Raw genomic sequence first — 564065 nt, 5'->3', positions numbered from 1 at the left:
GAAGAACGAACGTAGAATAAAGTTCAGCCAACCTAAGGACACTTTTCTGAAGACTTTTTGCCACAATTACTTTTGGAGGGAGCTGCAGAGGTGCATGCAAAGCTGAGTTAATTTTTAAACAAATGGATGCAAAACTTCCCACCCTGTGATTGTGCTGTTTGATTCTGTCAGTTGCAGCATAGTCATAGATCAGAATTTTTACATGCTGATTAACTCGTACTTCTCTGGCAGACTTTGAAGTAAGAAAGGCTGCTGCAAAAGCAAATGCAGAGGAACATGGCTAGGAATACAAAATGGGTTATGGCACTAGTTACCTCCTTACATGGGAGGATGCTGCAGATGTAACCAAACAAATGAGAAAGCTGATGTTAAAATTAGAAAAACTGTATTAGTGAGTCCTGACAAGAGCTGCAGCAGGGATACAGGTGGAAAAAAGTCTGCTAATGTTGATCAGGCATCAAAGGTTAAAATGAATTTATTTTTAAAAAATCTTACAGCTGTAGCTTGCTGCTTTCTTTAAACAGGAAGCTGCTACCATCTTACTATTTGTGAGAAAGCCACAACTTGCTGTTTGCAAAGTTGTCAAAGCCACTGTTTGATCCTTCTGTTTTAGCAAGTTTTACACACTGTAGTGAACAATTTAAAGTTGATATAATGCTCTTTAATCAGTATAATCAACTCATCAGTAAAGTATACAGGTGGTGTTTAATAAAATTTAGCTTAGTGGTATTTTTTACTAAGTCTAGATGCTAGCAAATGTGGGCCAAACTGATGGATTCTTAGTGATAATTTTACACGTTTTTTTTTCTTTAAGGGGTGTGTATTTTGTGCTCTATACTGCCATTTCAAGACAAGCCTCAAGAATGGTCTCCAGTTGAAAAGGCAGCAATGCTTTTTTTCCCATGTGAAAGCACCCCTTATATGCTTTCTAGAGAGCCTAAATATCCCACCCTTCCTTTCAAAGTATTGTTGTCTGTATAATGGGGGTTACTTGATCATGTGCAAAACGTGAAAACAAAATGTGCCAGTTGCACAAGACTAAATGTAGTTGCTTCTAGAACTGGAATTAGTGGTGGCTGGTTCCATTTTGTTTTCAAAGCAGGGAACTGTCAGGTATCAGCATCATCTCTTTCAGAGCAGGTTCTTGTGGGTGTGAATGGTTCAGACAAAACACCACCATCCCTTAATTCTAGTATGAGCTTTAGTTTCATACAACACTTGCCCAGTGTCTACCTGTGCCTAACTCTACAGGTCATTCTGTGTAGTTGGTTAAGTGTTGAATATGATGGGTATATTCTAAATTCAGGTGTTCTAAGATGTAACATTATTATTTGCAGAGGAAGGTACTAGCTGACTTGAACTCAGATCAGTAAGCCTGGAGAGATCCCTTATTACTCCTCAGTATGACTTCATATAACTGAAGAGGCTGAATTTCAGCAAAATTCTATCAAATCAGTAGATCTGTTTGTTGCAAGTACCAAAAGAATGTCTCAAGATTGAACAGGTTGCAGATTTGACTCATGTTTAATTAGAGCTCAGCATTATGCTTTGCCTTGGAAACAGAGTAAGTAATATATTGAGCAACACCTGGTCGTAAAAAAGACATGTGCAGTCTGTTTTGGTTGAATGATAGAGTCTGGATGAAGCCTTGTTGCAGCTGAAAGCTTAGTAATCTCTACTGAGGAAAAACAAAATGAATTAAGAGACTTTTATAATGCAAGATACCTGAAATGATTGGGATTATCGGTCATGTACATAGTCCGATCAGAAAATGAATTTTTGCAGCCACAAGACACATGCCCTGTTTAGTTACTAAGTACTTTGTGAGGGCAAGGAGCTAGGTGGATCCAGAAAGCAAGATAGCTGGAAAAAGGAGTCTGAAAAGGAAAACGCTTTGTGGACCAGGTATTGGCCAGAAATTATTTGGAACAGTGAAGCCAAAAACTGTGTTGTATTTCATTCCTATTGTGTTCCAGAAAACAGGTTTTCACATGCACTCTATGTAAATAACAGGATTGCATTGAGAAAATAAGATGCCATGTTTTCCTGCAGGAGTCTGTCTGTAAAACCTTACATGTCGTCTTAGAAATTTGGGTCAAGAGGAGATACTGATGGGAACGAGAAAACTGTGATAGCAGTGTGAAAGCATATCTTTTAATGAGTGATAAACTGACTTTCTCTTGTTTTCAAGCTCCTAAATTTCTGCCCTCCAACCAGCAACAGGGCAAAAGACTTCCATCATCTTGCATTTTGATGTTATGCTTTGGGCAGAGTATTGTCTTATTCTCTAGACAGAAGCTGAACAGAGCTTTTATTAAGTAGATAGTAGACAACAATTGAATATGCCAAGTATGTAGCATATCCTGAAATACTTAGACTGGACAGCATCAGTAAATGCTTTGTTGCATCTTCTGATTTTCTGAGTATTTGTCAGATCTTTAGGAATGGGGTTAAGCATTAATGTTGAGGAAAACATTACTCTGAAAAACAATTCTTTGTCTTTCCCTCTTTCTTTGTATTACAAACACAATCAGCACTATTTTATTTATTTGTATTGTTGTTTGTTTTTCAGTGCACTGGAAGAGACTGGCTTTACTGCCTTAAGCGATCCTTTTGCTGGTCCTTTTGTAGACTACACCAGAAGTAGTAGAAGTCTGGAATAAAGAAAAAACCAAAACTTTGGTTGAACAGTGTAATTAGAGCTTCAGTGTCACAAATGAAAAGACCACCTGAGTGGCTTACAGAACCTGTCCTTTACTGAAGCAACATTTACCCTTTGGTAGAAGTCATATCTAGAAAATAAGCTGAATGTCCTTGTCAAGTCTGAAATACACAGTGCAAAAATATTCTTACACAAAAAGCACAACTTCTAAACAGGGGTTTAGGGATAACTTAAATGTATCCTGTGTTAGATGTGGCTTCACCAACTCCACGTTATCAGGGTTTTAGACAAGTGAGATAATTGTTCTCCAAAAGCAATAAATGATTGACACTATTACTTTTAGGGAGGGTAAGTGTCCTTTCTTGATTCACAGAGTAACTTACTTCTGGTTAGTCTCTGTTGAAGATGCACTCAGACATACATAACTGACACAGACATAAGTCAATTCAGGACAACTCTTGAGAATCAGAAATCATGATGTTTGACCATCCTATCTGTTTTACAAGTTTTACTACAAGTACTGTAGTTTCAGTAATCTTCCAAAGGTATGTTGCCATTTTGTTGATAAACTAGGATACTACTTGAAATCCAACCTCTTGTGTTTTGTTTTTTTCCTTTGGTATGACTAAGGAAATAGAGTTCTGTAAGGAGTTGCAGCTCAATAGTTTTCTAAGAATGAAACAAAGTTAATACATGTTTCTATAAAGTTAAGTAGTAGGTGAAAAGTTTTATATATAGTATTTTCTATTCTTGAGGCATAGGCACAGTGAATACAGTTGAAGGCATAGCAGCTTGGGAATATTTCAGTCTCAACATTCCAGTCTTACAGCTATAAAACTGTGTGTCTGTGCCTAAGATGCAAGATCTACATTTCAAGTTTATATAAAAATACATGATGAAAAGTTTGTTCATTCAATTTTTGGATTAAACCTGCACAAAATTGTAGAAGATTATTTAGAGTGAAGGAGAAAGTTACTGAATAATTTTGCTTTACTTTTAGATAAAGATTTTTTCTAAACTCAGAATTTTGCTCTTGTGGGTTTTTGTTGGTTGGTTGGTTGGTTTTTATAAACTAACCTGGATATTTGAGAACTCACCTCCACTAACTTTCCTCCACAAATCTCTGCAGTATGATGATAGTTGGGAAAATCAGCTACTATTTTCCCATCTTCCATTTTAACAGTTGCCTGTAATAGAGAAAGGTTTAATGTTCCCTGGGGCTACTGGCATTTATATTATCAGATACACTGTAAACATCTGTACACTTGATGCTTAAAGTTTTTACTTTTAAAAAAAGTAGTAGTTGTGTATTACACATGCAGCTTCATGAACAAGACTAAAATCCTTGCACTTTAGTTCTTAAATGTTCACAATTTAAATAGAAAAATGTTCATCTAACAATATATGCAAGTTCCATATCTACACAACATTCATTCATAGCTCTAAAAATGACCTGACTACAGACTATGGTTCTCATTTAGTCCTTAAGGTTTTACGTGGTTCTCTTGTTTTGACAGTGAAGTAAAAGGCATGATTGTATCAGTTAATTTTGAAGTAGCATTCTCAGATACTACTAAATAACCTGCCTGCAAGCAGCACAAAAGTCACTGTAGACAAGTGACATGAATCTTTACCCTAGATCTGGGTTTCATACCTCTAACTACACTAGAATTCATCTTGCTCATTTTAAGTATAGGTGAACATGACTGCACAGTCTGCAGTCACACCTTCATACTATAATATGTGCCAACTGCTGTAAAAGCTGCTTCTGTATGGAAGAAGTATGTCAGGATGCTACTATGAAGATCACAAATACTACAGCAGCTCAGCTGACTGCCAAAACTAGTTATTTAGTTCCATCACAAAATCAGTCTTGTCTGTATAACTAGTCAGTCTTGCCTATGCTTTTAGTAATAAAGACAGATGAGCCAGTCATTTAGAGGAGAAAAAAGTAATTTGCAAAATGAAGAGATGAGTGGACAGTTTTTACCAGATACCAGGAAACCGTCTTACTAGTTTATATATTGTTTAGTGACACTATACTAAAAGGCAGTGGTTTCTCTGCTGAGGGTCATTTACCATGCCTCCATCTTTGGCTCCTTAATAGGCTTTGGACTGCTGAAGTGCCCAGGGCCAAAGAGAAGAGAATGGAATTTGTAATATTTCAAAATGGTTAAGTTTGCAATAAATTGACCAAGTAGAATTGTGTCTTACTCTATCCATTAGGTTTCACAATGATTTCTCAAAGCCAAAGACAAGGGTTTTTTCCTCTCGTAATCAGAAAGGTGTGACTAAAAAAGCATTTTGGAAATCATGCAATGCTATTGCTATTCTCAGTTTGTCACAGCTCCCTGATGCAATTGATTGTTTTCCTGTCTTTTCAATATGTATAAAGCGTTTATCCAGTAATCTATTGTAGGGTTCTGGATACCTCACAAATGCAGAGTTAGCTGTCCCAAACTGTCTTATCCCTTTAAATAGATGAGAAATGAATAAGGTAAGTAAAGCAACCATTTTACAGCAGGTTTTGTATCCATATTTTGTCCATGAGAGGAGCAGATCAATATTGTGTAATCTTCCATCTCACTAGAGTTTGCTTAAGTTGGAAGTTGCTCTGTACTTCCAACAGGAAGGAGGATACAGAGATCTTATTTTTTCCCCTTCACTTTACACAGTCTTTTGTTTAAGACTCAGGCCCAGGTGACTTCAAAAGGTGAGCACTGCTGACAGGCATGGGCAGAACTAGGGACCACAGCAGTCCTCTCAGAGTGTGCTGCAGTTGCTGTATGGTGCTGGACAATGACACAGCTGCCAACCAGCTCTTTAGAGTTTTAATGAGCATTATGTTTGCTTGAGCTGTGACACCAGTAGATGCTTGACACTATACCCTTGTTCTTTATTAGTACATACAGTTTTGAAGCTCTAGCTCTCTTTAAAATCAGATTTAGATATTTTGCTAGGGGCATCAAGAAATTGGTAAAACATTATATGTTTCTAAGCTATGACAGTTGAAAAAATTTAAGGAAGATGTCCCTAAGACAGATTTGATTTTCACCCTAAATTAAAAAAACAATTGAGACAGTGTAGAACTTAAGAGCTAAATTAATTTACCTTGAACTTTTTACCACCCATTGTCTCCATGTCTGCTTCCTTGCCAATTGTGAATGTGTTGGTCGTGGTGTGGCCTCCTGGGAAATGCTGTGTCCAGGTGAAGTCATTTCCATTCTGCACTACCTCAGTGACTATTTTGCAATTCCTTCCCATTTCAATCTTGTCACTGGGGAGACCTTAATAGAAACATACAGTTTATTGAATCTTATAGCCTACCAGCTGTATTTGAATTGAAGCATGCTAATGGTATGTTTGTTCTCAGACATTGATGTCTGCGCATCCGATTTGTTGTTTTTTTCTTTTTTTTTTCCAGCAGTATCAAAGCTCTGAGTTTAAATTACTGGTATAAAGGAAGATACAGGTGCATCAGTGCATTTGCTAAAATACTGTTTTGGTCTTGCATTCTTTTCCCTGAGAAACAATACACTGAATAAATGTATAGATACAAAATACATATAAATATTTCCTTCTACTTAATCTACACATGCAGATGCATCGAATTTAAGGTGTATGAACTTGTGCCTTTGCTATATAGCTGCATATACCTATTTACTATTTGCTATTGCTTTTTAAATAAATGAACACAAGCACTGAACTTATGATCATAGCATGAAAAGCTCTCTAAGAGCTTTTACCGGGTAATCTCTGAAACAGGTTTGCACAGTCTTCTGAAAGCATTCACAGAAACCTGGTCCTGTGTAAGATTTTGACAAGCATTTTCATACTAAATTTATACTCCCACCAATGAATACTAAGGACAGAAAAAGTGACCTTCACAATCATCATACTGCAAACATCTTGACCCTTCATTCTGCTGCCAGAAAGGAATACTACTTCTGTAGAACAAGACTATTTCCTGTTGCTGACAGTGCTTCTTAAAAGAACGAAAACTGAATCTCCTTGCTGAAGTGCAGAGCACTCCTACCAGTCTTAGCCCCTGTTGATCTCGGCACATTTCAGTAAAACTCCCTTTTTTTTAAAACGAATTTTTTAACTAATTTATAACCTTTAAGACTTACACCCCAAGACATACTTACCAATCTTCTTCACAAAGTCATCATAGTTCTCATCGCCTTCGAATTCGTATTTGCCTGTAAATGCCATGTTGCCCTGGTGATGTGGCTGGTGGAGCAGAATAGCAGCTGGAACAAAGAAGAATGGGCAAGTGCAGATGGCTTGAGGCCCTCTTTTTTATAAACCAGCCAAGCTGTTCAGCCCACACCCCTTGGAAATATACTTTTATGATCTATGTGAGTCACTAGCATGGATGCCATTGACCTGTATGAAAATCAAGGTTATAATTCAAGGTTATACATTCTTGACAATAATCTGGAGATCAGCAGAAATCAAGGACAAAAGCTCGGTTTTCATTTTAGTGCATATTTAAACAAAATGATATATTTTTACTTTCAAGAGTCCACTGATTTTGCATTTAGGATGGCATAATGGTAAAATATGTTCTAATGAAACAGGGAGAAAACGGCTTCAAAGCAGTGTCCAGAGACCACAGCCTTGCTTTATTTGGAAGCATACACTATACTAGTTAAAATGTGAAAATAAGAAACAAGCTGCACAGATTCCTAAGTAATTCTGGTAGGATATGGGCAATGACAAGGTTCTAGGTAAATTACTGCACCTGCACGTCTTACCTTATCTCCATACAGAAAAAAGAATTATGAAATATTTTACACTACTTGGATGTAAAGTACATTAGATTAGTCCGTGGCACCATGTTCCCATACCTTATTTAATATCAAGAGACAAATAGTGCTTTGTATTGCTTAGCAAGTATTCCCACAAAGTACAAAAAATATACTTATTTTGAAAAAGCAGAGCTCTGATTTATGTAACATAACCATATGTTAAAAGTCAGGGAGTCTGCTGGGTAATTTAGAACGCATACAGGAGATGCCCTATGCCTAATGAATCCACTGCCACACACAGACAGCAGGGTAGGAAATTCCCAGCTGCTGTGTATTGGCATAGCTCCGCTGGCTGAGGATACAGACCAACAATTTTTAATCCGAACAAAAACATTCCTAGGATTTATGTGAAAATGGTGTCATAGATTAGAATTTTATTTTATTTAATTAAAGTAACAAATTTTGGAAAGAACAGAAAATCTATTTTTTCCTCGGTTTCATAAAAGTCTGGAGAAATATGTAACAGCATTCAACAAGTTTTGCTATATGCAAAGTGGGTTCCATTTCTTAAATGCAGTTAATTTAATCCCACATGCTAATGCAAGAACATGTCTATTTAGAGTCAAGAAACTGATCAGAAGAACAGGAACATAGGCTGGGTGGTTAAAAACATGGAAAACAAAGGTCCACTAAACTTTACCACTGTTCTCCTTGGTATACTTTCAAATTAATGTATTCTGTATAACATTGTCTCTGAATTCACACAGTTAGTGGTACACTCCCTCAGCCTGTGCTCTAAATCCTGCATGTTGGAGAGTGTAGTGTAGTTTGCAAGCTGTTCTACTGAGTTGAGACAGAATGGTGCCTCTTAGTGAATCCTGCATCCTATGGGTCCTCTCTCCTATGGTCACATACTGGCTGTGTCTTGATGTAGCCTCACAGATTTGGGACTGGATGTAGATTACCAGCATTAAATTCAAAAGAAGCTAGAAATAGGACAGCCTGTACCCAACTATTTTGTCACAGGATACCAGTGTGTACAATAACTCCTTAAATTAGTATCTGTTGGGGGGGTTTAAGGTTTTATTAAACTCAAATATATTTGCTATATATACATATATATTTAATGGCATATTACTTGTCAGGGTAAGTTGCAACTCAATGAAAAAAATCCTCCCTAATTTTTATTAATTTTTTATTTTACTTACTAAGCTGCTTTCTTTTATGCAAAGCCTCTGCTGTCCGTAAGTTATACAGCCCTTAAACCAATTACAGAATACACAGGGCATATGAGGTTTTTATAGGTAAATACTTCCTGTCTTAGGAAAATTTTTGCAGTTTCAAAACTTTTCCTTACAGGAGAAAAATGAGAGGGATTCCAGAATAACACACTGACCGATGGGTGAAAAGTCTGAATCAAGTGAGAAGGGGACTTCTAATGGAAAAGAATTTTCTGACCAGAAAGAGCTTTAGAAAATTCCGAATCAGTTTTGTGACAGATTATACCTGTGGACTGGAAAAGAGCTTGCCTCATGTTTATTAGTTGGGAATTTATGTTATTTCTGGGTTTTTTTTACCTGTTTCCCCTTCTGAAGTCTGAGAGAAAGTAACTTCAAAATTTTACATCTTCTTATGAAAGAAAACATAAAACTTTCAAATGGAGATGTGATTTTTGAAGTTGACAAACATCCTTTTAAAACTATTTGTTTGGGTGTATGTTCTTTTAAAACTATTTGTTTGGGTGTATGTTCCTGGCAGGAAAGCAGTTTTCTAGAACAGATGCAGAAAGTGAACAAGAGTGAAGCATAACAAAATCATGGTCAATTTGTAAAATAAAAATAGAACAAATGTCTTTCTTAGGAATTACTGCCTTGCCACCCCTAACCCTTCACTCTCCCCATATTTACTCTGCTTTAAATTGTACCATGCTGTGTAGTGGCTGACTATATTGTGCTGGAGTTCATGATGCCACAAAAGCCATACCATCTGCTGTCTGCATGCAATTAAAAGTATGTCTCCATACTTGAAATAGAAGAGAGGCATATACCTTCCCTCTGTGAACATTTTCTGTCCCCTGTGATTAGCATTCAAAACACAGGAGTGTGGGAGAAAAGTATGAAACTGGGGGTTTCTGTATCAATTACAAATACATAAGATTCAGAAAAGGAACAGAGAAACTTGTTTCACCACCAGTGTTGCCTTTGCACTTTTGATTTAAAAGTGTCTGTAAAATGATTCTGACTGTCCTGCAACCGTATTTGACACTTAGTTTTTTAATCAAAGCTCCTTCAGCTTAATCCCAAGATTGCTGAACTCAATGACCAATTGTGCAGGAGCAGACAACTGAAAAGGAAACTTTCTTTATCAGCTGGACCCAGATGCTTAGGCCCATCTATATAAAGAAAAACAGCATTAGCATGGAAAACAATGAAGTGGTTGCACATACATAGAAGCCTCAGTTCTTATTGCTCTGGTAAAGCTAAGTAGACACCAGTTAAGCTACAACAGTGTAAACTCTATGCCATTAATAGAGGCAAAACCCCTATTAATTTCAGTCATACACAGATTCGAAAATACCATTTAGAGGAAAGTATCATCAAGCCTATTTCATACATGAGAAAGCTCAAACACTGAGAAAAAGTGACCTATCAGAGTTTATGATATAGTGAATGGATGATGCAGCCAGTAAGAAATCCTAAGTCCAGGCATTAACCCAGTGTCCAGAGGACGGCACATTAATTTAAACTTTCGTATAATAAACCAGCTGTTAGAAGCAAACAATGAGAGCTCTGAGCAACCATTTACTTTCAGTCACCCAGGGAATTTTACACTTGCTCCACTGATGGGCTGTGAGAATCTTTAGAGCTGCTTAGCACAACTGGCTGAGCAAGTCCCTAGTTAAGATTCTTGCTGTCTCCATGTAGCTCTGTGTATACTGAAAGATAACCAGTGTCCAGCCCCAGCTGTGCTTTTGGAGAGTGGGTGACTGGTGAGACTGTCCTCAGGTTAGCCAAGCACTGAAGGCCTCTGTCTTGCACTAGGCTCTCAGTGTTCCAGACAGACATGCACAACCCTGTGAAGAAGGTAAACGAACTCAAGCCATAAACTCTTCTGTTTACATAAAACTTATTGGAGGACAATACCACTGGTGTAGTAACACCACTTGGACCTTGGAAGATAGATCAAACTGGATAAGAAAAATACCACAGTTCTGTGAAACAGGAAAAAGATAATCAGATTATATGAACAGTACTTGAGTTTTTATGTTCTCTCTCTCTCTCTCTCTAAAGATCAAATTATATTGATAGCTTGCTTGTGATGTGATATAAAAATGCTGACATCTACACAACCATACAATACTTAGAGCCTGCCTGCAGTGGGAATGTGGTGGGCATAGAGCTACCATGTAGTACAGTAAATTACCAAAGAATAACTATTTGACTGGGTGGGTCACTCTTGCCACACATTAAGTATGAGTTTATTCACCTCCAAAGAGTTGTACACTATGCTGTACATGAGAGTTCCACTGCAGGTTACAAACATCCATCCAAACAATAAAGGTAAAGCTACACAGTGTTAATAATTCTGCTTGCTCTGCCTAGCTGCTCAGGATCCAAATCAGTTTAGAACAAGTTTTGAGCAAATGTGCCATCATCTGTACCTGTCTGTGCAGAGGAGTTTTTAATGTGCATTGTGAATTTGCACCCATGTTTCTGCTCACTTATTCTGACATAAATCCTTATTTTCATTCCTACCTTTTTTGTTATAAAATGTAATTAAATTTGATAGTGTATTAGAGAATGAAGAATTTCATTAAGAAGTCTTCCAAATACTGAGTCAGGACAATGTTTACTCCATGAATAAAGGAATGGAGGCCCTCTGACTTTACTGAAGTTACAGTCACTTGCACAATTGCTAAGGTTAGTCATTCAAGTCCCTATCTCTTCAGCTGGTTTCAGCTAAAACCAGTATCCATTTAATGACCTTACACTTTCCATTTACAATATTTGTGATTTTTCTGCCTCTTCAGAGCTGTGAGCATGTGATGTTGCTTTTGCATACCTCTACAGCAGTGCTTCATCCTTGGTGGGCTGGTCATTGAACTAAATGGTGCAGAGAACTCCAGAATTATCCAGTTAAAAAAAGAATCAATTAAACCAAAATTATCTATGTCTATGTATACATGTATTTTAAATACATTACGTGTATTTAATCCATTCCAACTACTACTATGTAGAGCCTGCACACTGCTGCATGCACCCTTGGTTATGTTATACTTTTGCTTAACAGAAGTCAGTTCAAACCCAACTGAATTAACAGCTATAACTGAGGTCAGTGGAAAAATAAAAGATATTTCCCTGGCACAAGGTGAGAACCGGAACAGAGAAACGCAAAAGAATAAAAAGCTTCAGGTGTAAAAGCTGAAAACAGCTTTCAGAAAGTGGCCATTATCTTCAGTGTACTTGGCACCATCTATTATTTTCAATAGAGAAAGATACAGCTGTTCTTTATGTAGGTCAAAAGAAAATATCATTATTCAATAGGAGACTGTCTGCCATCTGGTGGCCAACTGTCAGGGCCCGTATGCCAGGCAGCATGTCCTACACCGAGCCCCCACCTCACTCACCCATGTAAACCCCTGACTTCAGTTAGAGCATGCCAGTGTTTGCAGCTAGCCCCGTGCCACAGCTAAATCTCCAAGACGAATTGCCGATCCCTTCATTCTCTAACTGTAAAAAAAAAAAAAAAAAAAAAATCCCCCAAGCTGGTTATAATCATCTCAATAAGAGTCATGTTAAATGTATCATTTATCTTTACATAATATATAAAAATATATCAGTATTTATACAAGCAATTATCTTCATATGTTTCATTTTGGGACATAGTTCTAAATGAAGATGATTTCCTAAGCATTGCTTTATGGCATCACTGACATATCGTAGAGTATTCGCCTTTGCTTAAACACAAATACATTTGTATTGCGATCTTGGCAATCAGCAAGACACAGGACTGCTTCATACAGATTTAATTAAACATTATAGATCAGAGGCCAAATGCTGGCTCCCCTGAATTCAGTGGTAATCATCTACAGTTGAACTAACGCTTTAACACAATTTATTGAATCTAACTTTATGTGCAAAGGCTATTTGCAGCAGACTGGCATTTGTGAAACCCACTGAGTGGATTCAGCTGTCACAGAGAAACACAAATAAGGGTGTGCATGCTTAGATGGAGCAGCACTGTTTGCAGACAGAATGCAAGGAAATGCCATAACCTTATTTTATGAGGTCTAAGGTGTACTGGCTTTTTACACTGAATTTGTCTGAGTGGGAAAAGAAACCAAAAGAACCCCAAAACATACATACACAGTTGTGCTTACTGAACTTCGAAACCTCAGTCACTGATTTTTGATGACAAACATCAACACATAATAAATCTCATATTTGAATATATATTTTCAGGACTATGGGCAGGAATCAAACTACTAGTTACAATGAGAAGTTATGCAGAAAAGCTCAACACTCTATTTGAATTTATCAGGATGAAGTGAGTTGCAACTGTGTGGTGTTGTAAACAGCATGAATAAAAGTTAGCGTGTCAAAGAAGTAAAACTCTAGTGGAAGCTTATACCCAAGGGAAAAGTTCATCTAAAGCGAGCAGTTAATTCCCTCTTTCTCCTAAGTCAGCTACCTCTGATATGCAAAACAGCTGAGTCTTCAAATGCTGGTAGGAACAGAGGGAACTTTCAGGAACCAAATCAAAGGCCTTGGATATCTTTACCTTCAGAATTTACTTGCCACAAAGTCATAAATATAACGCTTTTGCATTCTTTTTGTCATGTTGGAGTCACCTTGCCCTTGAATGTCTCCCAGCATGCTTTAAAGTTTATTAACCTTTCAGATGTGTTGTATAAAGCCAACTGAGATACACTCAAAGACAAAATGGAGATAAGGAAAGTAATTCCATTAGTGAATGAACTAGGCTGAGTGACTATCTTTGAAGTGCTTTTAGAACTGGAATGCAATTGAACAAGGAGTACAGATGCAAAATAAAAGTAGGAACTCTCCAGTGAAAAGAAGTTACACTTAATGATTCTTTCAGAATGAAACTTGATCAGGAAAGCTTGTAAATTCTTACAACAGCTGTATCTGGCAATTATTCAGCAACCTTCCATAGTAAATGCCTAATGATTATTAATTCCTTTGGTATTCAGAGTAATCATTCATAATGAATTCAGAATGAACTCATTTGGTGTTAATGTAATGTGTAATTCCATGGGAGTCCTATTATAATGTTGCCTTATTAAGTACCCATTTAGAATAGTACTAGGTGTTACTATTCTAAACCCATAAGCAGTAGAAAGTAATTACCAACAAGATGCAGCTGAATTATTGAAAAGCTAATGCTTGTACAGAGTCCAAATATTTAACAGAAATGTACCAGCCAGCTCTACAGGACTTCTACAGGTGACACAGTACACTGGCCTTGCCCCAGACATGACATTCTGATGGGTAGGTTCTGCCTAACGAAAACAGGAAAGAAAGGATCCTACCAGAAGCTCAGAGATAGCAACATTTGCAGGGGAGTAAGGCACAGATCTTCCAAAAATCCAGTATTTTGGGGACTCCCTAAAAGAAAACTTGATTATTTCCTGCCAAAACACTCTTATCAGGAAAACCTTTAGTCTGTTTGAATCTCCAGAAAGGTAGTTTCCAAAGAGCAAGATAATGAAGTGATTCATTTCAAGCTGTACAAGCTGGCATAGCTTCTGTAAGAAGCATTTGGTTCTGCTGCCCCTGACTGGTGTTCCACATCTCCAAGTGCTACATCAGTGGAACTGCTGAGATCTGGCTTGGGCAACTAAACCCAAAGAAAACTAAACCTAAGGAAAAAAAAAAAAAAAAAGAAAAAAGAAGTGCTTAGTTTTCAGGTGGTTTCATCAGTTTTCAGCTGATTTGGTTCTCTGAACTGTCTCAATTGCATGGTCAGGCCCTGCCAGTACAACAGGAGGTACAAGAGAGAGGAGAGGAAGATGAATGGCACCATCACCATCAACAACATGTAGCCCTTCCATTGGCCTAGTGGTGACTGCAAACCAGAGAGCGATTAGAGCAGCCTAAGGATATGACAGTGCTGCTTAAATTGTTCAAGTGATTCCTAGCTGTCCTTGAGCCACCTCCTACTTTGTGCTGGCACAACCATTTACGCAGTAGCGTAGCAACCAGAGCAAGGGCCTGATTTGAATTAAAAATTCCAAAGATAAAATAAAAAGGTATTTTTCAGCTGGATCAGTGCTCTGATCCAGTTCTTCACATGATCACACAAACAGCTGTACTGGCATAATGCAAGTATTGGCATGGAGAAGGGAACAAGCAGCTGGTGGAATATCCATCCGCACAAGGTGCCCATGCCACTGAAAAATGCTCACTGTAATCATGGTCTGAGTTATACTTTATGATCTACATTAAAAGAATAAAGAAGTCCAAACTGATAATTGTAAACAAGGCTCTGGAGAGGAAAAGCAGAAATACGCTTATGCTAATTGAGCTAGTGATGTGTGCCTAGTTCAGGTTCACTGAACAAATTTTCTGCAAGCTGAAGGCTCAGTACAAATTCTCTGAACTCGTTATTTCCTGTTGTCTCTTCAGACTCCAACACCCAAGTAAATTGAATCAGCACTCCTGGACTAAGAAGCACCAAAACAAAGAACTGGAAGGAACATCTCTGTTATCATTTCAGTCTCTTCTAGAATTGATAGCAGTCTATACAATTTCTTGCTTTTGTTACCATAGCAGGCAGTTTACTCCCTGGTATGTAAAAATCTTCTTTTAATTTCTAGTTTAAATTAATGCATGGTTATTCTAAGCCTGATTGTATTTGTGCCAGCATTGCCCATTCTTTTAAGTAGAACTTCTTTCTCTGAGTGTACCCCAAAGTCCTTTAGAGAACAGTTACATCCTCTTTTTTGCTAGAGTAAATAAATTGGCCTAAGCTATGCCAAACTCCGTTAGACACTTCTGAAATAACAGACTTTTTCTTCCTCTTATCATCCAAGTATTCCTCTTCACTTACTCAAATTTCAGATTACTTTTTGGAACAGAGGTGGCTGGGACCTATAACATTTTCCAGCTCAACAACAAGTTTCATTGGTATACTCCCCACCTTTTAAACTAAGATCATTAACAGACATACTAAAATGTTTTGGTTTTACAGTAAGATTGATACCAGCAGCTTCTTGTGAATCTAATTGTTCTTTTCTTTCTTCAGGATTCTTTCCTTTAATTAGTTATCTTATACTAATTGTTACCAATTGCATCCAATTCAATGGTAATGGGGACTGATAGCAGAAATAGGAAGCTGTCTTGATTTTAAAGTTTTAGTAATGACTACAACAGAAGACTTGAAGATTTTTGTTGTGCCAGTTTTGACTCGTAATCTGAAAATGCACAGTAAAACTAATTTTGGCTACTGTCAATTTGGCTCACACAAGACTGTTAAGATTTCTTTGAAATACCATCTTTGGGTTAAGAGCCACTATGGAACATTTTGAACCTCAATGGTTTTAGTCTAATACAGACAATTTTAAAAAAGTTGCTAAAATGAAAGATATAATTCAACGTTATCTGCAGAGTGTTCTGGTAAAAGCAGACTGAGTTAAACATACTACCTCTGTATTTCTTTGTTCCATATATTTATACTAGAAGTCCCTAACAGAAAGTAAGTGTAGTTCTAATAAAGTTAGTAACTGACAACCCTAAAGATAGGAATCAATAGTCATCTACCGTTTATCTACATAGTTCATGTGATCTGTTGTAAAGTTTTTATCTACTTGATAGCATCTACACGATTGTACTTGCTGACAAATCAGGACAACATAGCTCCAAATGGGAGCTTATCTTCATGGTAACCTAGTCTAATTTGGAGACTTCCGTCACATGGCTGTGGTCTTCTAAGCAATCCTCAGTCATCACCAAAAGGGGGGAAAGCTACGTACCAATATAAAATGAATGTGCACTGTGCCTGCATTTAAAATTAGTGGGAACTGATAGCAGGGAGGGTAAACGAATGCAACAGGATGTCACCACCACACACCAGCACCACCACCAAGAAAAAAAAAAAAGTCAAATTCTTTCTTAGCCACAATGTATATGGAAGGTATCATGCTCTGGAAGCCTCCTCTCTACAGCTATAGCTACCTACAAAATTTGTAGGGTAATTTATTCAAATTAGGCTTAGAAGGCAGCAGGATGAACATGGGATGAAGGCAAGACACAGTGTTTCAGGAACTTATCCTGCTTCTACAGCATAAACTGGAGTTGTACGTGGACTCTGGTGGCAGCAGGCCTCTCATGATAGCTGGACAGCTTGCTGAAACCAGTCCTAGAGCTTGCATTTTTGTATGCACTGAACTGACTTGCATATTTTACAGTTATTCCTACTTCTCACACACCCCTTCTGCAGCATCCTACAATTGCATTCTAGCAGGCAGCATTCACTCCACTGTAATAATCACAGAATGCTTTGCTCCACCTAAGAAACTAAGCAACTGATGGTTTAGTGTATGTGATGTTGATTTAGGCTTTCTTGGAGAAACTCTGCACAGAGCTTGCCTTTAACTAAGTTTACTGAAGTCAATAAAGAACAATACGCAACACCGTGTTTTAACTTGTTTTTCTGTTGGAATTCTTCTAAGAGCTGCTCTGTTTCCTCCCAAACAAATCATGTTATAAATCAGTTTTTAAATGTTATCTGATATACAGAAGAGAGAGGTTTTCAAAATCTACAGAGATATAATATAAGAGACATTGAAAATGGAAAGTTCTTTAAAAAAAGGAAATTATAAACAAATTAATTGCCTTTCTCAATTTTACTTACGTTATTGGCTTATTAAGCATAGGCTCCTAGCGTGTAGCCTATGGATAATAAGGAAGGAAATTACGGACTTTTAACAACATTATCTACTTAATAAAAGACTACTATTTAGTCTTGCAAGGCAAAATATTTTGTTGTATTAATTGAGAATCTAACAGGAATTGAAGGTGTTCAGGATTTTGTAGAACTTCGTGTCATATTTATCTAATACAAAAGACTTCTTCACGTTGGTAAGGAGTTGTTTAAAAAAAAAGACCACATTTTGAAGCACAGGAACATATGATTTTTCCACTCGTCTCTGTTTCTGCCTTATATTGTTTAAAGAAAAACTCATTAGTTTTAAGTACTGTTTCAAGGAAGAACAAAGACATTAAGAGTTTCTGTCTTTTCCTTGTTTTTCCTTTATTTTAAGGAATCAATGTGCTGAGAGTGACAGCAATCCAGAGAGACATGTAAGGGTCTCAAATAACCCCAGCACTATGTCTAGTCTAATTTGCTTCCATATCCATGGCCAACCCAGTTTTATCGAATGTATAACTAAAGCTGCCTCCTTAGAAAATATTTCTAACTTGCAGTGTAGATGCTGAATTACATTATCTCTGTTCAACATGCAAGCTTATACATAGCTTACGTATAAAAAAGTTTATATTTTTGTGGGAATAATATTTTTACATACCATGTTGCTCTAGATTTTTTTTTTTTAATCACAGTTAATATTGGGGAAAAACCACAAATATTTTTTTTCTTTGCTTTAAAACAAACACATTTTTAAAACATCTGAAATGTTTGTTTTCAAATCCATTAATGCATTATATACAAGTGCCTTTTAATAACTACACCTTTGTAGCACTCCTATACCCTTCACCTTGTTCCTCTAGTTTGGGATACTCAGAGCATTTTCTTTAATATATTGCAGAATTTACTCCATCATACATATGATGAAAAATGCAGGCTAGCGATGGGGGCTGAGCAAGAGGTTAACTTTCAGCTTCAGTAAGACAATTCCCATTTAGAAATAGATATGTGTTTTGTATGTCTCAAAAGAAAACTTCCTAGGTCATTCCAATAAATTAAAATACATATTTTGTTGTTGAAACAGACTGTTTCTACTGAAAATGTCAACACAACATTTTCTTATTTCCAACATGGAAGACATTTAAAAAAAAATTTATTTTTTCTTCTTAAGATACTGCAATTTCACAACTTCCTTATTTTCATGCATTTTTACTTCTGTAATGTCAACATCTCTGTATCTGGATCATCAATGGTTACTGAAGCAAATACACAGAGCTGCAGAGCTAAAGAAAGGCCAAATTCCCCACTTGGGCTGCCAGGGGAACTCCTTCTACTGCAAGGGTTACTCAGAGTTCAGTATGCATGGAATAAACACAGCATACTTTATTATGCATCCTGCTTTCCAGACTGCTGCTCCCCAGCCCTCCATCATTAAAGCAATAGTACTGTATTTTAAATACAGATTATGTAGTTTGCTCCAGGTCATATGAGATGTGATTTATAGCTAGAAATCCTGATTCACTGCTCTCTATTAAATCAACAGTCACCCCTCCATCTTTTAGATACGATGGTTTGTCCCACACATTGCCCTGTACCTCCACCAATTTTTCTGAAGTGTATTAACCTCTATCTATTGCACTTGTAAAGCCTGCTGCTTTATTGGTGCACATAAACCCCATGCACAGTTAAATTCTGCTATTCCAAAGGATTCCTTCAGCTGCAGTTCCTGAATCTGTGTTAAAGGGAACATTAAATTTAGATACTACTTTTTTTTTTTGAAGGCACATCTGGTTTGCAGTTGTCTTTTTCTTATATTTTAAAATCATGTTCACTAGTTCCCTCCCATCTCCTTCACTCTGTCAAGCTTTTCCTCTATTCTCTTCTCCTGCAGCTCACCTGAAGGGAAGAGTTAGATAGAACAGACAGCTGTCTGGTGATGGTGATAAGCTATTTGCTACCCCAGTAAGCCAAGCAAACAAGGATTTTGTCTTATAGAATCTCAAAGGCAGACATGGGAAACCAACATTTGAATGAATTTTTTTTACGCTAGTGCAGTGTTTATAATGTGCCACACTGAAAATACTGATGCAGGTTATTTGTGCAAGAACAGAAAGAGTTTGAAAATGTGTGAAGCAGAGAAGGATGCATTGCTTTTCTTGAAATACAAAAGCCAGTTTTCTTTGCATATAAGTACTTTTTTGGGCTTCAGCTATGCTTTGATGTGTATGATTCACAGTAACATCTCACTGCATATTTTACAACAATCTGCAATTGTTTATATTTCCTTAGATACATTTAACAGGAGAAATATATATACTTTTGTAGTAGAGAAGATACATAATCTCACATGCTATTTCTTCACCATCTCCAAAACAACCAGATCTTTGCATCTGCTTGCTCTATTAACTGCTTTTATTATGTCTAACCTGTAGTGTCCCTATTCAACAGTTTTATTTATTCTTGAGTTGGTCAGCAATAAATTTGCCGTTATTAATCAAGCAATAGTGATGTAAAACTGGGAATATGAGACTATGTTGTTAACAGCTGTGATTTTACCTTAAACCCTGGAATAAGCCATATTTCTCTTAAAGCTTCCTTCCAGAATCAGAAGGAAAATCTGGAAAACACTTCAAAATCTGAACTTCCACTTGGAAGTTTCTTTACTTCATAGTACCAGACAACAGCTGTTCCCCTCTGAAATGACAGGGAAGCAGCAGGGAACAAAAAAACTAAACAGTGACAATTGTTTATTTTTTTAAACTTCATTTTTAACCCAAATTTGCATTTTTGAATTACTTGGTTTTGGTAACATATATAGATCACTTATTGTTCTCAGGATGCTTAAAAATTTGGATGTTTAGTTCAGTGACTGGACAGCATGCCAACTTCCCAATACTCTGGTTCCTCAGGCAGAAAATGCTTTGACAAAATTTGCACAAAGTTTAAAAAACAGTTGCAGCCACCATTAATGCAGGATTCTAGTGCCCAGGATTATCCTTGTGACTCCCCTGGTAAGGATGCTGAGGTAGTTCTAAAACCAGTCTGAATTTCTGTGAATGTTTCTCCAGAGTAGGCATGGTGTTTGAGAGCAGACTGAAAATCAGGTAGAGACATCAGTGTCATAAGCCATACTGCCATCTAGTGATAAAGCTTTAATTCTGCTTCGTTCAAGGGTGCTAGAGATGGACTTCTGTGCCAAAATCTGTGCCTTAATAAGGCTAGTTGCAGCTTGTGTCCTAAAAGACAGGAGATTTAAAGAAACCAAAATACTTAAGCTCTTCCTGCATGATACTGGAATTTTTGTTGTATTTACAAAATTCGAGATATAGGCAGATTATTAAATACATTGATTGAAAATGCTACACTGCACTTGTTTAACAGCAAGTCTTCCACCCACCTTCAAAGCTCTTTTTTTGCTAGCAGCACCTGATAAGATTCTGTAAACAAGCCACAATGATCTTTGCTTGAGTTTGCCCTCTGTTAACACAAGGGGCTCTGTTTGGCTTCAGGTTGCTAAGGTCTGCCTTGCAACACAATGTTGCCTTGGTTCAAGGTGGGCTGCCTTTTGCTTTCATTGTGCTTGGTTTTTTCATTTTGCTTCTTGGTAGAATGCAGAATTCTTCATGCAGAATAAGCCACAATAACGATTCCTGCACGCAAAGACAGGATGACAGCAAGATCAGGCTTTATCATAAAAATCCCTCTCAACTTGCTAATGCAGAGAAGTGTGATGGAGACATTCTGATATTGGTTTGAACTGCAAGGTCTGTCTCTGAGGATTGAAATATAAATTTCTTCAGCCCTTTGTGATTATTAATTACTAATTCTTTACAGTTCTAGAACACTTTTCTCTTGAAGCTGTCATTATCCTTTACAAATAATGTGTTGCAAAGGCCAGAGGAATTGAGCAAGTAGTCTTCTCAAGGTCAGAGAGTAATGTCTGTGGGTCCACTACTGCTCAGCACATCTGAAAATTAGCTCTCACCTTCTCTTATGATTGTTGAGTTTCTGTTGTGATTATGGGACAGTCTTCAAGGGTATGCTGGATATAAACCACTATCCTGCTGTATTCTGAAGCCTGTAAAACAGGCAGACTGAGACAGTTGTTTGAAGAAAAGTAAGTATCATTTATCCTGCTCTATTCATCTCCTTTGATTGTTAGGCTCATGCAAGTCTGTGATGCTTTACATACTGATATTAACTACTTCATGATTTTCATTTTGGCAGATGGGATAGGGGAGAAACAAAAATGCTGAAACAGAGAAAAGAAGATGGGAAAGGAGGCTAACATATGGAAAAAATAGAGCTAATACAAAATGGGAGCACATCTCCCACTGAGTGATACTGGAATTGGCAATAAAACACTTCATAATTAACAGCAACTAAAGCTATACTTAGAGGATTAAATCTCTGGTTTGCTTACATTTTTATGCCTAGCTTTCCTCTTGCCACCTGTGGAAATGCTAGTGCTTAAGGGTACGATGTATGAGGAGAGGCTTAAAGAACTGGGTCTCTGGCTTGGAGAAATCAAGACAAAGCAGGGAGACCTTATTGCATTCTATAACTACTTCACTGGAAGAAAGAGAGAAAAAGGAGTCAGACACTTCTCAGAGGCATGGTGATAAGAGGAGGAAGAACAGACACAACTGGGAATATGAGAAATATGAAAAATTCTACTAGCGCGCTTTTTTTTTTTTTTTTTTTTTTAAACCATGAGGCTGGTGAAATACTGGAACAGGTAGCCCAGAGAGGATGTGGAATCTCCATCCTTGGCACTGGTCAAGACTCAAGTAGAGATGGCCTTGACCATCTAAACTTTAAGGCATCATGCCTTTAACTAGACATGTTTTGAGTGGGGGGTCAGACTAGAGGACCTCTGGAGGTCCCTTCCAATATAAATTATGAGTCTATGACAATATAATCAACCATTTCCACCTTGGCTGCTGAGCCAAATAAAAAGTGTCCTTTGTCCACAAATGAAACCCACAACATAGTAGGAAAATTCGAGCCTGAAACAGATTCCGCTTCTTTGCCCCATCTCTCAAAAGCTATACTTGGCACAAACCTGGAAAAAAATTTTCAAATGTTTTAAACCACTTATAAAGTTAATTCCTTTACTAAGGATTCAAAATAGTGTCAATCACCTTGATTTTTTTTTTGTTTACTACTATGCAAATGAACTTTGACATAGTTAGCTTAGCAAAACTCTTAGCTTACTAGAAAATGTAGTAATTAAATAATGGCTTTATAAAAGTAATTTGGTAAGATAAAATCAACACAATCTTTTGAAAACATTGTAGGAAATTAAAAAAATAAAATACTGGAAATCTTAGAAAAGTATCAAAAAGACCACTCTCATTTAAAATAAAAAAATGTTTTTCTGCAGAGGAACATCATCCTCTGAGAGCATGTTTGTCTCAAAAGTCCTAATCTTTGTGAAAAGATGATTCACTATAAAAATACACCTCCACTGCTGCACAATGCCTTAAAGTTATTGCTATCTCCAGGGACTGGCATTGAAAAAAAAATTAAATTTTGCTAATCACACATGCATGGACTGTGATACAAATTCTGGGTGCATAATACAGATTTTAAAGCCAAGGGCAATCTATTGGTTTCCACTTTTGTTTTCAAAAACATCAACCTGCATTTCTATACAGCTTTTCTACAAGTGATTTGTACTCTTAGGCCCAGTTTATACCTTGTTTTTGTGGCTGGTTTTTTTTTTATCTGCACTGTTGCCACACAGCATTACTATTTGTAACCCAAGTGTCACTAAGAGCTCTTTCGCCAGAGGCATTTAGACCTTCTGTGCCCTAACTCTTCACAGCTGCATCACAGCCTCCAGCTTCCTCTCCTAGAAGAAATGCTTATTAGATTATTGTTACATGCTGCTATTCTTGTGCTTGCACAAAGGCGGACCAGAGGGCTAGATAGAAGATCTCCTTTCCCCCCCGCTTCAGGCTCCTCAAAGCTGGAAAGTAGTTTGCTCAGAAAAGACATATGGACTATGTAGGTTCCTGCATAAAGGAGCAATTCTTGCAGAGAAGCACAGAATCACTAGGGTGGCTATTGGCCACTGAGTGATGTTCACAAGGGTGGAAGCAGCAGGAGAGGTTTTTGTCCAGACACTGTGATTACGGACTGAAGGAAAGCAGAAACATATACCAGTATGGGGAGCTGCAGTGAGACGTTTCACATCTCTTCTTTATTCCTGTGGAAGGATGACCAAGCTAGAATTGATTTATATCAGGTCATCACAGAACACAAAGTCAGAAAGAGAAATGGCTAGAACTGGCTTCATAGCATCTTGCTGCTATGCACTGGATAAGCTTACAAGCAGGAGACAGGCAAGCTGAGAACACAACCACTGCAGGTCCCCCTGTGCTCAGTCGCTGGTAACTGGAATCACAACTAACTGAAATAGCAGTGAACAGTGAAATCCTTTCACTACTAATTTTCAGTCTTCTGTTTGAGAAAGAATCCTTCTCCTAAAACAGTGGTATTTTTTTGAAAGGTTTGTTTTTGTCTGGTCAGTGCCTTCTCTTTTAAGTCATTGTGACCTACATACAGACATGATCCAAATAAAAAATTAAAGAGAGCTTTATGTGACATTGCTTGGCTGAGCCAGCTCTGGAGTTGCTGTGGCCTCTCTGTTATTTTTTCACACAGGATCAGATATGAGTTTATATAATTTTAGTTTGTTTGGGTTTTTTCTTCACTATCATGACAAGTGTTTAAATACCTCTCAACAAAAAAATAAAAATCTAGAGTTTACCCACTAAAGGTGGCACTGATGGACACACCCTTGCTAGTGTTATCCTAATATTAAAAAAAAAAAAAAAAAAGCCTAGAGTTATGTATCTGTCTGAATAAAACACAGGACTGAGGCACACAATGAAGTTACTGTGAGTTAACACATTACCACTGAGCCACAGTAACTGATACACGGGTTCCCTTAGCTGCTTGCCAACATGCAGTACAACATGTTAGCTTAAATCATTTTCACCAAGACACTTTGATGAGGTTTGGATGGCACAAGAAATTACTCTAGGGATATGGAATCCAACCCCTGCTATAACTTACATTTAAATCAAGATTGGTAGGATCATTACTACCTGATGACTGTTCATTAAGCCTGGGTGAGATAAATTTGGTAGTCAGTTCAACTCCCAGTGGCTGGAGATTTGCTGCAGACTGATTTCATAGCACAAAGGTCTATTCCATTTGGAATAACTCAGGCTATGAACTGATCTCTGTCTGGATCACCGGCTGGAAGCAGAGTTATACTGCTGTTCCAGAACATGCAATTCACTACCACAGCTGGCACCATTTTGACAAACAAAAAAATAACCAAGAACTGAACTGCCCTGAAGGATCCTCTGCTTTGTGATTTCTCCCTGCAGGTCAGGGCTGTATCTTACCAATACAGCAAGGGGCACTGTCAGGGCTCATGATATACCTGCACTCTGGGTATAAACAAAGAAGTGCAGATCCCACTGCTGTCAGTCTGGCACCTTTCACTAGCCCTACATTACTCAGCAGTTAGCAGAGAGAAACAACAGGCATTTCAGCATAGTGAAGGAGAAGCAGCTGGCTAGAGGATGAAGGAATAGAAAGAAGCAATTATACTATTATGGCTACCAAACAAGGCCACATCACTCTTACTTGTGCTTGGGGGTGCAAGGCCAGCTCATATCCACCTTTGCTGCTGATTGTTTTTTTTGACAGAAATTGCTCCCTAAACAGTCATGTTCAGTGATTATTTGTCTCCTTCTTTCTTCCTCTGATTACAGCCAGACTGGGATATCCCTGATCCGCATAGAAATGAATATTTTAAAAGTCAGTGCTGTCCTCAGAGGGCCTTGTGCACCATTAGGTCTCCAGATTTACTGCACTAGCAAAGAACAGTGTAGTAATGAGGTAGAAGCAATAGGCTACAAATAAGGAGAAAAGAGCTAAAAGAAAAGGATTTTGTCTTGGTACGTACCTGACACTAATTAAAATTATCATTGAGGTCCTGCCTTTATATAAAGGCATTTTCACCAAATTTTGTAACCACACTCATAGAGCCAAATCTATATTATAGTAACTCTTCTTGATTCTGGACTCAGCACATGCACTGTATTTTGCCTATGATCATGAACAGCTGGGAAGCACTACTATCAAAAAATAAAGCATATTTAAACATGACTTTTGATGTGTTATTGTGTTACATCAACTTCTCCTGTCTTCTAGGTCTCTGCATGAGAAGTTTTACCACAGCTAACAGCAGTTTGTGCAAAATAGTAACTATTCCCTGTGGTGTATGACAGTAGCACAGATTTTCCCAGAACTATTGAGAAAGCACAGTTATTAATTGTAACATGTGTACCCAGGCTGATACAGTTGGCAACAAAAATGCTAATGAATGCAAGGAATTGTGTTCTTACTGTGTAAGATGTGTCACAGCCTCATCACCTGCCTTCAGAGTTTTAAGTCCACTGCCTATTTCCATGTTAATTATTCTAGTCTCCCCTCAAAGAATGTTCAAGTCCAAGCCACAGCTTAAACCTATTCTCTTCTGGGTGTATTGCTCTACATTAACCCAAAACCAATCACATAAGTATCAGTCCATTTTTCCACCCCATTCATAGGTCTCGTACCTCTCTTCTGGCCATTCACCAGCTCTGCTAACAGAAGAGCCCTGAAATCCAGTTATATTCAACCTTGACTCACTGGGTGGACCTTCTCTCCCATTGAACCATATAAAGCTTTGTAGTTGCTTTATGCCTATAACGACTGTGTCTACTTGCTTAGCTCTCTGAATTGACTCATTTTTTCCATTATTTGGGAATGATTCAAGAGCTTATTTTGGCTTGACCAGATCTGACTCACCCTGGGTGACTTCAGAAATTGGAATCGAATTGAGATTGGTGTAGAAAAAGCAAAACTATAGCCCAATTGTAACTACAGTCTCTCTACTGATGTGACAAATAATTCCTGGCCTCCAATCTGAACGCAGAAGCAGTATTTATCAGGTCTATCACTGGTCCAAGCTTGCAACAATCAGCCAATTTTGTTTTATTCTGAGGGAGAAAACATAACGAATATCATGAATCCCTTTTATATTAAATTTATGCCATAGAGGAAAAAACCCTTACAATTACAAAAATTTCACTGTACCACAGATAAAAATTTAAGAAATCCATTCTTACATATATATGAACTCATGATGAAAAATCAGAGAAATAGTATCAGATTTCCCCAATTACAACGTATTAAAATAGACATCAGTGTTTTTAACTATAAAATACTACTTTGTTTTAACAGAGTGGCTTACACAAGCGTTTAAAACTTTCATATTTCATACATGAGAGTTGCAAAGTCTGTTCTATGCCTGCAAGTACAAGGTAGGCCAGGTTATGAAATATGCATAAAGGGACACTGCCAGGTGAAAAACACTGGGCAAAATTCCAAGAGCTTTACTGTGTACTTGTTCAGTTCTTTGCTGGGCAAACTCCTGTGGAAATCGATGGGAATTTTGCCTGAGCAGAGAACAAGGAATGTAATACTCAAAAACAAGCAAACAAAATATGTATTACAAAAAAGTAAGATTATTAAAAATACAAAAAAATGCTACAATATTGAAGTCTAATGTACTACTCATGATTATGCAGTTAGTGAGATTTATGCACTCTCTAGGCTTAGACTGTAAAAATAAGTGTTCAGTTTTTTTCCCATTAGTTCCATTCTGTTCAACATTTGATAAGATGCTACTATTGTGTGTGAGCTATCAATGTTTCTTTATTAAAAGAATCAAAACAAAATTTCTACTGTAAAAGAAGTAACGGATTGGATTTAGGTTTGGAAAAACAGTATGCAAATCCTAAAGGAGCAGAATTTGACCTGTCTACAATTTGATTGCAGCACCTCATCAGCTAAGGATGTCAATGCAAATGATTGCTGTGTTGACTCATTTCAAGGACCTTAAGAACTTCCTAACTTTTTGCACGAGGGCAACCCTTTGGGAAAAAAGAAGTCACTCAGAGTAACGCTGAAGTTTAGGTAGGTAGTTTTACTTCTGGAGCCATCAGTAGTTTAGACATCTAACCTAAAAAAACTATAACTATCTGTCTTTTTTCAAGAGATCCTCAGTGAAAGTAATTTGATAGCACAAGGCAACTGAATAATTGTATCAATCATGTTAGAACAAAAATGTATCAAATCAGAAGTTGCTCCTAAATGCATCTTCCTCAAAGGTATGGAGGATGCTTTGTGATGATTGATTATATTCCAATTATTGAATTTTAAACAATACCGATTTTTACATCTTTCTTCACCTCAGAGAGGATAAGACATTTTCTCCTTCCTTCTTCTGTTCTTTCCCCTGTACTGCTAAGATATGTGGCTGCTTTAGCTTTTATGCAGAATCCTAACTGCAACTTCTCCATTATCATTAAGAGATAGCATGATTTAATTCTTTTAATTCTTTTGGGACACAGACACTTACATTGCATTGTATGATTCACCATACCCTATTTACTACAGAAACGTGTCACTTGACAGGGTACATCATGAAATTGAAGCTGCATTTCAGAACATTTTTGTCATTCGAATGGATGCCAAAGCAGAACAAAGTGATCACCCTCAGACATATACTAGATTGAAGTACAAGAACTGGTGATGGAACATTCAGTAAACATAACATCTAACCGACACAGTAATCAATGACAAGGGGGTGAAAGTAATATTAAATGCCAGTGGTCTTCCAACATTATCTAGACTGCAGACCTCAAAACCACAAAGAATGAATCTTGTATGAAGGACAGATTGGTTGGAAGCAGTGTTGCAGTTTTAAATTATTCTCAATCTTTCCCCCATAATAAGTAGAATGACATGGTACAGTTAATTTGTTTTTCTAACAGTTTTCCCTCTCTTTTTATTCCATTACTTCGGTTGAGCCTATGTAGAAGAATCCTATAATCTTGCAAAAAAGCAGTCATTAATATGTCCTTCCTTTTCAGAATGAAGTATCTCTACTGTGGTTTAATTTCTATATTTTTCAAACTAGTATAAACTACACTGGGGAAAAAAGCATTTTTAAATCAGTTCTCAATGTTTTTGCAGCCTAACTATGCCTACTAGAAGTATGAAGAAAAACAACCACACTTCTAACCAATCATTCCAATGAATAGAAATAAATTTAGGCTGGCAAAGGTATCTTTGCCTGGTAGAGTATGTACTATTCAGCATGGTGGTTTTAGCTGTAGTGGGAAAGGAACTCCATCTGTTAAAAAAACCTGTGCTATATAGCTACATCAGCATATCCTTGGTACTGCAGACTTGGCCCTTATTCTGTGATAAGCCTCCACATGGGGAATTAGATTAGTACAGCTATAGAGAAATGCAGCATAGTTACACCAACGTATTTCCTCACAAGGATGGTGAAGCAGTTGTTGAAGGCTTGCATTTTTCTTTTTATTATTTGCTGGGGGATGAGAGGGGAAAGTTTCAGATGGACAACTCTAGAAATAAGAGAATTTGTGTTATAAAAAGATACTAATACTGCATCATCCTTCATATGTAATTCAAGATCGGACATTACTGCTATTACCACAGTGAAATAACATAGTGTGTTTAAACATTCTGCACTATTTTCATGCATTCTACTACCATTTAGGAGTTTGCAGTACTTAGCACCACTATTCAAGTTTCCTTCCCTAAGGCGGGCATATTACTTTACTTCACAACTTATTCTCTAGTATTTAAATTTGCCAGTACCAAAACAAACAAAAAAGAAGCGTGGTGACTTTGAGCATTTGCCTAGAAAATACAATGTTATATGCTTTAATTACAGCATTGAAACTCCGGGCCTACAGATCCTGCAAGATACTTTGTAAAAAATACTATACAGCCTCAGTGGATTCCACACTAAGAGTTGATGTTAACCAGACAGAAAGAGACAGGACTTTGCTACATGACAAAATGGCTAACATTCCTGATAATCTCAACAACATAAAAATTGGGGATTTGCAGCTTTAGAAGTCACTTGACCAACGGAAGAATTGCAAAATTCTGAACGATCCTATTCCAGCTTTCTGACAGAGGCACATTCACAAAGTCCTGAACTCTGCCTTGCTGTCAGACTCCATGGGCTGTGCACAGCTCTGGAGAACTGTGTGACGTGGGTAAAAACATTCCGTGAGGCAACACAGCCTTCCTGCTTAGGTCCTTGTAATGCCCACCCCTATAATGCAACAGTTCAAATTTCATTGAAATGCTCTGAAACCCTGCTCATTGTCCCAAAATCGCCTGTCAAAACCCTTCACAGACTCCTGCTAACAAAACAACCCTCTCTGAATATAAACAAGAATCTAGTTCTGCATATTATGCTTTGGCAAAACTTCCATTGACTTCAACTCTCAGGTAGAACATAGACAATAATCATGACAAACAACAAATGCAGGAGCTCACTGGCAAGATCCAGCCACGCTTATCTTATGGAATGCAGTTAAAAGGAACAAACAATATTTTGCAAATTATCAAGATTAGTTCTAATTACATTCACCTTCTGCCTTTAGAGTTGCTAATAGATAGATATGCAGAAGTCATGGCTAAACACAGACTGAATGACACAATGACAGAGATGTTATTATACCATGACATCTAATTTTATGGACTTGTCTGTGACAGGACCAAGGAAAAGGAATTCTTAGAGTTTCCATTTTGACTCTGTCACTCTAACTCTACATTCCCAAAAATTTTGGACAAGCAACATTTACTATCTTGCAAATTTTTCTGCTGATCACCATGTGTCCTTATCATTGACAGGATAATCAAGTCTCTTATGTTAATCATCTCTGATATTGTTTTGTGGACCAGCTGCCAATCACTTACCCTGACATAGCAAACCACAGTGGTTTACTGATTACAGTATCAGAACCACAGCCTATTTTGTTTTGGAGATGATGGAATGTTTTTTTCTATGTCTATAAGGCTTGAGTTAAAGGGAGTCTCTGAATGAGGGCAACACAATTTCCCAACTATTGACAATCAAGCACACCCTTGAAAGATAACAGAGCAAGCTCTTAGCTTGAAGGATTCTTTCTCTTGATCTGCAAACCAATTGCAAATAGTGTTTTCTCAGAATTAGAAGTTACAAGATAACCTGGTAAGAGCAATTAAAAAGTGACCTGACTTTATCAAAGGAAGTGAATTGCCAAGGACCATGCTGGGTATTGCTGATGAGCTCTGACAGGAAGACAGGCTGAGCTTGAATAATCCATAAATTGATCCTACCTGGAATTAGATTACGTAACGGTAAGAAAACATGTGTATCAGCTATGCACAAAATACAGGTGATACACTTCTTGTTTTGAAATACACTTAGCACAACAGGTTCTACAACTTAAAGTCCACAAGAAAACAGAACATGAGACACTGACAAAAATAAAGATCTGTAAGAGAACACAGCGTGATATAGTGAAAAGAGCAAAATGGTTTAAGATCTAGAAAGAATTAGACTGGTCAGAAGCACAGATATCTTAGTAATCAGGACCTAATGTTCACGTTGTCATTTCACTGTGTTAACGATTGAACTCTGTAGTCTTGTGGCCAGACTGTCTTTTAAGTGCTCTTATTTCAGGGAGCACTGAAAATCACTGCATGCCAAGAATATTTTGCTGTCAATGTGCAGGGGAATATTTGTGTCCTAAAAGCAGTACAGCATTTTCTCCCTTGCGTACTTAATGCTCACTGGGTTTTAGCAAAGAAAGGTCTCTACAACTTTAGTCTAACCAAGCCTAGTTAGACAGTGGCACAAATACAAAATTGCTGACAGAATTAAGGCATGTGACAACACAATGTTATAGCATAGCTATCCTTTATTAGGTGAAGGAAGGTATTTCCCACCTGAAACTCCAAGCACCACACATTTCTTGAACCAAATGAAAAGCTTTTCAGCACATGGCAGAGAAATTAAAAGATTTTGCAAGATTAACTTCACTGTTAAAGATGAGGTCGGATGACAGCACTCAGCTCCAGCTGCTGAATGCTATATGCATACCCCTAGGCTACTGACAAGATGGCAACTACATCCTCAGCTAGTCCTCATTTTGGGGGAGGAGGTGAAAGGAGGAGAAGGACCTTAATTTGAATAGCTAAAAATTTGTACTGTGTTCCAAAGAAAGAAGGGGCATAAGTACACAACACTCCCCTTCCACCCCTCTCCCCAAAAGGTTGACTGAGAGCCATCTCTGTAGTTTATTTCCTTATATATTCCCATTCAATACCTGTGGTATTTTAAAATTAATAATAAATTTGTCATTTTTATTAAACACTAGGGACCATTCATTATTTTTATAAAGAATGCAAAAATATACAGAGTAGACAGGGACACATGCAGTCTGAGGTACATTTTCAAGATCAGAAAAGCTGAAAATACTTGTCTGTGATGATAGCATTTCTTGAGTTGGTAAACCATGCACGTCAGATGAGGCCTGAGGAAGTAAGGGGGTGGATAAAAGGGAACTCTGTGGAAAGACAGAAAGAGAAACAAATAGACAAAGAAGGAATGAGAACCAATCCTCTAGCAAAGTGTTACCAAAAAAAATCCAGGAAAAAAGTCTCTGGCATTCAAAAATTTCTAACTGCAAGTTTTTATTCTAATTTTAGTCAGAGAACAGAGCATCTGATAAAGAGATGAAATGTGCACATCAGGCACAGAGACATTAGCATACACAAATGGGCCATGACCTCTCCAACTGTTGTTAGTGCTTTTGTGTGTGTGTGTTTGCAGACACCATGAGGGACAAATTCATCCTCAGTATAATTGGATTAAAAAGTCAGTGGAATTATATCAGAAATAAATATTACCCTGAATATCTTTATATTGATGTGATTAGATGGTATGGGAAGATTCCAGCTCTAAGTGGCTCCCCACCCCCCCCACCCCCCCCCCGAGAACTGCAGACCTCAGTACCAGCTGGAGTTTTTTTTGTTGGTGTTTTTTTGTTGTTGTTTTTTTTTAACTGAGCTTAACTGGATGGCATAGCTAAGCAGTATGCTACAGCTTTCAATACTTTTGTTTGGCCTTTTTAAGCGAGGGGGAAAGGCTTGAAAAACTTGGATACATTGTGATTTATGCCACACCCCTCCCCTTTGAACAGTTTCAAAACTGTATCACAAGTGAGGCAGAAAGAACCAAGTTAGTGTGGAATCCCAGGCTCCACGGTGTCTCCATTTTACGACTTTCGAAACATCAAACAGATAGTAGATAGCAAACTCAAAGGAAGATCCAATTACAAAACATACTAGTTATGAATGGCACATGGGCAATAAGTCAAGGGTGTGAGACAAAAGTTACTCATTCAGGTAAACTGTGAAGTCAAGGTGACTTCAAGAGGGACAGCCAATTATAAGCACACTTTTGAAATCTACCTAGAAAATCCCAACACAAATTTGTTCTATTTTGTTGACCTTACTGCAGTGCTTCGCTTTGATTTATAGCCAATCCATATATAATTGTTGCATGTAGGGCAATGTCTAGCTGGAAAACACATTTGCCTTCACCAGCCATTTCACTGAAATACATCCAATTGGTCATGTAAAACAATTAGCAAGAAAGCTGAATGTGTCAATAACTTAATTTAAGGAGAGAAATTAATTTGTAATTTATGGAATAACTAGATGCATCTGAAAGACTAATTATCTGGTTATTGTGTCTTTGTCAAGGATAACATTTAGCACTTAAATGGCACTTGTCATCCTCAAGTTGTTTTTAAACATTTGCTATAATTAAACCACATTACACTTCCGTGAATGAAAAGTTATTGTCCATATTTCACAGCCAGCAAAGCTGAGGCTACAAGTAAGCGACAAAGTGAAGGACACAACATCAGAGATGTGTTGGCAGCTGCTTGCTTCAGCTCGGGAAGTACAATGGCTCCAAATGATTACTAGTCAATTCTATTTCCGCTATTGTCCCATCTTCTTAAGCTCTGTCAGCACAAAAAACCTAAATGAGAATAGACTATGTAGGATTCCCATCTCTACAAGTAATTAGGGTCAGTATTTTACCGTTCCTTTTATTCCTATTTGACATGAAATTTATCTCCATGGACCACAGGTAAGGAAAAGCCACACCTCAATAGCTCTAAGTTCTCTTGATCTTGGGGTCAACAGAGCTTGTCTACAGATGTAGAACAACCTCAGAAACACTACCATGTTTCCACAACCAAAGAACAAAAGAGTTGCTTTGACATATTAAAGGTGAAAGAGACTTTTGTAATTTGCTCGGAAGACTTCTATGAGAAATTCTAAATTAATTACCATGCTAACTTGCCTATACTTGGGTTTAGGCCTCCCAATTTATTCTAGCTCCAGTGATAATGTCACCAATATATTACAGGCATGTCAGCAGCATATGCGTTTCAACCCACAACCTACGCCAAACCAACTAATTATTGACCAATATAGCCATTAATTCGAGATGGGTATTTTTGCATGGAAGCAGGCAGGGATCAGGATAGGAACAACACTGCAGTTATAATATGGCTTGGAGGATAAAATGCAACATTATATGTGATACAAACAGTCTTGCTGGTACTGGAGGGAAAGCTGCATAGTTATTTGTATTACAGTGGCAGGTAAAGGTTACAACCAGGGTTGGGCCCAATTGTTTTATGCTCCATACAAACATATAGAGAGACCTCCATGTACCTTGCAATCTGCATTTTGGAAAGTACTTTAAATCAGAAGGAAAATTTAAAAATAAAACAAACCAACCAAAACCTTGGGCAATATACTGCCCAAATAAACGTTTCCATCTCTGTACTCCTGTTTGGTAGCTTGTGTCAAATCAGAGATGCATTTGTGAAGCATCCCTTGAGCTCAAGGGATAGGTGCCATACATTACTAGGGAAGAGAGCACCACTGCTGCCTGCTTGTTGTCCACTTGCATGGAAAACAAGAGCTAATAAAGTTCATGTAATTCATACTCAAGTACATAGAAAATACTGCAGAAAAGACAAGACTCAGGAGCAATTTTACAGATAAAACAAAGACCGGTGCATAAGTTTCTTCTCATTCAAACAGTGGTAATATTAACTAGCTAGCTAGCTAGCATGTTCCTAGAAATAAGGGGACAAGGAAACAGGTCAGAAAAAAACAAACAAACAAAACTGGGAAATACTCAGGAGCCCCAACAGGCTCTTTTACTTCAAATGCCAGTCCTGCCTTAGGCATTTTTTTGTCCTTTCAGCTTTTGAAACGCTACACACACAAGTTATTTCTTATAAAGATGCTGCAGTAACCAGAAGATTTCTTGGCTTGGATCAAGCAAGAAATAATTTCCAGAACAGGATTTGGGAAGTCATACTGTTGGGAAAAACTTTACAGTATGAAAGCTCGGATATCTGTTTATACTGAACTCATTGCTGTGGTAAGTCAACTCATAGCAACAGGTATCTGATCCTAAAGAGCACACATGTACCTATAATTTTATCTTTTGTGCATTTAACATCTGATAAAATGTTCTAATTTCACAGTCTTGCAAAGTAAATCATCTGTACATCCACAAAATAAGTTTCTTTACAGCTCTAGTATGTTCCATCCTTGCCAGAGGATTTATTGATCTGTGGGCCTGTCCATATGTTGAGATGGATGCAGCTGCATGTTCGTCCTGCATCCTGAACTGGGCAATGGTTAGGCATAAACCAATGTCAATCCACAACCTTTTAGTCATGCTAATATACAGCTGCCTTTGCAGGAAAAGAGCTGTCCCCCTGCAAGGCCCTTAATTAACATAGCTTCATAGGCTAAGCTAATGTGACACCATCTGAGCATGTCTATATAGACATGCTCTGTCAACAGTCACCTACTGACCGGCTCTGTGTCCTGAAGAAGAGATGCAGACAGTTATCTGAAAGGAAATAGATGGTGAACTTCAACTCACTTTCTGTAATCATGCAATGTTCATGATCTTGATGTATGATAAACAGTTCTAGGCTGAATCAGATCCATCATGAGACGCATACTCCCATGTAAAATTTTCCTGCACTGATGTTACTGCAGCTACCCACTGATCAGTTTGCTTTGATCTTAGCTCTTAACTGGAGACTAGTGGACAAGTTGATGTGGCAGACTGAATCAAGTATTAATTTAAGACAATCATCCTACTCTTCCCTCCTCCTTTCTCTCTCTCTTTTAAAGACTGTAGATTATGTAAGTCAGTGTTCTGTAAAGCACTTTAAGAGCCAGTGATTGTAACAAGCAATTTAAACGCCAGCTCAACACAATATTTGAAGGAGGAAAGATAATTACTGATAGCACTAAAAGTTGAAAAGAATTGTATAAAAGGGACAGTGTGAATAAACAGCTCAAGAATTAAGCAAAAGAACTAAATATACTTGAGAGACCTTGGTCAAATTATTTTCATTTACATAAAGATTATCTTGTTCAATGATTTTCCTCTATATTATACATAGATGGCTAAGAGAAATATTTATGACAAAAGGAACAAGACAGAACAAAAGCCTAGATGAAATAAGAGCTATTAATGAGGAAGAGGTACAACTGCAGAAATAAGAGGATTCCATTTTAATTGTCAGAAACAAACGGGGTCTTTGATGCTGAGCGGACATGAACTGAAGTCATCAATTTAAGAGAGCTACTCTTACTTAGGCCTGCTGAGCAGCTGCCTCCAGCAGTTACAGGAACATGGTGGTGTTTACACCACTGTCAATGATTTGCCATGTGACTATGGAGGAAAAACAGTTCTAAATTTTCAAAATTACCATTTGCTTTGGACATTGAGGATTTTCACCAACTGATTTAGTGTCCGTTTTCAAAGGCCCTAAATGCCTATAAAGATATTCTAGCAAACAGGTTTAATTCCTACCCTCAAGGAAGGTGTTCATCCATCAATCCTTTGTATATATTTTGTATTTTGATGTTAGTGCTTTAACAGAGGGACATCAAAATGTTTCTTATCTGCTGTGTACCCAATGCATTAACATTTATGAAAGGGAAATAATTAGATAATGCATTCATTTGCTTTTTCATATAACAAAAAACCCCAACACTCATCTTTAAAGGAAGGTGTATCCTGTTCCGCTTGGCAAACAAGCACATTGCATATAATTTAAAGGCTAATGTTCATGTATTTTACACTAACTACATAATACTATACATAGCAATGCATGTATTCAACACCAAAAATAATTTTGGGGAAAGGTTTAGGAATGGCATGGAAAATCCTGAGAAACTTTTCAACAGTACTTTCACTTGGTACAGTTTGGTCCTTTCCAAAAAAACCCACTTAAAAACAGTTATGATCAAACGCAAACAACTTCCAGCAGCTTAACAGATTGCAACGAGTCAGCTGAACCACTGCATGAGACATTGGATCTCAGTCCTTCTCTGTCATAAAATGAATAATAATAGTTTACACAGCAATAAAATACACCCCCTTGTGAGGACTTGTAAACGGACTTTCTCTTGTAGAAGAGAAACAATGTTTAAAGCAATGGTATTCTACCTCACCCTTGGAGTGGATTCATATAGGCTGCTACAATAACTTGGGTTACGCTGCACAATGTGTTAAAGCAGTGTTACTTAATTATATGCCCATATAATTTACAAGTTAGTTTACAAGTCCCAGATGAATTAGGTAGTATATCGGCTTAGTAAAAAAAAAGTAATGGAAATCAAAAGGGGCAAGTAAAACTCTCAATCATCTTTTCAACTTGTTTATCAAGGTGGTTTTCTTCTCACCTTAGTTCAGCTGTAAGACAAAAGAAAACTTCTTCAATACTCAGTCTTACATCAGCCAAGAAAGAAAAACAGTGACAGTTATGTCCTTCTGAAAACATTTTCTTTCCACTTCCATATGAGTAATTTCCCTCCCCTCCCTGACATGTTTGCAACAGTAACTGACTGATTGCCTATTTTCTTACAAAATCAAACATAATTCAGCTTGTAAGTAACAGTTCTGGTTACCCTATCCAAATAGGATACCTTTTGTCCCTATCTTTGCTCTTTTATTATTTCATTAAACACAAATTTGAATATAGACGTACTCCACTTCAGATTTCAAAAGGACAGTGAATGTCCTAGATATTTCGTTACCTGTAGCAGCATAGACTTCTTCAGCAACAATGAAAAGAATTAATATCTAATCGACACTCTGCAAACAACTAATGTTAAACAAAAATACTCAGTGAAGAATCTTAAACAGATATGTTAGATATTTTAAAACAAGACTAATTTAATAATGTGCAGAATCCCCTGTTAAATAATAAGATTTAGTACTTAAAATTGGAAGTCTAACGTTTCAGCCAAATCCCAACTATTATTTGATTATTGCTTTTTCCAGGTACCCTGACATTCAGCACAATTTCTTTTCCCAAAACACAGGTGACCATCAGTAAATAGTAAAGATGGTTTTCAGAAGTGCTGCCCAAATACTTCCAGCCCCCATTTTCTGGTGCAAAGAAATACAGTTGCTGTGCTCATCCCATAAGAAAGTCAAGCTGGATGTGATCTGATAGAGACAACCAAACCTACAAACTGTTAAAAAACTATTGGCAAGCTAAAAGGAATTTGAAAGATTTAGTTTACTTGGAAATTTCCAGGAAATTTGTATACTACATTTTCTTGCTGATCCCTTTATATAAGACTTAAAATACTCATCTTTCACAGTTCTAACATTTTTAATTCATATTAAACATATTCCTGCCACATATTTCACTAATACTTACTGCCTTGTTTATTTGCCACAAACATTCCAAGGAGCTTTCTCACAAACAGCATTCTTAAATAAAGGAGACTGAACAGAAATTAGTGGATGAAGATGATGTATTCATAGATAAAATAATTGTGTTTGTACCTTAATTTAAAAACAAAAAAAACCCCCAAAAGACAGTAGTTGCCTGAGTAAGAACATAAGAGCCAGGCAATGCCAAAAGTAAGTTTGCACACACATGTTTTGTCTCTTAATATGTATTTGTTTAGATAGCGTTTAAGTACCTGGTTGCATTTTTCAGTACAGCATCACTCATTTTTCATACCTTTAGCCATAAAAATTTCTCCATTTCCGAGGAGATATTCTGAAACTCACTTACATACAAAATATTCATAAGATATATTGCATTACTTGAAATATAATTTGTGATCATTTAATCACACTGCAATTTTGTTTTGCTAGCTGGAATGATTGAGACAGAGCAATGGAGTGTTTGGCTTTTGATAAATTAACCATTCTTTCATTTCCATTTATTCCCTTAATACTTTTCAGACAGAAATCTAGAAATCTCTCCCATAGGTGTTCCAAAGTAATGAGAGAACTAGAGCTTAGAATGTAAATTCTTACATAGTCTTGGTTACAAATAGCCCCTTTCATCCTAAAGAGTACCTAAAAGTCCATGCATAACACAGAGTTCATTAAATTAGACATTCTTGACTGGAACTGAGGGGCTAAGGAAGGAGGACGTAGATCCTAAGAAAGTGGTTTATATTGCTCGAGGTATAAAGCAACATCAAGTCTTGCAGAACCTGCCATTTTTACATATGAATCTCTGGGTGATTCAGAAGTATCCTAGTGATTCTAAAAAACATCATTATCGTGGCTTGATGCAGTACCTATCACAAGATAAGAGAGGACGCGATAGCAGGGAATTAAAGCCAAAAAGAAGCTTCTAAACCTTCATCTCAGATAGAAAAGTCACTAAAACACAACCCTGTTCCAGAGCAGAACTTAACACATTTCAATCCCAACTTAATACCTAAGGCTAGAATTTAGTTTAACTGGGGAGGAAAAAACCCAAACAAACAAAAACACCAACCAAACAAAACCAAAACAAACACCCCCCAAAACAAACAAAAACCCCCAAACAAACCACACCACACCACCACAGAAAAGAAAATATCCAAGTCATCAAGACTAATACCCTAACTCTTAGCAAAAGTACCAAGGGAGCTTCAGTTGCCTGTTTTACATTTCAAGTCAAAACCAGTACCTCCAGGAACACTCCAAGGGCTACTCCCAGTCCCTATTCTGGAACAGCTTCCTTGAAGAAATGATTTTCTTCATTTTTGGACAATTACTTTAAAAATACAGAGAGACAAAAGTGAGTTTAGTCCTAGAGCAGATCTTCAGGTTCAAAGAGAGCCATTCAAAGGATGAAACCTCAAACCAAGGCTACATAACATACTGGTATTAGCAATGACTGGCCCTTACAACAAATCCTGGAACTGTTTCTTCTGCTATGCAAAGAAGTAACTCAGTAATTGGAACTGTCACAACTGCAGGGCTCTCCACACTGACAGCTGTGGCACCAATAAGCTTCAAGGGCATTTCTACTGGTGCTAGGGCAGCTTGAAGAGATTATGCCACAGGAGCAAGGGTATCTGTGAAGGATAGTCACAGTTAAAAACTGCGCTATGAAAATTACAAGTTGCATGGCAAGGCCTCACTTTGGAAAGCCTTATTCAATCAGAACAGAGTATCCATACAGGGAATTGTTCTGTAACTGTTCCTGTGAGCAAACTCTTCTACGTGAGCCATTACTCAGCATAGGATGCCGATTTAGCACTGAGTCAGGGAAAGACTGTCACTGACTCAATTAGTAAATCACTTGAGTGTTCTGTAGGGATCTCCTACTCAAATTCAGGTAAGGCCCAGTCCTGCTTGCCATGTCAGGATCATATTTCAATCAGTAACTGACGCATACTGCAAAACATGTACATAAGGAATGAAAAAAACTTACACTCAGATAGTTTTCTCTTCAATCTACAATTGAAGGGGTAAAGATTTAGAGAATACAAAACAGGTATCTATTAACTAATTACTGGTAGAATGTCAAAGGAGGTGGTATCATCACAGATCATTAAGGAGGAAAGGAGCTAGAATCTAACAACCACAGGGGAGATCTTTAAAAGATTGACAGTGTAAATTCTTAAATTAACATGGGAGACAAAACTAAACAACCTCTCCGCTAAATTAAGCTTTCAGCAACCCTACGGATTCTGCAAGCCATTACTGTGTCTTAGAGCAGTAAGTTATACCTAAAGGAATCTGAAGAACTGCAGCAGAATTTCACAACTAAATGTCTACATAAGACACACTAGATGTCTGGCAAGACACAGTTGCTTTTCCATCCCCTATTAAACCTAGGGAGCTTGATTAGAAATATTTAGACACTTTGAGAACAAGCATGACTTTCCTATAAATTCATCATCTTGAAACTGAAATATAAGTTTTTACTTGCAAAAATCCATGATTATGAATGCACATGTGATCAAGGTGCAAAAGCAGCATCCAGATATGGTAGAAAGGAGCATATACAAATATTCATGACAAGTCAGAAAAATTAAAATGTGTACATTACAGTTAAGTCACAAAATTAGAACTAACTGACCATATCCAAACATACAAAGACTTGCATTCCCACAGGAAAGAACAACACTGTATAGACTACTTGAAGCAAATGGTTTCCTTTACATTAGATTTTTTTTTTTTTTTTATACAACCTTGTATTTATGTTAAAACACTGTGAGACTCTGGCTAAAAGATCACTTAAAACTTGACTAATACTATATCCTGTTTTGTTCACCACAAATCATAGACAGGGAGATCTTTAAACAGGCAGAAAGAAAGAAAAAAATTAACATCTGAAGGAAACCAGTTTTCAGTTTCCCTAGATCTTAAGTTCAGTAACACAGTCCCTAAGTGTGTTGCTCTTGGCACTAACAGAAGTCATCCAAAGAGAATACACTAGCTACAGTTCTGCTCTTTGCAAAACACGGAAAATCCAAAACACATTCTTTTAGAACAGGAAAATTAAGCTTTCCTAAAACCATCAAGGAAAATTAATCAGAAATCGTTGAGGAAGAACACTTCTATAAGTAATACTGAAGTCTGTTTAAAGAATGTGTATAAGTAATTTGATTCCTGAATAGAGTCAGAAATTGTATTATGTTTCACATAAGCCCTGAAAACATAAATATTGTTTTAGCTACAAAATTATTCATAGAGCCTAAGGCCTTTATGCTTTCAAAAATACTTAGCCTTAACACTCACAATTAAGACAAAATGAAGCTAGATGCCTCAACAGATTGGTCACTTACTGCCCAAACAGACACTTGTTAACATCTGTAGAACCTTCCCTACCTCTTGATAATATGGCAGTACAGGTGATAATCACATTTTCATGTTTAAAAAGTGAAACTAGAGTACCTGTATAGTCAAAAGGACAGATGGTCTTCTGAGATCACTTCAGAGCTAGCTTAGCATCCCTTTCTGAGCCACTATCCTGAGAGTGATTCCTTTCTTTACTAACACAGTTCCTAAACTGGCCGTTTAATCGAGGTACTTAAATTAGGTCATGTAAATACCTTTCTCTATACCTAAACCACCTAAATGAACTTTCTTAATCATTTACGCCCACATTAACCAATTAGCATCTCCCAGACTGAATCCACCTGGTCTATCAGAGCAGGGGATTGGAAGAAGTTCTTCCCTGCCTGCCATGCTTGATGAAGAGGTGGTCAGATGGGTTGCCAGCCCATCGTGAGATTTGTAGCTCCAGCAAGAAGGAACTGGACTATTCCATACCTGACGCAGACACAAGGCAGCTCATGTGCTGACAGAATGGTGATCTAGCCCAACAGCCTCTTGTAGGTACATTGATGCATCTATGGCCCTCAGCACTAAGGAGGCTGAATTGTCCTGACAATACTTTTGAAAAGGATACCCTGCAAACTGTGCTTTTTGGTGTCTTGGTCAAATTTAGACTAATTTTGATTTACTGAGTCTCCAAGATGCAATAAAATTGATTGATCTAACTGAGCACTACAAAACTATATCATATAAATGAATGAATTCATTTCACACCTACAACTTTTAATACTGATAATAAGTAACTGTGGAAGGGAACTAGCGTTATGTGTGTGGGAAAAGGACTTATCTACAAAGAATTAGTTATAATCAGTAAGTTAATAATTTAATAACAATGATCACAGTTTGAGAGACACTATGGACCTAGCTTTTAGTGCATGATGAATTTATTTTTTCTATTTATACTAAAATAATGAAAGATCTTTTTATTAAAAGACAGTTATAATGTATGCATGCAAAACTAGAGATAAGGTTTTAGATGCCAAAATATGAAACAAAAATAGTATTAGCAATTTTGCATCTTCAAAGTTGTTTTATTTTATCTGAATGGAAAAATATGTGGATACCACCAGTACCTAGATGCACAAATTTCAGAAAATAGCAGAAATCAGTCAGATTACAAGATAAGACAGGAATCAGTTTCAGACTCACATTTCTTTAAAATTATGAAATAAGTGAGACATGTCAGCAGTGAGCTAATGCCAGTGCTTTACTGTAAGGACTCACTAATAGTTGCAGGGTTTTTTTAAGCAACCCCAACTATGGTAATTGATTTAAATCAATTCTCCATATGGACATTAGGTAAAGCCCCAATCATTGACTTGATCTCTTGTTCACAAGAAATTTAGCATGTAATTAACTTTTCAAATTTCAGAGTAGACTTCTGGGGCATGTGTGCATATAGTGAGATTTTACAAATCCTTTAATGATCATTCATAAACCTAACAAAATAAGCTCTACATTCATATGGCTACAAAAATCAGTTACCAAACATTACAGGAATGACTGATTATTTTCTCCTCCCATACCAATTTTCTGTAATAAATCAATAATGAAGTTTCAAAACAGCTTAAATGTAATTAAAAATTATTTTAAGAGCATTACTTTCCTAACTTGTTATAGAAGCAGTAAGCCTGCAGCATACAATCAAGACCCAATCTTTACTTTCTCTTTGCCTATATTCCTCTGTATTGCTTACATCCATTGGCTTTCATTGGTTACACTTTTTCAATAGGAAAGCCTTGAAAATTTCACAACAATAGCAGATCATGCCTTGCAAACACTGAATAATGTTAAAATGGATTTATCAACAGCATAAAACTGTGGTCCCTAAACCCTGACTTGTGGAGGTTTTTGCGAGACCCTCAGACCTTCCTCAGGGTCACAGGAAATTGTTGTCACTATAGCAGTCACAGGAAGCTATGGCCACTATGATTCACTATGATGCCGGGAGAGAAGTATGATGTTTCCTGTAGTACACTATTTCTCAGTGGTGTTGCTGAAAAGCCAGCAAAGACTAGAGCTATTGGATGTATATAAACCACTTTATTAAATCCCTTTAATGTGTGGACTCACAAAGTCTCAGCAAGGTTGTTAGAACTTCAAATTGTAAACCTCTAATCTAAAATTCTTACGCCCCAGTCTAGATATTAGGAAAAATATCTATTATCCTACCAAGACAATATAAACAGTCGCTATAAATCCACACACTCGTTTAGAGCTTTCATAAGCCTACACTAAGACAGATCAGTTGCAGCATGAACAGGCATAGTGAATTTACACATATGCAGCTAGCTTGGATACCAGTAACACCACAAATTCCAGCTACTAGGCAATTACTAGGGTGCAGCCCATTCTGGAGACTGCTATCACAGTTTCACTGTTACTGGTAGCTAAATTAGCTTCAAGGAAGCTGAGTATTTGTAAATATGCTGCAATTATGCACTTTGGCTTCACCGCAACCCTGATTATACTCTTTATATGTATATTGTTCCATTACAACCTTGCATTTGCTGTTGGCTCTTTCACGGTAGTGCACTTTTACAGAACTTCATGCCCAGAGAATGATGTTACCACTATACATCATCTTAAACTATATACACCCTAACCCAATGCACTTATTAACTGAAACACACATACATGCTGTGACTGTTCACAGACTTCAAGATTTTTCTATTCGTAGTTAGGTCACTGCAATAATACATTTTAGTCATGACAGAAGAAATCAGTATCACTAGTACTGAGCAGCACAGGCCTTTAAACAGTCAAGTCTGCCAGACCCGATCCTTATCATGTCCCAGCTTACACACGCAGAAACAATTCTTTCACCCGTGTATACCCATGCATACAGATAACAATTGTATCTACTTCTTACAGGCATCATGCAACCACATCACATCTGTTCACTCACTGAACCCAAACTTACTACAACTTCTGCAGCTACCCAGCCTGCCAATATGCTGTTGACACATCTTCATAAAGCTTTGCATTTTTCTGCCTTCAAATTCATCATTTAATTCCCTCCAATTGTACCGGTTCCTCTCCCGAATTCTTAGTTTCTTCTTTCTACTTCCGTCCTTTCTGCCGTTTTAATCTACAGAAAGTGTGTTAGTGCAATTTGTTTCATTAACTCCATTAATTTTATTTTGGCAGTTTCTAAAGGTTCCAGGATAGAAACAAGGCCCCAACCCCCAACTATGCCAATCACTATGCAAACCAGCCACAAAAAGACAAACCCTATCCTAAAGAGATTACAGGCTAGATTTAAAATAAACAGAAATAAATGGTCATCAAAGGAATTTGGGATGGAAAAAAAAATAAAATATAGCAAGTGCTTTTTTATTAAACTTACAAGTTTCATCCTGCATCTACATGCCTATTGTTACTATACTTTCTTTTAAGGGTTACCTATAGTATCATATTTCTGTTGGCCGTTACAGTGGTATATAAATGTCCTTATTTACCTCTTTTAAAAAGCACATATAGCACTTTCAACATGCAAATGATACTGAGAAAGAGCTGTTTACATTCTATTTTAAGACCCCCTAGTAGTTTAAACTGCTTGGGTCAAGCACGTAATCTCCTCTGTTATTGCAATGAAACAATTCAGAGTGTTAACAAGCCATACACCCAGATTTGTTTCCTATGCTTAGCATAAGGATTGCTAGGGATTGCAGTAGATGTAAAAGATGACAGTTAGCATTTTAATGGTAACTGTCTGCCCTAAGCAACACCTGCTGAAAAGCAAGGTGGATTTCAGTAAGCATTAACCTCATCGAAGTTTTGCAAGAGGAAATCTTCCATTTTATGCCCATCCTCTACATAAGTCTGAACTTAACATAACAAAAAGCCTGCTGGGCTGAGCTATTGGATCTTAATGTCCCATCAGCTCAAGGGCTGAGAGTCTCTTTGTATTAGTTGGTAATTTCTTGTAGGCTTGGAATTTACTGCCATCCTTCTATGCCATGGCACAGCAGCACCAGGGAAATGAACTGTGGTTAACTGAACTGACCGGCTAGCACAATTGAAATCACCAGCCATACAAAGTATCTACACGAGCCATGCTGTTTTATAGTAAGGACCATGACAGTTCTGACCTCCCCTGGGTGAAAGCTGTCTGGCAACTTTGCTTTTGCAAACTTCTATCTTGAGTGCAAGTGTTTGTAAGTTTTTGCAATATAGTACTACATCTCCCGAGCAAAAAAAAAAAAAAAAAAAAAAAAAAAAAAGAATAGAATATATGACAATACATATCCCTGTACCCTGCCAGCCCTTCTAGCTAATGTGATGCCTTTTCCTCACAATATTAGTCTTGGGACAAAGAGATTACTACTATTGTAAGACACTAATAAGGAAAACAGCATTCAAACAGATGATAATACCTCCAACACGCAGAACAGTCCTGTGCATGTAGAGCATAGTTTGGTCTACTGTTGAAATACAGCTGGAGTACCTCCAAGCACAGTGAAATTTGTTGTGTAGGAGAGCAATGTAAAAACAGTTCTGGTGTTACATATGAGCTATCTTTGCTAATGTGTTTCTTTTATTTGTCCTAGAACTCATCTGAATAAGGTAAAAAGTTTCTGGGAATCAAATCTTCATTTTCTACATGTCGTATGTTGTCATAATAGCACAGAACAAAAATAATGAGAGGAAAGAACACCAGAGTCCTCCTTCCACTCCTACAACCATTTGTTTTATACTAGGCTTCTTCAAGATGAGAACTCTTTACAAACCATTTGCAACTTCTGTGAACCTTCCAAGTCACTATTGCATTCTCCTTGGTAGAACATACAGAAAAACCTGAAATATCAGATCTGAATTAAAACGGAAATCCTTGCACAGGGATAGCTTTGAAATGAAGGTAACTCAGTAGCAACACATATCTTCTCATTATTCTCCAGAATTCTGGCAAAGAACATATTTAGCCTTAGGGGCACCTAGACAGTTGCCATCTTTCAAAGCATTATGGCCTTAGGATACGGAATACAGATCTTTCACAAATATGGTCTAACAAAATTGTTTCAAAATGATTTAAGAAGTAATATTAATGGCAGGTAGTTTTGGAAAAGCTTACCAAATCTGATTTCTTTTAAGCCACAGATCATACACTGAATCCATCTGCTGTTTCTCTGTAATACCGACTGACAAAGCTGCAAGCATGGCTGGAAAAAAAATAATTTGTAATTCAGTATCTACTACTCCTTCCCCCAATAAACACATTCTATTCTATCCACCCACACTACCAAACCATTGATTTAACAGATACGGTGGTAAAACATACAAAAATTTATTACGCAGTTTTATCTTTAGCAAGCAGTTTTATCTTTAGTAAATTCTTTTAACTGTATTCTAATGTATTTGTCTCCAGAAATGTCTAGCTGTTCTTCCTGATGTTCCCATATGTTCCTTACACACTTTACACCACCAATAATGCAAAAACATTCACCATGCAAAGTAAACCACTATCAGATACAAAAGTAAGAGTCTTTATGTCTGTTATGTAAGTCAAACCACTATGATCAGGACAACAGGGTAGGTTAATCATGCCTTTATCACTTACTAAAATCCTATAGCTAGCCGCTTGCAAGATCATGTTTTACTTGCATACAGTTATACACTGCTTTTTTGCTGTTACAGAAGACTATTTATTCATGTCCTCATTTATTATTACTAAAAAAAATTCTCTGCATTACTATAGTCCTTTAACTGCATATAACTCACTTTTCCTACAAGAGAAAAATGGTGAGTGTAGTACCAGGCCTTAAATCTGATCAAGGATTTTTTCTCATACCTCTTGCAAAAATTTCATTAGTTCTTCGTGCCCATTGTTTATAAGTTTTTTACCTGACAACCCGGAGTGTAGCTCTGTTTCTATTGCAAGCATATGGTTGGCAGCAACTTTGAAGTCTGCCAATAAGTCACTAACATGAAAGAAAGGGAATACTTTATTTTTAAAGAAAGTCTTATAGACTTGACTTGTTACTTTTCAGAAAATGTCATTTGTTGCTGAACAATGTCTCTCATAATAGCACTAGGAAGAATAAACCCATTCGTGCTTTAAGATCACTTTTGTCTTTCTGCCTCCAGTTGCTCCTACTTTTCTTTCTCATCCATCCTTCCTTCCAACAAATCCCTACTTTCTACAGAGGACTCGGTTTCCCAAAATGTAAAATCATGCATGTAACAGACGAAAAGCTTTCCTTTTTCCTTAATTTTTGTTTAGGAAACACAAGATTGCCTACCTGGTGGGGGGCGTGGGGGGGTGGTGTGGTGTGGTGGGGGTGGTTGTGGTGGGAAATACCTACATGGTAGCAACTATTGATTCCACAGGAAGAAAAATCATAGATTCAGAACATCTTAAGGGAAAACGTCAACTCTTTTTCTCCCATCACTGCGCTTTTCACCTTTATCCGATGCACCTACTTCACGCTACTTAACCTTTTAAAGCGTTGATTTACTTCACAAAAGACCCCAGGCCCTCTTCCTTCCTAACGTTTTCCCCCTCCCCAGCGACCCGCCCGCTCACCCCCCTGTTCTCCGCTCACCCCCCCTCCCCTCAGCAAGGGCCCCGTTCGCCCCCACAGCACGGGGGCAGGTAGCGCCACAGACCGGTAGCACCCCCCACCTGCACACGCGCGGCAGCGAGCGCGGGGCCGTACAAGCCGGGAGGCAGACGGCCTCTCCCCCGCGGGGGTGCCGCTCCAGGGCCGCGCTAACCCGCCCTGAGGGCCGCCCTCTTGCCCTCGCCATCTTCCCTCGCGCCCTCTCCCGACCGCCCGCAGCGCGCATGCCGGCCACCGCGCGGCTCCTGCCTCGCGCCCCCCTCCCCCGACGGACGTTTGGCGCCGCCAATTACCAGCCTCCCGCGGGAGCGGCTCCTCCTTCCACCAATGAGATGGCGGAGCAGCCCTAGGGGCCCAACCCCTCTAATCTGTAACGGCCTGTAAAGCACTAAGCCACACCCTTTCTTCCTCTTTCTGACTCTTCATTGAATGAAGTCCCCGCTGGCCAACGAGAAGTTCCCGCTGGGCTTGACGGACTGCTCCGCTCTCCAGTACAAGTAGAAAATCGCACCGCGCCCACCAATAGGCTGCCGGACGCGCGCCTAGGGGGCGGGCTCTCCCTCCCAGGCGGGCGGGGAAGGCCGTGGTTATCGATCCCGCTGCTGGAGGGAGGCGGCGGTGAAGCAGCAGAGAAAATGGCGGCCATGGCTGCGGAGGCGGCAGCGACTGCAGCGGTGCCGGGCGATGGGGGGGCTGGTGAAGCTGAGCCCGAGATGGAGCCTATCCCGGGCAGCGAGGCCGGCGCGGACCCTCTCCCTGCCGTCACCGAGGCCGTGGAGTCGGTGGTGCCTGATGGGGAGGAGGCCGACGGGGGGAAGGTTGCTCCCGGCGAGGCCGAGGAGCCGCCGCCTGTGCAGCTCGCCCGGAGCCCGGCCGGGACTCGGGAGCCGGAAGCCGAGAGGACGGAGAAGCTGCCGCCCTCCAGCCCGGAGGTGGGCTCGCCCCAGGCCGAGCAGCGGGGAGCGCCTAGCCCGGAGTCCGAGGAGGAGCCGCAGCCCTGCCTGCCGCCTGCTGGGCACCCTCAACTTCCCGAGGAGGAGCCGCAGCCCTGCCCGCCGGCTACTGGGGGCTCCGCGGAGCCGGAGCCCGAGCCCGGGGAGGAGCCGTCCCCGCCGGAGGAGGAGGAGCCGGATGCTGCTGATGCCGCCGCTGTCGAGCCCAAGTCCCCGGTGCCCGTGTCTCTGGCCGGAGGGGAGGCGGAGGCTCCGCTGCTGCCGGGCTCCGAGGTGCGGGTCACCCTGGATCACATCATCGAGGACGCCCTGGTGGTCTCGTTCCGGCTGGGAGAGAAGCTTTTTTCTGGGGTCCTCATGGACCTCTCTAAAAGGTGAGATCTCACGGGGGAGCCGTCCCGAGCCCCCCCCCCCCCCGCCCCAACGCAGTGACGGGGGCAGCGAGCTCGCCCGGAGCCGCCTGCCCGCGCCGCCCTGCGCCTCTCCTGCCCTCGGCGGGGGAGGGGGGGGGCGGCCCTAGCCGCGACCCTGGTGGGCTCGCCCCGCGGCGGGGAACGGCCTGGGCAGGGGCCGAGGGGCGCGACGGCAGCAGCCTCCCCTCCCCTCTTTCGAGCCGGGTGGCCGGAGCCGTGGGTCCGCCTGGGGGCAAGCGGCTCCTGCCCCCGCGTCCTCCCCGGGGAACGGAGGCAGCAGCTCACGGGCGTCCTCCTCCTCGACCCTTCTGGCAGGGGGTGGAGGGAGCGGGGCGGGCAGGGCCCCCCCCCGCCCGGGACCCATCCCCGCGCTCCCCGCCCGCCCCCGGCCTCCCCCGCGGGGCGCGGGGTGTGAGCGGCAGCTGGCCGGCCCCCCGTTTTGTAGTGCTGTCCTTAACAAAAGTAGTCCCGAGTGGGAATGAGAAAATGGGGGAACCGGGAGAGGGGCGAGCACATGGGCACATCCTTTTGACTCGGTTGGGATTCACGTCGGGCCTCCAGCATCTGTATCTGCCGGGGAACAAGGACCTGAGCTACAGATGTTGGCATTTATTCTAGTCTTTGTACAAACGTACAGACCCAGGGATCTGTTCTTCCTCTTGGTTTGTGTCTTGCATTGCTTAGGTAACCTTATTTTTCACTATGTACTATTTTTCAGAATAATGGTTTTCAAGCCAGGCTATTACAGTCCTGAAGTACAGTTGTTAGTACTGATTGCTCCTTGTATGCAATGAATGGGGTGAAGTTTAATGGTTCTTAAATGCCCTTTTTTGGGAGGGGACGACGACACTTGTTATGTATCACAAAATAACTTAAAGCCTTATCAGATTGTGAGGTTTGGGGTTTGCTTTTTTCATTGCTTTTCTATAGTAAGGGGTTCTTGGGAGGCCAGAAGTCATCAGTGATACTGTATATCTTATAAGCAATCTAACTGCTATTTACGGGTGAAAATACCTCTTCATCTTAGTGCTTCTTTTCTAGACATAAGGACTGTGCAAGTACATGAGAGAAAAGTGAAATTTAACCAGGGTGGTTGTTGAAAATAATTGGCATGAAAAAACGCAGCGCTTTTTCCCCCCCAAATTTCAGCTGCATGTGTGGTCGTGTGTCTTTTATCACTCCCTTTTACATTACTGGTAGCTGTTTAATAACTTCCTGTAATATCAATATTGTCAATGCTTTCTAAAAGGAAAGGTATTAGGGACCAGCACTTTTGTCCTGGGCCTAGCTTTTTGGTTCGTTTTTGAAACAAAAGGCCTTTTCTGAAACCCAAGTTTTGGATAATGTCATGGAAGTACGTTTTAAATTTGTCAGTTGTTGTGGTTTGAAATGCTAAGTTATCAATATGTCTTTTAAAGCCAAGTCCTAAAATGTGATCTGTAAACTGTACTCACTTCTGGTGTGAAATATTAAATGTCTCAAAGAGGCCAGAAGGCCTTACAACTTAAGTAGTAATGCTGATTAACATAAATTCTTTTGTAGGTCTGAAGTTACACCAGCAAAATTATATTGTTGCCCTGGTTAGCAGAGTGACAAAGCATGTGCTCCTGTACTTCTTAGGGTCTATATGTGTAAAGAAGGAAAAAAACAGCTACTCCCTTACTTCTGAAAGATTTCATATCTTACTAAACACACATTGACCACAAACATCCCCTCATTTGCCTGAGGTTTTCTTGTGCACTGAAGACCCTTCTCTCATGCAGCAGATCTACTGCAGCCCTTTGCAGTAAAGGTCATCTGTAGCAGGCAAACTGTCTGCTTCTTTTGCATTGTGGCTTCAGTGGAAGCATCTCAGTTTCCCCTGTTTTTAGGCACAGGCCCTGGGGCAAGTCTTCACAGTAAGAACTGGGGAGAAGTGATACATGAAGGCTTGTGTGTGCTGTTACTCCCAGATATTCTTATGCAGTGGAACCACTTATTCCTTTCTCTCCGTTCATATGATCTTGGACTTCATTCAGAAGTGCTTGTTACATGGGAATCCAGAAGGTGAAATTAAAATTCTAAAAGCCAAGCTCTTTGGAGTGCTTGGACAAGAAGAATTGACTTTCTAGACATAAGGTCTATAATATTTGGCTGGTGACAAGTTAATATTTGTAGATGAATAGGAGTCTGCGTTGAAATGTCTCGGAGCAACAAATGCAGTGGTAAGCAAACTCCAGAAACAGTCCAAGAACTTCCTACCTGTAAGAAATTGAAGCATTATCAGAAAACAGGTGTTATGTGAATGCCCAAGATTTAAATTTTTTCTAGACTCTATGACTTTGGTGGTAAGTGACTGAATGATAGTACTGTTTAGGTATCAGCTTTTTTTTATATCTGTTTATTTTTGTTTTGTGTAGCAGCACATGGACTTGTAGAACATTAACATTTTTCATGAACTTCCTTCTGTATCTGTGGCACTGTGGCAGGCCCTGGCATTCTTATAACAAGTTTTTCCACTGGACCAAAAAAAAAAAGTAAGGGTAGGGTTAAATAAAAACCACCTAAATTCCAGTATACATTACATGAAAACACTGGGATTTCTAGTATGGAAGATGGGTGGTTACTGAAAGCTGTCTCCACTAGCTCATTCAAGTGCATGGAAATAGTCTTATAAACTTTCCAAATGCAAAGGGGATCAATATCTTAAGACTGCCAGTTCTTATTTAATAAAAGTGAAATTTTGTATTAGAATTTACTCATTCAATAGCTTCGAAAAGTGGCTGATGTGTTCACTGCATGTGCTAATACTCTTTTCATCGTATACTCGGAAGAAAATAATTCCTAGTCCTTCTTGGATCTTAATTTCTGCTTTCCCCTCCAGGGCAATGAAGGTGCTGCTTCTGTACAGTACTAAGAAGAGCAAGTTTTAATGACCTTTTAAAAAACCTGTCCACTGGACTCTTTTTAGCCTTCTCAAGTTGTGTTCTGAGTTACTTGAACTTCAAGGTGAAAGAAAAGCAAAAATGTCCCCATATGTTTCTTATTTTAAAGGGTTTTTTTGGTTGGTTTTGTATATTTTCTTTTTTCCTAGTTCTGTTTCCATTGTTGAAATGATGCACTGACTTCGGATTTTATTCTTGTGGACTTTGATATGAATTCAGTGGTGTTTGTATTAAAGATCTGATTTCTTCTTCCTCTCCTACCCCTTGTAAGTAGGATGTCCATTTAGGAGTTTATAACACAAGAACACAAGCACCTCAGTGTTCAGTGGACTTTATTCCTACATTTATGTGAGGTAAGGAAGTATTTTGTCTGCCTGCACTAATGGCAGTTCTCGTGTACCTGTCAGCAGCTGCACAGGAAGTTTTGAAAATCAGCAGAAAATAGGAATCTACATGTACTGAGTCCCAAATCAATTTCTTATGCAGTAAGTCATCATTTAAAGAGGGACATATTCCCACTTTTGTTACTCTAAAGGCTCATTGCACAAATTAAAAATGTGATCCTAATGTTAAACTTTATTACTACTGTTGCCATTACCTTTTAAGTGCCTTATTGCATGCTAGGATGAGGTTCTGATGTGAGTTCCTCAGTGTATAACTGATGGAGTCGTGCTGATAGGAGAGACGGGAAATCCAGCCAGCCATCAGGCAGGCAGGAGAAGGCAATCCTGTCTTATTTTGTCAGAGCGGATAGTGGAATGCTTCATGCACGACTGTAGTTAATTTTCCATGCCATTGTACAAATTGTCATTGAAAACTACTCATTGCGTATGGGGCTTAAATAGGGCTTGTAAGGTTGCCTGTGTCCAGCATTTGACTAATATTGTGTTTGCTTAGGGTATATGAAATGTTAATGCCACCTGCTGGCTCAGAATTAGTGTAAATCTTGCTCTGCACCTGCAGGAAGTAGACAGTAAGGAAATACCTGATGAGTGTAGCATTTGTAAATCTTAAAATGTAGGATTAAGAAGTCCTGGTTTTAGTTTGCTCCTCTGGAGAGAGGATAATTATTTCTGCAATTTTTTTTTTTCCCTTCCCAAAGATTAAGGGGGGGAGGGGGATTAAGTTTATGTTCTGTTGTTTTGCCAACAGTCAGTACTTGGACTTTCTCTTATTGCTTTATCATTTGACTAAAATTTTCCTTCTGATCATACAGATGTGGTGGACACATATCTTCCTATTGTCTTTTTCTCTAAGCTATTTCTCTTCTGACTTCTGTGTGATCATAGTAGTTCTTGAGGGGGAAAGGAAGAGCAAAAAGTTTTGTGACCTAAAAGCTGTAGATTGCCAAAAGATGCCCAATGTATTGCTAGTAGACAGATGTTTTAAATTATATCTTAATTGGGGTTTGGTTGTGGAAGATAAGGAAAGATTTCCTGCAGCAAGGTATGCGTGAACTATATGATGAAAATAAACTTTTATAGACAGCTTCAAATTCTTATAATCCTAGTAGCAGTTTTCAGTTACAGCTTGCTTTCTTGACGACTCTTGAATCCTACGCTTTTCTCAATTTATTCATTGAACTTTCTACTGCAAAAGAAAAAGGATAAATAATGAACTGTTGCATCCATTCTCTAGTTCATGTTGTCTTAACCTTCATAACATGTTAGATTTTTAAATCACTTACATTTAGCATTTCTTGAAACATGCTGTCTATGTATGCTCACGTTTTGTTGGTATAAATTCTGCAGGGTGAATCTAGCGTGTTGTAACCATATACGCCAAGAAAGGTGGGAGGGGAAAAAAGGTAGTCCCAAGCTGAGAAATTCAAGATCTGCTGACACAAGAAGGAAACAGCAGAAGTCTTACTTGAAAAAATGTGGCACGTTTCTGCCTGCTCTTAAGTTCTCTTTTACTAATAACTTCATTTAATAAATAGGGACAACATTTGGCCGTCCTTGTCTGGGGAAGGTTTAAGTTCTATAGAAGTACTGATGTGCTGTGATATATATTCTCAACAGTAAAGAAATGTCTGTTACTCGGGGTTGTGTGTGGGTTGTGTTTTGTTTCGTTTTTTTGTTGTGGTTTTTTTTTTTTAAAACTTACACTCAGTTTGCAAGGTGTTCCTACAATTCATCACCTGTTCTCTTCCGTTGTTTCTCAGATGTGTAAAGGAGCTTGGTGAAATTCTAGCATTTAAGGAACAGCCATAACACTTTGATATTTGCTTTTATCCCCAGAACATTGGAAGCATAAGTGTGATGGGTGTGTGGTGAAGAGAGTTAATCACATGTACTTTGCTTGTGACTAACAGAGGTTATCTTGAATGGTATAGTCTCAAATTTAGCCTCACTTAGAGGACAGGGTTGGATCAGAAGACCTTATGATATTGCTTTCAACCTACATTTTTCTACAATTTTGTAATGTTTCAGCTTCTATATGAAAATAGTTTCTTTTGTGTCTCTCTCTGCATCCAAAACTTTATTCAGTGTTATTTGTGGTCACTTATCAAATGCTTTTTGAAAGGCTTACTTGTTTCCACTTGGAAAGTGAAAATGGCTAACAAAACTGGATGAGCTTTTAGGATTTTGCTAGTATAGGTATAAAGGCTGTTAAAGCTGCTGGTTGTACTGAAAACTCTTGCCAATCTGCTGCTGATTTTGAGCCAGTACAAGGAGTGTGACGTCTCCCTTTCTCAAACCAGTAAGCCCTAGTCTTGCTGGTAAATAGGGCATCTGTGGATTGTGCCTCAAACTTTCCTTTCCTAAAGCAGCTGTAATCTACTACTGTTCTTTGTTGGACTGTGACGCAACAGATGAAAAGACAGATAAACTGTCCTTTCTTCTTATGGTATGCTTTTCTGTATTCCAACAGCATGGGTTGCCATTGCTTTCTAAGAATAGCATGACTTGACTTGACTTGGCTTGAAGTGTTGAGAGACAAGGTGGAGGTGAAATTTTCAGTATGCTTTAAATAATTTTTTTTTTTTTCTTTACACTGTTATGGGACTGATGAATCTTGTCTATCCTGACACTGAATTGGCTTAAACTTCATCCGTTAATAAATGGTATCATTCTCTTCCATTTGTCTTGGGTCTGACTGGTATGTGGGTGATCTTGAAGTGTATATTCAAGGTATTCTATCATAATCATAAAGTTTTGCAATTGTGTAACACTTCCAAATATATCAGCAAAACATCTACTTTAAAATGCAACTGGCACTTGAAACTAATAATGCTAACAGATGTAAAAATTAAAAGATAATTTCAGTTTAAACAGACCTTCAGCTTTATAAGCATGCCAGTAAAATTGTGGTAGTTAGCAGGAACCCTAACTTAAAGCATTGTATCTTTTAAAGTTTACTTTTATATCCTTGATAGAACTCCAAGTTACAGAAAACTGAAGGAAATTCTGTGAATTCACTTGTAAATCCTTTCCAGTGAAAAGGTGAGGGGTACCTTTCCACTTCTGTGGGGGGAAAGCAGTGATTAGGGGACCCCCCTGCATACTCTTCAGGCTTATCAACTTAGGGATTCTTCTGTCTCTACAGTGGATAGTTCTTCAAAGTCTGCATCAGCAGCCTGACTATGTGGACTTCTGTGATTCAGTTTCCTGGAAGTTGAAGTCTTTCAAAGGGTTTCTAACTTCCTTCAGAGGTGTACTGTAAGCTAATACAGCCTTTGGTATATTTGCATATTGTTTGGTATCCATTAGTTGGCTTCCACTTGGGTAGTGATTTCAGTAGGAGACCTAGGTGACAGTGGTTAGGAATAATTAAAATCAGCTGCTGCCTTGGATACTTGTAACCAGCTTTTTTGAGATACTCTTTCAAACTCAATTCTATACATACTCTGCTCTTGTTTTTCCTCTGCCTTGAAAGTGTGCCAGAAACAAGAGCTTGGATTTCAGGCAAGTGTACCTGCTTGAAAAACACTAAGCTTAACGTTGAATAGTAAAAGTCTCCAAGTTTGTAAGCTTCCTACTAGTTTGCTTAGATGTGGATTGTCACACATTACTTAATTTGAACTATCATATGTTTAACCAAATTTTTCTTGGTGCTGCAAGTTTGTGATGGTGTGGCAAGATCTATTCCTGATGATGTGTTCTTTCCAGAGAGTCACTTACACTGCAGTCCTTTACCGTGTTTTTAGAGCTCTAAGTGAAATACACATTTTCTAGTCTATTTAGCCCAGCCTGTGTTACCTTGCTCAGGAGGCAAGTAAACCACTGAGTTGATAATTTGGCTTCTGTGTATGCTTTTTTCAGTAAGGTGCCTGCTGCTTAAAGCAATGTGTTCCATATCGTGCTTTATCACACCAAGTAAATCGTATATTAAAAATAGGTTATTGCATAATCTGTGTTTTGAATACGGGTTATTTTGAGGGTTCTGAAATACTTTGTGTTCAAATAGCTATGATCTAATTGTATATTACATTGAATATTATAATTTAAACCCTCAGCTTAGATACATGCATGAAATGTGTATATATATACTTAGCTCTACATTATTTCAGCATATTATTATACTCCCAGCATTCAGAGTCTTTGAACTTTTATGCGTGCAATAAAAATTGCTTCAGTTGTTGCTTGTCTTGGCTTTTGCAAAACACTAAGAATGATACTGAGTACAAGAGCAATGCATAAAAAGGTAATCAGAGATTACTGTAGTCTGACTTTGAGGTGAAGATGAGTTTTGATTGTACTCATTTACAACAGACTTGATCTAACATCACAACTCTGGAAGTTACTGTGCTTTGACTTTAATTCAGTGTGTTTGCAGACAAATGTGAAATACTTCTGAACCAGTTCAGTGGGTTCTCTCCTTTGGCTCTTGGCAGAACAAGGTGCTTTTTCATTTTTGTTTCTTTTAATAGAGAAGTAAAAGTTAGACATTGGAGGCTAAAGATGAGAGCTTAAGACTTTATGTAGTAACATAAAAACGCTTTGCCCCAGGATGTATTGTTTAGATGTTTATGTACATACAGTTATGAATTTAAATGGGATTTGTTCCTTATGCCATGATTATTTTTTAAAAAATACTCTTTAACTGCACTGTGTTTTGCATACAAATTGAATAGTAATATTCATTGTAGTAATTCTGCTAGAGAATTTAGATTTGAAAAAAGTGTTTTTACTTTGCTTGAAGTACTTAAGTTTACATATCTGTAATACAAATCTATATGGCTTTAAGTGACAGGCTTCTAGGTTTGATACCCAAACTAGCTTTTACATAATGACAAAAGATGCCATGGCTACCTATTCATTAACTTGCAGTTGACAAACTGTGGAAATAAAACCTGACTGTTTTTGTCATAGTTCTGTCTCTGTGTACCCTAGTCAACTGAAAGCTCTTCTCAGTGTAAAGATTGCTGGACTGCTAGAATTGATCTCATCTACCCCATTAGTCTCTTGTTTAAATATAGTTCCTGATATTCCTGTTGCTATTTATGTCTTTAATGCATATGTATATTGAAGTGATATGTATAGCAGAAATATGATGATAGCAGATCCTACTGATTGCTCTGTTACTTGTAAAACTTCTTGGAGATAAGTTTCTTAGGATGACTCTCAACTGTCTTCTCTTTTAGAAGTGCTTTTTCAAAGCAAAAAAGAGCCAGGACACCTATACAGAAGAAGAACCTGGCAACATGAAAAACTGGTTCTAATTTTGAATAAGTATGAAGCAGCAGTGCACTGCTTTACAGAACTGCCTTAAATTAGGTTGAAATGCCTATTTCTTACTTTGGTTTTCCTAACACTTCAATTTTAGATCCCACATCAACGAACCCTTCTATTCCTTCAAGCGATAGTCTGAGGTAGAACTATATTATGTTATGCATGAGTGGGCTGTACAATGAACAGCTGGAACTTAGGCACAAATGGGTTGTTTTTTTTCTTTTTAAGCAAACAGTAATTGGAGTATGTCTTTCCAAGAGTAGCCTTTTCTGGAGGAAAGTAATATTATAGTAGGGACAGGTGATACTTGGGATCAATATAAGAAAAAAATGTAGTTTGTTGTTAGAATAAAGACAGGGCAGTTCCTTATAGTACTTAAACATGCAACATGTGACAAACGAAATATGTAGGTAGTCTCCCTGATGCAGCATAACTGAAATGTGGTTTTTTTGGTTTGTTTTGTTTTTTTTTAAGAGGTGATCTTCTACTGCTCAGTCATTGACTGATGTGTGGATCAGTAAATGTTGTGATACAACTGAGTTGTGCTGCTTGGATTTTTTTAACCTTTTTTTATATGGTAGCCTTTTAGTCCTTCTTCATCTATGTAGTAGATGAACCAAATGCTAGCTTTTGCAATTTTTATGTCTAACCTACATACACATGGCACTCCTAGCTATTTCAAACGTGTAATTGGTGTAAAAAAAATTATTATTGTGATTGTCTGAGAAGCACTTGTCTTCAACGTCCACCAACTAGATGTATGAAAATAGGGCTTCAAATTCTAGTATATGCAATAAATACTTGTGTTTGCAGTTGAACTAATTAGATGCTGTGTCATGCCTTGTCTTGAATAGGTTTGTTAAGGTCACATCTTCGTTCTGCTTCTCTTAAGAAAAATAGGCCATTCTTTGTTTTGTTTTAGCTTTCTTCTTACCTTGTTCTTTGTTTTCATTCTCTCCTGTGTCTTTTGCTGTTTCGTTCCTAAGTTTTTCTGCCATTTTTCTCTGTTCTTAATTTTTGTATCATTCTTCCAAGTTGTATAGTTGGAGAACTTCATTCACCAAGGAGGAAACAAAGATCATCTAAAAACTGAATATTTATGGACGCAACCTGCTATTGGATGAGGCCAAAGAAGGTACCACACACTCAGCTGTTGGAAGTAATATTCAGTCTCTGGGCTTACCAAATTTATCTTGTACTTCAGGTGGACTGTCTTGACTAGTCATGTCTTTATGTATTGACACATCATTTACAGGAATAGTGTCTTCATTTGCTCTTACGTAACTGTCACCAGACGATATCTGTGAATGTTCTCTAATTCTACAATTCATTAATTTTTAGGTAGACAGGGACAGGAGATTCTAGTTCACTTCTTAAAATGGTACTTTTTGTGAGACAGACTCTAGCTTCAGAGATTCAGTCTGGATTGCTTTTTGTCTTACTGAAGCAGGTTTGCATCGTGGATAAAAATTCCACTTCAGCTGTCCTGTTCTTCAGCTGTTTGGCCTAGTAGTGTATTATGCAGATGCTTGAAGAAAAGGATAGTCTAAAGTGCAGTATTAATCTTCAGTGCCTTCATGGTATCAGTCATATGCTGAGCTTTCCGTTAGGCTTTTTTATGTGTTTGGAGTGCTAATCGTGCTGATTTTGCTTGTGAGGCAGTAGAACAAAGATCTAGGAAAAGAGAGATGAAGTACTTAAATGGGATCCTTCTGGAGAATCTCTTTGCAGTCCTTTTCGTCCACTTCTTCCCTGGTCACTGCTAGTAATGCTTAATTTCCTAAAACGGAGTCAGCATAAATGTCTTCTAGAAAAAAGGCTTGTGTATTGGACTATGGAAATGTCTTGTGAGGGGCTAGGAAATGCAGTTCCTGAGGCAGTGAAAAGAGTTGTAAGTGATGTTCTTCTGCATGGGTTTTGCCCATTTGATATTGCACTGCTGTCTAGTTCTACTTCTGTGGTGTTTGTCTGGTATTGAAATTTGCACAGTAGGGATCTTGCCCTGTCTTGTTCTCAGCTCTTATACTACATTAACTTTTTCCCAAATCCTGTAATCTTTGTTAGGTGGTGAAAGATGGGATCTGGATCTTACTGCTCTTAAAGAAGCTGAAGTTCTTGCTGCAAGTAACACTGAAAATACTGCTAATTTAATTATTATCAGCTGATAGTTTCTTTTAAAGCCCTTGGAATTCTATAACTTAGTCATAATCTTTGGTGGAAGGAAGAGTGTTTGTGGAAAAGCAACTTCTTTACATGTGGTGGGCTGCTGGGACTTCAGGGAACTTAAAACTTAGTTATGAGTGAGTCCCTTGTGGTTTAATGCCAGACTGTAAGCTGGAAAAATGTCTGCATCAGCTGCTAAATGTTTATAATTCACTGTAGCCTTCACTAGTGCAGTAGACTGCATTTAGTTATGCTGCTCATTTCTGTAACCTTGCGTAGGTTGTTTGCTGGTTTTGTTCTCCATTTGTAATGAAGTGCAAACTGGATGGATAATTTAATCTTGGATGGATTGTTTGCCTCAATTGCAACTTTTAAGTGTAAAAAGAGGCTTAACCAATAAGCAAAAGGACAAACAAGTGACGGCATTTGTTGGTGACAGTGTAAAGAATCTTCTAACACATATGATGATGTTTTTTCAAAACCAATTTTGAAGAAATAAAGCCAACATGTAGGCACTTGTATAAACTGCACGTTTCTTGCAGGAGTGTGAATGGAAAACAGACCAGTATTCAGCATTTATCTTCAGTTGAGAGGCAACCATAGATTGTAAATAAACTTCAGTTCAATCAGTTAAGAGGATGTTGCAGTTGAGCAGCTGCAGTGCAACATGAACTAGTGTTAACCTGAGGACAAATCTTGGGTAATTACTTCATTCTCCTGTCAGGTGTGGGATAAACATAATGGTGTTTGTTTAGTGATTCAAAATGGATGATTTGGCATTTGAATTGCAACCTTGTCTATCATTGTTACTGCATTAAGGTCAAACTATTAAAATACCAACTAATATAAGCCAAACACTAGTGCGTGTATGAGAGGTGGAGTCAGGCAGAGCTCAAGAGCAGTGAACAGCCTGGTGACAGCTCTGTGAGGCTGGTAGCTCAGCTGGTAGATTGTGGCCTCGAACAGGAGGAAGGTTAAACAAGCTTTTATAATCCCTCCTGCCCTGTTCTGGGGGTTGAAAGATACGTTGTTGTAAATGAATGTATTTATCATTTGATTTCCTCTCAGGAGAAGGCAAGCATAATGCCTTGCAAACTGATAAAATGTTTCCCTTGGCACAACCCTTTGCAGAAAGTATTGGTTACCTGTTAGGCAACATGCTACTTACTTCTCTTACTATAGGAAAGTTGAGCTAATGCCTAAGTCATGCTGGGATTTTTCATTCTCTTCTCTCAGAGCTGATCAGGGTGGTGAGAACTCCTGTGTGGGTCAAATGGGGCAGCAGAGATCTAGAGCTGTCTGGAGAAAAGTAGGCAAAGGTTTAAAATATTGTTTGCTTGCAAAACAGGGAGGAACGGTTTGTACTGTGGTGAAATAAGGGTAGTTTTGCTGGAAGAAACGCTTAGGCTAGTAAGTTTTGAGCTGTAATGCATATGATAACCAGGTGCTAATCTTTTGTGGATGAAGAATGATGGTGCTCTCTGTTCAATGCAAATATTTATGCAGTCTGTATTTGCCTTGATTAAATCTGAAACATATTTGGCCTTTTGTGCTATGCTAAAAATGGAAGAATTTTGTAAAAGTTGCTGAAGATGCGTTCTTCACATAAGTTGACTTAGTATGGAAATTAATCTTGGGTAGATTTGGAGTTGATGGGATGAGTGTGTAGTTTACTTGTTTATAAGCATTTTCTAAAAGTACAAAGTTAATTCTTTTACTTCTGTCTGTAGGTTACATTTTTTTGTTACATTTTCAGGGCATCTTGTTGATGCAAGAGAAACCAATAATAAGCAAAGTTATGTATTTCGTGTTCTCTGCTGACTTGGTTTTGGTTTCCTGCTTTTTCCAAGCTTACCATAAGGCTAGATATGAAGCTTTAATTTTCCTGAGACTCATGTCTTTCAAATGGTGGCTACATAATGTAGACAGGCTTTCATATGCTTTTTAATAAATGCAGCAAAAGATCCCTCAAAACCTTTTTTTTTTTTTTTTTTTTCTCTCTTTAAGGTTTGGACCCCATGGCATCCCTGTGACCATATTTCCTAAAAGGGAATACAAGGATAAACCTGAAGCCATGCAGCTCCAAAGTAAACCATTCCAAGATGAGGCACAGGTGAAGTGTGAATCTAATGCTGCAGTCCCTGATGACTCTTCCCTCACGCAGCCATCAGAACCTAGCATAGCTAAAAGCTTATGGACTTCTAAACCACCTCCTCTCTTTCATGAGGGAGCACCATATCCTCCTCCGTTGTTTATCAGGGACACATATAACCAGTCAATACCTCAGCCTCCACCCCGGAAAATTAAGCGGCCCAAGCGTAAAATGTACAGGGAGGAACCCACTTCTATCATGAATGCTATCAAACTACGACCTCGGCAGGTCTTATGTGACAAGTGCAAAAACAGTGTTGTTGCAGAAAAAAAGGAAATAAAAAAAGGTGGCAATGCAAGTGACTCTTCAAAATATGAGGATAATAAAAAACGAAGAAATGAGAGTGTGACTACTGTGAATAAAAAACTTAAGACTGACCATAAAGTGGACGGAAAAAGCCAAAATGAAAGCCAGAAAAGGAATGCTGTGGTCAAGGTTTCAAATATTGCCCACAGCAGAAGCAGAGTAGTTAAAGTTTCCGCACAAGCAAATACTTCAAAAGCGCAGTTAAATACAAAAAAAGTTCTCCAGAGCAAAAACATGGATCATGCAAAAGCTCGGGAAGTCTTGAAAATGGCCAAAGAAAAGGCACAAAAGAAGCAGAGTGCAACCTCCTCTTCCAAAAATGCACATTCAAAGGTCCACTTCACACGGCGTCTTCAGAACACCAGCTCAGGTTCCCTTCCACCCCGATTGCGTTTAAAGCCACAAAGGTATCGGAATGAAGAAAATGACTCTTCTCTCAAGACAGGACTTGAGAAAATACGGAGTGGCAAGATGGCAACTAAGCCCCAGTCTCGCTGCTCCTCCACCCGCTCAGCAGGTGAGGCCCCTTCAGAAAATCAGAGCCCCTCAGAAGGCCCTGAAGAGGCCAGCAGTGAGGTTCAGGACACAAGTGAAGTGCATGTAACTGTTGATCAGGATGAACACCAGACATTGGGCAAGAGAGGCAGCAAAAGCAATATAACGGTTTACATGACCCTTAATCAAAAGAAATCTGACTCTTCCAGTGCATCAGTTTGTAGTAGTGATAGCACAGATGATTTGAAATCTACCAACTCTGAGTGTAGCTCTACTGAAAGCTTTGATTTTCCTCCAGGCAGCATGCATGCACCTTCCTCCTCCTCCTCCTCTTCAAAGGAAGAGAAAAAGCTCAGTAATTCCTTGAAAACGGAAGTCTTTTCCAAAAACGTCTCTAAATGTGTCACACCAGATGGCAGGACCGTATGTGTAGGGGACATTGTTTGGGCCAAGATTTATGGCTTCCCTTGGTGGCCAGCCCGTATTCTTTCCATAACTGTGAGCCGGAAAGATAATGGCCTTTTAGTTCGACAGGAGGCTCGTATCTCATGGTTTGGCTCCACAACAACATCTTTTCTTGCTCTTGCACAACTATCCCCCTTTTTAGAAAGCTTCCAGTTGCGCTTTAATAAGAAGAGAAAGGGTCTTTACCGCAAGGCCGTCACAGAGGCAGCTAAGGCTGCTAAGCAGCTGACTCCCGAAGTTCGGGCCCTGCTGACACAGTTTGAAACGTGAACATGGAAAGTAAGGTAGGCAAGAAATCTGGAGGCTCCACAAAATTCATAGCCTAGTTAGAGAACTACCATGAAGGACTTGCCAAGTCAGAAGTTGCACTCGGTTGACTGCTCTTTTTATACTAAAGTTGTTCCATTTGTAGCAGTTTCTTGACAGTTAAACAAATTGAACATGCAATCAAAATTAGCCTAAAGTGAGAACTTCAGTATTTTTCAAGTGAGCATTTTTTTTAAAGAATAAAACTCCTCAAACACCCAATGCATAGGAGCCATAGCCTCAGCTGAAAGGCAGCTTATTTGCAGGGAATTTTTTAGTAGTTTCTACCCAGTATATAACTAGTTGCTGTGTGGCAAAGGGTTAACACAAGGGATGAAAGTAGTAGCTGTGACTTTTTTTTTTTTTTTTTTTGGTGGCCCATCAGGGAAGTGTAGAAATGTAAGCCTTGTCTAAATGGTCTTTAAAGATTATTTTAAATAGTCTCTAATGTATTTAGTCTGGCCAGTGCAAATTGGTTCATAGCATGCTTAAACATCTTAAGAAGGCATGCCCCAACCCACATAGGCCAGTTTAAATAGCATTAGAAGACTTGCTGAAATTTTTAAGGAAGAAGAATTCATGTAACTTAAAGACCAGATTAAATGGGGTTTTATCATAGTGACCACTTAAAACACTCAGCCTTTCTATGCACATGGGGGCACAAATATAACACTTCAGGGTTGAGAAGCTGAGAGGGATGCCTGTAGCTCTAAGACAAAGCTGAGAAGTTGCTCAGTATTTGGGATCAAGGGCTGTTAATGCTGCATAGGTGTGAATCATAACTTCTGGTCTTTCTTCCTGAAGAAATCTTTCAGGCCATTTGCCTGGAGGTTTAGATTAAGAGAGGCTTTGTTTTGAATGTGTAAATAATTGATTGCTGAAATTGGTCAGATTTTCTCCTGACTGGTTGTTCCTAAATTCTTAGGATACGTCCTAGTAAATTACACTTTGTGAATTGTCAGATGTGTAATTGTTGCATTTTGGATGTATCTAACTTCATTTTTTTTTTTAATATTTCCGTTTAAGGTATCTGTTTGCAGGTCAGAAAATGAGAATATGTAATTGTGTAATGCTCTGAAATGTAAAAAAACAAACTGTAAATAAAATTGACTAAATCTGAATTATTTGTGTGTGTTTCTCAAAAAGCTTTGAAAAAAATCCAGGATGTTAGAGTACTTTATATGTATGCCGTATTTAGAGGACACCCTTTTAAAAAGTAAATTGTCCTTTTTCACGCATTCTTAAAGATAACTGCTTGATGTAAAGTATTATTGGTATACTTTAGTCTTAATTTTGAGATTAAGCAATTATCTGTCCCTTTTGTTTCAAAACTAGCTCTGTAGAGGGCTTTCTGTAAAGTTTATCAAATTTCTCCCTTAATTAGATTTTGTTCCATATATTTGAATAAAGACTGTGGATAATGTCACTTATACAGTGGGGAAATGTTTTCAGTTTTCTCCATCTATCAAAACGTAATCAGACCCACTCTCCACTGCTACTTCATCTTTTCTTGCATGTCTTTTGCTCAATGTTGGGGCATTTTCATGCAACTGACTACATTTTTTTTCTTTTAGTTTTGGTCCTTATTTGACCATGTGAATTACTGTCTCTTCTTCAACCCACTCCTGTTTCAGCCTTGCAATGCCTTGTGAAGAATCTCTCAGCGTTCATCCTAAAGCAGTTTTCATCCTGTTTTTTCCATAATTGCCCATGTAGGCAATCATGACAGAAGTAAAAATTTAAGCTTAGACTGAAATTAGATTTTAAACAGACATGAAAATGGGGGTAAGGATTTAATCATCAAACCCTTAAAATCTTTTTAACTTAAGGTTAAATTTCATATGTTCATGATACTGTCTGGTCTTTCCAAAGCATTCAGTTTCTTTTTCCCTTTTTAAATTATTCTTTTGTACCCACAAAACTATTGGAAGTCCAAAGTGTCAAATACATGGCTGTTCAAATTTTCCTCAAGCTTATGGTCATCTCTGTTAGGTGCTAATTAAGCTTCCAAGCATACCAGCTTTACCTGGGCATTCTAACAGTTACCAAAAAACCTCACTGGTCAATGCTTTTTGAATGTGATAAACACACAATAAATTTCATAGTGTAAAAAAAAATTTTTGGGGGGGGGGGGGGGAAATCCTGTTTCACTTCTATGTATTCTTTCCTGCAAACAGAAACAGTTACTCTATTTAAGTAAATAAGCCGTACTTTGTTATTAAAGCAGACTGCTTTTTGAAGTCAACCCATACAATGTGGTTTAGATGTCTACACTAGTTCATTGAGGTTTAGAAGCTCAAGCGAACTGGCTATAAGTTAGTTGTTCTGAGCCAAGTAGTAGTGAAATCAATATTTACACTGTTAATTTTTCCTTAAAAGACCTGGAAGCTTTGTACTCTCTTCTATTAATTTATATAAAGTTAGAGTAGTACTAAAGCCAAAGTTTGCTCAGGTGTTCACTGGTGAGATGGGAGAGCAACAAGTATTAGAGGGGTTTCGTTAGATTGTTTTATGTTCAAAAGAACTGTTTATGGAAGGCATTTAAAGATTCTTAGTCTTGATTTGTAGTTGATCAGTCTTTTAAGAAGTCTTTCTGAAGTTTTACAGTGAATGTGCATTATCACTTCAGACTTACCAGGTCTCAAAACAAATAGACTATTTTTTTTTTTTTTTTTTTTTTACAATGCCATGTTACATTAGGTTGAAAATATCCTATTCATACTTGTCCATGATTTTCCTTTCCCTCTGAAGTAGCTAACACTCTAGATATAACAGGATTTGCAGTGGAGAAAATGTTGGGCTTAATGTAAAGTCTAGTTACAGTAAGTAACCTTGGTTATGGCAGTATGGATGCTGCGTGTAGATCAGCTTTGAAGACTTAGACGAAGCTGAGTGCTGTTTTAGCTATAAACTGCAAAAAACCCTCCACACTTTTATGTGCGTGTCTGCTCCCAGCAATGCATACATTTTGAGTGTGGACTATTGTTCTTGCAGTTGGGTACACGTCTACTATCTCTGAGTTAACTTGACAATTCAAATGACTTATCAAATAACTCGTGACAGGAGCACGCCTGTACAGTGCCAGGATAGTGCCTCTGTGTAATTAAGCTGTGCAACTGTTGCACACAGCCTGTGTCTTGAGAAGACAAACATCAGTAGAAAGAGTGACTGTTAGTTTTCTATCAGCTTAATATAATAAATTGCAAATTCTGTCTTTTTGAATTAATGAAATTCCTCAGTGTAGTTGTTGAATATGTATGGCCTTTCAATTTAGGGGGGAAAATGTGACGGGTGGTGATGAGTTTCTAGTACAAGCCTACTTCTCCTTTGAAGATCTTTAGCTTCAGTTAAAATGTTTTGGAGAGAGTAGTTATTCCAAAACTTATAAGGATTTCCTTTAACAGGAGTGTTTGAAGGTGTGATTGCTTCATGAGTGAAGCTAGAAGCAACTGTGAAATGCTTGTATGTTCTGAAGTAGAGTTCTATGGGAAATTGAACAAATATTTGTTATTTTTTTAATCAGAGTTGAAATTTTATGTCAACACTTAAATGAGATAATCATCTCTGATTATATGGTATTTTCTTTTAGACAGTGATATCTTTAGTTTGAAACATACATAACTGACAGCTACTTCACCAGGAGGGGTGTGTTTAGTGGGGGTAATTTGGGTCAACTGTGCAAGGCTGAGAAGACTTATTTCTTTCAGCATGTTGTAAAATACTTTTTTTTTTTTTTTTTTAAAGTAGTTTCTAAATGCATTAGGTTTAAGAAATCACTCATCAGTGGAATTGAGGAAGGGGTAAGAGTTGCTTTTTGCATTGCTAGCCTTAGGTTTGTTTCTAGTTAACTCTCTTAAGTCCTGAAACTGATATCCATTCATGTCTCCTATAAGCTCTTGCTAAAGTTGTCAGAGTAGAACAGGAACATGAATTTTGGAAAACCTTGGTAGCTAGTCCTCAGTAGTATTATCATCTGTCCTCATGCATGTTCTGCGAAGTACAGTGGAAAAAATAGAGCTGCCTTCTTGGCTAAAGAATTCTGGAAAGGAGGTGGCTGACAATCAGTGAAAGGCTATTTCAGTTCATCTCCTCTTTATAATTGTATTCTAATAAATGCCTACAGGAATAAGCAAATTCAGTCAATGCAGTGGGATCACTATACTAACTTGTAGATAAAGACTGAACTGGGAGGTAAGTAGGGTGAGATGATTAAAAGGGCAGTAAGATGACAGTATTTTTTGTCATAAGCCATTTGGTGGAAGTGTAGTTATGCTATTTAAAAACAAACTTGAAAGTGATCTTAGAGTACAGAGTTTATAATGGTTAAAGGCTGAGGTGCTTTCTGTTCTTATTTTCAGTTTACTTTTTAAGGGTATAAATAGAGAGGTCATAGGGAACCTGAAGCAAAAGAGAGGAACTTGGTGTATTGAGCTAGATGTGATACTGGAAGGAGAACTATGAGTTGGCTTTTTGAGAATAATATGTTAGTCTGCAAGTTCAGTAAAAGGGATTAGTGCTCTCCTGTTTTAGAGAGCTTATAGGAGAATTTTGGTGAAACATATGTCATTGTCCTACAGTCAACTGTTTGAAATTCATCCAGCATCTACTTCACGCTTGTGGAAATGGAATGACTTGCTACAGGATTTTGTCAGTTTAAGCTGTGCTTACATTAAGTGTGTGTGTCTTTGGTTTTTTAGGATAGGATATAGTAGCATACATTTTGGGGATATAGACAGGCTATGCTTGCAACAATACAGTAAAATTATCCCTATAAATCAAATAAAGTATTAACGGCAGAGGTTTTGCACAACTAACTTCTTAAAGCTTCTTCTGACATGACTAGTGATCGGAGATCATCCATGTTTAACATCAGGACAGGTAGAGAGGCCTGCAGCATTGAAAACTTTTGTAGTAGCTGTCAAGCTATCTAAAGATCTGTTAGATCCAAGCTTCTGAGATATGGATGTAAGTATTCAGCTTCAAATTATTCTTAATCTGTAATGGGAAGAACCTCTGTTTTGATACATGTCCTTAACAATTATGATGACAAGTTCCTATTCAACATTTAAAATACCTCAACTACTGTTCTTTGTGACAACTTTGTATTTTAGTTTAAATAGTTCACTCCTATGGTGTCATCCTGTTAGTGTATTTATAGAGTGTGGCCATTTAACTAGATAAAATAAGATCCCCTTGTAAGATGGCTTTTCTATTCCCTGCTCGTCTTACTGGCATTTCTGTGCACCTGTTCTAGTTTGAACTCATCTTTCTCTGACATAGGTGGCAAGAACTGTTTATGGTAATTTAGAAGGGGTTTTACAAAACTCTTGTCGAACAGCAGTGATTCTTCCTTAAGTCAGAAATATCTCTGATTATTGGCTTTTAATTGTTAGATCCTAATAGCACCCTATGGTTTCCTATGGTTTACTCATACATTTTAGTCTTTCTTCTGTAGTACCTGGGATGTGTATACCAATCAAGACTGTAATTTAGATTAATTTATGAAATTTTTCTTAAATTAAACTGTGACACAACTATCCTTCTGTGAACACAAGGCAAAATAGCAGTTCCCAGGCATGACTGTGGAGACAGTGATTTGGTAACTGGTTTGCTATCATGGTTTTTCCCTGCACGCTTTTGTTGTTGCTACCAGATGCGGCAGTTGGGAATAACTCCCTGGGGCAGCACTGGCAAGCTTAGTGCCAGGTACCGATTGTTGAAGGAAACTCATATCTCTGGCTCCATTTTTTTCCCCCAAGAAAAAGCAATCGGTGTTCTTGGCGTGAAGTTGAATAAGCAGCAGTGTGGAAATGTCATTGGTAAGACCAGGGTTTTTATATTGTAGAAGTTCTGAGCCACCTTGCACATCCAATAGGGAGACAAATGGGAGTAAGAGACAGTCTTGCATGCCTGCGTAACCTTCCCAGATAGTTTCTGTATGCACAGGGCTGAAAACTGATTTTCAGTGCTTGTGCTGATGGAGATGTGTAGTCTTTGATCTTCTCTACCTACCTACCCACAGTCCCAGGGGATAACGTTAACAACACAAGCTGCAGGTATAAATTGGCACAGGGAACAAATCAGGATCCCCTGTTGCAAGTTTAAATTGGGGCTTTGCTCATTCAGTGCATGAAGACAAATAGATTTGTGGGATTTATTTGGGCTACATGTTTGAGAAGTTATTTTCAAAATCAGGACCATGCGTATTTTGAACAACTGTGATGCAGTTTCTATGCCAATGATTTTATTCCTCAGTCCAGAGAAGGACTGTTGGAACTGAGGATATTCGAGGTCTGCAAATACTTGCAGGATAGGTGTGGAGGCAAAGGGGAAACACACTTCTGTTTAGTTGCAACTAGGACAAGAATTAGTATTTAAAATTATAAGACAGCAAGTTAAGATTAGGCACTAGAATATTTATTCCAGTTGTTATAGTGAAACCCTAGGTGGTGTTTGGAGAGTTGCATAGTTTTTATAATTACATGTTTTTAAGAACAATAGATTAGGCTAACCTTTGTCAAGAATGGGTTAAATTCATCCCGCATTTGGGTATGGGACAGAATAGATGATCTATCCTGACCCTGTCAGGCCCTGTTTTCTGTAATTTCGTTATTAACAATTCTGATTTTGGGAAAACAGAATTTTTGTAGAAATACGTACATAATGAAGGATTCCGACTTGTGTCCTGTTTAGTCGTGCAGGAATCACGCTTGATATAGTGGAAGTATGGTCTTAGCTTCCATGTGTAGTAAAACTGCACTGCATCTTCTGCCAGGGGCCTCTTCTATGCAGAATCATGTTTGGATGACATTATTTATATAACATGTCAACTTTAAATTAGGTTGGTTGTTGTTTTGTTTTTTGGTTTTTTTTTAAATAGATCTAGGTCAGTTTTCATGTTTGCTTACTAATGGTTTTGATGTCAAATATGCAATATGAATAAGAAATATTCTTATACATGCCAGCCATGTGCTATGAATCTGTGATTTGGAAGGCAAGCTGTGTTGTCACTAGCTTGTTACCATCACTAAAAGATTCTGTATCAGAAACGCAGCAAAGTTCTGGTGACAGAATTGTCCTTGCCTGTTTTTAACAGGTGCATAAAGGCAGAGAGGATACTTGCTTTGTCAGTAAAGTAAGCAGATACAATTCCAAGCAATATTTACTTAAATACAAATTTTGCATCATTTTTGTTTAGTAACATCTAGGATTTTTGCTTGATTTTTAGGAAACACTAGTGTTTCATTGTACTTCTGCAGTGGTTCAGAATTTTAAAGCATATGGTGCCAGTTTTGGTAATTAGTAGCTCTGGTGAAAAGGAACTAAATCCATAAAAAACGGATTTTTCAAAGAAGTTTAGTTAGGGTTAGAACCTCAAGCTGCTCTGTATGACCTGATTAAATGCTTCAGTTGACACACAGGTATCTGAATGGCATTTCATAAACAATTGTGGACTGTTTCATGTAGTCTGGTTCTTTAGTCATCTAAAACTGAAGTAATCTTGAAACTGATTTTAGTAAGGGGTGTATCGTGTCAACTTTTCTAAGATGTCACCATTAAAATCAGCCCTAAAATCAGTTAGTACTTCATACAGGAATGCAGATGAATGTGGTAAGGAACACGTCCTTACATTTGCTAGTACTAGGAATGGTCTGGTTATTTTTGCTCTGCTGTTGGTGACACACGTGGAACCTCAGTTTGAAGGTGACTGACACAAAGTTGTGTTCTTTTGGCCATCTGTAGTATTTGTTTAGTAAGCAGAGATTTTGATTCTGACACACAAACTTTTTTTGTTTTGGTAAAAATACCAAGAAATGTGTTTGCTAGGGATTGTAATAACAAGTGGCTGAAGTCTGAGCAATAGGAGAAGGAAATTATTATCAGGTTACTCTTACTGGTTTCATGATGCTCATTTAACTTAGACGTCATGAAAGACTTTGGAAATGTGTTTGTGAAAGCTTCCAAGTCACTCCTGATTCCTGAGTCCTTCAAGAAGAACAAGAAAGAGAAGGCTTAGTACTAAAAATAGCTCCCTCCTCTACCTTTGGTCCCCCCAAAAAGATAAGCAAACCTGTTTTCCTGTATTTTTGCTAGGGAAAATAACAAACCAACCAACCAACCAAAAAACCCAGATTTTTTTTGTCTCTACAAGTTGCTGTTTAAAATCATAGCTAAAGGTTCTGAGCATTGAATTTTTTTTGTTGGAATATCCTGTTAGCAATATTTGATTATTTTCGGGGCGGGGGGGGGGGGGGGGAGGATCTTTCCTTGAGTTTTTTCAAGTGTTGAGGGATTTAGGGACCTAATCTCTTCTGGTACATTTATATGAAAAATCTGGTTTTGGCTGGGTTTTAGAAATTCTTGATACTGTGTTATGTATTTCCGGGAATTAGGCATGTAAACTGAATAATGTGTTACTGCTCTTGGTTTTCCTTGTAGCTGAGGCCCTGTTGTTGAAGATTGTCTTGGGCTGTAGAGGAATGCAACAGTTCTGCTTGCTTTTTAGTAATTCATTATCTGGAAGAGAAGCCTATTTTAACTCTTCCTAACTAGTTAAAATTTGAATCTGTAGCAGTAAAATAACACGTGCTATTTCTTCTGTAACGCAGTTTTGCATTTAGACAAAGTATTAGTCCCCTACAGAAGTTGCGTATATGTTACTGTAACTATTTTTAAATGTGGGCTCTCTACTTCCAGCTATGTATCTTCTCCTTCACAGTATGTGATTGGAGATACTGCTATTTTTACTTTCCTTGTACTTCTGGGCTGCCTTTTCTTCCTCTTGATGGCTGCCTGTTGTCTTTCTGCTTTTCCTTTGAAGACAAAACCAAATACTTTCAAAAGCAGTGCTTCTCTCTATGGACATAGTGAATACACAGGATTGTGAAAATTTTCACAATAAAAAAATCAGAATCCACATTAGAATGGTGACTTCCAGCAAAGTGGCTGTGTAAAATGCAGTTGAGTGGGGCAGATGTTCATGACATCAGTGGTGAAAGGCCATAAGCTGTGTCAGTGCCTGTCCTAACACACATGCTTATGTTTATTACTGGTGGTAATTTTTATGATGACTCCATAGTCTCCAGCAGGTGAATGAAACTGCTTCAAAACAGAGCCCAGACTGCTGTGAGCATACTGTACATCACAGGAGAGCCGTACCCTCAGAGTTAGGCTTTGCTATCACTCGCCTACAAATCGTGGATTTACATGATGAAGTGAATGAACTCACTGAATGATTGGTAAAACAGACAACTTGCTGAGTTCATGAGGGTCGGGGAATTTAATGACATGGATATTGAGCCGACGCAAGCGGCTCGCAAGCATAGAAGCGCTGTCTGTGAGGACCCAGGGACACTTCATCCTTTGTGGCAAGTCTGCTCTTTGTACCTTTTGTTCTCTGGGTCGTTGGTCCCTGCTCTGCATGGTTCACACCAGGGAATCTGCAGGATAAGAAATGTTCCTCCACAATACAAGGAGAATAAGATATGTGACTGCACGCGTGTGGCTTTATTTTTCAGTCACTATATCTCTGGAGCCCAATCCTGTATACTCCTGCCTTAAACCTTTTCTATACAAAACACTGCTATTGATCCACATAAAACAATGTAGAACCAATTATATTTTAACTGGGCAGATCAGACATCCCCTGATCAGTTTTTATACCTTATAGCAATCCAGCCAAAGGTTATTCCTCACTCATCTGGGCTAAATCCACATGCAGCATTCTGAAGTCAGCTTCATTGTGACAATACAAAGGTTCCTGCACAAAATATTTCATATTCATTAATTTTGCCAAACATGCAGGTAACAAGTGTATGGTTAGTGTGTATTGGAATAGCGAGATTCTGCAATAGTTAGAAACACTCTCTTGAAATTAATAAACCTATATTTTTTTAATCTACTTCTTACCCTGGATTTTTGCCTTCAGATCATGACATCCATGAGAGCAACTGGTGCATTTGCTCTTTCACCTTCTGTTGTCTCAGTTTTCTTTCATCCTATAATCACTTCAACAAAGATTGTAATGCCACTGGCAAGAAGGCTTTGAATTTCAGTTTAAAGACTGTGTGAGCGACCAAATGGGAACAGTTTTTATAGTACTCGTAATAAAGAATGAGAAGCAAAATACAAAGAAACTCCAATATACTCTGCAACTGTGAGTCATCTGCTTCTCTTTTAAGCAAACTTAATTATTATAATAAAGAAATTCTTGGTAGTTTGACCATAATGAACACAGTATACGCGTACGGTTTTGCGTGAAGATACAAAGCCAAAAGAAGGCACAATCTCATCTTTATGGTTTTTACCTGGAGGGGAAAACTGGTGTCTCATCGGAGTTACGTCCTAAAAAGGGGAGGAATAGCTGGTGGTTTTCACATTTTAGAAAGCAAGAAAAGTCTTAAGATGTGGAAGAAAGTAATGATTAACTGGATATGGGTACCAGTTGTATTGCTGCAATGGCAAGTTGTCTACCTCGCTGTCACACTTGTTTGCATTTCTCAGTATATGAAAAAATCTGGTTTATCACAGGCTGCATTGGACAATGGATGTAAAATGCCATCAATATCGAATAGATAGTGCCCCAAATTTGCTTTTTTTTAGTCTAAAATACAGGAAGGTCATGGTTGCCATGAATTATAATCCATCGCTTCAGTTTCCACTTATTCTAGGTAGTTACTTTGTCCAGCAAAATTTCATAGTATCACTCTGGTTTTGAACACCAAGTTCTTCAGTGGGCAGGACAGTGTTTGCATAGGTGTCTGTACAGGTAGATACTTTGTTTCGCTGTCTGCTAGTTTGTTTGCTAAATGATCTGTAATTTCCCTTTAACTCTGCTGGTGAAGACCAGTTTAAGCTCAAAAAAGTTGAATCTGATTCTTCTGTGAGTTTTTAGCATCTTTTCATGGTATGCTGCTTTCTGGAAAGCAAAAGTAGTACACCTGGTAAGAATTCAGGCTGGCAAGGAGGTCAGTTGTTTTCTTTTTTAAACCATCGTAAATTCTTTAGTCCTGTTAACTGGATTTTTTCTACCATAGGTCTCAACAAATGGCAGCATTTTACATCAGACTGACGAGTCCTGCTGCTCCCTTACAGTGTCTGACAGGCCACTGTGGATTCAGATTGGGGGCACTGAAGTTATCAATGAAATTGGCAGGTCTGTCTGGTTTAAGCCCTGCCTTAAGTGAAGGGTTCACTATGCTATCAACTAATCATATGCAAGACAGGTTAGGACAGAGGTAATGAGCTACCTGTTATTTCCCTCTTCTATCTGAACACTTTAGATGCAGCTGTTCTCCCTGACCTAACCTGGTGTCAGGATTGATATATATATTATTGAGAAGATCCACACTAACTTTCTCTTTAGGCTTCTTGAAGTTTGCATTACGTGATCAGATTAAATAACTTGACAGGTATAATGTGAAGGTAAGAAAAAAAAAATTAAAAATAAAGATTTTTGTCTCCTAAACCAGCAATCCTCAAACATTTTTGCTATGTGGATCACATCTTAGTAGGATGTACTTTGTGGGCAGTTCATCTGCTGCTTGTGATTGTAGGCATGGCTTCCTGCCTTTGCTGATGTGTAAAAGCAAAATCAGGAAAAAAAATTAGAACATTTTAGGCTTTTAAAAGAAGTTTAATACCTAAAACAAGGAAAATAATTGAAAACATGAGCAGGAGGATCTCGTGAGAAACTTGCAGATGACATACAGTCACTGGGAGGGAGCCACTCTTCTAGGAAAATTAAGTTTGTTTTCTTTGTTTGTTTTGATTTTTTTTTTCCCCCCAAAGCTCTGATCTGGGGGGGTAACACTTAACAAACATGCTTAACTTTCAGTGCATGCCTAAGTCCGTAAGGAAATTTAAAGTACATGTTTAAAGCCAAGCAGATACTGAACATTATTGGGAATTCTAGCCCAAATATGTATTTACTACTTAGATCTGTCATGGATGTATGCATGTCTCTTGTATCTTTTTTTGACATGGAGAGGAAATAGGGCAGTGAGGAGAACATACTGTTGCTGTAAAGGGAGCTTGATTTACATGAAGAAGTCATGATTTTTACTGTATTAACATTTAAAAGTTTGATCCAGTACTATATTATTGCATTAGGTCTGGGATTAGATATTCAATATCCATTGGTTTCAGTTTTTATAAACTGAGATTTGCTGCTGGTAAAACAGAAGTCTGGACTATAATAGAGGATAAGACTAGTAACGTTTCTGGAGTCACTAGTGATGGTGTGTAAATGTCAGTGGGAGAAGTGAAGCTCCTAGTGCTTGCTAAGGGTGTTCTGGAATCTCTCGACGGTAAGAATTACAGAGTAAAAGAGAGCTGTAGAACTGACTTGGGCAGGAACACAAATGCCAGGTTTGTAATGAACAGTCTTTGCCAAATATTGATTCTGAAAATCACTGCAACTGCATTGATTGCTAAGCTGGTAGATGGGGTGTGAAAAGTAAAACTGCCTGCCATCAGAATGAGGGAACACCTGTGTTAAAGTGAATTGTCCATTTCCTTAGACCTAGTAGTAGTTGTATGCATGCTGAGATAACTGAACCAAATTCTTGTCTCGTTTATTCCTTTGTAGATCATAGAAGTTTGCTGGCTAGTAATAGTGTCACTGAGGCTTAAATTTGGAAGTGCGGGTGTTGGGACATACTGGCTGAACAGTTGTCCAACTTTTTATGGGATTTTTGGTATTTCTGAGTAGAGTCTGGTTCTCTGACATACTATAAAATCTTCTCTTTGCAAGACTTCATGGATACATGATGCTAATTTAATATCAGTCTTATTTTAGAGAATTTCTTATTGGTCATATGCTTTAATACCCAATACTGGTTGTTTTGCAGCCTGGAATACTGTGGTGTTTAGTTACCTGCACCAACAGTACTATTGAACACAGTGGAACTTTGTCCAGCATCCTTCTCTTTGTAGAGGCTCTGCAGGTTTATCTCGTGCATCTTGGAGTGGACCATAGCTAAAATAGGTTTGATTATATATCAATTCTGAGTATCATACCCAAATAGGACCTACTGGATATTGGAATGAATGCCTCCTACTCTACTGTCAGCATATAGCAGCTCAGTGCATCTCTGCCTGGATCTGTTAAATTTCATGATTAGCCCTTATTGCTTCTGTTTCAACTTTCCCAAAATTTCATTCCTATTTTAATTCTACTGCATTGTATAGGATATAAAAGAAAGTATTTTTCTTTATTTTATGTTGTCCTTTTGTGGCACAGTGAGCAACCGATTAATTGAGAAACTCCATAGTTATCCCCTTTGTCTTCCCTGCCTCCTCTTGTGGTAGGACCATTTTCACAAACTCCGCGCTCTACTTCTCATTTTTTTTCCATTTCTTTTGGATATTATTCAGAAGAGTTGTCTGTTTAGAAAGAACTTCAGGATTTTCCTGTGCATGCTAGGAGTCTCCTTTTTAAAATTCAGTTGTGTTATTCACAATGCTGTTGTCAGTACTGGAAAATGTGTATGTACCTTTCAAATAATCCTAGCAGTCAAAAGCTCAGCAGAATGGTAAAAGGAATCAACAAGGCTGGCCTGGTCATGTTGGAACCTCGTTTGGTCTCCTGTGTGTTTTTTTGAGCAAAGGGGTTGGAGCAGATGATCTCCAGAGGTCTCCTCCAACATAAGTTATTCTAGAACAATGTTTTCTCCATGCTACGAAAGAGACAGGTCAGTGCAGACTGTGCTGATTCTGCGCTACCCTAAATGGTTACTGACTGGTGGTGGTCTCATGCAGCAGTTAGTACCTGGACTGCTTCTATCTGCTTTATCGTCATTTTATTCCATTTACGTGGAACAAATAGGAAAACATAAGCAATAATGGAAAAGAAACAAGATTAGCAGGTTTATACTTCAGTGCTCCCATGCACACTTAGGTCTTGCATTTGAAATGGCATTACAGTGTCAGATTTAGCTTTGTATTGTGAACTACACATCATTGTATAGACTTCGTATATTAATCTTCCTCCTTTGTTAGCTATCTTTAAATGTCTCTAAAAATTGAAATTCTCTCTGGATGCTGAAACGGGGTGAGATATAACAGATTGGTACGGTAGCTCCTCTTAAAACTCCAGTCAACTGAGGAGTTTGTTCACTTGTATATGTCTCGTGATAATGTAAATATTTTTTTTTGTCTTCTGCATACAATGCACAAAGCAGGTGAACTGGTAACTTTTCTGGCCACCTCAGATTTTGCTTACCTACTTTTGCAATATATACTGGAAAGCATTTAACCATTTTTCCTTTCTCTCCCCTTTTCAGCTCAGAGACACTAGTCAACTGCTGTTTTTATGGAACCTCACTACACTGCCACGAAGAGCACCAGCTCATCAGGACTGAAAGAAATCTGAGACTGAATTGTCCTATTTTTCCTCTGAAATCTTCACCAAGTAGTAAACATTTTTTGAAGGGGAAAGGGGGTAAATATGTTAAAGCTTACCCTCGCACCCTCTTAGGGCATCTGTACCTAATGTACATTTTCTTCAAAATTTAAAAAGATGTTAGGAAATATTTTATAAAACTTTTTTGCAATAAATGACGCATGAAATTATTAAAGACTATATGACACTTACATGCAAGGAACCACTTGAATTATTAGTATGAAGAATCACTGCAAATAACTGGGGTTTTTTGTAATGTGACAGTCACGTTTGTATGTTTTGATAGGTGCCAGTGATGGAGCCAATTGCCTGGGAAGTTGACTGTAACTTTTGAACTTTTATTTTAATTCTTAACTTTAGCATTGCAATTTTCCATTCTATGAGGCTTAGTTAGTATTTAGTGCAGGTGTTAGCAGAGCTGTGATCTGTGATCAAAAGCATGTCCAAAACCAATTGTATTGTAAAATATGAACAGTCCTGCTATATGAGACCAATATTTCCCATAGAGGTAATGGAAAGGACAGTGACCACAAACTCCATGTATCTCTGTATTATGGGAAAGCTCCTTCTGTGTGAATATGGTTGCATTTTATTTATGCTATTGTAACACTTAGGGAATTGAGGATTGTGGAATAACGTTAAGAAGGGCTACAACGCAGAGAGCAGCATTTTGCTTATAATACTATAATGAGATGGGAATCATGAATGGAGAGCGATTAAATGGAACGGCATTTCTATTTCAAATCATGGGTTAATTTTTCCTTTTGACATAAATATTTTTCAGATAGGTAACTAGTAGAGCAAAGGTTTTATTAGTGCTTCTGATGGTTGTTGATCTGAGTTGCATTGACTTCTTTGAATAGCTGTAAATCAAAAAAAGAAACCCAGTGGGTTTTATCCATTTTATTCCCCTCCCCCAAAGGTGTTTGGTAAGACTTATTTCAGTGGAGCTTGTGAATGCTGGACACGCTGCTGAAATATTGAGTTATTAAATATTAATTTATTTGTCGCTAATTATTTGACATTGTGTGCACACTTTCTCAGCAGTATCATTTCTTACAAAGTTCTTAGCAGGGGTTTTATTATATAACCTGGAAAAATAAATATTTGTTTTGAAGAAATGAAAATGTGCACATAATCTACTAAAAGTCAAATTTTTGTTTCTGTAGAAGTGAAAAGACTTGTAGGAAACTCTTTTCCTCCTTACTAATATCCTGATTCAATTGGAGAAAATAGAGTGTCTTTGTCTAGATCATTTAAAAACAGAAATATCTTTCTGAGAGGCATCTGTATCAGCACAAAGACAGTTTCACAGCCTTCATGTATGGATCCTGAATTAATCACGTAGGATTTGAAGGACAACTCTATTGTTTGGCTTTGATATTGGCAACAGGTTTATACTTGTTAAACAATCGGAGAGGGGGGAAGTGAGAGGCTGGGACAGGCATCCAAATCCAGGATAGGCATATCAGTGATACACACATACTGAGGCAGTTCATGCTTTGTGCTGCTTCAGTTTCTATTTCTCAGAGGTAAATTCTTAATTTATAAAGCCAGAAATTGAATACTTAACTGCCTACTTCTTAAAAACTAGCTGTATAATGCTGTACAGTAGGTCCAAACTGTACCATTTTTCATAATAAACTACAAATATTTTTTTTTTTAATTTGAGATTAATCTTTGTTCTACAGTGCTTTTCCTTTTCACCAGTCAAAGAGGATCAGCAGTCTGGTTCTGTTTGTGGCCTGAGATTTGATTACAACTTAGAAAAATTAAGACATCTGATTTGAGGAAAGGGGAGCCAATTTGATGTCATGTATGTGCTAGCCTTTCACTTCCAGAGACCAGACCCCGATTGTATTGACAATGAATGAGGGTCTTGGCCTAATAAATTACATTTTTACCCCCCCACAGAAAAAAAAAAAAACAAACAAAAAAGAAGCCACCAAACAACATGGCACAAAACAGTTTCTGCTCAGGAAAAAGGCCCAGGACTGTAATAGCAGGGTTATTGCACATTGGATTGAAAACTGATTGATGTTGTAAGTAGAAGCCAGTAGTGCCTGCCTGTGTGACATCTGACTCTTAACCAGTGCTCTTATTTCCTCACCTTTGTGAGCACTTGTGCACAGCAGCTGAAATATAAAAAATACACTTAAGAGAGATGCAGGTCTCTGCATTGGAGAATATGGGTATATAAGCAAATAGCATAAAAATAGACAAGGTAGCTAACTGTATTTGCATTTGTTTTCACAGAAAGTATTGCAGCCATTTTGTTTGAAACCAGATTTTCATTTTGAAATGAAATTGTCAGGGATATTCTAATGATAGAGAATTACAGTAATGTATTGCTTTTCACTTTTTTGCTTTAGTTGCTTAATATTTAAGCTTTGCTCCGTGCTACCTTCTTGTCTGTATATTGAATGGTCACTATGCCTCTTTCATTTTGTAGACTTGAATGAGGAAATATGATTCACCCTTTAAGGTTTGCTGAGAAGTAAATGATAAAGAATGTTGTGTAACATTTATTCAAATAAAGCCTTGATTTTTTTCAGTGCTCTTTTAAAGGGAAATAACGTTGAATAATGTTTTGATGTCTTAACTTTCTTGTTTTATTGGTCCTTGACCCAAAAGCCTTTGATTTATATTAAAATTTTTTTTCTGAATTAAACAAAGATTAAACTGAGGTTACTAGTCCACTCCTGGAAGTCTATCACGTGGACGAGTCTCGGTCCAACCTTTCACCGTAGTGGCTAAAAGATACCAAGTCATGCTCCACCAGCCGGATGCTTCCCACAAACAATAGGAAAAAACTTTGCTTTTTCTTGTGTAATTAGCAAGAAAAGATCATGTGTATGTTGTAGAGACAGATACAAAGAAGCCCTGATGGCTCTGTTCCATGGCCATGACTGAGACGCACTAAGTCCCGGTTAAAGGAAGAAGGAGGATGTCATGGGAAGAGGTTGCTGCCCCTTGCAGATGCGATTCCAGCGCAGTCGGTGAGTGTCGAGCAAGCTGCAGAGCTGGGGGTGAGCTCAGGGCTCCCCTGGCTCTGCTGGGCAGAGCAAATCCCACTGCGAGCAGACGAGGTCCATGCTGTCACAGCAGCAGCAAGGCACAAAGCAGCTGAAATGCAGAAAAAGTGCTGGGCCTTTGAATACCTGCGCACTGCCTGCTCATCTTTTCTTTGGCTGGTTTTTACTGCAATACTAACAGTTTCAGACAAGTCTGTCCATTGCAGGTAAGTGTAATTGGGTATTTCTCCATTTGGGGAAGAAATGCCTTGCACTGAGTTGCGTTATCATCTTGCCATGGTGCCCTGTAGGAGGGGGAGCAAGTTGCGCTGTAACGGCTAACTCCTGTACCGGAGCCCTCCATCACCAGCACTCTGGTCTAAGGAGGGCCACGTCAGCAAATATTTCTTCAAATGGCAGAATCTGTAGAGTTGTATTCTCCCATTAAATAGAAGGTAGCATTTATATAGATTTTTTTTCCACTTGCATTTTTGTTACTGTAAAGAAAAGATATCCTAATTTTAGTTGAGCTCCTAGGTTAAACAAAAAATAAGCTGCTCAGGTAAACTTGATTTCTAGTAAGTTCTTATTTCAAGGAAGCATTAATTTTTTTATGGCGCACAGTATGCCAGGAACTAGTGGGTGATACTGAGGTACTAGCCCTTTTGTAAGTAAGGTGTTTTGTTGCAGTGACCTGTTGTCGATAGTCAGAAGTCTTTGCCAAAAATAGAATTAACTTCTGGAGTGATCGTGTGCATGTAGTGACTTGTTTTGGCCCTGGGCCTCTATGATGCTTTTGAAAGCAGTTGGTGCCTCCTGGAACTGTGAGCGAAATGCCCACATCTGTCTGTTGCTTGGAGCAGAGCTCCAACATAGGTGTTTTTCTTTTCCTTCACAGGGTTGTTTCTTATTCTCTCTGGATTACAGGAACTCCCATCCTTTTTCTCTCGTTCATTCTTGCAGCAGTTCCTCTTGAATTGGTTATCCTCATTAGGCTGTGGTGGAGAGGGAAATCCTGCTGAAATGTAATTGCTCACTAATGGCTTTTCCTTTGTGACATTGTGTTGGTAGCGTCTCGCTGTGGGAGTCTGCTGGATTTGCTGCGTGACTGTGAAGCTCACAAGAGAGGTTAGCCAGACAGATTTCAGAGTTCTGCAATTACCCCGTTGATTAATCTTCACTCCAGTAGTTCGGTGACAAAAGTATAAAAGTAACCCAACCTTCAGCGATGAAGCCAGTCCTACACAATGCCACTCAGTAATAGTGTTTACTGCTGCCCTGAAGCATCAAAAGGGTGATACTTAATGAGGGCAAAAGTGCACGGAGCAGCTGCTCAGTGCAGCTCCTGGCGCAGGAGGGTTTTGTCATAGCTTGCCAGCTAAAATGTGAGGGATCGGTACAGAGAAATAAGATTTCTTTTAGGGTGAAACCAATGGGCGGATTTCTTAAGGAAATCCGATAGATCGGTAACAGAGAGATGATGTGGTAAATGCAGACGCTGTCACGTACTCATTATTTTTAAGCATAACGTGGTGAGGAGTGCAGTGTGAGGGTGCAAGCGGTCACCTGCCTGAAGCCTCATCTGCGGTTGAGGAAATCACGCAAGGGATACTCTCGCATTACCTTTGTGCTCCCTGGGCTAATCTGCCCAACTGACAGTCTCCTCCAAGGCTGCTAAGAGTGTAAGGGGCATCTGAGATTTGCATGATGAGGTCCTTCTCGTGCTTTTGCACTTTCTGGAAAGTTGGGAATGCCACCAGGCTGGAATGAGTCTCTGACGCGTGAGGTGTGGTTGTGCATTGGGAGGAGCACCCATAGCGCAGCAGAGAACCTGAGCCATTTTGAAAAGCAGCTCATCCCTCTGCTCAATCAAAGGTAAAGCAATGCTCAAATTGCCAAATGCTAATGAGTGCGCAAAGAGACTGTCAGCAGCACGGCGCAGCAGTACCAGCAGGCCTCTAAGCAGCTGCCGGGGCAGAAACAAGCCCATGTGCATATGGCCTTGGTACCAACTGCCGCTCACTGTCATAGTTTTTTTTTTTTATCTTGCTCACTTGTCCTTGTTCAAGTCTTTGTAGGTGGATTTGTCGTTCTCCCCCCTCATGCAGGGAGGGCGAGTGGAGTCCGGGCTTTCCGAAGGCAGTGCGTGGTGAGCTTCAGTGTGTGCTGGGTGGCAGTAGGAAAAGGATCGTGTTGTTTGTTGGTTCATACAGTGCTGGCAGCTGGGTTTTATTTGCATTCTGTAGCCGGTTTTTATGATTCTGCTCCTGCTTTTCCCTTGAGTGTTTCTGCGGTCTTTGTTTTTATTCCCTTGCTGGCTTTGGAGCACAAGCTGTGGGCGCTCCCCGCTGGGCAGGCTGAACACCCCTGTGGATGTTTTTGGGGTGTTCTGAATTTGGGGTAAATATTCAAAGCCCAGGAGGGGTAGTTCTAATTTTGAAATCCAGATTTTTAGCTAAGAGCTCCGCATCTGAAGAGCTTAGGGACTGGATTTTCCAAATGTGGTTGCCTTGGTCATTAAATATTAAACTAAGGCTGTGCCTGCTGGAGGGCTCATTCAAACACTGAAGCACTCTGAGCTGTCAGAGGCAGGGGCTGGGGTTGGGGGCTCCAGGGTGTACAAGGATGAATACTGGACCGTGTTAAATATGGGATCCCAGAAATACTAATACTGTGCAGATAGATAGGGATAATCCTCTCACGATTCACTCAGTTTGCTCTGTTTGCCTTTAGAAAGACAACATTGCGAATGAGCTATGAGATCAGGGGCTGGGGTAGCCGTCCATTGTACACCTTTTCATTAATACTGCAAAATCGTATCAGAAGCCATCGGTTGCATCTTGGCTTAGTAAACTTGCTGCTGGCTGCAAGCACCGTGGCCTCAGCTGTATTTGAGCTTGGAGCAGGGACACACAAGTACATTTGGGCACAGAGAGAACTGTCGCTTCAAGGGCAGGCCAGGGGCTGTAGCCGTAGGCAGTAAATCTGTCAGCTTCCAGCCTCCTCCTTTCCCAAAGTCTCCAAATACTGCAATTGCTCCTTCCTCGGGTAGAAAGGTGCCCCCCGATGGAGCACCACAGCCAAATAAGCTAATGGAAACGTGTCAGTCTTTACCAAGGTAAAGAAAGATGCATTTGTGAGAAGCTGTTCTCACATGCAATTAGGCAAGCAGAGCCCACAGCCCTGCTGCCTCTCCAGGGGCCTGTTTTATCACTTGGCACTCGCCAGCACCACTCCAGGAATACATTTAGGAAGCTATTCCAGCAGCCAGGCACAGAGCTACCGCCTAGACTAGATAATACCATTTCCCCTGTCTCCCTGACATCTCACTTCACCGATGCGTCAGTCCGCAGGGAGGGTGTTGCTCAGGAACACCTCCCGTGCTGCTGCGCTCGGCGCGGGACCGGCGATGGGCTGCATTTCACGTGCCAGAGTTAGAAACGGAACAGAAAAAACCTGCCCGCCAATGTGTGTTTATCCCAGATGAACGGGCACGACTAATGCCTGAGCACTTGAAGTCTCATTTACTGTGGCTGGTGGAGGTTCACCTTCTTGGTTGGCGGCCGCGGGGGACCCGCACTTGCGCACCCAGAGACCAGCGCCTGCCCAGTCACTGCAGGGAGCTGACGGCTGCGCTGCAGGCAGTACTGGGAGCCAGGAGCAGAGTATCAGTCTCAGTCGGGCTAGGAAAGGCAGACTGTATCATCTGCTGTGTCCACTTAAGGAATACTGGCTTTGTAAATCACCTTCTCGAGAACCAGCAGATGAGAGATGGGCAGGTAGGGGTACTCCCAGCTGGAGTCGGAGCTGCAGATGGTGAAGTTTCCAGCTAGGGGATTACGACTGAACATGCAGAATCAGAAAAATGTGGTTAATAGTTTTCAGTTGTTTTAGGAGATTTAATCTATAAAGGACTTTGCTTTGTCAGGGTAGGCTGTAATGACTCTGGCTTAATGCCACAGCAGCCAAGAGCCTGACAATTTACTGTGCCTCGGCAGACAAACGGGCTGACCAGAGCCTCTGCCAATAAAAGATACTCCCCAGCAATTACATCCTTTCGAGCAGGAGGCTGCACAGGTTTAAAAAAAATTGAGCTGCTGAACAAGAAAGTGCTGGGATTCTTCCAAGCAGGGAGAGCTTGTGAATGAGCAATGTATTAATGCTGCACATTAAATGTGCCCCTGCACATCTTTACCTACTGTTAAAAAGAGGTGGCACTTTGATATAATTGGTTCTTGGCTGCAGCAGCCAGCAACAGAGCTTGGCTGTTGCAATAATCCCTTGGGAATAACACAGCTAATTAAAGCCTAGGAATTGGTGACCAGCAGCTTCTCCTTTCTCTCTGGCTATGTCTGTGCTAATCAGAGGGAGGTAGATCTCAAGGAAGTTTTGTGCTGAATTGTGCTTAATCGGGGAAGGAAGGATTCAGCTTCAAAGCTTGGTGCTTTATCAAATCCTAAATATCTCAACTCGATGAGCTCAGAGAGATTTCAGATCCCTGCTTAACAGCTGAGCGGGAGGGGATCGGCAGCGCTGTGCTTACTGTAAGTCACTGGCATGGCGTATGTTAGTCCCACGGCTTCTTTTCTGAACTCCAGAGTGTTGCCTCCTGCTGCCTCCCTTGGGGCTGGTGTTTTGGGAAATAGATCTTACGATGAGAATGGAGAACCTTTTTTTTTTTTTTTTTTTTTCCTTTTGAGAGATGCTAAATCACCCAAATCTTTGGTGAGGTTGAGGGAACTACAAGTATTCAGCTCCTCTGAAGGCCAGGCCTTAGGACTCTCATAGTCAGAATCCAAAATTAGCTGGAAAAAACTGCTTTCGCCCAAGCAGCCTTTCCTAGAAGCACTGAGCTCCTGGGGGTTTGGCAGAGCCCGTGTGTGTCAAGGCACCAAGGTTTTATGGTCCTTGAGGGTGCCTGCCCTGCAAGCTGAGCTCACCTTGTGGACCTGATTTTATTCTTTTCCTAGGGGAAACTGATGGACCTTGCTTTGCTGGTTACTCCTGATTTGCAACGGGTTGGGCTGTCCTGCATTTTGTAGTACCTGCCTCAGAGTTGGGCACTCCAGTAATGCCAGTTAAGGGCGGGCAGCTGTGCTGGACGCGGTGCAGCTGAGCTGCCGGCTGTCCTGCCACTGAGGGCAGTGGCCACTGTCTGGTGGTCACAAGTGGGCTAAAGTGATAGTCCGTTGCTCAATGGAGCGGGTTAATTTGCTAGCAGAGGTGCTGGTCCTAGAGAAGACCTGGGAGAAGGGGGAGGAGAAGCGGGAGGCGAGCCAGAACGTGCTGCCTGGGATGCTCGGTGATGGCAGCAGAGCAGTAGGCTGTGGAGCTGGCACGGCCGGTGTGGGTTGGCAGCCGCAGCTGAGGGAGCCCACCCGAGTTTGTGGTTTAATGCTGAGGGTTGAGGGGAGGCGAGAGCGCAGAGCTGTACCGCGTGTGCGGGATAAAGGGACAGATCTGGCATGTCTCCTCATCAAGGAGCCAAAAGGCAAGAGCAGGTGGGAAGGAGCAAGGTGGTGGCAGAAAGAGGGGACGGGGCCTTGCACGCTGCCGAGGGCAGAAAGAGCAAAAAGCAAAAGGGCATCCACTGCACGGTAACAGAAACGACCCTGGGTTTGCTCCCCTGCTGACTTGGTCATGCTGCTGTGTTGGGTTTGCTCATGAGGGTATGTGGCAAGGTGTGGCAGAGTGAATGTTTGGGGGAAAAGACCTTCTCGGGGCATCCCACCCCCCCACTGCAGCAAAGGGACATCAAATAAACAGGATTTTGACAAGGTTTGTGGAGCCCTTCTCTGTAGCTGGGTGGATGGCTGTGCTTTGCTGAGAAGATGGTAACACAAGGCTTTTTCTGGGGCTAAGTGAGCATTTGCTTTCTCAGGAACCTGTGTGTACACCTTAGAGCTTTGTGAGATGTCGATTTCGGAAGCCCTGCAGGTCGGCCACCACCGAGCATGGTAGTGGAAACACAGAAATGCAAGCTGCAGCTACAAGGCTGGGTGGCTTACAGAGACCCAGCAAGTGTCTGCTGCTGGGGATAACCACAGGAGGGAGAACAGATTGAATTACTGACTGTGGGACACTACAGGGACCCTATAAAGTTATTGATAGATAACCTCAGCGATTCTTCCAATCCCTTGAATAAATGAGGACAGATGCTGGAAACGGCCGTACTTCACTGCATGTCTTGGATTTATGGCATGGAGAGCTCCATCATGGGGAAGGTCGTCTTGAGTGGGCTTAGTCCAGCCCTACTGGGGCGGCTCACCTGCTGGATTTTTAGTAATTTGGGTTTTGTGCTAACCCAAACACCCACTCTGAACTTTCTCTGTGTCCAGGTTTGATTCAGGAGGTGGAGCTGGCTTGAGAGGTGGCAGAGAAGTGGAGGGTGAAGACATCTCTCTTGGGTATCCTGCTCCCATCATGCATGAAGAGGAAGAGGTAGAGGTAACAAAAGTGGTAGAATCTGAAATTTCGTGTTGTAAGTAACCCACACGGAATTATCAGAGAGCACATAGAGGTTTCTAGTTCCTCATTCTTACTCCTAATATTCCTGTACAATAAGATGGTTTGCACAGTCTCACAAATGAGAAGAAAATAATTATATAAGCTTTAGAATATGGTAATGTAGTGGAATGTCTTAAATGAGTGGACTGGCAATTACTGAGTATTACCTATTCAGGAAGGGTAGAGTAAGTAGAGGAAGAAGCAGCAGCAATTTTAAATCCTGTAGACTAAAACAGCTACCAAGCATGTATCAACGAGTGTGATGATAAAGCTCAGGAAACAGGACTGATGGGCCCACCGGAAGACAGAAGAGCTACTTTTCAAGCACCCTTGTAATGAAAAGATAAACTGCAGGAGACATACTGGGCACTCTAAGCTTCCTAAAATTATTTCTAGAAGGGCTTTCTAATATGAGATCCTGGATATATTACTTTGAGCCATATTATAATGCCTAGAGACAAAAATCAGTGTCCTGGAAGTTGGTGGTTACAGACAGAGAGTCTGGAGTTACCCACGGATCTGTGCACATCTACCCACATATAAATGTACATATTTTTTCGATTTCTACCCCTGCTTTAAAAAAACCATAAAACTAGAAGGAAAAATTGGGTAAACTTGACTAGAAATAAGAAAATGACAAAGAAAAATGCAAATTTCTAAGATGCTAGACAAAGGAAATATAAAAGTTTTTTTAAACTACAAAATGAGGTAATCTTTGGCTATATGACCTGGAGGTTCAACAGTGGTATGAAGGCAGCAATTAAAAAATAAAAACAATGCATATGGGAAGACAAAATATGTAGTTGCTATAAACTTGATGTAAGAGAATACAAGCTTGATAAGGAAAGCTTAAAAAAGATGTGACTAACAAGGATAAGGATGATACAAGAGAAATTTTAATCTATAAGGAACAAAAGCAGTGCTCAAAATGCGGTGGGGGCCTATTGCAGATCATAAAAGTACTGGTGTTTTGTATTTCTCAATTTAAAGCAAATGGGATAATGTACCTGCCATTCTGTTAGCAACCAGGCGGAACAGTAACAGGACTGAAAATAAGCCCAGGTATTTCACCTAAAATGGCCAGCTGGCTCACCCACTTTGCCTTTAATGTATGCTGGATACAGAGACAGGTCAGTGGAGCAACAGAGGGCAAAGATGACAACCCAGGTAAATATAGGCTGGTTAATCTGACATCAGGGATAGGAATCTGGAAACAGGCTCAGAAATCCATTAATAAAGAATTAAAGGCAAACATGCAATTAAAGTCCATCAAAAATAGACCTTGTCATTCAACCAGGCTTAGTAAGTCTAATTATAAAGACGCATCACCTGGCATGGCACTTTACAGTATACGCAGTGTTTACAGATAACTATCTACAATATAAAATAAATGACGCACACGTGGCTTAAGATTGCCTCCCTGACAGATCTCTAACAGTTTGCCACTGTCCTTCAAACAGGGATGTTTCCTGTGAGAGTCTGCTCAAATCGCTGCTAGACCTTGTGTACTATTTGACACTTTCATCAGTGATTGAGAAGCAAAGCTAAATTCGCTTCTGAAAATGCTGGTAAGCAACAGCATGGTAGGAAAACACAGAAAAAACCCCATGTGTTGCTTAGTATGCCAGGCCTGCCAAACAAAGTGTGACTTAATTTTGCATTTAGCTGCATTAACACACGGAAGAAAATGCTGTCCACAGCTGCAGGAAAGGAGAGTCTGTATCTCAGCTATCCCAGAAAAGGCTGAAGGGAGGTCTAAAACTTCGCTCATCTGTTGCCAAAAGGGTTAAGACAGTCTTTGAGGGTATAAACAAAGAAGTGAGGAAGAATATCACGCCTTCTGTAGAGAGCAGAAGGGAGACAAATCTCAGCGTCACTTTTGATGTCCCTTCCTAAATGTCAAAAAATGGAGGGTCTGGGACACAAATGTTAGGGAAATCCTGGAGAAAGTTCTTTGTAGGGAGAGACTTAAAGCAGCCCTGTCTCTTCAGCTTATGGAGAAGACCAACAGGCCCCTTCATTACTGTGCAAACATGTTCAGGGAGAAAAGGCCAGGTACCAAAATGTTTTTTATTTTGCAGGCAGAGTAAGAAGGAACAAAGGCTGGGAGCTGAGGACAAACAAAGTGGAAAAAAGGCACGTGCTTTTTACAATAAGGGTGAGTAACTATTGGAACAAATTAGCAAGGAACTTGTTGGTTTAAGAGCACTTATTTAAAAGATTATGTTTCATAAAACATTTTTTTCCTATTAGAGGTTATAAGCCCAACACATGTGACTCAAAACACCCTGGCACTGCGGTGGAATTGTGGCCAATTACACCAGGAGGAAGTACCAATTACCTTTCTGGTGGCAGCTGTGATGACTATTTTAGACATAAAAAAAAAAAACCCACCCTTAAAAATAAAGAGCAAAATAAATGCAATTGTTCAAGATTTGGACAATGCAAAAGGACTTCTTCCAGGCAATTAACTGGAATTTTACCTAGAGAACTTGCTGTAAGGGCAGATAACACATTTCAGAGCTTTCTGGTTTAGCTAGAGAGTGGCACTTTGAGTAGGTGTATGACCTATAGATTTGAGTCCTCACTAACGGTGTGCCCAATTTCCAGTGACACTAACCCGCCTCTTTCACACAGTGCAATTAAATTACAAACATAAGTATGGAAAGCAAATCAGCTGCAATCCTTCAGCTTCATTTGTTCATCCCTTCATTTTAAAACTATAGGTACACATCAGGCATTCAGCAGGGAAGTTGCACACTTACTTGGTGTTGTTTGCGCAGCAGGTAGTAATTTCAAAAGTTTTGCTGTGCTTTTATTTTCCAGAATAAGTTAACCAGCCTCCACCCAAGAAGGCATATCTGCAGCCCTCCAGCCCTTTAAAGATGTGGAGCAGGAATAGAATGGAAGGAAGAAAATCTGTCACTGAACTCATTGGTAAGACAAGCGGGAGGTTCCTAAAAGCCACTGCTTGTAACTTTGCAGCCATACACTGGTAAATAATAGATATACACACAACACAGTGTGTGTAAAGATAGCAATTAACTGGTCATAACAAAGATACTTTAAATTTTCTATGTATCCATAGTAGCTTCAAAGTGGTTCCATTTATGTATGTTCTAAGGGTGTACATAGATGTTGCAGCTGAGTGAAACCCAGGGCACAGACCTAGTCTGCTTCCCATTCAGTGACGCAGGACTAGTGCTCATGTTGGCAAATGAGAAAAAAGCCCAGAAGAACTCCTTTCCCCACCCTTCAGCCCCTGTGTAAGGTTAGCTACCGTAACTGAAGAGTCAGTGGACTGCCTGGCTCCAGGTGCAGACAGATTGTACCACTTCCAGGGCCAGCCACTTTTTCCGCTCTCAGGCAGCACGGAGCCTGCAACAGCAAGAACTGACGCCTCTACCTGGCCCGTGCTGAACCAGGAGCTCTAGGGAAGCATGATTCAGACATACCTGAGTGCCTCAGTCTGGCCACAAGCCAAGCTTATGAGCTTCAGCCCAGCACTGCCTCCACCCAGGGCTCCTCTGAAGCAGCTTGGGCACCTTTGCTCCATAGCGTTCCAGGTTTCAGGAAAAATTATTAACATTTATGTTAGCCCCAACACTCTGCCCAACCCAGTAAGCCTTCCCTGGATCTGAAGAGCTCAGTTCAGAAAGCAGAGTGGTTTTACAGCTAATTAGCCTATCTGGACCTGCACAGCCTCTTGGGCGTGAGCATGCTTTTCTCCCAGCACATTCCCTCCTCCCCGGATTGCCTGGGTAAGCTCAGCCCTCAGCCTGGATACCAGTGTCTGTCTGACACACCCAGCCCCAGCAGCAGTGTGCCTGCTCTAAGGAGCAACATCTTGTTTCTTTAAAACCTCCCGTCCACACACCTTCCCATTTGCCCAAACTTTATTAGTAAAGGAAATTCAGCCTTGCACATCAGAAACTTCACTCCAGTAAAGCACGGTGTAGTTACAGTTTCAGCACATGGAAATCCTAGAGGCTGTTTGCCATTATTTGCTTAAGTGACATTTTAATTATGCAGAAGATGTTAAAGGCTGCACAGGCCTCACTGTGAATTAGGGCTTCTGTCTTCTTTTGACAATGACATTTTAATTCCCAGAGACTTAATACACGCTCACTGCAGACTTAGCTTGAGAGACTATTCCTTTAAGGTGTATTAGTGTAAAGACTGGAGCTCTGTAATTTCAGTCCTTAAGTACACAGAAAGACTTCCTGAAATAAATTCAAGATGACAACCAATAGCCAATAGACAGCCACCACTAATTATTTAATTAAATCATGTATTGAAATCTGCATGGAGACAACTGAAAAATCTGCCTCCAATGTAAACATTTCAGCATCAATATAAAAACCAGTAAGCAGTAATTACAAAAGAAAGACACCCCTTCTCCAAAATCTGAATGAACTATTTCAACAGCACCTATATATATAGAGAGAGAGATATATATATAGATACTTCAAAGTCTTCAAGGTCTAGTATACTATGAAGATCTTTTGCGATCAACTTTTAACTGGCGATTAACTTCAACTTTTAACTTTGTTTCCCATTATGGGTATCTGTAATATGAATGAATCTCAGACAAGCAAATTTAATTAATTTTATGGTAGCATTACAAAGTGTGTGTATATATATAAGCACAAAATTTCCTTGTTGCCTTCAGAAAAATTAATAAAAAGTAAACAAACTGTGGTGGTAAGGGTAAGGGTGGCCTGAGGTTAATTTACTGATATTGCTATAAGCAAGACAAAAAAAAAAAAAAAAAATCAAATGCTTCAAATTAATGTCTTGCAAGTATGTTATTTGTGGGTGGCTATAAGCACTTTTAACAATACCACCATGGGAAGGACTTAAATAAGGCAAGAACTTCACAAACCAAACCAACAGAAATACCAAGCCTTTATTACAAAGAAAAATTATTCCACAGAAGAGGTTGGCTTGCTTCCATGCATGCTGTCAGTCATATCTACCTGCTGAGTGTGGAGAAGTGCTTCTGCTAGATTCATTAATTCCCAAAGACAGCATTAGGCTTTGTTCTTGGCTACAGGTGCGTGGGCATTTTGATTCAACTGAATTGCTTGCTAGAATTTTGTTGCGAGCATTGAATGGGCCAAAATAATGAACCTGACTGCTGGATAAGCCAAACACCACAAGGGAAGAAAAAAAAAAAATTTAGAAAATAATAAATCACACACTGGACACAGTTATCACTAAGAGAAGTCAAATGACTTGCTTTACATCCACATTGTAAATAATTTCACAAGCAGGGAAATGAATATGCTCGAGTCTTATCTTTACTTGGGGAACGTGAAGAATGTTTGCTGAATCCTTTTATTGGTACGTGCAAGCACATGGTCACGCAGCCTGAAAGCCAGCAGAACTAGATTGAATTCATGTTATCTATTGTTGTTTGGATTTTGAACAAAATTGATGGAGTATGAACCAGTTGATGAATCCTGTTTTATCTGGAAATTTTCTGTTGACAGGCCAAAGGGGCGGAGAACCAAATTCCCAAGATCCTTCAGTTTGCCTACAATGAAAAGGAGAGATAACACGTTAGGTATTAAGCAGAGGGAAAACTCCCATTGAATTATGCCTAACTACACACACAGTCCAGCTCTACTAATTTATCTACTAATTTAAGGTAAATGCTGTGGAAATCTCTGCAGTTTGTTAAATATTTAGGCTCTTCATATGAGTTAAAAAAAATCCCAACTGTGATGTAATTACTGTCAGCTTTGGGGTTGAAAACAGATCACCATGCTGGTTCTGAACAGTTTGTTAGCCCTGATAAAGAGCCAGTGGCTGCAGACAGTCGTGGCTATCTGGTTATAGCTATCCAGAAGCACCTTATTTCCTCAGTTATAAGCTCTTGAGGCACAGGAGTTTAACAGCTCACAACAAAGCACGGGTGTCCCCTATACTTATGCTTGGATATAACTCTGATAGCTGCCAACATTCAATTTTCTAACACAAAGGTTTCAGTTCTGGTCATTTTTGATGCAGCTACAGCTCTATAAACAATCAAAATATTATAGCCACCCAGTCTCCTAGACTACTGCAAGACACAATGAAAGCCAAAGTTCAAACTGCTTGTTTGTAATTATTAAAAATCCCTTTCTAAATCTGTATATTGATATAAAGAAAAATAAAACAAGTTCATCCTTCCAACTGTGTTTGCACCTGCAAACTACGCAGTCCCAGCTGAAGCGTACAACTTCTCAGCCATTTTGCCTGCAAAAAAACCTCAGCAGTTTAACTCACTTTCAAAACTACAGTTCTCCAGGACTAACTTAACCACTGCTAAGAGCTCTAAACAACTATTATTTAACAAGCATTGTTAAATATACATAGGGTATGACAGTTAGTAAAATCTAAAGGCTTCTATCAATATATATGTATCATACATGTTTTCTGACTCTAGAAAATGAATCTTGCTACCACCTATAAAAGGGGAAGGGCAACAAAAGGATACCCTTTTTTAAAAAAAATCTTACCTATATAGAGATGATAGAATAGATAAAATGCATAAAATTAAACAAGAAGCAGAGGTAACAACTTCAACATTGACTGAACACAAGCTAACTGAGCACCTGGCATGACAAGACAAAGGAGGAAGATGGTCAGTTTTCCAAGAAAAACATGATTTTCCTCCTGGCTTCAATGCAGAATTGTAGACTAATTTCCCAAAGAACAAACAGGAGAAGTTTGAACAAGTTAAAGCCTACTCTAGGTTTGCATCCACAGGTTACACACCACCTTTCAAAAGCCTTCTACCTTTACTAGATTCTTCAAGGCAATGGATTTTGTTTTGCTGAGAGTTTTGTGCATGCACAGGGTGGGGAAAAAGTGACAATAGCTGGCACACAGGAAATCCAGCTGAGCAACTTGAAGTAGTCATAATCACGTAACTAAAATGTGCAAATGCCACACCTATTCCTACCTGCATGTGTGTGTTTTCAGCAAGCCACCTTAAAGTTGAGAAACATCTCTGTTATTCTAGTCACCTTCACCTTTATTTCTATTTCTAAACTAACATATTAGAATCTAACTGCAAAGTCATATGAACACTTATCATTTAGTTTCTTTGCTTTTCTTAAGGTCTTTTGTTTGTTTGAAAACCCTGTTTCTCCCCAGCAGTGCAATCATCACTACTGCTATTAAGTAAGTTTCCTCACTACAATGCACCAGCCAGGATTTAGTTCAGGCTTTGTTCCTAAGCCATACTGAAGCAGTAACTTCACAGCAGTGATAAAGAAGTACGGAAACGTAAGGACCAAAGCCCTATAGAAGTTCTTTACAGAAAAAGACAAGTAGCATTTATGTTGCACAAATAGAGTACAAACAGATCAAGAGATTTGCCTTGAATGGCACTGCAGGCCTGTGACCATGCTTGAAACAGAAATCATATCCAAGTCTGAATTCACCCCATGGAAGCATGCCCCTTATCTCTTACAATCTAGCGACAGTTCAAGCCAGGTTAAACACCATCACCATAAACCAAAATATGCTATTTCTTCAGTCACATTTTCAAAATTGAATTGGGGTAGGGGGAGCTTTTTTGAACACATTCAGAGAAAATACAAAAACAAACAATAGCTGGGGAAAAATGCAAGCATTTTATTCTAAGGAACAACTCAGTCCTGCGTAAAGAAACTAACAGCATTACTACGGTACTCCTAAATATGGCAAAATAATTAAGATCTTGCATCAAAGTGCTGGTTCACAACTGGGTATCTTTCAGAGGTCTGTGTAATTATTTTAAAGCAAGATTGGTCTTTGAGAGTCAACATGGAAATTCCATGGCCTTACACAGAAAAAAAAAGACCACCTTACCCAACAAAAAAAGCTAGTTGGTGAGACAGAATTTTTCTTCAATTTGATTTTTTTTTTTTTCTGTGTGGATTAACAGATGAGGTGGTTGAATGCTCTGGTTGAAGTCATTCCAGTGAGTGGCTCATCTAGGATTAGCTTCTTTGTACTGATGGTGGGGTTTTTTTTCTGAGCTATACCCTGTTTAAGCCAAATTAACTATTAAGTTCACAAATTCATACTGCATCCTAAAAGCATTTTGGTTATAAAACTATAAAGTTGTTCACAGCATCTGTATGACTGGGATGAATAGTTGCTATTGTACTTCTAGACAAACATTTGGTCATTGCTTAGCTTCAGGTTTGGGGTGAAAAGTGTCTTTGTCTACTGGTGGAAGAATCCTGGCATAGTGTGGCATTGCTAGAGTCAGTTGTAAACAGTTCAGAAGTTATCCAGGCACTGCAGCTGGCTCAGGAGCAGGCAGACGAGTTTGCCTGTTTCAGGAAACTGTGAAAGGTCTTTTCTAATTGGAGTTAGTACGATGGCTCTTTTCCGGTCATACAAGAGCCAATAAACACAGAATAACTGCCTTGGTATTCTTGCTTGTAGCTAGGCCAGCTCTTGGGGAGAAGCTAAAGACCATATGATATATTTCATACTTTATTCTTCATCTCACTGTGACTGAATAATTAAAACAATACAGTCATAGGTCACCTTCCTGTTCTATCACTTAAATCCACATACAGCAATGCCTTTTGCTGCAGCCACATTTAATAAATTGGTAATGAAGCAGAAGAAAGCCTTGCCTTTTCCGGGAACTCAAGCCCCAAGCACTGCTCCTGCTGTCTTGGCGCACATAAACCCATCATTGTAGGAAAGCACTATTTCCTCCTCCCCCACTTTCCTTTCATCCCTAAATTAAGATCTGTAGTTAAGTCCAACCTTCCCCTCCCCCCAAAGAAAAGCTCTCTTAAAACAGAGACTGTGCTTGAAGGAAGGAAAAAGGCATGTGGAGCTGTGACTCAGCTGCAAAGAGTTCTCAGCAATCAAACACTCACTTGTCCCCAAGCAGGGTCACATTCTCATCTCTGAGATGGTATTTTCATAGAAGAGATCTTGTTCTTTACATTTGAGAGAGCCTATGTCTACATTTCACCTGGAACTCCAGCATGTTAAGTTTTTTCAGCAAAGTGATATTCAGACATTAACCAGAAAACTAACTGGTAAAAATCAATTTAGGGCTCAGAAGTCTGTGATTCATTACTCACCTAACTGCAATTTAACATCCTGTTGCAAAAGGCAGATGCACGAAAAGATTTCTCATGATTTACATTAAGACGTAACAGCCAAAATTAATTGCTATTCAGAACTTCTGGCAATAATTCTAGTATAGTTGCTAGTGTTAATGTGGTGTTTGGAAGTTGAAAAGCTAGATATTGTTTGTGTTAAGAATTTTTTTTTGGATAAAAGACAAATTTCCTGATGAGGTTTCATCTTTGTATAACTTTCTGTATTACCAACAACATCTCTTAAGCAATTAAAAGAGCAAGGGCAAATCCTTTTCCCTTCCCTAAATGGTGAGGACTGAATTAAAAGTAACTGTGTATTAGCTCCGATTTGAACTCTTTAAAGTGACCTCCCTATATACAGTGCTGGGGTTTAGCAGCTTAGTTGCAAATACAACATATCCTTCAGTATCAAAAAAAAAAGAAACTAATTCTCTGGGCATTAAGCCTAATAAATATCTTCGCTGATCTCAAGTAGCTGGAAAAATCTCTTATTGGCAGAAAGGCCCAGGTGATATGCTCTGATAGCCCTTCCCATTAATCACATTGATAATCAAGTACATTTCACTGTTTTCTGGAATGCATTCATTTGTAACTTAAACTGAAAGTCCCCATAGTTTTTGATTAGATTTGATGAACTCTGTGTGTATAAGATGGGTTACACAGATTGGCATATGTTCCATCCGATTTTTTTATATCCAATATACTTGGCTCCCCTGTAGCTATGCAGAAAACTATTGTTGTCACAGCCCCTAAGCTGCTAAATCTTGCTAAAACTATTCCAAACTTCCCCTCTTTTCACACCCTCTCCCCAAAGGAGCTGGTCCTAGTTATCACAATAATTATAGTTTCTCTAAACAAGACTAGCTTGTTGCACAATAGCTGGAAATCTTTGGCTTTAAAGTCAGAAGAGAAATAAAAAAGAACACAGAAGATGGTCAGTATACACTCACATCCTGGGCAATTACTAAGGCAGAGGACACTCACATTATGAAAGCATAAAGGGAAAGAGCCACATGGATTTAAAAGCTACTTTAAAGTGTGCTATAAGTTAAGCTTTCTTTAATGTGAAACTCAGAGGTTAGCTTGTACTGAGCAAACGTCAGTGGCAAGCAGCAGCACTAACCTGCAAAGGCTGAATGTAAAATAGGAAAATAATTTAAACACAAATGCCAGCTTTGGAAAAGTTAGATCCTTGCAGAACACATAGCAGAAATGGAGTTGGTTTGGCAACAAAACATGTTTTTTCTAGTGACATCAACTTCAATCACGTGCACTACCACTTGCACACAAGAATTCATAGTTAGGTAGTCTGGAAGAAAAATCCAGCCAAGAATGTGTACTCTGATTTATTTACACACAATCACTTAAGAAGTGGTTTCAGCTTCTGACAAACTATGTGGTAATGAGCTGTAGCACTGGAAAACAGGAAACACACTTGGGGAAGGAGGAAGATGCACTCCATTTATTTTGGTTTGTTTGTACAAAGCTCCAGTTTTCATGACAGTGTTAGTTAGCTGGGTATACCAGGACTTAGTTTTAGTTGAAAGAATAAAAACCTAGAAAAAACATTACTGGCTGATTCATTGACTAAAATAAAAATTCAATTCCATATCCAAACTTCAAAGGAGCCAAAGCATGAACTGTGACATTCTTTCTAAAGATTTTGTTGGTGATTAATTTAAACTTAGTGTCAGTGCTCCTGGACTAGGCCTAGCCTGGAACTATTAGGACACATCTGACTTGCTCTACTGGAACCAAAGAATCTGGGGTACAACCCAGACACCTGAGCTGACTCCCCTGTGAGAAGGCAAGAATGAATCCTTGCACACCTGGCACTACTTAACCAGTAGTCAGGTAAACTTCTAACAGATTACCATAAGCAATTGTCTATTCTGACACAGTACTCGGTAAATAGCACTAACAAAGTTCTTGAAATAGAAAAGTTGAAACAGCTTAAAACAAATACATCGTACAACAAAAACAATCCAAAGAAATCTTTTAACCACAACACTATATCAAGTTTGTTTTCTTTCACTCCTTCCACAACTCTCATTTAATTCCCCTTTTTCAATTTTAAGGGGTTTTACTTGACCTCTGACAGAACAGTAGCATTCTGTAAACCTTGGGAGGTATTTAATTCCCAGGCCTCCATCATTGGATCCTAATGCTAATGCTATCTCTCTTACCAATAAGATACAGAGAATTTTGTAACACTTAAAAAAATTAGTCTGGTTACTGCTCATATTTCTAACTTAATTTCAAATGTTCTATTAAGAGAATGTATTATAGAAAAAAATCCTCAATTTGTGTTACACTAGCGATCACAAGCAGTGCTAAGAATAAAATACCACCTGCCCAATTGCCACCATGTAATTTTAACAATATATGTGACAATTTGTATGAATCCTGTTGCATGCAAAGGCTGTGGATGAACATAGGGTTATATGCTGTACTACCCCACTCTTAGTCTGGTTTCCCTGGCTGTTTACACCAGTAAACATCAGTGTATCTCCTTGCATGTATGTAACATCATTGAGAAGGGATTCCTTTCTTGAGAATCCCAATATAAACAGCCTGAACTGCTTCCCAAAAGACGAGTTTAGTTCTGAAATCCTAACTGCTACTGGATGAACGCTTTTTAAAAAGATCACATCTAGTCTGAAATCTACGCAAAAATTAGCAGTATAGAACTAGGTTTGTAATGACAGTTTATAAAGCTGGATTTATTGTTTCAGTATAGTCCCTTGTGATTAGTGAGGCCCTTTAGACATTGGTAACAATGGTACAAAGGGAGAGTTCAAAAATGATTAGAAATTGTTATATTATTTTTTGTTGAAACCCATCCCATGTCCTACAAATGGGCATGATCGTTCTGGAGATTTTTTGCATTTGTCATTTGTTTATAGCACTATGACACTTAACCTTCTTTATTTATGGCTTGTTCTAAGCACAATGGTGGAAACAGAATCTGATGATGTAAAGCTCTAGAAAGCCTCACTGCAACTTGACTAGGTCAAAACGGTACAAAGCAAGAGCAAATCAGACTCCCTGCACAGCAAGAAAAAAAAATAAAGAAAAATACCAGCTTCATCATAAGCCCTTGAAACAGTCTCTTCTTCCAAAATATTTTAAGAATTAGTGTTACAGTATGCAAGACAGACTTGGTTTAACCTGATTCTCTGCAGAATAGCAAAACAGTCTTCCCCTTTCCTATCCCAAACCCTCAAAGCCTACTCATCTTAAAATAGCATTTCAGCTACTACTTGTCACACCTAGAATGAGTAAACAGTTAACTATTGAAGCTATTTCTGAAACAGGTTAGGTACAGTTAGTTTATCTTATACTGTCATTTGTCCTTGCTCTTTTGTGTGGATTTTCTAAACAGTACAAATGAAAAGATTATATAAAAATAAAAACTCATTTTAAAAAGAACCAGAATATCAGTTTGGCTTATGTAGTGTCTCAACCTATAAGAATTAACAAACTCTGTTAACTACAAGACAGTAGACAATGTTGACAGTAGTCTTTTTTGGGGCAGGAGGTCCCCCCCCAAAACTGTTTGTTTAACCATAACCCTGTAAGTGGTGCAAGGAAGTGCTTTATATACTTAATATTACACGTGAAAATCAATCTTGCTTGCGCAATCTTATTTAAGTAGTTATCCTTCTGAAATACATCAATCTAGTTAAGATATTATCCAAGCAATACCACACAACATGATGATGGGGGCACATACATTCAAATGAGTTATATTAATTAAATTCCCTTTTCTACAAACAAGTAAAGTCAATAGTATCCTTTGGTATAGAATTGTAAAAAGTCAAGAGACAACGAGTTACACAGTTAGGAAATCTAATTCCACTCCTAGCAAGGCCAGATGCCAGTTTGTAACACTAGGTAGGTCTAATTCAGCCTCCAAACAAACAGAACTGAAAAACTATATAAATCAAGGTAAACATAAAGACTTGGAGGTCTATAGGTTGGAAGTGCTACAAACGACCAAATTTATTTCTTCAGACACAAGATCAAACATGCTCAGTTATTACAGCTGGTTGACTTATTTTATGTAAAGGTTTAGTGAAAACCCTGTTCTATCCCTTTCATGGGAATGTTTCCTTTGAAGGTTTACTTGCAGAGAGAAAGGGCAGAGCAATTGGTCTGTTTCAAACCATTTCCCCCTGCTTTTACATGCATCAATATTAAATTGTTTTAGAAGGTCTTGAGTATTCTTTCTTTAAATTTAATTAATAGCCTTTTATATGTGGGAGAATTATTTGGCTAGAACTTGCTGTAGGTGAAACCAAGCAATAGAGAACTACGAAGAAATTGGGAGTTTTGTTTAACACAGAACAAGTATTTCCTTTAAGATTTACCTTCTTTAAATTATACAAGAGATTCTACTCATGCATTTTTGTTTTTCTAGTAGACTATGAAGATTATTATGCAAGTTATATGTACATGTTACTTACCTAACATTTCTTTCTTTAATTTTTCATTCCGCTCTTCAATTTGTCTAGGTAATCGCTGTGGAGAGAGATAAAACTTGGAATCAGACCTATGCTTTCAATAATATTGTAGGTTAAACTAATGGAATTTTCACACACATACCCAGGATACACTGTTTATGGCTTAAAAGGAATCCTTATGTCAAACCACACTTTCATCTTATTTTGAAAACCTGTAATTCATCCTATGACATCAGTTCACATAAACCCTAAGTCGTAACTTGTAAGTGCAGGTTCCATATAGGCATACATTTTTACTGCTGAAAAAGAGATCTGATCTGTTTGCTTGGAATTTTAACTGAAAAGCTTATGGAATTTAAGAGACTTACAATTGAAGTATATTTTAGCCCTATTTCCTCTGCTGCATGCAATAAATTTGGTAAGAGAGGCTAGAGGAACTAAGCAAGCACAGCATTTGACTTCTGAATGTAAACACAGGTGTAACAAGGAAAACATCCATAAAGTCAGTTCTCAGTGGCATCACACTTCAGGGAAATCCGCAGTGTGAAAACATGAAGATCATCTAAATATAAATATTGTATCAGAAGATCACTGAATTAACTGTCTATGAACTTCAGGGCATAGCTTAATGAGCAGCATCTTATTACGCAATATATTGCATAATTCTGAGGAGGAGAGGGTATTATAAATGCGGGCCTTGATTTGGCAGGTCATCATGGGGAGGGAACTCCAGCAGTTCATCCTGAGCAAGGTACTAGTCCAAGTAACAGTTCATTAACGTGCTTTTTCCCTTCTCAGAACTGGCACTAGCGTTAAAATCTGTTGCGCCATCACAAACTTATCACATGTTTCTAATGAGCATTACATAACTGCATGGTCCATGCATTCCTAACGATTTGAGATTCCCATTTATGCCTGGAACAGCTGTGACCCACCTTCCATCCTTACACAGTACTGGTGTTTTGCTATATGATTGTAATCATAATTTTTAATTAGAACTTTATATTCACTACAACTAAATTTACCATTGTATCATTTAAATTGTGCATTTTCTATACATCAGTTAAATACAACATTGAAACAAAATATATTACAAATGACTGTCACTTTTCACACATCTTTTTTCATATTTTTCAGAAGTACTATTTCAAGCCTTTATACTATGCTTATTACTGTATGATTCTGGCAGTTCAGCATGCAATTATATGCATAACTATGCTGTCTCCTTGTGGAGGTCATAGCAAATAAGACAGATCTGCTGTAATGGTGCTATCAGTAACTTAATTACAGTTGCAGACTATGGTAACAGGTGTGGAATTCACTCCTGATACACATGCCTTGTGATAATTGGCTTCTCAACATAGTTAAAGAATTCATTTCCTAATCTTGTTCCTTCCTGTCATTTATAGCTCCAGTCATCATGGATAGGTTTGGCATCCTGATATCATTCCCACAGTGAAATAAGATGTTCATCTCAAGAAAAAGCCCATTGACAAGGCTGCCTGGCTATTCCTCTCCTCTTCAATGCAGGATACACTGGTGAACACGGGCAAATACAGTTAATTTTCTATACTGATGGGGAAGAGAGGTGGTATACCCCAGAAAGAAACAGAAAAACAAGTACTAAGGAATAGAATGCAGATATACATGGATGGCTAAGCTTGAAACTAGCCCAGGCCCAGCATCACCACCAGTGAGCCAGATCTAATTAGCCCAGTCAGACCTGATCTGACTCCTGCTGACCCAGAGGGGCTTATTAAGTTGGGTGCAGATCTGGACCTAAGCTGCCTGCATGAAAACATGTGTGGATATCCCCAGGCTCTAAATTCAGTTTGCATTGTGGTTGTGAGATTTGCTGAATCTTGGACAAGTTTGGCATACATAGCGTGTCTCTCTCACATTTGGACATTGGGCTTTAGCAGGAAATGACACAAATCCTTGATCTGAGATACATACTCCATGTTTTGTCTGTCTGAATACTACTATTGTAAAGACTCAGCATTTCTCACTCCAGAAATGTATTTGCAAGGTTAGTTATCTGTAGAAAGGTGTCTGTAAGGACAGCTATTTATCTGGTGTCTATGATACTTACCTCAAAGTACAGCTTCTTTTGGTAAATAAGTTTATCTGGCCTGCCAATCCCTCAAAAACTGTGCTGAAGCTAAAATTCACACAACACTGTTACACACCTGCTAAAAACAAAACCTAAAGATTGATACCATATAATTAAACACTTTCTGGGAAAGCATCAATAGGGGTTATTTGACCACAAAACATTTTAATTTCAAATTGTTTAATCTGGCATTGAATATGTCAAAAGTAACTAAAGTGTGCGACACTAGGATTTAAATCAGAACACTAGCACTGTACTCCTAAAATATAAACAGTACTGAAATTTTAGTGCAGCTACCAAATCAGGAATCAAAGAACTACTGTGTATTTAGTATACTGTGTATTTTTAAACTGTCATTTAACAAGATCATGACATGCCCTAAAGCTGTATCTGAAATATTTTCTATGTACAGGAAGGAGAAAGATTTGCTCTAACAGCATATGAAGCTAATATGCAGGTTCTCTTGATGCATCATTTTCATTACCAGTGAGGGGGAAAAAAGCTGCGATATTTCTGCAGAGCGCAATGCATTTTACAATAAAGCAAAGCTTCTTAGTCTCCTACACATTAGATATGTTAACCACATATGTGGAGTCAACATTAGAGATGGAATTGGTTTTTTATTATGAAATTCAGAAATTTATTATGAATATTTTTAAAAGTGTAAAACTAGCTGTCAGTATTTCCTTAACATTTTTTCAGGAGGGGACTTTTAAGTTTCAGCCTCAAAAGATTGCTTCTACTCTGAAACTTAACAAAGAACAGAACCAACTCAGGGCAGAATGTCCTAACTCCCAGTGCAGTGTAAATTGAGGGCATTTTGTACAAAGTGTTCTGCACCACATGTGAGCCTAAAGCCTCTGCCTAGTAAAATGAGGTCAAGGAGCAGAAGGTATATGTAACAGTCAACCTCTGTACTTTTCAGCTACAAAAATTAAGAATAAATTACTGATCGTTCCTGGAAGACGGACAGGAAGAACAGCAGTGCTGTTTACGATTCTCTTCTAGCCCAAATCTCCACTGGTTACTGAGCAAGGGGTCTTTTGTGAGATTATTAGAGGCATACTCACTGAAAGAAAATTGTGGTTTTGCAAGAGCTATAAAGGACAGTATCTATACTTTCAGGGGGTTCCAATCAGCCAAAATATATGTATTTTAAACTCCTTACATTTTGTACCAACTACTGACAGTGTTCCAAAGTCTTAATCTGTGGAGTCCTGACTGGTGGTTTATAACAATCTGTCTGATCTTCACAGTTGTTCTTTGTATAATGAGCTGCTAAAATGCACTCCTTATACACTATTTTACCAAGTAACTGGCTAGATTACACTAGGCCTCACTCTGGAACTAGTCTAATGCTAAAAGACTACAAGCTACAGAAACTAAACCCCATCGTTTCCTTTATGAATGTCAGCAGGCTCCTTGGCTGAATTCCTGAATCAAATAAGCCATAGTCTCAGCTAGGAGACTATAAACAAGGCCAACATAAATACTCTTTTCTAGACTGTGAAGGACTGATCACATTCACCACCCATGCAGTAACGATGTTTGACAAGCTTGTCATTTATTAAGACATTGCCAAGAGCTAGGTGATAAAGTGCTTTCCTGCTCGCAACAAGCATCAGGGGGTTGTTTCACAGTACAGTAAACTGACCTTGTCAATGGGTGCTGCCAAAAGGGATGGCCCCAATTCCTGCACTGCCTTGACCATGTCTTCTTTCCTTCTCACTAGCATTTGCAGTAGGACTTGTCTGACTACAAAAAGCCAAGGCAATATAAAAGTATTTACTTCGGGGCTTTTTGCTTGCTGCCTTTTTTTGCTCGCTTGTTGCTGTTTTTCCCTTTAGCAGAGTTAGTTGTCTGCCAGACTCATATATAGAACCAGCCATCCCCTAGGGTCAGACGTGAGCTAGTACCAGTGCTAGCACAAGGAAAGCAACTGGACAGCTTTGTAAGCAGCAGGTAGTTAGTAGACCAGTTTAGCTGCTTTGTGAAACCATACCCTTACCACTAACAGGAGTTACACAGTTAAGCAGAGTATTTTTCTGCCATCAGTGCAACTGATGCAGTCCCAAAGGAAGTAATTTCAGGCAAGGCTTCTTGTCTAATATGCTATAAAAGCAGTTTCTATTCTGTCACTTACAACACCAAAGCATGGGGAAAAGGTGGGGGGGGAAATCACTACTAATGATTTATTTTCCCAAATGGAGAGTTAAAACAATTAAACCTAAGCCTTTAAAAAATATTTCTGCATCAACATATTCAAAGTGGTTTTAGAGATAATATTGCGGGTGAAGCAAATGGTTTTCTTTTTTTTTTCTTTATGGGGCAGAACACGTTGCAGGTTCACTGATATGAAGCTGAACTAAAATAATGATGCCCTTTGAAAATTTAACCAGATATAAATAAAGTCAAGTATTGGCATATGGATTTGAGTGCCCAACTAAGAATTACATTTTAAAATTGCATCCATTTACCTTAAAATGGAAGTAAAGAATAGTTTGGCTGTTGTTTTCCCTGCAGAAGATGGTCAGCTCTTCCCAGGCTCTCTGGTGCTTGCAAACAATTCACCTACCATGACCTGAAGCTCCCACATTGATAAAAAGTGACCACCACTGTACTTTTTATAGTGCCTACCTTTCATTAGCACATCTTCCTTCAAAACCACAGGCTGTCTGGCTACATCTCTACCACATTTGTCCTTTCAACACAGCCTTCATAAACTCTTTTCAAAAATAAGAACAGCAAGCAGCCTGTAAGAGGAGCTTTCTCCACAAAATAAATTTCCCTTCTTGCTACCCTTGTGAAAAGACCCTCTGAACTTGTCAAATCCACGGCTATTTTCCACACTGAGCATTAACATACTAAATATCACTACAAAAATCACTTCCTGCTGGTATTTTACACAAAGAGTTACTTAAAACCTCAAATCAGCAGGCTGTAGCAGGGACTTTAAATTCCCATCGAGTAGAGATTATTTACATGTTAGATTGGGGTTTCAGGAAGTGCTAGGGGTTTACCTTTTTTATCCAAGCTGACACATCCTAAAGGCCAAGGAAACTTTTAAAGCATTTCCTTACACTTAACAGAGATATGGCAAAGATTCTGCAAGGAACGTTTAATGCTGAAGTCTGAAGTATTTGTAATTTGATTGAAAGTGGTGAAAGTGGACACTGGAACACAGTACTAAGCTGCAGGTTTTTTGGTTTTTTTTTTTAGAACAAAGAAAGTAACTGCATCAGGAGAGAGTGCTGTTTGCAACCACAAGGTGCCTTTTTCTTCAAGTGAAAGGCTAAGTTTTTGAAGATCAATAGCAGACTTCAGTCACTATTAGTAAAATAACTCGAAGTGGCCAATACACATACAAGGCATAGCAAAGAACAAGGACAGAAAACAGATAAATAAAGAAACAAAAATATCAACATTTTAAAGTAGATACAGACATAGATACAGACTGATAGAATCCTGTCTCTGCCATTCTCAAAGTTATATAATCAAGTCATCAAAAAAAGTAATTCTTTTATAATTATGCCATAAACGCATTTGACTCCAAATTTACCAATCAGATAAATAATTCTACTGAAAGAAAACCAGACTCCCACTAATTAAACAGCTAGCAAGAACTGTGCTAATAGGGTGCTTGTATTCTGATCTCCAAATTGCAGATCCGTGTTGAAATGATGGCTACTAAAATGCAGCAGTGGTTCAGGCAAACTTTTCTAGCACATGCATAAATACAATTAACAGCCTCAATCAGAAACTAGAACGAAGCGTGTGTGTGCATGCGCTATTCAACAGCTAAACATGTTATTAGATGCTTACAGCTCAGAGTACACATTTACTTTCACTCATTTTACAAAGGTAAAAAGAGGACTATGCTTTATGGACCAGAGACTTGTCACGGAAGTTGTGGCAGTTCATGTAATCTTCCTTAAGTAAAATCAGATGAGAAAACCACTACACTTTCAGACTAAAAAAAAAGTCATCAACACTTCATATGAAGATGCTTGCATAAACAACATTGAATATTTAGAAAAGGAAAGAGAAGACCTTGGTTTAAAGTTAGGCCAAAGTATACTATAAAGGCTTACCACGCAAGCTTCTCTGGCTTGATGAACTGATGGGTCTTTTTCTAGGACTGCCTTATAATCTTCCAGAGCTTCATCTAGTTTTTCTGTTTTTTCATATAGTTCTGCTCTCCTCAGCAAAGCTCTAATATAGTTAGGATCTAATTCCACTGCTAGAAAACAAAAACAAAGCACAGTATTTTACCTGAAACATTTCTACACCCCTCAAATGAATTCTTAAGTGTGTATTAAAATTAAATTCTTAATAGTTATCTTTATAATGTAGCTAGCTCAGAATCAAGCACAGTTTAAAAGCTAAGTTGTAATTCAGAAAAGGCATACATCTGCCTGTGAAAGTCTAATGCAAATGATCATATTTCATTTAACGTCTACAAGCTATCACAGATAGAAGTGATTTATAATGCACAAACATTTAATTTTGCAATACTATATATGCAGAGATTCTAAGTGACGCTTCAGAAATTTTAAGGACCTGTAAGATATTTTTCAACTTTTGTATATTTAATAAGTGTATATTATTAGATTACAGCTAAAGTTAAATATACCTAAAGATACACACAGCAGGGAAAATAAGCGTTTCCCTGCTTATCTCAGTTCAAGTTGAGACAATCTCCAGAACTACTGGTGTTCTTCTGAATTTAATATCAAACAGTCAAAACTGGGTTGGGAATCCACAAACGGTTATATTAGCTCTACAAGTCAGAGGGGCATACTGACTGAATTTAAACTTTTCCTCTCCTTATTCCCTTGGCAGCCATGACTGTGTTTACAGATGCAGTTAAGACTGAATGCTAAACTTAACAGTAACCTGCACATGGTAATTTCTCAAAAATTTCTTCATCCATTTTTCATCATAGAAAGAGGGAGTATGAAAGACTGCCCACTTTATAATTACTTACCCATTAAAACAGTTCTTGGGACAATTACATCAAGGATTATCTAGCTAAATATTCTAGCTTATTTCTTCTGGAAGGACAAAGACAATGCTACAGTCAGCAAGTTGCAGGTTAGTGTGAATTGCTCTGCTGTGCTCCAAGTGTTGCACTGCAGTTTGTAAGCCAAGTCCCTGGGGAGTGTCAAGCGATGGTAGGTTTGTCTCACTGCTGCAAAGCAGACCAATTCCCTTTCATCCACTACAAAATTAGCAGAAGCGTTTTTCAAAATGGACCACCACCAAAACATGGCAAACCCACAAAGTGACAGAGGCGAGCTAGAATTTGTTACCTTCAAGAATACTTTTAGCATGTACAAACTCATATTTATGGTACAAGCAGTACTGGCACGCAGCCATTGGATTAGTTTTCTGATTGGTAACATGGACCTTTTTCCCCAGCTGTCATGGGGAGTTTAACAAATATTCAAGCATGGGTGAGTGGGTGGAAGCAATAAAGCAATATACAGCTGAAATGATTTCACCAGAAGTTGCAGAGAGAAAACCATGCAGGACAAGAACAGGAGAGCATAACCCCTTGTGACAAAGCAAAAGCCTTGCATAAAAGGGACTTGATAATGCTTTTAATTCTGTAAGGCCTCATGGTTCTTGGAATCTGGGATTAAACCAAGTTCGGGGGGGGGGGGGGAATAGCAGGGGGAAATGAGTTTAAAATAGTACGTGTAAGGAAACAGCTTCCATAATAAAAAGACTTCCCTATTAAAAAGAAGTAAACCAGCAGCCTTATTGGCACAAGAGAATAGAAAGTAAATTATTGCAGACAGGAAAAGTTTGATAGACATTTTACAAAATAAATAAACTAAAGAATTCTTTTCTTTAAATTCTTTAAAGACCCGTATGCCCAAAATTACAGCTCTGCAGTAAGGCACTAAATGGCATAATTTATGCATGACAGATCTGGCACAAGAGCAGCACATAGAAAAAAAAAAAAAGTCATACCTTTGCTGCAGTCACTTAGGGCAGCTTCTGTCTTGTCCTAGAATACAAAATAGTTTTGTTATATTTAAATCCTATTTCTTGTGAAACAGATTATTTACAATTGCAAGCAAAAAGGTTTGTCTGGCATTCCAAGGAACTGGGATGTTCATGTAATCAAGGCTTTTCATACCGTTGCTTCTGATGTAAAGCTCTTTACCAGTGATTAGCTTCCTCTCTGTGAAGGTTGCCAGTGTTCAAACTGCATGGCTGCCCCACTAATCGGTCTGTACTGAACAGCCGGCAGCAAGCCACAGTCAAAAGGCTGAGTCACATCTGCAGGCCTTGGCTTAACTGAGCTACAGCTTTTCTACCTTTGTCAATTAATTAAGGGGTTGGAATAGACAGTTCCCAAGAGCCCCAGATAAATTCTTGTCTGTACAAGCTAACACGTTTGGAAAGCAGATACTGCCTTTAGCACTAATACAGCTTTCTCTAGAAGGGACAGTGCATAAGGCTTCCAGAAGTGGTAGGGACAAGATTTTAGTGCACCCAGACAACCATAGTTAGAAGATGACAGCCAGGCAATCTGCTTATAATGAAACAAGAAAAAAGCAAAAGAGCTGAGACAGAGATCCTATTTTCATCCAAACTAAAAGGGCTTAAAAAAAACCTAAGCCAAAATGCAGGCTGTTCTGTGCTTGTATTGTTGATCTAAGTGGTAGTAATCTTTCTACACCCAAGGAACTAACTATTTTCTCCTCCATAAAACAGAAGCTGTCTCAGAAGAGAATGCCTCACAAGCTTTTATTGTAGTGCAAAGCAAATGGGTGCAGCAGGTATGGAAGAACAAACTTAATGGGGAAAGTTATTAATAATATGAATCTATTTTCAGAGTAATGTATTGGTCTGTCAGGTTCCCCTGGTCTATCCTGGTGAGATACACTAGTTTGTGCACAGTTCTTTTATCATCTTGGCCTCCATTGGGGGCTATTGGATTAGTTTCCCAGTGATATCAATAGTTAACATCTGGATTATGAGGAGGTTTTTCAGTTTACAGCTTTCATATTCGAAAGGTTCCAGCATCTGTTATTACAGATTTTATTCCATTTTTTCCTTGCCTGCTCAAACAATTCAGTATCCCAACAGCAAGTTAGATAACTCTAGCCAAACAAGAATACTCTATGCTGAGTAAGAATTTATTTATTTATGCCTAAATATGGCTGCAAGGTACATTTCTGAACAGAGCTGCATCTGTCTCAATACTGGAGGAAAACTGCAAGAAAGTTCCCTTTGCTGGAGGGTAAACTGAGGACAGGAGTTAACTGTGCTATTTTTCTATAATAATTTAATCTTAAAAACAAACGCAAAAATAGGGAGTAATTTCTCCTGAATTCTTAGTATCTCCTCTTTCTAAAGAAGTGAAAGTTTCTGTTCAGACAGATTGTGTTCTGTGCCTTCCATGCTACTTAAGTTTATTGCTGATTCTGGTTAACATCTGGGCACCTGTCCCTGGTCAAGGAATAGAAAACATATGAAGAAAGCTGCAGCCATTCTATCCAGACCATGCCCTACTATATAGGTCTGTCCTACCACATAGCAACTGTGAAGGAGGCAGACTAACTGAATTAATAAAGCCCTATTTAGGAAGTCCTGCTTATGCCTCAAAGCATTTGAGCCAATTAAATGAAGACAAGTATATGACAATCCAGGCTTTTAAAAAAACACTAACTAGCTACAATTCTATACAATCTAATACATGGTCTGCATACACTAAACATGCTCAAAAGACATCTGTTCTACATGAACTTTGAATTTCATTAAAATAGAGAGAATGAAAGAAAAAATCAGTGGTTTTAACATAATGCAGCAGAACAACTTCGAACAGCTGTTCCAACTGCAACTTTCAGGTTTGTATTAATCCTCAGTAAAGCCAAGCATACCAGCATTTCTACTGGGAGCACGACAGACTGAGCAAGCAGCAAAACCTGCAAACAGCTTTATTCCTTTGCCCTCCTTTATGCACCCCTAATGACTTCATTATTGCATTTGTCATATAATCAATACATGGTGTTTCATAAAATAAAAAGAATATTCACCTGTTTCATTTTTGCAGCAGCTCTGTTTGAAAATAAAACAGCCCTATCTTTTTGGAAGCAGGCTGGACAAATCTGCAGAGCCTTTGTGTAGGAGTCTTCTGCCTCTCCATAGTCTGCAGATGCAATAGCAAAAAAACCAAAACAGACAATTTATTTCAAATAGCAGTACAGTCAGTGAACAACATGGCTAGGATTTCTTTGGAAACATTTCTCAACATATGATGCAATATTAAACCAGAATCAGTAGCTGCTCTCAGACAAAGTACTTTACTAAGTAGTACATAGATCAATGACAATTATTTTAAAATCAACACCCTTGTAAAAGCAGAAATACAGTCCTGAGCTTAATGTAACAAGTGCGGCATGACGTGCATATAATTCTCATCCCTGAAATTGTTTCATTCTATTTGAGTACCAGCCTTAGAGGTAGAATCTCTTCAGCTTAAGTGTATCCTTGATCTGACAGGAAGCATGTGCTGAAACACGTCACTGCACCGATACCTGTTCAAAGCAGCTATGGCGATATTTTATTTGTCACATCATCTTCAATGACTGACTGAAAGGTCAGTCACCACAAACCCATTATCACTTGAAGGTCATCCGTCATCAAGTCTGGTCTAAAGCAAGGACCAGTGGTTTACCACCAAGTTATTAATTTTCTAATAAAGGTAGAGTCAAGAGTGAAAAGGCCCTATACTGACTCTGAACAACGGCTCGCCAGCTGACAAATGCATTGTTCTCAAACCAGGGCAATTCTTTCTGTGAACATTAGCTGGTGACCATCCAGGTGCTTAAAAGGTTGTGTATTTCTGATTAGTAAGCACTTTGGCAGGCACAGGCACACTGAAAAGATGTGCCGAAGAATTTGTCAAGAAGAGGCTATGGATGAGACTTCACAAGATGATTCAGCCAACATTACTGGCTTGCTGCTTTCATGGTCCGAGCAGTTCCCTTCCGCCTGCTCTGATGCTTGCCTGAATTGGTAAATCATTCCCCAGGAATCTTGCTCTCTTAGCCCACAATAAGACACCTCCAACTGGAAGGCCACTGTCTGGTTATCAGGGTATACTTCTGGGAAGGGGAAATTACTTGTGTCCCCGCTGACTGTGGAAAGTATGAATCTGCATTTCCTGGTTTCTTTGTGAATCCTCTAGCCACCAGAGCATTAAATGAAAGGTAGGTGTCAAAATCACTTCTCCCTTTATGTTTTTTTAATTAAAAGCATTAGTACAGTTATTTATTACTGACCTCAAACCTGTTGTTATGTATTAACTATGTTCAGAACACGTCCAGTTCTGGCATAAGCTAGAAATTTACACAGCACTAGATTTTTTTTTTTTAATATATGTATGTGTGCATACATGTACATCTCTACATATACACACATAGACATGTGTGTACATCTCTATATACACATATACATGTACATCTATATGTATATAGATGTACATGTAAGTACATATAGATATACATACATGTGTGTATATATGTATGTATAGATGTTTATATATATACGTACACACACATACATAAAGAAAATGTACAACAGATAGAGTCAGTGGATAAAAAGAAACATGCAAATGTACAAAGGAATGAGAGCGCTGCTGGGCCACCAAGTCCTGCATCAATGCTAAGCACACACACTAGCAAAAGTCAGAGCCTAGTGGAAGCCTTTTTTGATTAGTAAAAGAAACCATGGCACTTGGAAGGCAGTCAATTCTCTATCATGTTCTTGGATTTAAACACTTAGTTTTCATGAAAATACTGCTTTAGTAATCCAAGTCTTTGTGATTTAAACTTAACTCTTAAGGACGTCTGCTATCTTTTTCTGTTCTCTAGAGCCAGATGAAAAATTATATGGATGATAAATTTGAACAATGATAGGTGTGAGATCTTCCTATGGGTTTTCTGCAACATCACCATGATGGCTAAGTATTAATTTAAGATTCTGTAACATCCATATGGTGTTAAAAGATTATGAACCCACCTCCTTTCTTGAACTGCTCATTTCCTTTCTCCTTCAGCATTGTGCTCTCCTTTTTTCTTTTCTACAAAAGAAAAGACAATGTCTCAAAGTATTTTATTGAAATGAACAAGTAGGTCAGCTGCAGTTCCAAATAAAATATGAATAGAAATCAGAACAAAATGTAACCTGAAGAATTTTAACTAGTACCAAGATCGCTTGCTTGTAGTCATTGTGACATGATACACTTTATATATCCATGAAACACTGGAGTATAACAACAAGGCAATTAAAAAGCTCCAGTTCATGGACAACAGTATGCAAAAAGAGCATTTATAGTGAATTACAAGGTTTAAACTAATATGTTAGCTTTTTAGCTGGCTGTTTGCTTCTCCTTTCCAACTCAATTTAATTCAATCAGTGCAGGTCAACTATGTAGAATATATTTTAGATGTAAAGTCTCAAAAGTTTTGCTTGAAATAATTCCACCTCAGAAACTCGTAGTTATTTCAGAGATGTACAAAGCATGTTGAGCTGACTGCATTAGAAACAGGTCCATGGATAATACTGCCCTGAAAGATTTCTTATGCAGAGAGAGTGACTAAACCATCAGACCCAGGAAGATTGTTCTGTTATACAGTGAAAATTGCACATGCTGAGCAGAGTTCTGTTTTCAGCCATGAATATTTTAACAGTACTCTTGGCACAAGTGAAATTGACATGAATGCTCTTAGCCTTTGACACTGAAAACACAGGATTTCACCAAGCCATCTCTTCAACCTATTTACAATGGAAGTCCTTCACATGCAGACATACCTCACACAAGTAAAAACAAAGCACTATAAGTAAGACAGTAACATCAAGAAGCAATGCTCATGTTCATGAATCATTTCTATGGTAGAAAAATGATTATTTGACCACTGATTTTGCCCCCAACACACATGCAGACACAAAGGACTTAAATCAAGGTGTCTATAAATTACAGATCATTGAGCAATTAAAAAGCCAACACTAGGAAAAGGAGCAGTTTCCTTTCCTGCAGATTGTGTAAATCAAGGATTAATGCAATTATCAATATCGCACAGAACATCTCCTTGGAAACAGCTAAATATAGTACTCTTTGTGGAGCGCTGCACCATCTCACAGCTACGCCACGCAGCTGACAAACAATACAAAATCAGAGGGTCTCTCCTCTTGCTTTTATTGGCTTTGGAAAGTAATTCACCTGACCATTGTCACCATCTTAGTAATAACAGATCACAATGCTCTGAAAACTAGGCTCAGGGAAATGGCATTCAGTTGTGACACACAAAATTACACAGTAAAATATCTGACCCTTTCGATACATGCCTACATCACTAATTTTTTTCCTGTTGCCTATTAAATATGTTTTCTAATACTCATTGCTCCTCACATTTAAAAAAAACCTCAAAAACCAGAACATAGATCAGACAAAACATGCACCCCTATTTAGAAACTGGCTTTCCTCCAAGGTGGAGTGACAAACCTACACAAGTCCTTCCACAATGTCACTTGCACCAACATACACAAGCCAGTTGGTGCTTTCTAAATGTGAGCGTACAAACAAATTTAGCCTCTTAAGGCATAAGCAGCATTCAAAGCACCAATTCTTTGTATGTATGCAGGATTCTGCTGTTCAGCACAGGAAGTATGTAACTGCACTTGAAAGCTGTACCCAAACTTTCGAAGTGCCACACAAAACAGCTCCAGCAAGGTCACTGCCACACACACAGTTGACCCTCCACAGAAAGAAATTTTTATAACATCTTGAATGCATATAGAGTGAAAGCCCAACAGAAGTAATTTTCACATCAGTGAACAAAGCAGCCAGATTTCAGCACAGAACAGGTTTGGAGATGATGATCCTACTGGAAAACATGAAAGATCTACATATACAACCCTCATTCAAGAAAAGAAATGCTTGAAACACTACCCCTACTGACTTCATTGCTCATGACCTATTTAAGAACTGGCCTTTAAGTGCCATTAACTGATTCACTGTTGCATAAGGTAGAGTTATAACTCTACAATAACGAGAGAATTTTTTTTTCATAAAATGAGAACTACAGCGTGGTCACAGTACTCCTGATGCAGAAACCCTAAAATCAAGGAATACTGGATGAAAAGCTTTACCTGTATTATCATTATTTTGTTTCATTTTATTAGAATTATTACAAAATATTACATGTTTACTCCAGTTAAGAATTAAACACTAATATAAAAATGATTTGCAGCAAGGCGGCTTTAGGAAAAGAAGCTTGATATTTAAAAAAAAAAGAGTGAAAGGAAAAAAAAAAATTCTTCACTTGTGGGATTCCTTCTCAGGTAGCCAAGAGGATGGTGACCTAGAGTCTCAACAGCACAGAAGAAAGACCAAGGTGGCTGTATGGCCATGTTCGCTGGGGAAACATGGGCAGATGAAAGTTCTGAGCAACTGAAGAGTTTAAGGACTGTCACGCTGGGAAGCTGATGATTCATACAACTCTCCTCCAAAAGCCTGTTCCTTTGTACGTCCTCTTGCCTGCAAATCAAACTGCACAAACTTGAAGAATAGAGGACTATTAGTCACATAATTGTTACAGACATACAAATGTCAGTGACAGTCTTGTGGTCACTTCTGACTATTTGACCAGAAAAGGTGTTGTCTAAGCACGTTTCAGAAGCCAGCAGCATTGTTAAGAACACCGTATATGGTTTTGCAGCTTACTCAGCTCCCTGGAAAGCAGCAATGCAAGCAATGCAGTCCTGGTTCCAAACCAGTATTTCTGTTATAGCTTGACCAACATTTTCATGATATCCCTGTATTACGGGTTTCAGGCTGTCCCGTAAGTTCCAAACTGTACAAGTTTTCGCAGTATTTTTAAAAAAGGTAAAGTCTATAGGGTACCTCACGCTTCATTCTGGATTGAAATATGACCCATAAACAATACATAGTAGCAGACTATCCCTAGAAGCAAATTCCTCTGACTTTTCCACAAGATGTAAAAGCATACGTACTAGCACATCACATCCAAATGCACTGCCCTCTAAAGCACATTATGTATTTGTGAAATAAATACAACATTTATGCCTCCATATATACAATTCTTTAACAGAAAATCCTAACACAAAAGCAGTGGAAAGTCAACTATTTTGGATTAATTTACATTTAACCTGAAAGGACTGGTCCAATGGGTGCTATCAGAAACTGTCTTCTATTCAAATTCAGGGTAAAAAAAACCCAAACAAAACACCAACAAAAAAAACCCCAAACCCAAAAACTAAACCACCGTTAGAAGACATAACCTCTCCACTCAGTATGCTAAATTTCCAGCTTCGATGGACAATTGCGAATTGACTGGTCACCAGTTTATTGTGATCATATCAGCCCAGAGTGAAAAAATTGCAAGTGACTTGTCCTTGGGACAAATTTTGCACAATGTCATTTCAGTGTCCCTACCCACTCATTTTTCAGAAAAAGATTGAAGTAGCTGCAGGGCAGGCTACCCTTTCCTCAGCAAGGGAAGTAGGTCAGACTGAAGTCCTAGAATGCTCTGCCTGTGGAAAAGATATCTTGACCCACTACATTCCCTGAGGCTGCTCATATACGACATTGGGGTCAGGCACAACTTCCCCAACTTACACTCCGTTATGATTATTCAAAGTCAGCAAAATCTTAAGGCTTGTTTTCTGCAAATTTTATTAACACAAAGATGACAAATTCTGAGTGGCAGGCATTAGTTTTTGATGTACAAAGTAAAAAAAAAAAATTTTTTTTGAAGTCCAGAAGAAATAACTACATTTAACTAGTAATATGATTCTTAAAGGATCTGATTAGAAATGTTGACATATTTGGATACTGAATTACAATTGTCCATATTCTGAAGAAATTAGGATCCTAACATAAACCTGCTTGGCAAGCAAGAGGTACTGAAGATTAAGGCCTGATCTGAAGTAACGAGAAAAGATACTTGGCCTTCTGACAATAAAGTAAAACAATTCAAAAGAAAGGCCATCAAACACAGTCAGTCCCTGGACCTCAGCAACTCTGCCAAAAAACTCAGGGTTAAAAATAAAAGCATTAAAGTATTAGTCTACTATTAGAGAAGAAAGCAACCTACCTATTTTCACTGTTTGTTTTGGAAGTAACCTATGTAACAAAAGTGCTGGAAGTGAAATCCTTAAATATAGCTGGTAAGAGCTGAAGGACCAACACCCTCAGTTTGTAATGCTTCCAACTATGCTTCCTCTGGTGGGTCCTATGCATTTTATTTGATCAATTGATTTAACTTTGCTGGGGAACTGTTCTTGGCTCCAGTTTTGTCAAGAGCAGCAAATGCGTACTCTCTTCTCTGTAAGGCTATTTATACAGTGTGACAATGCACATCTGCATCTCATATACCCTTTTGTAAGGTCACCAAGTAGCAGTCAATTTAAAATTACTGAAGTTCAAAGGGTGCACGGAAGCAAGGAATTTAAACAGATAAGGGATATATTTTTCAGCTTCAAATACCAATTCTATTGCTAAGTCATCCATTAGCAGTCATCTGCTTCCCCCTGCAGTTTTGTGAAGCTATTGCGGAATCATGCATTCAAGGATCTGAATTTCAATTTAATGTTGTAGTCACTCAAAAAATCCTTTTTCAAATCTTGCTAGAGTTGTCACTTGAAAACTGTGCCAAATCTGCCCTCTACACTCAAGAGGTAGAGTAATAAGCATTGCTAGACTCTGGCCGATCTCTGCTCATTTTAACTCCATGGTAGACACATTAGTCTTTCTACTGCCAAATCACTACCTCTTCCTGAAACTGTAAGCAGCACTTCAGAGACAATAGGTCACATCCATCCATGACAGTCGGTTTAAGTCAACATGCCAGACTAACTGTGACTATTCCTGAGTGACAATACATGCCATTCCGTTGTTCCAGTTTCAGAGGCAGCAGCCTCAGGCAGAAAAGTGGAGCTGACCACTTAATCCATCACCACCACAAGTCGAAAAGGTCTCAATTTGACAGTATCAGCATCTTCCAGACAAATGCAAAAATTAATATAAGACTAAAATCAGATAGCAGCACTGAAAGAAAGATGAAGGTATACTTTTTCACTCTTTCTATTAAATTGCCATCCAGCAAAAGACTTTTATAACTCAAAGAACTATAAATCACACAGGGATAACTCCAGATTTTACCCCAGTTCTTCTCACCAGCACTTGGAATTAATTACTCTAGCAGATACAGATATACTTCTCAAATGTACTTCTCCAAGCTTTGATTAACTCAGAAAATACAACAGGATGGTTTTTTCTCTTTTGCAAGCCATAAGACAGGGCAGTTTTAGTCTAGCAATCCACCTTTTCCTCCAATTTGACCAAAGCAGTAGTTTATTTAGTATTGGTGCTGTACTGTATACAGGATTCAGATTATTAAAGTAGGTAATTTGAATAAGGGGGTCGTCTTTTATTATAGTCAATAGTCACAAGATTACATTGTGATACCTTCAAAACCCAATTGTCTTGCAAGTTTTATTGCTATACAGTTGGATTGTCTCATGTATTAATAACCTGGGTTTTTTTGTTTGGGTTTTTTTTTTTTTTTTTTTTTGTCCAGTCACATAATTCTTCCTGGAAAGAGTTCTGAGACCATCTCCAAGTGATCAACACCTGAGGACTGCTCCAAAATACGACTGACTTCACTGTATCCCTCTTCCATTTTGTATTTTAGCTTTTATTTTGTAAATACTATAGAAAAAACAGCAACTTTGACAGAGTCAAGGTTACTATACTATATTGGACAGACAGAACTAGGAAAACACCAAATGCTGAAATGAATGACTACACCTGAGAAGCCACCTCAGAAGAAATCCCAGATCAGTTCTTCAACCCTTGGAAAAGCAAATTCTATACAGAAGCTAGAATTTATGGAAGAACAATGGGATCAACCTAAAGCATAGGGAAGAAAGGGTGAGGAGAGGAGCAGTTTAAAGGAAATTTCTTAAGACAATGTTCTCTAACACATCCTAGAACCTCTGGAGAAAACAGAATAACAAAAAAAACCCCAAAATGAAACCAAAACAAAAGGAAGTTTTACTGTTTAGCCCAGAACTGAAAAAATCTCAGGTATAACACAAAAACATTATTTCCCAAAGATCAGTTTCACTTAATTCTTACAGAGTTGCTAACAAGATACTAATCAAGAATCTCCTCTACTAGAGCTGTGTTCCTCATCTTGCTGACACATTTCCTAGTGTTAAAATAGAAGCTGAGCATGATTACAGCCAGCTGTAGCTCTAATGCACATGCAACAGCCCAAAGAAGGGAATTGCTTTTGAGGAATATTAGATATTTATTCCAGGGTCTTACAGCAGCTAGAAAGGAGTGTTCTATATCCAAAATAAGAGCTTACTAGGCCAGGTGCTTAAGTCTTTGCCAGACAAGGCCCAAAGAACAAGACATCTGTCATGATGGAAGAGCATGAGGGATTCAGAATCTTGCTGCTGGATAAACTCATAATTAATGGGTGTCCCTCCAGAAGAGGACCAGGTCAGACTGAAACAATTACCATGTAACAGCTGTTGGGTGTCTTCTGATTAATTCTGCAGACTAGACCAACGTCAAAGCCATCACTGTCAATGACAACTAACCAGAAAAATCTGTTTGTAATGCATCAAAAGCAATTTACTGCTCAGTGCCTCTGCTGAGGCAGCAATCAGCATGCTTTTGAAACAACAAAATCTTATGAAAGTGAATTTTGTTCCAGGCTGCTTAATTGTGGAGTTGCAAGTCCAGACAAGTAACCAGGCTCTATGCTACACGTGTTTTCAAGAATACTTCTTGCAGGTTTGTCTCTTAATATCCCTTCAAGTACTTATTTTGCTTCATTGTGTAGTAGACTTCTTACAGGATTGGTACTTTTCCCTGGAAGTAATTCCTGTTGCTGAAAATTAGAAATCTCACTGTATGGGGCGCTCAAAATATAATTGAGAGAAAATACACAACCGCTTGCTCCTTTAGTTTGATCTCTGCAGCAGCTTCTGCACGAGTGAGAATTTCTACTCAGAGCTGCTACCATGAAAGCTTGCACATAAGATGCGCATAAACACACACAGCAAGGACTAGAATCTCTCTTTGCATCTCCAGAATAAATTAGAGACTTTGTTTTCTACAGCCTAGTTATTGGAGAACATCGCTTAAAAGAACTCATTTATTAAAGCTGCTAAAACACAACAATGGGCTTAGTTTAAAAAAAAAAAACCCTATTAAGGTGTAGCCCCGTAAATTTGAGCAGGGCTAACATTCAGCTCTCCTTATGACTTGAGTACATAGTTTATGGTTGGTGCTGCAACCACAGTTCATGGGAAGTTTTTCTTATTTAGGCAAGTAGTCTAATTGAAGAAAATCCATCTACCCCTGTATGCCATCACGAGGCTGCCATTTGATGTCTACTTTTACCAGCACTGCCCTTGATCTAAAAATACAGCAGTATTTTTCATCTGAATCATTCCCTGTAACTGGTTCACTGCACATTCACACAGAGAGGTGTGCTAGCACAATGAAGGAGGCAGCAGGGGGCTGAGAATAACTGATCAAGGACTGCCTAAGTAGCAAACACAGCTCTGCTGCTGAGTGTCTGGTCACAACCTGAACAGTCAAATAAACAAGCTCTGAATATTTCTGCCTCATTTTCTCCAGCTGCAAAAAAAAATAAAAAAAAAAAAAAATCATGTTGCCCTTCTCTAAAACGACCTTTTGAGTAACTGGGAGGAGGTTTAAAATGTTTGAAAAACTCTGAATAAACAGATGTACAGCAGCTGCTTTCAGACTGTAACTGGAGTATTTTTTCTTAAAAGCTGCATCATATAACAGATTCTTTTAATAATAAAAATATATAGAACATTTCACTTTTAAAAATAAAAATAAAATAAAATATTTAGCCATCAATTCCAGGTATCATGAAGAAAGCTGGAGTGGCAATTTAGGAATGACCCACCCCCATGGTTTTACTACACAGAGAATGTAAGGTGAGACAGGGTAAGATCATGCAAATGGGCTACTTCAATAGTTGTAACAACTGCTGTAAGATTCTAATTCCTCAGCTCTTCTTATAAAAGATACCAACAATATAGCTGTATTTTAAAGACTGCTTATATAATCCACGCCGAAAGCTCTCTATGGAACATAAACAAAGTTCACAATGTAAATATTGCCAATCTAATAGTTATGGTGATACTAAGAGATGGAATACCTCCATTTCGTTAGCTATAATTATAAACCAAGCTGAAGGGCACAATTGCTCAATACCACTGGAAATAAACCTACAGAAAGATGAGAACTGCAGCTGTCTCAATACTTTCTCTAAGGAAATCTTTCCAGCTTTAAACAGTTATTATTTTGTACTTCCATAGCACCTTTCAATGGAGTTCCACAAAGCTGAATGCAAGTATTCAACGTTCACAATTCTTCTGCTCATTTTACAGAAGGCAAAAATTGATGTTCAAAATTAAATGGTTACCTAACAATACAACAGAAACAAGAGCAGCACAAAAACTAAGACACCCGATTTCCAGGCCTGCTGCTCTTTAGTTTAGTTCTATGACATAATTTCCTCACAGCTTTTAGCATTTTGTCTATGAAACTCTCAAGCTGCCTTCAAGTCATAGGCTGCTGCAGAAGCCTCAACGTGACTGATGATGACAATGCTCCTTGTTGTACAAGCAATAAATACAAGTAGAAAAAAGGGACTGTTTAGTCTAAACTGGAAGAGACGCAAGGGCAATGTGATGTTTTTTCTGTGTAGTAAGTAGGTCAAGGGAAGTGATTCTTGCCCTCTGTTCAGCACCTGAGAGAATTCATTTGGAGAGTGCCCAGTTTTGGTGTCCCTGCCATACAAAAAAAAAAAAAGAAAAAAAAGAAGACAGACATCAACTTCCCAGAGGGAGTCCAGCAGAAGGCCCCCAAGACGGTCAAGACACGGGAGACCATGACCTAAGCAGACAGCCTAGGAGAACTGAGTTTGTTCAGCCTTAGGAAAAGGTGGCTCAGGCGACACTTCATTGCTAGAGAAAATGGCGACGGACTTTTCCTGTAGGCATGCAGAAAAAGCAGGGCCAGTGATCACAAGTTGCAACAAAAGAAATTCTAATTAAATATGAGGAAAAAAGTTTCCACCATGAGGGTAGTTAAACACTAGAACAGGGGCCCAGAGAGGCTGTGCAGTCTGCAGGATCAGAGATGTCTGTGTGGCTCTGGGCAGGCTGATCTATTTGATCTAACTTTGCACAGGAGGTTGGACTAGATGACCTCCAGAGGCCCTTTCGGGCAAGGGATGTACCAGATAACCTGACAACCTCTTGAGATTTCCGCCCTGCCCCCCCCCTTATTCATTATTAGATCTCAAAATATTACAACTGGCAAGCATCATTATGCCCATTTTACGTATGTCAAAATTGAGAGACAGAGAGAGAGATACGAAGTGATTTCCACCAGGTCAAGCAGCAGACAAGTGTTACATTTAGTCTCATTCCTACTTCAATGAGATTATAATTCCATGTTCCCCTTCCCCACTAGTCCCATATTGCTTTACCACCTCAAGGAACTTCTACATTAACACAACAATTTCTACTATAGATGAAAAACTAACTGTATTTTGGTCAGAAATCCCACCCTACCAGCAAGGGAACTATTTGAGCCACGACTTGATTAAATTTCTGTACACTGGTTTGTAACAAACAATTTATAGGTTTGGCTGCCTCTGGCATCTTAGCTCTGCATATTTCAGCCCCTCATTCTCTATTTACAGGAGCTGACAATAAGACCATGGCGAGTCAAGTTACTGCCAAGCCTCTCCCTCTTTCCAACTTTTTTGGGCAATGTATAGCCAGCATTTATTTACTTATACAACACAGACTGGGCTAGCCAACAGTTAAGAAAGCGTGGTCCAGCTTTACCAGGTGAGTTGAATTAGAAAAGATCAGCTTGCCTGTACAAAAGAATAATAAGCCCCTATAAATTCACTGAAACATTCATAATATTTTAAGCACTTTTAAAAAAATTAATTTGGTATGACCCTTCATTTCTTCTTTTTCATCAAATGCCTCATTTTAGTAGTACTTGTCCATTACAGTAGTAATTTCTTCTACTGTTCCTGGTGATTTGGGAGTTGCCAGAATAAAAACATACAATACACTATCTTACCCTATGAAGTAATGCTTTCCTAATACGCTGCCTACCTTCTGGTGTTAGCTGTCATTCCTTACTCTAGTCTCTCCTTCCCTCATCATAATCAGTTATTCAATGTTACCTACGATCCAAATTATGCAGCTAGTCTTCCAGTAAGGACTCTATTTCCTTTATTAAAATAAGATCTAATTCATGCCTACAGGACTATAAAATAGTTTGCTGAAATCTTGCCTTCACATAAGTTATGATACATCAGAATTCCACTTTTTCCCCAACTGCCAAAGAATATAGTAGTACCTTTCTTCACTGTTTCAAGTTTCACTACAAGTAACTGCTTGTTTGGATAATTCAATTAGATTTTAAGAGGCTAGATCAGTTCTTTGAAACATGACCTGTTAAGAGGCCAAGCTATATAACTTGTCAAAAATAGTGTTAAAAAAAAAAAATTACAAGAGTTATATGTTGGGACACAAGATTTTAGTTTAATATCTTTACTCCCCCACCATTTGCAAACTAAAGTTGAAAAAAATTAGGAAAAAAAAAATCCATAAATCAGTAGAAAGCCTTCCACCATTTGCTATGAGAACATAATTACCAGCAGAAATTAATGGCATTACTCAATTAGAGAGTCTAATCCTGCAAGTGATTTAACACGTCTTCTCAAAGTAGAAAGTAGAAAAAAAGTTGGTTTTTTTTTCTAACTACCAGATGACCATAATATCTTAGAACTCTGAAAACTAACTGCTGTCAAGTGACACCACTGATTAAGCATCAAAAAAACTGGTTCACACAGACTTACAGGGGAGAAAACACCATTACAGAGGCTGTTGGACTTCCCCCAAGACCCGTTTGGTTACTCCCCACAACATTATCTAGTTTGTTACCCAAACATTTTGTCCAATGTAACAGCACTGAAAGTCAACAAAACCACACATTTAATGTGTTTTGTTCAATTAAAGCTTAAGTAATCTATAGGGATGCTTTCAAATTTAATCCCAATTAGTTGTATTACATAAACTAGCCTTTCAGATATGAAAGCTATCCTGAAAACTGCTCTAAGTTTTGGAAAAGCACTTGCAGCTAATCAGGTGAAAACAGTGAATGCACACAAACTAAATAACATGAAACAGGGAGATTTTTGTTTCTTACAATCTCTCTGAGTCACAGTAACCTTACACACGGGTGAAAGTAGACAAAAATCTGCAATGGAATGTGACGATTAAGAACAGCAAGGAAAGCTCACAAAAATACTTGTTCTTCTAAAAGAAGAAATTAAGAACAGTAAAACTAGACACATAAGAGAGTTTTAAAGGTCCATTTTCATGCCAGCCACAGACCATTCAGAAACGTGACACTGAAAATATATCTTTTTATATTCAACACTGCTACTTCAGATTACCTGTTTTTCTTCCTCTGGCATATCTTTTTCTAGTTCTAGTAAGTAGTCTTCATCTAGTTCTGTCTGCTTCCTTGAGCTATTCTCATCATTCTGTAAACTCCCTTCATCATCCAGCATAGGTTCTTTTGCCTCAAAGGAATCGTGACAGTCATGGAAACACTCATCTGCTGTTGTGGGATCTTTGGCTGAAGATGGGGTATATCCACTTTCAATGTTTTTGGGATTATGTGCATCTTTGGGGCCGGTCTCTGAAGACTTCTGATCAGAAAGCTTTAAGTGATCAAGTAATTCTTCAGGTGGACTTGCATCTTTAAACTCTTCCATGTTGGACTCCTTGGAGGGGTTAGGTTTTTAGAAATGATAAAGAAATAACCCTCAATAAGCATAACAAAAATGCCTCGTCAGCAAACTTATCTGTCAAGTACTTAAAAGCACTCTTGACATCACGTGAGGGAAACTATTATCTTTCAGGTGAGGGAGCAACTTATACATGCTTTTTCTGCGCACTGTACAGAGACACGGGGCCAGTACGCTGTTCCCATGAATAAGTTAATTCGCAAGGTCAGATTCCCAGGACCGGCACGCCACAGCACTAAGCTACGGCTTTTCCTTTGCAGCGGGACCGGAATCACACGCACTCGTCTACCCACAGGCCTCAGCACCCCCTCGCCCACCCCGGCCCCCTGTGGACTGCGTACAGCGAGCCCCCCGCCGCCGCCCCCGGCCCCGCCTGCACCGCGCTCCCCTTCTGCCCCCCCCCCCGCGACCCAGGCCGCAGGCAGCCGTTCCCCGGCGCTGTCATCTCAGCCCTATCCCGCCCCCAGAGATGCGGGGCCGGGCTGCGGCCACGGTCCCCTTTGACACCCTCCTCCTCCTCCTCCTCCTCCTCCACGGCCGGGCCCACCCCAGGGCTCCCTCCCGGCCCCGGGCAGAGACCTGCACCTTCCCTTCCGGCCGCCGCTCGCCTCCCGCGCCTCACCCTTCACCCCGCAGGGTCCCTTCCTGCCGGCGCCAGCCAATAGGAAGAGGCCGCGCGCAGTCTGCTGGGATTTGCAGTCTTGCGAGGGCGCGCGGGGTTGGGGCGCGGGCTCTCCTGAGGGAGAGGAGAGGAGAGGAGAGGTGAGGAAAATAAAGAAGAGGTAAAGAAAGAAGCACGGGGCACAGCTAGGGGTGATGCGGGTGGACAGTGGGAGAGGTGCGGTCTTGGGCAAGTACCACCTGGCTTGAACAGATAAGTCGGGGTGAAAAAGTGATCAGCTGAAAAAAAAAAAAAAAGAATAGGAGAGTCTTGGTAGATGGATAAAAAGAGGGATCATATCTACAGCGGCAGATTGGTGATGTTGGTTCAGGTTCTGTTGCCTGCACTACTTTTAGCCTAGTGGTTCATTTATCTAGTGAGTGACTATTTAGCATGCATGTGGTAGCTGTATCACTTCTAAGGCACCATGGATTGGTTGTTTCCGGTATGGACTTCAGTTTTGGTTTTTCTGTTCTAGTGACATGTGAAAACTGAGTTCCATCTAGTCAAGCACTGGAATAAAACTCCCTTTCATCTTGTTTTGCATGCATTCCTTGTGTACCCTGCAAATGTTAATCCCCAAATTTTGAAACAAAACTGAATTTTCACAAGTTTTGAAGTCAAGGGCATGTGAAGCAATGCCTTTTTATTGAAAATCACTATGCCAAGCCTTGAGGCAGTTAAGGCATATTCTTACGAGGTTTTCCTTGCTCTAAACAGCTTTTCAGTAAGCAAGTTCTGATGAAAGGTAAAGTTTAAAATGTTCCTCAAAGTTCTTAAATGCTCTCATTTAAGAAAAAAAACCCCAATGTAAAAAACCAACAACAACCAAAAGGCCCCTGCACTAAATAGACTGTTCCAGATTTGGGTTAGGTAGAATCTGTTCTGATCAGTAGGACATGGTCAAGGATTATCCTCAGAGAACACGGTTCTTAAAAACAGAAGGTAATCAATCTTTTATTGAGAGGGTGATTCTCTTTCTTCTTTCCACTCATACTGTGGGGAAATACACTGACTGTTAAAGCCATATCAGCTCTTTTGGAATTACCAGCCACCATTGTTAAAATGCCAAGAAAGTATTAAATCTGGCAGAACTCCATTAGTGGACTGAAGTGTGTCTTTCCCATAGGAGGGTGCTGAGGAGGAGGTGCATCTTTAGAAATATTTTGAGATGTGTCCTGACTTCTGAACTACTTCTAACTGACATGACCAGGCTTTGATTGAAGCCTGAAGGGTCTGTGGGATGTTTGGCATTTCAAAGTTGTGGTAGAAATTGAAGATTCAGATGCCAGATTCATTTTTGGTCTTAATTTGCTTGATCACTGCTTCTAAATGAACATTTCTGATGACTGAGTCTGTTGGTGTCAGTGATGGATGTGGGTGTTAATGAGAGACTGGAACACTTTGCGGTAAGTTGGCAAGAGCATGGCTAGTTACAGTGAAAGCAAACAGGAGCTCTATGGCTGATTTTTCTCCCTTTCTCTCTAGAGAAAAAAGTAGATTCAGCATTCTTGAACATCCCAGCTGCAGTGATTTAGCCCACAAAAATGTGCCTTTCTGCTGTTCTGCTAGTACTGTGTAATTTATTCTGAGTTACAGAAAATATATCTGAACCATCACACTGTCCTGTTAAATGTCATGGAAATTACAGCTGTGGTACAAAATCGATCCATGCAGTTTTGAATTTGCTGAAATGCTATTTAAAATTTTCTCTGGCTGTGCAAAGAGCACAGGGGTTTGAATAAGTTATGGCGCTTCATCCCCAGAAGGAATTGAACTGGTAAGAATATTACTAGACATCAGGGGTCAGCAACCCATCTGGCGTGGTGTGCTAGCCTTTATTTTAACTTTTCCAGGAGAGTTTATTTGACAGCAAAAACTCTGCAGGAATCGGACTTGCTTAGAAGTTTTGAGCTGCTGCTGCTCAGTGGCAAGATACTACCTTGCCTCTATGTGAGGCACAGGTTTCTAGCTTCCACACAGCTCTGAACTTAGTGGGAGCCAGGACTAGGAATGTTTGCTTTTCAGGAAAGCCGTGGTTTCCAGTTCCAGTCTCTGGCCCGCTGTGTTGCACACCATCCAAAATCTATCTGCCGACTTTGGCTCCTATCCCGTGGGGTTACTATTCCAAAATGACTGACAATTTTTCTTTATCATCACATTTTTAAATAGAGTTCCTCAACTTTGATGAAACATACCATCTTACTGACTTAATAGGAAGAAGTGTGAGAAAAATTAGCAAATTTTACCATCTAAATTTTCTGCCTGCATCTCCTCTGATCTGAAGATACTTTGGGCCTCCCTGAACTTTATAACTGGAGTCTATTTAGCATTTTGTTTCTCCCAACACAACATAGGGGAAAAGATGCAACTCCCAGAACCCCAATTCCCTGCTCTCATTTGGGGGTGATTATTCCTTTATGAATCTTTACCCTAGATCTAGCAAGAGCGGCAAGCTTTCTCATGGTCCTACTTTATTAAAGATAGGGATGTCCTCAGGAGTCTGTTTTAGCAGAATGACCTTTGAGCCTCATGGCTGCTGTTTAGGATTGTTGGTTTCCCCTGAGGTTAGCCTTGAGCAAGCTGCAGCTCAGTGAAATTCTGTGAATATCTCTCCTGTGGAACTGCTCCTCACTGCCACTATGAAGTAAAATCCCAAAGGCTTCACTGGTATTCAGGGAATAGACACCCACCAGCAGAAGCGGAGGCTCTCTGCCCACCATCAGGGGACCAATCCTCCAGCTAGCAAATGAAGAGGCAGAGACTTTCTAACCCCTCATTAGGTATCAACGTAGTCAATGCATATGAATTCTGTCTTTAAGGTTCCCGAGTGCTGACTTACTGTCTGTATGTCTCACTTTCTCTTCTTTAACTTTCCTTACAGGAGTGTTGTGTTCATAGGTTACTTTATGTTTGGAAAATACAAGAACAAGTTGTCTTACAGTATTTTCAAACATACACAGTTTTAGTAAGAAACACTTACCCCAGAGGTTATAGGGCAGTTGCCAGTTTTTACCACTAAATCTTACTTTTCAAACACAGAACATGTTACTGCTTTAATCAGACTTTTAGAACCTCTAATTCATTGCTGTAAGTGGAAGTGTATGAATAGCTGAAGATTGTATATATACAAAAAATGAAAACTTGGTATCATTTGTTTAATCTTCTTGGTGCTAAGGGATTTTTCAGAGCATTGATGTTTGTTTAAGTGAACACCTGTTGAAAAAATCAAGAACATATAATCCTGAATAAGTAGATATGTTTGGGTAAGAGTTCAGCGATGGAAGCCTTAGCTTGTAGTGTTGAGATTTACTCCCTGTTTTGATTGGGCTTACCTCTCTGGGTAAGCATGCAGCAGAATCCAGGGTCACACAGTACCTCAAGCGGAACACTTGAATACTACAACACTTTTATTGAGCCAGGTGTAAGTTGAAGAGGTACAGTCAGAGAAAGAGTCTATATCTCAATGCTCTCCTACAGCAAGAACTTCTTTACCCTTCCAAATTTTTTCCTGTTTCTTCCCAAACCCACAGCACGATGATGGTGATGTTATCTGGCATGATCAACAGACTCAAGAACAATGTAGCGTGCCAAAAGAAAAGCTGCAGGAAGTGAGGAATGTTGTGTTCACTCTAGCTTTCTCGGTAGTGCTGAAACAAATATAGAGAGGACCAATGTGAAAGAAGATTAATATTATTTTGTTTCTGACATGGAAGTTTTCTACTGGATTGTATACAAATACTTTTTTCTTACTGCTTTCAAGATAAACTTAGATTTTGCCTACCTTTCATAACTATTAATACTATTATGGAAGACAAGGGAGCAACTGGGCGGAGTAGAGCATTTTATTCAGCTTGTTAAAAACACATATTTTTAGAATTCATAATAGTTACTCCCTATTTTGCAGCAATGCCTAATTGGCAGTTGGTGGAATGACTCTGCTCTTTTAAGAAAGTTATGGAAATTTGTAGCCTAGTATCCTCGAGTTCACTAAATGTCTTCTAATATTGAGAGTTAGAAGTGAGAATTTCTCATATTTCCAAGTGTAAAATGTTCATAAAATGTAACAATAGACATACAATAGTTTAAATATTACAGGCCAGCTGATTTTATGCTGAACAAAGTCCTGAGAACAATACCTGGCAATTAAATCTCACACTGGGAGTTTGTAGCTCCTGTATTTATGGCTACATTTTCAAGATGGCTCTGCACACAATTGGGCATCTAATCTGTGTGCATAATTACAGTGATTTCAGGGACACATTGGGTGACACTTTACCACTGAATATCTTGTGTTTGCCCATTTGCTTGATTTATATGAAAAAGCAAGAAGGCCGAGCATAAGAAAACCCATGTACCTGCATTTTGAAAAAATCATCCTTAAAACATTCTGGGTCTTGTGATAAATAAAAGCAGCTCCCCTTGTTAAAGCTTCCATTCCGTCCTGCAGATTTGTGGTACTCACATATTTAATTTGTCTTTGGGGATAACAATTTTCTAATATTTCAATCCAGAAAGTTGCATTGTTTTTCAAAATGTTTCCATGAACTGAGTTATTCCAGTTCTGAGCTCCTCTGATGAACATTTCATGTTTATATATCTCAGGAATATGTGGATTTTCCCATGTAATTTTGAGATGATCTTAAACTTGTTTAGTCTCACATACCATTCTGGTTTCATACAATATTAAAGGTGTTAAGGTATTTCAAATCTGAGCCTGAAGGGAGGTTTAAATTTTGCTAGTAGGTGGAACCAAAACCCTGGATTCAAACAGCCAGAGACTGGGAGGATATGCATTTGAATATTGCTGTCTTTAGACATTCTTAAATACTAATATTTACAGCATAGGATTCACAAGGTAGAGCCAATGTGAGGCCCACAAACTGAGCAATGTGTATGCATGCTGCTTGTTTTTCACAGAACATCTAAGCTTTGCTTGGGGAGCACAGCAAGACAAGAGCCAATGGGGTTATGAATTCTGCATATTAAAAGGATCTTTTCTCTGTAGCCTGTTTCAGGCTTGCTCTTTTGCCCACCTGAGTGCAGCTCTTCTCAGTTAAGTGTTGCACTAGGATTCCTAGGCTGGACTTGCTGTTTTTACCCAGCCATGAAAGCAGGAGCCTTTGTTGGTGGGTGAAAATGGCTAACTTACTTACACACAAGCTTATAAAGTATCTGCTGCTGGTAACTCCTGATGTATTTTAAAAGTATGCATTCATTGAGAAAACATCAGGCTTGTGCTGCTTAAGACAGGAATAATATAAATGAACAGGCATACAATAAGAGTTTGTTAACGTGGATGTTAAGGCGCTTCAAGCCACGTTGGGTGCAATACTGGTACAATACCAGCACTGCAAAGATGCATAAAAATTAATGCACTCACAGCTAGGGTACAGATAGTCGAACTGGCATGTACTGAAGCTGAGTACAATTTGTGCTGCTAAAACTCAGCCTTCTGGAAAATAGCTTTTCTTTTACTTTTTATTATTACAATAAACTCGTGTTTTGAACAAGAGGTGACTTATTTTAGAAATGAAGACTGAATTAAAGAGTTTCTACTAAAAGAATGCATGTTATATCTGGAAGCTTTCAGTCCAAGGAAGAGGTGCTTTTCACAGCTTTCCTTTTTTTATAGGTTCTAGTTCCGAGTTGCCTGAACAGCATTCTCTCTTTTTAAAAATAAAACAGAATAAAACTTCGAGACACGTGAATTTCTATGGAAACCAAATTACCACTTTATGTACTTAAAGTTTAAGGAGGGGATTTTTAAAGGCATCTGCAGAATTTAGTTAGTTAACTTCTTTTTCTGTAAGCTTGCCAATCAGCTTTACTTCATGGATTTTAGTGTAAAAAAGAAATGTTTCGACAAAACAAACTGAGCTTTGGGAACTCATCACTTCTGGAAAAGACTTAATTGAAATTGAAGATAGGATATCTAAGTTCTCTTGCTGCCTTAAGAAAAAGTCTTCCTGATTTACTGTTAAAGAGGCTGAATTTGTGATGTGTAAAATCCAGGAACTCTTAGCTTGATTGGAGTATTTGTGAATCTCACTCAGAATAGAAATCCAATAGATGGCGATGTTGGATTTTCAAAGCCAGGTCCACATTCCTTTCCTTGTAAAACTAATCCAGTTCTTACTGAAATTAGGGCTGACGCTCCCCTGTCTTACAATAGTGCAGGACTGGACTCTAAGCTAACTAGAAGAAGAAGAGGGATGAACTGTTCCATAATTACCTCAGGCTCCAAAGCATATGCTAAATTTACTTTTTGGGACAGCTTTTTTGATCTTCACAGTGAAGAAACTAAAGCTCAACAAATCAAGCAAAGAAAAAATAATTACCATTTTCCAGAGGTCATATAAAGTTCAGGTTCTTTGCTAGAATTAAACATTTGCACACAATTCTCAGTGGAATCAAATTATTGTGCTTCCCAAATAACATTTTAAAGGAAATTGTGAAATAGGCAATTAAAGGCTTTTTAATCACAGCTACAAATTAAAGTTTTACTACATCCCCTTTTTAGGTTGACTTATTAAAGAAACTGTGAGGATTCTTATTAATTTTGAACATCCTTTCTCTTTTTCTCCATGTCTTGGCTGGAGTCCTGTAAAGATTGTGGGAATTACTAGATAGGGAATATGTTCTTCATTGGTCAAGCTAATATATTTTGACATAAGGAATTTCCAGTAACAACACCAGATTTCCTTTCCCTGTCACCTTCCACTTATCTGAACTACCCTATCCCAGTATTTTTCAAGCCTTCCATTGTTTTCATCAGTTTGACTCAAGTTTACAGGGTATAAAATAAGGGTCTAACCTTTTCATTAAGACTATTCTTTGCCTTTATTACTCTTTATGTGCTTTGTAGAGGCAGGATGCTCATTCTTCAGCCAGTGTAAATGAATTTGTCTTATTTGAGCTCAAAACTATGCCAATTCACATCATTAGGATTTGCCATAGTGAAGTCACTGATTCATCTGGTGGGATTGTGTGCCTTACCAGTGACTTTCATTTGGCGCATGCTGCTTCTTACACTGGTTTCAGATTTCCACCCCCAACAATGTTAATGGAAAAGTGAAGTGACTGAGACATGTTTGTAATCTCTATGGAGTTCACTGGTTACAGGAATAAATAAAAAATGCAACTTTAACATTAAGCCAGTGCTTGATTAAAATCAGCAATAAGTGTATCATTGTGAATGACTAAAAAGCAGAAAAAATTGTTTCAGATTAGTCTTATTAGAACTATTCTAATTAGAACTATTAGTATTCAAATTTGAACATGATATTCCTAAAATTATGGATACTCTAGGAAAAAGCCAAACCATAGATTACAACTGAGTATAAATTGAACCTAACCTTAGGCTTTTACAACCAAGGCAAGAGAACAGAGGAATGCAGATGCATCTGTCCATGTTATAGTGACATAAATTGACATAGTAGCCTTGCTTTTCTCTACAGGGAGGCTTTGCATATCTCCTCATTTTAGTTATAAACCAATCAGAGAAACATGGTATGACAAGTTGTCCTGTGACCATGAGGATGAATAAAGGCTCATTTATGGATTTGCAACCTTTATCTTTTAACACTTCTCCCATTCACTTGGTATTTTCAGCACCCTCATTTGTCTTCCATGTTGTCCTTCCATATATCCTATTCCACATTGCCCTATCTTATCGGTCAAGTGGGAGGGGGGGGACATGTGGCTTGGCTGCCTCTGGGCTATGTGTGTGCTGACTAGCTAGTCAGCATGTACAAGCTTAGTAGCCAGCAGGCTTTGAAATTGGTCAAGGGACAGACTTATAAAGGTCTTCTCCTGAGGAGGCACTGATTTGGGTCCCTTTTGTCTATTCAGCTACAAATTTTCATGATACAGAATTGATTATCATTCTTAATTTATCTTCTTGTTCAATTTGATAGAAATCAGTGAAGAGGTAACCAATGAAGGTTAATAAGAAGAGGAAGAGAAAGGAAGCTGTTGGATGGACAGACAGAATGATTGTGTGAGCCTCAGTTCTTTAAAATACCAGGGTAAAGATTCATGCAAGTTAATGAGCAATATGTTATTTGCAAACTTCATATATATTCATATATTCATCTACAACTAAAGGTGAAAGCAGCTTTGCATGATATATTGGAATAAGGTCTCTGTTCCTGAGTACAGAATTTTTAGTGAATAGGCTAAACCACATCTATTTTTATATTTAGATTTCATTCTCTGTTTCCCAGAAAATGTTACATGTTGTCCAGTATATATATGAACTTTGTTGATGCCTTTCAAACGTCATGGTTGTTCTCAGCTGGCTGACACAAATATCTCTACACAGGCAGGAGAATGGAGTAAAAAATTCTATACGCTTTACCACAGAAAGCATGGTTAATGGTGCTTTGATTACTATGTGTTGAGAGAGAAATTTCTCTTCCATTTCATAGACAAACCAATAATTACACATCCCAAGAGAATAATGAGGGAGTTTAGAGTTGTTTGTGTGTGTAAGTATACAAACCTAAAATAGTAATGGATAAAGAGAGCTGAAGAAGATACACGATTTCTGTCTGCTTGTAATGTCAGCTGAGCAGATGGCTCCAATAAGCCACTTAGATGTAAAATAGCTGTTCCCTTTTCTTCTGTGAGCCTTTGGAGATTTTCTTTCATACTTAACATATTTGCTGAATGCTATATATAGGTCTGCTAGAAAGTATTAAACTCTTTTAAGACAAGTATGTAGAAAAATATTTGATAAAATAAAAAATATGTCTGCATAAATAAGGGTTATCTAGGATCATAACAAAAGACAACAAAATACTGTTGTCTATGGATTGTGTGCAATGCATGGAGAGAGTTAGGTGTTTGAAAATGGGATCTAATACAGACTACCAGGGAGAACCTAAGCTGAAAGCTGCATGCTGGCATGTACTAGGACATTGCTGGGAGGACAGAAGGCATCCTGAAACCAAGGACCTGTCCAAAGACCTTGATGTATGCTGCAGGAAGGGATCTCCAAACACTTGGGATCCATAGTCTTGATATATCTGCTGAGAGCAGGCACTTTCAAGTGTTCTTTGGAGGGAAGAGTAAAGCTCACTTTTTTTTAAAAAAAACAGTTAGAGGAGGCCCAACAGTTACAGAATGGCAGTTGGCATAGCAGTCATTCTGTAAGAGGGACTCGTGTTCAGTTTTCTCTTCACTCTAGGGTCTGCCTTAAACCCTAGAGAAAAAGTTTTGCTGGATGTTTCATGTAGAAGCCATGCCACTGTATAGCTCGGACCTCAAGATGCATTGTGCAAGGGGGAGGGAATGTCACGCCACAGTGCTGTGCACAGCCATCTGAAAGGGAGGAGTACTATTCTCTGCTTCTTGCACTGTCCGTGCAGATTATTATACAGCCTGGAGCTGAAATATAAAAACAGTTGTTAAGGCAGAGGCTGGAATTTTCCTAGATTATTGCCCTGACCACTGTGTTACTGCTTCAGGTGTTATACTGATCTTGGGAATTGTGACTTTTTGCAGAAATAATATGCTTCACAGGGAAGGTAACTAGTACCCCTTCCAGTCCTGAAAAAGTCATAGTGGGTGGAAACATTTTTTGGTTCAATTAAAGTGACTTAAACTAGCATGATGTGTCTTCACATCTGAAGTATTTCTTTTTGACCACTTCAGGATGAAAGTGATATTTCTTTGTCTGCTGCATCATCCCCGTGATACCATGTTCTACCCTATGAAGTGCGTGAGCCATAGCACTGTGAACATGGTTTGGAAAAAAAGTAAGCATATCTGTTGTGGAGTGTTTCAAAACAGAATCCAGTTCATTCTCATGGGAATGAGGTGGTGAGTTTGTGGCCACTAACAGGAATAAGCAGTTGTTAGTATACCAATACTTTCATACCATAGCTGCTGTGGATTATCGTCTCCGTGTTGTGCAATTTTATGCTCATTTGTATCAGGTGAAAGTCAAGCACAGAAACCAAGAGGAGAGAGCACATCTGTTGAATAGAAAATTGCTATTTTTACGTTTTTCAAACTAGAACTGCACTTCATAATATTAATGTCCCCTCTTCTCTCCCTGTCACATTTGGAAAGATAATAGGAAACTGCATTTCCAAAGAGTAAAGAATGTAGAATGCTCTAGAGTTTCAGTCTCATTCAGTTGGATTGATTTTACCGTAACTCTTTTCAAAAATAAGAAGCACTTTTGTGATAGCTGAGTGCATTGAAGCCTAATGGGTTTAATTTATGTGCAGCTGGGCTGTAACAATACTCTGTGAGTCATTACAGCTGTGCCTCTCGACTGAAAGGCTTTGTACAAGCCCCTGGTTAGTGATTAAGCTCCACACAGTAGCTTAACCTGGAGAATCATTGAATGGTTTGGGTTGGAATGGACCTTAAAGATCATCTAGTTCCAACTAGAAATTCCAACTAGAAATTCACAGTGTTTTATGAACACCTTTTGTGTTAAATGGCAGCAACTCCTCTTGGGAGGCAAATCTATTTGCCCACAAAATGGGTTCATCAGAAGGTCTGTTAATATGCATGATAGACCACCATTGTGCGCCAGTTGCCATTTCTCTAGATTGTGGATGTTCTGCTTGTCAAATTAATTTTGGCTGTACTAAAAAAATGGGCTAGTATGGGCTTGTCCCACAAGGTTTGATGATGATGCCCTGACCCGAATAGTTTTTCCTTTAAAGGAAAACATTGCAACAAATGAAGGACTAGCAAAGGGAAGAGGGTGATTTGTATGCCCTCATTTGGGCTGGCTTTGCCTGGTGGAGGTCACAGAAGATTCCAGTGGTAAAAATAAAGGTATTTAGAACAGATTTGTTCTAGAGAAGTCAGGTGGCTTTGCAAGGGTTTCATATTTTAAGGTGGCATATCAGACTTTCTCTCTCTGTAATCTTTGTGGTCCCTCCTTCAGATCTGTGTAATTTTTTTTCCATTTTTACAATCAGTTTTATTGCCTGTACCTTCATTAAAGCTGTGGCTGGAGGTGAAGTAGGTGGTGTTGGCAGCTTATGAGCAGATGTGACATGATTCTTTTGAAGTCTTACATAGTTTAGCATATTTGCATGGATGGGATCGAACTGGTACAGTGTTGCTGAGTGTAAGAACAGGCTGTATGGGACCCTACAAAAATGGGAATTCGTGAGACAAAAAGTAAAGAGCTTAGAAGAAGAGCAGTCATCTTTTTGTTTTGGGGAAGTCACATAATATCATGCATGGCTATGGAGAACCTGGCATGGCAAAATATGTACATGACCTGGAAAAAAGCTTGGAGAAGAGAAATGTATTTTGGAGAAATATTAGGAAGCCTTTCATCTTATATTTGTTAAAGCTACAAGTTGTAGGCTCTTCAGTCTTAAAATTTAATTGGGTAGTGATTAACAATGAGACACAGTTTGTTAAAATTATATCTGAAGTATATACCAGGTATTGCCTGAACTTGTATTCGCTTCTTTCTGTTATCACTGGTTGCTGTGCTGGAGCCTACAGTTTGTCATTCCTTCATCTGTCTGAGCTAGGGATTGTATGAGATGATCCCATAGGATGTGGCCTAATGAATATGCTAAGAAAAACGGGCCTGATGTAAATGTCTGTCTTAGAACATAATGTCTGTCTTAGAAATATACTGACAGAGTATATTTGTTTTGATTGCCTGTGATTATTTCCAACTTCTTGTTTTCCAACTTCAACATGGTGAATAAACTTTTTTCCCCTTCTTGTTTTCCCCAGTATTAGAAATCCCAAAGCAGAGCTTCTCTTAGTTTCCTGTTTTCTTGGCAAGGCAGCATAACCTAGTCACGTCCCCAGGGAGGTTGCCCTTAACGTACTTGCAGAACTTGGGTTTGAGGAAGGGAAGCACTACAGGGTAGAAGTCCTGTGGCTCTTGAGCCACATATGTTTTGCATGCAGTTCAAAGGTGCCTCCCACGCAAGGTAGGACACAGGAAGAGCAGCAGTGCTGTGGCTGGCTGTGAGAGAAAGCAAGCTAGCACGCGTGGATGAGACCGTGTTGCTGCCCCTGCAGAGTCCAGCAGCCTTCCCAGCTCAAACTTACAGAAAAGCAGTGTAACTCTTGGGGAAAAATATTACTGTCTGCATGTGGAATGCCTTCTCTTCTCCACTCTTTAAGGCTTATGGGACATGTGTCTTGGGATTTTTGGCTCTCTGAGGGCTTTGGTATATGATTCATAAGGTTAGAGGCACCGGATATTATAAATGGCATGGACTAGCATGATGTTAATGCATTATCTTCTCCTGATTAATTACAGTGTTTAGAGAAGGCTGTTTTTTCAGTACTAAAATGGCTGAAATTCTCTTTTTATAGATTTAAAAAAAGCACTGAGGGAACTTCCCTTGCAGTTTTTGTGACATTACATGTAAAAAACATACAAAGATGATAAGTACTCATAGGTCACTTCAGTATGGGATAAAAGCCTATATGATTTCATAGGTAATTAGAGAATTATGTCATTATTTAAGGAGTTTAAATGATAATCAGAGATTACACAGCCTTTGTTAGGACTGGAAACTAATTAAAAGAATTATCAGTCTCTGAGAGCTACTAGTTAAAGGCTTTAGAGTAATGGAATGCTATTTATTCTGAAACCTTGCAGTATCACTTAGAAATTCTCAAATATGGGTAACATTATTTGGATTTACTTTACGCTATACAAGTCATGTGTGACTCAAAATTAAGTGTGCTGTCAGGTGGTTAGATTAAACAATTTTATTTCCAATTAACAGTAATTTCAAAGAAGCTTTACAAACCCCAGAAGTGTTTGACAGACTACTGTAGGTTCCGTCCAAAAATTATAACATTAGGTTAGAAATACAGTTCTCTGCCATATAGAGGTCCAAAGAGGGTAGCTTCATACTAGTATATCACAGCTAGATAGAATATTCTTTATGGCAACCTCAATATATGAGCAACAAGAGTTTGTTTATCTATCTGTCTTATAATACTTCTAAATTTTATAAGCATTGTCCTTTTAAGAGGAAATTATGGCCATCCCCACAATCAAAATGGAATTATTAAAATAGGAGATTGGCCATAACTTCAGTCAGGATAAGACTTAAAACATACTTATGTGGTTCTTACTGTAACACAGGATCATGGGAAGACCTTGGAACATGACTTTCCTATCGTTGCTCACTGAGTTGGGGCATATTTCATCTAACCACAAGCCACATCCATCCCTGTCAACTTAATGAGAGAATAAACATTTAAGGAAACGGCTCTCCCTTGGGACCTAGCATTGTTAAATTGTCCCTAAGTGTTTTCAGTCCGTTTATGGCTCATTCTCTGTTTCAAGCTTTAAAAAAAAGTCACTAAAATTCCTAATAAGGAAAGTCTCGGTTGAAGGACAGAGTAAATGACAATTTTCACGGTTTGTACCACTTCATGTAAAAAAATCAGTCATTAGTTTCATGATTCACACTTACAGGCAAGAGATGAAAATAACTTCCTAAAATGTCCTAGAAGATATTCTCAGGAATTCTGTTACAGTACTGTAGTACTGAGCTGAAATTTATTAATGGCAGTGAAACTTACACTGCTCCCTTGTTTTGACTTTTTCTCTTATTGTCTGAGTGGCAAAGTAAAAGCCTCTAAATGTGCAATACTATTTTCAAAGTGAGCTGAAAGAACCAGGGACTCCTGGGTTTTGGGCCTCCAGTGGTCAGTGCTCTTTTGTGCTTTGTTCACGACACTGTTTATGAGGTATTTGGAGTGATTTATGAGTATTGCTTTTAGAAATCAGATCCTCTGGTAGCCTGTATGTTTACAGGACACTTGCTAATGTGCTGAAATGTAGATTATGAGCTCTCATAATTGCTGCTATTTTCAACCTTTCAAAAAAGAACATGATGAAGGATAGAGGAGTTACGTATGTTGGTGATAAGGGAATAATGGAAAGGAAGCAACTGCAGAGAGATTCAAGAGCATCCTAGGAGCTACAATGGCAAACTTAACCGCTATGAGTGTTTTATTTTGAAGTGAAAATCGTGATGAGGGAACTTGGCTGAATTCCAGTCGTACAGTAAGAGGTGCAAGTGTTTAAATTGTTGCGAAATTACTTTAATCTTTGACATTGTTTTCCATTTCTAAAGTGCTAATGTACAGTGAAGTACAACAACAATAAGAATTTACAGGCAAAATCAGTGGCAACTAGTACCCTGGAGAGGTACAAACACCACTGCATTGCTCACTTCTGCTCTTGGGCATCCATACATGCAGCTAGCACACATGTACACCCACACATTCATACACATTTCCCCTGCCCACCCCCATATTTATACATTCTTTCTATATACATGTGTTTGGCTGTTCCACAGTACTTCCATGACAGCTAAATAATTGGATATGCACTTCCCTGGGTTTATGTGACACCTTCTCTGCATTGTTTTTGCTTCAGTAGCCTCTCTGGCAATTGACTGGGAATGTGGTTAGCCTCTACACTTTGCTGCTCTTGTGACATAAATCTGCATGTTCCTCACTGGCTTCCTTCTAGTGCTATACTGAGAAATTGTGCACCAGTCCATTTCTTCACCTAGGCTAAACGTCAAACAGGTTGGTGTACAAAGAGAACAGACTGTTCATTCCAGCGTCATGTTTGTTCTACAGTCAGTTTTGCCATTCAGGGTGTCACAGATGGCCTCATGGTCCCCATTGCTGGAAGCTTGGCTGCCAGCAGGAACATGGCCATTGCGTTCTGTTAAGAGATTGAAGGTAAAGAACTGGCATGGGTCCTTTTGTCTGCTGCCTTCCTGTAAGGGGCTCAGGAAAGAGCTGGAGTTTTTCCATTCCTGGAATGTGCACATCTCCATATGTGGGTGAGTGATTTTGCTCAGGTAGCCAGGGCTGGGAGATGCTGAAGATAATGTCCTCTGACTGCCACTTAGGAAACTCCCGCTGTCTTCCAGAGAGTCTTTCCTAGGGTGTTCAAAGGAGCACCGATTCCAGTTTCTGTAGCTGTAGGCCCACCACCCCAACTGCTTTCGACGGTGGCACTGGCATTTTAGGATCTGTATAAAAGCCCTCTTGAACTCTTTGCTTGAGCAAGGGTAGATGACTGGATTCATGCAGCTGTTAAAGTAGCCAAGCCAAAAAATCACCTTGAAGATTGTTTCAGGGGGCTTCAGAGCCGAAAACAGAGATCCTGTCCAGAAGAAACAAGCAGAGACAATATCTGAGATAATTGGTTTGTCTGCCTTTAGGAAGGGTAAATGTCCCATCAGATCACTGTTAGAATCTGTTTATTAAAAATCTTTAGCGCATGTTGCTTTCATTTTTGGTCTTTTGGTAATAAAATGTTACTTTTGTTATTTTTAAAGCTAATAAGGAAATACTTTCCACCATCTGAAAGCTAAAGGAGCACATAATTGATGTAGAATTAAAAAATAAAAAGCAGTCCTTGTGTTTATATGTACACACCTGTTGCACTAACATCTGTTGATCCCAATGAAAGATCAAACCTCCATTGTCCAAGCTATTGCACAATGCACACATGTGCCTTCTTCAAAGAGCTTTCGCATGTCATTTTTGAAGAAAAAGATCTAACTGTTCCCAGGCTTCTTGGAAGGAACGTGTTCAGACACACCTTATAACTTCCAAAACATTCTCTGGCAGCTGCTAAACATCACCCCATTTATCTTATTATGATAGTACAAACCTCTTGAAACCTGAAGTTAATTGTGGTACTTCCCATATCTCAGGCATTCATAAAAGTGGTGTAACCCAAACAAAGAGGTTATTTTATGAATACTTCCTTTTCCATTCACAACCAAATAATTTCCTTAAAGAAGCTGACCAAATGAAAAATTCATACTGGGAAATCCATTTCATGTACTTTTAGTATTAAAAACATGCAAATGATCAGTTACATTTAGCAAACGGGGCTTTATAAAAGAATGTATGTCATTTTTAAAGCAAAACAGGCATTCAGCAATTATCCAGCTGGGAAAATACCTTTGTGCCTGGCTCAAGTAATCAAAGAGCGGTGATTCAGGAGAGAATTCTAATGTCAAGTACTGGAGTTAGATTTGAAGAGTTTTTCAAATGGAAGGTGACATTCAAGCCTGAATGTCACATCTCTGAGAAGAGTGACCTTTTACAATGGTGTGGTTTCAGATTCCCTGGGCGATGAAAGCAGCTGAGTCAGTTGTGACTGTCAGGATGCTTTAGTGGGGAGGGATATGATTCTAGGCATATTTCCCATCTCATAGCAATGTAGAGGCCACAGCTTGGGCCTCAAAACTATGCAAAAGCACTTCCTAGCTTCTTGGGTAAATAGCTCTTATGTGCCACAGTAGATACTGCTGTTTATCTAGATGACAATGCTGGCCTGGTGCTGACTATAGGGGTTTGAGTCTCCTTAGCTCACAAGAAAGCCAAAGGGAGGTAAGTATGTGTCATTCCTCACACACCCACTGCCCTTCTCAGTGTGTCAGCTAGTCTGTGAGCTGGCTCAGAAGAGCAAATAAGATGCTGAGATGGCATTAGCTATCTGAGAGACTCTTCCCCCCCTTCACTTGGGCAATAGGAGTCAGGAAAGATCCTGTGAATCTGCAATAATACATTTTTTCCCTGGCAGTGTTTTGGTATCGTGCCAGCTAGCACTAGCTCTACGTATTGCCTTGGAGCTAAGCAACAGGCTAGCCATTAAGGTTAAAATGGAGGTTTTAAATTACAAGGTTCATAGTATTTGTTTCATGACTCCTGCACTTTACTGACTTCTACTCCATGTGCAAGACTCTTGTAAGTTGAACCCATGTCCCTTACTGCTTTGTTGCTGCTAATGATTTGCAGGGTTTGACCAATGCCTCTTCTGTCCATCTGGTGGAGATCCTACATCCGTCCTGACTGATACTGCAGAAAGTACAGGGTACAACATGTCTAACATCAGAGAAACTATGAATTGTATTTGATAAATTTCCATCAGATAAATCAAATCAATGCAAGCACTTAAAACCGTGTCTTGTGAGCGTTACATACTTTTTGATGAAAGATTCAGTGACAATTCCTGTGATTCTATGAAATAAGCCATTAAATAGGTGTCATATTCTTATAAAGCTTTAGGAAAAGTCGATCTCAGTTCATAACTGCAGCCAAGATGAGCAAGATGCTCCAAAATTTCCCACATGCACAGTTGCAAACCTTTTCAGAATTCATTCTGTAAATAATAATTGCTAATATTTTCCCTTTGGTTTGGGGAAAAGAGAAGCTTTGTGACTTTACAAAACAAGTACAAAGCATTATTATGTACAACAAGGAACTTTTTGGAGCTCATATGGATAATTTCTTAATTATTTTTCTGGTTCTCCTTTAAAATATAAATGAGTTTTAGCTCTTAAAGCACAGTAAACCTTGTGAAGTGGCTAAAGAGGTCCCATTTTTTCCTATGTGTGAATGTTGAATGAGCAGTGGTGAATTTTTCCAGATCAGTTGGTTTGCCTTTCTCTCATACTGTAACAATTGAAAATCTACAGGACATCCCTCTACCAGATTTAAATATTTTTGGGCAGTTTATATATGGACAGAGTAAATGCTATGGTATACTTTTCAATAAAATAAAAAAAAAAATTAAGGAAGTTTACTGACAAATTTCGTTAAATTCTCTAACGACAAATAAAATGAGCTAAGCTATATAGAGAAGAAAACTGGGAACCAATGTAGATAAATGAGTTGTGCTTGTATAATCTATATTCCACATGAACTGAATATAACTACATACAGTAAAGACTAAGAGACCAAATAGGGAAAAGGGTAAAAAGCTGAGTGTTGAAAAATGGCTAATCTTTGTAAACTGCTTCAAAGAGTATGTGTTCCTTAAGGAAAAAAGGTAAGGAGCTTATGCTTATCTTACGCTTATCTCATGATAATCTGTTTTTCAAATGCCGTTTGAAAAAAATGACATGCAGGCCATTTTCAGCAGCTGCAGCAAGCATTTTCAAAGCTCTTATACTAAAGGGCAGCAACACAAAAGAGCAGAGAATTTCCTCATAGCAACCCTGACTGACAGAGGCACTTTGTGTTCAGGCCTGATTCTAGAAAAACCACCGAGCCCTGATCAATCATTTAAAAGCTATCATGACCCTAGCCGAGTCATTAACAGAAAATATGGAAATAGATCAGTTTGGAAAGCTGTGTGGTAGTGTGACTTGAAAATAAAGATCAGCATTTAGCTGCAATAGTAGAAAAGTTTTGAAACTAAGAAATTCAGGAATAAGTGTCAAGGAGTTAATGAAAACACTCATCATTAAACACTACTTCATTCTCCACTTTTTCTTGGTTCTGCAAACAGCACAATGCAAGTGTTGCTTGACTCATAAACTATACACAAACTAGTAGATTAAGTTTTCACAAGAAGGTAAGAAAATATGCTTTTCTGAACAAGGACTATTAATTTGATAAATAAGCCATTGATTTACAGACTGGTGTGTTAGTTGCTCTCAGTTCAGACTGATTTATTAAAACTGGATAGAATTCTTCTTAACTCCTCTACCCTTCCTAATATATATATATACGTGCAACTGCTCTGAAGGGAGATGGCTTTCATCTATGAATTTTGTCTATGGTGTAGTGCCCTATTACTTTCTAGTTTTTTTCAAAAATCAGGTGGTAGGTAGACAATTATTCCAAGAAGGCCCTAGCAATAAGAGAGGTCACTGCAGTCTCAGTGAGAATAAATTTGTATATAGGAGCACGACTCATTTGCTCTCAGATAGCACTTTTCATCTGTCAGTCATCCTGACTTTGTGCTATCCTCCTGATTTTACCAGTGGGCAATCTGAGCTGGGGGAAGGTAAAGCAATCAGCTGAAGGTCATATGCTAATAATTTTCACCAGTAGGAAAGTTTTTGTTTTACCAAGAAGAGACCCGTGAGACCTGACACGACTCTCTTAACCACTATAACTCACAGTGGGTAGTACAGTGCATTCAAGTAGTGTGTTTGGTGGGTCCTGCTGCCCTCGCCACTACCCAAGAAAAAGAAGAATTCAAGAATATTTCCTGAGATTAACTGAAACTGGTTGATGCACATGATCAGATACATTGCTGGCCTTGCAGAGACTATATGCGATGACTACGTGATTCTAGCAAAACTCCACCTATGAAGGGATCCATGGCTAATGAAGGGATCCTCCACCACCAAAAGCTACAGATGCTCTGAAATGTAGTAGTTTTGTAATACAACTTTTGATCATGGTGAAGGAAAAAGGACTGAGGAGACATGACAATTCATCTTTAAAAACATAGAAGTTACCTGCAAAGAAGGAGGAAAGTAAATTTTTTTCCATGTCTACAGTGGCAAATATATGAAGCACAGTGATTTGAACTGCAGCAAGACAAACTGAGATTATGGATTGGGAAACACTTTGTGTCTTCCAAGACAGGAAAATTCTGGAACATACTGCCTAAGAAAGGTGTAAAAATCCAACCCTGGAGGCTCTTAAAAACAGAGTAGACACACGTCTACTGATTTATGTATAGCTGATCCAGCTTTTGGGTTGGAGGATGCCCTGAATGACCTCTTCAGATCCCTTCTATTCCTTTTTTGTCTGATTAACTCTGCAGAATATAGCTGTGTTCATCAGGAAAACTTTATGGCTTAAGTTTTGGCAGCCCAGCAGAGTTTTACATTTGCAGTACTAGAATCCCACTGACAATGTAGTCTTAGATCCCCTTGGTAAATATATCCATTATTTAGGTTGAGGATTAACTGGTAGAAAAATGGAATGTCCAAGACAGATACTTATTTGGGCACTTATTCTCTTCAGGCCTTCAGAAAGTTTCTGAGTTTTTGTATTCGGTCCCTCCTCACTGTGTGGAATCCTAGCCTGAGTTTTCTACAGAGAGAAGAAAAGCTGTTCTTTATTACCCAGAAGGTGGTTTAGACAGATGTTGCCATACATGCCATGTACTTCTAAATATAGTTTAATTTGGTGACTATTATGCAAAGCTCCACTGACTTTCACCATATAAAGATATGAAAAATATTTTGATTAGCTTGTATATTTTTAACATTACCCTTTTCCCTACCTTGTTCTTAGAATTAACAACAATACCTTTTATTTAGCTGCGCACATGCTTTACCTCATAATTAACCTGTCAGGAGCAAACAACTGCGGGCTATTTTGGTACCTTGATAAAATGATAAAGCTAAGCCTACTAGACACACTCTCTAAACATGAGACTAGTATTTCCTTCCTTAATCTCCAACTACTTTCCCATCGCAGTCTGATAAACAGATTAAATATTTCCCTGTACTGATTTAGATTGCTTTTCAAAATGGCTGGAAAATTTTACATATGATTATCTATCTCCTCAGTGATTTATTTGTGATGGGGGTAGCAAGAGCGGCTTCCCTACTCAAACTGATTGCTCTCTTGATGCTTCATGTTTAACAGCTTCACTCTAAGAGAATGTAAATTTTCTATTGTCTTTTATTTTTCTGCACTAAACCCTGTGATTTTTTAAACATAGCACTGCAATCTTATCTCTGATTGCACCATTGACACCAATGAAGTTTTTGCAAAGCCTGTGTCCAACACAAATGGAGAACCAGAAATATTTCAGAAACTCAATCAACTTGATCATTTTTTATTGTTTTTTGACCATGCTCACCAGACTTGATAGAGCTGTTCAGTTTGGAAATACACTGAGCAACAGCAAATATCATAAAAAGAAATTAAGAAGTATTTTATTTAGTAAAAGCTTATTTCATTTAGGGTCTGACTGGTTCTTTATAATGAGTGCTTTATTACACAGAAAGTAAGTAAAGCACCCTCAGTGAAATTAGGGAACATTGTGGGAAACAATTTGCCATATTAATTGTCTTAACATATTCTGCAGAATATCTGTCCAGAACATCACTGAGACATTAAAATTCAGAGTCCACTGGAGTCAGTGGGAGTCTTTGAAAGCCTTTGTAAAGGCTCATAAGGACTTCAGTGGTCTTTGGAAGAGCCCTTAAAATAGCAGGGTGAGCAGCAGGAAAATCTGGACTGGCTTAATCCCAATACTCTTAATTAAGGAAAACTCTTCATTGAAGGAGGTTTTGATGTAGCCCTCTGCAGAGGAAAAACACACACGCATGCACGCACACACACACATACACACACACACTCTCTACTGTCTCGTATTCTTTCCTGCTCTGCTGTTTTTCTTCCATCTAAATATCTGCTCCTTTGCTACTTCTCACAACTGACCACTGTATTTGTAGAGAAAGGAGGATGGGAAAGTTAAGACCTTCTATTTATGGATCCTTAATGTAATAGCTGGCGAGCTTCTTGACAAAAGTATAATACACAGGACATGTTTGAGTTTCCACTTCCACTTTAGGGAAGAAAGAACTTAACATCAAAATTAGGTCTGCCAATGCAACCAACCAATCAGACAAAACCCCCAAACTACGTCCAGGAGAAGGGAGAAAACTCGCTACTCCAGTTGTATGCATATGCAAGGTGATGAGATACTAGTGATTAGCTGGAGTTTAAATCTGAAAAATAACATATAAGATAATGTTTATGAGCTAAAACTTTTGAAAATGCCTTTGATATCTCTGTGCCATTCTGCTCTGTGTGCTACTTCCTGCCACACAAAGGAAGTAACTATGTATAAGTGACCAACAGTTGTTTCTGATGACAGTCATTTGTGAAATATCACTGGGTTCCATTTTGTGGTTATATTTCTTCCCTTCATCCTTCATGCAAGGAATATATATATATTTATACGTGATGCGACTGAAAGCCAAGAACTTAATAGAATTACAAAATTATTGCAGTGGGAAGGGATGTTACAGGGTCTCTTGTCCAGCCCCCTGCTCAAAGCAGGGTCAACACCGCATTAGGTCCCCTGAAGCCTTCCCTTCTGAAGGCTGAAGAAGCCCCGTTCCTTCACCCTCTCCTCACACAAGGTGCTCCAGCCTCATGATTGTTTTGGTTGCCTCCACTGGACTCCAGTTTATCGTTGTGTTCCCCTGCCTCGATGCAGTACTCCAGACACGGTCTAATGAGTGTTGAGTAAAAGGGCATAATCACTTTGCTCCATCTACTGCCTCCGTTCCTGTTATACAGCCCAATATGCTGCAGCTTGCATCTGATAGGGGCATTTGAATAATTTTACATCCTACGTTAATGTTTGTGTGAGTCATCCTCATGGGAGATGGTATTCTGTGTGTGTATTTTCAAGAATGCCATTATTTATTATTTGTACTCAGTGGGAGGAAAATTTTAAAATATTAATGATTTTTAAATTTAAAATTAAGCACATTCTCCTTTACTGTCTGCCTTCTCTTTAATATCCCTGCTTTTTCTTTTTCCATCCAGGCATGTTCACTTTTCAGTTACTTACTTCCTTTCTTCCTATTAATGTTTAAATATTTATTTCTACTCTCCTTATGTCTAATTTAGTTTTTAACTCCAACTGCTAATCTCTTTTCTAATCACTTTATGTTGTGATAATTGACTTTCTATTAATTAAACATCCATTTTTAATAAGTTGTGTATTTGATATCAATTAAGTATCTAAATTACTTATAGAATCATCAGTTCTGTTCAGAATCAAGTATTTGATACTTAGATTAGATAATAGTTGAGCAGGAGTATTGTGAATTTCCTGGATTTAAGGAGAAAAAGTCTCTATGGATGAGTTTTGGTTTATCAGGTGCTATGTTTTCTGCCCATTTCAAAAAATTACATTTCAAAATCTTTTAAATCCAGTTTTGCTTAGATAAGAGCCAACCTAGGGTGAGTGTATGTTCCTGTTTACTGGAACAAATACAACATTTCGGTTTTTTGAAACAAAATAGTCTGGAGTTCTTTACGTACTTCACTGTGTGTCAGTTGATATTCCAGTAATAGCAAATTAGCTACAATAAAATATGTCGTGAAACAATAATGGGGTAGAAGGAGAGGTTCACTGCACAGGTTTTTGTCATTGTCTTAAGATTAAAGAAAAGCCATAAAATTTGAAACTACTTGTCTTTATTCATAACAAGTAGAAAATGAAGTGTTTCAAAACTTGAAACACTGAGTGGGGGTATTCTGGAGAGAAGGTAGAGAATCGGTAATAAGTATTTGGAAGTTTTGTTATAAAGTCTGGTCAAATTTAAATAGTTAAGGTAACCTTGGAAGGCAAACATATCCTCCCTCATTCAGAGGAGAGAATTATTCTATTTTGGTGCAGATTGGAGTCATTCTGACTCGAGTTAAATTTCAACTTTTCAACATTCCACACAAAAGAAAATTCCAATGTTTTAAAAATTGCTGTAGTGATGAAAAGCATTGCAAAATACACAATGATAACAAATGAGTTCTGAAACATGAAAAACAGGAAGCTTCAACAATATCAAACCCTGTCTCTCAATCTGTTCTTGAGAAGACAACTTCTGCAAAAATGAGTATAGTTTTGCAAGAAATTTGATTTACGATGGAACTCAGCCTGCCTGTGAAAAGTGATTTGACCAAATATGTAATGTGATCAGCAAGAGACTTTCCCAGTGCTAGGCAGTTGATGTCTGCTGATGGCCTGGCTGGGAACCTCCGCTTCTCCCCTGCAATTCAAGCTGTAATTCCTGCTGCAGCCGTAACTGTTGGTAGCTGCTAATGGCTGAGTTACAGCCACTTAATAATGAACAGGGAAAGCTCAAATGCTATATGTGTATAGCTAGTAAAATTCTCCCTGTAAAAGTAATAAGCTGCCTTTGACCAGAGTTGTTATGAGTATGAGTTTAGAGAATGTGGAAAGGATGTGTTTGTCTTTTAAGCTTTCTGCGGTCCTTTTTACCACATGCTTAACCAAGTCAGCATGCCAAGGTTTTAAAGCTAATTGGATTTCTAAAGCTCCTGATTTCTTTCCTTCCAGCATTCAGTGTTTGTTTACATTCCCCTGGACTTATTTAATATAGGAAACCCCCCCACAGTTTACAAACAGTAGAGGATGAAATAGAAAGTATGGTTTTAAAATTGAGGGTTGGTCAGGCTGGGAGGGACTGTAGGCCTTCTGGAGAAGACGGTTAGGATAACAGTGAAAAAAGATCTTGAGAAATAGGAAGAGTATCCAAAATCAACAATAAAATTCAGTAAGGAAAATGAAAGGAAAGATGGCTAGCATTTGGTTATGGTTTTCAAGCATGTTGGAGTCTCTGTGGGATGCCTTGGGCTGCATATCCCAGTGGCTGTCAGGCTGGCGGCCACCATGGGAATCACGGTAACCCTGCTGTCACCAACATGCACTCCTGTGTTTGTGGGTAACTTGTGTGTGTGTGTGTGTTGGGGAAAGCACTTCGCTGTTAAGGAAGGAGAAATATCAAATAAGGAGTAACTGACCAGACAATGATATTACACAAAATAATGTGGGAGAAATAGAAATACAAACACGATGCTGTTGCAAGTACAGCTGTTCTTATTTTTCATTGTATTAATATGTATGTTACATATACGCCCAAAGATCTAGGCCAGCTGTTAAGAAAAGTGTCCTGGTTGTGAGGAATTTATGTTCTAGAACTACCTATAGCAGTTGTGGGATTCTCTTTGCTGGAGCCTTCTGGCCCTACAGTGAGCCAGCAGTTGTGAGGGGTAATGAAGGTATCATTCAACCAGTCCTCAGCCCTTGAGTCTTTCATTTTCCTGTTTTCCAGTTGAGTCAAGGAAGTCACAGAGAGAAATCTCCCCTAACTGTCCTGACAGGTTAAAAGTGGTTTATACTCATTCCTCCATCCCATTCAAACAGGGAAATAAATGTTTGCAAACTAATACATTATTGGTATTGACTAAACTCAGTAACTCCTACCAATCTAAGGCCTGATCCTGTATAGACAAGTGCTTAAGCAGACAAATGAAAATAGCAGACATACACAAGTGCAGAATCTGCCCATAAAGAGCACATCCCCTTATGTATATGTTCATGAGTAAGAGCAAAGCCTAAGGAAAACATTTTCCTTGCTGTCTCATCGGCTGAGAAAGGTTATTGTTTCTATTTTCTTATCCTAATTAAAATTAACTATTTCTTGTCACTCACACTATCTCTCTCATAAAGGGTATCTCATATTTCAGATGAACAAATCACTTCTATGAGACCTGCATGAACTTCATTCACAATGGCTCAAATTTGAGAGCTTTTTAAAGACTCCAAAAATACTTGTCTAGAATGGCCAAAATAAAACCAGGACTTAACCTCCCTTGAAGCTTTGCTGATGGAGGTTGTAGTACACATAGGGATCAGATCTTTTTACTAAAACCCAGAACTGCTACACCTTCTTATATTACAAGCAATTGCAAAGCAGAGTAGCTATATTTGCATTTTTAAAGGGACAGTGCCTATGTATTTAACCACAGAGCTACTAACACTGGTACTCCTGGCACAGTAAGATTGTCTCTGATTGATAGGCAGAACTTAAGAGATAGTCTATCATTTCCAGAGATCCTGCTCTGGTCTGCAGTCTATGACTGTCCTTCCTACAGCATCATACAAAAGATAGTGTTGATGCATAAGGCTTTGAGAGTTTAAAATTATTTTTAAAACCTTATGGTACAACAGACAATTTGCAAGTTGGTATTTAGAAGAGCAATTGAAAAGACAGACAGAAGCTTTATTTGCCCAGCCCAGAAAGAAAAAGAAAGAGGAAAGCTGTGGTTTAAAAAAGAACAATAAAAAAAAAAGCAACAGGATTAAGGTTTTTCATGCCTCATTCATAGTTGTCATATTAGCAAAAATTCTGAGTATATATTGAGTAACAAAATATGGAGATACAAGATATGGAAAATATACGAGATATGGAAAAATTCCATCAAGCACTTACATTTTTGACACAAACCCTATATATCCTTGCATACTAGTCTACCACCTCTCAATCCAGAATAGCTATGATGACTTACACCACAGAGAGAATTCACTTGTGTTTGAATTGTGTTGCCCCCACATAAATATGATAAAATCAAGATCAATTTTAGTAAGAATCTTGTTTGGTACTCTAAAACTGACAGTAGATAGGGTCAGAAACATGATGTTATTGTTATTATTATTTTGTCCAAAAGAGTTACAGACTTTTGCAGCTTGCTAACTAGAAAGAATATGGGCTAAGCGTATGCTTGTTTTGCAAAGGATTAGCTGATTAAGGGAGCCTAGAAAAACTAATCTAAGTCTGCTGACATTTCATTTGTTATACTTGAATATCTTCCAATTACTGGGCATGCTTTGGTGTCTTTTTCTCTCCTTCTCGCTTCTGACTTATAACTGAGGTGATCTGCCTGGACATCATTGGTAAATAACAGGACTCTAGCATGGAATTAAGTAACACAGCTACAAAGATATTGTATGAACTTGCATTATATTTTTTTCTCTTTTGTTACTTAGAGACTGATGGTTATTGCTTTTCAGTTTCTAGGTATCACTTCAAAGCCCATCAATATAGCTCAAAATCTTGCCATGGGCAATGGAGAAGGACTTTAATGAAGATACTAAAAAACCCATCACTTTTTGTTCATGTCTGTATTTCACAGATAGGTACGCTAAAGAACATGCAGCTGAGGTCCTGAGGTATGGCCTCAATGCTTTAGGACCATATGCACATGTATAACTTTACTCAATGCTTTCATTATGACTACCAACCTGAGCAATAGCACGTGTTTACAAATGCCTTTGGCATCAGGACCTTGTGTCCACTGCTTTGCTGGATGCTGGATACTGAAAGCAGTGTTTCCTCTGAAATTATCACTTCTCTTTTGTCTTTGATTTCAATAGTTTTGAGATTTCCTATTGCTGCCCAGTGGCTCAGTCCTGAATTTTGTTTTCGTTGGAGCTTTCTGATCACCGGAGTTGCTGCCATCCCTAAGGTTGAATAGTCAACATGAGTTGATTTCTTTGTATTTTTTCTGTATGGCTTTGCATACTTGTTTTTTAAGACTTCAAGATTTCCCTTTGTTCCTCTGACCTGCAAATCAAAAGCCTGCATAGGAAGTACCCCAGAATTTGTGCAGTTTCATCTGCTTTGATAACAAATCGTTTTGTTCTAAAAAGTAGAATTCTTTAAGTAACTGATAATTGGCATCCTTTGCAAATGAAAAGGCTTAAGCCAGGGCTTAAGGGATGCTATTTTAGTAGTAAAATGAATCATCTTGAAATAATCTAGTCTTCCACGTGTGACGAAACATGCTGTACTGGTCAAGAAATGACCTTATGATGTTTAGTTTTACAGGAATTGGCTAGAAAATAGGAGGAGAAGGTTCCTGCTATCACCCGTGCAGTTGAACATTGTACCAAAGATTGACCTGCAAATGGGCAGAGGGTCAGATTGCCACATATATCATTAATTTGTCCAAATTCTGTATAACTATTAACTTGAGGGCATCAAATCTAGAGAGCTAGGCTAGTTAGAGAGGGGAAGAGGGGGCAAGACCAAAATGAGATGAAAGACAAACCAGGCCTAAAGCCTTGCAGAAAGCAGAACCCAGTAGCATTGACAGCACTGGACCTAACATCTTGAAGTGTTTCCCATGGGAAACTAAGTGGCCTAATTTGGTATTCTTGGTGTAGCAGAGGTTGGCCTGATGTAACATAAATCTACATACTGTACTTGAATAACATTTTATTTTAAGAAAAATTTCGTATTGGCTGACCTGTAGCATGAAGAATATTTTATGTTCTTTTTATTATTTTATAGAGAGGTTTCAAAAGCTTAATATATAAGGATAGTCAAAACAGTTGTATCTTCATTATGAGGCTCTTGGGACTTTATCCCACTGCCAGTTAAGTTACAAGAATTTTGTTTCTGACTTCAGTGCATAAGATCACAGGTTTTGTGGGAGCGGGGGGGAGTTAGGCTCTGAACTGGGAAGTAAATAATGCTCTGCTGATCTCCACTGGAGTTAAGCAATGGGCTGGGGAAGTTAGTTAAAGTTGGTTAAAGTACTGGAGGTGCTGAGTTTTCCCTTTGGGGGGGGGGGGGGTTGGGAGTGTGTGTCTGGGAGAAGACTGGCAAGCCACTTTGATATCTTAATTAACAGGAATGAGACTAAACTTTTACCTAGTAGCCAGGGGGAAACATATGATCCTTCATTTTGGGTTCATTTTTAAAATAAAAGCATTGGCATAAAATTGGATATTCCTTTGTTTAAAGGAGGGAGTTTTAATGAGTGTTACCTTATTTCTGCAGGGCTCTAGTATCTACATAAAAATAATCTATTTTACTCAGTGTTTTTCAGCAATGCATATTTAATATAGTCCTGATGCCTAAGAAAGGATTTGTATGAGGGGGAAGAAAAACATTTTTAAAGAAGCAAGATATTTACTCTTCAAAGCTGAGTCACTGAATTTATGGCACAAGAAGTTGTCTCAAAGACACGTCTTCATTTTATTTTTTATGCTGTACCACAAATAATTTTGAGTGGCACCACAACTGTTTACAGACATGGAGCATTTACGAATGTGCACAACAAGGATATTCTATAGCTCTACTGCTATCTGGAAAAAATATCTGGTAGCTACTGGAATAAAACCAAATTTCTCACATGATTCTCTTTGATACCAGTTTTGCTGCATCATCAGGTGCTTAACACTAAAGGCTGCATGATTCAGTCCTGCAAAGAGAGATCGTGGGTCATTCTTTGTGCTGATTGTGTCATGATGTTCAGTACGTCATAGTGCCAGTGCTGTAATTGCTCTCCATAGCTGTATACAGAGCTCTGTCAGAGGGCTTTCCTTGCAGAGCCTTTTGATTCTTGCTTGAAAAACAATCTGTGAGTGTTAATATTATTTCTTTTCCTTTGTCATGGAATATTTATTCAAGCAACATCCCTGCTTTCAGCACCTCATCAGTTCCCAGTATATATCTGCCACCTGATGCCATAACCCTTTGTCTGGGATATCAAAATGGGTAGCTGCAGAATGTATGGAAATGCTAGAGTGGAAGAATTATAATTTTGTCTGGGAAACTAGTAGAAGAGCTGAGAACACTTAACATGAAGGAAACTCTTCTATATATAAGCAGATTTGTTAAGATGTGGTGTTGGGGTGTTGCAGAAAGAATGTTTACTGACTTGTCAAATGTTTTGTGGTTGGATCCTCAGAAATCCAGAGTTGCTCTGCTAACGCCATTCTCCAGAGTCATGGCATTACTGAGTGAAACAGGGAGCAACAAAAAACAGTAAAGATGCAGATGTGAGGGTATGATTTGGGTTAATGATGCAAATATAAGGTATGAAAAATACAGGCTAAGGAAGAAGCCTATCCTTCCGGTAAAGTGAAGGTAAGTATTTAATCTGGACTCAGTAGCAGAAAAGGTATTGCAGTTTGCAGTCCTACACTGATGAGTGAGTGGGTTGTGATTAAAGCAGTCCAGGGCACCTATGGAGGGTTTTGTAAATCATCAGTACCTTTTGGATTCTACAGTTTGCTTATCACTGAAATTTATTTCATACGATTGTGTGCTTTTTGTAAGGGTTCTTAATAGCATTTCATTTAATTTTGTGACTTCAAGACACAAAGCAAAAGATTACTGGTATGAAGAATGCAGCACTCAGCAAGAAGTCTTTCTTTCTCCACTGCTGTATTCTCTTCTCCAGTTAGGGTGGCTGCACTATGCATGTCAGGAAAAAGTCTTTTCCCCACCTGTTTTAGTGAGCGATGCTTTAGTCATGCCTAACATCATTAATTAACTTTGCACTGATACACAGAGATGAAAAATCCAAGGTTCTGGAGTGTGCTGAATAAATTAAAAAAAGAGATCAGGGACAAGGAACAAAACCAGCCCTATTCCTAGTCAGCAAAACAAAGGGCAAGTACCTACTGTTTAAATGCATGTGGATACTATATTGGGTACTATGTATACCTTTTTTCCCCCTTTCTTAGACTAAAGGCTGTCAGTTAAGAGTTGGGCCCCTGAAAGGATTTCTAGGCAGAAGACTGGAGAGCCAGCAGGCTACACTGCAATGCCAAGATGCTGGTTTTTTCACTCTTCTAACCAACGCAATGGTAACTCTTTCTGAACCTCAGCTCTGTGGGGCACCAAGTGCTCACAGCGCTCAAGTGAGCGTGTTGGGGGTTACAGACACTCAGTCTGTGTTGGGTCAGAGGCCACAGCAGTGGTTTTAGCCCTTCAGCCCACCCAGCACCTCTACCAGCACACAGTGTGTTGTGGTGGAGGCTCGCAGCCTGTCACCTCACTGATGTCTTGGACACAATTTATATGAAAGATAAAATTGTATTGTGACAAGCAATACATTCTCCACTCAGGTGTCTTAAGCAACGACTCATTAAACCTCCCAGGAAAGACCAGGAGTTTTGAAATAACTTCTCAAAGGGAAAACTGACACTCTTTCAGGAAACTTAATTGTTTCTCACATTGCTTCTGCCCTGTGACCATGATGTTTTTAATGGACTGGTCTGCATCTGTGTTCATTGACAGCATCAGTAGCTATACTGGCTTTTGCTAGCTAAGGATATGCTCTACTGCATTCACATTTGCTTTTTTTCTCCAGAGTTCCTTCAGTAATACAAAATCAAGGAGGGAATCTACTTTATCAGGGGATCATGACCTACTAGCTACATATCTAGTACTACTACTGGTACAATGTGGTTAAAATATATTTCTGTCCACAGGTATGCATTTTTGCAATGGTTGGAAACTTGCTCTGTGTTATAAACTTTCTTTAAGAGCCAGCACAAGGGCTTAAACTTCAGTAGCCAAAGAGAACTTTGCTCACAATTTTCCTTCTCTTTGGAATTTTTCACATCCTTAACGTTAGCTTTATGCAGATCTTGAATCATAAAGATTTTTAAGTTTATGATACAATAAGCTAGAGATTATGAAGTTGCTCTGCAATAGCTTAAGTAGTTGTCTTGCAGTAAAGATTCTAGTCTAAATGGTATTACACATTCACTGAAATTATAATTTTATAATACTTCACTAGGCCAGGTTGCTGAACTCAGCTTGGTTTTCTATAACAGTCTCTAAAAATATTCGCTTACCACTCAATTAGAAATGTTTTGGTAGGTAACTAAGTAAATACGAATTCAGAACATTAATAAAGGCTTTTTCTCCCTTTTCTTTTTCCATCTCTTTCCATATTTAGGCTGCCAGATTGTCTGTGTCTCAGAGAAATGAATTTTGGACAGATATTTTTGAGAGCTTACTAATTCAATGTCTTGAGATATTCCGCTTCAGAGGTAGTGCTAGTATGAAAGACAATACAGGCAAATTTCAGAAGGACTTGGGAACACAGAGCAAATCAAAAAAGCAAACAAAGGGCTACATCAAATGCTTTAATAATATTTTAAAGTTGAAAGTGAACAAAGTGGCTGCCAAAACCTCACATGGCAATCTTCTGAAATGCCTGAACTAAGTAAGACCTATTGAAACCAATGAGAACCTTTCTGTGGGGATCAGTGGGCTTTGTGTGTTTGCTTTTAGGATTTGATCAGTGATGTTTGAACTGAGAACTAGAACTTTTTCAGCTTCCCAAAGCTCAGGGGAGTTTTGCACCTCATCATTAGATCAGGTTCATTTCCATTTAAGACACCTGATAATGCCAGAAGACCTACTGTATTATAGTCCAAACATGTAACAGTAAACTAAAACGAGAACATTTCAGTGCTTCTTATCGCATTCTGCGTTCTTATCTAGGATTTTTGTTAAAGCATCCTATAAAAATGTTTCTGAAACCTAATTCAGTGCAAAGACCATAAAGGGGGATTTAATATATAAACTCTGAAGATATTGTCCCCTGATTTGACATCTGCCCCATCACTGAGAAGCACTACCAGATGAGCAGACTTTCTGCAGGCTGCACACTTCACAAAGTTTCAGCATGACTCTCTGAAAAAGCCAACATCAGAAGTAAATCACTTTCACTTCCCTTCCTTTCATCTGTTCACTGCAGTTCTCAAAATGATATCTACATATCATTCATCTGATTTTTTTCTATGATATTTTTGTAGTAAACATCTAACCCTCTTCCTCCCCCTCCCCTTCTAATCCCTTGATTACCAACTTACCTAGTGGCAGAACAATGAAGAAAGGTAGCCAGCACAAGATAAACATGCCAACCACAATTCCCAGTGTCTTGGCTGCCTTCTTTTCTCTAGAGAATTTAAGAAGTTTGAAAGCTAAGTAGTTCCTGGGATTGTGAGCCTTGGATTTGGTGTTGTTTAATGTGTCCTCGTGAATGTTCCTGTAATGAATCCGTAAAGTCAGCTCCTTGGAGTTGGACATTTCTTTCATAACCCCAGCTTCCAGGTTTTTAGTAGTCCTTTTTGCCACTATGTAGACCCGACAGTACATCACGAGGATGACGATTAAAGGAATGTAAAATGACCCCAAGGAAGAAAACAAAGCATAGAATGGTTCTTCAGTGATGCGGCACTCTTTATCATCCTTGGGTGCTGGTTCTTTCCAGCCCAAAAGAGGCCCAATAGAAATCACCATGGAAAGGACCCAGACACCTAGGAGAGCTAAAATTGCCCTTCTTCTTGTTACCAAAGTTGGATACTGGAGAGAATAACGTACCCCTATATATCTATCTATAGAAATTGCACATAGACTTAAAATAGAAGCTGTACAGCATAGAACATCAACAGCTGCCCAGATATCACAAAATATCCTCCCCAAAACCCAGTAGCCAAGGATTTCCAGTGTAGCAGAGAATGGAAGGACAGTAAAACTCAGCAACAAATCTGCTATTGCGAGGTTAATTATGAAATAGTTTGTAGGGATTCTTAAATGTCTATTGCAAGCAACAGAGAGAATTACCAAGATATTACCTATAATAGCAAAAAGTATAAAGGCACCTAGGATAAGCCCCACAATTATCGCCCTACTGATATCCAAGGCAGGTGAATCCAGATTGCTTGCTGTCTCATTGGAGTTGTTTGCAGAAAGATTGCCATTATTTAGTGCAGACACTTTCAAATATCCAGGTATTGATGAATTGGATTTATGGCCAAGGTAGGTATTCATCTTAAAAATCATCCTCCATAGCAAGTTATGATTGGATCCCTTGCACAACACGCAGATGGTTTGAGTTCAGTTGAAAGTTATCTCTCTACCCAAGAAGTTGCTGCAAAGCCCCGACCAGCTTTAGATTGTGAACTCATCTCCCCAGCAAGCTGTCAGCCATGAGCACATAAAACTTGCACAGCGTGAAGTCCTCTGAAGCCTGTCAGGAATAATAGGCTGTTCAAACTTGCTTAATTTCTCATACGAACTTGTTTAAACAGAAATTAGCAGGCAGAAGTCTTGGCTGGAGCTCGAAAGTAGCTGTTTCGATCATGACGATCCTGCAATAAAAGACAGGTTTACTGTTTTCCCTTGTGCATTTGTGGTTCTGTTGGAAGGATGCCCCTGTCTAGCTGCTGTGACATGCGTCTCCAAGAAGGGTTTGTCAGCATTTAGGCAGCTCTGCATGAACTGGCTGGCTGTGCTCACGCTGCATGTGCTAGTGACATCACTGCGGCTGGCCCCGTCACAGCGCTAGAGGGCAATGCAGTTCAAGTTAAAACTTCCACATCAAAATCTGAAAGCTAAACAAATGGAATATATCAATCTTAATTAAAGCATTTGCCACATAAATCTGGATTGGAAACCTTTTAAAAAAAACAGTTTCATTATCTGAGAAAAATATACTCACTGGGATGTGGTGAAAAAAGCGATTTCAGTACAAAATGATCTAGCGCCCTTTGCCTTTTGCTCACCAAGGAAATTTATTTGAGTTTATTTTGTAATCAAAGTGAATCACATGCCATTTTAGAGAACTAATCATCTCCCACCTTCTAAGGAAAAATAGGTAGGTTCCAAAAATCCCTAGTTTATTCGTAGATTCAGTATTTAATGATGGCATAAAAACATACATGGGAGTAGTTTGTTTCTAATTGTAAACTTTCTGTTAATAAAGAAAAAGTAACAGATGATCAAAATCTCTATTCAGATCTTTATGTTTGTTCTATACTCCTATGTACCAGGCACATCTGTGGCTTCATCTTCTCTTTTCTACCTAGATAACTTTTCTAAGCATAGATACATGATGAATCCCAGCCTTGAACAGAGCTGAGCACCCTTACCCACAGCCAGAGTGAAGGCAGTGAAAAGTATTTAGTAGTCTTTTCAAGGTACTCTTTATGCTTAAGTATCTTCCTATATCTTTGCTAAGGGCTGTGAGATCACTGAGACTGTTGTTAACTCATTGTAGCTCTGGGAAGAGCTATCCTCTTACAGTATCCTATAAATGAAAAAAATAGGTAACAACTGATTTATTTTTTAGATAGTAGCCTTTAATGTTGAAAACAGTGGTTTCTTGGTTTCTTCATTTTGTGTAGCTTTCGGTCACCAGGTGGGGAGAGATCTTTATAGCTCGGTGCCATTAAAAACAAAAAGTGAAAGATTAGCTGAACATATAACTGCCAAAATACTGTTCTCAAGTTTCTGTCATCAGATTATGTCCTACAGCTGTTGTCTGCAGTACTCTGGGTTACTGTATATTGATTTTCCTGTTACAAAATGTACTGTGTTTAAAATAAAAGGTTCATTTTTAATAAGGCAGCTATGGCTGAGAGTTGCAGAGTGCTGGTTTTAAGGACAAACCATGTAAACAAAAGCTCTGGTTGAATTTTATTTGAGGAGCGTATGGCAGATGTTTGTATAGCCCTTCCCAACAGGGACTATAGCAAAGGACTATCATTCAAAAACTTTTCTTTGAAACATTTACAAGAATGACATGATAACATGTCATGGAGTCACTGAAGGGAAGAGCAACAAACACTCAATTTATGAGCTTAGCCTCAGCTTTTCTGCCTCTGCTTTCTACAAGGCAGAGCCTTCATTGCTAATAAAAGCAGTTAACAGCCTTTGATTTTGGACATGTATCCTTCACACTTACCATTCTTGCTGGAATCCACATAACCACTCTCAGTTTTGTTTGTGATTTCTGATTTTGTTTCTCTGCCTTGTCTGTTTAAACCATGAATGCCTCAGGCTAGGGGCTCTCTCCTGTTGTGAAGGTGCGGACACAGCTGTCAGGAGGTGTGATTACAGCTGTGCGCAGCCAGGGCATCTGACTTGGGACCACTCTCAGTGGAGTTGCGGCAGTGCAGAAGGCAGCAGGAGTAGCTGCTTGCCTGGGCGTCCTGGTGGGATTGGATAGCCTACAGTGAAGCCTGCATCTTCCCACTCTTGGTGCTTGAGCTAAATTGATTAAAACTAGTTTGATCAGATCATTAGGTCCAGACATAACGATGTTACAGCCTTTGGCATGTAAGAAAATATCACTGCAAAATGTGGAGAGGTTGGGTAAGAAAAGATCAGTGAGGGAGTAAACTGATCTACTTCAGTTTTTTAACTGGCAACATGTGGGACGTGCCCAGCCTGCAAAGAATAACACAGTGACCTGTAACTCCTTCCTGGCTTCGGCCACACTACATCAAGATTTTGTAGCCCCGAGGAACCAGATCTTTCAAGAGCCTTTCAACAGCCGCTTCCAGGAGTCAGCTAGTTCCAGCTTCCTGGCAAGGTCCAGGACACTGTGCCAACAGCAGTGGCGGGAAAGGGCAGAAGGGAAGGGAGTAGGGATTCTAACTGGTAGTGTTTGGACTAAAACCCATTTCTTTGCTCAGTGTCTTTTGCTGACAGGAGTACTGGAACCAGTCTGCTTCTCTTACTAGTGCTGCTTTCTGTGCCCCTATAGATGAAATGACAGAAGAGTCCTATTGTAGGGGTCAAAGAGGAAGACGAAGCTACTGCTCATCTCTTACATCCCTACTGAGAAGTCTGATGTGTTTTCACAGCTCTGTTTACCAGTCTGTGTAATAACATACTGGCTGAATAGTCATGAGGCTCAGCTGATTAATGTTCACAAATTGCCTTGGGATCTTCAGTGCCAGGTGCTATAATAAAGCAGACTGTATTGAAACCCAGACACGAACATTAACTATTTATCTACCTTTGGATGAATGATAGAATTAGTACCGTGAAAAATAGGCTACTTTTTCTGCCAAGTTCAAGGTAGCACTTCAAGCAAGTACAGTTGAAAACATCTGATCAGAGAAGTGCAGATAGTATTTGTTGCAGAGTTGCTTTCATTCAGATGAATCATGGGTTTCAATGAAAAAGTAAATTTAATAGACTGGAGATTCTACTCAATATCATTTCAATAATGATGTACAGCAAGACAGGATGGCCTTGGGGTATTCAAGGTACTTCTGCTGAGAGCCTGCTGAAGCAGCAAAAGACTGGATACAGAACATACATTTGAGGAAACATTGAGAACACCTTCATATGTTCTTAGACTAGTTCAAAATTTGAAATATGCTGGACTTTTAAAATGTATTTTGTTGTATCAGATAAATGATGCAAAAGGACTCCTATTGTCATGGCTCAGTTTTGTAAAGAGCTGTGTTCCTTTTATTCTTCTTTTACAAAATGATGTTAAAAATATGTACTGGCATTTTGATCTGATTTCAGAAACACAGCAGAAGCACTTCCAGAGCACTTTTGCAACACCAGTGAATAACAATACAGCCTGCTCCTAACTGGGCATGGGAGTATGAACTGATACGGAATTTAAATGAGGATATCTACATACAGTTTTATATAATTCCTCTTAATTCTTTGATTTAATTAGAAACCCTGATAACTCACAGAAATAAACAATCAGATATGACTGAAGGAAAACAAAGCTATAGTGTCAGAAATAGTTTAGCTTATTCACTCTGACTTGAACGGTACGTGAACATGCTTTTGTATTTGATACAAGTGTTCTTGTCATACCAGCACAAATCAGAAAGCCTTCCTCCCATGAAAGAAGTATGAAAAGCAAGCAGCAATGAGGAGGGCATTGGATGCAGCTGTAGAAATATCTCACTTCTCTGCCACTGTCTCTGATACTAAAACATTCCAAAGAAGTGGAGTGAGGATGTGGGCTTGGGGAAGTTTTTTTTGTATGACTGTGGGTTGGTATGTAGACTCACGTGACGCATAAAATGTATCTGTAGCTCAGAGAAAGTGAAAGACACTGATTGTTTGGCACTAGATGATTTTCTTCATAATTCACCACCTCTGTAGATGGTGTCAGTCATTAAAAATATACTGATAAAAAGATGAAACTCTTGTCTGTTTTTGTTAGAAACTTCAGTGTTAGTTGCATAGCTACACTTACTTTATTGCTTGTTTTATTAGTTACAGATGGTGAAAAATGTTACTACTGTTTTGGTACGTGTGTTCTTTCTGAAGTCTTCTTTCTTTCTCTAAGGACCACTGGACAACACTTAAAATCCTCAGACAGTGTGATCCACAAAAATTCTTTATTTCCATGCTGATTAGCAGATCTTTGTCCTTCATAGGAAACCTCTTTGGCTTAGCCAGAGTTGTGAAAAATTTCCACAGACACTGGAAACACACAGGATTATAGTTTCCTTACATTTCATGATTAAGCAGAACCTAGTTTCCTTTGAATGTGTGCACATAAACCCTGAACCTCAAGAAAGGGTCAATTTCCGTGATGAGAAAAAATGCATTTAAAATGCTAATTTTCAGTTCTCTAGTAATGATATTTTAAAACTTGTGGGTTTATTTTCAGAGTAAGAAAAATATATCATAGGATTGTATTAAAAGCTAAGGTTATTAGCTTGAACTTGCTAAAAGAAGATTGCAAACATTTGCAATTTTGAATAATCTTTTTTTGTGTGGTGATTCAATGCTTGTCATTTTTATGTAAATAGAATTTAAAGAGCAATTTCTAAGTAAAATATAGCCAATTAACAAAAATACTATGCTTTTTATGTTGTCACTGACTCTTAAATCCTCTTCCAGATTAGGTTTTGCAGGCCCATTTCCCACACTAAAACATGTTTTTTCTCAAGCTGCTTTAGCTGTGCATTTCTGCTAGAGCTGTGCTAAAGACTCCCCAAATTACCAGTTACTGATATAGGCCCCATCTCAGAAACAGACTTCATGAGGATGATGTCAGTTCAACTTTTTGGGGCAGAGGGTAGTGGACTATGTATTTAAGTCTGGTAAAAAATCAGAATTTGGAAGTCTGGAAAAAGTATGTCCCTGCCTTAAAGAGAGAGGAAAATAACAGCCTCTCTCTCTCTAGCAGCAGGAGGAATGAGTGCATGTCCGTGTGTCCATTAAAAATGCTTGGGAAGCTCATGGACCCACTTAATGCTGTCAGTCTTTAAAAAAAAAGTCACTGAGCAATTGAATTAAAAAAAAAAAAAGACATGCCAATGTGGAATTCACAGTACTGCAAATTACATCCTCTCTAAAGGCAAACCTAGGTGTTACAGGTCTCTGAGACAGTTTGGGGGGATTATAGTCTTTTAATGCAAACTGCACTTTATCAGAAACCATGGGGCCAATTTGGTGTTCAGGTTCCCCTCAGGCTGCCATCTTGTCACATGGCTCACGTTACCATCATTTAGACGGACAGATACTGTTTTGTGTCTTCTGCTTTGAGACTCTTACCTGTGTTTCATAAAGTACACAGTTTACAAGCAAACACTGCACTAAACAGACCCACAAAGAGCAAAGACGGGGGGGACCTGCTAATCTCAGCAGGCTCCAGGATCTCTTTTTCTTCCTCTGTGTATCACAACATAATATCACTGTAGCATCCAGGAAGCACAGATGACAGCAAGCTGTTTCATCCTCCCGAAAATAAGAGAAAACAAGAGTAACAAGGTGCTACATCTGAGTCTCTCTGCCTTTTCTCTATGCTTTATCTAAACTATTCATTTTTTCTGTTTATCTACCTCCATGTTTTGATCACGTGGTCCATGACCATTTGCTCTCTTTTGCCACCTGCCCTCTGCTCCCTGGAGCTGGGGAAAAAGAAGAGGGCAGAGGACTAGTACTCAGAAGATGGTCTCTTATCATCTTCCTGTAGCGCTAGTAGCAATTCTAGCCTGCACACTCTGCTGCTACAAAAACAAAGCATCACTTAGCCAGTAGCACCAATGAACAGCTATAAACAGGCTCCTTCAGGTGGCTTGAACTAGGTCATTGGGTTGCTGATTGTCAAAAAAAAAACCCCAACACTTCTCCCTGCTCCAAGGTAGTATTACTGGCATCTTCTCAGGAGAGGACTAAAACTGCTGGAGAAGTAATTATCACAGAGTTAGATAAATACCAGACAAATATCACCAGAGGATGAGGAAAAAAGTGAGAACTCATGAAGTCCTGACTTTTCTTCGTGGTCTGCTGGCAGGCTGGCGTACAGGATATAATTTTCTTGTTATTTATGACCCTCTTATCAATTCATGCAGACAACTTATTTTCTGCTTGCGGTTGCACTGGGACTATCAGTGAAACAAAACACATGGTTCTATCCTGTAACATCCCCTACTTTAAAAAAAAAAAAAGTTTCTATAGGAACAATCACTCATGTTGTTCTTTTATAAATTGCAGGTCTCTTCTTAAGCGTTTCCACCTACTGGCATTGAACAACAGCACATTTCTGGGAGCATAAAAAGAAATTCTTGTGGTGGAAGAAAATTTTACTTTATTAATTCTCCTTTGACTTTTTCCAGGAAGTCACACTGGCTTGGAGTTGATTGCAAACTGTGGAGAGATCACAGAGCTATTGGAAGATAGTATTAGCTGACAAGATGTTCTGACAAACCATAATGCAGTAAAAAATAAATCTTACTAAGTTACTCATATAAAGTATAGGATATCTTTACTAAAAATAAGAAAAAGCTATGAAGCTATGTTTGACACGTGCAGGATTATAGAGCTGTACTGATTTTTTGTATGAATGCAAAAATAGTGAATATCTGTCATAGAATATCAATGGAAAGATGCTTGCAAAATTGCCCTGTGCTTGGTGAGCTGGTGTGATAGAACTGCCTCTGCACTCTATGTGCTGCTGCTCTGGTTATACAATGTGCAGTCTTGATTGATTGGTTTCCTCTTCTCTATCTAGAAATTTGGTCACTTAGTTGCTATTATACTGCAGTGTGACTAACCAGAACAACGTGGATTAAAGCCATAAATGCAGGAAGAGAAAGAGAAACATTTCAAAGGGTTTTCTTGTGCCCTCTCAATTGTTGCTTGAGATATGTATGCCTTGTAGAAAAACGAGTCTCCACCCCAAAACAGTGACCGTAGTCCTCATCAGCTATGCCTTGAAATTAAAAGGGATGAAAGGAAAATGTGTGTTAGACTCAGGAATCTCTCTCTAATTCCACAAGACTCAGTTAGTTAGGAGCTTATTCGCCTTCTCAAACCACTGAGATAATCTAAGAATTCTCAGCTTGGTAGTGGGAGGTAAAAGTGAATTAACTTAGTCTTCAGGAGCCATTTTCACAGGGATCAAACTTTGGGTACATAAACTAAATAGCTTTATTTAAGGCCATGGACTTGCCACAGTGAATACTGGCTAACTGGCAGTGCAGGGTACACAGTGCTCCCTGTAATTAATTTCTAATAATGGTTGACGCTTTGGCTGATCAGAAGTCCTATTTTATTTCATTTTCTTCTCATCTTTCATCCTTCCTTAATAGTAATATTTTCCCTCAATCCTAGCTGTGACTTTTAAAGTATGTTTAGATTCTTTCGTAAGAAAGCTGAGAATGAATCTAAGCTCCAGCAGTCTAAATATTATATACTACAAAGTTTGGCGTGGCTCAGGTGCCTGAAAGAAACCCTGGCTGTAAGTCAGTTGCCAGCTCATGACAGACATCACTTGGCATGCAAGTGACTGAAAAGCTTGGGCCATTTGAAGGACTCACTTTAAATAAAACATAGCAGAACACAGAATAAGTGTTCTATGAGAAAGTTATTACAATAAGAATGATTTTTCTTTGGTGAGTGTAATAAAATAGACCTGTAGCAAAAGTGTGCTGGTTGGTCATGGCTGGTCTGTATCCCATCTGCAATGATAACCTGGACAGAAGCTGTCCAAAAGAAAGTGTAAATCCCTTACAATGCTGTGCTAAACTGCACTGAGGAAAGAAGATTTCTTCCTGATCCCAGCTGGAGATGAGTCCTAAACCTTGGTGAAATCTTTGACATATGCAATCTTTCAGGATTTTAATCCAAGAAGGGAACATTTGTGGGAACCAGAGGAGTTTGAATGCTTGTGTTTTGCATGGGCTGACTGTTAGCCTGCTCATCCCAGCAGTGGAACAGCTGTGATAGCTGAACTAGGCCACTGCTTCTCCCAGAAAGGCTTTTTAGCTTGAACACTGATCTCTGGGAGATGGCTATGTGGCTCCTTGGCCAGAGGTGGCTAAAGCCTGGCCAAGGTGAAGTATGAGTGGATTGAGACAGATCTGTCCATGCCTGCCCAGACTTCACCATGTTAAATGCCATCATGATTTATTTAGAAAGTTGCCACACTTTATTTGAACTATTCTGCAAGGCTCTGAGCAACTTCGCCTCTCCTTAAGTCCTACTGGTGAATAAGAGGGCTTGTCGGATGCTGGCCTGAGCTTCCTAGGTAAAGCAGTTGAATTGTGGTGGTGGGGCAGGAGGGGGATACCAGGCTCTCCTGAAAGAATCCTTTCCTTTCCTATGCATTTAAGCTATCCAATAACTTGACTCTTTTAGAATAGAATTACAATGGAATGAACTTGAGGTTTTAATCTCCATATTGTAGTCTGGTCTAGATCATAAAAATTAAAATTAATACAGATTGCACAGTCTTTTTTAAAAAAGGCACATGGCTGGATACATTTATTTATATTAAATAAACTAGTCTTCATTTAAAATATTTAACGTGACATTAAAAGGACAGTAATTAAATGTTGAAAAAAGAAAAACATTTTAAACACAACACATAACTCATGTTACTCACTGTCATAAAATAACATTGTGCCAAGAGCTGTGCAAGATTAGAAGTAGATTAGACATTTATGTGGCTAACAAAACAATCACTCATAAACTAGCTAAGATGACCACAGTGTTATAAATCTCTGTGCCTCAAGAAATAAACTTGAAGGTAAACTCAGGCTGGATAGAAGCTTCTCAAACCAGCAGATTATGTCATAAGTAATTAGTCTCATTTCTGTGCCTTCTTCTGAACCATTTATTCATTCTAATAATTAGATGCTGAGCCTAGAGTAATATTTTTAACAGAACAGAAATGTGGCTGGGAAAGAGATTTTTCAGAGATATCCAGGCTGGCTCAATGCTGTAGTTGCACTGAGTGGGAATTGTGCTGTCTTGATATTTTTGACCTTCATCTTTAAGCTCCAGAATACCTTATTGACCCTTAGAAACTTCTGAAAACTCCCCCCCTGATCTGTGCACGACAGCCAGGATTACCTCTGAGCCTGATGATAGCCCTCCCTTTGTTTTTAAATATCCAGACGGTTTATTCTGCCTCTAGCAGGTCACAGCAATTTGGGTCCTAAAGTACTGGGGCATTTGAAATCAAAACTTGAATTTTACAGGTTGGGGACATTTTTGTGAAAGACGAATATTTCCTTTTTAAAAAAATAACATAAACGTATTTTTCATCTCTCTCCATTTCATTAAGTTCTGATCATGGTGTGCACAGTACTTCATTACATCTTTATGATGTTCAGAATTTGCAATTGCAGCATAAATACCTTATTGCCAGTAAGTGGATGGGGACTCACTGTTGATAAACACTGAAATTCATCTTGCTGTGGTGATATACCAACCCATTCTGATGTTTTGCCTTGATGAAAATGCCTGGGGGACTCAGTGACTGAGTTTTATATATGCAATAATACAGGCCTTAAAATATAGACTCTAGATCTTAATTCAAAGAAATCAATGTCAATTTATCACCTAATTTGATCTGTTCCTTTTCATAAATTGGTATTTAGATATATTCCAGGATATCTTTATTGGAATCAAGCCATTTTTTTATTCTTGAAGTATTTTTTACTTCTAGTTTTGTTAAAATATGGATATCTCTGAGAAAAGGAAACAAGTCTAGTCTTCCTGTCCTATTGGTTCCCTCTCCAGCTAAAAATACTAGAGAAGCTGGAAACTTGTATTTCTCCTCCATATCTCAATAATTATCCAGTCTTTCCTTTGCTGAACTCATTGCAGTAAAAATGATAATGATAATGCTAAATGGCAGAATTTCTTGGAGAAGTATTGCAAATGGATAGAAAGTTTCTTTGGTCCAGTGTTGAAAACATTAAGATAGTAAAGAAGTAAAGGACAAAGAGGACCTCTTTACTATACAAGAAGGGAATGAAAGAAAGAGAACTTTTTAACAAACATAGCAAAAAGAACTGTAACAATGACTTCTTTCATACCTTCAAATGTGCCACTCCTAATTGTCTGTTCACCTAAGCAGGAGGAAGAACATTTTGCACCATTCTGTAGTCTGGAACTTGCTGAGAGAAACTGTCTCTTTTGTGTCTTTTCTTCTAAGGACAAGTAGAGACTTCTGTTTAAGTAGTGAATCAAGACATTCCCTCTTCCATAGTACTTTATTAAGACTCAGCTTGTGAGCCAGGTATTGTTACAGATTCTCCTCCTTCACAATAGTATTTTGAATGCATATAAACATCTCATAATACTTTAAAATATGCCCTAGTGGTTTCATGCCACTCAGAGTAAATAAAAGTGCATGCTACTCCATCTTTTAGAGATGAGTGTAAGAGGAGAAATAAATGAATTACCCAGTGACAGTTGAGCACTCAGTAGCTAGAACACATACTTAGTGGTGGAACAGTGAGAACTTCAAAGAAAAGAATTAGAGTTTGGCTTGTATTTCCTGTTAAAATGAACACTGAACTCTTCTTTGAATTAATGTTAAATATTCATGAATCTGCTACTTTTTCCATGTCTTGTTCTTGTGAGAAGCCATGAAAATCTATAACCACTCTTTATTTCTCCACAGAAAAATTAAGTGAAAGGAAACATCCATTTCTTGGCTTTTTCCTGTCAAGATTTGGAATAATTATGTATACTATTAAAGCAACTGGGAAAGACCTAATTCTATTTAATTCTAATTAAGTGTGCATTAGATATAAAAGTGAACTGCATTGTGTATTGTCTAATAGTTGATGGTAGTGTAGGAGAAAAATGAGAACAGCTTTATTTTATAGAACTAAAATGATCTCTGCTGCTTTCATATTCCTGTGGTTTAACAGAGGGACATGCAAGATCTGGCTGCTGCTTATCCACACATGTCCTGTGGCAGTGCAGATCAGGAGAGTGCAGATGGTTTTAGAATCATTGCATAAATGGGTTCAAGCCAGGGAAATCACCTGATCTCTCCATATTGCAAAGGAGAGAAAGAAGAAAACCCACACACCACCTCTGCAGGTCTCACTTTGATTATTTAACTACTTTGACAGGTGCCTAAGCAGTCTAAATGTTTATTACGGATTGCATAGGTATGTTGTGCCTATCAGTGCAGTGCCCGGATTCATTACACATAATTTGGAGTCAGAAGCATTCACTATTACATGGAGTTTATGCTCTATAATCCTTTTTAGCATCAGCAACTAAACCCAGGTAGCAACAAGAAATACTCTCCAACAGGAGAAAAATGATCTGATCATTATCCAGAAGCATGAACAATGCTCCAATTGCCAACTCTGGCTAATGCTACCAGGCAGGAGGTCTAGCTCCTGTGAGCAGCCTGACCCTATGTCCCAGACCCTGTGAAGTCTCATCACTGGGACAGTTGCCTGAAGCATTCTAGTGCTAAATGCAGATTGTACAGCAGGACAGGGAAGGAAAGCTGATGGAATTCAAGCTATTAAGAAATTTGTAGTCTGTAACCAGCACCTTGACTAACACCTGGAGGTTTACTGGCAGCAGTGTAGAGCTTAGTGTAGAGCAGAGATTGTGTAGTTCAGTAGCACTCTACTTTAGATTCCTCACAGAGCTATTAATAATTTATTAAAGGTAAACACAGTTATCGATTTGTCATTTTCTTCCATAAACAATATAGCTGTAACAACAGGCATACAAGATAAGGGCCTTTTCCTGAAAAGGCCTATAACCGCACGAGTATCTACTCTTGAGTTCATTTACCTAAAGCAAAGCAGTGTGGTGCTGCAGAATGCAGCTGCGTCAAGCTGTTGCTTAACTGAGATAATACGGATTTTGATGGAATTCACATTTTTTACACGCGCATTGCAAGAGATATTCTTGAAAGTGTCAGAAGTCACTGTGAGTCAGAAATAAAAGTGAGCTAAAGGCAACAGTTTTGGCCCATCAGGGATAGTTTCACTTTCAGAGAGTTTTTGCAAGATCATTCTACAAGCTGTCCCCCACTGTCATCAGGCAATGCATGATCCACAGCCAGTCATAACCACCTGTCCTGGAGAATATCTCATTATCCTGCTAGTTTTTGGTGTAAAGAACTAAATGACAAAGGAGGACTATGAGTAACTGTGTCTGGGGAAAGATCAGAGAAATACCTGAGAGCTCTGTGAGTGGAACTGTCTGCATGAATCTGTCAGGAGTATGTGGAGGGACATACAATGGAAGTCTTTTGGAAAAGCTGAATGCATCAATAGGTATGGTACATTGCAATGTATGGAAAAGGACTAGGCACTTGATAGCATCCTCAGAAATTCACTTTTTGAGTTATTGCCAATGGTTTCTGGTCCCTGAGTTTTTTAATTATACAAAATACATGTTTCAAACATATAGGAAATTACGCTTTAGAAATAATCGGTTGATGAGCTGATATATGGGGTGTCATTTGGATAATTTGTGTCCCCTCCAGGCAGTGCTTCTGCAGATTTGGCCATTCCAAGTCTGTTACTCAGGTTACTATTTGTTGTAATTAAGAATGACATTCTTGACTCCATCACCATACATATCCATTAGAAAAAACAATTCAATAAGGCGTCGACTAGCTTACAAGTTAGTGATGCCAAATGAAGTCATTAGACTTGTCAGTCAGTCTGGCACCACTCTTCTGATTAGCAACTTTCCTTTTTTGGGTAGGAATCACCCAACATCTCTGTGGCTTAAGGAGATTTAGTTGTAACCTGAAACTACTCCAACAGTCTCGTTAAAAAATAACTCACCTTTGTTTAAGGACATCTAAGGAAAGAGCATTTTGACCTACTTCTGACAGGAAGCTAGTCACAGCTTCTTTCCTTCTGACCTTTTGGAATGAGCATGAACATTTGCCCATGATGAAGATAATGGAAGAAAATATGTATGAGAATGAGTCACCGAAATTTTTGTTCAGAAGGCAAGATCCAGGATCCCAAGAGATCTTTATTTATAGCCTAAGCAAACTCAATGGAGAGTTTCAGCAGGACAAATGAAACTGCAGAAGCTAAAGTAATGAATAATGATAACTCAAACATGCTATTTCCATCAGAAATTAAATGAGCTCTTTATGGTAGTAAAACTGCAAAAGAGCTAAGACAGTTTTAATTCTGTGGAACCCTGCAAGTCTTTTTGGAATATATGTTGGAGAAAAGGTCACATTTCACTTGTTGCCTTTATCTCTAAGCAGTGCAGTAGATGTCTAGAATAGAAACAGCTACAAATCTGGAGAATATTCAGAATAATACTATGGTCTGCATCTCATCTTTGTGTCTGTCTGTCTGTCTTCAGTCCTACCACCTCAGAGTGTGATATTACCATAAATGTATTGAAATATATTCAGGGACAAAAAGTATTTACAATTGCAAGGATAAAATCAGACTGCCTCAATGTAACATGTCTGTCACTCTCATCTTGACTGTGATCATGAAGTAACTGCAGCCAGAAAATAGATCCTGGACTTCTCCAGAGCTGATGGAGGAGAGAAAAGTTCCTGTCACGCAGGTTATTGAATGAAAACAAAGGCTGGCATGATTTTACATGAATGATTTGCCTGTTTATATATGTAACAGAAAGGCACTATCAAGTTAACAGCAGTACAATGTGCATTAAGAATATCACAAATGTCACAACACCATTCCTCAGCCTGTGGGCTGCGATCTGTTCTGATCAGACTAATTCTCTGGTACCCCCCACCTCTGCGGACTGGTGTGGAGAAGGAGTGTTGCAACTAGGTAGGGCACTGGCCTGAGCATGAGGAGATGGTAGTTGTAGTCTGAGCTCTTCTAATGGATTGCTGAGTGAATTTAGACAAGTCATGCACTCTCTCAGTGCCTCAGTTTCTCTACCTTTCACAAGGAAATGATGATGCTAGTCTTTTAAGTAAAATACCTTGAGACATTTAAGTGAAAAGCAATATATCAGAAAGATACTATTCCTAGCCAGGAGGAAAATACAATTCTGTGAACACCCAAGATTTCCCCCTTCCCACATGCATATATATATTTTCAGACCCACTTTAGTACAAGAGTGATTTCTTCTGTTTATACTTACAATCATGATTCCTGTGTCTCTGCTTCCGCTAGAGTGAATTTTTCTCAGAGCCTTTGTAGCCTTTTACGCATACTAACAGGGTAAGTGCCTGTTCATCTGTTGTGTGACTCTGAGGCTGTTACAGAGAGAAATAACATCAATGTATAAAAACAAATGAGCAACTGAGAACTTTAGTGATGTACCTGTCTCTGTGACGTCCTTCAGTCTTGGGAAAATGGAGCGGTTGGAAATACAACTTGGGTCTTTTTGGTGGTGGATGTATCAGCTGCAGTGTGTGCTCCTGCTGGCTGTAACAGGAGTATTTTTGGAATGGATGAAGGGGTGATTCTCTTGCCTTGCTTTGCACGTCACTGTGATCTCAGTGCTGCCGAGTATATGATGCGTCTCAAACTGCAAGTCTCACTTGCAGCAGCTGCATGATGAATGTAAACTGCTACTAGAAGAAAGGAAGGTAACTCCCAAGTAGGGGATCATAGCTATTTTTTTCACTGTTTATTGCTGGATTGTACCATAAGAGGTTTCCATATGTCTGAAACTTAAACTGTGTCCCTGGTAAGCAAACATTTTAGAGATGCTGATCGGTATTCTCCAGTGAAACAGGTTTTCATCTCAAACTCTTTGAAATCTTCACAAATTCTTTTAAATTCTTTGTAATCCAAACTTTCCATAGCAACATGGAGGTTTTGCTAAGCTTTCGTTTACTGTTATGTGGCAGGGTGGAAGTCCTGATCAGTATCAGAGCGATGAAGGCCCATCATGAGATAGCTCTGTGACAAAGTTATTCATCTGAATTATGGGTAAGCCAGCATTCAAATTACTCTTCTACCTGTCTCAGAGTGGGACATCCAACAGCTCACCCATATGGCTCTCATATTTCACTTCTTTCCCATAGTTGTAATGAGATTTTCCTTCCATCAGATTTCTCCTTTTGCCTGCCTGTTCCTGGCTGGCACCATTCTTTGAATGCTTTCAGTTGGGTACCTGGCTAGTAGATGCACTCTCCAGCATGCTTGCAGAAGGATTGGATAAATGTAGGAGTGGCAAGTAGATAAGGGGTAGCTCACCATTTAGCTGTACCTAGAGCAGGGTCAAAACTAGGGCTTTTTTTTCCTTTTAGACTGAAGAAATTGTAAACTTGGCTAATAGCTAGATGTCTCCAGGAATATGGGAAGGTGTGTACTGGAAGGGAACTGTCGGACACTTCCAGACATGGTGGAAGCTACTGATCTATGATCATGGCAAGAGCTGGAGTGGAGGTCACTGCTAGCATGTAGATAGGTTTGCTCTAAGGTTGCCAGGATTGTCCTGATGTGTCTGCTGTATTTTGAGAAGGAACTGCTGCCTACAAGTGAGGCAGAGCCATGGGCTGTGGAGGGCGTTGAGGGGAAGCAAAGGGGTGGGGGGGGACTGTAATGGGTGAAGCCTACTGGGAGGGAGGCTTAGAAACTCCCACTGCAGGGTGGTGTTTGACTAATCCTTACTCCTCTGGTGGGAAATGTCAGATGGACAGTTAATGTGTTTTGCCGTTGCTGAAAGTCTAACAACTACGCTTCTAGTATCTCCAGTGTGATCTTCTCTCATCCATTAAATGATGGCCCAGACACCATTCCTGCAGTAGCAAGGGAAGCCCCAGAGCAAGCAACTGTGATCATGTGTTATGCAAATTAAGAGCAGTGGGTTATTTGTCTAAAAAGTTCCATATTATAAATGGAGAAGTAGAAAGCAGAAATGCTGTATAATTTGCAGATCCATGTCCAAACTTACATTAAAGAACAGTAACATAAGAGATCATTAAACATTGCACAATGAACCTGATTGATTTTGAGATTTTTGGTAGGTGGTAATAAGGAACCTCATTAAATTTTCATGACTCAAGGCATATTCCAATTTTCTGCAGCTTTCCATCTCCCAAGTTCTTATTTGCCGTTATTAGTCAAGAGTCTGAAAGTATTTTGCAAACATTAATAAGAATATATTCACAAAACATACATCTTTAATAAATATCTTTGAGAGTGGGTTTTTTTATTCACGCAAGTGAAAAAAGCCAGATTAAACATATTCTGAATACATACGACTGCATTAGCCTGAAGTTATTACAGGTTTAAAAAGGAAGTAATATGCAGGGACATAGAGAGGAACAGAGGCTCATAGGTTAGCATTATACACTTATTTTGATTGGCTTGTTATTTATTCAGGTGAAATTAAAAATAACAATACTTTGGTAAAATTCTTGTTCTTGGCATTTATTCAGAATTGAACTCATCAAACTGCTGAGATGAGTGCTGCAGTTCTCAGTCTAGTTACAGTTTACTCCTCTTCCCTGTTTGGTAAGTGAGTGAAAGTTTAGCTGAAAGGCTGCAGCTGTTTGCTTAGCTGCTGTCCATGGAGATCCAGAGCTGTGGCAGTGATGATTTAGAGCAGTCTGACCCAAAATGATCTTCCAAAAATGACAAGATGTGGCTTCAGTTCCTGGCATTCTCACAAATAGCAGTCCAATCCATAGTGTTAATTTTGCTTTGAGATGTAGAGTTGTATTTAGAGAACTTATGCCAGAGCCTGCGTATTTCTTAATCTTGGGGTTATGGACACTCATCATAAAATATATTCTTTGTCTGTCTTAGGATTTTTCTAACTGCGTAATCTAACTCCAGTTTTCCAGGTAAAATGTTGGCCCTGTAAGTAAGTGGAAATTTAATGGAACTAATATTTTAATTTATTGAAGAAAAAGAACTAAAGGGGTCAGAAATAAAATGTGTCACTGCAGAACTGTTTTTACCAGCTATTTCATTTTTGCTGTGATGCTGTCATTACACTAATTTTGGTGGGTTTTTTCCTTTTATCTATAGCCACACTTTCCACAAATCAGACTCAACCTTCATTTCAGAAGACACAAAGCTTTCTTATGCATCTTTGATCTTTTGTATGTTAGCTGAAAACACTTTCATAGGAAAAATGGATCTTATTAGTGTATTTGTGTCTTAGAAAGAAAATAGTTTTCTATAGTAAATGGATTTTTCTATTTATTGAAAAGAACGGGTTTAGTCCTATATATATGAAATTAGTTAATCGAACACACTATCTTCAACGAAATAATTGGCCTGCATATGTTACTCTTCTACTTATAAATGTTATCTCTCTGTACCCTAAAAATACTTTAGTATAACTGTTACATGTAAAATGCATTTTAAGGAGAAAGGTGTGCTTATTACTTGCCAACTGCTTTTCTTGTTGCCTTATCTAGAAAAAACAAATTTAGTTAGTAGAATGAGGGTAAGCTCCACGAAATTAATAATCATAAATGACAGTCTTTTAACAACCGGTAGTAAATAATAAAGCTATTTTCTTATGACTATCATTCATGTCATACTGAAGTCTGCTTTATTTCTTTATTGCCACCTATGTGAATGTAATTGGCTAGCTGGAAAAGTGTTTATTAAATATAGTGGGTACACGTCCTACCAATAAAATCTTTAAAAGAAATGTATTAGACAAATTAAAGAACATGATGGTATAGTTTTCATTATATGCAAACCTTGCATTCTGACTAGAGTCACCTTCTCTGCAGCTTCCTGAATAGGAAGCATCCTTAATCAGAGAATGGTTTTGGAACCTGGGTTGTTCATCTCTCTGTGCCCATCAATAAGCAGATGCAGTGTTTCATTTGTATATGAAGATTTCAATATTGCTTCTAGATTCTGCATAGATAAGTTACAAGAAAAAAAGAATCTGTATGAATTAAACACCAGTGCTCCTCAGTGCTCCTGTTCTTATAGATGTCAAGGAAATGGGATTACTCTATGTGAAAGTAGATATGACAATAAGTGTAAAGAATTGCAAGCAACATTCAGATGTAACATTATACTAACCTTATATATTGTAGTTTCTTTTCTGTATCTCAGAATGCTTTCAGTTTAATTTTGCAGTGCAGCACTTAATGAATACTGAAAGTCTATTCCCTATCCTGTCACTCTGTTCCATCATCCCTGCTAAGTTTTTGTTACTGAGTTTATCGTTTCATCCTCTAACAGATATACATATATATTTTGTGCCTCCTAGACTTGGATGAATATATGCAAAGCATTATTAATGTTCTTAGATAAGGAGCAATGCTAGCATTTCATGTCATAATATTTATTTTTGTTAAGCATTATGCCAGCTGTCCTGTGTTTTATGGAGGTATAAGCAATGATAACATGCTGTGTCACCTGTAGACATGCTGCTGACCTACTTGGTTTGACAGAAACAGAAATTATACTAGACTGGGGATCTCCAAAATGGTCTGCTTCATTTGTGTTCATCCAAAGGATATGATGCAGACTGCTTTTTGCTTGTTTCGTTCATGAGACTTCCCACATTTCAGAGGGTTTTGCTAAGCATGCTACTTGAATCTAGCAGGGGACTTCAGCTGATTGACCTGTAGAGCTGCTGAGAAAGGCCAGCCAAAAATGAGAAGTATTCTCAAGTGTTTTGCCAATGCTGCTGGGAGAGGTGCCCTGCAAAGGCATTCAGATTTCTGATTCACAGGCTTGTGGGATATAAATGTAGCACTTCTGATACAGAACATCTGGATGGAGAAGAGCTTGGCATCTGCATAGGTCAGTGCCCTGAAGGACATGATCCTCTGAAAATGTCACCTGTGTCTCATCCTGAGTAGTACCCATTCCCATGACCTGCCTGTATAGGTCTAGGCCAGATCAGGCTGTGCCAAACTCTGCAGCTACTGAGGAAAAAATATGAGTCCTGGGCTTCTCAGTCTGAGTCTGTGAGCACACTGATGTCGTGGCAGCCAATAAAATCAGATGTACTTTGAATAAAATCATCAAAGAGACTCAACATATCCTAGAACTAGGAGAGCTAGAAGTGCTGGTATTAGAGTATGGAGTCATGAGGCAATGACAGCTTTCCGAGCTCATGTGGAAAGGCTTGCAGAAACTGATATTATTTAAGAACTGGTGCCAGAAAAAAACCCAACAGTGTCATTTCAACCCTCAGTTCATGTAATTTATAAACTGTCTCTTGCTTCCTCTCCTAAAGCTTCAAACTCTGTTTAATGAAATTAGTTCAAGTTTATTAGCCCCCTGAGGTCGAATTTCTCCAGACATTGTTTCATTTGTGTTTTTTACCCGTTCTATGCTGTAATGACTACTGTTTTCTTTCCTATTACTTCAGTCAAGTCATGGCTACATCAAGCTGGTTTAACACAGCAGTGATTTACGTTTGATGAGGAGACTGCTGGTGCAACTCACAGCTTGAGCACTGCTATTTCTACAGACTTCTGTTTCTGATTCATCATTCTCCTTCACTTTTTATTCAGACATTTATGGATCAAATAATGAGTATGATGGATTTTTACTTAGATGAGTTTTCAGCAAACTTATGGCAGACATTTTGACAGAGGTATGGATGTTCTGGGTTATATCTAATAGCAACTTAATGAACATTTTATTAAAATAAACTTAGTTAATGTTTTGTGGTTGCATGGAGCAGTAACTATCTACAAATTTGTGGTCAGGATAGCTTAAAGTTCATTGCAAATTTCCTCTTTCTAGAAGAAGGAAGAGCTTCCTTTCTCAGCACCATGACATAAGGCCAGAAGGACACAAGTGCAGTTAAATGCTTGTTTTACAAGTGAGAATGTAGTGCAGAATTTTAGCCAACTGTGAGGAATAACATTTGGTATCTACTGTTGATCAGTTAAGGATGATAAATGAAATTTCAGCACACTGAAATCTTGTGCTGATGCCAAGACAGTATCTGGGAAAAGTGAAAAAGATTCCAAGATTTTGGGACTCTCAAAAAATGACACAAGTAAGAGTCAGTGTTACAGGCAGATAGTATATTGGTGATGCAGGACTACAGTTTGGGGGAGAAGGCATATTTTTCTCTCTAAACAGAGGTGCCCGGGTTATACTCACTCTGTCCAGTGTCTGAGCTGGATTGGGTCTCCCAAAGCAACTGAGCCAAGCAACAGCTATGCTGCTGGCTGCCCTTCGTCTTGAGGACTCTCCAGAGCTGGCCTGTGATGGGGGCATGGGAAAGAGTAACCCATGGAAACTCCTTTAGTGTCCTACAAGATTTTCAGTGCTGGCTTCTTTGCTGAGGGCCCAAGGCACTGCCTCTAGCACATAACTAGATCTGTATCTGTCAGCGGAGTGGATTACCCTGTTGCATGTGTTCATGTGCATCCCCAGGTACCTTCAGGATAGGCTGGGTGACTGATCCTTGCTGTTCAGTTACTCAACGGTGCTCTCCAGCCGTCTTCCTGAGGCACTGCTACAGCATGCTCTCAGCATCTAAGTGTCTGACAGTCTTGATTATAGAAGTATTCTTGCAAACTGATTTATTTTTAAAAGGTTTTCTAACTTCTCCATTGTTTGCAGATAAGGCTTGACATTCAGCAGGGTGAAAAGCCCTTGCATCTTTCCACCTTCTAGGCAGTTCTGGTTAGGCTGTGTTACCAACAGCAAAAAACACACGAATTCCCTTCTCTCACTTAAGAATTCCAGGACAATATTGGTAGGCTGATAACTACAAACACTGAAGCTAGACACAGACTTGGATCCCCCTTCCCTGAGGTCAGCAGCAGTACAAATTGCAGTGAGGGGTATAAGGACAGACCTGATTCAGATAGTCTTACCAGCAATATACACCCACCATATTTCCTGCCTCCCACTTTTGCACTTTGGCACGACATCTGAAGTAGAGGTTCCTGGGAAAAATGAATTAAGGAGGGTGAGGTGGGATGAATTTTCCCTTTAATCTATCTGTATCACATATGCAGTTCCAGCAGTCATAGTAGGAGTTATCAGTCTATCATAATCGTGTGGCAGCAATTACATTTACTTTTAGCATATACCCTTGTCTCCTTCAATTTTCAAAATGAATGAACAAAGAAAGAAAAAGTTAGCTCCAGCTTCAATACATGTAGCATTTCTAACCTTTAGGAGTTTTGACTTTACAATTTAAATTAATTTAGTTTAAATTTTATTTCAGTGTATATATGATAAACTGAGGAAAAGTAGACTACTAATTATCATGAGGACTTGGAGTCAGGTCAGGGATCAAACCTGTAGCCTAAACTATGAAGCTGTTTGCAGCTGTGAGGAAAGTCACCACGTTTCTCCATACTTCAGTTTAGTAGATGTTAAGCTTTTCATAGTGGTGCAATAGCATTCGTGTCAAAGGATGTGAAGCGAAGCTTTCGGGGTGGGAGAACATCCTCGTGTTTTGTACTTGCCGCACTTTCTCCGCTGTGACAATCTAGGGAAAAACGACGCATCACCAGGGACTTGCCCTGGGGAGAAAACGGACTAACACAGATACTGTGGATCAAACGGTTTCTCCGTTTATTAACTGCGCAACACTCGGTTATATATGTTTCTAGTATCTACTCATGCATAAGCCATTTGTTGATTGGTTAACATGTGCCGTTCACGCGCTTAAACAATAGTCTAATTGGATAAAGTCTTCTGATCATGCGAAGTTTCCTCCACCTGCATGCTGTCTTGCACTCTGTCTTCGGTCACGTTGCCCTCCTGTTATCAATCACGTACGCCAGACCTTGTTCTACTTTTTGTGCTTACTTCAGCAAACTTATAACAAAGAACAGTAGTGTCTTGTGCTAGCAAACAGAGAATAACAGTTGTGCCTTACGCAATTTCCCTCGTTCTCCCACAATTCTCCCACAGTACTGATGCTGCTGGCAACCAAAATAAGGGGCTGAGAGTGACAGCAAGAAATGGGGTTCTCTTCTACATACAACAAGAAACCGAAGAGAGGGCTGAGACCAGGCATTCACTGTTGTTCCCACATGCAGTTTTCGCATCTTCAAAATGCATAAGAGCAGCATGGATGAGACTTTAGCCAATGTTTGTAAATGGAGTATAATGATAATAGGAAATGAGAAAACGATAGTAAACACTGGAAGGAAAAAGGAGAGATTTGGAAGGCTACAAACTCTCCTGGCTCACACCACAGCCCAACAATCAGGGATTAGGAAATATTATCCTCAAATTCACTCCACCTGAGGAGTCAATTAACAGTCTGGCAGCTGAGGTAGTGTTAGCTGTTGTCAGGCTGAATTTGGGGCTAGGTGGTGTGCTCTCTCATGGGGAAGGGTAAGTCTTGTCTCCTTTTGATATTCTGATTTAAGAGCACTGTGTGTATTCAAAGTATTTTACATGTTACAGATGTAGGTCTTACAAAGCTAATCTCACTTTATGTAGGTGCTGTGTTCAGAAAGACTCTTTCCTGGGATAATGGATGCTGGAGATGGTGATCAGGGGCTACTGTAATGCTTACTGCAGGTAGCACAGAGACTTACTGGGTTCAGTGGGCCTGAACTAGCGTGGTAGGACAAGTTTGCTGCAGGAAGCTTGCTAGTTTCAAAGCTATTGAGGAATATGTTTTCAAACTTATCAAGGAATGCAACCAGGGATTTTTTTTTTTACTAATTTGTTGCTACTCTGCTAGAACCTTTTATGTAGTGTCTGCCATTCCTTTGTGTGTTTGCCACGAGTCTCAATAACTATGCCTAAAATGACAAAATCCTAGGGACCAGCAGTACCTAGGTTTTTAAGAGAAATGTAAGTGGAAGAAAGTAAAACTCCTAACTCTGTTCCTGTTTGTGGCTAACAGTTACTGGATGTTTCTTCCTTATCCAGCAGAACTGTCTGCCCTCAGGCTGGCTTTATTTGAATGAATGAAATCCTTAGAGATTAAAATACTATAAAAATTCTGTATAAAATTGGGAGGCTATGTGGGAGAAAGGATACAACTAGAGGTGGATTAATAGTACAAGTAAATAGCTCCAGGCAACACATGTCAGTCATTTCCTTTGGGATCTGCTTGACCCTTGTTGAATAGGAAGAGAAGCTGGCTTTGGCCTGTAAACCCACAGATATCTCATGACCTCTGTGGAAGTTCATTGCCTAAATGCTGTTTCTTGGACCCAGTGGCATCAAGGGACCTACAGAAGCTTTGCTGATGATGTATTTCTATGGACTGCTGCTTCCAAAACTTCACCCCTTGGCAGAGAGAGGGCTCACTGCTTATGGTAGGGAATGTAATTTCATTTTAGTTTTCACATCGTTGTGCTTTGGACAGAGCCGAACAGGAAAATCAGAGAAACTTTGCAGTTTTACCACATACAAAGTATATTGTGTTTAACAAATAAGCCAAAGAGTAAAATACATGCTTTTAAAACTTGTTATATTTGAAACCTTTCTGGTCATTACAAGGAAATAGAGAGTAATCTTTGCCTTTTCTTTACCCAAACTTGAATAAGATATCAGCGGGTAAGCTGCCAGAAATAGTTCTGGGAACATAAGGGAGTCAACTGAAGAGTCAAAAGCTTTTTTTAAACCATCATTTCACTAGGTGTTTCCCTATTGCTATATCTTCTGCTACAGTTAACCTAAGGTATGAGTTTGTAGTTGTTCTTCCAACAGCTGAAAATAGCTAGAGTGTCTTTGCTTTGTTTTAGTGATCAGTGCAAACTTCTGTTGGAGCACGTCTCTACAATGAGGTATAGTCATTGAAATGGTTTCAACTTGCGTCTGTGGAAATATATTTATTTTTGTATCCCTTGACCTGTGGGAAAATATTATTTTGAATATCAGGATGAGATCATGGGACTGGATGGGGAGAAAACATCACAGAAAGAGTTAGTTTGGTTTTCAAACCAATCAAGATATATTATTCAATATTCTGAGTCAAATGTATTGTGACTATGCTAGATTTTCTAAATAAGCTACTTACAAAAATACAAAATCTAGTAGAAAAGATTTCTTGGCAAAGTACCACATGAACATTTACTTGCTTTTGCCTTCATAGACACTAATTTATCTTCTCCAAAGAATGAAACAGTTTAAGACAATAGGAACAATGTAAGCTAATACGCTGAAAACATGAGAGTTTATTATGACATATTACTAGTAAGACTGCTTTTTTTAAGCCGTTGTTACATCAGCTTTACGGTACTTAGTCTATGGTAATTAGTATATTATCAGTCAGACATGCCTTGTTTCAAGCAAGGATGCTTCTACAGCTATAGGAGCCACTGAGTTTCACTGAAGATCTTTTTCCATAAACTGAGTTACACATAATTTTTTGAAAGGGAAGAATGTAAGGTAGTCAACAACATAGCTAATAGAATCTTTCTTCTCCCAGGAGAGAAAGGATCCTACCTGTTTTCAATATCAGACTATAGGAAATCCATCTTTAACGATGGTGAGTTTTCCATAATAGTTTAGTATTAAGGATGGCACTGTCATCTGCCACTGAAACTATTAAACATGTTTTACTGACTTTAAAGCAAAAACAGTGGAGTTGCAACATATGCCAGTCACAGTAAAAGCTCTTCTGAAATCTGCTCTGTGCATTTACCTGTCAAAAAAAATCAGTTGTTCTTCACAGCCTAACATTTAGCAGAGAGTACATTACAAAGTGGTCAGAGTCCAGTTTCAGTAAAGGAGTATGAGAGCAATTTATCTTTCTTCCCAAACAATAAGATGACTGTTGAGCTTCCAAAGGATTTGGATTAGCATCCAGAAGCCAAGAAAACTTCTCACCATGTTTTGTTCTTTGAGCTGATATTCCAGGGAAAGGTGTCGTGGTTTAACCCCAGCCAGCAACTAAACACCATGCAGCCGCTCACTCACTCCCCCCACCCCCCCCGCAGTGGGATGGGGGAGAAAATCAGGAAAAGAAGCAAAACCTGTGGGTTGAGATAAGAATGGTTTAATAGAACAGAAAAGAAGAAACTAATAATGATAATGATAGCACTAATAAAATGACAACAGCAATAATGAAAGGATTGGAACGTACAAATGATGCGCAGTGCAATTGCTCACCACCCGCCGACCGACACCCAGCCAGTCCCCCAGCGGTGATCCTCTCACCCCCACTTCCCCATTCCTATACTAGATGGGACGTCCCATGGTATGGAATACCCCTTTGGCCAGTTTGGGTCAGGTGCCCTGGCTGTGTCCTGTGCCAACTTCTTGTGCCCCTCCAGCTTTCTTGCTGGCTGGGCATGAGAAGCTGAAAAATCCTTGACTTTAGTCTAAACACTACTTAGCAACAACTGAAAACATCAGTGTTATCAACATTCTTCTCATACTGAACTCAAAACATAGCACTGTACCAGCTACTAGGAAGACAGTTAACTCTATCCCAGCTGAAACCAGGACAAAAGGTAACCAACAACTATAGTGCTTGAATGCCTTTTCATTGGCTGCAAGGTAATAGCGGTTACTGTGAAGAGGGCACATACTTTCAGACATGTAATTTCAGGCTGATTTGCTGGTGAAGAACTGTAAAGATGGACATGTAAACTCAATAAGTATTGCCTGGAAAAGTGGTAGGGATTTCTGCTTTCAAAATCTGCCTTCTTCCACATAAAATTTCATGTATAATCTATCCAACACAAGGGCTGATTTTCCTTCCTGATATTTTTTCTGAAATTATAGCATTGTTAAGAAGAGAGAGTCAGTCTTGGGAATATATTCAAATCTAGTTGACGTAAGAAAGTTTAAAAGACAGCTAGACCTATTGAAGAAACCCCAACAAGCATAGTTTGGTCAACACTGGCTCTCTTTTAGAGGCCTTTGTGGACATAAACACTACTGAAATGAATTCTTTCTGAACAGCGTTAGCCTTAGCATTTTTTCCAGGCTTTCAGGAGCCATTGGTCAGCTGGTAAGTGTGACAGCAGGAATAATGGTTGTGCGTATCACAAAATCATTCCCAGGACAGGTATATAACGCTGTTATGGTTTGACTTGGCTTGTCCTTTGGAGCACTCTGCACAGGTTGGTTGTGCCCGATTCCTCCAAGGCAGCAGAGCTCTGCTTTGCTTCCACCTTGCTCCAAGTGAGGGGATGCTGGACAGAAGACAGCATTGCTTTTTGGGGGGAGCAAGGGATGAGGAAGGAGAAAGCCCTGGGTGACAACAAGTGGTGGGAAGATCTGAGTGCAAAATCTAAAGCTCAAGTGATGGGACAAGTCGGATAAGGAACAGATAAGGATGTGAGCACAGAATAGATAAAGCTGTTCTGAAAACTTTTCCATAGCTGTCCAAACCTGCTGGTTGCTCCTCATCAGCCCAGCCTCCATTTTACTGCTTTTGCTTGCACATTTACCAATCAGACTGAGAAACAAACCCCGAGATACTTCACACTTACTTAAGAAGGCCAGCCACTCACGGAGGGCTCCCGTGAACATCTTTGGCTCTTTGATGAGTTAGGTTCTTCCTTAGCTGTCTGCACTTCTGGGTCCGTAAAACAGTGACACACAGTACCATAGTGGAGCAGTATTTTCCACTCACTCCCAGTGGCTTTTCGACCACGTAGCACTCCTTGTGTTCTCATTGGTGAAGAAATTAAACGTGCTGACATGCGATGTTCCCCTTAAAACATTTCTTGACTCTAATGAAGAATTCGGACAAGTTTGCATCAGTTTATTCCAAAAGTTGTATCACTCAAATGAGTCTTATTCCTCAAGAAATTTTGACAAAAATCTTCAAAACGGACCCTTGCTAATTTCTCTATCAATGCCTATTTCTTTCTTGTCTCTTTGATTGGTGTGTTTTCTAGCTTCTGAATTATGCATAGTGCAGACCAGATCTTCTAGTGTATTGATACAGGAGCTAAAGACAAATCCTAAACTTTGTTGTGTGGCACGGTTAATTGGCGTTTGTATTATTTATTATAATTTTCTTTTATTCATGGCTGAGAGAGAGATGGGGGGAAGTTTTTTTCTTCCCTTAACATGAATGTTTTTCCAATATTATTTTAACAACGGGGAATGAATCAATATTTCCATCAGTAGTCACAAGAATAACGTTAAAGTGATTTTGTTACACATAAAGATACACTTTAGTCTTTCATGGCCCTGCAGCATAATGAGTTTTACATTTTTGTGTTTATATTACAGGTAGTTAACATCAATGCAGAAAGTCCTAGAAGACAGTTAATTCCTATTTTTATATGCAATTTACCATTTTTAGTCTATGCAACTATGGGATGACTTTTCTTGAAAAATGACAGACTGACTTTGTCGTAACCGGGAAAATAAAATGTTTTACTTAGCTTCTATATATACACCTCTTTCTTCTCAGAGCTTTGGATTGGAGCGCTGAGTTTTCTGATAGCTAGGATTAACTTGTCAGTTGGAGACGCAAACAAAGATGCACTCATGTTTTATAAAGTAGTGATCTAAAATTCCTTTTCATATATACAGGACTGAATCTTCCATTGAGCAGATTCAATCTGAAAATGCAACTGTTTCCTGGAAAGACATTCAGGAAAGCAAATGGTGCCTGATGTGGAGGAGAACACATCAGTGGACTGAGGTTTTGCACTAAGATTGAGCAAATTTTAGCTTGCTTTCTCAGCAAAGCAGAGAAATCTAGCTCTAGTTGCTCTTGCGCTTGGGAGCTGCCCTTGGATTTCCTCCCATCAGAATTGCCTGCCCTTCCCTTCCTTTAGCGCAGAAAGGCTCTCAGTCCACTGCTGCAGCCTGAGCTTTTGTGTGCTACAAGAAAATTTGTTTACTGAACCAGAGGGAGACTGGCAAAGATAGCCTATTGCTGTGAGTGTTTACTGGGGATGTTTATTGGGGAAATGAAAACAGATCTTTGCTGCAGTAAATCTGGCAAGATGAAGATAAGGAAGAGTATTAGTCGTTACCACTTATATTTGAAAAAAGGAGTAATTCACTGAGAAATTGCTTTTCTTTCAGCATTAAGTCTACCACTGAGTTGTTATTTTTGCAGCCAGTGGTAAGACAATGAAGTTTTACCAGGCCTGTTAATGAAGTGGTCTCTCTTGTAAAGGAGATTTGAACAATATGTGTTTCACAGAAAAAAATAGCAGGATAGTCCTCTTAGAAAAACTTCATTGGGTAAAGAATTTTATTCAAGTATTTTTATTAAAGAAAAGAATTCTTACCATAAACATTAGCTTAAATTTTGAATAACTGTAAGGAAAGAAATGTTACCAACATTCCCCTTTCTGGAGGAGGCATCCATTTTATTTAATTTCAGAGCAGTTTTACATTCTAGCAACTGGGATTTAATTACTATCTCCTTTTCTAATTCATTTTAATAACTTTAATTATAGTTTCCTTCAATGGTCAATGCTTTGGACACTTCATATAATTATAAGGAATTGCTATGTGATTTTTTATTAATGAATATTCACTGATTATAGGAATCTCAATATCTGTTATTATTAAAATGTTCCAGCAGAATAAAATTCAATGATAGCTTAAAGACAGAGTGCAGGGCCATCAATTTTTTGGGTGATTGAATAAAGATTATATTGTTTTTCAGCTTCATATCTGTTTCAAGAAGATGATGGACAGATCAGCGGTCTGTTTTGCTCAGTGAAATGGAAAACACGAAAACAGTAAAACAGATATTAATTAGAAAGGGGCTGGAACACAAATACGAGACTTGAATTTTAAACATCAAATTTTAGGGAAATGAATAGTTTTTATTCATCTTCTGGATTCAGATAAAGAAGGGGAGGAAAAAGGAGAGTGAGGAATTCATGTTTGAGTATGTATCAGTGGTACTTGGCAATGAGAGCTTGGCTCAGACCCCCTGTGTTTATTTCTGAATAGAAACAATAATTGATGTTTCTCCAGTTGCACAACTGTTCTGCATCACTATGCTGTGCAAATCAGGGTAGCATAACACAGCTATATGTACTTTAGTGTACTTAGTACACTTAAGATAATTCTTGAGGTACTTTCATTGCTGCTTTTCCTTTTTGTGCTATGAAGTGACCTAAAACTATATTTAGAAGGAACTCTTAAATGGCAAAGTAAGCCTCTATTAATGTCTCTGGAAGTTGCTGTGGTTTGTTTTGGTTTGTGTTTGTTTTCTTTTGGGGTTGGGTTTTTTGGTTTGTGTTTGGGGTTTTTTTGTTGGTTTTTTTTAATGTATGGGAGGTCAGGAATGATGTATTGGTTAGATTTGCTTATCTTAATCACTAGCCTCAATTATATCCCATGGGTATTGCATATTGCGTGGGCGAAGTTTTGTTTGTTTAAAATCTGTAAATAAGTAAAAAGAGTCTAAATTCATCAAACTGGAAAGAGAATAATCAACAACACTGGGAAGAGTAGTGAAAGCTGAGGTTCTCAGAGATTCCTTCTTAGCATTTGGCCTTGGGAGTGTTGAAAATGGTGCTCTTCATACTAACTTACAGAACTCAGGGTTTGCTAAGCAGAGCTGAAGTTTGCTTTTTTGGAAATCATCAGCTAGGTTTCAAACCCTTCTCTCCCAAAGCACATCTTCCTTTTAGTGGTGGTTCCATGAAAGAATAACTGTTCTACTTGGTATAAATTGTGAATACAAATATATCTGTTCCAAGTTACAAACATGAGTTTACCTGGTTACTGCATTTTGTAAAAATGGAAGGTCTGCGCTGTGAGAAAATGCTTATAAATCTGAGGTTGTTTCCCTGTCTAAATATTGAAAATTTTCTGATATCAGTAAATGTATGCTGTTTGAGAGAGTTTCATCAGTGGTTGTTTTTCAAATGGTCAGAAGCTCAGCTAACTTTGTAACAGATCCTACAGATAATTTGTTGGCACTGCGATCATCTTGTGCTAAAGTTTATGGCTGCCTCGTGTCATTCAGTAACTACTTTTTCCAAGTTGTAGTGGAATACCAACAAAACTAAATATGTCAGAAATAAAGTTTGGCATGTACTGTGAAAGGGTGTGAGAACAAAGTTATATTTTCATGAGAACAAGTGTTCTGTTATGAAATGAAGATAAATAATGAGAACAAACATTGCATTAAAAAAATATGAGGATTTAATGAGCTGGAATTCTGGTCAGTCCAAGGGAAAGCTTCCCCCTGCCCTATTTTTATATTCTATTCATTGCTAGTGAATGACTACTTGAAAGCATTACCCAAATTTATATCTGACTTCTTGCAAGCTTGTACCAAATTGACATTTGTTACTGCGCTATGCTTAAAATAGATTTCAGGTTTGTGTGGAAATTTACAGCTAATTTCTAGCCAGAATGGTTGTTCTTTTTTATAAAAAGCATTATGATTATAATTACAGACATGCATTTATAAAGTCATGATCCACATTCTTTCTGATGAGCAAGGGAGTTAACGTTCCATTAATGGAAACTCAATTATATCAACTTTTCCCACTCCATTCTCAAGTGTATACCAGTTTGCTCACAAGAGTTTTCAGGGAGGAGACCACCATTCCTGGTTGGATCTCGCTTTCTGGGACAGGGGCTATTGGACTTTCATGAGGAAGGCTCATTTTGTAATGCTTCTGGGTCCATGCTAACCTAGGAGCATCCGCCGTTCCGGATGAATTACTGCAGTGAACTGCTGAAGCTTGCTGCAATTTGGTTTTTATTAACAACAACACTATTCTTATGCTCTGGTTTAAAACAAAACCAGAAATTTTGGGTCCAGTTCTGGTATCTCTGAAATGTGGAGGAGATTAGCTTCAGAGCAGTCAGTTCTGGACTCTTCCTCACCTAGGGACGTGTTTGGGATGCAGCGTAAAAGGTGGTCTCTTGTTCCTTTTGTTTGTTTGGTCTCTTCAGAGTGATAGGAGGAGAGCCCATTCTCAAACAGCGGCAGTTTAGCTCTCTTTCTTTGAAAAACATCTTGTGTTTCATAGAATCATAGCTTTAATGGGCAGATGGACAATTAGATCATTGTGTCCAACCTCCAGCCTAACACTGGCCATAGAAATTCGTCCGGTTTCAGATCATCAGTCCCCTAAACAATAAAATGCTTGTTTTACAACTTGGAGAAGGAAACAAAACATACTTTGCTTTAGTGAAAGCATCTGTGTGACTGGTTTATTTGTGAGACTGGTTTATGGAACCCATTCACACTTAACCATTGTCTCCCAGACACCAGCTAACTTCTAGCCCATGATACCATGGAGAGGCATAAATTTGGCATAAATCATCCTGGTGCCCTGAAAAACCACCACTCTGGGCAGGATGCTTTCTTTTATCTCAGCTGGTGAGAGTGTGTTTGGCTGTTAGATGAAAACCTATCAGTAAGAACTTTCAGCTTTGAGTGCCTCAGCTGGGACTGCAGCAAGTGAGCTACAAGCACAGCTCTGCAAGCAGAGAGCACTGCTTTCCCCGGTTCGGGCACCCATGCACAGAAGCTGCGGCGCAGGCTGGCAGTCACGGTGCTTTTAGCACCCAGGTCTCCCTGCAGGAGGATAATAACAGTCGTTCACAAGTTGAAGCAACAGAAAACATGCGCCCAAAGCCTGGAATTTAACACTAGAAGAAAAATTTGAAGCTGTTAAGGAAGAAAATCTGCTTCAGCCAAACTGAAATCCTTTATTGAACTAACAAACACTGTCTGCTACAAATTAGAGCCCTAGCACAGAGAGAGCGCGCGGTATAATTGCATACCACTAGTCACTGAAAGACTATCTTAGCATTGAAGCAAGCTGATAATTTTTTTTTTCAGATAAATATAAATATTTCTGCCAAAGTAAGACTTTTACTCATCATTCATGAATTTACAGTATCTTAGCAAAGGGACGGAATGTACTGCAGTGGCTGACAAGAAAATAGTTTCATAAATAATCCTCTTGACACGTGTAAGATGTTAACATTTTTTGAGGTTTAGGCAGGGTTTGGGGCAGCAGAGAATTTATTTGCTTGTTTCAGTTTTAAGGCAACTAGGTCTTTTATTTTACCTCTCACCAATGGGTAGAATATTTCTGTTGGCTTCTCTGGTCTTTTCCCCTTCCAAGCAAGCATTCCACAATGACTGACATTTGGCTATAGGTGAGAGTTTCCAAAACCATGTATTATTTAACTTCAGTAAGACAGATATTATTTGATTGATAATGTAATGTGATTATGAAACGGGGAATATACCATGACTTGTAATTAAGATTTACAGTTGTTCAGTATCTTTGTGCCATAAATTTATACATACAATATACGCATAGAAATCTACAATGGATGAAGTAGACTCCCTCCGCTAAAAAACTTACAATCTAAGAAGCATGGAGACAAAACAAATATTTGTAGTAGAAGACCTGGAGTGAACTGTCAAGAAAAGCCTGGAGCAAAATACTAATAAAACGAAGTGTATGGGACTGAAGCAGCATCCTCAGTCAGACAAGAAACTGAAGATTGTTCCAAGGGGTCTATTTTTTAAAAAAAAAATAGACAAGAGGAAAGAGCTGAAAGGATAGGATGACAAACTGGCAAGGAGTTTGCACAATACACACACATATGGTGCAAAAGGAAGATAGTAGTCTTTGGTGAGCCCTTGGCATTACAAAACTATTTACATTTGGATGCTTATCTGACCTGCAGGCAGCAAGGTAGGGTAGAAGCTAGAAATGTTATCTGAATTATCTTGGGGAGATGCAGTCTGAGTATCTCCCTGTGGCAGTGTGCTGCCCAAGCTGGGTCCCTGGGTGAGAGGAGGCAGCGTGTGGTGGGACTTACTGCTCCCAAGACGTCCAGGAGGAAAGCCTGCATCTGCAAGAAGGAGGGGCGAATACTATGCAACTTAAGCTTCAGTGTGATGCTGGCGATGAACCTGACTGAAAATTACTGACTTTTGTTTGACAAAATTAGCTTTCAGGAGAAAATTATTTGCTTTTCAGGCAGTTTTTCAATGGCAATAAAAGCCACATTTTTCATATAGAGTAGATGCTTTTGGAGAAGAATTTTTTGGTTTATGAATATCCAAGAACGTAATTTCTCTTGAGAACTAATTTTTAAATTGTCTTTGCTAAAGCTTCAACAGGCTTTCAAAGGCTTACCTTTCTCCTTTTTTATTTAACAATCAGATGAGACTTAGAGCCCCTTCTAATCATTACTTATTACGCAGAAGTGCCTATCAATGATCTCTGTCTTTTTCTTCAGGCCAGTGACTATTTCTTTCATTGAAGAAATGTATAATGAATAAAGTTCAGTGAAGCAGTAGTGATATGTCCAGCAATGCCAGGGAAAACCCCACCTATTTGATAGTTTAAAAAGAAATATCTGAACATCAGTTGCACATCCGGTGCCCACAGGGTACAGAAATTACAGGGAGGGAGTTGGCTTTAAATGGTGCCTCTGTACCCACAAGGGATACAGGTAGATACATGGTCTCCCCAGCCAGATTTCCCTTTCCCCATCAGCTACTCTGCAGACAGCTGAAGATATTATTCTGTTCGTGTTTTTGTGCACTTCTGACTTCACCATCCCTTGTGACTTCTCCAGTGACACTTTACAACTCTTTTTTCCAGTCTTTGCTTGGGTTTTTTAATTGTCTGGGGGGTTTATTTGAAATTTTTTTGGCGTGTGTTGTTTTTGCTTCTCAGCTAGGTTTATCTATTGTTTGCTTTACTTTTTTGGCTTTTAAGATGCTGTTGTTTTTCTCCTCAGCTATTTTTAGAACGTCTCTTATAGTCTGGTTCAAAAGAAATAATCCATGTCTCTGTATTAGGATCTTTCTCAGCTCCTTTTAATGACAGAATGGTGCATATCAACAATTTTTGAATGACCATGTGATCATCCCAGGAGAACTGGAACAGAACAAAATGTCTTGGTGAAATGAATTTTTTGGAATTTAATCACCAGCTGCATACTGTAGATCAGTGAGGGTGCATGTTCTTTTAAGCTACAAAAGTTAATTACACTAATAAGAGTGGCTCTGCTTCCAACTTCAGGAATTGGTTCAGCTGACAGTAGCTGTTGGGCCTGTTTTACTGCTGTTTTTACCAGAGGGCATGTTCATCAAAAGGCAAAGCATAGTTCAGGAACTGAGTACTAAACAACATAAATAAGAAATGGGAAATGAATTTACAAGTTAAAAAATACAAGGAACCAAAGAGACAAAGCATTTTTTTTTAAAAAAAAGTGTATGCATGTGTACACATTGCCTATAAGTAGCCAGTTTTTTTTAAGGGAGCATGTTACACTTATTAAACAACTGCAACCTTGCAGAGTGAAAAGAGCGAGAATAGTCCAGTTAGGAAACACAAGAAGCTATTAACTATTTAAAGCTAAAATCACACAGTGGTTACTAGAAGGAGCAGGAAAACCTTTACCCCAATGTGTGATGCGTACGGTATGGTATGTGTGGGTGCAGTGACAAGAGTTATTTATTCCATCCAGTGTTGATGAGGCAAGAAAACCTCCCCAGCTAAATTCAAATAAAAGGTAAAGTGAAATCTGTTCCTCCTCCTATCCATGTATGCTGATGCAAGTAGGAACAGTCTTCCTTGGAATTACAGTCAGGCACGACATGCAGTCAAATTGGGAGCAGATGGAGCTTTTGCACTAAACTGCCATTCCTTCTGCACACAGTGCTGTCCATGCAGTGGTCTATAATGAAGGTGATTTTGCCTATTGCGTGCCCTGTCTGCAGACTGCTGGGGAAGTCTCTGCAAGATGAGGCCTTGTTCAGCACCTGCTCTCTTGCTTTTTTCCCTTCAGTGAGTGTGCGCACACAGCCCCTCTGCTGTGCGGGTTCCCCACAGGGACAGCAACAGGAGCTCTCCTTCCAAAGGGCTTGAGCAGAAGAGGGGTGACGACTTGTCCTGTCCTGTCTCGTATTCTCCCAAAACACATAATGGCTTCAGCCATTGGAATCTGTCTCTTGTTTGTGTCTCTGTAAACATCTTGAGATGGTCTGTGCAATATATAAGTAAATGTGACTTTGAGAATGGTAGCTTTATGTATAAAGCAATTTTTACTACACCACAATGTTCACAGTATAATAGAAAGCTACCCTGTCACAATTTGTTTCTGATCCAAACAGTACTAATAATATATGGAAATAAGGACATGTGCAGCTGCACATGAACTAAAGACATGATGATAGCACTCCTGGGACTTGGGAATAGTCTTCCTCTGCTTGTCCTGCTACTAATATTCCTTTCCTAAGCATCTGCTATGGGCTGTTGTTGGGAGATGCTGAATGCGGTGGACCTTTGGTCTCGCTCATTATGGCAGTCCTTCTGAAGAAGTCATCTGTGTCCCTGTTACAGATCTGTTTTGTGGTCCTGGACAGCATCCCAATAGCAGAGTGAATGACAAGGCCTAGAAAGGAGAGGTGGAAGAGGAGAGGGATGGAGTTAGGAGCTGTGGGTGGAGATCGAAGCATATTGGCAGAGCTGCTCTGAGGTAGGGCTGGATAGCACAGGGGTCCAGATCAGAGCCTCAACAGGGAAGCATGTGGATGCTTGCCCACTACCTTCAACACTGGCCAGTGCTGTCAACTACTGAGAAGCAAATTCTAAGAAAAATGGAACAAAACAAGTAATCTCCTCAAGTCACCCTAAGTAAGCATGATTAACAAAATGTGCACGAAATCTTACTATTTCTTCAGATAAATTCTTAGGTTTCAGAGTTTATATTTAAAGTCATGAGATCACCAATTATATGCAGTTCCAAGAACACATATTTTCCAAACCGAATACCTTTTTTGGTATTGCCCTTTTAAAACCTTGACAACTAGAATAACAACAATGTCATTTGAACTGAGTGACAGCTGGACATAGGGAAGAAGGGAGGGTGCATTGGAGTGGAAGACTCTTAGAAATGAGTGGAATATTTTACTGTCATTGGCATACAGCAGAGAGAGAATGTATTTCTGCAAATGAAAAAACTTTAGAGAGACTGTCTTGAGCCTGTCTGCTTGTATGTACCACCTCCTGTAATGCAGGAAAAAGGTCTGTTTACAACAACATAAATTGGCTTCTTTAAGTGATGCAAATTGCTTTGAAACTGCTGAGTGCTGTTATGCCGCACTGTGCAGAAGACCTGCACCAAGCCTTCCTGACAGCTTATTATTTTACATTTCAGCAAGCACATCTTGTCTTGGAATTACCTAGTGCCTTGTAAATACCATAAATATACAGAGGGTCACATTTTGCTTTTGGATGACTGTCAGAGTCACAATTTCATTAAGAAGCAGAGGATAGCAAGTAGTGTGCCATTGTACATTTAGACGGATGCATGTTTTCCTTTCTGTAAATTCTAGGGAGACGGGCAAGAAATTACTAGTGATAAAGGTCAAGAACTGAAGGCCTACTGTTCATATATACATACCATAAACAATAATAGGTTGCTTCCATAAGTTCCTATATTAATCATAATTACTTCTGTAAGTGCCTTGTAATGATAGAATAAAATATATTCCTCTTGGCACACTGACTACCCACATCTGAGTTCAGTATGCCTAGGTAAACTTCCTTCTCTGTGTATTCCTGCGTTCTGCAATGAACATAGCTCTTAACTCTATCGCTGTGTCTGGATCTGTGCTAGACATGTTTAAGTGTTCTGGGAGAGATTCTAGTGCCCTCACCTGAGACAGTTTGTCCTGCCTTTTCGTCATCCTGCCCAGGCCTCCATCTGGACTGTGCTGGCTAGCATATCTTAGTGAAAGACACCTGAAGGAGGGGAATAGCTGGTGAACATGTAATAGGATGTAAGTGGATTAAATGTAATCGCTCCTGTGAATGCAAAGGAATCTTTTTATCAACTTTCAGTTGCAGCTCGTAATTCAACTTGATATCTGTGGAAGCACAGTGATTTCAATTTCAGTATGAAGTGCTGTACTGCACCCAAATTACTGTCTCAGCTGAAATGGATGGGATTTATACTTCTCATTTAAAATCCCTTTTTGGTTTTTTTGTGTGCAAGAAATTGACATTACCACAAAATTAATATTTCTATTTTTATTTTTTTAAGTGAACAGGGTTAAACTGAAGTCAGAGAGACCTCTCAATGTGGCCGAAGTCAGCCACATGCAATCCATAGCATTTACCTTGGGAGCAGTCCCACCAAAGAGCCACGCGCAGAGACTAGGCGCTGGGGTGGGAGTCACCCCATTCTGACCTGCAGGAGTCAAGGTTTCCTTTGCAGTGTGTCTCCTCATTGCTTGTAGAGTGCCCAGACAATGAACTAATTGTATAACCTGAGATAACCAACATTAAAAGGATAAATCTGACTTCCAAAGTATAAAGCTGTAGGCTTGCTTTCAACCATGCCTGTTTTCTGTTGTTGGTCAGTCATGTTGCAGGAGCCACCCTTAAATTTCAACATAACAATAGATTTTTATAGGAAGGCCTATATTACAGCCATAATTAGCTGTCTCTTAGGGGAGATATAATAAATCAGTTAGTTAACACAGTCTAATTAAGGTGGTAGTTGCTAAAATCGGTTATTGGTATGTGCAACTTGATGAACATCTCTTGGGCATGACCGGGATATGCTGTATGTGGCAAGGTGATGTACATTTTGGGTGCTATGTGGAAATTCCTAAGGACAGATGAATTTCGCTAATGTCTTCAGTGTGCTGCTCATCAGGCTGTTTTGATGTGGTAACCTGAAGGCTGTGTTTAACCTACTTGGTCTTCTATGATTTCAGAAACATGTAATTAACGTTCAGGCAGGCCAAAGCATTAATTTTTCACGTCATTCAGATGTGTGTCAGTGGGCTCTTGCTTGCCATTGTGGTTTATGGTTCAGAGTCCCTGGTTAGAAAGGCTCCATGTACTGACAGTGCTCAATGTACTTCTGTCTCTAGCGTTGCTTAAGCACAAAGTTCAGTGGTACAGGAATGGTGGCTATGTACAAAGGAACTGATACGATCAAATGCAACAAACAGATTCAGTTTTGGAAACTGCTAGATTCCCAGTAAGTGCAGTGTCCACCAACTGGAGGGAAACTTCTAGACACAAATATGCACGTGGGGTTGAATATTTTTGCTCAAATACATGTACAAAATTATGTACCCAGCACCAAAAGCCAGCCTCGAAATTTTGATGTGAATTCTTACACATTTTTCAGGATAATTCCAGAAGGGATAATGTTGGTAGATGTAAGATAATGTGGAGTATAAACTGAGAGATTTCTCTCTAAGTCTTCATTTGTATGATACCAGCTAGTAGGCAGAAGAGGCGGGAATGATGAAAAAGCTGTGTTTTGCTAGATAACTGCAGAAGTATTTGTCCTACCATGCAGAGGAGGTAAAGTAGACAAACACCTTTTTCAGCTTGAAAAAGACCAACCAAAGTGGAATCAGTTCAATTATTTCAGCTCAGTCTACAATAAAAAGCAGTTTGTATCTTAGAATTACAATGACATGGTAATATGAATTGCAATTTCTTTCTTTATTAATGCAATATAACAAACAAAATATGAAAAATGACAATGCATCAGTGTTTGAGACCAGTTTCTGGAATTTGAAAAAACACTTAGCCACAATGGATCTTTAAGCATTATCTGCCTCGACTTTCTTATTATAACGTAGTGCCTTGAACTGAAAAGTTATAAGACTGATGTTGTTATTTGAGAGCCTACAATACTGATATAGCATCTAGTGCTATAATACACGAAGATTTTCACATTGGGAAATACTTCTCATAACTAAATTACTGGATCCCAAAATAAAGGGACGCTTTGTGCTAATTACTGAGTATTTACATTAGCAATGCCAAACCCATGCGCTGAAAAGTGAGTTCAGAGCCCAGAAAATTCACAAAATGAACTTTGAAGTCATGAAGAAAAAAGAAAACATCATAGGACCTTTTTTGCTTTGCCTTTTTTGGAGCCTTAGGTTATTAAGGCTCCTTGTGTTTTCAAACCTTTTGCCACAAACGTGTAGCCTAGAAACTTTCTTTTCAACTGCTGCTGGCTTTCTCGCATAATTACACAATTGGGGCCTTAAGGAGGTACTATGCAACTTGCAAGAAAATAACTAGATTTGGCGCCATAGTCAAGGCAGACACATACATCATTAATCCAAGGAAGACAAGAACCAGTTGTGTCAATAACATCCAGAGCCCCACTATATTATTTTTTGTTGCCTTTTAAACATCATGGGGCCAGAGCAGAAGGCGGGTGGGATAAGGAGACAAGACAGGTGCAAAATCAGCTTTCTAAGTGATAGCCTGCTGCCAAGCTGGGAGACAGCCTAGTCCACAGCATTAGCTAACTGGGCATAGACGGGGTCTGAGTACAGGCTGCAGGGTGCCAGGACATGGCAGGGGGGGAGGCTGGAGAGACCGTGAATATGGACGTAAGGATGATGAAAAATAACCCATGAAGTACTTGGACAGGTGCTTCGAATGTCAGTTTGGCCTAGAGATATTGTGAAGAATAGTTGTATGTGCCATCAGTCAACACACCCTTCTGATCAAATGGTAGTGCATTCCCATCCAGTTAAAGCAGTCTTGCCTGACAGCCACCCCAGAATTTAATTTTCATTCTTCAAACTTATGGCAAGTTTTGTGTGAGTGATAGTAGAGATACAATAATTATTGATAAGTAAGTGGATTTTTTGAAAATGTGGATTAATTTCTTCCCTTCCTTTACTGTGTTTTCCTGTTTGTGCTTCTAAGGTACTGGCTTTTCTCAGGACATAAAATAAATTATGGGGAAAAAAATTCTTGTAATACTGTAAGCCTGCCCTGAAGCAGGAACAGAAACCTACCAAAACATTATGACTGCAGATTCAAGGGCCAGGAAACTAAAGAGACACCTGAACTACAAGGCACTTGAGAAAGACCTGGCAAATGTCAAGTTTAATAATACATGAATTTGAGGCTGAACACAGATACAAAAATGGTAGAAGATTTTCTGTCTTTTCTTTTGCATTCTTTCAGGAGAAAACAAATACTACCAAAACCTAAGAGAAAATGCACATTTTCCAGCAGATTATAGTATGTAAACAGACATGTCACTGAAATTTCATACCAAGCAAGTGTTAGATATGGGGTGTATAAAGTCATCTAAGATAGCAGAAGTTTATCAGGAAATAAAACTATTAAAATTTCCATAGTTGTCTAACTATCCAGTTATCTTTGCTAGCATTGGGTCACAGATAAACAGTTAACTTACTATTGTCTGTAATATTTTTTTTGTACTGTGTACATGCCCACAAATTTTTAACATAACTAAAAAAAGGCACCTTTAAGCATAAATTGTACAGTCAGTAAAATGTAATTAGTAACCACTTCTCAACCACCAGCACATTTTGTCAAAAAGCAGCATGCTTTTGTTAAAGTATTTTATTAAACAGTCCCATTGCTTTAGGGGTAAAAACTAAAAAAAAAAAAATCCCCAAATTAAAACAATTGGATTCTGTTCACAGTTGCTTTTCCTTCTGACCATAACTGCCTTAGAAGTCTATCTTAATTAGGTAGGTGTTAGGCTGATTTCTTTTTTTCTCTCCTATCCTTTGAATACGTTTTGAGAACTGTGCTGGTAGTTTGTTGCTGACTTGCTTGTCCTCAGGCCTGATATGCATAGCTCGGGAGCAAGGGGCCAGCCCCTTGTGAGGCTGATAGGACTTCTGGAATCAGTGTCAATACACAGAACCGCGTATTCAATATGAGCTTTCAGTAGCACTTCTGCAGTTTGCTTAAACATTATTTTGGAAAACGTTCCTTTCACTAAGTGAGTTTGTCTCAGCTACGACGGATGGAAGATGCATTTTGAAAGGATAAATCAAATATATTCAAGCTACTTCATTTAAAAATTAAGGTTACACAAAGAGGTTTGTGTACATCCACAGCAGGATGTACAGAATGGGGACGCTGATCAAATTAACTCACTCCAGAAAATGAAATTTTACAAGCTAGAATTTTGAAAACGTGCAAACATAAGGGTAGGGAAATAGCTGAATTATTTTTAATAATGACAATAATTTGATGGCCTAATTAAAATAGAAAATCCTACTTTAATTGCATGCTATTGTATACTCGGGTTCAACTCAACTTACATACCACACAGGAATCTGCTAGGAAGTTTGATATTATGTGGTTTTGGCACATGCTTGGGAGAGTTGTCCATGAGCACCAGGCATTTTTCAAGACCAGAATTTTAAGTACATTGGCCTTTTCTAAAGAAGAATTAGTGACTTCTGATCATTACAGCTGAGCAGCTTATTTCAAGCACATAAACTACCAAACATTTGCAGGGAATCCAGAAAATGTAGTTCTATCATCAGTATTAAATGCATGTATTTATACATCAAGGTACAATATTTTTAGGTCAGATAGGTAAGGTGCTCATAATGTCAAATTTAGTCCACATTTAAAGAAAATTGTGTGTATAAGTGATGGAACAACATCAAGAAAAAGCAGTAAAGCCTAACCTTATCATGCAAATTTCTTTCAACACAGTGCCATAATAGGTAATAATTATTACATTTATTGTTTGATAATGTCTGGGAATCTGTGTCAGTTTTAGAAATCCTGAACAAATTGAGTTCTGTGACTTGTGAAGTGAAAGCTATGCGCTGGAAATGTCAAGGGTGAAATATTCTTAGATATTGTCATTTCTTTCCTGTTTTATATCTGCCTAACACCTGGAAAATTTCATTATTGCAGAAATTGTAATGCTGGCAGACTGAAACTTGTTCCTACTGAATCAATAGTAAGATCAGGCTTCTGTTGTATGTTTTTTTTAAAATGAACTAGTTAAATCAAGGCCAAGCTAAACCCAGTCTGTTTCTGTGGCAGGTTTCCTTAAGTTAAGGGAGTTTAGAAAGAGGAACTCATCAGTTGAATGCACTGATGCTCTCCTGAGTTATATTTAAAGGTGGCTTTTTAGCTATCATGAGATAGCATGATGCGAGTTTCCTGAAATGGCTTTTACAGTACACTTTAATTATTGAATCTGTTACCCATTAAGTATCCAGTGCAAGCAAATGGGAATGCTGCTTAGTCACAAAACATCTTAAAAAAAAGAATGGTGTCTGCTTGTTTCCCCATTTCTGACTGCTGGCTAAAAAAAAAATGCCAGTAGCACAACTTCCTTCAAGTTGATTAGTTTATATACCGAGCCACTGAATTGTGTAAACTGTGTTAATAGTAACATACAACAAGATAGTATGGGCAGTAGCTTGATTTTGATGTGTTTTTTTTTTTCGGTTCAAGTAGCACAACATCCCTTTGCAGCCATATGAGCTACAAGTTTTTTCCAGGAACTCCTTGGTTAGGCAGTGTTTTGGAAAACAGTACTGCTTCTCATATGATGAAAGGAAAAAGGTTGCAACTTTGAAAGGCAGATAGTTTGTGACCCGTGGTAACAGTCAACACAAAGAAATAATGTCAGAAAACCTACTTCTGTCATTTTCAATCTTTACTGCTTAGTGAGCAGCAAGAAACTGGCTGGAAGTGGTACCTCATGGTCACAGAAGAAAGAAAGGTTCTTAAAATGCTTTACTAGGAATTACACAGTGATTGTGTCCTGCTGGATCCCTTGTGTCTCAGCCTGCTACTGGCACTGCCTGCTCAGAGGAACGTTTGCCGGGCTGGCTGCACTGCAGAGCACAAACTGGCCTCAACTTCAGTCCAGTGACTCAAAATGAAATATGTCCTTCATAAGTGCCCCAGATGTTATTTCAAATATGGAGAAGCTTCCTCGGTTGCTACCGTTTTTATCTTGTACCACTATTGCTAATATTAAATGAAATACCATTGCTGCAGAGGTGTATAGCACAGGGCGTGACGTAGAACTTAAATCACACATGGATGTTTCTGGGTCACGCCCCAGTCAGGCTGTAGTCAGCTATGCTTGTGCATTTTTAAGTGAGGACATTTATTAGTGAGCTTTCCTCATTGGTTGCCCACCACAGATTTTGTTCAATCTACATTTCACAGTCCTTCAGAAAATCTCCCTGATGAGGGTGATGATGACAATTTTTAAACCTTGGCAATATTTCCTTTTACAACTGCAAATATTGGCAAGTGCCTTGACCCTTCAGTCTGGACCTGATGGTGCTATGGATGCTACAGACTCAAGCGTGAAAAAGAACTTTCTTGCCTCAGTTAGGTTATCGAGGTCAGCAGCTACTAGAAAGAAATGAAATTAAGGACTGAAAGGGATCAGAAAGAAATGAAATGGAGGTTCATCTTCTAAAGATGATAATGAATCCCATTTTCTTAGGTTTACAAAGATTGTCAAGTAAATCCATAGCTATTATTTGCTACATGTGGTTCCTAAAATGCAAGTGAAATACAATTTCCTGATAATGTATGAACTCTGCTTTCCTGCTCGTTGGGTTTTAATTCCATCCCCACTTACAATTCCTGATTTTTGACTTGTTTAAACACATCTCCTCTGCCTGCCAAATCTGCCTCTGCCACTTTCTCTGGGGGAGCCATCCAGCACTTCAAAGCCATTTCTCTGTAGCCAGTGTTTCTTCTCATGGTTTCTTGTGGCAGTCCTTTCTGCTCTGTCTGACTGAGCGAGCATGGGGTAGGTTTTTGTCCAGAGAAGGGTTAGTTTGGATTCTTGGAAGAAACTTGATTTCCTTAATCCTAAATTTTCTAAAGAGAAAAGGTGGATCCAATTCCCTGTGCAGTTCTACAGCAGCCTGTCTTGGCCCTTGCACTGGGTTTAGCTTCAGGCCCTTTCACTGGAAAGGCACATAAAGTGCTCTCCTGTGAAGTGATATAAAAGCTGCGCATGCACAACTAAGGTAAAAGAAAGAAAGAGTGAAGTTGATATCTAATTTTGCTTAGGGATCATTCATGGGGAAAAGAAATGAGAACAGTGACAGACATTGCATTCACAGCTGATGTGAGTCTTTAATGGATTTTCTCCCAGGAGTTTTTCAATGACATTTCAATTTATGCAAACTTCTGGCATCTGCAGCATCCCATGACAAGGAATTCAAGCTCATGATATGAAGGAGTGTAGTTATTTTGAATCTGCTCTCTGCTAGTTTTGCTAGATGCTCCCTCATTCCTGTTTTGGAAGATCCAGTGTGTTTTTCCTGCTTTGCTCCCTCCATGCCACTCATGGTGACCAGCTCTTTGTAGCATGTTCCTTGAGCTTTTCCAGGCTGAGGGTTCCTAGTCTGTGTAAATGTTCCTTCTACAGAAGAAGATCCATAACTTTCAGCAGCAGCTGTCTTGCCAAAGGGGCAAGAAGGGGGATGGCTCAAGAAGATTTAGTCAAAACAAAATCCCAGCCAAGGGATGGGTTTTGAGTTTCTACGCAAAAATCTTTACACTTGATTCTTATCAATACATACACTCACCAAACCTTTGGCTTAAAGCTGCCTCAGTTCAGGGCAATTGTTCTTATTTTATTTTCCTGGTTCAGAAATAACTGGCAGAAATGTCATAGTCTATCAGAAAATGCAAGTCTGTTAAAATGCACAGTACTCAAAATGATTAAAAAAATCAATTTGGTGGAAAATTTACAGGAAAAAAAATCAATCCAAATGTAATGACTTCATAAAGTTAAACACCCCAAAGATTTTATATGCTAGTGCCAGTTGAACCTTTGCTACAGCTATGCATTGATACTGTTAACAATATTGAGGATAAAAATATTGCTGCAACTTATTAACATTTCCATAAAGCTACAGCTTAATTTAACAATATGTCCAAATTCACAATCTAATTTTGAAAAGTATAGCTGTATTTTGTAAGGCTGGAATTTTTTTTTTTTCCCCACTAAAATTAGTGTCACTAGGTATCTCAGCTATTGAGGTGGCTTTGGAAATTTTAGATGTCTTTTTCTAATAATAAATTATTAATAAAGTTTAGCTGAAAAATGTTCACAGCCTCAAAACTGACTACACTAATACAAATGAACTATATTTAAAAAGATGCAGAAGATAAACTATAAAAATGAAATAACACCACTGCTAAACATTACATTTCTTGATTTCATGGCAAATTAATAGCTCTTTTAATTCCCAATTTTTTTTTTATGTTGATGAGTGCTTTTTCTACTCTGATTCCAGTGTACTGGGTATTTAAATTTGTCTCATTAATAATGTATTTTTTAAACAGTTATCCCTTTGCTTTATTTTTGTCCTGCCGTGGCCCAATTCCATCACATTGTCTAGTGCTAAAATACTTACTGATGAGTTCTTTGCTTTTAAAACCAGGTCATTTGCAATTAAGTGCTAAGGCAAAAGAGGGTTAAATGTTTCTGGATCATGTTTTTTTTTCACTGCTGTTTTCAGACAAATCTGCGCTGGAGCAGTAAGACCAGGATCTTGAGAGACCGTGTACTGCGGAACAGCTGGGACCATATGCTGCTCTCCATCTCGGGTAAGCCCTTCTTGTGCTGATACAGCAGCTCACTGACAGCTTGTGAACATGCAGTACCAAACACTACTTTTTGCTTCTTAATTGGTTTCTCTCAACACCTCTTCAGTCAGTCTTGTATCTCTAGAGAATATAGACTGCCTGGCAAATCATGTCGTTCAATGCTTTACCAACATGCTTCAAGCATAAATCAGTGATTTGTGAAACAATCCTCTATTTAAAGTCAAGTGAGTGACCAAAATATAAAACAGGAAGCATCTCAGTGATGCAAGCAGTTGATATGGAAACTTGCTCAGGCCAACAACTATTATTTTCCAGCAAATCTTTCAATAATCATAAATATTTAGTGTCATGAACAGCAAATACTCAAGTGCTGCTCTTAAGAAAGCATCCGGCATTTTTCTTTCCTATGAAGAGGTTTTTGAGTATTTGGAGCTCAGTCCTCTGCTGGTGACAAGGAAGGGATTTTCTGCTGTTAAAATCAACTTGATCTTTATGAAGCCCTAACACTGCTTTGTTGAATGCATCTTCTGCTGTAGTCGTAGAAGTACATAGAACTTGCAAATTGCAGTCTACACTATGCTTTCTAAGGAAAATTAGAAGTGCCAATTTTTGTGGCATTTGTGGCAAGCTGAACACTGTATACGTGGACTTCAAATTAAAAAGCAACAAGAGAAAACAAGTATTGTAAAGACTCTGGATGTATCCATGCATCAGTTTTTACTGTGAAGTTAAACGTTACAGAGAGTCAGAAATGTTGTCCATAATCTGATAGTTAGGAACTGCTTGTGCAAAATATGCCTCTGTGTGCAGGTAAGGACCTTGTTATTTACTGGCTATTTACAAGGGAACAGATAAATATAGTTTTCCTAGTTCTGTGCTCAAAGCACCCTGTGAACTTTCCCACATAATGAAAGCAGTGACCTCCAGCGCATATTTTACCACATTTCTAACCCGTTTCAGAGTGCAATTTCCTAATGTCAGCTGTAGCATAGAAGATCCCATGACTTTGAATGGCATGTGTGGTGCACCGAGCTACACCTTCTGTTCTTTGACAGTGTGAAGGGGCAGGAGAATAGACTCCTGCACCCTCTGTTTTTGAAGCTGTGTCTGTCTATGCTGCCTGCAGTCACAAACCTGTTTCTGTTGGGCCCCATGCCGACACTAGACAAGAGTAAATTTGTATTGTGAAATACCAGCCTCACCTGAGCTCAGGTGTTTGATCTAATAGAAATATTCTGTATTTAAATATTGGATGCTGGCACTAATTAAATCCTAGTCTAATTCTTCCCTTTTTCACTTCCTTTATTTCCCAACCACCCATAAAGGACAGTATTGGCCAAAACACCCTTTGAATATGTCACTTTGTTCAGCACAATTGCCAGTGTGCAGGGTCTGCACTGGCCTGGCTTCGTTGTTCTGCTGCGTACTAGATACAAACAAGTAATTTTCCTGTCAGGAGCACAGAACAAACACAGAAAAATGATCTACAGAAGTAGGTCAAAGGCGGAAGAATAAATCAACTTTTAGTAGAGACTTGTGCTTCCTGGCAAAGAAAGACTCTGAGAATATTCCAGATTGCTGCCCTAAAACAATCAATGAGGGAGAAAGAACACACATTTTGAAGGCAAAAAAAGTTGCTGTGTGAGCACAAACTGAATTACACCACGTGTCCTATCAAGTTAATCTGATTGTACCTTGAACTGTTTACAAAATTGCAGGGGAAGATACTCAAATATGACCACTTTCCGTGAAAATGCCTTTGTAAATTAAGTATTATGAAATATTTATTGTAGTTCTTACCAATTTTTAGATATACCAAGCGGTAACAGCAGGTGTCCTGGAAACCTGTGTCCACCTCATCATGGCCATTTCTAATAAAAAAATTTTCAAAGAGAACCTCCACCTCTTCTAACTCCCCCACTCCCTCAGGACTGAGGAGATTTTTTGGGTCACTGTGCTGCATTGTTTTTGTTGAGTGTCACACAGAAAACATGCCAGGCACAGGTTAAGAGAAATGGGTATATCTCATTGCTGAAGGGTACAGATTCTGAGCACATTTCTGACGTATCTTACATATGCAGCTCCATAGGTTGCTCATTCAAATGTTGTTTTCAGGATAAATCTAAAAAACAGGGAATACTAATTCTTCTTAATTTAAACTGAAACTCAATGAATCTTAATTAGGATAGCTTGTTGGGGGGGGTATTGGTATTTTTTACAAGCTAGTAAAACAAAATAAGCTACTATCCAGTAAACAACTGCATTCTGGGAATTTCAGGATGTCTGATGATGTTCGTATCTTCGTTACCCCTGGGATGGCATCACTCAATTAGATACAAAGCTGAGCTCATAAAAGGGAACATAAAGAGTTTTCCATATTATCCTCTGTTGTGTGCTCACATCTGGGTGAGCGCAGAATTAAAAACAAGATTATCATGTCATCACTTTTTATAAAGGAAGCATATTGTGAACATATTATTCTGGTTATCTAATGGAAAAGGTTTGGAGTCGATGGGTTGTTTTATTCCCCACAGCCCATACAGCTGTCTCAGAATTTTAGCACTATCAAATACAACATCCAAAGGTTTGACTGATGATGATATCATTATTCATATCAAATATATTAATACTAAAACAAATTAATATGAGTTCAAGAAAGCAGTTAACCCTCATGCTTCACAGTATAAATTATGTCTTGGGAAGAAGAAAATTGTCCATTTTAAGATTTCTTGCACCTTTCTCTATAGTGACATGAGAGTTTTATCAGCTCACATATTATTAAAAAAATATTTTTAGAACTAAGCATTCTTCCTCACCGCTTCTTGGATTGCTCCGTCAGATAGTATTATCTTGAAAGTAAAAGCTAACTGAAGGCTTACAGTCCATGATTCACTCTGTACGAGCGTGACAGAAAGTTGAGATACAACTTAGCCAGGGATTCCAGAACGACTTGTGTAACCTTTTGGCTCAAACAAAATGTTGTTTTTCCCCTCCTCAATTGTGTAATAAATAAAGGATCAAGAAGTGAAGAAGTGCAAATAATGTTATCGGTGAAAGTAATGAGACCCTGAAACAGCATCTGAGAGATCTGGTAGTTTCTTAATCTTAAAAGGCTATTAATTACAAATTGATGTCTGTCTATAGTCTTAAATTCAGCTCCAGTCTGTTAAGCTGTGTTCAGGAATTACTGGATAAAATACAACAAAGTCGACTGGGCTGGAGTATGAGTGTATGATCTGAATAGTATTTCCTATTTTTAAAATTTCTAAGGCAAGAGGTACCCAAAGGAGGTTTACATATTAACAAAATTACCACTGGAGGTGGTTTACAACCAGTGAGAGGTAACCCTCAAAGGGTGGAATAAAAGGTAATTGGCACTGGAAGAATGAGTCACCTTAAATTGTGTTTCACTCTAAAGCAGAAAAAAATCTCACCCTCCTTCATCCCCCCACCATCTGTCTCAAGGTTAAGTATTTTCTGTTAACCTTCTAAAATCAAGCACAAAAATAAATGCTGCAGCTTTATCATTTTTACCAGTTGTGCATGAGCTTATTCTTTCTTTTATAGTAAATATTAGGGTATAGGGTCACCAGAAAACTTGACTTTGAAAAAGTTCAGTCAGCAGAAGAGATACACAAATAATGCCTTAGAGGAAAGCCCCCAAGAAAATAACTGAGACAGAAGCCAAAATCTCTACATTCTTCCTGGCATATTTGTTCACAGTCTTAATTTAATTAAATCTAATGGGATTCATGAATGATCCCAGTGTTTTTGTCTCCACTCTCCCAATCAGATAAGCCTCCACATACCTGTAGCCCCATTTGAAAGTGATTTTTATAATTAATTTTCTAAAATAAGTGTACTTAATTTACACACCATTTATTCCACTTCCCTATTGTCTAATGAAGTAAAAAATAACACTTGTGTTGGAATGCTCTTGCCAGTCATTGTAACTATTTCTTTACCCGCTATTCTGATAAAAGTTTTTTATTTGGCTTGTCTTCATAAATGTTCCCATTTGCTCTTTGGATCAACCTTGCTGGTTTTCAGCACAGCAGGGGCATAAAATAGCAACTAGTCTGTTGTACATGGAACTGGAAGCACCTGTCATTTTAGAGATACTGCAGAGAGCTCTCCCTTTGTTTAACATTAGCCTTCAAGGACTGAGTAGACTGTATAATATGAAATGATTTATATGCACAAACTGATTAAGCTTTATTTGGATTTTCTTGTTAAGCAGTTTGCTAATTTACATATTAATATTACATTAATTAAAAGAAGGTTGCTGCCCACCAACCCCTCATTAAATGCTAAGCCTGCTCATCTGATGGATTTCTTTTTTTTTTTTTTTTTCCTCCAGGTCTCCTAACACAGAGAAATACGGAACATGCAGTGCTCTTAGGAAAGGCAGAAGACCGAATAAAGCCAGAGACTTTCATTGCCAAGGTAAGCCACAACTGGCAATTCAGCTTCCTACAGATGCCTGCCAAGACATCCCAGCACCTGAGCTTCACCCTGTTTATAGTTATAGCTATGGTACTGCTCTGCTCTTCCAGAAGCATTGTATTTTCTCTTTTACTGAGATGTGTACATACATAGAACTACACATAATTGACATTTAAATGAGAACTGTTTGCCCAGAGAGGAAAGAGAATCTCCATCCTCGGTGACATTCACACCTGAAACAGGGATGGCCCTGAGAAATGTGTTCCCACCTTGAAGCCAGATCTAACATTAAGGCTGGTCCTGCTTAGAGTGAGGGGGTTGGACCAGAGATACCCAGAGCCTCTTTCCAACTGAAATTATGCAGTGATTCTCTAACAGTGGCACTTCTGTATTTGTTCTGGGCACAGGGATTTCCCTTCTATGATATGGACCACTGTTGCTTTAAACAATGTGTTTTCTTCTGGGTAGTGTCATGCCTCTTTGAAATACCTTATTTGTGTTCTGGAAGAAAGGCCTTTTATAGGTTTTGAGGAGCCTGGATTCACTGCAAGAAGTGCCACGTGCTACACTTTAGAAAATGGCACAAAATTAACAGTTGATTGTATTTGCCCAATATCAGATGAACTCTGTGTCTGAACACGGAAGAGTTTTTTCCACTCTTTCCAGCTTTGCAATTTCTGTGTTTTTAGTTATTAGTAGACATAGCTTGTTTATAGATGCTGTCTTCTAGGAAATGTTCAACAACAAACAGCCCCCTGCTCTCCCCTGCCCTTGTCCTCAGATGCCTTATTGCATATTAGAACTATTTCCTTTTCCCTGAAGCACATACATTTTTCATCCACCATTACAGCCAGTGAAAGAATTTCCCCTCCCGCTCTGAGTGATTTTAAGTATTCACAAATGACAGTTATAAAATGTTTGGATGAAAGCAAAGTATGTCCTGCTATTCTTTAGATGCTTCAAATGTTTCTGCAGAGATTATGTATTAATCTGCATACAGAGAAAGGCTGAAAATAATTTTTATATTGGAATTAGTTGTGTGTTTGTGCATACATGTGCATTTAACATAAAATAATCTACTGTGACAGAAGCACCCTACTTTCAAGTTGATGAAGGCAATCTGTGATGATTAAGGAAGCAATTTTTTTTTTAACTGCCAAAATTATTTCCAGAGCTACTTCTTAGAGATATTGTATTTTTCTTAATTTATGTTGTTAAAACTGAAATACTCTACAATAATTTAGTTTCTTCATTTAACATAATACTTAAAAAATCAGAAGCATTATTAATGATGACTTTTAAATATAAACATAATTACATTGTCAAAATATGCAAACATATTTTCTAGCTATTTTCAGAGATGATTACTGGTTAAGTAGTTAGAGATAGTTTTAAGGGACTAAGAAATAAAATAATTCCATGAATGTTATAGGGATCTAACTCTATGTTTCTGATGTTACTGTCTCTGAGGCAATAGGGGTTGCTATGAAAAATGCTTTGGCCACAGTCCTGTCACAACGGGAAGACTGTTATAAATATATACAATGTTTCAGAAAATATAACTTTTTTTTCATTTTATTTTTGCTGCTGAAATCTGACTAATATTCTGAATTGATTTTTACATCTCAAAACTTTCCTATTCTGTAATTTCATGATGGGCAGTGCTGCTCCAGCCTTCATTAGGTAAAAAATGCCACCACACAAAGATTTGCTATTAGAAAAATTACTTTCATCTTCCAAGCAGTGAGATGAAATAAAATGTAAATAGAGCATGTCCTTTGTTGTGCAACAATGTGGAATATCCCGTCTCCTTGGTTGTGATGTTTAGCTCCACATCTGCACAGTCCTTTGGAGCACCACTTATGCAGCATCTGGAGGGAAAACTGACTTCTGCACATTCACGGAGGAGACCCCCTCTGCTCCTCATGAATGTGCTACCTCTATTTTGTGAAGATCACGGTTAGCATAGAGAAATTAAAGTCAAGGCTTTTGGCTTCTCTTCTGTCATCTATCATGAGTTCCTGGGTGGTCCAGCTCAGTAAGTGCATCCATCCGTAAAAAAAACATTCTGGTAGAAACAAACTGCAGCACATGGGAAAAGTGTCCTTTTCCATACAGATTGTTTCAAAATCAAAGGCTTTAGTATTTTCTACTGCCTTCCTATATTGCTTTTTTTCAGCTGGAAGACTGTGTTCCAAAAATAAAGATTATAACAGAGGGCTTTGTACTATACTCATCCCTTGTACTTTAGGTGAGGTTTATGAAGATCCCAGATTTTCAGCTGTGTTCACAAAGCAGGGCTTTACTGGGAAGAAGCTAAGGGAACATCAGTTATTTTGTTAGCACTTTACAGAGCAGTACAAGTTCTCTCCTCACAGTGCAGGAAACTGGCCATGTGACTGCAGGGATACTTTACATTCAGTTTAGTGCTGCCTATATCCCATATTTACACACAAGAAAAGCACTGGCTGATGCCTGCTTTCTGAAACTATGTGAGGCAAAGTTGAGGCTGAGATGTGGGACCTCCCTTTTTCTCCAGCCTGATTTGTCCATCACCCTTATTTTAAATTTAAGATATGGGTTTGCAGAATGCAAAAGGAAGACTCAGAAATGCTGGCAGTTAAGTTAAGCAGCAGAACATCTCGTGTTTATTTTTAGTTTGAAAAAGTGGATTTTCTTTTCCATATGCTGAAGTTCTGCTGTCAGAGCCCGGCTGGTAATGTGCATGTTTTTGAAAACTTTGTGAACAAGTAAATGTTAGCCATGCTTAGATGGACCTTTGGCTTAGCTTCTGACCCTTTTGAGGTTATTTTTGGCAAGAAAGTTCCATAGAATAATAAGCAGTGGGATTGAAATGTAAAGAAGATCCATGCTCTGCGTTGATGAAAGCTCTCTCAGAAGGCTTTTCCCAAAGGAGGCCTTTCTCAGTCTACAGTTCACTGTCTGTCACCTCCTGTAAGCTGAACCCAAGAGGCAGCTTTAGTGCACCTGTGAACCTCTGCCTATCAAAGCCAGCAGGCTCTCAGGATTTCTTTTAGATTCCTTCAGGAGTGACACCTGCCGGATTCAGAAGCCAATGACGTGCTGCTTTTCAGCATCCCAGAACTCTGGTGCCTCTGAGCCAAAGCACATATTTGCTCAGAATCACAGATGCCTCCTGTCTTTATTGAACAGCTATTTCAGCCCAAAATGAAGACTGTAGTCCCAGAAGACCTTGAATTAAGTTTTGTGAAAAGTTAGATAGGAATAGCACAGTGCAGCAAGATGTGTAATGCACATAGCTGATCTTTGGCCTGCTTACTTTTCTGTCTCTGGGAGAATAATATCTGTACATAAACACTGTCTGTTGGACTCCTTGCCAGCTGCAAATGTTCCCCCTAAGAAGAATTTATCATGAGCCTCCTGTACTAGTAAGATGTTGGACATACAGGTTTATGGTAGAATTCATCTCCTCTAACTTGAGATATCTGTCATGTATACATCAGCTCTGAGCTCCTTGTCCAGGTTATCCTCACTGGCAAAGCAGCACCTTTATGGGATGATTCCTCTCCTCCTAAAGTAGAAGTCTAAAATATTGAATGAATTGCCCTTTAGGAATGCCAGTTTCTCCCCTCTGATACTGAAGGGAGTCTAGATAACTAATTCAGATGTTGACATCTGTTTGTTAGCTTCTAAATATGGACCAGATGAATGGGCTTTCAGTGTGGAGATATACCAGCTGTTACTGTCAGAACTAAAGACACCCAAGAATTTAACCTTCTTTTGACTTTAGAGGTCTGTTATAGCCCTGTAGGCTATATATTTAAAAAATCATGTCAGAAAAAGCATTATCACATGTGGACATGAAATGTTCATTACCTGAGTGTCTGAAAAAAAAATTCCGGTATATGTTTTTCTGATATCTTCTCAGCATGATCAAATTTATTTAGTCTTTGTTACATCTCATTTTTAGAGGTTAAGTGATATACTATATTTCGATGAGAAACAGATGCCAGTCTAGTGATTAGTGATGAGTTACAATGTATTCTTCTTTTTACCTGAAAACCCCCGAAATATAGGATTTATTTAAAATTTTTAAAAAAGCAACTCTTCTATTACTGCTCCTATTTAATACTGTATCTTCAAAATTTAGCTGCCAACCCACAATCCTGTAAATGTCTTTGAAAACTGCATTAGTGAAGGTACTTTTTAATACAATGACAGTGTATTTTGGTTCTCCTGTTTCCTTAATTGTAATTTTTATTCATCCCAACTTTTGATGTTATCCTGGTAACACCTTTGACAATATAAAGCCTGCTCTGCAGCTTTTTCAGTTCTTTACTATGTTATTAGTATGGAAAGCTGCCCATTTTCACTCTTTCAATACAAGAGACATTTGCAGATTGGCTAACAAAGCCTCTCAACTGTAGAGAAATAGCCATGTAGTTGCTGAGAATGTGAGTAGAGGAAATGAATTCTGGATAAAATGCAGGTTTAAGTTCTGAGACCTTAAGTTCTCCCCATCTTATCTGGTCCAGCACTGTGCAAATATCACTTATTAATGACATAGCTTTGAATTTCTGCACTGTTTCCATCATTTTATATCTTGGGACTTAATCACACTTCTATTGTAATTTTATTAGAAAAGGCTGATGTCCAGATCTTGTTAAAGGAATGAAGGTGATAAATATTCCTCCTTTTTTATTGTGTCTGCTTCTGATGCATTTATAGGAGAGGTGAAAGAAAAGTAGAATAAAGCCATCCAGATAAATTTTTAATATATAGTTTTATGATTCTGCAATAGCAACTATATAACAAGGCTTGTGAAATAGTCTCTGTTATGTTCCCAGCTTGTAACTCCCCAATGCTACAGGTTTGTGCCCAAGAAAAACATTTTTGCCCACTTTGAAAGTTACCTAACTTCAGGTCATGGTATTTATTAAGCAGTCTCCAAATCCACAAACAGTTTTGTGGATTTCAGCAGAGTAAATTCTGTTGTGGCATGCTATTGAAATGATTGAGGAAGGTTTCATACAGCCAACTACTTGCAATAATTTCATTAGAAAAAAGAAAGGAAAAAAGCTGTGAACTTTTCTGCAGAATTTCCACTTGTTGGCCATACTATAATACAAACATTTCTGTTAATAGCAGTTTTACAGATTTTGAAATTAAAATGTTAAATCTGAACTTCAGTCCCTACTAAAAGGAAATCCCGAGCCCCATTGCATGTTTTTCTGCATAGGCCTGTATGAAGGACAGATATTTTGGGAATGATGCAGTGGAGCAGCACAGACTCATGTGCTCTTCATTTTGACACTGAATAGGAGAGCTTTCCATGGAGAGCATTTGTTCTGCCCTTCCCTTTCCACGCATTCTACACCTACACCCATGATCACCAGCACGTAATCTGTAGCACACCACAGATGATATAGTGTTTTTCTCTTTCTGTCAGCCTCAATTTCAATACATTATTTCCCATGGCATGAGCAAGCCTGGAGGGTCTCCCAGGATGCTGTCTGCAAACTGCTAGTAATTGCTGCCTTAAGTGGTCTGAAGGCAACCCAACCTGCTGAGGAATGGGCTGCATGCAGCGGATCTCCAACCAGAAACGTTCATCTGTCTCAAGGGTAATACTTGCGATAGGGGACGTGGTTTTATCATATGGCTTGCAGCTGTTGATTTATTCTAACTAGGGATTTAGAGTGAATAATCCTCTCTATTTGCCTAATGCCAAATCATACTGGTGTGAGAGCTGGGGAAGGGAACAAGAAAAATGCTGGATCCTTGTTTAATTATATTCCTGCTCTTATCTGCTTTTCATCCATTGGTCTCCAAGCAATTCATGAAATAGGCCAGTAATGCTATCTCAACTTCTGTGTGTCTCAGTGGCAAAACAGTGATATGAGTAGGTGCAAAACACAGAATCTCTGAGTCCCAGGCAACTACCCTATCTGTGACAGTATTTTGAGAAGGTCTTATTAGTCAACATTTTTTCTATTTTCTCAGTGTACATACAGAGCATGTACATACAGATTCTTTTTTGCTTGTTTGTTTTAAACACAGATGTCACTTTAAATTAGAGTAAGAGTAAATAAGAGCAAGGCAGTAGAATTCCCATATAAAAGAAAAAATAAACAAAAGGGCATTGTTTTATCTTTAAAACTGTTTGCTTCTCCCCTCCTTCCTCTCTCCTGAACTTAAAATATCCAGCTATAATTAAATATCCTCCTTTTAAAGTAGGGAACTATATTCACAGGATTGGAGAGGCCAAGAGGCAAAGCCAGGATGGGAGAGCATAGCTTTCTTCAGGCCCTGTGGTGGGAACCACAATATTGCCTTTGCTCCAATCTCTTCAGACAGTTTCCCAGCAGGATACTGAGCTATTTGTACATGTACTGTCCTGGTTTCAGCTGGGATAGAGTTAATTGTCTTCCTAGTAGCTGGTATAGTGCTATGTTTTTGAGTTAGGTATGAGAACCACAACAACCCTGATGCACAATTAGAGTCTATATGCTAAATTAATTTTAATATATTCTATAAAATTAATTTAAAAGCACATATATGCAATTAAAGAAGTCTTCACCATCTTGGACCTTCCTTTATGACCCATATCCACTGTCCACCTACTTGGTTTTCCCTAAATCCCCCGCTCTTTTCTCTTACTGCTGCTTTATAAAGAGGAAGGGTTAAATGAGTATCTCCCGTGACTCTTGTACATCAAGGATTCTGACAGGGCTGGTGCCTCTTTCCCTGTGCAAAAGGGGATGGTTTCTGCAGAGATCTCTGCTCCCTCATGCTTTGCAGTGGGTACCCCAGAATTCCTCCTTTGGCCACCACCCTGCAAAGGGGGATGTCACTGCTGCTCTCTGCCGGGGTGGGCAGAGTGCAGCCCTCACGCAGCAGATCTTCACCATTTGATTTCTTGAAGGATGAAGGCTCTTGTAATGGGATCTTGAGCCAGGCTAATGCTTCAGGTCTGTTATGTGTATGTCAGTCTCTCTCTCAAGAACTTGACAAGCATCCTGGTGAGAAGCTGATTACCTGTTAGAAATGTATAGTTTAGATACCACTCTGTTTTCTCTCCTTGGACTGTACAGGTCTTACTGTTCCCATGACTTTAGATCCTTTAGTTGTAGTCGCACCTAAATTAGGTGTGAGTCATAAGAGGTCTAACTACAGCTCATAACCTCTTCCCCCTCCTAGCTAGAGGCTGTCAGATCCTGGAAGAGAGCAGGAAAGACCTGTGTAAATGCATGATTATAGCATCCTGACAAAACCTCTTCCTGCTCAGGACCAGATACCCAAGCAGACCAAAGGCAGAGTGGGCACCTGTGTACGTTGCAGCCTGTTTGGGGCAGGAATGCCAGCCTGCCACCCAGGGCAAGAATTCCTCTAGAGTGAGCGGTAGTGAGAGCAGGCAGATCAACCTGCTGGGCTTATCCTGCCGGGTCCCAGCCTTACCTTCTCTCTTTCTCAACAACAGGGAACTAAGCAGGACTAACAGCATATGATGGTAGGATTCACAAATTCCTCTGATGTGTTGAAAGAAGCAGCAGCTGCCTTCAACTCTTCTTGCTCCCCTCCCAAATACATATAAAGGAGGGTCTGCATAGTGGCACTGCAACAGTGGAACTTCTGGGCTTCCAGGTCTGTACTTTGTAGCTGCCTCCCAGCATAATAACACTCAGGCTTCAGTGCCTTTTGGCTGTGGCTGTGTTTCTGTAAGACATGAAAAAACAGCCTGTGAAGTATTTGCAAATGTGCAACTACAGCTGCATACACATATTCCTATGCACGCAACCAGCAAATAAACAAGATGGGTAAAAGTAAACCTGATAAACTAGAACAGAAAATTTATTTTTACTTGCTTGTAAATGAGTACCGTGATGCTGATGCTGCAGAAGACAGCTGATAGATTTTATTTTTTCTTGTGTCTTCAGAAAGGTTTTTGTATAGGAAGAGGTTGAAAAACATTCTTTTTTGGCAGGCTTTAAGAAATTCTAGCTCCAGGTTCTGAGGCAGACCCAGGAGTCCTGTTAATACTTGGTTGTACAGCCATGTTTGAGAAAGTATCCTTATTTCAGAGCACACAAAGACAACATAATCATTAATAAAATAAAAAAGCGCACATATATTCTTGGGGCACTCAGCCAGTATAGTATAGTTGTCCTAAAAGGATACAAACACCAGTCTGAAAAATGAAAAACTGCTGCTATTATTTATTAATTCTGAATCTTCTGTATTTTTCCTTTTGTATCTACAAAATCTGGTAATTTGAGGGCAGTAACATCAATTAACAGTTTAGCTGAAGTTCCAAAGATTGGCTAATTGGAAAGGCTATAGTCCAATGGCATGCCAATTAATAAGTTCCATTTCAAATGCATTCCAACCAGCAGGAAGTTGCGTGGAAGATTTATTTTTCAGCATGACAAAATCTCTAAATACAAAATGTATACATATCTCTGATAGAAGAGGCAGATAGTTATGCTGGTGTAGAAATCAGAGTAATTGCAATGAAATCAAAAGAGTTACTGCTCATTTACAAAGTGTAGCTCAGAACAGACTTTGCACTGAAGTGCTTTCCTCCTTGGCCATTTATCATCTCCTTTGAAGCCATCTGATGGAATTTGGAGTGGGCTGAAGTGGTAGTTCAAAAAACATATGGTGTGGCAACAAGACAAAATTGAAAGCAGCGTGTTGTGGAGACCTGCATGAATCAGCTGTGCTTATAAGAACTATATATAGAGAGAAGTCTTCTTCCAAGGAGATTTTTGTGGGGAGCATACAAAGTACTTAACAGACTGTCTGAAAATAAATCCTGACACTATAACCTGCAGAAAGAAAGATCCTTTGGTTCAGGTTCCTTGAGCCAATATAATTCTGCAGATTCCAACAGAGAATGAGCTGGATGGTTTTCCTCTGGTCGACATACTTCATGTGTCCAGGTGCTGGTTAATATTCCAGATTCATATGTTTATTATTTATTTGTGATGGTTCTTATTTTCTAGGCATCCAGATTTTGTAATATAAAATACTGTGGAATGCTGAAGAGAATCATTGTTATTACATGTTTCAGTTTATACGACACAATACTGCCAAGGTACAAAGACCAAACTGAAGACATAATTCACGCATCTTAACATTGTAAGCTGAAAGACATTGAATACAGGAGACTGATAAGAGAAACAAGATCTAAACGAGGCTCACCCTCTGGAAAACAGTCCTCCATCCATACTGGAAAACTGAACTGCAATTGCAGAAGGAAGGTGGTCTCAGCTGGTATCCTGCAGTGACTAGATTGTCAGCAGTGCTATATATACTAGAGATTTTCTTAACACCTTATACCCTACCTGGAAAAAGCACTGAGTAAAAGTTCAGGTTTGTGTTTCCCAGCTGTATTGTGATAGGGCTGACTACACAAAAACGGATGGTGAGATCAGTTCTTCAGTCAACTGGGAAATTTTAGGAGATAACTGAATGAATACAAAACCTTCTCAAACACCAGAAATGTCTTAATTTCTTCACATGAAAACGCTTTTAAAGACATGATATTTTATCAGGAAAAATGTTATTTTGGTTACCTTTGGGCATGTGTATTGCATTCATTTGTATATGAAATCATAGGCAAATAACAATAATACTTAAGTTGATCTCCAGGAAGGATAGGTGATTTTTTTAGAGCATTAATGAAGAGTGATCAAAAGCTTCAATATGCCCCACTAAGAGATAAGAGAGGCAGAAGCAAAGACTCTAAAAAATGAGTCCATTGTCACCCTCTATGATGGAGCCAGGGACAGGCTGGCTCTTGCAGCTGTGTTTAAACCAGGAGATGTTTATCTGAACATTAGGGCTGGGAGGCAGCAGAGCACCCCTGAGGCACACACCTGGTAAAAGTGCATGGAGTTGTCCTAAGTATTGCTTTGGTCTGCATGGGTTGGAAGAGTGAACCACCAACCACCTGGGGAAAATCTGAACAGAAACGGGGCATTGCAACTCCGTGCTTTCCACTCTGTGGGGATTATTTTGGTCTCTCTCCTCAAGCCTGCATCAGTTGTCTGCTCTTGGCTGAACACCCATTCATCATTTTATTACTCTGTGAAATCAATGAATCCCTATATAAAGCCTTATGAGCTTTAAATAGTCCAAAATTAGTATGTGTAGTGGACAGAGGCCAATCAATCAATTGACAAAAATTAATCTGTCTTGTAAAGAGCGGCCTGCAGATCAATTTCTTGTGTGAGCTGAGCCGTGGTATTGACTCAGCTGTGGGAACAGATGATGGACCTAAAAGTTCTGCAAATTAAATGATTTAAATTAGTACTGCAACTATTAAATCAATGTTAGGCAGAACAAGAGGTGATGTGTTCTACTGTTTATCCTAAAATTAAATCTGGACAGCTGTTGAACAGTGCTATTTTTCATAGATTTATGGTTTTCTGGGCCAGCATTCTGTCCTGTTCCAGTCCTTCTATTGTTTTTTAATCACTAATTTGGAACCGAATTATAATCACTGTGATTAGGGATAGATAACTTCAAGGATTTTTCTATAGATGACAGAGAAAGAGAAAGAAGAGGTGATTGGAGTTGCGTGATTCAGTCCATGAAAAATTACCAAAGTTAGTACCTCTTTTGGGAATATCAGCAGAGCAGCACTTAAGGATCTTGAAGGAGTCTTCATTAGCATGAGCTTGCAGACCAGGGTAAAGCATTTTATTCACTCAGGGTGCATATGTGCCCTTGAGTGCTGTTGCTACATGTGTAGCTTTTGGGGGACACACAAGGATTTGGTTTCCACTGTAATTGATCTAAATCCTGAAATCTATTCTAAAAATGAGGGGGAAAAAAAAAAAGTTAGTATGGTAATAGAGATGTCTTCCAGCTTTGGTTATTTTCCAGGTGCAAACCAGCAGTTTTCAATGTCTGGGAGCAATAATTGGAACAATTGAAAAAATGTTATGTTACATGACTCTTCTACACAGCTGTAAGGCTGTCACCAAAGACATCTGCTTTGCTACCTAATGTCATATTTGCATTCATGTTTCCTATGAAATAATTCAGCTGATGAAAAATACTGTTTTCTGGGCTGAGAAACAGGGTTGTACTCCAACAGAGGTTTGATCGGGGCTTTGTGGTTGGTGATGCTGAATGTTCAGATTGCTCTTGACAGGATTATTGTTTCATAATAATACTTGTGACTTTTCTACTCTTTCCTTTTTCAACAATAACTGTTGCTCTTGTATCTGAAGTTACACAACAAAAAAGTGTCAGAACAGCTGGGAAACGATGGCTGGAGAGTCGTGGTCAGGCAGTGAGCAGGGGAAGCTGGCTCAGGGAGGCACCATGTAGGGGAGCATGTTCAGACAGCCTCTGAGTGCATGGTCAGGTCTTGGGGTCCTTCAGTTCATGATGGGCACTATGATTTCTGTTGCAGATGGTATTCATAGCCCTCAATAAACCAGGAAGCAAGAAAAACAACCAGGTTAAATACCAAAGTACTGCAGGGAATATTGGACAGTGGAGACTCAGCCTCCTGTTTCATGTTTTCCTGCGAGGCACTGTGTTCTGGGCTGGGTGGGCTCCTGATTTCACCCTGTGCCCTGGTTCCTAATTGTTCACTAGGATCCCATGAAAACATATGAAAGGTTGAGTGAAGAAGGCCCTGGGTAATACAATAAACATATTTTCACTTGTTCTTTTCTCTCCTAAATAAATGTTCCTTTTCTGCAGCAGCTGGAACTCCAATGTCTCCTTGAAAGAGCCACACAATTTAGCAGATAATGCTGCATTTTTTCAGCTGCAAAGATATTTTCTAAATGCATCCTGGAGATATGATACTGTTTCATCTCTCCTATCTGTTTTCTTAAGAGAGTACAAAGTAGATCAGTTGAAGAACAGCAATTTTAAAATAGAAAGCTCTTATATGTGTGCATTTATATGTATGTATGTTTATATATGCACTATGGTTCACCTTGATCTAGGTAACCGCATATACTGTGGTCATTTTCTGGCACTAGCTGTAGATGCTGAAGTGATTTGGGGTGAAATTCTTTGCTGAATCTTGCTATTGCTATCGTAACACTAACTTTAAACCACATGGAAGATTTTAAGATCAATAAAAAATTTCAGACTCTCTTTTCAGGGCAACGTATCATGTTTACAGCTGCACTGTTGCAGCCATTGCTGTAATTCAGGTACTACATTTTCAAGTGTTACTGAAAAACACATCTAATTTTATGACATTTAATCTCAGAGCATTAATGGAAAGGCTTGTATAATACAAATATATTTGCAAGCAAGGACAATTAGCCTAGCAGTAGTAGCTAGGTGAAGAAAGCTGTGGACTGAGAGCAGAAAGAGCTGTTATATTTGTTACAATGCCAAGTAAATTATTTACAGCAAGAAGCCATTACCTGTTTATTTCCAGTGTCTGCTCTTCAATTAACAGAGTGAATATGCACCTTTAAAGAAAAAAAGATGTAACTTCTCTTGATGCATTAGATTTTTGTTACAGCCTAGAGATGAGATAATATGTATGGATTTTATTCTTAGTCATTACACTAGAGTCCATTGCTGAGAGCCCTGCTAGCTCTGGGGTCTTTCACCCTGCTTTACTGGGGGGATGGGATTACCTGTACTCTGCAACTAGTGACATTTTGTAAGACATTTAATGTAGCATTAAAACTTTAACGCTTTCAAGCATGAGATGGAAGGGACCCTGGGAGCAGACTGGGATAATACTCCTCCCTCTGTGGAGCCACACTGGAAGTGTAGCAAGAAAATTTCTGGTAGTGTGACAATAAACTGCGTCTTTGTAAAAGAAGCTTGGTCACTCAATCCAATACACTGGGTCAATACAACAAAAATAATCTGATTCAGCTCCTTTTATTGGTTGTTCCAATCTCTTCTTTTCATTGCCAGTGAGCAGCTTCTATGTATGAATGCTTACAAAAAGCAAACCTGACGCTAATATTATTCAAGTTATGAATTATGAGAGCATAGGCACCCAGATTAGCTCTTTTTATTTCATGGGCAGAATGTTTATGTATAAATTATGCAGGGAAAGTAAGAAAGATTCACATTCATAAAACTTGGGGCAGTCAGTTGGGCAACACAGACAGTATTGGGGGACTTAACTGCCCAGTGTGAGGTCTTGTTTCAGAGCACGGAGGACCTGATGAGGGGTGTGCTGGGAATGCCCATCTCAGGGGCTCACCTCCTGATGCTGACAGAGACACTGCTCAGCACGGGGAGGCATGCTCTAAGGGAAGCCTCTGGATTGGGTATCTTGGCTTGTGATCGCAGTGAATGTTGAGGAAACTTCTTTATGAAGCAATTAATCACGAGGAGACTTGGATGGAGAAAATTGATACAGATCAGTTGTTAATCTCTATGGTGATCTGCAGATGGAAATTGCTATGCAATTGCTAAGAATAGCTGTATGAACTATAAAAGCTTCTTGCCTCGCAATCAAAGCAAGATTTCTTCTGGAGAATTTCTAGATAACATACTGCTCATGCACTGAGTCCATTTATTTCTTAAAGTGGTGCAATGAAAAAGATAGATGAACTATTGTGGAACCACCAACTCAGGAGTTCTCATCCTGAGCTCCAAGGTCAAATACATAAGAAGTGAGAAACCCCAGGCAGTGTATGCTTCTGACAGAAATTTGCAAAATAAATGAGAACTGTTTTGCATTTATTTGAACAAGTGTGTTATTCAGGCATCTTTTTTATGTTATTCCTCTAATGCATCTAGGATGCATATGCTTCAACAGGTTCTATTTTATACTAAACAAAGATAATGTGCAACAACTTTTAACTAGTTTTAAAGTATTTACTGTGCTTAATTTATCTTAATTTTTATGTGGTGTGATGCTAATGATAAAAATATAAAAATGACAAAAAAGCAGGAGTGATATAAAAGTTAAATATTCAGTTTTATAGATCTTTTTATGGCTGGAGCACTACAGAAATGAATATACAAAATACAAAATGTGAATTTTAAAAGGTGCTCTCTAATATCAGTACTGAATCCAGGATTTAATCGCTTGACTGTGCAACAGTTCATCAGACACTTGATGCCAATCAATGTTAGCTGTGCTTTAATAGTCAAGATTATAACCGATCAAATTTTAATTTTTTATTCTTTTATTGATGAAGAGAAAAGGTATTATCTACTTTGAAAAATCAGCAAATAAACGAGTTTTTACTAACTAGAGGGATGGTTTAAATTTCCTAGCTTTGAAATAATCCTGGGCTTATGAGAACTTATAATGACTAATCACACAGTACAAAAGAGGACAAGTGATTATTAGAATTTTTGCCCTATTTTTGGTATTTTTACATGCATAAATGTTCCAAGATTTAACACTTGGGAAGACCCTGTATATGAAACCTGAGTACAGACCGTAAGTATAGTTAATTTCATATTGAGGAAAACCTGCAAATACATTAATCCTCAGAAAAATAAGATTAACGGAATAATTTATGTCAACAAACTGCATTTCAGAGCATTGCCTAGAGCTACTGCAGTGAAACATCATTGTTATTCAGTAGCACAGTGTGGATGGAGAGCTACGAGCTGAAAGGACCTGTTGATTATGGATTATGCATTTCACTCAAACATAAAAATTTGCTTTCTTCCAGAGTGGTGTAATTACACATTATATGTTATGATAAGCCTTTTCCTTTAGAGTTACATTTCCATGGGCCTCTATTCAGTGCTCTGGTGCTGTCACCGTGTTGCCAGGACAGCGATGAGGAGATCTTTGTCTCAGAGGATGTTTCCTGCTGCAGTGAGATGAAACCAAATTGCACTGAAAGCTGTAAACAATATCCATCAGAAAGTCCCCTTTTAAGGTCCAGCTTTCCATCGGTCCCTGCCCTCTGTCTGATAGCTCCCTTTTGCTACTTGATTAAAAAGAGGTAAAATTTGAGGTTTTAGCAGCTTAGCAAAGAGTAAAGCTCGGCCAAATGCGTAAAGTTTGGATGCACGTGTGACAGGGAGCCTTCTCTGTTCAAGGGGTGCTAGGAGTAACGTTGTACTGACCCGACAGAAATATAGGGGATAGGTGTGTAGTTCAGGTTGAACACAATCTTCTGAAGTTACTGTAGGTCTTCGGATAAAGATTCACTCTCTTATTCCTCAGGCCACGAGTCTGCTGAGGACCTGACAGGAAAAGCTCAGAGCAGTAGCAATTTGGGCCATGCTGTGTTTTCACTATGAAGGAAAGCCCTGAAGGTCATTCATGTTTTGAAACGGCTGTAGTAAGATTTGAGTATTGTGAGTAAGTGCAATTGTGATCATAACGCAGGAATGACAGGACAGTAAAAGGAATAATCCGTGTGTCTTTGTAAGTACAGTTTAGATGGATAACAAAATACAACAGTGTGCTTGAATTTTTCTACAAAAAAAATTTGGCTTTCTGTAGAATCACCCTCATCCACCTTTCTGCTAAAGAATTTACTTTTCCAGTTTCTATTAGTAAAAACCAAAGATTTAAAATGGAACAGTAAGAAATAAACTTCATTGTAATTTTCACAAACCAGGCTTCTGCTGTTTTCTAACTTTCATTTTCTGCTAAATATTTCTCCCTCAGTTTTTTTCTCCCCTCTATTTTAGGTTGGATCAGTACAAGTTCTTGTACGCTGAGATTTTCAATAGATTGTTTGGATGTTAGGATCATAAATAGAAATCAAATGGTCTTTTAAAATCCTAGGCTTGTTCGTTTTCAGCGTGCAATAAGGAACTCTAATATTTTACTGCTGATGTGGATAGGGAGAAGCTAGCAGCAAGTGGGAAGGACGGTTATCAGACTGAGAATTTATCAACAAGGAAAGACTAAACACATGCAGTGAAAGCCAGGGGATCTACAGAAATAGCTGCACAGGCTAATATGAAACAACTAAGTACAAGTTACTAAGATTAACTAGTAAGTGTCAAGGCCCATTCTACCTTTGAAAGAGTTTCAATATAGGAATTTCTCACCAAATAATTTGCTAGTATTCGCATCTGGATCTGCTTTCTCAGCTACTAAAGAAGTTTTTTTTTTGTTTTGTACTCCTGCTATGGTTACTGGGTAGTGTGCATAAGAGGGGATAAAAACAATTTTTTGTCTTTCTTGGGTTTCTCAAACGGAATTGCTTATGAGAATCTATCAAGCACACCCATGTGTGCACAAACTAAGTGAAGAATTGAGTAAGAGAAGTAACTAAAGTGAATGGGATAAATTAAAAGGTAAAGGGCATGAAACAGCAGCATGTTCCAGTGGATTGAATTCAGAGAGTGAAAAGGCTGAAAACCTGGGCAGGTGATATCCTGATCCCCTGGGACCTCGTAGCCAAAATCCCACTGATGCCTTTCGGTCAAAAATTTTCTCTCTGCATTCTCTTCCAAGCTATGCTGTTACCTTGCTTTGCAATTGCAGGTGGCCCTTACTGAGCTAACTCAGAGGCCAAGTTACCACGCGCATGTGCAGATCTGTCTGGTTGCATGCTCTGAGCATGACAGTTTTCCGACTGTCACCTCATATTTGTCATATGTCCCCCTCCAGGACCCTATGGTTGGCACCTGGTCCACTGAATCCTGTGCCTCAGGCAGTGTGGTGGTATAAGCACTGTGGCCCTTACCCATCTTGCATACCGACATTCTGAGGCACGCATGCCATTCAACCCCAAATGCTGGTGCCTGTCCATCACATCACCCGGCTCCATCCTGTACATTCAGGATGCCAATGCTGTAAATGCTTTGTAGGTGTATCCATAACATGAAGATGATAATGAGCAAAGCATAAAAGCTGCTGGCAACCTGAAAAGCCAGCTTTCCTGGGACTCTGTAAGCCCTTTACGAAGAGAGCCAGCTTTCATATGTGTCTTAGAGCTATTGACTAGAAGCACTGTGATTTGTAACAACCCCCAAGTGATTGTGGAAGAATCAGTATCTGTAAAATAGTTTGATCTCAATTCATTGGCAGTTTCAACAGAAATAGTAAAAGAAGGAAAAAAGCTTGCTTGGTATGTTTCTATTTCTAGTATTTGCTGTTCTGATTGATGATTAATAACACAGACATTTTGGCAGAGTATCTGTGAAAAGCTTCCTGACAATAGGAGACTTCAGAAATTATCCACCAGACTAAGTGCTAGAACTTTGTAATTTATGATGTCTTTATCTCATTTTGGATAAAATGGTAGTAAATATAATGCAGAAAAAAATCTTGCAAGGGCAAGAGTCTAGATTAATTGATGTAAAGGAGAGAAGCTCATTGGCTTGAAAGTTCTTTCCAACTCTAATTTCTATGCACTGAGGAGAGCGACAGATAACTCTCCATGAAAACTGCATTTTTATTGTCTTTGTTCAAAGTAATTCTTATATTCAGTGGGTATGCTTAGCTGTATAGTAGCAAAACATCTAAAAGCAATAGAAAATGTGTAACTACTCTGACTCCTTTGCTGAATGAAAAACAGAGGGTAAATTCTTTAAGTCATGGGTGTTTATCTTGTAAAACAAATCATAAGGATGAGCCAACGTGTAATATGTTGATCATTCTGCCTTTGGCAGAACTTAGTGCATTTACGTAATATATTCTGTTCAATAACTTTAATCAATCCCTTCCAGTGTTGATCAGAAGAGGAATGCAATGATTTAGAAAACTAACTTATCTTTTTTTTTTTTTTTTGACAAATGCTTGTGGAATTCTCCTAATATTTAGGATATGTCTACACTGATAGATGGGCAGCCGTATATTGCTAAGGCTTGACATGTGAACTAAATCATATGCTTCACCTATCCAAATGGCTTCTCTGTGAGAGGTCCCAGACCCTAAGTACCTGTGTCCACCTCATAACTTTTAAAAACTGTGTGATGCTCATCTTGCAGAGCTTATGCCTTTGAAAGTAGGCTTTTATGAATTGCTTTCTGATGCATTTTGGGACAGCCTGCCTGTCCTCATATAATTTTGTCAGCCCAAAATACTGATAGCTGTTATCAGCAGCATCATGAGAAAGTTGTGAGGTAACCAAGAAGGGATGGAGACAGAAAGGTCTGCTAGAGGTAGTCAAGCTGAGGGTCAGCACTGATTCAGATTTGGAGACGTGCTTGACTCATGACAGAATGGAAGAGGTGTGTCACATGCTGCTGGCAACTCTGGAGTAAGAAAAATGGTCCAACGTGATCCAGCTGTAGCCTTCTCCAGCTACAGCATGAGCAATACTGGCTCCAAAGTGTCTTCACAAGTTAGCTGGCCTGCATGGACCTGTGCCAGAAACTTGTTCCCAGCTTTTGCTACCAGGGACTACAATTCCTGCATAGAAGTAGCTTCCTCTTTCATGACCATGTCCCAGTTGTGGTAGAGATCAGGAAAGCTATCGATGAGTGATCACAATTTGAATAGAAATTATGAACTTAGCTCACCCAGACTGGTGCTGAACATCTCTGCAGAGAAGGAATAAGAAAAATACTGTACTTTGCTAGGGAGAACTTTGCAGCTTTACCGCAAACTTATGAAATTGCAATCTGCCACTGACAATTCTGCCAAAAGAGCCTCTTGTAACCCAGGTCTTGTAGCAGAGATCAGCACAGACAGCACAGGATTTTGATGACCTTTCACTTCAGCAAATGTTGCTCAACCAAAAGGTCAAAGTAACTCATAACTAATTAATCGTCGCATTCAGAAGAACTTATTTATTAGGCTTTAATCCATTAACACAATGTTTATGTGGAAAATGAAAGACTATTAGGAAGCAAAACACTTAAAATCTTAATCTCCTGGGAAGTGTGTTACTGTATAATGTTAGTAAGAATTGCTAAGGCAATAAGCAAAACAGATGCTTATTATTTGGCTAAGGCTAATTTTTTCCCTTCTTCCTGCCTTTCATTAACACACAAGTGAGTGGGTTCCTGAGGTTAGAGAGGTAGGAGTGAGGGGGAACAACTGGATGTACGAGCCTCTGATATGGTGTCTGTCTATAAGCAAAGCTGCTCATTCTATTCTAGAGGGTCTCTGCTTTTTCATTGAAATGAATCTGAAATTGGCTTTTAAATCCATACTTTGACATGCAAGTATAGATTTGCCAGCCTAACTTTACAAAAGTTTTTAGGTTTTACTTAAAAAATATATAGGTCAAAATTTTCAATGGTAGGAGCCTACATATAAATTGTTAAAAAAAAAAAAAATTCAGATTAATTCTTTGATCCAATAGATGGAGCCAAATATTTTGGCTTTTAGCCAGATCAGTGTTTTCAAAAGATTTTGCCAGATTCATGCAGATGGTTCTGGAATTACCCCTCCCACTACCAAAATCTAAGGCAAAACATCTGTCATTTGTGAAAAAAATCAGCAACACTGTGCCAAAGTTGGTTAGAAACCTGGAAAATTAGATTTGGATGTGCTAATTTGTTCAATATTTGTAGTGATAACAGTGACTAGGATTGGGTGGGACAGTAGGGACATGAATGGTACTGTAATTTTGATAATGTACTAGCATTAATATCACTTCCTCATTGCAAAAAGAAGGTCTCAGGTCTGTTTCCACTGTAGTTCACAGCAAAAGTGATACTGAGGTTTGTCCTTTGGCTGGAACAGACATTTTCTTTTTAACTCCAGATTCTGAGTCATCAAGGATCTGCCTTGAATTAGACAAACTCAGACCGGAGCAGTTCTTTATAACTTCACACACAGTGTTGCATTCCTGGTAGTTTTCCCACCCTCTAAATAGCTGTGATCAGTGGGTCCAATTCCACATTTGGTTATCTGCGTATCACTACTGAATGCAGAAGTCAGTTTGGGCAGTGGGGCGAAGAGAGGGAAGCGGGGTACTATAGTCAGCTGTCCCCCTTCATGCTATTCTGCAGTGCTCAAGTTTTGCAGAGGTTAAAGCCATGTTTATATGCCAGCACCAGTTCCATGGCAATGCCATTGCTTGTTTTCTGTGTTGAAATGCAGTAAATAATTTGGATCAGATACAGCAGGACTGCAAAAGCTGTACACAATTTGACAATTACACCTTGGCAGGTTGGTCATTTGGGGCAAGTAGTTTTGCAGTTTCAGTGGTATCAGGTAGCCCAGGCATGTTATGTTTGCTGAAGAGGATACTAATAACATTCTCTAGAAAAGCAGATGCAAAAGTGAAGAGAGTGATGAGGTTTTTAGCCAGTTTTGGTAGTTTTTAAAGGAGGTAGGATCAGGGAGTACAAAGCAGCATAACCCATTCTCCCTAGGGAAATAGTCTTCAATTTTTTACTTCAGTCATTAAGATTATTTTATTTGTATCTGTTAAAGGTAGCTTGAAAGAATGAAGTGAAATAAAAGATACAATGCACCACACCTGGCATTGACATGTGCCACAACCAGAACTAAGCATGGAAAAGTTCTGCTGTTTCTTTCCTATTGTAACTGCCCTTACCCCATAGGCTGTACGTAGAAAAAGGCATATATAGAACCACATGCTGGAGCAATTTCTGTGCACTACAGTTCTTGTGATGCTTTTGAACCACATTAGTAAAGACTGTAGAAATTAATTTGTAATACATTCCATAAGGTAGAACATTTCTCAAACAGGCTTTCCTAGTGCATTTGTAGTTTGTGTTTTGTTTGGGGATTTTTTGTTTTAGTTTTCTGGCTCTAGGCAAGAAGAAGAGAATATTGGGGAATCAGTACTGTTCAAATGTTGTCAAAACTCCAAATATCAATGAAGATAATCAGAACTGCCAAATAAAATCTATAAAAATATTGTTCCCCCTCCCTAGGCCTCATTAGGTCTTACCTAGGGACTGGGTTGTAGTAGCAAAGTGCTTTACAGGCATTAATAAGTTTGTACTCACAACGTCCTCTGAACAGACCTCCTTACATCATCCATCTTTAGAAGAGATGATCACAGAGAGCTTAAGCAAGCTGTATGGTTTATATATTACATACCATTACAAACCTAGGATTAGAATTCAGGAATTTCTTGTTCCTAGTCCCAGACAATTAGGACACAGAAAGTGAAAAAAAAATAGTTACAAAATATTAACCAAGTTTTAATTGAACCTCAGTAGTTTTTGTTCCTATGTTCCAATGCTTCATGCTTTGCATAATATTTAACAGCATTTTTTACTTCCTGAGAATGGAGTTTTATTTCTTATTTTTAATATCTGTTCCATGTTGCCTCTTTCTATCAAAACTCTTGGATATGTTTTTGTAATGGTGAGGAGAGATGACTACATATCAAAGTATACTGCAAACTGCTTAGCCATGTGGAGCTGGAGCTCAGTCCAGGTTTTTCTGAGTCAGTCACTGACTGTGGTTTGTTTCTTTGGCAGTTATGGCTAAGGGGAATCCTACTGTGATATGAATGAACTCTTAGCAGCTGACAGTAGGTTTTGCATTGAGCCCTACGTTTCCAAATGTTTGTGTTTCTGTTGGTTGTCATTATAGCATTCAGGTTCACTGAGAAGCTGGATGGGTAATTTGGCACAACTGGCAGGAATTTATTCTCCTCTGTGATCTATCAACTTGATACAAGTTTGGATTGAGTATCCCACTAACTCCAGTGGGCTTGCATTGAGAGATGTATGGAGTTTGAGTGCCATTGCTGATATTCATCCTTCATTTTATTCGTATAATGTTGACTTTTTCCATTCCAATAAACAAAACTTGCACTGAGACATCATTAAGTGTATCTTGTAAAATTTCATCAGATAATATGCTCTGGTCAAGGATCAAATCACATCTTGAAAAAGCATGATGTCAAGTATGTCCTTTCCAACCACATGTTAAGGTCATAGGTTGTATTAGAAAACAAGGAAAATATGTTTTCTGTGAACAGCACAAAGGAACATCAGCTTTAGTTTTTTTGGAAATTCCACAAACAATTACACACTAAATACTGTACAAAACCATGATCAGCTTTTTGAACCCCAAAAGCTGGAGAGGCTGCCAGCTTACTGAAGAGAAATAACATTTTATAAAGCAACCACAGGTTAGTGCAGTGGTCCCCGGTGGCACAGGCCTTAACCATGGCCTTTCTGTGTCCAAAACTCTTCCTGAAAGAGGAATTTCTCCTGCATTAGCAGCCCTCTTAATCCCCAAAGTGAGCAGAGAGTGGTTATGTAGCAAAAGCATGGCACGTAATAAGTAGCCCCTTCTAGAAGGGCCTTATCTTGTACAGAAGAATGCTTTGGAATTCTCCAGAATGATTAAAACAAAAACGTAACAAGCTATACAATAGATTTAGTTCTGTATTAAATTAGGGAGTTGTCTGAAATATTTTCTAAGGAACACTCTCAGAGCTCCACAGAACCATATGAAAAAGGGGTAGTAAATCAGAGAAAACCACCTGAAGATGTCACCTGCTCCCTTAGGAGTTACTTTTCCCTCAGCCCCAGTGCACTGCAGTAATGTGGGTTCTACAAAGTCAAATTTGAAGCTGTCAGGGTCAAAGCTGAACCAGGACCTAGAAGAATGACACATACAGAATACTGACTCTAATAGATTGTGTGGATTGAAATGAGTTACTTAGAAGAATATTGCTTCCTGTGTCTGTCTCTCTAAGACATTGCAGGAGGCATAAACAGAAATGAGCACTTTTGTCACTCACTGTTAGTGTCAAGAGCAAGATACAGCATTACCTTTTCCAAGACTATCCAGCAACTAATGTAGTTGCTTCTGCTTCCCATATCTAGCTAGGTTTTGGGTTAAGTGCAACAATGACAGTGGGTGCAAAAGGCTTTGATCACTGTTTTAGCACATCTACCTGGACTTGTGCAAAGCATTTGACACTGTCCCACATGACATCCTTGTCTCTAAATTGGAGAGACATGGATTTGATGGATGGACCACTTGGTGGATAAGGAATTGGCTGGATGGTCACACTCAAAGACTTGCAGTCAATGGCTAGATGTCCAAGTAGAGACTAGTGACGAGTGGCATTCCTCAGAGATTGGTATTGGGACCGGCACTGTTTAACATCTTTGTTGGCAACATTAAAGGTGGGATTGAGCGCACCCTCAGCAAGTTTGCCGACGACACCAAGCTGTGTGGTGCAGTCGACACGCTGGAGGGACAGGATGCCATCCAGAATGTCCTTGACGGGCTTGAGAGGTGGGCCCCTGTGAACCTCATGAAGTTCAACAAGGCCAAGTGCAAGGTCCCGCAGCTGGGTTGGGGCAATCCCAAGCACAAATACAGGCTGGGTGGAGAATGGATTGAGAACAGCCCTGAGGAGAAGGACTTGGGTGTGTTGGTTGGCAAGAAGCTCAACATGACTCAGCAATGTGTGTTTGCAGCCCAGAAGGCCAACGATATCCTGGGCTGCATCAAAAAAAGCGTGACCAGCAGGTCGAGGGAGGTGATTCTCCCCGTCTATTCCGCTCTCGTAAGACCCCGCTTGGAGTACTGAGTTCAGCTCTGGGGCCCCCAACATAAGAAGGACAGAGACCTGTCTGAGCGGCTCCAGAGGAGGACCACAAAGATGATCGGGGGCTGGAGCACTTCTCCTATGAAGACAGGCTGAGAGAGTTAATGTTGTTCAGCCCGGAGAAGGCTCCGGAGACACCTTATAGCAGCCTTTCAGTACCTAAAGGGGGCCTGCAGGAAACCTGGAGAGGGACTTTTTACAAGGGTTTGTAGTGATAGGACAAGGGGTAATGGATTTAAACTGAAAGAGGGTAGATTTAGATTAGCTGTAAGGAAGAAATTCTTTACTCTGCGGGTGGTGAGGCACTGGAACAGGTTGCCCAGGGAAGCTGTGGATGCCCCATCCCTGGCAGTGTTGCAGGCCAGGTTGGATGGGGCTTTGACCAACCTGGTCTAGTGGAAGGTGTCCCTGCCCGTGGCAGGGGGGTTGGTACTAGATGATCTCTAAGGTCACTTCCAACCCAAACCATTCCACGATTCTATGAAGACATGACTGATACTTTACAAATGCTGTGAATGAGCAGTAGTAATAACATTAAACAGAGGAATTAGTAAGGAGGTTTTAAGGATGATGAGGGAACATAGGGATGTTACAAATGGATAATCTGCTTTGAAGCCGGAGAAGATGACAGTGAAGAGGCAACTCTGAATCCTGCATAGTAGAAAGGACACAATATTTGGGTGAAAGAGCTGATATCAAAGGACTGTCAGGGGAACTCTAATTTCAGCTACAGTGGTATAAATTGTAGAATCGTAGAATGGTTTGGGTTGGAAGGGACCTTTACAGGTCATCTAGTTCAACCACCCTGCAATGAGCGGGGAATCAGAAGCAGGTCTATCCGGATCTATTCCAGATCTAACTAGCACTGTAATCCAAGATCAGGTCATGCTTGAAATTGATAGCAATGAATATCAAGTATGGGATGAGAATGGAGTCAGGTTTCCTGGTAGTGTGAGCAATATGGGATCAGCTGAGATTTATGCCAACTGAGAATCTCTCCAATGAGGTACAAGCCAGCTCCCCGCAAAATCAGTCTTTGTATTGCTAGCCATAAGAGCTGCCCTGGCCCAAAACAGAGGATCCTGGATCTGCAATAATCCCATTGCAGTTGATGATAAAACTGTGACTGAGGTCAAGGCAGATGTGGTCATGCTCTTAATTTAATAGGCACATGACAAGAAACGTATCCTTGCTGCATTATTCTCAGCTCTTTCCTGTTATACAAAATATAATTTCTTTAAACACACAGAAAAAAAGGAGCTAGTTTTAGGAAGTTATTACAAATAAGAGAACTGATGTTAGATTTAAAAGAACTGGCATAAAAGTTAAAGGTCTTTTGCCTTCAGATATCTTTTCTTAAACATATGGTTCTTTGAGGACAGATGACCTCCCTCGGTAATCCCTGTACTGAACAAGTCAACAAATTCACGGTGCTTGAGTTCCTGATTGTGTTCATCTTGCACTGACTTTAAAAGTGCAGTCAGAGGGCATCTAAGCTCTTGCTAAATCAAACTGTATTTTCATTTGTATAAATGTAAGCAGTATAAGCCAATGGACAGTCCATGATGGATTCCAAAGCTCTATAACATTTCTTCTTTCTGCCATGTGGTAGATCATCTTAAGTGCTACATGTTGGCAGAGATATTTGACTCAAGGCATAATAAATTGTTTATGCAGCAGGCAAGTTCGTAAACTTATGTTCTAAGGTGAATTGCGAAACAGACCTACCAGGAACCTCTACACAGGAACAGGAAAAATCAGCAAAGTCAGAAAGTTCAAGAAAATCCATGCAAAAAATTAAAAGGCCTGAAAATATATCCCTTATCATTCCTAAAACAGTAAATAAAACCCCAGCCTTCTTTATTAATAAGTGTGTCAAAGTGTGACTTGATCATATGCTACAAACAGCAATTTCAAGAAGAAACTATCAACCACAGACAAAACCAACTTTGATACTTCCTTTCTGTAGGAAGACAGAGGTATTCAATGATCTGTTACCTAGAAGATGAAGCTTGATAAATTCCAGTTGGAAGTAACAAACATGTCTGTAAAGTGAGGAAAACATATATTGATGGCTATAGCAGATTATATATTCTTAGCAATTATCAAATCGATATGGATCTGTTTTTCTAAAGAAATATTATATTCAGAGAAACAAAAATTCACTCACATCTGTGGTATGAAATTTTACTGAGGCTCTAGAATGCTGCTTTTGGCTTTGTAATGTATGAATACATAAGTGAATTGTGATGGCAGATTTTTCAGGTCACTGCATGAAGAATGTAAATGCAAATCCTTGCTGTGCAAGGTCTAGGCTTAGCTTGGATCAAAATATGCAGGCATTAATACTGTTTTTTAGTACTTTGAAGAGGAGAATTGCATGCACCTTTTCTGAGTAGCTGTACTGCCCGAGAAGCAAAAACAAGGAAAAATCTAGCATCTGGTTTATTGTGTTTATCCATTCACTACTTGCTTATTGTTTCAAGGTAATGAATTTTCTTCATATGCTGTTTTTCACAGGAAGCAGGAAAACATCATTTTCTCAGCTATATGCAGCCTACTCCACTTTGATTTTTTAGCTTACTTGTAATGCCCACCTTCTCACAAAGCTCCATAGTCTGCTGTCTGCAATTTAAGAAGATCCAAACACCAAAGGTACTTCACTTGATAAAAACTGCAAAAGTATTAGGCAAATAAGAATACCTAGATAAAGTTTAATGCGCTAAAGCTAGCAATTGGGATTTTTTAAACATTAGCCTAAAAAACTGTGGAAAAAATTGTACTGTAATATCTGATATTTCCTTTCAATTGTGTAAAGACAGGTCTGGCAATGGTGTCCTTATTATGCTATTTGTGAACCACACACTGTCCAAAGTAAGTGACAAGACATTAACAATAAGCTATAAAGGTATTATAGGATGGTGGAACACTGAGGGCTCACAGAATTGAAAAAGCACTTCACTGTACTGCATTAGGTTTCAAAGAGAAAAAAAGAGCAGACATTGTTGCCAGAAATGTCTTTAAATGTGCCTAATTAGGATCTTCAACTTAATTAAGCTTTTATGCATTATAATTTTTGATAAAATTGGTTTGATTTGTTCTGAGGACAGATGCTGCTAACAGACTAAGACACATCAGCTCTTCGCTGTACAGACCTTCAGTAGTGTTGATATATGTAGTCAGAAATTGTGCATTTTCTCAGCTTAACAAGTATACTCTGCAAGGAAAACTGTTGGACCAGCAAAGCAGGTTTTCTTTTTTTTTTTTTTTTCCTTTTTTTAACATTAAGATAGTTTGAAAAAATATTTCTTGAAGTTTTCTTGGTTTACAGTCATATAATAAATAAAGTGCCTAGGGCAAATTTCATTTCTGCTGTTGATATAAGTTCTATTTGGCATTTAGAAGAATAATTGGGCAGCAGAACTGGCTTCAAACTGCTTTAACATCACCTGCACCCCTAAGCCAGTAATATTCAGGTTTATTCTCCCAGGGTAGAAGAGAGCAGGTTCAGGTCTACTCTGCATACTGTACTTTCCTGATAGGTCCTGAAGGAATTTCTAGCAACCAGAGTTGAATAAACTCATACTCAATATTGTAACTCCTCCCTGGGTCGACTGTGCCTAGTAAAGCCATGAAAAGTTTGTGTGAGCCAAAAATGGTACCTTATGAGCAGTTCCCGGGGAAAGTGGATTATAGCATCTTAGCACTTGTGAGGCTGCTACAGTCTCTCCATAAGTCCGCAAATAGAGAATATTGTCTTCACTTCCCAACATTGAGTCCTTATAGTTGCTGCTATGGCAGAAGGAACTGTACCTTCTCGTCTTGTAGAAGACGTAGAAAACGTTGAAAGATGCTAGAGGGAGAAAAGTTGTTGAGGACCTAAGGGAGCTTGGTCAACGTGCTGCTTTCTCCTTTTGGTCCTCTCTACCTAAACAAAGGACTGATAAAAGAACTATCTGTGACCACTAAGTGGGCAGCAGCGGCACGACTTACACTCATGTCTGAGAACTGAGAGGACAATCTAGATCATTGTTCCTTTTTTTTTTTTTTTTTTTTTAATTTTAAACCTTATTAAGAAGAGTCCAGAAGTAACATTCTGGTCCCTTGTCTGCTTGTCCTTGTAGGTAGTGCAGGCTGGAGGAACTGTTGGTAATGTGATTGTTCTTTCACTCATTTCTGTAAAAGCTTTTCTCATTGATTTCTCGGAGAAACAGACACATAAACACAGGCCAGCTGTTTTTTCTCATGCTCAGGCAACTTTGAAGTTGGTCTTGTCAGCACAGTTGCTGGCTGGTGACTGTTAGTAGCCTGGAGCCTCCCCCTTCATCCTCTCCTCCCAGCTCCACTGCAGGTTTTACATGTGCGACTTGTAATAGATTAGGGCTGTTGTTATGAAGTACAGAAGGTTCTTGCAACAGATACATATTCTTTGAAGCAATGGTGCATTTGGTTTGCTACATGTTTGGGGGTTCTGATTTTTAAAAGGAAAATTTTTGGGTTAAGAATAGTAATAATAATAGTATTCAGATGGAAAGTGCTAACTGACAACTATGATTGTAGTCTGACCTAGCCAGACATATTCAACAACTGTAGCAACTGTAGCATCATGTTACTAAGTAAAAACTTTCAAGATAGTCTCAGGCTAAATAGAATTTATTTCCATATAGCTCAGCTTACTCCTCCTTTCCCCAAGTTACTCCATGAGAAACTTGAAAATGAAATTAAAATGAGTTATAAAGGTGGAGACATGGTTGTGACTGCCTTTGAAAAATCAGTCAAACCATTTTTGCAAACTCTAAGATTTTTATGACTGGAGAAAATCCTTCCACAGCTCTCAGATCAACTCTGATAATATGTGAGATTTCATTACTAGTATGGTCACGGCAGGAACTAGAGATGAATTCATGTGACAACTTCTGTCTTCCAGCTGCTGTGGGTTGGGAAGTAAAATCTGAAGCAACTGCAGCAGTTAATAAATGGTACAAAGTTCAGGTTGGGAACCCAGATTCCTGTTCTGATTGCCTGGCATTACCTTTCACTCCTGTGGAAAATAATATGATAATGGTCTTCTGTATCTGCTTTTGCATTTATTGGTATTAAGAAACTGGAATTGACCAAAGCTTCTTAACTGCCTTCAAAATCTAGTTACGATGGAATGATCTTCCAGGAGTGTTACTTTGGAGAAAAACAATCCAAGCTCTGACAAGGAAGAGCATAGTCACTGCTCTGGGGCATATTGCTATTAAACTAGAAACATGAGTGTGGAAAAGCAAAGTTCTATTACTTTGGCAGTGTGGGAGGGTGATTGCCATTTTACTGACCAATAAAACCAAAGGGTTCAGTGAATATCCTCCTGAGTGATGCTGTATTTCAATAGCACTTTCTATTTAAGCTTTTGCAGCACTTTACAAACGTTAATGAATTTATCGTCTCACCAGGCTCTACATTTTGCTTATATAACAAGATACCATAAAGCAGGCATACCGCACACAGTCTTAAAGCTTCCCCACCTATAATGAGCCTTTCCTGGAGGCAGCCCTTAGAGTGCAACATGTATATCCACCATATAACAAAGAGGGAAAATGTGGCATGAATGGTCAAGTCTTAGTATTGTTTTAATCATGGGTAGAGATACCCTTTCCAGAGAAACAAAGTCAATTAGCTTGGATTGGAAATCTAACTCTCTAATGGTTAAGACAGGCGAGATGGTTCCCACCCCTAGAAAATTACTTGCAATGGTAGTTGTTGATTTTACCCTACATTTTATGAAACAAAGGGAAAAGGTAGCTCAGCACAGCCATTTTTGAAGTTTTTTTCCTAAGAAACTATCCCCAGAGAGTCTGGCTCTTCTGAAAGAGGTCTGTTTCCTGACATTTATTCACAGGCCATCCCTCTTCCCATCTTTGTCTGAGCTTCACAACAGTTGGAAGGAGAGGATAGAACAAATTTCTTGAGGAGAAGGAATTAAAAATCATAGAAGTGTATATTTTTACAGAAAGCAGTGACATAAGAATGGCCAGAGAGTCACAGAACAGTCAATGGAATTAAACATTAACTGAATTTAAAATGGAAACATAAAAATAAATCCTTGTTGTGCAACATGTGGTTAACTCTGGGAACTCACTGCCACAAATATTTATTGGAGCACACTGCAAAGTACAGTTCTATAAATAAAAAACCCCATGCTGCATTAATAAGAGAAATATGCTATATATGATAACATAAACTGTAGTATTCATGCCAGAAGAACATAAAATAATTAAAAGTAAGGAAACATCTGCCCATCCAAGATGTTGTTGGTTTTAAAAGACAGAGGCATTTTTATGCCTCCTCAAGCTGCCCGCTGAGACTTAATCTAAGATCCTCTCCCATGAAGCAAGCTGTTGAAGGTTGGTGAGCTTATAGTTATTGGAGGAGCCAGAACAAAGATGGTCGTAGTCCACTTGCAGCCAGCACTGCCAGTCCACACATGCATGCGGGTCTTGTGGGTTCCCTCTCACTAAAGCAGTTCTCCCTGCTGAGGAAGCAGGCTGGAATAATGTATGAAATTCATGTGCCTCAACAGCCTGTCCTGTCTGGGGCTTTTCCTTATTACTCAAAGTATGTCTTAGCACAAATGTATCAAATGCCAGTGGGAATGATTCTTCAGGGAGCAGAAAAGGACGCAGGGAGGGCACACACTAGAAAATGCATGCCATCTTCCCCTTTTCACTATGTTAGGTAGATATGTTCCTGGATGGGGAATTGCTGTCTTTGCCACCTGAAAGAAAAGAAAAAAGCAAACCCCAAGTAAGGTGAAAGTGCAACAATAAAAAGTATACAAATTCTGTGGTGAAACACTGAGTCAGAGTGAGAGAGTGAAAATTATAGCTTTTAACATTTCCCAGGAGATACATAGCTTGGAGATGGTACTTTCAAAACATGACGTACTCTGGTGACCTGAATGACTAGCTAAAACAAACTCCTTGCTCTTACAACTGGAAGTTTTCTGTGGCATTTTACAGGCAGCAATAGTTGTGTGTTGCCTTTTACAACTGAGGATACGAACACAGAGCCAGGTCACACATTAGCACTACACTCAGCTTATTCATCAAATATTTGGCTGGGCTGTAAAACCCTCATAATTACATACACAGATTAATACTGAGAAGTGATATGAAGACTGAGTTCAGGTCTGTCACCTCTAGCCACCACTTAATCTGGCCATCTTTCAGCATGCAAAACTAACACAAACATGCTATTCTTTGCTAGAGGCTGCAGAAGCTATATTTTCAATGAAAATATAAGCTGGACCCATATTGAATCAACAGCTTGAAGAGGAGTTGAAGTGTTGTCTTCCCAGGGGTTAGACACTGCTTATTCTACCCTGGCTGTTTAGAGAGTGCTTAGAGAGCTCTAGATGAAGATGATGTGGAAAGCAAACTGCTGATTTTAAAATCATTAGGTATCTTGGAAGTTGAAAGGCCTAAACCATGAGTGTAAGGAGTGCAGTAACGTTTGATATCACAGGATTTCCCAGGTGGGCAAAATCTTCATGAAATCATCCCAGAAATCTTCAGCATCTTCATAGCTGACCCTTTGCCTTAGTTTAGTTTCAAACTGCTGCTTTCCAGCTACTAAAGCTAAGGTGAATTGAAACCTCATCTACCCTGATCTTTCACTTACCCTGTGTTTTGTATCAGCTCCACCATGAAGGATGTGGAAAGGAAAGAGAATATGTATTTTGAGAGTCTATAATTATAATGTAAATACTATTTAACATTCACAAGACCATCTATGCGTGGGAAAGAATATTTGTTCTTTAAATGTATGATGTTGAATTAATGGCATCAAGCTGTATGAGCTGGCTTAACATGCCTGTAGTCTTTCTGAATATCATTGCTGCTTTCATGCTGCAAGTATCACACACACACACAGAGGCAGATATCTGTGCTTTGCCTTGACTGCAGAGAATATCAGCGTGAGAAAGACGCTGCCAAGATGTGCGATAAAACCACAGTACGCAATTTCTCACACATCAACACTTAATTAAGACAACTTGCAAACGTGGATGGGAACGGTTTGGGTTTGGGTTTGGTTTTTTTGGGGGGGGGGGGCGTGCCTGTACTCTTTAGAAAGGAAAAAAAAGCAAGTGGGGATTTCTGTTTTCCTAAAAGAAGAGAGTTTGACTGCTGATAAAACAACTTTCAAACTGAGAATAGTAGTGGTGGAGCAGGAACGTCTGGCAGTTTGAGTGACCAACTACTGTTTTTTTTTTTCTCTCTTACTCTTCTTGAAGTAGTAATATTTCTCATGTTCTCCAATTCTGAGGCATGCTGCTATCTTCCCAGACGCAGATGGATTGGTGTGTGCTGTTAAATCTAAGTACATGCTGCTTGAATACTGGCCAAGTTCACTTCCAAGAGGCTGACTTTTCAATCTTGATCAAATTATGATTCAGTGAACTTTCAAGCTGTAGCAAATCTGTTTCATAGCTAAGGACAACAGAAGGACAGCTTGTGTTCAGCTGATCTTATTTGCACCCCATGCAACTCTAACAACCTTCAGGGTGATACTTGCTCCGGATATAGACTGTGGAGTACAGTAAGATGGTCTTTCTCATTTTGTTCTTTAATGCCAAGAGGGTAGCAGCCTGGGGTGCTTGTGATCTGCTTGCTCCCCTTTGCTCACTGACTGGATGAACATATGATTGTCCAATTAGTACCACATGTAGGAAAGAGAAAAGGAACAAACAAGGCAGATAGTGTAATTTCTTTCATTCAGGAAGCAAAATAAAATGGAACTGCATCCACAGCATTGGTGTGAAGAAATACTGGAAGGAGTACGAGGAAGTGTTAGCTGAACAATGTTACACTTTGCAGAGAGCTTTATTAGATGGAGAAAAATTTATTAGTGAAACCTTTCAAAGAAAGAATTTAAAAAAGAATACAGTAGGTTTGGAAAAGGGAAAATTTTAAAGGTTTAAAAACAAAGCAACAATTTCTAAACCTAATTGAAGACCTAACAGGACACATGTTGTTGAACACTGTAGAATAAAATTGCCCTGTATAATCAGAGAAGAAAGCCAGAAGCACTGTTCCTCAGGAACAACCACAGAGAAAGCTAGCACTCCAGGTTAACTGGAGTAGTTCAGGGAACATCAAAGCCTGGACTGAGAGAGAGGGAAGACATTTGCACAAAAGGCTACTGTGAGATACTCTGTGTGCAGGGACACTGATCAATACTCGCAACCCCCCTTACATTTTATATTGGTCTAGTAGCTTCATATTTATGTTAATCGATTATTTCATTGCAGTTCTATTCTTTGTCCTGCTTACCCCTCCTTCCTCTTTCATTCTGCTTTTCCTGTGAAAACCTGATAGTTTATGAGGAAGAAGAAGCTATTTACTTATGGAAGATAATTCCTGCAAAAAGTTCAATATTCTTTGTAGCTAAAGAATATTTCAAATGCCAACTTGTGAGTCTTCAGTCTTCTGAGGTGGTATTGACCCCTGGACAGATAAAAGGAAATAAGAAATTCAGCTGACTTATGCAAAGACACCCTGCTTATCCCTTGAACTCCCCCAAGGATTTCTTGGCTTGTGCCTGAAGTGTCTTAGATTTTAGGACAGCATCTTGTGTGCAAAATCTGAAATGAGTACAAAATGAGGCTTACAAATACCCTTTTCTTCCAACTTTTCCATTTTTTTGTCTCTAGTATAAATGAAGCTGAGATAGTACTGTGTATAAGATACACAGTATAAGATAATAGTAAATGCTGGTTGTGAAACAATTGCTAAGTACATGTAATACCAATACTTCCACAGATGAAAGTGAGAAGTGTGAAGGAAAGCTGGTTTGAATGCAGGCAGCGGGATGAAAATTTCCAGTCCCCATATCTGCAGCTAAAATTCACATCACTACTGAATTTTTTCTGTTTTCTTTTTATTTTATGCAAATAAATGGTGACTTGTTTTTCATTTGGCACTGTAATGAACATAAAACCAGGAGAGACCTAAATTCAAGAAAAATGGGAGTTTGCAAAATATTTGAAATGGGAGAAAATTAGGAAGAAATGTCAAAGGCAAAAGAGCAAGACGGTTTCCTCTGTGGAGCCAATGCCTGGTTCAAACCCTGCTGAAGTCGTAGAGTGTGAAAATACTTATGATTTCTTTAATTTTTTTTAATTTATTGCATTTTTGTGGGCATCCACTAGGATGAGAAACAGAAACATAAAAAAAATTCTGAGGAACACTGGAAGAAAACTTGGCTCAAGAAAATCCACTTTCAAAAAATGTTTATCTCAGGATTGTCAGACATAGAAGGCTCATGGCAATGTCTGACTCTCTGAATACTTCTGTAAACTGAGACCTGGAGTGCATTCTTTACAAGACCATGTCCTCAATAGGAAACTTTAGAAATTAAAATCAATTTAGCACTTCTTGACATTTTTTCTTAATAACACTACAAGGAAATATAAATTCCAAATTATGGAACAATTTAAATGTTTTCTATATTGTCTCCTGAGCTGCTTAGAAGAAATACTTTCCCCTTAAAATTGTTTCTTATTTTCCCTCTTTCTATCCTTCCTGCAGTAGGTACTGCTGCAAACCCATCAATCTGAATAACTGGCTAACAATCTCATTCACTGACAAGTGAACTGATGGATATTTCAAGCTAATATATTCTAATTTCAATCCAAGATATTCTATACTTTAATTGTGATCAGGGGAAAAAATCCCAATCAATCAAACTAAACCAAGGACGTTTCTTCTGGCTAGAATAAGTACATATTTATGTCTATATTGTCTCTAGAATTCCTTGTCTCTGACCTGTCTGACCTGTATTTAATTTTCATCTGTTGCGACATTTTTACTGAGTTAGAAATAAAGAAAATAAGTACATTTTAAGAATGTCTTGAAATTATTTTTAGTCTGTTTTCATAGTGATCCAAAACAGCTATAGAAGTTTTATATGCTTTTTTATGTTTATACCGAACATTTCTAGTTCTTAGAATTAATGCATTTTGCAGCATCCTGCCTCACGCAGGGCACTAAGGGTGCTGGTTTTCTACTGTCATGTTATATTTCAGCTCAGAGAATTATAGCTCAACACTGGCTAGGACAGACCCTTAGGTGTTTATCAGATGTAAAGATGGTCTAAGGAAGACTTAGGAAATGTATTATGTCATGTCAGTACCTTCACATTCGGTTTCACCTGGTATCAGGCTATGGTGAAATCAAGGCCATACATATACAGTTTCTTACAATGTCAGGAGTGACTTTCTCCCACGAGGGTGCTTTGTTCCCAGACGGGACAGAGCTGCAGGTGCACCACAGCCTATCCTCACTTGCCCCGTGGGACCTGAGCCTTCCTCTGTCGCTCAAACTGCAAATCCTTATTGGTGCATTTTAACAGATAACTAGAAAATTCTAGTCCTTTATAATGAGCAAACCCTGGATCCAAATACTCCAATTTCAATTTGCAGTCTTCCTTCAAGAAGGAAGACTACGTTCACATCCAGATTTTGGGCACGAACCTCTATTTCTTTGATGAACAGACGCTGAACCACCGAGCTCAGTAAACCTACAATTTCCACGCCATTTGGTAGTTCCTATGGGGATTTCACAGCTCAGAGCCCTGTCTGGTTTCCACACAGCAAAGCACAGAGAACAAAATTTGTGATGTTAACATTTAATTTGCTTTGTCAAAAATATTCATTTCTGCTTAAAACTTTGGAAACAAATCTACTACAACATTTGCGTTGTTAAGCAAAATTGGGAAAGAAATACGATTTTTCAGTTTGTTTTCTTTTAGAAAGTATTCTCAACTGGAATGGAACAGCTTGTGCTAAAATACTCAATTATAGCAGAATCTCTCCATGAGGCCACTTGACATTGTTTCTTCCTTTCCTGCAAAGGATGTGATAGAAACTAAAAGCCTGACAAAATTTACATAAATATATTCTATTCTTTTCTTGTACAGCAGGTAAATATGTAAGACACCATTGTCAAGAAGATTTATCATATCTATTCAAGTGTAGAGGTAGCATGGATTGTAGCACAAATTGTTTTAAAGAGTAAGGAGGTTACTGCACTGTCATAACACATATGTGCGTGCATTTACCCTACCAGACTGCTCACTTAACAATAATGAATAAATGCTTACTGGGGAAACTCTTCTCCTGACCCCAGTATACTCATTTTTGACTGTTAAATCTTCATGCATTACATCTTACTATCCTGCACTTTTGTTCATCTTAGTAAAGAAATGTCTTTACTAACCACAGGATACCTGAGCTACTAGTGAATGACAGTGTAGTGGCATTGTAATGGGGCTTTGTTCTGGGCTAGCTGGTTTTGTCTCTGTTGTCCTCACTGGCCTTGGGTTTAGGATTCAGTGTCAGGGCAGATCCCCAGGTTTTAAAAGGCTTCACGTGAAGAAGCAACAAAGTGTTAAAAAGTAAGGTGAAGGTAGCAGTTACTGGGATATGTATGGAAATGCTAAAAATCTGAGGATGTTCTTGGGTACCTCCCATGTGGCCAGGGACCATCCCAGATCGGAGAGCGCTGCAGGCAGTCCAGCACATTGTAGGCTGGAGTCCCCAGCTGGTAAGGGAGGTGGATAGGTGTGGGTATGGCATTAAAAACCACAAGTGACAGGGAAGAAGGGAGAGGCCAAAACTGAATTAGACATCCTGTTTTCCATTGTGGCCAAAGTGGGCTTTAAAAAGGCATGTTTGTACCTAATCAGTCTTTCCATATCCTCCATTAGCTTGTTCAAAACCAGATGGCAATTATAAAAATAGGCAGTGGCATTAATGACTGCTTGTGATCATCTTGCGCTCTGATTCCTAGGCTGGCCACAGAGGGGACTCCTGCAGATGTCTGCTTTAAAACGAGATTTTGGGCAAGGCTGTGGCTTGAGGTAAGGAACTGCCTTTGGCTTCTGCTGAGCGTTACCATCACCTTGGCAACTTGACTGCAGAAAGCCGTGACTTTCAGCCTGCTTTTATAGGATGGAAAAATAGCTATTGTGTCTGAGGTTTCGTTTTCTCTGTATTATCCCTTAAATTTTTAAAGCACTCTTTCTCAACCTGTTTATAGGACAGATAATTTAATCTGAGAGTTGAGTAAATGTGCTAAAATACAGCCTACACTGCACTCATATGAAAACTTACAGTTTTGTTTTCTTTTACTCTGTTCCATCAAAAGAAAATAGTCATTTTCACTGAAAGTATATGAGTTTTTTATACAGAAAGAGATAATATTTAATGTGTTCTTTATTTAGAGAGTGAAGATGAAAAATTCTTTTAGCACTTTTAGGAAATTGCTCTATTTTCACCTGTCAAAACCATGGAAAGGTCTTACAGTCAAATATGTTTTTTTCTTTTCAATGTGGTCTGCTAGAAAAAAAGACAGAATTAGAAGAGCAGAAAACAGTAAGCTAAATCTACATAATTGACAGAAAATTGCCTAATTCTCTCTGCAGAGAGAATTTATAACTTTATAATTTATAGCAGTTACAATATTTGTAAGTGATGGGAATATAAAGAGGATGGTATTCACTTGAATGTACTTACAGTGTAGCTCAAATATTTAATGTTTGGATACTTATAGCATCCCTGAGGTAGCGAAGTGCTACTGTTTTCTCCTTACAAATGGGAACAAAGAAATTAAAAGTTGCTTGCTGAAGGTCATAGAAGGAGTCTTTTACAGCAAGAAATTATGTCTCTAATTAGAGATTAAGGCTCACATTGTAACCACTAGTCTTCTCTTACTGGATTGTTTCAGTGTGGTAATAATTGTCTGTTTTAAAGGATCATGAACCACACCTAAGTGGAACAAATTATCTGGAAATTATATTCATTATTTAGTAATTAAACACTTCAACAATGCAGTCAGCTGGCCCCATCCCTAAGGGGCAGGCATGGCAGTGAGTAATCTTTCAAAAGTTCTCCATGTTATTTTCATACCCATGTGTATGAACTGAAAACAATCTTGCCTTTTTCACTAGGAGGGCATGTAGTAGGGTAGGCAGAAATAAGAGGAACTCTAAAGATTTCATAATGTTACCTGATTTAATAATCTCCTGCAACTAAAAAAAGGCAGAGGAGAAATGGGGGGAAAAGTACATCTGACTCATTTCTCAGTCGTTACTTAGCTGCTTCTGAATCAGGGTGGCATTTATCAAGTGCCACTGGCTCTCCCTTTCCTCAGCCATCTTTTCTGGTGCTGGCTGCTATTGCATACAAAAAGTATTTCATGGTTTTCCTCCTTTCTCTCGCTCATATCCTGGCTTCCAGTGCCACAAAAGAATCCTGGATCTGATGCTCAATTCTTCTTTATCTTCCAACATCTGACACTCATGTTTCTTTCTTCTGTATTTTTGCTTTTTTTTCTTTTCAATAATGTTTCCATGTGTCAGTAAAGTCCAGTGCAGCTAACAGAAGAAGCAGACTCCTTCCTTTGGTCAAATATAATGTGGATATAAGCCCTCATGGCTGGTTATCTCACAGTTTACAATGACAAGCCACCCTGTTTGATGAAGAAGTGATGTCTGTATTCTGTCTGGAACATGTATAATTGCAGCAGTGGACTTTGGTTTGTCGGTGCCATAGGTGGACAGAAGTAAACATCTTCCAGCAATATGGGGGGAAGTACTTGCTTTCCTGAGGAGAGCAGCATTAGAAAATGCGTTCTGTTGAGTAAGTATTTAAAACGTAAATGAATTAGCCAATTTCACTGAGAACTTGGTTCCTTGTCAAACTCTGTCAGATGTTCTTGTCTTTTAATTGCTTTCTGCGTCTCCAGCCTGATGTCCCACATGCTTTAGCTGGAAACGTAGCAGAGTTATATCCATGGCCAATGGACTAAGCAGAGACTGTGGCCGCTTTGGTTTAGCTGCTCTGTGGACAGCTCTTGTCGAAGGTGGGATGTGATGCCACCACCCTGTGGTCATAAGAACTAGCTGCCACAGACTTTGGGACAAAAAAACATGAGAGGGTAGCAAAAGCAGGTAAAAAAAAGTTGAAATGAAAGTCAGATGAGGATAATTGGCTGCATTAACACAGATCTACTGTTCTAGAAGAGATCATCTTATAGGCAGCTTCACTATCATGCCTTAAGCTGTCACTAATCCTGGAAGAATCCTAAATGTTTGGAGCTAAATGGTTAGTATTTATTAGGCTTTAAAGATCTGTTATAACTGCTATCCAACAAGAGATTGTTGGAAGTGTGGGGCTGAATACAATTCTCTACTGATATGTCTGTTGTTTGTGAATATGATTCTCCTGCAGATGGTTTCATTCACACAAATAGCTTAAAATGAATTAAAATGATGTAATAACTTCCTAACTGACCTATGCAATTTTTCTACTCCTGTGCTGTGGCCTAAGGCATCCCAGCCCTACAGTGATGCTAACTTTGAGCAGCTCACCCAGGGAACAAAACTTAGCCCCTTCTGAACAAAATGCGTCTCATGTAGCTACCTTATGATAGCCATGGAGGGGGCATGGAGGAATGCATGCTGTTTATAAGCATATGACCATACATATATTTTTTAAATTGATGTTACTTGTGATAAACACAGTATAAAAGAGGATAAAATAAAAACTGACTATTTGTGAGAATTAGCAGCACAGTATTGGTACAGAAAGCAGGTAAATGGAAGAATAGGGACGAAGACAGAGCCAAGGGCACTGCTCCAGTGTGGGGCACAAGCTCCCCACACTGCCTTAGCACGACTGCACTTTAATTATGCTTTGCAGTGACCTCTAGGGACAAAAGAGCAGATCAGTCTCAGATGGGAGCATTAACAGGAGGAGTAATAGCACATTTTGAATGGAAACTCTGTTCACTGAGCTGAGGTTGCCATTTCTCACCAGGGTCCGCTAGCCTACGTGGTGGAAAAGGCAGGGGTTTATTTGTGAAAGCAGATCAAGATTTATAGCCTGGGTGGGCACTTTAGACAAATGTTTCTTCTTCTATTAGCAGTCATTGTGAACTGATATAGCATGAAAGAAGGCAGTAACTGATGAGTCGCTGGACAGAGATTGTTCATCTGACTGAGAACAAGCTTGATAATTTTTCTAAAAAAGTTATTTCTTGGTCTGAAACTGCCCAGAGCTCCGAATGGATTGGATTCCCAAAGGTCACAGGGCTGTTTTCTTCCTAGGACTTTTGGCTAGGGTTAGGACCAGGGCGGAATAGCCAGGTTATAAATACACTCCTGGGCACAGTTTGTGACAGCTGCCATGTCATTCTTAGATTTTAATTTCTTATCCAAGCAGGAGGAACCAAAGCCTCTGCTCACTCTGGAGAATCATGAAACACCCATGGCATCTTTCAAGATCTGCAGAGCTAGAATTGTGGTCATGCTGAGAGGTTCACACTTAGTTTGTGATCAAACAGTCTAGCATGTTCTTGGTGAGAGGTTGCATATAAAGAGGCAAATCACAACTGCAGTATTTCATCTGGCTTTTTTTTATAAGTCACAATGTGTAAAATTCCTGATATCAATATATGTCATAGCAAGGATCATAAGAAATCAGAGAACTCTGTAGTTATAAGATAGTTCACCAAATTTATTCAGCAACATTCACTGTGTAAAAAGTTTCATCACATTCATAGCTGAGCTGTTCTCAGGATACCTCTGTATATGACAGGTTGTGTTTATATGAATAAATTACTTTGGCAAAAAAAAGACTCAACCCAATAAAATAAGTCAGCCATATAGGAAAAAAAATGGCCTTTATAAAATCAGTTCCATATCTTTTCAGCTAGATGCCTGTTACAGACTTATATAGACAGACCCCAGGAAGAAATTATAGGTAGCAATTGCAGAACCTTATAAATAAGCAAAGGCTGGTTGAGTAGTTCTACTTTTGGGGGGAACTTTTGGAGAAAGTAGCCAGCTCACAAGGAAGATTCAGTTTTCCACCAGTATCATTGAACTAAAGAAGCATGAATGAAGCCCAGGGATGTAGCAGGCAGAAAGCCATGCAAAAAAGGACCAGAAGGATGCAAGTGACAAAACCCAGGAGGATATGCTGGCATAAGTTTGAAGGGAGCAGTTTCTCAAGGCCAAACAGCTTCAGTCTGTGCTTTTGTTATTATCCTGAGTAGTTCCAATCTTCTGCATTTACTGAGTATCACTGTCTTCTTCAGAAACCTGTTTTAACATCAGGAGTGGGGAAATTCAATATTTCTTGTTGCAGCAGCATTTAAAAATTCAAGTCTGTGAAGAACTTCAAAGCAAATAACCACTGAGGTCTCTTATTCTGAGCTACTTGTGCAACTTTTAAGATAACTGTTTCCGTCTTTGACAGCCAAACTAGAGGGTTATGGACACAACTCACTATCAGTATTGTTTTTTCCCCAGTAGTGGGATCAGAGGATAAAGCAACTGATAGCCTGATATCCTCCTCTCTCACTTTCAGCTATCTGGAGCAGGTCACAGGGCCAGCCTTGATCCACTGCCAATAAGGCCATAAATCTCTTTAAGGCTCATCCTCCTTTGTGATTTCTGATACAGCCCGAGTTACTCTTGGTAAAAATGTGATGAAAAGAACCTTTTTTTTGATAGGATTCTGGTAAGTTCCTCTTCCATATCCAGCTGAAACAAGAAATTTCAGTTTTGCTTTGAGAAAACTACAATAAAGCCAAGCCTCAGTAGATCTGAAGTTTAGGCAAAAAGGTTTTTATCTCTTCTCACACTATGCAAACCATCTTGGCATAATGCATGTGCATGGGGATGTTTCACAGAGGATATCCATGGCCCTTTCCAGCAAAACAGTGATATCCACTGGAGTAGGGGCCTTTGAACTAAAAGATCTTGTCTCCCAAGGATTAAGGAGATCATCTGCTGCAGTTGTTAAAGCCTACCACAAATCCTGGCATTTTTTCCTCTAAGTCAGGAATTTGCCATCATTGAAACATTTTACTACCACCAGAGGCTGAGTTTCCTACGAGCTTTCCCAAATCTCCACTTCACTCCAGGCATTCAAGCATCTGTGCTTCTGTTGTAGTCTCATCTGTTGAAGGTCTGCAGTAACGCAGCTGGGAGGTTGCGTACTACTGACTTGTTCTCCTGTCACTGCACTGCACCGTGTTCTTTGATTAATTCAGACCCAAAAATCTGTTCTCCTTTATTTTCCTTAAGAGTATCCCAGAGATTCCTCTATGACAGTGAAACAGTAGAGTCAACATTTAAAAACAGTTTCTTCCTTTGGTTAACATTAACTTTCCGAGAGATAGAAATCAGAATGTGATTGTCCACCCAGAGTTTTCAAACCTCTCTCTGAGCCAGGTGAATGGGAACAGGACATGAAAAGGTGCTTCCTTCCACTGCCAGGGCTCAGTGCTTGCTGGAGGAAGAGGCCATTCAGCAGAAGAGGATCAGAGATAGAAAGTGATTTTTCCATTACGAGTTTTCTGCAGGATTTCCTTGTGCAAGCTAGTGCTCTGTCTTGCATTGCTGCTCCCTGCTTTCCCCTCAAGGCTACAGGCCTGGAGTAATGTGCAGACAGTGAGAAAAGAAAGGGTAATGATGTAGCTATGCTGGCATGGGAAACTCCTCGCCTTATGTTTCCTGAAGGCCAGGTGCTGGGGAACCAAATTTCTCCGCAACCTCTGAGCAGCCAGATGGGCTTCCTGATTCATGTGGCAGCAAACACCTTCCCAAACCAAGAGAACACTATTCATGTCTCTACTGCTTGCAAATGCCCAGGCTATGATATTTTGCACAGAAGTGGATGAGCAAAGCCATATCTATTTTTGCCCTCGCTCTGCACGTCTGATGTGTAGGTTTACCCTACCAAAATACCAAAGATGCTAAAGATAAAGTTCAAAAATATAAAAGTATCACTGTCGTTTAGATAAACCCACTGAGTTTGCTGATCCCTCATTAGGAAGGTACTGTCATATTTCATTAAATCTTTGCATATCAGACACAAACCCACACAAGAAACTCATCAGTATTTGGGAGTAATATTTCTGCAGTATATTTAATGTACCTCATTTTTATTGCATGTCGTCTTTACTGTTATGTAGGATGACTGCCGTTTACTATAGGTGATGGTAATAATGAAATATTCATTGCCAATCCCATATTCCCTAATTTGCCTGGCTGCACCAACACACAAGAGTATTTTGCAGCAGTTTGAGCTGATGGTAATGATGAATCAATGTGTAGAACTAACTCTAAGTAAGACCTGAGAATCTGCACATAGGAAACCCAACGAAATTAAATCAACTCCCTGTTGTAGCCTTGCGGTATCGCTTTGACCTGCCCTGTGCCGGGGCTGTCATTCTCTTGTGTCAGCTGCGCCTGCTTATGCTCGTGTGCACTGAGGGACAGGACTGTCTCAGGCAGCATCATCCAGACTGATGGCCACTGCGCTGCGTTGCTTCTGTGCATTGCACACAACCACTGAAACCTAAACTGGCACAGCTACTGACAGTCATCTCTGTACAAATCTGGGTATGCAGCTTTTAAAAAAGTAGCTAGGTCTCTCTTCCTTTTTCTTGTCACAGTGCAACAATTTGGTATGAAAACATTCCAAAAGGAAATCTTTTGGTTTTTCTCTGGGGTTTGGGTTATTCCTCTGTCACATATGGTGGGAAGTGTCACTGGGATGCTTGATGCTTTCTTTGTGCAAAGATTGTGCGAGAACCTTCAGTGAGGTTGTTCAAACTAAAACTATTCTTATGCTTGAAGTGTGTAAACCAGAAATGTTTTTCAGTTGCAGTGGTTTTGCCATTTTAGGATTCCAGTTCAATGATAATTTTTGTCCAACTCTTCTGGAGCAAGGGTAAAGGATTGTGTCTGCAAATCTGTTAGAAAATGGCATTTCTATAATCCTGATCATTTCTGGTTATCTGCTAACCTATAATAATTTTCTTGTCTGGCTGCCAGTTTAGATTTGGGTTTTTGAACATTTCTTCAAATCGGTTACATTTCTTTCTTTATTTTCTGTCCCAAAATTTCAGAATGTCTTAATTTTCTTCTCTTCTGGTCCTGTGAAGATTTATGATTTAACTATGAAACTGGACTCAGTCCAGAGACTTGTAACTGGTTTAAATATCTCCAAAGTTTGGATGTGATCAGACGATTTTGCTCCATCTCTTAAGTTCTCTGTTATTTGTATTTAATTATTTTTTTCCTATTTTAGATATATTCAGATAAAACTTTTCTGACTCATACAGGCTGCTGTCTCCATCTGAATTATCACTGTTTAGGGATAATATATATTGCTGTCAGCCACATGGTGACATGTTTTTCCATCTTTCTGTAACTTGTTTTTCATGCATGGCATTTTCTTTTTGCTGTCTTCATGGGGGAGGGCTGTTTTAAATTTGCATAGAATCAGTTTAGTCTACTGCTTTTTTCCAAGGCAACTTTTTATCTGAATCTTACTTGTTCTTTCAATTCACAAATTTGTTTACTTTAAGATGACTATTCGTATGCTAAAATCACAGCCTTCGGAGCTGTCTAACACTGGAGGTAGGATGAAAGCAGGAGACTATAAAATGTCACTGAACTGTTGATTGTTATTTGGTTCATATAAAGGAAAAGAAAAAAGCCTGGTGAAAAAGAATATAGGAAATGAAATTTTGGCTTTCCACACTGAACAATCAGGTCAGCCTTTATTCCACACTATCAGTGCCAGTTAATTCAACAGTAATTGTTTCCACTGTGGTAACAGAAAAACTGTTTGGGACAAGGGATGTTTCTTTGCAAATACGGGGGATATTTGGCTGTGGTTTATGACTGAACTCTTAGGTGAGACTCGGACACCGTCATAACAACTACTTAATGATGAAAATGATAATTACTACTTCTGTAGAGGCATTACTCAGCTGTGCCTAGCTTGACTCTTGGCAACAGAGTCAGCACATAAACTAACCTGAAGACAGGTAGATAATTTTCTATAGAAGAAATGGCTTAATCCTGTAACGCCAAGGCTTAGGTAGAGTTCATATGAGGATATCAAAACACATCTGGAAAAGTCATAAATTGTCATTCTGATAGAGCTGTGGTTCAAGTCTCATTATTACAGGCTGTTTTACAAGACAGTGAGTAAATCTAATTAGTCTGGAGAAAAAGAGACTGTTCCAGATGTGTTTGCATCTTTTCTTAATGACATAGGCATCTCTACAAAACAGCAGGGCACCCGAAGAGACCAAGTAAAAGGAAGCTTTCCAACAACACCATAGGTTTTTGGACCATAAGGCCAGTGGGCTTTATGTTTCTCTTTTTTTGGGAAGGTTGTTTAAGCCACCTAAGCCACTGGAAAGTACTTTAAATGGCTTATTTCAGTTGTCCCCTGTTTCTGATGCAAGAGAAAAACTTGACACTGGGGCTTTGCTTGTGCTGTTTTTCTTTTTCACATCCCCTTTTTCTGATCACAGGGTCTCACTCAGGTGGCTTTTTGATTAGAGTGGCCTATGTCTGTCTTGTTAAATCCATTCCAGAAGCAGCAGTGTTATTTATGGCTGGGAGCCTCAGGCAGAGGGGTGGTAGCCTGAGGCCTGGACCAGGCAGCTGGCAGGACTGGATGTACCCTGCAGAGGACGTATCCTGCCACAGCGCCTTCAGGCAGGACCGCTGCTTCGGGGATGCAGCAACAAACCATTCAGCCGTTCCCTCTGCTCCTCCTGCAAGTGGCCCCGGTGTTGGAGAAGCCTGGTGCAAAAGCGTCAGGGGCCTGGATTGAGCAGTTCTCTGAGTCTGGAGGTGACCTGGTGGTTTAAATGTCCCCGCTTTCTCCCCCATCCTCTCATCCCTGCATGTGTCCTTTTATTGCTTTTGGAAATATAGTAGTTGTTTTCTCCTAGTTGTACTTATGTCAAATATTTAACGGGGTTGTCTAGCCCTCAGCAAAGAGCACTATAAAGAGGAAAAGAAAAAGCAAGCCGAGGACATTTAGTAGGTTTCCTGGGGAGCGGGTGAGAAAAGACGGGCTGTGTGCAAAGGCAGAAATCCAGCAGCAGCATAAGGTATTCAGCCCTCCCTAACTGACTACAGCTGGAAGTCACTAATAGCTCTGACATGTACAATGTGTGGCAAGTGATGTGAAGCTTTTCCTTTTGGAAGTGTCTGAGAGAAATAAATCTCCATTCAGCATTCATTTGTCTCTATTAGGTCCATGCAGGCTTCCTATCCTGTCAAGCTATCAGTCTACCAATGCAGATACCGGCTGCACCTTGTTGCTGAAAACAGCCTTTCTTTCATCTGGACTCAGTTCAGCTCCTTCTCCTCAAGTTCAAATGATTTTGATTTGAAAGCAGCTCTCTTGACAGTAATAGCCACAAATGCAACCATTATCAGCTCTAGGCAAAAAGTCCTTGAGAATTTGATATAAACCTTCTTTCTGAAAGCTTTTTCTACACAAATCCATGGGCTTTTGCGGAAATATCTCTTGGCTTTGCATTAGCAAACTCAGGGTTACATGAGACATGAAACTGTATCTCCTCATTTTCCCTGCACGTAACTACTTCATTTCATCAGCTATAGAAATGCTTGCCACTACAAAACAATGGCTGTATGGATCCTTCCAGAAATGTACATTTTTATTCAACACTAAATCTATTACTTGTTCATTACCATTACTGTAAATTATTTACAATTAACGTTATTCACAGCCTTTTTGAAACCCTATAGAGTTTTACTGAAAATGCTTGAAACCTCATTTACTGATCATATCTGTTCAAACAGGATCTGCATAGCTTGCAAGTTGTTAACGAATATTGAAGTTGATACAATTTTACAAATTATCTGGGCTTTTGAAATCATGTTTTTCCAGTTTCCAAAAACTAAGCCACATTCCAAAGACTGAAATTAATCTGAGTTTCAAATGAAGTAATACTTCTGTACTAGCCCATTGTCAATTTTCATCTCAACCATCAATGTAGCAGGGAGGCTTGGAAATTTGGTAGGAATGCTGTCAGCTCCTAGACTGGAGAGAGGAAGATGACCCAATGGTAGGGATGTTCACTTGGAATAGGGTATTGCAGGGTATGGTGGAAAATATGTAAAATTAGTGCGTATAACAGCTACACTAGCTGACACTGCCTTGACCTCAGTCTTCACCACCCAGGTCACATCTGGGCTGTGTGAGAAATAAGTTGGGAGAAGGAGCTTTGGAGAAGCTCAACTCCACCATGACCAGACCTTGGCTAGCAAAGGAGACTTCCCTGTGGTGAAACTGGCAGCACTAGAGCGGCATCCCTCCTGATATCCCTCAAGCTCATCTGAGAGCTCTTTGAACAAGCAGAGTGTCTACCACTACTAACAATAGCAAGGACATATCTAATAACTTCCCAAATTAGAAAAGAAGAATCCTATTGCCTTTGAGCTTTTAAAGTAATTTTTTCCATGCATTGTTTTTCTCCTAAAATAGCTGCTCTCAAAGCCTTCACTTAATGCTTATCCCAAATTGCAAGTGTGGGGTATCTTTGAGGACAGGAAACAATGATCATGCTGGTTTTGATAGGTTGATAGAGAAGAAAGTTATGGAGTAGTACATAGTTATGGAGAGGAAAAATAAACAGGTCTTTTCTCATCGTACTCAGTCAAACCACCTTCATCTTGAAAACTTTTTGAACTAAGAAGTGATAGAACACATTGATAGTGCCACAGCACTGCAAATCTAAGTCGACTTCTAAAATGAAGTTATTTTAGGGTTATGTTTTTAAAATATGAAAGGTCAGTGTACTATTCAAGGATTGCAATTACTACGAATGGCTTTGTAAGGTTCATGATTGGATTAAAAAAGATCAAAGTCTCATCTGAGCAAGAGAAGGAATTACTTTCCAGTAAGTCAGCCTTCCCTTTTGAAGATACACTCCACGTTAATGGACCCGGTGAATGTCTTTTCACAGACTGATTTCTGTAACTGCAAAAGTCTTATTACCAGCCCAAAGGACCTTTCACATACTGGATTTACTAAATGCAAGTTTTGAATTCCTTTCAGTGATGTAAAGGAAATGTTTAGAATTAGAACAGCAGGAGAATCATTAACTCAATTTCAAACATTTCTGGTTAAAAAAAAGAGGTTAATAATGTTCCACTGAATCTACTCCTCTCTCTTTCTTCTTTAACTGAACCACAGATTTTCTTCCCTTGACACCAAAGCTGTAAACTCAGCTTGGTTTTATCTCAAAGGAATTTAATGCAAGGGTAGTGGCTGTCTTTGGGAGTACATTAGAGTAACTCTATGTTATCCTTGCACCTATAGACCAGGCTCATCTCAGAGTGGAGAGTTTGCTGGCTCACCCTGGGGAAGTAAGGGATGCGGCTCATGGTTGCTCACAATCACCACCAAGAGAGGGACTTTCTCAACTCCGCCACAGCCATGTGATGCACGACTCTTTTGGGAAGGGGAAGATCACTCTTTGGAGCAGTAACTCAGAACAACAGTGGGTGAGTCTGTCCGTCCTGTATCAGAGTGGGGGAAACTGTGCGATAACGGAGTAAAAACAGAAGCAAGAACTTCCTCCATCTACAGTCTGTGGACCACTAACCATCTGAAAGACAGCAAAAAGGTGGCCATTCCAGCTCATGCTGGTCCCCAGGAACAGGTGGACCTAGCTGGTATCATCAGTATCTTCAATGAAAATGTTGGAAGTAACAAACATTAAAATTGTTATTATTGATGCACTTTTCTTCTTCTTTTCCAGTTGCCAACTCATAGTGAGATACATGGTGGCCTTTTGTTGTTTTTCACTTTTTCAGAAAGGATGGGTGGTCTTTTAGGTAAAAAGTCTAGGAGTGTTATTCTGGCACATGCCAAGGAAATAACGTTCTTTGGTTACTGAACTTGCACTTCAGTATTCTCCTGAGAAGGATCACTTTATAATTAATTGGCTACTAGTTGTTGCAACTGAAATGGATTTTCCTAGCCTTTGAAAACTTGCAAGTGTCTACAAAATTTGTCCTAGCTGAAAATGGAATGAAGTGTGGAAAAAAAAAAGTACAATGCCCAAATAAAAATAAAACCATTAATTTCTTTCAGAATGTTAGAAAGCTTTTATCTTCCAATGCCTCTCTTAATTTTTAATATTTTCACTATTACTACTAGCCTAGGTATAGGAGTGCTTTTGCAAATAAAATCTCTGCAGGTAAAAATTTTTCACTTTTAACATTTTTAAATGTTTTTAATTTTTCTAAGTTAAAAAATTAGTCTCGGTTTTCTCCTTTTTTGTGTAATGTTTTGGTTTTGAAAAATGTGTCTTTTCTGATGAAACAATTCCCACCGAGAAATTCCCAGGTTTAACTGGAGCTAGTAAGTGCATAATGAGGGTTCATCAGAGACCTCTCAGCTTTCCCCAAGCCAACTATGCCTTCTTTTGAATAATTCATTTCATCTTATTAGTGTATAAACATTTATTTTTCATATCTTGATGGATAACATTGTATCATCAGATTCTTTACCATGATTATGAATTGTTTTCTATATCATACCTATGTCATAGAACACCCTGAGAGTTTCTTTTGTGTTTCAAACATGGGTTATTCTACAGAGGAATAAGTGGAAACATGGGAGGATCAGAGCTAGTGAGACTTTTTGACTACTGAAGGCTAAGCTATGTGAAAAGGAAGGAGTGTTCCCTTTCCAGAGGAGCAGGAAAACACAACAGCAAGAGGAACTGTGATATGTGCTAAAGGAAAGATAGGGTTCTTCCTTCTCTGCTGCCCAAAATATGGGTGGGCTGGGGGGAAAATACTTGTAGCAGCATGCATGGGAAAGCCCCTGGTCTGTGTGAATGATAGTGATTGTCTTTTAAAATATGTGTGCAATAATCACAGATGCTTTTTTCTGCCTCTCAGAAGACAATAAAAGAGATTTAGAGTTTTGTTCAAAAATGTAAACACTGAGGTCAGTGCTGCTGGGAAAGTAACTCAGTCCGTAAAAGGCATATTTGGGTGCTCTGTCTGGATTAGAACCACAAGTGAAGATGTCTGGCCCATTCCTCAGACTCTTCGTGGTGTGCTCAGTGCCCCCAGGCTCACAGCCTGGCCATCCCCAGCTGGGAGCCAATGCAAGCACAGAGGCTCTGGCACCAGCAGCGCTGGTACTCAGGACCTCCTGTGGGCCCCAGCTTCACCCATCACAGTCCATCCCAACAGGTCCAAGTGAGGGTCCACAGGCTCAGCAGGACGGCAGCAGTGGCAGATGCAGTTGTGAGCCTTACAGGCAGGCATCAAGGGTAAAAGCTGGGACCTAAAATCTCTTTGGGGGATTTCAGTAAGGCAAAACAAGGCCTTAGGCGGTGCTGGTTTGAAGGTATGTAGCTAGCTCCACATGCTGAGAAATAAGGAACTTTATAAGAAGAAAACTCACTAAACCTAGTATTTGTGTATATGGTTACTTTATATTCTCCCTTCCTGAATTACTCATTTAATATCTGGCCACACGCTGCTAAGGGCTTCAGGGAGAGATCAGAGAGAGTAATTACTCTCACTTCTCCAAAGTCCACACAGCACATTCCCAGGATTGATTACTCTCTTCATCCTTTAAGTTTTTGTCCCCGCCAGCTCTGAAGCAAAGAAAGACAGCTTTTTAATTTCCAGTCTCGATCCTGTCTCCTGATAGCTGATCAGGGTTGCACCTACCTGACATTCATGATGCACACCAGATAGCTCCCTGATGAGAAAAACACCACTGGCTTTAATTTCACATATGAGAAGCTTCATTCAGGCTCTCCAGACACTGTCATTTGGGAAACCCCGACAGTGGCTTCTGCCTGGTAGTTGAGGAAAGAAAAACAGTACCGCAATGGCTCTAGAGCATCTGTGTACACACACAGAATGAGACATCCCAAAACAACTGGTTAAACTAACTGTGTACCAAACTGACTAGGAATCATGGCATTCACCTGGCTAGGGCTAGAAGAAAATGTCATATTCTTTTTAATGAGGGAGAAAATTCCAAGTGTGACTGCTTTTCATGAATTTTCAGTCCAAACAGCATCTCTTTTGTATACCAATGGATTTACTGCACCTAGGATCAACAACCCAGATTTTAAAATGCCTTGTAGGTACTTAATTCTCAGACACCAAAGGTGGCATCCTGGTCCCATCGGAGCCAATGGGAAATGAAAGCATAGATGGAAGCAGGATCTTGTCTACCCTGTCTTTGACAATCCTCCTAACTCTGAGTTTCCAAAGAATCCTCAGTTAGCTGTTAAAATACAGATTACAAAAGCTGGTGTTAAGCAATTAGTGATAGAAATGGTATTAAAGGAAAGGGCACATTTGGGACAGTGATATGAGAGAGGTGTCTGGTGACAATGACAGCATGGCAGGATGAGGCAGTGGAAAATGGAAAAAGAGGATGGTGGCAGTTTAACCTACCTGGGAGGCGGGTGCCAGCTGGTTTTAGAGTCATTTCATGGGACAACTCCTTGTGGTCATAAAACAAAGCAGGAAAATTTGGTACCCTTTTGTGGGTAGTGTCTCTGGTCAAATGTGGTTTTCTTTCTGTAAACATGCTCATGATATCTAAAGTCTCAGGGAATAGAAATGGTGTCCCCAGGCCTGGGGTGGCTGGTCCTGAGCCATTGGCCCTGGACTCCTCAGAAATCCTCGGCCAGATGTACTGAGGTCTGAAGTGTTTAATTGCACAGAAAAAAGCACCGGTCCTGTCAGGAATCTGGAGACATTAAATAATCATTCCTTGAAACCCAGGAAACTTCTGAGAGTTCTGAGTATTTTTCTCCTGAGTTGCTTGTGGAGGGGACTCAGGCTGCTTCCTGAGTGAAGGCAAAACCTCCAAAGCTCCAGAGACAATTTGTTCCTTCTGCATTACCCTGCTGTCTTCCTAAACCACACTGAAAAAGTAGTCACATCCTCTGCCCGAACCCAGAGAAGATGAGAAAATGCAACTGTTCTGGCACAATGGGCATTAACTTCATTTTGTTTCAAGCCCCATTTTCAGAATTGGGAATCCAGGAAACATTTCTGGAATTTTCTGTGTCCAATATTTGAAGGAAACATGTAAATTTCTTGAAGCTGCCTCCACCACTTTAAATCCCACTGGCCCACTCCAAAAAGAGTCAGCAGATGCAGGCTGTCAACAGGAGCCAAAGGCTGGGGCAGCTCTGCCAGGCATGTAGCAGGAGATGGGGAGGGGTTGGTTGGGGCCATGGCCTTTTGCTCCTGTGTACAATCAACCACTGTGTTGTATGTCACAGGGCGCGAGAGAGGGGGTTTTATGCAGCTTTGCTGTCACTCATCTTCATCAGAGTAACCAAGACAGTCCTGGAAGACTCAGAAGATGGATGAGATACAAATGCCAACCAGTTTGTACTCCCTTTTCTTACCTAGCTAACTGCTGACCGGAGAGTGACAATTCTTGTGTATTTGTGAGTGTGTCGGAAATTTGGAATCTGCTTTTAGAACATAAAATTAATCTAGGGCTGATTTATAGTCCTGAATGCCCTCAGACCCCTCATTATCTAAAAGGCAAATCTCTGAAGTGATTGACTGCACACTGCTGCAGGTTTTCTCACTACTGTGTGGCAGCCTCAGTGCTGCTGCTTTTGCAGCCATCTTAGCCTGATTACACAAACAGTTTTGTGGGAACATCCAGTGATCTCAGACTTTGTTTATGAAGCACTCCTCAAGACTGGGAAGACTTAAACCCTTAACTGGAGCCAAAAGAACAGATGTTCCTTTTCCTTCCTCAAGGCAAGAGCCTATGGGGAAAAAAAAACCCCTTAAATGAGTTCATGATAGGATATCCTCACTGTGTGCTTTCATCTAGGTAAAATGTCGGAACTGTTGAATAGAAATTTTAAGAGCTATATTAAGATACTCTAAATTCTCAGTGGAGGAGTTACCCATTTTCTCTGGCTTTATTTTTAAACGCAAATATAAACAGCAAAGATTGTTCATGCCTGATAGCATTAAAGAATCGGTGTGGTGGGAAGGGACCACACAAGGTCTCAGATCCAGCCTCCTGCTCACAGTGGGGTCAATATTGACTTCAGATCAGGTTGCTCAGGGTTTTGTTCAGACAAGACAAAACAGCCTCCAAGGACAGAGACTCTACAGCCAATCTGGGCAATATGATCCCGTGCTTAATTGTTCTAATAATTCCCCCCCCCCCTTACATTCATTCACAATGCTCTATGTTTCAATTTATGACCATATCCAAAGGACAAAATTGCCTTTCTGATGACTTGTGTCATATCTTGAGTGCCAGGCAGGACTTTCAGCTCCACAGAGCTCATTCAGGAATAGCTCTTCTGGTGGATTTAAGAAAATGGCTGCTGCCTACATTATGTGCTTCAGCTGCCTTTTTATCTAAGCTAGTCCACATTTTAATGTGAATAAACAAGCACAGTGAGAATGAAAGGATAAAAAATGCAACCATGAATCATATTCTGCCATGGCATCATCAGCATAGTTCCATCAATGTCAAGATGTGGCCCTGTATTATTTTCTTCCTTAAGATAAAAATGATCAGAATTATGTGGTTCATCACATGAAATTTCTAACTCTTTAAATGTTCTCCTTTTCTAGACTTAGTAATTTTTAAGAAAAGTTCAAGCCACTGGTCTTTATAATTTTTCACTGAATGAAAGCATAAGGATACTTCTACTGAACCAATGATTATGAAAACATATTTTGTCACCTAAGTAAAAAATACTTTGAGTTTATAAGGCAGCTTCCATCTAAGAATAGGAAAGCATTTCAAGCAGTCAGTCTGCTTAGTGACTATGTCAATAAGTAACTTATACCTAATTTTATTGGCAGGGAGTACTGAGAAAGATTAATGCTTTTATCCTTCAAAGAGATGTTCCCGCACTGGTGCTTGTGTGGGATTTACCAGGGTGCTCTGATGTGCAGTCCAGCCTCCTCCCTTGCACAAAGTTTGTCCATTTGGACAAGCTCTAGATAGAGTTGGAAAAACAAAACCTGCATGAATCTTTCTCTGAAGTGATAGTTCTGAAACACACGTCCAGATGGCTCAGTCATACAGTGGGTTTTCACAGCTACTGCATGAAGGACTGAACAGTGATGGGGAAAAAAAGCACTAGTATCCTGCTTATTTTGTCCAGCTTAGCAAATGTTCTGCTTGGAAGGAGCTGAGTTCATTTGGAGCCAGTTACCTCAGCTCTGAATGCCAACAGGAGTAAAATTTCCTTATTAATATACAGAGACTATTAGTTGTGACCAGTGCTCTCTTTTTGATCTGCAAATTAGCATATTTTTTCTCCTTAAGGAATGATTCATGGTGCTCTTTGGCCTATCCAGGGCTGGAGCTATTTAGGTGACTAGTTTCTTAAGCAGCCCATCTTACAGGAAAGCAGAATTGCTTCACAAGAGGGAAAGTAGATATGTAGTCACTACAGTATGACTAAAATGAAAAGAGATTATTATAATGCACAGTTAGTGATAACTTTGCAGGTCTGCACAAAGGATTTTGCATGATGGATAACGCAGAATGTGCCTGCTCAAATAATTTGGCCCATAACTCTAAAATTCAGCTCGGCAACCACAGAGTAATTGCTACTTATATCAAACCAAACAGCAAACAAGTATCTTTTCCCTTGGAGTATCAAGGGGCCAGAATCTTAGCTGGTGTAAATCAGTGTTTACACAGGTTACAGGATGTAGCCCGTATTGTTGGCTTTTCTTCTTTCCATCATGCTTGCTAATTAGCAAATGAAAGTGCAATGAATTAGCAAATGCATTAACCAGGGCTTTCTCTCACAGTCTTTGTGAGTCCTTGCTCCTGCTGGGTTTGGACTGACTCCTCATTCCAGTCACAGGTATTTTCATGAGAACAGACTGTTTTTTTCATAGGCCACAGCTGTGGCTCTGAGAAGACTGAGAAGATGAGATTAAAAACTTCTTTAGTCACAGCACAGCAGCAGCAGAGGAAACAAAGAAATCACACTATTAAAAACTGCTTTGGTTTTTTTTTAAGTCTATGATACATTGAAAATCCTTTCAACAACTTATTGACTCAGTCTTTGGTCGCTGTCTCTTATGAGACCTACCTGCTCAAATCTTCTTCAAAACATTTTGGAGATCCATGTTTTTCTCTACCCAAGCAGACAAAACACTTCTGCCATCTTGGCTTCTTCCTCCTGTCTCTCCTTTCTAATACTCACGTTGCCTGCTTCCCCCCCATCCATACAAAATTCCACTGATCTGATTGTTTTCCTTCCCAACTTTTCCTTTATATACCTTCCCACCTTCCTAACACTGTGCTTAAATGTGCAGCTTTAAGAAACACATGAGCATCAAGGTGTTTAAGTGAACTCAGTGCACAAATTGGACCTGAAGTCTCCTCAGCAACACAGTGTTTTGTTCCTATAGCTGCCCTGAATCCAGGGTTTTAGAAAAGTTTTCCATTTAATTATCAGGAAATTGAAGCTGCTGCATAATGTTTTATTTATGCTGAACAAAAGGTTCTCTGAGAAATATATGATGCCAGTTTTGCAAGTCTCAGAGAAGGACTTCAAGCACCACAGGAAATTAAATACAGGCATAAACATTCATAAATAGCATTAAGTAACCACCAAGGCTGGGAAATTCACAGTGTAGATTAGTGTGTTTTGAAGCCAGTAGTTTTGAGCTTTAGCACTGCAGCACTGTACTAGGAGGGTCAATGCTATTATTCTCATAGCATAGATAGAGGAACTGTGGGTATGGACACGCCAGTGATTCCTTGTGCATCAACACAAGGATCCCCACAGAGCAGCTGTAATTGCCCAGATTCAGGATCATGTCCTATACTATACCACAGTAAGCATCCCACCATTGGCAGATGTACGTTCATGTCTTAGCCTGCTTCCTTCATAGTAAATAATTTTGTCTGTGTTGTGGTGGGCAGGGAGGTGAATTACTGGACTTTGGGGAGAAGTAAAAATTCTCTAAGTAGACCTGAGGGGATGGTAGGAAGCCTCAGAAATGGAAAAAAAATAAGTGCAGTCCTAAATAATGGGGAAGGTAGTTTAAAGATAGATAGTTTCCTTCAATAAGAAAACTAGATTAAGGTTTTAAGAAACACAGTGATGAGAGAGGAGATTACTGGGGTTTCCCTAAGTGAGGCTTATACAGCTGATTAAATTTTATAAAAGTGGTGTAAAGTCCTGGGAGCACCCCTTCCAAATTCCTCACCAAAATTTCACAGCAATCAAAGACTGTTCACAGCTAATATGTCTTACAGCAAAACCAGGATGTACTAGCAAAATGTTACTAGAGATGAGTCAGTGATGAGTATATATACCCACGGTGCAGTGATACGACATGGTATGATGTACCCACACATTTTCCAGGCCACGTGCCCGGGGTCTTTTGCTCGATATAGACTCCTCTCCATCTTTGCAGAAGTGCATGAGCTCGATTAACACTGGGGTTGATGTGCTAGCCTCATCTTGCAAGGTGGGCTTTGCATTTCCGTGCATATTTCACAGCCTCATTGCCTTCAGGAAAACCATGGAATGGATGTCTGGCTGTGCTCTATGAGAGCTGCTGCAACAGCCTTTGCTATTTGATAAACTTTCCCAATTTCATGGCTTGGATAGAAAAAAAAAAAGAAATGTTTCTCCTTTGACTTAATGCAGAGGCATTTGAGGATAATGAGGAGCTTGAATTTCCAGCATTCATCCTCTAATAGTGATAGATTTTAAGATAATATACGATGGTAGTAATCATTTGACTAAAGCAGTAAGATATGGCTTACTAACTACAATAATGACTCAGGCTGCATTAGAAAAAATGTTAGGTTGATCAACTCATCTCATTTTCCTTTTGACTTTTTTAGTTGTTATATTGCTTCTTGAGATGCCAGGCCATGCAGTGAACTATTAGCCTAGCAGGTAGTTGAACTAAGACTGACAGCTAAGACTTGTCCTGTTCCAGCTGCTGGCCGTGCCAAGGGAAGCTCTCTCTGCCGCACTGCAGAATGGACCATTGTGCTAAGGTCAGCTGTTTTGCTTAACACGTATATTGCCAAAAATCCATGACTTTTTAAGGCCTTTTTTTGCAGCCTTTGCTAAGGCCAAGAACTATGTCAAGGCCAATCCAAGAGTAGATCCTGATGGGAGTAAGCAACTATTCTTCATGAATAACAATAGCACAATCAGGCCCTAAATGAGATATTTATTCAGCCTTTCTCATTTGTCTTCTATAAATCATCTTCTCTGTGTTGGCATCTCTTCTCCCTAGAGAAAAGGACTGACTAACAGCATGTTTATTACAGTGAGCAGAAGACAACAGTGGGAGTAAGGAGTCAGGATGCCTTAATATTGTATTTCAGACATATCATTGAGAATGGTCATTAATAGCCCTGTTTGTACATCACAGCAGGGAGTCAGGAAATGACCTTCAAACAGGGCTAATGGTCAATGCGTTGCAAATACAGACAGTTCCTAACGTAAAGAGGAGTAATTAAGCATCTCACAGCTCCAAATGAAGTTCCCTACTTTCAAAGACTGATCTGCAACATCAAAGCAGATGGCAAGGTGCAAAGATGAGCTTGCAGGTTGCTTGTATTCTCTTCTCCAGTTATTTGGTATTGTCCATTGCTGAGGCAAGACACTGAGCTGGTGGATTGATACAGCTGTTCTTTTGCTCCTGTAAAATTATCACAATGCTGCTGCTTTGTAATGTGCCTTCCTCCACTGGATGTGTGTCAGTGACACAGGCTGAGGGCAAGTAGCTGGGAGCCTATGTGATAGACTTGGGAGGACACCACAGGAGGACTGAATAGTATCAGAACCTTTTTCTTAGAGCTAATGATGGTTTTTCTCTTTAATGATTATTTTCTTTTCTTTTTGAGATGCCTCTTTTCATGTAGTGCCATTGTAGGTAAGCTGCTCAGTAACCTCTAAATTCGGATGCTCAGATTTTTCAGTACCTCATCTGTTCTCCTGTATCAGTGAAAAATTAACAAGTTTGGTATTAACACTCTCCTGGTGACTTCTCCAAAGCTGGCAAAGATATTCTTGCACTTGCCATAGCTTTCGATTAGACACAAGTTCTTTTCTAATGTTCTCTCCCTCTGAAGCACATTTTTTCTGTGTTAAAACAATGTGACTGAAATATTCTCTGGAGACCTTCTTTGACAAAATTGCCGCCTGCAAACAGGCAAATCTAATGGAAGGGGCAATGCCACCAAATAAATCTTCAACTTACAGCATGAAGAGAAGGCAGAGCAGAATTCCTCTGGCATTTTCTCAAGTCCCACTGTTTCTAATGATCCAGTGTTCCCTACTTTATATTAGAAACACTTCAGAGCTATTTCTAATTTCCAGTCTAGTGCATAAGCCATTCCGAGGATCTTCAGATATAATCTTATTGGTAGCCAGACCTCTGTGAAATTACCATGTATTTAAAAATGAGAAACAATAAGTGTTTTCTTTGCAGAAATTATGAATGCTGTCAATCAAGTAAAAAAAAAGAGGTGAAACAGATTAATTTGATTTTTTTATATGTGAAAATATGTTTCACCTGTAGTGAAAAGGTTCCTTTGTGGTTTTACATGTCATCATATTTTTTTATTTTTGGGTTTCTTTAATAAGTGAGTTGATTTGGCATGACAAAGCTTCACTTGCCGTTTGCTGGCATTCATTCCAATAGCAGTATTAAATAGGTCCAGAACTGGAAGTGGCAGAGCTGTGGCAGATCAGCTCTCCAGATAGGGCATTTGGCTGTGCTCTCAGATTGTTATCCCAGCTATAACATCAAGTGGCAACACTGGTTTTGGGACCCAGGCTGGTATCTGTACATGGATGGTGTGCTGTGCTGTGGAGACTTGGTGTCTCCAAGTTGGTGTTGCACTGCGTGGGAGGGTAAGTCCTGCCATAGGTTAACCAAAATGCCTAGTGGATGGACCCAGATCTTCTAAGTCTCAATGTCTTGGTTTTTACTCAAGACAAATCTGTAAAGATAAGTATGGTGCTTGCTCATTATTTTCACAATTCATTTTTTGTTATCAAGTATGCTGAGAACAAATTCCTGGGGAAAGGACAGGTTGTATTTTTCAGAAACACTATTGAAATGATAAGTCCCTCACAGAAGTGATCTCTGTCACAGCAGTCAGGCACATGCCTCGTGCTGGCACAAAAGGCATCTTGCCGCCTAATCATCACTGCATGCTCTTCACTGTCCAGTGAAATCCTTGAGAACACAAAGTTTTGTGTTGCAAATGAAGTCCCAACTCTTGGGCTGCTTGAGAGGATGGATTCCAGAATCCAAAATGCCTCTAATGAGCATGATTTCATCTCAGTCTTCAGATGTTTATAATTCTAGCAACTATTTAGTCCGCTATCCCTATACCCCTGCTAACCTAGGGGAGGGTGTTAGAGAAAACAGAGCAAGATTCTCATCAAAGGTGCACAGTGAAAGAACAAAAGCTAACAGACACAAGTTGCAGCAAGGTGTAGTCCAGATAGATACAAGGACAACATTGTTTACAGGATGGTTAAACACTGGAACAGGTTCCCTGGAGAGACTGTGTAATCTCTGTCCTTGAAGGTATTCAAAACTTAACTGGACAAATCCATAATCATCCTGATCTAGCGTGGAAGTTGGCCTGCTCTCAGCAGAGGTTGGACCATATGACCTCCATGAAAGTCCCTTCAACCTAAGTTGTTTCATGATTATAAGATTCTAAATGAAGTACGTGCATTTAGGTGGACAACCACAGTTACCAGGTGAATGGGAATAGACACTGAAGGAGAGCCTCTGCCTACATGCAAGACTGCTCCAAGTGAGCATGGCAAGATTTGCAAGCTTGTCATGTCCATTTTGTAGTTATGCTGGTGGTACTGAAATCCCCAGGTCTGTCAGCCATCAACACTCTTTTAATACTTTCATTTTTTGTGAAAAGTAAGCTGTAGATGATTGGATGAATGCCCCAACATAGGCAAAGCAGTACAGCTTTTCCTCCTAAGTTTGTGCTTCTTAGTTTATTAGAAAAAAGTTGCAACACTCCTAGCTGCAATGCAGTTCTTATCTGTATTTAAGGGCCATACATCATTGCTACAGAAGCCATGTGCATTTACTTATTGATTTTTCTTTCTTTGTTTGACTGTTATTTTTAGTTATAGTGAACTATTGCTAAATTGCAAGAATGGGAATCTGTCACAGAGGCCAAGTGACTTCTTGATTTTGTAAGAGAAAATGTTTTGCTCTTGACCCTTCTCTGATACTGTCATTTTACGGTGAGCTTCGGACACCAGCCAACCACTTGTGAGACTAGAAGGTAGTTGGCTGCTCTTATCTTGGTTACTCTGGATTATGGAGGCATGACTCAGAGCATACACAGGACTGAGAAAGTGGTTTTCCAAGTTGGCAATGAGAAAAGATGGAGGGAAAACAGGCTTTCCCACCAGCAGGCATTAATTTGATTTCCTAGGGCTACATGCACTGTGTGAACTGCTGTGTCCTATGCAATCTTCAAATGCTCTTCATTTCAAAGTCCCACTAGCAATTAGGAAACAACCCTTAGGGACAGTCCAGTGGGTAGAGATGAGGGAATACCATCCTGATTTAATCACACACTGAGTCACATATTCTTTGAAAGTTTGTTTGTCAGACTCTCTGATTTTGATATTCTGTTTTTCCATACAAAATAATGTCCTGAAATGAAAAATTATTCAATTATACTTAAAGGCTAATTCACAAAATTGAAACCTTTGTGAAATGAGAAGGGACAGCAGCTGAACACTGAAGTTTCAGTGGCTGGTGTGAACTCTTGGAGGGATTATGAATATGAGTTCCAGTGAGTGCAACTGAGTCAACGAGTTTAACGACAAGGCTAAATACTCTCCTGAGATATACCTTGATCTAGCAAAACATTTAAGCACAGACTTAAATCAAACATCGCTGAGCTTGATATATGAACACACGGAATTTTGGTACTATCACTTACGTGGTTAAGCATGATGAATTTGGTCAAAATGGGAAGTTTCCATTCCACTGGTGATTATAGGTTTTCAACCTTCTTTTTGTTTCTGAATTGAAAGACAGGCTAGAAGAAACAAATTGAAGATAAACAGGTTTAATTTTCGGAGCATCTTCATTTTCTATTAATTCAATTGGGACTATGAGACCTCAGCATTCAGCAGATTTTAAGAAAAGGTTCAAAATGCTTAGCATCTTTCAGTTTTTAAAGCATTTTTCATCTTCTCCACACTTTGTGAATAAGTGAATATTTCATGAGACGTGGGAAAACAGAAAAAGAAAATCTAAAGAAAGGGGGAAGTGCCACTTTCATTCTAGGAAGTTCCATCCCATAAAAATAACATTGGATTTGACAAGATACTTCACAGTGGAAAAAATGCAGCTACTTTCCCTACTTTTTACTTTGAAACTCAGATCCCTTAGTGGGACACTTGCATAAATTCCACTATGAGTGGAAATGTAATATCCACAATTAGGCAGAGAGAAAGAGTACAGCATCCACTGAAAAGAATTTGTTGGTGAATTTGTAACAGAAAAGTTCAATTTCGTTTTTCTTACCTTGCTAACTGTCATTGAGAAAGAAGTACTACAGTATTTGGAGCTACAGAAACACATACATTAGCAGAACATTCTGTTCTAAACTATGTGGCTTGCATCTAAGAGTGCAAAGGAAACACACTGGTTTTAAAATCCTTTTCTTTCTTTCTTTCAATAGTTGTAGCTCACTTTATCAGAACAGTAAAAGGCAGTCTTGCCAGATCCCAGTGAAGATGCTAGTTTAGTTAGCTGCTGAACGAGGAGTACAGGATTTGCCGGACTGCACCAGATTGCTCAGCCAGCACTTTTAATCATGTCCTTCAGCCTTTGCCAATACTGCACCCATGTAGGACAGAGTAATGAAGTGTGAGATTATTCCCCACACAACGTAATGCTAGTTGACAGCGGCAGGACGTTATTCACTGCCTCAAACCTTCAGATCAGCAGAAGGCAGTGACAGCAGAGCTCCAACTTGTGCTTCAGCACGGACAACTTTTCCACATGAGTAAAACGACATATAACATTGACACTGGCTTCTGACCTCGGTGTGTTTTACCAGATCTGAGCAGTGCTTTCATGGTGGTCACAGTAATAGCATTCAGGCAGCATGAGCAGAATTTTATTACCTGCTGGTTTAAGTGCATCTATATTTATTTAAATGCCTATTTGTTTGATTGTTGCTTTTAATTCTAGTTGGAGGAAAACAAAAGCAGGTTTTAGGGGTGAAGGATGACATTCTCTGTGTTGAAGTGAAGAGGAGTTACTTCTGGTGTGGAAAGTTAGGCTAGGGTGTGATCAGGCACTCTGAGATACGGCTGTCCCTCCTCTTCCGCAGGGTGGCTCTGCTGAGCCAAGGTGGGTGATCCACTTCTCTGTAAGCTGATTTCTGCAGCTCTGTGGGAGTGTGCTACATTGAGGAGGTACCCAGCAACATTTCTGGCAGCAAAAACAAACACTGTGGGTTTTATCAAAATATTCCAGTATGTTTTAGTTCCTGTAGAAAGAGATATCAATCTTTTTGGTGTGAAAAATATTAGGCAAAATCTTTTTCTTTCTTTAATGTTTTGTAAAAACTTTGAGTGTGATGATTACCCCTCATTTTCTGAGTGGCTCTGAATATGACTCATAGCCCACAGGAATCATTCAATAAAGAGAAACTGCTAAGCAGGCCTAATCACAACCGTCTGATGTAGATAGATGGTCTGTATTTATACTGAACAATGGTCTCTGTCCCAGTTGGGGCAATCCCAGCCATTCCAGTCTGATGGCAGGAGGAACTGTAATAGCACTAGCAGAGCCATGTTACTTGGGCCAGAGCCCTGGGTACAGCTCTTTTTATTTATAGCACATTAATGATGAACACAAGTTATTCTAACATCATTTGTACACAATTTTATTTAGTAGAAAAAAAAAAAGTTTTAGTTCTGAGTAAGCCTGAAAAAACTACAGTTCTGTCTCTTTTCTTGAGAGAAAATCACTTCTTAGGTTTTGCCAAACTGTGGTCCTTTGTGTGTGGAGGTGACGACACAAGAAAGCTATGTGGAACTGGGATTCCACCAAGCAGAAAGTTCCCCGAATATGAAGTATTTGGCAACCTGTGGTTGATCAGTGAGAGAGTCAACAGATACCTTGAAAAAGCATCTCTTGTAGACAGGCAAGCACTGCATGTTTGCTGCAAATGAACAGAACAAATGAATCATACTGTCAGACCAAAGTGGCATCTGCTTCATAAAACTTCAGAGCAAAATGTTAGCTAACAGCAGCAGAGGAGAGGTTCTGGGAAAGAGGAAGGGTTATTAATGAACTTAAGCAATGTGACTGCAAAATCTTGTTGAAAGTATGAAGAAAGCCATCATTCAAAACCATGGCTGCATGTAGCTATATATGTCTGTTTAGAAGATACCTAGCTGTATGCCCTGCGCCTGCTGCAAAGGATGGCAATTGATGCTAGGTATGTGAATGCTTCCAGTAATGATTGTTGCTGGCAAATATGCTCAGTGGACACCATCTCCTGTCATTATCCTCCTTGCACACCGTTCCCATCAGTTCACACTCATGTAGCCAACCACTGCCAGTTCCTTCTCCACCTTCAGGTGTTGATCAGAGTTTTAATTTCCATTTCTACCTTCCCTTGGTGCTTCTGTCCAGCTGTGCCAAGCACTGCCATGGATACTGGGACTTTGCATTTTTAAAACTTCATACCTGCTGCTTTGATGAAACTTATTTCCCTTGCACAGTGATATTTCTGGACATTTGTAGTTAGTAAGGAGTTTATGTTGAGGAAATGAAACAAAGAGGCAATGAGGCTGCATAGAAAGATGTAACAATTCGCATGCATTGACACGATCCCTGCTAGAACTATTTCATTGGGATCCAATATGAAGTAGTCTTTCTAGGTTAAAGTCACAAAGATAGATAAAATCCCACTTATCACCCCAAGCCTTTATCTGGGCCATTTCTTGGCCATGACAAGAAGCGTGCTCCTCTCCTGTACAATACACAAAAGCCCAATAGGTTTCAGCTTCATGATCCTCCTCGTGCAAAAGTGTGTAAAACTTTCCGAGTATAGAGTCTGTGCTTACTAAGCCATGACTGTACAAAGGCTTTAAGGGGGCAGATCTGCACAAGTATCACTGGGGCTGTGGCAGACCAGCTCAAGACCTGCTACTAGGGAAGCATCATGCATTAGTTACTCTTTCCAAGTGGTGTCACCAGCCTTCACTGAAATAGCAATTTCAGACTACCCCATAAACAGCAGAGGAAGTAAGGACAGAGCCAGCAATCCTTGTATGAACCTAAGATGAGGGTGTGGGTTAATAAAGAGATGGAAAATGTAGATCACTTTTTAGCCCAATGCCCAAAATACTCAGGCAACTATTTTCTCAAGTGACTAGGAATAGTATAAAGACTTTCCAATAAAATAGGATGAGGAAAAATAGTCTGCAGGAGCTGGTGAAGAATAAGGGAACTATTAGGGAGAATGTTACAGCATGTAGTAACCGCTCCTAATCAGAAATAGGTCACCGTAGAGATGGTATAAAAGCAGAACCCCACAATGTGTTAGGGCTCTGCCAAGCCACCCTAACTGTATCCAAGCAGAAAGCCAGTTTCTGCCATTTTAAGTTCATTGCAATTTCTGTCACTAAAATCTAAGCTGCTTTTTGTTGGTTTGAAAAGGAGTGTGAGTCTGTATGCCTGTGTATACATATGAGGAAATTAAAAAACAACAATATGTTTGCTCCTTTTGAGGCTGACACAAGCTAAGCAAGATAAAAATAAGTGAAATGAGCCCAAGAAGAAGGAGTGCAGAGGAATTGCTTATCACCACCTCCAATTCCTGCAATTTTGCCTTAAATGCAAATGCAGCTTTTGAGGTAAAAAGATGAAGAACAGAACCAAATCAACCGGAATAAGCAGAAACAGCTTTTCTACTGTTTCCTTGGGGGGTGATTCAAGAGCTCCAAGTGGGTTTTAGATCTTGTGAGATTATCATTCATCTTTGGCCTTCCCTCACTCCACCCTGTCAGTTTTGTTGAACTGCACTGCATGGAAAGTATTTTTCTTCTTTGGCATGGGACCAGCAGTCGAGAGACATTTCAGCAGCTCTGTCCTGTGGGGATAGCAACTGCTGGATTTTACTAATCCATCTGAGATTATTGCTCTAGTTCAGATAATGGAAACTACTTTTTTCCTACTATAGGTCCCTCCCTTTCCTACAGAACTAGCTACCAATTCTGAACTAGTTCTCTATTTTCAAGAAAAGAGAAGAGAGTACCCGACTTATGGGGAGCTATTTAACCAGATGAGGACTTTCTCTGGGGCTTGTAATGCTTCCTAGGGAAATGGACCATTGCTTCTTTCTGACAGAGGAATTAATCACTGAGCATTATTAGCAAGTGAGAAAACACACACACACACTTTCAGATGTTGTCTTCATAGCTTTGTGCATTTATCAAGAGACTAATGAGGAAATAGTATAGAACTCAGATTCCCTCATATCACTTAATTTGCATGAGAAAGATATCTAACCTGGTGGAAATTACTCCCAGGGAATGTCCCAGCACAGTATAGCTTTCTGCTCATCATGGTAATGCCAGAAAATCTTCCCTGCAGCATTTTTTGCTACCCCAGGGGGTTTCAGTGCAGAGGCTGAGGCCATGTTTTGCCTGTTCTTGGCCAGCTTTGTGCTAACTAGAACAGCTTTAAGGCTGCTCTGTCTTACACAGGAAGCCACATGAAGAAACATCCTTGCACCTATCTCTTTTTTGGGTGAAGCAGAGCAACAAAGACACGGAGAATCACAGTCATGCTTTTATTTCTGCCTTTCTGGAGAAGAATGGAAAGGAAGATGAGACAAGCTACCTCCGAAAACTTTGTGGGGCAATGCCAACACATAAACTGTCATTAAGTGAGAGAACTAGTTCTGCATTATTGAAGCCTGAGGTTTTAATTGTATCCAAGGGTATTTTATATTTATTCCCTCTGAAATTCAGACAGGTGGAGCACCGTAGGATTCCTTGACATTCCCAGTGGCAGCACTGAAGATAACTCAAATTGTAACACTCCACCCCACTCCTGGGACTTCAAAAAATACAGCAATAGATATACAGACAAAACAGATGGCTATGAGATTTTGGCAGAAATTGAACACAGCATCTCTGGGGAATGTGAAGAAACAAGGCATTCATTCCACTATGCCAAGTCATGGATCCCTCACAGTTTGACCGAAGAGAGGTTTCCTTTGAAGAGCAAACTGTCATGGAGCAAGTAGCATTATTTTGGGTACTCTTTTGCCTTCCTTCTGCTGTCTAGTCCTTCTGGTCCCTCTGTTCTTGGACATCACTTCTCTTTTAGAAAGTGTGCTTCTGGCAGCAACTCCCATCACACCCCAAGAGTCCCTCCTAATGTGGGGTCTGCAGGAAAGCAGTGTGGCGGGGAGGCGTGGTACGGCTCTGCTGAAGTTGTAGCTCTTTTGCATATTGAGAAACAAGGCCAAGTTTCTCTCCAGAACATATTTAGCCAAACATTTCCACCTATAGAGCTAAAGCCCTGTGATATAAAGTGCTGAGGATGGGCTTGAAGGATCTTGAGCTTGGTGCAGAAACTTTTCCTTTCTTCTGACCTCAGTCAGGGAAATACACTCAGGATTTATACCCTACTCCCTTTTAACCAATGGAGACAAATTTTTCTAGAGGTTCACATGTTATTCTGGCCTTCTAAGAAGAAACAGGTGCAAAGGCTTTAAAAACTTTTTCAGCCAAGAAGAGTTTTTGAGTATCAGCTAAAGGTGCCATGCCTGTAGTAAAAATGGTACATAGCTGTCATAGTCATAGTCAAAAGGAAGGACCTGTCTCTTCAGAGGAAGAACAGGTCTACAAGAACGTGTTCTTCAGCTTAAGCGATCGGTAGTCCAGGGCAAGTCCAGTGAAAACACAGTAGCAAGGTACCTCCTGTGGAGAGGGGATGAAGGTACAAACTCCAGTGTGGAAGTGTTCCTGGCTCTTCAATAACATGATGGCCTTTGCTGCTTGATGGCGTGGCCCAAAACGTATGAACAGAGTACTGTGACTTCTCCCTTTCTGCACCCAACATGGCTGCATTCACTGACAAGCTTATCTTTCCTCTTGTGAGAATTATTTAACATCCTAACCCAACTCCCAGCCTTCCAACAGGTCATTTTGAAGATTTGGGGAAAAAAATGGCTAGTGAGATGATGTTTTCAAAACAAATGATCCAAATTTTGCCCCAGCTGACTGGTTCCCTTCTAGTGGTTATTACATTTCAGAAATATATATATAAATATATAAAGCACAAATTGTTAATAGTTTGGCTCATGAAGCTCTGGGATGGGGAGCAGTCTGTGGAGCTTGAGGGGCTTCTTTGTACTTTGCCAGTTGCAACCATTTGATATGGAACAGTCTTTGCTGCTAGTAAGGAAGTTAATTGCTGGGACATGAAACTGAGGTAGCATGTCTTATTGCAGCTCTCCTCTGAGATTACTGAGAAACAACTGAACGGAAGAGAGTCTTAATAGCAATCTAGTATGGACCATTTCCCCAGACCTTCAATTTCTTGCTGAAGATTTGTATTTTTAATTCTTTTAATGAAGGTTGTCCCGGAGGTCAAGAAATTCCTAATTGACACTGGCAAGCAGGATTATACATTAAACAGCGCTTCCAGCGATGTGCTGGCAGAGAGGCTTTTGGGGCAGAAGTTCTGGGGGATCTCACTCATTGCAACCCCTTGCAGCAGTTTGAGGCCTGGTGGTATAGAGAGGGGCAACAAGCTCAAAACTGTCCTTTTAAAGTAAACAAAGTCATCAGTTACAGTCCCCAATTTCATCTTCTGATTGAACTTGTTTGAGGAAGGAAATAATATTTTTAGGCTTATTAAGTTGAATTTTCTGCCAGCAGCACTATTTGACTGGATTGCACACATATGGAAATGAGTTCTTATCTGTCCCAACACACTCCTGATGGAGTTAGCTCTGAAGAACCTAATGGAGGCAGCGCTGGTGTCTGGACAATTTTCTTCATAGCTGCTTAAAGTTCTATTTGTTAAATGCGTGTGGTATGTCTAGAGAAGATGGGTGCAATACTGGTCCCAACAAACACATACTAGCCCTAGCCTAGGTCCACAGGAGGATAATTTTCTCGATGTATCAATGTATGAAGTCCCACCTGCCTTCATTCCCACCTCACTGCCATTCCAAGGAGGAAGGAGGCTATGGCAGCGAAAGGCAGTATTTCATACAAATTAGAGACATCCTTTTTCTGCATAGGTCCTGAAGCCTCTTCTCCCAACTGTAAGCACGTGGTAGTGAAAAGAGACTCCTAGAAAAGCACCTAATCTCCAATACACTCCTATTCCTGCTCCAACAGCCACTGCTACCTGAGATGCTTCCCCCAGCCCAGGACTGCATACCTCAGGGAGAGAATGAAGCATTTTGTGTAAAAGCTCAGGCTCTGATTTAAGCGGCTGGAGCTAATGAAGGAGTTCCTGCTTCCCAGACATGCACAGACCACTATTATTTATGCATCAGCCCTCCTTGCATGGCTTTAGCCTCTGGCCCTGGTGGGTACAACCATCTGGGGCTGCTGAAGCCGTCTGCAGCAAGGCCGTGGGGGTAGTGGTGGCTATACCTGCCCTGCGCTGGCAGAGAAGCCATTTCTATGGGGTGAAGCTTCATGACCCCTTCACAGCTTTAGTGACATCAGCATTTCTCTTGTTTTTCTTCTAAAATGAATGTGACCCGAGAAATAGATGACTGTTTGAAGCCTTTTCTGAGCATTTAATTTATCCAGACTTCTATGCCACAGGCTATTATTTTTTTTAATAAACAGAGTCTGTCTGCCAGGAAACCTGACTAGTATACGGGGTTTTTAAGAGCAGGAATACAGCACAGAGCATCAGCAGCCAGTGGGATAAATTTTAGTAAGTGTGAGTATGTGCAAGGAGCTCACAACTTAAGTTTTACGCGCTGAGGACTAAACTATGCAGAATGTGATATGGGGTGAAACTACATTGGTGGGAACGCTGAAACTTATTGACTGGAAAGCAGACATTTGGGGAAATACTGACCTCAAGCAGCTGTCTTCAGGGAAGTTCGGAGCTTTAAAGAAGTCAATTCCTTACTACCTTAGTAGCAGTGTATGTTCTTATCCAGAGAGATAAATGCTGTCCAGAGAGAAGCACTCTCCAAAATATCATACTAGCCATTCACTACCTGTGAGATACTAACTTTCATAAAAGGGCAGTCTGTGAGCATTTCCTGGCACATTTTGAATGTTTTTTAAACTTTCTAGTTATTCTGAGCAAGTGGCAATTGCTTATGTCAGTTTAAAAGTCTAAAAATACCAGCTTCCTTCCTCTTCTGATTGCATTAGTGATGGTCTGAGCTGCACCAGCTGGCTTCAGGGCAGGCTGAGATCAGATCTGACAGGGTCTGAAGTTCTGGTGTGGCTCAGTATGGTACTAAGCATGATTCACAGCACCAAGATCAGAGCTTCCATCAGGACTTTCATGCTCACTGAGACTAGGGAAGAGCTGAAACTGTGGGTTTCCCATTCTGGAATAGTTACACAGCAAGGCTGAGGGCTGAGCCAGCTCAGCAAGAGTGTGCCTATCTAGGGCTTTAATTAATACAGTATTGAAGACGAGTTTTCATTGTGTTTTGGTTGCACACACTAATTAGGTAAATAGAAATTCTGTAATTTGCTGTAGGGATTTTTCGTGTGCTTTTTTTAGGGATGGTACATTTAGAGCAATCTTCCTGAGGAGATCCTATGAGCTCACATACTGCCATCTGGGGAATCCTGGCATCGTACTTTCTTCAGTGATCGCTGCAAACACTCTGGGGTAGAGCTTGCCCCCAGATTTTCTTTTTCAACCCACCAGGAGATAAGCTAAATTTAATCATCAATACAATGCAGTTCTGAGGAGAACTGTTATCCTAAAAAGAAGAACAGCTGGAAATTTTATGCCATTCAGTAGGGACTTTGCTCTATTGATTTTATGTGGAAGGTACTTCGAGGAGTTAAATGCTTTAAATGGCTGAGTGATGGTGACTAGCTTCCATGTTTCCCTCCACAGGCTGTGCTAGAAGAAAGGTCCTCTGAAAGACAACTTGGAGAGCCTGAGCTGACCTCTTGGTCTCCATTTCTTACACCCACCATTTCTGTTGGCTCATCCATTGAGGGAGAGCAGCCCTGGGGGTGCCGTGGGTGAAAAAGCTACCTCAGAGCTCCCACTGAGCCCAAAGTGCTCCTCAGCCCCTGCAACTCCTGCAGCGACTGGGGACACCAGCTCTGCCCTCCCTCGCTGAGTGCAGAACCACTCACAATTTCAGGGATCGTTTTTCTAACAAGCCTTGGAAAGATAGCAATGTAGGAAGCAGGCACTTCAGAAGTGAACAGTATTACTGGTAATTACAATAAACGACCAACCTCAAATTTTCACAATCCAAGAGCAAAAGAGTGGGAATTACATCTCAAAAAGGCTTAGTCGTGCAGAAATGGCACACAGATTGGCATAATGAAGAAAGGAGATTTGAGAAAGCTGCATATATTCAAGATAGTGAAAAATGTCACATATCTAATTCAGCACAATTGAACAATCATTGGTTTACTGTCTTCTAGAGCAAAATAAATGTCAAAGCAAAAGCAAGCTGATCTGCTGCAACAAAGAACACTTCCCAGTCAAAACATTCAATTGCACGATATTACTGTTAACTTAGCAGTATATTGCTTTTTCTAAATGATATGAAGTGTAAATGAAAGTTGTAGACTAAAGGAAGTGTGTGTTGACTGGGTGGACATGCTGTGTTTCAATTACATCTTTGTTAATCATAGTTAGAGGTATTACCTAAATAATGTGGCATTATCTCCTCCTTAACTAAATGGCTGGCAAATGCATTTATCAGCAGGAAATTGAAGCAAAACAAGTGCAAGGTGCCTGAATAATTGCTACAAAACTTTCTAGGGGGACTAGCCCCCCCCCTCACAATAGGCTTCTCTCTCCTCTTTTCTATTAAAATTCACTGAAAAGAGGTACAAGTGGGAAAGAATTTCAGGAGCTGAAGATGCCTTTAGAATGAGCTAAGCAATTTCTGTTTGATGTAATTTCTTACAAATCCAAATATTCAGAGACACCACCACAAAGCAAAGCCGTGCAGATATTGTGTTGGTTGATGTCAGGCCAGACCCACCACAAGTAACAGCTGAGAGGACTCAAACAGAGCATGAAAACAGCAGTGTTTTAGGTCGCCATTTGATGGCAAGATTATTATTGCTTATGAATGCCTACAAGAATAATTCTTGATGCATACTTATCCAGGCTGTGCAGATTTGAGGAACACTGCCAGGCCATCGTCTGAGGTACCGTAAAGGAACTAATATGCTGCTGAAGGATAGTAGGGATGAGGCAGAAATCTAGGTTGAATGTAGTTGTTGCTTATAATTAAATCAGTTGGATTGGCAATATGGGCACCTGGCAGGAGAATATATCCAGTTCTGCAAATACATACATGGTACCATTTAATGCACACATCTGCTTCCTTTCTTAGTCTGTAGGTAGTGATACCACTTTGCTAATTGCCATGAAAAAACTATCTTAGTAGGAACTATGGAGAATGAGACTGATGATCCAGCTGCTAGGCAGAGGCCTTTGAGAGTAGCTGTTCCAGGTACAATGAAAGGACATTGCAGACTCATCAGGGAATTTCTTCCCTTGCTCTAAGGGGTTATGCCTTGTCCAGTCAAGGCAATGCTATAGCTACTCTTGTCTGATGAACATTAAATCAGCCCTCTTATGTTTATGCATTACACTACAATCCTTAATTACTTGATTGCATACTATGTTGATGGAGGAGCTGTCTCAGCCACTGCCCAGGGTGAACTTTGTGGGGTAAATCAGCTGCATAGCAAAGCACTGTTCTGTGCAAGACTGCCTTCTTGTTGGAGGCTCAGAAAGTCATAGACTGAGTCAGTCAGTGATCCGCCTGAACGGACAGAAGGGATAGCTGCTGAGCAAGTCACCTGAAATCAAAGTCTCCAGAGGTGGTTGCTAATTGTGTCACTAATTTTGTGGTAGCTGTGATATTCTAATGTACAGCACCAGGACGTGTTTTGTAGCAGTACTGGCAAAGTACAACGGCAGTGAATGCTGATTAGTGTTATGCTGTAAAAAAATGAAGTGTTATTGATACAGTGGTGAGTATGGGAGAAAATTGTGCTGAAGGCATCCCCAAAATTTGCATCCTGATCAGCACACAAGTTTTGGGTTTTTTTTTTGTCTGAGCAATAGGAATTGTGCCAAATTCAGCTGGAAGGCTGTTATGCAAATAAACACCAGTGACGTGAAACTCCCAGATTAGTATCACTAGTGACGTTAAAAAGAAGTTATTAAAAGCTACATATTATATTTATTGAATCATACCACAGAGAGGAAAAAAGTCCCTTAGATTTTGATTTAGTGTTGTCCCTCCCATGTGAATAGCTGGGGAAAGGCCACCCTATTTGGTATTTTTATTATAAAGCCATACAGAACAGGTATTTCATTTCATTGCCATCTTCAAGGAGCCGAACCAGTAGGGTAATCTGGGCCTAAACTTGTCCAGTTGCTTCCTCTGCCCCACAAAGATGGGGAAACTAAGGCAGTGAAGGGGCCAGCTAGGAGGCTGAACATTTTCTGCTAAGTCTGGAGGCAGGAGGAGGTAGGAATCTGCAACGTGCCTGACACAGAAAGGAGGTATGGGATGTATATTGCAGTTTCCCAGGAGTCTTGTTACTAGTAAGTAATTCTGTCCATGCAAAGGACCCTGTAGTCATAAAAGCATAAGTGGAAATCCACATGCTGGTATGATGGAATGGGGTTGTCCCACGCCTCTAAGCCCAGCTGTGCTGACCCTGATAAGCACAGGGCTTGGTCTGGTCCTTCTGGTTCTCCAACCAGAGAACCATGCCCTGGGTCCATTCTGCAATATGACCTCCATCTTGCTGAGTCTAGTAAGAAATAAGAGTTCTTTGATTTTCAAATACAGTAGAAGTATTTTGGTATGTCAGCTCTCCTATGACTAAAGATCTTGGTCCTTTTTTTAATTTTTAAGCATTCACAAGGGTCTGCAAATCTGGCTTTCAAGAGCACATTGTGTGTTTGATTTCATTTTTATCACGGTTTCCCCTAAAAAAACCAGTACAGTTATAACAAGACCCCACTAACTTTGTGAAATAAATGGAAAGACGATCCCTTCAATTTGCAGATACTAGCAAAATCAAGACGAGACAGACTTGGAAAAGCCAGTTTAAAACCAGAAATAGGGAAGACAGGAAAAGCAAGAGGGAAAGAAGTAGTATAGTCAGAGCAATTTATCTTTGAATTTTGCTTTTTTTTTAATGGAGAAAGAGAAAAGACTTGTATTATGTTAATCTTTCCAAATCCTTATAAGAATTAAAACAGTTGCAGAAAAGGTTATACTGGTAAAAACAAAACCCTTTGGAGGACCTAATAAGTTAATTTTCTTGGCAGAATTAGGAAATAATCAGCTGAAGAGAATCAGTGGAGACAGACAATCACACTCAGAGAAGGGGGAAAAAATTTGTTCAGTGACAGGGCTGGCTCACAACTTAGGAATTAATCAAAAGGGACAACTAGTGTAGTTGCCTGGGTCTCAGTTTAACAAGGTACTTAAGTATGTGCTTAAATTTAGGTGTGTAAACTGACTCAATAATTTAGTAGATGACCTCAGCAGAGCCTTTCTAAGTTATTCTATGATTACTCTCAGCAATATTAACTTGTTGATGTTTAAGGACACATCTATGTCAACTATGTAACTAAATTTGGATTCTAGGGTCCGCAGCAGCAGACAATCATTTACTTTCAGTGTTTATAAAAAGGAAATAGCTAGGCCCTGAAGAGTTAATGCATCTATTTTGCTTCTTACTTGCACTGAAAACTAGATCAGCAGTAAGTTTATTACATTCCCTAAATCATCCCAGACAGACAGCAACAACCTTTTGTAAGAATTTTTCTAGCTGGCTGCTTGAGGACAAATTAACTCCTACTTCAATTCTGATACCTTTGAGGATGTTTTCCCCACAATGACTTTGATGTTTAGTGGACCAAGCAGAGTGGAATCAGGAGAAAAAAAATAAAAAGCATCCATTTGACCTGCACTGCTTGATGCTGCTGTGATAAAAATGTAGTTTATTTTTAACAGATATTTTGGGAAGATCCATCCATTCTAACTTAAGTCGAAAGTACAAAGTTATCTCAGCTTCCCTGTAGCAAGTGGCAAGAGACAGGATATTCAGCCTATCCCAAAACAGACCCATAATGTAGAATAAATTTCTCTTCCTCTCCACTGGCCCAATGACTGTCTACTTTCTCACTAAGTAACATCAGAGGATATGGACTTGACTTTCTGACAAGGAACGGCCTTTTTGTTTTGCTCTGTTGTTGTCCTCATTTTCTGGTTAAAATCCCCCAATATTTAAGATTGTTTCCTTTTATTTTATTAAGGTTTAGCTGACAAGTTGCAATTTTCTTTGATGTCGCTCCAGGTCATTGTTTCTGAGGAGTAATAGTTTGAGTGCAGAGTATCTTTGAGATATTCTACAGAAACCCATTTTCTGTAGCAACATAATTTTCAGCAGCATATAACCATGAGGGAGACGTGCTGGCTTTCCTTGTGAAGCAAAGCTGCCACTGGATTCTACACTTCTGCTAAGAAATCATGGCAGGGGGTTGCTCCAGTGCTGCCACTCAATAGACATGATATCTAAGAGAGACTTTAATGGGAGTTAGATAAGGCATTGAAAGATTTGCTTCTTTGCCTGTCTCTGGGTTTGATGGCTCTCTGGAAGAGAAAACTCCAGTTTCTTAATTCATACACCTCTTAAGCACAAGAATTTTTGTTCCTTAATCTTTGAAAACTGGGGGGACAGCGGATTTTGTTGCCTGGTTTTCTGTTTTGAGGGTTTTGATTTAGAAATATCTTGCCTTTTTTGAAGAGTTTCTGGATGAGGAGGTTGAAATGAGTTTAAAATGAATATTTACAAGAGCTTGGTACAGTAGTTGGCTCGTTGCTTCTTGTCCCCCTCCGTCCCTCACAAAGACTACAGGTCTTATGGCTCTGCAGTGTTTTCAGATCTTTACAGCCCTCACCCTGTCCCTGACTAGTTTATCAGGATTTAAAGATTTTGCATTTCCAAAGGCAGGGTGCAAACTTCCTTTCCATCTAATACTGAAAGTGTTCACAATTCCCACAAGAGGACATAACAAACCTGTTCTGCTGTTATTTATGGAGAAAAAACTGTTTGAATAGTCAGGACATGCCTGCTTCCTTTGTGAACACATTCACAAATCCTAAGGCCTATTAAAATACAAGCATAAATATAGAAATACCTGCACCAGGCCATCCTTATTCATGGCATGCCACTCGTCATTCTTGACTTCAAAAGCTTTAGTCGGCAGTTCAGTGAGCAGCATTTATCCTGTGTGACTCCATAATAATGAACAGCCAATACTGAAAAACCCAACAGTAGAAATTTGTCCTCCAAAACAACTCATTTAAAACCAAAAATATTCTCCTTTTACTTGAAACACCCCAAAATGGGATGAAATAAAAGGATAAATTGAAAAATATAATTTTTGGTATAAACCCTAGACTATACTGTAATAAAATAATTCCAAATAATACTTGATCAAAGGCTTAAAAAGGCTTTACCTCACTGCTTGTGCTGACCATATTTTTCTTAGCTTGAATAATAAAAAAAATTTTCCTTTCCAGTTATAAAGAGATTTTCAGTAGTAATTAGAGTGTTATAGAGACAGGTAATGCGGACAGGGGAGTTTTACAATTAAGTGCCTTTGAAATCCCAGTAGTTGTTGATCTTCTGGTATATTTCAAATTCTCATTTCTTTTTTCTAATTAGTTTTATTGAAGTGTTTGTATGTGGTGGAACAATGCTGAAGTGTGTGAACTGTGACTACTGCAGGAGAATGCATACTTGTTAAGTTTGCAACACTGAGTACACTTCTAGGCATATTTTAATATGATGAAGGCATCTCTTGGTCTTACATGCTAAAGTCTACATTTGGGAGTGATTTGACTTGACCAAACTTTTTTAAACAAGTGTAGCAGATCGGAATCTACATACTTTAAGCATGTATTTCTTAACAAAGTGTGATTCCACACTTTTTCAGAGTATCTCCTCCATATGATCTATCAGCCCATAATGCTCCCAAAAGAGGAATAATTAATAATAATTAATTATTATTAATTTGTGTCTATTTCGTCACAGGAAACCTTTTAGGATTTTACCACGGAAGGAGCCATATGGTCGATGGAGTAAAGTGTCAGGAGCTGTTAGACAAAATAACGCTGGCTGTATATAGCAGCTTTACTGCAAAATCTTGGACACCTTTCACATACCAGGCTCCGGAGGCCCAAACTGTAGAATTTTCCTCGGATCTCAGGAGATGACAAGGTAAGGCAGCATGTGCACAGCTCCAGGTGTGGAGGCCATTAGTGGGATCTGGTGGATGCCTTCCAGTCTGGAATAAAAAACTGTGTGGCAAATTTCAGAGTACAAATGGAGATAGAATATAAGGGAAGGTTCAAAGCAAGCATCAGATTTGGCTGCACCTGGAGCAGGCTCTCTCCCACTCTCACTACAGTGCCTGTGTACACCCCAAACAGAGATTAAGCTGTTAGGGTCCTAGAGACAGGCAATATGAAATGTCTTCTTCCTCTCCCTGTGTTCACACTTCTTCCCACCCTCACCACAAAGTCATCACCCAATAGTCGACAGACCTTTCTTGGGCATGAGAAGTAGTTCATGGACTCCCAAGGACAAAAAGCAAATGTATTGATGACAAGCTTAGATTTGTTAATAGGGCTGCAGTTCTGCTTACTTCAGACCCAAGCCTACCTATACATGCAGCAAAGTTCACTGCATATGCCATCTCAATTATTTTCTTTCTGAAAAAAAATAAAGTTAACTTATCTGTAATTGTGATCACAGCATTTATTTTCATAACGTGTTAAAGTATTGCTACTATAGATGGATTTCTTTTCTTGCCAGTGCCTTTGATCTGAATCCAATAGAGGTCAGTCAGATGTGGTATTCATAGACATTTTTCATCAGCTCACAGGTTTCAGTGCTGACCCTGTTGACATAAGCAATATCTGTAAATTCATTTGCACTGAATAAATGAAAAGAAGGAAAAGTTGGGGGAATTAAATCCCAGCAAAATCAAACATAGTATAGTGCCTAGAACATTTTGTATTGGCCTTGTGCATAAAGATTTGAGAATGCAACAGCTATTGCATGTCATTCAGCAATTTCCTGTATGAGTCAGTGCAGAGGTATTTATCGCCAAGGAACTTGCAGAAACCTTCGTTAAGTCACTTGAAAGTAGAGAGGACGACGCACTTCAAATTATAAACTCTCTAAGTTAGCTCTGTAGTGTGGTCTGTAGCCCTGACCTAGACTTTGGTGTCTGGGAAGCGTTCAGTGGCCCTTCCATCCAGCCTGTAAAGGTCACTGAAAAGTTCCCAAGGCTTTTGGTTGCATTTGTTTAGGCCCAAATAAGAAGGTCTTTTCCAACTTTACTTTCTGTGATTCCATTAGAAAACCTGATTTCTTGCTTGTAAGGCCAAATTTCCATTAGGCCAAATTTCACTTTCACTTTGGAAAAATAGCAGCTTCAGGGCGATTTGGGCTCACCTGCCTGAGAGCAACATTGAAATTAACTTTGGCCAGTTGTCTTCAATGTTTCCACATTCATTAGAGCTTACAGAGCATTTCCTTTGTCAATATAGCTTTTTAAGTAGAGAAACTGCCAGCTCATACTCCTTCTCCCAAGTACACCTCCCTTTGTACAGGTGTGTCTTTGTCCTTAGCTGTGGCTCCGCCATGTCACCTTAGAGTAGGCAGCAGCAGGTCTTTACTGTGACCAAGCAGTCTTAGAAAATAACTGAATAAACTTTGTAACTAAAATCTGAATTTCTTCTAAGTTGTGATCTGAACTTCTTCTAAGCTGTGGAAACAAGCCATAGCTCAAGTGGGAGGGCATTAAGTTTCCTTTTTTCTTATCTTATGTTACCCTCTAGTGGCTGAGTCCTTGAGCATTAGCATCTAAAGAAAAGAAGTTAACTAAAGATTTTCATGCATTGTCCTTTAACTGACCATACTGAACCTCTAAATTTCCAATACATTTTACCTTTTTTAAAAAAGCTTTCTTCAAAATAATAGAAAACTTGCAAAACCAATCCAAATTAGTTTATCTTTAAAGGAAATGAATGTGAGAAACAGTGTCTTCTTGCCAAAGCAGAAAAAATGGTTTTCAACACTGAACAATAGAGAACCACAGCAGGAGGATAAAAATAGACCCTAAAAATGGATAAAGGCCTATTTTTATCTTTGCTGACATCTTTCTAGACTAGGTAAGGAACGGGAAAGACAAAAAGGCAATGAGTTTAAATATGAAATACTTAGGAAAGGAATATATTAAAAACTTCCATTTTTACATGTAGTTGTCACGGAGGAACAATCATTCAAGGTTCCTAGGGAATAAAACTGTTTTAAATTTCAGCTTCTATTTCTAATTTCAAATTCTTTTAAGGGTTTGGAGGGATTTATATAACATAAATTGGTCAATATATTTATCTCAAGGGATTAGCCAATGTAATCACTAAAATGCATCATTCAGTTTGTTCATTCCCAATTATCATTCTAAATTTATCAAAGAGTCAGAACAGTGTGTCTATTACTATTAACAAATTAAGAGACTCTCATTAGTTTAATTCCAGTTAAAGCAATAAAATAAATCTCAGGGCAATCGGGTAACTTTTCACACTTCTATTATTTATAAAGGAATAGAGAGATTCAGTTGCATATTTTCTTCAGAACAATTACATTAAATTTCATATTTCTCTGACTTTGGTTACATTAGAAATGTTCAGTGAGTACTCATCATGTGCTGTTTGCACTGTCATGGTAATGAGTTATGTGATACTAGTTCTGTTCTGGCAGGATGACTTACGTAAATAACCAATGTGACTCTAGTTATGAATATAAGAACAGAACATTCAATTTGAAATTACATTGTTTCAGTGTGATTCTATTGTTTATTGTAACTAACAGAAACAATTCAATCAAATTTGCATAACTGCCCAATAGTTAGACATTTCATGTGAAATATTTAGTGGGCACTATTTTCCTCTAGCAAATCTTTCCATAAGACTTATATAGCAAAGCAAACTCAGCAGGCATTCTTGATGAAGACTTTTCAAATAAACATGTAATATTGTTAGAAATTCATTCAGGAGATATTGGAGCTTGGAACTCCAAGCATATAAATATTTATGAATCATAAAACAGTCCCCAAAATATGGTCAGATCAACATTTGTTTGTAACTGGAACAAAATGTACAAAATGTTTTTCCCCACCACTCAAGCCTAGTATATGCAACAGTCCTAAACACGAAGTTGCTGGATTTTTTTTTGCTGCTCTCAAAATGATGGCAGCTGCCCAAAAGAGCATCCTCTCTGTCCATGGAACTTCACTGTAGTAAAACTCAAGTATTGTTGGGGATGTTTTACGTCTTGCAGTCCCAAACAGCTATGTTCTGTGAAACCTCAGAGAAAAGAAATCACGCCCAAATATCCACACAGCACAAATGTAACGCGCGCAATTTCTTGGGTTTTTTGCTCCAGTGCATTTGCATTCTGCAAACATCAGACCAGTTGCATCCGATGCCTTGAGCAGGGAAAGAGCGTGTTTATTCTGTGCCACAGGCTGCTTCCACTATGGAGACACCGGGGCTCCCCTGCATTCACACTGCAACGCTGCCTCTCCTCTTCCCTCTGGACTGTGCTGCTGCATGTCACCTGGTGCAGATGTGTCAGGGACCCACAACTGCAGACATCCGTGTGGCCCCATGCCCAAAGAGAACCAGGTGCAAGACATATTCCTCAGGCAATAACTATGCTCTGTTTTTTCTTCCCACCCGCAAATGTGTTCATGTAGTGGTAATGCACTCTGGGTTTCCCCAGACATATTATCTTTACCTACCTACACATTTTTCTAGTCAAACAGCAGAATTCTGGCTATTTATTCAGATTCAAAAATAAGTAGGTGCTACATTGTGTACTCATTTTTTCCATCTGACCAGTTCTAGGTAGCAATATAGCACTTCTAGATGAGTTGAATCTGAGTGCTAGCATCACTTGCACTAACTATAGTGATATTCAGGGCCATGTAACTATTAAGGAGGAACTTCTCTTGTTCATCCCCTCCTTGACAGAGACTGGTCTGTGGAAGGTTGTTTTGTCGTTGCCCCCTCCCCCAAAGAGAGTGCTTTTGCTAAGGTGTTTCTGGAGCTACTACAGGGAATGAGTGCAACCTGCCCTGGGTGACAGTTTATTGCAAAGAGTGCAGTGGTCTGGAACCAGAAGGGGAATTTCTAGTAACCTCTGTTATACAATAGCAGTTCTTCTACTTCCATTTTCAAGCATCCTGTTATAGTTAGTACTTTTAATGTCCTTTGTCACCAGGACATGATGCTAATAGTAGAAGTGTTAGTTTAAGCAAAACAAGGCTGGTTTTAATACGAGCTTGAAAAGACCTGAACATGAGGAAAGCAAGCGAGGCATCATGCCAGCCTCAGTTTATACTTCTTACACTTACAGAGAGAGGCCCAAGGTCAACTGGGACTGGAAAAAAACCTCCCAGGTTCAAGTTACAGTGCTGGGTGAGCCTAGGTGTGCCACGCTTGGTCTGGGATGAAACACACACCATCTCTTATAACTCCTGTGGGATGGCACATCCTATGCTGTGCACATACGCAAGGATTAATCTGCCAAAACTGAAATGTGCACTGTAAGTCTAGCCATTGAAGACAAGATTCATAGTTCAGAGTTCTTGAGACACACTGCATGTTAGGGATTCAAATCTTCCAAGGTGTCTATATGCCATAGCTTGTACTTATCTCTATGAATTGCAAGTTCTTAAGCTTTCTTACTTTTTAGGTAGTTTTATTTTGTTGCTTGTGTGGAAGAACCAAAGCAAGAAACAGAGGTCTCTGGCTTTATTTGAGCCTTCCCAGGCAAATGCCATTTACATAGTCATGAAACGCTCCCTATCTGTATCCTCCTCTCCTTCCTCATGTCTAACCAGGTGCCTGACCAAATTAAGTACAGAATTCTAGTAAATGATACAGCTTCTCACATATCTCTCTATCTCACATCTTAGCTTTCCTTGTACATCATGAGACATTGATTAATTCTCCAGAGTTAAGAATAAAGTCACATCTTCCCTAGGATCTTAAGATGAGGTTTTCTGTGGTGTTTAGCTCAAGCTGATAGCTTGCATGAAAACAAAGCGTCTCAATTTCTCATTGCAAAGAATGATCACATCACATTTTGAATACAGGAATATCTGAAGACTTTTTATATGTTTAAGGCAGCAAACTTCCAGGGCAGGTGAGAATATGAAAATACTGAGAATATCACCATAAGGTTCAAACTTTTCCACCCACGATAAGGCCAGACAGTGCCAGTATAGAAGAGGCCTGAACTCTGTTTTTACTATCCCTTTTGATTTCAGCCTTAGAGACTGTGAGGGAATTACCACTAACCCTCTAGAGCTATATAATCTGGTGCCCTAATGACTGCTGAGTTTAGATTCTGATTATGAGACCATTTTCATCCCCTTGATGCAACTTCAGTGAAGACTAATATTTCTTAGAAACAGAACTATTTTTTTAGTAAAATCATTCTCTTTTAACCTCATTGTGTCCTGTATTACCTTGCTTTGTCTTGTATGAAGACTCTGCTTTGCTAGCCTCCTTCCAAGTTTCAGAGATAACAGGACACAGGTGCTCACAGCTAATTCTTAGTTGAAACACCTTCCTAAACACACCCCTTTTGTTGGAAGGTATAAATTACTGTGGAGTCCAGCTTTGTAGGGTAAGGGATGTTTTGGTTGTAGGGCTTGACTCTCAGGAGTGCACAGACCCACGTGTGTTGTTGCTCTGATGGTCTCTGGGAAGACAAGAATATGAGGAATTCCTTAGATTCATACTGAAAGCTACTTCTTCCTAGCCAGAACTTTCTGCTTGGTTCTCTTTGTACTCTGTGAATGCTTCTGCAGTGGGAACCTCCAAAAGTACAGCAATTAAATAAAGTGAATTATCTTTGAATTGATCTAAAAATCTGTAGTTTCTTGGGATAGAAATCCTTGTAGGAAGTGCTTTCTCATGGTTCTTTCAACTCTGAAGCTAAAGTCACATTTGACATACAGAGATAACTAGCTTTCTTTCAGTATGTTGCTGCTTTGCTTTTGCAAGTGGCTCACAGATTAGGAGATGAGGGAAGTGGGAGACTAATTATTTAAAGTGAATTTAACAAATGTTGTATAAGCCTCAGTAAGGTCCACCTGAATTTGGTTCACAGGCAATTTCCTTGTTTTCAGAGTATTATTCCTCAACACACCACATTTTTATAACATGAAGCTATTATACTTCCCTTTTATTTTCTAAGCTAATTGAAGAAATAGATGTTTGTTTCTTGGCAACGTACCTTCTTTTGCAACCTCTAGTGTGTATATTAATATATAACTAAGTCTGTCGCTCTACCAAATTAAAAATTCATAAGTAAAAAAATTACTACTTGAGCCTAGAAATAATTAGAGTTAGGAAGTCTCTGAACAAACAGTTTCTGTTTCCTTGAAAGTGCTCCAAGGTCCCAAATTCTGTAATCCTTAATTACAAACTCCCATGGATTTCAAAGGCAAAATTTCAATAATTAGAAACTGCAGAATTTAGTCAAAGATAAGGGGAGGGGAATCCTTTGGGATCCTAAGGAGAATCATGTGGATGTTCTAGTCTGTTTCCTGAGGTGTTACTGTGTCATTAAGAACCAAATTCACACTTTTGGTTCTCAGCACTTGATTGAGTGCTGCAAAATGTCTTTCAGATGAGACTTCAGAAACACTTGAATGGTACTTTGTGGACCTGTGGCCTTTTGACCACCTTGATTAGCCAAACATTGAGCAAAGCTAATGATGTCTCCCAGGTGTTTATAATCACAACTTGGAAAGAATGGGGAGTGGTAAAAAAAGAGTGATTCGTGATGCTTTGTGAAAACAATGCCAGTTAATGTTTTAATCACAAAACGTGATGTTGGTTTTGCAGGTCTTCTGCTTTGCTAAATACAACATAGAAATTGTTGGTAGATGTTAAGCCGGCCAAGAAAGATAAACTGGAACATGCGTCAGAAATGGAAAGTTTGGGCTGACTCGCGTGTATTGATATGAAATCTAAAACTCATTAAAATGTAGCCATGGAATGGTGGAACAAGGTATTATTTCTCACATAGGAGAGCCAGAGCCTTAATTTCAGAAAGGTAGGTACTGTATGAGTAATTTTTTTTTGGGGGGGGGGGGGGGCACAAAGGCATTTACTCGACAGAATGTGGATGATTTTCTTGCTGCTTAGTAGCTTCAGGAACAGCAACAGTGTCTGAAGAGAATCAGAAAGTTAGATTCAAGCATCCATGTCTGCCTGACACCCTGATCAAAATTCAGTGCTTGTACAAGCTGCAGAGATATTCTCCTGTGCCAGCTGCTGTATCTGAGTGCTTAATGAAATATAACCATGGTACAAATCCTTTTTGAGTTGAGTCCTTAACAACCTTTTAGTAAGAAAAAATTTCAAACCTTATAGCTTAGTTGGTGGTTGGGCAGATTTGGAATCACTTATAATAACGTTGAACATGATACTCTGATTTCTGCTTAAGACAATCTTGGACTAAATTGTTAGAGCTACTGTGAAAAATACAGGAAAGCTAGGTATTGCCTAGAGATGGGAATATCCCTCAACCTTTTGAGAAATCCTTAAGAAACAGAGGCAATAGCAGGGCTTGTTTCTTTCATGGTTTTGTTCAGCCCTTGGAAAGTGTATCGGGTTGATTTTTAGGCTGTGCTTGCAAACTGGGTATGTGCAAATGGGTAAGCCTGGCTGCATTTAAACATGGTAAGAAGCAAGAGAAGATTTAAGGGAGCAGGTTTACACATGGGAAATGCTCTCTTGCCTTCCTCATCCACTTCATGGCAAGATAGTCATGCCAATAATGTGAAGTAAATTAGGCTTTAACAAAACACCCTGATACATAAACAATTTTGATATTTTAAAGCTGTTTTGGGTCATTACACCTACTAATTGAAGGATGCTAGGGGCAGGGAGGATGCATAATGCTAATGTCTGAACCCTGTGGGACCCACAAAGAAAGCAGTATTGAGACTGAAGACTGCGGTTCAGGACACACTGTGCATTGGAGAATCACCTCTAAGGTGGGAAATTTTACGGCACAAAATCTGACTTCTGAGGGCTAAGAAGCTGAGATCTTATTTAACTATCTGTATTTGAAACAAGTCTACAGAAAAATGAAGAAGCCTTTTTCAATGAAAAGGGTACCTTTCCCATAGTACTTAAAAGAAAATACAGATTTTTTTTTTTTCACCTCAAGAAGATGATACCATTCCTCAATTCTAAATATGGGTTTGCATGTGTGTGTTTGTGTTGTATTTTTTTTTTCTCAAAACACAATGCTGTTGTCAAAACTGTCTAACTCTCAAAGACTACAGAGAAAATATTGGAGAACTGAGAATCTGGTTTGGGAATACTATGTCAGTGATGTTCTGACAGTGTTCTAACAAGGGGATCCACAAAACAGGATCTTTTCTAGCAGCAGTGAAACCTCTAGGGAAACTTGTGGGTATGTGTTTGCCAAGATGAGAGATAAAGGTTGAGATTCATGGTAAGAAGACTGTAGAGTTTGTAAAATGCTTGTGGTATGTTTGTTTGTGATACACTACTTATGTTGCTTGGGTGATCAAAAAAATCAAACAACTTCTAACACAGTGCAACAGTGGTTTGGAAAGCAAACAAGGGTGGATTTTTCTTTCCAGATTTTTTTTAACCAAAGGGATAAATTGTCTGTGAACTGGTAGCAGAGATGTAGGGAGACCCCCCCACACTATGCAGTACTTGAGCATTTTCTGAACAAACCCTCGCAGATGAAAAATAACAAAATCAAAGATTATGGAAAGACTTCGTATTCATGGGACGCAGTTTAATGTCAGGACTACCACCACTGAGTTGTAACTCAAAGGTCTGAGGCTGCAATTTTTTTATCCAGGACCTGAGCTGCATGGGGATGTCTGTCCTGCTGTAGGAGCAGTCTTCCACCTAACTTACTCGACTGCTCATAGCCTTGGTGAGGGCAGCCACACACAGCAACCAGCATGCAGAGTGCCCCAGCCAGTTTACTTCTGACTTCAAAATGTCTGTCCTGCTTTCAAACACCCCACCCTCCAAGGCCTCTGTTTTGGGGAGAGAACATAGTATTTGTTCTGCCTATGTACCATACCAGTAAACGAGGAAAGTCTCTGGAAGAGTGAGGAGAGGCTGATTTTGCCTAACTTTTTGATTTGTTCCCTATAAAGCACAACTTAGAGAAACTAAGTTAAGAATATATTTTGCTCACATATTTGGTGTTAGGCTGATTAATGGGATGAGGATCAGAGAGGACTTTTCAGTGAGATTCAGTAGAGGACTTTGGGAACTCCTTTTGCTTTTTTCTGGCAGCAAGAGATCTGGTCCTTTTTTCAGGTGTTTTGTCTCAAATTCCCTGGAGTTGGAGGGACTCATTATGCTTATTATACTCAATATAATGTCCTTGGTGTTTCCTGCTGTGTTACTGTGAGACACTGGTTTTGTAACCTTCAATTTTAAAGGTATTTAGAGGGGCATTTCATGGCTTGGGAAGGGGCTGTTCAGGGGATGATTTGGAGTAAACTTCTCTTGTGTAGTTGTGATGATGGGGAATTGATCTTGCTGATCCAGGTGTCTCTTCCAATTTCTTTTTTTTAATAGGCATTTCTTTTTAAAGGAAAGATATCTCATAAAGAGATATCTCAAAGGGGATAAATTTCTTTGTGATTTTTATCATTCTTCCTCAGGACAAAAAATATGGACATATGAACTCTTTGACCATTACTGAAAGGCATGGTCTTTCTTTTCAGTGTCAGCTACGTCTTTTTAAACTTGAATCTACCAATTAAGGGCATTATATTCACACATGTGGAAAATGAAAGAGGAAGAAAAGAAAATTGCCCCAGTGAGTTTCCCCATTTCATACCCCTGTTAGCCTTGTAAGAGGTCTCTTGATGTCATGGGAGTGAAGCTACCGGGGAGATTTTCCACCCACCCATGAGATAGGAAGTCGAGTGTATAAGGATTACATTGCTTCCTTAGATACTCCATTCTTTAATTACTTTATGATTTTGTTCTTATGGAAGCAAGAAGTTTGAATGCTTATGAAGACAGGCAACCAACACAGAATAAATGGTCACAGATACTGAAGAAGCTATGGCATTTCATATCGCTGTGTGCCCCCAAACACTGTGCTTTCCCCATGCCTGTGAGGAGGGGAGCTCGCGTCCATAGTTATTCTAGCATCGGCTTCAACCCTGCACATTCTGTTTGCTGAGACACAGTAATAGCCTGAGGAGGACCAGAAGGGCCCTAAGACATGGAGTGGAGGGTCTTCTCCACCATGCAGCGGGAGCCACCTCTGTAGCAGAATGGCTGTGAGGAGTTTGGATGGCTGCAAGCTGTTTCCAATCCAGGCTCTGCTGGAGAGCCTCATTGCCTCCTCCTGCAACCTTAGGGTAAATTTGTGAGAGTGCTTCAGCTCACCTAGCAGCACACTGCTGCAAAATGGAGCAGTCCTGCTTCTTTCCATGTTAGCCACTGGTTCCCAACAACATGCTCTTGGTGCTGAGCCGTAGAGCTCGTCGGCCTCTGCTGAAAGTAAAGGAGCTGTCTGCTAGGCAAGGAGGTGCAATATTTCCAGCAGCCAGGATTTGTAAGTACACCTGGAGAAAAGCAAAGTCTTTCTCATGTTTTGGCTCTGGGTCCTGGAAGCCCTTTGACTCTGGGCAATTGCCTGGGCTGTGGAGGAGCCCCAGCGTGGTAGCGCAGCACTGCCTTGGGGACGTGTGCCTCGGGAATTGCAACCGCTGACCAGAGGTGTCTGATTCAGCCAAAAACATGAACTGGGTATAGGGAGAAATAACAAAAGGGAAGTAGACCGAAGAAAAGAATTGACTGTACATTTTTTTAGGAATCTTTTTGGAATTTGTTAATTCTGAGATGAATTGTGAGCATTAGTCTTGCAAGTGAGATCACCCTTGATATGAGTCTTTAACGGGAATTTATCTATTAGAAAGTGGACTGAAACTACTCAAACTTTCTATGAAGCTACCCATTCGAGATCAGTGGCTTTCCATCAATGTAGATTAAGGTTGGAAGTGATTCATAGGTAAAAGACTCATTGTCATCCTCTATGTTGGAAATTCTTTATACAATTTCTTTCCCATTTTTAAGTCATTTGCCTAAACAGAGAAGAGGACTGACCTTGTAATTAAAGCACGTGGCAGAAGCAAATCGTGTGTGTTTGTGTTACTTTAGTCAGGTAACTTAATCTTTCAGTATGTTAATTTCTCAATATCAAACGCCGTGATAATCCGCAGAGACCTTGTGAGTTCCACAGGAACAGTGAAGACTATCAATGTGAAATTATTGGAGGGAAAGTACGAATGCTTAAATAATAGTAATATTAAAATAATGAAGGCAGTTGCAAAATACTAAGTTGAAAGGGGAAGTTGCATTTTGCCATGAAGTAGTTCTTGGTGGATTGAACTCTGACAGTCCAGTTGCTTTGGGCATACCTGAATGTCATACTCCATTTTTAAAGAATTTGGATTACAGCACTATATTTCACTTCAAAAAATTACCTTCATACTGTCATTTGCTTTCACAGTACCTAATACAGCTCAAAATTACTTATCTTGTATTTTTTTTCTACTTAAAATACCTGCCTTGTGGTTCTTGTGCAAGATCATCCTTTTCCTTACCTTTTCCTTATCTTTTCCTTCTCTCCTTTCCCTTTTCCTCTTCATTCCTCTCATCACTTTTGCCTTTTCTTCCAAGAAACACATATGCAATAGTGAGATAAAATCTAATTTTTTCTTTACAATGTGGTGGTTGTTTTCAGGAAAATAACATTCACCTTCACATTTAATTTGCCTAACTGTGGTGGGTTGACCCTGGCTGGATGCCAGGTGCCCACCAAGCTGCTCTATCACTCCCCCTCCTCAATTGGACAGGGGAGAGAAAATATAAAGAAAGGCTCGTGGGTTGAGATAAGGACAGGGAGAGATCACTCACCAATTACAGTCACGGGCAAAACAGACTTGACTTGGGGAAAATTAATGTAACTTATTACCAATCAAACCAGAGTAGGGTAATGAGAAATAAAGCTAAATCTTAAAACACCTTTCCCCCACCCCTCCATTCTTCCTGGGCTCAACTTCACTCCCCGTTTTCTCTAACTCCACCCCCCCAGCAGCACAGTGGGACGGGGAATGGGTGTTACAGTCAATTCACCACATGTTGTCTCTGCTGCTCCTTCCTCTTCAGGGGTAGGACTCCTCACACTCTTCCTCTGCCCCAGCGTGGGGTCCCTCCCAAGGGAGACAGTTCTCCATGAACTGCTCCAGTGTGGGTCCTTCCCATGGGCTGCAGTTCTTCACGAACTGCTCCAGTGTGGGTCCCTTCCACGGGCTGCAGTCCTTCAGGCACAGACTGCTCCAGCGTCCGTCCCCTGTGGGGTCACAAGTCCTGCCAGGAGCCTGCTCCAGCACGGGCTTCCCACGGGGTCACAGCCTCCTTCGGGCATCCACCTGCTCCAGCGTGGGGCCCTCCCTGGGCTGCAGGTGGATATCTGCTCCACCGTGGACCTCCCTGGGCTGCAGGGGGACAGCCTGCCTCACCGTGGTCTTCCCCAGGGGCTGCAGGGGAATCTCTGCTCTGGCGCCCGGAGCATCTCTTCCCCCTCCTTCTTCACCGACCTGGGGGTCTGCAGGGTTGTTTCACATATTCTCGCTCCTCTCTCCGGCTGCTGTTGCGCAGGTTTTTTTGCCTTCTTAAACACGTTATCCCAGAGGCACTACCACTGTCACTGATGGGCTCGGCCTTTGTCAGTAGCAGGTCCAACTTGGAGCCGGCTGGCATTGGCTCTGTCAGACATGGGGGAAGCTTCTAGCAGCTTCTCACAGAAGCCACCGCTGTAGCCCCCCTGATACCAAAACCTTGCCACGCAAACTCAATACGCTAACAGGTAGCATTATGTCACTGAGTAGTAGGAGAAAAAGCAGTGTAATGGAGAGACCAGTATAACTCTTAGTATAGACTACTGTGTGCCCTTTGCAGGGTTGTCCAAAGTGAATTCACTTCTTCAGGACAGGTTCCTGATTTTTGTTATAGCAGTTCAATTTGCATTAGTTCTCTTGTTCTGAAGCTGGCCAAGCTTTCAGCTTGAACAATTCTTCATTTCCCATAATCAGATCTTTTTGTAAAAACCATTGGCAAGATTTGGTTTTAATATCATCTTATGTCATTGCATACTTGCATTGGTCATATGGACTTCGCTGGCACACCAGAAGTGAGACTTGTAGTCACATTGGAAAATACATTAGTTGCCCAATTTGAATGTCACAAATACATCTGAAGTTTCTGATTCCAGTATGATGCCAGCAGCAGTCCTAGAAATGTTAATGAGGTCTGGGTTTAGTGAAAATGTTCACAAGTTCAAATAAACTGCAGTTTCTGTTGGGCTTTTTTGAAAATCACTGAGCTTTGAGAATTCAGGATCTGGTTTAAACACTGCAGATGACTCCTTGATAAACCAAAGCCTAGAATTAAATGCAAGGAAAGGTTGAAGTTGGGTGTAAAATGCAAACTGGAATGTATACACTCTAGTCAACATACATGATTCAAGTCAAACATTTCGTGCAACTCTATTACCTTCAAAGCAGAAGAGGTTCTGCTGAAATGCACTTAAGGGAAGTGAACGTGAAGGGAATGAAAAGGGATAAGAGACTCGATGTGGCTGGGAATTTCAGAAATTCAGCAGCAAGTCTGGAGAATGAAACTCAGTTTGCCTGTGATGAGAAGGATGTGGAGGAGACTGAGTAATAGGAACTAGCAGGTAATGAAGGCAGCTGGGACGCTGCAGAGGAGACAGAATGGGGACAGGGTGGAGAGTGTGGGGCAGAAGGCTGAGAGGGAATGATGCCAACCATGGTCCACAGTTGTTAGAGCAGGTTCTTGGCAGAAATAAACAAGGGACTTGGACCTTCTGGAGGTCAACGCGACTCCACTGGCAGCAAGCAGGGACAAAACCTATTACTCAAATTATGTGTTACTTCTTATCCTGCTTGCACAGATGATGGCCCTCCCTAGCTCTCACCATGTCTGTCTTCGCCTCATTTGTGGCTGTCCAAAGGCTCCTGATGACCTATACAGTGGCAACATGACAGGACACAGTGGGACTTCCGTATTTCCAGTTTGGTTTTGCTTTTTGTAAGTCCCGAAAAGTACTGACAGAAGAGCCACAAAAAAATTACTGAAATCGCAAGTCAATTACTAAAATATGTGTAAAAGCCCAAAAGAATAACTTCATTAGAAGGGTGGTGGTGTGGATATGGGAGAAGATGAAAATCAAACACCTCCACAGCTGGTGTAAGTGCTGCATAAGAAACTTGTATCAGAGCATCCGTACTCTTCTGTCAAATCAGAAATGCTACTGAAAAAATAATCTTCATATTTTATTCCATTGTTTTATTTTGCCAACAGCTAAGCACTGATTAGTATTTTTGAGATGTGTCCATTTAGCTTTTCTTCTTATTTGGCAGCATCTGGCGTATGAAATTAAAATCCTTCCTGTTTGTATTTAATCTCCACTGGGCAATCAGAAATTCTTTAATTCCTACTGCCATTTCACAAGTCACACCTGTAAATACCAGGAGTGAAATCCTGACCCAGTGAAATGAACACAAGTTTTTTTCATTCCAAGTTAAATATTCTGTTGTTTAAATGGAGCAGGTACATAACTTCAGTTCTTAAGCACCTAGAAACCATCAGCCAAATCCTGACTCCAAAAAAGTCAGTGTAAAGTCACCATTCATAGTTACAGGACTGTGTATTGACATGAAAAATATGTGACACAGGAATTGATTGGTTGATGTCCAATACAATGAGGTAGGATTTTATGTCAAAAAAAAACATTGGAAATTGATATTTGAAAAGTTCTCCTTGGAAAATGATGACAATCAGCTTCTTTATCGTTATTTTTAATGATGACACTGATTTTTCACAGTGTGAGAGATTTTTTCTATGTAGAATACGGTAATTAAAACTCAAGAGCAACTGATCAACTGGTCAGCAGGAGAAGATATTTGCAAAATATTGGTATAGTTAAAGAGAATTAATGCATGTTCTGTGCTTTAAGGATGCTATCTCTTTAAATCTATTTACACTGTCAGGAGGTACTTGGGTTTCAGTGTTGTTTTTAAATAATACGTAAGGGTTTTTTCTCATGCAATGTTTAGTTTTTCCACTGAATTTTCAGTTTGGCCTTCAGACCCACTAAAGATATACAAATCGGACATCACACAGCCCTATTCCATGGCAGGAGATAATGACAACATGGTAGCACTGTTGAGTTCCAACACATGTGTTTGCACCAGAGCTTTATAGGTTCTTTCCCTGATAATACAGAGAAATGAAGTTCGCAGAGCTGTGCTTACAGACAAGTAAAATCCCTCTCCACCAACTTGCAGGCAGGCACGCTTCCCCTGCCAGATGCCTTTTGAAGATACTAATCACTGAAATCACAGATTTTCTGGTCTTTATATTTCACTGGATCAAATTACCCTCCTGCCCCCAGCAAATGTGTTTTCTTCCCTTTATTCACTTGAACAAAAGGGTCTTGAAATTTCTTTCTTTCTCTCCATCTTCCAGCTGGTAGCTACATGGACATACCCTTCACTCCCTCAGCTGCCCCACAGTGACAGCAGTATCCATGGCTCAGTTTTCCTGCTCTTGGGATATGATCTACAGACCTGTTACTTCTGGCTCTGCAGATGATTTGGAAGTAGAAACACCATTGACTCAAGTAAGAAAATCTGGCAAATTTCTCATACTTTTTCCCATACAGCAAAATTTCTTTCTGTCTGTGAGAGAGACGTGGCAGGTATATCAGAGGAGGAACAGTTCAGGGTGAGAATTTCCAAGTTTCTTTGAACTCTTTAGTTTCGGAGTTTGCATCACATGAACTTTACAAGAGATATTGGAGGGGAGTGGAAAATTTGTGTGCGTACACACGCGTGTGTCTGCGTGTATATGTGTGAACCCACCACTTTGCTGATAAGTGTAACGACTGTGCCGCTCTTGATGCTCATATGACTGCTATGACAGCTCACTTTCCTGTGACAATAAGGAACCAGTTTCAGGCTCCTGGGTTTTGAGGTCAAGTTAGGTCTTACAGACAGTTCTGGGGGAAGTACTACAGTGAATACAGACTTACGTCTTCTTTGAAAGGCTTACTATTTTATTACATAATAAAGAGAGCTCCACTTCTGACTCATCATATTGTTTTATTTCCCCTAATATGTAAATGAAACCACAGAGTTGTTTTGACTGGAGCTGGTTATCACATCCCTAGATAACCAGTCAGCAACTGGAAGCTTTGCTAAAGCAGAGGAGGCGATGCAAATTAGTGACTGCGTACTCCACGTCTGGCTGCTCTCAGAAGGAAGCAGCAAAGTTTTTAACATAACAAGACTGTCTTAGTATTTCAAAACTGAAAATTAGAACTGTTAAGGGGGAGAAATTGTGAATGCGTGAGAAAAAGTCACTATTTTGCAATAATGTTCAGTACATTGCAGTTACTTCAAATAACACACAGGTACTCCTGAATGGCAGGTTTTAATTTGAAGTTCTTTAACCTTGTGGTGAGTGAGAAAGTGGATGTGAGCAGCACAACCTATACCATGCTCCTGGAGGAATTTGCAGTGAATACTCACAGTAGTCTCGGTGGACAGAGATGCAATGTACTGAATGTTGTTTCAAAATAGGGACTTTTTTCTCATGCTGCGAATGGGGAGGCTGTGGCCCCTGCATATTAGCTGGAGCACATGAAGGATGCCACCGGAGTAGTGCGGTTGTCTTGCACCCTGCGATGAATGCACACAAGACACCTACATCCAGCCAGCGTTGCTATCTGCTTCTGCAGTGAGCGCCTCCTTAGACTTATTCTCTCTGTTGGTTTTTTGGGTGGTTTGTTTGGTTTATTTCCTTTGACATGTTTCAGCTTTGTTGGGTTTGATACAACTCTTTGTAAAGAAAATATTTCCTTTACTTTCTGAGGCAGACAAATCACTCACAGTGAAAATGGCCAACTTTTTGCAAGACGAGGGTTTCCAAGAAAGATAAAATGAATCTGAGGAACTGGCATTTCACTCTGTCATTACTGTCTGGCTGTTTTTATATAGACCCTTTTTTCACTGAAGAGCAGGGAGTACTCTGCACCATGAAAATGGCCAGTTAGTGAGGAAAAACTTGGAAAAAAAGGAAAGTCTGAGGGCTGCTTTTGGGCATTCATTAAAAATATGTCAGCCAAAGTCATTGTTAGCCTATGCAAAAAGATCAGGAAAAAAGGTAAAAGCCGTGCTTGTTCTGACTAAACCAATAGGTCTGGTGAGAAAGCAGCAGTGGCTGCTCCCAGAACTGTTGTCTTGATGTTTCCTGCCAAGAAATCCCGAAGCCCTTATTCGATCTGTAGTGATGCAGATGTGAAGACAAGCCTCTGCCTTTGTGTGGTTGCAGCTGTGCTGGTGACTCTTGCATGTTCTGCACTGAGAGATCAGAAACAGGGAGGACTGGCTCCCACTGGTGTGATGTGATGCAAGGCGGTACCTGGGAGAGCAGTGCCGATGAGGGGGTCTCATGCAAAAAATCCACGCTGCTGTGCACCACACAGACCCCACGCAGGTCCCTTGTCATGGCCAGGGGGATGGGGCCATCACTTGCCCACGCTCCACTCCCACCCTCCAGCCTTTGTGCAGAAACATGCATTTATGACTGCCACCTTTCACACTTCCAAGCCATAGAAGAAAATCTTGGAGTTGCCTGAGAAATGTCCTGCTCCTGGCCTTCCTCTTTCCCTCTATGGTTTCACATACAATACTTACATCTTTAACAGGTTTGTACCAAAAAAAAAAAAAAAAAAAAAAAAAAAAAAAAGGAGCACTCCAAACAATTTTAGTGAACAAAAGGTTTCAATCTCAAACAGAGAAAATGTTGCTGAAACTCAGAGTGGTTTCTTTTCAGTGAAACCGTGAAGGAAAATGGAATTTTCTTTTTTACCAAATGTTCCATTACCTCAGAAAGTCATCAGTATGGAGAAAAGGGATTAAAAAATCTGGGAAGAATTTTTAATCAAAACTAATCAAGAAAGGCCGGAACCACCACAGGCAAAATGGACTTAGAGTGCTTTTTATTAGTACGGTTTCTTAAAAGTCCCTAACACTAAGATTCCCTAAAACTAGATTTTGAAATTTTACTTTAAGTGCCTAAATGCCTCTACTTTTCTTTCTTTCTGTTTCCTTCTTTGTTTCTCTGATTTTCTTCCTTTGTTTCTTTATCTCTTACCCTCATCCTCCACCCCCCCCCCCCAATCTATCAAGGCAATTTGCTGAGTGCCTAATGTTTTCCTGATAATTATAGTAAGACTGTAAACTGATTCCAAAGAAATCTAAAGGCCTTCTTATCTCTGTATGGCCATTTCAGCTCCCACAAGCTGCCCAAACCTGAACTGATTTGAACAAATTTTAGCACCTTTTTCCTTTTTGCATAGCACAAACATTTATAAAGAACAGCTTTCTCACAGATACTAGTCCATCCACCCTGCTGATATTGATGGTTGCTAGAAACTTGCAAAACACAACAGCCTGAGCATCACTAGAAGGTTTAAACTATTTAATGGGATATTACCTATTCTTCTGCCCTGTCAATGTGCTCCAGCCAGTGTGCAATACCAGTGAAATCCTACAGGGATTTCAGGTCAGATTCTCAACCTGTGGGAGTCATGCTGGCACAGCTCTGCCATACCACTGTGCCTGTTCATCTCATGTAAGATTCTGGTCTTTTATTTCCTTTTCTGAAAGTGGCAGTTTCTGCCAGCTGAGCCGACATGAGGGGAAGAGTCTTTGATTCATAACAACCAAGTAGCTACATCAAAGAGAGGCAGTAGCACCAACTGGGATGGCTTTTGTCGTGATTGAGGTCAACAGGAACTTGAACTTTTGTGCCAGGACTGGGTAGGAGGTAGTCTCTGGTCCGAAGCTGGTAATAAAGGTCAAAGGCTACCAGATGTTACTGGCAGCACCTTGTGCCATCCTGGGGCTCCTGTTATATCTCAGATGCAGGAACCCTCCCACATGGTTGTGGGGCAGGTCTAAGCCTCTAAACAAAAGACAGTGACTGGGAAAGGGAGATGCCAGATGTTCTAACTTCACACTGAATGATGGACACAGTGCATTCTCCTGTAGAGAGGATCTTTAATCACAATTTCCTAAGTTTAAGCAAAGGGGATTTTTTTTTGCTTTAACTTTGATCAGGATTCCCCTTCCAACTGAAAAGCTTGGTTCTTTTAAGAGGAGTGGCTTTAAATTTTCCTTCCCAAATGCAGATCTGCCGAAGTTGTTTGTGAGGAATATTAAACTTATTTGCATTCTGCTGGATTTCAACAGTAATAATGCTTTTTTTTATATATAAAATGAGAAATGGAGGTAAAGAACCTCTAGGACAAACCGTCATGCTAAGTATTTGAACAATGAATAGTGATAACAGACATAACCTATATACAACTACACACAATGTTATCTACTGATGCCTTGTCCACATCATATGGTTTTATATGTGCTGTTAATGGAAGTGTACCTATGTCTTCACTAGCGCATTTCTGCCTTGCTTGCTAGGAATTCTCATGCAAGTCGTAGCAAAAATCTGAGCACTACTGAATATGTCAAATGGGACCTTTCTCATCAAAGATGTGTCTGGCTCACCTATGAATGCAGACACAATGTACAACAGCAGTGCAGTGTGAGATAATATCATGGTTTAACCCCAGCTGGTAACTAAGCACCACGCAGCCGCTCACTCACTCCCCCCCACACCCAGTGGGATGGGGGAGAAAATTGAGAAAAGAAGTAAAACTCGTGGGTTGAGATAAGAACGGTTTAATAGAACAGAAGAGACTAATAATAATAATGATAACACTAATGAAATGACAACAGTAATAATAAAAGGATTGGAATATACAAATGATGCACAGTGCAAGTGCTCACCACCTGCTGATTGACACCCAGTTAGTCCCCGAGCGGCGATCCCCCTGCCCCCCACCCCCCCAGTTTATATACTGGGCATGACGTCACATGGTATGGAATACCCCGTTGGCCAGTTTGGGTCAGCTGTCCTGGCTGTGTCGCCTCCCAACTTCTTGTGCCCCTCCAGCCTTCTTTCTGGCTGGGCATGAGAAGCTGAAAAATCCTTGACTTAGTCTAAATGCTACCTAGCAACAACTGAAAACATCAGTGTGTTATCAACATTCTTCTCATACTGAACCCAAAACATAACACTGTACCAGCTACTGGGAAGACAATTAACTCTATCCCAGCTGAAACCAGGACAGATAATGTAACCTTCACTGTCTTGACAAAAATCAACACTATTTAGTAGAATCTGTGTTTCTCTCCCTGTCTTTCCTTTTCCGTAGATCTGTTATACATAAATAAAGCTGCAGCGCAAGTGAATGAAGTTCTATTTCAACTGCTCAGTCACAGGCATTCAAGAGACATTTGTGCATAAGATAGTATAATGTTTCCGGGGTTCTTTTCTCCTCATTTCTATTTCTTCCTTTTCATGAACAATCAACTGCAAGGAAAGGGCAATGCAAATGTAGTCCCCTATAATGAAATGGTAATTATAGTATCGTCACAAGGGAAATTCATGACTGCTAGGGATTTTAGCTCTGATGTCTCTGTTCTCAAACTCATGGCTATGCCCAGTCACCTCCCATCTAGCAGCTGTGAATAAAATTTGCTATTGGTTATTTATAACTCTACTGCAGATTGGAAGGTTCCTGTTTTCTTAAAATGACACAATTTGTTGCAGAGTTGACTTCTGTGGAAAGCTGTGTGGTGACTCCAGGAATATGGTTGTCTTCGTATCACACCCTGTGTCTGTGGTGTTTCTGCCAGCTGGTTCATGGAGCAGTGCCGGGCTCATGATGCTGACCACAACCTGCAATGTGACTGGCCCTTTCAGTCAGCATGAAGCTCCCTGCAGATCCAGATGGAAGTGTCCTTCCTTAATGATGCTCACAGTAATTAAGTAGTATGTTCATTAAATTCAGCTGGTTGGGGGAAAAAAAAAAAAAAGCAGGAGGTAGCAGTTAACATGTGAAGGATAGTATTTGATGTATATTTTTCTACTGCAAAATTCCTATTCCATCCAATATATCTACCACATTAAGCTACCTCTACTGAACTGCATTGTGATAAAAGTGCTTTTCTGCTGAACTCTCTAAATATGATTGACATCTTGTTTGCTTTGGGCAAACAACAGTTCCTTTGACAAAGGGATTTATTGTTATGATTGTCAGACTAAAGCTCTCTGAAGTGATTCTTACTCTCAGATGTTAATTATAGGTGGAGTGAATTGAAACAGAACATCTAAAACTGATATTATTATTACATATACAAACAAGCATTGCATAGGAATATTAATGTTTAACTTCTGAGGTAGTCAGGCGTGTGCTTATGGAAGAGATTCTGCAATGCAGGGCTTTCTCCTGTTGTTTCTCACTTGCCTTAGAAATTCCATAACTAACTGGAAGATAGTACAGCTTTGCCTCACAATATTAGAGGAATTTACATTGTGGAAAGTCACAAATACAAGCAAAGTCTTTGCTCAGTCAACTGAAGTCAGAGAAGTAAACAGTGAATATTAGGTGTACTGTTTTCATATGGTGTTCATTGCAGTAGCTATTACCACGGAAAGGAAGTAATGTCATTTGTGGCTGGAACCCACATTTGATTGACTTTCTAGTGCCAGGGAAAGGTTTGGTGGAGGTAGGAAGAAACTCCATGGTGTGTTCATTACGTCAATACCTATTGTGTAACTTCATTTTGCTTTGCACAGTGGAATTGAATTTTTGTTTTGAGTACTCTGAGTGTCCTAGGGGATTTTGCCTATAGAAAGAAGCAACAGAAAAGCCAATTAAAGATGGAAAGTTAAAAATGCAGTGACACAATTTTGGCTCAAATAGCTTATAAAGTCAAGTGGAATTCGGGGGCCAATGAATCTTTATGCTCTGCAGCTCTGCACTGTGGGGTTGGAGACTGAGTTTGATTTCCATCCTGTTCATTCATTCTCCAGCTAGATAGAGTGAGGACTACCCCCCCAAAAACCACAGTTAAGCTTCAGGGAAGAGCAGAGTTAGGAAGTGACACAGGAGAGTCAACAATCACTGTGTGATAGCTGCAGGGGTTATTTATTTACTTAACAGGATAGCATCCTCTTCTCCCCGTAATCTAGAAGGTCCTGGTTTCATTACCTTCATACTTTCTGCCTATAATGGGAGCCGAACCCAGTAAAGACTATTCTTCTGGCACAGGTTCAAATGGGCTCTCATATGTGCAAAATCAGTCAATTTTAACTTGAATTGAGTATTGATATTCTGCTTGCAACTCTGAAGGCACCAAAAAAAAAGGAACTGGGTTACATTTTTGGCAAAAACCAACCCTTAGTACAAATCCATGAACATTTTAAATGTGAAGCATTTCCTTTTCTTTTCTTTGTTTTTTTCTATGTCTCCTCAGACAAATTTAAGAGAGATCTCATTCCTCTTCAAGTCCAGGAATTTACTGACATTGGTCAATGACTTCATCTGTGTCAGACCTGTTGTGGTGCATTTACTCAGGGTGATGTCAGAGCTAAGGGAGGAGCAAGAGAGCACAATTCCCAATATGAGCAACTCCCACATCCTCATACTCCATGGCATGATGGTAAGCAGAAACAAATTTGTTCACTCCATGCAAACAGTTTCATCATTCTTTTGGGAAAGTACTTAGTGGAAGTTCCCTCATGCAAGGCTTTCTCCTCACTTCAACACCTAAATTGTCTGCTGAATGACAGTTATTGACCAACCAGTAATCTCCCCTGAATAAGGAACAGTAGGAAGGTTCACACTCAAAATCTCAAAAGGCACCCCATAATGACATGAAAAGCTGTGTGTCTGCTTTTGCTTTGCTCAAAAAAAAAATGTAAGCAGTTACCTCCTTTCCTGTTTTGCTTCCTCTGTGCCCCAGTCCAGTTACATTGCTCGCAGGCAGTAAGAACTGAAGGACAGTGATCACTCCCTCTGCTTCTCACCATTCTGCATCTGTGCAGCTCAGGCAATAGAGACCTGCTCCTTGGATGAAGCAGCTTGATCTTAATGTCTTAACCCTCCTACTCTCTTCCTTGCATCTGAACACAGGAGCCATACCAGCTGGCTCAGTGTTCACCTTCTTAGCTGGTTGGTTGATGCTGTATCCCCTGAAAGTAGCTTTTTTAAGAAACTGCAGAACAATAGCAATAAAAACAACAGTGGAGTATGTGACAATGTCTGTTAGTCCCATTGCTGTTAAGTCTTGAGACAACGCATTGCAATGTACTTTGTGTCTTGTGCCACACATAGGCACAAAGACACAGGACACTGCAGTGGAACTATCCTCTTGTTTTTTCCCCTGCCATAGTGTTTGGGGTCAGGTAGATGTTCAGATCTTTCAAGGTTAAAATAAGAAATAAAATCTGTGATTTCTCAGAATTTTTAGAAGCAATACTTTAAAAACAAATTACATTCTTTTGTTTCTTTATTTCCAGTCACATTTCTATCATTCTAGCATCTGTATATGTAACACTGTTGAGTACGATTCTGGCCAGCATATGGATCTGTCAGCAGCTGAATACGAAAAAACCTCTCTTTAGGTACCAGTGTGTGCTTGGTCTTAACTAACCTAAAAGTCTTCCCTGTTTTCTTTGCTACCGTTTGAGACAGGATACTCACCTCAACTGGCCTTTGGCCTGATCTGGGCCATACATTCTTATTCTTTGCTTCCAATTTTACTTTTTTTTTTTTTCTTAATTAGAAACCTAAGGGGAGATCAGAACTGTTAAACCATGAACTATTTATAAAAATGTTGTATGACACAGCAAAAACTACCAGCAAAAGAGTGACTTCTACAGGATCTGGAACGGAGTCAGAGATCAAGACTCTCTGTGTGTCCATATGGACTCAAAAACCTGCCATTGCTGCATTCTCGTGGTCACAAAGACTGTCCGTGTGCCTATCCTCTGTAGTTTGTGTAACCTATGTGCAAATAAGGTAGTGAATTTTTGGGGCACAAAATGAAATGAAAGCCACAGGCCATACAGCACACAGCAGGGAAAAGCAGCAGAGCAGTGGGCTACAACCAACAGCTGAGTCACTTGCACCCAGTACAAAACTGCCATTCAGTTGGCATGAACAGAAACGACGTATTCCTGGTAAGGAATGGAGGTGGCAACACTGAGAAAGCTCAGGACAGGGACCGTACAGAGATGCAACTTCAGATTGTCATTATTATTCCATTCTTACAGCTGGCATATTGGCACCCACACCTGCCCCTGTATCTTGAACAAGAAGCCTTCTGCAAAGATTTCATTCAGAAATGTGGGGTGGTGAGAAATGAAGTTGCTGTGGTTAAGTATGAAACAATGTAATTCCCATTAATCTTGTAACAGTCTGTATGCCAATGCCGCTGGGAATGAGGCAGACAAAATACAGTTAAAAACAAGAGACTCTTATGTCTCTTTCCTCTGCCTGTTGAATTACTTTCGGCTGCAGAGACATCATGGTAGTGGTAAAAGAAATTTTTAAAAGACTTCTCCCTTTCAAATAAAAACAAGATAAATACAGTTAACTGAGTCGTATCATATACATGTAACAACAAGAACTTGCTGTTGTTACTACAGCAGTTTAAAAAATAACAAAGAAAGATGATACTGTTGAGAAGAGAAAAAATACATATGGATCTCCTGTTTCATGGCCACAATTAATAATTGTAATAAAGGACAATTTTTCGGGATCGATAATTTTAAAAAGTAGAAAAATATAATACAAAATTACAGCACAATGCAGTACTACAGAAAGTGTGGTTTTGTACTCAAAGAAGTGACACTGTAAAAATAACTTTTTGGGCTTCCATTTTTTTCTTTTACAAAGACATGCATTGAGAAATTATTGAAATATTTGTATGCTCCCTATTAGAGTTCAGGTCTACTCTGAACACCTTTTTAATGGACAAAGTTAAGGAGTGTGAATTCTATTGCACACTTCCAACTTAAACTCATGTGTTGCTGGTCTCCCTAGTGGTTTGCTGCGTGATTAACTATATGAAATTAACTACACAGAGAGAACAGAATATATTAGTTTTCTGTCCTTGAAATTCCATGATATATGACTCAAGTGGATATTGAAAACCTGGGTTTCATATTTCTTCAAATTTTCCAGTGGAATTTCAAATGTCTGTTGAGAATTTTAGACTACTGTGGTGACCTTACTCTTTAAAAAACTCATTTATAAGCATCTTAAAACAGGCTGTGGGCCAGTTTGCAAACCTCTGTTGCATAGACTATATTAAAAAAGCCTAGCACTTGCATTCATTCCCTAAATAAGCCAGAGGATAGACCCAGGTCTCCTGGCCCACTCTTTGAGAAGGCATGCAGCACACTTCAGGTCTGATCATGACCCATTTAAAAACAGTGGAAGTTTTTCCTATTGAGTCCAGTGGTTCCAGGTTGTTTCAGCCAAAGCCTGTGCACATGGGGCAACCTTTCTGCAGGCACCTTGGTCAGATTCAGAGAAGTCTGAAAGAAGTTTTCCTGTGTAAGCATTGTAGCTTTAGTACCCAAGAGGTTTTTTTGTTAATACTGGTGCAAAAGCTGTTTTCACTGGCGTCTGCACTGAAACACCCATTATATTAGAGGGACGATTAAGCCTGTACTCTTTTCTCTTTAAACATGGAACATTCCTTTTTCTACTGTACAAACTCTATAAATTCTCATTAATCCAAATTTGTCTTCTATCAGGAATAGAAAATAAAAGCCAAAAAAAGGCTTTTCTTTCAGCTTTCTTTTAAGAGCGTGCTGCAAAGTTCCAGAAACCACTCACAGATTAGTTTACCTTTTGCAGTTTATTAACATAAAAGCTATGTAAAGTTTTGAATTATGTAGTTTTAATTAGTCCTATACTAGTACCAAGCAACCTTATTATTTCTCTAATTACGGTAATAACAACTCTCACAGTTTTACAGGGACTCATCTTTTCTTAACATGACAGTTAATTTTAAGGCCTAGATTTACATGGTAACACATGAGATTGAATTCTCAGCTTACATTTTTTACTAAATCAGCTTCTAGCTATTGTGGTTGCAAAGAACAGCTCATGAGTGTAACTTGGCTCTACCCTAATCCTAAATACAATGCCAGCAGAAGACAGAAAATATTGTTTAAAAATAACTTCTTGGAGTAGATAGTATCTGGGGACTATGGAAGACTAGCAGGACTGTAGCCCCTCCTGGGCACATTTATTCCAAATGTTATCTATCTGGTACATAACAGCAGGGAGGATTTGTCAGACCACAGTCCCCCTCTTTTCCTCATTCTACTGTGGTTGCTAGAAACCATCACATGTCAAAGCTCCTGAATTTTTAGCACTCAGGGTTGTTAACACTGTAGTCCCACTTATTACAACATGACTTTAGCAAAGCTAACGTTCACAGAAGTTACAGAAGCGAATATTGTATCACAAAGCAACCACTGGAGTCATTTCAGAAATTTCCTTTGACTTTCAGAAGTTGAGGGATGCTTCAGTGGTTCATTTGTGAAACATCTTTCCTTTCCAAATAGGCCTTGTATGACCTCATTCATTAACAGTCATAGGAAGTGTTAAAGCTCTTATTACATAATTTAAAACATCTTTTCACCACCTCCAGGAACCTGGAACTTTCTGACAGATAAAAAATGATGCAACAAGATGCCTAGACCATGACTGGGCACTGGATCTTTCTGTGAGCTCCTGGTATCCCTTATAAGATGGGGTCCCATTCTCAGTTTGAGTCTCTAGGCTTTAGCATAAAATGAATATATACACATTAATAATTACATAGCAAAATAGGAAGTTGTCATGACTTCCCTTTTCTTCCAGGTATATCCCTGAGTACTTTAATTTATGTCCATCTTTCCCTTCAAAATAGCAATAAAGGCAGATAAGAGAAGTATTTTTCATAATGATTACACTTTGTACTGACATACATGCACCAAGAGTACAACTGAAATTCTGTCAGTACAGTATTTCATACACAGATGTCAGCTTGCTCTGCTGGGACCCTGAACTTGATCAGAAGTTGCATGGCAGTAGCACAGTCCCAAGCCTGCACGACGTGCTCTCTTAAGAAAGGTTCAGATCTGCTTGTGGTATACCATGTAAACGTAGACTTAGTCAGCGGAACTACTAGCAAGAATAACTCCTCTGTTCTGCTCTACTTTGCTCTCATTAATGCCCTGATAACAGGCTAGTACCTGAGCAATGTGCATGTGTACAGCACAGATTGTTTGTTTTCCCCTGAGGAGGAAGTGTGTGCAGATTAGAAGGGCAAAAAGGAGGGTTTGTTTCTTCTTTATAGACACAATGCAGGCTGGGGGGGGGGGGGGGGGAAGCGCATTTAGAGCAGAAGGCAATGATGTTTTCTGACTTCCTGGAACATGTCATTCAGAAGTCTTGGGCCATTTCTGCAGAAAGACCTATTTTCCTCCCTTCTTCTTCCCTAAAGAACCATTACCTTTATGTCCAGATTTCTTACTATTAAAAAAGGTGAGAATTTTTAACTACTATCATCCTCTTAACACTCCAGGTGTTGTTTTAGATTTCCTGAGTCCAGCTCTGGTGCAGCTGGAAAAGAATGGCCATGAGGGTCCCAGATAAAGCTGGAAACTTATGTGAGTTTTTGCAATATACTACCAAAACGCTAGAGTGGTTCAAAATGTCTTTCAGTGCCTTTAACAATTTTCCCTTTCCCCCCAAAATGGAAGGAAATGAACAGCACTTTTTTTCCCCAGCTCTTCCCTTTACCAAAGCTGCAGATCACTTAGGATGGGCTATGCTAGCCAGTGCAAAAACATCAGTCCTTCATCTATGGTTCATGAGCAGCCTGTTCTTTGTAAGGCCCTTTGATATTGCATGTGGCCATAGGGATTTAACAAGCTCATACTGCGTTAAAGGAGAACAATGTCTCATGTTGCCAACAGCTTATTATTTGTTTCACCTCTGAGACATCAAAGGCACCTCTAAGACTGAAAATCCAAGTGCCAAAATGAATTCTTACAGTTGCTGAAACAGAATAATTAAAAAAAGTAAACTGTCCTTCAAATACTGTGTTATCAAGTGGTGAGTGGTTAAAAATAGAATATTCCACATAATTCCACAAAAATTGCTACATAATGATGCCTGAAATATAAAAGATCTGCAAAAGATGTTGTTATAACACCTCTTTCTCTGAGGCATGCTTAACCTTTGCAGTTCTTTTGTACTCTGCTTCTATTTTCATAGAATCATAGACTCCTAGAAGGTTTGGGTTGGAAGGGACCTTAGAGATCATGTAGTTCCAACCCCCCTGCCACAGGCAGGGACACCTTCCACTAGAGCAGGTTGCTCAAAGCCCCATCCAACCTGGCCTGCAACACTGCCAGGGATGGGGCAGCCACAGCTTCCCTGGACAACCTGTTCCAGTGCCTCACCACCCTCACAGTAAAGAACTTCTTCCTTACATCTAATCTAAATCTACACTCTTTCAGTTTAAAACCATTACTCCTCATCCTGTCACTACACTCCCTGATAGAGAGTCACTCCCCATCTTTCCTGCAGGCCCCCTTCAGGTACTGGAAGGCTGCTATAAGGTCTCCCCGGAGCCTTCTCTTCTCCAGGCTGAACAACCTCAACTCTCTCAGCCTGTCCTCATAGGAGAAGTGCTCCAGCCCCCTGATCATCTTTGTGGCCCTCCTCTGGACTCACTCCAACAGGTCCATGTCTTTCTTATGTTGGGGGCCCTAAAGCTGAACACGGTACTATTTTGCTTAAAGTCACTCACTGAACACTTTGTCTTAAGTGTGTGCATTAAAAGCATGTCACTTGCTGTACAAAACTGACATGTATCACAAAGTTCATCCCCACCTATCAACAAGTATCTTTTGTAATGATATCTAATCAAATAGATGTATTTCATATGAGAAAATCAATTAACGTCTGAGAAAAGTATTTGATTAACTTTAGAAGATTAATACAATTCTAAAACCTGAGAGTAATTTCTCAGTAACTTCTTCTCTAACTGAATGTTAGTGTAGATGTTTTTTCTACTCTTCAATGTCATGCTATAGTTCTCCACTTTATCTTTCTCCTGCATTGGTCTTTCTTCAACTGTGGCCAAGGAATAACTGAAGAGCAGTATGAGAGCATCAAAGCATTTTCCAGACCATACAATAGATGCTCTCTAGTAATTGTCCACATTGAAATAATTTTCCTACATTACCTGATCCTAACACCAACTGCAAGTCTTATGTAAAGAAAATACAGACTTTTAGTACTGAAAATACAGACTTTTCCAGGGTTGTTCTTATGGCTTAAAGTACTGTGATGGGCTACATTGGTTGCTGCCTCCTTTGTCACCTTCAAGTTTATGTAGAAAGGCTACTGTTGATCCCTGTAGACTTGTTGATCCCAGTCCAATAGTGTGATTTTGGGTTTTAAAAGACTATCTGACCCCATCACACATCCATTGCTAACAATCACTGGCTCTAAAAACTGTGACCAATCTATCTACGTACCTACGTACCTTTCCCTGTCATGTCTTAAATCAACTGAAATTCCTATTAGTGTAATATAAATCACAAGTAAGTCATCAGGTTCTCTGCACAAATACTCAGCTACAGAATTTGTTGCCCAAGGATTTTATCCTTGCCTATTACTAACTTATTGTGAATACCTGAAAAAATGCTATATGCAATTTTAGAATTGCAAAGAAATCAAGTGTCCGGTCTCTTTTGTATAGAAGTTGCCTGACAAACAAGAAAATGCTTCTTGAATTTAAGTCATTAAGTTACTACTGGGTTTTTCCCTTTACTTTCAGTTTGATATGTTATTTCCCCCACCCCCAGCACTATATCCTGGCCTAAGTAATGGTGACAGTGGATTTCAAATAGTTGCTACATCACACTCAAGAAATGAGTGAACTTCACGTAAAGTGAACAACTTGCATCTAGATCCTACAGTTGAGTGTAGCATATCAGATTTATCAAATGTAAACAACAGATTTATGATGGAAACAGCAGACTGATGTAATAGGAAGCATTGCATTGCACTGCATTGCATTGCACTTAAAAAAAGCAATGAACCATCTTCATATGCACGCTCTGGGGGAGGAACTTCTGTCCTTCTTGCGTTAAAGAGGACTGGTATCTCTATAGTTCTGCAATGAATCTTTCAGAGATACCAGTTTCTTTTGTATCTCTGCCCCGTATTTTCTGAGTGACTATGAAGATTTGCAAAAGCATATCATAGACTTAGGTACCCAAATCCCATTGACTCTCTGGAGTCATTTACTGTAGAAAATGTGATTTGGTTCTTAAAAGTATTTTGAAATGTCATAGCTCTTTTTGCTTTTTCTTATCCTTATGCAGGATAGTACTATCTCCTTCCTCGCATTCTTTTTTTACTTCTAATATTGTCTCTAAATACAGGCTCTGTGTATAATGGAGTCTATGTAAAGACACCCAATGTGTTGTGAGTTACAAATTGACTGGGCAGATCTGGATTTACTGGGGGAGAAGGGATTATGACTAAGAGATTAAACCCCCTTCTTTCCACTTCTCTTATTTAGCACCAGCTAGTGCTCTGTGTCTACATGTATTTTATATCCACATTCAACCCTACCCTGAACAACAGTTAGCTGTAATCTGAAAGTTGAGTAGCTACATTAGCTACTGGCCAATTGATTAGGTTAGGCCACAGTAATACTATTGTGCAATTTCTACTCTGGAGGTAGTGAATGGTCTACCAGATGGAGCACAAATGAGGTAAATAATGACTTACTGTCCTCTCCATCTAAGGAGAGATACCCAAAGTCCCCATCTTGGATGGCTGCTCTAGTTGTATCATGATGCAAATGAATCACTGTTGTATAAAGCTTAGATTTTTTGATTTTTAGTAGAAGTGGGCTGTATTTTTCCCCTCTATTGTTTTGCATTTCTCTCAAGGTTTGATCTTGGTTCAGTAATTCCACGTAGTAGCTTGCGACTGGAATTTTTTAGGAAAGTTCATTGATATGCTAATATTACGTAGTATTTCCTGATGAAATTCACTGTTTAGTGAATTATATATAAAGAACAGAGTTCCCTTCTCACTGCTACTACATTAATAATAACAATAATAAAATTTGATCTTTGGCATTAATCTCCAAATCGACATCCATGCAAAACTAGACAGATGCTGAAGGAAATTCCATATAGAGGAATCATACTGATTATACAGTTAATATAAATCTTCCTTTTACTAATGTTATGCAGGTTTTTTCCTGGATTGTGGTGATATAACTGTGTCATTCCACAAAGCAAAAATCATCTGTCCTTCAAAAGAAAGGAAAACCATTTTGAAAAGGGCCATTTCTTCCAAAAAGGAGTGTTTCCATTGCATTAGAGGAAAGCAAAACATGGACATAGAGTTTCCACCATTCTCTTTCAGTGTCATAGGGGAAGTAGGATAAAATGATGGGAGAGAAGCTGCTCTCCTCCAAATTTCCCCTTAAGAATATATGAGCTCATAATGGAAAACCAGACTGTCATCAAAGGATATTTTCATAATCTCTATGTTTTAATATTTAAAAATTCCTCTGATGGATCATAGCAAACTATCCCATCATGGAAGTTCCACACAGATGTGTCTGTGCTCCATAACTGGTATCTAGGGTTCTTGACATAAAGCTTGGGTACTGTATTACTCCATTTGTCCTGTAACAACAACTGAGCTAAGGCAATTACGTAGGCTTTACGCATGTGTGTGCAAGCATACACTCTGAAAATGTACATTTATTTATATTAATCATTAACTATTCATGTTCCAGAACTGAGCAGGCATTTAAAGATTACCATGAGGTTGGGCAGATGTTTAAGCTATGCATTAGTGACATCAAAATCAAAAAAGAAAAGCCATAATACACGGCTGACATAAGCAAATAGGCAAGCTAAGATGGGTTGAGAAAGAAGTAGGCAACATGTATGTAAAGTTACTTGTGCCCTTATTTATCTGCTCAGTGACTGAATGCAGCTCTCAAGTTTTCCTGGTCATTGCTGGCTTGCTGTTAAACTTGTGCATTATCACAGAAGTGAATTTTGGAAATTGGAAATTGTCTTAAATGGGAACAAACTGTTGCCTAACCTTGATTCAGCCTGGGCTCTTTCTCATTTGTGAAAGGAGAGCTGCCCTAAGTGCTTCCCAGAGGCTGCAATTAGAACAGGCTGAGACTACGGGGGGAAAGGGGTGACACTGTTCACTGAGGCTTCCTTCCTGCCCTTGTTACAAGGTTTCCCCTGGGAGGAGAAGCAGATGAATGGGAATATGGTGCACAGCCCAGCCTCCTTCTGACATGCATTTCAAAGGTAGTCAGGAACCAGGATCAGGAGGAGACAATTTTGTCACCTGGAACAGGTTGAATACCTTTCACTTGCCTGTGCCCCAGCTGCTTCTGCCACATCTTTCTCAACATGCTTTCTCAGACTGCCATTTTCTCTTTCCGAACCGTGGAACAACAACAGCAGAAGCGTCAGTGTCTGCATGGCCCACCTTTGGCAAAATGGCCTGGATAACTACAGCTTTTAAGATAGGAGTGGGAATATAAACAGTGTATGTGAATGGAGGACCCAAAACTGCCTGAGAAGACATTTGTCCCAAATGATCATGTGAGAGAGGAAGACAAGCATCAGTCAGATGCAAAGATGGTACATGTGCTTGTAACCCACACGTCCCCTTGATGTGTGTGTGTAAGACCATGTGTATATGTGTGGGACATATTTTTGTATATTTTGGGGATAAGTGGAGGGTGGAGATGTATAGATATTAACATTTTGGAAGTGTCTAGTACTCTGGCTTATCTGTTATATTATTGATATGGATCTCACATGAATAGTTCACTGGTTGCTAGTCAATTCTGTGTCATGAATAAATCAATAAACCACTTTGATCCAGACTCATTATACAGTATGTGAAGGGAGCAGTTTTTCTCTGTGACAGAGCCGCCATTTCAAACCTGCTTCAGAAAGCTGCCCTCAGAGCCTGCAGCCCTCTCACTCTGCTCTTGCCCAGCCCTAGCTGTGAGCTCTAGCAAAGGGAAGTCTGGGGCTGACATTTGAGCAACAGGTTGGGTACACTGGACTCAGCAGGGAAGTTGTCAGGCCCACCGGAGATTGCAATGCTCTAGTTTTGTGTTTTGTCAGATGGAAAGGAGTTAAAGCTCAGCTGCCAAAGGTGTATGTGATCCTACTCAAGCCATGTTTCTTTGAAGAGGATGGCTAGGGAAAGAAAAGGATTCCACTGGCAATACTGTACATTTGTGTAAAGCTTTCAGCACGATTAATCCAGAATCCTGAAACTACCCTCTTTCAAATTAGAGCATGCCACCCTCTCTGCTGTTTGCCTCTCAGATGTGTGACAATAAACAGGAACCCCATGCACTGGGAACTGCTGGGGTTCACAATGTTTATCTCACTGTTAATTTAAGTTGTTCCTCCTTTTGTTTTATGTTCTTGCTATATTTGGAGGCACCAAATATGCAACATATTGCAGATGCTTGTGTTGTTTCATCTGTGTGAAGGACTTCTGAATGACCATTGACTATAGCAGAAGGGACAGGCACCATCTTTTCATTGCTGGATTACTACATTATAGCTTTGATCTCTGGGTTGTGGGAATACTCCTGTCACTAGAAAGCACACAAGATAGAGTTGTGTCTCTTTATGAATTCCTAAAGCATGTCAGGTTGAATTTCAAACCATTTTTTTTGCTTTTATAAGGAATGTGTTTCTTCTTGCTTATAACTTTTCAGTCATCTTATTCAGGTTTGGAACAGGGCTAGAAGAACAACTCAGTTTTGGTTTGCCTGACAAATAAAGGGAATTCTTTGCTATTATTTCACAAATAATAAAAAAATCAATAGAAATTTTTTCCTCGTTTTCAAAGTATATGTTATGTATGGCACTTTTCTCATGCTTGAGTACATGTCTATAAATCACTTCATAAAGAAAAAACAATAGGTTATATTTAACAACTGCAACATAAAATTATGTGACAATCTCAGGTTTTTATCTCTAAGCCAGAAATAATTGTTTATTTTTTGGTTGACCTAGGTCTCAATTTTTAGAATAAATACAATTCTAAAACAGCAATTAAAAATTAATTTTCCATTAGCTTTAATTCTGATTGATGTGATAGCTGAGATTTTTTTTCATATAATTATCTCTTTTGTGCTTACCAGGTAGAAATAGATTTAGTTTATTTAACTTTCTCTTTCTGTCTTCATAATGTATTTCCCATCAGACAGTTTTGGAAGTTTATTTAGTTTGTATTTACTCTTCCTCAGATGATGAACAGGCAGTATGAGAGAGACAGAAAATCAGGCAGGAAAAGAAATGCCTCTGGTATACCATAAAGGTCATTGTAACAATCTCATAATCTCATTTCCTCTTTAAAGTTTACCTGGGAGTCCCAAACTTTTTTTTTTTTTCGCCTTAGCTCTGTCACTATGTAAAAAAGGAACTCAAGCCACGTGTTGCAATTCTGTGGTATTGCGGTGAAATGGAGCATCCCTTTCCTTTCAGAGTTTAGAAGTATTTATAAGGGAGCCAGCATTTTGCTTCCTTCAGATCACAAAACCAACCTGCCTGGCAACTTCAGCTAACAGGCATCACGGAAAAAGGTGAGAATTCCTTTCTTCTCTAACACTGGGGCAACACAAGTCTGGTACCAGCTGCTTCAGATGAAACTAATGAAAACTTAAAATTATTTATTTAAAAGTGTATTTAAATAGTTGTTGTGACATTTTTCTTAGGACAGTTATTTATATGCTTCTGTGCCTGAAATTAAGCATGATGTATATATTTATATAGCTCATAGAATTGTTCTAACTAACAGGACAGCTAATGTTATAAGGTAATAATCTTTTTTATCTTACCAGTATTCATGTTGCTGGTGCGTTTGCATCAACAAATATGTATTTATGGTCAGACCATCCTCTGTTTTAAAAAACATGCAACACCATTGACTTGGCCCTGCCTTGAGCTGGGACTGGTCCAGATGACATACAGAGGTCCTTTCTGACATAAATTATTCTGTGATTCTCAGTAAAGGAATCTGTGCTGATTTACAGCAGATCACAGGGAACATATGATGTTGGTACACTCTCCTCATCTATGAAGTGCTGGGGCAACTGCACAGATTAGTGCTGTTCAGAAACTGAGTTTATTTCTGATTAATTTTTCAATAAAATTTTGAGATTGGGGGAAGGGGTGTTCTCCCTCCCTCTCAAAAACTGAATAATTTTCCACAAAAATTTTAAACTTTTTTCATCAAAAACCTGAATCATGAAGCTGCTCCCTAAAACCAGGAGAAGGTTTCCTGTTTCCAAGGTTTCAATTTTGATGAAAGGTTGATATGGAAAAGGCGGCACATTTTACATCCTTTCCCTCCAAGTTTTAGTTGATATTTCAGATACTGGTTTTATGAAGCATAGTGATGAATGCCATGTTACAATGAAATTAGTGTCTTTGAGAAAGTTGCAAAATGTATTTTTCTTTCACAAATTACAGATAATCCTGCCTGCAGTAGAAAATCATCAGGAGCTAAGCATGTTTGCCTTTTAATGAAGCAATATACTGCTGATAGGCTGCTTGATAGTATCTGGCTTTTCACTGAGGCTCGTGCCTCTCTCTGAGTACAGATGCAATGTGAGCTGGTTCCTGTCCTAGATACTCTCTCTAGATACTACATTTGTAGCTTCTGGTCCCATTAATAGCTGTGCTGTGCAGTGTACAAAAGCAGATGGCACACTTTCTTGGCATTGGTCCAGAGACAGCTGACTTCTGATCAAGATTAAGGACTGCTAATAATAGCAGGATCTGCCAGTGAGTAACAGATTTGGTGCACCTAGAAATATACATATACTCTTCCTCCATAAACCAAAAAGAAAATGTTTTGTAACACATGAGAAGAAATCAGGAGGACTACTCTCCTTTCACTGAAAAAGACTGGTTTGGGAGGGAAAAAAATCCAAACCACTTAATTTTGTGTTTTTCATGTGCATGCAGACTCCCACTGTGGTCAGAATAGACTTTGAAAGATATATTCACCAATCTCTTTTTCTAAGTCATGCTCCTATTCATTTGGCTTCATCTCCAGTTCAAAAAGGTCTGAAAGTGTAGCTAAATAACTGTTGTTGAAGTTTTTTATGCACCTGGTAGTTACTACAATATTTGGCAAATATGTTTTGTGTTTCATGAAGAGCTCTAGCTGTATTTTGAATTCAGGACAAATATACATTTATATATTGTATATACAGCTATCTCAAGTGAGATATATGGATATGTCTCAAATGAATGCAGCAACAATGATATACATACCCAGCCATTTCTGCAAATATAGCTGTGGCACTGAAACCAGTAGCAATTTTGCCTGAAATTGCTTACAAAATTAATTAGACTATGCAACCTCAGGTGCATAGAACTAGTAACAGTTAGGCAAGTGTCAGTATTGATGCTAGCTCTACACTGCATTATTGACACTGCTGTCACTTGTTCTCACATAGATGGTGAAGACTACAGTCCAGCAAAACACTTCAGCAGGTCCTTAATTTTATTTGCAGTCCTTTGGTTTAATAGGACTACTGAGATGCTTAAACCAAGGAATATACTTATAAGCTTTGTATGACTGGAATTTAATGTCCATTGATCCTTTAGTCCAATGCCTTTTTCATGCAGCTGGCCTCACTTGCATCAGCAGGGCTTTTCTTGCATGAGAAATATTTGACTGAGGAACCTGGGAATGCTTCTTGGCTCCTGACCATATAAGGACTATGCACACAACAATTTCCTCTAAGTTCCGTAATTTCTTCTCTAAACTGGTTTGCGGTGTGAATAACAAGCAGATCAAAATCTTGGCTTAAGCTCCAGTACAAACCTGATATTAAATTTTTGTGTAGTCTAAGAGTTCTTAGAATGAGAGAATGTTTCTTAGTTCACTGGAACTGACTCTGTCGTCTTACTATCCTGTCCAGCATTGAGCTCGATTTCAGTACAACTCAGCAATCCTCAATGAAGTTTAGTAATTTATTTTTTCCCTACAGATGTCTCACCTACTATTTGCCTTACTTTCATTATTTTCCTTTGCTGCCCTTCTGGAAGCACAGTGGAAACTGAGGGAAAATGGTAAGCAGTCTTCACTTACTGAGACCTACAGCTGACTGTAGGACACGAGGCTATCTCAGTGTCCACAAGCACAGAATTTTTTAACTACAGTATTTTAGGCCAAGGTTCTTCCTATTTGTTTGTGAATAACTAGCCAACTAATTGGTATTAATGGAAGAAATATTTAGAAGTCCTAAAATGTCGTACAACAGCCATTCTGAATATTAGCATTAGAAACTGTCTTTATTTCCTATTCCCTGTTCTCTTGTTTCAAAAGTGTCGGTCATGCAGTCTGGAAGCAGAAACAGTATCTTGTGACTTAGGTAACAGCCCACAAACAAACAAGTGAAGAATTAGTTGTCAAAAAGAATAATTTACAGTAAAACCTAAAACATAGAAATAGTTTGTCAAACTTTTCTGGTAAATAACTTAAATGTAAATACATTTGTAAAAACACAGGGTCAGTAATAAACAAACAAATCTTTTGAATAACTTACCAGAAAATTGGGCTAAATTCAGATAATCAAATTTGCTTCTCTTATTCACCTAGTGTAGCTCCATAATCCAGGCTGTCTTCAATGTGATTATCCAAAAAGAAGGACCCTAATCAACATGAGAAAAGCATTCACAATCTGATTGTGTTCGTCCTTAAAACTGCAAATATGTTTTCCAGTACTGAGAATAATCTTTGTGTTTGAAGTCTGTAAGATTTACCTTGCCTGTGCTTCAAATATCAATAAGCAGTTTGGTAAGCTTCCAAGCTTCCTAGAGTTGCATGTTTTCTGCCATTTTAGATTCAGTGTTTGACATGTATTTCTTAGTGTTTCTTCTTTGTGGTAAAGTCTTAATGCTCTCATTCTGGTAGTGAAATGCTCTGGTGAAAATGTTTTAAGAGCTACCTGGAACTCTGATTTCCTGAGCTGAGTGCTTGCTGTGGTGTTGACACACTAAGAAACAAATTTTTGCCACTTCTTGCATGTAGAAGAGTCTCTGAGGGCACTGAACATGGTCGGGGAGCCTGTGATGGCAGTAGTATACATGAGCAATGACAGTTAAATTTGAGAACTGTTGCCACACAGAAGTGTAGGTGAAGTACTTCAGTCAATCACAGCAACAGAGACAAGAGAAGATAATATTTCTTTAATGGAATTGTTTCAAGTTATTTTGTTATGTGGTGTGTCTTCTAATTTGGAAAGACCAGCAGGGCACTTCAGAGTTACAAGATGGTGTTTAGAAGTCCACATCTCCCTGTTGCAGTCCATTTAGCTCTGCTGTAGCTCAGCGATTGCCCATCTCTTAGTAGTTGCTCCACTGGGACCAGGGTGGAAAATAGCATCAGCTACAGGCAAATACAAACCACTTACCCAGAGCTTCCCTCCTTCCCATTGCTCACTCACAGACCTTTGACGCTGAAGAGGGCAAAGCATTATAGCTTTGCACCATAGCAAAGCACCAAAGTACACAGTGGTTTTACATGCCATTCTGTGAGCAAAGGCCACAGGCCACATGTGGGAGGAATACCTGGGCTCAGTGTGTCCTGGCATCCTCACCTTTAAAACAAAGGTACCTGCCTACTTCCCACAGTTATGAACTGCTGTGAGATTTTCTGGGAACATGGGAAAAAAACCACTTCTTCCATTAAAATGTCATCCCTATTGATCAGCAGGTTCTAGATACACTGTAAATTTCTAAGTCAATCCTCTTCTTGTAGTAAAGATTTCCAAGTGATGGTGAGGCCTTGGGCAAGAAAGCCAGAGATTTGTTAGCAGTTTTCCTGGAGAGCAGAGCTGAAAAAAAGGGCTCAGTTCAATCTTCACACTGTTAAGTATGAGTAGCTGCTAACATGTCTCTCTCTGCAATGTCCAGTGTACGTCATAGAATCAGAGTGGAATGATGAGACACCAGCTAAAAGAGTGGAGCTCACCTGTAACACATCTGATGAAGCACTGCCAGTTTACTGGAAAAAGGGCAGCGAACTGCAAGGAACTGGAAAGACTCTGATTGCCGAAGTGAAAGAGTTCCCAGATGCTGGCAACTATACCTGTCTGACTGCTAATACCCATGAAATCATCAGCTATGATTTCTTCCTCATAACTAAAATAGACTCTAATGGGCAAATGATAAGGTCAATTCTGAAAAGCTTTAAAGGTACGGTCATAAGATGATGTGATGCATCTTGCTCAGCTTTGTGCATTGGAGCTTTGTGAGGACCAGAGGGAGCTCTCTGGAGAAATGCATGAGAAATACCCACTTTAAAATGGGTCCTCTTCAAATGCTTTACTGACTGTGAAAGGCAAAGGATTACTTTTGTGGGTCTGTATACGGTGCAGCTGATGAGCTGCATAGGAATTGGTTGCCATGGGATTAATTTAGACCTATAGGATGGAGTGATGGTAAGAATGATTAGATACAGGATAACAGCAGTACCACACCATAGCTTTTCTAGTGGGGGAGCAATTGACTTGCTTTGCCTCCATCTCAGAGACCCAGCCCTCAGGAGAGGGTTTGCAAAACCAGGGCTACATGATTTGACAGAACCAGGGACTGATGTAGATTTTAAGTGCTGTCATTTGGGCTTCTCCATTCACGATTAACCCACTGGGACAAGCCTGCGATGTTTTGCATTTTCTGCATGAACCTCACTCATCTATGTCTCATATTGCAGTCTCTCACTGTAGTGCCAGGAACTTGTGAATTTCCAAGGCTTTTTCCCTGGCTCCTGGACCCACATATCAGATACAGTAGGCTGGTCCGCCAGTCAGCTACATCCAGGGTACAATATAGAGTTGTTGACAGTCTGCAGTGCTGGGCAGCAGAAATGAAACGCGCACTTATAGTGAGGCCTCATTCACTTCTCACACTGGAAACATTCCCCATCAAGCGCCCCAGTGTGTGAAGACGTGAGATTATCCACTGTGTGCACTCTCATGCATGGGGTAACACATACAGAGGTTTGCCAACTGAATAGCTGCAGTGTGTCTTTGTGAAAGGAACAATGGATTTGTATATATAAATCTCTTACTGACAGCTATCTGCAACAGCTTGCATACGCTCTAGCTCCTGTCAATAGTCACATAGATGTGGTTAATGTGGTGCCATGTAAACCAGCCTTCAGCCGCTAACTGTGGTTATATGGCTTTTTAACTGCAGGTGGCTGCCCAATGGGCAGTATGAGACTGTCTCTGTCTATGTACCCACCACCTGCCAAAAATGATGGGAGTCTATTGAATTATTATTTTCTCTCTGCTTTGACCATTTTGGCAAAAAGAGTAAATAAATCATGTTTTCTTTCTTTTTCCATCTAGAACCAAACAGGACATTTTTAAAATGCGAGGCAAAGAACTACTCTGGAATTTTCATGTGTTCATGGATGACAGAAAATGAGAGTCCAAATGTGAAGTTCACAATCAGAAGTCTAAAAGGGTAAAAGCTTGTACTTTCCTTAACAACCTCATAGTAAGGCTGGAACAGCCCTTTGTGTTACTCTGTGTAGGAGATCTGGATTTTAGGCTACTGAGGACACGTAGACGGCGAGGAATCCCACTTCCAGAGTCAGAACATCTGCAAAATGTTTGAGCCATCACTGGGACTAACTTAACTAATAAGGGCATGGATGTTGCTCAGAAATTAATAAAGACTTGAAAATGGAACAACCCCCACTGGACTGTTACAGCTGCTACAGTACAGCCACAGAAAAACTTAAGCAATAGCAAAAACAGTTCATGCAGGGGAGAGGAAGTTGAGCCAAAAGCAGAAACAATCATAGCACTGAGTCCCTTCACAGCAGATCCAGTGGAATTAAGGGAGTGGGAGGCTGCACCCACTGCAAAAGCCACATGTCCACTGACCAGTCTCTGTTGAGGAACACTGCAAAAACCTGCGAGGGAAATATGTGAGGGGAACCTTGTGGGGATTTCCTACCTCCCACTACTCTTGGGGGTTTCTCCAAAACATGGAGTGCTTGAGCAAAGGTCACTTCAGTTTGTAAAAGAAGAAAAAACTGCAAAGTGTTTTATTTTGCTGAATGCAAAAATAGAACCAGATTCAGGTAGTACTTTATAGATGGCTTTTGTTATTTATTTCCCAATGAATACATTTTAACCTGCCCTCATTTCTTCCAGCAAGGTTTTGGAAAGGGCTAAGGAACAAAGTAAGATACTAGAGCTTTTCATGGGACAGCGGTAATAAGAAATGAGATTATATCCTGTGTTAGGTTTAAACACTAATTTCTTCTGCTAAGGCAGGAAGGCTTTTGTGATTTTACATTAATATGTAATACTGAAAATGTGAGATCTCCCACTGTACTGTTTCTGTAGCTGTTGAAGCACAGCCATAAAATGATACAGGCAACATCAAAACATTGCCTTACCAACTACATGTTATCATTGTGGCAACAAATTCTCAGAACAAACTAGCATTTCCAGTACTTTTCTCTGTTCTGTATTCAGGTCTCAAGGAGATGTAACCTGCAGCAGTCCTATAGCTCACACTGATAAATCAGTGACTGAATACACAGCCCAGTGCCAGAAAGAAAACTACTGCCCATTTGCTGAAGAGCACCAGCCAATTGAGATGTTCCTGGAGGTCATTGACGAGGTGGAATATGAGAACTACACTAGCAGCTTCTTCATCAGAGATATCAGTGAGTAGACGAGGAATCATGATTAATTCTTAGCTTTATTCTTGCCGTTGATAGTGGAACTAACAATGGTAGCTGATCAAACCAAGCTTGGGAATCCCTGCCCTTTTCTACTGTAAATCCGTATCAAGCCCCCAGTTACAGGAACAGGGGAAAACAAATCATAGCAGCAGTCTGGAAGAGGATGAGGAAGTGCAGAAGCAACATCTCCCTAGCTTGTGACCTCCAACCCTCTCACCCCCACATCTCCCAGAAGTTTCTGTAGCCTTCTCTATTAGATGGACATGTTTTAGAAGGGGTATGTGGGAGAAGTCAAGAGAATAACCCAGCAGGCTCTTTGAGAACTGCAGATTTACTCCCATATGGTTAACACTATGTATGCTTCCCTCCTGGCCCATTCTTACAGATGGGCATGCAGCGCAGGTTAATAGAAACCAACAGGAGATCAGAGGACCAGTTGTGACCATGATGCCACAGGGCACAGGAAAATTAAGCAGCATCCTAAAGAAACAGATGTTTTGCTAAACGCCCTAACTGTCAGCAGAGGTTGAAGATATTCCTCTGTGTCCAACAGAGCCCTCTGCAACCCTTCAGGCAAAAAAAGACTCTGTCAGTGTGCTTAATTTTCCATAAGGAGCATACAAGGCAGTTCTTACACATCATGCCTACTCCTCTCTGAATCTCATGGAGGCTCCCAAAACTGATTCCTATAAAACTATCAACAGTAGTACACCAACACCTGATATGCTGCTAATGTGAATTAATTCCTTCTATATTTTCTCTTGCAGTAAAACCCGACCCACCCCAATGTCAGTATGCGGCCACAAATGGAACAGTAACCTGGACATATCCCAGAACATGGAGCACACCAAAGTCCTACTTCCCTTTGACTTTCAGGGTCAAAGTTGAAAGTGCAAAGACACACAAAAGCCAGGTAGAGATACAACATTTGAAACACATTTTTCTTGCTTGAACAGACAGTATAAATAATATAAGCTTCATATGCAAGAATCATGGACTAAAACAAAAACTAAAAAAAGGGTGCTGAGACCCAAATGTGGCAAGGTTCTGTCTTGGCAGAAAAAGACCTCCTTCCCAGTTCTATGAGCAGTAAGATCCAAACAACACACTGTGGGGTGGATGCAACCCTGATGTAACTGGGGAGATAAAATCGTGCCCAGCATTGCATAGCTGTGCTAGCGTGAGAAAAGTATTTACTAATTCATTAGTAGGCTGTGTGGGTCCTAATGTGGGAAAATCCCAATTTCCAAATCAAGAAGTCTAGGATCTGTTGCACTGATTTCCTTGTACGTTGTTTGTACCTGGGTAGCTCAGACTTTCTTTATAGGTGAATTGGCAAATAAGGAATCAATGATTCATTTGGTAGCTTTTCTGTGGAGACTGGATGAACACTACAGCCTTTGCCACTCACTTTCCAATTATTAGTTAATTGTTAACTAAACATTGCTACTCTGTATTAGCTTTAAATCACAAAATGATTCTGCTTCCTTTGCTAATGCTCATGGATACACTGAAGAGTACACGACAGCAGTATGGTGGTTTGCCTAGGTTGGCAAAGAAATCAACAGCAGAACTGGAAAGAAATATACAAGCCAGTTGACCACAGTGCAGGTCCTTAACTGCAGTGCTCCTCTTCCAGCAATCAGAAAAGTAAACAAATGTAATGATCATTCTAGTTTGTCAACTGATTAAACCAAAGACACTAGACGACTTTTTCTATGTGAAAAAAATAAGCAAGCCTGTACCAGCAGATGGGGCCATTCCCTTAGTGCTGACTCCTTGATTTTAGTAGCGACTCTACAGAGCGCTTCTTGTATCAGCCACAAGTCCTCAGTGGAAATTTCACCGAGACTGAAAAGCAGCAACTTCTGTCTTTTAGGGTTCCCACTCTGGGAGAAGAAGCAAAAAGAGAAAAACCCAGACAAACAAACAAACCCTTTGTTTCAACGACTGTTTCAGTTTGGGGTTTGGGTAACTTTACAACACTAACTTCAGTGGAAAGTGGGCTTTTTAGTTTGTTTCTACTGAGGCTCAAGTTCTCACAAGTCGTCATGACTTTGGTATCTGAGGGTGAAGATTGCTGCCTTTGAAACAATAGCCTACCAGTAGGTTAAGTTACATGTGCTTGTTGCAATCTATCTGGCACTTCATTTTATGTTCTGCTTGACCCTATTTGTAGGTCTATGATGCTGATGAGCAGTCTATTCAGATTCCAACAACTGGGCCAAAAGACAAGATCTCTGTGCAGGCCAGGGATCGCTATTACAATTCATCCTGGAGTGAGTGGTCTTCACTTTGCAGGTAAGGCTTAAGGAACCTTCTACTGGAGGAGCAGGGATGATTCCTTACCTAGGAGAGTAAGGAGTCTACGAACTTCTTCTGCTTCTTAAATACTCATTTATTTCACATTTCCTCATAACCATTTTTGTCTCCTGAACATTTTTTCATGAAATAAGAGAATAAACATGTAAATATATTGGGCTGTCTAAATGATGATTCTCTTTAAAAAAAAAAAAAAAAAGAGATGAAACAATTAGATGCCATTTAAATCAGAGAGGAAACAATCATAGAATCATAGAATCATAGAATCATTTAGGTTGGAAAAGACCTTCAAGATCATCGAGTCCAACCATCATCCATGCCCACTAAACCATGTTATGGAGTACCCCATCTACGCGCTTTTTGAATACCTCCAGGGATGGTGACTCAACCACTTCCCTGGGCAGCCTATTCCAATGTCTGACAACCCTCTCAGTAAAGAAGTTTTTCCCTAATATCCAAAATGGATGTAGGTTCATGGACATGGGTAGCATTCTACCTAACTAGGCGATTATAAAATATTCTTTAAGAAATATATGAGCATTTGGCTGTTGCTAGTGTAACCCATGCTGATTTTTATCCTTTCTGTTCATTGATAATTTGAGTCAATGTTGGGCGTCCAAATTCAGCAGACATTCCATATACAGCCAAGTTTTACCAGTGAAATGAGAAAGGGAGTGAGAGAGAGAGAGGAGATATTTGCTATTAGAAAGAAAATCTATTAGCAGCTTCTGCTAGTCCTAGGAATGGCTGTTTTCTTATTCTGTGAATTGATTAGCATACTCTGACAGCTCTAAACTACTCTCAGCCTAGTTTTCCAGTTTGGAACATATTTTAAACACAGAAATAGCCTCCTTCAGAGCAACACCAAAAAGAATTATGCAGATTTTTTAATCTTCTTTCTCTCTTCTGTTTTGTAATTTTGGGGTGGGTTTTTTTTCAATTAGATGTAGATGCAAATCTCTCTGACCTCCAAGTTTCCTGATTCACACTGTTGAAAAGTTGTAAACTTGTAGCCCTGTTGAAACACTTGAAATAAGATCACACTGTTCCTGGGATCCAGACTTCATTGGTACAGGGGCATTTATAGATACCAATGGGAAATGAAGGAAATTTTCAAAAGGGCTGTAGCTGGACAGGTGCCTAACCCTTATCAGATGAAGCTGAATCCCTAATCCCCATCAGACATGGGAACTTCTGAGCCTTGCATTACGTGGTCCTGAGTCCTTTAGAGAAATTGAGTGGTGGCATTTCACTAGATGGCTTAGACCAGCAAAGGTTTATTAAGAAATGGATTAAAAATCTAGGTCTGAGGAAAATAAAGATAATACTTATGTAAATTTCCTTTCTCTTATTTTACAGATAACCAGTAAGAGCTTCTAGGAGAATGGCACAATGCTCCTAAAGAAAGCAAAGAATGAATTAGCACAAGAACATAAGCATAATTAGAAGAAAAATCTGCATTTGAGATTATTAAGAAGCCATACCATAACTTTTTTGTAATAGATTAATATGGTCCTGATTTTGGCAGCTCTTTTAAATTCCCCAGATTTGAGTTACACTTTTAGCATACATCATGTTATATTAACATGTATAGTATTTTGATACATTGCTGTCAGCTATTATTGTAGGTTCCGCATATTATTCTATTGCATTTATTTATTTATTTATTTATTTATTTATTTATTATTTACTTGATATGACTTGCAATGCCAGATGATGGCAGTTGCTATTCAAACTGTTTCATGTGTTAATTTATTTAGAAAGTAACTTACTGGAAGAACTGGTTTAGTATTCCATTATTTAATGGTTTAATTATTTGATTATTTAATTATTTATTTTTATTTATTTTGTTGAAATGTATCAGCATAGAAAGCCTTGGCTGCATGAGGCAGCTATGTATCATGTATCAGGGCCATCCTCATCCTCCAATCTGATGGCAGACATTTTAGTAAAAGAAGGAATTGCAAGTTCAGAGTCCTAGAAATGTTAGCTGCCGCATTTTGTCAGCTGTCTGTGCTTGCATCATGTTGATGCCCAACTGCTGAACACTGGAAATGGTTGTTGCATGAGAGATCAACCACTCTCAAAGCCCTATGCTTGCAGCTGAACCCAAGCTGCAGTGGAAGCAATGGGAGTGCTAGTGTCTAGGCAGCTTTGAGGTGCTGTGGTTGAAAGAGTCCTGTTGCCACCTCTCATGAACGTGAAGGGAAATGGGAGCCAGAAGCGGAATATAACATGTCCTAAACAAAACTCCCTTTCTTTCATGCTTGTGATCATTAGATGCTCTTTATTCAGTACCCATGTGTACCCAGTGCATCTCTCGCAGTGGAGTTTTCTGGCAATAAAATTAATTCAGACCTGCTGTGCCACAGGCAAAACCACACTGCACAAGCAGTCAGGAATCTCAACTGAAACCAAGGCAGCTTAAATTATTTAAAAGTTTAACTGCAGTGTATCTGATATTTCAGCAAGCAATTGCTAACTGGTTTTATATGTGGATGTTAAGCATCTAATTAAAGTTAGAGCTTTAGAATACAGATTTTTATAGTTCATTTTGAAAGTATTTCCCTACTACTGCAACATATGCTAGGTGTCTTCACAGAACCTTAGGAAAAAAACCTCAAATTCTGGTTCTGAACTGCTTACAGTGTAAGTAAGTCCCCAGGCATGGAAAGAAGCAAAGCATGTGTTGAAGCCTATACATTTTTGTCAAACCACCTAAGTCCTGACTTTCAAGAGGGCAAAATACATTAAAATATCTTTGAGGATTTAGGCCTTAATCCCTGATACAGAATCACTGAAATTAAAGAAAGACTTCCATTGTGACCATGCTTCGTTTTTTTCCAGTCTTAGCAATGGGTGGTAATTTAAGATATTTAAACATTGAAATGTGGGAAGTATCTGATATTTCAGAAAACTGTTGATAATCTAGCTACAAGTGCTGTTAGTATTTATTAACATTAAGTGTACGCATCTTATTTCTGCTATAAATGCAATTTACTGTGCTTGTTTTACAAAGGAGCTAATAATAAATATGTCTGAAAACAAGAAAATTTTGTTTACTTGTGATCTTTTAAGAAATATGGTTAATATCACTCTTCACTTCCTACCAGAATATTATACACTACTTCCGAGGCAATGTTTGTAGGGAGAAGTAATATTCCTGATCAATGCTGCCAAATTCATGGCCTGTAAAACTGTACAGGACAACACAGACAAGTGAGGTCTGTTAGTCAGCAGTCTCTTCTAAATCCTCTTCTGCAGGCTAAGAAGTGATTGTTTCTTTTGCAGTCTAAGAGTACATTGAAGTTCACTGGCCTTTGTGGTCAGGAGGTTTGCAACTGAAACCAGGCTGACATATATCTTGAGGTCTTTGAGGTTTCTCTCTAATACTATTGGTATAGTGTTCAGAATTAGTAGGACCTTCCTGTTCTTCAGATATCTGGGTTGAAACCCTGGCACCATTGAAACCAAACATTGAAACCTCTCATTAACTTGATTCAGCCTAGTTTTCATTCTGAGGCTAAATTTACAAGTATTCTGAAAAAGACTATATTGATCTATTACCTTTAGAGGAATATGCCTTTCTCTGGCATGATCCCATAAGGTAAGTGAAACCTCCCTACAGGAAACTTTTCTGGCATAGATCATGAGGTAATGAGGAGCTGGTAGTAAGGAAAGTTATTGTCTAAGATTCTTCAGAAAAATAACAAAGCACAGCTTGAAACTGTCTCTTTTTCTTTAGAAATCAAGTTAATTGTAAGATGGCTGCTCTCTAAGACATAAAGTTGGTTTCAGTCCTTGATTATCCATTTCCTGGGCCTTATGTGGATCCAAGTGCCTCTGAATATCTGCTCTAGAAATTGTCAGACAGTCTCCCATCTCTGAGAAACTCTGTAGATTGTATAAAAAGGTGATAATATCACAGCACAAATATTCATTATGGTGGCTCCATATGTTGGAGATAATTTCCTAACATACTCCATCCAGTCAAGAAAATAATAGTTGATGTATCAGCTAATCATTGTACTTCTCTCTTAATTCCTCTCCTTGTTGCACTGCAAATAATCTGGAAACCTTGTTATAAATGTCACAATGCATGGACTCAATGCACAATGTACAATGTACAATGTACAAAACAATGTACAAAACTGCCCCCCCCCCAAACCTTTAGATTGCAAAATGAAAGCTTCTGAAATAACACAATGATAGAACTAAGTTTACTCCTGAGGCCCCTATGAATGAGAGTCATTAATCATATAGGGACATAACAGATCTTCTACTGGATGGACCCCTGTCTTACTCGGTGACCCACCGTTCTCTGGGCAGTGGCAGCTCCTCCAGCTTTCTATTCATACTCATCATTCAACATGTGGCTTTAGGTTTTGCCTACCACACCTCCCTGAATCTGCACTGAACAGAGACTGACTAATTCCCTCCAGGGCTTTTTGTGGGTGCTCCTCATCTTAAAGAATGCTTTACAAATAGTTGGTGTACTTAATGAGGCACTAATAGGTTGCAGTCCTCTAAGTGCTTCAGCCATTAGAGCTGGGTAAGCAGGCACCTGATAACAGCAAAAGGAAAAAAAAAGGCTTATGTCTAATTAGAAGTTCTGTGAGAGAACACATATTAGATTTCAGGTCCAAATGCTTCATATCCACCCCTCCTTCCATGTTGACCTTCATCTTTTCCCAATTCTTCATAAGTTGTAGCTTCTCTTTTATAAAAGTTATAATACTTTTAATAGAGGCAAAACCAATACGTCTCCCCTAACCTTGTTCAGAGACATGAAAAAAACTAAGAAACCTTTCCTCAAATATTTCAGTTGAACTGACTTCAGTGTGACAGAAATTCAAAGTGCTAAACATCTGGAAATTGCATCTTAAAATATAAAATAGAAGGCAATTTTAAATAAGTCCTATTCAATGCTCACTGCCCAATTCATTCAATATTAAGCTGTTAATGCCTGTTTTGCATATATCTGTAAAGAATCAAGTCATTCAGAAATGTCAATGGTATGACACTAAGTAACTCAAAGGATTCACAATCTAGTTGCACAACAGTAGGTCTTGCAGCCTTGTAATTTATCTTACAGAGATTAGAAGACACAAAGAAAAAGAATAAATATCAGCTCCAGCCTTTGCAGAGAGTCATGGTGTTGGGTTTTTTTTTTTACTTTCTAAAATAACATATGAAACCTTCAGCTGGGATCTGTCCCAGCTTGATACCTACAATTTTAAAGAAAGGCTCCTTTGATCTTTCTTAAGGTGTGGAAAACGGGAAACTCACCTTCCTTCAGGCAAATACCCAAGTGTTTTGGCACAGTTGGATGCCTTAAGAAATACCTCATTTAGTTCTAAAATCTTCCATTGAGCAAGACTTTAAAAGTCTGATACATTAATTGCAGGGGTGGACAACCCTAACCACCCACACAGAATAAAATTGAAGGAGCCTGTGTACTGGGTTGTGTATAAACATGCACTGGAATCACTAAGAGGTCTGAATTCCCACTCATGACCATATCAATATCTATCTTGGCTTGTACATTCTTCCCAGATATACATGGTGTGCGAGAATATGTTTTTCAGCTATTCCATGTGCCATTTTTTCAGCACTGTTGATGTCCTCAATGTGAGGTACTCCATCATATGAATGGGAACAAGCTACTGCCCATCAATGCTTTCTGGAATGCAGCCACATAACATCCTCCCATGCAGAATAAAGCAGGCACTTAACTAATGATGTGCTGCAGCAGCATATTTGGCATAACATTTGTGCTCCATTTGGGGCTCCAAAAATAAAAGCAATATATCAATAATTGTGACAAACGTTCTCACTCTCAGAAAAATATGCATTAATATTTTCTCAGATGTAACAGGCCCATTAAAGTGAATAAACATTTGTTCACCAAGTAATTGCTTTTTCTTCTTCAAAATAACAACTGGGAGAGGTAAGCAGTTGGGGAAAGACAACACACAATGATAAAAGTCGGAAACTATCAGAGGCCCACAGTTAACATACATGTATTCAAACAGTACCTCCCAGCTCAATGGAAACCAGTACAAGTTTACTGATGAGGCCAAAATTTCACTCATAATTTTTCAATCCAAACAGAGTATTTACCATAAATTTCAGAATTAGTTTTAGCTATGGTAAAGAGGCCTTACTTATCCAACTCTGGGAAGCAGCTATTATTAAACAGATCTCAACACTTGTTTTCCAACAAACAACATTTTTTTCAAGTAGCTAAAATCAATCCAATGTGCTCCTCTATTGTCCATATCTGCTTTGTCAAGTCTAGAAATGTTAACTCATAAGGACAAATATAATATGCTACAAAGTCCCATAGGAACTGACTGCCAGCAACAGTTGTCGTTCACCTATGAGAACCACAGAATCAGTTCAGGTTGGGATGGACCACATCACCTGGTTCCCCACATCCCCGTCCCACCACCAGATCATGGCCAGTTTAGAACAGATCCATTTTTTAGTATCTCCAATAATTGCTCTGGGCAACTTGTTCCAATGCTTGACTACTCTCATTGTGAAATTTGTTTTCCTCACATCTAATTGGAATTTCTCTTGCTGCAATTTGCACTATTCTCTCTCTTCCTTTTGCTGTACACCTCTGAGAAGAGTCTGGCTCTTGTCTTCTCTGTAGGCCCCTACAAAGTAGCTGAAGACAACAGTGAGACTTTGCCTTCTTTCTTCAAACTGAACAAACCACTTCTCTCAATCTTTCCTAGTATGACATGTGCCTCATCCCTCTAAACATCTTGGTGGTCCTTCGCTGGATTTGATCCAGTATTTCAGTGTCTGTCTTGTGCTGGGGAGCCCAGAACCGTACACAGAACTCCATATGCAGCCTCATAAGAGCTAAACAGGGGGAAACGATGGTTTTGACTTGATAATTACATTCTTACTAATACAGCCCAGTATGCAGAACTGGACTTGTTCACTATAGGGGCAAACTATTGACTCATGTTCAGCTTGTCCACCGAGAGAACCACTCTACTCTCCTCTCAATCTGCCACTGAATGTTCCTGAAGACAGCACTCTGACCTAAACAAACCTGTGGCCTACCTGAGGATGACAGGTCTCAGGTTGTCAGACCAGCTCCGTATGAACACTACCAGGGCAAACAACAAGCCTCTGCAAGTCTTGACAGAAAGGCACCTCTGATGAACCATTTTTTCAGTCAATGAGTGACTATTTCCTCCAGTTGACTAATGTGAATTCTGCCCATTCTTAAAGCTAGGCATATAGATGCAGAGGTACTTCAATATCCTTTTAAATTGCAAAAAATGCTTTGTGGCATTGCTTTTTACCGAATTTCATTTTGAGATTCTGCATATGAGTGTTACCTCACAGCAGAAAGTGAAACAGATTCTTGCTTTCTGCGTATGGCATTTTTCTTCTCAAAGCTTCAAGACAGCTTTGATATTTCAAAATACAAAGATCTCCAGAACTTCGGCTGACCCCTGCTATGCCTCGCTTGTAGTAAGTGGCCATTTGCACACCCTACAAGATGTCACAGTTTCTCATCAGAACTGTATCCCTCCTACCTGAGTGGTCTGGGCAAGCCCTAAAAAGCTTAAGGTCCACTGCTCAGAAAATGAATCTTCATTTGATTCAAAAGCCCTAATCAAAACACCTAAACATTATCAGAAAGAAAACATTCACACCATGGCTTTCCTGCTATGGGGCATAGAATAAGCATCAGGAATCCTTTCAATAGCAAGTTGATTTTCAAATGCTAAGAAAAATCGGATACAAAATCTGCCTCCCTCATTAGCCCCCTCCAACCTCCAAAAGTCCTGTCTTCCTTTCTACACTAGTCGTCAGAAAATCTTCCTACATCAACCCAGAAGACTGCAAACAGATGTTTATATTCTTTATATTCTTCTGCTAGAGGGATGGGATGGATACTGAGGTTGCATCAGACAGTACACTTTGTAGCACCGTATTAGGCAAGAGAGTGTAACTAAAGTGGCAGATTTCCTCATACCAGTGTCAAGGAACCTACACGTTCTGTCAAGCTGCAGTTGTATAGTTTCAAGATATCCTCAAGAGTCTTGTTTGCTCAAAACTATTCAGACTAGGAGTACCCTCTGTGTTGTTTTGGGTTTTGCTCTTGTTGCCTAGCGTTGGTAATTGTCCATCAACCAATGAACGTGTCCCAAATATTCTCCATGAGTTTATGCATGCTCTATGCTAGGCTCTTCAGAGAAGTTTTGGGCTTTCCAGAACAAAAATTTCACTGACATCCCAAAGCAGCAGAATCCAGACCAACATAAATTTAAATCACAGCATGTCTTTTGTGATCTTCACCTCACAGGAGTATGCACAGGTGTCCAATTTAATAACAAAAAAAATTTAAAATAAAATCACTGAAGTAAGGGCGTTTAAAAAAAAAAAATCTACAGGCCTCCACCTCAAACCAGATCTTTACCTATCCTGGAACTGGAATTTGATGGCATCTATATTTTTTTATCCCATTAAGTGATGAGAAATTAACCATTTATTCATAACCTACATTCTTTAAAGACAAGATGATCTGTATCCCTCTTGGGGTGAGTTAGTGGGGCCCAAGGTCTACTTGACCTATTACAACCTTTTCTGTAAGAACTTTCAGTCCCTCTGTCTTAGTGAAATTAGCATATATGACCCTAACTCCTGCATGGGGAAAAAGCCCCAGGCTACCTTGCAATGTAGGGAAGGTGATCACTGAAATACTGTGAATTGTAATGGTGTGCAGGGATCTTTCATATTAGACAATTTGCACATCTGCATTGTAAATTGCTAAAAAGAAGGCAGTTCTGGAAGGATGGGTTCAAACAAAACTATAGGCTTAAAACTCCATATTACTTTGAACTTTATGAAAATTAAGACTCAGATCTCAGTTTCCCATCCTGACTCTACCCCCGGTCTATATAATAAAAGCCAGAAAATCATGCCTATTGATTAAGTCACTAACGCACTGGTATGTTGGATTTGTTTAAAGAGTCTCACATGATATGATACCTGTTGGGTTGGAAATAGCAACAAAGGAGAAGATGGGCAGACAGAATGATCTTCTCCATATATCCATGACTGCAAACTAGGCAGTAACTCGGCACGATGCACAATGGTTGTGAACTCATCACTTCTCTTTACTAGGCAGTGCAATGCAGTATCTTTGGTCCTGTCACAAAGCATTGTTTCTGATCTCTAAACTAGTGGAACTTTAAAGGCAGAAGAACACTGAAAGACTGGGGTATCTTCTGGGTTGTGTGTGAAGGTGAGGATATTCATGTGAAACACAGACTTTTCCAAGCAGCAACTACTACCACAGAGCAGTCTGAAAGCTCAGTGCAACCAGCATCACCTCTATCCACAGCTAGTGACAAGGGTCTCCAAAATTTCAAGAGAATAGGAATTAAGCATTTCAGCTCTACTGGTATGAATCTTTTGGCATGCACCCAGTAAGAATTATTTCTTTCCCCAGTAATTGTGTTCAGCTCTAAGGGTCAATATGGCAATAGCAGAACAGCAATAAGTAACCACCTTACTGAGTCACTCATTGAACTTGCTAATGGAGATGAAACAGTTAATTAGGCAAGGGGATTAGCTAAAGTACAATACATCTCCTTTATCAACACAATCCATGCTGTGACGCTCATCTTTGTCCTGTACTTATGATCTTCATGTTGTACAGAAGACATTCTTATTGATACTACCCATGGGCAACACCTTCTTCTAATTACCTTCTCTACAAGGGGGATTTCATCATCAGGGTTCCTGCTCTTTGTGCGTGCATATATATATCTGCTCTCACAGATACATGAATACACATTTAAGCTAAGTGTACTGCACTACTTAGACCGGCTGTGAAACAAGTCAAGAACCCATGTCTGCCATGAAGATAACAGGCGCCTTTGTGCTCTTCACCCTGGTAGTTCTTTGCTTAGCAAGTGAGTAACCTTTTTTACTTCCTGATATATTATATTTCTAATGTTCAAACACTGCAAGCTTCTCAGTCTACTGGGATAGTAAAGCAACAGTTGCTGGACTTGGGTGGCAGAAAGCAAGTGAAATTTTATGCTTGTGTACTATTTAGCAAGCAATATTGCACCAGCTTTACAGTTGCCAACTTGAGCAAATGAAACCTATTCCTTGATGATGGCATGAATCAGACCTGTACTCTGCATTGTAACTAAAAAGTGAACTGTAAAGCCTCAGGACTAAAGCAGGTTTTTACTACATCTGAGCAGGGAGCTTGGACCTGATGAGGTCCTTCTCCTGACAAACTAAGCAAGCAGGAGACAGCTGATTATGCACAGGCCACATAACATGGCTGTGAATAACCTCTTTATGATGTTAGTTTGCCAGGCTGGAGAGAGCTTTGAGGTGCAGGTTGCTCTATGGTAAAATAGGCAGCTGGCAGGAAATTCTTGAGCCTTCACTTGGTAATTGTTTTTTTTAACGAAACATTGCAATAAAAAAAAGGAAGAGATAGAAAAATAATTACATTTAGAATAACAGAAAGAGGAGAGTCCAAATCTTCTCTGCTAGTAGTACAGCAGTTCAATAGTATTATGAATGTTAAAGAAGCAAAATGATGGAAAAGTTAAAACAAAACCAAAATTATGAAACAAAATAATCTTTTTCCATTTTGAATAGCTCTGAAAAGTTTACTTTGAAAATTGTCTCAAAATTAAAATTATTATGAAAAAAGTCCATTTCAGTGAAATGGCCACTTTTGATGGAAACTGTTCTTTCAAACAGTGGTTCATTAACTGCAGAAAAATAAATAAATACTGCTTTCATAAGAATTCCAGCAAATCCTCTCCTTGAACTTTCTACTTTATCTTGTCTGCATTAAAATTTCATGGATCAATACTTTCTGAGTCACATCTTTTTTGCATTCACTCCCAAATACATAGTGGCTACTAAAAGGTTACCAGAGAAAAAATAACATGTTTTTGTGGAAGTGCGTTAAATCTGACCCGATTCCAGAATAATGAAAACTCGGTCAAACTTTGGGTGACATAGACTGAAACTTGACATGGAACATTATTTATGCTAGTTTTCTTTACCTTGGACAACTTTATTTGATGAGAAGATGTAAACAGCTCCATGAAAGGAAGTTTCAGTGGTAAGCTTAATGGCTTTAAAGATCAAAAAAAGCTACACTGAGTCAGAAAGACAATTGCTAGAGCTGTACTGCCTTTTGTATCATAATATATTTTCTTCCTGCTCCTTCTATACAGAAGCCTCTGCCTGGTAACTTTTATCCCTTGGAAGCCACAGAATGATGATTACAGGACAGGAGAAGAACAAAATACATTCCTAAAGAAAGTAACAAATGTGTCACCATAATGGAGACATGCCAATGTTACTTGATTACTTTCTGGGAGGCGTAATTATCATTGTTTTGAAGGAGCTTTTTGAAGCCCCACCTGAGAACAGGGCTCCCAGACTAGATGCCATTTGTATACAAAATAGGAGCCAATCCTTCTGCCAAATAGTTTAGAATCCATACCAACCGCCAAGGGAAAACACTTCTTAAAGTGGTATTATGATCCAAATTGCATTATCATTATTATATATATTTAGTATAATATTTTAATGAATCTATTTTCCTTATTATTGACAGAAAATCAAAGTATAAAAGGACCATGTGTTTTGCCTACAGCCACACACAATTTTCTTTTTATAAACTTGGGAATTAAAACCCAGTCATGCTTAACAACTAGTTAATCCTAAACAGACTAGCTATCGAACATAATATTGGCTCCTGGGTCTTCAATCTTTTTCTGATGAAAAGGGGAACGAACAATAGTCTCCATTCCCTCCCACAGCAAAGGCTATTCTAGTTGCTAACATACATTTCTAAGGTAACACAACAACACAATAAGGTCCACTTGTTAAATAGGTTCTGACACCTGTATCTTATTAAACACTGAAAAACTATGTCAGTATTTACTTTCAAGGAGGTAAGAGATTTAGTATTGCTGGAAGGGCTGGTACTAATGAAATCATCCCAGTTACAAACTGAATGTTTATCAACTGTGTTTTTTATTTTATCTTTTGTGATTCTGTTTCTACTGCAGATGCTGCCAAAGAGAATGAGGTGAGTAATTTTATCCTTTACTTCTGGATAAAAATATATAATTTGCAGCAACATGAAGTCAGAAAAAAACACATTAAACATTAATTAAATGCTGCCAAAGTATTGAGATTTCAGAGAGAAATCCCTGAGTTTGAGATATGTGGTTTCCATACAGTTGCCCTAACAACTTCCAGATGTTTTTACCTGTCACACATTCTGGGCAAGAAATTGGGCAAGGCTAAATTTTAAGTCAGAGAAATCAAGTTGGTTTTTTATTTTTTTTTTATATTTATCTGGTGATGACACTATAAGGCTTTCTTTGTGACTTTCAGGTCCTAAATCATGTACCTAGAGATTTTAATTTCTCCCTGACTATGCTGGAGTGTCCATCCTGGGGTCAACCTCTGAAAGAAATGAGGTACCAAGCAACAAAAATCCTTACTTGGATGAGCGGAGACAAGCCCTTTTGCAGTCCAGTGGACAGTAGCTGGGAGTGGAAATTCACACACGCACTCAGCTGGTCCCGTACTAGCACAACATATACAGCCTCTGATGCCTAAAACTACACCAAGACATAAATATTCTTCCAGGAAGAGCATGTTCCACTCTCCATACCAAACTAAGTGTCTTTCCCATTTTGCCAGCTGTTACACATACACATATGGGACAAATTCATCTAGTTTCTAGCTTTTTTATTAGCTGGCCCTTGCCTCTCACAAGTTGCAACCAAACTCTCACAAGTTTTAAAAGTTTAAAAATTATAAGTTACAAGCTACAGAGATTCCCTTCCATGCCACTGCCTCTACTGGGTTATGTTGTGGAAACCTGTCAGCTATATCAGGTCTCTGACCTGCTTTTGCAATTGGGGCTAGGTGTGCTGCCTCCTGGTTTCCAGCCACAGAGTGAAATGTGTGAGCAGCCAGGGCTTTGGAGGAGAGGGAAAGGACCAAATGAAGTAAAAACCTAGGTAAACTAACATCCCGTATGTTGGGTTTTTTTAATGGGACACTGGATTCAAGCCCATAATACCCAAAAGTGATTGGCTAATGACTCTTTTTGTCAGTGGAGACCTCTCACTCTGTGCTGAGCCACAGAGCAGGGGCTGGGCTGCTGAAGGGGCTGACCACATACAGCTCCTCACTTCACCCACCTGCAAACCCCGGGCAATGACTAGCATAAACCCAATCATATCATCTGTAATAAATTCCAGGGTTTGGCTGAAGTAATACTCCTGTCCTTCACTAACAGTTGGAATGAAGGGGGAAAAAAACAGGCCATAACAAGAGAACAGCAAGACTAGGTTCTGTTTTAAATATATATATTTATAATACGTATTTTGGCTAGATATTCAGAAAGGATAAGCTCCAGTCATAATGTCTCTCCAAAGACTGATATGCTTCAAATTGTCACTAGACTAGCAGCAAAAAGAGCTGCACCAATTTTAGTTACAACAGCACCTATAAGGACAGGTGATTTCCTAGGCAAGCAAACCCTAGGCTTTTGAGGATGACAAACAGCACATTAAATAGAATATATGCACTGCACAAGGAACTCCTTGCTTGTCAAATACCAGGAATGACATTCACTTGACAGGAGAAGATTGAGCTCCAAAACCAGGACAGGAGCACTTTCAGTCATTTCTTCTATTAGTTTGTACTCCCATTTTCATATATAAGTCTGTAATCAATACAGTCCCACTATCAGATGAGAGCCTTTCAACAATTTCTTTTCATGCTAATACTTAAATAGGACTTCACTTAATTCTGTCTGGGCAGATCTGTTCACCAGCGTAAAAAGCGTCAAGAGCTGATACTTGTGCAATAAAGAGACAGAAACCCTTCGCATCCTTAAGAACTAATCCCACCTGAATTTACTGACAATTGCAATCAGGTAGAAAAAAAAATATTAAGACTCAACTTTTCTGTAGATGGAAAATGGGCCATGTTTTTTCCAGTGACGGTAATGTTATTCAGAGAGATAGCAAAGTCCCTAAAGGTGCTCAGTACCTGACATGGGTAGCACCAGACACATCTCTGTCAGAAGGGACACTTCTTTTTTGAGGCTTAGGCTCAGCTAATATAGGTGGTGGAGCCCCATTGACTGTGCTGCTCTCGAGCAGCTGACAGGCTCGTCCAAAAATTTAATATATTCATTATTTCTGTACATGAATGGAGAATGTGAGAAAGATGGATTCAGATAAAAATGATACTGTATTTGCAGGTAGACTGCAGCGAATACAAGAGGTTAGAGAGAGGAAGACCTATTTACTGCGAAAGACTCTATCAACCCTTTTGTGGCTCTGATGGGAAAACATATAACAACAAATGTTCTTTCTGCAAAGCAGTCCTGTAAGTACAATACTACATAACTACTCCTGAATAAACGAAAATCTGAGATTAGCTGAATTATCTGATATTTCCATTCCACCTAAATGCTATCATTTTTTTCAGGGTTGCTACCCCTCTGCTTCTTTGTTTAATCTTTATAGACGAATTGTTTCTCCCACCATAAGGTCCAATTGATCTAAACAAATAAGCTTGATATTTATGTGAGCAACTTCCTATTCTAGCAGAAACTGTAGAAGTCGGACAGTAAAGAGAAGAGTCCAATGAGCAACATGGGGCTAACAAGGCATCTAGACCTGAGTCAGGTCATAAGAATAAGAATTCAAAAGTGGTACCAGAAATACCTTGCTTTTTATGGGTAAAATATGTAATTTTAAAAAGAAAATTCTTTACAGATCAATGTCTTCTTGTCTGCTACAAACGTTTATAGTGTCTTCTCTGTTAGCAAGTTGTTAGCTGAGAACTTCAGAGAGATTTTAATGCATAAAGTTATGCTTGCTGTCTGCAATGTCTATGTCCTTCCTTTCCTTTGCAGGAGAAGTAGAGGTGCCTTACATATGAAGCAAGCAGGGGTATGCTGAATGAATTCTGCATGACAGAGAAGAGTGCTGAGAACAGCTTTACACTGCTGTATCACAATCTCTTAATTTCATTCATCCTGCCTGTTCTGATGATGGCGAACAAGGCACAAAGTAGGCTTTTCAGCTGTGCTCTGTCATTTGCTGCTTCTCTCTGCTCCAGAGTATTGGGATTGACACTTCTGTCCTCCCTGCAAAGCACTTCCTCGGGATTCTCAGGAGCATTCCCATTTCTGTAGCAAGTTGGTTTTCACATGAGCCCTTCATTATATATTTGTCTCCACGGTTTAAGTTCAAATCTTCTGACAATGCCACCTGATCTTAGCGGACACAAGTCAGTGCAGGCATTGCCTCTGTTTTCCTTGTTGGTGAAGTGTTTTCTTTCATTTACTCAGAAACTTTTGCAGATACTTTTTTTTTTTTCCAAAGGCTTCAGCTTTCCTAGGCAGTGCTTTGACTCTTCCAGTTTTGTAGCTAAATTTTAAATGCTCATTTTTCTGCTAACTTTGTACAATTTTGATTCATGTATGTTGTTTAGCTACTTAGTCTGCATGTTTATTAAAATAAATGTTGACTCTTTTTTTTTTTGTCCGTGGTGACCTTTCTAGAGAATAAGTTTATTGCATCCATTATTCACAAATGAGATTTCACAAGTTACAGAAAATAATCATAGAGCAGGAGCTAGGGCCAGAGGCAAAAGAAACAAAGCCTGGAAGACAAAAGTTGTCTTCCACTAGATGGCCTCATGTTACTGTAATTTACCCTACAATGTGGCTCTTTTTTTCCTTCAAATGAAACAACTCTGGTAAATTGTAAGACTGTGTAAGCTTCATAGCAGTGTCTCTGTTAAATCCTGTCATTTAAATGTGATCATTAATGATTTTCTTCAGTCTGATAAATTGGCAGCTTTCAGACCTGAAGAAATTTCTGTTCTGCTCTTACAACCTTATTATCTTCATTATTAAGATAGTTTATGTCTTTTACACTTGAATAGTCAGTTAACGGAATGCATTTTCCCAGAATTAAAACTTGCGAATGACTGATTTTACTGGGCTTACACATGAAGAAAATTTTGGAACTGGAATGTGGGTATCACTTCTGTCTGGTACTGTACTTGGGCTAGAGTAAGACTCGTACTTCAAAAGAATGGAAAATGAGGAAAGAAGCTCATGTCCTTGCCTTTGAAGGCAAGACAGCAAAAAGCCTAGCCATTCCACTGCTGGCTAAATGTCACTGTAGCATCAGGCAGACTGCATTCTGTAATGGAAGGACCAAGAGGATTTGTTGGGCCAGTGTTAGTATGTGCTCTTTCTCCTGGCAGAGGTGAGAACATCACCCTCATTCCCTGTAGAGGAAGGGAAGCTGTTGGACTTTGTGATGCTGATTACCAATCAAAGAAAGAGTCTTTCACAGGCTACTTTTTTTTACCAAGGAATTAAACAGTGCCAGGACACAGCTGTGAGCACTGGAACACCATCATCTTTACTTTGAAATTGTTAGCATGGCCCTGCCATGATCCTGTCTTGGGTAGCAGTAGCTACTGAATGTTATGTAAATCTTGGCCAGATGGATTTTTTTAACATTATTATATGCTTTTCCCAGTCACTGGTGTGTCCCATGAAACCACAGATAGCAGAACAGGAGCCTAGGGACTGTTTTTGCGATGGAGTGGTGTTTATTCCTCACTGTGGAGGAATAAAGACTCCTTCAGACTCCTTTCTAAGGGACAGTGGTGCTCTTACTACATCAAAAACCTGCTCAACACTCTGGATCATTCAAAGGCCACTGAAACTGATGGGAGGCTACCTGTGACCTTGGCTTTAACTCCCTTCTTTCAGAAAGGAGAAAATGGGCATGTTGTTTTCTAGGTGATGCATAAGCAGAAGATACTCACTTTGACATTCTATTGAGGTTATCAGTTTAGAACAACAGTCTTAGCCAAGTGGCAGGATAAAATTGGAAGCTTAAACATTGAGACTAATGAAGATGGATGAAGAGTTTCTGCATAGACCACAGCCCCCTTCTCTTTGTAACTGAAGGCAGGATTAATTAGCATCTTCACATGTCAAAGGACTGACTACTGCTCTGATTGCCAGATCACCCAAGTATGTGAGGAACATAAAGCTCCTAGAGCGAGGACTGTGGTCACTTTCTTCATGGTACCTCCCAGACTGTGTTACTGCTTGGCGTATTTCTCTCAATAAACTCAGACTTTATGTATGGTGTGGGTAGGGAGAAGTGGTGGAGGGGCTCATCTCCAGGGGCCATGTTCTTCAGGAAACGGAAAAAACACAGTTCATTAAGAGCAAGCATTGTAGTTCCCTACAATGCCAACTTACTGATGTTATTCCAGAAAAGCTGGCAGAACAGATCACATTTACATTCTTCATCTTTGCACTCTGTTAACAAAGGCTTAGTTAATAAAGGCCATTTCCATGAAACCAAATGTTCATTTCATAGTTGAAAAAAGAGAGCCTCAACAGACAGTAACCAGGTTTCTATCACATATATTTCTTTATTTAGTCCCTCCATCATTAACATTTTCTGATTGTGGGAAGTTTATGTTACTATGAACTATGTTCTGATGGATATGTTTAAAATAATTACTTCATGAGACTGTCCCAACTGTTGAAGCAAGTTATCAGAATGGCACATTTTCAAATGTAATTTACACTCATGGTTGCTTTGGAAAGCAGACCTTCCTTCTACATTAGTGAAGAATGGATGCAACAAATCACAGATGATGAAAGTTGTCATGTTCAAGCATTTTCAGATGGTGGCAGTGGCAGCACCATGGGCAGATAGGTGAATATCAAATAGAACCAATGAACAATGTTTTAACATGATACAGGAATCTACGAGAGATCAACACATATAGACTAGAGTCTAACATCCCATAAGATCTCTTGTGTTCATCTCTTCCTCTCCATTAGCCCCCACCTTGACCCCGAAAAGGGAAAGGGAAGACAGAAGGTAGATAGACAACACTGGAGATGAATATATCAAATGCTGAGAAGCAATGGAATTCAAGTCAAAGAGGATTATTTTTTATGGAAGGTAAAATACATTATCACAACAAGGGAAGTTAAAGGTGAAATGTAACAAATACTACAAATCTTAGGAAAAAATGAGAGGAAACCTTCAGGAGAATAAAGCTCAGGGAAGATTTTAAAGCAGGAAGCTGGAGAGCACTTGTCCATTCCCTCTCCTCGTTATTGTCTCAGGCTTACTTTAGTGCACAAACCAGAACAATATAATCTTTGCCAATTCCTAAGGATGCATCTGTTAGCTGAAAAAATCTGTAGTGAAACACACATTGACCATGCTGCCTTCTTTCTTTTCCCATGATTGCTTGGTGGGGAAGACTCCATGCATTCAGCTAAGCCATGTACTCAAGAATCCTGCAGGCCAACTGAAACACTAATAAGGTGTTAGGTACAGATGGCATTTTTCTCTTCTCTTCTCTTCTCTTCTCTTCTCTTCTCTATGAAATAAAGAGGCTGGAGATTCTTGTAATTCTAACACAAAGTAAGTCATGTTGACTTTTTTAGTGGTTTATATGGTTATCTTCCCACTCTCTTTCAACCCAGCATGAACTTCTGTGACTAAATGATGGAGAACACTAGAATGGTGGCATATATTATGAAAATACTGAAGAAAACTGGCATTAGAGTTTTTTTCTATTTTTCTCTGGCCAAAGATAGGGACATTACCTACCGTTGAAATATTTTCTAAAAAACTACCAGAGTTTAGTGAAGTTGCCATGTCTTGAAGTTACAGGTAAAACAGATGACTAGAAAAGCATTGCAATAAAAATCCTCCATTGGGTCACCAGACTATTCAGATATTTTCAATGCATTTTTAGTTTCTTCTTTAGCTAGACTGCTCACATTAGCACCTCCAGCATTAATTAGATATGTTGCTCGTAAAGACATAAATTGTAAATGTTTATTAAGGTAATAAGAAACTGCTGATTAGAACCACAAGTGCTCATGACCTCTGGCACAAGAACAGCAAGACTTAAGGGCTGTGTGCATGGGCTAGTGAAAGAGGCTAGTCAGATGGCTCTGACTATTATCTTTTGGATTAGGACATGTATAAAGCATGAGGATGTAGGCTGGTACTGCAACTAAAGATAAATCAGTGGCAGCAAAAAGTCTGCCAGTATGGAATGTTGCTGCTCATCAGCTGGAGTTGTTTCCTGTTAAAAGAGACAAGCTAAGAAAGGTAAGGAATCTAATTCTCTTAGTATTGAATGAGAGAGATTAATGGAGGACATTGGCAGAAAATTCTTCTGTCTGTCCTAGGAGACAGACTAAAGCTACCACTATCATGAATTCTGTTTATCCAGAAACCAGGTCCCAGCAATTAGGCAGTAGGAATGCAAATGAGCAAGGTAAGATTGTAAAAGTTTCTCATAGCTCGAAGGCTTGTGGCTCTGGACAGTCAACCTAAAAGAATTCTCACAACAGGTCATCTTGCCCTGAATGTGTCTTGACGGAGAAAGATCAAAATGAGAAAGCAAAGATCAAACTGAGAAAACAAAGCCGAACTCTGATGTTTCATCATGATGTCAGAAAATCCAGCAGACAATTTGGGGGTATTTTCTGCTGTCCAGCTTGGCTTGTTATAGCCTAAGTGGATATTCATACCATCTGCTTTAGTTATTGAGATATTTAACTGACTGTGTTTGTGGACCAAACCTAAGGTACTGTTTCCTATACAGCCAATGCACATCCACAAAGCCGATTCAAAGCCCTGTAAGTTAGAGGTCTGAAATAGTCCACCACAGACCCCTGCATCTACCACAGACCCCTGGGACTCTAATTTGTTTCTGATAATTTCTGACATGAAATGGTAGACAAGAGCAGCTGGAGAGCAATACTTTCCAACATGGAGTGCTTGTGCTTTTTATCAGCTCCTGCTAGCATCATGTGCTGGCCCATAGCTGCAGATAACGCTGAGAAGCATACCAGCTTTTGCCACACACCAGAGCAAAGAACATGATTTGCAAATTGCTGTAAATGACATCTGAAGAAAATGCTGAAGTGGCTGGACAATCTGGACAGTCAAGTTTGTGTGATGGAGCAATGACACAGAAATATGGGGAAGGAAAATTGTGCGTAGCTTGAGTGAGCTGATGAAACATCCTCAGATCCTGTTTGCTAGAAAATAAAACAGAGTTAGCCAGATATTGGCATTGAATGGAAAAATAGAACAGATCTCCTTGCACTCTTTGAGGATTAGAGTTTTCAAAACTCTGCACTGTAAAGGTAATCGTATATCATTGATGTATCTATTTATATGTGGAGGAGAAGGAAGGGCTTTCACAGTAAGGTCTTACGACATTTTCTTTTTCACTTCTATGACAAGAGGTAATGAAACACAGGCCTGAAAATCAGATGGGTTGGATTCCCGAAAAAGAAAATGCCAGTGCTATAATAAAGCTACTTCACTTGTCCATAAAGCCTGCATTGGATTTTCTGATATTGTTGTTACTGTCATTTTCTGATACTGTTTTGCTGTCATTGTTCTAGCACGTAAGTACAGCCGATGAAGAGCACTGGTGCTCCACATGCTCAATATAAGAAATGGACCCTGCCCCTAAGACCTCAGAGATTGACCTGGAAAGCAAACTGTTGAGGGGGAATGTAGCCACTTTGATCAACCTGTTACATATCAGACATGTATGGGTGAGCCAGAATCAACATCCAGGACTCCTAACTCCTACACTAGCAATTACCTTCTTAAAGACATCAAGGGCAAGATGAAAAATTGCCAGCTGTGCTTTACAGTTGCTATTGCATAAATCATTCTTTAGAACAGACCAGAATCCCACGTCTCTGGATTGAAGATAATACCAGGTGACTGACTGGTGAATTATAATGGAATATAATTCACATTCAGCTGGCTTCATTATGGTGTATCAGTATCTGGTCAGCCTGGAGAGCTGCATTCTAACCCTGCTCTGAAACCAGTGTGATACTGCTCAGGCTGTTTACACTAAATAGCTCAAAGGTTATCTCATGCTTGTTGAGTGTTTCTAGTTACTACAGTTATTCGGTGTTTCTGAATCTTTTAATAATACTAAGTATTTGGAAAAAAACAGGCCCTTAGTGTCACAACTTAGAGAATGTAAGCAGAAGACATTTGCAACTATTTGATCTTAAAATCATAAGGTCATACTCCATAAGACTCTGTAACTTGTGGCTGCAAAGGGAACTGGTAAAAAAAAAAGTCACCACTGAAATACCAATGAAGTTCTCAACACTTAGCACTCTTTCTTTCAGCCATGTGTCAAGAAGAAGGCATCTCGAAAGCTTAAGTTTTTACTGAATTTGCATTTTCATGGTAATCTCTTGCTTTGGAACATTCTTCACCTGGCTCCAATATAAAAAAATACATGGGAGAGGACCGAAAGCAGGTCTTGTGCTAACGGAATGGGTAAACAACCAAGATACGGTGCTAAATTAACTCTGATCACATCATATGTAAGCTTAGAAAAAGATAGAAAAAATACTTTTTCCTATCAGATTAGACACCTTTAACAGTAAAGGAGATTGGAATGCTATCCCATTACTTTTGCACAAAACATGCAGACTCCCACATACTCTGTTTAAACAGACATGTTGCCCTCTCTCCCCAAAGCTTTAAAAATTACAATGCAGAACATCAGAGTACCAAAGCTATGTATTTCAGTAATAAAGCAACAATCAACACACATATAGTATATTAACCAAGGAGCAGGAAAAGAAACTGGGGACTGAGGAAATACAGATTTTTTAAAAGAAAAAATGGTTATAGGATTCTACATATTCACTTACAAGAGAGGGTCCTCTTCTGAGTTCAACAAGCCACATGGAGCAAAATATGTATCTGTCATGAAAAACAAAACAAAAGTCATGATGATTGTCAAGAAATATGAGACAGACAGACTTGCCTAGGAATCTTTCCCCAAAAGGCTATTCCAACCATTCTCTGTGGCATGAAGCTCATTATCTCTAGTTTTCTTCTGTTCTGTTTAGGCTTTCATACTTCATCTATCACTATGACAACTCTAATCATTGTCTCACTTTTTTTTCTCCAATTCAACTGAGGCAGCCATCAATGTAAAACAAAATAGACTAATACTAAAGTGAATTGAAATGAAATGAACTCTGATATTCTTCAGAGAACATTATTCAAACTTACCATCCTTACTTGTGCTAATGTACCTCATGACTTTTGGTTTTTTGGACTAAAGCCTGAACAAATTCCATATATAGATTTTTGGCTGCTTTCTTCCCCTTTCCTCAGTTTCAAATATTACAGATTTCCTTGCAAAAATCATTAAAGAAGCAAAATTTCCTCTCTGTTTTGCAGAAGATAAATGGACCATAATCAAAACAACTAAAGTCTGATAACAGTTGGGTTCTGGGATTCAGTTCCTTGAGGAATTGGGAAACTGAGGCAGTAACAATCTTCCTCAGGAATCACTCAGAAGGAGGCATGATCAAATTCAAATAGGAATCCAAACTGTGCATCTATCTTTCCTTGGACAACTCATAAGCATGTAACAAGATTTTTCAACTTCTGTTTTACAGCTTTGACAGTTTGGACAATTTCTAGTAAAGCAAAGCTTTGTATGCAAGTTATATACACCATGAGTTACATGAATTAACTTATCAACTGTCCACAAAGGGCTATTTTTTCAATTCTATGGGACATGAGGTGTTTTAAACTATTGAGACACAAACAAACATATAGAGATACATATTTAAAAACTGAAAAGATCTAAAAAATTTTCTTTCCCTTTGTCCTGGTTTTGGCTGGGATAGAGTTAATTTTCTTCCTAGTAGCTGGTATAGTGTTATGTTTTGGGTTCAGTATGAGAAGAATGTTGATAACACACTGATGTTTTCAGTTGTTGCTAAGTAGTGTTTAGACTAAGTCAAGGATTTCTCAGCTTCTCATGCCCAGCCAGCAAGAAGGCTGGAGGGGCACAAGGAGTTGGGAAGGGACACAGCCAGGACAGCTGACCTGAACTGGCCAAACGGGTGTTCCAGATCATGTGACGTCCCATCTAGTATAGAAACTGGGGAGGGCAGTTGGCCTAGGAGGGATCGCTGCTCAGGAACTAACTGGGCATTGGTCGGCAGGTGGTGAGCAATTGCATTGCGCATCACTTGTTTTGTATATTCCAATCCTTTTATTATTATTACTGTAATTTTATTATTGCTACTGTTATCATTATTAGTTTCTTCCTTTCTGTTCTACTAAACTGTTCTTATCTCAACCCACAAGTTTTACTTTTTTTTTGCCAATACTCTCCCCCATCCTACTGGGGGGAGGGAGGGAGTGAGCAGCTGTGTGGTGCTTAGTTACCGGCTGGGGTTAAACCACGACACCCTTCTTAATTGGATTTTAAAAATCCAGCACAAGATGGTCACAGGCATCACTAATTATGCAGCTTTCCCCTTGTTAGGCCTAGATATTTTCAGATATAGCAGGAAATCAGAATGCAACAGCATAAGCCTGACAGTTCTAGTATCTCATTCCCAAAGGTTAATGATTCCTCAAAGAACAGCAGCCCCCCTAGACAGAGAAGTATGTCACATAAACATTATGCTAATTTAGCCAAGCTGTGACCATGTTCCTTTCAGATATCCCAGAAGCAGCACCTGAAGGTAGAGGAACGTGGGCATGGGGAAGACTGTTTTTTCCCATCCATGCCACTGAGGTGCCACCTCCTGGGAGAAGCACAGCACATCTGCAGCTGCTGGCCTCCCACCAGCACACCTCTACCCTTTCTGAGCACAGCTGGGAGGAAGATGATTTCATGTGACACAGAGCGTAACAAAAGAAGGACATGCTTGTTTCTGCTGCTGTATCCACTCTGGTGGCTGGTTTCACTCCTGCAGTGAACAACACCATCATTGCAAGGATTGAAGCTGTATTACTTCCGTAGACTACGCTTCAGTGTGACTTTACAGGAGGGCTTAATGATTTCGATAGGGAAGGACTCACACCCTTCCAAACAGGGGAATGACAAAACAAGTGAGTTCCCTCCCCGTTCCCAATAAGTGTTGCATTATAGCTCACGGTGGCCCCAGCTCTCATCTGTCTCCCACAATGAGTAGGACCCCAGTTTAATTCCAGCTTTGAAGGCCCTCAGCTCCCTACCCCAATCCTAACCATAACTGACCTGAAGCAGGGGGCTGCAAATTTCTTTCCACATCTCAACCTCAACTCCAAGCATATATTTAACTATAGCTCCCTTCTGAATCCAACGCTTATTGCAGCTTTCCTGTCTGAGCAGGAAAAAAATTCAGAACCTCAAGGGAGGACACAGTTTCCTTTGCTCCCTTTGTAAATCTGTGAAATAACAGAATATCACCCCTGTACCCATTGCCTTTCACCCCATGCCTGCCTGAGGAAAAAGTGCAGACACTGAGATGCTGTACTATTTGATTTTTTGAAAGATACCTTTGTGCTGGTTTTGGCTGGGATAGAGTTGATTTTCTTCACGGTAGCTGGTATGGGGCTATGTTTTGGATTTTTGCTGGAAACAGTGTTGATAATGCCAAGATGTTTTCTTTACTGCTCAGCAGTGCTTACACAGAGTCAAGGCCTTTTCTGCTTCTCACCCCACCCCACCAGCGAGGAGACTGGGGGGACACAAGGAATTCGGAGGGGACACAGCCGGGACAGCTGACCCCAGCTGACCCAAGGGATATTCCAGACCATATGATGTCATGCTCAGCATATAAAGCTGGGGGAAGAAGAAGGAAGGGGGGTACGTTCAGAGTGATGGCGTTTGTCTTCCCAAGTTACGTGTGATGGAGCCTTGCTTTCCTGGAGATGGCTGAACACATGCCTGCCAATGGGAAGCAGTGAATGAACTTCTTGTTTTGCTTTGCTTGTGCGCACAGCTTTTGCTTTACCTATTAAACTGTCTTAATCTCAGCCCCAGAGTTTTCTCACTTTTACCCTTCTGATTCTCTCCCGCATCCCACTGTGAGGGAGGTGAGTGAGTGGCTGCGTGGTGCTTGGTTGCTGGCTGGGGTTAAACCATGACAACCTTACTAAGAATTTATTATATTTCTGGAGGCTGTTTTTATTTTTGAACTCTGTCTTGTAGCACAGCCTCTTAGGCCTGTTGTTTTAACAGACTCTCCACCCTCTTAAAGGAGAGGAGAGGTGCATTGCTGACTGTTAGCAGGCCGCACCTCTCAATGCCACCAGCACATTCTGCCACAAAGGACTCCCCGTAATCCTCCCACAAACAGACAAAAACGGATAACCCTTGTCACTTGTGTGAAATTAAACAGCCAAGCAATGCCTCCATGTTTTCAAGCAACCAAAGGATGTTACGTGGCTATTCTGAACATGCTCCCTGGGCAGCTAAACTGTCTCTTTCTTGCTGGAGGAAATCACAACAGCTTCCATCAGCCAGGTCAACAGAAGTCAGCCCTGGGTGGCTTATAATCAGGGAAGACAAGACAGTTCCACTCAGTGCAACCAAAATACCTTGGCAGCAGATGGACTTCCCATTTATGAAACTGTAAATATAATTCAGAAGGGTCCACGTGCCACTAGAGAGGTACTTTCTCCTGTGAATGAACTTACTTCAAGTTCACAGCACCAAATTTGTTTTACAAATGCATGCATCGTTTTTTTCCATAAATCCTTCCATAATTAAAGAATTAGTGAGAAGTTATTTCACGCCTTTTAAACCTCCATGACTGTCAAGAGCACTGTGGATCTGGTAACTTCATACTATTGCAAACAGGTATGTAATTGTCCAAGCTGAGACCACCTTCCCTAAAAGGATGAGACATGTAGTCCCAGAATCCTCTATATTTAAAGTTTGTATCATGACCAAGCATATGGCCAGTGCAGATATGAGTTGTAACATCCAGGTGTGGATACAGACAGTATGGTGGCATTTCAGTGAAACAGGCAGACAACAGCAAGTATTAGCAATAAGAAGTAAATATTCTTATAGTATTAGTGCCATGCTAATCCCAAAGTTTTTATAAAATGTTCTTGAGCTTTTTCAGGGTGAAGAGGGACATGTGCATATCAGAAAACAGAACTCATTCCTTCAACATTTAACCTTGTTAAAAGAGAATATTTCTATGTGAAAAAGACACAAAAATGTGAGACTAGATATTTAAACCTTGGGGAATGTACTACTGACATGTAAGAGGAACCATGTATGTCAGAATCCCTTTGATTCACTTTTATCAGATATCCACGGTGGAGAGAGGAGCAAAATACTAACTGCTCACTCAGTGATGAAGGTGATACACATTAGGCACAGATTTCTTACAAATACGGAGAGAACGACTCTTCTTGGAAGAACATAATGGTATGTTGGGGGTTTGGGTATGCTAAGATATTTTCTAAGAATTATGTTGATGGGGTAGGAGCAGATACAAGAAAAGTGATATATAAATTGTTAATGAGGAGTTATAGATACAGTAAATGTGTTGAGTTTAGAAGATTTTCTCAGCTTGAAGTTTCTGTTTGGAGCTAGATGGGTACTTAATAAGTTGTTCCCTTAGAGGCTTTAAGTTTTGAAATGTTGATGATTTTTTTGCTAGCCACTTCATATGTAGTTAGTGCCTAATTTTGTCATCAGTTGGGATGGAGAGTATTCATTGTCTCGGAAGATTAAAGCTTAGAAACATCTCTTTGGGAGACTGGGAAGTATTGAGAGTCTGTGGGTTGTAGACTTTTTTCTTTAAAGCATAAAAGAATGCATTAATTCCCTCAGGTCTTTGATTCAATAATACTTGTGTTACACAAATAAGATTATGAAACCTACATCAAATAAAAACTTGTAGTATGTATGTCCAAATAGCTTCTACCAGCTCTAAATGTGAGGCCTCAACACCCTGGATAAAAGGAAGCAAAGCCAAGGCTCTAACATTAGTTTAAGAAACAACAGCCTCTTAACTTTGTAAACTCCTCAGTAGTGTGCTATATGTAATGCAGTGTCCCATTTCATTTAAAATTTGATCAAGACCAGAACAGTATTTTTATTGATGGCTGCTCAGCATCTCTAGTTTCTCATTGTTTTGCTTTGGTTTTTAGTTTAGATATCCTCAAGTGCCTCAACCTCTAAACTTTCTCATATGTAGCAGTGGAGAGAGAAGGAAACAGAACCATCAAACTACCTTCAAAGATCCACGTATAACTGATCTATGTGATAAGTTACTGGTTTTCTGTTAAGAAAAAAAAGAGGGTGGTTTTGGTTTCTGCTGTCTATCTTGTAACCACCTAACCATTCATGACTGTTTATACATAAGTTTAAATGACAGTTAAATCAAACTGCCCTGCCCAAATTCCTTAATTCAGTCTCTCTTGTGTCCTTCCTGCAGTCTTCTCTTATTGCCACTAAATGCGTGCGCCCGACTTGAATCCTGCTATTGAATGAACTACTGTTTCCCTTTTCTTGTTTTCTTTTCAGAGGAGACCTCACTTGCCTACTTTCCTCATATTTTGGGATCTAAATTTTTTGGATGCTGCTGTTGACAGATCTAAAATCCACACTGATTGCCCAGAAGAGGGTCTGTCCCTGTTTTGCACAGCTGTTACCAACTGTTCTATGTTCAGCAACAGCATCAGTGGCACCAGTTCCTCTCCTTCAGCAGCCCAGCTTAAATTCAATCTATCCTGCATGAATTTCTGTCACTGGGTCATTCTTTTCCTGCCGTATGCTGCCTTCTCCTGCTTTTTCTTCTGTACTGAAAGAATCTTACAGGAATGTAATGTGCCACACTGTGGGTAGATTGTATGAGGTATTAGCCAATAGATGTTCCTGCTGTCTTCACTGTAGGTAGCAGTGATGATGTGAGAAGTTAGCTGAGGGTTAAAGAGAAACAAGACTTGGACAGAGCAGTTATTTGATTTTGCAGTCATGAGAATTGCTTCTAATATGCAAGAGGAAAAGCCAAACAGAAACATTTCCTGAAGCCATTTCACAGTTGGGGTAAATAAGAGTAACATCAGACTAAATGTGAATGTTACTGCATGCATTTGCTATATGATCCTTCAAAACAGATGGTCTCAGTGCTTCCTTGCTGTTGTGGTTTAACCCTAAGCACCACACAGCCATTCACTCACTCCCCCTGATGTGATGGGGGAGAGAATCAGAAGGGTAAAAGTGAGAAAACTCTGGGGCTGAGATTAAGACAGTTTAATAGGTAAAGCTGCATGTGGAAGCAAAGCAAAACAAGGAATTCATTCACCACTTCCCATGGGCAGGCAGGTGTTCAGCCATCTCCAGGAAAGCAAGGCTCCATCACACATGTAACAGTTACTTGGGAAGACAAACGCCATCACTCTGAACGTACCCCCTTCCTTCTTCTTCCCCCAGCTTTATATGCTGAGCATGACATCATATGGTCTGGAATATCCCTTGGGTCAGTTGGGGTCAGCTGTCCCGGCCGTGTGTCCCCCCCCAGCCTCCTGTGCACTCCCAGTCTCCTCGCTGGTGGGGTGGGGTGAGAAGCAGAAAAGGCCTTAACTCTGTGTAAGCTCAGCAGTAAAGAAAACATCTTGGCATTATCAACACTGTTTCCAGCACAAATCCAAAACATAGCCCCATACTAGCTACTATGAAGAAAATTAACTCTATGCCAGCCAAAACCAGCACATTCTCCACACATTATTCCATGCCATTTACATCGTGCTCAGGTCTCACAGTATCCAATACATCCTCATTACGCACAACCCCCCTGCTCATCCTGCGATATAATACACATGTATCATTCCCTTGGTCTATGGACCACCCCTGTAAAATGTCCACAAATATCCACAAAATGTCCATTGAGTTCATCTAGCCCACGACATTGGGCTCCGTCTGTTATGGTGGTCACTCAGGGCAGGAGAGGTGGTGTGTTGCTCGGAGTTATTGGGCACCAAAGCCAGCTCAGGTCAGGTCACTGCTGCACTTGCACTGTTTCTTGTAAGGCTTGTCCCCCATTGGGAGGGGTATAATTTTTGTAAATTACACTCCGCTCCATATGTGTGCAAAGTGACCTCAGAGTCTCACTGTGGCCTGTGAGCTGTTTTAATCCACACCTCAAGGGTACACTGCCACACGTGCGTGCTTGCTGTTGTCCTGCCTGAACTCACCAATCTTTCAGGGTTTCCTCAGTTCCTTCTCTTTCAAAATACCGAATTTATGTCCCTGTACCTCAGAAGGCATTTAATGCTCTCAGGAGTCTGACCTGGGGATCTCTACCCGGTCACCGGGTCAGCGGACACACGTCCTGCCAGCCGCCGCAGGGCGAGGTGAGAACAGGGCGAGGTGAGAGCAGGGCGGCGGCGGCCGCGGCCGTGGCTGTGGCCGTGGTTGTGGCCGTGAGAGGCCGCGCGGGGACCTCCAGCCTGGGCGGCGAGGGGCCGGCCGCGGCTGCACTGTAGCCACCACCGATATGGCGGCCCCCTGGGCGACGCATTGAAGATGGCGGACGCGACGCCGCACTCAAGATGTCGGCAGGAAAGCCCCGCCCCTCGCTGCCCTCAAGATGGCGGCGGGGCGGGGCGGGGCGTCCCCGCTCCCGCTCCCGCCCCCGCCCCCGGTCGGCGCCGGAAGTGGGACCGGAAGCGCGGCGGCGCTGGCGGAAGGGGAGGTGGAGGAAGCGGCTGCCGGGGTTGGCCCTCCCCCGCGGCCACAATAACAGGGCGGCGCTGAGGGACAGGTAGGGAGCGACGGGCTGGCGGCGGGGGGGCTGAGCCGGCGGGGGTACGGCGGAGCTTGGTGAGCCGGAGGCTGCCGCCTCCCGACCTTTCGCGGCGGGTGGGCCTGGTGGGGCGGAGCGGTGCCGCTGTCCCCCTTCGCCGGCTGGGGTTGTTGTTGTCCGGCACCGGGGCCTCGGGGCGGCCCGGCCCGGGGCCGGTGAGGGCCGTTCCCCGGCGTGACAGGCCCTGAGGAAAAGTGCTGTCCTTCCTGCTGCTGCGGGGGAGAGGGGAGGCCCTGAGACGCCGCGTTAGGGGCGGCTGCACCCCTACCCCCCCCCTTCGCCGAGGGAACGGCGGCGTTTGGGCCGGCTGCAGCGAAGAGGGCTGTGGGAAAACCTGCTTTTATATCGCTTATCTAAGCAAAAATAAACTTGTTCTTTTTTTTTTTTTCCTTCTCCCCATAAGGAAACACGCCTCTTAAATTAGCACTTGCCAGACCGTCCCTAGCTATCCTCTCCCAAATTTTCTCTAAAGCTGTCATTTCTGTGGGGTGGTGTGGGTCTTCCCGTGGCTTTTAAAGCTTTTTAGGTTCAGTGTAGTAGTTATTAATCAAGAAGATAACACATCGAGCTGTTGTTTCATACAAAGACTCTACTGAATTAATTGAGTTGGGGAGAGCAAAAACTCTGTTTTGTCAGGTTTATTAAATATCTGAAGGTTGGGTTTTTTTTAAATGGGGTCAGCTTCCTAATGTAGAATGAGATGTTAAAGCTGCACGCGTTAGCTCAAAATAGCATCAAGAGGAGCATGTATTTTGCAGAAACTGCTGCCTCATAAGAAGCTAGGTCATTCTTTTTCCCCTTTACTTAATGGCAGGAGCCAAACTAAGCTACAGTCCAAACTCAGAGGGCAGGTTGTGCTCATTGCATTAAATCTTACAGTATCCTTTCAGACATTTTCCCTATATGCTGGTATCTTTGTTAATATCTTTCTTTCTCTTACTTTATATCACAGTCCTTTTAATGCTGTCCTTTAAATACTGCTGTATTGTACTCCATCATGTGTCTGCATCAGTCTAGAATTTTTTGCGTTGTATCCTGCCCTCTGTTCAAATTGAGTCATCAGGTGACATTCACTGGGAATCCATGTAATACTTATTTTCATCGGAATGCAATCTCATAAGTAGCTTGAAGTCAATTTGGGGCTTCATGAAGTTGAACAACATTACAATGCAGTATTATGAACATACTAAACCCTTCCAGTGTGCACCAAAAGGAAGAGTAGTATGTGTGCAGGCAGCAAACTCAGTGTCTAGCTTTCGCTGGAGAAGTCCCAGCCAATCCAAAGGAGTAGAGATATGTTTCATGCTACTGATGGGCAGAAGGTGCTAATTTAGTTATTTTAATATTTTTATAATAACATTTTAAATAAAATTAATTATTACAACATACCATTTTAATTTAAAATGCATACAAAAATGTGTGAAAGCACGTTTGTCAACAATTAGATCACAGTGAAGCTATCAGTATTACAAATTTTGTGCTAGTATATACTTTGCTGGAGAAGGCAAAATTTCTCTTTTTCATTTCTATGAGGTACTTTGTCTTCCCAGTTGCCACTTCCCATAATGTGAAGCAAACACTGTGGTATATTTACATCACAGTGAATGTAGTAACAGACACATCTCTGATAAGTTTTCCAAAATCTGTCTGATAAGTTTTCCAAAATCTGTCTTTTTTTAAAGTTCTTTCTTCTCATCCACTGAATTTTGGTATTCAACCTGTTAAACAGGTTTACTGAGTTAATGATGCTTTACCCTACTTACTAGAAAGCATTCCTCAGCTAAATAGCAGTAGTGAAGACGTTTCTCATGCCGTTCATCTGCATGAAGTGCTAATTCAGTTATTCTAATGTTAACATTAAGTTAATATTTATTTTAGTTACTTATTTGTTACTACTTGTAATCATTTGTATGTTTTTAAATGAAACATATATTATTGTTATTTCAGTCCTCCTGTGTCTGTATGCGTACTGCAGGAACAATGTAGACACGAACACGTTAATTCAGTAAAGGGAAAGAGGAGAGGATATCCTGCACATTGCTGCTGAGGCAAGGTCTTTCAGTTTTTCTGGAGCTTTGATCTTTAACTAAGCAACCTGAATATTTTATTTGGTATTCTAACCTCTAAGAAGAGCTAGTTTGAGGACATTTAATAGGGCATTTTGGGGGAATGATCAGTAGGAGCCTGTTCTTTCTAAAAGGGAAATTATTTATTTTTCTGCTAGACAGAGGCTTTGGGCTTGCTTTTTCACTGGAATATTACCAGTTAGTATTTGCTTGGTAACCTCTGTAGTCTTTGCACAGCTTTCCTGTGATTTGTCTTGGTCAACTAGTGTGTGGATGGTATCCTGAAGACATATTATTCACACAGAAGAATTGATCTGTGATGAAACCTGTGGTGATTTTCCTCTTTGTTAATTTCCCTCAGCTTAGAGGAACTTTCTAGTTTCTAGTTTATCTAATAATTGTCAGGTTATGTCTGAGACCTCCTGTGCTAGGCAAACTATAACTTGTTGGAAGAATTTTTCTATTTCTTAGTTAACTCAATTCAGCTCTACTGGAGCTCATGTTTATTGGCAGATTTTGCTGGGTTTTTTTCAGTAAACAAAGCTTAACTGGTGTGTCCTCCTCTACTCTGTCCCTTTTCTCTTCCAGTTGCACTGAATTTGCATAACATTGTGAACATTTCCTTTCATCAGAAATCATTGCAAATATGGGTCCCCGGCGGAAAAATGTGAAACCATGCTCAGTAAACAGGGAAGGCTCTGAGTCTACCAAAGCTGATGAGCCAAAAGATTACATGAACCAACTCTCTCATGAAGTGCTTTGCCACATCTTTAGGTAAGCAGCTTGTTGGAAGTCAATTTATTGTTTATTATTATATTGTTTTCTATTTTATTCCCAATTTACCTGCATTGATGCTTGTGTCACATAGTATTCAGAAAGTGTAGATGTACCATGAGTGAACTGGTGGATAAAAACTGGATAAAAAGGGGTGGTAAATGTTTTTTTCAGTCCCAGAATTCATTTGGATACTTTGAAAATTAATTTATGTGAAGGTCATGAATGGTAGAATGAAGAAGAAATAAATAAGTGATTTAATTCTGTTCACCAGTGTATGGTAACAAGTGTTTAAATATTGATTTCAGTGCAGAAATGTATCTCAGGTAGTACATAGTTGAGGTGCACGGTTTGAAATTGTTGCATCTGCCTCATAGTGTGCGGAAGGGAACTTGGATGAGTATATAATCTTCCTGGCAGCACAGTCGTCCTCCAAGATGTTCGCTTAAGCCTATTATATTCAAAACATAATGCCTTGCTGACAAGTTCTTTAAAAACAGTAGCTTTCCAAAATGTTTACAAATTGAGCGTGCTAGTATGTACTAGAAAGTGAAAGTACCTTTAATTAAACCATGTAGAAACTATTGTGGCAAATGGTTCGGTCAGCAGTATTTATTAGAGAACTAAAGCATCTCTCCATTTTTATATTATATTTGTACTTTAAATATCCTATATTCAGTGTCAAAAACTGGTGAGTCATTGTGCTTAGCAAAATTTCACACTTTATTAGAGCATGGTGTGAAAATTCTCTTTGAATTAATCTTATTAGGTGTTAGAAATACATGAATTTGTGTAGTCGTGCTTGGGATGTTCTTTAGTTTGGAAAAAGTTGAAAAGGATCCACCTTTGATAAATCAGAGGGGTGTTTTTTCCTCTCCCAAAGGTACCTTCCCTTGCAGGATATCATGTGCATGGAATGCCTGTCCCGGAAGCTGAAGGAAGCAGTCACTCTTTATCTGCGAGTAGTGAAGGTTGTGGATCTATGTGCAGGCCGTTGGTGGGAATACATGCCCACTGGTGAGTAATGCACTCACTCAAGATATGGCATTAAAGTGGTACTGAGCAAAACTGTCTATGCTATCCTGGTATTTATAATGACATATGTAGGGTAGATTTTCAAAAGCAGTAAAAGGAGTTAGATGTTTAATTCCTTTTGACTTTTGTGAGATTTGGGTGGCTTCCTTGTGTACGTGGTTTGGAAAATTTATCTCTGTGTGTGTATAGATATATATGTTAGATACTACTGTAGCAGAAATGGGGATTCTCTGTAGCAATCTGTAAATACAATCTGTGTTTGTCTGATTATTGTAAGGGAGTTAATCCAAGGGTTAATCCAAGAAGAGGCTGTTTGCATGCAGGCAGGAAAAAATACAATGGAATGAGAGAGCAACTCATCTGCCAACACTTAACAATGTAAGAATAAATAAGTTTTGATGTCACACCTCAAGCCATCTTCAGATCAATAGATAAATTTGGCAACCTAGGTCAACCCTGTGAGTATTAGGATTTCTGTTGGATATAAATTACACTGCTGGGATTTGTTGGGGGAGAGAGATAAAATGAGTGAATTCTAAAAGTTAGAGGATCTGCAAAGTTAGATTTATTAGGGCTAATATCAGGTAGATGGTTAGACCTAACCTTAGATAGATGTAAATACAGGTAACTTACTAGTTTAAAATCCTTTGTATGTGTTGTCTTATGTTAGATTAAAATAATCCTTTGCTTTAAGAAACTGTCTTATTTCTTTGAGAATTGTGAGCTGTGGTGAATAGTGATGAACTGCATATAACTGATCCAGCTGGGCATTTTTGTGCCATGTAGTTGATAAATGGAATTCCAGGAAAGATAGAGATAAAAAGCCTGACAGTCCGCAGAGGTGCTTCATTTGAGAAGGGAGAAAGTATAGTTAACCCTGTAGCCATGCAACTCCACTGAAGGAAACCTATAGCAAGCCTGCAAAATTCAAGGCAGAAGAGTATGTAGGTCATAATTTCTAGAATCTGGAAGTAGAAGACAAGCTATTGCTTCACTGAGTATATCTTTCGACATTGTCGAATTTATACTACCATATAAAGAACAATGTATTTGGCTTTTCCTTTACAGCTAGGTGTTTACTGTCACACAAATACCAAATCTGTTGTTGTCATCTTAGGTTTCACTGATTCCAGTTTCCTAACGCTGCTGAGGAAGATGCCAGACATTGAACAACTTTATGGTCTTCATCCCAGGTATCTTGAAAGACGCAGAGTCCGTGGCCATGAAGCTTTCAGCATTCCTGGAGTTTTAGAGGCTTTGCAGGCCTGTCCAAATCTGCTGGTGAGTGGTTAGACTCAAGAGAGAACCTCCTTCAGCAGCTAAGGTGATGCATGTTAACAGAGCAGAAGAAATGTGGCAGGGACTCATTGCTTACAGGGCTTTGTGTTCAGACCCGGGGTTTTATTCAGATCTGGCTGTACAGAGTAACAGTTAACTGTGACAATATTTGCGATTAAGTACTATTTTTAGTTGCACCAGTGGGAATCACAGGTGCTCTTAAGTCCAGAAATGAATTAAAACTCTGATCCCTCTGCTTTTAAAAAGGCAGGTCTGGCTACAAATTAAAAGTGAAATAACACATTGCATTATGTATTGTGTGTTATTGAGAAGTTTACATGGTTAAGAGGATGTTGTTGCTTGAACTGGTGTTAGAGCATTTGCTTTGCTTCCTTTTATCCAGGGTGTTGAGACCTCTCATTTAGAGCTGGTGGAAGCTATTTGGACATACATGCCACAAGTTCACATTTTAGGGAAGTTCCGTAATCGTAATGGTGCTTTTCCAATTCCTCCTGAGAACAAGCTGAAAATTCCTATAGGAGCTAAAATTCAGACTTTGCACTTAGTAGGTGAGTGTGGTAATGGTGAAGTAGTTGGTTTCAACACAGGTGAATTTAAAGGCTTTGAAACTCTGCAAGATTGTAATTCTTTTTAAGAGAGGAAATTTGGCATGTGGCATTTTTGAAATATTAGGTGCTATATATATGATAGCAGGCCCAAAGGGCGAATTCTGAAAAACTGTGTTGACAGACTAAGGTGAAGTTGTGTTTAAAATGTTTACAGTTTTTCTCACATGCCACATAGCAAAGACAAGACTTCCTTTTTAAAGCCAGAATGTTAATCCAAAGAAATCTATCCTAGAGTTTATAGTTTAAACCTTGTTTAAAATGTTTGTTTTGTTTATGTATTATTAGGGGTGAATGTCCCTGAGATTCCTTGTATCCCAATGCTGAGGCACCTTTATTTGAAGTGGGTGAGACTCACCAAACCACAGCCTTTTAAAGATTTCCTTTGTATCAGCTTACGTGCTTTTGTCATGAGGAACTGTGCCGGTAAGAGGGATTCATATATGGAGGGGATGTTTTAGCATGTAGGAAATCTAATTCTATTAAAGCTGCATAGGCACCAACTGTAAATGGAAATCTTAGAACACAAGATTCTGAAAACAGTCATTGTTTTATTCAAGGTGTTGGGTAGAAATGTATCCCGCTCCTGTAAATTATTTGGTGTTATGTAGTTCTGTTGACTTCCTGATCTAGATGGATATATGTGGACATTTTTAAATTTTTTAGTGTGGTACGTTCAATGTTGTTAAGTGAGCAACCTTCTTTGTCTATATTGGTTTGTTCTGTAGGACCCACAAATTCTTTGAAGTATGTTCCCCTAGTGACAGGCCTGGCTTCTGCTCGAAATTTGGAGCATTTAGAACTGGTTCGCGTTCCATTTCTTGGAGGACTTATCCAGCACGTGGTAGAAGATAGCTGGAGATCAGGTATGAAACTTCTTATCCCTTGTACTTAAAACAAACAAACAGATAAATAAAAATATTACAAAATACTGGAGGCATATGAAGCATTTTTTTTGTCTGTAGCATATCCTTTCTTGATCATTATTTTAAAGGTATCAAGTTTGGAACTATGGTTATGGTGCTAAATATGGCTCCGTATTGAGTATTGTTTTGATCTTTTAACTGCAATGAACTATTGACTGATAAGCTAACCTTCCAGTTGCATTTGCTGGTGAGTAGAACTAGCAGGATTGGAGGGGAGTTGGGTGCAAATATGTGTTTTATTGATTTGCTAAAAAAGATGTGTTTTGTTAATTCATTTGTCAAGACAACACTGGTGGAAATGTATAAGGCTTAAGGTTGTGATGGGTGACTGAAGTGAAATAATTTTTTTTTTTTTATTTGCCAGGAGGTTTTAGGAATTTGCACACTATAGTTCTGGGAGCTTGCAAGAATGCACTCGAAGTGGATCTTGGCTACCTCATCATAACTGCTGCACGAAGGTATGGGCCTTTAGATCCTTCTTTTCCCCCCTTCTCCTTTCTCAAAATAAGTATCTTAGTAATGAAGTCAAAGAACGTGAAGAAATAGAACAAACTTCAAAAATTGAAGGAATAAACATTTAAACTTTACATAACAGGAGTATTCTGTGGTTAAAATAACTGGAGTTATGTCTATTTCTGAATCACTTTGTGTCATAAGCCTTTTTCTTAGACCTATGTCTGAAAAGTGTGGTGCTGTTAGTCTCACAACTATATTGCTATGTAACTGCCTAATATTGCCATAAAGATACAACAAATACCCTCTTAATCCTGCCATTTTTGAAAGAATATTTTCTTTTTATTATGAGAGGGCTTCTTCTTGAGTGGTTTCTATGGCGATTGTGTTTTGGCATGCCTTTTAATAGGAACAATTCTTAATTGCATTCAGGTTGCATGAAGTGCGGATCCAGCCTTCCTTGACCAAAGATGGTGTTTTTTCTGCTCTGAAGATGGCTGAACTGGAATTTCCACAGTTTGAAACTCTTCATCTAGGATATGTTGATGAGTTTTTATTACAGTGTATGACATCTTTTTATGTACATAAATTATTTGACAAATATAAGGATTAAATAAGTTGGTGTGTTTTCAATAATTTTCTAAGAGTGATTAAAAAGAACATTAACATACCCATATTGAGGCTGGTGATATCATACAGCCAAATATGTTTTTCTTCACTTCCTGAAACTCTTACTGAAATTGGGAAAGTCTTAGCTTTATTGAATTGAAGTAATAATCTGATCCATTTTGCAAAATTGAACTAAAATAGGGAGTTAGAAAATCATGCTATAAAAGGCAAGTTTCTGGAATTTACTGCTGTGTTTTCAACCTTTTTCATAGGTAAAATGACGAATGGAGACTTGGTGAAGTACGGCTTGGCTGATGTGGTTGAAAATCCAGGAATTATTACAGATATTGGTATGAAAGCTGTAAATGAAGTTTTTTCTTGCATCAAGTATCTGGTCATTTACAACTGCCCACATCTACATAACCCAAATAATTGGATCACAGGTATTGCACACCTTTGAAATTTTAGAGATGTTACATGAATTGCTGTGATACTAAACCAGAGTTTTTCTGCTCATAGTACTGCTTGTTCTTATTAAGTACAGTAGATGATGCTTGGTTTGGAACCAGAAAGATGCTGGTAACAGTCAGAATGGAGATACAGAAGATGTCTACTCTCAAATCTGAAAAGGGTATAATGAAAAAAAAGTGAGATAGGAATCCTTCAGGAAATGCATCTCTTCTCTTCCGCAGATCATTCAAGGTGGACCCGACTGGTTGACCTCACCCTGGTGCGATGCCATGCAATAAAGCTAGATTCTTTTAGTCAGTTCATTGAGTTATTGCCAAGCTTAGAATTTATTTCTCTGGACCAGATGTTCCGAGAACCTCCTAAGGTGAGTCTGTCAGGGAACAGTTTTGCTTTTTATTGTTGTCAGCTCAATGGAAATATGGTAAGCTCCAGCTGTTATGCAGTCTTTTAAAAGTTGTAATTAAATAGCTTGGTAAATAAATGGCTTTGGTTTGCAGTTGCTATTACCATATGTTAGGGAGAATGGTGCTTCTTCTGCAGATGGGAGCAGTGGCAAGGTATGATCTTGTATGAATATGTGACCAGGAATAAGACTCACATTGATTCTGTGTTTCTGTTGAGGTCTCTGGTGCTACTTCGTTTTGCTGCTGCTTTTTATATGATTTTTTTCAGGCTTAGGGATCTGTTTACAATGTTAAGGCATTTTAATGATTTTGTAGTGGGTGAAATGGGGGTACTGTTCCCCTGTTGGAGTGCTTTCAGAGCTTAGGAATTTTATTTCTTTGTTGTCCCATTTCTACACTGTAACACAAATCTTTGTAACAGCTGTTGCAATGTAAGAAAATAGCCTATGTAAAAAAAATACTTTGATCATTACTTTTATCTCGAGGCTACGGTGTTCTGGGAAGACTGTATAATCAGCTATTTGTATTGATGTTGTATGATCTCATAGCAAATGAAATACGATTTAATAAAGTAAGATTATATGCCTTGTGGAGTTCCCTTTCATTAAGAGTTTAACAGAGTGTTAGTTTTCTGGGTTGCCAAACTTAAGATGGATCTCTGCAATGTGTAGCATAAGGAAGTATTAGCAACCATTTCCCCGTTCTTCACGTGCATATTGTTCTGCTGTCCTGGATGCTACTGACAGAACGCTTTTTCTGTTGGCATTAGAATGCATTGTTGAGATAATGTATCTGTGTTTTCAAATCTTAATAGTTGCTCTTTGTTGTCAGGGTTGTGCTCGTGTGGGCCTAAGTGCAGGCACAGGAATTGGTGTCTCATCTGCCCTAGTCAGCAATCAGAACTCTAACAATGACAATGACAACAACAATAACCACCAGAATAACAATAACCCAAACATCCACCACAACAATCACCAACACCCAAATGACCAGAATGAGGAGAATGAGCTGCGGCAAGATGGTCAAGCTGAAGAGCAGCAGATTGCAGCTGAGGGTAATCTCTGATCTTTGTGAACTTTTGTAGGGAGTGATTTTGTTTACATTGCCACTTACATAGGGTCCTAGAGAGGATACGAATGTGGATTGAAAGCTTGTTGCTCTTTCAGTTCTGGTATGTAACTTCAATCTTTTCTGAGGGCTGTCTGCACATCTCTGATACCTGTGTGATAAAAGCTGTCTTTGTGTTGTATCTAGTAGCTGTTATAGGCACATCACAATTCAGTGATATATGTCAGTACAGATCTTAGCAGTGTAGAGTTTCAGTGTGATACTCATCTGTGGAAGTGTGAAATGTTTTCTAGGCTCCTCTGGTCAGAGCTGGGAGTACATCGCAGTGTCAGATGGTATATTTTTAAATTTACCCAGCAAAGGCAGAATTCATTGGAGGGAGTGAATATGTAAAGCCTGGTTATGCTGCTTACTGCAGTAGAACAAGACTTTTGAGGAGGAGTGGCAGATTTGGGAGAAGTAAACCGCAGAAGTTAGGCTGGGGCCTTGGCTAAAGAGATGTAGAACAAATCTGTGAGAGACTTCATGCAACCTAGAGACTCACTGAAGGAATCAAGGCAGCTATTACTTATTTCTTGACGATTCTCTGACTCTCTGTGGGTACCGGTTGAATTCCTCCTATGCTTATGGGCTCTGTTCCTTCTGTTTCCTCTTCTTGACCTCATCTTAATCTTTTCAGCACTGAATGAGATGGAGGAGGTGGCACAGGAAGAAGGGGTGGCTGCTGGGCAGGGCCAGAATGAGCTCCCGGCTCACAGCCAGGCTGTTGTTCCGATGGAGGTCGACGAAGAGCAAGCAGGTAACTCTTGTTTTTGGAAGAAATTACCTTTTTGGTATCCCCTTCTTGAGGGGCTAAATTTTCAGTGTAAGGCTGGTTTTGGATGGTTTTCTTCAATTGGGTTGTCTGCTGTGTTTGGAATAATGATACTAGCACAGCTTACTGCTGTGAAGAAATTTATTCTGGTTTAAAGTCTGTTTCACAGTCCCCAGTTTTCTTTTGCATATGGAGTAAAATATCTTGATCTTAAAGCCTTATTTGTGTGCCCAGTGTAATAAAAGACCCCGAAGCTGTATTGAGTCTGCATGGCAAGGTTTTGGTAGTGTCAGGGCTACAGGGGCGGCTTCTGTGAGTAGCTGCTCGAAGCTTCCCCTATATCCGATAGAGCCAATGCCAGCTGGCTCCAAGACAGACCCACTGCTGGGCAAGGCCGAGCCTCAGCGATGGTGGTATCGCCTGTGTGATAACATTTTTAAGAAGGGAAAAAAAGTTGCTGGGGCACAGAAATTGCAGCCATAGAGGGGAATGAGAACGTGTAAGAGAAACAACCCTGCAGACACCAAGGTCAGTGAAGGAGGAGTGGGGCAGAGGTGCTCTAGGCACTGGAGCAGACATTCCCCTGCAGCCCGTGGGGAAGACCATGGTGAGGCAGGCTGTCCCCCTGCAGCGCATAGAGGTCCACGGTGGAGCAGATATCCACCTGCAGCCCGTGGAGGACCCCACACCAGAGCAGGTGGATGCCCGAAGGAGGCTGTGACCCCGTGGGAAGCCCGTGCTGGAGCAGGCTCCTGGCGGGACGTGTGGCCCTGTGGAGAGAGGAGCCCACGCTGGAGCAGTCTGTTCCTGAAGGACTGCAGCCAGTGGAAGGGACCCATGCTGGAGCAGTTCATGAAGAACTGCAGCCTGTGGGAAAGACCCAGGTTGGAGAAGTTCATGGAGAACTGCCTTCCATGGGAGGGACCCCACGCTGGAGCAAAGGAAGAGTGTGAGGAGTCCTGCCCCTGAGGAGGAAGGAGCGGCAAAGACAACGTGTGATGAACTGACCGTAACTCCCATTCCCCATCCCCCTGTGCTGCTGTGGGGGAGGGGCTAGGTAGAGAATCCAGGAGTGAAGTTGTGCCCGGGAAGAAGGGAGGGGTGGAGGGAAGGTGTTTTAAGATTTGGTTTTATTTCTCATTACCCTACTCTGGTTTGATTGGTAATAAATTAAATTAATTTTCCCCCAGCTGAGCCTGTTTTGCCCATGACAGTAATTGGTACATGATCTCTCCCTGTCCTTATCTCGACCCACGAGCCTTTCTTTATATTTTCTCTCCCCTGTCCAGTTGAGGAGGGGGAGTGATAGAGCAGCTGCGTGGTGCTTAGTTGCTGGCTGGGGTTAAACCACGACAGAATGCCTGAATGAACTTGTCATGTTCCTATGTTGGTGTTCACGACCTTACTTCTTTCACTGCAGCATGTAGATTCTTTTTTGCCTTTTTTTCTTTTTTAAGCCAGAACAATTTGTTCCAATGTTAACTTAATTTGTATTAGTGACATCATTAGTGACACACAGTAGTGACATAAGGCAGTCTTGATTTCTTTTATAGCCACTGTTTGCTGGACAACATAGTTTTCTACTAAATATGCCAACAACATTAACATACACGTATGCTGGATCTGTTCACTTTTTCAAGATAGCTCCTGAAAAGGTTATTTAACTTCATGTTCATTTCCTGTGTTACTCACAGGCAGATACATCATTGTGATTGGTTAATGCCTTCAGTTAGTAGCCAAGAGAGGTAACTAACAAAGCACATTTATACTGAAGCTTGATAATTCATGCTTCTCCTTTCCTCTTCTAGTGGTGGGATTTAGCAGGATAATTGCAGATGTTCTGACCAACGTTTCTGTCTTTGTGGTGGAGGTTTCAGGGACTGCTTATAATATGAACTTGTGCAGTTACTCATACTATTGTGGAAGAACCTTTAAGCTGTTCTGAAGTAGAGAAACATTACAGAAAACCTGTGTTTTGTCTTACATTGTGACACTCTTCCCCTTCCAAACTAGAATGCTTTAATGCTGAAATACAGTGTTTTGCTCTTCTTGTATTTGGATTTTAATGAGGGACCCACAGAATGGTTGGCTAAATTGAATCAAATTCATCTCTTGTCATTATTTAAAGCAGTTCTAGAAGTTCTTCAGCCCTTTAATCCATGCTTGGCTTATTTTTACGTGAACTGTTGGTATTCTACTGTTTCCAGGACCAAGTGGCATTCAGCCTGTTGTAAAAGCAGCACCTATTACTGTCCATGATTCAGACAGTGAGGATGAGGAAGAAAACATGGGGACTTCAAGAGCCTGCATCTCTAACAGCATTGCACAGAATTACTCAGATGGTGAAGAGAAAAGCAGGGATCCAGTGGAAACTAGAGAACCTTCAGGTGTGGACCAGATTGGTTCCTGGGCACTGTTAAGCAAAATTTATTCTTAAGGTTCAGTCTTTCCACCTTGTTCAGTTTTATTTCTAGCTTTGTAACAGGCATGCTTGCTTGTTTGCCCCCTACTCTTTTCTTCCTGTTGTAAATCTAGAATGAAGGGGTAAGGACACATCTCTCTGAGCTCCTATCACATAGTTGCTGTACAGAAACACAGAGATAGTGGTGCTGCACTGCTTTACATGCAGAAACCTGCAACTCTTTTGGATTTCCAAGTGCACAGAATTTATCATGTCTGTGAAGCCAAATTTGCAGCTATGTTGTCTATATGATTCATCTGTCAAAGCATTGCTGCTGAAACAAAATGTGACCATTGGGGCAAATGCGTGAGTTGTAGACATCTTTTGGTTCATGGGGGCCCTGTGGGAGTGTCCTGAAGGGGGCACTTTAAGATCAACTTTACTTTGATGGGAACTTTGGAGATTATTTAGAATTCTCAGGGTGATGTTCAGCACTGTCTTCACTTCTGAACAACACTTACTATTACAGCATGTGTATGTGTATTAGTAGTAGTGTATATATATTATTATGACTCATTCAGAGTTAGAGGTCTAGAACTTCATTGTAGTATGACAGCTATAGAGAGTCATAGAAAAGGACATTCCTGGTCTTTTGAGTTTACAGCTATAACCTGCACATCTGTGGCATCAAGTCCGACTCCTGCTTCCGATGCCATATGATGTATGGCCTTGCCAGTAACAGAGATGACATGCTATTTCCTGAATTTTGTATTCTAAGTGAAGTAGTTTCTTATGTACACAAGAAAGGAGGAAGTTGAAGTCGATTTGTGATCTATAAGTAATTGACAGATGAAGTACATACAGTATTAGGCCTTAACAAATACTTGGTGAAGCAGTTAACATAAGGATCTTGCATTGTGAAGGACTGAGAAATGTGCTGGTCTAGTACTGGTTTAATTTCTGCAAAGTCTAGGACATATCAAAGCTGTAATGGATCAAGTATCTTCCTATTGTAACTAGTATACTCCCTACACATCAGCCTCCCTGTCATTTTAGTACATTTCAAGACTGGTGGTTTGAACTTGGAAATCTGTAGAGTGCTGTGCTTATAGTGTAGATGTCAGTTGTGGTTTGAGGGTTGAAATAACCTGTGTTTGGAGACAATTTGCATAAACTTTTGTAGTGCAAATAGTGTTTTTTCCAGGCTTGGTTTAGTGTAATTAGCTGAGAGGATTAAGACAGTAGACATTAAGTTCCAATTGCTATTTGTACACTGTTCGCTATGGTTTTTTATTCATCTATAAACTGAGACTACTGTTAACCTATTGACACCACTTTCACTACCCAGGACGGGGAGCTAAGGATTGCTACTGAAAGCATAAACTTTAGTCCTGTCTATGTTACTATTTAATTCCTCAGATTTATTCCTCATATTTAAGAAAACAGGAGCCTATTATCAGTGTGCTTTTCATATTTTTATGCTTCGGCCTTTTTAACCAGTTAGCTGCTTTGTGAAAATATTAGTCTCTCTGGCAAATATGTATCTCATTTACTGACAAACACCCCAGCACATCACTACAAAAATAGCTGAAAGACATTACAGAGATTCAGCAACTGCTAGAAATATTACTAATTACCATAGCATGTGAATAGTGGCATGGTCCTGACAAGATCTGTCATTGGCCTCTAGGCTGCCTTCTGTTTTAAGTAGTCTCTAACAGAGTAGCACTCAGTATTTATTTAAACTATGTATTAGGTTGTCTCATTGTTCTCTCTCGCTTAACTCTTACAGTGAGGGGTAAAGGCAAGACACCACTGCGGAAGAGATGTAGTGCCAGCCAAGTGGGCCAGACAAAGCAGTTCCATACTGAGGAAAGCAGCTGTGAGAAAGGTTGTCAAGTAACAAGTGAGCAGATTAAAGCAGACATGAAAGCAGCAAGTGACATGCCTGAAAGGAACAAAAGCAAAGATTCTTACCCAGGTTGCAGTAATGCTACAGCATCAACGGGAACATCCAGCTCCTGCAGTGCTGTTTCTCCTAGCCCTGACTGTGCACAGACAGCTAATAGCCACTCTGCTGGCACCAGTCCAGCAATTGGAGATGAATCCAGGCAGTGTGTCTGCTCGCCTTGTAAAAGTGAAGGTTCCAGCAAGAGAGAGACTGAGGAGAGCTCTGTTTGTTCCAGGTGTTCCTGCTACAAGCCACAGGATGCACAACAGAGGACTAGTGGGTGTTGCGATGGGGAATGCCCATCCACGAGTGGAGCCTCCAGGAATGGACCAAACAGCGCTGGGTCAGATTTTGCACTTAGGACTCTGCCAAACTGTGGGCCTCCAGGAGAGACAAGTGATGAGAGGACTAGTGGGAGTGCCTGTGGGCCTGCCAGTGAGGAGGAGAGCATGGGCTCGCAGAGAAGGAGCTGTGAAATGGAGTATAAGGAAGAGTATCCTCGCCGACCACTAACAAGAGCTAGAAGCAAGCTGTCCCATGTCCCTCTGGTGTCAGAGTCAGGTATGACCTATATTAATATCTGAGTAAACTACTGTGCTGGCATGAGACAGTATTGAACAACCGCAACACCCACAGATAATACTGAAGTTAAACGTGAAGTTTATTGGTTAATAATTTAAAACTAATTAGGTTCTCAAAGGGTCAGAATATTGATGGAACAGAAATGGCTGACTTCACTGCCGTAGCTAGGTAAAATAACAGATCTCTCTGAAAGAGTGCCAGTGACTTTTTTCTCCATGCAAGTATTTCTGTATGTGTTATCCGTACATACTAAACAGTGTTTGATTTACTCATTTGAAAACCAAATGCAACTTCTTTTGACAGCTTCTCTCTTCCTGTGAAGGCTGTTATTCATTGAAACATAAGACTGTCTCCCCCATTAAAATTCTCCCTTTAAAAGGAAGAAGACAGCAGGTACGCTCAGATCTTAGCAAGAAGGCAGAAGTTAGTAACTGATAGTTTATCAACCAATAAAGAAAGCCATAATTATAATTGAGCCAAGCTTGTGCACCTGCATATTCAATTCTACTTGCAAGCGTATAAGGTGTAGTGATCGAACTTATTGAAGATTGTCTTTTTATTAAATAGGTTCTTGCTTCACATCCTGTAAACCAAACAAAACGATAAAATAAAACCAAAATCCTGAAGGGCTTGAATGAAGCCAGAAATGTTGGGAGAAAAGAATACATGTGAGAGGGACACTTGCTGTTTCTTCCAAATATACTTGCTTTCCAAAATAATCATCTTAGTCTGGCATAGCACACTTTATAATTACGTCACATATCCAGGATTCTTTGCTGAGATATCTAGCAAGTAAAATGAAACTGAAAAATGAAAAGTGCTAGTTACAGAGCTGCATGCATTGGAGGTAGAAGAGATTCATAGCAAATTCGTATCTCTGTTAACGTTCAGTGATTCAAACAGAATACGTCCTAGTTTCTTTCCAGTTTGTCTTAATCTTCTCAAGTGTTAACAAAACCTAAATCACCTAGGATATTGTTCTGTAGCTAGATGCATCTCAGATTGAAGAAATGATCTTGCTATTAAATTTAAAATGTCTGTTTTCTACCTTGCTCCATTATGATTAGTAATTAGTCTACAAAAATGAGAAGAAAATATTTCTTCTCTATCCTCATCCATTACAAAAACATGAAGTCAGTCAGATCTAAGCATTAAATTAGGGTATCTTTCTGAAAGTATCTCTGTTTTCATGTTTCAGTTGTTAGGAAAAAGATCTGTTCTGCTCATGGAGAAAAATGTCTCAGTATTTCCTATTATTTAGCCTATACAAGTCAGAACTGTTTGCCCAGCCCCATGCAGTTATGTGTGTATCTTTATGCACTTATTTTCCTCTTTGAAGCATCAGATATTAGCTGATGCTTGAGGCAGAGACTTGATGTGTCATTTTATCTTTTAAATCTGTGTTTAATACATAGGACAGTGAGGCTTCTTCTGCCTGGCTGTTACAGTGCTTTTCTTCACCAGGATAGGATATACAACTCATTAGAGTATAACCTGAAAATGCTTTGTTACAGAGTTGGAAATGTTTTTCCATAAATAGTCTAAAAATGTGCCTTGAATATGACTGCTTTCTATTATTCTAGCATAAATGACATTGTGGTTTTCGGCTTCTGTAACAAACCTGTATTTGATAGTAGAAGCATTTTTTTTCCCTCATAAATTTTTTACTCATATTAAACAGTGGAACAAGTCAAATATTAAAGACAGTGAAATTTTGAAAGCATTATCACCACAGACTAGCTGGCTAAAGGATGACTCAAGTGTGTAATTTTGATTTTTACTTAAGTAAAAATGTAAGCCACACTTTTTCTTGTAATAAATTTTTTTTTTAAACTTGTTTTAGTCTGCATTTGTAGTGAAGCAAGCTTTTCACATTTTAAAATGCATGTTATATTAAACCTTCTGTAAAGATTGCTTGGCCTTGGGTTGCGCCTTGAACAATTAAACACAAAATTGGAAAGTTTTTCCTATAATATAGCTAGGAAGTATTTCACTATCTGTAGATACTCTAGGAACTGTCAAAAAATTTCCCTGGGGATGATGATTCATGGGTGCCACAAAGTTGAGTACTTAATAGTACATCTTTCAAGCTGTGGATCCCCTAAAGCAGTAGCCTGAATTCTGGAGCTCATAGGCCCACTGAATGTCACATGTTAATTAATAGTTTACATGTATTGGTGGAATTTGATGATGGTCTCTCTGCTTTCTGCACGGAAGACTTCCAGGCTGTATTAAGTAGGAAAAGAGATATTTTTTAATGTTAATGGTAGCATAGCATGAAGTAGTTCATATATAGTCTCTAATGTTTTGCACTTCTATCTTTATTGTGAATCTTTGTGAACATGCCATATGTTTTAACAAAAAAGTCAAAGGAAGCTTAATTTCAGTAAAATAATTTCTCATTTTGATCTGTTAATCACAGAAAATTAATTCTAGGGCATTTTTTTTCTCTTACTGTAGGAAGTAAGGGTAGTCATCTATCATAATTTCTTTCCAAAGCCTCACCTTTTAAATCAAGCAGGAGTTTGATGTCACTGGTGCATGAAATGGAGTAAGAAGCAGCTTGGGAACATCTAAGTGTTTTATACCTGGGCATCCTTTGCCATATTAGGAAAAACTTAGTGACAGTTATAAAGAGCAGACTTTTGAGCAGCTTGAGATTATTTCTACTATTTAAAACATTAAAGCTACTTTGGTTCTTGTATTTGTCAAGAATGTTCTGTTTGCTGCAGAGAACCAAGTGTAACCTAACAATCTTCTGTTCTTTTCTTGGCTCTGCATCTTTCTGTGATGCTGAACTTGTAGGTTCAGCATTCCTGTGTTTTCATCTATAAACAGCCCACCCCCCTGCCCCAAGTTATTTGGTATGAATGATACTGAGCAACAAACCTGAAACTGGTTTTTGTGCAAGGAAAAGTGATATAGTTGTTTTCAAGCCAGAGAGGTATTTTGATCTGCTTATGTAAGAAATGTATGTTCTTATTGGGTGTTTTCAGCTAGGGAATGCCTCTATTGTAATCCTGAAATGTAAACGGAGGAAAGATTTTTCTGGTTTTCTGTTTCCAGAGGTGGCTAAGCCAAAGCCACGGCAAACCACAAAGCGGAAAAGGACAGCTGACAAGTCCACAAGTACAAGTGATCCAGTTATTGAAGATGATCATGTTCAAGTAAGGTCTTTTTCTTCACTTGCTACGGTTTATCAGCTGGGGATGCTCGTGTATAATGATGTAATTATACAAGCTTGTCTTCCGTGTAGAGCCAGATGAGTTGTAACTGATGTTGCTGCTCTCTTTGATCTTAACCATATGCAGGAAATTTCTCTGTTAGGTGCAATGATACTCTGACTGGCCTGAGAGGAGCAAAGTGTAAGCTAAAGCTAAACTTGAAGTTTGTCAGGTGCTCCTGGCTATAGTGCTGCATGAAGTCCTGCCTTCCTACAGTGTCCTTCTTGATATGCAGGAAAAAAATTTATTGTCTGGCATATATTTTTTAAATGACAGCATAGACTACTGCTCTGAAAAGAAACATGGGATACATAATGACCTCTGGACATAGCAACTCAGCTGTTAGTTTGCAGGCTGGAGGTTCTCTTAGTATGTAAGTAACATGAGTTAATTCTTCTGCAGTGAAGATCAGTTATGGGAGGCAAAATTGCAAGGTCTGGCTTCACTGTATTGAGGCTGTTTACCCAAGGCTTATATTCTAGCCGAGCATGAGGTTGTTTCAGGGAGTGACTCTGAACATCTAACTTAAACTTCTCTTCTGAGTTCTGCTGTAGAGGAGCCTTCTGCATTTATTTTACCCTCTCTGTCCAGTGAAGAACTTAGCCATGCTGATTTAAGATAGCTTTTGTGAATGTGTCCAATTATGTTTTTCTGGCTACTAGGATGCATTACAGCTTTTGTAATTAGCATAAAAGATATTTTTGTGTGTACGTGATTTTTCTTAAAATATGCCATTTTGAAAGAACAGATTGTTTTATTTTTTTAAATTTTTTTAACTACCTGTGGTTACAAGAAATAGCTTAAATTGCTGGAACTGAAAGAACCCATTGCAGAGTGCTTCTTTTTTCTCTTTACATGTGTTTACTTTGTTGTAATAGAACTCTGTTTAATCTTCTTTGTATAATTAGTCAGCTTCATTCTTGGGCTGCGAAGTTTTGCTAGAATTTTTAGTGATAAAACTTTGAAAAATTTAGATAAAACCCCCCAAAATCCTTTCTTATTACATTCTCCCTGTGCTCATGCTATTGGAAATGATTCTGCTCGAGTTTGATGCATGCTTTATTTTTCTATCTATAGAGGATTAAGTAAGTTACATATATAATTTTCAACCCTCCATGTGAGGTTTTCCTCTGAGATAGCACTGGTAAAATACATTGGTACGGGAAGTTCAAACCATGATTCTCTGCCATACCTTCTTTCTTGTGTTTAAACAATGTAACTGTCCAGAATTGCCATTTTTGTCATAGTGGTTGAAAAACAGAAATTGAATAGTAGAGAATTTGAAGCTCCTGACAGATGATACTTAGGTTTTCTGATAGAAATTGTGCTTTCTGATATGACTTCTCTTTTTAATCTTGTGAATTTGTTCTTTTGTGTTTTGTGATGTTGCTGATCAGCAACATCATCTGATCAGCAGCATAATCTTTTTTTCTCATTGCCATCAGTAGCCTAGTTGTCTCAAGTACGTGTTGCAAACAGAAGCTGTATTACATTGATTAGTATCCAGTTAATATCCTTCTGCATCTGGCAGTATCTTTTAAAATTCAGTTTATTTTAATTTTTTCTTTGTTTTTACCCTGATACATGATTTCTTCTTTTTTTTTTAATTTTCACCAGGTACTGACTTTGAAATCCAAAAACCTTGTTGGAATCACCTTGACCAATTGTGGAATAACAGATTTGGTACTGAAAGACTGTCCCAAAATGATGTTCATACATGGTATGTAGTTAATGTCATGCGTACCTCCTCCACTTAGCATTATTAGAAATTTCTGAAAATTAAAGTCAGTCCACTGCTTATTTTGTGTTCATCAGCTGCTTTGCTACATATCAGACTGATGCTTAGAACACCAAATATTACTGCTTCTCAGTTTGAATGCCTCTTCCCTTATAAGTCGTAACAGGTTTAATAAAGATTAATATCTGAAAATCAACAGGTGAAATTACATGACAAGAAGATGAGATGTTTATTGAAGAGTGATAATACAGTAATTGGAAGTTGATGAAATGAGTTTCAGAGTACCTTGTTTTTTCTCTCATTTCTTCCTGCTTCTATAGATTGTTTAGCTGACATGATGATACTTTCCTCCTTGACATGATAAAAATCTGTTTTAAATTATGGCACTTAGGCTATATTAGATTCACATGCCAGGGTATGTGACTAGTTCTGTATTGAAGCATTGGGTCATTTATTGTTTTCTGCAACATCTACGATAAATAACACTTTTTCTTCTGAAATGAGGTATCTCTACTTAGCAGAGAATGAAGAAATTATTTCTTTATTCCAGAATATTTCAGAACATACATTAATTTTGAACTAATTTTGATTACGTGAGCATCATTACTAGAAAGGAAATAGCTTTATTTTACATTGTGTGGCTTCACAATACTCTGTATTTGATCTGATTTTTGAAGTCAGTGGTTTTCAGTTGTGGCAGTCCATAGACCATTTCAGGGGGCTTTGTGAAAGGAAAAAAGAGAGAAAAAGGTTATTGTTAGATTAAATTGGACATGCCGTTTTAAAAGGACTCTTCTTACAAGTTCACAAATTAGAAGTGTGATCACAATGTGGAAGAAATGAACAGCTGGTCTATTTCTTTGATATACTTAAGTTGCCAGCTATCCAAACTACTTCAGTAATTGTCTGTTACTTACATTACTTGTTTGCCTTCTTTTGAAACAATTGACTTTGAAAATCTCTGATGGGAGGCTTCTAAGGTCTTTTCAGTATTGTATTTCTTTTAATAATTCTGTTTGCTGATTTATAGCTACAAGGTGCCGTGTATTGAAACACTTAAAAGTAGAAAATGCACCAGTTGTCAATCGGTTTGACTATGCCCAGTGCAAGAAGTTAAACATGGATCAGGTTCTGGATCAGATTCTCAGGATGCCACCGGAAAGAAACCGGATCATTTATCTTCGTCCAATGCAACAGGTACACAACCAACTTTCATTTATCATTTAATCATGAACAGATCTGAAGTTCTGCTTGTATTCTTTCACCACTCTTGGCTTCATGTGTTTTTCAATTAATGCAAGAAATGTAAATGTTACAATAACACAACTCTGAGAAACTTGTTTATTAAAACTTTAGCCCATCAAGGCTTTCATTACAGAATGTGGAACTTGGATGATACTGAATTTTAAGATTTAATGTTACCGTCTCCAATATTCATTGCATTAGAAGATATTGTAAAAAATCATGATGCATTGAATTCATTCCAAACTGAATAACTAAAAGTAACTGTAAGAACCTAGATGCTACTAAGTCAGCTTGTAGTTCTGTATAAGCAGAAGCATGACGTAGGCATAGGTATCTGAAATCTTTAACCCATGTCCTATTAGATTTAGTAACAGCAGGTAGTGTTTTGAATACTACTTTGCTGAAACATGCATCCTTTTTTGATGCTAAACACTGTTGCAAGACAGTTGTGGTACTGGCAGCCACCCTTTCCTCCTCCAGATTACATGTAGGAGATGTAAGCACTGACATTTAGTGAATCGTTGAGGTCATTTGGCAAGTAATTAAGAGGGCTTAATTTAAGATCCAGAATGTTTTTTTGACTTTATCACCCTCACCAGAGCATTCTGTATTATACTGTGCTGCTTCTGTCATGCAAAGTAATGCTTTTTCTGGCTCGGTTTGCCTGACTAACGAGGAAAGAATGATTTGATATAAAAGCTGGCTTTTCTTTGAAACCACATCTCTTGCTTTAGCTCTTAGAGGACAGTGGTAAGACTGTTAGGAAAAACAAAACAAAACAAACCACCCAAACAACCAAAAAACAACCCCTCCCCCTAAACCAGAGACAAATTCTGAGAAAGTGAACATAGTTTAGACCATTATGTGATTTCATGAAAGTTTACTTACGTATTGGAGTTGTGAAATCAGAAAACAGACATTTCCCATCAAATTCCACTGCTTGAGAAGATTCATTGGCAAAGCTGCACTAGGAAAGTTGTACTCCGCTTTATCACGTATTCGATTATGTATGCTGTTAAAATTTCTTTCCCCCAGAATTTGGGGGATTTGATAGATGTCTGCTCTTGACTCTAAAATCACATCTCTTTTTCTCTTCGTTACAAATCTCTTTGCTGCCTTTCACAGGTAGACACGTTGACTCTCGAGCAAAAGATATTTAGTGGCCCTTATCCGTACCACATTTGCATAATTCATGAATTCAGTAACCCACCTAATGTCCGCAATAAGGTGCGCATTCGGAGCTGGATGGACACAATAGCAAATATCAACCAGTGAGTACTTGCCCTTCAATAACTTTACAGAAAAGGTATTCAATCCTAATTCAGCACCTACAGCTTCAGTCAAGCTGTAGACTTGCTGTATTCTGTTAGCCAAATAAAAAAAAAAAAAAAAAAAAAGTTTGTTGACTAGCAAAGGTTGAATTCTAGATGGTCCAGTGTAGAATTTCAATGTCAAGTTGTATCTAATACAAAATGTAGATGAAATAAACCTAACCATATGAAAAATACTGTAGAATTCTCCAGTTCTATTCCATCCAGCAGTAGTGCAATTGAACATTGAAGCAGTCAGGATGGCAGAGGAATATCTTCACATCTGAGAACAAGTTCCTTGTATTAAAAAAGAGAAAGACTGATTTACTCCAAGAAATAATGTTAGTTTCTGGGGAAGATGATGTGCAATCATTATCAGCTCCTTACTGAGGAGCAAAAATTCCCAGCAGCAGGGAATTGTATACAGTGGCTCTCATCCAACTGTGTTAAACCAGTGTTTTTGTTGTCCTGGTTTTTCACTAAAATGACTAAGAGAACAAATTTACTTTTGAAGTTTTGTTTAGTTGCAGCTATGCTGGATTGTTCCTTACAGATAGAAAGCTATGCTTAAAAGGTAGCTTAATTGGTTGCTCATCTAAACCATATGTATTTTCTGCAGTTACTCTCAAAAGTGAAGGGATTGCATACTGAGTTTGTGTGAGGGTCTTAGAGGAGTGTTTCTATGGATTCAGGCTCATTAAAGGAAAGGTTGTGTAATAGGATTTCCCATTTAGTTTTTCTCCCTTCTGCCTTCACATTTCCTATTGCTACTGGCTGTAATCTCTTCCTCCTTCTCTCTAGAGAGCTTATTAAATATGAATTCTTCCCTGAAGCTACACGAACTGATGAAGACCTGAAGAAATACACTAAGTACCCTTGGGGACGAGATATTTACACTTTAGAAGGTGAGTGTTTATAGAGAGCTGAAAGCTGATGATCAGTCTCTTACTAAGATAGGTAACTTTGCATCAGGTTACAAGAGACATGAATAGTAGTAATTCTTGTGAGGAAAGTGGAGGACCTTTGGCACAGAGTGGGGGAACTGAAGTGAGGACGTGCTTTTCCTGCATTAGAGTGACCAGTGTATGTGATATCAGTGAATTTTACTTGATGAAGGGTGCTGATGCTGCAGGAGTGACATTGTCGTCTTCGTATCCTCATCCTGTCTGTCTTCTAGGCATTGTGGATGGCGCCCCTTACTCCATGATTACTGACTTCCCATGGTTGAGATCACTGAGAACAGCAGAGCCAAACAGCTATGCTAGATATGACTTTGAGGATGATGAGAGAAGTGAGTAATCTTTTTTGGTGTGTTCAAAGAACTTTAACTTGTTGCTTGGTCCCAAGCTGACAATGCATTCCTTTATTTTTCAGTTTTCTAATTCTTATGCTATTTTTGGTAGACTGTAAATAACTACTAGCAGTGTTGGGAGCTGGATGAGGAGGGGGTCCAGCAGAGGAAAGGTCCATAGTGCTACAACAGGGTATTGACCAGCTGGAGACCCCTAATACTGACAAAATCAGAGAGCCAGTCTGGTGCTTAGCCTAAAAATGTGATGGGATTGTCATATCCAGAAGAATGAGTGCATTTAAAAGACATACAAAACTAACATTGTGATGCGTAGTCCCAGCAATTCATGTTGTGTGGAGTTTACTGGCATGAAAGCTCAGCTGGACCACTGCCTCTGGCTTTGCTTTATGAAAGGTGGTTAAGGTAGGCTGAAGAGAGTCCAGCAAAGAGAAATGAGAGTCACAGAAACTTGGGAGAAAAGAGGAAAGAACTGGACTTGAAAACTCTGAAACAGAGATGATGTGGGTTAGAGTTTAGGATAGATATACCTCTTTCTATTTAGGAGCTCGTCTTATAAAATATTACAGTGAGCAATTCCTGGGGCTCAATTAAGAACCTTGCTTGGTAGCAGGGAAAAATAGGTACTTCCACTACTTAATTAGGAAAATCTTGGAATCTTCTTCATTAGAGGTATTTTTAATTGACATTGTTTTGGATATTCTTATCTAGCTCCAGTTCAAGGGGATAAAGCTCAAGAGGATGAGGAAGAAATCTTTTTTGGCTATACCTTTCTCTGTGGTTTCTTTTTTTTATTTTTATTTTATTTGAAACTGATTCATAGACTTAATGCTTGTAGTTCAGTACGTAGTCTGAATTATAAAAAATTGATATGTATTTGATTTAAAAGAGTAATTAGATTAAACATGATGTTAAAGCCATAAAAAATAAAGGCAAGGCTGCTGCTTTATCCCTAATTGCTCTTGTTTATAAAACGTTTAAGTGATCACTGAAACAGATAACCTGAAAGCATGTCAGGTAAGTCTCAGGAGGAAGGCTTTGTTATGCGCTGGGATTCCCTTCACTCACAGACATATGGATTTTGCGTACATTAAATGAGTATTGGAGCTATCGAAAGGTTTAAACATGGGGAAGGCAGAATACCTTTTCTGCTTGAATAATATTCCTTAAACGTGGTTGCTCAATCGAAGATTTTTCCGTTTGCTTTGTTTTCCAATCTTAATCTCATTTAATGCAAAACAGATACGCTTGTGAATTTCTTTATGGGAAAGACTCTAATTTTTGTTCTTCTGTGACTTCCACAGCTACTATTTATGCACCCCGAAGGAAAGGACAATTGTCTGCAGACATCTGTATGGAAACAATAGGAGAAGAGATCTCTGAATTGCGCCAGATGAAAAAAGGTGTATTCCAACGTGTGGTGGCTATCTTCATCCATTACTGTGATGTCAATGGTGAACCGGTAGAGGATGATTACATTTGAGTGGATACTCTCCCTAACCTGTCATCTCTTCCTAAATTCTGATTGGCACTGCCAGCCAAGAAAGCACGTGGATTCTCTCCGAATGCAAAGCATTTTCTTGAAACACATATTTTGCAGTTGCTCTCACACAGTTTGGAAAAGAGTATGTAGTAAATGTATAATGAAAAGTAAAAATTGTATACTAAGATTTGTACATAGAGGAAACAAAAGAAAAAGTTCCTGAGACTTTATTTCATATGTTTATACAATTTAATTTAAATTCCATTTTAATGAAGGCCAATAATTAGGAACAGGGAAGAATATTTGACTTTTTCAGCCCATACAATTCATAGCAGTATTTTTTTTTTCTTATAAACAAAATCCCATTTGCTGTGTTCAAAAGAGTCATCAGAGTCTCTTTTAATCTGTGCCTTTTTCTTGAGCATTTAAGAGTCCGGTCTGAGTAAACCTGTTGAGCACAATCTTTGTGTCTTGTGTGCATTTTTCAAAGGGAGAGAATTATTCCACAGCTGTTGAAAAGGAGGCCAAAAGCAGAGAAAAAGTAGCGAAGTTGGTGATGTATGGTAGTTTCCAGAGTTCATTAAAAACATTTTTGGGGAAAGAAAAACCCCACATTTAACACCTTGGAAACAGAAGATATGTTCTAAAGCATTTTGTACCTTTAGATTTCATTTTAATAGTGTATTTTACTCTCCAGTATGAAAAATAAGTTGCTAATTGTTGGTTCCACTTTCTTTAACGTAAATCTGAACATACTAACTGGGTGAAAGCTGAATTTTCCCTAAAGACAGGCAGGAAAAGGGATGTGTAATTGCTTAGTTATAGCTGTGTCAGTACAGGATCCATCTGACTCAACCAGTGAGCTCTCAGGCTGATTCATGCTCACTCATGAATGCACATTTTCCATACGGTCAGTAAATACTGCTGCTCTTTGCCCCTGGATGCTTGTTTTTATTGTATATAGAAAATGTCTCTGGTTCCCACAGTATCCAGATGTTTTGTGTGTATGTCCAGAATTAGCTGCAAGTCCAGTATACAGGTATAAAAATGCACAAGTTAGTATTAAACTAGCTGGCTTGTGTGCTGTTAGTAATGTGCCCTGTGGGGGTGGGAGACCTCCTAAAGGCTAATTTGCTGTGCTGTGAAACAGTGTCTGCATGCATACACAGCTGTGACTGCACAAATGCACCTTTAGATGTGCCATACGATCAACTATGGCCTCATCTATCGTTCATGCTTTTTTAAAGTTGCTGAGTTACCAGCCTAACAAATGACAGTTTACTAACTTACTGTGGTAAAAGCTGTAGAGCAGATGAGTTTATGCCATTATACAATTTTACACATCATTATTAATGATTTTAATTCTTTGAACTTTGGTATAAATGTGACTGACTAATGGGGATTTCTATGACATTTAGCTCAGTAGAACTGAAGAGGCAAAACTGTTCAACACAGGAAAGCCACTGTTAGTTTTCTCTGCATCTGTCCCTCTGTGGAAATTCTTGAGGTATGGTAGAACTAGAAATACATTAGGTAAGAGGAAGAGAATGGTGCCTGATGAAAGCAGCAAGAGATTTGGTACAGTAGCATTTTCTCACATGTGCGCTCTCTACTCTTACTGGAGGTGGAGTGCTAAATACCAGATAATGATGTGAATGCTGTTAAATTTGCTTTATTGCAGGATCAAAGTTAATGGTTTAGTTGTAACAAATATATTTAACCATAGATCATATATTCAATGATATTCAGACAAAATGTAATTGTGACCCTTCCTAGAAGTGTTTCAAGTAATGTGAGTCATCGATTCAGTCATGTTTACCATTTTAATACAGCATGTACAGAAAAACGTTACTGCATTTCTAGAGTATTGCACCCGATCTCCATCTGGTATCTCTAACTTTAGCCTTTTGAAGAGGTATTTATACAAATAATGCACTTATTTGTATTCAATATTTCTTTCTGTAGGCAATTGAACGTTGGAGTAGTTTTAATCTCTTAAACATTACACCCATTTTACACATAGTGGTAATGTAGTGACTAAATTCGTTGTGTCCATCTCATGAGAGCTCTGGGTGATTGAGATTGTGTTGAGATTGTATCTGGGATCTGGCCAGCGAACCTGCTCTCTATGTTCAGTATCTGAAATTGAGGAAGGGAGCCAAGCAGGTGAAAAGAATTATTTTCCTGTTCACCCTTCATTAGTTAAAGAAATAAATAAAAATCATTACTAGTACATGAATGGGTATAGCTTGTGTCAGCAGGAGCTGCTGTACAAACAATTATTTGCTTGCCAGTCTCTGGCTTCAGTGGTGTTCTGCTAGTGGCAGGCGTACACGCTCAGTACTTGATCAGCTCCCAGTTAAAAAGCTGTCCTAGTTGTAAGGGCTGAAAATGTCTTGATTTGTTTTCCACCGTGAAGAACAGAAAGTTGCGGTTTTCATTTGGATTTCTGATTTCTTCTTTTGTGGACCCTTGAGTCACTGCAATAGGGGATGTGTGTTTACAGTAAAGATTGCTTTGACATCAGCCCAAATTTGCTGATGGGGTGTGCAGTAGTCACGAGCGTTTTCTTTTGCGAGTTGTTTTTGATTTTTGTCAACTGAAGAGGGTTAACTACATCAAAAGACTTATCTGCAAGAGCAAGGGAAGTGAAACCTGGTAAGGAGCATGAACTTGATGCATATACCCTTCATTTGTGTGCTAAGCCATCTCTGAGATCTTTACGTTACATGAAATCTTTTCCCATCGGGGTTACTTCTCCTTTGCAGGACTGGGAACCTAACCAAGTATTCATATTTGAGGTCTCTAATTGGAATTTCTAAGATGGTTTGCCCGTCTCATCCAGCTGAAATGGTCGACTTGGTTTCATGCTCCTCTGCCCTGGGGCAGGGCTGTGCAGCCCACCGGCGCTCGGCTCGCTTTGGCAACGCCTGGGCGTGAACCCCGGTGGCCGGACGGACACGGAGGCGGACGGACGGACGGACACGGAGGTGACCGGACGGACACGGAGGTGGGATCGGACGCTCGCCGCCCGGCCGGCAGCGTCGGCCCGGGGCGGACAGCGCGGGCCTCGGCGGCCGGCAGGGGGCGCTGCCCGCCAAGGCTGACGGCGTGCGGCTCCGCGGGAGCGGCTCGCCCTGCCCCGCGCTTCTGCGCCGCCGCCGCCGCCGCCTCCTCCTCCTCCTCTTCTTCCTCCTCCTCCTCTCCTTCCTCCTCCTCCTCCTCTCCTTCCTCCTCCTCCTCCTCTCCTTCCTCCTCCTCCCGCGGGCAGGTGCGTCCCGCCTGCGGACCGGGCCGGGGGAGGAGCTGGCGGGGGGAGGCAGCGCGTCCCTTCCGCGCCGGTGAGGAGGCCGGGGTTACTGCGGCGGGCTAGGGTAGAGCTACCGCCTAGGGTAGAGCTTACCGAGCTGGTGTAAGAGCTGGCTTTGTCCTACTAACGTGTCTTCGCCTAACTGGGCCCCGGCTTAAATCCGGTTTCTTGGAAGGCAGGTTCACGTGCAAAGGCTATTTCAGGAGCGCTTTCTATATAAGGCAGTATCTCTTGCAAAGTTTCAGGTACTTTAGTTTTATGAAATTCTGGCATAAATTTTTTGAGCACTTGGGGAAACTAAGGCTTAGAATGAAGTCATTTGCGGTCAAGAATTGTTTTCTTGTTTTTACTTTAAATGAAACTTGACTTTTTTATTTCTTTCAGAAACACTTTTGACTTCCTTGTGTGAGACACAAGTCCTTTTCATGACATGGGTTCATAACCTCTTCTTGAGCCAAGATCAGCAAAGAACATCTATATAAATAAATACCCTTCTATCAGAGCTCTAGGTAAACTAAGTAGAAATCAATCACTTCCTTTCCTCTTTTTGGTGCTTAAGCAACTCGATTCCAGGAGGTCACAAAAGGTACAACAGAGTATATTTAGACGTTTAAAAGTATTATGTATTGTACCATGCCAAATCTCTTGCATGCCACAGAGTGTTTTAACAATCTCTTTTAAGAGAGTTTGACATAGTATCTAGAAAGGTGATACTTACGGTCATTTAATTTTCTTAAGTCCTACCTATATCTCCAAAAGATCCTCTATACCATTTTGGAAAACTGTCACCACATCTACAGAAGCAGATGTAGAGGTACTAGGCTTGAGAAATTCTGGTTTGCAGCCTCCAGGTTGTAAAGGGATATGATCTTTTGTGTCTGAGCTTTTCCCTGTCTCTCCATTTTGTTTCCTTTTTGGGCAGTCTGTTATTCAGTTGTCCTGGAGGGCAAGAAAGGGTTTCCATTGGTCTGCCTAGTTGTTAAGCTTTCCTCAGGAAGCAGCCCAGATGCCTTCTCTCTGTATGTGACAGGCTTCCCTCTCTCTTCACACTGAAGTCCAGTCTGACACCTCTCTTTTGGTCTCTGGCAGGAGGAGCAGGCTGCTGTCACTGCAAATAAGATGGCTGAGTGATCCTGCTCTGTTCATCCTTCTACAACAGAGGAAACTCCAGCTGGGGCTTTTAGCTTTACTGTGCTCATGTGTGGCAGCTTTGGAATGAACTATGAAATCCATTTACAGCCCACTTAACAAACAGTGATAGATGCATCTGGATATCAAAGCAAGCTGTTTGCTGGAGTTCAAAGGCAGCTTTGTAAATACTAAATCTGATAGGTAAGGAAAATGACAAAGGAAACTGATATGATTGCGTAATTTCTGTCCCCTGCTTCCTTCATGTGCTTTGCATGCATGTAGCTTCAGGGAAAGAATAAAACGGGAAGGATTATCTTCCCTAGGTTAGCTCTGACTTAATAGTCCTTGCTCAACAATACACTTCCTGGATGGGTTACACCTTTGTTATATTTATATGTCTCTAGTGCAGATTCATGCAGATGCACTGGTCAGAGGGGTCTCCTCTTGCAGTCAGTGAAGTGAAATAAGCGCTTCCAGGGTCTGATTCAGCTGGCCAAAGGTGGGTATTGACTAGCTCCCCACTAATTGGAAAGTGAGACTGAGATGACTTACGCCACTGCAGGCAGATGCTTGAACTCCTTTTGTGTCTCTTTTTGCCCACAGCAGGTAGGGGTAACAGCTGTTCCTGAAAGAGGATGTGGTGATCGTGGCTGTGAGTTGCTTAAGTGCCCAAGAAATGTCATCTAAATAGAGAGTACATAGGGTAAATAGATAAAGCAGAAAGCATGCTTGGGATGTGGGCACTGTGGAGAGAGGAGCACAAAACATTGTGTCTCGGAGATGGGCAGTGTGCCGGTTCTTGCTTTTTTCTCTGATTTAGGAGAAAGACAAAATCAGTGTTTGGGTTTTGAAAAGAAAAGGGTTTTGAAAAGAAAAGGATTTTGAACATATGTTTTTATTTGAGGAAAAGCTATAAGGAGTTGATGGCCACAGGAATTTTGCCTCTACCCTCACTCTAGTCTCTGAGCTCTTCAGTGTATTAGAAGCAGCTGCAGACTCCTGTCCTTGCCCATGATTTCTGCTCCGAGTTACTAGTTCAAGCAATTCAAGCCTAATCCCTTGACAGGGGGAAGACAGGGCATTTGTATGTACAAGTATGCACTGCATGTGTTAACACGACAGCCAAAACTAGTGCCCTGTCAACTGGAGAGTTTCCATTAGCTCATTAACAGTCGTTAGGTGTTGAGATGAGATAAGCTTTCTCCATTGCAGACTTGTTACAGAGCAAAACTATCAACTTTGTGTTTGCAGGGAAGAATTTCTGCTTCCTATGGTATGATGTCTCCAAAGAAGTTATCTAAGCTGGAAACACACCATTTAGTGTGAGAGCATGAGATACGTATGAATGCATAGGTGTACATCGTTTGTGACAAGGGGTAAGGAGACATTTCAGCGCTGGGAACTACCCAACCTGAACTGTGGATGCTGACCTTAGTTTAGCCAGTCCAGCTATATCACACACTTCCAAAGGTGAGGCAGGAAGATGAAACATGTTAGTAAAGCAGCACAAGAAGTGCTTAACCTTTCTGGAGGTATCACCCCAAAACCTGGCTTCATCCCAGAAGAAAACCTTTGGCTGGGAGCTTTCGGTACAGTGACTCATTGTTTTGAAGTGCTTCATTTACGAAGACCCACAGCAACACCCAGCTTTCAGGGATCGGCCATTCTGAAGAAGAGCTGCCTGAGAAATGGAAGTATTTTTGGTAAGGATGGTGCTTGCAGCGCAGTCATTTGCAAGAAAATATTCAGGATTGTGGCAGGATGGCCTGTTTAAAAATGTCCTTGCTTCCACAGGACAGATGGATCAAAAGCAGAAGCAGAGGATAGGTCAGCTTTCTCCTTCAGCAAATATTTCCAATGACGGTCCGCAGTTTATATGTGAGCCTTTACAAATAGAGCTGTAAAGGACATTAGAAAAGCTGTACATTGGAACTCTGGTATAGAAGAAGGAGTTGGCAGGGTTTATCTCTTGCTTATAATTATGCTCTGTGGACAAGCTACCAAATCTGTGGCTGAACTGGAGGTGTCCAGACAAGAGTCTGAGGGTAGTAGTGAGAAACCATAATGACAGTCCTGCTTTGGCTACTGCTGCTTGCTTGCACCAGGAGGACAGGGGTCATCTTTTAGGGCTTATTAGGTGAGGGCCACACTTTTGCCGTAAAAATGAGCAGCAACATTTTCACTCAGTTTTCAAAACATACGATCATGTTTCTCAGTGGTGTACACTGGCCAGCTCCGTAACTGAGGTGGATTTCTGCTTGAGAATATTTCCCGATGTAGTTTAATCTCCTTATCTATCTCTTAATCTCTTCTTCCTCCAGGAGTGAAGAGAGACAAAAATCACAGATTTTATGTTAAAGTTGGACTCTAGCTTTGTTGGACTCTAGCTTTGTTGCACTCCTCTTTCCAGCTCGTTAGTTGGGCAAGGAAGGGAGCAAGCAAGTGGAGGTTATTGGTTTAAGCATGCCTGGCCTAGCAAAGGGCAAAAAATCTGGCAGTTTGAAATGGGAAATGAGCTGCGCTCTTGGGTGTGACTGTCCACAGGGAGCCGGGGCTGGTGATGCAGAACTTGGTGTAGGCTCTCGGGGTAGATAACGCCTCTCTTGGCTGCTCTAAGCTTATGCAGGAGGAGCACAGATGTTCATAGCTTGAATTTCTGTGTGAAGATGATTACTGATAATGATCTTGGGACTGCCATTGAGGACTGTAAAGATGGTAGCAAGTGAATTGACTCTTTCAAAGAGAGTAATGATCGAGTGTCATAGTGGGGCACAGTCATGGAAACTGGTATGGAGTAAACATATCTGTGTTAATCTATGTAGTCCTTAAAGTAACCCCTGGATTAATAGCTATTGTTCTGTCACTGGCAGTAGTTATTGCAATAATGCTCTAGACTCTCCTTGATGTTTTCTGTTTTTTACAGATAGAGGGATGCCCTCGAATAGAGTTGAATTTAGAGATTAGTGATATGAAGATGACCGTTGATATGGTTTGACAGCCCTTTCAGATACTCATTATGTCACGAGCCCTGTTTGGTGGGTGGGATTCAGCTGTCAGGAATATGAAAACAGATTCATTACTGAGCCTTCTGGAAAGGGATTTAGTTCCGATACGCTGTCTGGATCATTGCCTGACTGAAACACACCCCATGGCAGCTGGAGACCCTCATTTGGGGCCTCCCTAATCTTGACTTGGAAGAAAGCTTCAAGGAAGTCAAGCGTGCTACTTAGTCAGCAAGGAAATAAATTTTCCTCTTGTCTCAGAGGACTGAGAAGCCCCCTTCACAATATCTTGTAGAGAGTACAGACCTTGGCACTACAGCTGTTGTGTAAGGAACATCAGTTAGCATTGCATTCCCATTCTTTTGTGGTCCAGGGAAGATATTTAGGGTTTCTCTGGGGTTTTTTAATGATTGGTTTCAAGAACTTCAGAAGATCAATGAAAATCATTTAAAAATGACAGAATTCTGTAAACTGTCAAATAATGTATGCTAAAATAATGTTAAGCTCTTCTGCCAAATCTTTGAAATTCCTTAAGTAATAAGCATATATTTGACAGGAAATCTGCTAGATTTCCTAATAGCGTAGGCAATTTCAGTTCAGTTTAACAGGAAGTAGTGGAACTCAGATATTGGGTAAACTCTAGTAAAATTATATCTGTTTTTTTAATTAGGTGAGAAAGTTTCTGCGATAAGGTAAATCTTTATAAGGCCCTGAGTGATTATGTGATTAGTTTGGATTCAGAAAGATTTAAGCTATACAAAAACTGAAAGAACTAAAAGCTTTTGTATATTTTTGAGTTCATATTAGTAGAAAAAAACCCAACAGATTTATTGCCTTTTGGCATGATAGTACTCGGAGATGGCTCAGGAAACCTAATGCAGAGAAAAAGATTGGATCCTAAACTACTGAAGGTTTTACAGTTGACAGTTACAGCATGAAAATGGTCTCCTTGGCTTTAGCGTTTATGAAGATGGGTGAGGAAAACTCTTCAGAATGACTCAGAGTCTGCCATATGTGGGCTGCCTGCTCCAAGAAACCATCATTTTACTGGCATTGTTATGTATTTTTCATCTGTGCTAGGAATTAAATGGACATGATTTGGACCAAATTGGTTAGTTCTGTTGCACACTATTAAGTCAGACTGATGCCAATAAATACCTTAAATACCTTTTGATTCTTCCTCATCTTTGCTGAGCAGAGCCGTTTTTTAGTGTATTCCAGTCCAAAAGCCACAATCCTTTGGTCAGATGATCTTTAGGTTGAAGATATTTGTTAGTAATACCTAAATTGAGAGGTATTCTGAGATGCACAAAAGCATTTAAGTACAATACACTATTCCTGATTATTCAGAGCTCTTGATCCCATCTAGGGGACAGTAGGAGAAGGCAGGGTAAAGTAAAAGCCATTTAGAAGTAAGCTGAAGTCAAAGGCAAGGTGAGTATCATTTAGCCCTCTCAGCTCTGACTCACACTCAAGTTTTCAATGGTTACCTAACACGTTTCCAATGTATGTTCTCCCTGAAGTGTCCTTTGTTATAACAGAGACTCATGGAGGACCAGAGTTTGCAAAAAGAGAGACTCTCTGGAGCCAGGGATTCATACTGCTCAAAATCAAGATGACCCTAATAATGGTTTTCATTGCTCATGTGAGTCCATTTTGATTGCACTCATTCTGCAAGCTAGACCAGCACCACAGTGAGCCTCGAACGTGGGACCCATCAGGTAGACGTGCTAGGCCAAGGTGTGTGCTCCTGTGACTGCAAGTAAATCATAACAAGTAATGGATTAAGCTTATTGAAACGACAGTATCTCTGTAAGCAAATGGTGGTTGTATGTGCCCCGCTCTCTGCTTGTGACTAGGAATGTGCAGGGAACAGAGCATTGAGAAAGAGGTTTTCAGTGCGCCAAGTTTGTTTTTTCCACTTAAGTGCTCCGCATGTGCATACTGTGTGCATGGCCTCTCCTTGAAGCATACACTTCTATATTGAGATCGGGGGGGATTTTAGCCTTCAAACAAGCTGAATGTGGAAAATGTAGATTGGAGCCAGGCACTGTGTGGGTGAGAAGCAAGTAAGGGCTTCCCACGCATCTCTACAAATACTCCTTAGCTCCAACACTGTCAGTCCCTCTGTTTCCACTGTGAGCCCCTTCTCAGCTCTGCTAATACATTGCAACTGGAGTGTAGGCACAAAGGCCATGTACTGTGGTGTAATGCAAATGGAAGCTATTGCCTTCATTTTTAAGCCACTGTGGTAAATGTTTTCATTTCTTACTGCGCTTAGACAGGCATCAGATCCTGCAATAGAAGCAGGTCATGTATTACATTTCTGAACTAAATGAAAAGGGTTTTGAGAATTTATTGAAAGTATTTTTCTAATTGTTCTGCTGAGATGCTGTTTCTCCTTTTTTTTCATTGCCCTCTCCAAGACTAAAAACTGAAAATATATTCAGTGTTGAAAGAACTGTGAAAGATAAATCTGGAACGGACATTTCCCCATAAGGATTCATCTGTCTGCATGGTGTTTACGAGCATGACCTGCTAGTACACTTGGGCTGCAGCCATATCTCCATGCATCTCACTAAGCAACACAGCTGCTGACTGCCTCAAGCACTGACATTTACAGAGCGTGTGTCATCCAGTTATTGCTTCACATCCCTCCAGACAGTCTTGATCATCAGCTAATTAAAGAGTATGGCCTCTTCTGCACTCTTCCTTGGAGCTTCTGTTTTGTGAACACAGCTTCCCATTGGTGACCTGTTTATTTTGTCTCCGAGTTTTACTTTGCAGCCTGACTGTGACTTAGTTTCTGTCTGAGTAAACTAAGTACCAGAGACATGGAAGGCTGCTCAGTAGAAAGGATGGCTCACGTTGTGGTGTTGTGCAACCTGACACTGTCTAGGGCCCACTTGAAGTCGGATGGCCTACAGCTTTAGTGTTAGGCTAGCTTTTCAGTCTGCCTGTGGAAGTAGTCAGCTTGTTGCTCTGCTTCCTTCTTTCAGCACAAGTAACCTCAGTGCATCTTTGGATTTGCTTGTCTGGGCACATGCCCTGCTATCAAATGTCACGCAAGATCTCAGGAATGCTTCTGGAGCCTAGAAGAATACAGAAATATGGAAAAACAACGGTGCTGACAGATCAGTCTCCTGAAGACAGTTTAGCAAAGGCCCAGCCAGCCAATTTCTTATTAGCTAGCTGTTCTGCTAACATGTTACCTCTGGCGAGGAAAAGTGTAATCAGTTGTAATCCAAGAAAACAGCTACAGCAGGCATCATGCTTAACACTTCTGAGGCTTACTGCATTGAAAAAAATACAACGTGTTCCCAGGCCATAAATGTGATGGTGTGATAATTTGCTGATGAGTGCTAGTATATTTATGTGAAGAAATAAATAATATTGTTATTAGAGTGAATCTGTGAGAGATGGCAGGAAAGAGGTGTAAAGGAAGGAAGAAAGGAGCATCCTTTTTCAGTCAAATTCACTAGGAAACTCGGAGAAATAGAGCCACACAAAATTATATCTGACTTCCCATAGACAGTGAGAGATGAGGTAGACACAGCACAGGTAAGGGAGAAAGAGGGCTCAGTAACAATCTAAGCAAAAGTGTGGGGAGAAAGAGAGCTGGTGCACAAGAACTTGGTGCAGGAGGCAGGATTGTTCTGGTAGATAAACATTAGGAATTTGTATTATCCTACAGAGCTCATCCATATTTTCAAAGCAATGGGGCCAGATTGTCTCTTGCTGTTATAGCTGTTTGAGTATATTGTGAGGCAGGTGGAAAGTATTCCTTGGTAGTATCTTATGTTTTGAGTGAAAACAGTAAAAGAAATGAGCATGAGCTGGAGCTTACTGCAATGTACATAGAGGATTTTTTATTTTTAGAAGCAGCCGATGCGTTACATATTATTCAGCACAGGCAAAGACTCTGACACTGCTAGCCAAAATGGTCAATGAGAAGATGAACTCAGAGGCTGCAGGACTAGCTACCTTTAGCAAAGGAAATCAAGTACGGGTCCTTTCCATGAGACAGCTTCTTTTCCATAGAAATTCTAACATTATTGATGATGGACAATGTCATTTTCTGAGTTCACAGAAGCATTGCTGAGATTGACTTATTAAGCAGGAGCTGCCAGGTGGTTCATGACAAGCTTACTGAGTCCAACAAGCAATTAGCCAGAGATGACACAGAACATGGACATTTCATATTTGGTATTTCATTCCAATATGGTGTTTGAAATTGGAGATTTTTTTCCAATCAGAGCTGCTGACCATTTTGGCTAGTGAGCTACTGATCCCATTGATAGAGCCTTCTGAACATTGCCCATGAGTAAAACTCAGTGTTGAGAAGTTCATTTTAAATTAAGAAGAGATATATTACTAAAGCACACAAAAATATAGGAGAAGACAACACTTCAAGGACAACAGCGGAAACAAAGAACACCATCACTATAGCATCCCCATGCTGCTGGTTCCATATCACTCTGAGACATTTCACACCAATGTACTGATGCCTTTTAATGGGGACAGAGAAAAGCTTTTCTAGGATTTCTTTAAGAAATTTGATACTTTGAGGTGAAACCAAGACAACCTGTTCTGCAGTCTTGCATACCCAAATCCAGACAAAACCCCATGCGAGCAGTTCCACAGAGGTGTGGATCACAGGACTGAAGTGGCCCTGGATGGATTTTTTCCAAACTTTCAATAATGGCCTATTTTTTTCACCCACTGCTCTGTTTTGGTGTTAACAATAGAGTTGAACTGGTAATGAGTTCTTTTGGACACACAGCCCTGTAAAAACTGGTCATTGTCAAACGGTTCCTAATACTGAACCAGGAATTGGCTCAAACTCTCTCACCCTCTCTTTTCAAATAGCTCATGCTCCTCCCATCCCACCAGCACCTATGACCACAAACACCAATAGTTTGTCTCTTTCTAACTGCTAGCAATTTTCTACATTGGTAAGTGTCTGGCTTCTTCTAATTAGGGCTGTTTCTGCCCAGTGTCTTTTTGAATCCTAAAGGAAAATGACATGAAGCTTTATCAGTGACTTTTACGTGGAAGAAGTACTTAAAGAAGTCAGACGCCATGGCAAGGAAGCCAGTTGTTCTTATCATGCACAAATTTTTTTTCCTACTGAGCAACATTTTTGTTTGTTCAAAGCAGGATTTGTTTGTTTGTTTACAGTAAATACCTGTCACATAGCAACAGAAATATTACTAAATAATAATACATATAATGTTAAGCTCCTGGGTCTAGAAGCTTTTAATGAAAAAACTCACATATTCCTGATAAAAAATAATAAATAATGTCGCTTTTCTTTTTACATTAAAAATATCTGTACATGATTACACAATATAACAAAGTACAATTTTATTTTCTAGGCTCAGGGTGGCATCTCTGGGTTAGATCTTCATCTAAAAAGGGTAGAGGCTTGTAGTCTTGATCCTGCATATTTCCCACTGCATGATAATAATTTTCCCAAAGTTGCGAAGTCTACAGCCTTGCCTACTCCTTCCATGCAAAGGTGAAAGCAGCTCACAAGGAACATAGCAACATCTACATGCGGGAAGCAGCTAAGAACTGAGATCTTTGCAAACAGAGATGTGCATGTGGTGATATTTGAAAGTCTTGAAACTTCCTGCCTCAACTGGAAGAGAACAGAAACAAATAGAAAAATAAAGGTGGAAAATGTAAGTAGAAGTCTGTCTTCCTAATGTAGCTAGGAAAGATGGTATACTTTTCAAGATGGCACTTAGTGATCTATTACAGACTGACTCTGTCTCTTGGCCAACCTTTCTTCTTGGTAAGAATGCCCAAAGGTTGCTCAGATGAGGACAGCACTGTCAGCTTGCCTGGGGTTTAAGGGCCACATCCCATCCATTGGCCTCTGAATGGCAGAGGATGGCCACTGTCTTTTAGCAATTGGGCTGGATTGAAGCAGTGCTTGCAGGGCCTTCTGGGAGCAGTGAAATGTCCCTGTAGGTCCCACTCCAGCTTGTCAGGCACTATATATACCCTATGAGTCTTCTACCAATGAGCTTGGCCAGGAAACACAATAAAAGCATTTACAAAGAAAGCTCTGCAGGGTAGGGTGAATCAGCAGCTCATGCTGACCTTTCACCACTAACTATAATCAAAGGGCAAACATTTCCTCTTATGTTGCTGAAGAAAACGTAGTGCTGTTTCTCTCCTGACAGCATCCAATCACCGGCGGGCAGGATCTGGCGCAGGTAAAGCAGGCATTTAGTCTCACATCGTGTTAGGGCTTTAGCCAGAACTTCTAATCTTTAAGATCATGATACCACAGGACAGAGAGGTGGCTTGTACACAGATGGCAGCTGGAAAGGAATAACAGAACTCCTGCACTGGGTGGTTTGTATCTGTGTTGTTTCCTTAAATTGACAGAAATCAGCTCACTCCTGAAGTAGGGCTCTGATGCAGTCATATAGTCCAGCTGTCCTTGCAGATACAGGAAAGTCTCCTCAGCTGTTCTGCTCATGTACCTTCTCATGCCCCCATCAATCTACACATGTGCAGCTGGACATTCATATGAAGTCAGTGCAGGAGGCACCATCACAATGCAGATGAATGAGTTTTCATAAAGTCCTGCTGTCCGTGAATCCTTTAGGTATCCTGAAATGAATCTGTTCCTTCAGCTGGGCCATTCCTCTTCTAGGACCGTGACTAGAAACAGGACTCTTGGGATTCAGGGTCATTGTGGATGGAAAGCTTCTCATGTTCCTGATGATGCCCATTACGTAAAACAGTGTACCTGGGAGTGGAAAAAACATAAAGAAAGATTTGTTAGTGCTAGTTAAAAGGACAAGCTTATGTAAAATGAGTTCTTGAAAACCCCAAAGTACATCTTAAGGCAGTACATCTTCCAAATATCCAGACCCTACATTAAGCAAATGTGAATCCCTACTTAGCTCCATGACAGGAAACCAAAGCTTCAGTTTGATGCAGTCAAGGCAATCCCTGAAAACCAAGAACCTGTTGGTTTTCCTGTATCTAAAGTACAGCTGGTAATGAGAGGAAACCAGACCAAAGAATTAAGGAACACTGATTATCTGTGGATGTACTAAGCTGAAGGCACTTCAGTTAATGTCTTCAATGCAAGCATTTAAAGAATCATTTGAGACTAGCTTGGGAAGTGAATGCTGTTTAAGATGAAACCAAGACCAACATTTCAGGGCATTTCCACTTACAAAAGAAAAGTTTTTCTTATTGCAAAGTTGGGTTTAGTGCCAATTCTAGTGTGTTTTATCAAACCAGTGGTGTTCAGGTTTTATGTCCTTTGGAGGTATCATATCATGTGTATACCTTTCTGATATTTTTCCAGGCTTTGGGCCAGATATGGAAAAGCAGAATTCAGTTGTAAGGAATTCCACATTATCTCTTACCCTGTGCCTCATCTACCAGCCCATTTCCTGTGGCCTATGTCAACATGGCTTTCTGAATAAAACTGTTGATTTTGTTTGCTAATGACATGCAGCTCTTTTCCCTGAGTGGTGTGCAATGCTTAGCAGGAATAAGCAGATCTGAGGTGATAGCAAAATGTTGGCTAACTGGAGTAAAACCAATTTAGCACATCTTTCTAGAATTTCACATCTAATCATTCTTGTTTGCAAACCCCTGAAGGGTACAGAGCAAACCAGGTATCTTCCTTTGGCAGTCCATTCATTTAAACTAAAGCTGAACCAAACCATCCTTCGAGTAGGTCCAGAAGTAGGAAGCTGCAAAAATAACTGTAAAAACATTTTTTTCCCTAGTCCAAATGCATGTCAGGGAAGTCAGGTCTCTTAAGACTTCCCTCTCCTGACTGTTCACAGGTGTAGATATATTATCTCTTAGTAACAAATATGCAAGACATACCTGAAATATCCACATCCCAATAAAGATTAAAAAAAGAAAAAAGCCCAAGAAAATAGATGACTATAACCATTCTCCTGCTGTTAGCAGAGGGAAAAGAAGTACTATCAGCCTCAGGATTTGTTTGAATAATCATTAGAAAAAAGGTCAGGAACTCTTCATGGTCTACACATTCAAAAACTGATACTATGGCATCAATCATTATTAATCTGGATGCATCTCTTTCTCTGTTGAGTACACTTGGGACTTAGGCTTCTAATTAAGGTGCTTACAATGCCACTAAAATGCCTCAAGTAGATGATCTGAATATCCTACAAATGATATATCTGTTAGTTCTAGTAGATCAGCCATGGACTCAAAATGAAAGCCAGGCTATAAACTATACTGCCTGTCTGAACTTGCCCTGGTGGATATTCCTGGAGGAATTTACCCTGTAATGTACTAGATGCTGGTTTTCAACATGGTCAGGCTTGGTTGCCTTAATACAGGCACGTGCAGATATATCCATTGAACGTACTCCCTTAATACTCCAACGCTTTAAATAATGATTATAAATTTCAAAAAGCGTGCTAGTTCTACCAACAAGATACAGACTTGATGTAAGAAATAATAAAAGACATGTTGCATCTAACACTGAACAGACACTCCAAATAGATGATCATGAAGCATACAAGTCATAACGTAATTTGAATTTTATATACTAAGTCAGACATGGCACATTGTGTGAGGCAATCCACCAAAGAGACCTTTAGCATGGCAAAGTCTCTGCTACAAATGGTGATACAGAGGATGAGAGCCAGGAGACCCCCTGCTCTGTGAACAAGGCAGACATAGTTCAGAGCAACTCAGAACTTGCTCAGAACCGCAACAGACAGGCACTGAAAGCTGAATTCATACAGGACATCCAAAGAGCCAAACCTTTCTTCTTCTTCTGCGGTAGTCAGAAAACAGTTGTGCAAGTTCAGCAATTTAGCAGGTGATGCCGTTTGTTACAAAGATGCATTAAGCTAAAGAGAAGTCATTAAGGTGTCCCAAGATCTCTTGTGGCTCAAAGTGTGTGTCTGAAGCCTCTGGCAGTTAGCTCAACACTTCCAGCTGTTTACCCTGTGGGGAAAGAGGACTGGTAGGAGAGGAGGAAAGAGCATTCATATGCAGGGTGTGAAAGCTGCACTGCAGGGGTGATGGCTTGCTCTGGTACCGGCACATCATTCCTAAAAATCTTACCAACATCTCCAGGAAACTGTTAAAGGAGTCCTCCGCTGGTGGACTTTTGTGTTACCAGGATTGTTTTCACACACGGTAGTTTTTCCCTTAAAATGAAAGTTCAAAGCTACCTGCCAGTTACAGGGCACCAATTCAGTGTTGGATAAAAGAGAGGATTATAACAACCCTGCTTGTTTTCACACCACCATGTCTTAACTGATCTGCTCTCTGAAAATACCATTAATTTTTCAGGCATCAGTATCTATGGGAAGCAAGTTTCAGAGAGACAGCACAGCTGCACCTGAAACTCATTTTTGCCTCACCTACACGAACGCACACTTGATGTGCCTCAGCTCTCACCCAGCTGAGAAGTCAAGCACCACAGGATTTATCTTACCGACCGCAAGAAGAAAACGACACTCAGACCCTGCCTGTGTGGGCTGAATGTTTCAAGAGAAATTTATCAAGTACGTTCGAGTAACGAATACATCTGAGGAAGCCATAATATAGTGAGCAGGAAAAAAAATTAAAAAGTTTTAAATGCATTAAATAAATTATCTGCAGCAAATTAGTTGCTCAGCTTTCCTTCAGTGGGATTTGTATACACTGGCACGTTAAGCTACCAAGCTCATTTACAAATAGCATCCCAGGCTGCCTCTGCATCTGACTTCTCCCAGAACTGGGGGTGAGTGTTACTGTCATTTCACCTGACAGCTTTACTCATATCATAGACACCACCACCCAGCAATAAAGCCCAATAATGAAAAGGCATTACCACCTATAAAGGTACCCTGCTGCAGGCTATTCACATACTTGCCAAATGGTACTTTAATTGTGATGATGACCAATTTGGAGATAATTGCTTCTGCATCTCCTGCTGTTTCTGACAGTCCAATGGACTCTTTAATTAACTGGTTGGATTAGCTCTCAGCACAGCAGAGGGGAGCTGTGTGCGTTTACCCTCTGTAGGCCCACGACCAGAATAAGATGCTCCAGCGTTATTCTGGGATCTCGGCAAGAGCCGGGCAGAAAACACCAAGGGGATGCAGTGGCTGTTTGTAATCTTCCTGCTTTCGTTCCCTGCGGAGCTATCCTCCACACCAACTTGTACAATTTATTAAGGAAGCAAAGCCAAAAAATTGCTGGTCTTTGGCTTCTGCAACTGTAATGAAACACAGTCACTGTTTTCAAGGAGCCTGAGGTCCCTGCTTAGTCCTCTCCTGATAAGCAAGCCCCCTGCATCCATCTCTGTCCCCTGGGATCATGCCTGTCTTGCTGAAAAGCAGAAAGCAGTGCAATTTTGGGGCAGAGCTCCTGGCTCTGAACACAAAAGCTAACTGCATCCATTTCCTCGGCAGAGCATGACCCAGCAGGAGGGGAAGCCGTACCCTGATGGTGTGTGTACCACCCCTGTATCAGAGCTCGCAGCCACCAGTCCAGTTTCCAGAAGGGATCCTCTGTGTGGAGACGGTGCCTGGGGTCCTTTGGACAGCAGGGAACAGACAGGAATTGGAAGGTATCTACTCTTTCCCAAAAATGCCCCCTACCAACCCTTCGTGCTTGCAGTATCTGTGTAAAGCTGCCTACACCGGTTACGCACACCCATGGCTCCTCTGCACCAGCCTGGGAAGCACAGTTTGCAGTTTTGCAGCTGTTTTTCCTGTGAATTACCACCCTGGCTTTTAACTGTAGTCCTTGCTCTGAACACTCGTATCCATCCTTCTTCCCTAAGCTCCCTGGAAACTCGAGTTCATTAGCCTGCAGGCAGTTAGTCCTGGTGGCTGCTGTGAGGGGCAAGGGCCTCCTCGCAGGTACAGAAACTCTGTGAGGGTTTGGATCGTGTTAATAGGAACTGCTCATTAATAACAAACTGACAAAGAGAGAGCAAAAACAGCCTTTCCCAGCTACAGCTGAATCCCTAATGGGCTAAAGGACTTGTGTGGCAGCATCTCCTGCACTTTCCAAAGCCTCTGAACACACACTGGGCTTAGTGTTCTCTCAGCAGGCTCTGTCCCTTTAACCCTGGCAGGAGAAATAATTTTACCTAGAGTGTCATAATAATAGCAGAGAAAAAAAATGAATAAAATAAATGCCCACGATGGTCCAAGCATGGCAAATCTTTCAGCTGGGCTGAAGGCAGGTAATGGAGGAAGCCGCAGCCATCCTAAACACGCTGTAGGTGCACAGCTGTCTTTGCTCTCTGTTTAGTAATCCTTTCCCAATACACCTGTTTACATTATTAATTGCTTCCATTTCTGAACTGGCAGAAGGTGGTTCCTATTGTCCTGACATTCACTGGAGACTGAGGTGAGGTTTTGCAGGTGTCCCTGGACTGGGTTGGGAAGGGTTTGCTTTTGTGAGAGGGGGATATCGGGAGCAGTTATCTCTGCTCCCCAGGACTTTTGCCACCTAAATCCACTCCCCCTCTGCCCAGAAAATGAAGGACACATCATCACCAGGTAGAGCAGAGATTTTGCACGCACATTCAGACAACGAGAGGTCTATGTTACTGCAGAAGTAGGTGGATGGGTGCATTTATGGTATATATGTCTGTTACTGGTACTGCCAGGATAGCTCGGATCTCAGCTGGGTACACAAATGGCCGCAAAGTCTGGGGAAGTTTAGACATGAACTATACAAAAGCTGATAAGCATGAAGGTTCATTGTATTTGCAAATCTTTTTTATAATCTTTATATTATAAATGCAGAATGGTTACTGCCAGAGTTTCTAAATACCCCATGGTAATGCAAGAATAGAAGATAAAAACCTCATCTCAAATTCTTTGAAATAAGTGCTCGTCTTAGCTGTTCGCATTAAATTCTTTGAAGCCTGTAATATACTGTAATGCTCCCCCACTGGCTGCAACCGTGACCTTACAGATGTGCTAGCCTGTGAGAGTCTCCTGCTGAACCCACAATCACACAAATCAGGAAAATTACCCCTAATTGAAACGAAACTGTGGTCCTCAGACATCCCTGCACTGGGATTTGGGGTTTGTTGCTGGTAGTTCCCTACTGGACTGATGGAGGGAACTCAGGCATGGCAGAGTCAGGCAAGGAGCAAGTTTTAACTGTGACATTCTTAAAAATTTGAAATAATAAGAAAAGAAATAAATCTGCAGGGTTTGTGGCACTGAAAGATTTCTTGTGTCTGTGCCAGTTTCTATGAATTTTTCTTTTTAAAAAAAAATTAAAAAGCAATAATTCTGTAAAAATGACAAGTGAAATTTTTCATTTAAAGGCATTGCAATTTGTTGTTATTGGTTTTGGGAAGTGTCCTTTATCAATATTTTTATTTTAATTTTTTTGTTTTTTGTCAACTGCTTGCATTCCAAATGAAAGATTTCAAATTAAACCAAGCATTAAATTTCAACAAAACCAAAACTCTGAAAAGTCTAAATCTATTCATGTTTTCCTGACAGTAGCACACTGTATCCAAACTAAAGCAGAAATCTGTTGTGCTGAGCTCTGGTAAGCTCTTTTTGAAGACAATGCATGCCCTGAAAAAATGTACAGGCTAATTTAGTTTACAGCTAGGACATATAATAGGTTGGAGTGGATGTTTAAGGGAGGTCAGAGTGTCTGAAAAACATGCAATTATAAAGACTTACTTGCTAGGTAAAAAATAGTGAGTTTCAAGCTAAAATCAGAGTGGTATAGAAAATGCTTTTCCCATTCTCCAAAAGTTTTCACAGTTTCAGATATTTTCCCCACTTTGATCTGGAGCAAGTCTGCAACTTCTCATGAGAAAGTAAAGAAGAAAAAAAAAAAAAAGCAGACTCCAATTCATGTTCAAGGCCTTTTTCTGCCTCTTATCAAGGTGACTGATCTAACCACTGTCATATTGGCAATTTTGTATGAGTGAGCACTCATCTGCCTGTCTCTTTCATTTTCTCCTTTTTCCAGTTGTTGATTGCCAGCACTCCAAATGAAACATTTCAAAATATGTTTCTTCCTTCATATGCAACTAGAAACTCTCTTCAGGACCCCAGAAAGCTTCTCAGTAACAGTATTTGTACAGCCAATTTGCATCTTTGAAGGTTGTAACAGTGGTTGCAGAGGCAACGCAGAAAACACAAATATTTCTGGTTATTTTTAGTGAACACAATCAACTTTTCCACTGCTCTCCCATTCCTCCCACCTTTGGTTCTGCTCCCAGTGGGCTCAGACAGGCAGACAGGACTCCTGCACCTTTGCATCTCACTCTTCACTATTTTCTCTGAGTTTTGCCTGCAAAATTCTGGTGACCCCATGGTTGTGCCACAGCTGTGGGGTACAAGTGATGCCAATTGCTTTGGTGCAAAAGAGCAAAGCTTTCAGCCATAGGAGAGCTATAAACTACATTTCTGAGCAGCTCACCAGCAGCGCAGCCCGCAGACTGCCCACTGAGTGAAGAAGATCTGCCACAAGTGGCATCCTGAGGTAGCCTGGATAGGACATATGCACAAGGAGATGTGAAGGCCAGGAATTAGAACCTGGATAATGGCCACAACTGGAGCAATAGAGACTCCTTCAATCTCAACAAAGAAACCTTGACACTGTGCCTCTGCTTTCATCCGTGTTCTGACCAGATCCTGAAGTCTTGATGTGAAAATAGCAGTGCAGGAGATCTCAAAAATAAAATGCTGCAAAGGAGTTGAAGTGCAAAGAATTGTCTCCAGATCCATCATGCCTTGCAAGATGATGAAGCTGGTAAAGTGAAGTGGGTACAGTAAGATTCCCAAGAAGGAAGGCAAAGAGGTGATGATCACTCCCAGTTACATCACGAAACCTCTTGTTATTTGCCAGAGCACCCAGTAAGCACTTGCTGGGACTAGAGGAAGACAAGATGTTACTATGAAAGATGTGATAAACTGTGGACACATGTTTAGCTAACGGTCGCAAGAGCATTCCAGATGCCTTTAGAAGACCTTGAACAGAATAAACAAGAGGACAAAAAAAGAAAGATGCCAATTAGAAGAACACAGGTGCGCATTCCAAGATAAAGGGAACTTGGCACAAAGAACCGCAATTCGGCAGTTTATCTTGACCAATTAGACTGAGACAAGTTTCGCGTGTTTTAGTTAATATAACCAATTGTGTCCTATGTTTATGCACGTGTACGGTGTTAGTATAACCAATTATATCTTATGTTTATGCGCGTGTACAGCGTTGATATAACCAATCATATTTTATGCTTGTGCGCGTGTACAGTGACTTTGCAGAATATGTGACTATAAGTATGTGTGTGTTTTAGCAATAAAGGGTCGTCTGCTGTCTGGTCTCAAGATTACAGGCATCCGTCTACTTCGGTCTTCTCAAATGGTGACCCCGACGTGATTGCAGGCCAAGAAAACGCTGGAATTGCTGGAAGTGCGTCCGGAGGAGACTCTAGACGAACGATCGTCTAGCCAGCTGGACTGAGTGGACAACCTTCTCCCGGGAGATCAATCACCCTGCTCGTTTGGAAGTAAGGTGAGCGGCTAGGAGGATTAAAATGGGTGCCCAGATGTCTGCGGAAGAAGGGGCAATTGTACGAATGCTTTCGCATATCCTCTCCGAGAGAGGGATTAAGTATGATTCAAATACTTTACGTATGATGCTGAAGTGGCTTAAGGACCATGGTGCCCCCACTTCGAATGTAGAAGTCTTTGAAGTTAAAAATTGGAAAGAAATGGGAAAAGTAATTTGGGACTTTGTATCGTGTGGGGACGTGAAGGCTCAGAAAATCTCCGCTACGTGGAGATTGGTGCTGGAAACGTTGAAAGCCCTTAAGGCAGAAAAGGAGGTGGCTGCTGCTGTAAAAATTTCAATTGAAGATACCCCGGAAAAAAAGAGAAGTGTGTGTGGTGAGGTGGTAAATAATTCGGACAGTGATGAGGAATTAAACACCGAGGGAGATGTCATTAATGGAGGCAACGATCAACCTTTAAGTAACCTGCCTCTCGAGCAGAGACCTATCCCCTCTGCACCTCCCTATGACACAGATACATCCCCAGGAGAAGCTATAAAAAAGCGATGGAAGGACATAAATGATAAAATGTTAACCGAAGGTCTAAATCCTGTGGCTTTTCCAGTTACAGTCAGGCAGAATGCCCCAAACGTGTGGCAACCTTTCAGTTGGGATTTAATAAAAGAAGTACGGAAAACAGTAATGGCTAATGGACTGTCTGCTCCATTTAGTCAGGCGTTATTGGAGAATATATTTTCTGGTCAAATTTTAACGGGCTTTGACTGTACACAATTGGCTACAATGATTTTAACCCCGACTCAGCGTCTTTTATGGAAGGTGAAATGGGCAGAATTATGTGATTTAGCGGCACTAAGAAATTTGGACCGCCCAGAAGGAGATCCGAGGTATATGATCACTTCTGCACAAATGATGGGGACTGGTGACTTTGCAGATGTTAATAGGCAAGCGAGGCTACCCGTGGAAGTATTACAAGAATCAGCTTCCTTAGCTCTGAAGGCAATGGTAACCTTGCCTGAAGCTGGAAAGCCAAAACAATCATTTACAAGTATAAGGCAGGGTAATACGGAACCTTATATGTCCTTTATTGATCGTCTGCGAGATGCTATTGAAAAGCAAATAGATAATGCTGATGCCAAAGAAGCATTGATAATAAAATTGCCTGTGGAAAATGCAAATGCAGACTGTAAAAAAATACTACAATCGATGCCAGGAAGAGTGACGCTAGTAGATATGATAGAGGCCTATAACAAAGTTGGGTCTTTGGAGCATAAAACTACATTAATGGCCAATGCTTTTGCTGTAGCCATGTGAATGGATACAAAAAATGTTAAGAAATGCTATAAATGTGGACAACCGGGACATTTGCAATTTCAGTGTAAAGAAGGGTGAAACAAAGTGGAAGCTGGGCCTAATATATGCCCTCGTTGTCATAAAGGGAGACATTATGCTAACCAATGTAGATCTCGTTTCACAAATGAAGGTGTAGCTCTGCCACCTCGAGGTACCCCATCGCAGGGAAACTACAAGAAGAGTGCGAGGAGCGGTGCGATGACCCCAACAGCTCCGAAAGGATCCCAGAACGGCACCAAGAAGGATGTCTGGCAGAATTGCCAGCCCGAACAGCTGGAAGTGCTGGAGTGGATGTCTCAACAATAGAAACCATTCTACTATGGAACTCTCAGGTACACCGTGTGCCAGTAAACGCACAAGGACCATTAGGTAATGGGCTTAGTGCCCTGTTGTTGGGACGGTCTAGTATAACATTACAAGGAATTTTTGTGCTTCCCGGGGTGATTGATGCAGACTACACAGGCCGTATTTATGCTATGATTTGGACGCCGTCTCTACCAGTATCGATACAGGAAGGAAGCAGAATTGCACAGCTAGTCCCTTTTAAAGCAAATGTACCATGTAAGGTTAATCAACAGCGTGGCAATGCAGGGTTTGGATCTACGGGATTAGAAGCTCAAATTATGTGGTCAATGGAGATCAATAAAACAAAACCTAGTATATCAGCAGAGTTACAAAATGCAAAGAACAGGCCAGAAAAAATAAAATTACAAGCATTAGTGGACACTGGAGCAGATGTAACAGTTCTGTCGTGGGAGGACTGGCCTGTTACTTGGGAGCTTTCTGAGATGGATTCGAAACTGTTTGGTGTGGGAGGATTATCAAAAACTCGACAAAGCAAATATATGATTCAATTGATTTGTCAAAATTCAGTTTCTTATATCAAACCTTATGTAACCAATATCCCTATGAACCTGATAGGCAGGGATGCATTAAGTCAAATGGGATGTGTGCTTAGTACAGGAGACAATTTTGTGGCGCGGCCATTGACGGGCGACCATGCCTAAAACTGAAATGGAAAACAGAGGAACCGATTTGGGTAGATCAATGGCCGCTGACTGAATCTAAGGTCGCCATCTTGAAACAGTTAGTACAGGAGCAATTGGAACAAGGGCACTTGGTGAATACCACGAGCCCTTGGAATACACCAGTTTTTGTCATTCCAAAAAAATCTGGGAAATGGAGACTATTGCATGATTTAAGAAAAATAAATGAAGTAATGGAAAATATGGGAGCTCTTCAATTAGGGTTACCCACACCTACCATGATTCCACAAGGATGGAACATTTTGATTATTGATTTAAAGGATTGTTTCTTTACAATATATTTAGACCCAAAAGATGCGGAAAAATTTGCCTTTTCTATCCCCACCATAAACAAACAGGAACCCATGGAACGTTATCATTGGGTAGTTCTGCCACAAGGAATGAAAAATTCTCCAACCATATGCCAATCCTATGTATCCCAAGCTCTAAAAGGGTTTAGACAACAAAATCCAGACTTGATTATTTATCACTATATGGATGATATCTTGATAGCAGGGAAAAGAGAGTTATCCGAAAAGCTCAAAGAATTGACTACACAATTGTCTGATTTTGATTTAAAAATAGCTCCAGAAAAGGTACAAAAAATGCAACCATGGAAATATTTAGGCCGGAAGATTTTAGAAAAAACTATAGTTCCACAAAAACTGGAAATTACAGACAAGATTGAAACATTGAATGATGTGCAAAAATTACTGGGGACAATCAATTGGGTTCGAACACTGTTGGGAATAGATAATGAGCTTCTGACCCCTTTATTTGAAATGTTAAGAGGCGACACTACCTTAACGGCACCTCGACAATTGACTCCTCAAGGTAAACAAGCATTACAAAAGATAGCAGATATAATATCCCAGAGTCAGGCTTTTAGAATTAAAGAAAATCTTGACATTAATCTTAGCATTTTAAACCGAGAAAAACAACCCCTGGGGATCATATATCAATGGGAGGGAAGTCACAAAGACTTGTTAATAGTAGAATGGATCTTTTTAGCTCACCAGGCCCGAAAAACCATATTTTCTCGAATTGAAATGATTTCAGAATTAATTATAAAGGGGAGACGTCGGATTATTGAGATTTGTGGACAAGAACCACACACGATTGTCGTTCCTTTGACTCAAGGTTATTTACAATGGTGTCTACAGAATAGTCTAACTTTACAAATTGCTTTTGCAGATTTCGAAGGAAAGATAGATATTCATCTTCCTGCACACAAAATGTTTACCTTGCTACAAAATATACAACTAGAAGAAAAAGAATTGTGTGCAGAGTTACCTACTGATGGTCCTACATTATTTACGGATGGCAGTGGAAAAACAGGAGAGGCAGTAGTAGTTTGGAAAGAAGGTCAGGTATGGAAAAATCACATTGTCACATGTGAAGGCTCCCCCCAAGTGGTGGAACTTCAAGCTGTAATAGAAGTATTTAAAAAGTGGCAGCATGTTGAGGTCAATATTATTGCTGATTCTTTATATGTGGTAGGTGTAGTAAAACGCTTGAGATGGGCTTATTTGAAAGAAATTGATAACATCACATTGTTTGAAAAATTTAAGATGTTGCTATTTCTGTTAAACCAAAGGACAAAGTGTTATTATATAATGCATGTGCGAAGTCACACCAGTTTGCCTGGATGGATCACAGAAGGGAATAAACGAGCTGATTTGCTAGCTAATCCTGTATGGACTGGGCCACCCCCCAATAAAATTCTACAGGCACGTGGAGCTCATAGTTTTTTCCACCAACCAGCGAAAGTATTAGCCAAACAGTTTCAAATTTCTATAGCAGATGCCAAAGCCATCATTCAATCCTGTGCTGAGTGCCAGAAATTATCTGCGCACGGAGATGGCGCTGTAAATCCTAGGGGTCTGCAATCCTTGCAATTGTGGCAGACTGATGTGACTTATGTACCAGCTTTTGGAAAATTGTGTTATGTTCATGTTTCTGTTGATACATATTCCTTGATGATATGGGCCACAGCACTTGCGGGCGAAACAAGTCAACATCTACAAACACACTTACGACAAGCATTTGCAGTAATGGGTGTCCCAGCCCAGATAAAAACAGATAATGGACCATGTTTTATAGCACAACGGACTCAGGAATTTTTTCAGCAATGGGGAGTTACTCATATTACTGGCATTCCTCATTCTCCCACAGGTCAAGCTATAATTGAACGTACTCATAAAGTATTAAAAGACTTTTTGGAAAAACAAAAAAAGGGGGAATTAGGGGAACCTCCTTCAAATAGACTCATGAAAGCAATATATGTGATGAATTTTTTGACCCTGTGTGGAGAGTCAGTTGTCCCCCCTGTAGTTCAGCATTTTCAAACAATGAATAGTGGGATTCAAAATATTGATAATGGGTGGAAAGTCTGGGTTAAAAATATTGAGCGTCAGCAATGGGAGGGACCTTTTAAAGTAATAACGTGGGGCCGAGGTTATGCTTGTGTCATTACAGAAAATGGGCCAAAGTGGATTCCAACTAAATGGACGAAACCTTATGCTGAGATTGATATGGAACACGCTGACTGTAGTAAGCAGCATGACAGTGGCACCAGTGATTGATCCACATCATTTAACACCGCGGGACAGTAAGAATGTTTGGGTGACACTGACTAAAGCTATTAATCAAACCTCTTTTTGTGTGTCATTGGCATTACCTGAACAGTCTTTTATTCTTATGTAATTTATTAGGTATAATGTTGCTTTTGCCGTGTTTAATTAGCTGTGTTCATAGGTTTTTGCAAAGGGCAATACAGCATGTTGTTACTTGTCAAAAAACAAAAAAGGGGGAATTGTGGACACATATTTAGCTAACCGTCGCAAGAGCATTCCAGATGCCTTTAGAAGACCTTGAACAGAATAAACAAGAGGACAAAAAAAGAAAGATGCCAATTAGAAGAACACAGGTGCGCATTCCAAGATAAAGGGAACTTGGCACAAAGAACCGCAATTCGGCAGTTTATCTTGACCAATTAGACTGAGACAAGTTTCGCGTGTTTTAGTTAATATAACCAATTGTGTCCTATGTTTATGCACGTGTACGGTGTTAGTATAACCAATTATATCTTATGTTTATGCGCGTGTACAGCGTTGATATAACCAATCATATTTTATGCTTGTGCGCGTGTACAGTGACTTTGCAGAATATGTGACTATAAGTATGTGTGTGTTTTAGCAATAAAGGGTCGTCTGCTGTCTGGTCTCAAGATTACAGGCGTCCGTCTACTTCAATCTCCTCAATAAACTGTGAAGATTTAGGTTTTGCTTGAGCAGAGAGTCCCATTGTTAATAACGAAATCTACCATTATTGTACTCAACTACCTAGGATGGCAGACCGTAGAAAGTGTGTGCTCGTAGGTAGAAGCTGGCTGGAGCCACATTGTAAGTGGAACTGAGCTTCCAAATTGAATAAAGACTTGAAACTTTCCTTAGATTTGAAAATTGTGGTGGTCCACAGTTTATCTTTCTCTGCATTTTTCTTTTTCTCACAGCTGCAAAATTCTTCAGTGGTTTCCCACCTGGAATATTTGCAGCACCACTATTGCAGCTTCACACTCAATATAGTGTCCATTTCTCAAAGGTCCATTTCTTTCAGATGGACTTACAGAGAAAGAATAAATAACTCTTTTCAATATCAAATTGGGATTACAGTTAACAATCACTTGGCAGACCAGAGTAGGTTATTTTAATGAACACATCATTCTGAAATAAGCCTTCCACCATCTGTCCAGTCCCATAATTATAAATGCAAACAACATAATTCATAAATGCACTATAAAAGAGAGGGAAAGAGAGAACAGCTTAGGATGACTGTTAGTTATTCCAGACAGTGATGCATCTGCTTACTTTATTCCTGTTTCAGAAGCAGTTAGAAAAGAGTCTTTTAATTCTGTATTTTGTGGCAGCTACTAACCCACAGTAAATGATTGCCTGTAGATCATAGAGATGTCGTTAAGTGCAGTACAGTTTCTGGTTGGCATCATTATTTAGGCATGTCTATGATTGAAGCACCCAAGAAAGATCACACAGACCATCCTGTATCGACATGGGCCAGGAATCAACTGTGAGTATGTTTTTCAGAAGAGCAGGAAAGAGCCTGTGGTGTTAGAGTGCCATCCAGGGTTACAGGAGCTAAGGGTAAAGATGACAATGCTATTGTTTCCCTGAAAAGATGCTTTTGATATTTTGGAAAACTGGGAAATCTTGGGAAACAGAAAGTTGAGAAGAATGTAAACATAAAATCCAAGAATCTCGGGAATTTGCTATTTTAATCTGTGACATTTTTCATTTTGAAAGAGGCAAAAATATTTTTTTTAATCTGAAATACACAAAATGTCAAAATAAAAGGTGAACAAAATATGTTGTTTCATTCCCATTTTCTGTTGAAAAAAATGAATACACATAATCCAAATTAAATGTATTTTCATGAAACATTTGATTTTAATACAGCTGCATATTTAATTTTCAGAAGGTCAGTGCAGAATTGTCCCTCTCTCACAATTACCGGGTTCATAGACTCCATAAAATTAAAAGCTTTCTAGTAACTCTGTAATCTCTGGGCTGAATGACTCATGCTTCCAGCCAGTAAAGTGAACGTCAACATTTGTCCATCAGTAGAAATCATTATAGCAGGGTAAGAAGAATACCCCTTACCTACTCAACACCATTCCTGGGGCAAAATGGAGCCAGAAATTACAAGCTCGTTCTGTCCTTTTGTTGATATGTATCAACGTTGCAAAACAACGTAAATTGGTTTCATATTCAATTCTGCAAAACTAGCAATATATCTAATACTTCTAGGACGAATAGCTCCTGTTGTTTCTCTGTGGGTTTCTCATTTCTTTGTTTCTGAGATGAGCAAGATACTTGCAAGGTTTCCTAGCAATAAGGTTTAAGCTTATTGTTTATCATCCTTGTGCTGCATCTGATTGACCTGCAAGCCAGAGGAGACCAGCGTGTTATCAAAGGTGAGTTTACTAAAGGTAGGTCTTTCACTGCACCTGCGCATGACTACCTGTGATCTGCTTTGTCCAACAGAAGCCAATTCAGAGAGACTTTCTCTTCTAAATATATGGGAAACCAATGAATACAAAAAGGAGTGTATGAACTCAGAAAACACAATGAGAACCGCTCCAAGAGAACTCCCTCAAATATCAGATCTATTCCTTTAACTCTGTAGAGATATACCTAATGTTTGTCTCTTGTGTGCTTTCAAGCGCAGGGCTCCCACCCAAGCAGGCTAGAGGAAGGTGGATTTCAAACCAGGCGAACCCAGGCGTGGGGATGGTAAGCCGTCATTAGGGTTAGCTGCTGCTTCTGCTTGGGAGCTGAGTTAGTCTGGACGGCAGACGAACGTCTCCAACCCCTCCTCCTGTGACTATTTCTCTTCATTGCAAGCTGACAGCCTGCAGGGCCCACAAAGATATGTTATGATTTTCTGAGTAAAGTGGCTGGGGTAGATGATTTGCTAAATCACCTATTGGAACTCTGGTGGAGAAACAGCCGGCCAGACACAGTCGGTATCTGTCTGTCCCTTTGCAGCCAGGCCCAGGAAAGCACAGTAACGTGGCAAAGAAAATGAAATCCATCCTCTGCAACGAGCCTTACAGCAGGAATATTCCTTTGCCTTCAATGTCTTTTATTCCAATCTTGGGGAGGAAGCATCATTTATCTGTGTGTAAAACCCACCTAATCAGTGGACTTGATGTCTCAAGCAGCATCAGCACCAAAGAGAAAATATTCCTGAATTCTTAAAATGTCCTAGCCAAATTTGAAGTCTGTCCTAGTCTTACTATTTAATTATTTTTTTAAAAATAGGAGGAAATATCAGTGGACCATTCCTCCTTAGAGATGATGCAGTCCTTTGGGAAAACATGGGTAAAATCCACAGAAATATCATCAAAAGTTCAATTTTCTCATTGCAGCTGAATGGTGAAAATCCAGATCTCAGGAAAACATTTGGATTGCTAAATTATTTATATGGATATGACAGCAATGTTGATTTTAAAGTCCTTCATAGTCAAATGTAAATACAAATTTGTCTCTATCTCATGACAAGTGTTTATGTTTTTTCACTCTTGAGCAGTTATGCTAAATATCTTAATTATCTTTAAATCAAATAATGCTGTTCAGACCTTGTGAGCTGGAATTAAGCACTCATCATTCTTTACTAAATTTCAGTTAGAGGTTTTAAAAACAGCTGTCTCCAGCCCACATAATCCAGCCTTCAGTACATTTTGTAAGACTTCTACATGCCTCCTCAGATTTAAAATTAGCAGACAGTTCTCCAAGTAAGCAAAGCCCTTGAGTGAGAGAAACATACCACTGGAGAAAAAATTACTTTCTTTGTATCTGAGAAGTCACAGAAAACAAAGAAAGCATCTATCAATACATTTGTTTCTCTCCTTTCTTTGTCCTTTTTTCCATCATTCCTGAAGGATGTTTTCCTCAGCTGATGCTCACCTGTTCTCTCACTCTTACAAGCCAGCTCTGGCTGCCGCTTGGTCTAATGACCTGCAGCTCCAGGACACGTTCCCAGACCGGCTCAGTCAGACATGGGCCAAAGCATTCCCATACAGTACCAGGAAAGTGACTGTAGCTACGCGAGGGACGTCCTCATCTCCAAAAGCAGAGGTGTGCAGATACTGCTTAGTGGATACGTGACCAGACTGACACACAGGCGCCAGTGCTTTAGGTTGATGTACAATAGAAATGTTTCATAGTTTTTTTCTGGCAAAACAAGACCAAAATCCCCTCCAGTTCATTTATTTTTGTGTTTACAGTAGAAGCATATCTTTTTTTAAGGAGGATGTTTAACTCCTCTGAAAAGTGCAGGCAAATAATAAACTAAAATATGATTTTGAAATAAAATGTCAAAACACTTCAGCGTCTTTTTTCCTTTTCATTTTCTCCTGCTGAAAAAAATTTCTGAATTTGACCCAGTCAGTTTGTTTCCCTGGAACTGCAAGTGCTCATTATATCTTCCTTTTTTAATTCTCTTTATTGCCAGGCTCTATTAATGAATTTGGTCTAAGAAAAATTGTAGGAACACATTTAAGCTACTTCAACAGCTAATCCCAGCACACTGCTCCTTTGCTCAGAAGACTCTTGTTCCATGAATGCAGGAAAATCACATTGGTGTCTCTGGTAGAGTGCTGAATGCAACCCTTCACTTGGCACAGGAAATAGATTGGATAGAGATTGATTAATGAAGATAACTAATTAGGGGCCTGGCCTGAGCCAGCCAAGGCATTTCACATAGATCAGCTAAGAAGCAAAGAGTCCAATTCAATAAAAAATAAGGCTGAAGGAACACATTTTTCTATGTCATTATCTCTGGGTACTGGCTAAAACCTTTTGCATGATGTTACACAGTCTCATTGTATTGAATAATAACCTCTTCAGATGATAATTACATTCCTGATAGCCATCAAAAGTTAAAAAACAGGAACATGACTACAGATACTTTAATGCTAAGCAAATAGACAAATGCTAAACGTGCTAATAAGAACAAAGATCAGCTAAGTTCTTCAGTGAGCTATTTTAAGAAATTGTTGATGGAAGATTACCAGGCACTCAGGACACCTCAAGACTGCAGAGGTGGTTTTTTCCAACAATTTCTGTTTGGTTGTGGGCAAGCCATGCCATTTCTCTGAGCCTTCTTTCATTGTGGGTAAAATAGAGGCAATAATAGTTCCTTTGCATGCCTTGTCTTTGGATTTTAGCCTCTTTGGAACAAGCATTGTGTTACATCAGATATGAATAGTGTCTGGTACAACTAACTCATAGTTTGGTTCAGGGCTGTGGTGCTCCAGCAGGAGCAATTAATCACTTACATAAAAATGGTTTGTTTCAATTTTAAAATGTCAGAAATGCTTTCCAGGACAGAACAACCTACAGCTGTAGGAAAGGTGTTTTATTTATTCAAGAACTTCCTTCCTCCACTAAATCCTTCACACCCTCAGAAGCTGGGAATATCCTGCCTCTGTGTCACTGACCGTAATGATGCTCTCAGGCTGGCAAAATAAAAACAGGGAGATGACTGAGTTTGGTTTGGGCCTCCTGTTTCTCATTGCACAGTCACAATAATTACATTCCACCTTTCCTCTGGTTCTTTTAGCAATGCTTACTAAAAAGGCTGAAGCCTCCCTGCGCTGTAATGGTCACGCTGCAGCTCTGCAGCGCTGTGCTTGTGATGCTGAGCTGGCGTCGGGACAGGACACTGCCTTTGCGCAGAGCAGCACCCACCGGCAGCTGTCCTCTCTTCTGCTGACCATATAATACTGCTGTCCTGTTTTAAACTTCAGCATCTCAGTTTTACCCGACAGAATTTCAGACAAAGGGAATGGTTGAGACTGGCCAGGCACTGTGCCTGCTGGCCCTGACACACTGAACGGGTTTATTTTCCATCGCCTCCAGTGGAGATTGCTCTGAACGTCCATCTGATGTTTGTCACTGTTGGCCGGTTATTAATTGTAACATGGATGTTGCTAAGAATTGCCTGAGATTTTTAATAACTTTTAAAGTAAGAACAGCAAACAACCTCTGAGTGGGGCCTGGAAGAGGCAAGAAATACAGCACGTGATCCCTTGAGCATATATGTTTGTGACTGTGTTTGTACAGCTTGTATATCTTCCTGTCTGCCCATTTCCTACCTCTTGTCTTATGAAACCAAACCTTCAGTAGCAAGCAGCTGAACAGGTTAAATTTTTCGGCATAAAGCAGTGTCACCATTGAGAAAGTTTATACTTTGGGAGATGGTTACCAGATCTCCTCCATGAGCCAGAACACTGAACTGCTGATGGCTCGGTGGCTTTTCGGACATGAGTCAACAGGGCTCAGCCGGACCTTAAATAAACCACATAACCACATACCCAAAACACGCCATCGCTGTTGTCAAAGTTGTTCTCTGCTGTCAGCCTGACCCAAGCAACAATGCTCAACTGACAATGAAGTTTGTTTCCCAGGGAGCTGATAAACCCTCGTAGTGGTCGCCCCTGTTCTCCTGTGGCCTGACTGCATTTTCCCTTTCTCGCTCAAGCAGGTGCCTGTGCCTTCCAGAGCTGTCAAGCGTGGCAGCTTTCAAACAGCAAAACTCATGGTAAAAATAATGAGCCTCATTATACCATTAGCAGTTTTGATCCTGTCAGAACAATAGCTGCCACGTTTCTCCAGCACATCCCAAATGCATCTCACTCTCCCCTTGCCAGAAAGATTAGCAGTTTGTATCTCACCTCTTCCTGGGTGTAAGGATGAGAATCACAGGCACCCCTACGCACAAAAACACCCGACTCGGGATGTGCGAGGGATGCCACCTCTCTGCTCCCCTCCGCCCAGCTCATGGAGACCTGCTGGGGCACGGGCACCCGCAGCTCTCTCCCCCACAGCTCCAGGTGCTGAGCAGCACTGCGGATCTTAAACAGAAAGATGATGCTAGCTAATGCCACTCCTGACCCCGCTGGAGGGGTTGAAGACCCCCCCTTACCTTGATTGCTGAACTTGACTATTGCAAAATATCAGCTTATTGTGCAACAGTTTAAAAATAAGCCTGCTTTGCTTTTTCTTTAGAGCTGCTGAGACAATGTCTGGAGAAGCAGCCTTGGATCTCATGTCACAGTGAACCAGGGAATGAAGAAGGCATCACCGGGAAGGTCCCCAGGCACCTGGGCTGAAAGGTACTTTTTCCTCGTTCTAACAAGTCCAGTGGAGGCATTAGAGATATGACAGAGATTATCAGCTACCCCACGCAACCTCTCTGCTGATACAGGGCTGTACCACTTGCCATTACTTTATCCAGCCTAATTTTGGTCATCCGACGGGTGTTTCTACAGTGGTTCCCTCAAGAGACTACTTCATGTGCTAATAGATGTCATCATTGACAGACTTTGCTGAAAGTCATCTTAATGACACTTCTCCTATCTCCCAACTTGGAGTTCTCTCTTTTCCCAGCCTCCTTAAGCTTCTGTCTTTCAGCTACTTGACCTGAATGATGTTTATAAGTTTCCCTATTTTCCACTACAGGGCATTCTGCTCAACTTTAGCAAAAGGCCTTGGACTTTGGGTATTATGAACATAAATGTGACAATGACTGGTGACGAAAAACATGGGATCCACACAGCAAGCAAGATGATGGTGTCAGTCCGGAGATGTTGACATCTTCCATCACAGATTTGCAACTTGTTAGTGATACAATAGTTGATGTTTCCACAAGAGAAACAGAAACTTGGGCACTGAAGGACAGAAACTAAACTAACTTTAAAATCAACAAAGCAGCTATTTGTTTTCAGTGATCTAAATCCATTTGCTAATTACAGACACCAGGGTAAACAAGTAAGCAATGAGTGAAGCCATTCAATGCCATGCTGCAGAAGACGGGCACTTTCCCCTTTTTCTCACATTAACTCTGTATTTCCATTCCTCTATAATTAATGTTAAGTTTGGCACTATATTATATGCTCTAATTACCTGCTGATTTTGGCATTTTTGCACCATAATTAATGCAACATTCATAAGAGGCCCAAATCTGATAATTAGGAGAGTACTTGGAAGTGCTCACTTACGTTAGAAATACACAGCATCACATTGAGCGGTTTATAACTACCCGCAGATGGGATAGCTCATAATAGGCTTCTGTTTTTTTAAGTAAGGTGTTTCAATTACTGAAGTACAAGCAGGATCAATTAAGAATATTCAAATGGAAGATAATGAATGTTTTTTTTATAAATGGAGATCTCTCAACTGGCATAATCAGATCTTTCATCTGCTAGGAAAAAAACCCACAAGCCATTAGTCAAAGCTGTGGAACGAAATAGTGGCAAAAACACTTGGAGCTGTTTCCTTGTGCAATGGAGATACCACGATTTCCAAATGTGTTGCAGACCAGCAGCCATGAGCTCCAAGACTGACTTTTGTTTGTCAGGCTTCAAACGTGCCACCATGTTAGAACTGCAGCTATCTGGGAAATGGGTGTCTTTTCTGCACTGAAGTATCCAGTGAAAAATGACAACTGCAGTTTGTTGAAATCTTCTGGCAAAAAATTCTTCATCATTTCATGTGTCTACTTTGTGTGTGCAATAGCAGAACTTTTTTGTGTCAAAACAAGACTTTCTATAAAGAATTATGTGTTTTATAACAAAAGTCTAGCATATGCACATTGTTAATGTCAGTCACTAGTTTAAGTTCCTTTCTGAATAGCAAACTATCACAACCTCCCTCACAGCATCTGGGGCTCACGCATGTTCCTTCCTACTCTACAGCCTGCCGGTAAGTTTTCTGGTCACCAGGGTACGTATCATCCTTTCCTGCCTTTTGTAGGGCCAGTTCACACATGTGCCCATGCAATGTCTATGGGTTTGTATCCTGGTAACTTCTGAAAATGCTGAAGGCGGTGTTGTGAATCTACATATCTTAAGGCACCTAATGGTAAGATCTGAAAATTATATTTTCTGGTAATGGAACAATGACACCAAAATTAAATAACAAAAGACAGTATTAAGATTAAAATTAATAATAAAGATTCTTGTCGGTGCCTTTAACCTCTCAACTAGTATCTACTTTGTTTTAGGTTAAGTTGTAGTAGTAAGTCTGACGAACTGAAGTTAAAGTTTCTTTAGCTACAGTAGCTGCTGCCTTTTCTCAGCTATCCATCCTGCTCCTGGTGAAGGACAGGTCAGATAGCATACACCATGTTTCACCATGTTGTGTTGAATGGGAGTTGCACTTGTCTTTCCTTCTTCCTCAAGGTTTTTCACTTAGTGTTTCTATGATATGCATTGACTAGCACATTCCTGACTTTAGACCGCTTCTCTCTTACAGCCCACTGTGTATGAATTTGTAAAACTTTATACATCGTATTATGAAAAATATTAACATGGCAAACTTTTGAGCTGTGCTCATAACTAGTCTTATTTGGTAAGCATTTTATTAGGATTAAATGTCATACCACAGATGGTGACATTGGAGTGGGTGCCTAATTTGAGCAAAATCTCCATATTCTCCTCTGTACAGCCTTGGTTTGATAAATGGACACCACATTTTCCCTCAGTGCGCTAAGGCCAGCAGCAGACCCTCTGTGCTCCCCATCCTACTCTGTCTTCCCATATACACCCCACTTGCAAACATTAATTCCCTGCATCACTTTCATAGACAGTTGCTCCTCATTTTTAGCTTGGTTAAAACCAATACCAAAATAAGCCAATAAGTACATATTGCTTGGTGGCTGTGTTTTCATTCCCCTGTTGTTCTTCAGGAAGGATGATGCTTCATTTGCTCATCCGCCTTCCCTGCCAAGAGCTATTTCACAGCTAGGTTAGATCGTCTTCAGGAGTGTGCTGGGGAGGACAGGAGGTGCCTTTGACAGCTTCTTCATTTCAATATGATTCAGAGATTGCTAAGTCCCCATCTTCTGTTAGCTATATCCCCAAACATCCTGTGATGATAGCCTGTTATCTGACTTCAGCCTTTCCAATTTCAACAGGAGTAGTTCCTGGACATCTGCTAGTGAGGATCTCATAGGAGTGATGCCAGCTGCTGCTGCCCTCCGGACTCAGGGACCCTCTGAACTTCTGTGTGCAAGAAGGACCTAAGGAAATAATTTCCTCATCTGAGCATCATAGAAAGCAGAACCTCATCTCTTCTGAAGATGTCCAAAAGAAAAATGTCAAGCTCATTCTGAACATTTGAATACATCATGTCCAAGGACACTTATCCAAGTGTCAGGAGAGGCAAAAAGTCTGAAGAGGAACGAGCATAGCTGCAAACAGTTTCTAATCTGGGGGAGGGTGAGGAGAATCCAGGAAACTAGGGAGCATAATCAAGCAGACATTTATGCTCTGGTGGGTTTCATAAAGTAAAAAGAGCCCTAGGCAATCCCTGTTGAGATGCTCTGTTACACAAATGCCTTATAGATTGGAACATGACGCTTAAGAGCTGTATTGATCAGTGTATTGATTTTGATCATAGGAGGAGGTAACTTGTGCAATCAAGCTATCTGGCAATCAGCTGGGAGAAACACACACAATAATTGCTGATAAAGTCATATTACTTCCCCTGCTGACACAATTAAGTTTTCAGTTTCCTTGCAGAAATACAAGGTGGGGAAATTAAGCTTCAGGTGAAACTAGTCATTTATTCTACTTGACGTAAAGTGAAATGCTGGCAGAAAACAATCCAAAAATATTTTATGAATATTGAGTCTTTGGATTGACTCAGCCAAGTTTGAGTCCTTTAAGCACATGTGAAGCTCTGGAGTTTGTTGGAATGGGTCTGTGGAATATATATATTTTCATGGGCATTCAAGTCACATATCATAGTTACACCTGCAAATGACAGAGAACAACCACAACAATATGTGGTACATAAATCTGAATGCTAACTGTCAAGACGGATCATAAATATACTTGTCATTTGTGCTGTGGCAATAGTCATTGTATGTTTTAAATATCACACAGGTTCAGAATCAAGAGACTGATTTGCTTCAGATGGGACAGATAAGCCCAAAGTCACCAAATCTCATGGCAAATTCTGTTCTGCAAGATCAGCTTTCTCAAAGTCTCATCACTTCTTAGCACAGGTACAACCATTCTCCACAGCACAAATAGAACAGAAAGCACAAGAACCCAAGCACAGGTGCCTGGGAAGAAGAGTGGATCTCCCAGCAAGTCCCAGGTGCAAAATCTCCCTTCGATCCACAAATGAAACTTCTGTCTACATGAGAATTGCTGTTAGCTTACTTAAGGAATTTCTTTATAGTTTATCCAGCACAAGAAATATCAGTATCTTATTTAAACAAAGAATGCTTAAAACATAAAACCGAAAACAGACATAAAGTAAGCAAAACCCCATCTGTGTTTTTCCTCAGTTTATGCTGGTTTAGGTCCTTCGGCCTGAGCCAGCGAGGTTGTATTGGTCAGGTTTGCTTTAGAGGGTGGGACCTTGACCACGTCCTTGCAGCGTTTTCCCTGAAGATATCTGCTTACCTGGCTGAGCTCTGCCCTGTCTTTCTAACTAACGGCATCTCAGAGGCTGTTGCTGCCCGAGGGATTCCCAGACTGAAGGAGGATGTTTAAAGAGAAAATGCTGCTCCAGCAGTCAAACACAGCTATGAAAGCATGCTGGGAACATTCAGCTAATGACTTTTTTGGGGAGATCAGCTTGTGCCTTTTTGTCCTGTCTGCTGCTGCAGTGAGGATATCTGCACGTGATGCCTTGGAGGTTGATTCCTTCAGGCAGAGCTGTTTTTCTTAAGCCAGGCTAACCACAGAGGCAATTTCTTTCCCCTCTCACATACTGAATCTCTCACTGGTGTCCCCAGCCCTTCAACCTATGGACCTGATGTCCAGAGCACCACAGTCCTATGCTGTACAGTAATTCAGACGCATCATTGAACCCACCATACTGCAGCTTTCTGAGCCTTGGCATAAGCTGGTGGAATGTCACCCTCTGTCTGTGTCTCGGTGTTTGTGCCTGTGTGTGTAAATATTTTATTTGCATCTACCTGCTGTTAACACTAGGCTACTTTCGCTATTTTGTGATTTCCTTCAGTCCTTCTGAAAGTATCTTTCAGGGCTCACAAAACTGGCAGACCCTACCTGTCCATTGCTTTATATATTGCCTCCAAATTTAAAGTGCAGAAGCAAGCAAGTTCAAACTTTTGAAGGTTGTGATATCCCTTTCCTTGGTTGCTCCTGGGCCTCTGTATTTTCTGCTTCAGAGGAGACAACGTTGTCGATAAATCTCTGCCTTAGCCTCTGCTTTGGTAAATAAATGTTGCTGAGATTTATGTTTGTTCCCCTTCTTCAGGAAAAGCAAAGCAATGATACATGTAGCAAATGGAACAGAAAATTGCATTTTAGCCAGCAAGTTTCGAATGTAACTGACTTAAGTTTTGGCTCAACTACAACAATCACCGGTCCATCCTCTTACGAAATAAACCCAATTTTGTACCTGCAATTCTTTGTGTTACATAGAGGCAATCTAATTGCACTTTGTCCAATAATTTAGCAAAAGGTCACACTCCTGCATGATTAGCATGATACTTGCTACATGTATAAAATACAACAAGGTTTTGCCCTCTCTTTATGTAAACTCATCTCTGTTTCTAGAAAAAATGGGAAGGTGTATTAGCCCTTACAAGTGAAATAGCAAGAGGTGTGCTGGACTTTGCAGACATTTGGTTTTTTATTATTTTACCAATGCTTGCACTTCTTAGAACGGTCTGACAGTACTAATTATTTTTAAAAGTAAATGATTTATTCTAGAGCGGAGATCTCTTATTTGGCCAAAGCATATGGTTTCCACACACTGTGCCTCTAAGCCCTTCGCTTGTGCTAGTAATGACTCGTTATTTATAAGTGAGCAAACCCAAATATTTACCTTTGGGTATCTAAATTGTGGCACTGGTTTCCATCCAGAACTGCACTATCTTAAAACTAATATCTGAGAACAGTATTATCTGGGGAGGGCATTGTCACACTCTTGGCTAATGAGCACATTTGAGAAGTGTGATTTCAACCATACGTAGCAATGAAATTAAAAGTTTCCAAACATCCCCTGTGATATAGAGAATATCAATACTGAGCTCCTTGTTAAATGTTCCTATTTCAAAGCTAGATGTGACCCTGAGAGCTCTGAGTTTCTGCTCCAGCTGCTCACACTGAAAGAATAGAATAAAATAGAATAGAATAGAATAGTTTCCCTTCCAACTGAAAATATACTATTCTATTCTATTTAAGTGAAAGGGAGGCATGAGACTCCAAGTGATTGCAGTGTGAGAGAGGGGGAAGGAAATATTTTGGTTAGATTTGAACATAGGGTTAACACAGAGAAAATAAAAACTAATTATTACTCTATGGAGCAAGAAAATAAAGGAACATGTACTGGTTTGAAGGCACTAACAAAATACAGAGGAGAGAGTTATGCATGCTAATGCTGATCTGAAGAAGGAGATGCACCTAGTCTATCCCTCTCTCTGTTCTAGTATTCTCTAAACAAAAATAAATAAATGCAATTAAATTGACAAGAGAGAAGGGACCCTGGAGCTTGGGAGGTGTTGAGACACAGCATGACAAGAGCTGAATATCCCTGTTACAGAGTTCAGTACACCTGTTTTCATGACATGTGTCTTATGACTCTTAAGCTCACAGATAGGTGAGCTGACTTAAAACCTCTGGGCTGAGTACGCTGCAGTAAAGTAAGGGTAAAGCAACAAGTAAAAGAGCCTTAGGAGCTCACTGCTGTCTCCCCCTTACAATTAACCAACATGGAAAGACAGAAGACTGTGAAGGACTTGGGATGCTGAAGACACTGGCCCAAGACGGCAGCTTCTCCTGCCACCTTGTCAAAGCATCCGACCTCAAGTTTCTCGCTTTCTCTGGAAGCCATGGAGCAACCAGCCCCCAGGATGCCTCAGTGATTACCTGCATGGTCATGGGAAGGATTAGAAGGAAACAGATGATCATAAAACTCATGGTTTTCAGTGCTCAATCACACCAATTATGTCAGGGAAACAAATGATTTTTAGGATCTGACACCCTAAAACAACAAGCAATTTTTTTTGATCACAAACATCATTCACGTAACAACCAGCTCAGCTCCTTACTTCACCCCCAGACCATTTGCTATTGCAGACCCATAAAATGGGTTTATACATCATGATCCCCACGCTGAGCTTGCAGCCAAATCTCTCTGTGTTTTCCCTAACAGTGTAGCAGAGGACCCTAGGATGGGTTACCTGAAAAATAACCTTATTTAGCAAGCGGAGGTTGCGACTGTACTGTCCCTGTGTTTCTCATGCAGTCAGGAAATTACTTTCAAACAGGACCACAGATCTGGTGGCTCCAGATAGACTCATCACCTCATATACCATCCAAAAAAGCAATTCAGTTACCAACATGGAAGTAATTTCAGCTGACTATATTGGTGCAAAGAGTGTTTTTCTTGCTGAGCTTTACAGCTTTTGAGTGATTGAAAAGCACTAAGCAAGATCTCACAGTGATTAACAACAGTCTGAAAAACACGGTTTCAGCTACAAAACTTAGTAATATACTGCCAGTTAACTCTGGTGGGAATTCCCAAACTGGCTGTGAACATGCCATGAGGACACAAAACCAGGACATTGCGGTACTGAGACCTCAGACTGTTTAGGAGGATGCATGCCTTAATGAAACAGCTATTTAAAAAAATGAGGTTGTCATGGCTGAGAAATAAAGTATGGAGAGAGACTACCTATTGAGATCATCTATTATATAGGCATTAGGTTTGCAAAACCAGAAGCTGAGAAAAAGATGTATCAGGACACCCAAGAACAGCTGCTGATTTCTGCCTGGAAAACAGGCATGCCCCGAGCACATATATAGCAAGAGAACATCACAGCTGAGGCACGAAAGGTGTGACACTGTAACAGGTCAAATGGGGATTTCTGGGGAGGGATTCCCCAGTTCTTGTAAATAAAAAATCTCTAGCTCGCTTTAATGTTTGTTGATTTTTTTTTTTTTTTAAATTTGACCCAGAACAACTAAGCTTCTTGCTTTCTTTTTATGGGAGGGACAATTTAGGATTTCTCTCCTGAAGCAAGAACTGATGACACCGATTACTGGAATTATCCTTTCATTCTGAATAGGCTAAGAAATGCTAATTTCTCCCAACCATTTCATACAGCTGGTCTGCCTGAAGTGTGATAATTCTGTTACACAGATAAACTGTGTTGCTATCAGAGTAAAAGATCAGAGAAATTAAGAACACACTAATCTAGCTGCTGTCTCAGAGAGGGCTTGTAGAGGAAATCTTGTGTATATTTTGGCAGTGCTTTATCTGTGCTACCAAGCCTCCAGCCACCAACGTCTTAACGCTTAGCTGTGTAACAGGCATGCCTGTGTTTGGCCAAAAAAATGGGTGTGTTCCAGGCGCTGAACACAACCTCATTAAATCAACTTGGGTTGGTGAGGCTGCCATAGCAGTGTTACTGAACAACATGTTCCCGATCTTTGCCTTCATGAATTCAGCATGTCGCACCCACCTTGTCTAGCCAGTTTTGAATTGCTCAGTTTCATCTTCTCCAGCTGAAGATCATGTTGCTTAATTAATCTTAATTAAGTGTTGTGGGCATCTCTTGAGCTCAATTATCTCTTTATTTAATTACAGTAACATACCATATAATGTTCTCTGTTTGATGGGATGTTTTGCACAATAGTTTAATCCAGAAACTGAAAGAATTAATTCATTCTTAGAATATGTCTCTAAACGGGTGGCCAGGTAAACTGCATGTTTGTCACAAATGCCTGGACTCACTAGTCATCGTACTCTATTGCTGATGTTATATACACAGAATAATCAGAAACGTATTGCCCGGTTCTGTGGCTCTCAGATCTCTGTAGGCTCTTCTGAAGTACGCATCAGACTAATGTTAAACAAAGATATCTGGCATTTGTCAGCTGAAAGGCTTGGCCACAGCCCAGGAGAGTTTACGGTTTTGCTCTTGTTCCATAAACATTTAGTCCCTGTGAACTGGCCCCTCTCTGCATCCCCAGCTATGGTCTATGGTCTGAGCCACCTCTCAAAAGGGACCGACTGCCCAGGGAAATCTGATACACGGGTGCGAACTCCTGCCAGAGCAGAACCAGTGCAATGCAGGACCACTGCTCCTGGAAAAGCATCTCGGTGTTTGCGATGGCTTTATGACAAATGGGAAATTTCCTTCCCTACCACCTGCTTGCATATCTTTGCAGGGCCATACTAGTTTCTTTTTTCAACAAAGCCCAGAGCTGCTGGCCTCCCCCTTTTCTTTGCCAAAAAGAAGCTGGGTCAGTGAAAAATTGAACATTACAGCAAAACTCTTGCAGCAAGGACAACGCTGAGCAAAGGCAGGGGACTCCCCCGAGCAGACTGTAGCCCCCGAGCTCCCAGGGCAGCGTGGCCCTGATGCTGCTGCACTGCTGGGCTCTGCTCTGCTCATCAACTTGACTTGTGGCACCCTTTGCTGTCATGCTTTTCTCACTTTGCTGCACACGGCTGTTATTCCTTCAGCAATACAAATGGCAGGGAGCACAACGTGAGCTGCACTGGCAACCAGGCGAGATATGCAACCCCTGAAGACAAACGCTTTCTCTCCAGCCACCCACCCACTCACACAGACATATACACTCAGTCATGCACTTTACGGTGAAAGTACAATACTTGCTAAAGAAAAACGTGCAGGGCCTGACTGGTTTGCTATCAAAATTTCCATGAACTTTCTGCTTCTTCTTGAACTGAGCAGGGAGGTTTAGATGCATCAGCAATCTCTCCATGCGCAGGACACTTGGGTTTTGCAGTTTAGGAGGCTGATGAGAACATGATGATCCTTGGAGACTCAAAAATAAGTACTGAGGGGGAATTACTCCAAAGCAGCATGCAGCTTTCACTCATACTTCAGGAATCGGCTTCATCCGAATGGGGAGAAAATCCAGCTGGCCCAAAGCCCTTACAAGCATAAATGCTGGTTTTCCAGTACATATGGCAGTACCATTCAAAGAGCTATGACAATGATACTGTTTATAGCTCTGAAAATGGCGCTGCCATCTGCACCATGGTGCAGCGGCTCTCATCCCCAGGACGCGACTCTGCAGCAGGACCCGTCCTGTGCCCTGCTCTTCTATGTGCTCAAGTGTCCTGCTAAAACACAGCACAACTCCCGGGTCGTTAGTTGAAATAAATGAGAATGGAGGCACTATTTCGGTTGAGAAATCCCTGCCATCTTAAAGAAAAGCACCCTTGAAGGTCCCGTTGTGGTTTTCTGGAGGAAAAGACAAGGAGATCCTGGCTGCACAGTCTTCTGCTGCTGTTGGTACAGGTGGCAGTCGGGGGAAGCACCGGCCCCCCCACGCTATTCCCTGCAAATGCTAAGGAGGCTGTTGCAGTGGTGCAAGGGAAATACAGTGGCACAGGCACATATGCACACACACACACACACACACACGTGTGCCGGTTTCCTCTTCTACCCTGCAGTTTAACAGGAAAAAAAGGGAAAGCCTTCCTCTCTTTCCTGATTCCCCCCATGACTGGCACATTTTCTTTCCTTCACTTTTGATTAAAGTCCAGATGTTGCAGTGGAAGTGTACTGCACTTCCCTCCCAGACTAGTTAGTAAATGCTGCACAACATTGGACGTTAATTTCTCCTGGAGAACAAGCACATGGCATTCGCAGGGCACAATGCGCACACTGCACCTACCAAGCAAACTGCTGGATCTCCACTTTGCAATTAATCCCAGTGTGCTGCTTGCAATGAAGCATTGATCATTATTATTGCCCTTTCCAGCTGGAAGCCAGTTCTAGGCTGGGTATTTCCAGTCGCTCTTTGAAAGCAGTCTCAAAACGGAAAGATTTATGCTTTAGAAAATTGTGCAGCCCCTCATTTGTGTTGCTGAAACATCTTTCCAAGAAAACTGTTGTATGACTGCAGCCATAACTCCCACCAGAGATTATCCTTATCACATTAATACATTGTTAAAGTAGGAAGAAAGACAAAAAGGAGCTAACTTTTCCTTCTCCTTGGCAGTGGCATCCTATCTGCAGTCCCCAAGGATGATTGTGGGAAAAGGTTTGTGTTACAAGCTGGAAATACTTTTTCTGATGTCTGAAGCATTTAAATCAGCTGTGTTCTATGACAGGCGCTGACAGCTTTCCTCTCAGTGCTTTTAAGCCTCAAAAAACTCCAGCAGGATCTCAGATAACTTTTCTGCAGCCTTGCTGATTATCTCATCAATAACGAACTGTGACAAAATCAACTGGGGCGCATAAACAAGGACAAAAAGAGAAGCAGAAGAACAAGAAGCAGTTTTATCATCCCAGTTCTGTCTCTAGCCCATGCTAAATTGGCCCAGTGCTGGTATAACCTGCGGGGGTGACACTGGCTCATGGGGTTGGCCAGAAGACCACTGCCACGCTCTGGCAGAGCTGCCTGTGCCATGGCCGTGAGAAGGAAAGCGAAGGTGCCCACTGGTTGGGACAGCCTTCTGGCTATTGACTTTGGCTTTCAGGCCAGCTGGGATGGACACGACAGCTCCAGCACAGTATGTCAGCCTTGGGGATTGACTGGAGGACCCCACTGCCTCTCATGCATTTCATTAGCAGTAGCTGCTTGCCCTCCCTAAGCTCTGCATCCTCGCCTACACAGAGCATCCTACCACGTACATTTTTTACCCTCAGTTTAACAATTCAGGATGGCATCACGAGTAACTCAGGTTTTTAGAGCAAAGTTAATGCAAGGGCTAAAATAGTATTTAGGGAGTCCATTTATCTTACAGAAATATAAACAACTTAATATTCTATTCAGATTATAATATAAAGGGCTCTAAAGCAAAATACTATCTCAGAGAGAACATCTGCATAGGTTTGAGCATGGATTTTCGAAGTGGCAATTTGATTTTAAAGACTTGACAATACTCTGAATTTACTTGGCCCATGAAAGGAATATATTTAAGCAAGGTGCTGTATTGTTTTATGAAATCATTGTTCAGCAGCACAGTCAATCCTCCTTTTTGACTACAGTTTTTTGGGATCTGCTTTCTTTAGTATTTCAGGAAATGTATGCTGTCAAAACTTTGTAAAGAATTGTTTAAGGGACCAGGAATGTAGGACTGTGTGTGTGTTGCTCTGGCTCTGTAGGTAATTGTCTAAGTCCAGCAATGGCTTAATGAGTCTGTTGGAAAACTTCTCCCTTTGGCCATCCCTGTGGAGCTCCATTTGGGGACCCCATAATGTGTAGCTCCCTGGCCAAAGGAGCTAGCAAGTTTTTTTTAACAGCAGATACTTGTACCAAAATATTGTAGTGCGGGTTCATTCTGCCCCGATGCTCCAGCTCTCTGCTCTGATTCACAAAGGGAACCTCCCATTGTCTTTCACCAGTGACACCAAGGAAGAGTGTCGTGGTTTAACCCCAGCCGGCAACTAAGCCCCACGCAGCCGCTCGCTCACTCCCCCCGGGTGGGATGGGGGAGAGAATCAGAGGAGTAAAAGTGAGAAAACTCGTGGGCTGAGATAAAGGCAGTTTAATAGGTAAAGCAAAAGCCGCGCACACAAGCAAAACAAAACAAGGAATTAATTCACTACTTCCCATGGGCAGGCAGGTGTTCAGCCATCTCCAGGAAAGACAGGCTCCATCACGTTTAATGGTTACTTGGGGAGACAAACACCGTAACTCCAAATGTCCCTTGCTTTCTTCTCCTTCCCCCAGCTTTTTATTGCTGAGCATGGCATCCTACGGTCTGGAATATCCCTTCGGTCAGTTGGGGTCAGCTGTCCTGGCTGTGTCCCCTCCCAACTTCTTGTGCCCCCCCAGCCTAATCGCTGGTGGGGTGGGAAGCAGAAAAAGCCTTGACTCTGTGTAAGCACTGCTCAGCAGTAATGAAAACATTTCTGTGTTATCAACACTGTTTCCAGTGCAAATCCAAAACACAGCCCCATACCAGCTACTGTGAAGAAAATTAACTCTGTCGCAGCCACAGTCACTCATCTCCTTAACAAAAGAAATGGAGCAATCCACATTAAACAGGGAGGCAGCCCCAACCAAAGTACTGCTCCTAACTAACTCTACCATTACAGCCTGCCAGGACTTCTCATTTTATCACAATTCCATGTTTTGGAACAGCTAAATTCACTTCCGAATTAATCATGTGGTTCAGAGACTGCCTTGGCAGCCTGCATGGATTTTTTTTTTGCAGACCCTAATCAAAGTAGTGGTGACTTTAAAGACTGTGATAAATAAGGACTGGTCTTATCAGCGTCAGATTGTGAAATACAGCTCTGCACATCTCACAACCAGGATAGCAGGAGTCCATCCTGTGAAGGTGCCTGCCAAGCCATGGGGTCAGGTCCCCCGTTGCTGCTAGTTAGGTAGAGCAGTCTAAGAGGCAATGGACTGTACTGATTTAAACAAGCATGAACTGGCTTGTGCCAGTGGCAGTTTGCTTTTTTTGTCCTTGCTCCTTGTTGCTTCCGAAACTGAGCTACTTTCGCTGTTGTCCTGACCTCTAGGGAGGTATTCTTCACTTTGACCAGGAAAGTTAAAATCCTACCAGACCAGACTGGTAAGGTTTTGTAACTAGCATAGATACAATTGACTATACTATGGAAAGTCATGATTTTCCTCTCTGTGACTAGCAGAGCAAGTGGAGAGGTGTTATGTTCAACTGTTAGTGGGTCACAGGATTTGGCAGCACCTCAGTTAGCTTGGATTGTTCCAGGCAGAGTCAATTATTTCACTGTAAACCAGAGATAGCAGCACACCGAGATGGAGACTGTAGATCACCTTTTGCTTGCTCTTTTCACTTGAGCTTTTTGGAAGAACTGCAGCCAAGACGGATTACAATTAAGTGACGGACATGCCGAGCGATATTTGTGTAGGGATAAGAGCATATGGCCATATGATGGGAAATGACAGTGGAGAAGTTGCCAGAGGGAGGAAAGCAGACACAAAACTCACATGAGGACATTTCACAAACACCTGACACAAAGAACTGAAGGTGTAACAGACACGTTAGACATCTACATCTGAAATCTAGACCTTTGAACTCTGTGCTCAACCCCCATCTAATTATGAGCACCCAGTAAAGTCTCTTAGATCCCTAAATGCAAAGAACCCAGAAGAGCTATGAACCTGCCTCATGCAAAAACTGCAGGAGCCTCCTAACCCAGGTCTGAGGGAGTCTCAGCTTTCCAGCCCCATCCTGTTGGCTCAGGCAGGCTGGCATTGGTGACAGCAGCTTAGTGAGCAGAAAAGGATTTGGGGTTCAGCCTTCAGGTCTCTTTTTTCCCACTGAGAGTCAGACTTGTTTCTCCCCCATCCTGCAATGACCCACCACCTCCAGACTAGTAACTGCTTTTGAGTACTGATTCCTGCTCGTGTTTTCTGTTGGAATTTTTCCATTCTGCACAAGTATTTAAATACACATGCAGTGCAGGAAGACTTTTTAACTTCTGTGGCTAATGCTTCTGCTTAGGAAAAGGAAGATGAGGTGAATGCCATCTCCTAAGCCACTGACTGCTTAAATACGGCAGTATCACGTAGCACATCAACAACCGAGAAGAACCAGGACAACCTGCCCTCTGCACCTCATTCCAAAAAAAACATCTCAAAGGAGTGTGATCAGCAGAGTGAGGCGCTTCTTTCACCCCACCTCACTCTCATTGCCCTGTGGGCCAGCACAGCTCATGTCCCACCCATGAAGGAGCCCAGGGGCCTTTCAGAAGGTGACACGATGTGGTGAAAGGGTCCGATGGCCTGAGACTGCACTTGCACTCTGTGCATGCTTATTAAGAGGCATGCAAAAATGAGTTGAAGATGACAGTCAGCTGGTCCCAGGCAGTGGCTTTAGGTAAAGGAGTAAATTGCAAAATTATAATCCCCAGTGAGAGAGCTCACCCTCATGAGCAGGCAATGGAGCTCTCCCTGAACTGAGATACTGCCTGTTTATGGTGTCCTTCAATGCTGTAGAACAGTGTCTTTTTCATAGCTGAAATGTGGCTGAGGGTGCTTGTGTACAGAGTCTGGCCAGGAGAGGGTTACCAAAGACAGCTGTCCCTGCAGAGCAGGGAGATGGGTAGGGCAGCAGGAAGCCTAATGAGCCTCATTAGCACCAAGTGCCTTGGTAGAGAGGAAGAAATAAAAGAGCAAGGGTGGGAGAGCAGTGCTTCTGGGTGCTGGAGTGGGTGTGGTGATTAAAGGAGCTGTATTAGTGCTCTGTTATCCTGGGGAGTATTGAAAAGGTGAGGGAAAGATATTACAAAAGATAGCTATGAGAGGGAGTGACAGCTGTGCTAATCCTGTTCTCACTGACAGTTATTTCAGCTGAGGAAATCTTTGTGGGTTGGGAGTTATGGGGTTTGTACCTGGGCTCTTCCAAGTGCTTCCCTTTGTCTTTCCTCTCTCCCAAGTGAGACACAGTGCTCCCTCTCCTCTCTAGCTGTAAGTGGCTGTGAGGCTGCGGAAGGACCTGAATATTGCTGAAAACCAGAGCTGCTTCTTATAGCCTCTGAGGCTTGGGAACCGAGTCCATCGGGGATGAAATGGTGTGGGGTGATGCTGACGGTCATTGCTGGGAGACTGCTCTCCCTGCCCTGGACACTGCAAAGAGCAAGAGGATCTCTATTTTGAGGAGCTCCGCTCCATGGGTGCTTTTGTTCCTGCAAGTGTATCCAGGGGATAGTCCAACCGGCTCTGAAATACCCCAGAGTCTCCTCCTAATCCCTCAAGTTTCAGTGATGGCCAGGAATGGGGGAATGGTGAAAATTAGGCTTTTCTTCTCTTCTAGTAATGTGCTTTCCGAGAAGTGCTCAGCATTCCCTTCCTGTTTAGCCAGGGATGTTCTCTCTGTGCCTGAGGTCCCTACTTTGTGTTAGTCTACTTTAAATTAGCAGCTTACGCAGCTTCCACTGGCTGCTTTCAAAAAGGCATTTTGGCAACCCCTTGTTGCTGAGGAATGTCCTTTATTTTGTACAGCCTTTGAAGGGATGGTGCCAGCTCTCCATCGGTGGTTGGGAGTTCTGCAGTGCAAAACTTCAAAAGAAGGTTGAGTGCTGATACGGGGAGCAGATTGCGTTCTGATCACAGCTCTGACTCTGCGTATGCTGCATCCTATCCAGGGAACCTGGCTACGGAAAGTTACAGATGGCAGAAACAGAAACTGTGTTCTCCACTTTGAACTCTGCTGTCTTAAAGCAACTGTTGAAATCTGCTGCCTCTCTTTGATATCTGAGTGTCCTAATGAGAAGTAAGCAAAAGCATTGAAGGGAAAAAGGAGAGAAACCCCCTGCCTGCCACAAATCTGTTGGGATAATTGGAGGTTTTGTGGGTACTGGGAGGTGCAATGTCCCCAGGGTCTGTGGCTTCATCGGCTGGATACAGAGGGCATGGTCTGGAGAGCAGGTGGAGGGATTGGTAACATTGAGATGCTGGAGCAGTTGTGGGTGGGTGTGTGACACTGAAGGGCCAGATGCATTCTGCGAGTCTCCTGATGGAAGATGCAAAAGGCTGGTCAAGTATCAGTTCTTGTGACTTGTCGTCCCAGTTTCAAGGTAGGGAGATTGTAATTGTGACCACCAGGATTTTCTTGGCCTCAAAATGAGCTCTGCTTCTTTTCCCTACCCTCTTTCCAAAAACATCTTGAGCAGGAAACCAATTTTATATTTATTTGCTTTTTAATGTTGAGCTAATTGGAGCTGCATGTCTGGCAGTGCCTGGCCCCTGGAGCATTCCCGTGATGCTTGTCCCACTGTAGGAGGAAGCCAGCTGGAACCCTACATACCACCTGAGGGAAGAGAAAGCCTCAGAGCTGTCAGAAGGTTTAACTGACTTAAGTACTGGAGTTACTGGAGTCTTCCATATCCCTATGAGAACCTCTCATAGCTGTATCTAAACTCTAGGAATTATTAAAAGTCCTGTATGCTTTATGCATGGGTCAGGCTTGGTCCAGCCAAGGGCTCTTCTGTCCTAAGCGCAGTCTGTGATATATGGTGTTGTGCAGCTCTAATGTGAAATTAATCCCAGTTTGTTACTGTCCTCTGTATCTTGTTCTACTCCTTTGTGTGGTACCTACTGGTGGGACCCTGCACTACTGTAACACAGTCCTTTGCGTGAGAAAACCATCCCCCAAAGGCAGCGTTCCTGCTGCATGCTGTCTGCAGTGTCCTGCAGGCTGGAGCCCACCCTCAATGTCCTGGGGTGAAACATCCCCATTCAGCTGGGGTTTCTGCCTCTACCCCACAAATCTTAAGCTATACATCAAATGAGGCTTTAAATTGTGTTACAATAAATACTGAACAGACACACACACAGAGCTGCAGTAATAAAAGAAAGGACTTACAGAGCATGTTCATGGTTAGACAGGAGCCGGTCTACTGCAGAAGAGCAGGAGGAGCTTGGAGACAGAGGAACAGCCACTTTTAGTGCAGAAAGGAGGAAAGACAGACACAGTGAGGTAGTAAGGGGAGAAAGGAAAAAACACAGAGATAGTTAATAGGAAAATGCTTTCCAGCTAGCCTGACATTAAACACCAAGAAGTTATATTCCAATAGTGTCAAAGCTAGAGCTACATCACCAAACCTCCCACTAAAGGGGAAACCTGATTTTTACAGTATTGGTGGTAACTGGGTTAGAACTGTATGAGCCATCAGGTGGGGTCTTTTTTTTTTCCGTAAGCCATTTTGGGAATCCTTCAGCTTTTCAAGAATATCCTTCTCCTGTCTCACTGATACAATTTTTTGGCAGGAATGCTCTGCTGAGCCTGTTTTCCAAAAGCTCTTCAGTTGCTCTAGGAGGGGATTTGGTAGTTACATACTGTCTTTCTCCTGCTAATTTCACAAGTACCACCAACCCATTTGGTCTGATTGAGGATCCTCTTTTGAGGAAGCCACCTGTATCTCTTAAACAAAAGTCTAGGGAGTAGTAACTAGGTCACTTAACTTCCACCCATGCTAACTGACATGTTCACTGCTGAGAAATTTGATTTATGGAGGCAATGCAGTCCTGCCATAGATTCCTGGCTGGTGATCCTTGAGCCTTTTGACAGCTCTAGTATGCTGGAAATGTCGGTCTGCTTTTTTAAGTACAGACGGGGGAGTAATAGTTGAGCTCCTTGATTTTGTTAGACTGCAGTGCAGGAATACAGCAGTTACTATTTAATTTTTTGTAAAGTTATAACTATACCTGGCTGCTAGCCAGCACCTGGTACTAACTTTAAAAATATACTGCTGTTGGCTGTGAACAAGGTACTATGGGTCTCTCACCAATCCTCTGAAGTGTAACAGAGAATTACCAGTGCCTCTTAATGCACTTAACAGTTGTAACTCCTGTTCCTAGTCTTGCATTTTAATCCTGACCAGCCAACAAGAGGCCGATAAAGTGCAAATGGAGAAGAAAAATTTCCTATATAAACAGCAGTAGTTCTGATGTGGAGAAGTTAAGAGCTTCTTAGACCTTTTCATAAATGGGGATTTCCTTGGATCTGATGGATTTGTTTGGTTTTTTCCCCATTGGCAAGGCTCCTGGAGATTTACAGGCAGGCCTTGGTCCCTGTTGTAGATTTTGATGTCACTGTTCTCTTCACCTGGGCTGCCCTAGGGATGAAAAACATCCTATTGCCTGTGTATAGCACAGGACCTTGCTGATGTTTCAACCAGTTGTATCCCTGGGGGGGGGGGGGAATCTTTAATTTCTTAAGATATAAGTAAAAGAAAAGCCATGCTGCAGTTGATAATTTTCTCTATTGAATAACTACCCTCACATTAGAAATTTGTGCCTTATTTTCAGTACAAATATTCTAGTTTCAGCTTTCAGTCACAGGATCCTCTTTTCACTGCCTTAAAGACCAGCATCCCCTTTAGGCACCGAACGAGATCATCCGTGAATTTCTCACTGTAAGGCAGGCTTTCAAATATTTCAGCTACTTTGTGCTTTGTTCCCCCTGAATTTTCTGATTTTTTTTCATGTTCCTGATCTGGGCACATCAGAACAAGCTACAGCCTGTGAGTACACCATGTCAAGTACAGAGGTCACTTCTTTATTTCTACCTGATATTCCTTTTATTTCTTCATTTGTGGACAGGAGAGAACCTTTTGCCCTCCTGACCCACAGATGTGCTGAGCTACCAGATTTGCTCATCCTCGATTACACACAAGCCTCATCATTTGCAGACCCATCCCTTCCCCTGATAAACCCCCACTTACAAACAGCTCATGGGGATCAGAAAAGGGGACTCTGATCCCCCAACACCTGCCCAAAAAGGGAGTTTTGGGGAATTAAGAGAAGCAGGTAGCTGAAATCTAGCTGCAGTGGAATGAAGATTACCTATGTTTGCCTTTCCAGCCTTGGGGGGATATCTCCACCCATATATTCAGGTCATTATAGGGACACTTCCAAGAACTTGAGCTGAAAGTCATGAGATGAGAAGGTGGGGGTTTTTATCCCATACTTATTAAAAATGTGGGCATCAGCTGTAGCCCTTATTTCTCTGAGGTGTAGCAGATCTAGACCTTATTCTGTAACTATTATCAAAAATAAAAATACAATGATAAATAAAGCAGCATATATGGAAAGAGGAGTGTGCAGTAAAAACTATTTGCCAAACAGAAAAGGACAGAACAAGTCAGGAAACGTGACGTACTTTGCAGGTTTGAAGAAGGTTTCACGAGCTGCGGACATGGAAGTTAGTGCAAACACAAGTGACTTAGCAGCTCCACTGAATGACGAAGAAAAGAATTACACATTAGGGCCAACTGTGAGAAGAAGGAAAAGATTTGCACAAACAGTTAACAGACCTGCCTTATTTTTTGCATTTCCTTGCTTTTTACTGACATCTCTAGTTTAATAAGAGCCTCTTCCTTTCAGCCCAACAATACCCTTGTACTCCTGCGTCTGCCCATGAAGTATTTTGAGAGCATCATAGTGGGAGTTGCATGATGTTTAGATCAGGGTTTTATTCTCCTTCTGCTGACTTAAAATGGGGGTTGGAGGGAAGGCTTTGCAATACACCTGTGTGATACACTTGATTGCAGAGGTGGAGTACCCTCAGAGCCCAGCTTCAGGCATTTCACTGCCCTGAATTGCCTTCTGGAGGAGCTTGTCTTCACTGATTTCTCTGGGGCAAGAGGGATGTCCCAGTTTAGGTGCCTCAACGAGGCGGTGGGACTACCCGCCCCAGGTAACTGCAGGCTCGTGGTTATCTCAGACCTCTGCCTTCTCTACGGAAGAGACATGTTTCTGACACACAGACACTTGGATATTGCTTGAGCTGCCTGTTTTTCCTCCCCTAAAAGCCACTAAATTGGCTTAAGAGGCTGCAGGAGTCGTGTAAGTAGCATCAGTGGCAGTGACAACATAATTAATAGCTGAAAATTATCCTGCTTGGGCATGAAAGCTTTGTAAGGCTAATTTAACCACAAGAGGTGTCTCTGAGCTTATGTTATCCATGTCATAGTTTGACAAAAACTGTGGCAACAACAGCGGAGGATTTGGATTGGTGAAGAAACCAAATTTCAGGCATCTAAAAATTCATCTGAATTAGACAACTTTCCTTACATCATGAGACTATAATTTAGAGTTGTCCCTTAATGTATGTCTGACATTTCCGAGTGACGTTCCAAAGACCAGTCTCTGTCCAACTGCCTCTCTGCTGCCTCCCAATATATGTATTTTTTACTTAAAGGCATGTGTGGATTTTGCAGATCACTGAGGATCTAATTGCTTCCAAAACACTCAGCACCCAGGTCTGTACTGGAAGCCAAAGGGAGAAGCACTGCTGAAAAACAAAGCCTTTTTGTTTTGTCTGGGGCGCTCTGAAATACTTGCTTGTAAAACTGTGTGTGTGTGTGCCTCCTGACTTCAAACAAGATATGCAGGTGAGGCAGGACAGCTCCAGAGGAGCACAGCAGCCTGTTCTTCTTAACCCTTAATTAAGCTGATTAATAAGCAGCCTGACATAAGCATACACAATTTTACAGCCAAATCTTCCAAGGCAAACCCATGTGAACCTGTGCATAGGGGAAAGAGATTTTTAAGGAAATTAATTTAGCCTGTAGCTTATTTTGAAGGAATTTTATGGGCTTGTTTTAAAATTTATTAAGAACAGAGATTCTTTCAAAAACAGATAAAGAAGTGGTGTGTAACTAAAGTGCCTCATTTCCCTAAGTTCTTTGAGCTATTTTTTTATGGACTGCGCTCTTGCATCCTGTTTTCCTCACTCCCGTATGATCACAGAAGCTGAACAGGGGGCTGTGCCTAAGGATGGAGCTCCAGGGATGCCGGGGTGCCGCAGAAGGTGCATCTCCTTGCTGGGGAGGTGGATGTGACATTCCTGCTGGGGTGGAGCTGAGCAAATGTTCCCGTCTCCTGCGCTGACAGCACCATGCCATTGCCGGGTGCTGTGTTGTCAATGGTAAGAAACTTGAGATCTTTGAAGATCTCTTGGTAACAACTTCTTGAAGTGTCATTTGTAATTGCTTTCTTGCCTATGAAGTAGTTGCTTTGTGCAGTTCTTGTCTCAAATATTGTATCAAAGTGTTATAAAGTGCTTTCATTGCTAGTAAATACTAACTACAGTGCTATAAAAACTTGTCAAAAAAGCACCATAGGGCATGAATCTCACTGAATAAATTATATGTGCCTTCAATACATTAATGTAAACTGTTACCATTTCTGTGCACTACCAGGCAGATTACAGATCAATCAATGATAAAATTATTCATACATAACATTAACATAAGATACGACTGGCTTATTGATTTTTCTGTTCTTTGGTACTAGTACTCGAGTTTGCCTGTTTAGCTACACTCAGTTTCATGTAGCAATGCTGCATCCTTCCATTCCTTCCAAAGTGACAAATCCATATTGTGTTTCCTTCACTTCTTAAAAACAAAACAAAACAAAACAAACAAAAAAACCACCCCACACCCATTACTGTGGTTTGCACTTAAATGGTTGTTACATGTCTTTCCAAAGGTGGCTTCACTTCAGTGGTGGAAAAAGTGCTGCTAGGACTCAGACCTTTGGAGACTTTGAGGCTAAAGGAGTTTCTATACTTCATTTTGAGAGAGGTAAGGATTTCAGAGCAGTATAATGCTCCTGTGAGGATGTCACATTATATGGTGTGTGACATAATGCCAAGGGAAAGCATAAAAATGGAGAAAAAATATGATGGGATGTAAGGGGATGCGAACTAGCTTTTCATTTTTCCCTTCATACACGTGGATGTACATGAAGATAAGCTAAATTCAGTCTAACATTCACATATTTGTGTTGGATGATTTGGAAAGCAGTCCAGAAAGGGTTATGCTTTACAGTGGCATTTCCTAAGCTATTTTGGCCTGCCTTCTTCCAGGAGAGTGCAAAATGCAGGGTGATGCCCCTGCAAATGCCATGCCGATGCTTGGCTGATGCTATGGGCCACGTGAGTACCTGCCTGTTTTCAGGTATAGGGAAGCTAATGCTTGGTTAGTGACCAATGGGTCAGTGGCCCTTTGCAACACTGAATCCTCCTGGAATTGAATGAGCTCACTAACAAAACCTCTAATTAGCTTCAAAAGGATCAACAACTGGCCTGGAAGAGCATCTTTCTGCACTAGAAGAAAGTTAACTATCTTGAAAGCAAACGCATCCAGCTGCACTTGGATTCACAGTAGAGGTAGCAGCATTTGCAGGTGATTCAGCTGCCTGTATGAATCTCAGAGTGCATTCCCACTGCGCTGGGGCATTTGATGTCATTATCTAAAGGAGGCTGCTGCAACAACATCTAACAAATGCTAGCTTATACCTGACATTCTTCCCAGGTAATAAATAGCACTTTATAGATAAAGCTAAATGCTCTTTAGTACCATGTGCCTCTTTAGTTACTGAAGTGCTGCACTGTGTTTGATGGGCCTATGGAATAATGCAAATCAACAGCCTAATTAACATCCCTTCTGTTAAGTCTGCAAGAACATCTCTTCAAAGACTGTTAGTGACAGTGACACTTAACAAGTGTCAGACAGGATCAACAGGCTTCCTTGAGGGACATGATTGACTTTGAAACTACTGGCTCAGTCACTGCCAAGAAAGGGTTAACAAAGCAAGATAGTTACTTTGACTTCTGTGAGGGAAAGCAGCATCAGAGAAAGGAAGAATGCAGGATGGACCGCAGCAATATTCCTCCTTTCCAGCACAGTACTTTTCAAGCAAGGAAAAGTAATACAGCTCAGCTGTATCCTAAGGATTGCTCTGCTGTGCAAAACTCATTTCAAAACCTGTGCCTGTAATGTGTCTGTGTTTTCTGGTATTACAGAAAGCCCAGCTGAAGACTCCATGCTAGGAGTCCCTGACTCTGCTATATGGGGAAGTACACAAAGCCAAACTGAGCTTCTGCTAGAGCTAACATATCTTCCTCCCCTGATGAAAGAAAAAGAGGAAAATTATCAGTGAGCCTATCTGCTAGTTAACTCCTCACTCTATTAATAGCACATACTTTCATTTCACAGGAAGAAGGGAAAACTGTTGGAGCTGTCCTCTCAAAAATCCCCACATTTTCTGCAGTGAAAGTATGAGATTGAGGCAATTTCAGCCAGCTCTGCATCTGACAGTGCCTATGCCGTTTCTCCTCCAGGGTTAGAATGCCTCTGTGCTTGAGAATTAATTTATAAACATTTTACATAGAAAATACTGAAGCTTACTTTGATCCAAGTATATGACATCTGTGGAGGAAGTAGCGTGCCTCTTTATGACCAATGCTTACATGTTACCACTCCCTCAGAATGATCTTTCAGAAAAAAAAATGCACATTTCTCCACAGAGAGTGATGCCCAAGTCCCACTATCTATCTATCTGATCTATCAGTTACCATTGACATCAGGGATACCAGCAGAGATCTCTTTAAGCTTCCAGAAGATATTATTTCTTCTAATCCAAACAAATCAGTCCACCCTCAAACTTCTTTGCTGGTGGTCTGGAGCCCTGCAGCAGACTCCTGCCAGAGCACAGTTACAACCTCCAAACATTGCTCAGGAAAGTTCTGAGCTTTTAATGTAGGTCAGCACCTCATAATATCCTTCAAATACCCTTCACACTTGGATCTATTATGCTGTTCCTGCTCACTTGTTGCCTCTGGTCCATAAGAAGTTAAATTCATACAAAACAGCAGACATTACTAGAAAAGTTCATTCTAGCTGCACAGAGATTACAGCCAGTCTTTCCTTCTTCTGGCATCTCACAGTGCAATTAATTACACTGGATGTGGACTGTACTAGTAACATTTTCTATGCTTCAGTGACCCCTTGGGAAGTTCATAGGTTTTGAATTTGAAGTAATGTTTATAGGTTAAATTCAAATATGAATTTGTAAAATAGAGGGTGGTTAACTTGCTTTGTACTAACTACTTTTGTAGACTTTTGGTATAAGATACCATGGATATGAACATCAAGAGAGAGGAATTTTTAGTACATTAATTAACTGGATGTAACAGGAGAAATTAAAGAAAGACTTATTTTTAAAGAAGAACAGAACTTAAAAAACACCTAACAGTGAAAGCTATTAGAAATCATGGAAGTGTTCCCTACAGAGGGTTAGGAATCTGCTTTGTCTCTGGATATTTGAAAATAGACTCGGGACTCTGACATGTGTCAGTCAGGTTCCCCCAGCCAGGAGTTACCAATCTTGTGTGTTAAGATATGACTAGTCTTCCGATTACAACGCCTGCAAAATATGAAGGCTCATAGTGAAACCAGTCTTCACATTACAGGATTTCAGATGGTTTGACATCAGTAGTAAGAAAATACATCCAGGTTTATCCCTGCAAAGTAAGAAAAAGACTTCAGATATCAAGGAGCTTGTACATCTCAAAGGAGAGGACTACACTTTGTCATCAGTAAGAGAAAGGCAACATGTGTGGTTCAATGAGCTCTTTAAGCAAGAGAAATCATGTTGTTTAATCAGGATTAAATGAAGACATAGGGTCAAGGGGAGAATTCAGAAAAATCCCCCATTGATAGGATTGTGATCAATGAAGGCATCATATGCCAGGTATAAATCTCATTGATAAAGATGCAACCATAAAGCACAACATAGCAACAAGAACAAAGATGAGTTGCAGAACTGCCTCCTAAACGTGGCTACCTGAATTTTAAAAATGCTGTCTTCTGTGATGGATGATAGTAATGCTGATGTAGCCTGGGATAGCCAAAGAACAGAAAGAGTAATGCAGAAGTAAGGCCTGGAAATCATCAGCTAATGCAGATATAGCCTTACTCAGCTGTTTGTAATGGTTGATGTAGTATTTGCAAGACATTATGTACTCCCAAAGGCATACATAGAGAAATATTGCATCTTTACTGGTGGCAAAACCAAACCAAAACCACATCTGTACCAATTCACAGGTCAGGTCATCAATTCAGGATGCAAATGCATACTGAGCAGCAGATGTTAGCATCTTTGCTATGTCAAATAAATAAAACCAAAAACCTCAAAATGGCCGATTTACTGTTTTGAAATGTGCAGTTTAAGATGGAAAAACACTTACAGCTGACTAAGAACTGAAATAACAGGTGGATGAGCACTGGAGACAGGCTCACAGCAGACTTAGCAGGTACCTGAATTTGATGAAGCATGTGAACCAGGCAGGCTGGCACTAGCAGCCACCCAGCAATCAGAAATACAGGCAACGGTTAAGGATCCAAAAAGTGGCAAAATGGTAAAAGGCAATCAAATCACATAAGATGTGCTGAAAGTCCTTGACACCTTCCTGGAGATACCAAAGAGCTGGCCAAAATGTCTTGAGAAAAACAGGGCCCTTCTCTCCCACAGACACACCAAAAGCCTTAGAAGCAATTTTAACTACAGCAATGGGAAAGCTTTTCCACAGTGTGAGTTTACAGAGCAAGGCAGTGCACATAATGCTTAAATAAATTCTCCTACAGAAGTCAGAAAGGAAGAGGGTTATTGAAAAATGAAAAAGAAAAAAAAGAAGTTAGCCTAAAATTAAAATGCACTTAAACTATTAGCCCTGAGTTTGAGATGCTTTCTGCCACAACAAATAATAGAATATAACAATAATTGCTTAGATTTATATAGCATTTCTAGCCCTAAGACATGTGGAGCTCTTTGCAAATGCTGATATGCATTGTCTAAAACTACTTTGCCTGATAAAACATATTAATCTCTGGAGAGGAGGGGAACAGCCCAACACATTCAGCCTAGCTGTGCAAAGGTCTCAGTTGGGAGCTATGCAGTTGAAACAGAAGGGAAGTGAGTGGATAGTAAATTGCTATCCATAATAGAATTTATTCAGGTACCAAAATTAGTTTAAAACCCTGTTTTGTCCCTCTGGAATGAATGGAGAGAGTCCTAAAGGTCTTGGAATCAGATTCAAATGTCAGCATGTATTATGAGGGATGTATGTATTTACCTAAATGTAATTGTTTAAGTTGCATTCAATTATTTAAGTGATATGTTTTCAATAGGTCTGGGCTTTGCCATGTGACAGGAGGAGATGTCGGGCAGTCCAGCTGCAGGGAGCGCAGTGCTGTGGCCAGCAGTGCTCCTCTCTGGGCAATGGGTACCAGCTCCTGGTGCAACAGGCAACGGACTCCTAATTACAGCTGGAAGGCAGATAATTACATGCATCTTTGTCCATCTCATCACACAATTCCCAGCACCAGCTATTCAGCCTGTCCTGTATTCCCAAAACAGGACACATTGCCATCGAGAATCTCAGCTAAATATCATTACATGAGAGAGAATTCATTTTTCAGCAGGAGCTTTCCACTTTAGGTGTATAAACCTGAATAAATATCTAGCACCATATCATTGATTCAGGAAGCAGAGCTGGGATTAAATTAGGCAGTCCAATAATGGTGCTCAGTATTGGTAAGGACTCAAGTGAAATCAGATTAGAGCTTTTCGCAACAGATAATGTCCTGCTTTTTCATCAAGGCCTCCAAAACAACTAAAATTATCATTCAAATCACTTTGTATACAACAGGAGCTGCTTGCTTTTACTGTCAGGAGACCTAGAAGGATGAAAAAGTAAATGTGTGGAAATCTAGCCCATCTTTACTGAGTGAGTCCCACCAGACAGATGACGTTCCTATTTTCATCATGTACTCCCTCGCTTTTTCCCTGCACTATCTTGCAGGAGAGAGGAAAGGAAACTTCGAAGAAAGCTGCAGATGCTGGACAGGAGGGAAGCGGATGGGGGAACGGCAGTAGGTGCTGAGGCTTTGCAGCGAGGGAGGTGTTTCTGACAACCCTTGGGAGAGCACAGTCAGAGCTTGCCCAGGCTCCGTGTGGCAATCGTGTTCCAGGCCAGTGATTGCAAAATCCTGGGGACACACTGTTCATTATGCAAACTGGCTGCGCAAAGCGGAGAGAAATAAGAAACAGTCATGCATGTCAAAGACCAGAGAGGTTTAATTGGAAAAGACAACAATTAATGTAAGTTACTTAAAGTTTCCATTTGAATCAGAGAGACAGTGAAGTGAAACCCAACAATAATTGCACAGAGAAGAAATGTTGACCTGCAGCAGGACTAGTCATCCCTGTGGCTTCTTCCCCTCTTCTGCTTTTCCTAATGGCACCCTTCCTTCCAGCACCGTCCTCCAACAGCACTGGAGGGGCTACCATCAGCTGGATCACCGCAAACTTCTGTAAACCAGATTGCTTTCCATTTTTCATAAACAATAAACAGATTAAGAGAGGCTTTGCAGAGAGTAACGGGGCTAAGCCAGGGGTTTGGTTACGTAGGTTTTGCTGGTGATATAAACAAAGACTGAGCAGGACGCAGGGTGGTGTGGGCAGGCAAGCAGCTCCTGGGGTTGTTGGACTGAGCCCAGCTTCCCTGGAAGGCCCACAGAGTACAAAATCCCCACCGTTTCCTGCAGAAAAGGCTCTCCCAGAAACCTGCAAATTATATGGGTCATACTGCAAATGGGGAGGTACTGAACCAGGGGCTGGGCATTCCCTAGGGAGATAGAAACCAGGGCAACATCAGCAAAAGTAAATCTCAGACCAGAAAGAAAGCCTTAACTGGGATCCTGCCCCACCAGAATACATCAGTTGCCTTCGTTACCCAAAGCACAAGTCATGCAATTAAAAATAGACAAAAATCAGTTGATATTTTGGTCACTTCTAAGCTCAAGGTGCCCTTCAGTGCCTTGGCTTCCCTACCAGAAACAAACTGATGCACAAGAGAAGTTCTGATCTTGAATCTTCTATTAGGCCAAATAACAAAAAGGGGTTTATCTTAGCTCTAATCTCTTTTTCCAATATACAGACATATTGAAAGAGATTACCTCACTAAAATTGAAGGAAACTGTGGTATTTTAAAACCCTAATCCCCTCTTTCCTCTGTAAGAAATAAGATAAATATCTTGATTTCACTTGGTACAATTACAAGAAGCTTTTCTCTTATCGAAAGTTCTCAGTTTCCTCTGGCGAGGCATTTTTTGAGCTGTGTACCACGCTTCAGCAGTGTCCTGATTATTGGCAAGACAAGCGGGTTTTGGGTGAAGGAAGGTACCAGCCTCCTCTGACACAAGGTGCAGCGCAGATGCCAGCATCAGCTTACCCGAGGGCAGGAGTCCCTGTGGGAGCTGGTTTGTACTGGGACAGGTGGTTTGCTTTGGCGGCGGGTTTCACAGGGCTTGCCTGGCAGGTGGGACTGGTGTGCAGTCAGCGAGGACCAGGGAAGGGACGACACACACACACGCTGCCCGCACAGCCCAACGTGATGCCGGCAGCGCTTCATCATCCCAGGGAGCTGGTGTGATGCCAAGCCGGGGCGGGGGGGGCTGGAGCCAAGGTCACCCCATGCCTTTTCCCTAGACTTTAACCTTTTTGCAGAAGGATTTTGAAGTGTCAAAAGAAAAAAAATCTTAAAACTGTTCAGCTTTTAAATTTAGCACAGATCTCTAGGAAAGAAAAAGCGGGGAAGGGGTGGGAGGAGGAACTTTACCTCAGACTTCACAGATGACAGCTGAGAGAAAAGAAATTAGTGTCTCGACTTCCTACCCTGGGGATAACCTAACCTCGATAAAAAGCCTATTGCATGTACAAATACAAAGAAAGGCTTTAGCAATAACTTTAGAAAACACCCACAATAAAAAAATAAGTCCGCCCCCATGCAAGCTGGAGGTACGCTGCGTGCGGCAATGCTGGTGGTGGCTTCAGTAAGCACAGGCATGCTTTGCCTTCCCAAAACCACGACAGGGGCAGAGCAGGGGCTCTATCTTAGGCAGTAAGCACAGCTTCGGAGAGGCTCCCAACTACCATGTCTTGCCATAAGCTCCCACCCCGGCCCCAGCTTTTCTGGCTTCAATTAATGGTGCAAATCCTGCTCTTTATTTTCCAGACTGTGCTGGAGTCTCCCTTCCTCTTTTGCTGCTCTTGGCCTTTGGGATTCTTTTTTCTGATGTTTGGATTTTAAATGATGTGGGAAGCGGCTGGTACCCGTGATCGCGGCGCTGCCTGCCCGGGGGTGTTTGTGCAGCGGGAGCCCAAAGGCAACGCCATGCCAAACAGCCCGGCCGCTCTCAGCAGCTCCCGCTCCCTTCCCCTTGGGGTGACGTTACAGTGCAACAGAAAAAGCCTGGGGATGTGTCTGTGTCACTGTCAAGTAAAAGGGGCCAAAACCTCTGTTGGCACCGGCTCCTGTTTATGCACAGCTGCAAGCGCGTGTGCATTTTTCACTAGCTGAAGCAATTGGCCAGGCTGTAGCACCGGCCTCCGCTCTCTACCCTTTCTCCCCAGTTTTCCTTTTTAACCCTTGCACTTCAACAGTGAGGAGAAAGCTGCTGGAGGAAAGCTGAGAAGGCTGAGTGGTCCAGGGCTTGGCGGTGGGAGCATCAGTAGAAGGTGAGCGCAGGTGACCGGCGTGGGGAAGTGGCCGGACAGGGAAGGGAAGGGAAGGGAAGGGAAGGGAAGGGAAGGGAAGGGAAGGGAAGGGAAGGGAAGGGAAGGGAAGGGAAGGGAAGGGAAGGGAAGGGAAGGGAAGGGAAGGGAAGGGAAGGGAAGGGAAGGGAAGGGAAGGGAAGGGAAGGGAAGGGAAGGGAAGGGAAGGGAAGGGAAGGGAAGGGAAGGGAAGGGAAGGGAAGGGAAGGGAAGGGAAGGGAAGGGAAGGGAAGGGAAGGAGCCCCTACTGCAGCTTCCCACCAGCTCGGCTGTGGTTGTGGCTGCTTTCTCCTCCACACATCCCTGTGTACGCTGCCACGCTGGAAGTATGTCCTGGCCATTGCAAATGCTTTTGCCCAGGGTGGATTCAGCCTCCGTGGGCAGCACATCAGCTGCCTGGAGGAGCTTGGTGTGCCACCAGCTGCCACAAGGTGCCCTGTGCAGCCACCTATTTGTGGAAGGCAGGAGATACAGAAATACATGTGTATCTTTCTTCAGATGAGGGAGAGGGGAGAGGAAGGACAAGATAGTTGTGCAGATGATGATGTCCCATCTTTTAGTCTGTAGGTTGGTTGATGCTGCACAGAACAGCACATGGCCAAGCCCTTTGCCATGTGTGCAACTCTCCGTTTTTATGGTGTTAACTTCTGCTGTTGTGGAACATCTAAATTCCCAGATCCGAGGGCTTCTCTGCTCTTGCATCCTGCATAGCAGAGTGTATAATCTCACCCTGCACTTCCTGACTCAGCCCTTATCTCCTGTTTGAGCTATCATGTACCTCCCGATATTTATAGCACACTCTCTGCTGCTCATGATCCTTCACAACTCCCAGTCACAGTATTTGTGAATGTTACACTAGAAGGCTGTTACTGTGGAGAAGACTGATGCCAAGTTATAAAATCATGCCAGGGAAGTTGGAACATAAATTTGATTGTAAATATTGGCAAAGCTTCATAAAAAATTACAAGAAAGCTCCTCCAAGAAATTACAAAACTCTTTTTTTAGTTGTTATTGAGTCTAATGATCTCTATACTTTTACAGAAAACCTTTTCAGGTTTGCAGCTAATGTGATTTCAGTGAAAACCAAATTATCTCTTGACTAAGATTAACAACATTAGCAAAGGGGAAGACCTGATAAGTGCTATACTCTAATTCCCCAATCTGAGCCTTTTCCCTGGTACAAGATTGTCCTCCTGTACTATTTTTAACTACTTTGTCCAGTCTAGCTTTGAATGGCAGAATGAGATGAGATGTATGTAGTGTAGATGCCATCACATACCCACTCTGAAGAAGAAACTGGGAAATAAGAGCAAAGGCAGAAAAAAAATGTAGTTAGAGAAGTAACAGAGGTTATTTCAAGGTCACTGAGAGCCCTTATGCTGAGCCAGACACAAACCAATACACTTGTGCTGCCTCTGCTAATACTTGAGGGACAGAGATGGAAGTTGTTTTCTCCTTTCTTGCACTCATCACCCCCACTAGGCTGCGATAAAACTCTGGCTACTTACAAAGCCACACACCGCTGAGAGCTGACGGGCTTAGGCTGTGGTCCAGCCTGCCAGCTCAGTGCCGCGCGGTGTCCCTCTGCTCCCCAGCTGCCACCCCTGTCCCTCGCTCTTCCTAGACACAGCTGCTGGGGGCTCGGGCTGCCTTTCCCCTCTGAAATTGTGTGGCACCCGGCAAAATGGTGAATTTTCTCCTGGCTGTGTGCCCTCAGTGCTAGTACAACAACACAGTGGATTGAAAGCAAAAGGGCTGAGGACATCCCTGTCCTGGAGACCAGGTCACTCAACCAGCAGAGACCCTTGGCATCACACCCAGTATGTCCTGAACAAAACAGGCTGCAGGTCTTCCCTGAACTCACTCTTGCTTTGTGTTCCAATACCTGTTCTTGAACTAGAGAGGCTATACAAAGAAAGCCAATCTTTAATTTTGAGTGGTTGTATTGGGTTTGTGTGGCAAGGTTTTGGTAATGGGTGGTTACAGGGGTGGCTTCTGTGAGAAGCTGCTAGAAGCTTCCCCTATGTCCAACAGAGCCAACACCAGCCAGCTCCAAGACGGACCCGCGACTGGCCAAGGCCGAGCCAACCAGAGACAGTGGTAGAGCCTCTGGGATAACATACTTAAGAAGGGAATAAAAAGTTGCTGTGGCACAGAAATTGCAGCCAGAGAGAGGAGTGAGAACATGTAAGAGAAACAACCCTGCAGACACCAAGGTCAGTGAAGGAGGAGGGGGAGGAGATGCTCCAGGCACCAGAGCAGAGATTCCCCTGCAGCCCGTGGTGAAGACCACGGTGAGGCAGGCTGTCCCCCTGCAGCCCGTGGAGGTCCATGGTGGAGCAGATCTCCACCTGCAGCCTGGGGAGGACCCCACGCCGGAGCAGGTGGATGCCTGAGAGAGGCTGCGACCCCATGGGAAGCCCACGCTGGAGCAGGCTCCTGGCAGGACCTGTGGCCCCGTGGAGAGCGGAGCCCACCCTGAAGCAGGTTTTCTGGCAGGACTTGTGACCCCGCAGGAGACCGACGCTGGAGCAGTCTGTGCCTGAAGGACTGCATGGCATGGAAGGGACCCACGCTGAAGCAGTTCATGAAGAACTGCAGCCTGTGGGAAGGACCCAGGTTGGAGAAGTTCATGGAGAACTGTCTCCCATGGGAGGGACCCCACGCTGGAGCAGGGGAAGAGTGTGAGGAGTCCTGCCCCTGAGGAGGAAGGAGCAGCAGAGACAACATGTGATGAACTGACCATAACCTCCATTCCCCATCCCACTGTGCTGCCAGGGGGGGTAGGTAGAGAATCCAGGAGTGAAGTTGTGCCCGGGAAGAAGGGAGGGGTGGAGGGAAGGTGCTTTGAGATTTGGTTTTATTTCTCATTACTCTACTCTGGTTGATTGGTAATAAATTGAGTTAATTTTCCCCAAACTGAGTCTGTTTTGCCCGTGACGGTAATTGGTGAGTGATCTCTCCTGTCCTTATCTCGACCCACGAGCCCTTTGTTATATTTTTCTCTCCCCTGTCCAGCTGGGGGGGGGGGGGGGGGGGGGAATAGAACAGCTTTGGTGGGCACCTGGTGTCCAGCTGGGGTCAACCCACCACAGTGGTGGAAAACTGCATATGATAATCTGTTGTCATGGCTTACAATTTTCACTGTTAAAAATGAACACTGTGTTTCTAAAGCAATTTTGTGCACTTTAAACTTCCAGGTCTTCCCCTTGCCACACATCTGTGCATTAGACTTCTGTACCCAAGCAGACACTGATCTCTCTGCCTTCTCTAGTACAAGATAAATAGTTCATGTGCCAGGACTATTTTGTTACAGCCTCCTTTTGGAACTTTTAATGACAGTTCTTTTTTTCCAGTCTCCTCCCAGAGCGTGGTACCCCGCTGCCAGCACTGCCTGTGCTGGGTACACGAGCAGCACTGGCTCCGAGTCTGTGGGAACGGCCCCCTTCACCCTTCAGGCTCAGTATCAAGCGGGAGCTGATGTTCAGCACCGAAGCCTGTTTCACGCTGGCTGTTTATTAGATTAGCCTGTGGTCTGTGTTCAGTACGCCAAGAGGCACAGCCATAAAGGCCATGTTTCTGTAACTCTGTGGAAACATTTTGCTTGTTCTCAGTTAATCAAGTAATTCAGAGAGCAGAGTAGCCCTGTGCTGCTCGCTCTTATTACTGTTAGTCCTCTAATCTTGTGCTATCTGCTTATGTTATCAGCAATTATTTGTTTTTCTCCAGAGAGGAGATTAAAAGTAAACAGCTTATGGCCAAGACCTGTTCCTTTAGAGTCCTGACTAGAAAGACATCCACTAGAAGATGCTAATTTTATTATAATTTACAAACTATGGGGGTGATCTAGTTAATACGTGCCGTGCTGATGTAGGTATCAAGTCAAATGTGTCACGCTTCCTGCAAATTGCAACCTCATAAAATAAAATTGTTTTGGAGAATTGAGAGCTACTTTTTATAATCTCATGTTTACCAGTGGTACAAACATTACTCTGTCTTTTCAGATTTTTTATATGATATTCTAGATCAAATGCTATCACTTAAGGACCATGTCCTTCCTTCCTATTTATCTGTGGGTGCAATTTAGTGCCAAACCTGGATCCTGGGAATGAGGCAGAGGCAACCTCAGGATACCAAGCTGCTGATACACAGGGTTACAATCCTGAAAAGCCCACGTGCCAGCCAGCAGGTAATACTGCACTGCAGCCACTGCCCAGGGGGGAACAGTGAGGTAGGAAGCACAGGGACCCAGCCCGTGAGGTCTTTTGGGAAACTGGGACAATTTCTGCTTCTCTCCATGTTCCCTGATGGATGCAAAATCAGCAGGGTGGGAGAGAAAGCTGCACTTTACGTAGGCGGGGTGGTCAGGTATCAACAAGACCTGAAGCAGTTCAGCTCTGCTTCTGGTTTCCACAAAGGTCAGAATTAAGGCAAAAGTGGGGCTTTGTGTGGTCCTGAGGCAGTTTCCTGCTATCACAGTTATACCATATAATGAGATAATTTTTGTTAATTCATCAAGCTTCAGCTTGTTAAAAATTGGACATTTTCCCCCACTAGTCTTAGGAAGAGGTTGTTTTCAAACCATCACTGCCATGATGGCCGGAAACTTTCATCTAATTCCATGCTTAAATTTATTCCTGGCCACTTTATATCCATTTGTTCTTGTGACAGCATTATTCCTTAGTTTAAATAACTCTTCTCCTTTCCGAGTCTTCACCCCCCTGATGTATTTACAGACAGCAATCAGATCCCATCTCAGCCTCCATTTTGCTAGATGAAACAAGCCAGCTGTACTCGGGCTGTGGTACGGAGCTGTGCGGTGCTGCTTCTGCTGGCATGGGGAACTGATACTTGAACTGAAATTACTGGAGTGGAAAACACATCTTGAGCCATCTCTGGTTGCACTGCCCAAAGGGCTCAGCCCTGGGGCTGTGCCAAAATGAAGGAAATGCTCTTTGTCACCTCTGAAGTCACGATTTTAAAATGTTTTGGTTGATATAATATTTCACGCCTTGGCATGGAGAGCTCTCACAAGGTTTCTCTCCTTGGCATGTCTCTGTACCAGGTGGAATGAGCAGCCTCCAGACTGATGCATGGAGCTACCCGCTCAATACCCTTCCAGCAGTGCTCATGCGTCATGGGGCACGCTTTTGGCCATGCCTAATGCTGTGCTTGCAGACTTGTAATGGGGAAAGTGTACGACAGTAAGTGTACGAAAAGCGCTGCCTGACAGCGCCAAGGATGTCAGCATTGCTTACCCAGGCACCTGCACCTGATGAAAAATGACACTACTGCAATTAAAGTCAAGTCCACCAAGATTTATGTCTATTACACGAAAAATTTCATTAGCTTCTCTTGTGCCTCTTGCTAAGCACTGGAGGGTCCCTAAGGACAGAGCCCTCCCAGGTGCAGAAGAGGACGTTCCTTCAGGTCCTCCAGCCACCACAGAGCAATGCGATAATGCGCCTGCAAGGTACAGTCAGCTGAGAGTGGCTGCCCACAGTCCCGCTAAACAGAGTAATTTAATCACAGGAGCATGATGGTTTGCATGCAAACATGATGTTTGCATCTATTTGCTATGATGAAGCAAAATAAATCCCTACCACCAGGGACAAGAATCAAAATCCCAGCCCAAACATATGCAAAGATATTAGCTGCACCCTAGCAGTATTTCATCAGCTTCTCTGAAAACAAAAATTATTTGTGTCTCTCAACAGGGAGTTTCCGCTAAACTCCTGTCAAAAAGAGAAGAAAAGCAAAATTTGCAGGGCATGGAGATGTCAGGGGGATGTCATCATTTGTTGTGTTTCTCAATCTTCTGCTCAGAAACTTCCTAAAAAGAGCTTAGTGGGAATGTGCTTTATCAGCACATTCACAAAGGGGTGAAGTTCTTGCCTACTGGTCCCATTAATAAGGAGACTGCTGGAGAAATTACAACACACGTCCTAAAGCTTAGTAGCCTGTAATTGCTCTAAGTCTCACAAGCACAGCAAAATATACACTGCTTACATTGTGCCTCCAAAATGACCTGTGGAAATCCAGTGTGAAACAGCGAGCAATGAGGCAATGAAGGAAAGAGCAGACCAAGTCTGAATGATCCATCTTGGGGCCAATGACTTTGTAGTGAAAACGATAACATATGTCAAAGCTCTGATCCATTTTGTAGGATCATTAAAATTCCCAGGCAGCTTCTGCCAGTCAGTCAGAAATTTTAACCCTAATGGTCTGATTTTGCTCTAAACAACTGCATAGCTTCGGGCAGTAGTATTCTGCCACTGGAATTCTTTTCCAACTGATACTTTAGTGATAAGAAAAAATCACACAACATCTACAGAAAAATCTGTTCAGCTTGTGTAAAGGGGAAGAAAAAAACCTTTTAGAAGGGTACTCATGTTGTAGTTAGTGCTAAAATACATAACCCCCTCCAACTTTAAATCAAAGACCTGCACCCTTTGTGCTTAAAAACTGTCACAGTGAAGATTCACTTCCACATCAATTTGAAATTTGGTCAAACCAAGCTAAAATAGCATGTTTGTAATTGATGTTTTTTGTTCCCTTGCTAGGTCTGTTTGTGAGTTTTGTGCATCCAGGTGCCTACCTGCCGCTTGCCTATTCCTTCTTAAGAGCAAAAGCAAAAAAAAAAACCTTTCAGAAACTCTGGGAGAACCAATAAATATTGGATTTTACCCTTTTAACTAATTTGGTGGAGCCTCCAGGCAGCCTAGCAGAGTGGACGAGGAATGCAAATAGCTGGCTTTGAAGCTGAGAGCAGTCCTGAGACCCTGAGTTTGAACCCAAACCGTAATCTTTCACCTCTGGGACAGCTGCAGATCAGAGCCTTTTGCGAGTTTATCCAAGCAAAGTTGTGCATGTACTGAAATTTCTCATTTTCTTTCATTTTTTGCTTTTTTTTTCAAAGCAGCACTGAAGCTCTTCCTTGCCTAGCCCAGCTGGTTGCTGCTGCAGCCTGGAGCTGAATTCCTGGTTCTCGCTGCAGCCCTTGCGCACCATCCTCTTTCCAACATCCCAAACACAGCAGGGTGTAACACCTCCCTTCCAGAAATAACTTCCCTCTGGTTTACATAATTAGTTGTTTCCGCAAATGTGTGCACATGCATGAGAGAGAAAGAGAGAAAACAGAGGGGAGACAAATATTTAGCATCATGTAGCAGCAGCAGACCTGGGCTCAGATTCCTCTCTACTGCTACTGATATAGTTTTTAGGGACTTCAGCAGGGAGGGCCGAGATATTGTCCTGGCTGTGCCTGACCTGTCCCTGCCATGCTGGCTGCCGCTGTCCCTCCTTCCTCCAAAACACCTCTGCCGGTGCCAGCGGCCACCGCTCTGTCCCGCGGGAAAATGCGGTAACGAAGGCACGCGTCCCCCCAGTCTGAGGCTAAATGCACCTTCGCCGACGAAGCACCCATGCAGGAGAGCTTTTGGGTTGCCAAACGCCAAGGGATGGCTCTGCCTCGGTAGAGCTGCAGAAAAGGCAGGCGAGCAGAGGACTGGCCAGAACGTCGGCTGGGGGCTCGGCTGGGCTGGGGTGGGACAGCCCCACTGCTGGTGCCAGCCCAGGACTGCTGCTGCTGCCGCTGCTGCGGAGCCGCCGGGGCTTTCTGACCCCTGGCAGCGAGTGTGTTATTCTGCCTCAAGAAACTCTGCGGTCTCTGGGGCTGTCAGTGCCTAAGGGAGGATAAGAGATAAGAGGAACAGGAGGAGGCAGAACAGGAGGAGATATACTTTACTTGTAAACCCAGATCCTTGAGAGACACCTGCCAGCTGCGTCAGAAAGCAGCTCTGAGTGACTAACCGCTGTGTTTTCTGAGTCAAGCCACAACTGCAGCCCACGAAATCCCACCATCGCAGGCAGGACGGGATTGCCGCTCCATCCGCGCACTATGAACGCAAATGAAATGACCCACGCCGGGCGCTGAACCTGCTGCGTGATTCAGCCCATACTCACTGCCTGGGTGCGTGGGGAAGCCAGAGCACTATTTAACCCATCTTGTGAAGCCATTTCTGAGCCCAGGAGCTTGGAAACAGCTGGAGGATTTGTAACGCCACAACCACCAAAGGTGCCCGTTCCCCTGAAGGCAACTCTGCAGGAGAAGGGGACGGTGTGTGGTGGTACAGGGACACCTGTCCAGCCAGGGTTTGACATGTGAGGAAGTGACTGAGCACTGATGGAGTTAATGACCTTGTGAAATTAAGGTTGTTGAGAAGGCATGGTCATTCAAAATCATATTTGAAAATACGCAAATTGCTTTGCTTCCACAGCAGTGGGCATCCTGATGGGTATTTGCTGCAGGCAGCACCCAGGCTGCTGCTCAGGCAGGGGGGTCCTCCATGTCAGGGTGTCGGGGACACCCCAGGAGCAAGGGGAGATGGGGCTCTGAGCTGGCAGCCTTGCAAAGCCAGGAGGGTTTCAGGATGGCTGCTTGTTTTTGTGAAAAGCTACCTCGTAAACAGAGGGGGAAAGTCTCTTTAACTTATTCACTGTTTTAAAACTGCATATAGTAATGCAACGCCATCAGCCCACCCATCCCACCTGTACGTAGTGGCCTCTAGCCCAAAGGCTCCTCTGCTCCTGGCCTGGAAAAGGCGAGGGGAAAGGCAGAGCTCCTACCTTTGCCTTTACGGACTGGAAGTGGCAATACAAAGCTAAACGCAGGTGCAAATTCACCCTCAAGCCCCAACCCTCCTGCCAATCCCGCATGTCAGCCCCCTGCAACAGGAGGGTCAGGCTGCATGGAGCAGGGGCAGTGGGTGCACAGAGCACCTGTGGAGCTCCCCTCGCTGCGCAGACACCGCCAGAGCTGCGACGGGTCTCCCCTCAAATTCCAGCAGACGTTTCACAGTATGCATGTGCCAGGAGGGGCTTCCAGCTCCGAGCTGGGGCAGCTCTGCGGGAGGGCTGCGTAGGGGACTGAGCCGTGGGGCAGGACCACCCCTGTGCAGTGCCACTGGGGAAGCATCGCTGGTAGGCACACATCATTTCTTCCTTTGCTCCACAGCAGCTCTGACCTCTTCCCTACAACCAGGGTGGATTTATTTGTATTCCAACAGATCTGTAAGCTGTGGAGTTGCTAAACTACTAAAAACTGCAGACCCAAGTCGCTGCATTGCCTGTTCCAACAGCAGCAAGGAAGCACTGGGGCTCACTGCAGTTCAGGACATTTACTGGCACAATTACTCATGTTCCCTATAGGGACCAGTAAGACTCCACAGCAATGCTCAGGTGTTGAGTGCTGGCTGCACGCAATGATTTACTGCACACTTCTCCCAGCGTTTTGTGCACCTTCAGATTGCTGACATGAGTGTGGGCTGATTGGGTTATTCATTTAATTTTGTATTTATGAAGACAATGAACTTCCAGCCCCCAAGGTGCGTGCTTTTTTTCACTTTGTTTCTTTTGGCTCTTCTAAAAGGAAACTAAGGATGTGTTTTACTTTGGAGAAATAAAATTGGCATCGGCTCTGTCTGAGAAGACCTCTCTATGATGGAAAATGAGTAGATAAACCACTCACTATAGCTTTCCCTTAAGAGACTAATACACTGTACTGTGCTGAACAGTGCACTTCTGAGAGGAAATAGGGAATACACCAAAGTGACCTCCTTGACCCAAATGTTCCAGAGTTTGTCTGCTCTGATCATTGCTCAAATATATTTTACCCAAAGTCAACTTCTTTGTTGTGGCAAAATTTCAGAACTTGTTTTATCCAAGAATTCAAGCAATGCTGATCTGGGTTCCCATCCACTTGTGCAGTATGAGAGTTTAATGATTCATGAAGGCATGAGTTTGTTGGTTTGTGTTGAATAAATATCTATGCATGACAAAAGATATGCAAGCAATATGTTTAAAGGGGAAGACAGCATTTTTCAGATGATTATGGCATTTTGCTTTCAGTCTCGTGGTTCACAGAACTCCTGAACACATGCTACAGCCATCCAGAAACCCGTATCTATTGCAGTTAATTATTGTACTAATTTTTACCATACGTTCGCTGAGTGCTCATTGTAAATTCTCCTATCCACTCATTATTCAGAATGATTCCCAAGTCCTTTCAATGAATGATATTCCGAACCATAGGTTATTAGAACTATGAATTGCAAATATTTATAATGAATTACACAACTTGTACTGCAGCCAGAGAAACAAACCTTTGTATATGACGTGTGAGTTGCAATCTCAGCCATTGAAAAATGAATAGGGCGTGAATTTCGGATTGTAGCCACACCTGCAGATTTCAATTCACCATTTGCATGTGTCCTGCCTGAATTTTGCAGTCAATGGTACACATCAGAATTGAAATAGGTGAATATCCAGGGGTAAAAAAAGCAGTTCTGGCAATTCCTACACTTGCAGAAAGCAAACTTGGAAAACGGGCAAATCAAAATTTTCTTTCAAAGCTGAATATTTAATTCTAATACTCTTTCCCATCATACACATAGATCCAGCTCTAACCAAATCCTATCTCCTGGCTGTTCATGACATCTTCAAAACACGTTTTCCACCACATCTTACCCCACCCAAGGAATGGGTGTCTCTCACACCAGCTGATGGAGAGTTCAAGAACAAAATAGGTGACAGGAAATCCTTTCCCCATCTTCTGGTTCATAATTCAGAGATAAAGTGGGGTGGTTGCCAGGGCATTAGGCAAGCTGTGGTCACCCTCACATCACGGTCAAGCCACTGTGCAGTCTGCTCCCTTGCCCCATAGCCATTGTGGTTTCACAATAAGTCTCTCCCTACCTGGGTCACCCAGAGCACCACAGTCTTCACAGTTCACTTGAAAAATAAATTTTAAAAAAAGAAGGAATGAGAACTATCTCCCAAGTGGTCTCAGTCTGTGTGTGGTGAGGGCGTCTGTCTCTTCTCACTGCCGTGTTTTATTGCACTCTGTTGCTTCTTCTTCTTTTTTTCCCATTCCTAATATAAATGTGAAAAATCCCAAAATGGGAATGTCAGAACATTTAGACACTAAAGTTATCGAAAGAAAAAAAGAAGAAATGCCTTCCATCCCTGGAAGGCACTCTCACGGCTCAGATGCATCCAAGAGCATGAGCCCGAATATTAACAGTGACAAACGTATTTTTGCACTTGCAAATGCACCTGTGAGACGATTGTGAGCAAGGACAGAATGGTTTGGACAGGTAGAGCTGAAGGAAAGTTCAGATCTTCTCAAGATTGGAAGTGGAGAGGAGTTAGAAACCCCAGACCTACTGTCAACCACTCCTGACCCCCTCTGAGGCTCAATGACTCACGTCAGCTTAATACATAGTTGCAAATCTGCGGGTTTTGGGGAAGGAACTCTGCCCTAGATCAGCACAAGGTCTGTCCTTCTCTTCACTGATCTCCCTGCCAGGGTACAAAAAGCAGCTGTAAAATCCCACTTGCACAACTTCCCCATTTACAGAAGCTCTTGGTCAGGAAGAAACAACTTTGAGGTTGGAAAAGAAATGTGTGAGCCACGTCCAGCTCCACAGCTTCTCAGTTGGGTTGGTATGAAGCCAACCCATACAGGAAGCTTTCAATATTTCAGCTGCTGGGCACAAACCCCTTGTATTTCCATGCTAGTAAAGCAAATGTATGTCATACCTTGAGAGAATCTGCCTCACTGAATTTCTCTTCCATTCATGCCGAGTCCAACCTTTTTTGCATTTAAGAGAGAAGCACTGAAGAAATGCAAATTCCTCAAGTGAGGTTAACTGTCCAAAGACTACAGTTAGTCAGTTTTCCTTTAATCCCCACACCTCTATCATCACCAGTGCATAATCTGCACCAGGGAAAGAAGTCACGCTTTTCTCATCGGTTACAAAGCTGAGGAAAACAATTGCTCTGGGAAGTGCTGATGTGCAGAACCACATCCCTCCGGCACGCGGAGGGAGGAGGGGATGCGGCAGCAGGAATCAACTGCCTTCTGCGGAGCTGGAGTGATATGGAAGGGTGGGAGATAATCTGACTTGCGCTTGTAGCATGTTGAAGAGAGGCAACATGGTCTTATCCATAAAAGTACTCATAAAAGCTGGAAGTGGACAAGATGCCCTGTGCAGGTTTGGTTCTAATGTGGCCTTTTGCAATGGTTGCCACATCTAGATTGACAGGACTGTTAATACACTTCCATGGATAACTTGTATGGGGGAGCAGAGTGGTACAAGTGGGACGGTGAAACTGGAAATGAGGAAGCCCTGATCTCAACTCCATGGTGGGATCCACCATTTACTGCAGCCCACCAGAGCCTCCCTAGTTGGCTGGGGTGGCCGAGACCACGGCCACCTCTAGCTTTGAAGCAGAGGTGACTCTTCGCATTTGCTTTGGCCATCGCAGGGACATCGATATGTTTAAAAAGAGTCTCAAAATGAGGAGTTTGTCAGCTCAGGGTCACTCAGCACAGAATGAAGGAAACCCCCAGCAGCTCAGCCCTCCTGGAGGTGTGCAGAGCCTCCCCGGCCACTTGCTCTCTTGGGAGCCGCTCTCCACTGCCCAGCGTCCCCAGGGCAGTGCTGGCCTGAGCCTGCCCGTCTCACAGGGCGCAGGCAGGATGATGAGGTCTCACAGCAAGATAACTTAGTGCAAAAGCAGCGAGACAACTTGGAGACATGAGGAGGCACCGGCATTGCCATCTGCAACGCTTGGAGGTCAAACATCAGCGCAGACTGAAGGAATTCACCTTCTGGGCTGATGGGCTCCCTGCCCTCCACATCTCAAACCCACACAGAAGAGAGGCTCCCTGTCTTCTCTCTGCCTTGTATACTTAACAAAAGGTATCTTGTTGCTTTGCTTACTAGCCAAAATAGATGCCAGTCCCTCTTTCTTTGTGTTCAGGCCACCAGGCTGGCCCCGTGGTGAGAGCACGGAGCCGTCCCGGTTAAGCAGGGATGGGAGCGAGCCCTCCCTCCCTTTCTCCCCACACAGGGACGCCTTTCCAGCGTTCGCCTCCACAGCTCCCCAGCCAGAGGTACTGCCACGCTCGCTGCGGGATGGCACAATGCGTCCAATACCGGCTGATCTCTCAATCCTTCTAACCGCAGCAGAGGAGCATCTGGCTTGTCCCCGGGAGCACAGCTCTGACAGAAATACAGGCTGAGCATGGCATGCATCCATCACAGACAGAGGGCTCTGGGACCATAGCCCCCAAACAGGTTTTAATCAGCAGAAGATAAATATGTTGTAATGTCCTTCATGACTTAATAAGCTTGAGAGGTCTGTCTCAAGGTTGTGACAAGCCCTGCCCCATCTTCCATCCATTATACGGCTCAGGACTCTTTCCAAAACTTCAGAGATCATTGCAGAAGGGAGCTCGGGGCAAATTAGCAGATCAGACTCAGCTGGGAAGTGCTCAGTATCTGATTCAGTCTCCAGATAAATTCAGCTCTGAACACAAATATGGTTACCAAGTCCTCATCTGCATGTGAAGAGCCATGAATCCATCTACCAAAGGAACCAGATCTCCTCTAGACAGTTGCATAGAAACACCTATGGGTTTTTTTCATAGATTGCAGTTTGTTCTGATATTATGGGAGATATAATTGTTCTTCCCTGCCTTCCTCCTGTGCTTTGCCTCCTACCTCTCCGCTCGGTGAGGAGAAGACCACAGAGGGTGCCTCATACCACAGAGCCCTCCGAATCCCTCTGCAGCCCCGCAGTGCACAGCCCACACACTCTGTCTTGCAATGAACACACTGTAGTACTCGGTGAAGGATGGGGTGTGTGAGGTGCGGGGTTCAAATTCACTGGGACCCCAAACTGCCAACCAGCAGGACTATGTCCTGTAGCCTGTGTGAGGCACACTCAGCTCCCAGGGCTCCTGCAGAGCTGGGTGCTGCTGACCTTGCACAGGGGCAGGCTTTGACTGGGTTATAGTAAAAGGCAGACACCCCAGCATTTTCTGAGCTGCTAAAACACAACCACAAGTATCTCTGCCCCCAGAGAGCCACTGAAGTGCCCCAGCAGGGTCAAGATGTTTGGGGAAGTTCATCCTTTGCCTTTCATTAGTTCAGCAGACGCAGCAGTGGCTGGTGGGGCTACAAAGGCAGAAGCTGAGAAGGGGCAATGGGCGTCATGATCCCTTTGCTAGAGAAGACGGAGTAGGCAGCCTCCCTCAAGGTGCTCCCCGTGGGGTCAAGCTGTTGCCCTCAGACCAAACAACAGGGCTTGCCAAAATGCATACATGACTTCTGCGCTCTCCCAACTCTTTCCTGAACACACTTCTGGAGAAACTGTACATGCCAACACTTATCTGTTACCTACAAACCCATTTTTTTTGAGCACCCTAAGGATTTCTGGAAGCTTCTCTTGCCTCCTCCCTTTTTAAACAGTTAATCCGTCAGATATTTCAAATGCAAAGCGAAACCAATCCTTTACGAAAACTCTGGAGAAGTAGTCTTTCTAGTGACTCCAGGCATTTTGCAGCATCCGAGAAACACTCACCTTAGTACATGAGTCGATCCATTTATTGTGGTGGTGGAACAGGGGACTGTCTGCCCCAAGATGGAAGGCCTTCGGTATCGCTCATCACCACAGCACAGGATGATGAGGAAGGCACGTCTGAAAGACTTGTTCAGGAAGGCGTAGAGGAAAGGGTTCAACCCTGAATTGATGTAGCCCAGCCACAGGAAAGCCGTCCACAGCTTTCCCGGCACCGTGTAGTTTATGAAAGGGTCCACTATGTTTGTGATAAAGAAGGGAGCCCAGCACAGGCAGAAGCACCCCATGATGATGCACAGGGTCTTGGCAGCTTTGGTCTCAGTCTTCATGCGGTGGGTGCTGTGCTGGTCCGGGTGGTGCTGCCGGCCGTCGGTGGGGGCCCCCGCGCGCTGCAGCACCCGGATCTGTCGGGCGTGCTCCCTGGCCGTGACATAAATGCGGTAGTAGGCCAGCACCATCAGGAGGAAGGGAATGTAGAAGGCCACCACGGAGCAGGTAATGGCGTATGGCTTGTTGACCATGAATATGCAGTAGGTGGAGTTGGAAGCCTTGTTGAACTGCCTTTGCTGAATCTGGGGCAGGGGGAGGAAGGACAAGGACAAAGAAGGAAAGAAGTTCGGCACCGCTCCTCCGACAGCAGCAGCCTGTTTGCCAGGACACCTCACCACCGCTTTCCAATTCTCTCTCCTCCCTCCCCTCTCCCACCCGCGGTACCTGCCTTACCCACCGCTGCCTCTCCCGCCTGTGCTCACACCACGGGCTCTCAGGCCCTGCTGGTCCCCAGGTCTGCAGGATCAGCCCGCGTTGCAGCTCCGGCTTCCTAGAGCATGCCTCAACCCGGCCAGTGAAAATCAGCCTAGCTCCCCAGTTCTGACACAGCGAAGGGAGATAACTTCTCTTTGCGCCATGCTTTTCTTTCAGTGCTCACTGCTCTGTTCATCAGGGCGTGGGTTTACAGCAAGGATGCACAAGTTTCACCCAGCCGAGTCCCACAGGGGTGTTAGAGAAGGACCAGATGGACAGGGAAGGGACTGGGCTGCAGCATCTGGGGGCAGCTCCAGGCTGGGGGTGACACCGAGCTTGCCAGGCACAGGGGCTGTGGGCAGCAGCCCGGGCAGAAGTCTGCAGGTTGAGTCTGTAGGCTGTGATCTAGTCAGTGACTTGTGATGGAAACAGAGTGAGCAGAGAAGAAAGGCGTCTTGCATGTGAGTTTGGGGAGCAGGGGGCATAACTGGGACAGACAGGATTTCTCTGAGGCTATTCTTGCTACAAAACAATATCACTGCAAGTTCATCAGGCCCATAACTTTTGGTGTTTATTCCAACAGGAGAATAACCTCGTCTCCTATTTAAAACTATAATACCAAAATTATTTAATTGGGCATGTAAGGAAGTTTTCCTCCAAAGTAAACTATGAAGCATTCTCACTAGGTGGTGTTTGAACCCCGCACTACCTCTCAGCATGCAGCTACTGCAATTGGCACGGTGAACGCCAGCAAGTTACAAGGAAGGACAGGGCTCGCACTGGTGTTTAGAAAAGCTGGTACAGACAGCTGGGTGTTGAGCCTTTTCTGAAAAGGCGGGGGCAAGAAATTAGTGGAAGAAACCAGATAGCTGACATGGTTTGTTAAATAAACAAAATGCACCTCCCTTTTCTACCAGCTGCATGTCCTAAAGATGCTTGTCTGGAAGCAATTTTGGCTTTATCACCTTGTCTAGAGGCTTGGCAGCTTGCACCTGTTATTCTCCACAAGCCAAAAAGTATTCATAGCTCCTTGACTGAGACTTGGCATAGAAGATGCCACAACTCTTTAAACAAGCTATTCTAAATAAGGTGTTTTCACAGTTTGCCATTTTTAATTCCTGCATCTCTACATTGGAAGGAGAACAGATTTGCAGCTCTTAACATCTTGTCCTGTAGACGGGATCCTGCAAGTGAAGCCAGACTGCAGTGGGGAAAATTGACTTGCACGGGGGAATTTCACCTTCTCCCCCATTTCAAGGCTCACACCAAGACAGGGGATATTGATGGGACTGGCCCAAAGCACCATCCCTTCTGGGGATGTCTGGGTTTCCTAGCTCTCCAAACATTGCTAACACGGCAAGGAGGGACCCTCGGGCTGAGCCGGCAGTGGCCCGCACTTCCCCGAGAGCTGCAGAGGCCAAGGGGAACCGAGGACTCCTGAGGTGCCCATCAGGAGCCAGCTGGAGCTTGGCGTGTTTTCAAAGTACTACTCACTGAACTGATTAGTAGATGCGGGTAAAATCCTCTCCCGGAGCCACCACTGTCTTTGTGACAGTCCTTCCAGGACAGAGTCATTTCAAACCCCCTTAAGGACATCCTCCAGAAATTCAGCAGCCCCTCTGCACTGATAACAAGAAGTTTCTCCTTGAGCCTCTCTTGCCTTCTTTTCTCTGAATATTGCTTTTTAAAGAAGAATATACAGCACCGAATATATTTGATACCAGGTTGGTGTACCTCCTTTGCTACTCACCAGATCAATGATGCCAATGCTATTCCAGCCTTGCATGATAGGAAGGAAAGAAATAAATGTTGGGATTACCCAGCACCCTCCAAGCATTACAGCAATGCGCAATGGAGTCATCTTGTTCCTGTAAACCAGAGGCTGGCAGCAGATAGCATAGTACCTGCAAGGAGAAAAGCGAGAGAACAACCGTCATCAAAGGAGACTTCCAAGTCTTCTAAAAATAAAACTGTAAAGCATTTTCTCCAGCTTGTTTCTCCTGCCTTTCCAAATAGAGAAAAAAATGAGTCTGTAGCCTATTTCCATGGACTGCCTCTCACACAAGGAGCTCAGGATGTTTTCACAGCATGAGTAAATAAGGTTTCATAGTGCCTTGCAGGGGAAAGCCAGTATTTTCTGTTTTCCAGCTAGGGAAAATGAGGCACAGATTAATGCTGTGGTTTGTCTGAGGTTGCAGAGCAAGGGAGTGACTTCATATTCAGCCCTCCTCTCCCTCTGCACTTAGTCACTAAGCTGTCTGCACCCTCCTTACCACGGTGAATGAGTACACCTTCCTTCCATGTAGCCATAACTGAGTAACTGTTGGGGTTTTCCTAACTGCAGTGGACATTTATTTTGACAAGACTGCAAAAGCTGTTATTGCAAATTAACAAAGTGTTTCAAAGCTGTGAAAATGTCAGTAAAATGAAGTGTGTTTTCCCATAACCAAGCTCCCTTTCTACCTCCCAGGAATCAGCCTCTTGCCTGGCCAGGCTTTAACCTTCTGCCACGAGGACAGGGCAACCGTCTGCATGGGGCTTCTAGTCTTTTAACCATCAGGAGGACGTGCCCTGCGCTCTCCTTTCTCCTCCTGATCCATCCAACATATTCATAGTACAACAGGTCCCTGCTCTTAAAATAACAAGTAGCTATAAACTAAAAAAGTCTTCTCAAAGAGATAAGAACTTCTCTTTGTTTGGTCCCTGTGCTACCCACCTGCTGGCGGATTTCTAGATCAGGAAGGTATATCAAACCTAAAACTGGAAACCTCATTGCTCTGAAATTAATATATGCCCATAAGCATAGCAGATCAGCAACCATATCATCCTACTGCAGATTTTTGGTGGTCCTGACCTGACAGTCTGTCTCAGGTTCCCAATGAAATATTTTTGATCTCTAGATGTTCGGATGTTAGCACACTTTGTAGAAACAGGCCAGTACTGATGTCCCCATAGCTGTGACAGGGAACTGGGGTCCAGAGACACAATAAGTGCCCATAAATTCTCAGGTCTTCTAAATAACTGAATGTATCATTCAGCTATGTGCCTGATGAATACATTTTCTTAGTGAATGAATAATGATTATCTGGTAGATGTAGTTTCCAGATTTGGCAAGCACAGAAATTATGCAATATGGTGCCCCATAGGATATGAGCATTGCATTGAAGAAGTGGCCACAGTTTCAATAACTATTTATAAAGGGAATGAATAATCTCTGTCAGCGATTTTTTTGAGTCAAGCCTCAACATCAAGGTATAATATGTATCTAGAGCGAGCCTCACTGCTGAATGCCTATAAAAGTTGATTTTATGAGGTCAACAGAATCATGAGAGACATTAAATTAGCAAACACACACTAAAGCTGGACCACTAACCTGAGGAGATGCCTGTGAGAATTTCTAAGTGCCATCAGCACATTAAAATAAGACATATGTGAATGCAGCCATACACAGTTTATGTGTATGTATTAGAGAGATGTCCTTGAGGTGTGCAATTTATTTCATCAAGATATGAGTGGGAACTAAAACTTTTGTGCTAAACAGGCACAAAAATCTAGGAATTTCCAAATTTTTTAAAGACTTTTTTTAAAAAAAGTCATGTGGAGTCAACTGAATTGCTTTATTTTGATAAAATCAGATTATATATTCCACACAAAGGGTTGAAATAATATCAAAGTGTCAAAAGAAAACATTTTTTAGAAGTCTCTCTGAAACAAGATTCAAAATGTCACAGGGGAAAAATGTTGAAACAAGCATTCAACTATTTCAATTTGATCATTTCTACATTCTCTTCTGGTTTCACGTGTGCATGAAAATCAGCTTGTTCCTCTGAAAAGTTTCACTTTCAAAGAAATAGTATATTTGACAGTAACTGTTCTTTTAGAGCATTGGGTGAAATGTTCCTCTCGTGGAGCTCATGCTAACAGCCATGGCAGCCAGTGGGTCTGATTCCTGTCCCCACTAACATGGTCCTCACATCCCTCCCACGAGGGAGAAGGAGAAGCTGAATAATTTACAGGAATAGGATTTACTTAGTTTTGGAGTTTGCCTTCATTGGATCATGAGTTGAACAAGTGAGGGTATCCAGCCTCGAAGATATGCAAACCTCAACTGATTAAGGCCCTGAGTGACCTGATTAAAGGAAGATAGATTTAAGTTTGAGTTTGGCCCTGTTTTGAGAGGAGGGCTGGGTTAGAGACCTTGAGAGGTCCTTTCCAACCTACATTTTTCTGAGTCTGTCAGACAATGAGGACCATCATGGTCAGATTTCAATATCTTAATGATTTTGGAGGATAGACTAAATATTTCCTTTGTTCCTAGGATAACTACCTTCCTCATGACAGCCACAATGTGTTTGTGTAACCTTGTCCTTTGTTGCTAGAGCTTATTGCTTTTGGATTTCCCCCTGCTCTCCTGATTTCCTTCCCCCAGGTAATAAACTGACCTTTGAATTCAAACAGGTATTTTCGGTAATGTTTTCGACTGCTTATTAGGACAGATGGTGCTTCTGTTGGCATTACGTGCAACTGCTTTTCTGACTCTAAACGCAAGGGAGATATATCTGGCATATTTAATTGTTTACTATCTGAGAGGCACCTACTGGAAAGTGCTACCCAGTGCTGGACATCAAAGGATTCCTGTAACATGCCTGATGGCAAGTTACTGCAAGTCACAAGAGACTACATTTATGTGCAGAAAAGGCAGAAGAAGAAATTCAATAAATAAATGGGAAAGAACAGCCAAGACACCAGCTACCATTTCACAAGTTGAATAAGCAAACAGAAAAGGAAAACCACGATACATTGCTAATTAACTAGAGCAGGAAAACAATTCTTCCAGGCAGTTTGAGTTATTACATTTCTGTACTTCTATCTCTGCTGCAGCTGACAGCATTACACTGACTTGTACATGCTACTAAAGGCCATTAGAGTAAAAATTATGCCTGTAAAAATGACATCTTAAGCTCTCATATTTCTTCCCTCCCAGTGATTCAGTAGCAATTTTCCTCCACTTACATGTCAAAAGATTATATATATATATTTTTTTTTTTTTTGCTAACTGCTGCTACCATGACTTCCCTTGTGTTCAGAAAGTCGAGCAGGGTTCCACAACTGGAGTGTGGGTGACAATTTTGCTGATGGTGAGGGAGGCAGAGAAGCACACCGTCCACTTTTCCACAGCTCAGCAGGATTTCCATTCAGTGGCCCCAAGAGTCAGATAATAGAAATCTGTGTATGCTAACAGAAGTCATTGAAGTCACACCAATTTTTTGCAGTAGCTGGTGATTTGATGTATGTGATGGTTTGGGCATTTAAGCAGCTATTTATTCACTGAGAGAAAAGTAATTATATCTCTAAGATTATCAATAGTTTTAGTCAAAAGCCGAAATAAAGACATTTTCTTATTCTACATTTCTGCTTCCTTTCAAGCTAAAGCTGTTTTCCTGTGCTCCTAAAGAATATCTATTATGTACCAGTATGACAGTGTGATGGATGTATACAAAATGTAATACATACACATGATTAATATGATGTCCAGGTTTAATTAAATATTAATTCTTACTATTATCAGTCAAGACCCAAGTTTCTGCAGTTTCTTGAAAATGTTAACGTCCCTGTTACCTATAGCAGAGCAGATGATGTGAAACACATGCTCTCCCCCGCCTCTGTTACACCATTCTTCGCTGAAGGGGAAATACAAGAATCCCTTCCTGGAGCTGTAGATCTTCCAAGTAGCTCCATAAAGCAAAGGTTATTATAATACTTTTCCTTTCCCATATCAGACATTTGCCACATGAATGAATCAAGTGCTAACATTTTACAGATGGCTCAAAAGAAGAAATCCATAGCTTCTATGGCCTTACTTATGGCTCTTATGGCCACTGCAGGTATGTCCGGCTACCGAGGGCTTGCGACCTGCCCAGCGTCACCTGGTCACTCCGTGAAACAGTGCAGTGGCCAGACTCTGTCTCAAGGAACATGAATGTGATGCTCCCTGGTCTTCCAGTGGAAGTTCCAGTGATACGGATGTGGGGGACCAATTAGTGCCAAGTGGACCTCATGTGTTATGAACACTCTCCCAGCACCTCTGAGGGGATGCAGGTGCACCTCTATTATGTTCATGAAAGCTATTAAAAATGCTGAAGGTTCAGTGACTCAGTGCCCCAGTCTGCAGGGCAATTTCCTCCCTATTCCTACATGCATCACCAGCAGGAGCTGCCGCAGTCACTCATATACACAGTGTCCACGACCTGTAAGAGCAAAATGTTTTATCCTTTCCCAACAGGACTGGCGCTTTGCCTGTTGGCGAGCTCCTCTTTACAGTCAGTGCTACGTGTAAAAGCAGAAAGCAGATATAAATGCCTGATGAACTGTATATCAGCAACACATTGGTACCTAATAGCCTTCAGCACTTTGGGTAGAGAAGACGTAATATCACATTCCTCAGTGGCAGGATCATGGACAGCTTGCCTAATGTTAAGCTTGTGTATATGTGAAGATAGGAAAGGGCAGATAAGAGGGAAGCTGTGAAGCCAAAGAGAAAATAGAAATGAACCTCAGTTATATTCTTGCCTTGTACAACTGAATGCTGAATCTGCTGTGGTGGCCCAAGGCTTTTGTGGAAATGCAAGTGCTGTAAAACATGGGTGTTTGCTGTTGCCATTTTGCCTATATGAAAAATCCCATGCATATATGCACACACATGTATGCACACTCCTTGTATCACACCCTGCCTTTCCTCCAGGAAAAAAAAATAGAAAAAAAAAGATTCTTGAAAAGCACATCAACTTTTAAGTGATGACACCTGTAGATATTACAAGTTTATAGCTTCTAGGTTCTTGTAGACAAGAAAGGAAAGACTGAGACTGAGAAACTGCATTGCATTTCAACACACTAGTGACCTAGATCTGACAGCAGCATAATTTAGCTGTGGTCCATGGCAAGGACAGCTATTTGTGGTAGTGACTCTCTGCATACTCATCAAGCACGAACACAATGAGACTCCATTTGTGACCGGGATCCGTGGTTAGGACTGAAATCAAAGGTCCAAGAATCTACATGACCAGCTGGGCCAATAACGTTAACATACACCAGTTTCTGTGGTTAAACAGAAGCAAGCAGTGATACAGCAGCCAGCACATCTGGCCACCCATCAGCCTGGACATCCAAGGGCCTCCTCAAGCCCATGGCAGTGGAAAACCTGCCCTGGGCACATCTCCAGAGAGCAGTCCTGGAGTCCTCAGCTCCTGCCTCAGGATCAGTGATGCTCTAACCACACTGCTGCTCTTTCCTTGCCTTCTGAGCATTACAGAAATATAATTACTTAGCTACATTAGGTAATTCCTTGCCCTTGGAGAAAAATTAAAGTATCTCCCTGGTTTGCAATACAATTTTGTTTGAGCTACGGGTATGTAGACACTACCCTGCAAGAAGCTCCTTGGATATCACAGACAGACAAATACACACCCACCTTTACTAAACAGACTGGTTCTGTGGGTGGCCCACATTTAAAACCATTTGGTGTCATGTGCATGTATTATATACATACCATATGTTTTATCATCACTGGGGCCAAGATGAGCCAGGGAAAATTTACTGAATATTCATACTGAATAATTTTTCCCCCCCTTAAATAATCCAGAAAAAAGAAGACAAGGGGGTGGGATAACTGTGGGTGCTATTAGCTCTCTCCCAAACTTAGGGTGCGACAACCATGCCCATACAGGCTCTGTGCCTGTATGTGTCTGCTGAAGCACGTCTTAAACACCAAAGTGGGAATGATCTGTTTGTGAGTTCCTAAGGAAAGAGAGGCCAAAGAAAAGCAAAAGGAGACAGACAGACTGGGCTAGCTGCCACCGCAGGGGACTCTGCTCTTAACCCGACAGCCGGGAGGAGGCTGAGCCTGGCTGAGGGGCTCCGGGGGCTGCCTGCCCGGGCAGCCAGCTCAGATGCTGAAGACACTGAACTGCACTGATGGAAAACTCTTGCAGGCAACAGGGATGTTTATTTCAGAAGAGAGATGCTGCTCCTCCTTGCAGGACACAAGTTATATATAAGGATTTGGCTAGTTTGGAAGATCCCCTTAGTCTTTTTGGAGCTCTACTCTGGAGCACTCCACAAAACCCACAACTGAGCGTGGTTTCGCACACTCCTCCTCTCCCTCAGTGAATCCAGACTGGGCCAGAGTCTTCAGCTGAACCCTGACCAAGTGATGAAGTCTAACAAGCTAGGATCTCAATTTATTTGTGCCTACATGAAATTAAAACAGCACTACTGGATTTACTGATATTTCAGTGAAAACAGATTCTGGCCTCTGCATAACCAGATTTTTACATTTTTGGGGAGAGAACAGCTCTTTCTCTTTTCCTTTTTTCCACTGAGCAAATAAGCTATGGTCTCTGACAGTGCCAAATAAAACAAAAAGTTATGCATTGCTGGTCCAGAAAAAAAATTGTCCTAAAATGATTATATCTAACAAAATTAAATTCTTATTAGAAAAACAACGGCCTGCTGGTGTTGAGATAATTACACTGAGAAAAATGCTAAAGAGAACAGTTAATTGGAACTGGATAAATTTAGCTAGTAATACAAACAAATGTATGTTGCCAAACGGAGATAGAGGACTCCTTCATGGTCCCCGTGTGGGTCGGTGTGTGTGGAGGGTTATTGGCAGCAACAGTGGCAAAATAAATTACCACATTTCTAGAGGGTTTGTAAAGATTAATAAAGGACAGTGCATCCCTCAGGCTGTGCCGTGGCCATCTGCTCTGTTATTTTTCTTAATGCTCTCGGACCTGAATTCTGCAAATCCTGTGTTAGCTTTCTTGCCAAGCTGAGTGCCGACAGGGATAACTCCACGGTTACGTGTCGTGTCTCGCAGCCCTTGTGAGGGTCTCCACTTGCCCTTGCTCAGCCCCTTCCTGTGCTGCCTCTCTGTCCCTCCACCTCAGCACCTGGGAGCTGCACGAGATCAGATGCTTTTCCAGCTGAAAAGGGCACGGGGGATTTACGGCCTGGTTCCAAACTATAGCTGGAATTTGTGTCATATAATCAGATTGCCGACTGCCTAATCATTACTTACTGATAGCTATTTAAAACCTAATAAGTCTCCCCACTAATAACCTCTCCCTGCCCCTGGCCAGCCGGCAGATGTTTCGCAGAGCACCGCTGGGCACAGCTCCTTTCTCCCCGTCCTTGAGAAAGACATCATGCTCCCGACCTCGAGCCCCACCGTGGCCCAGGCATCCTTTGGCGAGCCAGTCGATCGCCCCGTGCCTCGGCTGCATCGGCTGTAACACCGTGCAGAAGAGACGAGCACGGAGAGCGATGCGATGCAGCGCTGGAAACGGGAGGCAGCAGGCAGGGGGGGCAGAGCCGGCGGCCACCCAAACGTCCCCCCCTCCTGTGCCCCTGCACGTGCTCTCACGGCCGTGCACCCTCCCACCCCACGCAGGGAGAGGGCTTCTTCTCCAGACAGGCTGCCACGGCAGAGCACTGGGGTTTGGGAATCTCTAAAACGCTGTCTCTCTCAAGGGATTATGCTAATTTGATGTCTGAACAGTACATTAATGTTAATTAATGTTTGTAAATGGTGCAACGAGCATCTGTCACTCTGGTGCTCCAACACTCTTTGGATACATCTGTTTTGCTTTAGCCTTTATTTAGCAGTGATTATGTGGTATGTTTGAATTCCAGTAAGATTAGCATTGAATATACAAACACACAGTTAGGTCTGTTTTGTTGCGTGTTACACAGCAAATCTGCAAATGTTTCGAACACGCCGGGCAAACAGTGTACCTAGTGCCCAGCAGAGACGTAGACTTGGAGGAAAGCTTCACGGGCTGGGACACAGCCAGGAGAGCTGGAGGAAGCAGAGAGAGGGTGCAGGATGCTTTGGCTGCATGAAGAGCAGAGGTGCCAGATGTGCATCTAAGGCCAAGAATACAGGCATTTAGGACCTGTTTGTTTCTCTGTTGGTTTTTTTTCCCCAAGACATTGAGAAGTAATTGTATTGCAAATTGTACTGCAAATATTGGAGAAGAAAATTGCCTTTCCTGACAGGTTAACTGTATTTGGAGACTATCATAGCTTCTTGGTCTATTTATATGGAATGCAATTATTTTTATTGCATAGGCATAAAGAATGGATATGTATGCATAAAACATGCAATAAGTAAATAATTCAAGGCTAAATCTTTCTTTTACATTAGAATACCAAAGAGATGATGCAAAAGCATAACCCAGCAACAGCAAAATTTTGATTCAGTGAGCCCTGAGATACCTCTGATACTCGGAAAAACACTTTTTCAGATAAGACTGTCTCTAAGTCTCTGCAGTAGTTTGCTCCCTGTGTCTGACTGGTAAGATCAGTTTATCCTGTGGTGATTTCTCCAGATTTTCTCAAATGCCTCTAAGAATTAAAGCCTGAATGCTTTTTCTGTTTTCTTTTTCAGACGCGCTAATGGAAATAGATACAAGATATTATCAGATAAAGGTCTTTTCAAGCAACACTTTCTGAAAATGCTGAAGAGAATGACTTTCCAAACTGAGTCCTGAGGATTAGATTAACCACCCAGTTTTCTTAAAAAACCCACAGTTGTATGCCCTGAAATAAAACAGAAGGCAGGAAATATATGAATCACAGGAAAAACACCAGCTAGAAGAAGCATACTCCCATAAATTCTGAATGAACACAAGGGCAACAGCTAGCAAAAATTAAATAAAACACTGTGAAGGAAGCAATGCTGTCAGTGCTCCTCCAACCCAGCTGCAGGACGGGTGAAGCAGTGGTGATGGAGAACTGGTTGATGATGGGCTGAGTCACCCTGCCCTGCACAGAAACCCAGGCATTCATCTACCTGCTCTGACCTTCTCAGAGCCATCCACCACTATTTCCTCATCTGTTCTGTCCTCTTAACACTGTTTGGGAGTCAGTTCTCACTGTGGAAAAAACCAACCCCAAACCAACCAAAATTGTCACAGAAATTCAAGTTTCTGCCAGCAACCTTTAAAGCCTAGCTCTGAGGCTTTGCAGACAAGAAAGACATGTTGCTCTTACTCATATCAGAGTGAGTATTTTGAGCTGACCTGAAAGCTGCTTGGAGATGACTGCAGAATACCACAAAAATTAAACTGTCTGGAAGTCTTTTAAAATCTCAACTAATGTTTGCACTGGACAAGAGTGAGACACACTTTGAAAGCCTGTAGTCCAAGTCCCAAAAGGAAAATTTGGCGCAGCAGTTGGGAATCAGGAGACTTTGCTAGCCTGTTAAATCCTGGCTGTGAATAGCACGTGCGGGGTACACTGCTCATTTGGGTTTGAGGATGGTTACTCTGTCAAGTCATTAATCACTATTAGACTGAGCTGTCAAGTACCCACATTTTAAATAATATGCACCAGGAACAGCACAACTTTTTGAGTTCAGTCTGCAAAAGGAAAAGGATTTTAAAAATTGGCAAAAAGTGCTCAAGAAATAGGTGGAATTTAGAAAATTTTTGTACTCGTATCTATTCAAATGTGACTAAAGTGTGGATATTTTCACTTTTCATCTCTAGCAGTGACATGAAGTCGAAATTTTCTCCTTGCCCTTCTCAGGATGATCACAGACCAAGACACATCTGGAAGTGATGCTCCCAGGACAGTCACAGCAAGGGGCTGGCAGATCAGGAAGGAGAAAAAGGCAGATTTACAAGGTGGGGTTTAGCCTTCTTTTGGTATGGAAAATGAATCTATTATTCTGTATCCACCACTCCATCCAAGCTGTGTTGAAAATCCCTGTTGTCCTGCTTGCTGAGGATGTTTGGAACAGCATCCAAATTCATGGCTGCAGAAGGGAATTAATCTCTGTGAAGAGGACACAGGAGTGAAGTGGGACTTCAGGTGACCCACAGCATGACATGGCACAAGTGTAATATCACCCTCAATGTAGCAAGGAAGAGACCATGGCATGTCCTTAGGTATGTGGTAAGGGCCAAAATCAAAATGTCTATGTTCTCCCTGTCTTCTTCCACCCAAATGCCTCCTCTGAGAGATGGAGGGAAAGACCTCAGGTTTCATTTCAATCAGAAAATGGTTTATTAAACAGGCTCAGTAGGAAAAAAATTTCATGTCCTTGGTCTTTGTGGATGTTTAGACCTGACAGTGTTGCTAGGTAAGGGGTATCAGGTTTTGGATCTGCAGGCATCAAGGTCTGCTGCTTGTGTGGTGGAAAGCAATTGCTTTTATACAATGTTTTCTGATTTACCTAATCAGGCTGCCAGAGCATGCCAGTGAGCAAGCACTGCAGAAATGTGAAATAACATATACAGTGGTAATTCAGGAAGAAAGAAAGTCTTTTTAATAGACTGTTTGGGACACAAAATTGCTCATGAATTAGCACAGAAATTCCTGGTCAGATTAGGACTGTTTCTGTGCTCAAGAATGATGTCCAGGTGGATGTTAAACAACTTCAGTGATGGCTACAGTACCCTAGTGGTGTCCTTAAGTTGTATTTTGAAAATCATGTTAATCAGTCAGTCAGTCAATCAGAGGAAGAAATACAGCTTTAAGAGAGGAAGATGACTAGGGACTGACCCACCTCCACAATATTTTCATTTACAGCGGTTCAGGAGAGCCAGTCCAGTGCTACAGGAGGCACCTTGGTCTGTCTCGAGCAACACGGTGGGTAGTCTGAACTTGACATTTGGTCCTGGGAGAACCCAGAAGCCCGTAATCTTGAGACTCAATCAGATTCATACTGAGGTGTCTGATCAAACAGAAAGTGATGAAAGCCACGCAGTTGACTTGGAATTCTCCTCTTCACATGAGACAGAGAGATCTTGGGCTTCCTTTTTCAGCTGACACTCACTGTCAGCAAACACAGACATAATTGTGCCTTCTTGTACTGGGAGAAGAAATATACCTTTTGAAACGTCTAAGATGAAATCCTGGCTTTTTTCATGTCAGTGGCAAAGCTACAAATGATTACCCATGGAGTCAAAATAGCATCCAAGATGAAATTCCACAGCAAGACTGAATGGCTAGGAGAGCTATATATGCCCTGCAGAGATTAGACGATAGAAAAAAGTTTCTATGGCAAATTCAAGTGCCTTTGGAGAGGAGCAGCCTGTCTGAGGGATGTTGCTGTTAGTGCTCTGCCAGTGGTGGTGTGTGTGGTGGTCATTGCTCTAACAAGCACTCAAAGCCATTCTGAGAAGAGAAACAAGAAAAACACAGTACCAGAGAATTACCTAAAATTTAGATCAGCTCTGCAGCTAGTCCGCAGAGGCATCTTTCTTCAGCGTGAAAGCAACAAGCAAACGATAAAGGCTGCGATAATTATCCCTGTCAGGCTGCATCCAGCCACCAGCTTGGAGAACCTTTTCTCTCTCTCTGCCTGAGAGCAAAGAACAGCACATGTATGGTAAACACATGCGAAAGAGAAAGAGTGTTTGTGTGTCCTTAAATAATTCTCTGACATCTGCCAATTTCAGGTTTGTCAGCTGTCAAAAATTACTGCTGTGTTTCTGTATCCCAGACAGCACGGCTCTGCTCCCCCACCCCTGAACTTGCAGAGGTTTTCAACGCACCCATCACTCATTAATGAATTAATCCTTGGCTTTTTTTCAAGCAATTTGACTGCAGTTTAGTCTAACATGGCCAATACTGGGGGGATGGCAAATATTGGGGGATTTCTCTCTGTCAGTGCATTCATGACAAAAAAGTTTACAGGCATTTTCTGAAAGATTTTTTTTTTGCTGTGACACTGAAGATGAGTTCCAGCTCTTGGGAACTTCAAATCCAGAGCTCTAAACACTTTTTTTTGATCAGCTTGGCACCAAGATTGGTGGATGGGGGTTTTTTAGCCAGTGTGTGTGTCATTTTTTCATTCTACTTTAAAGAATCTCTTTAATTCTGGAGAAACAGGAAGAATGTTCCTGTACCAGAAACAGGTTCAAATACACACTCAGTAAGCAGAAATCTTTAAAAGCAGGATAATTTTATCACAGAAGGCGGAACCAATTAAATGGAACAATGCTGATATGGGATTAATTCAAGTGCAGTGCCCATCAGCCTCAGATGCCAGTGCAGGGGCTGCTGCACCTTCCCAAAACCTTCTCAGAACACATGTGGAACAAGCTTAGAGAATTAGTTTCCTCCAAAACACGGTTACAGCTCCTGCTTTCTTTCAAGACAGCCGTTCTCCCCTTTTGTGTAGTATTCTAGTGATTAAAGCATTGGCTTGGGATGGGGGAATGGAGTGGGGGTCCCCTGACTCAGCTCCCCATTTCCCTTTGTCCAAAAGAAGGGGAATCATCTATGCGTTACTGTAGGCAGCAATGTTCACCCATTGCTACGGTAGCTCTGCATCTGGTGGAGAGAATTCAAGACTCCCTGGGCAGAGAATAAAAGAGCATAAAAGCAAGAGCAGAGCTGTAGTCCTCTACAGGTGTTCACACTCTGCTCTGGATGTTTCATTTAGTACAGAATAATATAATCCATCTCATTTTAGGTTTTATTTAAGTTGTCGGTTTGGGGTTTTTTTTCATTTCCAGTTCCTTCTACTCAGCTGGGTGTTTGCAAACTCTGCCTCAGGTCTGTTCACAGAAAGAAAATCTTCCTGTATAAAACTGTGATCTCTATTCTATATCCCTAACACATTAACCCTGAGCCCTGCGTTTCGACAGTGGTAGAGCCAAGGCTGCCCCCAACCCCTTCGCTACCCCCAGACAAGCCTGTCCTGGGAGCATGGGGACCGATGGGGACAGGCAGCGGGAGCAAGAGCTCGTGACGTGGCAGGGGTCTGCACGAGGGTGGCATAGGCAGGAGAAAGGGGGGAGCTTCCCTTCTGTGCACCCCACACGGGAGGTTCCTCCTCCCCTGCGGGTGTCAGAGATCGGGGTGGAAGGGCAGGGGGGAAACCAATATTTTCCCTGCATGTCCCCTTCTCTATACAACCCCCTATGTTTAATTAAGAGCCTGGAGAATCAAACTCCAACATTTTATATAACAAGGCCACATCCAGAGCGCAGGGCCTAACATCTGCTTTACTGGTAATTGGCTCAACGTGGCAATTTGTCAACGTTTTTAAGATAATGAGCTTCCTATTTGTGTTCCAGTCATCTAAACTTCCAGAGGAGGAAACGCGCCGTGGCTGTTGGATGTCAGCTTCTCTCTGGATACAATACTGCATGTGCCAGTGCCCCGCTCTCCCACAACAAAGGAGTGCTGCCCATCAACGGAGAAGTTAATCAAGTATCTTTTGAGGTCTGGCTGGGTGCAGACTCTTTGGATGAAAGATGCTATTTAAATATCAGTTGTCATGATGACGAGAATGATTATGGTTATTTTGGCCATATTAGTAATACTAAGTAATAGTATTTTTAAAGATATTGAAATCTCCGCACAGAACTCAAATGAAAGCTCTAAATATTGCTTATTAGAATAGCCGGACAAAATGTTTTCTTCTAAGTATTTATCCTGTGCAAAATTCTTGCTATTCTGTATGGAAAGTCCTGCCATTTACCCTGAAAAACTGCAGACAACAGTAAAACAGAATTGTTTGCCATAAATTATTTAGGATTTTGGCTTCATTTTAATTTTGCAAGAAAAGTTTGAAAGAAAAGAAAGTTTTTTAGGACCTCCCACAAAGCCTATGCACCCTTTTCACCAGCTTTGTATGCCTCCTTGTTAGTAGTCACTAGTGGAGATGTGCAAATGGATGCCTTAGAAAAGCAGCCCATAAAATATGGGGGGGTTGCTCTTTTTGCTCTTTCTCCATATAATCTAGTAATATATGTCACAATGTGTCATTTAGTAGTATTGGTTTTCATCTGCCTGTATGACTGCTAGCAGCAGGAAGAGCAGTTCTGATAGCACTTGAAAGATATGCCAAATATTTCTTTGACAAGAGAGAGAAAGCCAGAGAATTTAGTGTTTCAGTCCCTGGGAAGATGGGGCTCAGCACAACGCATGCAGCCATTCACCAGCCAAGCCTCCCCTGCAGCCCCTGGCAGCGAGCAACACCTGACATTGTAACGGAGAGCAACGTCCCTGCTCAAAAACGGCCTGTGCACGATGCACCTCCGTCTGCAACAGCTGCAGGTCTTTCCTTTGGATACATCTTTAAGGCATCTTTTCTTTACTTTAAAGAAGAAACTCTGCCACGTCTGATCAGTAATGCAAACAGAGCTGTGTGCCGCAAAGCAGCTGAGAACCTGGCTTGCTCTATTGATATAAATCTTATTCCTTTCAAAGTTTTTCTACACCGATGAGGATTCAGAGAGCTCTCTCCAAAATCAGCTACTGAGAGAGATTTATTGCTCTATGGTTTCCAGCGGGTTCGTATTTCCCCTTTGGCTACTGTTGATGAGCAACATCACTGAAGAAACTTAAAGCAACTTTAATTATTGTCTATTCTCTTCTGCTCATACCTGTCCAGCGAGATACAGCACAGGTGCAGGATTGATGCTGTGGTGAGCAGGACATCGAGGGACGTTCGGACCAGGCAGAACATCTCTCCATAGATCCAGTTGTCCTGAACCAACTCAATGGCTCCAAACGGCATCACCAGCACTGACACCAGCAGGTCCGCAAAGGCAAGGGAAACAATGAAATAATTGGTCTTGATTTTCCTGCAAGGCAGATCACAAAATTAGGGTGGAATAGTTTCAGTGCAGCATCCTCTACATGTGGACAGAGATTTCAGCTTGTGTTTGGGTCTAATTTGCTCCATCACACTAAAAGGTCCTCTCTAATGTATTCCTCACTTTATAGGGTCACCCCTAGCTTGTTCCTGTTTTTACAGCTAAATATCCACTGTGTTCCCTGCATAAACGCGTCTTTCTGCTCACACAGAAGAGGCAAAGAGATGCTCACAGGCCTCTGCATGTGGCTCAGCCTCACAGCTTGCATTGGAGAGTTTGGGGTGGAGGAGGGGGGTTTTATTTTAACTTGTAAATTGAGAAAATCCTTCCATAAAGCATTGAGAAGAATCTAGACTGAAGCTGTAATTTTAACTTGAAAACTACTTTTTAAATCATAACAATAAAATAGAATTAAATCCATTAAAAATCCCACGCAGAATTTGAATAGAAGCTGTTGAATATCTCACTCTGCTCCTGAGGCTGGTCTGACAACTCCCAGGGGCAGCAGCAAGCCTCGAGACAGGAGTTTTGCCTGTGACCCCCCCAAATCACTGGCAGCATTCGCCAAGCTGTGGCAGTGCAGCACAACTGCAACAGGACCTTGATCGGTGTGGTTTTCTGATGGGCTTGTTAGGAAATTTGAGATGGAAAAGGGGTAGAGGCCAAACTGCTTCTCCAAGGAATTGCTGCTTAGCTCTCTTTTTCACTGATTTATCTGTATTTTTACACTGATCACACTAAAAATGTAGAGGATGGATACTAACATGACCCCACCACCACAGTGTAAATCCGAGTGGAGACGCACTGAGGCCAGTGTGAGAGTCTGACACCGCCGTGGTGCAATGCACGGCCAGAGACACCCTTCGTCGCGGCAGTTTATGCCCTCAGCTGTGGGCATGGGGTTTTTTAGGCAGGGATTTTCCCCTGTGCCTCCCCGCGGAAGGGCAGGCAGTGGCGGGCTGGGTGGGCTCACCTGAGCTGCCTGTCCCGGCACACAGCCACCATCACCAGCAGGTTCCCCAGGATGGCCATCAGTATAACGGCGGAGATGAAGGTGAGCAGCACAATCTTCTCCGCTACGCCGAAGCCCTCACTCGAACTGGGGAGCACGCAGAAAAAAAGAGAAAAAAGAAAAGAAAAGAAGCTGCAGGAGCACTGGGAGGGGATCACCCGGGCAGCACGGAGGTGCCAGGCACGGGCGCTCGTTTTGGCGAGTGCGAGAGCAGCATCCCCACGCCTGCCGCAGCGAGGCAACCTTCCCACCAAGACCGTTAACAAAGATCATTCCGTATTTATGCGGAAAGCTGCGGGGCTTGTGTTCATCAGCAGAAGGGCTACAGGTGGAGGATACCCACAACATCCATGGCCACCCAGGTCTCCCAGTGGCAGAGAAGCCGACACGTACGGTGGAGGAGGCCATTTCCGAGGGCTGGAGTGAACTGTGCCTGATTTCTGAAAGTCCCTTCCAAATCAGAGACTCTGGATGAAAACATTTTCATTCTCTTTTCATCCCAATAAATAATGTTATTTTCTATGCAGAAGTATTTTGGTTTTCTTTCCTTTTGTTTTTCCGTTTTTTCTCCAGGTTTTTCCTCAGGATGAGCATTTTACATCTTGAATTCATAATCTTTTCCCTTGTTCTCTCTTCCCTTCACTCTGTGCCAGAGAACAAGAGGCAGTCTGGCATTTTTTTTTTTCTTTTTCACTTGGTAACTTTTCCGGAAGTAGGGAAAAGAAAATAATTTTTTTTTAAAAGGAAGTGCCCAATTTCCCCCTACCCTGACACCAATAATTTCTTTCAGTTAATCAAGAGAAAGAAAAGAAAAAGGAAGGATAACAGGAAAACACAATGTTGGACATATTTTAAGTCTGCATTTTGACAAATATCTTGTTAAATGTTTCAAAAAAAGTTGCTGGGTTTTTTTTCAGAGCCTGCAAAGCAGGAAGGTAACACACAGCATGTGCTAAATAGTGTTCGATTCCTCATAAAACTGGTTTTATTACAAAATTTTGAGCCACTTTTCCTTTATAGCTATTTCTAATTATGTATCCATAACAAAACGCATCCTAAACCTTCACCTGCTTGTATAACTTTCCCTATTACATTATATGGGTGAGAACGGGTGTTTGTTCATGTTATCAAGTGTGGCTAGAAATAAACTGGCATTAAGAGCAGCACTTGACACTAATTCAGCAGGGAAATTTCTTCACAGTATACAGAGCTGGTAGTCAGCACCCAGGATTAATGATGTGAGATTGTTCAGGTAATTGAAAAATTGAACGGTTATTCTATTTTACTTTGACTTCCTCTGGGGTCACTTTTTATTTACTAAGTACATTCCAGACTTTTACACTTTATCTCACTGAATTCTCCTGATTTTGGCAAAGCTAAAAAAGATTAGAGACTGCTGAGGTCCTGCCTCCACTACCTGTGCCATTTTAATAAGCTTCTAGCGACTGACTTCACCCTGAGCCTGCATTGCGGAACATCCATTTAATCACAATCTCAATTTTTGTCCCTAAAAGCGATGCCACTTTGAGTATGACTTTTTTGCCTGCTGCCAGTTGCACCAGTGGGTGAGATGGCAGCCTGCTGAAGTTGGACTCCTCGTATTGAGTAGGAACAATATCTTAGGAATTCCCTGATTTTCAATGTTTTACAAGGAAATACATCACTAGGTATAGGTTCATCCAGATGGGTGAGGATGTTTATGCGCAAATAAAGAAGAGGAAAGGAGATGCCCTGGCCTCACACTAGTTTCATAGAAAAACACAGCACTGGGCAGATATATGCAGGCTCAAAACAAGTGCAATTCTATGGCTATAATAAGAAAGAGGTCCAAGGCAACTGCATATCCTAGCTTCCTAAATGTATGTCCATATGCCAAGTAGTGCTTTCTCACCTGTGAGAGCACAGGTAGCTTTTAATTCCAGATAATCTCCTGTGTTAAAACTAAGAGATTAATAAATGTCACGTAGGGTGGACGGCTGGGTGTAGCCCACCTCTCTACAAGGTTTTCAGGCAAAAAGTCCCTGAGCACTGCCAGGCACGTGTCCTTCTGGAGGTGGGTTGCTGGGGTACCAGTGTACCAGGAGAGGGTGTATGGGTGGCTCAGGGCAAAGGGTACCCGACAAGGAAGCAGGTTTTGTCCTGTGTTGGAATGAATGATTCCAGCCCAGAGGCAAAGGCAAAGGCATGACTGTTTCTTTTGCCCTGCTGGTTTTCAGTGCTAATGTCAGTAAATCCACTCCTGCTTAATGTAGGAAGGTCTCTGGGGTTATGTTGAAGGGGTCAGACATAGCCATGGGTTTGCATCCAGCAAGACACTTATTTTTGTGCAAACCCATTATAGGTGCTAAGATAGGAGAAAGGCAAAGTCAAGATGTGTTTTTATTTAGCATCTGAAAGAGTTTGCACTTAATTAGAAAGAGCTGTCTACTGAACTTAGCACAACTTCAATGAGGGCAATTAAGGTTCAAAGCAGCTGGTAGCTCTGGACAAATCCTTCAGTGCATTCAGAAATGTTGACAAGGCTCTGTCTGAACTAAATATGGCTCTCCCAGTTTTTATTGGAGAACGTTGCTTCCTAACACCTTGGGTCATTAATTCTTGGACAGCTCTTGCAACAAGTGGATTTTGTGTCTGCAGTTCTTGCAATTACAATGCAATTGCTGCCTGCAATTTGCCTACACTGGTCCAGTCATACTTCCTCCCATCTGACAGAATAAAATGCCTATCGATCAAAAGGATCTGCCTCATCCATCATTCTGTCTGACAGTGGCCTGTAGGAGACGAAATGCCTACATGCACACAGCAGTGCCTCCCTTGCATGTTCTCTCATGCTGCAAAGGTCTGCGTCACAGTGGGCTTGTGTTCCACAGCTTTTGGTGGATTCCTTTGCCTTCCTCTCGCTGGTCTGTCTTTCAAACTCCCAGTACATGGTGAACACTATCTCTGGGCATCTTTCCTCCTTGGTCTCGTAGTAACAAGCTAAATGCAAAATCCAGCACTAAACACTAAAACACTAAAATCCCAGACTACCCTATAGAACCTGTCACTGGCCACACAGCTGCTCCTAGAATAGGATGTCACCCCTTCCCTCTGCTAGAACTCACTCTCCCTCTCTCCCATTCATCTCCACATACATCCGATCTGAAAGACCTCATTTTCCCAAGAAGCAAAAAGTCCTGCATTGGAGATTTTGGGAGGCAGGAAGCTGGGAGCTGCTGACACATGAACCTGCACTGCAGCAAAGTCCTTTGCAAAAGGATGAGCAGTCAGGAGCGGGTCCTTCCCTGTGGGCACCATGCACAGGGGGATGCACAAGGGGATTCTCCTCTGCTGGAGCCGCACAGACCACTCTGGGCCCACCACTTGCTCTCCTGCTGCATGTGGCTGCTGCACAGCTGGGGAAGGGCAGACACTTGCCAAGCATCAGTATTTTGAGCACAACTGAATGCCAGAGCCTTCATCAATGATGTTCATCAGCAGAAGACACCATGAAAATTAAGGGGAAATGGAAAAGAAACAACTTCAAAGGCAGGTCTCAGCCACAGGCCTTCTACCTGGGTACTGGGCGGGATGAAAAGCCTCAGGAACAATGGGGATGCCGGGATCAAAGGCACCTTCACTGCCGAGCTGTAATTGTACCTGTCTAAATAAACCTTCACGATAGACTAACATTGCTCCGTGGCTGCATCTGCGAAACAAAATGTCAAACCACACTGAATAGCGCCATACAAAAGATGTTCCTTTTCCTCCCGAGTGAGCATGGCAGCACGTACATGCTAGCAGAGCGGTAAAGAGGATGATGATGGTTTAGTTTACACAGAGCCAGGCTGAGTTAGATTTATACTTTGTCTTATCTAGCTTTGCCTGTCCTTCTGCTGTCCTAAACAATTTTCATCGCTGCATTATTTGAGCACCTTGCATCTGCACTCTGCAACATGTACAGAGGGGGAGAGACACCTCTTTGTCCCTGAGCCCTGCCCGGGGGAGGTGAGCTGGCCATCGGCCGTGGTCGGGGCTTCTCACTCCACCATGCAGCGCCTTGGGAGGGGGGCTGGCAACCGAGCCTGCTGGCTCTTTTTTAGGGGAAGCCCCGGGGTCTTGAGGCTGCCTGCTGAGAGATCCCTGTCCCCTCCCCGCAGCGGGGACGCTAGCTCTCAGGCTGGTGGCTGTGCTGCCCAGGGAAAGGCACTTGGTGTCAGGATGCCCTGGGGCCTCATCCCACGGAGGGAGGTAGAGAGGAGTGAAGCATTTTGATTTGACCCGTTCCTTGAATAAGCTGCTCTGCTCCTAAAGGCAATGGGCTTGCACTTGGACATAAACTTTTCACAGTAATCAATACAGCACATAGTAAATGCATGGGTGAACTGAACTGCCCACTCATCTCCCGCTGGAAAGCAGCTGTGCCTATGCAGGAAACCCCAACAAACATCGAGGCTGCCGCCTGCCATTGCCACCGAAAGGATGGCCCTGTCCACGGGCACCAGGGCAGGCTCTTCACATCGCGTCCGCTCCTCGGGAGCCTGCATCCATTCTGTCAAGGCGTACCCCGGTGGTGACAGCACCCATGTGCCACCCAGCCGGGCAGCAGGGGCAAGCCGGGTGCCCTGACGTGCTGCTGACTCCTCAGTGCGCGCTGCTCCTCTCGCGATGGGCGCAGGTGGTTCTGTGGGACCAGGGGGAGGAGGGAGCTTGAGGGATGCCAGAGAAAAGGGCTCTGGAGGTGGAGAGACGTGATGATTTTCACCATGCGGCTAGGACAGAAATAGCTGCAGACACCCCTATGCTCTTCCTTAGCAGCAGGATTTTCTGCATTGAAGAGAAAACTCCTACAGCTGCAAAGAAATTATAACTCTGAAGTTAGAAGTTGTAACTGGCCACGTTTGGTGCTTTGGGGAGGAAGATTCACACTGAATTTAAGCTGGGTTTTGCTAAGCAGGGATGTGGTTTGGGGTGGAAGGGAGATTTGTCCTTGCAAGGCAGGTACTGGCTGTCTCCTTTTGTAAGAATCCCAGATGTTTTCCTCTCATTCGGGCTCGTGAAGAAGGACAGGGACCATAATAGCAGGTGAAGACTTAGATCTGCTCTGTGCTCCCAGACATCTTCCTCAGTGAACAAGCTTATTGCCTGGTACAGAGACCTCCATCCCTTCCGGCCTCATCAGCTGCAAAGAGCTGTACAAGTGAACAGACGCTGAAGAGAATTACCCACCTCAGGTCGTCTTTGGTGCACAGAGATTTTGAGTTTTACTCATCAAAACAATCTCTGGAAATGCCAAAGGAGGCCAGCACTGAGCCACATTTCACCAGATGTTGCCCTTCTTGAAGACTGAGGGGTGTTTCAACTTCAGCCAGGAAGCAGGGCAATATTTTAAGCCCACATTTCCCATCCGGCGTGCACAGGCAACCCTGCCCTGAAAGTGGTGGCATCCCGGTCTGCATCATTTGACTTGGCTGGCCACAGCCCAGGGCTCTGAACAGAGGCCAGCAGGTCAGAAACGCGCACCAGCACGCTTGTCTACGGAGCATTTGCTGTGGTAATAGTTCCGGAAGCATTTGGGAGATCTCTCCAAAGAGTATTTCTCTCATGCCATGTTGCATTGCTCCCCTGGGGAACATTAAATAGGCATATGCATCACTGGGGGTGCAGGAAGGATGTTCATCAGGGCTATGTGTCTGTACATCTGCCTTTTGAATAATCTATAATCAAGTAGGAATAGTTGTTAATTATTCAGTCTCAGTAATTCAAAGCTGTTAATAATGGAAGAAGTAGATATTGCTGTAAATTAAAATCAATGGTTTGCATAACATCTTTGATCAAATCTGGCTTCCAAGCATGCTTCCCTGTTTAATAAAGCAGAGATTGATGGGTTTGCTATTATGAGGAAATGAGATTCAGACAAAATGATTGTTGGTTAGTAGGAATATAGAAATCACTTAAGGAAAAAGGTGAAATACTGATGTGGAATGAATGCTTAAAACCCATATATGGACACATTCAAAAGGCTCTTCCGTATAGTCATTAATGTGAAGAAAAAAAAGTGTAATTATTTTTTCAAGCTCAATTTTTACTTTCCTGTAAACACCCCAACTTTTCTAAATGACCTCAAGTGCTTTTGCATATTTTATGCAGCAATTAAACTGCACAGATGAGTCATGTTGGTAAGACCACGCACATTGCTCCTCTGGTTTTCATTACACATGTCACACCCTGACCTCCCTGCCACTGCAGTGGGAAAAGTCACTAATAAACAGCTCAGTGCTGCGAGCACCTTGGGCACTGCACAGACCCTCCTGCGGGAGTAAGAGAGATGGAACAGAGAGTGAGACTTTGCTTTGGGGGGTCAGAGGAGCGCAGCTGACAAAAAGGAGGCTGGATGGCCCATTTCCAAACTGGAGGGGAATAACTCTGCCTGCAGAGGTAACCTGGAGCATCTCCTGGAGGAAGCCGGGGACCATAGTGGGCACTTCATAATGTCTAAGTCTCATTGAAGAAGATTAAAAGCTCAGAGCAGTGGTAGCCTAGAAAAGAACTTTCTTCTTGATTTAACAGTGGCCTCAGTGTATGAGGAATACATGGAAGAGTTGGTCTGCTTTGTTTTCAACCAAGCCATGGTTTTTCCCTCTGCAACTCCAGCTGACACGATATTTCATGTAGGTCTTTAACTACAAATAAGCTGTCATTTGCATCTCCTCCTTTCTACTCCCCTGATTATTCCTAGGCATAAAATCAGAGGCTGAGTGTTAAACACTTAAAAATCAAGATATGTTATTTTGTGAGTAAACCTAACAACCCGTGCCTCAGTACAGAAACATGACAATAGGGAATATATTATTTGATCTATGGCTTTCCAGCTGTTACCATATTCTTTTCTACTGCCACCTAAAAATATTAATCAGAAGTCAGCATTAATCCAGAAGCATATAACTTCTTTTAATGCCTTCAAATGCCACACTGCCTGTGCTGCTTTGCTTCAGACTGTGCAGATGGCAGGACAACTTCTAACAGATTTAAATCAATTATGTACTTCGCTTCTGTTTTAGAAACAGATTGAAATAAATTAAAGTATTGACAAGCCAGAAATAAACAGCATACCATGTATCAAAATAACTCAGCCATATGATTAGTTTATTTGAGTGCTTTTCTTTTTTTTAACCAAATAGATTGCAGCGGTGGGATGGGTGGGAAGGCATGAGGTTTTCTCCTTTTGTGCTGGTTTGAACCTCAGAAAGGTTCTGCAAACAGACTTGCTTCCGCTGATGGTGTGCAGCTGAAAACACACCACGCTACTGCAAACAGCAGCAGCCCAAGCAGGATCATGACTGATGAAACAAGGACTTCAGGCCACCTCCTCCTCGACAAAACTACTGATAACATCACTGATCCTGCACCTCTGCTCCATGTATCTGCCGGCAGCTGAATGTTATAGTGCTTCAGAGAATTAAGTGTTTTAAGCAGCTGATAATACTGATTAAAATCAATTGTCAAGATGAAGCAAAGAAGACAAGCTATTTAAATGTTTTAAAAATTGCCGTGTGGGGGCTGCGCAGTCAATCCGTACATGTGAGGAGCGCTCTCCCATTTGGGAGCGGGTGCGTGCTGGAGCTGCCAGATGCTGTGGGACCTCAGGAGACATCGGGGCCAGAGCAATGGCTCCACCTCTGCACCCACCTCAGGCTTTGAGACTGCCCGGATTCGGGCTGACAGACAAAGCATGAGGGGCTCCATGTAACAAACCCGGAAAAAAAATCAAGCTTTCTGCTGGTCCACGCAATTTCCTTAGCTTACACCAGCAGAAGTTCTTGCCTTTTCTGGATGGAAATTGGATCTGGGGCTGAAAACTGACCCTGAACAATGCAATGCTTTATCATGATCTTCATACAGATGAAGGTCTGAGAGCTTGAGAGAGAGACAGCAGTTTGCACGGTTACATGGGAAATATGCGACAGAGGTAGGAAACAAAGCCTAAGCCTTAGGGCCTCTCCCCTTGCGGGGAAGTTAGGTGGGAGTCCAGCAGCCACGTCCCTCTCCACTTTTCGTTCAATGAAGGATGAAACCCTGGCTCTGCTCTTTCCCAGGCAGCAGATCAAGCGTTACATAATTCACACCCACATATGAATGGATATTGCTGCAAGGCTGATGCATGTAAGTACAATCCCTAAAAACCATTAGACTGTCACCTAAAATATAAGCTAAAATTAACTTACAAAATTGGCATTAGATTAAGATCATGGTATTTACATGTAGGAAGGGCAGCTGCTGCAATTACTTTGTTTGGGATCCACTAACAACTACCACAGGAGAGCTCTCGTGCAAAGCCCTGTGTAATCACAAATCGCAATCATACATCTACCTGGAGTTTGCAGGACCTTGGCATTATGTTTTGTTCCTTATAATATACTTTCAAGTCTCTAAATTTTACTCCCAATGCCCCCTTCAAATGCTGAATATTCCCCTTTTATGTTCACATAAACATAACAATACTTTTCGGATATGTGGGGTCTACTTATTTTAACGAGGTTACCAAATACTCTACAACTATGAAAAAAATCAAATTTCTGGCTTAGGCTTAGGTAGGAATTTAGGTATACTACAAAGTGCAGCAGAGATGTTGTAACAATCATTTCTCCTTTGTAAATGCTGAATAAAACCAAAGATCAAACATGCCTTTAATCAGAAATGTCTTGATCAGTTCCTAATTAGAATTGCTCCTCAGAAGTAAGCCCACTGCATCTACCAAACTACATGTCAGTTTAATGAAGAACAGAAGATGATGAAAGAAGCACAAAAATAAACCTGACGTTAATAATGTGATTATCCTCTATTTTCCAGGTAAGTGGCTCTTGCCTATCTCATGTCATACAGAAGTCTTAAACAGAGCAGGCTGTGTGTTCAAATGACAAATACAACATAGCTATGCTCAGGAGATCTGATTCAATGAAGCACTTTATTTCCCACCAGCATTCCCATTAATTTTCATTCATTTCACTTCCATATTCTATAAATGTTGAAGACTGAGGCTAGTATGTACTTTCGAACAAGAATGTTTGTAGTTCAGTTATTGTACAAAAGACTTTTACTTTACAGAGACATAAGCAACATCACCATTACACCTACATGTACCAACTATCTCAAGCTTTATCTCAGTAGTTTAGAAACAGAGAGTAACTTGATGCAGATCCGTGACATAACCTCCTCTGGCACTGGAGTGAGCTGGAAAAATCAAGGTTTAGACTCATGCTAAACATACTCTGAGTGCCCAGATTTCTCACAGAAATCTGTGTGACACCTCTTGCAACGACCAGGCACAAAACTGGGGTGCGCCGAGACTGATCAAGCAGAGCCCGCTACTCTTCAATGGTGAGCTGCTGCTCCTGGGCTAAAAGCATTTGTTTCCCTGTCTTATTACAACTTTTCCTGTAAAAAAAAAAAAATAGTCCTGCCCTATGCCCACACATTTGTTTCCCCAAAGATAACTCTTTATCAAAACGCCGTGATGGCAGTTCTTAGTCTTTATTGGCATTCTCGTACTGAGTTCTCACTTTCAAACCAGGGAAAACCTTTGTTCCCATCTTTGCTGAAAGCCTGGAAGTTGCAAGACTTTCAAATCAAAAAGCATGAAGGTCCTGCCCTGCTTTTGCAAGCAATATTTGCAGTCAGGGAAATATTGTTAAATGAGAGGCATTTAGTCAAGACCGGTGGAAAAGTCCTGGCATCAGGCTGTATATTGAAACATCCAGGCTGTGTACTTCTCCCACTGCTTGTTTACACCTTGGACAATAAAATTAAAATACAGCTATTGGCTGTCTAACTTCTAATATTTCCTGGATAGTTTCCCAGTTTCAAGAATCTAGAAGAATGAAAGAGTTTCTTGTTGTTGTCCCTGCTAATGGAAGACTTGGCACAGACAAGATAATACATTGATTTCTGGAATACAATTTATTTGAGACACCCCGTGTGCCTCTGAGCCACACGAAACCAGTTCCCAGCTTGTTCATTACCAAGTAATAGCAGGAGGTACTTCCACTTCTTTTTTGAAGACAACATAGAACTGTTTGTCCCAATGAGTTTTTTTAAGGCACAGCATGGTGGAGTTTATATGTTCCACTCCCAAGGTGTGTGCCCGTTGAAGTATTTGACCGAGTGATTGCCTTGTGTCCCCGGGTAATGGCGTGTCTCCTTAGTCCCTTTTCCAGTGCCATGATTTCTGAACTGCCCAACCAGTTCGCTGCACCCTGACACAAAACACATCAGTCAAGCGGGATAAAAGCAATCCTTGAGATGTCATGCATTTCCAACTCTGCTACCTCCACGTGAGCTTTACCGTAAAGACCAGAGTTTGGTAAAGCTAATTCCAGAGGTGGCAGCCAGAAACCTTCCACCCCCAGAGTACGTGTTCAGCAGCTCATTTTGTATGAACCTCGCTCTTGTATTTAGGTTCCAGACAGGTGTTCTTTCTAAGCGAGGACATGGAAAGTCCTTGATTCAAGAACAGAGCACGCACTTAGATTTCTTGTTTTATTTAAACCTCCTTCTACGTCCCCAGCTAAGTGCATGTTCTGAATACTCTCCACAAAAGCCTCATCACATTTCTCACTTCAAATAAACAAGAGAGGATGTCAACCTGGGCAAGCAGCAAGACAGAGGAAAAGCAAACAGTTGGGACTGCTTTGTAGATGGTAAGTGCAGACACTCGGCTCAGATGCAACCCAGATCCCACCCAGGAGTCCATACCAGCACGTGCCTCTGAGGCCAGCCTGAGAAGCTCTGGAAGTGTTTGTTCCATTGTGATTTCCTTTGGCTAACAAGTGCAAGAGCTTCCAGGAGGAATGTCTCACCGTGCTCGTCTGCAGAAGGCCTTGACAAAGATTCCTAGAAACAGCCATTCCTGGAAAAGAGCGCAATGCGAAGGGAGAGACCTTCTTCCCTACAAAGGACTGAAATGCCCTAGAGGTTTCTTGATGGCATCAGGTATGGACTCTCCACTCACAGGTTCTATGAACTTCAAGTTTGATCCACAACCAGGAGCTAGCTGCTGCCTCTCCCAGCTATCAGTGCAGGCTGATTTTAAAAATCTGGTTTAGTTTGATAACTGACCACTTGCAAATAAATTACACCTTGATATGCTGGGTACCACAGGTCTCTAATTTTCCCTGCCACTGACTGAGGAAGCTGGTCCAAGAACTGTGAGGGGTAAAAAGACGAAAAGGAAAGCTCAAGGGGAAAACAGAGAGAGAAAGCCAGTGGCACCGCAATGATACTGCTTATGGTGTCCTGGTTCAAGGGTCAGCACCATCAGGTAAGTTCTTTAGACTAGAAAATAAGCCATGAAGCTGCATATCAAAATGGATGACAAACTAAGAGCCCTATTGGAAATAAAACTTACTGCCCAGACATACTTGGAAACAACCAAAGGCCTGGAGAGCAGAAATTTGATAAAATAGAGTAGAAACACAGGATCAGTTTGAGGGTTTAAAAGCCTAGTGAGGAAGAAAGGCTGGGCATGTCAGCGGTATCATGTGGCCCTATATGTAAAGTTTTGAGACAAGCAAAGAAGAAAGAGGTAAGGTGCCTGCACCCAGCATCTTGGATACACCTAGAAAATGACACTGCAAACACGACGATCTTTTCAAGTGTCAGAGAAGGGATCGACCAAGCATAGAGGTACAAGGCTCAAAAAAAAGACAACAGAATACAACAACCATTTGGTTTTGTGGGTAATTTGTTCCAAGTCAGAACAGGGAAACTGGCTTCCAATCCAGGGTCGGCAGTAGTGCTGAGCAGCCAGGCTGCTCGTCCAGGGGTAACCAGGGAAGCATGTTCCCATTGGGCTTAAATTCTCTGCTTAGGGGTCTGCAAGGCTGTTGCAAATGCAGTAGCACCTGCCAATCACGAAGCACTGAAAATCTTAATTAGTGACATTTCTGGAAAGCTGGTGCAGTGCATTTTAACAGGATGAGTACAGAAAGTTAGTTTGTTTTGTGATTAATTTTCTGGCTATTTAAACTTTGTTACTAACTTCAATGGGTATTTCAGGTGAGGGATGCTATTAGCTGAATCGGTTTACAGCTTTGAGCTGCAGTGAAAACTTCTGTTTTACGGTGTGTCACCAAGAGTAATTCTAAACAGATCCTCATGTTGCTGCAAGAATACAGCATCAAGAGCTTTGAGCATGGCTTACAGGGAAAAGTATAAGCAATACAAAAACAGTAGGTGCCTGCATTGGACTAAACGCAGATCTGCTGGGCTCAGGAAAGCATACTGAACAGTAGCTGAATTGCAAGAAGTAAAACCCCCATGTTTCATTGTAGCTGCCAGCTCTGCCTGAGAGTCACATCCCCATTATGGCCCATAAAAATGGAAATTGCAAATAATGGCAGTAATGGGACCAAATCTATTCCAGCTGCTTGGGAATGGAGAAAAAAAAATTTGCATTCTTCCACTCTAGCATGGGCCAAAATACCACAAAATCAGTTTAATACCCAAAGAAGTAAGGCAGTCTATTAATTTTCCAGGGATGTCTACCAGTGAAGAGGAGGTTCATATCTTGATGCACAAGCCCCAAAGAAGCTTCTCTGGCAGAGGCTGCAAAGGGAACGGCCCATGCCTCCCACCGTCTCCTTTCCACAGAGCAACTCAAAATCTGTCTGAACTCCTGTGACATCCTCTACTCACCCTAGTTGTCCAAATACCCGAGCCCCTGGTTGAGTCTGCTCAGAAACATGTCACAGCTCTTGGGCAGCTTCCTCACCATTCAGCTCTCAGTCCTGAGAACTTCTTGACTAAATTAACATGAACCAGGTCCTTCCTGCCTATCTTCTTTTGTTGGATTTATTTATTCTCCTATTACACTCCCTGTTGAGTAGACAACAGCCTGTTTGCAGATAAGTCCTCAGAGCTCTCAGGAAGTTCATGAGAAGAGCAAGCCCTGAACAGGTCTCCAGACTAGTGAGCAATGAGCTGGCCCATCACCACAGCCCTATGTTCTCACTGTGGAAAGAAGGCTTTGGAAAGAAGTAGACTTTGTATTTTCAGGTCCTGGCCTTTAAGGCAAAGTTGAACAGAACTAAAATGCCAATAGGTATAACCGTGGAGATACAGAGATGGGAAAAAAAAAAATCATCTGAGCTCTACAAGCCAACTGGGAGCTCAGGTGATTTTCCAGATTAGGCTAAGGAACTGGGGACTAAGTGAAGTAAACTATTTACATACATTTGACATCTGGAACTGACTTCTTTTAAAACAACTCAGTCATCAGGACATGCTCTTGCCCAGCACTATAACCACTGGAGTCTGCTTTTACCTCTATCTGTACCCTGCTGGAGCAGTGACCCAATATTCCCACGGGGAGGGCACTTGGGCTGGGAAAGTTACGTAGTGAATGAACAAGTAGATACTGGCTGCATTACAGCTTGGGGGGCACTGGAAAAGCAAGGAAAATGTCTGTGCCTACTGTTAGGTAGAAACACTCTGTGCCTATACACAGAGCCACAGTTAAAGATGAACTATAAGTGCCCAACCTAGAGAGGAGTGACAGAAGACAGATATGACCCCAAAACAGCCATGATACGGCTCCTCTGCTCTCCTGTATGCATGAGCTCATGTGCCCCGGGAAGGGAAGGGCCCTGCTCAATTCACTCTCTCTCCTTCACTCTGACCCATCAACAGATGGATAGCCAGATATTTAACAGCATCCTGCTCACCCCATCCCATCCCTCACTAGCAGCAAGCAGAGCCCTTTTCTTTCTCCTTCACTCCTCTCTGAGCTTACAGCAACGCCAATGTGCAGTCAAAAGGTCAGCTGCTGGCCCATTTATCACAGGTACACCAGCACAGAGCCAGAAACCTGGCTTCTGTCCCCAACAGCCCTTTCTAATGTTGATATTCTGTTTCTAATGTTTTTTTCAGCAAGGATGCTTTTTTTTTTTTGTTGTTAAAGTTTCCAGATTTACTGTTCCTCAAATATGAGAAATAGAAGGGCACCTGGCAAGTGCGAGATCAAATTCTCCCTGCAGTCCAGGCATCATATGGTGGGAAGGACCTGAGTTGCATAAGGCCGTATTAAGCTTTCAAAGATTCCACAGAGAGCAGAAACTGCATCAACTGCAAAGTCACCTGCAACAGGCAGACCCTTCACCTCTCCACCTCCTATGCATGTGCTTAAAGGTAGAGTAGTTTGGCCTCCAGTTGGTTTGTATCGAGGGATTCAAGCACAAGAGCTGAAATTGCCTCTTTTCAAGTCCTTTTGCAAATGTGAGCCCAACAGCTCACAGCATTAATGGCACTTTGTCTCCCCATGAGATGAGGAGGAACCCATTGCTTTGCTACATTTTTCAGCATGCCTCAAGTTGGGGGTTTTTTTTTGCTTTTTTTTTTTTTAAATAACCTGCCCTACAATGGATTCTCCCCCAAACAGCCGAAGACTCCCTGAAAGCTTCGTCTCCACAGGGCTCCTGTCCATCAGATGGCAAGGCCTGTGTTCAGACAATGGCCACTTTTACTTAACTTTCTGACTTTTGGAGGTTGAAGCTGCTGCTCAGAGGACACAAGATGGCAAGTCCTCAGTTAACAGATGGGGCAAGGCAGTAAGTTCAGCCAGCAGCTGAGGTTCAGACCTCTGACTGTTTGCCAGACCAGGGAGTCACATCATTGATGATTCATCGTCACTGTACAGTAAGGGCAAAATAAATAGTGGAAAGACTGAACTAGGTAAGAAGAGGAGCACATTTCTTATCTGCATCGTAGATGCACTCTGCTCCAGGGTAATAGTCTATCAACAGTCATTTATACTACCCGATAGCAGGTCCTAGACACCATGGCCAAGCAAATAGCACAAAATGTTTTGCTGCGTCACCTTTCATATCTGAGATAGTAGAAATGCTCTTTCCCAAGCAGTCAATGGCTTGTTCTGCAGCTGCACACACTATTACAGCAGGATCTGGAGTAGGTAACAGCTCACTGCAACTATCAGCATCGCAGCCCTATTCCGAAGGCAGCATTCCCAGAAGAGATGTCTACCCAGGACCTTGGGACTGTCTTTCTGCACTTCTCCAAAAGCAACTCAGGGGTTTTTAACTCACTAAGAGGAGAGCAAAAGCCATTAGATTTCCACCTACAGCCAATACCTTTTGGTTTTGAGACACAAAATGTCTGTTGAGAACATCGTGTCTGTTCTCTAAGGAAACACAGCTCTGTCAATATGACTCACGTTGCCCTATTAACCTTCACACAGCTAATCCAGTCCTGTGTCTGCTGCACAGCTCCAGTTTTGCAGCAGTCCTGTCTCCGAAGACACCCTAATACCCCCTCCCACCTTTCTTACTCACAACCTTTGAGCATGGCTGGCTCAAGAAATCCCAAACATGGAGACAAATTGAATTTTGTCAGCCTAATGCTGAGGGTCAGCCCTGAAAAGTCAAGGAGAGTGTCCTGGAAAGCCCATGGTGCTGCAGCTGCCAGCCTTGCCCTCCCAGGCAGCTGGTGTGGGCAAAAGCTGGCAACAAGGTCCAGCCCATTTTCCTGCTCTGGGCAATCTGCTGCTTTCTAGGGCAGCTGCCCATTTTTGCCAAGCCCTAGAGCCAGGTCTGCCCCAGGATATCCCAGGCTTTGGGACTGTTTTAAGAGCCTTCCACAGCCTCTTCCAGATCTTCACTAGCTGCCACTCTGTGCAGAGACACTGAAGCTAAAGAAAGGATGTGCTGAAAGACACCAAAAAGTTAATTTTTATGGCCCAGCTCTTTGTCAAGGGCATTTTCATCTGCGCAGATTCCTCAGGGCACACTAATAAAAGCAGAGTGAAACATCACAGAAGTGCGTGACAGCTTTACCTCTCTGGGGGGGCTGAGCACACAGAGACAAATGGTGGAGCTGCCCCTCTGCCTCTGCACCCTCTAACTTATTTCAGAGAGTATATATGTCTCACTTGCTCCACAGCTGCCGTAAGGGAGCACACTATTAATTTGCAGAAGCTGGAGCCAGGCTTAAAAATTCCATTAATTAAGTGTTGGTGGAGGTGTTTGGAAAGACGTTCCAATAAATATAGTGCTATAAAGTGTTTCCCTAGAAACTGAGAAAAAAGTTGAACAATATGAAAAGTACCCAGGTTGATAACAGCTATCGCTCCTGCTGAGAGGTGCCTGGGCTGTAAGGAGCATTTGGCAGAGATAACTTCTTTTGCAGGGCTTTTTTGGCTACCGAGGGTTTTTGGCTGGTAACACAAAAATATGAAAGTGAACCTCTACACCGTGCCTTGCTTCCCTGTGCCCTCCTGCTTCGCCTCTCTTCTTGCATTGAGTGTCGGCAGGTGGGAAATTCTCTGCAAAGTCTATGGCTGCAGATGCAGAAATGCCCCTATGCGTTTTAGCGCTCCCAGCTTGTGGACTCCTTCCCCGGTGCCCCTGCTGTGCCTGACCACCCCAGCACCCCCAGGCACGCAGAGACTAAACCCTACAAACCCAACAACCGGCTGACTTTCAAATGGCTACTTATAAAATGGTTCATTTTGTTCAACAGCACAGCTTATAGATGGTCGTATCTACAGCTGATGTAAATCAATACTGTTAAGTTTTGCCTCGTAAGGGATCTGTAGGGTTTTACTTCACTCTTTTTTGTCACTGTGTGTTCTGCCTGCCATTATCCTCAGGAGAAAGTGCACTCATCCACATCACCTCAGCAAGCAGAACAGGACATTGTATCACTTGTATACCAAGGGATGAAAACACTCAGCTCTCATCTACGTGCTCCTCTGATTGCTGCGCCTTTCCTGCCTGGGGGACGCAGGCGGAGAAGACAAGGCTCTGTAGAAAATCTTCTCAATCAGTATGTCTGTCTCCACGGAAATGCATGAGCAAATACCTTTCTGGATGGATGCTGCAGGTATTACAGGAGGATTAGAGTTGATCTTCCCTTAGAAAGGGGACTAGGAAAAGATGAGTGCTCTAGGCCAATTCTGGCCTGTTAAATGACATTTTAGCCTGGTATTTCTCACCTAAACAGAAATGTGATCGAAGAAGTTGAGATAAACAATGATTTAATGATTCAAATTGTAGAAGCTGGAGAGGTTTTGAAAAGAGCTTGTATATATATAAGAATAAACACTTATATTGCAACCTGCTGGAGGAATCTTAAGCTGTTTGCTTGCCACAAATCCCCACTGGCAAGGCATTCAGAGCACACAAACTCTTTCCTAAAACCCTTCCGTTTTCTACACTTTAGGTCATTAAATCAGACGCTTATTTTTTTCCAACCACTCAGTACAACCTCCCCCTTGCTCAAACAGCCTCCCCCAAACCCAAAAGCCTTGCTTTCAGCCCAGTTTCCTGCCTGTCCTGCCTCACAGCTCAGATCTTGGCCCCCTCGGTGCTCACTGCTGGCTGCCAGTGTCCTAAAAGCACGGGGAGCCCAGGGACCGAGGGCACACATCGAATCCTCTCCTCGGACATCCCTTAGCTACTTCTGGGGCTTCAGGTATGGAGCTCTGGGTCCCTCTCTCTCTCACCGTTGGCTATTGCTCCTGCTTCCCCCCCAGGTTTGGATGGGGAGAGGAGACCTAAGACCTTCTCTGCCTCTTTCTGCAGTCAGCCATCCTGCCGGTGTACCAGCTTTAGGCAATGAACCCATCTCAGAGCCAGCCATCGACAGCACCGCTTCTTGCGGTCCATGGAGAAAGGAACCTCTTGGGCCAACACAGCAAGGCTCCAGATTTGGGGCTCACTCAAACATACAACTTGATGCAAGAGGGCATATCATCAAGAAGGTCTGTTGTCAGAAATAACGTTCACTATGCCTCTGTATGAGGACTTTGGGAACAGCAGCTTGGTTAAATAATGGAATATTTTCTTTGCTTCCAAACACACACAACTAATTCAACCAATTTGATTCCTTGTTCCTTCACCTTGCCTCTCATTTCTCAAAGTCAAGACAAGATTAATGAACCCCACACAGTACTGCTGGAGGGCTCTGCGTTTTTCAGAGTACTTCGAGCCACAAAAATACCTTCAGCAACAAACTGAGAAAACTAAAGCTGATAAAGCCAAGTTTGGGAGCAATTAACATCAATCTAAAATTCAGCTGTTTGGGGGACTCAGCTTAAAAATAAAAGGCAATTACTGTTGTGACAAACTGAAATAATACATTGTTTCTCCATGGTTGATTTAGCAAAGGGAGTCTGCCTTCACCAACAGCTACAACAAAAAGGCTTATATAAAAGCTATTTACTTGCACTAAACGGTCTTGTGATTTTTTTTCAAAAGCTTATTTCTCATGAGCATAACAGCCTCTCCCCAACACCACGACATGGACAACACCACGACACTCTTCCACTTCTCCCCTCCCAATTATGGACTTGAAGAGTAACAAGGGCTGCTAGTGCTGGAGCTTGTATGGGACTCCAGCTGTCACAGTGGGAAGAATCAGTCTTGAAGATTTGCCCAAGGACCTACAAAGAGTTTGGTGTAAGAACTGGAAAACAACCTAGTTCTCAAAGCCAGAGCACAGCCTCTTGGGTTAAAATGCTAACAAATGTTTAAAAAGCTGCCTGAAACACAATTGTGCAGTCAGTATTTAGCATGCAATAGTAGGGTCCTCAGCCAATGGAAACATCAGCCAGCACATGAAGATCAGTTTGCAGCTTTTGAGAAATGTTCAGATTGCCTCTCATTAGCAACTGCAACTTCCGAACCTGTTTTACTGTTGTAAACCACACCAGAGCCTGCCTGTGCCAAAGCTCTTTCAAAAACCTTGAGCCAATGGTTTTCAAACTGTGTCAGCAGAGCACCTCCGAGCAGTTAGCTGAATAAAGCATTTGAGCACCCTGCAGCTCCAGGGTGGTGAGAAATTTGCAGAGCTCCATCATGAAGAGTCCTGTATGGTGACTGGTCAACTAAAATTGAGGCAGCCCTGGTGCTAGAAATGCTGCCATGCAGCACCCATAGCAATGGCATGAATGAATGAACAATGAGTGCTGAAGCTCAAAAAAGGGAAAATGCACATGAATGGCCAACCACGCCATTCAGAACTGGCATAGATTTGAGTCACCTGTGCTCCCAGCAATGTAAAGGAGCCAGATTAACTGCTACAAAATAAGGAGGGACCAGCATGCCAACGGGAAGCTTTACTTCATTCCTGGCTGCAGGGAATGCTCTATAGTGAGATGATCAAAGTCTTACTAAAGGTCAAGGAAGGCTTTAACAGTCTTTAATAAGGCCATTGCTCACGCCCTGTGCACAGCACCTTTGCAACCTACACTGGCAAGTGCCCAAGAGAAGCAGAGTCCTCCCTGTTTGCGCCTCTCCAGGTTGCTCAGCGAGGTCTGCAGGTGCCATTCTTGGTATGCGGAAGCTCCTCTCACAGTTTTCATGGGCAGAGTTATTATGTACCTACTCACAGCCTGTAAGAGCCAACTGCCTTGTTTGTACACAGAAAAACAAGAGTCCATGGACTGCCAGGTGACTTCTGTACACACAAACTATGCCTATTTTAGCTGGTAATTTGGCACAATGGGAGTAGATCAAAACAGTTGGTACTGTGGCCCCTACATGTGCACTCTATGCAGGACATAGGGGAATCTTTTGGATTAGATTTAGCCCGGTCTCCCTGCCCAAATTTCCCCAACACGCCTGAATGTGGAAGCTGCATGGTTTGAGCCCATGCTTCAAAGCCTTTAGTCCTCATTGTGGACTGCAGAGTGCGTGGTGCGGAGCTGCTGGTTTAATGTCTTCCAAGAGGAATGTAGTTCACAAGTTCCCTTGCTAAGTGCTATGTGATCTAAACTGATACACCACATGTGGGGATAACTGGGGGATTCACCTTACTGCTGTTCTGCACTGAAATGCAAGCGTAGGCACAGTAAAACAAACTGCAGCAAAGCCATCTTTGTGCATATTTTCCTTTTGTGCCCAGAGAGATTCAGCCTTTTCCCACTTTCTCCAAGGCTGTCAAAATCATTGTGTTTGTATGAAAGCGAAATTGTCTAATACACCAAAAGCCAGAAAAACTGAAAAAGAGAAGTGCAAACACGGTTTGAAGGTTTGTACAAATTTACAAGAGCCACGGGCAAACACCTTGTCATGAGCAGGCAGGGCAGCAGCCTGCTTGCTAAAACCCTTGCACCAGGTCTGGCTCCAAACAGAAGATTCAAAGTGGTACATCGCAACCTTCAGGTGGAGGAAGAGGTTTGTGCCACTGAGGGTAGCAGTGAAGGCATTTGCAGGAGCTCCTGCCCTTTGGCCGGAGGGCATCAGCAGCAAACAGCCTATAGTTCACTACATGCATGCTGTGCTAGAGCAGGTCAGTGGGAAGGACCACCGTACTCTTGTTTGTAGTGTGCCCAACTAATATTTTTATAAAGTTGTTGGAAATGAAGAGAATAAAGGGAACAGCTTTTTTTTCTGTACTCTAACCAATTCAAGGGTTCGAGTTTTCATTCCAAACCACTTGACAGTATCTCATTAACCTACTGCCTATAATAAATGCATCCAATAACAATCACCAAGTCACATGAAATTAAAAAATTCTGTAAAATACAAATTAGAAATACTTGTGAGGTCATTTATTTTTCTACTCTAGAATTAGGGAAAATGAGGTCTGCCACCCCCCTCGGCTGTGATAAATACAAGTCCCAAAGCAGACTCTCTAAAATTTCCAGGAAAGTCTCTCTAACCTCACACTGCAGCCTTTGCAAAATTCATAAGCAAATTTTTCCACAGAAATAAAACATTTGTACAGTTGAATGTGCCTGCAATGCTTTGGGTAGCTACAGAGATGTAAAGCCACTCATGACTTGGCATTCTCTAGGGCACCTCATCAAAACCTGCAGAGGGCAGGAGGCCTGCACCCATGCCCATCCCAGCTGGCTGGCGCAGGACAACTGCAGCACTTGTTGCTCTGAACCAAAAAGCAGCATGCTGTTTCCACAGGGCTCAGCTCTAAACAAAGTCAAACTGTCCCTCTCTCCTCCCATCCCGCTGTTGTCCCCATATTGTCAAAGCATCTCCCGTTTCCCCCAGCTTTGCTCCCCTTCTTGTACAGACTTCCCACTGGAGCATCCCTGAGCTCCGCAGGGATGGGGAGGGGGAACTCAAGTGCTCCCACCTCTCAGGCTCACCACGCGCAGCTCTGGAAAACAACACGGGGAAGCCCCTGGTTTCGACAGAAAACATTCAGTATTTCACATCTCGGCAAAAAAGCTGAAATCAGGGCAGATAAAGGAGAAACATTAGCTACTTACTGGTAGCTGACAAGCAAAGCTCTCAAAACCAAAAATTCATGGTTTGGAAAAGCATGGAGTCAAAATAAAATCATGTGCCTACCACAAAGTCTGTTTATGCAACCAATCACACAAAATGAAGGACTGCCGTAGTCCAGCTCAGAAAGATCCCCTAGGAACAAAAGAATAAAATCATTCCTGAAGTATAACGAAGTGAGATGTGACCACAGTGTTTGATCAAAACAGCTGGGGAACGGTGAATCAATATTGATTCAGGAGAGCTTTCAAATTCCCATGGATTTTCATTCATCAGATTTCCAGGAATACCTTGTGTTGCCTCTTTTAACATCTAAATGGGAAGCTGGATGAAATAATTCACCAAACAAGAATTCCCCCCTCAGAGATTCTTCCGCTGCCCTGCCAGGGTCACCAGCCAGCCGCACTAACCAGTCTCCAGGAGAAAGCAGTCTCTTGAGGGACTCTTTCCAAAAAAACCTTCCCCAGGCCTGCGCGATGGGCATTTTCTGCAGCAAGCTGACCGAAGGAAACCCCACAGCTCTGCCAACGCTCTGGCACCCCTGAAGCACCCCAAACCCCCTTCCTCCCAGGCAATCTCATTGCATTCAGACTACATCACATATTGGAAAGTATCACAAGTAGGAAGAGAAAGCCTAATTCTGATAGGAATCAGTTTTATTTGGGTTTGGTTTTGGGGGGTTGGAGGAAGGGTGGGGTTTTGGCTGGGTTTTTTTGGAGTAGGATTAGGCCTGATAAGAATTACAGTAAAATTCAAAATTAGGAAGAAACAGATAATGATCTGTTGGTTGCTACAAATAGTGAATTACAAAACTCCAATAGATCACTTCAAAACATCCACGCTTGGTCAGACCTATTCAGTGTCTGTCTCCACCAGTGGCAAACAGCATGTTACTGAGAAAAAATATATGAGTTAGGTAAAGAAAATGTCACACTTCCCTCCTGGTATAGCCTCCCTGTGCCCAGGCACTTGTGGTTCAGGCACTCGCTGAGCCAGTTTCTCTGTGCCCCTTGGTGTTTATGAACTGACAGATTTTCCTTCTATGAATGACGAAATGTATAGTGGGGAATTTTTTTCACCATAGTGAGAAACAGAAGATTTTTTCCTAGTGTTTTTAGAGGAAGGAAAAGATTGTAGGGAAAATTGCCTGGTGTCAGCACCTTAATTCCCTTTACAGAAAAACAGCAGTAGCCTACGCATTTAACTACACTTCTGGTATTAAAAAGGCAAGATAAATTTCATTAAGCAAAACACATTATGTCTCCGCATTGATTACCAGGTTATAAATGTGACCTGCTAAGTGTGCATTAAAGCAGCAACCTGGAGCTGCTGGTGACTTTCTTGACACTTGAGTAGGTGAATGAAGACCAGAGATGTTCTCTCTGATAGTATAGCACTTTGAGAAGGCTCATTAAGAACAGAAATTGTCTTTGAAAATGTATCATCTTGCTTTGTGCATGCAGCTGGAGAGAGTGGGTTGTGGCTTGCACAGCGGCACATCCCAACCTGAAAGCCCAAGAGCTAGAAAGCTGTGAGAACAGGGTGGCATGACAGGATCCCCTTTGAGGCATAAGACCCTGTTCCCCCCTTTTCTGTGTTGCATTTCCTCCTGATCTCTGTTCAGTAACTCCATAGGGAAAGGTTTCCTGGAAGACCAGAGCACATACATTTGATCTGTCTCTGTCAGAGCAATTTTCTCCAAGACATTTCCTCATGTACTTGCTACTTTAGTGTCCAGGCAGGGCAAGGGTAAAGAATCACTCTGCAAAATAAAAACCTGAGACCCTGTGCGGATTTTAAGAAAACTCTTTGTGGAAATGTACACCTCTCATTGCAACTGGAATATTGCCTCCTCCTCTGTCTGGGCCAGCAACGTGGGTTTGGTGAGAAGTTTGATGTCCTTGTGTGAAGTGGGTTTGGTGGGTGTTAGTTCAGCTCCCCACACAGTTCAGCATCACCGGCAGCCGGGCAAGTCAACAGGCCAAGAAACAAAAGGTACAATTCCTAGTCCTTCAGAAAGACCCTGCAGATCACACCTGAGGGAGAACGGCAGAGCTGATGCTAGCCCTGTGTCCCAGGGACAACCGCAAACAGGATCTCCAGCTTTTTTGAACAATTTCTGTTGGCATCACATTTCCAGGATCAAAACGATCCATATTGAAATTTGTCTCTCACTTATACCAGTAGTGTGCCCAGGGGGTTGAAATGACTTCAGAGATGTCATTTTTTTTGCTTGACCCACTATAAGGCATCAGAGATGAGGTTGTAAGTTTTTAGACCATTGCACCAAAAAGAAAAAAAACTAGGATCAGACTTTCAGCAGGCACAGATGGGCTTGTGTCTGGTCTTTGATGGGGCCCTATCCATCCTACTGCAAGGAAGTCCTTGTCTTGGCTATGCCACATCTGATATTTACACAAATAACAGGGTGACACTACATCATCACGGAACCCCCAGGAAACCCCGAATCAGGCATTGCTGCATGAGCAGAGACCTTCATCTACAGGCAAACAGAAAATACCATCCTGCAGCTTTGCAAACACACCATACAGCCCCTGCCCCCTGCAGCTCACCAGCTGGATGAGACGCGGTATAGGAGCCGTGTAGTTTATCCTACCTCACATTAACATCAAGTTCTTCCATCACAGGCAATAGGCATAGGTAGCTGGGAGTTCAATGTCCACAGAAGAGACCTCGTCCTGCAGTGGAGAGAGTTAGAAAGGACAGTTATAAATTAAAGGATCTCTTATGGGTGCATGTTTACCCCAGTGAAGACACCCATACACTGCATTTTGCCTCTGGCCTGGCTCCTCTTGAGAACAGAAGCTATCTAGGCATGTCAAAATGAAGACATACCACTGCATAGAGCTGTCATAACATAATTTTCTGTTATCTACCCTGACATATTTTTATCTCGCAACACTAAGGTGCATGCCTGGAGGCACAAAATCAAGCTGAAGCGATAGACAACCCTTCGTGGTTGTGTATACGTCACCCATTCATGCATAACCTAGGGCTAACAGTGCTTCAAGGTCCCAGTGGGACACTGGCTCTACTGAAAAGAACAAAAAAATTCCCCCTTTTATGAGCTTCCAGGTCTTCACCTGGAAGCTAAGATCAACCTTTAATCCACTCCATGATCATCACTTCTCCTGGGAACTTCTGGGATTTAGATTCCCAGAGGATTGTTTCAACTGCAGCAAGGTAGTAAATTACTGTAAGGACTGCTACACTGGCACAGAGAAAAGACTCTTCTGGACAAATATTTGGTTTCCATAGGGGTGAGGAGAAGCTGCATAGGCAGAAGTCATATGATACCATGCATAGGATACAGATCACATCTAAGACTGTATCTGTCACAGTCCTCTGCAGACATCTTGTGTCACTTGTTGAAAAATCCCATTCTGTGTAGTGCTGCCTCATATAGTAGCAGCTCCTTCCCTCTAATTACCACAAATGAGTTAGTAGGAAAATAATTTTAAAAGACAAACCCAAAGCATTATACCCGTGCACACAGCATACCATGCTGTACCCAGTGAGTTCTGGGTGCTGGTGTGGGAAGGGCCACACACAAAAATACCCTTAGTCAATCCATCCTCTCCTTCTGCAAGTTAAAACTCCAAACCACCTCAGAGAGATCTATCTATATATATTACCAAAGACTCTCACAGCTGAAATAGTCTTATTTCTAGAAATAAATGCCAGCAACATAAATTACTGATACAGGCACCATTCTCGAGACTTGTTCTCCAAGACCAACTTTTTATGAAGTTTATGAAAAAATGTTAGGTTGCAATTCTGGTGACACTGAGGAGCTGAGCACTGTGATATAAACGACCTCTTTCCGCCTATGCTTACTTTCAAAATTACATGCAACAGCATGCACACATGTAAGCTGCACTGGACCCAAGACTTTTCATGGTAACTTCCAAACTTTCAAAGCTACAAAAAGCAGTTTAAATACAATCAACTGAAGAAGGCTTGCAAAACCTGGCTGGGAAAACACAAGCAAGAATGCTTGGTAAATTGGTTTCTGTTTTTACACAAAATTAAAACATTGACTTACCACTAAATTAAAATAGGTTTCCTGTGACACTATATTGTGCAGCCTTATGAATACTTAATAGCAGCACTGTAATTACAAAGAACTAAATGATTTGCAGCTCAAGTTAAAATAAATGTACTTACTCCCAGTAACACTGATATAAATATTAATGGGATTTTTAATTCTATCAAAATTCCATCATGACTCCAAAGAAATGAATGCACCATCTTAATAAAGAATTTGTGGGTTTGCTGCTGTTAATCCAGTGGAAAAAATAGGATAAGTTTCGGAGCACTTCAGACTGTTGATTGTCCCTTGCATTGTGTCTCTAGAGAACCAAGGATAATGCCACCACTATGGTGCTATTAATAACAACTCAAATGCAAATAATGCCACTGTGGTTACTTGGCTTCAAAGAAAAGATTGTAATAATACTGACTCAGACTTCCTAGATACGATGCCAGGTTTGCACCGCAAATGAACGCCCACTGCCCAAGCCTGGTTTAGTGTTTACCAGAATTAGTACTTCAGCAGGTATAGACTATACATAGTTGTGCAAGCAAAACTTACTCAAGTCAAAAGGCTGTTTTTATCTGAGGGTGGAAACCTTCAGAATTTGGCCACCATTTACAGCTTAAGCCTTCAACTGGTGTTTCTAAGGGCACTCTGGAATCTGGTGACTTAAATGACTACTGCTGTATTTCACAAATATAAGGGTGAGAAGTCTAGAGTTTCTGATCAAGTCACCTCTGTGTCGCTAAGACCTGACCTCCAACTTTAATTTGGGGGAAAAAAAAAAAAGCTCTCCTGTGTTCCTTCTCTGGATTTCTTCCACAGAACAAAACTCTTCGCAAGCTGCTGGGACGGCTGCCTGTCAAAGATGCAGGAAGAATATCCTGGAAGATAGTCTTGGGGATGTGAAAATACAATCAATAGTCTCTGAGCTCAAACAGACAGAAAGAAACCTAATTATTTCATCTCCAAAGATGTTTAAGTAACCACTTACTTCAAATCATTTGTTTGGCAAATAGGTTAAATTATTTTCAGTTAATTCAGATGCAAATATATCAGAATAGGTCTGATATGGTGCTTTGTTTCAATGGAGACAGGAACCCGTTCTTCTCTGTCATTTCAAAAAGGATAAATATGAACGAAAGAGAACACTCTATAAACTGCAGTCAAAACTCATGAGATCTTGACCCATCTCCTCTGCCTGCCAGCATAGTTTGTGAGCACTGGTTAAAACTGGTTGTCATCTCAGTTTACCGTGGAGGCACAAAGAGGTTGACTAAACCCCACCAAGAGGATTCGGAGCAGGGCAGAAACAGCCCCTGGACATAAGATATAGATATTAAACTGGTCTTACTGTTGAGATAGCACAGATATGCCACAAGGAAAATCTGGTCAAATTTTGTTGACACTGATTCAAGGGAAACTGTTCCTTCGCTATGCAGAAGAAGAGAGGCTTTAGTACTTATTGCTACAGTGGGAAGTTATGAAACTGCTTCGCTGCAGTTCATGCCTGTTACAGTTCTGAACTACAAGGGAAACGGGGGGGGGGGGGGGGGGGGGAGCCAGCGAGAGCAGAGGGTAGGAATAAGAGAAGACAGACCTATCTGCACCATCCCAGTCCCCTATGCTCCCTTCAGTACCAGAGTTTAAGAGGTACCTTGGGAAACTTTCTAAAACAAGCAAAACTCACTGTTTCAGTACAATCAGAACTGCTGTCTTACCTATTCATCAAAATGAACTTTTCTATGTAGGCACCAGCATTACTGTTCCTTCAGTCACAGCAAGTGTAACATGCTTAAAAACACAGGAAAACCTTTTTGTTTCCATTAGTATTTTCTTCACTTGTTTTGTGTTTATTTATACAGTAGAAATAATATTTTTGGTACAAAATAGGAAAAAAATGAAGGTTTTAAGGATTATGATAAAACTAGGAATCTTGTGTACAAACACCCAGCTACATCTCACCGTGCTGTTAGGTGTGTTTCTGGCAGCCATCCCATACACTGCGTGACAGGCAGTGACCGCATTTCTTATATTGCACCTCACAATTTATTTTTTCCTATAAAGCTTTACATATTCCTAAGCTCTGCAGCCCTGAGAACATTTTTTCCCCACAAACATGTTATCTTTTTCCCCACAAATACAGAAACAAGCAACATTTGGGTCTGAACAGGCAATGCATTTATACAATGCACCATACTCCACAGCCCTCCGGGATCAGAAACATCCCACCACTGTACAGGAGACCTGCAGTGTTTTAAGGGCTGTTAGTACTTTCATCTTGCCCCATATGAGGAAGCATATAATGAACATATAATGAAAGGAGACTAAACCAATGACATTATTTAGCTTTTGTCAGCTTTTCCATAATGGATTTTAAAATTGGATCTTCCTTCCCTTTTGCTCTCCCCATGACACTGCAGTGGTTAGAATTCTAGTCATTGGAGTCCCAACAAAGAAAGAAAAATGACGTCAATACCATGTAATAAAAAAAATCTTCATGAGTTATTCTGTAAATATATCTGGCTCACACAGAGGGCCTGGTGCTATTCTTTGTTATTAAAGTGATTACTCATACCCAATTAAGAAGCTGTTCTCTGCCTCAGAAAGATAACACTGACCTCCTAACTCAACCCTTATACCATCCAGCCCATCATATATATATATTCCTTTCAGCACAAAAGAGCTTCTCTGCTGTTGTGCATGATGGTGATTACAGGCACATGGAGCCATGCACATCGCTGCAGCCAGGTCATGTTTTCCTGAACGTAAATGTCTAGCTTTCAACAGCTCATGAGCAGTCCCTGCTCTACAGCATGGGCTGAAGGCAACAGACCTGCAAACCCATGGTCTTCCTCTCCTGGGCTCCAGAGCCCTTCCGTCCTGGGCTTGCTGAGAGCAGACCTGCTCACAACCTGCCAGGGAACCCACGTGGGGCTCTGGGTCTGGTTTCTTGTACAAATCTGGTTCCTGGCTTCTAGCACAGGGTCCTGCTCAGACACGGGTCGGCTCCACTGGCCAGACTGGAGAGTCAGGCTGAGCCTCCTCCGCACTCCAGATACATCTCAAATGAGTCTTCTCATAGGCGTTCTCTTCAGATTTGGTACCAGGGACTGCAATGAAAAGCTCACCACAGTCATCTACCTAAGGACTTGGATTACCATGAGGGGCTAAATTCAGGCAGTGAAGTGAAATGGTTTCTCTTTTTCAGGTGTCAGCACAAAATTAATTTTGATAACTCCTGCAAAATGGAAGAAAAACTTTTCAGTGATTTTGTATGTCAAAATTCCAGTTTGGGGCCATCTTGTTTGCTTTATTTTTCTGCAAAATTTCATAATGTGCACTGAAGTTACACAATATCTGTACCATCATGCTATCACGGAGACCTCCACAATAACTGAAACTTTCTATATTAGAATTAAAAAAAAAAAAAAAAATCAAACATGGAACTCTTGAACAAAAAAATCAAACCAACCAACCAAACAAAAGGCCTTCACAAAAAACTGTTCACCCAAAGGAAAATAACTGAAGTCAGTACTCTTGGCAGTATTTTCACTTCAGCAAAGCACAACATTTTTTTAATGGAAAAAAGTACAGGTGCAGCATCTCCAGCAGGCTTGACATGACAGCTCCATAGACTTCCCTTGTGAGGCAAGAACTCCTCACCTCATTTTATTCTCCACTAATCACTGCCACCAAGAGCAAGACAGATATACCATATGTGTATGACTAGTCATAGTCATCACTGCACAGGAGACCAGCTCTGACTTGGGAAAGGCAATCCAGTAATAAGCCTCGGCAAGTCTGCGCTGATGGCATTCAGAGATATCAGAAACCATCCACCTGTCAAGATTAGATCAGCCGCATGCTTGTGCCTCACTCCTTCACCTGACACACCACCAAGTCACCTTAGCAGATGCTCCCCTACCTCTGCCCCTTCTCCTCCTCACCTCCACAGTGGGGGGTAGGAAAGGAAAAACCCAATGAGGAGACGGATAAACCAACATATCTTCTCAACCACGCTGTAGGGACTCTTAGGGAAACTTTACTCAGTGGCTTTAAGGTGTTAACAAAGAATTCACTTCTCAGACACCATAAGGAGTCAGCTGGTGGCCAACAGCTGATCCTGTCTCTTAAGTGACCACAAACTTGCCTGCTCTACGTGGTGGCCTTGGTCTGCCCAGTAGAAATGAAAATGTCCCACCAGATGACAGCAATAGCCACACCAGTCTTGCAAGACATTTTCTTTGCGAGGCACTGATTAACTGAGACACTGACACATTCTTCATCCAATTTATTTCCATCCCACTCGAGCCCCATCTAGTTCCACTTTCTGTCACTGCTGAGCTGATGACAACAGAAGAGTTGAGTCATTCTGAAAAGCTTACACCCCCATTTCCTGCAGCGCTGGATTGTGCTGCTTCATCATTTATGACACCTTAAACGAAGCCGCATCTAGGGTGGACTAAGCAGTCTGAAAAGCCCATTTCATTTTACCTACAGATGAATATCATACTGTTCCTTCTGCTCTACTGCACCACAGGAGGGAGTGGGATATAAAAAAAACCCTAAATTCAGTTTCTGAGTGTCTCATGCTCTTTGTGAAGAATTGGACTTATCACTGCTATTCTCCAACTTCACTCTTCTCTTTATAAATGTAAGGTAAAAAAAAAATGCCCTTTTCCTCCATCCTTTGCCAGCTTTGTCTTTTTAGAGCAGAGTGTGGTGTGTAGTGACAATGACTTGATCCAGCCTCTGACCTCAGCATAGATGTCCTGCAGACACCCATTGTTACTGAGTAACACAGAGCAGTAGACTGATAAAAAAAGATGTCACAGATGTTTGGAAAGCCTGTTTAGCCTACCCCTAGAAATTGCTGTCCTCCACATCTCAACGTATAAGTTCTTGGAAGTACAGGGAGTGATTTAGCTTTCACCCAGTATTTGTGATTCCTGATTGAGGCCAGAGGAATCACTCTAACATAAATAAAGACTACTACTACTATCTGAATCTGTGATTTCAAGAGGCTCCTCAGTTGCTGTAGTAAACATCTGCCAAATTAAAGCTGTGATTGAATAAAAAAAGCTGTTGCTCAATTCCTACCACTTTTCACATTTGGGGTTGTGATTTTTATCATAGCTCCATCTTCATCATTATCAGAGAAAGAGAAGTTGTTAGCGGAGGCTAACTGGACAAGATCTTCCCAGGCCACATTAAACTGATGCTGCAGAGTGACAGTCACCTCAATCCAAAGATAATTTCTTGCCTATCACTGCAGACCAGTCCGAAACCCTCCAAGTGTTGCAAGAGAATATCCTGCCCATGACAACACTTGAGGAGTAGGAAATACCAGAGTGATCCAACTTGTTCGCTCCCAGATAAAATAGCTCTGTTTCCACCACCCATTTCTGATAAAGGCACTGCCCGCTCCCACAGCACTTCTTGCCTTCTCTGTCACTGCTGTTCCTTTTCTCCCCACGAAGGACAAATCTGATAAGAAGTCCCTCAGTTGTCAGCAGAGACAGATTGCTGGACTGATTTTAATCGAATGTCATCCCAGCAGGTTAAAATGCAGCACTTTGCTTAAACGGAGAAAAATAAAAAGATAGACATGACACATCACCTGAGAAAGAAAATGGAGTCCAGCTTTAAAATAGAAAAAGACACAAGAAATGTCTTTTCATTGAAGGGTTATTTTTCAAAACAGCTCTTTAAACTCATGGAGAGAGCCTCTGGCTTGACAACCCAAACCACAGGCACTGAGTTTAACAGGCTCGTGTTCCCAAGGGACGCAGGAGTCGCAGGCAGCACGCAGGTCACGGCGGAAGCCAGCACCTTGTGCTCGCCTGTTTGCAGGCAGGTGGGCTTTTCTTCATGTCAATCTGGCCTTCACGGCCTCTCAGCTGTAACCTCTGTGCCTTTTCAACCTTACAGCAAGGTATTCTACACTTTCAAAAAAGAAAGTTTAAATTCCACATTTGAGTACCAAAAAACCACTAACGGACAGCACAATATAAGGGCTGTTCCCTTGGAAAGGGCACATGGAAGCAATTCTGCCTACCTGTTCTCTTGGACCAAATATTTACAGCTGTAAAGGCTCTATGGGCTGTTCAAGGGTGACTTTGTTGCAATGCAGACATCTGTATGAGATCCTTGTCTATACCATGCTACATTTGTATGAGAGGTCTGAGGAGAGAAAGCAGCTACAAAACCTGAGGCGTCATTTACTATGACAGTAGTAGTATGAAATTTCACAACTTGCTGCTCTCACCTTTAGCAATTACTCAGTTGGTAACCAACGCTCCAAGTCTTTGACTGCAAAATCAAACCCTCAGCATAGGAAGTCAAGAGAAAAATCCAGCATAAGACCATGGGCCTCTTAAAAAGACCAAGATACAGTAAGAGATATCAATCAACAAATGAAGGTAAGAAGGGTGGTTGAATTCAACAAGTGCATCAGAAGTGTGGGTGGAAAAACAGATAGGCATGATTTCCATGACACTGTCACAAAGTGGTTTGTCTTTATAAGGACAAGCCACGATGTTAGTGCTCCTCATCACCACAAAGGACTAGAAACCATACATGTGTTTGATGAGGATTTATACAGGGCTACCACATTTCCTTCTTGCTCACATGTCATAAAACTTCCCCATAATTCACTGTAAATTTTCTCTCCCTAGAAATCACACTTTCCAGCTACTCTCGTTCTCGCATCAGCACAGACCCAGGGTATGGAAACCACTGCCCCAGAAAGGCACCACTTCTGCTTTCTGTGCCTGCAGTCAAATAAACTTACTTTGTTTACACAGCAGAGAAATGTACACTATAAATGCTAGGAAATATAGAAATCCTTCAGCTTTGACATGTTGTGATGGTATTGAAGGTAACTCGCAGCTCGCTGGATGAGCTGCGGGACACCCAGCACCGTCACTAACTCAGCTCTGCCTCTGCAGATGGCTGCACACGCACCATAACCCAGTGCTGGCTGCATTTGAGAGCAGCTCTACACTTTACCCAGGATCCTTGCTTTTACCAGTTCTCTAATAAATTACTAGCCAGTCCAGTGCCCTCCTACTGCAAATGAACTTTACAGGCAAGTGCTGGTGGTCTCCTGGCAGAGGTTAGCTCATACCCCAACAAGAACATTGCAGGCAGCAATGGGCAGTGACCATGTCACTCGATGGCAATCCTGGGGTTTACAAGAGCCTTAGGCTCCAGTCTGTCACTGCTCCAGCTAAAAAGCTACTCTGCTCCAAAGCAAACAGAAAATGACCCGTGGAAAACGCACATTATCATGGCCATTCATCTTATCACAGAGATACACTGCTGCGCTGTTCTGAGCTGTGCTAATGAGTACACGCTGGCAGTTGCCACCTCGAGACAGCGGAGGGAAAGAGCAGTGAAAGGAACCATCTCCCTCCTGCCATCGAGTGCCAAAATGTCACAGGGAGAGCCTGGAGTCACTCCCAGCCACCGCGTTTCAATACATGATACTATTCTTTGCTTTGCCAGCTGTGCAGGCAAGCCTTTTTCACCTGTTTTTGTTCCTTGTTTGGATTCCCGTCCTGCCTGCAAACCCACATGGGTAGCACTGCATCACCCAGGCCAAGGAGGGGAACCGTGAGTCAAAGCAGATGAGCAAGCCAGGAAAGATTCCTCATCGTGCTCTGCAGAGAGGAGCCCTCCGAGGCTGCCACTGCACTGCGGGCACCGTGATTCATTCATAGCACAACGAGGGGGACTCAAGCGTAACTCGTCTTTTCCACCACCTTCATCTCCTGCCCGATTTCCTACATGGGTCATTGTGTGGTGGACATGTTCCACTCCCCATCTGGAGGTCATGCATGACTATAACTTTATTGTGTTGGAATAAAATTCCTCTGCTTTATTTTTATTGCTGCCATAAGATGGTTTTGCAGCCTGTGAAATGCAAGCAGGAAATAACCTCCTGCTTTGAAGCCCGGCACCGAGACACACCGGTCACTGTGTTTATGGTTCTGCAACCCCTGAACTTCAGCAGAAACAAGAGTATTTCCTGGCCTAGGTATCTTTGTTTGTTGTAATTACTCCTGTGTAACTATGACTAAGAAATCAGTGGGGTTGTGCTGAATTACATCTTCTGTGATTTCAGCTGCAAAAAGGGTTTAGGTGAAGCTTTACATCTCAAGCATTAAAGATTCCCTTTTACTTCTGTCTGACCAAACTGACTATTGATGGGAAGTTTTGGGGTGCATCTGTCTGAATACCTTTGTAGCAGAGGACAACTCACAGAGGCTTAGCTGAAAATTTATAACATGGCATGAAAGCCTACAGGCACAGACCTTACCCCCTCCTGCCCAAGGGTGCCAACAGACTTGCTCTGACATGAGCACTGTCCTTGCTAAAAAAACCCAAACAAAACCCCCCAAAACTCTCTACACATGGGGGGTTAAGACAAATAAACTCATGCAATGTGAAGCTGTTGCCAACAGACACATCTCTCTGAGCGAGGACACTGATCCCACACAGTTTAAGTCATTGCATCACATTCACACTTTCTCACCAACTTTCTTGATTGCCACAGGTGGACCAGAGCCGGGAGGTTTCTGCTGCCCCTGCACTGGGGTGGAAATGCCATGACTCCACAGGACATTTTAGAAAATGAAGCAGAGGCAAAATCCCCAGAGCTCTGAGCTGCAGATATATGTAACCAACCCAACCAACTCATGCCTCTGCTGCCATTTCTTCACACTCCATTAAAAGATGATGGCTTCTGGAGAGAAAACTGGCTGAGTATGTTCATCTTAAACTTGATCTGCCTCTGGCTCACGTCAAAAAATTAGTTGAGCAGCAAGCTAAAATAATCACGGTCCCCAAGAGACCATGTGATTCTCCAGATCTGTACAAAATATATAAAGTGCACAGCCATCATCTTTTCTGGTTAAGAAGCTGATACCATCAGGGAAAGTCAAAAGGTTAATTAATTAATTACTTTTTTAAAAGATGGAGATGATGCAAGAGGGAATGTGCTCAGCACACAGGCTTTGATGTTACCTACAAAAGAGTTTGCTCCAAATATTTCATAGCAGTAACAGAGCTACTTTGAGATGATTGTAGGTACTTGCATATTGCAGCAATAAAGCAGTGACCTTCTCTGGTGGTGGTCAGAGAAGAACAACTGGAGTATGTCATTTTTCTTGAGAGAAAGCAGTTAAAACAATCACTGTGGGCTCAATATCTAACCAGGCTGTGCTGGCAGTCATGCCACTACCCTTGCACTGCTAGCAGCAGTCCAGGGCAAGGGTACCCAAACAAGAGCTTGTGTGCCAGCTGCAGGCTTTGCCAGCTCATCATCCCAGGTGGAAGCAAGAGGTGATCCCATCACAGAGCAGATATTTGTACGTCAGGCCCAACTCTGCTGGGCTATGAGGGGTAGTATGGGGCCAAGAGCTGTGCTGGCAGGGGTTGAGCAGAAGTGGGGTCTGGTGCTTCCCTGTTTAGGAAGCACGCATGTGGAGGAAGTGTCTTTCCCTGCCAAACTATGCTGAGCTAAGCACCTTCCACGATGCTGCTGGTATTTTCTGCTTCTTTTAAATTAAATTACCAAATTACTGAATCCTTCTCGGGTCATTAAAAGTGAAGAAACCAAAATAAACTTGGAGCTGTGAGACCTTGAGGGTTGACCCTGAAGGTCATTTTTTGGTGGGCTAAAGCTGCAAGCCTTATGGCTCTCCTGATGGGAAGGGGGAAAAGGATAAATGAGCTCATAGGGTAAGCTGCTTTCAAATGGTTATTTCCAAAGTAAGAATGACAGAACATGCTTTAGGTGGGCTGTGAGTTCTCATCAGCCAGACTCTCCAGGTAAAACAAGCTGTCCAGACACTAATTGTGTCTGGCACCAGACACCTGGCAGCTATGAGATGTCATGTGGCTCATTTTCAATGGTTTCAGAGAGAACAGTTATTTCTACCAGCACACATACTTTGAACAAGTGCATTTTTGAAATTCTGCTCATTTCAGGCTGCTACTCCCTGAAAAATGTCCTCAGGCTGGTTTCTGTCAGGCTGTCTATGATGCACCCCATGCCACTGCCTCCCTCGTGAGGGAAGCATGGTAATGGCATCCCGCTTTGCATTCCTAGTGAAGTGCAGGCTTCCTAATCCCCCTGCTTACTTTAGCTTTGCAGGGAATCAGCAGATCCCCAAAGGAAGGAAGGAATGGAAAATTTGGCAGAACTTGAATGCAGAAGGCTTCACCCCTCATTTCTGGTGCTACTGGAGGGACTCTTGGATGTGCATCCCACTGAGGCTGAGATGTGCTGAAGCACAGACGGTTACCTTGGACCAGGCATCAGCTCTACAGAGCCAGCTCTGTGGGTTATTCCCTCATCGTGATGTATCATGTAGAAGAAAGGATGAGTGTGAGTGCATTTGGCCAAGGCTTCTACATGGGACATCATGGTGTTACACTAAGAGGAAATATTTACTGGATTAAGAAATAGTGATCATGGCAGCTCTATATGTTTCTGAGAAGCAAACAGAAAAAAAAGCCAAAGCGGGAATATATGAAGAGACAGACGTGTGCATTAAAGAGTTTAGACAATATCTAATGTTTTTAACACAGCTGAAAACAGTGAGCTAAAACAGAAGGAAGGATGTAAACAGAAGAGTGATAACCACCAGGTCATAGACCTGCAGCACAGAGGAGCCTTCATGCCAACAACCCTGTAGGGATGCACAGGTCAGATGTCACAGCTGTGTAGCATTTTCAAGAATACTGTAATGAGAAGAAAGGGGAAGCTCGTAGCTGTAGATATATAGTAAAACTTGGGAATGGTCAGAAAGCAGTAACAGTTGTAGACAAATCTGTAGGCTGCAGAAGAGGCTGATTTTGAGCATATTGGGAAAAAAAAGATATTAAAAGTTAGGCTGATCAGCTCAAAAATGGTAGAGTTGTTGACCATGATTCAGGAAAGGCAGATGCCATCAATAAATACTTCTATTCTATTTTGGGGAGCCATATTATGTGGTGATGAACTTTTCCATACACGCAGACATTTAAAAAAATGTTAAACAGCACTTACTAATGCTAGACACTTCAAAATAAGCAAGTCCAGATAATGCATCTTTTTCTTTAAAAAGACCTTTAACAGAACTGGGTAAGGAACTTTATACATGGTTGATCTTGATTTCCAGTAAACTTGGACAATCAGAATTCACAAAAAAAAATGTACCAATATTTTGAAAGAATAAAGTGGATAACCTAGGTAATTATAAGCCTATCAATCCAAGATTCCTCTCCAGCACAATAACAAAATGGCTCACAAAGAATACAATTCATCAAGAATTAAAGATGGGGAATAGAATTTGGCAATTCAGTGCAGATTAGAGGGGAATCAGTTTGCCATCTTGATATTTTCAGTGATAATCAACAGAAATACTACTGTATTCTCTGATTTTAGAAAAGCATTTGATTTGGTAATACATGAGGTTTTGATAAAGAAGCGAGGACAATACCAACTCCCTACAGGACTCTTGAGCAGAGTTAAACCCAGTATAGCGAGAGGGCTCAAATGTACATGCAAACATGAAAATGCTGCCTAACAGTTCTGGTTTTAGAGTGGTCCTCTGGGAATCTGTTACTGCTACTCAGTTTTTTACGCATGTCAAGGAAAAATCCCTTGAAATCATCACTTAAGAGTTTGCTGGTGACCAAGATCAGGGGGATTGATAAATTTAACAGGCAGCATACTGACACAGAGCAATCTGGATTGCTTGGATACAATTTGCAAGAAAACACTACACATCTGAGTATAGCCAAAGTGAGGCAACATATTTGGAAGCCAAAATAAAGGCAGTGTTTACAGGACTGGGACAATTTGGCCTTGGAAAGAGATGACTGAAAAGGAAATGAGGTCCCTGTTCATTGTCAGCTCAATGCAAGTGCCTGCTGCCATTTGCTGTGGCTAACACGATTCTCAGGAGGATCTCGAAATGAGAAAGTAGGTATGAGGCTGCTATGGTACTTTACTCCATGCTTATGTTGACATATAAGAAAGATGTTGGAGAGCTGCAAATACATAGGAGAAAAGCCATGAGCCTTATGAAAGAACTGGAAGAGATGTTTTTACCATAGGATGCTTCCGGAGAGTAATCTATTTAGTTTATCCCAGGAGAGGCTGAAGAAGGACTTGAGTATGTCCTGCAAGTAGATACTCAAGAAACAGGACACCGGTGACAAGACAATCCTGGTGGCAGAAGACGTTCTGGGGGCTGAAAGTTGAAACCAGGCAAATTCAGACAAGCAAGAAGATGTATATATTTGACTTGTACTGATTACGACTGCCACAGTCAAGCAGCGCAGCACAACCAAACACAATCCTATCGGGAGGCAAATCTCTGCAGATAATGGCAAGGCAAAATCTGTGAGCCGACCTGATGAACTGAGAGCAGAAATCGGAGCCACTCCGGACAGTTGGGCTAATGGAGGAGAAAGCTATGACTGAAAAGATGAAACTGCAATGTGAAGGCATTGCAGGAGCATCCAAGGGTGTGAAGATTGAGTAATATATCCAGACTGATGTGCGTGGCATTTACCTAGTAGTTATTTGCCGTCTCTAGTTACTGATTTCAGGCCTTCATTCTTTAAACATAGCAAATCATTCAGTGGAAGGAAGATTCAGCAAAAACCCGTGAACGCAGTTAACTGATTGAGGTATTTTCTTTCCTTTCACATACGAGGCGCCAGAATCTCACTGCCTGCCTAAGCAAAAGAAACTTCTGCTGTTCAGACAAGAGAATTGTGGAAATTTGATTCTTAAAATAGCAAGAAGAAGGAAAAAAAAAAGACATATGTAAAATATAAACCTGTGCTTGAGGAGCATAACTTCCCCCCCCTTCCCCTTCCGTAAGAGGAGAGGGAAGAATTACTCCTTTGTACCCCCTGAGACTTCAAGCTCTTTCAGATGAGATTTAATCACTCAAGAGCTGTTTGGAGCTTTTGTTCAAGATTTCACGCAGCTAAGAAGCAAGTGCCACTTCAGAGCCTTGTGTTACATTAATTGCTAGGATAAAGGGAGGCAAAGAAAAGGATCTGCATGTTCCCAAACAGTCCTAACTGTGCCTGAAAGCACTTGCTTCCCAAACTAATCCCCTACTTACCCCAGATACTTGATGACTTACTGGTGGCATTCAGTAAGAGGTAGCCAACTGCAACAGACTCTCTAATTATAGCATGACCTGTTGCTAATTACTGTTTGACTAACCCACTGCTGTTGTATTATCACACTAAATAAATAATATCCACTCTCCTCTGGCAGTGTTTACAGAACTGATTTCCCATTCAGCCTTGACTCAAAGCTGTAAACAGCCCCCAGTGACACCAGCTGCTCCAGTCAGACCCTGCGGGTGGGGAGCCCTGCCTCACACATTAATAGCGAGTGATGGACACGAGTGCTGAGCAAATGTGACAGCCACCACCTTGGCCAACAAACCGCCAGCTCAGCTGAGGTCCTCAGAGCTGGAAGTACGGACTGACGTGGCCGCAAGGAAGGTGCTGAGCATCCCACGCGCCCCGGAGGTCTGGGAGCAGGCTGGGGGTTTTCTGAACACGATGTTTTCGAGGCCATGCACCAATATCATCAAACACCAGATGTTTCATCCTACCATACACATTTTGGGAAGACCGTTGATCAAATCTGGCTGGCGGGTCCAGCCCTGCATGCTTTCCAGCCACTTTCCCTGGCAACCTGCTCAGATTGAAGGATCACAGCCTTTCTGGACCGTCTCCTGCAGAGGCTGGAAGGTCCAGTTCATATTCAGCCTCTCTGAAGCTACTGCTGCAAGGAGCCCTTAAAACCCTGGCTCCACTTGGCCACCGCTTCTCGATGTCCAATCTGGTACCAACCTCACCACCCAAGCAGGGGTGACTGCCACACTCCATTTCATTTTGAAATTTTCAAAAAGAAACTTCTAAAAATCATTTTGAAAGCATTTTGCAATTCTCATGTTGCTTATGAGAAGATACGAAAATTCCACTTTTTATTCCCCAGCACAAAGAGTCTCTGACTTTCTGGCAGTTATAGCCACCACTGTAAATATTCTAGCAAATAAATTAACTGGTAAGAAAGCTCACGGGAACGGCAGATTTTTAACTGAATATTGTGCACTACTTAATTATAAATTCTGAATTTGCAATGGCAAGGACTAGCAATGAAAACCTGGTTTAGTCACTAAGATAATCCAACTGGGTGAAGGAATCAACACTGTGCGACTCAAAAATCCCATGAAACTTAAAAATATCTGTAATATCAGCAACCAAAAAATTGCAATGAATGGTCCACTAATGGAAAATAAGTATAGGAAAGAATCTGCATGTTGTCAGCAAAGTTTATCATTCATATTTCTTAATCTAAAATTAATCTACATCTAAAACTATCCACTATAAACATAGGTATTCAATCACAAACCATCCATAGTTTTGGTGAGTGAGATATTCCTTATTCTTGCGATCATCTGGACTCATGGTGTATTCCTCCTGTGCTAAATTAGTTTGGAGGTTGCAACATGGTCAGACTGCAGGGATATATGGACAGGATGGTCTGTGATACTAGAAAGGGAGCTTGGCATCAGGGCACAAGCAGCATCAATGAAGGTCTTTATTTTGAAATTCTGTAGTTTTAAACAGGAAAAAGGTTTGGTCACAACCAGATAAGCCAGCTTAAGACACACCTCAAATTTCTCAGTTTTTGTCTCTGAAAAATATGATATACAACATATCCTTCATGGATTCATTTTGGGGCAGAAGTCTGATGCAGGGAAAGAGCTTCTGATAGCCATGGAGTTTGTAAATCCTTTTAATTTACAAGCTACCTTTTGTCATTTTTCACTAATATTCCCTTACTTTCACCCAACTGTTTGAGCTTCGTTCTTTCACGGACTCAGTAGTTACGCCAAACCGTTGTTGTATTGAATATGCATCAGCTGGGGTCTAAGTGTGACCAGCTCTGAACAATGTTGAATTGTGCCATAGGAACAGGAAAGCAATAGTTGGCAAGTTTCCCTTAAGAAGATGCAGAGGGGAATTTACACCTTGCCCAGCACATCTGTAGGATGCTCCAGCCTATATCATTTCCTTCTTCTTGTTTCCAGGCACATACATGGCAGTACAGCGTGTATAGCAATGCATGGGGACAATACAGCACTGCTCTGCAAATTGTGTAGCTATTTATAAAACCACAAAAAGTGGCTTTAAAAGTTGCTATTGTGATTTCCTATCACTTTGTACTCCCTTTATGGAGTACAGGGATACACAATGGTGGAGGAGTAGCTGCAGCCTACAGACGCAGTTTAGTATTTTGAGACTGCTTTTAAAATCTTCTATGTGGGTGTTTGCCAAAGGATCTTTTTTTATATTTTCTTGACTGCTAGTGAAACAGCCAACTTTTACTCATACTTACACAGTCCATCATAAAGTAAATAAAAAAACCTACTTGTCCTAAGAAGTTGCAAACTACTAAATTAGCCAAAAATAAATGTTCTTGTCGGGAAACAAGTTCCAGATGTGTCTGCCAGACTCCTTCCATCCAAAGCTGCAGTATTTAAGGGTCCACAACACAGCAGCCTGAATACGAGGAAAGAAATTACACTGTTGTTGAAAAAAACCCAGATAATTGCTTGAGATGTATTTCTATCCACACTCCCTGGACGTGTTTCCCAGGGCTGGAAGGAAAAGTCAGCGGGGGCTTGGTTCACACGTTGCTAATGGGAAATCTGGAGTCCCTGCCAGGACTTCTTTAGGACATGGGTGCGAGCAGAGTTGGGACACCAGAGGAAGAGCCACAGGGAAAGAATGAAAATGGAGGGTTTGCATGTGCACCTTCCTTATGCACGGCCAAGAACTGCTGCTGGCAAAAGGTGGCTAAGTCACCAGATGGGCAATTCCTTCATAAGTTCTCCTCCTCCCTCCATCACCTGCTATTACAAGGGCAGGCTTATCACAATATATCTATCCTATGGGCCTCCTGCACCCTTAGGAAAGTAATTTATGCATTTGATGCCTATTTCACCTTCCATCTTTTTTATCCATTTGAATGAAAACCTGCTAGGGATGGGACAGTGTTTAATGCAACCTTGGCATCCTTGAAGCACCAGAAACCAAACAGGCCAGACAGTGAATCCATCAGGCCTGAGAAGGGCTCTTAGGGCAACCTGCAAGTCCTCCATGAAAGTGGCCCAGGCAGGGACCTTAATCTTAGAGTTCCCGTAATAGCTACTTCTCCTTAATCACATTATTCTGCTTGTGTGTAGCAGAATTAAGGGCTCTGATTTTGGCCTCTGGGTTTCTGTTACGGGGAGAGTTACCAACAGGGTCTACATGGAGGAGGCTGTGGGGCACCTTAGCCAGCCAACACCATGCCCGGCACAGAGAAGGCTTCTCTTCTGGGGGGGTTCTATACCTGCTGCTAGACCCCAGAATTGATCTGGCAGCAGATACAAATCCTTCCCACACTTGGTTCTGACTTTAAACTTGGCAGTGGATGACCCAAATTTTCTTGCCAGCTCCTGTCCAGGTCCTGCACGGACCAAGTTTCCCTTTCACGGTTTGTGGTGTAGGAGGTACAGGTCATGAAAGCTGCCACTGAGCGTGAGATGCCCCAGGGTCTGCACTGCAATGTCACCAGTACAGTGGCTGGAGCTCCCCTGAGCCTGCGGAGGCGGAGGTGTGCTCGGTTCAGAGGGAGCTGTTGGCAGCGTGTTGCAGCTGCTGCCCAGGAGATGATCGGTGTGCATCTGTCTGCAAGCCCCAGAAGTGCCAGGATGAGCCCCTTTATGCTCAGTACAAAAGCTTTTTGCTTTGCCATTTAGAGAAGTTTCCTTCCCGGAGGTATCCCCTGTTATCCTGGAGATAACTCATTCCCGTGGTTCTGTGAGCTTGTTTGCAGACAGGCATCTGGGGAGAACAACCTACCCTCTGAAGTGACTGCGTTGTTAGCACCATTCGTTCGACCTTCAGTCAGCTCAAATACAGAGAACTCGAACAAGCGTTATTACAAAGTGAATTTTAAAATCCTATTTCCTTGGTTTGTATAACGTACAAGACAGGAAAGTTACGGATCTGTCTGCAAGAGGTGTTGTGTATAACATGAAAAGCCCAGCGATGTCAGTGCAAGAGAAGCATCTGCACGTGCTGCCCTGGCTGTCCTCTGATCTTCCCTGGTTGCACGTTCAGCTGCCCTTGGGTGCACATTGAGCTGCTCCAGGTGAGCCCAGGGCTGTCCTGGGTGCACACTGAGCCAGCCTGGGTGAGCTCTGTTTGCTCCGAGATGTACATCTGGGCATGACCTGGCACAGCACCTACTCCAGCTGCACCTCCAGCTCCCCATGTCGCCCGCCACGACTGCTGCCCACACAGCTAAGTGCAGAACACAAAGCGCTAGCATGACTCTGTTAGCTCTGATAATGCTCACGCCCTTGGGTTTACATCAATCCTGCCCTGAAGCTTTTGGAAGTGCTCACCCAAGACCACCCTCCCAGGTATGTTCGTGCTAGTACAGTGAGGCAGCTTTGGGACCACACACATCTCATGCCTGACTGCCCTGGAGCCAACCTATGCCAGCCATCTCCACCCAATGGTTGAAATCTTTTTTTCATGTGTCTGGATAAATTATCTAAGAGGAAACTGCAGTGTTTAAAAGAAATGAAGAAAAGTAAGAATAGCTTCAAAAGTATAAACAAAAGCAATGCTCTCCCGAACAGCTGCAGGGGCAAACCAGGTACAGCTCCACTCCAGCCTGTCCTCCCCATCCTGCCTGTCTCATAACTAAGTTTTTCTTAGTTGGGAAGAAGGGATTACACCCTCCCCCATCTCCAGCACCACACAAAGCATAATGACAATCATAAAGATGATTTTAAACAAATTTCAGGATTACAGACAGGAACTTCGCCACACAATTAGCAAGTGAAGGAAGTTAACAGTACTGCATTCATGTGGACTATGCAAAACCCAGATTCAGTGAGGCTAAAGGCCATGTCCAGGACTACAAAATCAAACTAGTAGTAAAGCTGGGATTAGAAATCAGCTTTTTCCTATTCTGAGCCTGCACAACATCCACATTACCAAAAGGTAACTTCCTCTCCTTTCATGAGTATGAAGCAGGACTCCAGATTTTGGAAAAATGGGATGCCGTGGTTGCAGAACAGTTTTATTAACACCCTCTAGATCAGCTGTGTTTAACATTTGGCTCCTGGGCAGTTCAGCTGTGGTTCCCATGTCAGGGCTATGCCACATGAATGGCAGCAGAGCTGTGCCAACGGGAGCCTGGCAGCTAATGCAGCCTGTGGCCGGCTCTGCGTGGCTTCGGCAGCACTGCTCTGGGAGCCACAGTCTGCCTCTCCTGTCCAAGGCTGCGACGTGCAGCTCCTCCATCAGGTGAGCTGGCCGCTCTTCTTCCAGAGACGCCACAAAAGATGCTCCCTGGTGCAGCTCACCTGCCCAGAGCTTCACTTCCATTGACCCAACGGGCAGGTACTTGAAGCTTGAAGGTAGTTTTTGTCCCCCAAAATTATAAACTTGGAAGGTTGCCCATGGGTCTGTCACTGACCCAAAATAACAAAAGATCAGAACTTTCCTCTCCTGCAATGCAGAGGTGCGGCAGTAAATCTCTGTGTTAAATTGCCACCCAGTGTTAGAGCATGGGATGCCAGAATAAACTACCAGAGCTTTTCACGCTGTACAACTGGAATTTCTAATTCTTGGTTTGCTGCCTGATTGCCATACAGCTCATGCCCTCCAGCCACATGGTGACTACAACTTACCCTGCTGCACCAAGCAAAGTCTTTCCAAACTCAACACCATCTGATCGAACGACTATAAACAAACTAAATACCAGCACAGCTCTTGATGGCTATAACTGTTAAAATGTTTATTCACTCTGTGAGCAAATGAACTTGTGCTTTGGAACAGTTATGGCTGCTAACACTTGTCTATCTTTAAGAATCTTTTATAAGACTTTGTAAATTTCTATTAGAAGTGTGCTTCTACGCACGCATTCCTACACAGCTGGAGGCTGGTGGACATGCATATGAGTGGCAGCATGACGAATTAAGTTCATAAGCACTTGGCAGTGTCCTCAGCTTCCTGTGCCCTAAAGACCTGCCAAAACTCACAGATGGAGAAACCAAAAAATGTGGAAGAAAGGAGTTTCCTCACGACAGCATGTGTAAAGGGGAAAAAGTTTAATCCTCCCCTTTGGTAACAAACCCTATCATTTTCTTGAAGTCCACCACACTTCCAGTAGCTCCATTACAGATGCGGGGTAATGAGCTCTCAGTGGTAGTGCTGTGCTGCAGTGGAAGGAATCACACTGCATTTGGAAGAGATGAGATTGGATAAAAAGGATCAAGAAGATTGGCTTTACGAACAATTCCTTCAAGCATAGATTATTGAATATGGTTTAGTTTTATGTTTCATAGCTAAAAAGCTTCTGAATCTGTCCTGCTGTTCTGGTTTTGTGTTCTGGTGCAGCAACACCTGAAAGCTGGTAAATCCTGATACTAAGGTACACCCTTGGACTGCTTGTTTGCAGTATGGGACCGGACCCTTCTTGGGGCTCACTAGCTGTTTCCCAGAGTCTAAGTTCAAAAGATAGTTTCACCTTGGGTTGTACCATTCATTGCAAAGTCAGCAAGAACAGCCACACTCCCCCTTCCCAGCCAAGCTGGTGGAAACACTGCCATCAGCTTCCAAAAGCTGGCTTGGTCCCTGCTAGACAATATGAAACACCAGACCTCGCAGAAGTGTTGAATGAGGGTCAAGAAATAGATAATCCTCTACAGAGGATTTGCCAAGTGCAGTGGGAGATGGCAGTCCTCCAATGACCGCGCTCTCGCTCATCTCTCATTTTTTTACTAGATACCCGTTCAAAAAATGCCACATCTTCCCTGCAATACAAAGTCGAAAAAAGAGAAGGTCATGTAAGGCTTGTTGTATGTTCATGACACAAGTTCATGGTCTCTCAATGGGACACAGACAAAATGACCATCTGTAAATTACTTCCAAGCCAAGCAAGCCTTTGCCGTCACTCAAAACTAATAATTCATCATTTTGGTCTTTTTTTCCTTCCTATTTGTCATTCCTGGGAAAACTCTTCAGGATGAGACTTGTCATTTTCTACAGATGGGCCCAAGGAAAGTCTGATTTATGCTTCTCTGGAATCTTCTCCCATCACCTCTGTCCCTGAGCAGCACATGAGCTGTTTGCTCTCAGCAATCCTTTAAGATCCTTCCATACTCATATATTTATTGTCACATACTTTTCTGCTTAGAGTTTATTTTACCCTAAAATCTTTAGGCTCTAGCAATACTGCACTTTTTCAGTGGGTCCTAACTTGCCTTTTCAAGAAATTATTCCTTTGGGGAAAAAAAATAAAAATCTTAACTATAGAGTTGATTCTCCCAGTACATCAATTAATTCTGTTTCCTTCATTAGAATTAAATATGATTTCCACCAGCACAAGAGACCCAGCTAACAGTACTATGGCCATAACCTCCCTGTGAATCCCTTAGAAATTAATCGTAGCTCACAGATCTTTGAGTGCTGGTATCAGTGTATTGATTTTTATCATAATTGTGGATGTTAATATTATGTACTCATCACAAAAGTTTCATGTGAATACAAAGCACTACATATTCACTTTAACATTCAGATTCATCATTTCTCATTCATCAGTTTCTCAGGTGGGGTTGTGTCTGTTCTCTGTGCTCAGCAGCATGGAAGGGGTAAAGACAAAAGAATACATGAATCCTAACAAGCCACTAGTGCTCAGGAGCTTAAAACAGTTTAACAGTAACTAAGCTGGTTGCCTCAAACTTTTTTTTTTATTTCCAGAAAATAAAGAAATAGTAAAACAGTAAAGGTATGCAGGTAAACTAGACAGAATGCATAACTACTGTTCTTTCCCAAATTATTTTTTTCAGATGCATAATCAGTTCATGCTAATGCATGAAACTTCCAGATTTCTGGAAGATGCTCATGAATAACAGCCCCCTTAAGTTACAGCGAACTGAATCAGATGCTTCAGTTTATTGTATTAGCAAAATTGTTCTTCACTGACTTTCAGGACAAAGAAAAGACAAGAATGTTGTTCTCAGCTGCGTTAGGGACAATTCTCTGCAGCCTTTGCCCTCTGAGAGGAAGCGCTGCCTGCCCTGCCCACCAGCTATCTCTTGCCCACTGTACAGCAAACCTCACCTTCTGACACTTTGGTGCACGATGGAGCTGCCTTTAAACAATCACACCACTCTCTTCTAGCTCAGGAAGCTCCTACAGACACAATATGATTTAAAGCAACTGTGATAAAAGACAAATAACAATAAAAAAGACTGAAGAGCATATGGTGTACAGCAGAGGCTGGGAAGGGACAGGGAAGGTCACACTGTCTGCACCTTGCTGTTAAATTTATATATGGATTTATAACTGATTGGATTTTCTGTTATAAACCTTCCTGCACACCTGACTTCCCTAGGATCTTTTCTAGCATCCCTACTGACGCACAAAAGCATTTTTTGTAGGATTTGTTAAAACTTACTACAACGGGTCATCAAGGTTACTACATCACTTGCAGTGCAGCTTGTTATGGGTAGGGCTTTTGCATGTGACTAAGAGCCACATGGACTGTGAATTTATGAGTATCATGATCTGTGCATGTGTCTCATTGGGATTTTGGACCTTAGCACACAAGCTTCCTACCCTTGACCTTGGAGATCCCAAATGTGTCGGCGCCATTTGAACTAACTTCCCCAAACCAGTTTCGTTTCTGTACTCTCTCTGGATGTACATGTGGCTCTTGGTCACGTGCAAAAGCCGTACAGGTAACAAGCTTTAGGTAATTACTCCACCAATCTTTACAGGGGGACCACAAGACATAGGACATAAGACCCATAAAGCATTCATACACAGATAAGTTATCCAGCAATATGGCGATATGGCTATTTTATGGCTGCAGACCAAAGGTTTTCAAAGGCACGAGTGGTCTGAGATTTGGCATTCTGGGGTGTCTTTTTTTTTAACCCATTTATGTCTTTTTTCATACAGTTCTCTCAGCTACTCCAATTACAAGAAAACAAATTGTTGATTTGGTGGATGGTTAGGAACATGCCTGGGGAATAACACCCTTCCCGGGATGTCCCACCTGGACCTGTTACACAGGTCAGAAAAAAGATAAAGCTCTAGCCAAGACAAACCTGTTAAACAGCCACCAGTGATAAGAGAACAGTTAATCAAAATGCCTACCTATTTGCATTTCTATAACAAAGGTAATATTCTTTGGAGGGGTTTCAGTCATCTGTAAGTGATAACGGCAACCCCTAACTGTCAGTGTACAGTTCAGACCACTCTGCCAGACTGACCAAACAGCCAGGAGAAGGGTGCTCAGGAGTATACGTGTTTCAGAGATGGAGGCAGAGACACAGGTGGGAGGATAAACCCGAGCTGCTTAACTCCAAATTGAGTATTTCATTCAGATAAACAACTCTTCCCACCCTCCCTGCCTTGGGAATAAGGACCTAGTCTTCTTCATGTCTAAAGGCAAATCTAAAATGAGCAAGGAAAAGGGGAAGGAGGTGAAGACGACTCCAGTTATGGGCTGAGGCACTGGTGGGCTGTACCCCACACAGTGCATCACACCGCTTTCATAGCTTTTTTTTTTTTTTTTTTTTTTTAATATACCTCTGAGTCCAACAAAGAGAAGACCTTCTGAGCTGAGGTCTCCTCTGTTCAGCAGAGACAGCCAGAAGTGCTTTTCTGAATTACAAGCATGGTCCCAATTTTCCCCCAGAAGCCCTTGGGAAGCCCTCGGTGCCAGCCTGCAGTCCTGCTCTGGTGCACCGCTGTGCGTGGTGCAGCCCTGCTCCTCCTCCTCCTCCTCCTCCTCCTCCTCCTCCTCCTCCTGCTTCTCCTCCTGCTCCTGCTCCAGCCTGGGCTCCGGCTGAGGAGTAAAGGCAGTGGAGGGTAAGGGGGGCAGGCTGAAAGCCAGGAAGGAGAGAGCCCTCTGAGCCTTTCAGTTGTCTAGAGCTGCCTTAAAGCTTTTCAGCAACACAGACATCTTCCTCCCCAACCCCTCTTTGTTTTCTGAAAGCAGGGCAAGGTGCTCGCTCAGGTGTAACTCTGCGTCTGCACAGACCTGTGAACTGTGTGTTGGACTGCGCAGAGCATCAAAAGGAAATGTCAGCGAGATCTCTGAGATCTCTTTTCTGTGAGGCCAGGTTTTACTGTCTGTGCTCACAGCAGAGAGTACTTTATTCCTGAAGCAGTGATGTCCAAAGCTCCGTTTAAAGAGGGAGATACTGGTCGATACAGCAGACACCAGCTTGTTTCGCCCCCTCCATCAATCTGCTGCTCCCCCCTGCCTCAGCCAGTTCCTCTACTGCTTCACCGTATCCCATCCCCATTGCTAAAAAACCCTCCTTATTAAAAGCAATAGATTGGGCATTTAATTTTCTCTTTGCATGGCAGTAAATTACATCAGTTCCTGCTATGAATGATCCAGAAGCAAAGTTTCAGCTCACTTAGTACAAGTCACTGTCTAATGCAGGAAGGGACACTATCAGCTCCAAGCGCTGATGGAGAATAGCTCAGCTTTTGTCACACTAGTTACCTCTGAAATGTGTTCACTCGAGGAATTCATGGGCAGCAATCAGATGTTTTCCTGCCTGCTTTTCATCACAGCTCATCAGAAATTGGGATACAGTTGAGGAAAGGGCAGGGGAGAGAGAGTCTGAGATGTGATGAGAGAACTAATCCATCCTCGGAAGAGGAACTGATTTTGCATTTTTTTTTCCTGCTTATTTTACAGTAAATAAAGAATTAAGGAAGATTGCTGAAAATGTGTCCATTCAGGCAGCAGCTGAATTTCCTGCTAATTGCTTTGGGATGGCAAGGGAGGAGGGAAAGTGTTGGGACATTACAATAAGCAGTAAGTGGTGTGATTGGTGACTACCCAAAACCTTGCGTCTGCACATATGTCACTAATGATAGAAATTAGAGACGTGTTCTTATAAAAGCCCCCTATTTAATGAATGATGGTGAACATAAAAAAAAAAAAAAATCCATCTTACAAGGAGAGAGAGAAATGGAAAGTAATTTATCATGGTATTTATCTTGACTGAACAAACAGTGCCTCTGCTCTGCTCCCCAGCTTTTTGCTGCACCAGTCTCATGTGCAATGTAGCTCCTGCAGCCCCCAGCTCTCCCCAGCCGCCTGCTCGCCGCCCGCCCTGCCCTGGGACAGGAGCCAGCTGAGGGCAGAATGAGGAATGGCTTTGCCAAAGCCCACCATGAAAAGGAGCGGCACAAATCAGATCAACCCTTGTCATGCACTAAGTCTGTCTTTGTTTCTCTACCTCCTGGGTAGGCCTGGGTTCACAGGGCAGGGGAAGCTGCTAGGAAACGTATGCTGAGTAAGAACCAAGAGGTATTTGGATATGCATCCTGGATGCGCTCAGGAAGAAGGCACAGTACCTGTGGTTACAACGTGCCCTTTAAAAACACCCGTGGCAACAAGCATAAACTGCTTCTGTACAGGGAAGCAGGAAATACTGCACTGAGACAATCTCCTCCCCTGTTATCTGTATCTTTGGTTTATTATATTTAACCATGCCTTTGATCCGAAGGAAGAACATCTTAATGGAAAATAGCATCAAAATCTTTCATCAGCACCAACTTAGCAGGTCCAATAAAAATCTCTGACCACCATCAAGTCAGCAGATCCAGTAAGTAAACAGTTTTTCCCCATGAGTTTTCTTTGTGATCTTGGCTTTTTCACAAAAAAAAGATTACACTGAAAACAGACTTTTCCCACAGGGAGTTTCCATTTGTCATTTAAAAAAAAAAACCCACTACCAAGAAAATCTGCTAGGTCTGTCATTTAGTTGTTTCAGCTCTGTATTTCTCTTCAGACAGACTGTAAAACAGATTCTTAGGCCATGAAGAGAAAAATCAGATGGAGAAAAATGGCTGAGAGAGACCCTGAGGAGCCGTTTAATCAGACCCAACTATATTTTAACCTGCTGTAGACGGCACTTGGGGATGGAGTTTCCACGTTGTCCTTATGCCGTCTCCCAGGGGGAGTACATGTAGGGATTATTTTAGGGTCTATCCTAAATCTTTCTTGCTGCGTTTTATTGCTGTGACTTCTTTTCCTACCCACAACAGACACAGAGATCTGTTTATTACTCTCCTTTTTGTAGACACTCCTGCGTCTGAAGAGCAGTACCACGAATCCGCTCCCAGCCACGCTGACACTGACACAGAGGCCAGCCTGCCCCAGCTCTGCTCTTCTCTCCCGCTGATTTCCGAGAGCTCTCCCTGGTCTCTCCCGTACCTTTCCTGAAGTGCAATTTCCAAACCTGAGAAGAGTGCTGAGAGGAAGGACTCCTTCCCCTGCCTTACCCATCACATTCCTCTGTATGAGTGCTGCTACTCTGTTTGCTCTTTTTCAGCATTAGTTGGTGGGTTTTGTTGATTCCCTGCTTTCTGTGTCTAACTTTCCGTGTCCTGTCCCATGCAATGCCTTCCTAACCAATCATTCTCCATTCACTTCTTGTGCAGTCAGTGATTCCTGCCTAAGCACAGCTCATCGTCATCAGGACCATGGCTCTTCATGTGAAGATCTTTCCCCAACAGTTACTCTGTGATGAATATAGCATGAGTCCTAGAGGAAGTCTCAGGAGAGAGATTTCTGAGTTTTGCACTTGATCCATCTTCAGAACTTCTCAGTCAGGAGATGCAGGCACTCGGGTGTGATAAGGTTGACCCCACCAGGCGCTGATAGGAAGCAGACTTTCTGCACCCAGTTCCTGACAAGAGACGTGCCTCTCTGCCACCTGGGGTATGAAAACATGTCACCAAGAGCTATGTGCTCATAGTGACTTCCTGCAAATTTTCATGATTCATGACTGAATTCAAGTGGAGTAGACCACACTGCAGAGGCCATCGCACATCCAACGTGCCAGTGGAAGTGGCAGATTTCTGCAAACATGGTTGATTCCCCAGAGGGAAGTCTGCCACGTGCTAGGGAAAGCTCAGCAGAAACCATGACGCAGTGCGATTTTAAAATCTGTTTAGGAAAACTGTCTGTATTTATAATCAAGCCTGGATGTATGACTGTGGCTTCATGTTCATTCATATGAAATGTGTGCACTCCCCGCAGTGAAAATGGCATCTTGCTGTTGAGATAGGAGCTCATGATCTCATCCTCCTTATGTGGCCAAGCACATGACACCACGTTTACGCCAGTCTTGTACTCCATCCCCAGCGCTGCGCTGGCTGGAGGACACACAATACCTGCTCCAGCACATAGCCTGCCAGGACAAAAACCACTCCGTTTAAGAGTGTTTTGACAAGCCTACATGACTGAGAGAGGGCATGCAACAACTTGGTGCTTCACGTTTCTGACAGGGCACTCTGTCGTCAGCCTGAATTTGTCCTCACATGGGAGCTTTACCACACGTAACTACGTTAAGACGTAACTTCACATACAGATGTTTACTGTAGAATTTGGAAGACAGTGTTCCCTGGACCATGCTCTTCCCTCAACCACTCTGAGCATTGCTAACAGCTTCTGTTATGGCTTAGCGTTGCTCACAAAGGCCAGATATAGATGAGGAGACAAGTTTACAAGAGAAGAGGCTCCAGATAGTCTGGGAGTGCCTCTCCTATTAACAACAGAGCAGCAGAGCAGATAAGGAGCCCCTGCCTTCCTTTAGCCAAGTAGCATAGAAATCCTAATTCACTCATTGTTTAAAAAGTACAGGGCGGCAAAGGAATTTAAACTCTAGCTAGGTTTTTACCATCTAAGTAATGCTCTTGTAGAGGGATGGCCAGAGGAAAGCTGAAGGGATGAAGACCTTTCCCCACGAAGTCTCCACAAGCGATGTGGATAATCCATCTCACTGCCATTAAAGGAGGGAACTAACTAGTGTTGCTCCATGCTCCACAGCAATCCCTACAAATTCTCTGGGATTTAAATTGTAAATCCTTTTTGGTGTTGCCCACCCAACTCTTATTTCCCTATTTAATGGGAAGAAGAAAATCTCCTTTAAAAGCAGGTTCCTCCATGAGCTCCACCATCGTGTGGTGCCCACCCTCCTCCTTTTGCTGAGCTGGGGAGGTCTCCCCGGGACGTGGAGGTTGGCAGGTGCTTTATGGGGGCACAAAGGTCCACCTGAAATGGGTTGGACATGAACTCCTGGAGGAAGACAACCTCTCGCGGCTGGCAGGCCAGCGGCCAGGGCAGATGTCTGCATGTGCAGGCTGTGACAAGGGGGAGGGAGAGCTGCAGAAAGCCTCCTGCGTGCCTCTCCCTGAGCCGCAGCTCTCTGGGGAGATGAAATGCATCTTCCCATCTTCCCGCTCCGCATCCTCGCTCGGCCGTGCTGCAGCGACTGCCATCAGTCCCAGGGGTGCCTCGCATCTGGCCCCGGCTGCCGTCACGGGGTGCTGAGGGTCAGGGCTGCCACTGTACAGCCCCCCCACGGGACACTTTCCCTGGAGGAGTAAGGCGGGAGGCACAGCCAGCGATGCGGAGCCGGGAAGGTCTGCCCCGTGCCATCTCGCTGTGCTGGCTGCTTGATGCAGTGCTAGCTATGGTGCGTGGCATCCCGTGCCTGACACTATTTTTGCCTGAGGTTTGACTTCAGTGAAGGATTATAATCAGTGTGTGCTGTGTTTGCCATTTTTCTTTGCAGATGTCTTTGGGGTGCTTTTCTTGCTGTTGTTGCTTTTAGCCAGGCTTTTTTAAGTCTTCATCACCTAAAAATGTTTTCATGTGCCAAGATTAGAGCTTTCAGTCTCTCTTGGGTTCCCTATTTTTGGATCCTTGATCTGGGCTCTCATTGCTAATTTTTTTTGGTGTTTGTTTTTAAATAAACAAAAGCTGTAATAATAAATGTCCAGGGACCCAAGGAGAAGTGAAGGATCAGATGTTTGCTAAAGAAGAGGGATGTGGCTGTGGAAAAGAGAGGAATTGACTGGGAAACAGTGCAGAGCCAAACATCCCAGAATACCTCACAGCTCATCTGTCAGGCAGCGATGCCGAGCGGGGAAGGCAGGGAGTTCTCGGGATGTGGATAAACATGGATGAGCCAAAGAGAGGCAGTCAATCAGCTGCCACCGTTATCATTCTTGCTATTAATAAACAGACCACACTCCTTCTCATCTTCAAAGTGCCATGCAGCAGGAATTCTTGGCTACGGGTAACCCTTCATCTGCCCCAAGCCTTTCCCTTGCCCTTCTGCCTGGCCAAGTGAATCCTGGTGTGGTGCTGGCTCTGGCAGCGCAGTGCAGCACAGCGATTAGCAAAGCAAGACAGGGGCACGTGGGCTGTGCCCCCTCACCCTCCACAGCAACCACCCACCAAGGCAAGGGCTCCAAAATCCTCCCCAGGGACCCACTGAGTGTAGGTGGAAGACAGGGAAGGTCTGGGACTATGTTACATCAAATGCAAAATGTGCAATTATCCATTTACCCAAGAACTACAAAGTAACCTGAAATATAAATTAGCTTTCAGAGCCTGTTTCATTCCTCACCAAGCGAATTTCACCATCCCTGGCTTGCAGGCTTGGCTCAGAGTGATTACTGAACACACGCCCTGACACCCACCCGGTGCTGCAAATTGGAGGAACCTGGAAACATGTGAGATGCCAGCTGGGTCCCCAGTGCTCTCCCTTGGAGAAGACAACCCTAAAGCCTGTCCTGGAATTAAAAGCTCTTCCCTCAAATGGGCTTAAAGCAAAGTTGAAGACTCTTCCTTGAAGACAAAGCTGGCAGCCTTGTCCAGACCCCTGAGACTGAGCAGGGAAGCTAAACTTGGCACTATCTGGTTCAGGCCTGTCCACCTCTCATCCTTCACCTCACAGTGCTTTCAGCACTGCTAGGCAAAAATGTGTTCAGAAACCCTCTTTTGACCAGGACATTTTCCCTGAGATAATTTAGGAAGTGTGAGAGATGCTGAGAAAGCTGCTGTGTCTTCAAGAGGAACAGCTTCCCCTTTGCAGACCATGCTGAGGATCTCCTCTGCTACGTCCCAGCACTTACTCATCCCTCCAAGAGGTTTCAGAGCTTTCTGCACACCCACATGCAGCCCATGCTCTGCACAATCTCCTCCCCACCTTTTAAGTTTTGCCTTTTCCTAGAACTACTCAGCAACGCCTGCACTTGTTCCAGAAAACCCCAGCAAACCAGAGCTCCTTCACTTTGTGCCTTCAGCACTTCAGCCTGGGAAGAACTAGCAAAGGGAGACCCAGAGCAATCCAGACCCATGTCTGCACTGCCATAAATCCGCCTTTGTGAGGGACTGACAGTGCCTCTGGGACAGCCACTATTATTATAGTCATAGCGGTGTACTACTATTACTAGCGGCTTCATCCCCAATAATAGATGTGATCACACAAAGCACAGACACTGAAGAGCGAGGCTGGTGTGAACAGAAGGGTAGGGGGAGAGGAGATCAAGCAGTCAGTCCTGTGCAACAGCATCATCACAGCAAGGCAAAAATCTGTGGAGACGGCTGTAAATAGCTGGTGTTCAATAAAGGCCTGAGATAGATTGTTGCACATGGCAAAACTGAACGATAAAATGATTAAGCATTGGAAAGCTGAGATTTGGGATGGACCATTTTGTAAGGTGGTCCATCTCTTAGTTTCTGCAGTGTTCACCAAAAACTGTGTTTTAAAGACAGGAAAATGTGATTCCCAAGCAATAGCTGAAAATGGAAGGCATTGGGTTTGCCTGGGCAGAAGTAACCATACCTTTTTCAATGCAGAATAAATTTCTGTTACATCACAGTTAATTTCAACTTTTTCCCTATTTACCCAGTCTCCTGCTTAGACTGCAATAAGAATCTATCCCTGACCAGATCTGCAGACACGTGAGTTTTGTTCATCGCCTCTGCAGTTTATAAACCAGGCTGAAAACTTCCTGACATGGGTCTTCTGGAAAAATCTCAAGGCACTGCCTGAGGGCTGGTGTAAGAGCTGAAATCCAATTTATTTGCCAAATGTTATTTTCCTTCATTTACTATCTTGAAGGATAATAACCCAAATCAAAATCCACATGTAACACCCTTGCTTCTATCTACTTTTTCAGTATTAATAGAGTGTCCATCTCCTGGGTCCGAGGTGCAGCATTTGCTCTTTCACCAGCATTTCCCTGCCAATATTTGCTATCAGAGTTACTTCATTTACCACCTCTCCTAGTTATTGTGATGTCCATCATTCTGGCGAAGTATGAATGATACCAGGGAGCACACTGGAGCTTTACCTGCCTTATTTCCTTAGCCCAAGATCCCTTCCTCTCTCAAGGGCAGCCCAAGTGCCTTTTTGGTCCCTGTGACCTTGTCAGCTTTAAAGCAAAAGAAGGACAATGTCCTGGCTAAGCAAAGTAAACCCTGGGGTCCCAACTCCAGACACGGAGGTCACCATGGACGTGGGTGCACCCCGCGAGAGGGGGTAGGAGGGAACTCGTGCTGCTGAGAAGCAGCTGCCACCTCCCCATGTACAAGGGATGGCAGGAACAGTGGTGCAGGGTGCATCCCAAAATCCTCCCTGAGCTAATCCATGCTCTCAAGCACCTCTCTGGACTCACAAGAAAGGACACAGGCTTTGCTCCCACCACTTGAGCAGCTCCCACACCCTTTCACCTCGGTCCCCCTGCTCCAGCCATGATGGCTCCCCGGCACTGCTGTCTCCTCACCCAGCAGCAGCCCTATCTATACATTTCTGCCCCAGTCGTGGACCGGTGGGAGGTGGGAACTGGCAGCGTCACCTCCTTTCCAAGAGTTTTGCCTGAATAATGACTCATTTCAAATACAAGGAGAAAAGCCCTGCTGCAGACCATGGTGGTGGATGATCAAGGCGATGGCGTGAGCTGCTGTTCCCCGCTCCACCAAAGACCTGTTTATCCCAGTGCCCACCACGCTCCTTACCGGCAGGATCCAGCAGCATCGCCTGCTCAAAGGGATGGTGGGCTGCATCCCCAGCAGTGTAGGCCTGGGTCAGGATTGAGCCCTCACAAGGGCAATGTAATGGAACAAGAGCTGGTAGCTCAAGGAAAAGGGAAATATTCATTTAACAGAGAGGCAAGGGGTGAAAAAGATGCTCAAGTGTTCTGCTCTTTCCCTCTCCACCTGAGTAGGCCAGGTTGGACTAACACATTTTGCAGCTGGGTTGGACTTCAGGATTCAAGCTGCCAGCTAGCACTAATCCATTTCAAATGCAAACGCACTTAGTCAGGTCTTTTTTTTTGACAGTTCTACCTTCCTGATTTCAGCTCTTACACTGAAAAAAAGTCCCTGCCCCAAATCCTTCTTTTTTAAAAAATAGTTAATTTGAAGAAGCTAGACCTTAATATAGCCCTAATTCCCTATGATGTCTCCCATGTAATTCACTGGAAGCACAATTTGCTGAGTAGATTTTTTTCATGTAATGTATATTTACCAACCAGCTTTTATACACCAAACAATGATACTATGGTGAACTTAATGGCAGTTTATTGGCATCTCATTATCATGGCACTGTAACTTAAAATGTCACTGTGGGCCCCCTACTGTGATAATTTCAGAATAAAAACTTTAAAGTCACTGTTGAAGAAGCTATCAACAATTCCAGGCAAAACCCACCCAAATCCCAATGTCAGCGTTTCTAACGTGCCCATATAAATCAAAAATAGACACCTCAGGAAAGCACAAGGTTATGACATCAAAAACATCACATGCAAGATGTGTTGCATTGAATTGCAAAATCCCCAGTGACCAGAGCCCATGTTCCTCCTTCTGCTGTCCCCATAGTGCCTGACCTAAAACTGAACTGACAATCTCATACCCATCGTAGGCCAACACAGTTTAAGAGAGAGCTGGACGAGAGCTGATGCTCTAGGGAGGCATGGGGGAAGGAGATATTCCTCGTTGGAGCGCTTTACAAAGTACAAAGCAGGATGCAAATTGAAACTAGCCTGGTGCATGCTCAGCATTTAGGAAGGGCATTCCAGCTGCTGCCCAGGGAAGGGCCCTGGAAGACTGAGGACAATCACAGCTATGGACACAGGAGGGTCTCAGGGGTCAAAGACTAGCTTTAATTACGGAAAGACAGAACTGGAGTCTCTGCTCTGCCCTTGGTATCCTTGGCTGCCCTGGGCAAATTGCTTTACTTGGTTTCCTCCACAGCACAACACCCCTCCCCTTTTTCAAGGGATTGCTGCAGGTATTAAGGGGAGTTTAGTCAACGCTCTGTGACAGGTACAAGAAAGGAGAGAGAGGGATATAAGAAAGGAGAGAGCCAAAGATCAGTGCTGGCTGCCTGACATGCTTTGCTTCTATGAGCTAATAATTTACCTTGCACATAGGTCTTCACAGACATTTGCACTCACTTTGCCCCAACTTCACAACAGACTGTCACCCACAGGTCTCACACACCATGGTGTCTCACAAAGAGCCCATCTTTCTCCTCTCTTAGCAGTTACCTCCTTCAGTGGTAACGGTTACTCGATGGATCAGGGAAATCCTGAACTGAATGGGCAGAAGAAAGGAAATTCCCTTCTTCCTCTGATTTCCTAATTTCCTGGTTCTTTTTTAATCATCATTGTGCAAGTAACGCTTGATTTATTATATTAAATGTAAACAGAAGTGCAGATAGGGCTGGTTGTTTTCTTTCATGAGTTATAATATAAGGGATCCAATCAATAAGATAATGCAGCCAAGCAGAGTGCACAGAAAATCATGCACTCATAAAAGGCATCTTTGCAATTAGTTTTTCATCAGCTCCTGTGATTTTCCCCTGACCAGCAAGGCTCTTAAACTCATGCCAGCAACGAGATGCTTACTTTGCACTTCTCTGACATGCCCCTCCGGTAAAAGACAGGGTAGATTATTTAGCCTGGCTCCTACTGAAAGACTTTCAAAGCTGCAGATCCTAAATTGTCTGTGTCTCTGAGAGCAAGTCCATGTGCAACATGACCTGAAAGTCAGATCCGAGAACATGGATAACTCCAGAATGGAAAATGGATGAAGGTAAAGAGGAGGAAGGAAAGGGAACTTCATCTTCCACCCACAGCAAATGGCTTCAAGCAACTGGCTCTTACAAGCTTGCACAATGGGTCTCTCTGCCACAGGTCCCGTTTTACTTTCACCAAATTCTCACCCACCCTCCTCGGAGCAAGGGCAGAGGGCTGACGTCCAGACCCATAGCACTGCATATCACAAACAAATCAAGTCCAAAAGAGTCTCTTGTACCTTACAAGTGTCCCACAGTGTGTTGACTGTATTTTCCCTTCTCAAAAAAAAGCCCCTTTTCTTTTTCTAGAAAATATTTCTTCTTCTAGAAACCTCCTAAAATTAAGAAGGGCACTACAAGCCCCAAATATTCAGTCACCTGCTACATGCCCTGTCCAGCCTCTGACTTTCTCCCTCTTTTGCCCCTCCAGGCACAAAGGCTGTGCACATCAGAGTATTTACTGATTTATGTAGCCTACGGAAGCCAAGAAAACTGTCTGTTTCCCATGCATGCTCTGGGGCTTTATGGCATAAAACAATGCTGTGAGGTGAACATGCAGCACAGGCGTGCAGAGTGCTGTCCTGCAGGACAAGCAGCACCCACCACCCTTGGGGAGCTGCTGTGCTCTTACTGCCACATTTCAAGCAAGAAGCTGAAGCATTGAAGTTCTCCTATTTCTTCTCACTGGCAGTAGCAGGATACCAGTTATTTGCCTAAGGTTAGGCAGGACAGACCTGTGATATCCTCCTAAGACATCAAGCAGGTTGTGTTTCCAGCAGACAGCATCCCCGTGGCAATGAGTTAACTCTCCAGGTTTCATCCCAGGAAACACTGGCTTCAGAGTAATCCTGGAATCCATTCAATACAGACTGGTTTTTCTTTAATTGTCCATCAGGACCTTTTGGTTTCTAACGCTTAGCATATGCACATTTGTACTAAATTTGGTTTAAAAGTCAGCTCAGCCCCACGTGAATGATGGCACAAAGTGCACCGGCGATGGGGAAGGCAGCGAAGGAAAGGAGCTGCCCGGCTGGCAGGGAGGACGGCATCACCGCCCAAGAGGGTGGCTCTGAAGGCTGGCTCCTCTCTGGGAGCTCACCCACGCCAGAAACCCAGCTCCTCCGCAGCACACTCAGCCTCCAGTGCCCTGCCCACCCCTGGGGATGCCACCGTGCCAGAGTCCCCTTTTCTTCTTCCCACGGGTCCCTATTCATCTGCCCGGTAAATGGGACCTGACTTCCCAAGGTGTCCTGCTGATTCGAACGGCCATGCTCATAAAGTGAAGCACGATGCAGCATGACAGGTCTGGTCTCCAGCAGCGAGCCCTGACTCTTCTCTCCCTGTACACGCTCCACCTGGCACTGCACCAACCAGAAGAAGACCATGTGTCTTCTCACAGAACAAAACTCCCAGGAACAGCCTGGAGTTTGCCCCACAAAGGCAAAGAAGGGGTCAAATCACTGCCTGAAATCATTTCCTGTCATTCTGTCCTTCCAGATACTGTTATACAGGCTGTTTGGAAATCCTCACAGTCAAGTGAGGATTTAAACAGGGTTTGGGGTTTTTTGGTCTTCTATTATTATTAAAGAAAACAACTGGTTTGTTTCTTTTTTATTATGCCCCATCTGATATTTTGGAATTAATCACAAAGACATTTCCTTAGCTACAGTTTTTCTTTTATTTGTGTCTTTCTTTTGTAGGTAGGAGAGCGGACAAGACAATCAGAGAAGTCCTTTTCTGGCTTTAAAAAACCACAGATTAAATTAGTGATAATAGTACCGTCAGCTTCAGGGTGGGCAAGGTTTTCAAACTTGGAATCCGTTTTTCCATGGATGAGTCCCCTTTCACTGGCATAAATCAGTGCAGTGCCACAGTAACGTAGAGTATAGGCAAGCGGCTGGGGCTCTGCAGAACAGCGCTTTATAACTGGTCCTGCTGCTAATCACCAACACCGATTTAGAGAAGTCCCCTTTTCTCTTAGCATCCTTTCTAAAAGATTGAAATAACGGCATTGCTGTCTTCAGTAAAGTGTGCAGAGTAAAAAGTGCACTAGGTGAAGACCAAGGTATTATTATAATGACAACTTATGCTCCTTGACTACCTGGCCAATACTTTTTCTCACCTGGAAGTCTGGTGATAGCAATGACAGACAGTACTTCTTGCCAGGGAAAAGGGTGATTTGGAGAATAACCCATATGCTGGAGTTTAATCTAAACCTCCCTTTTCCTGTTATGACCCTACCATTTGAACCCAGCAAAGAAGTTATGCTAGACATAGCGTTCTAGTGATTCCTGATGTTCTTGGAAGATGCTTTCTCTTCATCTTTAACCCTCCTGCTCATTACTATTTCACTGATCTCTTTAGCCTCCCTTATCAGACACCTACATGTTCTAATTTCTATTCATTGCTATCACCTTATTTTTCTGGGTACAACATTGACTGGTTTTGGGGGGTTATTTTATTTCCTTTTTCCCTTCTCTGCTGAATGACAAACATTTTGCTCACTAGTTTTTCCTGTTAGGGAAAACATGTTTTTGTAACATCCCCACAGAGGGCCCATAAAAAGGAAGCACGTTCCACTGCTTTGACTCATCTAAAATCAGCTGCATCCTTCAAGTCCTCTCAGGCAGACCTCCGAGAAGGGCTTTAGTGGTGGCAGCTTTGATTTCACTAATGTTAAAGCAGCCATGGCACACCATAAAAGAGGCCAGCACTTCACCAGATTCTCAAAAACATTCTTCTCTAACTTTTCTGGTCCATATGAAACCAGCCTGGATCTCACCTTGCCATTCACTTCACTACAAGGGCCCAGTCGTGCACACTGTTGTTCAGCTGAGGTGTCCCGCTAGAGTCAGGACACCTTCCTGCCTGATGAGCAAGGACTCATGCATGGAAGAGTTCATTTGTTGGATCCAAACGTTCACCTGCATACTTCAAATCTTCTCAGGGAGACCTCTGAGAAAGGTCTGTGACCGTCCTAATGTTAACCATCTGTGACCTTCCTAATGTTAAAGCAGCCACAGTACATCATAAAATTGATGGATTCATTCGCTCTCTACAACTACCTGAAAGGGGGTTGTAGTGAGGCGGGTGTTGGTCTCTTCTGTCAGGTGGCTGGAGATAGGACGAGAGGAAATGGCCTCAAGTTGAGGCAAGGGAGATTTAGGTTAGATATTAGGAAAAATTTTTTTACTGAGAGGGTTGTCAAACATTGGAATGGGCTGCCCAGGGAAGTGGTTGATTCACCATCCCTGGAGGTATTCAAAAAGCGAGTGGACGGGGTACTCCAGGGCATGGTTTAGGGGGCATGGTTAATGGTTGGACTCGATGATCTTGAAGGTCTTTTCCAACCGAAATGATTCTATGATTCTATGATTCTATGATTTGTTGCCGTCCATCAGTCCAAATTAACCCTTCTGCATTTGAAGACAGTACTGTGAACTTTTCATGGATGCTATGAGAGTGGCTGCTCAGATGCTGAACAGGATAATGTCAAAGTTTACTCAGGACTAGCCACAGCGTAGGTGTCCCCAGGGGTGCCAGAGCCCCCAGAGCACACTCTCACTGTGCCCCACACACAAAGAATAACAGAGGAAGACATGGTTTAGGGTTTTGTTTCTGAAGACAAAGAACCTGACAAGGACCCTGAGCCTGGGTTCCCGCTGGGAGAGATGCTGTGCAAATGAACAGGGGGAACTGCTGGTCCAGGCGAGAGCTGACTGTGCCTCACGCCCCTTTAATGTACGGCATCAAATCTGTCTCCATGGGAACTATAATAAGGGCAGAACTTGTCTGTGCCATCTCAAACCGAAAGGGGGGAAAAAAGTCAAAGAAAATAATGAGCCTCACAGCAATGTGATTCTGAGCAAATGGAGCCCGAGCAGATGGCTGAGCAAGTGCCCTGCCATCATCCCACGCCGGCCCTTTGCTTCACTTGCTCTAAGCTGGGATGAAGTCCTTACCCTGCTGCTCTGCCGTAGCCAACAGCAGCTCTGGTGCTGGCAGCTGGAAGCCGTGCCGCTGCAATGCAAATGCTGAACAGCAGCCACCGACCACGACTTCAGCTTTGCAGCGTGTGGCTGAACGCGACTCTCGCCCAGCCAGAGATCAGAAGACAGGCACCAAGTTAGGGAGGGAGTGTGGGGATGCAGCCAGGAATGGGTGCATGTGTGAGGGGGACCACGCAGGCCTGGTTTTCGGAGGTGTTGAGCCTACACAGAGCTCAATGACTTTAAACAATACTGTGGGTGTGAGTACCTTTACAGATGGAGGAGATGAGGGCAGGGTGGAGTAGGTGGGGATGAGATAGATATACTGAAGGCAGGGCACTGAACTCCTGCCTCGGCTCAATGAAATACAGATCCAGGCATCTCGGGAGCAAAGAGGAGAACCCAGAAGAAAACGCTCCCCCTGCTCGACCTTGTGCACCAGGTCCAGATCCAACCCCTGCTGCACCAGACAAAACCAAACCATGGCTCTGTAAAACCCAGATCACCTGTGAGTAAGACTGTATTGCTGGTGACCAGCGCAGAAGGTCAGCAAGTGGCTTTTCACTATTATCTTCCCATCCCAGGCTGGAGACAGGACCCAGGTGGGCTGTCGCGGCACCCCGGCACCACCGTGCCCTGTGCTCAGGGATGACTCCCACCCTGGAGAGCAGCTGCCACCCCGCCACCCATCTCCACCAGCGCACGAACCACTGGGCGAGTGCACCTCCAGCTATTTTCTCTAATTGTTCCCCTAATCACATAAAATTGCCAAAGTTCAATTTGTCTTCTTACAGAGTAATTTGCTTTCCACCATGCATTGCTGGCTGTGCCTCTCACTGTAACCCATGTGTCTGCAGCCACTCAAACGCATTAGGGTTGAGGAGGGGCCCGAATTAGATTATTTCTTCTAATAAAAATAAGTCTAATGGAATTACACAACAAGACCAGATTAAAGTTAGCTGCTTTGAAAATACTGGTTTCGGTTTCATGTTAGCTAAGAGAACAAGCATATGGCTCATCCCTCTCCCATCTCCTGACCCACACATTAAGGCTCCTGTGGGACGTAATCCACCCTCTGCACCAGCTGAAGCAAAGGTTAGATCATGCTGACAACCACCAGCTTTTTCAGGAAAAAAGGCAGCCCCACAAGAAAATGCACCAGGGAGAACAGGGAACCCCAGGAAACAGAAGTGCAAGGACATGTGAAAGCCACGAAGCGCTTTCCCCCTCTTCCCCATAAATTGCACCACAATGAGACTCTTCGCAACTAAATGCAGCCTGCCCAGCTAAATACCAGCGGTTGCGTGTGCCCACGTGGCAGCAACCTCAGAGCTGCAGCTCACCCTAACCTAAATGTGCATTTTACCTTTCCTATGGCTTTATTCCTACACAGAGGCAGGTGGCAGGAGCAGAAAACATGCTGGTGTTCAGTCCTCTGGAGACCTGAAGGAACTGCCCTGCTTTCCCACCCTAGATGTAATTCATGTGTGGTGAGAAATGATGCCACACATTTTTTTTTCCTACATCAGTGCAGAGGAGGAATGAGATGATAAGAGCTGAGGGCAAGTGTAGGCCACAAGTGCAGGCCTGAAGGTAGAAGTTGCCATCACCAGCTGAGCCCAGTAGGGTGAAAATTTTGGGGGTCAGTGCAGGGCAATCGGAAAGGGTCCCCCTGCTCTTCAGCATCCTTATAGTCAGTATTCAGAGTGAAAAACTCTGCTTCCTAGAGCAATCAACTGGGTTTCCAAAGAAACATCTATACCATTTAATTTGGTGTATTAGTCTTCTTAGACTTGCAAATTTTTTCGAGAGACTACCTGAGGAATGAAGCACAGGAATGACAACATCAGAACAGAGGACGGTCTCTACCTTGGCACTCATCGCAGTCTTTTTTAGCAAATGGGCTAGGGAAGACATAAGTGGATAATTAATTAGTAGTCTTCCCATGAGGGAAGATTTTCTTTAACCCTCAGAAGCTTACTGATCATCATGCCCTGACACAGGAGGCTCTATTGACTTGGCACACTGTCAGCCCAGATGTTTAGCTGCAGTATTCTCAGTATTTATACCAACATGCACTGCAGTCCTTGTGCTAGATCCCCAGGCAGCTTAAATCAGCGTGGCTCCTCAATGAAATCACTGCGATTACTTCCATTTACACAAGCTGGGCATCTGCATCTGTGAACCAAGCCAGGCATGGGGCAATCCTACCCTGCTTCTCTGCTCCTGTACACCAGCAAGTGTTGGAAGGATGGCACTCTCCTGCTTTTCACTCAAATGACAGCTTTGGTTTCAAACACAAACCCACAACGAGTATTTCCATATTGTGTAGTGTGACAGTTGGATGTGCAAGGCAATATGTCGCCTCCTCGCACCTTCTTGGCATACACTCCATACCCTTCGCTTGCTGCTCCTACAGTGAGCAGTACAGGGAGACAGTAGGAAGCATGGTCAGTACCCACAGAGGACACCGTGGTTCTCCTCAAGGTGCTCAGCTCCTTCCTCTGTCCCAGTCCACCACGGCACCAGGATCTGGATTCCCCCTTGTCCTCCACATCCCCCCAGGCACTGCCTCCTGCTGTCTCCAGCCCAGGAGCAGAGGAGTGTGGAAAGCAGGAGAGACCTGAGGTATCCTCAACAGATACACCCCTCTCACCACACGCTGCCTGCAGTCCTCTGTCCCATGTCAAGCTGTATCTCCCTTGCATTCATCTGGCAACCCCTTCCACCAGGTCCAAACAGACAGTTCTCACCCAAAGGACTTAGACCCATGCTGGCAGGCACCCTTACCTGGAGGAGTACCTTGCTCTTTGTCCTGCCTCAGATTTCCTGGAGATAGGGACTACTTGGAAAAGGGGAGCAAACGTGGAAAACTCGAGGTGTGCCAGCTGGCTCCAGAGGACGGGGAGGAGGAGGTGGGGAGAACCACTGATGGCACTCACAGGAACGCGGTGCAGAGGAGCTGCATGTACGATTTGGAGACTTCCTAGAGGGCTTTAATGAGCCAACAAGCACAGTCAGTGCACTTGCTCCTTTTACTTTTAAATCAGTGTTTACAAAGTCCCGGGGAAATTAAACTATTTATGTCTATCCCCAGTAGGGGACTGTTTAAGGAAAAAAGATAAACATACCTTAGTGTGTAAATACTTATTATTTAAGCAAACATACAGGTTCACTCATATGTTTGTTTTTCAACAGCATTACTGGACAGTATTGACAGTGCCGAGGTCAGGCTGGGAGAGCAGAAAAGAAGCAGTGAAGAGCTTTTCAGAGGAGAAGGCGGCTGCTGCTGCTCCTGCACATAGCAGGAGTTCCCCCTCCTGGTGGGAACACCACGGGGGGCCGGGTCCCCGAGTCCCCCCTGCCCGGGAGCAGGGGTGGGCGCACCTGCAGCTCCTGCACCGCTGGTCTTCCCCCAAAGAGCGGTACTGCACAGACTGCTGCAAATCCTGAGCTGCCTCCCCCAGAGACTGCCCTCAGCCGGGCTATCCATCATCCGCTGCTACAATGACAAAATCCAAGTAATCTCCTAAAAAAATCTACCTTGCCTTTGCTATCCCAAGCAAAAATAGTCAACTGCTGTAACACAGGACAGAGAAAATAATTCTCCTTCAAGAAACACAGGGCACTACTCCCATTAAAAGTATTTTATTTTTAAAAAGAAATGAAGTCATAATGACATCACACACTTCAAAGCACGGTCCAGGCCAACTGCCACTAGTGTCTGGGAGCTTAAAGCTGGCAAACCAGGACCTAGCTCCTTCCTCACTGCCCTGAAGCAGCAGAAACTTGCAGCTGTGTAATGTTTTAATTAGTCACCCTTCTATGAAGTTTCCATGGGGGAAGTTTGTCTTGGAGCTAGGAAAGATGCCTCAGGGGGTTGAGGAAATGACACTAGTTTTTCACTCACAGACACAGCTCTGTCTCTCCTGGCGTCAGATCCACAAACTGGCTCCACTCCCAGTACCTGAATCAAAGCACTTAGACATGAGCAAGATTCCCGCTAACTTCTCTCAGCTTTGGAGTAAGTCTGAGCAAGGTCGGTGTTCAGCAGCGATGAAATGCTTAGCCTCAGCGACATGAGCTTGGAACAGACGCAGAGCTTGGATAGCTCGGATGTGACAGGGAAAGCTTTGCACTATGGACCCCGGGACTCCCCGTAGCTCCATTCCTGGAAAACACCTTCCTTCAGTGCCTTCACTCAAGTGAAGTTTCCTACTCCTGCAGCGCCCGATGAGCTTCTCCGCCTGATAACTTTCTCGGCACCGAGCTCCTGCTCTGTCCCAGCCAGAATAATGTTTCTTGCCTTCCAGCAGAGCGCTACTGACAATTTCAGCAGTTTGCTGAACACCGCTGGTTGAACAGGCGCGGTGGCATCGAAGCTGGCAGGCACACACGCTGGCAACAAACACCAGTACAAAACACCGTTCTCCCTGGCCGGCTGTCTGTGCAATTCCACACACCCCGACCTCCCCCTCCCCAGCTACCTCTACACGAGCACCTGCACCAGCCTGTGCCAAAGCCGTAGCCACTTGGAGATGCCCGTCCCGCTTCACGCACCAAGGCGGAGCGAGGTGCCACTGCGACCGGGATGCCGGTCACTACACCGGCCCCTCACGACCGGCCCGGGCACACGCGTTTCCCACAGGCTCAGCCCCGCAGCAGCGCAGACGGGCACGCAACGAGCCAAGAGAGTAAGAAAACCGCCACCCGAGCCCAGCTCCGGTCAGACCCTCGGAGCTGCGGGCGCAGCGCGGCCCCAAGCTCCCGGCGCGGCCGGGAGGCGCAGGGGGATGCCGGCGCGGCTGGCAGCGCACCCCGGACCCCGCCGCACAGCCGGAGCACACCCCCCCCCCACCTTCTCCTGTCCGCTCTGCCGGACCGCCCGGTCGGGGCCAGGTGCTCTCCGCCCTCTCCCCGCCGCCCCGGGGACGCCGCTGCCTTACCATCACCGTGCCGGAGCCCCGCTCCCCCGGCGCGCCTCCTCATCGCGGCGGCGGGGCAGGACGGGGCCGCCCGGGCCGGTCTTCGGTGCTGATGATGCTGGCGCGGCGCGGTGCGGTGCAGTGCGGGGAGGGGAGGGGAGGGGAGGGGGGGGGAAACGCACCGCGCTCGCCGCCCGCGGGGCTGCGGCGCTGCCTGCCGAGGCGCGGCGGCAGCGCAGGGAGCGCTGCCCCCGCCTCGCCGCTCCGCGGCCGCGGGGAGCGGCCGCCCCCGCTCCCGCCCCGCTGCCGCCCCGCCCCGGGAGCAGAGGGGCCGCCCGGCCCCGCACCACCACCCCCCCGCTCCTGCCGGCTCTCCCTTGCCAGCCCCGAGCCGAGAAAAGTTGAGTCGGTCCCGCCGCGATGCGCCCGGGCCAGGCCGGGGGGGGCTGCGCCTCTGCCCTGCCCTGCCCTGCCCGGGGGGGTGGCTCTGCCCCCCCCCCGGCAGCCTCATCCCTCAGCCGGCTCCCGGAGCGCTCTCTCCGACCCCCGTCCTCCAAGTTTTTATCTGAGCGCTTTGGGGAGGGCAAATCCCCCTTGATCCTGGCAAAGGCTTCTCTCCCTCTCGGCTTTGAAAGCCAACTTCGGAGATTTGTGCGTTTGTCTGTTTGTGTGCGAAAATAGCAGAAGGGAAGTGGAGCCACACCGCAAGCGCATTTTTCACTTGCAGTGTCAGCCCGGTTCCTTTGACATCATTAGAGCTTTGGCAGCTGAAAATCTGACCCTGTGACCCTTAACAAACCTCGCTCTTGGCAGAGGTGGGCACCACAACCAGCTCATCATCTGAAGTTTTAAAATAACTATTGCAATATTGGACTGAGGATGAAAGCAGGATCTGAGCAGCTCCATCTTCAGGTATGCTAACCTTCCACATCTGGAACTGCATTTTGTATTTTGGGGGTTCAAAGCTACAGTGCGTTTGTGCAATTTCTCCTTTGGAAAGTGCCTGTAAACATTTCATGTAAACATGAGGCTCGGTACTGACAGCTGCAGGGAGGATTTCTGACTAGACCTGCTTTTGGAAATGAAGTGATATTTTTCTAACTACCAGCGCTCAGCTTCGGCTGCAGCTCCAGGGTCTAGCTGGATTCCCTCCATCGCCAGTACCTCCAGGTCTGCATGAGACTAGGCTCCTCTGTTCCCTCTGTGTAACTATGTGGGCTCCATGCCCACGCTGAAACTCAATCCACAGGGCAAGGCCCTTCAGCTTGGCCTCTCCGTCTTCATGTAACTTCTGGCTACAAATGTCAGCAGATTTGACTCCAAGAGACTGAGTTTGTTGAGTGAGATCCATGGCATGGATTCAGGCACACTGCTGCACTCATACAATACCTCTTAGGCTTTGTGGGTGACCCTGAGGGACGTCACTGCGAGCTCTTCAGGCTGTCGTTTCTCAGAGCAGAACTGCACTGGAACAGGGTGATCCAAAGTACACACAAGTTCAGAGAAGAAATTTGGTTTGTAGCTATCCATTTCATGCCCTTTAATCCCAGTTTAGGTCCTTGCACCTGGAAAAGGGACGTCTTTGATGGTGTGTAGATGCAGGAGAAACCAGAGCACCCAACAAATTGCAATGTATGTTTCTTGCTGACAAGATACACAACGTTTCAAAAAATAAATGTCTATTAAACACAATTTATTATCAACTTGTTTGATAGGACCCATTTTTTAAAGATCTGAGGGGTTTTGGCAAAGATCTTTCAACTGATTTCTCAAAAAATTTGGCGGTATTTTCAGCCATTGCAGGCAAACACGCCTTCCCAGGCTGCCAGGCCTCGTGTTTGTTGCATGCATTTGTTCATCACTATAGTAACTGAAAGACAGATAAAGAATAACATTAAGAAAAGTAAAACTGGGATCAAATCCGTGAAGAAACACCTTGTCATAGTTTGGATTTTCTCAGGCTTGCACCACTGAGGACAAAGTGGATGAGGCTGGTCTGGGTGGAGCTGAGGTGGGTCATTTTAAAACTGGAAGTTAAAGCATTCCTGAAACAATTTTGGTTTGGCTTCATTTTCTTCTCTGTAGTACGAACGTGAGCTTTCTGGACAACTCATTATTATAGCCTCTAGCTTTAATACTGAATTTATATATATATGTGGCTTGATGTCTGTTCATGGAGCAAGCAGTTGTAGCTCTTCCTGACAAGATCTGAGTCCTCAGAGCAGCTGCTCACTTGCCTTTGCTGCTGTTCTGAGTCAGGATCTCCAGCAGCTACCACTAATGAGCCTAACAGCATAAAAGGGAAAACATCAGAGTGCGGACCCCTAAGCCAAGCACATGCTGCAGTTTGCACATGAGCAGACAAACTGAAGTCAAACGGGTTTATGCGCTTTCGTAGCAGGTGTTTAAATGCTTCACTGGATCGAAGACCAGCAGCACGGTGGGTCAGGATCAAAGCTGCTCACCTGCATCCATCAAGTTGGAGAGTGATGGAGAAGAGAACCGAGCCGTCCCCTTCCTGCTGGCACTGCAGCAAACTCCTGTCCCAGCCTTGCTGTGCTCACTGCAGTCTTAGGGAAATGCACTTTGAAAACCTGAATGCTAGAAGGCAGATTCAAAAGTTGCAGTTGGAGGAGGGTCTTGACATCTTAGGCCCCCATCTCCCCAGCCCCAGTGGTTAGAGCCAGGGCTAAAGCACGCTGTGCTGGTAGGAGTTGGGTTATGTCCTGCCGGAGGACGGGGCAGTGATCCCAGCCTGCGCCCACCCATTGCACGAGCAGTGGGTCCTGGTTGCGCTGTCTCTGCCACCCAATTCCTCACCTCCTGACCCTTTGGTGTGCCTGTATCGCCGATATTTGCAGGAGAGTAATATTCGACACCACGCGTACCAGATGTATACGGAGCCATCTCTCCATCCAGGCAGAACCTACAGCAGCAAAGTGTTTTGCTGTCTGCAGAGTGGCCCAGGTGGATGGAGAGCCAAGGGAGTCATCCGTGGAAGTCTGACCAAAACAGATCCCCTTGTGTAAAGATACCTGAATGTGAGCAGTGCCTGAGCAGAGCGAGGCTGCCTGCTGCTGCTCCTCTGCAGTCCTGGTCTCAGGATCCTGGCACTCTCTTTGCTTTACCAGGTGCAAACCATGAAGTGGGGAATGGATTTTGATGCATGGAGGAGGCAGCATACAAGACCCTTCCATCGCTGGGTGTTTCTGAACCCTGAGAACAGGTCATGCTGAACCCTAATGCTGTCATCAGTTTTGGTCATACTACATCACACCTCCTTTTAATGCAGATTCCCCTCCAGGATTATCAAAGAGTTTATTCAGCCTGAATGGGATGCCTACAAAAATTTAATTAAATTTTTAAAAAGAAAGATTGGAGAGGATTAGAGAGGGAGATAAGGCAGTGGCTTTTTCTTCTTTTTTCCCCCTCCTCCTTTTTTCCTTCTGTAACAATAATAAAGCCAAAGATCTAGTTGAGAAAAAAAGTGGCTGAGTGATTCATCAGGATTGAATCACAGTCACTATGCAGTGGAATTCGCTGCCTTCGCTTCTGCAGTAGTAACTCCGTCGCTGCTTTAGATCACTGACTGCGCTTTCAGGCACAGATATAAGACAGAGAGAGGGAGATAAAACCAACTTAACAGAGAGGCTTTTTGGTGTGCACGGCATGTTCCCTTTGAACACAGCATGGTCTCCTTTGCCCAGTTGTGTGGGATGGATTTTATTAAAAAGAGAGCCTAAATAAATTAAGTTTCTTAGGGTTATACCTGCCATTAGATCATGCAGTCCTCCCACTCTGCTGGGGAAGAACTACTTCTTTCTGTCTGTTCCATTTTAAATGCAAACTTCCCCGCTCTCACTGGGAGGTTAACCTCTGAAGTAAGCACTCTGCCTGGGCCATGGCATCTATTGGTACCCAGACCTAAGGTGAAAAGTACAGATGCAGTAACTGAACAACTCGGATTTCTCAGTGGTTTGCATCCCACACCATTTTGCAAGGGAAACCATTGTGAAGAGGTGAGGCAGGAGGAAAATTCTGGTCTACATCTGATTTACAGCATCAGCTGATATGGTGCTCATCCTTACTTAAAATTATATCTCACTGTTGCCACCACCTCCTTTCGTTACATTATTCATTATTTGGTCCAGGGAGCGCTCTGGATGCTGCAGCATTGCCATCCATCCAGGTTCCCACACTCATGAAAAAAGTGCTGAGCCTAGCTAAGGTGGGAAGCAGTTCAAAACTGAAGCGATCAAAAGGAAGAGGGTCACACTAGTGATACCTAAACAGACAGGCCTTTAAATAATCAAAATCTGGCATCTATGTTATGAAATCTCACTGTTTCCAGAGCACCTTGATTTATTCACCATACTTTATTTATAACACTACCTGGATATATGAATCTAAAATCTAGTTTAAGGCAGGTCTGACTTTTAGCTTTAAAGGAGAACATTTGCATTCATTTTTAACAGTGTAACTATCGCTGTTCATAACACAGACATCGTTATTTCAGGTTTCATCTGAGGGTTGCAAAATTATTTTGCAAGCATTGAAACATCCTCCCAGAGTCACCCTTTGAGGTATTTACTATCTCGAGACCAAAGAAGAAACCAAAGCAAGGGGCACCCATGTCAGCACCAGCCAGAGAGTTAGAGCTGGAGCAGGGCCAGGCAGCTGCCTGCTGCCTGCGGGACAAGGCCTCCCCGCCAGAGAGCAGGGCAGCTCCTCCACGATGGGTGGCTTTGAGCTGGCTTTTACAAAAACCTCTTTCTCCATCAACAGCCCTAACTTTTAAATGGCCAGACATATGTAAAACCACCTACCCCTCTCCTGGTTCCAGTCAGCAAGGTGGAATATTTAATAAGTCTGACATCAGGGGACAAGTTTGTCTTTCTTTTTTACGGGAGACAATTTTTTTGGAGACAAATTCCCCATTCGCAGTCCGTGAGCTGGCAACTACTAAACAATCCATAAGAAATGCAAGGATGATGGAGGGCGAAATGACAGTTGATAATAAAGCAACCTCAGCCTGAGCAGACGTGGGTACCTGGAGAAGTGCTGGTGCTGCTGTAGCTCTGCTGGGGAGGACAGGAGGCAGTGCCTGTGCTGGGGCTGCGTCCTCCTAGGCTGCCTCTTCTCCTCCCTCCAGTAACATCTGTCCCCGCGCGCTTGTCCTCGCAGGCTGGCATGGCTGCTGGCTCTGTGTACGTTTTGGGTTTTCCTCTCAAGCGCGCAAAGCCACGGTGCTCCTCGAGCCAGACTGGTGTTTGACGGGGTTATGATCTCTGCTCTTCAGCATCGTCTGACGTTTCCTCTGACTCCTCCTGGGAGAGGGTCTCGGAGTGCTGGGCCACCTCAATCCTCTCTCTGCAGGCCACAGAATTGTGACAGAAATTTCATCATTTTCTTTTAACTGTTTTTTTAAAAATCCTATTTCTAATGAAAATTTTCCACTTGGTTCTTTTCTCCTGCAAAGAAGTTTTGGAAGAAAAAGCTGCTTGGAAAGCAGAAATACATCTCCTGCCTCCTGCCATTCCTCCCCCCCCCAGTGCTGCAAGGAGCCAGCTTCTCAGCTCACAGCACCCTGGGGAGGTCGGCTGTTTGTCTTTCTGCGCTGCAGGAGGCACTGGCTGCTGCTGCCGGGGGGTTGGGACCACACCACTGAAACCAGAGAAAAACTGGCAAAAGAGAGGGAAGCCTCAGTGCAGGGGAGCTGTGTGGAGGCAGCTGAGGGCTGGGGACACTGGCGTCACCTCTCCCACCAGGCAGCGTGGAGCGTGCTGGACACTGGGCCATGCTGGCTTTATAGCCCTTCTTCCCATAAGTGACCCCTGCCAGAAGGGAGGGTGACACAGACCCCTTCCCTTCCTCATCCCTGCTAGAGCACATGGATGAACTTGCTGGGAAAATGCAAGCAGCAAGGAGCCAAGCCCTGGCACGTGGCTGTGCAGAAACCTCCTGAAGCTCCAAAGAGCCCGGCGGCTGCTCAGCGACCTGTGCTCAGCCCAGCAGGAGTGAGGTCCGTGCAGCCGTGTACGATGTGCGAGCTACGCTGAGCTGTAACCCTGGCTGCGTAGGAGCCCTCGCTGGGCTTCGTAATTTATATGCATATGAGTCTGTATATATTTCCATGAGTACTGCATCTCCGCGTGAATAAGGATAACTATATGCAACCATGAATAAAAGAGCTGAGTGAATCATTCATCATGGATTATTGATAGGATTAATTTTACCTCTTTTTCTGCTCTCAGGATGCCCACGAGCCCCCCTGAATTTATTTTCCCTCTTTTATTAAGTATTTTTGAAGATGAACTAGATTAAAGCCAAGTAATTTTTCTCCTCTTTGCTTGGCTGAATGAGATGTTTGTAGTCAGGTTAACCACAGCAAATTCTCCCAGAAAGCGAGTCTATTCTGGCATCTCAGCCTAGAAGCTTCAAAATCTTTTCCCCTGAACGTTCACAAACGTAAAGTGCAGTCATGGGGATCTCAGAGGAAAATGAGCTCAAAGCAGGGGACAAGCAGAAATGAAGAGGATTTACAAGCTAGCTCGAATGAACGACTGCCAGCTGTGTCGGGCAGGGCTCAGGCAGGGCTCAGGCAGGGCTGCGCTCGGCTGCTGGGGTGGTGGGGGAAGGACTGCGGGCGTGCAAGCTCAGCTCGGCAGGTTCAACGCACACGCGCTACGAGGCTGTTTGAGCTCCTCTTTCTGCCAACAAAGAGAAATCAGCTCCTCCGTGGACTCTTCAGGCAAAGTCCTGAGCCTCTGCGTTGCCTGTGCTGGCCTTCAGGGTGGATCGCAAGTAAGAAGAAACAAATTCTTGGCGCTGAAGGACCTCTGAAGGGTGGAGGGCAGAGCTGGCCTCCGCTGGCAGCCAGCAGGTTGCACCCTTGCCCATTCCTAGCAGAGAAAGGACACCTTCCTCTGGCAGGGCTCTCTGCTGGGTTTCCTTGTGGCATCAGCGTGAGAGCTCAGCGACACACACTCATGACATCAGAGCGCGTACCCAGCACATTTAGGACATAAACCAGCAGAGCAATCCTGGGCTTAGCAGTCCTGCCAAAGCAAGGGAGGAAGTTAGTGTGGATCAGGTTATTCTCTGCCATTTCTCATGTACTTTTCTTTTTCATGTCCATCTCTTTTCGGGTAGGGCAACTGCCTGGGAACACAACCTGCTCTTCACAGATTTGAAGCCCAATGCATGGTTGAGTAAAGACAGGAGCTGCTTCCCCAGCAGTTTTGGCAAATGCTGGCTGATGGTCAGTCTTCTGCGCATGCTTCATGCCAAGAGCTTCATAAGCCTGGTGTGTTCAGTCGAGCTGTTCATATGCAGAAAGTTAACCTGGCTCCCTTTCCCACCCCGGAGCAATTGAAATTCAGCTCCACAGGAGCAGCAGCCTGCTGGGGGCTCCCACGCTGTTGCCTCTCAGAAGGCTTTTCTTTGCACACACAGACCTCTGCTTGCATGGAGGTCCCCGTGTTCACCCAAACCGAAAAGCTGGCAGCGTGAACGCCCATAACCATCGCACGCAAAGTGCTGGAGCCCCTGGGAATCAAACGCTCACTCCAACTCATTCAAACCAATTTGATTCACACTGGTTTTGCACATCAGCTCTTCTCCAGACAGGACGTTGTGGATCCTGTCTGCGGGCATTTGAACATCCCATTATTCAGTGTGACAAGCACGTCCTGTCGTGTCTCAGTGTGGCTTCCCCTTGGCCAGCCGCACGCCACCCGGCACCACCCCGGATGATTTTATACAAACAGGCCAACAATTGTTCCCTTGCAGATGGCTTCGAACTGTGCTGGGGACCAAGGCTAGTGTTTCCATGGCAGCATGTAGACGATTCCACTTGTGAGCAGCCCTACTATTAAAATACAAACAAAAATAAACCTGGAGAGTGACTTTTTCCTTCCCACCCCTTGGCCTTTGGGGAGCCTTCATCCTCTTCTCCATGCTGGAAACCTCAGGCTGCCGCTGTGGCTTTTGCCACTGAGTTTTCCTGGGGCTGCTGGAGCTGCGTGAACAGTAGGAGTGGTGTTTGGGGCATCGCATGCTGACGCTGTGCTGCACAGCCTCAGAAACACAGCCAGGTCGGCTCAGGTCAGCACTGAGACGGGAGCCCGCTGGAGTCAAGGCCATTCAGCAAGCGGGAGGCTGGTCCCAACGGAGAGGAGAGCCAGCAGCCTTGCACTGCTCTGGGGTGCCCTCGACTACCCAGGAAGGAAAATCAAGGCCCCTCTTGGAGATGGAAAACCTATTTCCAAGTCCTTTACTTGCTTAGTGAAGCAACATTATTTCTGGCCATTAATTCCCCAACAAAAATCTTCAAAAACAAAAGAAAAAAGGAGACTTCTTTGTTCAGAGCTGTTCAAAGAGAGAACAGACTGGAGCCTGCAGGTGGTTTGCAAACCCTTTCTGGCAATCACATGCTTGATTAGCACACAGTTACAGCCAATGTTTGCCCAAGTGCAGTAAGTACGTGAGCCCGTGGCCAGCCTCCTGCGCCCCGGCAGCCACGATGGCTGGCACTTCCCAGAACGGTTTTTTCCAGGATGACACTCAGTGATCTGCAGCAGCTCAGCGGAACAAAAGTTAAACTAGAGCTGCCCATCTCAGAGCTGTGATACCCATATGTTCCGGCTGGGCTTTGACAAGACGGACACATGGCTAGCCCTCCTCCATGGCTAGGACTGAAAGCCACGGCTGGGATTTGCAGAACTAGCTCAAGCTCTAATAAATGCAGAATACAATTAAGTATTTTCACTTCCAAGAAACAAATACTAGAAATTCCCCGCCCAAATTTAACTCACCTGTTGTGCCACGTTCAATCTTCAGCCATTTTCACTTCTCCTTTCTGCAGTTTCCACACTGGTTTTGGCAAAATACACTGCAACATTCTTACAGCCTTGAAGGGAAATTCATTATGCAGCTTCCCGAACACAGCAGATATTTTAAGCCAAATAATGGGCACAGTAGGCCACGCCAGGCACAGGAGTGGAAGGGCTCTGCAAGATGAAATCACCGTTCACCAGCAGCAGCTGCTGTGCTTCCTCTTTGAGGCCACACACACTGAGTTATTTGCATGAACACAGTTTCTAGGGTGAAAAAAAGAGAAAAAATAGAAGAAAAGAAAGAAATGGCTGCCTGTGGTCTAGCCACAGCAGTCTAAAGCGTCCCAGCAGTATTCAGCCCAGTTATTGTAGTGCTTGGGGAATAGAAGTGGTCCATCTAATCCCATACCTTACCTCAGTAGTGGCTCTAGTGGATACCTAAGGAAGAGGTTAAGAGGGAGTTGAGCATGTAGGCTCAGGCAAGCATACTGTGTCCCCGGGACACTCTCCAAGACTCCAGTGACCTGTGGTTAAAGAAGTCCCTCAGCCAGAGAGGACACCGCTGCCTCAATTAATTGTTCTTCCATTAATTCCTCCCACCACATTACGAACACATTTTTGGCATCTGGGTGTCTGCATTAATTACCCCTTGTGTGAAGCACCCTTTTGCATATCTGGAGTGTACCACACGCCTGTTTCAGCTGGTGCTTTCTACTCCTTCTGTGGAAAGAAGCAGGGAACAGTCCTTCCCTGCTCACATAAACGCACAGGCACTCCCAGGGGCTCCTCCTGAAGCTAATGCTTTAATATGCACTAATATTCCTGTTTCCTTCAGCAGTGCTTGCATAGATCTTGACAGCTGTAAGAGCGTATAAACAGGTATATGTCTTGGCTGGAGAGGGGGGAGATGCTTATGCAGGTAGTTAGAAAGCAGTATTAGTAGCAGGCCTGCCCACACGCTCCAAGGAAGCACTCTTAGGAGCTCACCTCACCAACAAAGCATCAAGACCTCCAGTCTAACATTTTCTTTGCAAATATTCATTTCTCCCAATCTGCACATGAAGGTGCAAGCTGCGTGCCTCCGTTCTCTGCAATGCAGCCAGAGGAGCAAGTGTCCTTTCCTTTAAATGTTACCTGCTCGGCATCGTCTGCTGCAACTGCTGCTGCAGGGACCCTCCCACCCGCCGCAGGGACCTTCCTACCCACTGGGCTCTTCCCTCCGCACTGGCTGAGGTGCCTCTTCCCCACGGCAAAGGGTGAGACGTTCCCTTCCCGTGAGTGGACCACAGGGAGGAATGACCCCCCCATTGCTTTCGAGGCACGGTGGCCTGGACAGGTAGGGGTGGAAGGAAGCATGGTGTGAGGTGAGCACGGGACCTGAGCAAACACAGAGGGCTCCGGCGTGTCTGCAACATCTCATGTGAATGCCACCAGCCCCTAACCTTTGACTGACCTAAGCCACGGCTGCTCACCTCCCAGATCTCAAGTCCTCCCTCTTCCCAAACGCACCACACCGAGCGTAATTCAGCAGTGGCGTTACCTCCCTTTGGTCTGCACCGGGATGGCAAAGGGCACACGGGAAGGTTGCACCCTCTGTCACCCGCGGCTGCCCCACCGAAGGGCATCCCCCGCTCAGTGCCGCGGACTGTACTCATCCCCCAGCCTGTCTCTGCGGACAGGGAGCTGAAACCAGCCCGGCCGCAGCGGTGGCACACACGGGGACAGCTGAGCACGGCACAGACCGGGCTCTTCCCAACGCCCTCAACCCTGCAGTGGCAGATCTGCCAGTGCGCGGTGCGGCTCAGGCCACGGCTGCCTTCACATCATGGTTAGAGCAGCCACGGCCTCTCCTCAAAATTGGTGCCCAGCCTCCTGCAGCGGCTCCAGGCCAGGGGCTAGGGCAGCCTCGACAGCTTTTATCCGTGTGAAACAACAATGCCATCCAGTGGCTGGTGAGCCCACGCTCCCCTCGGCACATCACCGCAACCGGGTCAACTTTTCCCTGCCTCGATTTTGGCTTTTTCGTTTATTTTTGGCATACTACCTCGTCTCAGAATAACTACCCTCCAGACTCAAATACCCACAGTAAATATTCTGTGCCCAAGTGCTCTCCCACCAGCACACACGCCAAGCGGAGCAGCCCCGTCCCCCACACGCTGCCCACTGGCTCGCAGGGCAGAGCAGTGGTGGCAGGGGACACTTGGCACTGCCAACTCTTGCATTTAGAGTAAATATTGATTTGGAAGAGAGGGCCAGCATTTCTTGGAAGTTCTTTTCTTTAAAAAAAAAAAAATTAGCGTAACATAGAAAAGTGACGAACAGATTCCTTGGCAAGGATGGTTTGAAATGGAAACAACTTTGAGATGTCAGCATTCACCACTGTTATTTCTCCTTTGCTTTATTGAACTTTAGTGTCTGTTATCCATTACCTGCTTTGTGAGTCTCAGCTGCTGTCTGGTTTGGCATGTATTTTACAATACTTTTAATCTTGTCTCTGCTTTCTAAAGAAACCACAATTGTACCTGCTGAAACACACTTCTCAGTCACTAAAGAAAGAAAAATAAGAAAATATTTTCTTCTTGTTGGACTCTCTTTTCTCAGCCTTTAGGCTTAAAAAAGCACCTTTTCTGTACTTTTTTCCATAACTATGTGGGCTGTATACTTTTTTTTAAAGATGCAACAGCTATCTTCACCCACTTTAGTGATTCCCAGGAGCTGGGGCACCCACTAAAGAGCCCCAAAACTGCAAGACCTGACAAAACTGCAGGATTTTGCCATCGAGGCCAAGGGCAGCAAGTGACCAGAGCTGCTCCAGTGCAGCTGGAACCAGAGCCCAGCTTCATGCTCATGCTCTTAAGCTCGCCTCCTCCATGTCTCAGGTTTTTTTAGACCAAGCAAATGAAGCTCATTTCAGTTCCTCTCCCTGCCTTGCCATTTATCTATACCACCTTCCCGCCCTGCTTTGAGCCTTTTCCTAATTTCCTGAAAGCCAAGAATCTTAGAGGCTTTCCTTGCTGCCAAACATTGGGACACAAAGCTCTCTCTGCTCCTATTTTGCCCATCATGATAACACCATGCCACCTCCTGCTCGCCTGAGCTGAGGCCCTGCCCTCACCATCCCTGTGCCGCATCTCTGACGGCTGCTAGAAACTGGGACTACAGGCTGTTAGGGGTGCATTGAAAAACAATTTCTCTTCCTCACCTTTTTTCAGTGATGACAGCACCAAGGAAAAGAGTTTCTCTCCAAGTTTCTGAGACGCGTATTATCACTAGAAAAAAAATCAGAAACCCCATCATTTAGCTGTGCTCACAACACCAGCCTCTGCCTTAAGCCCTCTGTGAAACATCATTTGCCTCCACAGCTCAATTTGATACCAGCTGCAGATTATTTGGGCTATCATTCACCTCTTCTGATATCCTCCACTTTGTGCCAGCGTGACATGTCTGCCACCCCCACAGATCGCAGCAAGCTGTCACCTACTGATTGCCACATTCGGAGCAAGCAGAGCTGCCCGTGCCGAGGTGCTCACTGGTTTCTCCAGCTCTGGTAATAAGGTCCCCATGGTCAGGAGTCTTGTCAACAATCCTCTGCTGTCTTTTCATTGAAATTGAGGTATTCTTGGGCAAACAGCCTGCGAAGGAGGAGGCAATACCAATGTATCAGAGATAGAAGGTTTGGTGGCGCTTCTGAAATCTCTCCAAATCCTTGTCCCGCTCAGGTGGACTATGACTGTCACCTTGTAACATTGGCCTTGTCCCCAGGGAAGGACCCTGGGGCAGTCCCCTCGGTTATCTGTGCAGTTGAGCATTCAATCTCCTCTACGGTTTGCTTCCTTAATTATTTTTAATCTTGACTATTATCATTGTTGTTATTATTATTACTAACAAGTACTTCAAACTCTCAAAGGACATTATAACGTGCACTAATTAGCCAGCCAGATGGCGGCTGCCAAGAAGGCAGCACGGAGCCCAGCGCTCCCCAGGCTGCCATGTGTGTCCATGTCCGCCCCCTCCCCTCCTGCCCCCTCCTCACTTTCCTCAGTCCCGCTGGCACAGGCTTCCGTGCTTGGACTGTTCAAATTGTAATCGCCAGCAGCTGAGCCAGTTCATTAGCTAATGGCTGGGATGTCTCGGGTGGCCAGCCAGTGCGTGTCCCCTCCTCAGGAGCTGCTCTGGCTCTGCTAGACCAGCAGAGCTCTGGTCTTCCCTGATTCTCCCTGACCTTTATTTTTCCAACTTACTGTCACATCGATGGTTTTCCTAGGTGGGTTACTCTTCCCTTAACACACTGTATCTAACCAGGAACTGGCCCGTGGCTGTCATGACAAACCCACATCACAGTCTGGCAACACTACTTTCCTCTTTGCTAAGCAATCCCTGGGGAAGCAGCAACGCCTGACCCTTCAAGCCAGGGCAGGGAACTGCCTTCTTTAAAAGAACCTGCAAAACTGTTTTTCAGCCAGAGTCATCATTCCTGCATGGAGCTGGAAGAACTATGGAGCTGTTTTCCCCAGTGAGGTCTCCTAAGAGCTAGTGAGATGTGAGCCTCTAAGTGACTAATGGCACGTCAAGAAGCAGAGCACCCCACTTGTAACTAGGAGGGAGCATCACCAGGCGAGTGGGGCGGATCGTCATTTCCTGGGCAATGACCGAGGGCAGCATTATTTGTCACTAAAGAGCCTTGGCGGGGCAGCACGGGGCCCTGGGCTTGCAGTGATGAGTAAAATGGAGGTGCTTTGATCTGCCTCCCCTCCCTGACAGACTTTCTGATTAAAAGGCAGAACAGGATCAGACACAAAGTGGAGCAAATTGACTCCATCCGATTCCTTTCCAGGCAAGGATGAATAAAGGGCAAAAAGTACAGCTAGTTCAATAGCAAAATGGCAATTGCAGAAAGATTTCCCAATCACCAGGCTGACTTCACTATTTTGTAGGAGATCACAGAGACCAGCAGCTACTGCTGCTACTTGTGAGTATCCTGGACACTGCAAGAATTTTGCCCAGAGTAATTTTCCTCTTCAGCTCATTTCATCTCTGTCCTTCCTCCTTTTCCTTCCCTCCATGAGAGCTGACAGCTTCTCCCTTTGGAGTGGCATTGGTCCCTATAGGAACCAGGATGCGGCTGTTACTGGTAGAGCAGTGCGGATGGTGGGGTAATGGCACAACTTTCCCTTTCTCCCTACCTGCAGCCAGCCTGGGGTGTGCAATGAGCTGGGACCCCCTGGGTATGTCCAGCCATGAGTTATCCTCTCTGCTTTTGGCACCTGTCTCAGTCGGGATGAAGCTCCCATCCTCTCTCTTCATCAGTGCCACAGGATGCTACCATTCCCATTTACTTCTGCATCACCTGAGCGAGGTGAGATGATTCTCCTCGTGTCTATCTTTCCAAAGTGGCCGTCTCCCAGTTTGTAGGTACAATTACCTGCATGTTTCAGCTGCTAATTTGTCTGGGCAAATGGTTGTTGAGTGCTCAGGAAAGCACCTAGCATGGGGTGTGTAACGCAAAGGTTGTTATGCCTGCGGCAGAATGGGCAGGCTCTTTGAACCATTTACTCCCTAGACACCCGCTGGGGATGCCTACATTAGACTTGTCCCCCTGGACCTCTTCTATAGCCATGGGAAAAGACAGGCTCCCCCCAAGGGCTCTGAACTCCCCTCTAGAGAAACAACTCCATGTCTGGAGAAACATCTGTGTCTTGATCAGGAGGGTTTGAGAAAGTGAATTTCCATTGCATGTCTAAAATTGGAGGATGTGGCTATGCCCCGGACATTGTCGCAGCCTCAGCGCCACTGCCCAGCCTGACACAGCCAGGATGCGGGAAGCAGGAACCTGCTGCCAGCGCTGGCTCCTCCAGTAGACACAAGGAAGCATTTCTCAGCCTCTCCAGGAAGCTGCTCTACTTCTTTAGACATTAATGTTAATCACTGATGCAACTGCCCTTATCGCTCCAGGTGCTGCCGAGATAAGAGGTGCCACTCATGCTGTTAATGTAAATCTGCTCTCCTTTGGATGAGAGGCTGTTTGTAAGCAGGGGAGAAGGAGAGTGCTGGGAGCCCAGCCACTGCTGATGGACAGCTGTCACCGCAGCTTCTCCAGGGCTCTCAGGGGTGCTGGGTGGCCGATTAAACTGAGGATACTGAGCCGTATCATTAAAAAAAGACCAAAAACATCCTGTTTTCACAAGAACATCACTAGAAAAGCCCCATCTCTTAGATTCACTGTGGAAAAAACAAATTGAGCCCATTCCCAGTCAAGTAACATGGGGGATTTTGCATCTCAAAAGCTGCTGTGTCTCTTCCCCTTGCTGTTCCTGGCCACTGAAAATCTGGAAACGCTACCAAAAATGTCACTTGCAAAGCTGTCTGGTTTGAGCCCTTGGCAGTTCTCTTCAGGGATGTGAATCTCATTGCTTCCATTTTACAGCAGGTGGAGGGAGGGAAGGAACTCAAGGCAAAGAGGGTTTGGATGCTCAGTAACTTGCCAAGGATGGAGCAGGGAACAGAGTGCTGTGGTCCCGTCCCCCCTCCCCAGGCTCTCACCTTCATAGCAGGGTCCAAACTTCGTGGAGGGCATTGGAGACATGGGGGCTGGAGGCTCTTTTCCATGTGACTGTAGCAGGGAAAGACCCCAGGCTTTGCTGGCAAATTATCACAGCCCTGTCACGCTGAAAGCTCCGCCTGGGGAACCTGAGTCAGAGAGCTGGGGCTTGGAAGTGTTGCAGCAGCATTGTGCCTGGGTGAACACCTGCAAGGTTGGGCATGTAAGTGCATGTGCATGAGTGTGTACCTGGGCTGGTGTGCCTGGGTATCCACACCTGTGCACACTGCCAGCTCAGCGAAGGCAGCGTCCTTTGCCAGCAACATCGTTTATTTGATTGCACAACAGAAATCATGCCCAGCCTTCAGTCTGCAGTCATCGCAGTTGGAAGGAGACTACGGCTAGGAGGAAATACCTGTGAAAGCAGGCTATTGTTTATGACAAGGACTTTACAGTGCTTTACAGTGCCCCAGAGCAATCTTCTAAGAGGAGAATACGCCCTTCCTAAGCAGACATGTGGAGCTCAGGTTAGTAGTAAACTTGGTGCATGTAATAAAAACTTGGCACAGCTAGTGCAACAGCCAGGGCCAAAGAAGACCTGTCCTCCTACCTCTCCCTCTCTTTCTCTTGAGCACACAGCTCGAGCAG

The 564065-nt window shown here is 41.2% G+C and overlaps 8 protein-coding genes and 2 long non-coding RNA genes across 35 annotated transcripts; 5 read left to right on the top strand and 5 right to left on the bottom strand.

Annotated features, from left to right (window-relative positions):
* Window positions 1-2530: 2530 nt before the first annotated feature.
* Window positions 2531-48724, bottom strand: FABP6 (fatty acid binding protein 6). 10 transcript variants are annotated; one of them, XM_052816269.1, is made up of 7 exons: window positions 47309-47714; window positions 46539-46626; window positions 31730-31817; window positions 6811-6915; window positions 5774-5949; window positions 3760-3849; window positions 2531-2654 (listed from the first exon to the last, which is right to left on the bottom strand). In XM_052816269.1, exons 3-7 carry the CDS (start codon window positions 31746-31748, stop codon window positions 2601-2603), a joined length of 444 nt encoding a protein of 147 aa, XP_052672229.1. In that variant the 5' UTR covers window positions 31749-31817; window positions 46539-46626; window positions 47309-47714; the 3' UTR covers window positions 2531-2600. The 10 variants fall into 10 exon arrangements, with proteins under 10 accessions (XP_052672229.1, XP_052672230.1, XP_052672225.1 ...); XM_052816270.1 differs by lacking the exon at window positions 31730-31817 and adding an exon at window positions 20702-20954; XM_052816265.1 differs by lacking the exons at window positions 31730-31817; window positions 47309-47714 and adding an exon at window positions 48427-48724.
* On the top strand, window positions 48613-91371 carry PWWP2A (PWWP domain containing 2A). 6 transcript variants are annotated; one of them, XR_008239488.1, is made up of 5 exons: window positions 48613-49354; window positions 62163-63130; window positions 87636-87738; window positions 89886-89962; window positions 90631-91371. XR_008239488.1 is itself a non-coding variant. In XM_052816264.1 (3 exons), exons 1-3 carry the CDS (start codon window positions 48663-48665, stop codon window positions 78176-78178), a joined length of 1674 nt encoding a protein of 557 aa, XP_052672224.1. In that variant the 5' UTR covers window positions 48613-48662; the 3' UTR covers window positions 78179-80850. The 6 variants fall into 6 exon arrangements, 3 of the variants coding, with proteins under 3 accessions (XP_052672224.1, XP_052672223.1, XP_052672222.1); XR_008239487.1 differs by having other exon boundaries at window positions 87636-87744; XR_008239486.1 differs by lacking the exons at window positions 87636-87738; window positions 89886-89962; window positions 90631-91371 and adding exons at window positions 74916-75034; window positions 78165-80850.
* A 1321-nt stretch (window positions 91372-92692) lies between these two features.
* Window positions 92693-126077, bottom strand: TTC1 (tetratricopeptide repeat domain 1). The gene is made up of 8 exons (XM_052816516.1): window positions 126020-126077; window positions 125084-125416; window positions 113535-113595; window positions 111548-111660; window positions 109473-109509; window positions 107585-107733; window positions 101384-101438; window positions 92693-93343 (listed from the first exon to the last, which is right to left on the bottom strand). The coding sequence occupies exons 2-8, from the start codon at window positions 125405-125407 to the stop codon at window positions 93210-93212; spliced, it is 873 nt and encodes a 290-aa protein (XP_052672476.1). The 5' UTR covers window positions 125408-125416; window positions 126020-126077; the 3' UTR covers window positions 92693-93209.
* A 14078-nt stretch (window positions 126078-140155) lies between these two features.
* ADRA1B (adrenoceptor alpha 1B) lies at window positions 140156-159519 on the bottom strand. The gene is made up of 2 exons (XM_052772007.1): window positions 158092-159519; window positions 140156-141258 (listed from the first exon to the last, which is right to left on the bottom strand). Exons 1-2 carry the CDS (start codon window positions 159062-159064, stop codon window positions 140696-140698), a joined length of 1536 nt encoding a protein of 511 aa, XP_052627967.1. The 5' UTR covers window positions 159065-159519; the 3' UTR covers window positions 140156-140695.
* Window positions 159520-319017: 159498 nt separating this feature from the next.
* Window positions 319018-331755, top strand: IL12B (interleukin 12B). Of its 3 annotated transcripts, XM_052772124.1 has the most exons (8): window positions 319018-319276; window positions 321698-321779; window positions 323625-323906; window positions 325064-325181; window positions 326207-326400; window positions 327186-327331; window positions 328598-328719; window positions 330100-331755. In XM_052772124.1, exons 2-8 carry the CDS (start codon window positions 321698-321700, stop codon window positions 330101-330103), a joined length of 948 nt encoding a protein of 315 aa, XP_052628084.1. In that variant the 5' UTR covers window positions 319018-319276; the 3' UTR covers window positions 330104-331755. The 3 variants fall into 3 exon arrangements, 2 of the variants coding, with proteins under 2 accessions (XP_052628084.1, XP_052628083.1); XR_008232745.1 differs by lacking the exon at window positions 330100-331755 and having other exon boundaries at window positions 327186-328523; window positions 328598-328649; XM_052772123.1 differs by lacking the exon at window positions 330100-331755 and having other exon boundaries at window positions 328598-329172.
* A 6659-nt stretch (window positions 331756-338414) lies between these two features.
* LOC128134463 (ovomucoid-like) lies at window positions 338415-345058 on the top strand. The gene is made up of 4 exons (XM_052772162.1): window positions 338415-338693; window positions 340836-340855; window positions 343055-343182; window positions 343715-345058. Exons 1-4 carry the CDS (start codon window positions 338630-338632, stop codon window positions 343758-343760), a joined length of 258 nt encoding a protein of 85 aa, XP_052628122.1. The 5' UTR covers window positions 338415-338629; the 3' UTR covers window positions 343761-345058.
* A 13307-nt stretch (window positions 345059-358365) lies between these two features.
* FBXO38 (F-box protein 38) lies at window positions 358366-384723 on the top strand. 7 transcript variants are annotated; one of them, XM_052816495.1, is made up of 22 exons: window positions 358366-358453; window positions 361194-361335; window positions 362235-362352; window positions 363564-363651; window positions 364052-364217; window positions 364563-364700; window positions 365003-365140; window positions 365565-365658; window positions 366086-366216; window positions 366535-366705; window positions 366955-367097; window positions 367969-368191; window positions 368885-369004; window positions 371227-371406; window positions 373213-373932; window positions 377020-377120; window positions 378795-378897; window positions 379946-380112; window positions 381286-381431; window positions 382272-382375; window positions 382648-382761; window positions 384084-384723. In XM_052816495.1, the coding sequence occupies exons 2-22, from the start codon at window positions 361311-361313 to the stop codon at window positions 384260-384262; spliced, it is 3369 nt and encodes a 1122-aa protein (XP_052672455.1). In that variant the 5' UTR covers window positions 358366-358453; window positions 361194-361310; the 3' UTR covers window positions 384263-384723. The 7 variants fall into 7 exon arrangements, with proteins under 7 accessions (XP_052672455.1, XP_052672452.1, XP_052672454.1 ...); XM_052816492.1 differs by having other exon boundaries at window positions 362219-362352; window positions 363488-363651; XM_052816494.1 differs by having other exon boundaries at window positions 361150-361335.
* Window positions 384724-387886: 3163 nt separating this feature from the next.
* Window positions 387887-401381, top strand: LOC128155088 (uncharacterized). The gene is made up of 3 exons (XR_008239527.1): window positions 387887-388081; window positions 397227-397392; window positions 401030-401381. It is a non-coding gene; the product is annotated as an uncharacterized LOC128155088 (long non-coding RNA).
* HTR4 (5-hydroxytryptamine receptor 4) lies at window positions 395553-548340 on the bottom strand. 3 transcript variants are annotated; one of them, XM_052816610.1, is made up of 8 exons: window positions 548064-548340; window positions 504669-504750; window positions 480774-480899; window positions 479588-479788; window positions 464929-465082; window positions 462438-463006; window positions 435463-435538; window positions 398361-398474 (listed from the first exon to the last, which is right to left on the bottom strand). In XM_052816610.1, the coding sequence occupies exons 2-7, from the start codon at window positions 504692-504694 to the stop codon at window positions 435478-435480; spliced, it is 1137 nt and encodes a 378-aa protein (XP_052672570.1). In that variant the 5' UTR covers window positions 504695-504750; window positions 548064-548340; the 3' UTR covers window positions 398361-398474; window positions 435463-435477. The 3 variants fall into 3 exon arrangements, with proteins under 3 accessions (XP_052672569.1, XP_052672570.1, XP_052672571.1); XM_052816609.1 differs by lacking the exon at window positions 435463-435538 and having other exon boundaries at window positions 395553-398474; XM_052816611.1 differs by lacking the exons at window positions 398361-398474; window positions 435463-435538 and adding an exon at window positions 457750-458936.
* A 5386-nt stretch (window positions 548341-553726) lies between these two features.
* LOC128154906 (uncharacterized) lies at window positions 553727-563804 on the bottom strand. Of its 2 annotated transcripts, none has more exons than XR_008239477.1 (5): window positions 563667-563804; window positions 560285-560511; window positions 560082-560148; window positions 556859-557143; window positions 553727-555912 (listed from the first exon to the last, which is right to left on the bottom strand). It is a non-coding gene; the product is annotated as an uncharacterized LOC128154906 (long non-coding RNA). The 2 variants fall into 2 exon arrangements; XR_008239478.1 differs by lacking the exon at window positions 563667-563804 and adding an exon at window positions 563420-563631.
* Window positions 563805-564065: the final 261 nt, after the last annotated feature.

This window comes from Harpia harpyja, chromosome 20 (assembly GCF_026419915.1).
Source record: "Harpia harpyja isolate bHarHar1 chromosome 20, bHarHar1 primary haplotype, whole genome shotgun sequence".
In the NCBI taxonomy this organism is placed as follows: Eukaryota; Metazoa; Chordata; class Aves; order Accipitriformes; family Accipitridae; genus Harpia; species Harpia harpyja.
The sequence above is the reverse complement of the archived record's forward strand: the minus strand, read 5'-3'. Positions and strand labels throughout refer to the sequence as shown.

Bases quoted from the DNA above. Each gene is read 5' to 3' on its own strand.
- FABP6 (XM_052816265.1), bottom strand. From the start codon at position 48,453: ATGAAGAGTCAGAAAGAGGAAGAAAGG. The intron at 46,627-48,426 runs GTGTGGCTTAGT...TTTTTTTTCCAG, and splicing joins GTCAGAAAGAGGAAGAAAGG to CCATGCTTGCAGCTTTGTCA. The intron at 2,655-3,759 runs GTGAGTTCTCAA...TCTTTATTCCAG, and splicing joins GTGGAGGAAAGTTAGTGGAG to ACTTCTACTACTTCTGGTGT.
- PWWP2A (XM_052816263.1), top strand. From the start codon at position 48,663: ATGGCGGCCATGGCTGCGGAGGCGGCAGCGACTGCAGCGGTGCCGGGC. The intron at 49,355-62,162 runs GTGAGATCTCAC...TCTCTCTTTAAG, and splicing joins CTCATGGACCTCTCTAAAAG to GTTTGGACCCCATGGCATCC.
- TTC1 (XM_052816516.1), bottom strand. From the start codon at position 125,407: ATGGAAGAGTTTAAAGATGCAAGTCCACCTGAAGAATTACTTGATCAC. The intron at 107,734-109,472 runs GTATGACTTTTT...TTTGTTTTCTAG, and splicing joins CCTAAGTGACTGCAGCAAAG to CAGTGGAATTAGATCCTAAC. The intron at 93,344-101,383 runs GTAAGTAACATG...TTTTCATTGTAG, and splicing joins ATTAAAGAAAGAAATGTTAG to GCAAACTGAAGGATCTTGGG.
- ADRA1B (XM_052772007.1), bottom strand. From the start codon at position 159,064: ATGATTTTTAAGATGAATACCTACCTTGGCCATAAATCCAATTCATCA. The intron at 141,259-158,091 runs GTAAGTTGGTAA...TCTTCTGGACAG, and splicing joins CTTCATTGTTCTGCCACTAG to GATCTCTGTTTTCGGCTCTG.
- IL12B (XM_052772124.1), top strand. From the start codon at position 321,698: ATGTCTCACCTACTATTTGCCTTACTTTCATTATTTTCCTTTGCTGCC. The intron at 325,182-326,206 runs GTAAAAGCTTGT...TTCTGTATTCAG, and splicing joins ACAATCAGAAGTCTAAAAGG to GTCTCAAGGAGATGTAACCT. The intron at 327,332-328,597 runs GTAGAGATACAA...CCCTATTTGTAG, and splicing joins CAAAGACACACAAAAGCCAG to GTCTATGATGCTGATGAGCA.
- LOC128134463 (XM_052772162.1), top strand. From the start codon at position 338,630: ATGTCTGCCATGAAGATAACAGGCGCCTTTGTGCTCTTCACCCTGGTA. The intron at 338,694-340,835 runs GTGAGTAACCTT...TTTCTACTGCAG, and splicing joins GGTAGTTCTTTGCTTAGCAA to ATGCTGCCAAAGAGAATGAG. The intron at 340,856-343,054 runs GTGAGTAATTTT...CTGTATTTGCAG, and splicing joins ATGCTGCCAAAGAGAATGAG to GTAGACTGCAGCGAATACAA.
- FBXO38 (XM_052816492.1), top strand. From the start codon at position 361,208: ATGGGTCCCCGGCGGAAAAATGTGAAACCATGCTCAGTAAACAGGGAA. The intron at 367,098-367,968 runs GTGAGTCTGTCA...CTTTGTTGTCAG, and splicing joins TGTTCCGAGAACCTCCTAAG to GGTTGTGCTCGTGTGGGCCT. The intron at 382,376-382,647 runs GTGAGTGTTTAT...TCTGTCTTCTAG, and splicing joins AGATATTTACACTTTAGAAG to GCATTGTGGATGGCGCCCCT.
- HTR4 (XM_052816609.1), bottom strand. From the start codon at position 504,694: ATGGAAGAACTTGATGTTAATGTGAG. The intron at 479,789-480,773 runs GTGAGCCCACCC...TCTGCCTTGCAG, and splicing joins TGCCGGGACAGGCAGCTCAG to GAAAATCAAGACCAATTATT. The intron at 463,007-464,928 runs GTGAGTAGCAAA...CCCCTGCCCCAG, and splicing joins GCATTGGCATCATTGATCTG to ATTCAGCAAAGGCAGTTCAA.